This window comes from Serinus canaria, chromosome 1, assembly GCF_022539315.1.
Source record: "Serinus canaria isolate serCan28SL12 chromosome 1, serCan2020, whole genome shotgun sequence".
Classification (NCBI taxonomy): Eukaryota; Metazoa; Chordata; class Aves; order Passeriformes; family Fringillidae; genus Serinus; species Serinus canaria.
The window spans coordinates 54,498,872-55,075,587 of NC_066313.1; the positions used below are offsets into that span (position 1 = coordinate 54,498,872).

Consider the following 576,716-nt stretch of genomic DNA (forward strand, 5'->3'; position numbering starts at 1 on the left):
GATGTTCACCTCTTAACAGGAGCTGTGTTTTTGAGTGATACTTGGTGTTACACAGCCTCTCTTCACTTCTGCCTTTTTAAAAATTCATTTGGGTGCATCATTCAGCATCTCAATTTCAGTCAGTTCTGGGTAATAATAATCATTCATTTCATCGATCTCTGCTGCATTTCCACTCAGGGTAAATAATAAGACAGCACTGTGTCATGGATTCAGACTGAGACTCCAGCTCTAACGATGATTGAAAGCCCCCACGGGGGTGTGGAGAAGTCAGAGACAACAGCACATCAATTATGAAGCCCTGCACTTTATCTACTGCTGGCAAAAGAAAAGGTTAATTATCTAAAAATAAAGCAACTGTATGCTGGTGTAGGAGGGTGAACCAGGAGGAGGGCTCTGGAACAAGCAAGATAAGGTTGTGATCTACAGCGTTAGAAAGCTGAGGCTGAATAAGGAACTGTCCAGTATAACCTGTCACCCACAGGCAAATCAAATTGCACGGCTGAAAATCCTTGACTAAAATAAATGGACTACATCATGTCTGTTTATAAGCCTTTTCTGGTTCTGACAGTGAAACCAACAGGTGCCCAGGAGCCACAGACACTCTCATACCCACTTAGTCACTCCAAGGCTGAACATGTTACAATGACTACTGCGCCACAGCAAGGCAGACACCTGAGGAGTGAGTTCAGAATATCCTTAGTGTTTCCTTATAATTTCTTCTGCCAGTTACATTTTAGAGATACGAGTTTGAAACCATATCTCCAAAGCCCTGTTTAGTGTTTTTTTCTCCATGAGCATCCACGAATCACTAAGGCTCTAGGGAGTGGAAGAGGCACCAAAAAGTTTGGGGTGAGTTTCACCACTGCAGAGGCACAGGCAGAGGCAGCTGGCAGCTTTCAGTGTTTGCTAGGACTGCTGTACTAGAGAAAAAAATCAGTAACCACCAGTGGCTCTGCCATGGAAATACAAACAGGAAAGGAAATGGAAAGGCTACATAAGAAGGGTGAGAAAGAAGCTACACTCCTCCAGTCTGCCTGTCTTTTTTTTGAAGGCCTGCCAACAGCCAAGGACCTCACAAGCTCCAGCTACATATTTATGGCAAAGAGGAAAGAGCAGCAACTCCTCCAGCCTGTGATAATAGCTGAAAGAATATGAGGTACATGGAGTGCATCCCACTGAGTGAATAGGAAAACCACCAATAGGATAAATAGGAATTTAACAGAGTCTTTAATATAGGCCCTAAATACATTTTAGAGCCTTGGACACGCTCTCCTTAATGCTATTATTTAATAAGTCCTTGTTTCCATTGGGACAAAATTTTGAGGCTCCATTAATACTGTGGGTTTTATAGCAGCTGAAATCATTAAAGATCATTACAGGTGTTTGCTGCATTCTATTTTCCCCTTCCACAGAAGGAAGGGGAAAATATCCTCCCTTTATAAATAAAAGACCTGTGGCACTAAGGTGCTAAAATGACTCAGTTAATTGCACATCAATCTCTGGGGTGGGCAAATTTCTCATCTCTTATCTCTGAGCAGGTCCCTTAATCACATAACAACTCATCTGGTTTGAAGAAGCTGATATATAAAATGAAAAAAAAAAATCCAAAACAACATGTAAAAAATGATGGATTTGGGTTAGGTTTTCAGGTCACTGTGCTAAATACTGCCAATGACAGTATTAGATTTATATTGGTTCAGTTTAACTGAACTGAACATGAATCCCATTATGTTCTTCATATTTTTGGTCAGGGCAAATACACATGGGCATAGGTGGGTGCTCGAGAAGTCCCATGGGGTCACAAGAACAGGTTTTCAGGAGAGGATGGCTCCCACTCACATCATTCCTCTGGCAGCCTTATTAGCACAAGTGGCTACTCATCTTGTCATGAGGAGAAGAAACCAGTGGGTAATACAATCCTATAGAGACAGTCTTGCTCCACTGAACACAGCATGGAAGTACTCTCTCTCATACATTTGTTTTAATTTTTAAAGAACTGTAAGTTGTCTTTCCGAGCACAGACTTTTACCAGTCACTCCTCTGGGAATATGACAAAAAACCACACTCAGTCCTCTGGGACCAAATGCACCCTAGCTGGTGTGGTGGGCTGACCTTGCCTGGATGCCAAATGCACACCCAGCTGCTCTCTCACTCCCCCTCCTCAGTAGGACACCAGGAGAAAATAAGATTAAAAAACTCATGGAGCAAGATAAAGGCAGTGAAATGAAAAAAAAAAAAAAAAAAAAAAAGAGAAACAAAAAAAGCAAGCCAAGATTACATGCATAAGCAAAGGACATGTTTGCTCTACTTCCAATCATCAGGCAATGTCCAGACACTTCCTGGGAAGTAGAGATCCAGTGTGCGCAGTGGCTGCTTCAGAAGACAAATGCCTCAGCAATGAATCATCCCCCCAACCCATTTTCTGTTACCTTTTATTGCTAAGCACAATGCCATATGGTATGGAATATTCCTATGGAATATTCCTATGGAATTCCTACCGGCCCATGGGGGTGTTGGAAAGACAGCTTTGGTGCTGTGTGGGTGCTGCTCACAGCAGCCAACACGTGGTGTGTTACCAGCTCCCTCCTGGGTACAAGTGCAAAGCACAGCACTCCCAGGAGAATGTTAACCCCATCCCAGCCAGAGCCACCACCTGGATGTCAGTGGTCACATCACTTGGGACACCTCCATCTGATATGTGCTGATTTGTCCCTGACAAAAGAGGAGGAAAGGAACTAGGATTACTTCAAAGTTTTGGCTGTCTGGGATCGCTGTAGCACTGTCCTGTGTGCATGGACAAACTCACACACAGGTATGAACAGGTGAATTTTTTCAGAGACATTTCCCTGAGAGCTGCATGCACTCATTAGGTCTTCAAATGGGAGCTCTTTTACTTAGAGACATCCTTACAGACTTGGGAAACCATGCCCACCTTAAAGATGTTGACATACACGTGATGAGCTTAACCACGGCAACATGCAGGATTCTTGTAAGTAAAATTCCTATAGGGAAAGAAAATAATCTGATCCTAAATTTCTGTGAGATTACTCATTTCATTGGAGTCCTGGTACTTGAAATGCAATGTTATTTGCTAACTTGTGCCTGTTGCTAAAACCCTGGGGGTGTGAACACTCTCCTACTGTTTTGCTGGAGCATTATATCCTTTCCCAGCTAACACAGGTCCCTGGAAAGGGCCAGACAGGTCCTCCTCCTTCTTGTTCCTAAGTATACAGCCCCGCAGTTGTGTGGAGAGCACTTCTTTTTCCAGCTAAATGCCCACAGAAATGAGCTCAGCACACAGCTGGGGCACTGTGTATGGTTAGGGATTGCAATGGCCGTGCAACAGGGAATAGCTTTGTTGTTTGCCAGGTGCCTCAGACACATTCTCCTCGCCCTTAACACCAGTTTAATACATAGCAGACACTTGTGCCTATTTACAGAGCCTAAATGCAAACAACACACTGAAAGGACCTAGAGACAGGGGAGGAACACAAAAGCACAAGCACTTATTTGCTTATCAGCTCCAAGAACTTCTTCCACTCTCACCTAATGAGCCGTATCTAAGGACCTACTTTTTACCTAGGATCCATGTCTTTAATACTCGTTCCTGACAGAAAACCTCAGTTCTTTTCCTTCCCTTTCCTTGTGGACCCCGGCTTCTCTTTAAGTCACTTCTACTCCCGGGATTATTGGTATTAATTTATTCAGGAAACATTTTCCACACTGCTGCCCCAAGGCTAGTGTCTGCCTTCAGCTGTCTAAGGATGCTGATGGCTTTTTTTGGTGGGCAGGGGCCATCCTTTCCCAGCCTGGCAGCAACCAGATATCACCGATAATGACCTGGCTGAACTGCTAGCAAGTCATTAACCTTTGTCAGGGTAAAATGCTTTCCCACCTGGGGAAGTCATGCTTCAACCTCATACTGCAATTTTCTCAGTGAGTAAGTGATTTCCTGCAACACACAGGCTGACAAGAATGCTTTGTACAAAGAAATATAAACAGATTCAACAGATATTTCTCATTACCAGTGCTAATCATTATTTTGGGGTCTTAATGGTGATACCATTCTCAACTATGATGAGACTGGTCTCATCATGGTCAGGAAATTTACGGGATTTTTAAGTTTGACCCTTCTCCCTGTTGGAAGTCATTAGCATCTGCCTGTGTGCTGGCCAAGCATCTGCTGACAAGGGAGCTGTTTGTTCCTAAAAGAGTCTCTTTTTCTTTAAGGAAGCTGTTGATTTAGAAGCCAATGACAACCCATCAGGAGCTTTCTGAGTGATGGCTGACCTTCACTTCAGAGGCACAGCTGCTGATTTAATACTCTAGCTGGAGGTGAGAGTAAATCCAAGACATCTTGGGGCCACTCGAGCTACTTGTATGTAGTGATATTTGTGGTGTCTGCAGCGGTGCTGGAGAGGGGTGGTGACACAAGGAAAAATATCCCTTTTTTACTCTGTATATTTTAACTAGACCTGCCTTATTAGGTGCATAGTGAGTACTGAGTTTATAAACACAACAGTCCATATGCTTCAGCCATGTGAGCTAAATGTTTATGTACACAGGAGGGGGGGCTCTTCTCACTGAAATGTGGTCATTTTTAGTCAGGTGTTGGCTCTGCCATATTCCCCCCTAAGAGAAAGCCCTGTAGAGAGTGGCTCACTCTGCTGCTCCTAGATACTATGATGAGGTGGGGTGCACTGCCTTTTGGGGGATCCCTGTGAGTTGTAGAAGGGGTGTCAAGCTTGACAAGGTTAGAGGGACAAATGCTCACAGAGCTGTGTGCCTTTTGCCTCCTTTGTGGGGTACCAACAGGAATGATCACAACCCAACATTTCATGCCTGCTAAAATGGCCAGGATTTTCTTTACAGAGGATTTCATCAGACACATCCCTCCATTTTCATTATCATTTTTTCATAATTGCTAAGACCAATGGTCCTAATCACAGATTTGACAGGAAAAGAGCAGGTCCCTGAAGCAGCCTCTCTGCTGTGGGACAAAGCATTTGCAAAGAGAAATGTCCCATGACTGTGCCCTCTCCCAGCTGTTCCAGCACCCGTTGGCAATGCCAGCTGCTCAGGCTTGCATGCTAAAGCTACTGAGAGCAGCAAGGCAGGGATTTTCCAGAAAGCTACCCAGGAATTAAGTGTCTGGATTCCTTTCACATTCCACAGGTGCTAGTCCAATGAGTTGTGCCTCCAGGTTCACTTTCCAGTTCAGCTCTGGTGCTGGAAAATCACACCCTTGAGAGGAACATACCCGCTTGCCAGGCGGTCGGAGGGTGCCAAGAGCAACTTCAGCAGGGTTTATCAGACAGCCAGGGCACTGGCACAGAGCTATCTCAGGAATCTCAGCACTCTCACCACAAACCTATCTTGAGTTCTGATTTTGAAAATATGCTCTTCCTACACAGAAGAAACATGAGGTAAATGATGTGGTCCTGCCTCTCCCAGGAGTGAGCTTACAGCGACAATTGCTAAAGGTACCTCCTGGTTTTTCATATTTCAGCAGGGTGACAGCTGAACACTCAAGTGCACAACAGAAAAGAGCTGGCTAATTAAATGAAAATGCCTCCTGATGGTCTGTTGAGTTACAAGCCCTGTCCTTGCTGGGCTAAGGAAGGAAATCAGTGGCATTAGGTGCCGTGCATACCATTTGGTAGCTAGAGGCACAAAATTTTAAGTCTCTCCTTGCCTCTGAGAAGCTCTGCTAGCCTGGTGGGGCTTCATCAAGCAGCAAACAGGATTCAGGGCACTTACAGGCTCTTGTCCTGCCTGATGCATGAGAGATGGAATCAGACAACCTCTCAAGCAAAAAGACTCCAAACAATACAGGCAGCAGCCAAGGCTCTGCAGCAGGGGCAATACAATACATCTCCTCTGCATTGGAAGGAAGGTACATGCAGCAGGAAATCTGCCCTGCTTGCGTTTTACACTTGTAATTCAGGAACAAAACATATTAAGAGGAAGGGAATAGAAGTGCAGACAGGAGAGGATGAACCAAAGCACTGCAGATGTACCTGTTTTTCCCCATTAACTCTAAGAAAGTTGTGGTGTCTGGCCCCAGACACCAGAAATCATGTGTGTGAGCTAAGCCCTACTCCAGCTGTTCATGGGCAATGAGACACATAAGCAAAGCTCAGCTTGAAGCTGGTCATTGAAAACTGATGATTCAAAATTAGTGGGAAGCCAGGGATAAAGAGGAGTCAGGCTCTTCACAATTTTTGGCTTGGTCTCATAAAAGTATTGTATTGTTAGATACACTGTAGGTACAAAGTCTTTAAATATGGTTTGCATTAAGTCTGTTTCCTCCTGAGGATGGCTTGCAATTCAAGACAGATGGGAAGGCTTCAGTATAAGGCTATGGTAATTTCAGAAGGGATGTGGGAAACAAGCTTAACCTTTTTGTGTTGGAATGCAAGGTGCTACAGGGCTGATAATCAACTAAAAAAAAAAAGTCAATTTAATGAGTAGTGAATTTACCATGCTTTCTAATAGAATGAATCACAAAATGGTTTTGGTTGAAAGGGACCTTTTAAAGGTCTTCTAGTCCAACCTCTCTGCAATGAGACTCTTCCAGTAGGCCATGTTGTTCAGAGCTCCATCTGACCTCACCTTGAATGTTTCCAGGGGTGGGGAATATGGTCAGGTAAGTACACTGGCCAATTCCATCAAACTTTTGCTCAAATTTTATTAGGCCTGTAGTTAGGTTACATTCATACTCTGCTCTGTTTGCCATTCCCACGCTCTTCTCTCCCAGAAACTACAGAGAGAAAACCAATTTAATTTTTTTATAGAGTTTAACTGAAAAAAACAGGATAAATTTGCTTAGGATCTTATGACATAATCTAAGCTGCATGGGCAATGGTAGCAATTGAATGGTAGGAAATTGGAAACCTCTGCTATGAGATACACTCACATAATTCATATACATGCACCTAACTCATACTCTAATTAAGTAAGAACTTAAAACCCCTGTAGATGTTGTGCTCAGAGCTCATCTTTCCCTGAGCTATGCAACAAATAATTCTTTGCAAATCAATGGGAGACACTAACTTCTAGAATATAAGGGATATTATTCAGTCATAGTTTATTTACACTCTAAATATTTTATAATATTTTGACTGGAGAATAATTTGAATTCTGAATAAAAAACAGTTTTGCACAAAAAAACCTCACAAAATTAGAATATATTAAAAACCTCATGAAAGAATCTAAAATTAAATAATAAGAGATACAATTAAATTCACTTGGGAATTCAGTCAATTGATTAGAGAATTTTCAAATGCATATTCAAAGCTTTCCTATAGTACATACATCTCCAGTCAGGGGCATGTCTTTAGTGGTTTGGGATAAGGAGATTTTTGTGACATATTTACAAAAAAAAAAAAAGATTTATTTTACTGAATCAGAACAACAAAAAAAAAATAGTTAAAATGTGCATCTCCCCTAGGACTGGAAATCTCAGCTGTGGAGAAGGAGAGATGTTGAAAAAGACTTTATGTAATAGTTATTATTGGATTACTTGGTGTCTGTCTCTGGGGAGAGCTGATATTTGTCCTTGTTTTGCACTCTGTGTGTGGGCAACATTTGTGTACCTCCTGTATTAAGTCTACAGAAATGTAAACACAACTAAAGTCCACACACCAGCTCTGTGGACTCCACATCCTGCTAGTAAAGAGCATGTAACCCAATCCCCCTGAATTTTGGGGATGGGGGTGGGAATCAGTCTGGAAATTTGATTTTCCTCAAATCAGGCATAAAGCATGAAAAAGCACAAGCTTCTTAATTTACACATTCTCAAAACTGCAGGCATTTCTAGCATCACTTCTGTCCTTTATTCAATGGTGACAAGTCCTGAGGGGGTGAAGGAGTAGGATGAAGCAGTGACTCTTGATGCACTCTCTGGCCTCATTATCACTTAATCAACCCTAGCAATGTCAAAAAAGAAACACAGAAATGTCAATCCGTTTTCAACTCTTGCCTCCCTTGTGCCTCAGAAGCCCCCTTTGTTTTCAGAATTTTAAAAACAATTTCTGTGAGACTGAGATTTTTCTTATTGCTATTTTTCATCTCTTTCTACTACTACCACTACTACTACTACTACTACTACTAGTTTTTGTCCTTCAAAACTTTTTGTACACACTCCAGAGAACAACCTGTTAAAGCCCAGTGCTGCTTCTGAGAAATTTCCCAGACTGTTTGTCTCCTGACTGGGCCAAAATAGGAGTATTATGCATGATGAACAATGAAGATAATTGAGCAGAGCAAACAGATCTTTATTTCTTTTGAGAGAAAGAGGGGAGAAAATAGACTTGGATCTACTGGATCATAAGAGAGATGAAGAAAACAGAAAGCTATGATGGAACTCCATCACAGCCTCAATTCCTCTGGCTTTGCAGAAGTTAATACTTCCTGATGAACTTTGCTTTCTTGCTGGGCTACAATGGTAGGTTCTAGCCAACTCCCTGACTTCTCTGGGAAGACTCTCCTGATTTCTGTTCCTCACACCTGCAGTGCTGAGTCATGATGTTTAAGAGGTGCAGCTATCATGCTTGGTGGCTCCCTGGCTGTGGCTGTCAGAGAGAAGTCTCTGCACTTGGAGGCAGCAAGGACTGCGGTGTGCACAGGAAGGTACAGCAGCGTCACACCTTCAATGGCACAGGCAGACACAGCAGGGTGACAGGTTAACCACTCTTCTCTTGGATGGTGCTGAGGGAAGGGGAGTGGACAGAAGGGGAACTCAGGCTGATTCTGGCCAGAATGTCCAAGGGGCAGCTGGTAAAAAAGGTCTGTATGCAGAGGGTGTGAATGGCAGGAGCTGGTCATTAACAGGATGTTTCTATAAAGTAAAATTAAAGACTGTCCTGCCACTTGCCAGCCTTTCAATGCCTGTGCGTGTCACTGTGCATCATTCTACAGTGAATTAAAGGTCACACTGGGTGAGCTGAATGTGGGCTAGTAGAGTGCTCCCACTGTGATATGGAGACAACAGAGCAGACATGAACAGTGCCACAGGGTGTTCCTTCAACCTCTCATCATCCTCCACCACTGCTCTGGAGGCTCCAGGGTCCTTCAAAACCTCACACAAAGCCCTTGCACATACATGTACATCACTTCAACATGAGTTGAAGGGTTAAAATATTATCTAGCTTTGAAACAGACACTGTGAAAACCAAGATCTTGTTGATACTTGTTTGGATGTGGCCGACGCTCCTGGCTGCTGCTGCCAGGAGACTTCTTGGCAGGAATACAAGGAGAAAGTGCTGGATGCCATTCAGCATAGAGCTGTGAAGCTGGGGAACAATGCCTGCCTGGCCTGCTCTGAGCCTCCAGTATGAAATATTCTGCCACTTTATGAGCCTTTGAAGTGCTGAGGTCCTGCTATGTACAGATTCAGGACAGAAACTGGAGCTCCAAGGCAGCTGCATAGATTTGACATTGTATTTGTCTCTGTGCTGAAGTCTGTTCTCCTCAGACACAAAGTGGAGCCTGAGAACCTCTGTCTTAATCAAGAAGGAACGATAATTATGCAGCAGTAGCAATTTATTTTCAAACACTTCACCCCAGGACCCATGGCCATGGGCCCTGTGGTCAAAGCCACCCTAAAGAGCTTTCCAGACAGGTTTCCATCCAGATGCAATTACAGAATATGATTTGCTAACAGGCCCACTTGCAGTAAGGTTTGCATATGCTGCAAGGGGGGATCCAGTGCTACAACATGCTTTTTGAAAACTAGTTTCAACTAGCACCTCCAGAGCCTTGAGGTAGCAGGAAGCACCAGGTTCTTCCCGCAAAAAGCCTCGTGTGTGTTTTCCAGGCCTGTCACCTCCATGTTGGGAAGACAGAGTTCAGCTTCTTTTCACCAGCATTACCTATGGCTGGGTAACATTTGAGTCCCAAACTCCTTACTAAAAGGCTGCAGAGTCTTGGGAGACTTCAATTTTGCTCTGCCTTCAACTTCTGTGATTTCTACAGGCTTGAGAATCTCAGCTGAGGCAGTTTTTCTGTGTTTGACTTTCAACACTTTCAGGTATTAGCGATACAGGGGCCTCAAGTTTCCAGGAGGTGGGAATTTTTCTTTCTGTGGCTGTTGCTGAAGCTTAAACATGCAGTCATCACTTTAAATCACCAAAATGAAACCTTTGTTTAATTCTGACTATCTCAGTGCTTGGGAAGGGCTAGGATGAAGCACAGTCCCTGGTCAGACACTGTCTTCCAACCCTGAGACTTATAAACAGCTGGTCAGGTCTCCTGCAAGCATCAGAGGGGAAGATGTGGCTGTCCTGCCTTGCTTTAATCCCAGTGCTTCCCAAAGAAGTAATGGCATGATGTGGCTGCTGACCCTCTCCCTCCTCATTAGACCCTGAATCAAGCACTCCTTAAACCCTAGTCCTGTAAATAAATAGAATTAGAATTGCAAATCCTAATTACCAAAAAAGCTAAGAATCCAGAACTTCAGGGGGTTATTGAAGACCTTGGCCAAACAAGTCGGCAAAGCTTTAAAACAAGATGGCAAATAAAGCCATAAGGCTTACTTGGAACAAAACCCTCTACTAAGGCTTTTCATTTACTTTGTAGGTTTGTCTCATGGGTGTTTGGGTGATTGGAACAGCACCCACCAGATCCATTAATTGCATCAAATCCAGGTGCTTGCTTGAAGCCAGCATTTAACTATGCAAATCAACATTTTTGTGTTCAAGGTAAATTCCAGCAGCTACTCACGTGTACCAGCAGCTGCAACTACTCTTTGTTTTCTCCCAAACAAGTTTTTGCATGCGCATCCGTTGTGCCTGTTTATGAAAATGTTATTTATAAATATTCATTTTATATTTTGATAACTTCTATTTACATCCCTCAAGAAGATCAAATTACCGCTGCAGTAACTGGCTCAACACTGACAAATACTCAGGCTGAGATAGAACAGATACTTCTCTGCAGTTAATGACAGCTTAAACTATTCCTACCCTCTGCTTCTTCTAGAAGTATCTGTGTCAATACCATCATCTTATAATTTCTTTTTCTTCTGTAGCCAAGTAAACATCTTTAATTAGACTCAATTAATGTGGATTGTGCCTTGCATGGAGGCCTGAATTTGGATCACATCCCAATAACTTCAATTTTCCTGTCGTTGTATCATAATTATCATTAATGTCTGGATCTGTAAATTGGTGTTGCTAAAGCTTAGATGATTTCTCAGATTCATGCAACAAGGATAAAAAAAATAAAAGAAAGTTGCTACCTCAATCACTTTAAAAAAACCCCTACCTTTCTGAAGTTATAGCCAAGAGTAATGGCCTTAGCAGTCCCACCATTGACCCAGAGGCTATTTTGTTGTTTTGTTAGCCAAGATGCCCTTAGCTTGTCAATTCATCTTTCCTGATAGATCAGTGAAACACAGAGGGATCCCCATTTTACTGGGGTTTATTTCAGAGTAACAAATGGCTAGGGCCAGCTCCAGCTATGCCGGATGGTGCTGTACATGAACATCCCTCTCTCACTGGGTACCTGCAGGGACCCTGCTACTCTGCACAGCCCTGCCACTGTTCAGGTCAGTCTGAGGCAATTACAGGCTGACATGCTGTTTGTTGAGACCTGCCACGGGGCTCAGCTTCACCCCACAGGCTGCTGCACACATTTCACTCAGTGTTCAGGTGGGAACCATTCAAAGTGCTCAGTGCTTTATCTGTAGCCATGACTGCCCGCATTCGATGGGCTCTGGGTTGTATGCAGGGATTGTGAAGTGAACTCCAGTGAAGACCTTGCTGAGGACAGCAGCAGAGGTGACAGATTTACACAAAACCTGTAGGTTTCACTCTACAGATAGCAGCTCCCATTTCCAAATCGCATGGGCTTTTGTGGTAACTCATTTCAGTGAACTACACAGAGTTACTTTTGGGAGCTTCTAGGATACAGCCTGTTGTCATCTTCCCAGAAGCCAATTTTTCTTCCACCTCATGGTTGGTTAAAGGCTTTCCAACTAGATTAATTTTTAGCCCAAAGGTGCTGTATCTGCAAGTTACCCTTAGCATAGAGAGAGCTTTTACTGCTGGAAATAACCAGAGATTTTTGGTCATCAGAGAATTCTATAAGGGTGGCTCTTCATTGAAACAGGCTGATGTATGAAACTGAAGGTTATTTGAAAGGTTTGAATACGCTGTGTTGTTGTGTTTGAGAGCTGATATCCCTACGATTCTTCTCCTGCTTTGGTTTGGTTGTTCTGCTATTTTAAACAGTACCAGTGACTATCCTGGGGAGAGGATGGACTTAGTTCTCCCTGTTAATAATTGCCACTAATAAATACCCAAACAGCAGCTAGACTGGAGGATCCCTTGCCCTCCTGCAGACTGTGATATTACCCAGAGATACCACCACTGCCCACTAGAGCAGAAATATGAATCATTGCTGAAAAGGTTCCAGCTGTCTTGGACTTCTCCACCTAAATGCAGAGCAGCTGGACCAAGAGCAGTGGGCTCCTAACAGTGAGCCTGTAAAGAAAGGAGGCTGGTGGAGATATTGGGAAGTCACCAAGGTCCAGTTGGGTGCTGTGGTTTCACAGCCAGAAGAGAGTGCAGAGCTGTGCACTGCACTGGGTAAACAGAAATAAACTGGTCTGTAAGGAATGCATGCCAGTACAGTGAGTCAGATTAGTTCCTAAAAAGAAAAATAGGGCAGAAATCTAATTTTTTATGCTTCCTTAATTAGACAGCTTTTGCATTGCAGAAGGCAATGAACCCAGTTCTGGGAAAGGCTTTTCTGATGCCTCCACAAGAAACCAGAGTGAACAAAGGCAAGCTGCCCTCTTCCCTGCCTCTCTGCAGGGTCTCAGCATTGCTCCCCTGATGTTGGAAATAAAAGCAACACCTTCTGGAGCTGAGCTGCTTGGAGACACCCTCGACTCTGCTTGATTTGTTTGCTGGCTCGCAGGCAATCTGGCACAGCCTGTCCACCTGCCAGACTGCAGGGGCTCGCTGTGCAGTGCCAGCAGTGCCCTGAGACCTGCCAGCACCCCCCTGCTGCTGACCCAGCAGAGCAGCCCCTGGGGTGGGTGTGCTGCAGCCTCCACTGCCCACGCTGCTGAGGCTCTCCAAAGCAGCCAGAAGTGCGAGCTGCCTCAAACTCCCTGCTGGTGAGCTCAGGGGTGGGCACTGCTTGTCTGGTGAATGTGGAAATTAAAAGAACAAAGACAGGTACCCTGCTTCACACTTCCTACCAGCCCCCTCTGCAGATTCCCCATCTCCAGGAGATAACATCACTCTGGGAGCTGCCTCTCCTGCTGTCAGGGAATGACCAGGGACAGGTGTGTTTGTCTCTGAGCCAGTGCTGGAGCTTTTCCTTGCTCCAAGCTCAAGTGCCAAATGTGACAGCTCCAGCTGGGTCTGTGCAAGTCCCTCAGGTAGCACCCAGAGATCAAGATCAAATTATCAATCTAAATATTATTTTGCCTAATTTATTAATTGCTCTCATCTCCACAGGTGAAGCTGAAGGAAAGCCTCAGTTGCTTTGCAGCTGCTGCTGCAGCCTGGTTCTTCAGCAGCCTCTTCACAGTGAGTCAGTGTCTTGAGTGGTGTGAGATTTCAGCTCACAGATGAGCAGCCAGCTGATCACCCATGGAGAAAAGGGAAGAAAGACAGGGAGAATTCTGTGGTTTCATCAAATCAGATTGATACCTACCTCAGCTCTTGGGGTCCTCTGCAGAACACCATCACCTGGAAATCTCACACTGGGACTATCTGAGCAAAACCTTGTTTGACAGGGAATTTGATAAGGAAATTGAAATATTTCAGAGTCTTTGAAAGGCAGAATGTGAAGTTTTGTATCCTTCTGACACAGACTGCAGAATACAAAATGTATTTGAAAGCAATATACAATTCACCAAACTTCAGACCCACTGGCAACACAAAAGCTTAATGTTTCTGACCAGTCTCTGGTCAGACAACCAGTGGATGTTGGCTCCAAAAGCAAGATTCCTCCCCACTGCCTTGACACTAGGCAGCTTTGGGAGACCTGCCTTCCCTCTCTCTGCCTCCCTCCTCCCCCAGGCACATTTTGTCTCATCTCTCTTGACTCTCTGCGTTCCCCAGGGCAGAGGTGCTCTCTTACCCATCTTAACACAGCCTCCAAAACTGCGCTGATTGCAGTTTCTTGGTACTGCTTATTGAAAACGAGTCAGAGAAAACAGGGTTGGAAGAGACCTTGAGAGGACACCAGGTCCATCTGCCAGTTCCAGCAGAGTCAGATACTGATCTAATCTGTGTGCTGGACTTTTGCCACCTCCTGCTCTGGCAGCTTGATGAAAGCTAGACAATTTTCTTTAATAAACTGCTCCATGACTGCACTGTCATCTTTACCATGAGAAAGCTTTCCCTAGTACCCAACCAAAATTTCTGTATTGATAATTTTGCCATATTCTCCAAGAACATAGAGAGCATGCCCTTTTCCTAGTTTGCAATATTTACCCTATTTGAAAACTGGTACAAAACTGGTATTTTTTTCTGTAGACTAAACAGTCCCAGAGACTTCCCTCACATGTGCCAGTGCCAAAAGCAGCAAAGTCTTGACAATAATTTTAGCCTCACTAAAGGGAACCTCTGAATGCAAGCAGACAGTGAATTTTCCAACAGTGGAATACCCAACCTGGCAAGCAGAAGTGACGAGACATATCCCTTCTGCACGCTTGCTGATGCCCACTACTGTCTGGCTCTACGTTAGCCTGAAACCCAAAGTGAAACTCAGCCACTCAGACCTCACAGAAAGTTTGCACAGATGTATGCAAATCTGCTGGCTTTGTGCTGCACTGCTTAGCTGCAGTTGGATGTGGGTGTGATAGCTGGCTAGGAAAGGTGAAGGAACAGCAGCCACATTGCACCTGGACAAGGAGAAACTATCTGTCCCAAAGCTCTTGTGTGAGTCTCCTGGGGCCAGTTGGCAGGGGTGAGGTGGGATGGAATGGAATAGAGGAAGGTCTGGAGGGCAAGAAGCAGCAAAGTGAGGAGGAACATAAAACTGGAAAACCAAGAGCTGTGAGATGTCTGTGCAGGCCATCAGATTGTGAAGGAAAGTGAGCACTGCTCTTGCTGTCTAACTTAGCTGTGGTGCTTGGCTGAACAAAGGCCCCCCATTTCACTGCTTCCTCTGGGGCATGTGCTGCTTGTGCTGCCTTTTTACTCCTTCTCTGAAGTGGTGATGGAGCCAAGGTGCAGCATGCCAAGGACTATGACAATTCTCTGTGCCTTGCCTCTCCTACCTTCCTTGACAGCCCAGACTCAGTGCCTGGTAAAGGCCTGGGAGAAAACAGGAATAAAGCAAAACAATCCTGCTGCCAAGTCAGGAGAAATGAAGACAAAGACTGATGTAATATTCAAAGAGTACGTATTAAAATGCCCTTCTATACCTTATCCAAGATCCAGAAGATATTGTATGGAATTTGAGAAGAACATTTTAAAGCAAGACTGGTGGTGACTAATAGCATATTAATTCACAATTACAGTAAGCTTTGAAAGGGCCAGGTCATCCCCTGAACACCAACTGCATCCAAAGGGATCATGGGTCTCAGGACACATGGCAAACTAGCTACAGGAATGTCTCCCTGCCACTTAGATGGTTTCAGGACAGTGTTAGGAAATAGCCAACAGCAAATAAAGTACAAATGTTCTGAGTCGATGTGCAAGGCACACTCTTTTTTCCTGGAATTTAGTCTCCTTTTTGCCCTGAATACACCAGGGTGAGTCCTGAGATATCCTCAGTGTGTTCACCACAATTTTGAATAGAAAGTCCTTTTACCCTCTGTGTTTTGTAGTTCTTATCTAAGCATTATATCTATCACAGCTGGAACAAAACTGCCCTGTGGAAATCATGTGCTAAGCAGAAGTCCTTGCTGATGAGAAGCTTGCAAACATCCAGTTTCTTTCATAGGCATAACCACTTCTGACCTTTTCTCCATGTGACTTTAGGTTACTCTGGGCTCTCAGGTTAAAAACCCTGTACCAGCAGAGAAACTCCAGATGGAAGACTGCTTGTTTTCACCTTCCTCTGAATATCCTGTCAAGCAATGTGCTGCTATTAAAAATCCAGGCAAACAAGATAACTGCACAGACAAATCCTGTTTGTGCTGTTGGGCTTCTTTACTCTAAATACTGCTGGCTGGAGGAGCCCTGACCCATAACACAGTGGAGTCCTCTGCTTATCTGCACCACAGCCTCGGCATCTGCAGAGGCAATAAGCCATTTTCCTTGAGTTCTTTGACCAGACACATATTTTAAGGGTATAAAGCTGAGCAAAGAGTAAAAAGCATTACTTGTGCTTCTCTTGCACAAGTACTCCACAAAGGGGGTGCATCCCTTCTTCTCTGGACAGATTTTTAGGGATGGTAGTGACTCCCATCTTAGTGACGTTTTTAGACCTGGCTGCTCCTGCTGTGTCAGGGAGACTTTCCATCTCTTGTTGGCTGAAGGTTGATAGAACCATGCTCTTTCACTGCAAATTCTCATCTCACTCACTCCATTTTAAACCTGGAAGCTTTCCATGAAATTTAAAGGCTCAATTTCATAAGGCTCTTCCAGCTGCTCAGCACAAGCCCTCTGTCAACTGGCTAGTGAGGATGGGTTTACAGCAGCCTGGTGAAGTGATGAATACTAATGTGGCTTTGACTGAGTGGACCAAATTTTTTTTTTCCATAATAACATAAAATGTTCCCTTAGGAAGCTCATTCTCCTGGTGTCTCAAGAAGTCTGGACACGAGCATGTGTTGGCTTTGAAATCACTCAGTGACTCAACTCCTCAATAGAGACCAATAGTGAGGAAGAGGTTTGGGTGGGTTTTTGTTGGGTGGCGCTGTTTTTTGGTTGGTTGGTTTGGGCTTTGCTTCTCGTTTCTTTGTTTTTCACTTGCATTCTATACTTTGACTCCATCCCAGCAAGGGGGAAGCGAGCCAGAGGTGGCTGAATTCTCTTTGTGTGTCCTCCAGAGAAACTCAAATCCCACAAACACACTAGCAGTGCAAGAATGGAAATCCTGTTCAGGCCCCAATGAGGCTCATTCTGCAATGTCCTCTCTGCTAGATCTTAGCAGGGTTTGTCACAATCACCAGATTTTTGTCTTTTAACAAACATGACGTATCTTGGCTCCATTTCCTCCCTCGCTTATCGCTATTTTGTTAGCTTGAAGATAACTTCCAGGAGATCTGCTCTCACCTTAAAGTCTGATCAAAGCAAATTCCCGGGGCTTTTTTAAAGAAGTTATAGGGGAAGAGGGTGGGTGTCTTTCTGTCTGGTAACAGTTTATTTTAATCTGCCTGTTTTCTCCTTTTGTAATCCATAAGCACTCATGTGTTTAGAAGGCTTGCCAGTTATGATAGGTTTCCTTGACGTTACTGTAACAGGCAAGGCTAAACACAGCTGTCTGGTGCCTGGAATCCTTAGGAGTCCTGTAGGACCTGGACTGGAAAAAATAAACTGAACTTTAAACAAACTCAAGCTGAAGGGCTTTTTCAGCCAACTCCTTTGTAAATAGTCAAAAATTCTAAGTAGATATGGTGGGGCAAATTTGTGTCTGGGGTCACTTCAGTAGCTGTTCGGGCACTCTGCTCAGAATTCATTTGCTGCAGTTCATCCTCTACAAAAATCCTTGTGCTAGGAACAGGCAGTACATAAATCAGAAACCAAGGCTCAACTTTGCAACTTTTATGTTCATGGAAATGAATAGAGAAGAACTACTAATAGAGAAGGCATGCATCTAAATGTCAATATAATACTGCATTTGATGAGTTTTCATTAACTGCCAGAGCTGAAACAAACATTTCGGGATAATAAGTGCCAAAACACTTTGAAATATTCAGACAGCATATGAAGATGCATGCTGTGAAAAGGAGATAGATGCCACCCTGCATTATCTTTGATTTTCAGTCTAGATTTTGATTGTTCATCCAAGTTTTAGAGTAGACTTATAGGCTTCTGAGTCATAGTCTGGAAGGGCAAACCAGACATTGATTATTATCCCAGAAAAACACCAATAGAAAGTGTGTCCAAACCTCGAGCAGGCCAAAATGCCCTACTTCTCCCCATGGGTAGTTTGTGGTGGGTGGCTATTTTTTAAATCCAACTTCTAAGCCTAATTTTCAGCGCAGAAGGAGAGACTTTCCCACAGATGGATACTCAGAAGAGGAGCTGAATTCAGACACTCCGCAGTTGTACCTATCTTACTGCACCCAAGCACAATTCCAAGCTTCTCATCTGGAGGCATGTGCCAGACATGTCCTAGTCCAGGGGCTGACCAGACCCTGAGCTTTTCTGTCACACGGCTTTCCACAGAGAGGCAACCCAAACCAGGTGGTGAGAACCAGGTGGTGGTCCCCAGTGAGGGAAGTGGGTGGCTCAAATTGAATCCCATGAAAGAGTGGACAAGACTGGCCTCTGCACTGATCTCTGGAATAGCCTCTGCTCCTCCTCCCATAGGGAAGGGGATCCTGAGGACACTGTGCTCCTGGGTGCTAATGGCAGCTGATGCACATATTCCCTCTGTGCATCCCCTTGGCACAAGTGTAATTGGCCATCTGAAACCCTGCAAGGGGCCAGGGATGCAATGTGTCACTTAAACCCTGCGTGAGCAGCTGCAGAAAAGCATTGAAACACAATGACAAATCAGGGAATGAACTCAGAGGCATTAAAGAATGGCATATAATGAACTGGAAAAGCTTTCAGAATTCTTCCAAGCACCAAACTTCTGTTTTATTTTCAAATGTTCCACATCATAGGAAAGAGGCATGGATCTCTAATGTTTCTCCTGGAGAAACTGGAATTATATGTTATTTTTAGGAATAGCATGTGCAGGTGTTCACCAGATATTAACAAATGTTTAAGTATTAATTGCATAAGAGGTAATTTCTTTAGCAAACACTTCATCTTCTGATTCATACAGCACCTCTCCCATTGCCTCTCTACCTTTTAAAAAATGAGTATGTCAGTAATGCCAAAACCGTACTATGCACAGCTTGCACAAATGAAATTCTTCCAAAATAGCAACACCTGTTGTACATGTGCTTGTCCCAAAAGCCCCTAGATGACTTGGGTGAGCCCTCAGCAGGGAGCAGATATGTAACCATGAGGTTTAGACGGTGAATACAGGTCCTAATTTGTAAATCAGTGAATACTCAAAGAGATAATCCTAGTAAAGTCTACGAGAAATCTGCAGGATGAATTATGCTCTCCCACCAGCCTGTGAGCCACCCTGAACATCACAAAGAGGACTGGCTAAATTAATGAGAAACTGGTCCCTGTGTACAGCTTTCAGCAAGCTCTCACAGTAAACAGCAGACCACGTTGATGTCAGACCTCTAAATGCATGAACACACACATACATTCTCATAAATCCTTCCTTCTCACATATGGAAGTTACATCCATAATAAATATCAGGATTTTGGGAGGTTTTATACCTACCTTCAGTGCTACTGTGTTACCTTTTAGAACCAGGTGAATTCAGCAGAAAATACCGTGGCAATAGTTTGAAGGGCCATACTGTGTTTTGAAAAAGCATTTATTCATTAAAAATGCATTAAAACTCACTGAAATCTGAGGTACATATCAATATTATAGTAGGCACTTGAGGTTTACTTTCCTTAGATTGATCTCGCTCCTGTGTAAAGTCTGCCTCAGTAAACGCCAGCTGTTTGGTTTTGTTGTTTTCTTTGAAATTGCTGTGCCCACACTGAAAAAATCTGCTAAAGAATATCACAGTAAAAGCAACACTCTTCTGTAGGAACTGGTCTATTTCCTAGCATGTTAAAAAAAAAAAATGAAAGCTTAGCATTACTCTTCCATGTTTAAAGACGTGTCTTTAATCAATAAATTTATCTGATTCACTGCTATTTTGACACCTCTGAAACAGTAGAGGAGTTGCACGTTCTTGTATATGACTTGAATTTGTTCCTAAACATAAATATGAATAAGCAGAGCATCTGCAGCTACTCCAGATGCACTTAAATGACAAGGACTATCAATCCTCATGCTTCAGGGTACATAATCTGATAACCAGCTGAGGTCAGGGAGAAATATCCCCCACTGGTATAATATTGACTAATGGGATTCATTATAAACCTTTTATGTCTTTCTCTAAAAATCTTACATTAGCCGCTAGATGGACCAGTGGCCTGCTCTGGCATGGCAATTCCTGCATGTATAATCCACAAACCAGTTGGCAATAGGTGCTGCTCCTGTAGTCACTGAATCAACAGCACACCAGCTGGAAGGGACTCAGCCTGCATCCCGTCAGTGGCATGGGGCACTCCGGATGAGGTCTTAGTTGGGAGGTGGGAAAGAAGAGGAGGCTTTTTGCCACAGTGGGCACATTTATGGAATATCTGATTTACAGACATCTGATACATCTGATGTACAGCATCTGAAGTATGCATCACCTGACCTGGAATCCAGACAAGGGCAAGAAAATGAATAGAATAGAATAGAATAGAATAGAATAGAATAGAATAGAATAGAATAGAATAGAATAGAATAGAATAATGTAGTGTAGCATAGCAGAAGAGAGCATAGCATAGCATTGAACACATCTGAAGGTTGTACACAGGAACAAGAATCCTAGAACTGGAGGTGAGCCAGTGCTTGTCTGTGAAGCCCTAGCTAATCAGATGCCAACCTACTTCTTTACTTCCACTGCAGAGAAGGAGAACAGATGGGTGGGCTGGAATTAAATACAAAATAAAAGCAGGCTCCTATGGTCAACTTTACACAAAGGATGATAAAACCCCTCATTATATAAAAGAAAGTGTCTTAATACTTCCCTAATGGCACTTCCCACAGAAGCAAAATCTGCATCTGCTTGTTAGCCACAAGGTTCTTGGGTGATTATCAGTGAAAGGGAGCAGAAGGCTGTATGTGATGCAATTAGGAAGGCTGCTCAGAGAGCAATTTCACTGCTGAGATGAGGTCCATGCTATCAGAAACAGAGACTCTCCCAGACTGTAAAAATTAGAAGATAGAGTGAGAGGTTTCTGTTATCCAGTTAGCTGAGTCATAGGTCAAGGTATATTTTCCATCCAAGGCCATTCTTTCTAATATGTCACACTTCAATAACACTTGAGACTCAAAATGGAGCAATCTTTTTTGTCTGGCTGCTTGCCAGGGTAGCTGGAGACTTCTGGGCTGTGCACTGACAATGCTTTACTCAGCTAAATGCAACTGTACTCTCTGTCCTCAGGAGGAGAGCAGGTTACAAAACAGCATCTTCATGTCCCTTTATGTGAAAAACACACTACTCAAAAAGGAAAAAAAAATAGTGCACTTGGTTTCCCTTTACACTGATCATCACCAGTGAATGTATCCGTTGGAATGAGTTTCCAGCTTCTCAAAGATGCTCTCAGTAGATAAGCTTATCTGTTGTGAATCACATACACAGGCTGCCCCACAACCTACAAAATAAACACTGCCACAGCTGTTTCTAAGGTACAGCCCTGTAGACAGTGTTCTTGCCATTGCAGTGCACAGCATTATTCAGGTAGCTGAATAGGTAGCCCCAGGAGGTTGGAGTTTTTCTAAAACTTTGTGTTTTCCTCATTTGACCTTTTTGCTTATATTTATAAAAGTTCTGAAGAAATTTTTCTAGAAAGTAGGGCTCTGGTCTTGTTTAGACTAAAATCTATTTCTTATCTGCTAGAAGATGGTCAGCAGGTCAGGGTGGCTCACAGGCAGCTCAGACCTCCCTCCTGAGCTGAGCATGCTATAAATAAATACCTCCCTCCTGTGATGGTACAGGGCTGCTGGGCCTTCTGCACCTCTCAAGGTCAAGAAAATGAGCCAGAAAATCCAGCATCTCTATCTCTTACCTGCAAAACCCCAATGTGTCAAAAAGCAATTGGGACATCTAGCTCTCTCTTCCTGTTGACTCTTCAGGAGATGTATGAGGTGATCCATGGCCCTTGATTGCTTGGGAGAATTTCGGTACCCCTACCACAGGAAGGTAAAGCGTACTCAATAAACTGGCTGGGGTAAGCTGGCCTTTGTATATCTTGGACTCAGATCCTAAGCAGTACTCTTTGGTTTTTTGCTGGCATAGGCTGTGAACATCAGAGGAGAGTTGGGGGAAAAGGATCTGGCCTTTTACTCACAACACCACTTCTGAGACAGCCCTTGTAATCTGCTTTCCTTCAGGTCAACCTCAAGATACACCTGAGCACTCATGACCTCTGGGCATTGTTGGCAACATGTTGTGGACAGAAGGGACAGCTGCAGCACTCATCTCCAGACGGATCTGTGAAGGTGGACTATGAAACACCTACAATGGTTGTGACCATCAGCAGATGTGAAAGAGCCACACAGCCAGGTCTCTGGCACTGCAGGAGATTCCCTGACCCCTGGCCTCTGGGCAAAGGAGGTGACACAGAGACAGTAGCAGGCATGTGGGTAATGTTGACAGGGATGAGTAATTACTGACTCACCACTTTTCATTGCTTTTCAGTTTCGTTTTAGCAGGGTGTTTGACTGCCAGGTGGAGAGCATGGGAGATTCAAATCCCACTTTTCTGCATGGGAACTGGGAACAACGGTGCTGGCATATTCAGTTTCACTCCTGAAGTCATCTACCCAAACTGAAAGGGACCACCAAGAGAGAACCAGAGTTCACAATTTCCAAGGTGTCAAAGCTGACACTACTGCATTTCACCCCATTTCTGATTCAAGGGGGGGATTCTGCTTCAAAAAACCTTTGTTCTCAGGCACAAGAAAGTGACATTTGAGGCTTTCTAAAATAAATATATAGTTAAAATGAATCTGGTACAATTAGTCTCTTAGCTCTGGAGACCATGTAGAAGAGAGGGACGAAAGGAGAGGACAATGAATTTATAATCTGGCTTTTAGCAAGGCGTAAATTTACCACCCAGACTTCCACCCATTACACCACAGACAGGAAACCAGCTGGTGGAGGGTGCAGTGAGTTTGTTGTTCCTCCTCGCACAATGACTGTGTGTGTTATTGATTTCACAGGCCTAACCATGACTGGTGTATTTTTTAGATCTTGCCTGTTGCCTTTTAATGTTTTCAGATCAGCTATGCATTTCATCAGCCTCCTGCCCACCAGCAATCATAAAATATGAGCCTTTGTGGGAAAGCAGAGACATAGAAAGAGTTTCTTATGAAACGGTGGCTGGGATTGTTCCAGACACCTCCAGCCAGCTGCTCTCCAGGCAGCAGCTTTGTGATACAAGAGACAGTAAACATCAGCTTTGGAAAGTCAGACGGTTGGGCCCTTTGGCTGCAGGCCCACTGAACAAGTTCTCCTGACTACTGAGGCATGGCTCTGAAAATAAAAGGGCTCTTTAGTGCTGATATCTTTGGATGCCACTGTGCAATATAGCTGGAGTCAGTCCAGGGTATTCCTACCTGCTTTGCATCTTAGGCTATAAAACAAATCCAAGCACATCAGTCCTTTCCTGGTGCTTGGTTTTCATTAAAGTATCTCCTGCTGTTAATCCTGCCCAGTCCAGCCTTGGGCAATGCAATGTCACTGGGCTGCTGCATGGCCAGTGGGAGCTAGAAATAGATGACATAACTTGAGGGCCTTACAGCTGAACTATAGGAAAGGCATAGATGGAGACCAAAGAGTGACCAGCTTACCCTGTATATGGGGAAAGTAAATAGGCTGGGATTCTCCAGCAGGGAAAAGAAAATTACATGGAATGTAAAATCCTGCAGCTTTCCAGATAGGTCAGAAAGCGTGTAATTGCTCACTGCAGGGGAGGAGCTGGGGACACTGAATTAAATGATCAGGCTGAACATTTCAAGGAAACTAAAGGGAACACTCTTTCATGCAAAACATTATTCAGGAAGGAGAGTCACTGCCATAAATTTTTTACTGCCATAAATTCACCATCATAAAATTTTGGAATACCAAAAGTACTAACAGGTCAGTAAAAGAGTTTGAACATTGGTCCTGAAAGGGTAAGGTAGAGAATAGCTCTGGAAGTCCCTAAGGCAAGGATTTTATTAGAGGTTAGGTAGGTCCCCTTTCCCTGACCTCTTTCTTTTATTCTTTTTCAGTAGTTGCTACCAATAACTGTTAAAGACATGATACTGTCTTGATGGGCTTTTGATTTGACTCAGTGCAGACACTCTTAGGACCGGCTCCTCTTTGGAACAATTCCAATGTCTTCAGTGAATAAGAAGAAGAAATTATTTCCTACATGTCTGACAATTCCTGCTTTGTTTCCATTTCAGCATTTCCTAAGGCTTAAAAGCAACTCTTAGCCTCTGATCTTTCCATTTGAGTTCCTGTCTTGGTTCTCTTAGTTCTGCTCAGCTTTACATTAAGACAAGCATTAAAAAAATACAGTATTGTTTTATTAAATTGTCACAAAAAATAGTGCCAAACGAGGGGCTGAAACTCACACATGTCCCGGTGATTGGATGAGGATGTACTACGTTACTGCCACTCTGGACCTGAGCAGTCTGAAGCCCTTGACAGGAGGAGGCAGATCCCTGGAGCAGACATGGGAAGCCCCTTGAAGCACTGGTACAAGGGCTGGGTACAGCTCAGTGACCACGGCCAGCTGGGCCAGGTCCCAGCCCCCTGAGGCAGCTCCCTCAGCCCCCCGCTGTTCCTGTAGAAGAGAGAGGACCTGGAAGGTCGGGCCAGGTGTGTACATAAGTGTGTACTCATGTACACAATCTCCCAATTAATATCATGGTTCTGTTTCGGTACATTACAAGACACAGGCAATGTTTCAAACCTTAAAGAGTTGCAGACAAATGGTGCAGCCTGTTGTGTAACTAATTGATTCTAACAGTTTTGGTTTAGTCATAGGATGGCTCCATTTTAAGATAGCACTAAAATAAATTAAACATTTATACCATTTTTTGCTTTTTAATTGTATTTATTTGCTCTTCTTTTAATTTCAGGGCGTCACAATATATTCACCACCTCCTGGGACCCTTTTGTGGGTTGTCAGTTCTGCAATTTTTTTAGGTTACAAATCGGTTTGCTTTGCAGGTTTGTAGCTTGAACCAGAACTGATACTGCAAATGAATGAAAGAGACCCTCCAGGCACCACATGAATTTATAGCACAGATTGCCAGTGCCACTTAGAAAACAGAAAGAGATCCAACACTAACTCATCTATGTCTGCAGGATGCTCTAGAATCCAGCATGGCCAAAATTGGACACATCATCCTTTTTTAAGGTATGAGTTACAGTTCTCATAAACAGACGGATACAGGCTGGCCATCTCAAGGCATTATGAGACTTGTACACATAGCTTGTAATATAGCTTGCATATATTTACTGCATATATGTGTTTCTGTAGGCAGTTTTTATCTTAATGAAAATTGCTTTAAAATTTTCTCAGCCTACATTTATTAACAGACATTCCTATGCAATGCAATTCTCTGTGTGAGACCCATTGGTGACCTTCCCTTGCAAACCAAGATGCAATGAATGTGGTGAAATCTGTACACTTTTCTATGATCCCAGTCAGTAGATTTATGATTTAATAATCAGAAAAAAATCAGTTAAAGAAAACCCTCTGGCTATATCAACCTGCTAAGAGCACCTGATTGCTCCGGAGCTCTGTGAGAAGTCACAGTTTAATAAACTCCACCCGATGTTGCCTCACCAATGCTGCTTTGTACCTCTCTATTGCCAAGGAAGTCTGAGGTTGGTTTTATTGTTCTGAGCCTTTTGATTATGCTCAGGCTAAAATGAGGGATTGCACATTCCAATTTGTGGTGACCCTGTCTTGTGAAAGGATGTTGCTATGAGCAAAAATAGAAATGAGGCTTGTGACCCTCTGTTTTAAATCATTTATTGTCTCTCCAGTGTATAGTCTTGATTTTGAAGAGCTTCTCTACCTTCACGCTTAAAGGTATGCTTAAGACCATTTGTTTTACTCAAATAGAGCCATGTATTTAAACCTATACCTACACATAGGAGCTTGGCTCAATGAAGTTGTAAAGCAAAATGGGAAAACTGAGGTTTCACAGCAAGCCAGAATGAAGCTGTGACACAGTCCTAAGCAGTATGCAAATGATGACACACATCACAGCTAAAGTCATAGGAGGAAAGGAATATTTCTGGCACAGGGAAAAGATTGACACTGACAGCTAGTGGGGGGAAAATACAAAAATCAGAAATCACACCAACAACACACACAAAAGTTGAAGCTGTCACCATGCTAAGATCTCTAGAAAATAAAATAAGAAACACTCAGTCTGTCTAGCCAACATCAGAAAATGAGGCAGAAGCGTGAAACCAAAGAGGAGTATAAAGTCACTCCTGTTGCTCCCTGATGCTGCAAGCAGGGAAGGGGGAGAGATTAAATCAGCTGTTTTGAAAGAGAGGGAATCCAGTGCATCCAAAGCAGAGTGGGGAAAAAGTAAATTGAAGCTCACATTAGTGCTACTGAAAAATGGACAGTCTTTTTTTAAGGAGAACGTGATCCAGATACAAGTAAAATGGGTTCTCTGTTAGATTTGATTTAAGAGAAAGAAAAAAGTTCATGGACAAACCACAGGAACTAGAATCCTGATTTAATTTTAACAAACTACAAGGAATGATGCAGAAGGAACAGAGAGAGGGAGCTAAGTGGATAAGAGGTTAGTGTGGATTCCAGAAAGAAGAGCCTTTTCAGTCATTTCATTACACCTAACAGAGCACCTGCTACTGCTTGAGCCATTTGTTTTCTCCTCTTTGTGAGCTTCATATTTATTATTGGACGATATTAAGTTTGGTGTATACAGATGCTACAGGATCTGAAAGATCCTGGGAGAAATGTTTCAGAAGTCATCATTTGCTTCTTCAGCCAAAAGTATCCAAAGAAAGGCTGGATATCCTATTTCTTCAAATGTTTATTACCCCTGACACAGAACAGACAGCTGTGTATGAGCTTGTCCTGGCAAAGGAGTGGAGAGGGTAACCTCATCTACCCTTTCAGTCTCTGAGCTTTGATGATTCATATTTTGCAAGAGCAGCTTTGCTTATAAATAAGAGCAGGTTTAGCAAGTGAAACCAGTTAGCCTTCAAACAATTAATGCATGCTTCCTAACAGAAGGCAGAGCTTGAACCCAAAGAGCTAAGCCCTCTTGCTGTGAAATGCTTTCCAGAGTTTAATTTCACATGTAGGACCAGTAGTACTCACAGCAGGAAGGTGGAATGAGTCATGTGGGGATGTTGGGAACTGGGATGAGAAAGCATTGCAAAAGTACTCGAAACATGAATTGCTTATCACTCTGCACTTTGTTCTTCAAACAGAGATGATTTTGACGCTATCCTGTTTCAAGGAAAGAGGAAAACCAGGAGGGTGCTAGACTGAAAGCTAATCTCAGCAGCACTCTTACCATCCTGAACAGCAGCACAATTGTTTCTCATGCAATACTGTGAGAGAAGATAAAATAAAAAAAAAAAAAAACAAACCATATTTAGAAAGTGGGAGTGCCTATTTGTTGCCCTGTTACTGTATGGACAGACTTATTTCATAAAGGATAAAAGAGAAAAAAAACGTTATTCTGGCTTGACAGAGTTCTTATCTGTTTTCACAGTTCTTTTAGACTATTTTACATGACAAAGTGTGAGGCAAAGGATGTTCACATATCCTGGTAGTTACAGAAACTAAGGAAGCCTCCATCCAACTTATCTCCACCTTGGTACTCCCTTATCAGTTATATCACTGCCAGGTCAACTGAGATAAAGAGAGCCTCCTTCTGAGGAAGAAGGGATTTTGCCCATTTCAGGGCAAGAGTACACATCCTCAAATCAGTTTATATTGGCTGCCATTTCACAGGGCCTTTTACTCCTGGGAGCCATCTGCCCAAGTGACTCCACTTCACCAACCTTGTAGGGAAAAAGAAATTGATATTCTTCCCATCACATTTCTCTGGATTGGATGGTTGAAATGATGCCTTTGGGAAATAGCAGAATAGTCATGCTTAGGAAATAGGTACAAGGATCAATTCCAGCTGCGCTTTTTTTTTTTTTTTTTTTTTTTTGGTGCATGCTCCTACCAATAGATTTCGTGATATCCTTTTTTTTCTTGCTCTATTTTTTTCCCTCTTTGTGGGTAGATGAAAATGTAGACAACAGTATGTTTCCTAAAAAATGCCTGTTTTAAACAAGGCACTATGCTGATTCACAAACCAAAGTCCAACATTCCCCTCCCGTCTCATCTCAGCACAGATCCTGACACATGTATACCATAGTATCAGATTTACTTCTTCAGGGAAAGGGAAAGTGATTTTCCTACTGATGTGATAGGTAATTCATCCTCTTGTGAATCAGTGAAATCAGGGCAATCCAATCTATACTGGCAAAGCTTATCCTGCTCCTTTGATAAGGTGTTTTCCTTGTCTGCCATTGCTGCATCCTGTGAAGCAATTATGCTTGGCCAAAATCTTCCCTAATTCAAAGCAAACAGCATATTGCCAAACTTTATGAAATATAGAGGTGTCTCACTGAGGTGGAGGTCAGTCATTTCACTTTTTATATGGAGAACAGTCCAGTGTTTTGTTCCTCTGGCAGAGAGCAAGCAACAGTGGCAGGAGCAGTGCAAAAGCTCAAGGGCTTTTTCTCCTCCTCTCAACCCCAGTGGCAGTCATCCACCCCAGGACAAAATGGGGTAGAGACATTCCTGCCATGATTCAGTGACATTTAACACCAGTCTGTGCTGGGATGAGTGGATTGCCTCCATGGGGACCTGAGAACTGAGGCCAAAAGAAAACCCTTGGTGAATGTGTACAAATAGACCCAGTCCTGGCCCTGAGGTATACAAACAATAAAGACTTCTATGACATTTGGCTTTTTCATTTAGTTTTAATATTTCAAACAGGGTGCCATGAACCTGTTTTCCTTGATGCCTTTTCCACTGTGGCACAGGAGTAGTAGCCTAGTGTCATTTCCCTTTGCTTTTCCTGTCCACAGCAAGTTCCTGAAGAACTGAGAAAAACAAGAATTTTGCCTGGCTGGCTTGGGGCTGAGCAAGTCACTTGCTTGGGGAATGTGACTGTCACATGTGAGGACTTTCTGCTTTCAATCACAGACACAGAAGAAGAGCAGATCACTGGTACAGTGCTCCATGGCAGCCTGAGGAATCCAGAGATGGAGAAATAAGGGATATGGATCTCTAATTCAGAGCAGATTGAAAAAACATTATTGGAAAATAGGTCTGTATTTATAGTCATAATACAGAACACAAGGATCACTTCATTCAGCAGCTGGAGCCACAGGAACATCCATATCCTAGATTTAGGTTTGCTTATTGTGCTTTTAGTATGGGATTTAGCTTATTAACTTCTGGCATACATATGTGAGCCAAACAGACTCTGCTTCCTAAATTATAGTCAATGGAAGGAAAGAGGCATTTCCAAGCCATTGTTCACCTTATCTGTTGTAAAAGACTTCTGCAGGCTGAGACAAATTGAACTTGTAGTGTCTTTCACCTGCAGTAATTGTTCTCTATTCCTCACAAGGTAAAGCATATCACAGACCCATAGTGAACCTCCAATAAATACAGTCTGCTAGAAGTATCCCAGTAAAGGTAATATTTTACTTCATTAGACAGCTTCTTTCACTTCTTTCACCTTCTATTTTATCCCTTGAACATCATTTATCCCACACCACAGATTAGCACTAAAGGAGCCTGCTGGCAGGGTCATCTGTCTATAAATGAGGTTCACATTCGGATATCCTGCCCAAACCCCCATCTGCATTGCTATCACTGTCCAGAAGCACTGCAGGGGCAGTGAACTCTGCCTACCAAAGTCCCTAAATGTGCTTGTCCATCAGCTTGCCACCCCATCCCACTCCAAAGTCTGAGTTGTCATATATCTGAATTTCAGAAGGCTGAGAAGGCATTACAGCCCATCTTCTCCTGCTAGCACAGGATGATGAGGAGGTCCAAACGCTCCTGGGATCACATGCACCCTAGGAGGGTTCCTTTGAAGAGGGAACAGTGGGGACACTGCACAGTGCCTGGGCAACCTGCCCTTCCTAGTCCAGCTGCCAGCAGATCAGAGGATCCCATGAGCAGTGATACTGGCGTGGCACATCCCGGGGTGGCAGAGACACCACCACTCTGCATTGTAAATGAATTAAGCAAAGATTGGTAGTGAGGGAGCCAGGTGGGAGCTTCATGCTAAAACACACAGGACCTGGCAGGTCTGAGGACTGCAGCTGATGGTTTCAGGGAGGGGTTGTGTTTAACAATTCTGGGCTGGAAGGACAGGTTAGTCATGCACATGGCCTAAAGCAAGGAAGGCAAAGAAATGAAAGCTGGGGAATCCCAAAGGGATGAGAGGTGCAGCTACACACACTCCAGTGAAGAAAATCCCAAACTTCATTTTGGGAAGGGCAGCTTGCTCCAGTATAAGAAGAAGCACACAATCTTGAGTGCTTGTCCAAGTGAGCATCCTCAAATGGTGTGATTGCATTCTTCCCTGTATTAACAGTGGACATGTTTTTGTCTTCTCCTTAATCAGATGAGCAGCTGCCTACATCTGGTACAGCCTGATACAGGGGTGAGCTTGGCTGTGGCAAACAGCCTTTGCTCTGTTACTCTCAATGCCCTCGTATTTGTGCACATGTGTATGAGGCACATCCCCCAGACTTTTGTCCTGAAAGGTTAGAGGTGATGGCTCACAAACAGAGCAGATTGAAATAATACCTATTATTTATCTTAGTGCATGGGGCACAGATCCATGGAAAGCTTGAAGGTTACTGGCAATCTGCTGGTCCAAACCTTTGGAAGCCACTCCTTGAGGAGTCCTCTCTAGGTGATCATCAGAGAAATCATTTGTGCAAGAAAAAAGCAAGACTATCACCACCCAAGTGGTCTGAAATGAGGTGAACTCAACTAAGTCAAAGCAGAGCTCTGTCTCTAACCTATGCCTAGTCATGAAAGTTATTCTTAACTTCCATTACATACGTTCAAACAAGGGGGTAGCACTGCCACCTGTGGTACTCTTCTGGGTGCCTTCTCTTACCCATAACTGCACACAAGGCTGTCTCAGATCAAGAAATTGCTGATTGTGCCTTGGAGTAACTGAGGCACACCCTGACACAAGGTAGTAAGTGCTGGGCAGCTCCTACACAATAATACGTTGTTTAGAAAAAGCTTATTTGTCAGCCTACATCACTACATTGTAGCAAAGTTTCGGTTTCTGCAGGCTAAGTAGACAAGAAGAGATTGAGAGTTTGGGCTGGCTCTGTAGTAAAGATCTGTCCTACTCATGCAGAAACACTATCCAAATCACAGAGGATCAGGAAAATCAGCTACAGGTTCCCTGAATTTCTATATGAAGCAATCACAGTTACACAACGCATAATTGAGTTTACCGCACTTAACTCTCTGCTCTTTATTACAGTGTTGACTAATGAAGTCTTACTTTAGAATAAAACCCAGCTTCTGGTAACATTGTGGTATTAATATAATTATTCATTGTCTGTGTGTTGTGTTTGTGCCAGTGCTGAAGAGCAGATGTTATGAGTGAAATCTGAAGAGTTTATTATAAGCAAAAATAATTAGCTTCCTCTTCTGTAGGAACAAATCTCTTGTCCACCAGACTAATTAGAACTCCAGTCAGTCTTGTGTCATGTTGCAACTAAATCTCTGAAATGTTATTTTTTAAGGTTCAAAGACTTGACAGTGAGGCAAGTCATCTGGATATCATAGGAAAAGGCTGACTACTTTCATTTATCTCTGTACACCTTATTCACTGAAGTGTCATTACACAGCTAAGAGGCTTCTATAATTATTTTGTGCTTGTTTCTGTTACATAATTGTAACAAAATTTCTTTTCATTTCTGTAGGGTCTACAAGCTCCTGTGTGCGTAGGCAGAAAAAAAATTTCTAAAATCCAGGGAAACTTGAAGGTGAAGTCAAAAGCAGCAAAAACGGATAGAGTCCACTTTGGGAAAGATGCTAATCAATTCTTGAGCCATCAAGTAGGCCAATGAGAATGATCAAACATCTGTGAAAGGACAGGGTAACCTTTTTCAAGCTCATGAAAGATTGCCCCAAACAAAGGAATTAATCTTCCCTCCAGTATTTGTGTTAGATAGGACAGGAATTAACCTGCAGCAATGAAGATTTCACTGAAACATGAGGAAAAAGCTCTCTAATTGCAAGAACAGTGAAGCAGTGCAATAGACTCTAAAAAGACTGCAGATAATAATTTCTTCAATGAAGTTAGACATCTGCCATCACTATGCATGCTGCTGTGGGATAAGATGGGATGACCTTTCAAGATTCCTTCTGCTTCGTGACTGTATGGGACAGCTGGGCAGGATGTCAAGGCAGAGAAGTAGGCATATCCTGAGACAGGTGAGGGTCAGAACAACAGCAGAGCTGACTGGGGTCACTGGGACAGGCACTGGAAAGAGGCTTAGGTCATGACATGTCAGGAGAGGAGCTGCTTTAGGACCAGATTTGGGACTTGTGGAGGTCTAAAATGAAGTTTTAAAGAATCAATGTTGTAAAAAAATTTGAACATGCAATGTTCAAAAAGCATATCTGACTATGGTGCCATGCAAACACAAAAAAAAGGAAGATAGTCACTGCCAGAGAAGGGTCCACATACAAATTTTTCAGCGTCAGCATGTTGAGAGCCAATCAGCTTCATACAAAGCTTTATCTGCAAAGCAAAATGATTAGTGGATACTGGTGACTTATTTTTCTAAGTAGGTTCCTGCTCACCACAGTTCACAAGTAAAAACTCAGCCTAAAATCCTGAGGGTAGGTAGGATCTGTCACTGCAAGATGTGCCATACTCTGAAGGAGGGGAGTGGGGTCAGGTTACCAGATATTTTGAGGTGTAGTTCTCTCTCAGAGAGCTGCCAGGTGCTAGACTGAAACATCACCATATCTTTTACTATATCTGCTCAGAAAGGCAAGCCAAAAGTGCTGGGATCAGTTCATATGAATCCCTCCTCAGGTCTCTGTTGTGCAACACTGGTTTCTGTTCCTCTTCTTGCAATAATAGGCTGCAACTGCTGCTTCAGGGATTCTACAAAGGATGCAGCTTATGTAATATCCATTTAGAAATGACAAAGCTTTCTTTTTTGGGCCTTTCATGTAGTAGTCCACCCACATGCAGGCGGTGCACACAAATGACGTATCACCCGGGGGCCGAGACTTGCTGCAGAAATTGATAGTAAGCTGTTGTTATTCTAATTATGTGTCTGTCTTCCTTAATTAAAGCTATGCCACAGGTCATTTACCCTGGTGCAGAGTCCATGAACATTAATCCTGGCAGTGTTTTGGAATCAGAGAATTTTCATTAGCATAGGATTGGCTGTGAGGGAAGTATAATCATCTGAAACCCTTTACAAAGGAATGTAAATTAGCATCCATGCCTCCCATGTACTATTGACATAGTGAATTATTTTACTGGCTAGAAATGAAAATGAGCACGGAGCAACGGCTCTCATAACTGCAGCTCAGGCTGCACTGTGTTTGCAGTGGGGATTTGTGTGTGTGTGTGTGTTTCTGCAGCCAGAAACTCTAATTATCATCTCTGATGGCTCACCACCTCTTGAAGCTCACACTCCTCCCCATGCAAAGCACTGCAATCTGTTTATACTGAAGTAATAACTGAGAATATAAAATAGATTTTAGAATGCCTTATTAATCTTGGTGTTCTTCACTGAGAAGCATGGAGCCCCATATTAGGAGTGTATTTAGGTTTGGGAGTGTCTTCTGAACCACATTGTAATAACAGGAACAATTCTTCAACTGGTCTAATCAAGCAATGATTGCACTTTTTTTGGTCACAAATCACGCTTCAATACAGACCTTAATTTTGCAAAGATTGAAATAAGAGCCAGGTAGAGAAAAAAAAGGGCTGCTTTTTATCAAGCACTGATTCCACAGATCAGCAAGAACATCACCCAGAGCTAATCAAAAACCATTCCTCCAAGGAGACAAGCAAGCAGTCATTGCTAGAGCTGAAGAGAGGGATGCCACACCCAGGGAGAGAAGCCAGAAGTTCTGACTGCTGGTCCCCTACTCCATCTATCCCACACAATCCCTTTTGCATTATGTGATTATAGCATGGTAGAAATAATAGATGCACTTCTACAATAGGAATTGTTCTACAGAGTAAAGTTATTTACTTGGAATAATTACTTCCCTGGCACACTTCCCATCCTGCTCAAAAGCCAAGCAATGGCCATGGCTAATAGCCAGCTATGGCCAACAGTACTGTAGCTATAATTTTGGAAACCTATTTTCAAAACAAAGAATTATGCTACTGATAGTAAAGTATAGCCAGGACATTGAGCTGTGATATAAAACATTATAATATTTCACTGACATGTGTTAAAATGCTGTATTATCTTACCTGACAATAGTCTCAGAGTAGTTCTTACAGTGAAAAAAAGTTAGGAAGTGGCAGGATAAGTCCTGTTTTCCTCAAAGTTAAAGAAACCAGTTCTAAGGTGTGATACTTCAGGCAATATTTACTGGAAGGAAAAAACCACCCTAAAAATAGGAAATAGTGCATTAAAAATGAGCAAAACCACCTACTGATCTTAAGGGTTGCATTTAGACAGTGGTAAATCAGTCTGAAATAAAGCAATTCCATTTCTATTTAATTTATGCTATGATATTGATACGATCACCAGTAGCACAGTATCCAAGTATTTCACAACACAGAGGTGCTATCCAACATCATAAGTTAACAGATGAAGAAATAAAGTCCAAATTCTCAAAGCTATTAAAGTTTACAGATAAGATATCTTGACAAAGTGAGTTGCCCTATGGTCTGTCAGGAAATCAAGTTCTGGTTTCTCACTCCCTCAGCAGCACTCACATAACTGGCTCAAGGTTTGCTTTCTGTGGGATGGTTTTGCTTTTGTTACAATACAAAATAATTTTAACCAAGACCATATGGTGTTATTGAGTCCTATTCTGTGAATTTAAGAACTGTTCAATCTCACTTGCACGCTGAGGAAAGTAACACATATTTTTTTGAATGTTCAAAGTGGTCTTGTGTGTGTGTGTGTGCTTGTTAACAACTCACAACTGATTGATTTTCCCAGGCATATCTCTGTTTTTAGCAGCCATTTGCCCCTGGTCTCCAATCATCATCACATGGTAATTTGAAACCAGCCTACTGCCATCAGAATTATTTGATCTTCAGGGTGAGAGGACCATAATGGTTATGGGCACTTCCACAGAGAAACTGAATGTCACAACAGAAGGCAAGGAGCTGACGAAGAGGCTCCTTACTCAAACAGAGGTTCAATGTTCTGAGGCATTTAATCTTTTCTCTGTGTTTTGCTAGGGGTAAAAAAAAGTTGGAGCATCAGTTAACAAAAATGAAGACAGGGCCATAGAGCAGTTTTGGGAAGGAAAAATTCAAACAATCTCAACTACTGTCTGCAATCAAACTTTTGCTCCTCATTAGATATCTAAAATGTTTGGGGTGCAAAGGCAGCAGTTTCAGTTTTATTCTATGGCATTAATGAATGTGGGGCAAAGTTGGGGCAGCTGAACCTTTGACAAAGGTGATCACCTAAATCAATCAGACATGCATAAGTCCATAGGACAAGATGTGATTAATAATATGGGGCTCAGAGAGGTGGTGAGTGTCACTGCAAGTGCAATCACTGTCATCCTTGAGAGGCCACAGTAATCAGTCAAGATTCCCAATGACTGAAAAAAGGCAAAAGTCACAAATGTGTTCTTGAAGAAAACCAAGCAGGAGGAGCCTTCTTGAGGAGGCAAGACCTTCTTGAGAGGTGAGACCTTCTGCCCTACAAGCCAATGCCTCTCACATTTCAGTCCCTGTAAAGGCCATAGAGAATATTTCCAGGCACTCAAAGGACAATAGGGTGATTTGAATCAGCCAGCACAGATTTTCTGAGGACAGATCATGTCTCACTTACCTGGTTTTCCTCTATGATCAGATGATCAGCTCAGGAGACAATGGGAGAAGAGATGATGTTGATTTTGAAAGATCTTGGACGCAGTCTCCAAAAGTTAGTTCCAGCTAGTTGTTCAGGCATTGACTGCATAAGAGGACAGTAATTTGGAGTAAAACTTGGCTGGACCTTTGGGTTCAAAGGCCTTTTATGAGCAGCATGAAATATGGGTTGCATCCAGGTCATGGAGCAATGGTGCCCATCTGTTCAATGTCTTCATCCATGACCTAAATGATAGGACAGAAGTCACTCTCAGCAAATTCATGGATGATACCAAATAAGAGAGAACAGTTGATAAACTGGAGAGTCAAAATATTGTTTGGAAGGAAAGCAGCAGGCTGTGAGCTGTTTAAGAAGGAAGCTGTTTGAGATATGAGCTGACAAGAACCATGAACTTTGAAAAAGTCAAAGTGCTGCATCTGGGACATAGTCATTCCATGCCCCAGTATGGGCTGGGTTGTCAGTGGGATAGAAAGCAACTTTGCAGGGAAGGATTGGGGTGATAACGCGGAGAGCAGTTTTAATATGAGCCAACAGTGTGCCATTTCTACAAAGAGGGATGGCCACATACTGGGATCTGTCAGCAAAAGCATAGCCAGCTGGTCAGCTGCACTACCCTTTGCTCACACCCTGGTGAAACTACACCTGCAATAATATCTCCAATTTGGGATATACAAGGGGGAGCCCAGAGGAAGGCAACCAAGGTGGTCAGGGGGCTGGAGCACTCAGCATATGAGAAAAGGCTGAGATTTGTTGAGGGGAAATTTCTGCTACCGTTGACTACAACTACTTGAAGAGAAAGGTATAGAGAAGACTTCCTTCTCAAAGCTGCACAATACTAGGAAGGAGGCATGCTGCAACATGCTAGCTCTGATTATGTGTCAGGAAAAAAAGATGATTCTGCAGGTGGTAGAATATTGGCATAGAGCCCCAGAGGAGCTGTCTCCAAAGGTATCATATTTGGAGATACTCAGAACTTGACTGGACACAGCTCTGAGCAAGCCGGTGTAGCTTGGTGCTGCTTTGAGAAACAGGCAGGACTAGATGACCTGGTGGGGTCACTTTCAGCCGAAATTATCACGATTTTGCAATTCCAGGTGAGCACAATGACTTGCATTTATATTTTGAGAAGATAGCAAGTCCTAACCTGAAAATTTAAGACAGAAAAACAATTTCTACTATTACAGCTGGGTTTCATCCACAGTGATAGAAATGAGCATTTCCTCCCCTCTCAAATTGCCTTCTCAGTTGTGATATCTGGAAGAAAAAAAGACTGCACGGAAATCAGAAATAACCAAGTTTTACTTTATTTACATAACACCCCTGCCAAAAAAGCAGATGATCATTTCAGTGTGCTTTATTAGATATGCTGTCTAGGCTCCCATCAATTTGCATCCCTTGTCATTACCTCCTGGGGTCCTCAGGACACATCCAACTTTTTCATTAAGTGCTGGCATAGACCCTAATACAGCCTCAAATGGCCCCTCCAGTGACCATAGAAAAACAAATGCAAAGATATCCTAAAAAAACACACTACACACAAAGGGCTTTCACTCTCCCAAGTAATTTTTGACAGCTAGCTAGGTCATTCCCTCACCCTCTGTTTTTATCTGGGAAGAAGCCCTTAAAATGCTGACTACGAGGTCAGAAGGGATGGACATAATTCCCAGAAAGCTGCTTGGTTGTGGGAGGTGAGTCCTCAGTTTCCCTATAGAGAGCTGGAACATGAGTAGGGCAGGGAGCCTTGGGGTGAACATATCTGGCTGTCCCTCCCCAACTCTTGCATTGGGATCCAAGTAAATTGAAACTTTTGCAGCTGGATTCTGTTGTCATACCTGCACCACAGCATGCAACAGTGCTGGTCCTTGTGTTTATATGGCTCAGAATACTCAGGGAAAACAGCAGCTGTCCCCCTAAAAGAAGTGTTATGGGGCTGCATCTATGCTGCTCAGCAGATCTTTTTGACTTTTCTTTCCCTGCCTTCATTCTCCACCCAGCAATTCACAGCAGATGAGTGCTGTTGATAGGCACAGTGCTGTTTCAGAGACAGTGTGATGCATCACAGGAGGATGTCCCCACTCAGACGTCAAGTTCAAGGCTGATGAAAAGTTAGACAAGGTTGCATTTGGCTTTTCTGACAGTGGACTGCAGCTGGATCTGTTTCTGCCACGGAAAGAGGAGGTAGGGGATGGCTGCTCCTCCATGATCCATGGGGCATGAAGGGCCCTGGGAGGAGAGGCTGCCTCTTCTTCCAGGTGCAAACACAGTCCTCATCACCTCAGCCTTGGCCTTGGCTGCCATGGGCCACATGGCTCTGCACCTTGGACAAAGTGGTGATGGGACATTTTGCAGGGCCCTCAGCAGCTCCCCTCAGCAGCTGCTTTGTTTACCTGTGCTTTGTTTACTGTGGAAGAAAATGCCTGGGACCAAGGCAAGCAGCCAAACCCAAGCTGACACAGCTCATTTAGGCTTGGCAGGGAGTAGCTCTTCTGGATTCAAAGCCAGTGAAATGATGGCAGTGGCAAAAGAACACTTTGCTGCCTGTATTTCTTTAGAAAAGCTTTGGTTGTTGTGCTACGAGTCTTGGGAAAAAGGCCTTTGAGAGAAGGGCAGAACTACAGGAATTTGACTCTGATCTTGAGAAGAGAGGGAAAGCAGGCCACATTCTATTTGTGTGGGTTTTTCTTAAAACACAAAAGACAGAGGAAACAACAGACATTATTATACAGCAGGGATGTGCAGACATGGACTCCCATACATGTCCACGGGGTGTCCTTTCAGCTCTTTACTTCTGGGGCCAGCCTGGCCTGGTCTACCTTGAGCTTGCTGGAAGAGAGAGCAAAGACAATAAGAACATTGCAGTTGCACTTCATGCAAGGTCCACACAGATAACACAGGGATACTGACTTCAGTGGGATTTAGGTACCCTATGAACTTTGAGAAACTTGAGGGTCTCCCCAGAGGCTGAGTCCCTCCTCCAGGCATGGTGTCTGACTTAAGGCTCTTGATTACTGGCTCAGTGTGAGTGTGTCAGATATATTAAGTCATCTGACAAACAAAAACTAAACATTCCACAGGCTGTCAACCACAAAAACATCTTCTCTAAATGTATGTAAACTAAACCAATTTCATTACCAAAATGCTGGCAAACCCTCTGTCTTGCTTGAAGCTCTTAGAGTCCTTTGTTCCAAATGCACTAGTGGTGAGCAAACACATCAGGCTGCAGGAGCAAGCCTGATCTCCAAAACGGCAAAAAGTCATGTCCAAATGACTACTCCAAAACACACAGACAAATAAAGACGAAATTTCAGTTCTGGGCTGGGAAAAATGAGCAAGGGAAGTGGCCCTGCTGGGCAAAGCAGACAGACTGGCCACACAGAAATTAGTAAATGTAGGAGACTCCCAGTTCCTACAGTAGGACTCACATATCATGATCAGGGTGAGATGGCAGAGCACCTCTGAAGTCATTCCTGTCACCTCAGTCTCCTCCACAAAGGAGATGTGGTATCCTGCATGTGTCCCTAGTCTGCTTGATGTGGAGGCTGGGACTCATGGCAGAGCTTCCTACGTAGCCCCAGGGAGCCCCACATCAGCCACAGCAGCGCTCAAATAAGGACTGGGAGAACTACTGGGATGATGTGTGGTCAAAACCTGAAGGAACTGAATTAATGAAAAGTGCAGAACCCATTTCTGTTTGAGGATTTGAAATGTTTCTTTTTTTGCCTGTTTATTTTTATATCCTCCTTAATACTTATTAAATTGGCTTAAAAAATAACAGCTAATCCTTAAATATCCAGACTTCCAGGTTAAAAATAATTATATTATTTTCAGAAAATGAAAATAGACATGATTTAGATATTGACCTGTATAGCACCATTTGCTAGAAACATTTTTCATAGCATGGCAAACACAAACACTGGACTAATTTAAACTTGAAAAATTTTCTTACTAAGTTTTATTAAAAAAAAGAAAAAAAAAAAAAAAAGAAAAACTTTGGTTGAACTTTTTAATATTGCATCATTTGAGCATCTGGAACCACAAATGTAATCTCAAACCCAAAAGCAATACAGGAGGAAAAAACCAAACCAAACAAACCCTTCCTACCAATCCAAACGCTGTAAATGATGAAAAACTCCTTGCTGTGTTTGGATGCAACCCTGGATGGTTTAACAGAATTTCGAGTTACCAACTCACCCTTTACAGAAACCGTGATGCAAGCACTGGTGCTTGATAGACTTGTGTGGGTAACCCCGAGATTTGGGGACTGAGATTTCGCAGAAATGCTCTTTTTTTGGTAGCGTGTGTGCCCGGCCGAGGCAGGGGGGGCAGCTTCATCCCTCTGAGAGCAGCCCTGCGGCTGTTCCCGGCGGGTCGCGGTGCGGATCCCCGGGCGGTCGCGCCCCGCGTGTCCGGGCGGACGGTGCCGCTGCGCGGTGCGGCGCCGGCACTGCAGGCTCCTCCGGGCGCCGCCGGCCCGCAGCCTGCCCGGCTCCGCACAAAGGGAAGGCTGGCTGCAAGGACAGGTGTTTGCTCGGGCCGGGAGTTCCAGCGCGGCCGGGCTCCGAAATATTTCTGTGTTTCTGACCTCAGTCGCCCAAGCTGCCAAGAGCTGGCCAGCCCGGAGTGGGCTTCGTTTCACAAAACTCGGGCTCAGCGTGATGGGGCTTAAGCTCAGCCTAAAAGGGTTCGTTGCGGGAACCAAGGGGCCAACAAAAAAATACTCTCCTGAGCAGTGAATACCCCGTCTTAGACAATCGGCTAAGAACCAAGTGAAATTAAGGAAAAATTCCTCCTTGGTTGTTTTGTTTTTCTTTTTTTTTTTTTTTTTCTTTTTTCTTTGTGGTTTTCTTTGTTTGTTTGGGGTTCTTTTGTTGATTTTTTGGTTTGTTCTATTTTTTTTTTTTTTTTAATCTTTCCAGATCACACAATGATTCAGGATGAGGATGTTTATATGTTTTGTAAGTCAGGGACTTGCAGACCCTTGTGTTGTGCTGCAGCTGCTATTTACAGTGGATACTTGAGGAGATATTTCAGTAAGAGACCAAGAGGAGACAGAAACAGGAAAAGGCCCTGTTCCCAGCCTGCCAAGAGGATTGGGACAGACAGCCGCTCTCCAGCCCCTTGTGTCCCTTACCTGCCTCTGTTTTGCCCCTCTACAGTTCCTGACATGGTGAAACAGTGCCCAGCACAGAGGGACATCCATCTAGGAGCTGCCATCACGCAGATGACATCAGGAATAACGCTAACAGATGGCAGGTCTGGAGAGGAGCTGCTGCCACCAATGCAGGCTGGCAGGCAAACATTCCTGCTCTGGCAGCTGGAACAACGGTAGCGCAAATGAAACATGAACAATTTCCTCCCCGCCAGCAAAGAAAATAGCTCCAGGGAGAACCCAGGGAGAATAATTGTCAGCCTCCTCTAGGTATCATGGGAACACAGGCCATTCAGCGATCCCCTAGTAAACAACTGTGTCTTATTTTTAATACAGAATAAAACCCCGAGAATCTAAGAGCTGGTACTGCACAATTGCTGAATTAGATGCACCAGTTCCCCCCTCCTTCTGACCTTTCACTGAAAATCATTGAAGTGAGGCTTGCAGGAGTTCTACTGTATCCAAAATGGGCTCTAACAGAGGGTGAATCTCCTGTCACAGAATGATGCAGATAGGACAAATACCTAACATTCTTCTTGCTCCTGTCTTTGAAGAAGATGCTGATCATTAGACCAGTGAAATTCCTCCTCCTCTTGGGACTCAGCCAGGTCTCCCTGTCTTCAGATGCTTTTTTTCTTTTTTTTTTTTTTAATTATTTTCTTTCCTTTAGTCATGGTTAAAATATGCTGCAGCCTTGCAGCATGGACTGCAAGCTGGCTGGTGTGGCCCCAGAAATTTTCAGTAGCAGCTAGCAGGGACAGGGTTGATGCTGGCATTCACAATGAGCATGGCTTATCTTAACTGATATTCAAAGAGTTACAACAATGCAGAAATCCTGTAAGCCTCAATAAAGTCAAAATCCTGTTAATACTTGCTGGTAATTCGCAATAATGTACTGGTGCTATTTGGCTCAATGGGACTACTCCTCACAGAGGGAACTGTGTCAGACTACCAGAATATCTGCACTCAGGCTTTCCAGCAGCAGTTAGTTATAGATACAAAGGGAATAATAAAAGAATAAGGTAGACATACCTCCCTGATGTATTTCCCCAGTTTCCAGTAACTTCCTATGCCACTGGCACAGTACCTGACTTTTAGACTCCTATTATAGGGAATGTTCTTCTATCTCCTGTGAAATTTAGCACACATATTTGTTGCCATCCCAGCAGGTACGAGGATTCCCTCCAAACAGGGGTCTCAACTATGATCATTTTATGCCATGTGCTCTATTTCACTTATATTTGCAGATTAACCAGTTTAGGAGATTTCTCTGAAATAAAGGACTTGTCTAAGGATAATGCAGTATATATATGACTACCAGCTTTTTCTATTTGCAGGAACCAACTCAGCAACGTACCACTGGCTCTGGTATAAGAAAACTGATGAATACAAAACTGCCATGAAAACACATTGTAATGAGCACAGCTGCTGTTTAAAAAAGTAAAACAGCAAGTTATTTCTATATCCAGGGCTTGGAGAGCAATCACTCTTCATTCCCTGCAGCCTGGCACAGGCACAGACCAAGAAATGATAATGAGAGGCCTGCTCAGTCCTTATCACAATTTTTCTTTTGCTTTCTTTTCCTTGGTCCTCATTCCCCTTTGCCTTCACTGGTAAAACCCTTCTGTCATTTCCTCAGACACGGATGCAGCAGAAATAACGAGGGTAGGAAGCATGTTTTCCTCTGCTCGATTACTGGCACCCAGGAGCCCACTCCAAAATTAATTCTCCAGCCGGTATCTCACATCCAGTCTCAGGAGTGGGAAAAGCCACGGAGACAGACATGAATCACAGGTGGTGCCTCTAAACCTTTTTTTTATCCTCCTTTCAATCTGATTCAAGGGGGGAGCAAAAAACCTCAGCACATTCCTGTAGTGGCAAATAATAACTAGAAAGCCTCTGGCATTTCTCAGAGAAAGACCTGAATATATTTTTCCAGGACGGTTGGTTGAACACCACTGCAGCTCCATAACCCTTGATTTCTGTACACAAAGCCTCGAAACTGTTAAGGTCTTAGGAGAGAGCGAAGAGGTAGGAAATGGGGGGGTCTGGCTTATGATGTGAGCAGCAGCCAGGCTGCCCAGGACTTTGGCACATCTCCTCCCTGTGATGGGGAGGATTTGGTTTCCATAGCAGCAACGGCATGATTTCCCCCACTCTTCCTCTCCGGGACTTGTATTCCACAAATACATGGGAGTGATATTTCCCCCCAAGGCTTTCATTTTCCTGCTGCACGGTTTTGTCGTGCTCCAGCAGGTCTGCCTTTTTCTGCCTTATTCTGCTTTATTCTGACACTGGTTTGGGGAGGAAGGGGGGGCCATGGGGATGCCGTGCAAGCATCACTGTCGCCTCCCTCTCCCTCTTAACGCCACTCCACAAAAGATGCAGTGTTCCCTGTCCCCAACTGACTCATCTTCGCTGAGGTCCCCCTTTTCCTTGCCTGTCTCCAGTGATCAGCTCACGCATGCCTGGCTTTCCATAACAGAGCAGAGCTGTGTGCAAGTGCCAGGCGCCCGCACAAAGCTGGAGTGCTGCCTGCAGAGGAAATGTCAATACAGGAACACCAGGCTATTTACAAAACCCCCCTTTATTGTGTGACAGAGATGCATGTATCTCTAAAACAGTCATACCTGCTGTTTTGATTTTACCCACATGAAGCATATGAAGACTTTTGTTTCTCCTGATGAAGAGAACTTTTTTTTTCAGTACAAAAGAGAGGAAACCATGCTCAGAAATAGGATGGCATAACTGCAAACCACACCAAGTATTCTGGGGACTCGTAGGAGGATCTGAAAAGCCAAGCCAATTCCTTTTTTGCAGCTGATCTGCCTTCAAAACAAGTGCTCCTTTAGTTGTACACATTTGACATTTGTCTGCTTCAGGACCAATGAACTTAGCTGTTTTCTTATTAGTACCACAAAATGTTTTCTTCTTCAGTGTGGAGTCAATTCAGAGGAGAGGCCAAATTCTCCCTGATTTTAGCAGGCTTCCCAAGATATGGGTGCACTGTATGTTGTGCATGAGTGCCAGTATTTCCTGTGCTTTGGAACATCCCAAACAACCCACATATCCAGGGCAAATGCACACCAGGGAGCCCTCCTGGCAGCTGGGATGGGGGAGCTGGGGCTCAGCACTGGGGAGAAGCAATCCCCAGCTTTTAGATCACAGCTGGCACTGGTCCTACCAACACAGAGGCTGCCAGGCTGAGCCTGTTTTTGGTGCAGGCTCACCATATAGGGCAGAAACGTTACAGAGCCCAGCACAGCTTGGTGCCTTGACCTCTCATGGAGCTCTCAGCCCATCCACCATACAGTGGGAAGTGCATGCCTTGGCATCCACCCACACTCAAATACTAGTCAAGACTACTCCCCTGCTCCTACCAGATTGCTCCCATGCTTTGGGCAAGTTAATGTCTCTTCATCTAGGAGAAAGAGGGTTCACTTATTGGCATAAATATGTTTTTTCACTAACCAGTTTTTATTTATAGTTACTGATGTTTCTAAGCACCTTGAAAGAAGTGGTTTCATCATTGCTTTATTGCTTTTAGCAATATCATTGGACTTATGTGGTGAAAGAGCTCCAAAGACTGCACTCAGGAATCAAGACCTCCTTGTGGAAAGCGAGGCTGAGATAAATTTGACCACAAAATTCCTATTAATTTCCATATGTCACTGAATTCTCCAGTCATCTTGGAAGAGCCTTTTGCTGGAGAGCAACATCTGTTCTGGCTCAAAAAGATGATAGTAAACATCACATCTTAATTAAAACTCTGTGTACATATTTAGGAGACATACTGGTACCTCCTAGAAAAAAAACAAAAAACAACTTAATGGCTTTGCTCCCATGTGCTGACAAAAAACGCCTGTTACTGTCCTTGTTTTGGCAAATGCCAAGTCCCCATTCATCAGAGTAAGAACAGAGTTTGGAGGAAAGGCAGCAAAAGGACCCTGACTCCTCTTGGCAGAGTGTCCCTTGGCTGAGAAAATTGCTTTACTTCTCACAACCACATTGGTAAGAAAGCCCCTCTAGATGAGTTTCCAGAGCTTACAGATGTAGGTCACAGGTTTAGAATGTGATTTGTTAGGTACACTCTACTTTTTCTTCCACTGCACTTAAATATATCTCTAAATATGTTTTTTTCAACCAGCACAATGCAGGTTGATCCTGATACACTAGCTATTACTTTATCAGTCAGGTTCACAAATTGACTATGATGCAAATATTTTTTATTTGCAGTTTGCCTTTCTTGCAGACCAGCAACAGGGGTAGCGTAGCTATATTCTCATTCGATATGAATAAAAGAGCTTCAAAAACCTGTTTTCAACATTCAACCCTTATTTGGGCCATGCAAGTTTCCAAATAAAGTAGAATTTATTATAAAATTTAAAGAAAAAATGAGAACTGTATTCTAAAATTTCTTTTGTTTGAATAAGACTGGAATAAAACTCGAAATTCCTCAAAGGATGCACCAGCACACACAAATTATTAAAACATGTATTTTAGTTGAATTCATTCAATAAAAGGATGATTTCAGAGACCTTCAAGATCTATCAGATATAGAAATAAAAATATTTGTAATATATAAGTGAGAATATGGATTTCACCAAGCATCTGCTGAAGCCTTCCATGGTTCCACCATACCATCAAGTTCCTCTGAGGTCAAGCAGCCTGTGAGTTCTGGATCCCCACTGCCCAAACATCTCCATAGAAGATAAAATCTAAATGCCATGTAGGTGCACAAACCTGAGCTAGGTAACCTTTCATAGTCAGTGTTGCAACCTGTCAGACCTAGATAGCATAGTATGAAAATTAATCACACCCAGCTTTTCTCTCCTGACTATAAAGGAGGTCTTGGCTGACTAAATCCAGTGCAAATATCAGTATTCCATCTGTCTGAAGTCAAAGAGTCACAGAATGATTTAATGTAGTCTGGAGCTCCAAAGCCCTACTCAGAGCAGGGCTGACTTCTAAGTCAGATCTGAAAAGCTGAAGTTCCTTGTCTAGCTGAGATTTTTAATTTCCATTGCTGCAGATACCATTGTCTTGCTGAGTAATGACCTCACTGGGAAAGAAAGAAACCCAACTTCCATGGAATCAGAATTTCCCTTGACATAACTGTTAACTGCTCCCTTTCCCATCACTATGCAGCATGAGATCCTTTCACTCAGGGTTAGTGTGACTCTGACTGTCTCTAAAATCCTCCATTAAAAAGGGCTATTAGGGTGTGAGCAAATCCCATCCTTGGTTCCCCAGTCACAGGGCAACAATCAGTTGTGTATTCTTTCAAAACACAGGAAACCCTAAACTGTTTCAGATTAAGGAGTGCATGCTGAAATGCTGGGATTTCCCAGAAAAGCTTTTTTGTCCATCAGAATTTTTATCCAGCATTAGTGTTGAAGTGGGAAGATTTATGCTAGGCCACTAATTTATTTTCTATTTTGGGTTCATCCTTCCTTTGATAGTTGATCTGGATTTACACCTCTTGGCATAATCTGATGTTGGTACAAACATGATTTTGTTTTTGGAGGCATGGCACAAAGGCTGTTCCACAATCCAGGCTATAACTCTTTCTCTGTAGGTCTTTTAATCTATATAAAGCACAGTGTAGCTGAGTACAAAGCAGATAGAAAGAGCACATAGGTCATGACTGCATGACTGTGACTGTGCAATGAATCCTGTGAGTGTACTTTGATTGTAAGTTGCAGTCTGTTTTGATTTGTTACATTTCTTTTTTTTTTTTTTTTCTTTAGCAGTGACGGGCTTGTTGTTTCAAAGAAAATTAATAAACAAATCAAACCAATCCAAAATCCATTCTAATCTATTTCTCTTAAGTAACTTAGTATGATAATAAAGTAAGTCAGCCCTACAACTTAAATATAAAAAAGCTGATATTCATCAATCTTTGTTTTGTTATGGATGGTGTTGACATAAATGCTGACCACAATTAAGAGCTTATTCTGGAGCTGCTATGCTTTTGCTGAAAGCAAATGAATGATGGCATAGCCTCACTTTCAGGAATGTCTTGAATTGCAAAAATAAAAAAATCAGAAGCTTAGTGATTTGTGTCCTTGGGAAAGCCTAGGCAGATTATTTAATAGATTTTAATTTTACAAAGAAAATAGGAGCTGCATAAATATGTAAATGAGCCATCCAAGAATGAGCAAGCAGGAGAAATATTATTGCTATTTGACTGGTTGGTGTGATATGTATATATATATATATATATATATATATTAACAAAAACATGCTCAGAGTCATACATGGCTCTTGTGTGCATTTTTAAACACAGATGCATAGCTGAAAGTCTGTGCCTATGCATGCAAATAAGTGATAAAAATATGGATGGAAGCATATGCATTCAAATGAGTTGGCACCTCTATTCAAACAGCAGAGAAATCTGTATTTGTCATGATTTCCTCAAATTCCAAGAATCTCTCTTCCTGGGCTTGTCTGCATGATCTCAGACACAAAATCTCTTCTGAGATCCTGGAGACCTTCAAATTCATTGCTATGTTTCACATTTTCTGCCAATAATTCTGTGATCACAGTAAAAATATTTTCCATCTAAGAGTATCATATAATGATCCTACCCCCATATTCTTTTGCAAAAATATTCATGCTTGTTTTCATTCAGGAGTAATTTCTTTGTTAATCAGTATGGAGCAGAGTTTGGCCTCTTTTAAGATGTCCCCCTACAGACTGAAACCATAAGTTTTCCATGTCCAGCTCACAGTGAATCCTTCAAAATCCAGCTCTAGTTCCCAGTGTGGCAGGCTTGAACAGTCCTGTCATCATCACCACTGGAAAAGAATATCATCTCAGTTTATATCCAATATGATGAAAAAATTAAAAGGCAATACTAGATAATGGAGAAAGAAGACTGCAATGCACATCATTAAACAGATAACAAGAGACAGGCCATGGCAATTGGCTTTTGGCTAAGAATACTCCATCCTCCACCTTTTTTTAATGGGCGATTTTGTGCTTTCTATAGGCAAAGCAAATTCTCCACTTCAAATTATCTGGGATTGTTCACTCCAGTATTTAAACACACTCTCTTTGGTAGTGATTTTACAGTTCACATTTTTGTTTTCACAAGTTTTATTCATTTTTTTGCTGGCACTTATTCTTCCATCATGAGGACTTTGAACTTGTGTCCATAAAACACACTTTCAGTTCCCAAGAAGCTATACCTGGGGAGAGGTAATTCATACTCCTCCAGCCAAAGGACTAATCAGATTAATCACAGCTGAATAGTAATTTAAATGACAAACCACAACATCCACAAAACATTTGCTCATGATCAATCCTCAGAGCTGAACATTTAAAATCCCCTCTAACTCAAACCACACCTATGAAATATGCAATCTGCAAACAAAAGTAAAAATGCTATGGCAATTTCAAATTGTTACCTCTCTTCTCTACAAAGTCAATAAGAATTAAAATGCCTCTTCCCACAATGGACATGGCAGGAAGCAAGCAACAGTTTTAATTTTCCTAATGAGCTGGTTTGTAGAAACTGCATATTCAGAATTTGAGAATTCTGATACCCCTATCCCTTAGAAGAGCATTCACTTTCTCATAGTGGGCCTTCTAACAGCATCCACAGCCAGTCTAAAACTGTGGTAGAGCATTATAGCACCCAAGGAAGACAATTACAACTTCTGAGAGGCATGAGGGTCACAAGTTTTTACAGCACAGCACCAAAACCAACGCTGTCTCCCAAAACTCATGAAAAGGCACTGTTTTTTCATTGTAGATGAAAAAACATTTGGGGCATTTGGGGTGCTCTGTGACAAATGCAAACTCTGCTGCAGATGCCCCCTAAACACATAGTAGGAAAAGCCATGGGATTTCTATTCTTTGGACATCTTCTAGAAATCTCCCCTTCTCCTTTCTCAGATTTGAGACCCTCTGGTATGTGTCTCATGGCTCTGAAATTTTGGGATGATGCTTTCAGGGCCTGGGAGTGTGACACAATGCCTCTTGGTCTGTAGATCTTAAATATCTAGACCCTTCAGATCTTTGTGCATTGTCTGCAGAGTTGCTGAATCTGGTAGTGGCATTACTCAGAAAGAAGAATAAAACCACCATAAATTCACAGATTGCAAGTTTCTCTTTAATGTTTTCTTATGAGAAGTGTGGAATACATATTAAAATGACCACTCAAAATCTTGAACCTACCACTACCAATTTGGCTGAGCTAAGGCAGGATCAAGAGTATAAGAAATGTCTATTGCTTCAAAACCAGTCTATTGCTAATGTCTATTGCTGTTAACTTTGTACTGCTCAAACTGGAGCAAAATATACAGTGGATAGGATACAAAAATATCTACCTTGCCCATTCCACATATTTCCATCAGAACCCAAGATAACTGGGTTATTTCTCTTCATGATCTACCTTTTTTCAGCACTGAACCCTTGTCTGGAGTCTTAAGTGGCTGCCATGTAAGTAAGGAGCAGTTTCACAATATTTATCCCCCTCACCCTTCTAGGACTGATCAGGAGGTCAATCTGCCTTGTCCATTGTGAAATAACTTCTGCCACAGTAATTAGTACAGCTGAGATTAGAAATGTTAGCAGTTATTCACACAGGAGAGTACTTGCCCCCTACACTCAAGATGTTCAAATGGGGCCTCATAGCAGCAGGGTGCCTGGACTTCTAAGCAATAAGTTTGGGATTTGTTCCATAACAAACAAGAAAAGATTCTTCAAAATTTAGACTCTCATCTCTTGAGCCAAACATACATTATGCCATTTATTCTTACAGCTTACTTCAGAGAAATATTATGATGGAAAATCTTCCAAGTCTGCTGAATTGGGCTGTTAGCCAAGCTGAGTGAAATTTCAAAAAGCAGCTTCTCTTCCACATTTTCAGTCCAGAAATACTGCTGCAGTGGGCAAGGGCAGATTTGCCCTTCATTGCAATCATTTTGGCCCCAGCAAGGTCCCGGAGTCCTGCATGCAGATAATACATACAGTTACCATTATCTGCCTCCCACAATTAACTGTGGTCCTCTCCCTGCCTGCATGGACTGGAAGCTTGTGAGTGAGTGGTGTGCCTGTAGCAGGGTTTGAATCACGGATGAAGAAAAAGGAGAACTAAGATAAGTCCATAAGACTTCAATACTCCAACCCCTGCAGGTTCTGGGGAAGAATCATGACCACACAAAGAAGACTCAATAGCTTTAGCAACAGTGGCAAAGAGCTGCACACAGGAAGATGCTTGGCAGACCCACCCTCTGCTCGGACAATAAGGTAGGGGGCCATATTTCCACATTGATAAATTCTCCTTGCACTAAATCTTTAATAGGCAGGTGTAGAAATGTCTTCATCATCATGGTGCTGTCTTTTTCTGCCTCTTGTATCCAAGAGTGTCTCACCATGGATATCTGTTTCAGACTAGCTGCATCCTAAATGAGATGTTTGTTCCCTGCTTCTGTTTGTGTATAACAGCCTCCAAGACTGCTGCAGAGCCAAGGAATGACTGGCTGCTTTTTCAGTCTCAGATATTGGCTCCATGGAAAGTGGTTCATCATTAGCTTGTGCACTCTTAACTCACTTTCTAAAAGGAATGCTCCCGTATGCCTCTTTTCTCCCATAATTTATTATAGTGGGCAAACAACCTCATTCTTTCCCTCTAGCCTCTGCCCAGTTTGCTAGGGATAAATGAGTACTTACAAAGGCATCCAGTCCTGATGTGAATATAATTCAAGAAATGAATTTTCAGCATCACACATATGGCTATTTTTTTCTTCCTGCAAAAACTGTGAAATTTTTTTCCATATTGTTTTAGCTTCCTAGTATCAGCTTTCCAACCTCAGATACTTAAAAAAGTTTTTGCTTAAGTTATAAAGGCTCTCCTACCATAAATTCTGTGTTAGCCTCAAAAATAACGACTATTTTTCACTTTCTGGGTTGAGCCTCCTTCATGAAGGCTGTTTCTGGGAGCAATGTGATGAATTATGAGTTATAGCTGGGAAGCCGAAAATAAATCCTAATTGAGGTGCAAGAGGTTATGACTCTTTGGGAAAACAGAGAAAAGAGGAAAACAAAGGTCATTCAATTAAGGCTGTTTCAAGCTTTTTTTTTTTTTTTTTTTTGTATCAAAAAGCACCACTTTGAAAGTCTACCAGAAAAAAAAAAAAAAACAAGTCTCTGTACAAAGTTCAAATGTCACTGTCCTTCTAAAATAGAAGCATGTAAGTGAAAGCTGATTAACACCTAATTGACATTAATAAGGTAGAATCTGGAAAACTAAGAGCTGAAGGGTCATCTTAGGAATGATTAATGGAACTAAATGTTGTATGTAAAACTTAGCTAAATATTTATTGAAGGGAATATTAGGATATACAATGTATGAAGGAAATAATTATTGAAGAAATAAGAGGTCTGTTCATGCAGATAAATATACATATATAGTAAGATGAGCTCTGTGGAAGACAGGCTATTTTCAGCATAAATTGAGATTTTAATATTTGTTTTAATTTGCGATGGTACTTCTTCAGTTTTAACGTTTATTTCAGATTACTCCTAATATTCAAAACAGGAAATAAGAGCCACTCCAAAAGTTGTATTGAAATCAGTCATCCTGAAGATGCTGAAACTAGCTTTGTCTAAATCTTTACCTTTTCTTCTAAAAGAACATTTTAATTTCAGCAGTCCAACTTTCCCATTTTGTGGTGTCTGTATTTAGCATAAAAGTCTATAGCAGACTTTTATGCTAAATAGTAATGTAAACTAAAGAAGAGGGGTCAGCTGAAGTTTGCACTTCCTAGCCAATACACACACAGTCAGATTCTTCTTAAGAATCCATTAGTAAAGGAAATTAAAGAAGTATAATTGTACACAGGAGAAGACTCTAAAACCCAAACTGTGTCACTCTGATGAACACATCTACTAGATAAGGAGAGTGTAGGATGATCCTTAACTTTCCCAGACTCATTAAAAGCAAAAAAATTCTACTAACCTAGTGTTGCTCAGGAGATTTTTCTCAAAATATCTTATCATCATGGCATCATATTTTTGTCCCAATGTCATTTATGTCAGCAACATATAAACAAAAGCTGCAACACAAACATCAGTATCAACTCTGCATCTGTGCTTCCACCATGATTAGCATGGAGTTACATGAGCCAGGATGTGTCAGTGCTGATGGAACCCATGGATCCAAACTGCAGGTTAATTCAGGGGACTGAGGAAGATCTAAGTATCAAATACAGCAATAAACATCCACAAACCTAAAGGAGCCTCTCTAAGGAGTTTCTTGATTGACTCACCTTTCATGTCCTGCAGCTTTTTATGGGGACGGTATAAAGAAGAGAGCAGAGAGTCAAAATAAAATCTTCTGCATGACCCAGTTTTCTTTAATGATAGTTTTATGAAGCATTTACTATAATCACATATTAAACTGAAAGTGTTTGAGTCACCTGTCACAATTTTGTTTTTACAGCTGAGTTTTTTGTGATTCATTCTTGTGCAGGAAAATCAAACTCACATATTTCTAAGAAAGATAACCAAAGCAGAACAGAAATGTTTTCCTTTAGCTGCAACATATGCTTCAATATTGCTTTAGGATAGAGCTCAGTGCCTCAAAGAAAAATACTAAGGTATTTATTTCATACAGCTGTTGTTGGAAAAATCACTTTCAATTGAAACATCTATCCAGAAATATGACTCACTGCTTAAAAATATTGCAAAAAATTATACATCTTGAAATACAAACATTGTTTTCAGGCTTCCTTAAAAATGCATGTTCAGTTTTTTAGTCGGCTCACCCCTCATTTTTATGTTGCAGCCTATTTATTTCAGATGTTTAGGCCTTTGCTTCATGTAAAAGGGAAAAGATCAAAACAAACACAGTAGTTAGTTGTTCTGAATTACATTTGCACAATAAGATAAAAATTTAACTCTTAGATAAAATTTACTGTGAAAAGAACCCTCTTAGTCTAGTCACATATTGATTTTTGTCTCAGATCTCTGTTCATTTGCAGGAATCAAACAGAAATCCATGCCATGCCCTTGCTCCCGTGACTGTGAGAATTCAGGTTGCCCTGGAGACATGATGCTGCATTCGTGGAAGGATAAGAGAGAGAGAATTCAGTCCTGATGTCCTTTGGAGACCATGCTCCCAAAATTCTTCTGCGGGTCTCCACTCAGCCCTGAGAGCTTTCAGTTGAAGACAGCCAAGTATTTGTCATGTGAGATGCTACTGTAAATTAAACACTTACTAATGAAAGATCAGAGGGATCACTTAAAAAAGCTAGCTTCCTATTTCTCTGCATGCCTTTGGGAAATACATAATCATGCTTTTTAGCAGCACAGCCACAGGCACTGTATATTTAAAGCAAGCACAGTAGCAAAATCTCTGTGTCTTATAAAAAGGTGCTACACTGGATAATGATTAGTAGCATCTTGGATAAAAGAATATACACAACCAGGAACATTTTTAAATCCTCATACATATCTATCCAAGTCATTCATCTGTAAGCAGTGCTGGAAATGGAAAGTAGAACAAGCCAGCCTCACAGGCAGAGATTGTTGTCAGCCTTTGGAGGTATGTAAATCCCTCAGCAGGTCAATACACTATTTCCTCTGTCACATATAGGATTTACTACTCCTATCAGTGCACTGTCCTGTTAATATTGTTGCACAAGAGGCTGGATTTCAGGAAGGACTTCAGTACTCAGAGAACAAAAGCTTCACACACATGACATGGAGGCGAGTGCACACGCGCAGCCCCTTTGGGCCTCTGCACAAATGAGTGCAGCTCATCTCCCACTCTGCATTGCCCAGCAGCAAATTGAACATGGAGTGGAAATGAGGACAGCAGTGAAGGAATCTAGGAATATCGGCTTCTTTGCAATGTAAGCTGAAAAGTGGTAGCTCTTTTGGAAACCTGTAAAATGGGAATGGTTTGGAGGATAGCGATAAAGACCTTGTGCTGGGAACAAGAAGTTTCACATTGCTGCTAAAGGAAAAAAAAAAGCACAAGCATACAAAAGAAAGCAGCACTGGTCCTGCTCTGAGCAGAATGGCATCTGTGTCTTCCAACCCCTTGTGACCAGATTCACAGTCCTCACAGGGTGATTGTGAGTGGTGCTGGACAGAAATGCAGTGATGCACCAGTGATACACATGAGGAAAACAACACAAGCAAAGATGACCACTTTGCAAGTCCATGATTCTGCTGGGGAAAGGAGATGCTTTCCTGTAATTGAATGCTTGTAATTTGGGAGGGATTACGTACTTTCTGTGAGTCAAGATGTGCCTGTATGTTTTGCTGAATGTCCAGGCCCACGGCTTCTGAATTTGTAGCTAATCACAAAGGCAACTGTCAAATGCAAAACCGCCTTGCCCCCATCCTGTCTCCTCAGATTGTCAGCCGAGAAAGACCAGCAGTCACTAAAGGAACTGACCTCTACAAATGCATAAAAAACCATTTTTCATCTAATTGCCTTAATAGTTTTCACCTTTGCTATACCTATGGCAATAAATGACATGGTTTGGGTAAATATTTCTCTGATTATCTCAGGCTTTGATCTATTCCTCTGAAGTTGCACTCTGCTTCCCCAGGCAGACAGCTTTGCTAGAGCTGCCCTCTTCTACTGGAATAGTGAATAAAGCCTTTCTCAGACATGTTTCGGTACACTTCATTCAAGTATATAATGTAAATAAAGAGGCCCATATTGAGAATCTACAATAGTAACAAGTGTTAATTGCACAGTAACAACTAGCAAAAACAATATTCAATGTGGTCATGTCGTGTGCTCTCCTCAGGGCACACCATTATCATAATTAATAATATCATTTAATAACAATAATAGGGCAAGTGCAGCTTATAAATTCAATGGATATTAGGTTAGTAAATGGGATCTGATAATTAGTTAGATACAGCTGAACAATTTATGAAGCATTTTAAGAGCTTCTCTAGAGGTGGTGAATCAGGGGTGATGTGCTTGCCTCCTTCAGTGATTAGCAAGAATGAAAAGTAAATAAACAGAGATGTGAAACAGCCTAGTCTCCTTGTCACGCCTATCCTCCAAACTATTTTTTTTAATACCACAATTAAAATGCCTTTGTAGCAAGGATATTGAAAGAAGTAATGATTCAGAGGCTAGCCTGATTTGCGACGGAACCTTACAATATTTTCCTATTGGTTGTGGACTTTTCCACCTCAGTCATTCAAGCGCAAAAGACTGTTTCCTGTCTTGAAAGGTTTACAGTCTAAGTAATTAATATAAAAAAAAAAAAAAAAAAAGAACAATTGTGGTAATGATTTGTCTTCCAAAAGAGGAAGCCTTTGGTGTTCCTGCTCATTCTGGTATTTTCTCCAGCTTGCACATCCTTACCATGACCTGTAAATGGTATTTTTCTAAACATAAAATCTCTACTGTGATCCTTGAGATGGTAAGAACAAGACAGGGCTTACTCTCAGTATCACATTAATGTGACCTAATATACTGTTGAGCATTTGAAGTGTGGTAAGTAGCATGACTGCAAGGTCTTTGTATTATTGCAAGAATAAATGAATTAGTTTAAAGCCACCTTTGAGATGAGATGGGATAACAGCAGGCACATGGGCCCCTATGATGCTTCAGCTGTCAAGTGCTTTGCAGAACCAAGTAAATCAGCTGTTTTTGATGGCATACCCTTGATACACAAGGGAAAAGGGTAAGGTGAAGGGCACTCAGCTTTGGCTGAGCTTCAGATGCAGAGACTGAAAGCCATGTAGTGCTACTGCCCCTGTAGCTTCAAGAAGGATACTTTACTCACCTCAGTGCTGCATCAGTCAGTACCCACAAAGTGGAACAGAAATCAGGGCAAAGGGACAGAACTAAAAGGTGAAGGTAAGCTTTTGGGTTGGTGTTTTTAACTAGTGTAGCAAGTAGTGTCAGTCTCCATACAATTATACTATCCTATATTTAGAACAAGTCAATAATACACGTAATACATACCATACACGCCATGAGCTGGTATGCAGCAATGTGCTTGGCAACTCTAAACTGAGTAGTGTGAGTGTTGCCCCTGTTAGATCCTCAGACTCTGGTTTGAAGCCAGCTGAATGGTGAAAGCAATGGAAGAGTTTTAAACAGGTAACTAAAGATTAGCAATGACTGCAGGGCTACAGCAGCAGCAGAATAATATTTCTGAAGAAGTAAGATAGTTGGCAGAAGCATATTTTTTTTAATATAGTTGCAGTCAGAGAACTAACTCAGAGCCAGACTCTTCTCAGATATACCATTCACAGGTAAAAGGAAGTTTTTTAAAAAATGTCTGTTCTTCCAGAAAACAAAGAAAGGTCTAATTCGGTCAGCTCCTAATCAAAATGAAAGCAGATTATTCCTCAAGCACAGATATTAGGATAACTTGGCAGATGACTGTAGAGGCAAAAGTAGCAGCGTGTGCTGTGAGGTGCTTTGCAATCCGCATGGTTTGAACCCCCATCCATCCATCTATCCTATCCATGCGTGCCTCCAGGATGGAAGAGCAGCGCGAGCGAGCACTGACCTCTAGTGGGCAGAGCAGTCAGACCAGGGAAAGCTCACAGAACCCAAAAATAGAAAGTACGTCATGAGCGCCGCTGGCCCAAGGCTTGTGCTTGGCAGCTCTGCAAGCCGCAATCAGCACAGCTTTACTGTTAGCAATCCCTCACTGTCTGAGTGTCAGAAAGCATCATGTCTATTGTAAAATCTAGAGGCATTATTTTTATGGCCAAAAGAAAACTGTGCACACTTAGAATTTGCTTTGTAAGACGCTTAAGTCCAACTACTGGTAAGTAAAATTAACTCAGGATAAATTCACGGAACTTTTTAGATATTTATTGAATGCATTGTTGAGAGTGTGTCAGTGACATTATCAAAACACTGCTATTTAAAGAAAAAAATCCTGACGAGACAGAAACATACACATCATAAATTAAGGGTTTTAGTCCTACTTCTCCTACAACCAAAAATTACAGAATTATGAGAGTTCATATATTTTCAATATGTGCCCCCTGAGGAGCCTGCTTGCTTCTCACTTTCAAGTTATTTTCCATAGGAAAATTCCTGTAAATATTTTGGAGTTCTTTAAACTAATCCAAAGGAGAAAATCAACCCTATGCACAAAATTTTGTAAGGCTTCAACTGAAACTATCAAAGTTGCTTGTCTGAAACAGATAATGTGTAATACTGATTTCCCTTCCTGTATTAGCAATGTCATAATTAGCGTCATTCAGCAGTCTCAACCAGAAGCTAATGAAGAGGGGCATTTTTTGGGCTTCCACCACCTTAAGATAGTGAGGTTTCTGGAAAATATCTGGTCAAGGAGGATCCATAAACTTGGAGCTTGTATCTGGATCTTGTAGAAGGATTTTGCCCCTGGATTGGGTTATCCTTGTTTCCTTTGCACCTTCTAACACAGGAACTGTTGTCCCCGCACCACAGGTACTTATTTTTGCCTCAGAAGGGCAAGGGAAGGAACAAGCAGGAGAATCTCAAGACCCATGGATTCCCTACTGCAAGTCTGTGAAAGAAAGGAGAAAAAACTATGAGGAGAGCAGGATGCTGGACAATGCAGTGGAATTATTATCTAAATGCTGCTCTAGAGTAAGACAAACTGTCTGAGTCTTTGATTGATATGAAGCCAATCTGTGTCCCAAAGTTAGTGCCATCACGAAAGTGAGAGTAAAATTTATCAGGGTGGCATGCAGTACAGAAAGTGATGTTTTGGTTCTGGTCTGTGATAGAATCATCTTGGATGTTCTCGGGAAGAATCCCACCCCTCTCAAGAAGAATCCTGAAAAGAAAAGAGAAGCAGAAAATATTAATTTTTTGTACACCCTCCATAAGGGTGCACACATTTCATAAGGCACTATCATTAAGGCAGAACCTCAAATACTAACTGAAGAAACTGTGCCAATATTGTGATTGGGGCTTTCATTTGCTTTTTTTGTTTCTTTCTTTCAGTATTAGACTAAAATAATTACTTTCCTGCAACCTGTAAAGTCACATTAAATTTGAACTTTTGTCTATAATCCATAGACTAGCAATATGTAACAGTATAACAATAAAATAATCGCTGAAATCCAGCAAAAGTGAGCAAATACCATTAATTAAAAAATATCCTTTCTTGATCTGCAAAGAACTAGAGAGTACTTTGTTGAGAAACCTCACCATATTAGTGCTGAATAATACAGAATCAAAGGAATTTTTTATAATGAATATGGAATTAATCTTTTGTTCCCTCAGGAGGCTTACCTCGTTGCTCTTCTGATATCAATATAAGGACTTGCAGAGTCAAATAGTCTCACACAATTTGGATCAATTCTGTGAAATTCTTTTGCTGATTCATGAGGAAGTTTATAGCAGCAAGGTCCCACAGACGGGCCCAGCACCACAAGGATATCTTTCATGTTACAACCATATTCAGATACCATAGCATTCACTGTGGCCATAGACACTCCTAACAATGTGCCCTTCCATCCTGTGAGAGATGAGAGGTTGAAAAAAAAAAGGCATAAATTTTCTTTTTAATTTTCTAGCAGCTAAAAATAGATGCAATTATTAAAGGTATAAATTAGGAGATGCATTTACACCTAAAATTAAATAATTATATCTAATAATAAATTACCTTAGAAAGCCTTCCCTCTCAAATTTCACATTAACAGCAATCAGTTTTCAAATATAATTTTGTGGAGATGGAAACTAGAAACAGGTGTTTAGATTAGAATTCCAGAGTTCTTTTTCCCAAATGTTCTGGTTTAGGCAATTAGAGCATACCTCACAGCTCCTCTGTGCTTGAAACATTTAAGTGGGAAAACAATTGAAATATGTCAGAAATATATTTTTGTAATATGGTCTAAGTGTTTTAATGTTGTTTTTAGGGGGAAAAAACCCAGAAAAACAGGCTCAAGCTAGAGATATTTTTTGGAATAGACAGAAGCAAAGTTTGCACTTGGTCATTGTTTGGAACAGATAGAAGAAAGCCCAGCTTTGGGTTCTTGTATCTCATTTTGAGAGCCAGGAAATCTCTGCATTGCACAGGGAGTGCAATTCCTACCAGAGTGAGCAGCACCGCAGGCTCTTCTGACAGGATCAGCAAAGAGTACGGGTATGCAGTCAGCACCTGGAGCTGCCAGTGTGACACCCCTCTGATTTGTAACTATTCCATCATAGTTGTCAGGCTCTGTCTTTCCCAAAATACACACAGCATTTGCGTGATCTACCTGTCAAAACAAAACCAGAATGTGGACAGTGATATGGCTGCAAAACAACACAGCTCTGACTAGTACAAGGTTTTTTCTTTGACATGAAACACTCTTATGCCCTAACTGATTACACACGGAAATCAGGTCTCCCTTGTTCAAATGCCATGAAGCTGTATCAGTAGAAAGCCACTATAAAAGGAATGGTGTATTTTTCTTTTAGGACAAAGTGCTCTTATCATTTATTTGATTATTCTTCTTTGTGGTAAGTTAAATATTAGAACAGACTTGGAAAAATCAGTGCTGCTTCTCCATATTGTGACAAATGGCTGATAGTTTGGATGGCTATTCCCCCAGATAAACTGCCAGCATAAATGCTTTAATTGTCTTGCTTATCACAGGTTCTTGCTGACTAAGATAAGAATAATGCCTACAATTTAGCCAGTGATCCATGAAGGAATATCTGAGCCATTTACTTGAATCCATTGTTTTGTAAGATACCTTGACTCTGTGAAAAGCCTCAGGGTTAAATCCTGCAGCATTAGCCAGCCGGCGGAGATTTTCTTTAACAACAACTTGTGGGTCCCTGCGCTTGGAGCTGCTGAAGAGATTGCAGGAGCTTAGAGTTGGTATGTAGGAGATCCCACCTGTCCTTGTGGTGAACCCATGTAAGAAAATATCATCTGCCAAGGCAAGAAAACACAACAAACAATTGCTTTCAAAATAATATCAAACCATCTATTACATGGGTTTATACTGAAGGGAGCTGGAATCAGCCAATCAAGTAAGAGTATTGCTTTACCTTGGATTTAGCTGTGATATTTAAATTTGAGTATTCCTAATTTCCTTCTTGCTCACAATAATGCCATAGCAGGGACACTAAGACATCAGGCATGTCTCAGGCTGCAGACCAGCAGAAACTCCTATCTTGCCTTTCCAAATTACGATGGTTACTCTCAAAATGCATAATTCCTACACAGACAGGAGGAGATTTTATGGTCTGCGCTCCCTAAACCCAGGATTGTCTTTTCTCGGCTCATGTTCAGGCCTAGAACAGTCTTGCCAGAATTTGCTGTATTTTTATTGACACTTCTTCCTATTATACACTATTATACACTATTACAACATCATATAGAGTTATGTGATGCCCGAAGGCATTTCCAAATCTTAGTCATTTTGCAACTCCCTGGAAGAAGTATGCTAGGTAAGTCTCTATAAAAACTGTTAGCTGGAGCTCTCTACCTGGGATCAGGGAAGATCTGAGGATGGTGAGCTCCCCTTTTAGGCTTGGCAGGCTTTCCAAGTACATCTGAATCTCACTTTGGATGAGTGCAATGTCCTGTGAAGGAAGCATTTGCCCTTCATGCTGACGTTCTGATATCTGCAGGCTTTCACTGTCAGGTACCACCTGTAAATCCTCGAATACAAACTGGTAGACTGCTGTAAAGAGATGGTCTATATATACTTTCATTAAGTCTTTTCTTAAGGTAGGGAGAATAACTTTAATGATGCTCAGGTCTTTTTCATCCAGTCTCTGTTTGACGGTGTACAAAGCAGCAGCTGTAGTCTGAGCACATACCACCTCCAGTCTTCTCTTCAGACTCTGAAAACCTCCCAAAGCTGGAAGCAAGAATTCTTGTTCACCTTTCTTTTCACTCCCCTGCCTCTGGCAACACATGACATAAACCAATGGAGCATGGCTTGAAGAGCATTTCTCAATAGCTTCCAGAGTGTTGTGTAGTAATCCTTGGATGTTGTTCTGCAAGTTGGCTGGGAGGATGAACAGATCTATCAGTACTGCTTCCACCATATTCCAGGATATTTAAAAGTTTCTCCAGCTGCCAATTAGTAAAAAACATGAAAACAAACAAAAAGTCAAGAACAGCACTGTTATTCTGAACACAGAATCATGTTACGACATTTAATTCAGTGATACTGTGCAGAGAAGGTACACAGCAGTTAATTACTGACTTAGGCTTTCCCAGCTGCATCAAAAGAAATTCCAACAAAAATAAACTAGTGGAAATGGGAATAATTATGTATTTATTTAAGCATTTAGGTATTTTCCTACCACTCCACCTACTTCAGGTCTTTCCCAGGTCAGGGATGATGAAAGGCTGGTACATAAGATTAGATTTATTGAATCAATTAACCCTCATTAGCCTAATGGATCTTCTTGGCATGATTCATGGGCTGTCCTCCAGCTTCCATGATGCAAACAAATACAGAGGTCCTTTAGCTTCCTGGGACTGGAGGAGTTTCTGTAACAATTTCTTTGGAAGTGTTTAACATACTTATGTCTGAGGTGGAGCTCATTTCTGCTACCCCTCCTGGCAGTAGGGTGCTGAGCTGTGAGGGCAATGACATTTTTTCCCACAGGCCTTCACGAGACCTTTTGTACTTCTCCCTTCTACATTTCAAAAGGATTGACTCGCTATTTTCTGACTTTTGTGTGAAGGAGCATATGACTAGGATAGTTCTTCTTTTTAGCATGCACAAGAACCCAGTAGTGGTTACTGAAACTTTATCTAGTAATGGAAGATGTACTTAGAACTAAATTAAAGCAAGAGAATACGGTGCACAACTACCTCAGCTTTTTCACTCTGCTAGCTGCACTCTGCAGCTGAAATCAAGATGTGTTAAGTTTATCCGATATCATCCTATCATTCACATTTTGTTTTGTGGTGCATGATGTAATTCCTGTTTTGGGGGTTAGTTTTTTCCCTTTTCTGAACTGTGTTGATCCAAGCCCAGCTAGGACCACCCATGGAAACTTGCCAATACATATTTTCCTCTCTCTGTTGCTATGAGGGGCTATTTTCATATTCTCTCAAAAGTGTCTTACTTTCTTTTCTCTCTCCCTGATAATCTTTCCATTTTCAGTGCAGGCATCCAGGGGTCTGGAACAAAAGGCTAGATCCCTCTGCTTTGGGAGCCTTTAAGACACCTACTTAGATTTCATGTCTAAGCACTGTGCTTGATCTAGGAGAAATATATGCACCTTTACCAACAGTTTTAAGGCCCCATAATATTTCAAAGTATTCTTTAACACCATCTTTTTCTTTTTCTTTTTTTTTTTTTGCACAGCAACAAATTGTGCATGAATATTAATTTACTTGTAGGAAAATTCATATCTTTCCAGGAACAAAGACCTTGAGAATCTTTTAAGTCTTTGAAATCAATGTTTTGCTACCAGAGTTAACCACACTAAATAATGCCTGGCACAATTTTCCTGCCCCAAGACCTCCTGTAACCACATGAATGTTCTGGCTTCACATCACTTCATTATCCTGCAAAAATACTACCTACGTGTGTACTTGAGGCCTATCATTATGGTAGCTATGAGGTACTCCTTGGCACTTTATGTTTGTCTGTGGATCACCAGAGTTTCTCCACTGAAATGAGAAGTCAAAGACCTTTGTGGTTTTAAAAGATAGCTTATTTAGAGAAGATTTTACAGAAAACATTCTGGATTTTCTTCATTGTTCTTTCCCCCAGACTGGAAGAAAAATAATCCTGACTGAAAATGATGTTTTCCTTTCTGCAAATTGAACACTTACAAAGATTAATCTGCAACTATCAAAACAGGTGAGCTGAAAATATCAAAATGTGACAGCAAATAAAAGCAACTGCCAAGGAATTTATGACTCCTGATGTTGCTCAGAGTATTATTTACACACAGCTGATAATGGATTTTAGAGGAAAGAGCTTGCTAAGAAAACAGTGCTGAAACAGAGTCGTGCCAAAGACCATGACTTGGGAAATCAGAGCATTTCCCTCCCTACCCTGACACTGTCTGTGGGAGGTCTGTCTGAGTGTGACACAATCCCAGCCGAGGTACAGCGAATAGTCCCAGGAAAGACTGCACAACAGAGGGGTGTAGTGCAAAACGAGATTATTGCTCCACTTCAGATATGTCAGTAGTGGAACGTAAATAAAGCTCATTGCTGTTCTTGTGCTTGCCCAAAAAATACCACCAAAGAAAAGGTGGAAGGAAAGTGTTTGATGAGGGAGAGGTAATTGCACACATTGTTATTAAGTTGTGTATGCACTGCAAGACACCACAGGAGCAATTACTGGGATGTACACATAGAAACAATGGGACTGATTCATCCTCAAATCATTGCAGCTTTGCATCACAGAGTCCTAGTGAGGACAGGGGTGTCAGAATAAATTTGCTTACAATCATAGCAAAACTGATTCTTTTCTAAGTCACTCCAAAAAACCACCCTTCTCAAAACACATGCTTACCAAGCACAGCAATGTTTTAGCTTATGGGAGATGTATTTAGGGTTATTCAGGTTTTAATTAACATGATCTACAGTCCCAGTGTTCCATCGAAGCCACATCCAAAAAAATAAGTACATTTATTAAGGAGTTGATAGTTTTGGTACACAATTCAAGACAAACACTTGCACAAACTTGAAGCCAAGGCTACCCATTAGCTATTTTCTCACTTCCTGAAACTGAAACAAACATTTGGAGGTTATGAGAATTTCTTGCACAGATATCAAAAAAAGTAGGTCAAAGAAAACGATAAATAACAATATGAGAGGTGAGGCAGGTAACAAGAGAAAAAAGTAGAAAAGCAAAATGAATACAGAAAAAGAACAATGAAGGAAATAAAACCAGGCTGCTGAGAAGAGACAGCCCAGGGTGGAAGAGAGATGCAGAAAAGCAATTTTCAAGAACACCAGAAATCTAATTCTAAAAGTGCACTGTTGGCCAAGAAAAGATTGCTGACAATTTCCTGCATCTTTGAATCCTGCTGGTCATCTTTTATTAGTAGAGAAACTGAGAGAACAGACATATTTTTTTTAAAATTAAAATAGCAGGAGATATTTAACATCTGCCAGAGAGAGGTCATTGAAACAGGTCATTGAAGCAGCCCAAATGAACAGAGACAATAGCACATGTGTAAAATTTCAACAAGAGCAAACATAGAAAAATCCAAAGCCTAGGGGGGAAAAGTAATACATTTAAGCCTCCTAAAGTGGATTAAAATAAAACATTCTTCTTCTTTTAACCTAGTTTATTTTAGGCAAGGTTGAAGAAACAGAAATCACCACAAACAATGGAAATACTGAAGCACACACAGTTTTCATAAACACAGGAGTTTACTTACACAGGTGGACAATCCTATTGCATTCTGAAAGGTACCATCTGATAAAATACACAGACATTTCCAGCTTTATATATTGCTCCTTTCAATCTCGGAGCTGATTTGCACAAGCTGGAAATTCCTACGCTATGTAAAGGAACCTGTATTTCTTCTTTTTGATGGGACCCTGCTTTGCTGCGGGCTACACCGGAAAGAACAAACTGTACTGCAAGGCACCAACACGATGAACAAGTGCCCGGGGAGCGCTGAACGCGGAAGCGCTGTTAACCCTGCTGTGATCACACCTTCTGCTGCACCGGCTTTGCACAACCGCAAACCAACTCCCAAACGCACGGCGCAGCCAAACAGGACAACCCCACAAAGAAGGTAAAGGAAAACTTGTGCAGAGCAAAGGACTTTCATTTTCTGAGCTGTAGCTGCGTGTTCCACTGAAGAATTTGGCAGCCAGCCAGGAAGAAGTGTATTCTGGACCTAGATAGGGAGGTTACACAATGTCAGCTTTTGGGGCCACAGGTCCCAAATGAGGATGGCAATTTCTCCTTGCAGCAGTTGGGAATTTCACACAGCTAAGTGAAGAAGACTTAATCTTTTGACAGGACAATGCAAAGGTTAAAAGGCAAGCAAGGAAATGAGGGATTGATGTCAGGCTTTGTGCAAGAATCAAAAGAGAATAAATACATTTCTTCAACTGTGTTAAAATTATAGTCATGACTGTTAAGTATATGTCTAAGGAAGAAAGGGGCAAGAAAAAAAGGACAGTAATTTTTAATGGACAGAAAAATTAATAAAGTCTGATTTCCCATAAAATGCTGTCTCCTGTTTCTCCTTTCCCTGCAACCACAGTAAACCTACATTTCTGCCAGGTCCAAAACACACACGGTGAGTGCTCTGCGATTTCCCCTCCTGCTATTCTGTTCAGTATGAGCTGGACAGAGGGATGAGAGCTGAATCCTGCTTCTCCTTCCTGAAGGGGACTGATGAGGCAATCTTGTCCCTCCTTACCCAGACATCTCTTTTCCTGAAGTTTGCAAAAATAGGTCATCTCTGAGGCTTTCCACCCCACTGCCAAATGTGACTAGGTCATTAAAAATTAACAGGGGAACTACTTGGTCGAGAGAAACCAATACAATCATTTTCTTTCCTTCAGCCAGACTAAGGAAGTAAAACTAATTACTGGTGTTATTTTTGGTGCAGAATGCTGAGATGGAAAAGGTCAGAAAATATTCAGGGTACAAAACAATATTGACATTTCCTGAATGAAATATTAAATTACCTTATGGCACTTCAGAAAAGGGATTAAATAAATAGGTCATATGCAGAGATGAGCTATTAGTTTATAAAATAGTTGTTACAAATATACATATAAGTATTTTTTATTTTTATTTATATATAATATATAAAATTAAGTTGCTTAACATAACATATAATACTTGTCATTTAAAGTTAAATATGTTATAAAAATTTAAAAAATACAAAATAGGTAAATTTAAAAATCGAATTATAAAAATAGTGAAATTTAGGGTTAAAATTCCCTACAATTCCTTAGAGGAGTGCAAGCGGGGCAGAGGCAAGTCCGTGGCTGCATGGCATAGGCCAGCAGAAACTGGGCCACATCTCTTGTCCTTCACAACCTCAGTGATGCTCGGGAAAACTTGATGTTCTCTGCAGAACAAATGATGGCAGCAAGTGCAGTCTAATAGAGTGAATGGATAACTCGGGGAACTTCGGGAGCAAAGGGCGCGGAGCAGGACGCCCTCAGGCCCCGCCGAGCCGGGCGGCGCCACCGCCGCCATTGGTGAGACCGCCACACTTTTCCTAAGGGATCCCTCCCGCCACGTTCCCTCTGGCTCCCGGAGGGACCAGCCCCGCTCCCGAAGGGATCAGCCCCTCTTCCAGCGGGATCAGCCCCTCTCCTGCTCCCCGTGCCCCTGGGCTGCCGCAGGCCCCGGGCGGTGGCGGGGACGGGCGGCCTGAGGGGCGGCGGCCGAGAGCGCTGCAGGCGCCGTGTGGCGGCCGCTCCTGTGGAGGAACGCGGCCTCGGGCATTTAAGATGCTCTTAGGGTACTTTAAAAGGTCAGGACTGTGCTCACAAACTGACTGAACTGCTCTGCAGAGAAGCCAGAGGAACATCGCAGTATCACATCGCAGGTTTATCTTATGAGATTCTGCAAGAAAGCGCTCTAATTCTCAGTGATTGGCTTTGAGTGACCTGTTCTTGCTAATTAAAAATGAACCGAGTGAAATTAATGTATCGACTTGCGATCCCACGGGACAGCCCTCAATATTGTTTTGTCCACAAGAGCTAAATAGAAAGAAGGTGAAACAATTCACTTCTTTTCTATCCCTCCAGTTTTTCACTTCTGCTTGAAATGGCCAAGGAAAATTCCCCATCCCTGGCTGAAGTTGTAAAACGAGTTGCAGAGCAGCAGCAGTCACAGGCGTCAGACATAGAAAAAAGCAAAGCAGTTCTTTTCCAACTGCAGGTAATAAACCTTGTTTGGAGTAGTTCCATCAATTATTTTTCATTCGATGAAGAAGTATTTCCTTGAACTTAAAAGGATGAATGCATTCAAGTGTAAGACAGCCATTCTGTTCCTGTGTGTGGCATTTAGGCTCAGCCAAAACTGTGTGTGTGTATTGTTGTTTGTAAGGCCACAACACAGCCAAGTCTTCATTACAGCAGGTGAAATGTTGGTTTGTAACTTGAAAAAAACAAAACAAAAATACTGGGCTGAACCCACAAAGTGAACCCACAACAACTAAATGCAAAGTTATAGCTTTTCAATTTTTTTTTTAAGAATCATAATTTCCTAAGAAATTGTGAGGGAAGGATTTTAAAAATTAATTTTTTTTTTCAGATTTTTTTTCTTAGCATCTTTTTTGACGCAAAATACTTTTTTCCCCCTTATGTTTGAAGTGAGTAACCTAAGTAGCAATTAAATACTGGTATTATTAGGTACTATTTTGTAGAACACTGGGTATGTGTAGTTTTTGTGAAGACTCTGTGATCATTTCTTCTGTCTTTTATAAAGCTTTCAATTGTTGTTTAACCTTCAATATCAAATTTCTATCGAGAAACTTACTTTTAAGTCTGAGAAAATATTATTCCAGTCAATATTTTTCATCGTGGAAGAATGCAAATGGAAATAGTAGAGTTATGATTATAACATCTGTGCATAGGTCTACAACTGAAATAATTGATACTTGAAATTTTGTGCAAAAATAACATTTCTGAAGTAGCAGTGAAATCTTGTATTTTTAGGAATTTCAGTGGACTTGCCACACTTTACAAGAAGCTTTTCCTGTATCCCAAAATATAGTCTGATGATGCTGCAACAATAATTTGTGATCTTACAATTTAAAAACATGTATCTGCTTTAAAACAGACCCAGAGAGCTTTAAAACCCTAGGTAATGACAGGTCCTTTCCAGCCTTGATGATTCTGTGATTTCTTATGGTTTGAAGTACTACTTCCTGGTTTTGTTCACTTGTCATCAGTTGATGTAGAGGCCTTTTTAGTACTAGATACGTATTTCTTACAGGGTTGAAAATAGCTGTGATTAATTCAACTCTCAGCTACTGCTGTGATGAAGTCAGGATTAAAAACTTCAGTTGGACAGGCTAGTTAAGCTCCATTACCTGACACACTCCTCTTGTGTCTGTGTAGGTTTTCAAGGGATTTTTGGCATCTTTAATTATTTTTGGTCTGATTAGGACTTCACCAGCACTAAGCAAACATGTCTAATTATCCTCCATTCAAACCATATTAGACAAGTGAAAAAAAAGGCTGTTGAATTCATATAAATTACAGTGTTTAACTAGACACTTCATATCTTCCTCCAAAAAAAAAATTCTTAAATGAACACTTCAATATTTTACAGGCAAAGTGCCAGGAACTAGAAAAAGAAATGAATTCTGTTCTGTTAGAAACAAAGACAACAGAAAGGGAAATACATCTGCAAGATGATGCCATAGAAGTGACAAAATATCGCTGTGAAAATCTGGAGGCCAAAGTCAGAGCCCTGTATTCTGAAAATTTAAAATTGAGGTGTGATGCAGAAGCAGTACAAGAGGAGTTTGAGATGATACTTGAAAGAAATAATGAATATCGGGAAAAAATGAAGGATCATAAACATCTCTTTTGGGAGATGGAAAGTAAATTGCCAATTATGATTGAACTTGCTGAAAAGAAAGCAGTTGTGGAAGAATTAAAGGCAAAGAAAGAGGAGTTAATATGTGATCTGCAGAATCCAGAAGGATCTGTTATAAAACAAGTGCAGGTATGATATTTCTTGTTTGATTCATTTCTTTTATGTGAAATAATTTTGATATAGTTCATATAGTATGATTCTTTTGTCTAATATGTTTATGGTTCATGAGGGACTGACTACAAGGGAATGTAGGTAATTCATAATTCTGCATTAATTGAAAAAATTTTTACTTCAATATGCAGTTAAAAATATCAGTATTGTTATCTGTGTAAAATTGTATAAAAACGTTTATACTTTTATGTGTGCTCTAATGAGCTCAAGTATGAAAATATTACAGAACTGTAAGTTAAGCTTTATCATTGGATAAATTTACATGGACACTTTTCAGACTTCTGTGGAAGATTGCCATATTGTTACATGTTTCAGGTAAGAACACAATAGTCTTTAAACTTTGCTGTCAACAAAATATATTTGAGCTGTTTGCCAGCAGGAGGTAGATTTGATGAGATGGTGATAGAAATAAGAAAAGAGAAAAAACATGTGTGGTATTTTAATCTAACACTGTTGGTTTTACTTGACCCAATTACAATTTTTACTAAAAACAACTACATAGGAATTTTTCACCATGGAATTTTGACAATATATGGACAAACACATGTATGAAGTTGAAATGGGATCACAGATTTAAATTTGATATAACTTGCATTATTGAAAATTTGATGGTACTCTATTAATGTAAATTGATGAAAATTTGTTTGTGCAACAGATCTTTCAATACTGATAAATAAAGACTAATTAATATTGCTTTTCCTATGAGAAAGAAAAATATATCCAAAATATTACATTATTCTTTCATTTTGCAGTTAATTGCAATTTAAATAGAGACCACAAAATTGAGCTCCAAGTCCTGTACTGTTGTAGTTCTTATATTTCAGATCAAGAGTATATATTCTTACAGGTGTAGAACCATATGATAAGTTATTTAACAGTTAATTTTTAATTACCCATCCTAAATTATTATCATTTTAATTACTATTGATAGGTTTATTGTGAAACTGTTTATTATAGACCTTTATCTCATCTCTATTAACTGAGACTGTTTAGATGAGACAATTTTAATAAGTATGTTAGATGAACTGGGCAACCTTTCAAGGAGTGGATCTTTGTATCTTGACTTACATCTGTAGGAAGAAACCACACTTTTAAAAAGAGAAGTCACAACATTGAAAGATTTCATCAATAAAAAAAGAGATCTGCTGGAAGAAGAGAAAAAAAAGCATGCTAAGCTTAAAAAGGAAATTGAGGTGAGTCATTGGAATAAAATTTAATTGCAGTTCTTCCTGATGGAATGTAGATAATGCAAATGAAGTTTTAAGGACTTTATACAGCATTGCTGGCTATACATTGTTCAAGTGTATGCAGTAATGATGCTGTCTTAAATTCTTTTTAAAATTCAGAGCTTAATTGTGAGGAAAATTTTTTTCTGAAGTCTTTTGAGAAGGACTTCATATGAGAACTTTTGGAATGATTCCTGGAAAAAGAAGAGGTCACTGAATGGTAGTAAAGCAAATGCACATTTTAAAATTTCTGTGATACATCTGAACTACTTTACATTTCACTGCTGACTTGGTTATTCATGACTTGATAGCTCATCAGTAGAAGAATCAAATGCACCAGGAAATTGGACTTCCTATGAATCTCCCTAATTTAAGCCGACATTAAATTAGGAATAACACAGCAGCTCCTAATTAGCTGACAAGATAAAATTCTGATCAATACTTAAAAGCTTCTCTTTTAAATAATTGAACTATATTTTTCATTTTGTTCCTTACTAAAATACCCTTAGATAATTTTTAATTTGGAAGTTTCCTACCATTTATCTTGTCAGTTCAAATAAATGCCACAAAATTTAATGAGCAAAGCTTAATAATATAAAGATTAACTGATTTAAGGTTAGATCTATTGCCCTTTGTAAAATGTAGGAAGAAGAAAGAATAATTTTTTTCATGTGACAGTGAATTTTTAACCTGAAGAGTAAAGCACAGCTGCTTTAAAATAGATCTACTAGTCAGCATTTGAGAAGATTTTTTATTACCAAGGCAACATCCTATAAAGAAAATTCTCTAAATCCAAAGTTAAATTAGGTAGCCTAAAAATAACGTTCTGCTTTCAAAATCAATTTAATTAAATAGTGAAGGTTAACCTTCACTTTTTTTCTTCAGTTGTTTGGATCATGTGTTCTTTCGGTTTCAGAAGGAAGCAGGTTCAAACCCAAAGCCTTTCAGGGTATTATTTTCTATTAAGAACTCTCCTGAAAACAGTCCAGTTTTTAATATAAGAACTGACAGTGGATAGACAGACACATTTATACCCAGCAGTCCTCAACACAACTTGGGAAAGAATACTCAAGTCAAGCACAGGAATAAAGTGAGATACTAGGCACATGGAAGAAGTTTTATTGAGCTGCAGTGGTGGAATTCAGCTACAGACTGGTGGCACGTGATGTAATATTGGAGCATCCAGAGGAGGGCAGCTAAGATGGGCCTTGACGGGAAGCCATATGAGGAGCATCTGAGGTCACTTGGTCTCTTCAGCCTGGAGGACAGGAGACTGAGCAGAGACCTCATTGAAGTTATAGCTTGCTTGTGAGGGGAAAAGTAGGGGCAGGCACTGAACTCTGATCTGTGGTGACAAGTTATAGTATCTGAGGGACTGGCCTGAAGTTGTGTCAAAAGAGGTTCAGGTTGGACATTAGGAAAAGGTTCTTTGTCCAGAGCGTGGTTGGGCACTGGAACAACCTGAATACGGAAACAGTCACAGCACCAAGCCTTCACAGAGTTCAGGAAGCATTTGGACAATGCTCTCAGACACATGGTGTGACACTTGGGAGTGTCCTGTGCAAGGCCAGGAGTTGGACTCGATGGTCCTGATGGGTCCCTTCCAACTCAGCATATTCTGTGACTCTTAAAGCAGCCTGTGAACCTTTTCTTACTCTCCTGAGCACCAGCCCCATCACCTATTTCTTGAAAAGCAGACCCTGTTCCCAGCCTTGGACAGGGTGGTCAGCAATAAATCAGGGTGGTTATCTGTGTAGGGTCAAGGATAGCATATCTGTGGATATCTGTGTAGAGTTCAGTCTTAAGGATAATTCAAGATATCCACAAATAATAGAAAATTTGTTGTTATGTAAAAGTAATTTAAAAAAACCCAGCCCAAAACACTGTCTGTTCCCCCGCTGCCCTCTTTCCCCAATGCCAGTGTGTGACTGTATTACTCTTGGCAGATACTTGCTTATCCAGTCCTTAAATGACCCTGGTGGTGGAGATACCCTGAGTGCCAGATAATTTTTTTCTGGGATTGACTTTTGTTTGACTTTCATGTACAAAAGATCCAGTAAAAAGCACAATGTTGTCCCTTCCCTGTCTCCAGTAATCATATTAGTGCTCCCTCCCTCAGCAGATGTGCCAGACTGTTCCCAAAAATGATGCTAGAGACGCATTTCTAAAAAAAGCAGATAATATTGATCATAGATGTTTCAGTGTCGAACAATGCAGTCCTACTGATGCAGATGCCCCAAGCACTCGTTCAGATGAGTGAATCTGACATCAAAAAGTTGCAAACAATTATAGTGGAGAGTGAGGTAACATGAAGGCAATGAGGTAACATGAGGTAACAAGCCATCATCAATAAAATACGGCAGTTTCTAGACCACCAGTGAGGCAGTTTCCTAGTTATTTGTGAAATTTAGGCAGGCAGTGAGATTTGCAGGAAGTCAACGACAGTGCTGTGGGTTCTGCAGCTGTACCTCATCATGTGCATGTGAAATACAGTGTAATAAAGCTTCAATAAGCAGACACAAGAGTAATTATACACTACCATTCATATGCCATTTAAACTAGGGTAAGTAAGCCCAAATTTTATTAAGGGAATGCCCATTATTTCCATTTTTATTGCAGTGAGTGTTTCATTCTTTTAACACTTCAGAATGCAAATTCACTTCTCCACATAAGGCAGCAATGAGGGCAGAATTGTCAGTCCTGCATTGCTGCAGTATTGCCTAAGAAAAATGTGCCATTTTAAATGCAGTGCAGCTATAAAGTTGCTACTACAGTCAGCAAGGTTACCTCATTTGTATTCCCATTTATACCCAAGCATGCTTGTCAAAGAATGAAAATTTCTTCTTTCTCACCTCTCATTTTGGAGCCTCAAATCTTCCACATGCAAAGCCTTGCCAGAGATGTGACATGCTGTCCTTGGTGGTATTTACTTGGTTAAATTTTAAACATCTACAGAGCAGATATTCACACTGACCTCCACACTTAAGGTCTTAGTAGGACAGAGCTTTTCTTTCCTTGATGGGAAAGTGAGGCATGGTTAATGTGCTAAACCAGATATCTGAAATAAGTCAGATGAATGCTTGAGGGCCACGCAGGACAGGAGTGGGGGCTGAACTGAAAGGGGCCTCTAGCGTGAGCGGCAAACAGAGGCGTGGCGCAGCACTTTGCGAGGCAGTTCGCGCAGGCAGGACAAGCAGGCTTTCTTAGTTACAGGTTTTCTTGGTAGTAAGATTTACTGTGTGCTGTTTGCAGTGTTTCTGTTGTTTGGTAGGTTTTGGGATTTGTGCTAGTAATGGTTTGTATGCAATCCAAGACTGTAGTTAGTACAAGGGTATGGAATCAAATGGAACCCTCAAAAAAGGATGCGTCTGTCCAGACCCGTTCCTGAGCTGAACTCAGTTTTTTGAACTTAGTTTTACTGGAATGAATTACTGAAGTGTTTGTTTGTTTGTTTGTTTGTTTTTAGGTGCAGAATAAGAGATATGATGCTATATTAAAACGTTTGCATTGCCAACTGAACAAAGTCCATTCAAATAAAAGACAATGGCACTGGAACATTCAGCAGTTGGAGAAGAAGGCCGCAGAGCTGAGAAAGTGTCTTGGAGTAGCAGAGTTACAAAACATCATGTAACAAACTTAACAAAAAATAGAATGCACGTAATCTTTTCCGGGCAGGTTTTTTTCCTGGAAATGCTAGAAATCTTAAATAGCCTCATACCTGGGCCAGGCCTCAGTGATTTCTTTCTTTTTAAAGTTTTTCTTTCTTTCATTTTGTGGCCTAAACTAATAGCCACAATAATGACTTAGCTGTTCAGGAATAACTTAGCTGTTCAGGAAGAAAGTTACTGACACTTCCAGGTGTTTTCAAAATATGTGTCAGTTTTATCTAAAAAGTTATTTAAAAGTCAACCAAACAGGATTTGAGAAGTTCCTTTGTATTTCATTTGGTCTCCAAAAGTTGGGATTTATGCTGCTTTTCCTATGGAGAAATTAATATTGGTATGTATTTGCACTCCCGAGACACCAAAGTTTTTTTATCTTTTATCCACGTCCCTTTTTATTGCAACTTGCTGAGGAACTCTGAAAGATTCCATGGCCCATATTTTGCTCTGTGGGAACTCATATGAAGATGTTACAGTCTGCCAGGATGTTTTGGCATGGGGGCCAAAGGCTGTCCAGTTGTAAAAGGCTTTGGAACAAGGATGCTCCAAACTGGACTTCAAATAATCTGACTTCAACTGGTCTAATAGATGTTAGAAAAGAGGATTGAGTAGGTACCACATCTGGACAGCTTGTAAAATGGAACAACTCACCCTCAAAAAACAGGAATGCATTATAGATTGATGACAGAGGAATATATTGTTTAGAGGATTTTAACTAGTATCAGCCATCTAACATCTAAGTGCTTAATGATCTAAGATGACTCAACATAAATGACAATGTATTAAAAATTCTACCTAAAACAGTAGTGAACAATTGCCATTTTCCTTTACTTCCTTTTTATTTTTATATTACTTGGGATTTGAAGAATTTACAGTACTTTCCCTACTCTTACACTTAAGGTAGTCCTTCTGCTTGAACATAACTTGTAATGTTTATCTGTTCTGTGAAAGTAGCTTTTTATTTAAGGTGTTGTCTCGAATAATTTAGATTTACCTTTACTCATGAATAGAAAATGAAGACTTGACTATTTACTGTGAAAAATGTTAAACTGCTTATATATTGTTATCTTAGGAAAGCAAGGCTTAAAATGTAGTACCATTATTACCTTCATACATTCATGTATATTTACATTTCCCGTAATATGTTATTTCACTTAATATAAAGTTATTTTAAGCAATATCCTGATTCATTAAGGCTCTCTCTCAACATTGTTAGTTTCTCAAGTCTTCTTTGCTCAGTCTTTTTCCTTTGCAATAATATGAACCAGGCTTCTTTCATTACAGTAATAAAGTAGAAATAAAAACCTTAATAGCCAAATCTATAGTAACAGTATGTCCTGCATATTGAGTCTTATTGAGTATGTAGAGCAAAACTGTAACATTACAATTGTTTATCCCTACACAGAGCAAAATAGCATCCATTTTATGCGTGTGTGTCTTCTAGAAAGGGTCCACATCTGAAAGACTGGAGAATTTACTGTGTTATTGTAAGTTTCAGCAATTAAGTGCTCTTCTTTTATTTTGCATGATTCCTAGTTTCAGTTTATTCATCCATCAAGTGAAATGAGTGTACTTTATATCAAGGACAATGATATAAGTAAAAATACTGATGTGCTGTCTTCTTGATGGGTTAAATAGTTCAAGCCTTCTAAAGCTATTGATTATCAGATCTGAGCAAATGCTTTAGCTTAATGTATCCCCCCAAAGTGGTACAACATCCATTTTCGGGGTCTTAAGATGATGTATCCTTAAGTATGCCTTTTATCACTGATATTATCTTGTTTTTATTTTCAGTTTGTTAATTAATTCTGCTCCAGAACAATTAATACATCAAAATATGTTTTCTATCTTACTTCAACTAAGTTCACTTTGACATCTATTACCATGGTCTAATATCACAGTTTAGCCTTGCATTTATTACCAGTTGAAAACAACTATAGCAAACAATGCAAACCATCTAATGTAACAACAATATCACACCTTTGTTTTTCTTTCTGACCAATGAAGATGATTATTACTTACCTGGGAATTAGGATGGTTTCTGCATTATCAACACATGTACAGAATGATTCACTTATCTCAAATAAATACCTTGGACTTACACCTTCCTTGTTCCTTTTCATAAATCTCAGTAATTTCCGGTATCTCAAATTACTTCTATGGTTCTTTGTACATGTTTTGAAATGGTTTGATATAATTTAACAGGGGTGCATGCAGGGGCCGTGTATAATACTCCCTTTACTGCTACTTGTGGAAGAAATGTTCCCTTCTATACAAACACCTTGCTATCATCCAAGATCTAAGTTGTCTTATACTCCTTCTTGCTCTTTGCAAGAGAGCCCATGTTTTTTTCCTGCTGGGACCCTTGACCCCTTCATGGGATCTCAGCTACCAAAGGTAGCTTTTCATCAGTGTAAAACTTGCTTTTTCAGTATACATACTTGAAATGTAGCTACATTTTGTGGCAACAAGGCTGAGAAGTTGAGGTATATTTTAATTTCCAAAGCTCACTCCATTCATATGGGGGCACAGCTAAACCATGCAACAGCTCCTTTCTGGTCTGCACAGATGAGTTTCTCATAAAACCAGAATGTGAACTGGAAGGAATCACAAATGGCCAAGGATCTTTTTTGATAGAGAGTTCAGTTGTTACCAGGGAATCCCCAGTAGTTACTAGAGTATTTGAGACACTGCTTAGTCCATCTAAATATGTATATTGAAAAAACATTTTATTATTTTATTATTTTATTATTTTATTATTTTATTTAAAACAAGTTTTATTACATTTATGCATACACTGATTGTTGTTGTTGTCCCACATCACTGTCCTAGTTAAATGGCACAATTATAATCTCTCATCCCACACAGACACATCATTTGTGTGTTTAACTCAACTGCCTTAAAACACAAGTTGATGAATTTTTAATTTTGGAAGCTTTGTCCTCAGTTTCCAACAGACTTCTGCTTTAGTCAGTGACTACACCTGAAATCTGTATTCAGTACTAAACACCACATTTTAGAGGATCAAACACATTTCCTGCACTTGCATTAAACAGAACTTTGTATAGCAAAATACTTATATATTTTCCCAGGTACAGCATCTCAAATTTAACATTCAGAAAATAAATATAAGGAAGGTATAAACATTTCACTAGGGAATTACAGTTAATTGGGAGAAAACCTCGTCTGAAGAAAAAAGTCAGCTGAAACAAGGAAATATAAATTACTGCCTTCTCTAAACTATCAGCATTCTGTACAACAAACAAACAAAAAAAAAATTTGTACTTTTTCTAACAATGTCTAGTTTCAACAAATCCTGGCAACCTCCTGAGGCATAATTTTCTTGGTACAACATTGAACAGTAGCAGTTTGATTTCAGGGCATTTTTCCCCCTTAGCAAGCAAGCACAGACAATAGGAAAATGGTTTATTATTTTTGGGAAATAACTTAGTGAATGAACTTTGTATTCTTATTACATGGAGCTCTCTCAGCTCCTGTTGGAGCCAAACTGTGCTGCCAAACCCATATCAGTAATTTCTGAGGATGACTGTGGGGCTAAGGGAAGAATTTCAGGCTTCAGAGCTCTGCAGAGAATGGCAAGAGGAGTCACTGCCTACTCTGAACAGCAAAACAGCAATGAGCAGTGGGCATGTAAATAGCTAAGCGTGGGAAAACTTACCAACCAACGAGTCCTACCCACCACCTAGGAAAATTTCAAAGCACAGGAAACTGGATTTATTTCAACAATACAGTGTCAATGAATAATAGAATACTGGGGGAATTCCACACTTGACAGGGAAAATATACAGCTGTTGAATCACTCATGACTTGGAGCAAACCTACTGCTGTATGATAAAGTGAGGTATTTCCCCATGCTCTAAGCCAGTGCTCCACAGGAAACCCTTTCATGTGACTCAACAGCCTCAGGTGCTGGAAGCAGAGGAAATGTGTCAGATAATGCAGACATACCTGCTAAACCCACTGCTCTCATCAAGGCTGCACCAGATAAACAACATAAAAACAGAAACGCGAGGAGTGAAGGAGGGTAGACACCAGAGCTGTGCTGCTTTGCCTCCCTAAAAGTTTGCTTTGTCCCTCAGTAGAGTCACTTGCAGAGCTGTGTGCATGAGTGTGACAGGAAGAAGTGCACGATATTCTACCATAGTTCTTATACAATGCTTCAGAGAAGAGGAATCATGACCACATCATGAATTGATGGTACATCATGCTGCTGAGGGTGGGGAAAAAACCAAATTTCAGAACCCTTAGCTGATTTTCTGAAATGCATGAATATAGCATTACCAAAGTAATTATTGGATCCCTTTCTAAAATGCAGCTGTAGCATGTAGCTCTGAGTCATGTGGAGGCAGTGGCTTTTTGAAGAACTGCCTTAAAAGCATGGTGAGGCACTTGCACAGGTTGCCTGTAGAGGTGGTGGATGCCCCATCCCTGAAATCTTTCAAGGTCAGGTTGGACAGGGCTTAGAGCAACTGGATCTAGTTGAAGATGTCCCTGCTCATTCCAGGGGTTTTGGACTACATGGCCTTTAAAAATCCCTTATAAGCCAAACCATTCTATGTTTCTGTGAAAGCAAACAGAAGAGACAGCTTCATCATGTCACTAAATATAATTCTTGTTGAAAATGGCTGCTACAATAACGAGCAAATTACAATGATCTGTGTTGAACAGGGATTTCTCCTGTTAGGAAATCACATGAGTTCTTTCTACCTTTTCCAGTACCTTTTTAATTTAAAATAGTTCAATGTTTGTACAGAATTCAGTAAAATTGCCTCTAAATCTTTCCAAGAGCAGCAAGCTTCTTAATCTTTAATTTTATTATAAATACCATATACAATATATTCAACACTTATTGACTGTCACTTATTGACATAAAAGCTTCGATGTTTTTCTGTCATCTGCACGCTGTATTAATTAACTCAATCTATCACTTGCAGTGATTTCAGCAAGGTTGTGCTGACTTTTCTGAGGTGGAACGAGCACTGGCATCTGAAACGCAGCTGCTGCTTCCCCGCACTAGCACTGAAGTCCAATAGTTCCCTCCAGTGGTGAAACGTCTTCTTACATGGCAAAGGTGCCTTTCATCCTCCGGTTTTGAAGGTCAGTCCTTACCGCGAGAAGCGTTAACATTTCTACAGAGCACGATGTATAATCCTAAATGCAATTTTTATTTATTTTTTAAAGTGCAGGATGAAAAGGAGATGCTGCGCATTCCAACTTTTACAACTGGAGAATTCAATGAACTCAATTTTTGATCTGCTTTTTAATCTCAGACCTTCTGTCTTAATTTTAGTTATAATAAAAAGTCCACTAAAACCAGCAGGAATGCACATTTTTTTCTTATAGAATAATGAAAAATATTTGTTTTGTTGGCTACAAATTTTCCTTGGGTCACTATCCTCTTAGTAAGAATTATTCTGTTTAAGATCCTTGTCTTCCTACTCATTGATGAAGAATATATTTCAGAATTATCAGATCAGACTCACAGCTGACTAAAACTGATGACAGTTGATAGTTACAGATTTACAACATATTATGTAAACCCGTGTTTTCAGGCCTCTTAAATAACTCTGCCTGGACTGAATCTTTTGGCCTGAAACTGCAGTTCTGTCTCAAGGTCAGTGTTCTGGAAAGCTGAAACAGAAGGTATGAATGTCAGTGCTCGAGGCTCCTAATATACTTGACAAGAGAAAGGCATCCTGCAGCTGATTCAGCTCTTGCATGCCTTATGGCAGAGTCTGGCTCTTCTCAGACACTTCAAAGGAATCCTAGTGCAACTATCCTTAAATTAAAAGACTCAATTAAATACCTGTTTTATGTGAGATAAGCCCAGAACCAGCACAGAGTGCCTGTTGTTTACATATATGTAAAGATTTATTTTATGGCTGCATGCTGTGGAGAAAACAACAGCTTTGGTGGGGGTTTTTAAGGGGAGAAGGAGGACAGTTTCAGCATAGACATCATATAATGACTGACATTTAGATTTTTTCTCTTTTTGAGTATTGACACAGAATTCTAATCTATTGAATCTTGACTTTATAACATTCCTATAAAATGTACACTAATAGACCAGTGGCCTTCTCAATCCCCTTGGATAAAAGCTATCTGAGGCTCGTGATTAAAATTTTATCCTCAGGCTTTGTCATATCTGTCCTATTTATTAAAGGATTGGAATGCCCTGCCTCAGGTGTAGTACTAATACATTATCTACCTTTTGTACATCTCTACTAAAATTATTACCATGTCTCAAATTATGAGTTCATATTGTTCCTAAGACTTCTTTAATTGCTAGTGCATTTATTTTGGGTTAACTGGTGCAGTTGGGAAAGCAAGCAAGTATTTTTGCAGAGGAGAACTTGGGTATCTCAAGTTTTTTCCCAGTTATATCTGATGGTTCTTCCTTTTTAGTCATGGAAGGAAAGGAACACTTATAGGGATGCTTCATCTGAACCGCTTTACATGGTTGCTTTAGGATGACAGGAACTGTGCCCTAAAGAGTCCCTCTCAGTTGACTGTAAAGAAGTGAAGCAGTGAAGTGTCACTAGCTCAGATGTAAATCACGATTATTCTGATGTCTAAAGTAAGGTAAGATGCATCCAAGCCTCAAATTCTTAAGCCATCACAGCCACAAGATCGCTATTAGTAAAGGCTCTTTATTGTCTTATTGCTGGCCTCATATTTTCCTTTGCATTTCTAGCTTTCCCTATTGATTTCCTGGGCTGCAAGCTTCTCATTTATGTTTTACATTCAATAATGTAACAATTCAATGTTGTCCTGTTTTCCTGAATGTTACACTGGGGAGCGGTGGGAGGTGCCTTTAACAGCCATTTCCATTTGCAGTGAACCAGAGTAGGCTTTTGGCTAAAGGTTTTCTTCAGACTCACAATTTTCATCAGCTATGGAAAAATAGCCATTTTTCAGCATCAGCTAATGTTCAGGGGAATCACCTTACCTGCCTTGGATACCTATTTAGAATTTAGCAACTCACATTGTGTTGGTGCCTTGCTCTTTGCATTGACTATGGAGGGGATCTGGATGGGAAGAAATCTACCTCTTGGATAGCTACCATGAAGTAAGATGAGACTTCCTAGGGCTCTAAGATGGGTGGCATGTTGCCTTCTAGCATGTTGGCTCTGTTGCCTGAAGAAAGAGTCCAGGGCAAATAGTTCTAAACTCATGGTAGATGATTAAAATTACATGACATAAATCCCATCTATTATCTCTAGTTATCCCTGACTGACTCCAGGCCAGGAATTAATGTAGCTCTATCCATCGTTGTGAGACCATAATTGAGTTACTCTGCACTGAGAGCAATAACTTTCTGTGTTAAAGGATAGCAAGGAATAATTTTAGAAACTCTAATAAGTTGTGTGACCTCCATGCTACATTTCTGAAATTGAAATCTCCCATGGCAAGACAATTGCTCCCCCGCAGTCTGCCTCTCTACAGACAAGTCATAAGAAATAATTCAGCTATGGTTTCATGGTCTATAAAGAATTTCCCTTCTTCCCACTCTGCTGTATTCTCTTCATGTCTTCTATGTTTTAGCACATTCACAATGTGTTTCTGAATTATCAGGATATACAGACAGGTTAGCAGTGTCTTTGTAGTACTACTACTGCATCATTCACCACTTCACCTCTTGCCCTAAACAAATTTTGTCTAAAGGTCTTTAGCATTCCAGTCATGAGAACTATATCACCAGTTGTTAATAATACTTGCATCAGTGAAAATTTCCAGAATCTTCTTGGCCATCTGGACTTCTAAAACTAGTACCTAATGACCAGAAAAACTTTGATCAGTGGTTGGAAACCAACTTTGACAAGTATAGCAGAGGAATGTGACTGGGAGACCGACACGGGCTGCAATGAGTAGAAGTGATAGAAATTGGGGAGGGGAAAACAGTAGCACATAGGCCTGTGTCCATTTTATACTACAGAGCCTGTAGTGGAACATGAGGTTCCTAAGTCTGAAAAATCCTCAATGGTCAGCTGATAAGTTTGTCTTGCTCCCACTGCCGGAGAACAGTAACAGTCCATGTTACTGTCAGGGTCTGTAAATCATATGACAGGGACCCATGCAAAAGATCTGAAGGATTGATCCTGTTTTAACTCCACAAATGTCAGAAGAATCTCACAAGGTTACTCTTTTCTTTAACTGCCTCTTTGAACTAAGCTATTTGTTTGATGCTCAGTTTTCCATGGAGCTTCTTTCTCGTCTTCATGGTGCCTCCAGTGCTTCCTCATAGGGTGCAGGACTGCTTAAATTCTTTAAGGCACTAAGTACAGCAGCTGGAGAGGTAGCACCTAGATTCCATTGCAGCTCAACACTGCAGCAACTCCTTCACTCTGTGATCTAATGGCTCAAGTATGTTCAGCACCATGGAACCCCACATTTTGCTGTCTTCTGCACTAGAAAATAAATGTTTTGAAAGTCCCAAGTGAAAGAGAGATTTCTTATTAATGTTCTGTGTTGTGCTGCAGGCTCTCTAAGGTATTCTGTTATTCTGCAGTGGTGTATAGCAGTTCCTAAACCTCCAATACTCTTGAGATCTGGTTTTACATTCATTTGAGATTTTGAGTTTTGGTGAGCTACCCATAATAACAACTGAGTTCTGTGGCTGAACTGGAATCCTACCCAGAGTGAGGTTACTCACAGAAGCATGTGGAGAAGAAATTCATCCCAGTGCAGTTATGTAATTCCCTGGTCTGCTTCTGAGGGAAGCTGTGTACAGAAAAGATTTTATTTTCTAGATAGGAAAAAATCATTTTTCAACAGGTTGTTTGCATTAGTGTACACAACCCCTGAATTGCTGGAAAATGTTGTTTCTATAGCCATACCTGTTTTAATGAACTTCTCCTTTATAATTATTCAATTATTCATTCTGCTGCTCAAGAAAACCAGCATAACAATGATTTAACACAGCACTGCAGCAATTAGCACTCACAAAACAACAAAGAAACACCTCACTACTCAAAGAGGATCAAAGTGTGAAATCACAAGTAACTCATTACAAAAGTAAATCATTACAATAACACCACTTCAGATCCTAATAGCAATCACAGTCTTTTGATGGATTTGACTCCTTTCCTTCAATACCTAAAAAGAAGCTACAGAGGATGCTTATTCCATTTTCAGAAATGTAGTAATTAAGAATTTCAAAGCTTTTCTGGTTTTCTGCTGAAAAGTAGGATCTAATAGATCAGTTGCTGAATCACTGCAGCTTTTGTGTGGTTTAAATCCTCTCACTTCAGTAAGTTGGAGTCTGGAGTGGAAAAATGAACCATATGTTGGCAGTTACACCTGTAGGGTGTTTATCTGTCACTTTGAAAACTTAATCTAACTCACTTTGCCTTCATATTGCCCAAGCAGCTGCAGATGGCTTTTTTTCCATTTGAATGGCTTTGAATTCTCTGCTTCTCTAGTAAGTACTTGCTTGCTTCATTTTGTTCTTCATGATACATTTTATTACTGGATGATGGTAGAAGGGATTTTGACCACTTTTAATGATATTGACACCAGAGACTTTCCTAAACATACTTATTTAGATCTTTGAGAGTGCTAATTTTCTCATACAAAGGGAGTGTTAAATCTTCTTTAGTGTCCTTCCTTCCAAAGCTTTAATTTTCTGATACCATTTAGTATTGTTTTATTTGCATTTAATACTTAAACGTGGAAAATAATGTACATTGGGAAACAAACAATACAAAAGCTGTCATAAAAGCATGAAAGAGCAGCTGATCAGAGAAACAGCAGTGCAACATTGTTTTTAGAAGCCATGGAAGACAAGAAGAGTTGACATATTCTTATGCTAATATTTTTAATTAATGATGTATAGAAGGTCAAGTATAAATGAGAAAGAGAAGATCTGCAAATAGAGAACATGTGCTAGTAAACTAAAAATAGAAGTTTAAGTATGTGCAATAGAAAAGCTGAGAATTCTGATTAAATGTTTGATTGGAAATACATCAGTTGAGTTTCTTTTCTCTCCTGAATGGAAGATGAGGCACACTTGTGAGGGATAACAGAAAGGAAACTTTGGTCATTCAGACCAAATTACCAGTGTGAAATACGTGCCCACTTTATTTCTTCCTCATTCATTTACGGCAGTCCTCTTTGGGGCGTAGATGGGGACAAGTTTGTTTAACCTGAGGGTTACTTTGAATCGATAGCCAAGTGGGAGCACTCCTTCAGTGGGGATTTAGCAGTCATGAAAGCGAATGGTCTGTTTCACAGCCATTAAACCTCTCACTTCTGCAGATGTGCCTAGTAAACTCCAGCTGGGAACGACACACCAGTGTAGTTCTTTAGTGCTGGGATTCCAAGTAATTCCTCTCCCTGCACAGCCTGCACTTGACTTTGTGTCAGCTCATCAGCCCCCTTTGCCCACACGGCTAAGAGACTTTCCTTAGTGGAATGGGCAGCAAGGCAGGAGATCACCTGCAGCGAAGGATCCACCCTCTCCTTGAGGCAGTGTCTGTCGGTGAAATTAATTGCTCTAAGAAAGCAGAATTGCCCTGTAGTGCTGGCCTTCACTAGAGTTTTTTTGGTGGCGTTGGAGATGCCACAGCACATCCTTTCTTCCTGTGTTTGGGACAGAGGTAGTGACATTCAGATAAGTCAAGGCAAACAGTTGCTTTTGAATTTCAAATTACCTTTTCTGTTGAGGTACTCCACAGATGGTTCTGCCAGCATTTCCCGTGACAATCTCCTATATTTAGAAATACCCAGCTCCATCAGAAATGAAAGTATAGAACTTGGCCCTCTAGAGAGTGATTTTCTCCATGTGAGATAATTAAACAGATCCACATGGACAGTAAAATTCCTTTTTAGGCACCTGTGGCATTATACTCCTTCCACTCAATAAACATTTTACGTGTTTTGCTGCATGTTAAATGGCTGATCTGTAATGAGTAATTTTGTTTAATTTTAATGAAAAAACAGAAAAATTCTTAAAAAACATAGAAAACTTAGCAACTTTGCTCAAAAGTGAAATGCAGACAGAATCTCTGATATTGTACCTCCCCTAAAAAAGTATAATCATGGTCATTTACTGTCCCAGAGCCTACAAAATATGGCAGAGATATTACAGAAGACAAAGCCACAATTGTAACTGCAAAATTAACTAAGATTTGTAGTCAGTAATCTCTGGAGAAGAAGAAAATGTGAAAGCTGAAGTCTTACATAGTATAAAGACTGTAATCTGGTGCCATTTTTTAAACTGGGACAGTTTGAGGTAACAGGTCTCAAACTTTTCCACTGTTTCCAGCAAGCTCCTGAACTCTCTTCCAGTTTTAACTGCATTCTTTTATTCCTGCTCTTGGCTGCAAATCCTGCTTTTGCAATGAAACTTCTGTTGCACTGACAGCCTTTACTGAGCTCTAAGCCATTGTAGTTTTCACCCAGTGTATTATTTTGCACGTTCTGCTTTTCTTCATTTATGACTATAACCAGGCATTTTAAGAAAGCGGCAAAAATGCATTAAAAATTACAAAACTCATGTAAAATAATTGTCACTTGACACTGTAAGAAGTACAAATCACATCTTTTGGTCTGTAAGGTGTCTGCCAAGTCCAAGCTGCCTCACAACATTCTGCAGCAAATTTGGTCAGCATAGTTGCAGAAAAGGGATTGTCTGCACTTGAAGTGATTGCTGTTTCCACTTCCTTTGTTATTGTTCCCACATCAGTAGCTCTTTGACATGGCCAGTCACTACTGAGAGAGAAGTGCGAAGTGACTGTCAGCTGATGGCCCAGCATCAAAACAGACCAATTAGCAACATCCCCATCTGCTGCCTGGGCTCCTGCGTGTTCCCAGCCTGTTCTGGGAGCCAGGAATTGAGCTGGAAGCTGTGGCCTTTGTGTACAGCAGCAAGTGGCCAATTTTTTCAGTGCTACATGTTGTCCAAAGAGATTCTTACAGGTGATGGAAAATGGAAGTATTACCAGCACCATTCCTGTAGGAGCCAGGCCTTTTCTCTTAAGATGTCCCCAGAGACTAGCCAGGGGCTGTTTTAGACAGTGGGTTAGAGTTGGTGGCAAAAAGAGAGCTTCTACCCTTGCACATCCATAGTGGGAGAGAAACTGCCCTGTGTGGTGAAAGGGGTCAGTGTGCTGAATATCCTCTTCATTAGGTTAAAACCTTACAGTAATCTGACACTGATGAAAAATGGACAGGGAGACTAATGAAAGCCTTATCCTGTATCTAGCAGGATATCAAATCCTCACAACTTTGGATTTATGATACAGGGCCATCAACTACTGGGTAAACTAAACTGAGAAAATATTTGCACACAGTGACATGAAAATACAGTCTGCTAGAGCAGGTTTGCCTGCTAATCACAAAATATATACCACTTCTATTGTAATAAGCTTCTTTGTGGCCCCCAGTTTCCCCCTTTTATAAGTCATGACTACATATGTGGCAATAGGGTTCTTAACCTGTGTTTTGTGATTTTACATTTCAGAAGCCTCTCATCTTAAGGGCTGTCTGAAAGGCTTGCGCAGCAACTCCAGTGTTCCCAGTCCTTTCAAGCCCAACTCCAAAATGGAGTTGCATTGCCTGAAATTCCTGTATGTGTCTGCCAAAACTCCTGCTCCTGAGGACTATATCAAAATCCTGCCTTGGGGTCCAGAAGTGGAGATGGGACTCTGCAGTGAGAGTTGTGTGAGAATCTTTGTCCTTCTGATTCTCAGGTGGTTAGAGTACGGTGCTAAAGTGCCAAGGTTGTGGGTTTGATCCCTATATGAGCCACTCACTTAGGAGTTGGACTTGAGTTGGTCCATGTGGGTCCATTGTTGGTCCATTCCCTTCCAACTCAGAATACTCTACATGTGAAATCTACATCTGTGTCAAGAGATGGTTTCCAGTTTCTTATATTTTTAAAATCTAAAATTATTCCATGAGGCACAGGTAAACATGATCTTCATTGGCAGGAGATAAAGCTGAAGCCCAAGAAGTTGTAACTTTCTCTGATGTGGGTTCCATTTGTAGCAATAAAAACTCTGATATCCTGCATTCCCATCCTTTCCTGCTTATCTGTTTCTTACTGGGTGAAAACTATCATAACAAACATATTTTATGACAAGTCAAACTGACAAGTCAATCCTTCATGTGGATTTGCATCTGTTGGAGTTGTGTTATATCTAAAAAGAACTTTCCTTCATGCTTTTTCCTCCAAAGGGGCACTAACAGCCACTCTGCTTTTTTGTGAAGCACTTGACATAATTGTATATTTTTGCAACTGTTTCCCCTTTGCCAGATACTGTGATTGCACTAGTCTCTTTTTCCTAGGACATCAGATTAAAATAGCTCTACAGCCAATTTTGCTTTTTCAAGCAAATTATCCAGATACATTAAAAGGAACAATGAGAATAATATCCCTGGCAGTTCCTTTATACAGAGAGTCCAGTTTGACCCCAGAGGAGATGCCAAGACTGCTTAGTGTACCTAACAGTAGAACATGTCACAGCTCATGTGGTTTTCTGAGGCATAAGCCAGAGAGTCAAATCTTGCTCCTGGTGTCAATCAGGAAAAATATTGAACTGTAAGAAAGAGATTGACCCATAACATCTTTGTCTGTCTGTATACCTCTTCTGTCAGGGCTGTTTACATTTTCTACTTTGTTTAATAGCAGGAAGTGGAGTGGGCGGAAGGGAAAAACCCATCATGATTGGCTGTTCTTTTTCTAACAGAAGATTAATTAGGAGGGATTGGAGAAGCTCTCTTCTTCTCTCTAAGGAGCCTCATCCCTGATTTGTCCTCTGGGATGGCTGCATCTGGTTCAGCTTAGCTGAATCCGTCTTCAGTATCGACCCTTAATCCAGTTTCACATGTCTGCTGGAATCCTGCCTTTTCTCCCTTGCTTGCGTCTTGCAATTTTTCTTTCTCCTACTACTCCTATTTTATTTTAGGCTTGTTTGCTTTATGGAAATTCCTGTAAATCATTCCAAGATCCAAGAAGAATGCTAGCTACAGTCAGGTTGGCTTGATTTCTTTGGTGTTTTAATGCTACTTGTAGTAGCTATACTGCATAAACTGTGACACTGATCAAAAGCAAAAGGGAGCCAGTAGATGGCACCATTTCTTATATTATAGAAGATTCACAACCAAAGCTTGGAGGGTTCCCCCCCTTAAACCTGGCTGTCAGTAAAACATAAATCAACCCTCCATTTTCAGAGATGTTACTTACAAGCTTAGTAGAGACCTCACTTTATATCCTTTCCCAGAGCTTCCTGGGAAGGACTCAGTGACAATGCCTTAAATGGAAAAATATTTTAGAAACAATAATGGAACTAGAGGTCAATAGGATACAGCCCAGGGGAGCTTTCTTCTGTTTTGCTCTTAAAACACACCCCATTGCTGCTTTACTTTCTTCATTCTATTACATAACAGATTTACTTTGAAATGTATCTCCAAACCCAATAACTTCGGAAAAGAATCGAGCAATGGTCAGTTACAAACATGGTTTAGCTCTTCTGTAATAATGAATAGCTGTATTTTATTATAACATATAGCAGCTGTTATCTAGGGCTCTGAGAGTGCTTCAGAACACTAATGAACTGTGCCTTGCAACACCTCTGCCAGATAGGAAATGGTAATTCCCCAGGAGTCCCACTGACCTCGGTGGCTGCTTGCATGGTCCTATGTGACAAAGACATAATCATGTGAGTAGAGAATACAGAACCAGGAGTAAACAGTGCAATATATTTTATGCTATTTCAAGTATTTATTTTTCTCAAAAGAAAAAAAAAAAGGAAGTGAAAAGGAAGTAGTTTTGCCTTTCAGGAGTTAGCCTCTGCAGCATTTTTGGTGGGGGATCAGACTCCTTGCTTAAAGGTTAGCTCCAAGTTTTCAGTTGATAGTGCATGCACTTTGTGTGCTTCAAAGACAGATTAAGTGACTTCAGCATCATTTACTATTAAAGGTTAAAAGCTGTTGCTCTTTCTAATCTCCAGCTGCAGAGCCAATGTAATTTTAATACCATGTGCTGTAGAAAAGGAAAGAAATGCAATGCTGAAACATTTAAAAGGATATATTTTTCCATCTTTATTTTAAGTTATGAAAACTGGCTGCAAAAAGCTAGTAAGTGTTTCCAGTCAATGATAGTTTCCTGGCATCAAAAGATTCTGAAAATGAAATGAAATATCCAGCAGGAAAAAAACCCCTATACACCAAGAGGAGAAGACAAAGAAAAAGAGAACAACTTGGATTTTCTATATTTATCTCTGTGTTATGTGTATCCACTTCACTGGGTTGTCAATTTTAATTGGACTGCAACCTACTGTAGTTGGCTTCACACGGGTTCAATTAAAAAATCCTGTTGCTACTTTTCTTCCATATTACTCATAAATAGGAGTATTGCAGGAGTAATAATGTTAACCCCAGTGTCCTGGCAGAATGCCAACTTAGGTAATTATATCCTGCCTATGGAAATTTCAGTTGCCGATTCAGCTGAATCTATTAGTCTTTATTTTCCATTCCTGATCATCACATTTCATAGCACTGCTGTGTATTGCTGAAGAGCCACGCTTCCTGTGGCTGCATTAAAGTGATGTCTGAACTAAGGAAAAAACCCCAGAATCTCTCCTCCTAGTAAAAATCTAAACAATTTACAACATCAAAAGTGCAATGTTGGGGTGACAGTTGCTTGAATTAAGGATTATTTAATGGAAGTATGCATGGAAAATGTGGCTGGACTGTACATATAGTTAATGGCTTGTAGAAACTTTGAATAGTGATGTGGTTATGACAAAGAACCAATGGAAGGATTTTATAGTCTCACTTAGGGAGATCTTCGCAGGCAAGGTAGGTCAAGCTGAGTCTTTGACTTGAAGAATGGTCTAGTTTGGGAAAAATAATCCTTTAACAGCCCATCTGATGGGATTGCACAAGGACTACTTATCACCTAAGGCAAAAAAGAAGAGGAACAGTTGAGGAAAAAATGGTGATAGTGCCCTCAGAGAAGAGTGTCTGGACACAGTAAGTTTATACATAATTTTCTGCAAAGATGTCACTATTAACAGTTTAAGAAAAAATGCAACAAAAAACCCCTTCCTCCTCTATCTCCCAAGAACAAAACTCAAGACTAGCCTACTAAAATTGAATCTTGCAGAATGTTTACTTTTGTCTGTTTTGCAAATTACCTGTGGTGTTGTTGAAAAATAGATATTTGCCCACAAAATAATCAGTGCCTACTTAACTCAGTATTTATTGACATTAACATGAGAAAAATTGAATAAATCTGTGCTTTGAGTACACCCCCTTCCCCCTGATGGGGCAATAATATCTGGATAAGAATAAAGAACAAGGATTATGCCTGCTTGAAGTGATTTCTAAACAGAAAGTACAAAATAAGTAGAACAGTGATAAGGTGTAGTACGCATTCATAAGATCAGCAGCAAAGAGACAGAATAAAGGTCAAAATACCAATCTTCTCTTTTGAAAAAACTCTGAAGCCAGGGAGATGTGTTCTGACTCAAAAGGCAGAGAGTTTATCTTAATTCACAGATTTTTGATGATGATTTACCTGTGACTTGTGTCTTGGGGACATCTACAGCTTACAAATATTCTTAGTTTTTGCTTCATTAGCTAGGAAATGGAAACTGCATTTTTGTATTTGTCAGTCTGCTATTTAGCTTGTATTATCCACACTGTCTCTCTACCTGAGTTTACTGAGCTTATATAGTGTTGCCTTGTGAACTGTCTTCATATTTTTTCCTGTGGGATTATAAAGACCTTGTTCAGCAGACTTTTCCTTATCTAAGTCAGAGTGATTATTCTGAGAAGCCTTTTTGAGTTAACTGGAGTTTCAGTGGAAGTGGCCACAGGGTAGAAAATCATCTACGTGACCAATGATGTGAGTTTTGGCCCAAATGTCCTGTTTCCCATACGTGGTGGTTTTGAATTCTCCTAGATTTCATTTTTCACACTTAGGAGGGGAACACAGTTGTTTTCATTTCCTGATGGTGAGTGGAAGATGAAAACCAGGCTCCAGGGCCAGTGGCAGTTCCCAGGACTGGCAGCATTAGCTCACGTACCCGATCATACGTCGGCGATGCAATCCGTTAGCATACGGTACACGGGGAGCTGTCAGGTCTGTAGCAATCCAATTAACTTACATGGTTTCTAAAGCTAGATGATTTGAGGAAGCTTAAAACAGAGTTAACACTGTGCTGGCTCAACGGCAGTGTCAATTATCTGGTTGGACGTGCTTGTAACTCTGCCTGCTGAAGCATGTAGAGGTTTTTTTCCTCCCCTTCTTCCTAAAGCAAGACCACAGAGAACACATTTAAGAGTTAATTATTTCCTACCTTTATTATTATTTATTGAATGAGAATCCTTATATATACTTGAAAGAGAGTCATATCACAGAGGAAAAATCCTCAACAGAATAAATGGATTGCATAATGCATTTTTTAGACTTTTTCTGAAACTGAAATACTGAAGTTCCTTTATAATAGCTGAAGTGGCATTAATTTGCATGGAGGTCATTATTTGACCTTTGCTGTGGGAAGCCTACGTGTTTCTTGTCAAAATCTTTTCCTTCTAACCTTTAGTTTCAGATATCTGCCTGCATTTCTCTGTGCTGTTCCCATTATCTTTGTATCTGAAATGCGTGAGACAGAAAAGGAAAGTGGCTTTGTGGCACAGCTCTCTATTTTTTACAGCATCTCTCTTTGTGGCAAGTTAATCAAAAGCCCTGTGTGAAGCCCTCTCTGAGCTCAGCCCTCCATACTTCCCAGGTATTCAAGGACCTGCAGTCTGGTAACCCTATCACACTCTCACTGCAGGTTCCCCACAGGTGCGTGTGCTTCACTTTTTGTCTAGTAATTTGTACAAGGAGCTGCCTTACCTGCTTTGTGGGAAACAGGCAAGATTACCGTACTTCTCAGAACTCTGCTTCTTTTTAGTCAGAGGGGTTGTCCACCCACAGAAAAATTACCTAGCTCCCCCTTGGTGAAAAGCCTGAGGAAGGAAAAGAGTCACTCACTGAACACTAACAGCACCTGGCCTTCTTCATCTTATTGGGAAATTAAAATCAATTTTAAACAAAAACACTCTGCTGCCAGCCCTGAGAAGCAAAATCACAGTTGTGACAAAATAGATGACAAAATTAATACCTGCCTTTACTGGGAACACAATTTCAGCCCAGATACATTGATCTAAGAAATTACCAACTTGATCTCATTTCCAGCCTCAGAGCAGAAATCAGGAGAGCTGGCTGCATCTGTACAGGAGTGAATACAATGCACCATGTTATGTTTCAGGAAAGGTGAATCGCAAGAATAAAGGAAAATTCACAAAATAAAGCCAAAGATGAAGGAGCAGAGCGGCTGCACACCTGCTTTGCGACTCCTAAACCCAACCCAGCTCTGCAAAGGTTCCTCAGAATTTAATAGTACCAGAGTTGGTAAAATTTTTTAATTTTTATACCATGTAATGGAGAACACATCTTAGTCTTGTATGCTGCATCAGACACTGATGGAAAATGAACTGTTTGTCTCAGCAGTTTAGTTGGCATAAGCATTCCCATCAGCTCATGTCTTACAGAAAACATTCTGCTAAATTCAGAGGTTAGCTAAGTCTGGCCTTCTGTGAAGAATAAGCCAATATTGGTGCAGATGTCGGTGGCTAGTTTTTGCAATGGCTTTTGAAATGTTGAATCATGGAATGCTTGTTGCTCAATTGCTCCATTCCATTTTTGGTATCAAGATATTTATCAATACATGTTGATACATTGCCTCCTAGTATTCTGTTTGCCAGCCAACAAAGCTGACTCAGGAAGACAGACACATGCATGCTTTCCAATACAGAAATCATGTTCTCAGAACAAATTCAAATCTTCTGTTGTGAACTTGAGTACAACATCACATGTAGAAAACAAGGGTTGAAAAAAAATTAACAAAAATGGTCCATCTGCAGTCACTGGCAAAACTCCCGAGGGAAAGCTAGGAAGAAAAGGAATCAGGAAAATTTTTAAATGCAGTTTTCTCTTTTACTGTGTTTCTAATCCCATTTTCTTGGCTTCTCTTTGTCTTGCTTTGTTGTTGTTTGTCGCTAGCCTGCATGTTCTCAAGGCTTTATAATGCTTCATCTTAAGGGGGAACCTGGAGAGCATATTTTCCCTGCTAACGAATAACCTGGATCTTTTTCATCACTGCAGCCAATCAGAGGCACGAGATTACAGTTGGCAGAGGGCTGAGATTTGCATATTAACAGCGTAGTTATTGAAGAATAGCTGCCTTGCATTGAGACCAAACTGTGCCCTCCGATTCACCAGCACCGGCTGTCAGCCAATGCAGATGAGGGATTCAAAGGTCAGATGGTTTTTATTGTTAGTTTTGTGGTTTTGTGTTTTTAAAATTCTTTTTTAATTTTTAAAGAGAGAACTGTGCACTACTAATGATATTAAGTCAGATAGTGAACCCCATATGCAGGAAGCAAAGAAAGTGGAGTGAACCTGCTTGGCTGTGGCTTCGTTGCAGCACAGCTGCTGTACCCTCTTGTTGGCTCTGAGGAGTCTCCCTGCCTAATGTATCATATTGTGTATATTAATGTTTCAGCTTTACAGTTCTATTTCCATTAGGGGAAGATTGCCCGTGAGCCTCTTAGTGGATAAATAGGAATTTACAGCTTTCAAAAATTCTCTTAAAGCTTGCAGGATCCACAGAAGAAGGAATTACGCATAACTATTTTTGAAGCTTTAAAAGGTCCAGAGGGTCTAATTGTGCTCTCAGATATGTCTGTGCAGCTCCGATTGAAGTCTTGGGATATAATGCATGCTTATGCGACAGCTAAAATGAGTCCTTTTTTAAATGAAAAAAAAAAATCCTTCAGTTATTAAAAAATTAGATTGTAAAGTCTCCAGGGTCAAGCCAGCAACTTTCCAAGAGCTATTCAGAACATAACAAAGTGAGGTCTTGGTTGGAACTCATCTCTGTACCAACCTGCAAATAAAAAATAAATGCTGAACTTGTTAGTGAAATACAGTAAAGACAGTAACACCTTCTTCTGCAGATTTGTGCATCCATGTTTGTGTGCTTGGACTTGTCCAGGCAGCTCTGTGGCAAGGAAGGAGGGGACAACCCTAAATTTCAATAATGAAATAACCTTAACAAGTGTGTTCGTGCTTCATTCAATTGCATTAAACAAGGCCAATACTGGCAGAAATATTTTCTTTTACCTCTGTTTTATATCAGCCAAGTCTTATGCAACTGACAAGAGGTTAGACCTTGTTTTGTGGTTGTTATCTGTGTTTCTAAGTACAATTGCATTCAGTGTTAGGAGAAAGAAATGAAGAAGCAAATTTAACACAACCAAAGGAAATACAGTTCAGAAATGTATTCAGGCCCTGAAGTTTGTGTAGGTTTTTTTCACTAGTCCTTGATTTTGCAAGCTAGTTTACACTACAGGTGAAATACAAGTTGTGCATGAATTTCCCCATGGGATTTCTGTGTGCTTTTCAAAAGGTGCTTGCTTAGGGGTGAACAGGGTTGGGCTTTAAAAGACTGAAAAGATGTGTTTTACTGTAAATAACTTAGAAGAGAATTCCCAAGCTATAATTACATCTTACTTTCATCAGGGCTACATTTAACAGAAATTCTTCCAGCAACTTTTTCTTTGTTCAGCTATCTACCACTAAAAAGCAGAGCAAGAACCAGTCAGGAAATAATAGTCCACATCTGCACAGCTGGATCAAGAGTGGCTTCTGCTCCTTACCTAAATCAGTGCATTAATTTCCTTATTTTGTCCTCCATGTGTGTCCTTGTGTTTCTCAGTATAATATGTGTCAGTATTATTTGTTGTCACTTCTCAAACTAAAGCTGTGACACTAACCCTGCCAGCCAAGGGAAAAAAACTACACACAGAGGCAACACAAGCCAGTATTGTTTAAATCAGATGAGCTCAGTGGTGTGGAAATTGCTTCTGTTGCATAAGTGTGCTCACTGGTAGACCCAAACTGATGGGCTGGTAAACATACATAATTAGCCCAGCACCTGTGGATGTAATTCCATACTGCTTTGGTGAAAGAAGTACTGTAGAAAATAACAGGCAGGAGATTTTTCTATTGGATTTTCTTCCTACCACTAGAAATCATAGCTGCTGTGTGCAATATTTAATACCTGATGGTAGTTTCCACCTTTCAGCCACAGCCACTTTCACTTGCCAACTAATCGTCACCTAGAAGTCTGCTGAAAATACGTTGTAAATGAGCATACAAAGGCTTTCTCCAGCACTAAATCACAACCATCTCTACAGAGGAAAGGACTGCTTACAGCAGCCCTGCATGGTAATTTGGGCCAGGAAAGAAGCAGCTTTTCCCCTTTTAAATAGCAGAAAGACTTCAGATTAGCCAGCACTGTCCTTGGGAGCAGAGGTGCAGCTGCAAAAACCTTCTTTAACTCTCTGCTCAGACGAGGTGTTCAGCGGCCCCTTTGGGAGCAGCGCTGGGCTCTGGGGAAGCACTTGTTGCTGCCAGCACCCCTGGGCCCAGCGTCTTGTCCTGGGAAGAGCTGTCCTCGGCCACCTGCCCCATGGCTTCCCGGATGAAAAGGTGAGGTTAGGTGCTCTAGCCACACTCGGTTCTCTCCTGTCCGGGAGATGAATAAGCAAAAAAGCAGACCCTCTAGTTAAGGGTGTTCCCTAAAAGGTGCTGTTTTAAAGCCAGGCTAAAGGGTAGGTGGAATCCTCATAGATGAGACTACTCATTTTCAACGAAAGCACCGATCCCGTCTGATGGGGTGCAGCTCATCAAGCTGCACAGGCTGCTGTGCGTAGCACAAGGGCCGTTTGAGGTGGGGGAGGCCTCGGGGAAAACTTGCGGCAGGATGCTCAGCTCGGGGTGCCTGCAGCTCGCTCTCCCCCCGGCCCCCGCAGGGCCCGCTCCCCGCCGCCCACCGGCGGAACGGGCAGCGCTCCCGCTGCTGCAGCGGGGCTTCACCCCGCTTCGTGCGGCCCCAGCGCCCGCCCCAGGGGCCGCGCCCGGCACCTCCCCGGCGGGGCCGCTGTCCCCGGGACGCCGTGACGGCTGTGCGCTCCCCGCCCTTCTCACCGCCCCTCTCCCCTTTCCTCCTCCTCCTCCTCTTCTTCCTCCTCCTCCTTCGGGAGCCTTTCCTCCCCTGCACACCTGCCTTGCCATTTGTCGGCGGCTTTGCTTGGAGGGGGGAATTTTCCCTCGGTCCCTTGCAGCATCCCTCCCCGGCACACACACACACACACGCACGCACACACACGCTCGCACACACACGCTCGCTCACACAGCCGGACAGGCAGAAGCACCGCGCTGCCCGTGCCTCGGCAGCCGCCGCCTCTCCGCACCCCGGCCCCGCGCTCCCCGCCGCCGCGGGGCGTCCTCCGCCTGCTGCAGCGCCGCCGGGCCCGGCAGCCGCCGAAGGGGGGCGGCGGCGGCGGCTCCCGCTGCTCCGCGGCCCCGCACCGGCAGCGGTAGGTAGGTACGGCGGTCCCGCGGCGGCAGCCTGCTCCGGGCCGCTCCCGGCGCTGCGGAGGGACGGGGACGGAGGGAAGGAGGGAGGGGAGGGCGACGGGAGCGGGGCGAGACCCGCTGCCCCAGCCCCGCCGGCGGCGCTCGCCGCGCCCGGCTCCTGCTCCGGCTGTGCTCCCGCGGGGCCCCACGCCGCCCCTGCCGCTGCCCGGCACCCCCCGGGCACCGGCTCTTCCCGGTGAGTCAGAAAGTTTGCTCTCCTGGGCGCCCGGTGTTTGTTGTTGTTTGGGGTCCGCCTGTTTAGGCTGGGCTTTTATTTCCCCATTCCCGCTAGCGGGCTATTTATTTATTTATTTCTCTTTTCTTCCTTTTTTTTTTTTTAATTGCAGTCGCTGCTGCAGCGTGGGTTGAACCGGGCTCCCGCGCCCGGCGCTGCCCCCGCCTCGCTGGGCAGCCTCCCCCGGGGCACACGCGTGGGCGGGCGGGCAGCGCACCCAGGGCGGCCGGCGATCGGGTCCCTCCCGGTGCCCCCCTTCCCTCTATGAGCTTGGTGGCTGCGGCTGAGATGTTGCCGGCAGCCCTCCTGCAGTTGGCAGAACAGTTTTTGGTGGCAGCTCGGGAGGAGACTGTCCCATCCCTCTCCTGTTTCTCCGCGTTCCTTGAGAGAGTGTTTTAAAACAGGTTTCAGTGAAGCTGTAGGTGACAGGATCCCGGTGTCACCGAGAGCTGTGCTCCGTTTTGTAACTAGCAGTGTTACTGTAGCGGGTTATCAGCTGGGGAACAGCCGTATTCGACCCTGGAGAGGAGAGGGATTGGCTGTGGGTCATGTCCATCTTCCGCTGCTTTCATCTAATTGCTAGAAGTAGCTTGCTGTTGTTTGGGGTAGAAGAACCTTGCTTGCATTTTATCCTTTTGTTCTTTAATTCTAAATGGGGTTTGGTGGGGCTTCTAGTCTCTGATAGGAAACTATCAGAAACTATAGAGGTTGAATAAATCTATCTCTGAGCAGGAGAGGCCAGAAGCTTTCAGGTCCTTCCCATGAGCTGTGTATTTTCTATGTTGTGTGTTGTTACTTCTTTTTTTTTTTCTTATTACTGGGAGTTCTGCTGTAATGTCTCAAAAGCTTTGATGTTTTTTTGCAATCAAACTCATTCATTTTTTTTCTCAAATTTAAAATGGAGTGATAAAATGCATAGGCGTTAATAAGTGAGTTGAAAGGACTTTGAAATAGTGCATGTTGTGCATGGTGTGAAATTGTAGATATACATAAAAGAATAATAACTATTCTGCAGGTTTTATTTTAAACCTTCTCTATGACTTTGTGGTGAACTCTCTTCCTCTGTCTCTCAGTCTCTCAGCTTTTAAGTCTGATTGTTTTTTGCACTTGAGGTCTACTATCTTGTTGGGGGGAATGCATTGGTGGGCACCCACATTTGCCTGGTTCTCATAATCTTTTATTTGCTCATTTTGCAAAGACTTGACACGGTCAAAAATAAATTAAAATATAAGTGGCTTTCAATTTTAGATTGCTTTTATTTATTTCTCTATTTGATAATTTATTTATTTATGTTACAGCTGAAGAGGGAGGGGGAGAGTAGGGAATTGTCTCTGGCTTTTCCATATAACCAAAGGTACGAGACAGAAAAAAAGAAAGATTGTGTAAAGAAATTAAAGCACTGAAACAACCTAGATCTGAATTCCAAGAACAAAAATTACGGTGGCATGTGTGCTTGCCCACACCAGGCATTCTGCAGCATGTGGTATATACAGAACTTGCAGTGTACAGTAGCTCTCCAGTAGTAAGAGAACGCTTTGTATCCTTGGAAGTGAGAGAGTCTTTGACAAGTCAGCAAAACTATAGAAACAGTCAAGGAATGCTGATACACGTGTGAGTGTGTGCATATATAAATATCACCAGATTGCCTGAGTTCATTTTTCCTCAGTATAGTTTGTCTTCCTCAGCCTGGAATATATACATACTTTCTCGTGAATTTTGAGGCATTTTGCTCTTCTTCTCTGTTTGCATGTGTTTTAATGTTAGTCTTAATCTCGCTGTAAAATACAAAATAATCCGGTAATAGATTTAGAAGACTTTATTGCCAGGCAAACCAGGCAATAGATCATGAAATCAGACAATAGTATTTTGTTTCCTAGCAACCCCCTACTGCAAACAGAAAACAAAACGGTGGTGGATGCTTCCACATCGTGATAGCTATATGTCGAAATCCCCAAGTAGCAGATACTGAAGTACTAATTGTGCTGGGAGATTCACTCCTATTTGTTTCAGCTGCTTAGTTAATATTTTCCTTTTGTGAGAAAGATTTTCTGGGGTAAATGCAGTTAAATGGTTAAAATTTCACTCTGGTCTCTTAATAATAATGTCTGTTAGAATGAAGAGGACACAAAATTAGGTAAAATTTTTCCATTAGGAATGATTTAGAGTTATTTGTTCATATTGCAGGACTGTTTCTAAATCTGTGCTATTATGGTCTCTTGAAAATCAGATATATCATCTACTGTATCCAATATCCAGTATCTTTCTGGATTTTGTGTTGTTAGTCATCCCTTAGCTTTGTGTTTTAAAACTATGTTTGTTAGAATGTATTGAAAGAAAAATCCTTTGTGGCTCCTAGGAACAGAAAGTAAAATCCTAAGTGCCTCCTTGCCATGTTTACGTTCTTGGCACCCAGTTCAGCCCTTCCAAGGAATCAGTGCTATCACGGTGCAGCAGGATTGGGTCCTAAGCCATCATCTTTCTAAAAGTGCTTTTGATAATGCAGTAGTTCCCTTGGTTAAAGTGCCTGAGCACTGAAATGGCACTGAAATTCTCGACCCTGAATCAATCTGGGATGCACTTTGTGCACTGCCATCTATCTGAAAAAATCCATCAGTGCAAGCTGGAGATCTGACCTGGGATGGGTGCCGGTGTTTGTGCCCTGGAAGCTGCTGGAGACACTGAGCTGCCGTAGAAAAAGGAGCTGAGCAGGAACGGATGTGTAGTTGTACGTACAAGGCAGCAGAGTCTTTTGTCTCTCTTTTATAGGAGGAAATGGCAAAAAGGTGTTTGCCGAGTTTTACCTAAAAGTCTTCACTATCCAGCAGTATTTACAGACATCACACAGTAAATTGAAAGAGAGGCAGATTTCCTATTGGTTGCATCAGTGATTCTGTGAAAGTGAAAATATTATTCCATTCTGGGAAACTGTAAATTCACAAGAAAAATTTGCTGTGGGGAAGACAACAAACTTAGTCAAGTATGCATTATTAAACAACAGTATTTGTGCTAGGCATGCGAAGGGTGTTCTCTGGGTGACTTAGGGGTTCACAGCATTATTTAAGAGATCCCATGTGCAGTCACAGGCAATTTATTTATATTGCCCATAGGTATTTTCCTGGTTCATCTCAAGTACTGAGGTACAAAAGGGTTACAGCAAATGCCACTTGAATAAAAAGGGTTGAAGTGGAATGGTCAGAGAGTATTATAATTCTGATAAATATCTATGAGCAGCTACTTTCTTGTCTATATTTGAAATCACACATTTTGGTGCTATAGCATGTGTGGATGGTTTAGTTTAGAACGTGCTAATTGAATTTTGGAAGGCTTTATGGATTGAGAGGAAGTAGTCATTTTCCAATTTTTCTTCTCCGTTTCTTTCTCAGATGGCACTACTCCCAAAACTTGAATCTTACAATTAGGTAGTCCACAGATGAAGCTTGATATGGCTGCCTAATTACAGTCCCTACTTCACCTCTGCCTGTGTTTGCCAGACAGCAGAATGAGAAAAGGCAAAGAAAACAAAAAGTACAAACAAAAAACAAGGGGGAGAGACAGGTCATGAAGTATTTTGTATATAAACAATGGAAGTCATTTGGAAGTGATTTTAAATATTCTCCGTGAAACTCCTTTTACAACAACTGCATTTGTTTCTGGTGGTAAAACTTTCATCTGCTGTAATGTGGGTTGTCTGCTGATGGAGACATCTAGCCCATGGCCCAAACCAAAGACCTTCTTCTCCCTTGTCCCCACTAAAGATCACTTTAAGTGGAACAGTGAGTTATGTCCATTCCATTTAAAGGTGTTTAGGAGACAGGAATTAAGAAATGGACAGCTTTGTTCTGTCTCTTAACTGCACAATGGTGGTTGTGGCTAATGAGCTACCAGGGAATGTGCTGCATATCTTGCTGTGATACACGAGCCTTTCCAAATTTTTCACAAGGCTTTCTTTTATTATTATTTTTCAAAGTGGGTACTGAAGTAATGAGAATATAGAGTTACTTACTGCATGTTTAAACCTATAGGCTTCATGATTACTGTACTGAGGGATAAATACTTAGGTATTTATTTCCTGCTCTTCTTTTAAGAAGGGAACAAAAACATGGTGCCAGTTTTGGACTCTCTTGAGGCTTTCTTTTTAAAATCCTGTTACCTTTAATCATTGAACTGTCAATTATTGCCAAGTACAGAAAGTAGACTATCCAAGTGATTACAGAAGCTGAGGATTTGGTTCAGCAGAGCACTGACTTGCACACCCAACTTTTTTTTTTTTAAGTGTGTGTGTAAGCTCATCTCTACTTGCTGAGATCAACTGGATTTAGGAAAGTGGTGGAAGTTAAGCATGTAATTAAATTCTTTGTTGAATAGGGCAAAACCTTTGAAACTAATGTCTTTGCTTTGTAGTAAACAGAACTTCAGGACAATTCCTCCAGGATTGTAGAGTGAAGGGAACAAGTAAGGGAGGAAAAGGCAAATTCTGGGGGCAAGGGGTATCAAATCAGGAACTTACTGGCAGGTGATAGTGATTCTGGAAGGGATTGAGAATAAATAAATGAGTCTGGAATGGGACTGAATTACAGAAAAGTATGGTTTGTGCTTGAGCTGTCAAGAGAATGTTCACCAAAATGTTACCTAAGAGGTGGTATTTCCTTTTTATAAGACTGTTGTGAACACCTGAAAACTGAATATCATCTTAACAGGAAGGTATTGACAATTTAATGGAGGCTCAAAGAAGAGCAACAAAATACTCATGGGTCTGGAGGAACTAGCTTGAAGAGAAATATTCAAAAATAGACATCTCTAGTCTTGGACTAAATATGGGGAGATGGGTTAACTATGTGTCTGTGTTTGAAATGCATTTTAGTCAAAGCAGTCAGATTTTTTTCCTGCCTTATGTGAGAGAATACCTATGACTAAATGGAGAAACTGAGGACATAAAAGTTTAAGATGATTTCTGTGCCAAAACTCAGTAATAGAGAAATGTATTGCAGTTTATATTAATCTGGGTGAAGTGCAAGCCCCACGTGACTCTTCAGATGTTTAAAATTAGAGTAGGCAAATTGCTGGAAAGGGTATTGGAGAAGGTAATCCTGCATTTTCAGGGAGGTGAAGTACATGATCAACCAGCCCCTTTTCATGCTTCTGTTCCATTCTAGTTTCACCTGAAGGTTATATGAGCTCAGATCCCAGGCTAGCCAACCTTGCCTTGGTTTTCAATGCTGAGACAGTTGGGTTTTGTGCTTTTATAATGCAGGATTCAGAACAGGGTCATCATGTGAGCTCAGGCTGAGTCATTGATGGGATGGTGGATGTACAAGGATTAGCTACAGTCGATTTTTTAGTAAACAGCAATGGATTTTTAATTTGTTTGTTTTTCCTTTTGGAAATGATGAGCATCTTAGGTGGTGTAGAGGGCACAGAGGTGACAGCTCCCTCTTTCTTGACAGTTTCTGCAGCATTTTTTTTATAATTTGAGGACGCTTACTGCCATTAAGTGCAATGGTGGATAGCAGGTACTGTTCCTTCCTTCCTGTCCCCCCCAACACGATGCCCTGATCCCAGCACAGCTGCCTCCTGTGATTTGGCTAGTCAGTGTGCCCTGCAAGTCCTGATGACCACTGCCACCAGTGGGGTGTTTTCTGGAAGAGACTGAGAAAGGGGGACAAACATAGAGATGATTTTTCCAAGGATGCATTGGTTTAAATGTCTCCATCATCCATGTAAGCTTGAGAGAAGACTTAGCCAGGGAATGCACAGGTTCAAGGTATAATGACAGCTTTCTTGTGGAATGACAGCTTTTCCTGGAATGAAGTTTAATAAATTTGGCTTATTGCAATTCATGTTACTCGAAGCAAGCATTCAGAAAAAAAAAAATGTTGTGCAGACTGATATCATCAGGGAGTGTTTTCCAACAGCCATGCCAATTGCAGAGGAGGAGGTGGATTTCCCTCTGCTGTGCTTTATGCATACCTGACAGCCAACTGTTTAAACAAGGCCTATTTTGGTAACCATAAGGTAAAAACAAGTGATTCAGAATAACCCTTCTTAGCTTGTTAATGATTAAAATAGTAATCCTGCAGCAGTATCAGATACAGGGGAAGGCTGATCTGGGATATCTGGGCTGAGCTGGTTGGTGAGACTGACCTTTGGTTTAAGTACTTGACAGTGCAAGAAAGGAGTGTTTTGAAGTGGTGAAAGACAGGTTTAGGTCTTCTGTGTGCAGTGTAATGTGGAAAGAATTGGTCTGTCTATTAAAACCCAGTACACTCCCAATACACTCCAGGGGTCTTTGCTGATATAGAAGTTCTCTGAGAGTGAAGCCAGGTTCAGTCCTTGATGGTGCTTGTCTCTGGGAACTGGTGGATTGGTTGGTGATGGAGATCTGAGAAGAGGTTCATTTTGAAGGAATAAAATTGAAGGAAGTTTTGTTTTTTAGGTAGAACATAAGGATTAAGACTGAGGTTGATTGCTAATGCATTGCTTCTGCTAGAGGGAAAGTTTTTTGGGGACACAAATTATTCATTTGTATATGTTAATAACACACTTCTGTGTAAATGTGTCTAAGATCAGACTTGTTGGACGGGAATAGTTTAGACTGAAAGGTACTGTGTAAATGTAAGATTATCATCTCCCTTTTGCAGAAAGAAGCTAGGTCAACAGTAATCTTAATTACAACTTGTTTCTGTTAATAGATCTTTATTTTTAGGGTTAAGTTAAATGAGGCTTTAAAGTGCTTTTATACAGGTACTTTTAACGCAGTGTTACCATTTAGGATGTGGGGTTTGGTATACTGGATCTTAACAATACTTGTGGAGGAGCAGTTTCTCCATGTCCAGAGTGGATAATTCACAACTATTCTGGTATAGCAGGTTGTTTCTCTGTAAGTTTTAAAGGGACCTGTGCTCTACACACAGTGTAAAAATGCTTCAGGACATAACAGCTCTGCCTGTGGTAGAATACAGTGAGGATTTAATAGTATTTTTAACAATTCTGTTTAGATTTATTCATTCCTTTTAGGAAGCATTTTGTCAGGGAAGCAAAGAAGAAATGAAATAGAAGGAGCTGATAAAGGCGTGGGGTGAATTTAGGGAGGTGGATTGCAATAACCAGCATGAGAGCATGCTCTTAGAACGAGCACTGGTTCTTCTGCCCTTCTAAGAAGTATTTCAGTAATGAAAAATAAGTTTGTTTCATCTGAAAGCAGCAGATTGCTTCCTAATATTTTGCTGGTCTGACATTCTGAGAAATTGTGTTATGTCCTAATTCAGTGGCTGCTCTGTATGTAGAATAAGAGCTTGCTATTTTCTGCCGAGGGAAGCATTCCCTCTCCTTCTGCAGTGCTAGAGGTATTTTGGTGTTAGAGGTCCGTGGATTAATCTCTTCTGATGACTTCTGATAGATGTTGGCATGAATCAGAAGAGGGAGTTGCATTTTCTGAATAAGCAATCTGCTTAGTTTGGAGTTTTTCTCAGAGGTGGGACCTTTGCTCAGCAGTGAAATCTGCTGAGATCACAGCCCAGGGGGTATGGCTACAGACAGCTACATCAGAGTGTGGCTGTGGTCCTCTGCTGGCAGATGGGGAGCAGCACTCCGTGGATTTACTAGCTGTGAATGGGTGGTCTGTTCATGCATCCTGATGCCTTCCATGCACACGCCCTTCTGGCTTCTACTGTCTTCAGGCATAGCCAAAGTGCAAGTATGGTGACAGGCTGTTCTATAAGAAAGCTGATGATTTAAAGATCCTGGAAAGTGCATTTGATTTAGAAACTTCTATATGTTGACTTTCCATTAGTTTGCCTAAAATGAGCATCTCTGGTTAATTTCTTTTTAGCAAATGAAGGCACCCTTGGCCATTTTTTTGGCTCAAGTTTATTCATATCTTCAGAGGTAGAGGAAATACTGTTTGTGCTGATGAATCATTTTCTGCAGTGTAATCTCCCATTTCATATGAACCAGAGAGCCATTACCATTTGTTTCATTGACAGCCTGTGAGGGAGCATGCCATTTCAGTTCCTAGAGGGACCTGGTGAAGCTTGAGCAAGAGCCTCAGATTGCTGTTGCCAATCTACTTAGCTACCCAGTTTCGTGCCAATTCTGTAAGCTCAACACTGTTATGTAAAAGCTTGTGAAACTAGGTATGGTATGTTTGTCATTAGTTGGGTTGTTCAGTTTTATTTTTTGTGATATGTTTGCTTAACTTCTGTATCATCTTACAGAACAGATGTAATGTGTAGTTTATATTGTTTTCTTTACAAAAGAGAAGGGAGCTGTAAATTCACCCTACAAAGGAAACTATTAACATTTTTTTAAGTAAGGGAGGCTGAAAAATTGGAATTTCTTTTTCAGTTTCTTGGAAAATACTAAGGGAGATTATATAACTGCATGAAGTCCCTGGAGAAAAGGAAAAGAAGCCCTGCTGATAATGAAAGAACCAAGTAGCTGCTTAATGTAATCCACTCTTCATGGAAAGGGGAGAGAAGGGAGACTTGTGCAGTCAGACCAGGCTTCATTTATTCAAAGCTGAAAGTAGGCAGCACATCTGATGGGCAAATCGGTATATAGGGCCAGCTTGCTGGCCTGACACCTGTGTTTATCTTTTCCACATTAAGAAAGTAGATTCTGTTCAGAATCAAATACTACAAATAAAACAGAAATTACAAAAGTAATATTTTTCAGGCTCATCTTGCCCAAGAATCGAGGGAGTAGTTTGAAGTGAGTCAGTCAAATTGCTGTAATCAACCAATTCTTCTATACCTCAAATATAAATGCTGCATGAGTAGCTAGGCAGGAAGGACTAGTGGTCATCTTGAAATGATGAAGAAAATAAGTTTCTTCTAATTCTCCAGTGTCAGACAGGCTACCTGACGAGAAAGCAGATGGTTGAATTTGATAATCCTGAAGATGAGATCCCTTGCATCATTGAACTACAACTTTGACCTTGGCAGCTTCAAGCTTGATATAACCTTTGCATCACTGAAGTACAGTTGTGATGATCACTGAAGACACTGTTCTAGGTTTCAGTGGCACTTCAATGTAATTTTGTTGTAGAGGAATCATTTTGTTATTGGGGGGACAAAGAGCAAGAGCCACTCATGTTTTAAACACGAGGAAAATGAAGACTTCAGAGTTGGTGAGAAACCTCCTTTCATGCTAATACAAAATGAGCAATATAGAGTGAGATGTAAGCCTGTATGTACTGCCCTTTCAAAGGCATTAAAATACACTAGCTCACTGTTAAACCAATGAAGGAAAAGGGCAATGCAAAACTCAAAACTCAAACCTGAATGAAACAGCACTTCTGTTGATGCAAGGTGTTTAGTGAATATGAAAAACATTCAGAAAGTGGCTAGAAGCATCCGTGCAAGACAAAATGCAGACCTTTGTAGTGCTCCCAGCCATGTCTCTAAGGGATGTCATGGGATGGCTGTACAACAAGGAGGCATTCTGTAAGCGCCTGAGGAGCAAGTGTAGCAGTGGCAGAAACAAATTGAAATGAGAACTTCTGAGGTAGGTTTGTCCTGATGCTGAGTTCATCTTGGTGAGAGAGAATCGTTTGTATGATTAGCAGTTGGCTGGAAACAAAAAGAGTGTTTGTGCTTCCTTCCTTTAGTTACTCATGGACATCATCTGAGGAAGATTTTCACTTTTGCCTCTACTCTGTGGTCCTTAATAATGCAACTTGGTTTAAACAGAAGCTGAATGTGACTTCTGTAAAGACTTTTTATACTGCATTGTATAATTCTTTTTTATTTTTATATAAATATAAAAATTCCCCAGAGACTCCCCAAGAAAGTAGAGGACATGTAATGATGGTTTCAGAAGGATTTCTGGCAGCCTCAGCCTGATGATGCTTCAGTTCAGATGGAAACTTTCTTCATCTAACTTGCAAATAACTGACATCATATATCTGAGAAAAATATTGAAGGATATCTCAGTAGCTATAAAAACTGAATTACAAGAGTAAATGTTTTACGTGAAGATGGAGAACAGGAAGAAGTCTGACCTACAAAGAAAAAGTCTACAATGCCCACAGTGAGTAGAGTAAAATAATGGGCTGAATATACTGCAAGAAATAAAACGTTTAGAAAGTTTTTTCTAGTGGCAAGGGTGTAGAGTGATCCTAGCATGGGTTGGTATGTGAACACTGTGGGGCTTTATCAGTTAGGGTTTTTAAGAATTCGATACATGTAACTGTGCTGCCTGGAAAGAATGCAACTGATTCTGTTGCATGGTTGTTTCCAGCTTCTTTTTTGATTCTCACCAAGCGCTACAGTGAGTGGGATAACAGGAAATGAGACAGTCAGAAGGAGCATGGTTTCCCAGCTTAAGCTGAAATCCAGATGATCAGTCTGTTTGTTACCCTTATTTGTGTCAGAACAGTGGAATATATGGCAATTGATCTGTAGGAGATGCTGCCAGTTGAACATGATGTTTCAGGCTTGAAAATTTGCTTCAAAGTCTGGGTAAGTGTGGGGTGTTTTTCCATGTTGCACAGTTAGGCTTGAGATGTTTTGATAAATTCACTTTGTCATTATGATCCCATGATAGCACAACTTGAGGTTCAGACCTGGCTGATGCAAAAACATCATGAAGCAAGCGTAGCTAGAGAGAAAATTAATCTGTTTTCTAAAAGCTTATGTAGCCGTATCCCAAGTTGTTAAGGCACTCCTGAAAATAAACTAAAAGAATGGTAGATCTTGCTGTCTAGAGACTTACAACTCAGCTACTGTGTTTTAGTGTGTTTTGAGTTGTATCCGTTCAGTTTTGGACCACGTTGGAGGAATAATCATGTTACAGAATTAGTATGGTAGTCTGCGGTTTGTGTTTTCAATAGTAAATGCTTTGTGGACTTCTTGCACTGTTTCCAGTTGCTGTCTTCAATCAAAGGAAGAAAGTTGTCTGAATTCTGGGAAGCATGTGGGGAAAAGACTAAGGGTCCATTAGACCCTAGTTTCTGCTTTTCTCCAGATGTTTACTCCATAACTAGCAGTAAACATAGCACGTAGACCAATAAAAATAACATGGTATATTAGAAGTACCAGAATATGAGTTCTTTTGGCAGAGAATGTTGGACTCTCCTAGAAAACAAATTAGTTCCTGTGCATTATGTGTTCATGGAGGTTTACATGAGTAATGAGTCAAATGTTCTTTTAAGATTCAGATCCCCAGTGATTTAAATTTTGAGTAATTCAAAAGATATTTATGAGTTATACTTCCATAACAGATTACAATCTGGTTCTTATTCTGTAGGATTTTAATAAGGTTATAAAAGGGAAATTCATCTTAATTTTCCAAATGTGTAGCAAGTTACATAATTAATCCGATATTGTCTTCATTCTGGAGGAGGCTGTTTAACTTGAATTTCTTTGTCAAATATCATGCAGACAAGCCCATGTGGTGGTAACATTAACTAATGATAGAGTTATCCAGATACATAGTTCTGTCATTAACTTGAATTGTTTTCAGTAGAGAAAGAACACGTTGCTGAAGAGAAGAAAGCATGCTATTTTTGCAGTCACTATGCAATTAGCTCATATAACCCCTGTGCTCGTCATGCTTTGTGTAAGATGCAGGGTGACCAACTGTAGGTCATTTGTGTGAGAACAAGGACCCTGGGGCTGAGAGACAGTTTATTAAGATAATACTGTGGGGTGAAGATCAGCTGTCTGTCACAGCAGCTGCCAATGGAAGCGTGTCTGTATTTATTGAATGCTTGCATAAATAAGAGTTGCTCGAACTGGGATGGTTTGAGTACTAAAGGATGGGGAAAATGACCCGATAAATGGTTATGGTAGTGCTGTGAGCTGCATGGAGCTGACCTCACCTTGTTTTCTGCAGGTTCTCCTTTAATGGTCATGGCTCTGTGGATTTTCTGATGCAAGGTTGAGTGCCTGCCATTTTAACCATGGGATGTTTATTATTTTTTTCCTTTAATCATCCACTTACTTTCATTAAAATGAAGGGACCTCTGTCAGTTTTGGCCACTCTTAAGCAATGTCACCCAAAGTTAGCAAAGAAAAGGGAGGAGGAGCAGTTGAAGTTGCAGACAGAGTATCATTTAAGATTCATTCTCAGGATGCAGGGCTAAAAAGTATTTTTCCCAGATATTTCTCTTTCCAGGTAGAAAACACAAAAGTTGAATTGAATTCTTTCATCCATGTCAAAAAGTACAAAGCGTGTTGTCACTTGCTGATGCCTTGGTGTATTTGTCACTGTGAAGCCCACAGCAATATGCTTTCTATTTGTTTATGGAAAATGGACATACAATCTGTTTAAAACAAAATAAACTTGTTGTTTTTATCTGTGTAAGCAAAACAAAGCTGCTCTTGTTTGCAGACTACTCTATGACCTTAGCATGTGTGTAATGGCATGTCTGGTGCAGCGTTACTAACCATAGTAAGAGAAGCAAGTTCTTTGTCACAGTGCCTCATAAAGGATTTTCTGTGTATGTTTTTCTGCTAAAAATCTTTGGTAATCTGTTATTAAATATGAAAGCTTCTTATTTCAGCTTTACAAGAACATCAGATTCTTCTCTCTGGAAGCACACGGAAAACTCCATGCTTAAGATTCAGTTTTGCAAACCCTTCCCCCTTCTTGAAACATTCATATGGAAATAAACCATTAACTGTGAAATTCCCTAGCAACCTTAACAGCCTAGAAGAAGAGATCCAAACCCCAGGAATACTCAGTTCTCAAGAGCATTTGTACTGTCTTTTGTTAATATTCATTATATTCTAATAAGTGATTTGATAAATTCTTTTGAGGGTCTCTGCTATTTTTTTCTCTCAATTCCAGTGGTTGTTTAGTTGTAACAGTGCAATATTCCCACTGGTGGGAAGTGGAACCCAAAGCTTCTTACCATCTCTCCTAGAAAGCCTTCAAAACTCCACTTCATGGTGATTCCTTTGCTAATTTCTCTGCCAGTCCATAATTTAAAAAAAAAATAATTTTTTTTAGTGATGAGTAAGTTTTTGACAGCTGATAGAGGAATTATTAGTACTTTACAGCATAATAAATTGTTTGCTGACTCAGTTTAGGGAGAGAAGTCATTCTTTCATACACTTGGTGACAGTAATATGTAGTACCTTGATGGGTTTTCTACCTCTTAATTCTCTTACCTAGTAAAGACTAGTCATCCTTACAAATCCAGAGCTGATGCTATGGTATGCAGTATCTCAGGTGTCTCAGTGCAGAAAATCATTCAGGCATTGCTTCAGTTTGTCCTTAATCCCACAGGAGCTGGGAGGTTCTGGCAAAAAAATCCCACTGCTTGATGGAGACAGAGCTGAACCCTAAAATGAAATTTCATTATCCAGTGAAATTAATTTCTCTTACTTTTGTTCCAGCTCTGGTTTCTAGAGTAATTTTTGGGAAGGAATGTAGAGCTGTGGCTGTTTGTTGGGGTTTGTTTGGTTTGTTGTTTGTATGGGCTTTTTTTAGGTGGTTGATTTTGGGTTTTCTTAAAATTTCAAGTGGTCCCTTCTGTATGCCTTTTTCTCTATCACTTTTTGTCTTCTTCCATTTCTATAATCCTCCTTTTTCCTTTTCTTTATGTCTGTCTGTCCCATGTCTTTTTACCCCAGCCTCTACTTCTTTAATATTTCAGATGTGTTATTTTCTTTTTAATGCACTGTCTTCTCTATTGCTTTCTTTTTATTTGCTCTCTTCATTCTTTTTACTTGCTTTTCCCACTATTTTATATTTTGAGGCTCTGCCCCAGAGATTCTAATTGACTTGTTTCTACATGGATAGAATTATAGACTACTTCAGATTTCCTTTTTTGTATCCTGTACAAGTGATAGAAATGTGCCCATGTCACATGAAGCAAAGATGGGGTAGTGAATGTAGCCCTGCAGTGCCAGGCTACACTAAATTTCTTTTTGTTCGAAGGCTTAGAAACTCAAGTTTCTCTCTTGAGTTCAGGGCTTGGGTAGGATTTCTTGTCACCTTGCTCTCAAAAGTAATTTTCTAATAGTAATCTCTCTTTTGCTCCTTGCATTATATAAGATCAGTAATGTAAGAGGCTACCCACACCTCTTTAAGTGTAATAGTTTTGTACAGTTTGTCAGAACCTTCATGTTTTTGCACAAAGAAAGCTTTGCTTTTCTATAGGGATTCTTAATCTGAAGCAGTTGTTCCAAAGAAAGGGAAATTTGTTCCATACAGTATATTTAATTATTTTTTGAGTGGGAAAGTCAATTTGAGAAATGTGGTTATGTATTGCTAAGGTCTGTAATCTTAAATGTCCAAGAAACATTCTCACATGTCTGAAGTATCAAAATTTGACTGTGAAATAGGTAGTACTATTAGAAAGCTCACTGAGTGGTGAGTCAAAGTAATTAAGGGAAAGTAAATAATCTCTGAGGTTCTCATTCCCCATGAAACTAATTTTGTATCTAATCCTTCATGTATTTAAAAATAGTTCCCTGCTAATTCAAGATGCTTGTGTACTATGTCTGTGAAGAGCACTTCAGTCCTATTGAAGGGACGGCAGATTAGGGAGTTATTTGCAAGAGACTATTTTTTTTTTTATTTTAAGAGAGACTTTCATTTGGGCAATCTGAGCGAACAAATCTTGCTGGAAAATTAGTTTGCTGTACAGTGAGACAGCAGATGATCAGCCAATCATTTTATGAGGGTTTATGATGAGGACACATCTGGGTTTGTCTTTAAAGGGATAGAGATGACAGTATTTTCTCAACAAAGATGAGCTTTTCTCCTCAGCCTAGTAAGGCCTTAAATGTTCTGCCATACATGCTTTCCTGTTTTACCTCTACTGTTTGGAATATAGGTTATTTTATTCCCTAGACAAATAAAGTGTACCTTGGGAGAGGAATGGGATGTATTAGAAGAGCTAGACTGCTCTGGAGCTGCAGTTCTGCTGCGCACGAATCTGACAGTGGTCTGACAGGAGAGTGACAAGATTGCACTGTCAACTCCATCAGTATCTTGAGTAGTTATCTTAAGAGGGCTAATAAATCTCCATGACATGTCTCCAGGTTTCTGTGCTGAAGAAAATGAATGTAATTTATTTATTTCTGTGTGCATTCTACTCATGAACTCCTGAGGTCTTCTGTTGCCCAAAGAGGCATAATGCATATGTAGATTTATTTTTTCTTACTCTGGGAGGTGCAGGTAGGGAAATGAGGCAGCAAGGCTGAAATAGCAAAGGGGCTCCATTCGTGTGTACAGGTGTGCATGAAGCGTGGTGCTGTGCTGAAATGTGTGGAGGGAGCACACAGACTCACTCTGGGCATGTAACATAATTGCAAGAATTAGCAGCTTATGCAGTATGTGTATTGCAACCCCCTGGGCTCTGTACTGCCTGCCTCAGGTGTCGTGAGGAGCTGCTCAGTGTGCAGGAACCCTGCAATTACAAGGTTCAGTCATAGCGGAGTTACATGCCTAAAGTAGACAGTGTGGATGTATTCCCTCGCATCAGATGGGGATGCATGTGTAGCTTATTAAATAAGGATGCTAACCTGTTTGATAGGGAATTTAGAGGAGCTGGAGTTGATCCCTTTTTTTCCAGATCTGCAAGATGAACTGGAAAAGCTTTTTTTTTTTCTTTTTTAATGTATGTTAACAGAGACTTTCTGGTTAATTAACCACAGATCCTTGGGCAAACTTAGGAAGACTGGAACTTTATGCACGTGTCCTACTGTCATCCTCATGCTCTCTGAAATCACTGAGGAGTTAGGTGCAGAAAAAGTCAGTGATTGGCCAGAGCCCTGTAGATTTGGTAAAAGAAAATAAAACCATCACTTAGCATTCTTGAGAGCAGGTAAACCTATTCAATGTAAAGGGAATTCTGTGACCTGTTATCTAGAGCACAAAATCTGCTTTTTATTAATCAATCTAACAAAATGTTGAAAATAATAGGAAAAATGACTTGAGGGAGGGAAAAACAGAGTTAAGGAATATTAGGCAGCTGGTACTGTTGTGAAAATAGACTATTCTTAAAGCTTTCATAGACATTGTGTAGTGTATAGGAAAAAAGCCTTTCCCTTCTTCTTTCAAGAGAAGCCATGATTTTATCTCAGTAATTGAAAATAATGTCTGAAGTTGTTCTTAACTAAATTTACATGAACCCCTTTTACAATCTGTTGTTATCTTTCAGGGAATTTCTCAATAAATGCTGCTGCCTGTGCTTGGATGGCATGATCCTATATAGAAAACAAGGCCGAGCACATCCTCTTCATTACTCAAAGAACAGCATTTCTAGCCTAATTATGGTACCATTTGGCAGTGATGCTGTAGTTAAAGGTGATTGTTGGTGTTTGTTATAAATTCTGTGTACTTGAATGACTTCATTCATGCCAGGCAGAAGCCTGACTAGCTATTTACTTACTCATTTTCCTCCCTTTATTAAAAATCCCTAAGTGAAGAAAAGTTCTGAATTTCTTTGATATCTGTTAATCTGTCAGTCTCTTTGTTACAAAAAATGCTATGCTTTTCCTTCATTTCCAAACTTTCCTCTGTTGTGCAACACACATGGTGACTGGTTGATGACTTGCATCACTCAGCGCTGTGAGTTGCTCAAAGAAAGCCATGCCTGTGAAAGAGGGGAAAAGAAACACCAGAGCATATGGAATTGTCTAAGTTGAGCAGTCTGTGCACAGTTATGCCTGCAAGCAGAGATGGTTTCAGTTGCTTCAGTTGCTGCAACTGGGCAATATTAATATAATGACTTCTTGCTTCCGAGGGAACATTGCCAAGTTCCTCACAGTTCCATGAATGCATGAGCTATCCCTCTAGGCATCACTCAATAGTCAGATCTGTCACACTTGCATTAATGCACATTTACTATTCTGTCATTTCCTGCTGCCTAATGACCAGTGCTAGGTCCAGTTGTATTTCTATGTTTAGGAAGAGATGGGGGGGGGGGAAACCCAACTAGACTCAACTAGCTTTTAAGCAGTTCCCTCAAAAAAAAAAAAAAAAAAGCACAATGAGTTTTACAAAAATACTGGTTAATGTGGGATTTTTTTTAAAAGCTTCTGCTATTTAGAAGGCTTTTTTCTTTTTTGATTAGGCAAAGGGCCTCATCTGAAGTCTGTTGAACTTAGTGAGTGTTTTCTGAGTGACCTTCTAATGTCTGTTCAAGGCTGTGGAGGCCCCCAAAGTCGTAATGCTGAGAGGTGTAATTGGCCCTATAAATCTCAGTGGGTCATTAATTCTAAATCTCAATAATGTTGAGACCAGGATGCATGTAAATGAAGCAGAATGATGAGCATAGTAGGAAAATTTATACAAGCATTTTCTTGCTTTGCTTTGCCCAGTAGTAAAAATTGTAGTTTTGGCATGGAAACTTGCTTTCTGCCTTATCACCAATTCCTATATATCACCTATGTGTTTTTGGAAATTTATAAATGCATCTTTTTGGGGGAGATGGCTGGGCATTTTTGTCTTTGCCTATCAGAAGGTAATAGAACATGACTTTTAAATCTCTGTTAAATGAATATAAGGCTCTCAACTCTAATAATTTAACTGGATAAAACAAATTTTCAAAATGTTATTGCACATAGAACACTTGGTCCTGAAAATCATGGAATCATAGAATGGTTTAGGTTGAAAGAGACCTTAAAGATCATCTACCTCCAATCCCCCTGGATGCCCCTCACTAGACCAGGTTACTCAGAGCCCCATCCAGTCTGGTCTTGATACTTCTAGGGATGGAACATCCACAATTTCTGCAGCCAGCCTGTTCCAGTGTGTCATCACTTCCATAGGGAAGAAGAGACAGTTCAAATTTTAAAGCACATGTGTGAGTTTTGGTTTGGGATCCTGAAGTGTGCAGTGTCTGTATTTGTCACACAGGTACACACACAGAGGGGAAGCCCATATCATAGTGAGATATGAATTCACCATCTCTGGAAGTACTTTATGAGAATTGCTAATGAAAGCCTTATTGTTATGTAGTGTGACCAGAAGGGCTTTTCATTGTGCTCCTTTGGAAAAAGAAAGTGAAAAAAAAAAAAGAAAATAAAAAGTCATACTTGACTTGGCTCAGTAGGAACATTTATCTTGTTTCCCCCAATCAGAAATTGTAGAGGGTGATTGTGTCCCCCAATGAGTTACAGCTGGACCAGTTGCTGAAGGTTGGAGGCAGGCCTGATCTTGACAGGCTACACCTGTAATCAATAAGAACTAATGATATATAAGAGTAAGGAAAGAGGAGTGAGGGGAGTCAGATTACTACTGCAAGGACCTGGAACAGTCAGTGTGCAGAGGAGCTGCCTGTGAGGAGCATTAAGAAGGTATGAAGCTCTGACAATACAAAAACCTTGTGCTATGATGATGCTAGAACTTGCGCTATCTAAGACAACAAGAAATGATTTGAATATGTCCTTATCTCATGGTATTTGTTGGGGGTGTTTGCTGCTATATTAGTGCATAAACAAGAAGTCAAAAAAGAAAATTAATCAATGCAGTGGTGTGGATTTTGCCCTATGTCTTTTGATTGCCAGCTGTGTGTCCAATCCATTCTAAAGTCCCTTTTCCACTTTCCCTTGGTACAATTGATCCTCCTTTGCTTCAGTCCCCTGACAGGGATTGTTCAGAGACATAATCTTTGCGCCATTCCTTCAAGGCCAAAAGACCCCTAATGCATCCTAGCATAAACAGAACACTAGGAGGAAACAATTAGATAAAAAATATACAAAAACACTCAAAGAATAAAAAAAAAAATCAAGCTTTTAAAAATGAAACAGGCCATTTATGTGGGAAGTTGAGTATTGGTATTTTTATGTTATGGTGGAAAGGGAAAGGGAGTTGTTTGATATGCTATACTGTTCTGAAATAACATCACATTTAAGCTTTCTGAATCAGGTATTTGTCGTCATATCTACCTCTATTTATAATTGAAAAGAGAAATTATGAAAGTTTATTGCTTGGTCTCTGGCCTTTCTGTGCAAAGGCATATGTATTGCCTTACCAATTCTGAGATTATTAGGGATTATCCTTACACATGCTGCTCAGACACTTAGCAGCAATGGGGGCTCAGGTGGGAGGAAAAGAAAAGGGTCTGTGTGTGTACATGTGCAAGTACTTCCCTCTGTTCTTCAGGCACAAGCTTCAGTTTCATCTGTAATCTTCTGGCAAAGCAGCAAATTTGACTGCAGCTTTATTTGTTGTCTGTACAGTGGATGCCATCAACTATGGAATAGTTCCATATTCTTTTATAAATCTATCTGTAATCTTGTGTTGGTGCCCCTAACAAACATTAGTATTCATGTACAAAATACTACATGATATACTTAACCTGCCTAGGCTAGAGCCTGACCCAAGGGAAGTGTAAGGGGACCTGAAATAGATCAACTGATGAGAATTTCTATTTCAGAGAGCATTAGGCATGCTTTGGTTCTGTTTCAAAACAAGAAAAACTAGGTCAGGATCTGGGATAATGAGAAAAGGTGTAGCAAGAACTTCTCTGCTGTAGGTGAACCAGAATCTGATTCAGGCCAATCAGACTGTTCTTTGCAAAGAAGGATCAAATTCAGAATAGCTGTGAAGCTGCTTTCAGCCAAACCTGTACTTCTGGCAGAGCCTGAGTCAGCTGTGGTTGCAGAAATGGTTGATCTTTGAGAACTGTCAGCCAGTCAGGTTGCACCAAATATTCCCAAATAAAAGGTTCAAAAAATGTTCCTTCTACACATCTAACCAGAACAGATTTACAGTTTTCGATATAGGTTGTACTTAATTTTGTGTGATATTTCTTTCTGCCATTTTTGTCTATTTAAGTTCGAATACAGTCTCAGGTTCTAGAATAGAATTTTCCCTGGAAAGAAACTTGTCTGGGGATAGTAGAATAGCAAAACTCTTTAGTTTTTGTATTTAGTTTGTGAAATCTTGCTTATTGTCTTTCTGTCTATGCCACAGATTTTTTTTTAAAGTTAAAATTATTGTAGCATTAATGTTGGACGATGTTCTTCCTTTTTCTATGTTTGAGCTTCCATTTCAGGATAAGAGCATTCACAGAATCAACACACTCCTCTAGATTCTCATTACAGTCATGGAAAAAAGATGTCTGGTGGAACTTCACTTCTGTGAGCTCTTGTGGTGTCATTCCCTTAAAAGATATGAATGGGAGAATTATCCCAGTGGTTGTTGTGATCCTTCTCTCGTAAAGGTTGTTGCTAATTGCTGTTCATAATTTTCGAGAGACTGTGTTTAAATGTATCTTTGATTATTCATCTTCCATAGATTTGTGTCTAGGGGACTTAAAACTGACAACAAGAGTACATAATAAAAAAAAACAAAAAAAAAACCCTAAAACCATTTGCACATAAGCATTTTCTTAAAAGTGAAGGAAGGAAAGAAGAGGGAAAGTCCTTTTCCTGATTCTTTTCCTGACTTCACTTCTTTAATTACTGCCTCAAACCCTCCATTTCTGCTCCTCTACACTCCTAGTTTTGGTTAAGGAAAAGAGGTCCTTTCTCTTGGTGAAAGCCAAGGAAAGCTCAGTAGCATTCATAACGACTTTGTAGTCCAACTGTTTTCCTCTGTGTGCAGTATAGTACTTATTTTCCTTTATTCTATTAAAAAAAAATCTGTTGTCAACTTTTAAGTGTTTTGACTGAATTTTCAATGTTCCCTACATGAAAAATGTTGGCGTTCCTTTTTCAAGCTTTTAGAAAAACACATCCAAGGGGACGAAAATGTATAGCTTGTTTCTTCAGAATGCTGCTATATTGTGATAAGAGTATCATTCTGACTAAGGTTTGATTTCTAATCTCATTTGTTTGGCTGCACAAACTTTTATGTCATATAAATAACACGGAGGATTATTTCTCTCAGTGCAGGGAAGTTTTCTTTCTGAAAAAGCCTTAGTGTTTTTTTTTGTTGTGTGTTGGTTTTTTTTTTTTTTTTTTTTTTCAGAAACTCCTTGAGCAAGTTGGTTTGGAAACTGTTGTATTTATGTAACCTGTTTATGGATTCTGGTTCAGTTGCTTTATCATGGGATGCCTCAAGCAATACACAGTTGGTGCCCGGAGCAGGAGTGATAGATGACCATTAGCCTTGATGGTGCCCATCCAAGTGGGAACTGCTGGTGCTAGAGTCTTAAGAGAAGTGCTCAGCCAAATTACTCTGCAGGGAAAGCTGTGGAAGCATTCATTATTTTTCCAGAAGCAGAACAAAGTAAGTTTATAAATAAGACCCTGGGGAACTTGCTGAACTCCAGGAAGCAAGGCTGACTTCTTCAGGAAAGCAGTTTGCTTTGCATGACTGTCTGTCCTGGAGGAAGGAAATGTCCCATATGGGTGATAGGGCAACAGGATTCAGTAGAGTCATATGCAGGGAAAAATGATCCAGATATTCCTGTTGGGTGCTTGTTTCAGTGTACTTTAGGAAAGGGAAGCAGAGAAATACAAGTCTAAGTAAGGCAAAACTGACTGTGTTAGCTCTGAGCTATAAATTCTGTGTGTCTATAAGTACATAGTTGGGAGAGGGTGTGGTTTATCTAGCATGTTGTTTTTTGGCATCTTTGCATTTTCAGATCACATTTCTTTGAAGAAATAAAGGATGGGAGGGCTATCCAAAATGCATATGACATGTGGTTCAGGTAGAGAGCAAGGACTGCCTAATATAGGCTGCCTAGGGATGCCCTGGATGTGTTGGGACCTGGATCCCGGTCATCTGGGAAACTATCCAAACTTTTTGAAAATGTGTGAAAATATACTGTCTAAGTAATATCAATTCCCTTAGAAAAAAAACCCAAAAATGGATTTTTGCTGCCAATTGTGTTTCAAATTGTATAGATTGGGAATCTATGCTCATATTAACCATAGAATATCAGGGGAGCATAAGGATTGTCTGGTCTAACCAACCTTTCATGGCAAAAGCACATTCTAAACAAGATGGTCCAGCGCCCTGTCCAGCCAAATCTTAGAAGCATCTAATGTTGGGAAATCCCCCACTTCACTGAAGAACCATATATTCCTGTGTATGGTTGCTTATGTAGTGAAAAACATTCTTCTTCTGTCATATTGTAATCTCCCCAGGAGTAACTTGTTATTCCTTGCCTTTTCTATGTGACTCATTGTAAAAGGGATCTCCATCACCTTTGCAGTTGCCCTTTAAATACTGGAGCATAGTGAAAAGGTCTCCCCTAAGCCTTCTTTCCTCAAGGCTGAACAAAGCCTCCAGAAAGGCTGAGAGAACTGCCTTTCTTCTTATGCCAGGCTTCCCAGTCCTTTCATCACCTTTGTGGACCATCTCTGGGCCCTTTCCATCTGTCCACATCTATTTTGCTTAGTGAGGACCAAAACTGAGCACAGTGTTCCAGGTGTGGCCTGACAAGTGCTGAGTAGGTTGGGACAGTGCTGCCTTTGTCTCTGCTGGGGATGACCTTAGTGATGCATCCTGTTGGCTTCTTTTGCCACAGCAGCTGCATGATGTTCACTTCTATCAAGCTGCTTGTCCACCAGAGCCCCCAGATCCCTTTCCACAGAGCTGCTCCCCAGCTGGGGGGATCCCAGCCTATGCTGCACTGCACTGCTGGATTATGATTCCACTGATGCAAGTTTTTACATTTGTCTTTGGTGAACTTCATAAGGTTCTTGTTAACCTATTCTTACAGCCTGTCCAGGTCTTCCTGTGGAATGGCTCTCCCTTACCAAGTGCCCACTTCCCTGCTCAGTTTGATATCTTTGGCAAATTTCATCCAGGTGCACTTGATCCCATCATCAGATCACTTATGGGGACATTAAACAGCATTATTGATCCCTGGGAGACCCCACAAGTTGCCATCTCGTAAAGGAGCTCTTTGCCCTTGCCCTGGGTGCTGGTGGTCAGCCAGCTTCCCACCCACCACAGGGACCACTTGTCTAGACCTCAGCACATCAGTTTCTCAGGGAAGAAGCCATGGGAAACTGTATTGATAGTCCTGGAGAAATCCAGGTAGACAACATCCATATCTTGCTTAATCCATATCAACTGAGCAAGTTCCTTTGTCAGAGAATGTGTTTAGGTTTGTCAGACATGCATTGCCCTTTGTTAATCCATGCTGACCTTTCACAATTACCTGTTTCATCTGAGTGGTGATTGCCCTCAGGAAGATTTGTTCCATAACTTTCCAAGGGAAAGAAATACTACTGATGAGCCTTTAATTTTCTGGATACTCCTTTAAGTCCTTCTCCAAGATGGGAGTGACATTAGCCCTCTTCCAGTCTTCTGGGATGTGTCCCAATCTGCATGATTTCTCAAAAATTATGGAGAGCAGCCTCCCAAAGACATCAGCCACCTCTCTTAACACTCTCAGGAGAATATTGTCAGGGCCCATGGATTTGCTGGGTCATGGATTTGCTTGAGTTCACAAACCAAATCTTCGGTCACTGGCCCTGTGTTTGCATTAACCTGGCTTTTTGTTTCCAAGGCTTGGGGCCCAACACTGTTGGTGATGACTGAGCTGAAGAAAGAGTTGCAAACCTATGCCTTGTCACTGTTGTTAATGACTAAATCTCTCCTGTTTAACAACAGGTCAATATTTTCATTTTGTACCTGCCTTTTGTTTACACATCTGAAGAACTCTTGTAGTTTTTTGCATCTTGGGCCTACTTCCATTTGAGTTGAGCTGTTGTTTTTCTATTTGCATCTTTGACATAATTTCTGCAACCACAGCAGATTCCTGACACTGGCCCTATAGTTTTCAACTGGTATTTGTCCCCTTGTCCATCTCTGCTATGCTCTTGGTTTTGAGCAGGCTCAGAAGCTCACAGTTAAGCCAAAGGGATTTCTTGCTCCATCTGCTTCCCTTACGTTTAAAGGGGATGGACTCTTTGTTCTTCCAGGAGAGTGTGCTTGAAAAACTCCCAGCACTCACTAGGTCCTTCATGCTCCATGAAAGCTTTCAATGGAATCCCTCCCAAACATTGCCTAGTTCTCAATACCTGCTTTGCCAAGACTTAGTAGAAATACTTTGTGTTAACCAAAGCTATTGTAATCAAAAAGCAGACAAAAGTAGAGCTGCAGTTGTCAGACACTAAATATGAATCTGAAAGAAGTGGTTTTACAGACTCTGTTAGTTCCTGCTGTGGCTCAGATATCTGGAATCCTTTTTTAAGTGTACATTTGCCAGCAGCCAGGGCTTCCATAGTGCAAACCCCATCAATCATCTGCTTGTATTTTTGCAGCATACAGCACAGCCAACAGGGCATGAAAATCTAGACTGTCATTTCTTGGAATTAGCAGAGGTAGCAAGAGAGGCAGTGTATTTATTGAGAACCTTTGTGTGAGAGGATGTCATCACAGCCTTCTTGTTTTTCTCAGTTGTTTTGGTTTTTTTAAACTGTCATATGCATCAGTCTCTTAAGATGTCTAGAAAACTACAACTAAAACTGTTATGTGTCCTAGATACTCTTGATGTCTTTGAAGTTGTTGAGAAAATGAGGTGTTAGTTTGCATCTTGAGAAAAAGTAGTCTGAATTCATCCCAGGTAACTTTAAAAATAAGTCTTTAACAAGGCCATCTATTCTAGAAACATACATCACCCAGCTTTCCTTTGTGTGAAGAGAGGCAGATACCTTTATATGTCTGTGTCTGTAGGTGTAGACTTTGGTCTTGGCATGGCTGACATCTTCTAAAGATATCTGTTTCTCTGCATTGCCCAGACAAAGAGTCTAGGATGGTTGCATATTCAGTTCAGGTCCTTCAGCTGGGAACAACATGTAGGTGGAATCTCTGATACTGTGGGACAGCAGCTTTTCTATAGCCTCTCTTCACCAGCTATGTACTGTTGTGCAATAATTTGGAAATACATGGATTACCTGTACTACTGAGATAGGTCATGATTGGCCCTCAGCTGTGACACAGGAACAGGTGGAAGTCGAGAAGAAATGCCGACCATCCTGCACATCTCTCAAGTAGAAGCAAGAAAGGAAAGGTTGTTGCAACCCCTAATTCATGCATTCTGATGATTTCTGAGGATATAGAGCACCAAAGACAGTCGTAATCTGATCAGTGAAGTAACAACTTCCCTATAAACGTGCTAGAAAACTTTGGAGGGTGTCTTTGAGGGCTGAAGAATGGTATGATTATGTTAATGTGCTTTAGGTCTGCTTATCTCCATGGGAAAGCATAGTGATTCAATTTTGAGGAAGAATAAGTAAACACATGTTTCTGATATCTTTCAGTCCAAAGAAGTCTCTTAGCTTTTGAGTGCACTCAAAGGTACATTTTTGAGGGGAATAGATGAAGTAAAAAGGGGTGCCTTTTCTTGCTGTACAGTTAAGAATTTGGGTGTGACTGTAATAAGTATTACTCATATATTTCATATTGTGTTGAGTTGGGATTTTTTAAAAGAAGCTCATTAGCAACTTTATTATAATTTAAGCAAATTATACTTTCTATCGTTTAAGTACTAATATTTTATTGAAGAACATTATTCACCAGCTATAAATGCACTGGCAGTACTCATATATGATTAACAATTAATTCTTATAATCATTGCATAAAACACAGAATAGGCATTGCTTTAATCTGTCAAGTTCCCTGAGCATAATGCCATAGGTGTGTGATCAAGCACATACCTTCCAAGCTGCTTGCCTATTTTGCTATTCATTCTAAATAACATCACGTATGGAAAGTGGAAGTTGTGTAAATGCAAGTTAGTAATATTTGTAGGGCCCAGTATCCCTGAGACAGATTCCAAGCAGCTTGTGTTCCCATGTTCAGACTATCTGTCTGAATTTTGAGAGAGCTTTTTCCAGTTTTCCCCTCCCATAAATCTTTTTGTTAAGATATTATTTTTCAGTGTCTGAGGCTTTTAATTTTTTAATCATTCACAGATGGCAAAGTGCTGCCTGGCTGTGGTTAGCATCCCTGGATGCTGACATGCTGCTTTTCCATGTTGTTTCAGCAACAAGGGAAGCTGATTGCAGTCAAGGGGCTGTGTTTTGTGGAGGGCCTCTTCTATTACAGGAATGGTACGAGTGAAAACTAGCATCATGCTTTCTTAATTCCACAATGACAGTAAAAGGACTGTGCATTAGTGGTGTTCTAGCTAGCTCACTGTCTTTTGAATGTCTTTATTAGGTCAGAAAACTTTAACATGTACTTACATGCAGTCTGTGTTCTGAGCCCTCCACATCTATTATATGCCATGGAGGCTTTTAAAGTGTAGCTTAGCTCCCAGCATCATTCTTCAAATTACAGTAACTTACTTCTTGGCTGAGAGCGCTTTTGAGAACTAATCTGTAATGTGTTTACTTTGGCTGGAGGAATTGAAATGCTTGAAAGGGAAAAAAAAAATTAAAAGCTCCCCAAATGTTCCTGCAGCTTTGCTTTCTCCTCTTATTATGCTAATCTGATTGTTTTTAATGTGAGGACTTCTTTTGCCCCGAGTCTTATATACGCTGCAGTGTCATAAAAGGTATACCACTTTACAGCTAAGTAATGTTGACTTGTAAGTTAGAAAATCTGAGGTTTTCATTTGGAATACTGCACTGTGTAAGAATATGTCCATTTTTTCTACTACTCTCCTGAAATATACGAAGTCGCCACATTTAACATCTGTGAGGTCTTACCAGGATGTCTAACTAAGAGGCTGCCAAAGTCAGCTTAGGAAGAACAAAAACATCTACTTGAATATTCAGTTTTTTAGTCTTTGGAGAAATAGTTTATTATATGCCTTGGTTATTCCCATCATTTAGATAATGGGAAAATTAATGTACTATTGGAGTTAATTGCCCTGTCTATACTTACTGGGACAAAGAGATTCTGAAGTGATACTGAGAGTTTTTTCAGTATTTGGGAAGTTTTGTTTCTTTATTCTCTGACAGTTAAGTTCACACCTGTGTGTAGTGTAACCATGAGGACCATTCTTGCCTTTTTGGTGGACTTCTCTTTAGAATAGACTAGGCTAATGTTCACACTAATTCAAGGGGTAATGCAGAACTCTTTTAAAATGTCCTTGTACAATTCTTGTAAGGGTACCTAAAATCTTGTGTTTCTTTCTGCTTCCCTGTTCCTTCAGAGAAATCCCATTGGGCAATAATTTGCCTTCAGGCTTTGTAGTGAATCTTTCAGGCAAGTAGGCTCCTTTCCATGGCCATGTGCAGTTAATATATAGACAAAAGTGTTGAAGGAGAGTGCAGCTTTGGGACTCACTGATGTCGTGGTGCTGATGAGATGCAGGCCTGCTGCCCTTGTGCTGGACCCAGCTGCTAATTTTCTAATGTTTGGCTGGAGCCTGGGCTTGGATAAAAGGGAGCTGGCTGTAGTTTGGGCCAGATAATTTGGAGATGCTAATGGCTCATTTGTTAAAGCAAGTAGAGGGCTTGGCAGAGGGAGAGGGAATTTCTCCCTGCCTCACCTCACGGTTTCCCTCTGCTTTCCACCTCGAGGGTGTTTATTTTGTGGGTGCTCCTTGGAGTGCTCACAAGGAGAGACATTGCTGTTCTATACTATGCACATCATCGCTGGGGCCTGGCTTCAGGAGAAGGAGTGTACAGCAGAAGTGTGTTAATTTGTTCTGTTTCTTTCTCGTTTATTCCTGGGACCAGTGTGGTGGACTCTGTCCCTCTCCTGCTGCCACCTGTCCCTTCCCATCCCTTAGGAAAAATGCAGCTCCAAGCAGTGAGCATAGCTGAGTTCAGCAAAACGCCAGTGCCATGGCACCGGTGCTGGAAGCAGGTGGGGGGGACAAAGCAGTGGCAAACTGAGTCAAAAGTAGCTGAGCCCAAGCCAAGCCCCAGCCAAGTCCATGCAGCTGAGTGGAGAGGTCCAGAGTGGAGTGGCATTACATGGAGTCAAACCAGCAGAGCAGTCTGGAAGGGGACAACACTGTGTGTAGACAAACCAGAGGAATGGAGCAGTCCAAAAGCAGAACACGTGGTGCAGTGTGGGCAATCTGGCTTTTTGGGGGTTTGTTCCTAATTTTTTTCTCATTGGCTCAAGCTTGGGGAAGGGAATGCTAGCTATAGAGAGCATGTGCCATCTTGTGTTTTTCCCAGTGGCCCCACGGAGCTGAGCTGAGGTGTGGTGCTCACCTTTTCTCTGTAAACCTTATCTCTTTTGTATACTTAGGTTTTTAATATTGCTGCTGTCACTGTGTTTCTTACTCCATTGCTGTTTGCTTTCAGTAACTTGTTATCTCAACCCATATTCTTTGTCCCTTTCTCTCTCTGGAGTGGGGCTGAGAGAAGGGGAAAGGCTTATCTGGAGTTTAATTTCCATCTAGTTTTAAAGCACCACAACTAGTCACAAATGCACATTTCCATCTTTCTTCTTTGTCATTACAAGTGTTTTTTGTGAAGCTGGCTCTTCCTATTGTACATATTTCTGTTTGGTACATTCTGGCTCGTTGCAGCCGCTTACCCATGAGTACATCTTTGCAAAACACTTGGGAGAGAGAGGAAGAAATGTCAGCTGTTGCAGGCCATTGACTGCCAGTTACTGATTTGGGCTGGCTGGCATGAACACATTCATGTCTGTGGTTAAAAGCTCTGGATTTCTTTTCTCTCTTGGCTTGGATTCAAGGAGCTTTATGCAGAAAAGTTGGCTTTACTTGAGATTTATGGCTGGAGTTCCCATAGATCCTTATGTGCATCTATGGGAGATGAAGACTGTTGGTATGTATGTCTTTGGCACGTTAGCCTAGATGGAGTGTGTGCAAGCTCTCCTTCAGGGCTGTGATCCCTGCTCCCTGTGAAGAAGTCATCACTCACCAACCATGCTTCCTCACTGAGAGATCAGTTGAAGAAAGAAGTGAACTTTCCACTTAGGAGATTGTGGCTTCTGTTTTGGCAAATAAGTACCTCGTGTTGCTTCATAGAGAGAGAAATTTTGCAAGATTTTCTGTCTGTCTTCAGTAGCAGTGCCCCAGCTCAACAGCTTGAGGTTGGGTATTTTAAGCTGTTGTATTAGTGTGATCAACCCTGGGTTTAGTGATGTGTGGAGACAGTTTCTTATAGGACAGGCAGATCCAAACTCTCTACTAGTTACAGAAGAATTTTTCAGTATGAAACACAAAGGTGGTTTTCGTATATATATATATATATATATATATATATAAATATAAATTATATAATACATATATTTTTACTCACTCCATCTCCACTAGCTCAAATTTGAGGACATATGGCTGCATGATTTACAAGCTGTAGCTTCCATTGTTAGCAATAAGTAGGAGACATTATGGAAGTGACAGAGGGATGGATTGCTGTGGTCAGGTCTGCATTTGGGTGGAGCAGATGAAATTCTGCCAGGTAATAATGGAGGAAAAACTATCACTGGCACTTTTTACAAGTGAGATGTCTAAGCATAGAGGTGTGAATTTTGACTTGCACCAGGAGTCATGGGATCCAATTTAAAGTGCCACTGACTTAGTTAAAACATGCCAGTTGACAGCTCTTGCCATCTTGGATTCGACCCAGGATGAACATTTCTGAATACTAGAAAATAAATATGAACTGGACCTTGAAGTAGGCTTTCATATTTGTGTACAGGGTTTACTTACATAGCTTTGTGTTGTTTTTAGCTAACTGCAATTAGACTATTTTAACTTTAGAGAAGCTTTTCTTGTAACAAAAGCTGTGTTGTGTAATAAACATGAGTTTGGTCACTTAGTAAAAACACTTTGATACAGGTTTCTTTAGCTGTCATTGTACAAGATATTTTTTTAAATTTACAATGTATGTTCATCGTAAAGGGATCAAAATACACTGTAATTGAAATAGCTTTGTTTCCAGGGCAGTTCTTTCCTCAATTATTTTTATGTGTTCTCTACTTCATATACCCTCAGTTGAACTGTTTTATTCTTATAATTTTTATAACTTTTTAGTGGTGAATTTGCTCCTGTTGGAGTTTGGGCTTTGTCATTTCATTTAGCAGTTTTCCTGGAAAGTCAGAATGTTACATAAATGCAGAAAAGATGTGCTGTACATCAATTTTGATTATCTGGAAAGCACTACAGAGCTTAGATCTATAAAAACATGTACAGATATTTTAAGCACAGTAGCAATTCTGCTAAACTTGATGAGTCTGTTTTCAAAGTTAGAGAAATAGGAATTTCTGAGTATAGGAATTAAAGTGGACAGACCTTCACTTGCCTGTGAAATTCATCCTTTCCAGAGCGTGGCTTACTAATAGTAGGGGTGTATTTTTTTTTTTTTTTAACAGACTAGTAGGAAAAACATTAGAGGGAAGCAAGGTCTTCTGGTAGCATGAAGGTGACAGTTTGAAAGATGCTGCGTGGGGTCCGTTTTTCAGCTAATGCCCCTTTTATCCCCAGCTGACAGCAGCAGCAGAGCAACAAAATCTTGCTGCTTGAACTTCATGGTTCATCCGTAGTGGTCTGCTTTTTTTTTGGTTAGTAAATCACGCTACCTAATAAGATGTTTTAATATATGATAATATATTTTAATAGCTATCTGGTGTAACTATTAAATTATAATATGTTAAACTCCATTAGTAATTACTGAGAATTTTCTTCCAAAAAGGTGATTCCCCACCCCCATCTCCTTTTGCCCCTAGGGAAGCTTTACTAATTTCAACAGAGACTTGCTAGTGATGTTCTTTCCTTTTTACAAATAGGTTGGAGGTTGGAGTGCCTTTTAGTAGAATCTCTAGGTGTTCCTGGAAGCAAAACATTAAAAAATAAAGACAAATTGGATTGTTCAAGAAGAAAGGAGCAGAAACAAAATAGGGACTTTGGAAATAAAGGTGACATCTGAATAGAGCTGCAGGAATAAAAATACCCCTGTGGGAGATGGGGGGAGGAGGGGAAGGCCAGGCTGAAGAAGGAAGCAAAAGAAGCAACAACAAAAAAAGCAAACTGCTGTGCTTTGCTTGGGATATACAAAAAGCCCTAGGTACTTTCTGCAAAACAACACTTCCTACATACTGTGATGGGAATGCAGGCATTTGTATTCTTTAGGATGAACTTTTCTCCCAATTGAAAAAGTGTACCAATGATTTTTTTTCTTTTCTACAGTTCTTCCTCTCAGGAATTCCATGCTAATGCAGGGGAAGATGTACTTCTTTAGGAGTGCCTTTCCCCAGAGAGATCCAGATGGTGCACTTGGAACTGCATAGCTGTACAGTCACATTAGCCACCTAGAGAAGAGCAGAGGCTTTATGCTCCCCAATAATTTGCTTTCTTTGGGGAGCTGGCAAGAACCTAAATGTTCATTTAAAGTGGTTTTAATAGAGACTAGTATGTTCCTAGCACGAAGGAGCACTAAGTGTTCCTAACACTACATCTTTAGTGTGAAAGCACTAAAGATCCAATGCTCCCTAAGCACCATCAGAGGAGGAGGTCTTAGTTCCATGTAAAACACAAGTGTTCCTCTGGCTCTGGCTCCACTTTGAGGAGGTTTGACCCTGACACCCATTGAGAACAAAATAGAGCAGAAGTGAACGGCACTTATGCAAGTAAAGTCCTTATACATGATAATGTAGTAAGACTTAATGGAGACACTGCAGAATTTTCTTCTAAATACCCAGTGGCAAATGACTTCTTGTACAGGAAGAACAAGATTTTGTTTGTTTTGTGCAGCCCTTCTGCTTCTCTGTGTTTTCTAGGTGATACATTTGTGTCAGAGAATTTCAGCATAGGGGCAAATGTTTCTTTTCAAATTGCAGATCCTCTACAGGGAAGAACCATTGCAACTTCCTCTTTTAATTTTGCATCCCAGCCCTCTTCCTGCTGAGACACCTGTCTGTACTGTTTCACAAGGTCAGACTGGTGATACCACAGTTGCCTATTTTTTCTTTAAAAGGAGCGTGATTATGTGAACCGAACATTATTTTATCAAGAATCATCAAATATGGGGTAAAAGCAGAACAAATTTGATCATCTAACAATATTTTGTGGGGGAAATTTTCCAGAATCAGATGGTTGTTAAAAAAAATACACTGAGATAGTAAGGCCTGTTATTCATAAGCAGTAGTTAAATTCCTGGCCTAAATCTAGCATGAATGTCAAGGCAAGATGCAGAAGCTTTCTCCAAGCAACCTATATTCAGCCATTGAAACTTTCACAGTCCCTGACAAAGTAAATGAGTAGATACATGTATCTGGTTTGTCTGGTAAATTGTTTGTACGAGTTCCTCATTTCTTGGTGGTATGTACTACTTGAGGACTGCCATAAAAACACGCAAGATACTAGCCTGTCTGCCTATCACTAAGAAGGTTAATATGGATTGGAAAGAAATGCTAAGTTAGGCCATGTCTTGGGATGATCTCTTAGTCTATGCAGCATGGAGGACAAAGCAATGAGTCTCCAGCACTGTTTTGAAAAACAGTGCTTTATCAGTGCTGCCACAAAGAGCACATAAGGGACAAAATCTTACCAAGTGTAAAGTGTGTAACATATCCCAATGACAAGTGGAGAAGCACCAAACACTTAATCACACTCAAGTGATTAAGTGTTTGGTGATCTCTGGGTGGTATTATAGGAGGATCTTTCCTGGCCTGTACATTCCAATGTAAAGACAGAGGAAAGGAAAATTTTGGCATCCAGATGACCACCCAGGTATTTTCTCACTCTCCCTCTTCAGCAGAATGGGGGAAGAAAATGAGATGAAGTATAGGTTGAGTTCAAGACAGTTGAATTAGGAAAAGGCTGCCTGTCGAAGCAAAGCAAAACTATTTGGTCTCTACTTCCATCTGCCCAGGATGTCTACTCAGGGAGAAGCAGAAATCCCACTACACATAGCAGCTGCTTCAGAAGACAAATGCCTTGATAATGAATGTGTTTCTCCCTTGCTTTTCACTAACTTTATTGCTGAGCATTACACTGTACAGTATGGGATGTCCCTTGAGTCAGCTGGAGTCAGCTGTCCTGGCTGAATCCCCTCCCAGCCTCTTGCCCACTCCCAACTTCCTGGCCCCTGGGGCTGTTGGAGAGACAGGCTTGGTGCTGTGTGGGTGATTCTCAGCAGCAGACAATGTGTGGGTATGTTACCAACACCCTCCTCGACACAAGTGGAAAGCACAGCACTGTGAGGTTGGCTGTGAGGAGTGTCAGCCCCAAACCAGGTGGGCCCACTACAGCAAGGAAAGTAATCTTTCCATGAAGAGACAAAAGGACAGAGAAGCTGTCCTTGCAGAGACAGAAAATATAAGGAACAGTACCAAACAGGCTCCTGTGTACAGAAGCACCTTGTGGAGTTGAGCAGAAAAAGACAGTGCTAGTGCTGGGTATGAGAGTGCAATCCAGCACTTGTACAGCCACGTCCTGCAGTCTCTACAAAGCAACTTCCACAAGAAGTAAATGGCTGTTCAGGGGTTTCAGCAGACGTGCAATATTTTCTATACTTGCTGCTCAGAGCTAGTAATGGTTGTCAAAGATGTAAACTTGTAATAGGTAATAATGTTGGTTCTTGACAGTACTGTTCACCATCCTAAGGAAGGGAGCAAGCAAAACCCCACGGTTGCAGGTACTTGTTATCAAACAGCATAATCATGAACAATGTCTGAAAATACCATATAGATGTGGACTAAACTTTAGGCTACTCTGTGGTGTGGTTAGTTACTACAGGAAAAATCTGCACACATTTATTTGTGTGGTAAATGGCACTATTACTCATGCTGTTTCTTTAGTGAGTTATTTTGACTAAAGTGCCACAGTTTCACAAAATGACCCATCAACTTAAAATAAAATGCTCTTTTAGTAAGTTACTGCTGAAGGGAAGTACTCAGAAATGATGAAAATCTACCAGGCTTCATAATACAAGTTTTTATTTCTGTTTTTTCAGTCTGTTGCAAAGTTTAGGCCATCCATAACAGGGCCTAGGTAATTTGCTTAGGAAGCTGCTTTTGCTGTATTTAACCATTTTTTTTGGTCAGTGTTTTGTATTTCATTAATGAAGTTGAAAAATACTGCCATTGCAAATTAGTTATGGGTCAGCAGCTGCTAATTTTACAATGTTGCACTATTTCCTTCTCAGCTTTGCAGAAGCTCTCATATCTCATTTTATGGCTGCCTGGGGATAGATGTGAATATCAAGCAGAATCCAAAGCTTTTTGTCTTCTATCCAAATGCCTGGCCAATGGTTCCACTAAAATTTGGAAGCATAATTTAAGTATTCTGAAAGTGAAGGGTTGTAAATACAGGTGTCATGGTGAAAGTATAAGAGCTGTGTAAATAGGAGAACCCAGTGTGATTTTGCCCAGAGAAGCTGTGAATCTCTTTCTTGTATGCAGAAGTATTCAAGGCCAGGTTGGAGAGGGTTTTGAGGACTTGTCTAGTAGAAAGTGTCTCAGCCCATGGCAGAGAGATGGAACTAGATGGTATTTAAGGTCCCTTCCAACACATGGAATGATTCATGATTCATGCTGTTGAGAAACTTTTGTTTAGAACAGTAATTCACAGTAAGGGTCACAAGAACCTTCTCATGGCATGTCAGTGGTCCCAGGAGAAACTCAGAAACCTCTCCCTGTCTTCTCCCCAGCAATTCTGTGAGAATTTTACAATTTTTGGGCAATTTTATGACATTTTCTTTACTGCAAGTCATCAGTTTGGGAGAAGTTTCAGTATCAAGCTGCATAGCTACTGGCCAGGCATGACTGCTGGAGAGAGAGAATAGAAAGCTTTTAAAGGAACACATTTCTACCTGTTGAAAGACAATCTCCTCCCTCCCACCACAGTTTTGAGATTAGAGCCTCAGGGATACCTGGATGCAGTTATTCTGTGGTGTGTCACTCATCTCCATTGTTTAGCTCTCAGTGTTCCAGATGAATATTGGCCTCAATATACAGCTGCCAGGGGAGAAGTGTAATGCAAACTCTTGTTTCACAGTGGTCATCTCAGGTTTCCTCAACCTGGAAGCAGCAGCTTCCTGAAAAAGGCTATGCCAGGTAGAGTTCATCTTTCCCTGTTCTTGTGCTCCTTTGTCTAGATGAGATAAAAAATCTTGTTTCTCCACAGCTTTTAGCAAATGTAATGTGATACTGACTGCCTGTGAAGGTGAGTGCAGTATTTCTTCTATTAGTTGGTGTAAGTTTGAAAATACTGCTATGATCCACAAAGAGAAAGGAAAAGCTGCTGATGAAATGTTAGGGAGGAATCTGGGAAATTATCTAGATAGACCTATGTGCTTCATAATTGCGAGTTCAATTATGAAGCTGATGAAAGCCTTATGTATGGATCTAGTGACTTAAAAATACTTCTACCATAGCTAGAGTATGGGATGGAGGGAAAGAAGATGAGGGAAGAGCAAGCCCAGCAGACCTCACTTGCAGACAAACCCAGGACCAGTCCCAGTTTCTTGCTTCTGGCCTCCTGAACCAGAGATTCCTGGGGCTTGTGTGCATATTTCCTTACAAAAAATGCCCCTTGCTAGGGTCTTTGTAGTAAAGTGTCAGGAGTAAATGCATCTATGTAAAAACCAGATAGGGATTTTTAATTTTTTTTGGTTGTTGTTGTCTCTGGGAAGACCAAAGCTCAAACCTACTTTTGTGAGGATTCAAAAGATTAATAACATCATGTTTCTTCTTTCGTCTATGGGCTTGGTATGCTTGGGGCTCAGTCCAGCAAACATGTAGGTGTGTGACTGATGTACTTTGGGTTGCAAACTACCTCCAGTATATTTGATAAGTTCCTCTTAGAGACTTGAAGGCGTCTTTTGGCCTGAATGAATTTCACATGAATTTGCACTCTAAAAGGTTTTTCAGCCAGCAGCTCATTATTTTCATGGGACCTCAGATGCAGATTCATCAAAGATCTTGAATAGCAGCACCCTGATGCTTCTGTAGTCCAGGTGGCAAGAGTATGGGCAAAAGAATAGGAAGAGGCAGTTCCAGTCTCTGCCACAAACATTTCTTCCTGCTTAAGATGGTGATTTCCTTGCTCCTCATTGGTAGGCTTTCAGTCCCTTTGTATACCAAATGATACTCTGCACAGAAAATTCTGTGCTTTAAGTGGGGAATAAGGAGTGGTGAGGATTTCAAAATGAAATTGTTGGGTCCCAGATGTCTACTAAGTAGATTTTAGTGTCTTTCTGAAATTTACTCCAAAATACATCCATCTTTGGGTGTTGTTTCTATTCTGTATATCTGTATATTGTCAATATGTTCAAAATTAGAAGTCCCTAAACCTGCATTTGATTCCAACAGAACACTTAAATTTTACTTTTTTCTTGTGTACAGTATGTTTTTTTCTATTTTTTCTTTTATGTTTTCTTTTATGTATTCTTTTATGTTGTTTTTTTCTTTTCTGTTCTCTAAAAAGCATAGCCAGAAAAAGTGATTATAACCAACATTGCAGCTTTGACTAAACTTGGAAATGGAAAGCAGGAGTTAAAGTTGAAAATTGTGTCTTAAAACAAACTATTCAACTCATTTTGTTGTTGGCGATTACATTAGTGTCCAAGAAAATGTGTGATCTTATATGTTACACATGCTATAGTCCTCAGGCATAATAGGGTTAGATGAGGACAGTGTCAGATGTAGCATTTGTCATTACCTTTTAGTTGCCTCATTCCATGCCATTATGGATTTGTGTTGAACTATTGTACTTGAATGTAGATCTTTCTCTGACTTTGTGAGGTTTTTTTAACAAAAATTCTTCTTGACAAGCTTTATTTCCATGTCACTTTGAACAGCAGAAATGTTTCTTGTTAAATGCAGCTTGTCTCCAGTTTTGATTCTTCTTTAAAGAAAATAGTGTGTGAAAGTAAATTCAGCTATTTGCTTCTCTTTTGTAAGTACTGATAATGTGTGTTATTAATTACCTTGCCATTGTACAGTTAAAAAATATTTTTTTCCAGTAACTCTACCTTCTGTTGTGTAACTGTTCCATAAAGGTTGTATTTTTACCAGACAATAATCTTAAATGTCATACTTTCCATTATGTTTAACTCCTTCATATCTAGATGTATACCTAGTGAAGCAGAGTACTTTGCTAAATGAGTTTTGAAGATTGGCAAAGTAATTTAATTCAAAATAAAAAGAATGTCGTTATTCTTCCCATGACTGTACGTTGCTACTTTGATATCATCAGACAATTCTGAGAATACACGTAGCTGATCTCTGCTTTATGTTTATATATGTGGCTGATGTACTTTATACCAAAAAAGCAATGCCTAACACGTGGCAGCGATTTAACAAAAAGAAACTCTGTGCCTGAATGCCGGTTGCCTTCTGGCATTCTCTAGGGATTCCCATAAAACACAGGGAAGTGAAACAACTACCTGCATGTTTGAGGATGCCAGTGTCTGACCAGGGGTACTTATACATGGTGGTTATGTATTTTTGGAGCAGTATTTAAATATTTCATAGTGGTTTACTTGGGCATATTTGTGTTAGGTGCGGGCATGCAGTGCACACCACAGCAGAAGGCAACCTGTAACTTCTACAGCATTAAAGGCTTTTAGTGAAGGATTTAGCCTAGAATTTGAAATGCTTGTGGTCTTTGCTGCATGTTCTCTAGGGAGGACACAAACCTGCCAGGAGTTTGTTCCTATTCTCAGTCTTTTATTTCCATTATTGTTCCGGATTGTTTGCATTTCCCTTATAAGCTTTCCTCTTCCTCCTTCTTTTGTATGTAGGATAGTGGTTTAGAAGGAATGAACAAGGAAAGATGGGAAGGCTTCCTTGTAACACCTCACAGAGGGAGAATTTACTTCATGAAGCAAAGAGTTCAGCTGTCTTGCGCAGCCAATTAAGTGTATGCTGTCTTTTACTATGCATGCATGCCCTTAAGGAGGTAATAGCAATTTATGTGGGTAGCTTCTGTCATTCTTTCTTTAGTGACCTGGGCTCAGACTGTTACATGTTCAGTGCAGCTTGACAGTGAGGGAAGAAGATCTATATATATATACACAGGTGTAAGACAGGATTGTTAAAATTGAGGTAGGAAGGTGAAGTTAAAGATCATATTGTTTGCTCATCATTTGCAAGCAGGTAAAAATCAGGGCTGGTAACTCTTGCAAGGTCCTTGACCAGTCATTAAATTACTTGCCTTAAGAAAGACCCGCCAAGTTGGCAATTAATGGGACATAGTCCAGCCAAGAATGTTTTAAAATTAGTCGTGTATGAAATTGTGGCATAAATTTCTTTTGCTTCCCTACAGTTTCTGCTGGTTCATAACTGGTGAATCACTACTGGTCTATTATTGAGCTGGAACTAGGCTTATCTAAAATGGTACTAAATGTAGAGATGATTTTGCACTTTCTGGTATTGGAAGATGAGTTGCCATCTTGTCCATGCTGAAATATAAAGCAAGAGTAAACTTTGTGTCTATTAGGTTTTGTTTTTTGAGATTAGATGTGTGTATTTTGCCACAAAAATACATGTATATATATGGGTATATGTGTACAATATATGTACTTCATAAAATTGTTTGCATCTAAAGTACAGCTGTTATGTACCTTCCTTGCTGTGGCCAGATTGTAGGCTTGTGTCTCTTTTCAAGACAGCTATTTGCTTGACTGTGAGAAGAGCATCAACACAACCAGCCTTGCCTTTTGACACCTGATTGCTCCTTGGTGTCTCAAACACAGTAACCCTCGTTTCCATATTTCCATTTAACCTCTCATAGACTGCTAATGGCATTTACAGATCTTAGTATTTAGGAACCTGAGCCATAAACAAGGGCACTCCATTTGTGAGGGCACAAGACAGAGATGTACTTAGGCTATTTAGGAAAGCAGCCAAAGGGCAATGAGGTAAGAGGGAACAGAAGGCTATGGGCAGGTTGGAGAAGTACAAGGAAATGGTGACATAGTATTGACCAGCATGGTGGGTGGTGGTTTTGGGACATTTTAAAAGAAAATAATTTGGAGGCATCTCAACAAAGCATATTTTAGTAGATTCTGCTTGGAAATGTTTAGCTAGTACAGTGGAAACTAACATCACCCTAAAAAGTGGGAAAATGTATCAGGTGTGAGATTACAGTAAAGAATCTTTAGAAGTGAGAACAAGTTATGTTGGATGCACAAATGCAAAGAGGAGTGATGTGGTTAAAGTGAATGACAAAGGAAAACAACCTTTGCAACAGGCAAGACTGTGTGTCTCGGATAAAGAGAAGAGGATGCCTGTAATGATGGATCTGATAAGATTTTTGGGCAGGAACATGAGCTGTGTGAACAGATAGGAAAAGCTATATAATAGAGAGGTTATGTAGAGCAAATCCAGTGAACTGACACTTAATTGGGATTTGAGAGACTATCTGAGTTGAAAATGTCATCCATATTGTGGTTTGCAAAGAAAATAAGACAGTGATGTTGTCCAAAGTGATTAGAGGAGGATACGGAGAGCTGAGACAGGGGAGGATGTTACGTGCTTTATTTTACTCCTTCTGGTATTAGGCAAGACTTCTCATGGGGAGGGGAAAGGGAGAAGGATTACAAGGGGGATTTTAGTGTTGGGGGAAGAGGGTTGAATGGGAACAGTAGTAAGGAAGGCAAGCCAAGAGCAGAGATGGTAGATTTATTGCTTGTCCGCTGGGAATTTTTGTTTGCTGATGTTGTGCAGAGATAAGGCATGGATGAAAGGAAATTAAGGACAGAGCTGCTTTGAGTACCCCACAGGAAGCTGGCACCTGAAATTTGGTATTCCTTTGATAAAGGACTTTTAGGATAAAACATCTATGTAAGTTTCATGTGTATTTTATCATGTATTTACAAGTCAAAACCGTAGGATGTAATTTATTTTGAGATAATTTTGAAGACGGCTGATTTTACTGCTAGAAACATTTAGATCTGGGGAAACATTTAAAAGATGGATGAAAATGGATTTGGAGTAGAAGTTATGTGCTTTAGGGAACAATGATAACTATCAGAAGATTACATACTTGTTGGGGTGCCATACTTGAGATGAGCATATGCTCTTTTTGAAGACAACCAGTGAGAACCAAAAATAGAAACCAAACCACCACAGATGAAAATTTCTACATAAATAATATTGGCAGCTAAGTAAATATATATATATATATATATATATATATATATATATATATATTTAGAGGTGATAAGTATTGTTCATTCCTCTTTTGAATAGTTATTCCTGTGATGCAGACTTCAAAGAATAGGAAAGGGAGCACAACCTTCGCTGGGATTTCATCTCTATTCAGGAAAACAAAGAGAACCTTAAAATTCACTTTTTTTTTTTTTTTTTAGATTTCATTAATTTCTGGGGTCTACATTTTCAATTCATAAAAACTGGCACAAAGTTGTTGAAGTGAACAGTTCAGAGAAATTGACAATGCTGATTAAACAGTGTGTTTGGAGCAGAATTTATGTTAAAACCCCACCCAATTATTGTTTCAGTTGCTCAGAGAATTTCTTTCATTGTGTGAGATTTTAGAAGACTTTTCTGTGTGTGTGTGTGTATAGAAGGTTCCAAGTGACATCTGGAAACCAATACATGGAATAATAACATGATGCAGAAGATTAGCCAGTTCTTGCAGTCCCAGACTTGATTATGGCTAGACTAAGGAAGTGAATTCTGTTCAGTACTCTAATTCGTAAGATGGCAGCAAAGAAAATTGGCAAAATCCAAAGTGATGTTTCAAAATCCTTTTTAAAGAATGTTTGCCAATAAAGAGAATCAAAGTATAAAACTTCTGAAAAAGAACCCCAAACACAAAACAGACTCGATGCCAGATTCAGTAATTTGTGGAAGTGACTTTTTTCAGTTAGTGAACAGGAAGGAACTCCATTACTTTATTAGAGAACTTAAGATTCTGCGTTCTTTATGCAGCTATTCTTTTGTTTGTTTTTATAAGTTCTGATCTAATAATATACTGGTAAATGTAGTATAATTTTTAATTTAAAAAAACTGAATATTTAGAATCTTTGACTCCATACATAGACATTTATTTTATATGTATTTGGTATGTGTCTCACTTTTTTCTGTCAAGGATTTTGAGTTGTTAGTGCCTGCCAAGAAGGGCCAGACCCTTGTCAATATTGCAGAACAGTATGATGGGGCCCTTTGAATGTAGTATGAAAGGAAAGCTGGAAGCTTACCATCTGGAAGAGACCATCAGTGGGCTAAAGCTGGCATTTCTGGCTTTCTGCCACACCTCTCCCGCTGTCTGACTAACCTCAGCATTGGTCAAGGAGGGATCTCCAGGTGGCTTAGTGTCCTGGTTTTCCTTCTCTCTGCCCCATTGGGTGAACTAACCTGCAGTAGAGACAGAATAGTGCAGTCCTACTTTCAGAGGTTAGACAGTATATAAAAGGAAATAAAGATGCAAAACCCCCCAAAATACAAAACAAAACAAAATACCAGAAAAGTGGTAGAAGAAAGCTTAAAATCCATGTATTTTTCTGGCAAAATCAACAGATTGAGTCTCCCCATAGCTTTATAGAATTTTTAGCTGTAGGGGACCTCTGGATTTTTACTCATATTTCCTGCTCAGAGCAGGATTGCTACTAACCCCACTTTGGATCAACCAGGCTTTCATTGGTGCACGTTGGTGAGCTGGTTTCATACACTGGACCATTGTGCAGATGAGGAACCTTTCTTTGCAGAAAACATGGCTCCTTGTTCTTTTTGTCTCTGCCTTTCCCTTCCAAAAAGCCTGCATCCATGACCATATTCTGGTCATGTGTGCCATCTCAGATCTGGGATTCTGGTTATGCCACAGCTCTGCTATCATACACAAACTTCCAGTTCTACTTGTTCATTGCTCAAGCTCGGTGCAGTGGTGTACCTACCACTGTTTGAGAAGCTGAATGCTCTCTGGTTCATGGCCTTCTCCAACATGTATTTCCCCTTTATCTGCACTGCTTCCTCCTTTACTTCTGCATTTGGATACCATTCACTCATGATCCTATCTTAAAGCTTTCTCCGCTGGGCTGCAAGCCTGTTTGCAAAGATGTGCATTTGTCTGGACCTTTTTCTGAGATCATCCAGCATCTTGTGTCTGGAAGCATGGGACTGGGGGTAGAAAAGGAAACCACACTGCATAGCTGCTTGAGATGGAAGTGCTTCTTCACATTTTTACAGCTGAGGACCATAATGATAAGGTAGTGAAATTCATCTGGACACAGTGATCTCCTGCTGTGTCCTTAGTGCATGAGATTCATCAAACTGCCTAAGCAAGGACTTAATGTGCCTTGCAGGAGCTTGTATGAGTGTTCAGAAGTTAATGAGCTGAATTAATTCTAAGAAAACTGAAAATAAAGTCTCAACTATATATAGATAGAGAGATATGTATAGGTACGTATATAGCAGTTGGAAAGAACCTTTCTAAGGAGGAAAAGAGTTTATGAGGCATTTGGATGTCTTTATATGAAGCTGTACAAATTTCAGCCACTTAACTTTAGCAGGAATATCCTGGAGTGTTTGAAGTGAGTAAATAATTTAAAATAAATAAGGTCAATGAAGAAGACCCTGTTTGCCAGACTGAAATGTAAATTCTGAAGAACCTTTAGAGATTTTGCTCATGCAGAAAAAAGAGAGTAAGTTATTAGGTCCTGCATTTTATGAACTGTGGGGTGAAGAAAGTTCAGTTATCTCAGCCCTTTGTTTGGTCAAGATCTTTCAGCACATGGTCATCTGTCTTTGTTGTGTGAAAATTTAACTAATTTTTTAAAGAAATTTTCTTGAAAGTGCATCTGAGAGGATTCATGAAGACCAGATGAGATTTCTTTGGATGTTTTTCTCAGAAGCAGTCTGTCAACAATATGCCATCTTTTGAAAAGATTATTAAAGATGTTATTTCCTCTTCCAGAATTGCCTGTGGCTACGGAATAGGTAAAATTTTTATGGTGGCATTTGCATTCTCTAATATTAAATATGTGGGTTTTTTCTACTGTTTTACTTCAGGGCAGGCATTTGGCAAATATAGCAACTCTGTTGGACTGGATTCCTTTCTGAAAATTTTATTGCCCATGCAAGCATAATGTGGACATACAGAGAAAAATTTGAAGTACATTTAGTGAATACCACAAAAAAAGTTCAAAGGCAATTTTTTTTAAAGGTTTATTAGTAATCAGGAAATTTGCAGAGTTTGTCTTTTGACAATTTTGTGATCAGTAAGGTGTGCTTATTGTCAGAATTCTGTAAAGATTTTCTCACCTCTCACCTGTCTCATACACATCACCTGACTACAACAGAGCATGATATTGAACTATGAAGACCATGATAAAATGTAATATTTGAATTAGAGTTGATACTTAAGTCTTTCCCTTGCTTCTCTCTAATAAAAGATAGGAGGGAGGTAGCTGTTACCAGTGAATTAATAATAATGTCTGCTGTAAGATAAGGGGAGCTGGATTATTCAGTCCTGGTGGCTTTGGTGAAGGAAGTGTCCTGCACCAGCAGGATGTGGGGTCCAGGATCTCACTGCTCAGTTGTTATGGTCTCACTTCAGAGTTACTCATGAGTAAGATGGAAGGGTATGGTTCTGAGCAGTACCCATTCCTTCTCTGCCTTTGCAAGAAGGCAGAAGGGAGCTCAGTGGAGCTCCTTTGCTGCTGCTAACAGTTCTGGAGGTCTGTCTTGGGATACTGAGAGGATATACTGTGTGAAGATGTGGTGATCATTGCATGTCTGCCAGAAGTTCCAGCCCTTATGTAGTGCCAGGGAGAAAAAAAAAAAAAATCAATCTGACAGCTGTTCCTCTGTGAACTGGCCCTGGGAATTGCTGAACATCATTGGCACACACTGTGCATCTGACCTGGGGATGAGTGGCTCTGAATTTTCTTAACCCCTGAGAGCACTCATAGAAAAAAAAAAAAAAAATCAGAAATCTTTTAGGCTATCCTGGTATTCCATGGCAGGATCAGTTATATTCTGTCAGATCCCTGTTTTGTTCTTAAAAATATTCTAGTCCAGTGTGGCACAGTTCTTACTGTTACAAAATAAAAATATTTCTTGATGCAGTTTGAATATATTGCTTATCACTCTGTCTTTCGTGGATGTTTCTTATTTTCAGCAGTCAGTTTGGTATAGCAACTTACAGATCTCCTTCTTGGTGTCTTTTTTTGTACATTAAACAATCCTCATTCTGTCCATGCCTCCTCACAGGTTATGTTTTCTAGAAATCTGTCTCTGCAATTGTTCTGCATCATTCTTGGAGTGTGATGCCCCAAACTGAATGTAAGACAGCTCTGTTCAGAGAGGATTACTTCACTAATGCTGTAGCTTTTTAGTGGTATTGTATATTTATGCAAAATATATGATATAGGTATTCTTTGCTTGAGATTCTCCCCTACAGAATTGCAACTGAAAAAGGGATTCCTCCAGCATTTATACAGTTCATTATTTATGCAATTAATTATACTGTTAATTATTAGGATACCCAAGTACCTGGCATGCGTTCCTACTAATTGACTCCTATGCCACCCTTAAACTGTAGATTATACCCAGCATCAGGTTATAAACATTTGAAAGTAGGTGCCTAAATGTACATCATATGTTAGTGGTGTCACTAAATTCCCAATCTAGTCAATGGAGCCTGGCCAATTGGACATGCCTTACTGAGGGTCAGATGAAGATTCTCATTTAGGTCCCCAAACACCAATAACTCTATTGACTTGTCCTCCATTAACTGTAAAAATAATTAGTTTACAATCTGGACCGGGATCTCATTTCATCTCTCCAATTTACCCATGTCATTCTGATTTCTGATCCTGCCTTCAAAGATACTTGCAGCCTCTTAGAGCTCAGTATCGTCTGAGAATTTCATAAACATAACTTCTATTCCACTGCTGAAGCCATAGACATAAATATTGAATGGCATTGGACCTGAACACAACCCCATGGAGCCCTACACAATATGCTGCTCCATTGTGATTTCAGCAATTGTTTTCTGAGGGTTTCTTTTACTAGACAGCACCCATGTTAGTACTTCAATAATTAATTTAGGCCTGCTGTTGAAAAATGCTTTGCTGTTTTGTGGTTTTGCATCCTCAGGATTATAAACTCTCTTACTTTATTGTGACATTAGAAGAACCATCCTATTCCCCTCCTCCCTTTATTAAACTGCTCTCTTTATCTTCTGTGTCAAAAGCTGACTTCAGTTTATTTTGAATTTTTGCAGAACAAAATGTCCTGATGTATTTCTTTCTCAACTACTCCCAGATGCTGGAGTAGTTAAAATACATACTATTCCAGCCCTGTACTCTGAATAGTTCTGGCAGTGTTTTGAAAAATCTTTCCTCCCTGGTCTCCCTGGTTTGGTGGTTTGCAACAGATCCCCACCATGGGAGTGTTCCTGGTTTTTTCATCTCTAACTTTGCAATCATTACATGGAAGTTTCCCCAAGATCTGAATCTCCCTGTGGCCTGAAACTACATCAATTCTATGTGTTCTTAATGTACAATGCAGCACCAACCCTTTTGAAAGAGGAGTGCCACTTTATACCCCCACAAGGATTATCCAAGTCTCTGTTACTCCAATTAAATAATAGTTTCTTTAGATATCTGGCTTCTCCAGTTTCTTTCCAATTGTATAGTGTGGGTACTTTGAACTTCAGTGGACTCATTCACTGTTCTTTCTTTATGTTCTTAATTAGTTTATTTCAGGTAGCTTTCAGACCTCAACAGAATTCCTTTTCAAAGATCCCCACAGGATTTGGGGTTTTTTTTAAACCAACTTGACTTAAAAGTATTTTTCAGTTAATGTAATAAATCAGGAGGTAAAGATGCCTTCCCCATTTTCCTGATATGAGCTCCATTCCTGTCCCATTTGCTTATGCATTGCTGCCCACTTGCTCTGGAAGCCAAATTCCTCAGCATCTTCAAAGTTTAAAATAAAAAAAAAGGTCTCATCAGAAGTAGGATCAGTTAAAAGTCTTTTTGTTTCTATGTCTAGCAAGTTCTTTCCCTGTTGCTGCCATGGTGGCACCGACTGTGGTATTTGAAACAGTAAGTTAGGACCTTCCACTGTGTTTCTTCTCCTTAGTGCTCCTGAGCTGGAGCTGGTTTGTGTTGGAGATGCAACTTTGCCAGCCACTTTGTGTCTTGCACAGGACTGGAATGCTGTCTTTCAGACTTCACTGTGAAACTTCTTGATCTTGCAGTTTCATTTCAGCAGGTACCGTTTCAGTCAGCACTTGTGACAGTGAAAATAAGAGCCTTGTAGCTCTTAACCCAGGCTTCTTGTGCTCAGACTGGTTTCCTCGTCAAGGGTTTAGAAAGCAGTCATGCTTTTGATGTGGCAGATTAAGAATTGTGTCTCATTTTAGAATTTTATCATACCAGGGTTCCTTAAATAAAAGATGTGCAGTAGTTACAGCTAGGATACTTGATCTCGGAGTATTTCTTTCCCATTTAAATAAATTGATTTTGCACTGTTCTGATGAGGTCAGGGTGACAGACTTTCGGTTTACTTGATCTTAGGAGGAGTGAGTGTTGTGCTAAAGAAATTCCACAGCTCTGGGAGGCTTTGAACCTTGTGTTTTTGGCAACAGTGTCTTTGACTTTCCAGCAGAGGAGTGAAACCCTACAGTGTCTGTCTTGAACAGAAACAGTTAACAATGCTAACATTTAGAGCAGCTGTGGTTACTTCTCTGGTGTTGCCCTCTGAAGGGGGAGAGGGGCCTTGAGCTTGGACCTCCGTGGTGGCAGGGTGGGAGCACAGCCAGACTGCGGCGTTCAGGCCCTTTGTCCAGGGCCAAGATACTCCAGGTGAAGTACATTTCTTGAAAGCTGGATGAAGCAGAAGTGAAACTGTAAACTGTGGGCAAATATATATTCCATGTTCTTTTCTGGACCTCATGCCCAAATAACTTTAAACCTCTTTTATCTTCTTTCTTTTATATATTAAGTCATGTCCTTTAACTCATTTGTAACACACGAGCTTTTAGCTCCAAAGCCTCCATCTCAGTCTTGGGTGTTGGCCAGCATCTGGGAGCCTCAAGTTGTGAAGTAGTGTCATTTTTCTCTTTGAAGTACTTTAATTCACCAGTTCTAGGAAGAGCTGTCAGAGTGGGGTCTGTTCCCTTTTCATGGCTCAAAGGGCCTGCTTATGACATGTCTAATCAAATGGAATTAGGGGGGAGATGCACACTGTAGTTTTGACTCCTCTTACTGAGAGCCTGAAGAATGACTTTCCTGTGTGATCTCTGATGTTCACTATGTTATTTAAAGGCCTAATGTTCTGTCATCTATAATTTATGCAATAGAGTTCCATTTCCATTATATTAGAAGCAGAACTATATAAGCAGCAGTAAACTGCTGTAATTTTACCTTATTTTTTTTAAAGGCATCACAAAAATCTGGCTCTTTCAACAGCCTTTTCCCTACAAATTTATTTTACTCTGCTCAAAAAATCATGGAATCAGAAGTATTTGAGGTTTGAATGGATCTCTGAATTTCATCTGGTCTATCTGCTTCTTAAATTAGGGCCATCTAGATCAAATTACTCAGAGCCTTAGTTGGATTTTGAGCATCTCCAAGGACGGATATCCCAACTTTTTTGGGCACAGAGGGCATTTCTGTCACTTCATGACCCTTCTTTTGGCATTTTTTATACCCCCTTATATTCAGTAAGAATGTCCTTTTTCACAAAGTGGGTTTGCTGCCTTTTGTGTTGCCACCTTGAATCTTTGGGAAGGCTTTGGCTTTATTTTCTCTATACCCTTCTTTTAAGTAGCTACAGACAGTAGTAAAAACTCTGCTTAGCATCCTTTTCTAAAGGCTGAAAAACCCCTGAGTTTCACAGCTTGATCTTGTATGTAATTTTCTCCAGAATTTGATTTGTTTCTCAGACAAAAGTATTTTATAATGCAACTTTTAATATTTATTTTATTTTTAAGAATGCAAAAGCAATCTTCAAATGTAACATACATGTACTTTGAGGATATGTCCTTTATGAAGCAATTTTTTTGGGAATTGTAGGTTGCTGTTGTGTGCATTTGGGGTTTTTTTAAGAGCAAATATATGTGAATGCAGGGTTTTGAAGTTTCTCTAGATTATGTGTAGAATGTTATGATTAACGCTACTGGAATTTTAAATCTTTCTTTTTGTAAATATTCATTAAAATAATATAAAATGGAAATCTACAGTAGTGCTTTTTGTCTATCTGTCCATATACCTACAACAGCATGATAGAGAGAAAAAGCAGTCCTGTCCTTGAGGTTTTGTTTCACCAGAAGTATATTACATATCACCTGTTGATGATTTCTTCTGTTTGGCTTGGAGGAAATGATCTTCAGCTGGATTCCCCTGAGAGCTAATCAGAGTCACTGCTACTTTTGGGATTAACAATGAGAAATTGCTGAGCTCTCCTTGGCAACTCTTAGCCAGCACTGGAGCATTTCCTGTCAACAGAAAGACCAAATTCTGCCAGACCTGATGGTGGGCAGGAGGCTGTTCTACTTCAGCATTGTGCAGCTCTGCTAGACAGGTGAGGAAGCTGCTGGCTAAGGTGCATATCCAAGGAATCTGAAGAGTCTGCTGCTCAAACTAAGCTCCTTTGGCATTCAGGTTTGCAAATTTAAATTAAAGATAATTGAGGGTTTAAATTTCACCTTAAACATAGTTTAATATATATATTTTGATACTGTTTTCTAGGTAATGAAGTTGCAATACTCAGAACCTTTAGGCTGCCTTCTGTAAAGCCCTGCAAACTAAAGCCTTGTCAGTGAAGACCATAATTGATACTGTCCTTGAACCTCCTGCAAGTCCTTGCTTTTTTGGCACAGACTTAATTACTCAAATATGAAAAAGCCAGGAGTTAACACACAGACTTGCAATTCCCTGATCTTAGCAGATGGATCATAGCCATTTCAGAGATCAATGACTGGTAACTGAATTATTCACTCTCTTAGCAAGGAAATATCTTGGTATCTGATCTGCAGTTTTCTTCAGGAAGCCCTAGTCATTTACAGATATTTTTTTTTCCCCACTTGGAAGGAATTTTATGTGTACTAGATACTCTTTGTCTTCCAGCTCTCATTTAAAATTAAAAAACCCCAAAAAAATGAGGTCTGTCTAATCCCTAATCCTCTCCTGAGGTTCTTAAATTTTGCTGGAGAGTATAACCTGTCATAGTATCCAAATGTGCATCCTTTCAATGTGAAGATTTTGGTTCCTCTTACATAAAAATTTAAATACGTGTCTGGAAAGATATATGCTTCCTACACGTTTCAAACAAATATTTTCACTTTAACAGCAAAAGTTATCTTCTTAGTAATATATAATGAGCTGTTAACTGTAACTGATATTTTCAGAGTCCTGATACTCAAATATGTAGGGATATATTAAAAACAATGTGTTTTTAATGTATCTCTCTGGGCTCATCCTTTTGTTCTTTGCTTGCTGTAAGCCAGTAAATTTGTTGTTTGGTTTCACGTTTCTATCACAGAGTGCTGCAAAGCTCATATTTTTGACAAAGAATCCTATAAATGCCTGTCTCCCAGAACCTTTGCTGTTCTCCTCTCTCTTGACAATGAGCCATCTCTCTCAACATCTCCTTTGCAAATTGCCCCTTCTATAAGGTTTCCTAGTTTTGCTGCTTTTGCTGCTTTTGCTCCTGCTTTGGTCGCAGTGGCAGGGAGGATCTCAGTGGCCGTCTTGGTGAGAGCCCCTGAGTGCCCCGTGCTGGGAAGGATGGGTGCGCTGGGAATGGAGCACGGGGAGCGCAGCGAAGAGCAGGGCAAAGAGAGCAGCTCTTGGAAGAGAGGCACTTCTGAAGTGGCCTCTTTGCTTGCTGAAGAGCCCTGTCGTGGTGCCTGGCCTGAGAGCAGACGGGGAGTAGGGAGGAGACAGGCTGAAACCCTGCTTGCTTATCTCCACACTCTTCTCAGTAGCTCTGTTTTTCATGCCTCCAGCTCAGCTGTAAAGCAATAATTAACCTGAGCCTTTTAATTTCTCCCAGTTGGCTTTAAATTAACTCTGTTGTCATGTTGCGTGGAGTAATCCTTCAGGCATCAAACATTTGAATTTTTTGTGGCTGCATGGGTATTTACTGTTTGGTCAGTTTTCATCATGTTATTATAATGGTATTCATTATTTTTGGAATTTTCATGTTTGTGGAGAAGAGTGTCTTAGATACTGCGCACATAGAGAAGAGAAAAGAAAAATCCCTTCTCTGTCAGTGCTGCAGGGAAGTCCAAAGCTTTTTAACAGTACTCAAGGCCAGACCTCCTAATGTGAAATAAAATGTGGCTAATCAGTTTGGGAAAATTTCAGGTGAAAATCCTGTTGCTAAGCTCTGTTTGGTTCTTGAATAGACTGTTGTTTGTTTAGATGCACTGAAGTGGTATTGTTTGCAGTGGTTTTAGGTACAGACAGCTCTTTTCAAGGCAGGAAAATTTTGGATTTCTTGTAAATGGCATTCTTTAAACAGTTTGCAGTAGGCAAGAGCCAAGGAAAAGCCAGGATCTTTATTTCAGCACAGGCTCTCATAAATCTCATATTAGTATCAAAACTGTGGGACTAGTGATATTTTTTTTTAATATATATCATAGGTTTATTTGTGCTCTAGTTACTGGAGAGTCTGAAACTGCTATTTTATTAGTGTTGTTCAGTAATATGGTCCGTAACTATAAAGCCCATTAAACACTTCATAAAGCCTTCATGGAAACTTCTTACACATATTAGTTACACTGTGTTTTTATAAGTTATAACCCTCTGGAAATTGGCTTATTATCAGTTTTCCATCAAAGTGAAGTGTTCAGAGGAGTGGAGGATGACCTAATGTAATCTAGATTGAAAGCATCAGTGAAAGTTGATGTTTATCCTCGCTTTGATATTGTATATGTTAACAGTGAATTCTTGTCAAAATGCATCTGGATAGATGCAAGGCAAGTGAGAAACACGTATCCAGAAATTAAGGGTGCTGCTTGCATCTCTGTAGTAATAATAATTTTTAAAGTGAAGCTGTAGCTCTCTTATTTATTTGTGAAATGAGTGGCAGAAACTCCAGCACAGGACAAGATAATATGGATGGGGTGAACTTTAAATATTCAGAACATGAACTCGCTTCTTTGCATTTGTTAAATGATGGTATGGAAATCTAGTAACGTACAAAAACTAATCTAGCAGCGTGCCAAAGTAATTAAAGCAAAGTAAATAATCTCCAGTGTTCTTATTCCCCACAGAAAATGTTTAATATCTTATCTTTCCAAAGTAGTTTCCTGCTAATTCATGATGTCTTTGTAGACTCTCCTTATTCAGCCAGTGCTGTTGTTTTCTATGGTGTGGAAATTTCTCCCCTCCTGTCCTGAGGGGGAAAAACGTGTTGGGTACTGTCTGTATTTGAAAAAATTATGTTTCTTCCATACAGTGGAAATCAGGAAGCCAGCAGCTGTAATCCTCTCTGGTCATTTGCTGTTTACTTAGCCAAAGGGCTTCGTTTACCTCAAGTGTGTGTGGTATAGGATACTTTATAACATCGTCTTGGTGCCCTGGGACATTCTGTTGCTGGAATCCAGGGACCCGATACTGATCTTGTTTTGGTACAAATTAGAAGTAGCTCTGTTAAAGTAGGTGAAGCATAAGGCTGTTGTGAGGCAGATCAGATTATCTGTCTTTGAGTCATCCCTAAATATTAGACTCTGATGACCCATAGCTCTTGAAGTTCTCTGTTACTGCAGACAGGAGAAATAGAATAGGTCATAAATTGTGTTAAAATTGTCCATTATTCTTACAAAGGAGAGCGTGTTTCCTTATTTATTAGTGTATGCTGAAATTTAGTTTTAAGTGAGCCAATAAGTAAAGTTTAAGTCAGTTCTGTGGTGCAGTGGTCTGACTTGAAACTACTCCTTTACTTTTCATTGTTGGTGCTGTTTAGAAGAATGTGCGGCTCTGTGTAGACAAGGAAATGACAGAAGACAGCAAGAGCATATGCTAGGCAATTAATGTACTTTTCTGAACAACAAAAAAAAAAAAAGACACTGGTTCTAAACAAAAGAAGCTTTGGAGACTGCATGACCAACTTTCAGTCTGGACTTTCTATCTTATGTCACAGCTACTGTAAGAGGATCGCGACTGCACTGATTGTTGGAAAATTGCCGGTTCTGTTGCATCCCTTTATTTCCAAATAAGCGTTAGTTTATGCACGATGGATGGCGCCTTATTGGGAACTTCCAAGTGTTATGAGGAGGCTGAATCCAGCAGTCCAGTTAAGATGAGGCTGCCAGAGCTGCGTGTCCCTGGGTCCAAGCAGGGCCAGGCTGTATTCCTACAGGAGTGTGCTAGTGGGCACACACACACAGTGTACATTACATACATGGCCAACTGCACAGATCCACAGCTACACACATTGTACTTGAACAGCAGCAATGATCACATCCTGCTCCTCTCACTGGCTGCCCGGGACTTACACCATTTAATAGGGAGTATATGATGTGTATGTGTGTACAGCATGGGCAGTCACTGTTCCCTGAAATATGCTGTCTCTGCTGGTGCTGGCACCTGGACATATGAGCTGCCAAAGCCTCTGTTTTGGTCTGGCTTCCAGAACAAACTCCCTGACACAGAGACATGGACACAAATGCACAATACAGACCCCCTGGCAGCTGGTCTTCCATGTGCCAGTTATCCAGTAGTTGGTTCTGGAGCCTCTTTCTCCACACAGGTGTCCCAGTCTACACCCAGGCTGTCTAGTTCCTGCAGCAGCTGGCTGGGACTCCCCTAGTCCTGTGGTATCCACCTCCTCTGGTGGCCTTGTACATGGGGACAGGCTGTGGGGTGACCCAAATAGCCTCTCCCATGGAATTCTGGCAATGGGTGACTCCTCTGGTCCCCAGGGTGAAAGCTGTCTTTGTGGGGCTGGATCAGGGCTCATGTCTCTCAGGGGTTATTTGGGCTCCCTGAGCTGTCACAGTGCCTCATGGTGAAACTCACTGTGTGCTGCAGATGGCAGGACTGCAGTGATGGGATGGGGGAAATGGGGCAGGAAAAGATTTGGGTCCTCCTTGCAAATTGATGATCACCTGTGCTCCTTTGGGTGCAGGCGGAGCAGTTTTTTATCACAACAATCTAACACCAGGTAGCTGGACAGAGCAGGTTCAGTGGAGCAGCTTTTCCTTAATGTTTCTTGACATTAACAGCTCCATTTCTCAATTAGATTGGAAAATAAAGTTGATTATGCGTGTCTGCAGGGTGACACTGTAGTTTTGACCAGTAACTGTAAAGTAAACGGGAAAAGTCACAAATAAATAGTGTTTTAGTTTAGTAATACCACCTAGAAGGCCACAGTGACTTAAGGCAAGGCTGTTGTTATTGTTCCTGTAGCCAGCAAGCAATGTTAAAAAGACTCATATATTTATAAAGGGACTGATTTGGATGACATAGCTCTATTTTTTTTGAGAGCACTTTCTGTAAATATAGAAAAGTTCTTGTGCGTGTTTCTTTTGTAGCATTTCCATGTACTTGTTTTGTTTCCAGTAAATATTGCGAGCTTAAGCCTGCCTGTAAAACAACTTCCATCTTCGCACTCAATCTCTGGCAGAAACGACATTCAGAGATGAGATGTACAGATGAAGATATTTGAAGAAAATGGTGGATTTGCTTAGATAATGTTGATGCTTTTATAGGGTCATTAGTAAAGATCTGTCAGAGCTAACAAAAACTGTTTAGAGAGTACAAAGTAAAAGTATTTAGTGTTAGCTTTAGTTTAATTTTCTCTAGTTAGGCCATGCTCATTTCCTCCAAGGAAAACAGGACTGCTTATTTTTGCTAATTAGAAGTACATCACTGGTCTGAATCACATCTGTAATTAGTAGCAAGTTTTTAAGTAGATGTCAGAGATTTTTTGGTATAAGATTTGCATTGTTAATCTACTCTACATGCATACATATGCGTAAGTACAGACTTACTGAACAAAAGGAACAGCTGGTTGTTTTTCAAAGCAATCAGGTGCTTCCTAGGCTGACATTGCTGTTCCTTCTGCTCAGAGCTGAATTTGTTGCATCTGAACAGCTCGGTTTTGTCACTGGAAAGTAAGTGGGTTTGGGAAACCAGAAAATAAGCCTCTGCTTTTCTTCTGTCATCCACTCAGGCTAGTAATGCACTCCACATAAGTGTTGGTGTAAATAGCATTCCTTAGGCTTGTTTGCTTGATTTTTGAGACAAGGAAGGGAAAGGTTTTGAGGGAAGGCATGCAGTGAAGCAGGCCTGGGAGATGGAAGAGCTGGTTTGGAGCATGGTTCATGTCCCTGCTGCGTCCAAACTGAACCACTGAATAGGTGCAAATGTAGATGGCAGGCTAAAAATGGAAACTATTCAAACCAAAAGCAATTAATTTGTATACAGATGGCTTTCTGGCATTCACAGCTGCATAGATTTTGGTTGTGTACTTTTTTAGATGTGCTACAGAAGGTTAAAGCCTCTATACGTCCATCTCCAGCTGTTCATGCACATAAAATAGATAAGAAAATGAAGCCAAGTGAGCATTGTGTGTAGTGCCAGACTTGCTTGCTGAGATAGGCATCTCAAACAGTAGTGCAACATCCTGGCCTGTCAAATGGCCCTTGTATTGGCCTTTTATGAGAAGAAATTACATATTTTATATCAAAGGAGTCACTTCAATTTCATAAAAATGAAATATGGGGAAGTGCTATATATATGTCATATCTCTAGGATAAAACCTAGGACTGAGAACCCTGCACAGAAGTGGAGGATTGCTGAAAATATGAAATGTAAGTTCTTCAAGCAGCTTTGGTATATCCTGGAAACTGTGTCTCTGGAAACTCTATGATTTAAGCTGTCTGACATAGAACCAAGTGTACTCTTCATGTGCTCTTTATACTGCAATGCAGGCAATTAAGTTTTAAAAAAAACTTATTAAGCCATGCTTTAAAAAAACAAAACCATTTCTGGTTACAGGAAATATGCTTTGATTTGCATTTTCATATAGGACATGAAAAATATTAGGGTATTTAGGGTTTGGGTCAGTGGAAACCTGTATTTTTGTCTTGCATTCCTTCACCTTTAAAAAAAAAAAAAGTTTGAAATAGCTGGTTCAAATGGCCAAAAAATTTAGATCAGGTGTTCCAAAACTGTCGTGTAAGTGCCTCTGCAGATATTTCAAGCTGGTACACAACCACCATTGCAATGCAATTACTTCTCCATGTGCATATATTGGCGGTGAGTTGTCACCACTGCTCAAGTGGAACAGTTGCAACCCTGGCATAAAATTCTCTCAATTTTGTTTCTCAATTTTTTTTTTTTTTGGCATTGTTAACTGGAATGATCTGTCTATAACTTCAGCTTTTGGGGTTTGGTTGGTGTTATTTTTTTGAGGGGAGGGGTAAGAAACTCACTTCTTTGTTTTACTTTTGGTCTGACTTCGTACTGAAGAGCACCATAGCCATGACCTAGTGAAGGCCAGTTGGCTTGCAGACCACTGGAGCGTCTCCCAGAGGGCCCCAGTCTTCCCTTATCAGCTGTGTACAGTACGGATCCGTGTATGGATTGCTCTTAATCTCTGCGTCCTCCTGCTGCATTGGCACAGCGGTGAGCCTGCAGCTGTAGGAGCCATGTGCTTCATCTTCCTGCTTGTTTCTTACTACAGAGATCCCTTCTGGCCAGTGGGTACCTGGGAAGGGATGGCAAGAGTCCATCTTGTTCTCTGTTGTGAGAAGTGGGACCTGGGCTTTCAGACAGGAATTCTCTGTGGGAAATGAGAGGGTCCATCCTGCCAAATCTAGAGGGATATTGCACCTGTTTACTCATCACTAATAAGACTTCTCTATTTAATGTTCTCTGGGGTATGTGTTTCTCCTTTGATCTACTTGAAGCGCTTTCTCCTGGTTAATGATCTGAATTTGCCAAGCACACTGACTCATTTTGGTGCTGGTTTCCATTATGTAAGCTATTAACAGGTCACTGCTCGGATGGTGGGAAATCTGTTTCAGGCTAATAGTGAGGTGCACAAGTGCCTCTCCATGGTGTATTTGCTACCTGTGCACATGTGTTCTGGCTTGATAGGTGGTAGCAAATCCCACAGCAATATGGGATGCAGCATCTATTCTATTAGCAGTCAATTCCTAATCAGCCTTTCATTAGCACATGCAACACTTCACCTTTTCTAGGGTTTTTTTTACTATGTGACTGAAGGAGAGTGAGAGGAAACACACTGATGTGCAGAAGAAGGTGTTGATAAGTAAGGAAATCAAATTCTTCCCAGGAGAAGCAGTGTTCTTGCAGTAGAGGAGGTAATAATGCAGGGTAAGGAAGTGTCTTGGAGCTGCATACTAAATCTGTCTCTCTGGCATTTTCCCTGAAAGTCAGTAACAAGGCTGTTGAGGAATTCGAATTTATGATGGCAATTCAGAAGAGAAGTAGTGCAACACAGAGAAGCATTGAAAAAACTTGGTGGGGTTTATTTTAGGTCTCAAGTTTTGACAACTCAAAATGACACTGTAACAGCATACAGCAATTACTACAGGAGAAGATCCTTCTGTTGCCTTTTCTTTCTTACATTCAGATAATGTCCTTTTGCTTACAGATGGTTCCCTTCATATGTACACAGCGATTTCTAGTGTTTCCTTCACTATATGGATAAATAGAGAATCAATTAATGAAAATTGGAGCTGGGTCCAATCTTGGATTTTATTTCTGAAATTCACCCATTTTCCATGAGAGGAGGATCACGTTTTCTGGCTGTGGCAACATTCCTAGAAGAAAAGAGTTCAAGGCTATTTTCTTTTTAAAAGCTGTTTCTATGGCTGATAACCCCTAACAGGGTGAGCTTCTTTTTGTTGATTTTTTTTTTTTTTCTCTTTAGATGATGTCTGAAAATCTTTCAGGGATTGAAAGAGGTGAGCAAAGAAAAAAAACAAACAAACAAACAAAAAAACCAAAAAAACCCACAAAAAAAAAAAAAAACAACCAAAAAACCAACCAAAACTCAAAAGTGCCTACCATTCATACCTCATTCATTTTGGAAGAAGGTCTCTAAGCTAGGCTTCTCATAACTAGGACAATCCTAGGAGGAGCTTTCATCCATGCAATCATTCACAGGCTGATAGCTAAAGCCAAAGATCTTTGATGGCAATACCTTTCCTTACCAAGGAGAAAATGAAAAAGACAGTCTTTGGATGTGCTTGCACAGGAAGGAAATATCACAGTTAATGCTGTGCTGAGGTCTGGAAAACCTTTTCAGCATAAGGCAGTGCAGAGACAGTTTCCCTAGAAGGAAAAGGGACACTGAAGGATTTATTGTGTTGCAGTATTTATTATGTAAGAGGAATTTGCATGGTAAAGAGAGAAAGCAGATTTTATTCAGAATATAGAGGATGGGTTGAATGATGTTAATGAAACACTGATTGATGGAAGCAGAAGTTTTTCTACTATGCCACTCATATTTTCTGAACACCAGCAATCATTTTATGGACATATGAGTGAAATGATGGGTGTATTAATACTTTGGCATGCTAAATTTTTATAGAGAGGCTGCTGTGCCAAGATGGTGGTGGGAGGAATCCAGATGTGATCCTACAGATGTTAGTTAGGGGGCCCGTTCTCCCCAGCTTAGAGGACAGCTTCAGAGAGTGATTTAGCCCAGATATGCTTGGCATTGCATTTTGGCACTACTGATCTCTCCCCACATGGAGTGGAAATGTAATACAGCCACAGCCTGGATTTAGTCCATCCTCTTCTAGGTCCTTCACCAGCCATTTCAGTCAGGACTCCAGCTCCCATATGTTCCTTTCTGTGTCCCATTGAAACTGGGGGGCCCTAGATAAGGGGTGGATAGTTGTTCAGATGCTTCTGTTTTTCTTCAAATGCAGGAACCCTCGTGATTAATGGGTGGTACTCTGACAGTTGGGATTGTTCTGTTTATTTTAGTTCTCGTTCTAAGAATAAGACTGCTTGAATCGCTGTGTTAATAAATACAATCCCAAGTAGAAGCATGTGTTTTGCAGACTATTTTTGTTATCTGATTGGGCTTCTTCACATCCTCCTTTTGTGACTAAGTCGAACCCACAGTCTGCCGAGTGTCTGCCAGGATAAGAACCAATGCCACTAATCATTTCCCTGTTTTGTTTATTTCAGCTAAGATCCCTAAACACCAGCCAGCAGGTCCTGACAAGAGCTTGTTTGGTGGAGGGAAATCAGTGTTCTGATTTCTCTTTGACAGCCACTAGTGTTGTGCTGGTGGCCATAATTGGTAGGGCATCACATCCCAAGAAGTCCTCCTTGGCACTGCCATGGCTTGAGATTGCTTTGAGCCCCCTTTGTAGCAGATAAAAATTTCCTATAAGAAATTAACTCTGCAGGGATGAAGGGCTTGTAAACCAAGTGTTTAGAGTGACATCCTAAATTGAGGCACTGTGAAAAGCCAAGATTGTGTGCCCTCACTTGAAGCCTGGCAATCAAGCTGAAAACGCAGAGATTGCCTCGTGATACACTATTATCAATTAACCACCTGGCAGGGATTTTCTGTGACTCAAAGAAGTATTGGTTGGCTGGCTGCTGCTTCCTGGGTAGTCCCTCATAATATGGTCCTGTTTCCTCTGTCTTAGGTAAAAGCTAATCTTTGACATTGCAAACGATTTGTGTTTGTTCTCATTATGTCAGGCGTGTCTGTGAGATGAGTCAGATGAGCAACTCATCATGACCAAGACAGCTGAAATTATACAGAAGATACTGATTTAGTTGCTATTATTGTTTTCTCTAATATATGGGAAGTCAACCATATGTTAATTATTTTTCTTCAGAACAGCGCCATTAAAATTTAAACTGATGTTGTTAGTGGCAAGAAAATCTCCTTCAGTCATGCGAAAACACTGTGTAGCAGCAGACCTTGTGGTCCTTTGCTTGGGTTGTAAATCTTTCAAAAGCTGTGCCTTTCTTCCCTAAGTGAGAGATGGGACCCTTTAGTCTTTTGTATTTATTATTAATATTGATTAATTGCATGTATCTTAAAATCTTCACAGTTTATGGACAACTGTTCTGCCTTTACCTAAACCCATAGAGGGATCTAATGCAGGAGAATCATAAGATGGTATTTCAAGATTGCACGAGGGAGGGTGGTTAAAGAACCTGTGGTTTTTAGAGAACCTAGGCTTCAGTCTTGTTGAAGTTGTGAGATATGTACTTTTAAACTCCCATTTTCTGAATTACAAAATGTGTACAGTGCTTTCAGTATTTAGTTCTCTTTGTCTTAGAAAGGCCGAAGCTGAAAAAATCCAACCCACTCTGTGATCTAAAGAAAAACTGGAAAGATTTTTTGCCTTAAAACTGTTGAATGGCTTCCTCTGCAGACAAGGAGTGTTATCTAACTGATTGGAACAATTTTAAAATATGATATGCCTGCACTGCATGAATAAGTTTTACAATTTGTGCCTTAATTTGGTAATGCAATTGCACTCACAGACACTTCAACATTGTGGCAACAATCAATTCCTATAAACTTACTGGATTTCTGTATGTAGTTATCTGAGAATCTCATTTGTAATCAAATAGTCTTCTTCCAATTCAGAATGCCAAGCCAATTTCGGTAGTCTTTTGTAAATGTTTCTAATTTGAAAAAGCCCTATAATTGTTATGTTTGCTCAATATTATGAAGTGGAGGGGGAGCCCAGGAGTTTTTTGGCTTCACAAGGATAGGAATTTGTCACCCACTGCACACACAGAGCCAAAGTAGTCCCTAACAATTCCTGTGGCACACTGCAGAGATATTTGTGAATACTTTGTGAAGATGATTTTCCCGTTGTGTTCCCTATTGTATCCATTGTCCCCCAAACTCAAAACCATCCAAACAAAACCTTAAAAGAGTCCTCAGGATGGTAGGTTAAAATGTGTATCTCAAAATAAAGCGAGGGAAGTGCTATTGATTGTGATTTAATCCTAAAACTCAGAACTCAGATTCCCAAACTGGAAGATTTTAAGAAAAAGGAAAGCTTTTCTCCCTCAATCTTTATGCAGTTTGATTTTCCACGACTTCTCTCGCTGTGGGTGTGAGGAGGTGGGAAGCAATTTGAAGTTTAAAAGTGCACCTTTGATTTGCAGCCTTCCCTACCTTCTCCAGCTGAGATGATTTCCTTTTGCTTACCCTAAAACAAGGACAACTGTTCCAGGCTTTTTATTTCTGTCCAGCTTCTTCCTTCCTATTTCACCACCTGGTCCTCTAGATATCCTGCTGAAGTAGGACTATTAACATACAAAATTCCAAGCCTTCAAATGCTTTTTCTAGCCTTCAAGTTACTATTTTCAGTTTAATAAAAGTGGTTTGGTGTTGCAGGTATTTGTTTAGTTGGTTGGTAAAGTGGTTTATTATAGCTTTTCTTTTGGTTTTTTTTGGGGGGATGTTGTTTGGTTGTGGGGTTTTTTCCCCCATTCAGTTTATCAATCTTCCATTACCTTTTACATAATAATCTGAGCTTGTGGCAGGACTTCATAGTTTTGGTTTTCTAAAAGTGAGCACACTGAATCAATGACCTCAAAAGCTTCTGGTACCTAATGCTGAGTGTTACAGTAAGTGCACAGCAGTAAACTAGAGTTATTCCACTTCTTCCTTCATCTGTTCCTCTGTGTGGCATTTGGAAAATGCTTTAATCAGCTTTTCCATTCCTCTGTCTCATCGGATTCAGGTCTTGCTATTTGTTTTTTGTTTTTGCTTTGCGTAGACATCACGGAGAAAACAAGCCCAAGGGCAGCAGCGGGGACTTTGTTGCTGGATTTACATACAGAGCTCTGCCCATGTTGCCCAAAAAGCTGCAGGATAAAATGAGTTCATCACATTCTCAGGGTATTCTGGAAGGCAATTTCTTGTGCCTCGTGGTCATTTGGAGATGATAAAATGCTGCTTCATATAGGCCATTCCTTGTCTGTTCCTCTTCTTGTCCCTGCCTGCTGCCCTGGTCACTCCACACTCGTGCAGTCCCCAGCCTGGGCCCCAGTGCCTTCCCCTTCATTACCTTCCATCATCTACACATCCCAGGCTGCTCTCAGGACCCCATGCAGCAGCCCTGTGTGCCCAGCCCCTCTGAGCTGGAATGCAGCAGCTGGCTTTTCTCTCGGTGTCAGTTCAGACCCATTCAAAGCAGTGGTTTCCCTCCACCAAGGCAAGGTGCAGGCAGACTGCAGGGTCACAGCTGCCACCTTATTGCTGTAGCTCAGTCGCCAGGAGTGGGAATTAGCAGCTGCATCGGGTAAAGGGTGGTTCATGCTTTATCTTGAGTATTATCTTAAAAGGAGAGAAGAAAAATCTCACATATAGAAGCATTTAGAAGGATTGTGTGGGAAAAAATTCTAATATTTGCTTTTTCCTGACTCATTTAACAAGGGAAAGAAAGTAGGAAAAAATTAATTTGGGTTCTCATTTGGGAAGTTCATTGGAAAAGGGAAAGAAATCAGGGAGAAATAATGTGAATAATTCAGAATGAGTGGTGTAAACTATGAGCTGTTGATCACTGCTTTATTATGCAGACATAGATTTCTGTTAATATTCCTTCTTTTGAATAACAGAAATCCTGTCTCTGCTGTTGTATGCTTAATTGAGCACTTGAGGCAAAAACCCCCTCATGACAAAAAACAAAATAAAACATAACAAAAAACCCTGTGCTATGCAGATTTATTCTTCAGATGATGTTCATATAATTGTTTCTTTAGGAAAGTTGTTTCCTGCTATACATCCTAACTGGATTCTCTGAAGCCTCAGACCTTTCCCATGAAGTGGGTACAGGGGTTTGTTCAGCATCACAGAGTGTGACTGCAGTGGGAAAACTGGAGCTGAAATTGGTTATGGAAAGCTAACGTTACACTTGAAGGCACTTTCTTCAGAAAATACAGTTTTATGTATGTATACACTAATATTTTCTAGGGAGAGAAATCAAATCCACAGTTAAATTGAATAATTGTTCCTTAAGAAGGCTTCTGTTACTTGTGGCTTAGCTGTAACAGAAAACAGACTGTGTATTAGCACAGACTCTCAGCAAGATATTTTAGTTATAAAATGTCAAAGCCTCTTCAAAAATAATGAGTAAAATATTGCCTGGATTTTAAAATGAGTATCACAACTTTAAGAAAACATTGTTGCCCCACTCCTTGTAGATCAACATGTGCCGAGATGATTTCAGTGGAAGTATGTGCCCACAGGCTACGTATCTTTGTGTTTTGTTTAACACCGGTTGGCATCTGAGATCAAGAAAGCATAAACCAATTATGAGTAGCTGGTGCAGCAAGAATCATGATTGAAACATTTACAACACAGGGTCGATTCTTCTGGCAGAGTTGTTGTATTAAGAAGGGGAAGAGGGGACATCAGGCATGCAACTTTGAAGCCCTGAATTAACCCAGTGCTCTGACCACATACAGATGTTTCCTCCCTCTGTGCAGTCAGTGTGTCTTGCATTGATTGCAGCTTGCAGACCTCGAAGAAGAAACAGCTGTGCAATTGTTGCTAAGCTTATTTCCCTCTTCCCTTTGATTTACTGGATTATTTAATACCGCAGAATGATAGGAATTTAAAAATGAAAAAGCACTGTTGAGTCATCTAGTCCATCTTGCACCAGGATTGTCTTCTCCAGATCATTGTCCAGTCATGGACAGGCTTTGTGATGGGAATGGACTTCAGCCAATGCCCTTTGGAAGATTGTTATACAACAGAATACACTTCATTATAAGAATTTTTCCCTGTCAGCCTAAACTTTACTTTGCTTGGTATAATCACATTATTCTTAGCTATATTTTCCTGAAAAACCCTATTTAAAAAATCCTTAGTTGTGTGTATCCTTTCAGAGCTTGTAGATAATTATCATATTTCTCTTTCAATAGTGGCTTTAGTCAAGCTATACATATTTAGTTATTTTAATATTTTCCTATAAATCAGCCTTCCTGATGACTTTTATTGCTATCATTGAGCCAATTCTCAAATTCTTCTATTTAATATTCAAATAGAAAAGGAAGGACCGAATAAAGACTTACAGATTAGATCATGATGTCATTGAAAACCCATCCTTTGAACCAGTGTTTGTGCCTTTAGATCCATCTGAATGCCAGCTCTCCTGAGGCAGACTTAAGTCATAAGATTTGTCTCAACTTTCTTATCTACAGCACAAGTGCCTACATCAAAGCTACTTTCCCTAGATTCCTTTTATGATCATTGGCCCCTATAACTGCATGCAATTAATCTAAGCTGTTTTAGGTATCCACATTTAGGATGAGAGAAATTGAGCTTTAGAGGTATGTACTTCTCTCTGTCTAGGGTCTCTGTCCTGGGCCTGACGTCCTTGGGTAGTTAAATACAGGGGGTGTGGATGTTTGGACACTGTGGTTTCAAGAAGTGAGAAGAGTCAGTGTTGGCGTGGCAATGCCACCTCAGCTTCAAAACAGCAGCAGTGGTTTGATGCACTGTGTGTCCTGAGACCAGTCCTAACACAGTTGAACAGCATTGAATTCAACACACAGGAATGATGATTCCATTCAATAATGGGGTGGGTGAAACTGCCTTTTGCATAGGCATAGAATCACAGAATATCTCCAGTTGAAAGGCTAAGGACCATTGAGCCCAACTCCCTGCTCCTTGCAAGACATCCTAAAACTAAACCATGTGACTCAGAGCATCACCCAGAAGAGCCTTGAGCTCTGACAGGCTCAGTGTTGTAGCCACTTTGCTGGGGAGCCTGCTCCAGAGAGCAGTCACCCTCCCACTGAACTTCTCTGTGTCCAATCTGAACTGAAGCAGGTACACCATTTACCCAGAGGGTAAGAGTCTAGATGCCAGATATATTGGTTTTCAAGTTTCTTTGGACTGAAGGAAATCTATGATCAATCCCTTTCATTTTCGAAGGCCTCTACAAAATGGCTCTTATGTGACAGATGCCTATTGCTCTTCCCTTCTCTATCAGATATTTCTTCTCTGCTGACAGCTCATTGCTCACAATCCTCACTGCAGCCCTGGGCAGATGCCTGCTCAGATGCAGTCCTCACCTCTAGCCACAGGTTATGGCTTGCTCTCCATACAGGTCCATTCCTGGTTTATACTGTAGTAACTAAGAAAAGAAATCAGCATCTGCCTTTCGTTTATTAGTAAAAAAAAAAAATAAAAAAAAAAAATATATTTTCCCAGTAATTGGTTACCTTCTGTCAGACTTTCTGACAAAATATGCTAAGCCTCCATTCCCAATAACTTGCATATAATGTCCAGGAAATTAAACTTTTTTACTAAATTCCTTTGTAGGGCAAACACCAAAGAAGAAGGAGAGCTGTTGAAACTGAGGAATAATAACTTCTCAAGATAATATTTTATTAATTAATCCTGAATGAATTTAGACTGAATTTTAACAGAAATTTTTCAAACATCGCAAGAGGGTGAAGTTGTGGAATAAACTCCAAGTGCACTAGTTGAGAAGAAAAACAAAATAACTTGAAGAGAGAATTTGATAAATTTAGGGAAATTTTTATGAGACTATGTAGAAGCGCTTACAGGGATTGAAAAAAAAAACCAGCCAGGCACATGCAATATGAAGTCATAGTGTTATCAAAAGGGCTAAACAGGAGACTGGGCACTGCTCATGTGTCTACAGTATCACTTATTTCATGTTTAATGCAGTGGTTAGTGGCTTCTGCTGGTTATTAACAGAGGCCAGAAGGCCTCAGTCCAAGGTCAGTACAAGAATTTCCTTGCTGTTGCCAGACCCTTGGAGTTTGGGATGTCTCTTCCTGAAAAACATATGGGACTCTGGTCTTGTTCTGTTGTTGATGATGCTAGGAAGGGCCTGTGTGGAGTGCATGTGTCTCTGTGGAAAAGACACTGTGTTGTCAGTCCTCCTGGGCAAAGCAGGAACAGAAACCTGGACAAGACACAGTTCATCCTTCTGAGAAGTGTATTCCTTCAATGTTGCAGCCCAAGCCCAGTACCCAGCCTTTTCCCAGCTGAAGCTTGTGCTGAAAGCTTGCTAGTCAATGGGTTCTGCTCCTAATTCACAGTAACTGGAACAAAGTGCAGCTATCCTCATCATTCACAGAGACACACAATCCTCAGAGACTGCAAACCTACCACAGCATGCTATAAGTCATCGTGACACTGGCAGACAGTACTGGGCTGTCTGTTGGGACAGCTAGCTTTGAAGCATCAGCACACTGGAGATGAGAAGAACTTGGGAGAAGTGTGTGCTAGGCAGGTATTTTTAGCTGCCTTTTCTTAAAATTGTCCTGCTTTCCTAATAATCATCACCATGGTGAACTAATTCTGCCACTAGCCTGTCTGCTAATTATTCTTATCTTGATAAGCTATTGCTCATTGGATCTGACTTTTCAGAGAATGACATCTTGGTGCCTGGCCTCCTTTCCTAACAGCAGACATGAGTGACTGCTTAGGAAGACTTCCTAGACTCCTCTCAAATTGTTTGATCTTGCTCCTCTTCACAGTTCCATCCTCTGTGCTGGTTCTGTGACAGAAGGGAACATTATAATTTTCTTTCTTTCAAGTAATGTAAGCAGACAACTGTGAATTGTATCTGGCCCCCATTATAATAGGTGTCTGTTTCAAGGAGGATTTGATGGTCCTCTTGTTTCTCTTATGGATTGTTTGACTTACCTGTTGTTTCTAAGACGGGTTGTTACTAGTGGATATTTCTGAGTGATTCCTCCTTTTATGCAGGAATGGGGTATCATAATCTTCAGATGTTATTGTTCTAGTGTTTAAGGACTTTCCAGGACAAATGAATGTCGTGGTCATACTGAATTTACCCATGCTGTCCTCATAAGTCTTGTAAAAAATATTACTTATATTGAACTTACTGTAACCCTTTTTCACATTCCTTATGATGATTTGAACAGGGGATTCCAAGAATTGTCAGTTTAATTAGAAAGGTAAGGGGTTAGGGATTTATTGCCTCTATCGCATTCAGCTGTTTAGCCAGTCTTTCACTAGTATGAAGAGTGCAGTGCTTCTGCCTTGCTTTTAAAACAAAAAACCCCAAAAGTTAAGTATTTCCTTATAAAATTTCTATTCCAGTGTCTAGACTGCAGTGACAGCAGCACATTTCTTTCTATCTCAGACACTCTGTGGAGGTGGAGGAAGGCGGCTTAGGCTCTGCATTGTCAAACCAAAAGCAGTGGCTGTGTTGCATGCCTCCCCTGCCTTTGTCAGGGCAAGTGGGGACCCTTCCCTTCAGAAATATTGAGTAATGTTTCTCAGTGCTTCCACAGAAATATTTCAGATTGGCAGTCTTTCCACCTACGATGTTACTTTTGAAACATAACTTCAGAGCAGTGAGTCCTTCATTGCATTTTCCTACAAGTCAGGGAAAGATGGCATTTTCAGCCACTGGAAATTCACTTTCTTTGAGTAGAAAAAGGTCTGAAATCTAACCAACTTTTTTTTTCTTTTCTTCTCATTTTTCTTTTTTTAACAGGGAACAAAGATTTGTACTAGCTTGCCAAGGAGCTTATCAAAGCAAGGTTTGCACTTTCTCATCTATTTCAGTGTCAGTTCAGGATTGTCCCAGAACCACTTGCTGTTACTGATTTTGCTGCTGTCCAGCATAGGTAGTTTGTCCATAACAGTGATGGGTTAATATCCTCACTGCAATGGATGCCAGGAATCTGTCAATGGGTAGGGACATGGGATAGGGTGGACTGGCTCTGCTTCCCACCTATTTCATTAAAGCAGTACATCCTGATTTTAATTGCTGCTGTTCCTGAAGAAAGCAAGCCTGAAAAACCACCACAAAGTAACAGGTTAAAAAATGTTTTTGTGCATTATCATGTAACACACTCTATTGCACAAACTGTAATTTTGTCCATGATAGTCTACACGTTAATATACATTCTTGAAGCTGTTTTCCTAAACTCAGTCTGGAATCTGTATAAAATGCTCTTTTTCTACCCTAAAATCTATTAGATGTTACATCTTAAGGGAGCTGTAAGAAGATTGGCTCCCAAGAATAATAATTTTCTCTCTATTTCAGGGAAAAGTTAGAACGTTTTATTTTACTTATGATAATTAGTATAATTTTATATAGGTTCAGGAGATAAGAGAGGAGGTGTGACATGGAACTTCCTTAATTTGCTTTTATTACCTATATCAGCTGTGAATCTGTTGGCCTTGATGCACAGTCAAAAGGGGAGAGATTTTTATGTACTTGTAGATTTATGTTAAAAGGAACAAATTTAAAATAGGGATGGTAATGATGGAAGCTGAAAGAGTTATTTCGAGAAATGAGGTAGAATAAAGGAAGGCTTGTCATGTTCATTTATTCCCTGATTTTAGTGTTTGACTGAATGCAAAGCTGGAGGACCAAATCTGAATATGAAAACAAAAGGCATAAAAATGAGAACTGCCTGCTTTGTTAAATATTGCTAACTGGCATCTAGAAGTGATACTGGCATGTAGAAGTGATACACAGTGTTAAAGGTATCACCCCTTAATTGTCAGTTATATAAACACAAAGCTAGAAAAATGTTATAAACACTCACTCTAATGTATATTCATTTGCACAGAAATAAAAGCTTCTTACACGGTGCCTGGTGCATACTGAATATTTACTGTAACAGAATGGAAAGGATTTTACAAGTTAGTGCCTTTAAAATGAGGCGATCACAATACCTTTCTGACATGGTATTCCAACTTGGACTCCTATTTTACAATTTAGTTAATTCTCAGTGTAGAAACTGTGGTCCCACGATAGAGAGATTTGAGAATCCTGCACCAAGTACTGCTCATCTTGGTCATTTTGCCTACGGCACTGAGCAAAAAAATGTGTCTAGCTTTGACAGTAACAGCAATTACTTCTGTTATAACAAGAAACATCAAATGCACGAAGGCCCTAGTGCACAAGTCTTGTGAGGAGCAGCTGAGGAAACTGAAATTGTTTAACCTCAAGAAAAGGAGGCCTAGGAGGACCTTACCCCTCTCTACTTGAAAGGAAGTTGCAAACTGGTGGGAGCAGGTCTCCTCTCCCAGGTTGCAAGCAATAAAACGAGAGGCAACGGCCTCAAGTTGTGCCAGGGAAAGTTTAGATTGGATATGAGGAATTTCTTCAGCGAAAGGATGGTCAAGCATTGGACCAAGCTGCCTGGGGAAGTGTTTGGGTCACCAGCCCTGGGAGTATTTAAAAGAAATGGTGCTTAGGCACATGATTTAGTGCTGGCCTTGAGAGTGCTGAGTTAATGGTTGGACTCGATGATGTCAGAGGTCTTTATAACCTAAGTGATTCTGTCATACTGTGACATAAAGTAGGAGTTGAAACGGTTTATCGTTCAACTACTACACCGGGAATTCTCCTAACATAACATAACCATGAACCACCTGAGAAAGTGTTACCTAGTGTTTGTTTTCCTTTTATGGTCCCAGCATGAGAGACAAAGAGAGTCCTCTTTCTCTTTCGCACCTGCCTGCCCTTAAATGTAAGTGGTAAAGCCAAGATCCAGGAACTTTGCACCTTCTAGTTTCTGATGCACACATACTGTGCTGTGTTCTTTTTCCTGTGTTGTTTTTCCAAAGTAAGAAAACAAATTAGAAAAGTTCTGCCTGTTTTTCCACAAACTTCTTAAAAGGTGATTGTGGGTTTTAGCTTCTTTGACAATGCACAAGGGTATTTTTATACATTCTTTTTTCAAGTCAGTTAGTGAAAAGAACTTTCAGTTCTCAGGAGGGATAGAGCTCTAGAAAATGTTGATTTTTTTTCCATCAAAAATATTTTTTGCTCATAAGCTATTCTTTCCTTATCTTGATGGAAAAAAAAAAAAAGATCAGATTTCTAGATCAATAATGTTGAAAGCAGCAGCAGCAATCATCCTGGATGCATGTTGTTTTCTGGTGCACTTTCATATCTGAGCATTCCCTCATGCTGTAACTATCAGCCTGACTTGCACATAGGCTTCAACCTCACATCAAGCAACAGCAGAAAAAAATAGGGGCTGTTTAAATGCAACAAGGCTTGGAAAAACCAATTTTTTTAAAGTGCCAGCATGTCAAAACATTGAAGGAAAATATTGAAGAGTACCAGTGTGCTTCCAGTTTGTCTCTTGCTGCATGTTTTTTCTATTGAATAATCACATCTTCCAGTGCCTAAAGCAGTAGTTCTTTGTATGTAATGTGTGCTTCAGGGCATTCAAGAAAAAGAAAAAAGATTGAAATTATCTGGAGGAAACCGAATCACTTTATTTCAAAGACAAATTAGATTGATCTCTCTCACCATTCTCCATAGATTTCATAGGCATGTTACTTGTTGAAGTGGTATCAGGCATTTTATGTATTATAGCAATTTGCATACGTTCATTAAGCTGCGCTTTGTAAAGCTCTCTGACAGGGGCATTTGATGAATCCTTCTGTGGACTGCATAGCTGCTTTATGTGGAGCAATCTGTTAAATCATGCCTTTGTCCTTCAGTTTGTCAAAATCAGTAAGTGAAGCAGATGTTAATAACTGTGGGAGAGTTTGGGGTTTTTTGGTGTTTGCAGAATATGGGATAATACGTGAAGGGCATAATGTGTTTGTGAAAGCGACAGCTGGTGTTATTAAAGACAGAAAGTCTGCTACAAGTGAAACTTTCTCTGGCATCTTGTAGCAACTCCAGGAGGTTTTTTGGAACAGTCAGGTGGGTGGTCAATTCTAAAATAAACCCTGCTAATATTATGCACAGCAAATTGTGTGCTTGCACTTAACACACAATTGTTCTTATCTTTGGTTGCAAACATTCTGTCACAGAGCTATCTCAGCCATGCAATAACTCATAACATTTCTCTGCAAATATGTCATAAGAGATTCTCAGGTCAACAATCCCCTGAAATGTGTCTGTGAGAAATATAATTTCATGCATTATCAAATTAGTAAGGTTTTACACCTGGTCAGTTTGAAGGTAACTTTTATGACACAAATTTTGCAGGACCTGACAGTTCAGTCCCTGGAATCTCTACTCATCGTCAAGGTCACTTGGCTGAAGATGTTTCAGCTAGGGAACAGCCTATATTTAGGTGGTTTAAGTGCTACATCTGATGGGTGGTAATTCCTGTCAAGGGGTGGTAAGATGAGTGCTTATTGTCAGTTGCAGAGGCCTTGCAAGTGAAGGTAAAACGAGCAGTCATAAATTGGGTAAGAAATGAAGGGGACAAATAAGAGGTAAAGCATAACTTTGGGTGTGTCTCAGGAGAGGCCAGCAGAGGTGGAGATGCTGTTCTCCTTTCCCTGGGGATCAGTGACAGGACTCAAGGACATGGAATAAAGTTGAAGGGAAGTTCAAATTGGGCTTTATGAAAGGTGCTTCACTGAGTGGGTAGTAAGTCATTGCAGCAGGCTGCCCAAGGAAATAGTCACGGCACCAAGCTTGTCAGAATCCAGAGAGTGTCCAGACAGTGCTCACAGTCATTTGGCCTAGTTTTAGATAGTCCTGCAAGGAACAGAGAGCTGGACTCAGTGATTCTTGGGTGCCTTCTATGGGTGTTTTCCCACTGGAGATTTTCCATGATTCTATGTGGAAAAAGTTGTTAAAAGGCTAACTGATGAAGAAGTAGAAAAAAGGAGGACATTACTGTAGGAAATAAAGGGTAAACTTTGACCATCTTCTGATCTTGCAGATTTTTATTGGTATAATCTAATAAGTAACTCCCACTCATTTTAGAGGTGGGACTTTGCTGAGATTCACTTTAATGACATTCTCTTTGTGATAATGCCTTATTGTGGAAATCTCTTTTGGGGAATTGAGTAGGAGGTGCAAAGGGTGGAGATGTAGTGATGTTACTGTGCCTGTGGGATTGAATCTGAGCTTCCAAGCCTGGCTTGTCTGCAGCTGATATCAACAGCAGGAATGGCTACACAGTGCGTAGAATAAATAATCCTAGAAGTTGTCATGTTTGTAGTGATTGCCTGAAAATACGTAGAGAGGACCAGTGAGGGATTTCTGTTGTTCTTGCACATGAAAGTAGGCAGCAGCTACAAATCAATGAACTGTTTCTTATGTAAGAAGAATTGTCAGAATCTTTCATGCTGTTGCTGGATAAAAATTTCTACTGCTTCTGCTCCTCAGAGTGAATCTTATCTTTCTGTCTGATTATCTTGCAAAAAATGAGCAGTGAAATAATTATCCATGCTGATATTTATGTTTCATCTCTCTGCTTGAAAATTACTAGCTCACAAAAGGAAACAGAGGGAGTCCAGGACTCCTTGGGTGGGCTAATCCTTTGGAGAAGCAAATGTCTGCTCTTCAGCTGGGACACATGGGAGTCCCAGCCAGGTGACCATTGATGCATGGTGGGCGTAGACAATTCTATAGCTGATTCTCTTTGCCTTCACTGGGAATCATGTGGTAGGTACCAGTAGCACAGCTGTTGTGGAAAACTCAGGAAAAACTTTGTAGAAAGAAAAGAGACAAGACTTTTTTTTAATATAGGCTGTTTATTATCTTAAAGAGCTGTGCTTGTGTGGTAGTCCTGTGTGAAATGCTGTTTCTTGTTGCAGAATGCCAAGTTGCCAGTAGTGCCACCAAAATGCTCAATAGAGCATGTACTAATGATGGTGATTATGCAGAGCAGAGATCAGACCAAGTGCATTTGGACACATGAACTTTTTTCCCATTTTTCTTTTCCTTTTTTTTTTCTCCTATGTGTCTTTCTGTAGTCTTCTGAGCCTGTTTCTTTCTACTGCTGCATTTTCTTCCTTTTTGCTTTGTTAAGCACATCAGGTTTAATAAATGCATTATGCTCAGGGTCACTGTGTGAGAATCACCAGGAAAATTTACAGAGACTCTGGGACTAATTGTGATTAGGTGTTATATGTATCCTTACAAGGATGTACATCCAGAATTTCACACCTGTAACAGAACTGCCTGTTCTGCATTTTTGGACAATAAAGAAATAATGTACTTAAGGATACCCTTGATTTTTCATGTGGTTTCCCTATTCATGTCACTGTTCTGCTGCAAGCTAGAGGCAGAATACTCCTTAAATGCACATAAGGATGCTTGTGGTTTCCTAAATCATTTATATTTTCTGATATGCCACTGGCAGTTTTTCATACTCAATACATTGTATTTGTTTTTTCATTGTAAATGATTGTAGCAAAATTACTATTTGAAAATTTTGGGATATTTTTTGAGTTTTCTGCTAATTTTGAACTGACGTGTAGAAGTTGCTTAAGAACCTATACAATATTATATACCTTAAATGCAATGTGCTATGAATTACCATACCATCATTGTTATCACCCACAACATGTCTCAGGTGATGCACAGCTTCAGAAGGATTGGCTCATGGGCTCATTTCTAAGTAGTAATTTTGCACAATATTTTTTTAATTTTGTGTGCTTAAGCCGTATACTTTTAATGACTTTAAAAATATATAATCTTTTTTTATCAGATCTTGGATTCTGAACTTGGAGCAGTTCTTCAAGATTTTATGCTTCTTGAAACTGGGAAAGTATCTGCAATAAATAGGTAAGTGTAATGGATACATTCATGCCTTGTGTTGGGTGGTTTGGACCGTGTGAGTTTTGTTGACAGTTTAATGCTGAGCTTCTTACAGCTCTTGATAAATCTCAGTTGCTGTGAATGGGACAGTGTGATGGATCTTTGCAGGCTGAATTTTCAATAACACATGGTTATTGTAGGACAGAAATTTGGAAGGATACAACGTTCACAGTTGCTCAGAGATTAATGTTTAGCCAAACCCACAAACTTGAGAGTTGAAAAAGGTGAGTCTCAACAAGCAAGTAAGAAGTTTTGAAGGTAAAAATCAGTGAGTGGAAGTGGCTCTTCTCTTGATCCTTCCCTGCTTGAGGCTGTGCTTCATCTGGCTTTACATCTGTGTTTCCTTTGGGGCTTTTTTGCAACTGTTGAAGGTAGTAAAGGTATGAATATAACTAAATATGGGAAGGAAATGACCATAAAGGTTGAAAACTTGGGTACATTGAAGTTCCCGGAAATTTTCTTCTTAGGTGTTTCAGTGATGCTCACATCTTACTTCAGTCATTTACAGAAAATATTCAGGCAATTTCAGAAATACATTCTTGCATATAACAAAGCAATTTCCAGGTGATTTCTTTTTTAAAAGTCAGATCACACTTGATGGTTCTTGAAGCTCTGTTAAACTCCTAGCAATGGAGAAAGTCAAATGAAAGAAGATTTAGAAGTTCTTATTCTTTTGAAAGAGTTCATAGACCTAGGCAATTTTTTTGAGATTTGGTTCAGTTTGAGGGAGTGAAAGGTTTCTTGAATACTGGATGTAACAGCTGGATGTACCTTGATCTGTGTGAGAAACTTTGAAGAGATTTAAAAATGAGGAGAGGTTAAACGCTTATGCTTGAAATTCACAAAAATGGATTTTTACTAAGTTGCTTATTCTGTAAGAATTTGAATGCAACATATCTTCATAGCATGCTTCACCTGTAGGTCCCAAGATATTTAGCAAAAGCTAAATAGCTGGATTTTAGCAAAAGCTAAAACAGAGAAGAACCGTTGTCTCCAATTTATGCATGGGGTCAGGTACCTGCCTGGACCACCTAATGTCCTACTGCTGGAGCTCCTGGATGTACAGACCTGTGTCCAGGATCCTGTCACAGGATCTAATCATATTTTCAGAGTGTGTGCAAAAGATCAATGTTTCCAATGTTTATCTTTTCCTAATATTTCTCATATCTATTGCCATGCCCTTACTACTTCCTTTTGTGATACATTTCTTCACTCTCATTTCTTCTGCTTTTTTTTTTTCTACTTTGTTTTCTTATTTTGATTTCCTATGTTTTCTCCTCTTCTTAATTCATTTGCAGTCTGTGGAGATTAGCTGTAGTGAGACCTTACACAAGGAGGAGTTTCAGGAAAAAAAAAATCATAGCGGAATGAGCTTCCCTTTTTCTGCCTCTCGAGAGAGCCTGCTATAAAAGGCAACTTGCTGTCATTCCTGTAAATTTTCTTTTGCAGCCAGCTCTGCTGGGTGTCCCCTTTGTGCCCTGTGAACATCTGTGTTGCAGCTTACGTCTGAACCCAACTGGAGAACAAATGTGTGAACCTGCTTCTTATTTTGAGCAGGAAGCTGCTGCTATTAGTAAGGCACGTGGCCCTGCTTCACCTGTGACTTCTTAATCCCCAGCTGGGAGAGAACCAGCCGTCTGGATTTTCCCCTCCTGCCAGCCATGCCCTTGTCCCTGGGGCAGCAAGTTTACCTGCTTCCCTCCAGACACTGTCCAGTGCCTGTCGTTTTGCAGCATTCATTCTCTCCCTGAATTTTCCCCAAGGTGTCATGCAGGAAGGAAGGAAGGAGTGAGCACTGCAAGACTTTGTGACATAGCTTACTTTCTGCTGCTCCTGGAAACTTCTCCTTGCATGCACACAGTCATACAGGCACCACCCTTCTGCATGAGCAAGAAATCCTTCATCCTTGAAGTATTCAGGCTCCAGGGATGCTGGAGCAGAAGAGATGGCTTCATTTGCTAGTCTGTGCATGGGGGTTCCAGGAAAAAAAAGTCGACAATATTTCTGTGCCAGTTTTGGACACAGCACAAGACTGAGCATAAGTTAGGAACTTAATTTCAAACAGACTTGCTTTAGCCAACTTTTTACTTTAGAAGGGGAAAAAAAAAGGGTGAAGAAAAAGAAGCAGGAGTGCTGCCCAGTTTGCAAAAGTGCTATCCCACTTGGGTGTGCTCAGGAGTGCTTGAAGCGTATAGGTGGTGAACTGCAGTCTCTGTGGCATATGCATGTCTCCAAGAGAAAAAGGAAATCTGTTGTGTCAAGTTGGCTTCAGCTTATGCTCAAAGGGCTGTTGTGACAAGCCTGGAAGGTGCAGAAACTTTTGTGAAAGATCAGGTGTGATAGCAGAGAGTGACTGTAACACTTGGGGGGAGGAAGCTGGATTATTTGAGGTCAGGCTAAGTCAGCAGCCATCAGCAGGCAAGGGAACACAGCTGTTTTAGAAAGAGCATGCACCATTTCAACAGCTTCCCTCAGATATTTGAGTTGGAGCAACTCAAAATTAGCAAAGTCCTGGCTGGCATTGCTGAAAAGGCTACTGGACAACTTTGTTTTCCTTGTCATTAAATGAGCTCCCTTGTGGTAGAAGGGTATGTGAGTTTCAGAGCTTTTCAAGCCAGGTTAGAAAAAGTTGGCCCCTTTCTTTCCAAAACTATCCATCAAGGCAGTCCCAGTGCGCCCCAGACATCCCTGGGTGTGTGAATCCTGTGCAGGCAATGGTCTCCCCTGTTCACTTTGTGAATGCGTTTGTTATGGAGGGAAGAAGGGCTGGTCTGGCTGATTGTATGGCTGTAAGTGCTGAACAGCAAAAAAATTTAAACAAAAAAATCTGGTCCTCTTTAAATATTGGCAGACAGATGTCTATCTTCCATCTGTGGCAGCCTATGCCAAACAGCAGAAGAACTGCAAAGTTTGTGTTCTGAAACCTCAAAGGAATAACTGGCATGCTCCAACTTTTTTTGTTAATATTTTTTAAAATATTTTTTAAAATTTTTTAAAACTTTACGCAAATCTGAAACATTAAACACAGAAAGTAACATTAAATGTGACAAGCCGGTAAAAAGTGGGAAGTTCAGCTGGAAGGGCTGTGCATGGAACAAAGCCCTGGCACAGGGCACGGAGCCCCTCAGCACTGCTGCATGGGCTGTCGAGCAACAGCAGGCAGCGGTCTCCCATTGTGGAGACCGTCCTTTGGCTGTCCCCTCCTCTAGGGGCCAGGGAGGTGGCTGGGAGTCTTGAAGGCCTGTATGGTTCTCAAGACTCCTCCAGAGATGCAGAGTGACTTACACCATGTGCAATGTGACACCTGGAAGGGGGACACAGAATGCATACTCTATACCAACTAAGCAAATTAGTTTTCTTTAAGGAAGAAGAAGGCATTCTCATCAAACAAAGAACTTTCGGATACCAACTGTCAGGAAATAGTCTGAAATCTACACTGAGCTTTCTTAAAAACAGAAATATTTTACCTCTTTGGAAACACTTTCAAATGGACTTTTTTGCTTAGTAGTGTTACCAGGAAAAAGTAATGCATGGATCTTCTATTCTGTGACCAGTAGGGAAGTAGCACTTCTGCCTTATCCGACCATGATTTGATAGAAAAGTTTCTCTGGATGCATTGCTGGCTTATGTTCAGCTGGCTGTCAACCAGCACCCCCAGGTCCTTTTACACCAGGCAGCTTTCCAAACCATTTTTCCCAAAGCCTGTAGCATGGGGCTGTTGTGACACAAGAGCAGGACCCAGGACTTGGCCTTGTTGAACCTCATACAATTGTTTTTGGCCCATCAATTCAGCCTGTCCAGATCACACTGCAGAGCCTTCCTGCCCTCCAGCAGATCACCATTCCCACCCAACTTAGTGTCCTCTACAAGGAGACTGAGGGTGCACTTGATCCCCTTATCCAGACCATTGAAAATGACATTAAGCAGAACTATTTAATCAATTAGAGTGAGATATTTGGTCTGTTCTAGTTCTTACTTGTGACTGCATCCAAAAAGGACTGTTTTCAGTGAGCTTGAATCAGTCTCATGGAGCAGCTGGGAAATAAAGCAGGACTGTGCATCAGCCATTATGAGCTGGGCAGTAGCAATTTGCTTTGGTTAGAGAAAGTGTCAGCTTTTAGCAGTTCCCTGTTAATTTTTAATTTGCTTCCCTATCTAGGTACGCTAGTAATATGTTTTATTTGTTTTTAGTAATATGCACCTCTGCTGTATTGTCCCTTTTATCAATCAAAGCTATTTTGCTTTTCTGACTTGGCACGTTGTTTCATCTCTTTGTCTCCTTTGGCAGAGCTAGGAAAATGTGTGTTTATGATAGGTGATTACAAGGACACCACTTTGGTACCTGGGAGCAACTTCTCCTAATTCACTGGAGCGGTGGTGGCCGAGTCCCACTGCTAAACATGCCATATGCTACCCAGTGCCACATGGTGTTAATAATTGAGGATGTCAGTAATGGGTGACACAATTGTCTGACTTAAAAAAAAATAAAGTACTAATAAGGAGGTTGAAATAGTCCTGTTTAACATTGGCTGCTGTTTGTAACACCATGAATTCTGAACAGGAGTTTAATACCAAGTGCAAGAAAATAAGGAAAAAGAAAGCACTTCTGCTTAAATGGATTAATGGGTTTGAGTATGGAAGAAAGCAGCAGTCCCCAATGTGAGTGTGTTTTGTCCATGTTACATTGCTCACCTAGCTGTCTGTCACCTGCATGGATCATTTCCATAGACCTTCCAAACCCCCCCTGCCGAGTCACTGACTGTCACTACATGCTATGCATGCATGGGGCGTAAATGGTAAATGTCCAAGTGGGATTTTTAGCTTGAACACTCAAGAAACCAATGCCAACAATGAAGAAAATGGGTACAAGCTGCTGTTGGTTCTGTTTTGGTTTTGCTTGAGGAAAATGTTTCCAAATTGGAGAGGCAGGTGCACACTCGTGTGGCGCTTTTTGTGTAGATACTAATGATGCCTCCCGTGCATCCCAATGTCTCTCCTTATTCACTGCGCAAGGGGTGGATCTGGAATCCTACCCACACAGAAAGTGTGTGGTAGCCAAATGTAGCTACACGTGAACAAAATGTCCTTATTTTGTCAAGATAAAATACCCAGCATAGAGTATCATAAATTGATCCCTGGAGGACAGACCTAGAATATAAACTGTAGTACTTTGAATATATGTGTGTTATAATCGCATTGAATGCTGTGCAGCAATTTGTATTGTATTACAGCTGACAAAGTATTTTACCTCCTAATAACTAACTAGTGTAAATAATGTTGATATTTTCCCCATATTTATAATTACATTAATTGCTTTGTGTATTAATAACAGCTAGGTGTCAGAGCCCAAGCTGTAGCTGCCAGTAATCCACAAGCAACTTGTTTTCATATTCAAACTACAAAATTCATAAGTAATTGGCCTTTTTGCTCAAATTTTACACAGAAAAGCCCACTGTTACCTAAATATTGTCATGTTCAATATCAAATCTAGTGCTAATAGAATGTCTTCCAGAAATGAAGAGAAACCCTCTAACAGATCAGAAGACATCCAATGAAAAGTAAAAGAATTGTTTACTTTAGCTAGGAATTGTGACTTATTTCCAAATGAAGATAAGTTTTGAAAAAAGATGTTTCCTGCTGTTGAAAGTACCATTTTTCAGAGCCAAAGCTGGAACATCCATATGCAGTGCAATGTTTTTGTTTTGTAACGTGAGATAATTGGGCTAACAGAGTGTCACAAAGAAGCATTTGAGGATTGACTAAATTTTTCAAACAGAAGCTATTTTTTGGGAAAGTTTCCAGAGAAATAATCATTCTGCTTTGCTATCTTGTGGACTTAAGCATTTTTATTCTTAGAGACAGAGCAAATAAAGATTTCAGCTAAATCTTGCTAAAACTTCAGTTGAAGAAAGTAACTTCTTCAGCTTCTAGGAAGATTTTTTTGAGTTGTTTTTGTTTGTTTGCTTGTTTGGGTTTTTAAAATTTTTGTTTTCTTTGTAGTTACAGTGCTTTATTTGTGTTGAAATCCTTGTTGGAGGCCAGCATTTAATGCAGTTGATAGTTTTGAAATTTTGCAGACCACTAGCATTTGTGAGGGCAACAGAGTGAAGAGTCAGTTCCAGCTTAATATTGCGGATGTACACTGAATTATCCAGGGAAGAGCAAAGGTTGATTAAATTCACAAAATAAGGTGATTCATAGTTTTCTAAATATGTCACTCAGCCTAAAATTAACTCAATTATTTACCAGTCACACACATGCTAATGAATCCTGACAATCTTAATTGACCTGCTGCGATGAACTTTGCTGTCACCTAATATTGTTTCCTCTGTATTTTCACTGAAAAGAGTGATTGCAGCATTTATCACATGCAAAGCAAAAAAATGCTTGAGGATTATATTATTTTTTTAATACTTGCAATTCCAGGGCACTAATAAATTAATTACATTTAATTAGAGGCACTTCTTTTTTGTGAAAATGTTTCCTAAAGTTTAATCCCACAGAGATTTTACATGTGATAGTGATGAAAGTGACTGCTTCTAAGGCACCATCAATGATACCATTTGAGAAATAAAGTTGAGCTGATCTTTTAATGCAAAATGTGACAAAATTATAGAACTTTAAGACTAATATGGTAAATAAGATTTATTATTATTGCTAAAGTTAGAATCACCTTGGAATGCCATTTTTAGCTGTGTTACCAGTAGCTATAAGAAATTTATAAGTTAACCAAAATAATACATGAATTTATCTACTTTCCTTCTGAATACAGAAATATACAATTTATATAAAAATGTGGTTATTTTGGATTTGTACTTGAGTTCTGGGTGAATCTCCAAAAGGCTGCCCTGGACTATGAAATGGTATCTCTCTTTCCCTTTCCAAGGATTTTGCCTCAAAGCTTTACAGAATCCTGAATGAAAATCAACATTGATCCATAAAATAGACATCACTGTAGCATCCACATGGGTAGGGCACAGCAGCTGAAAAGATTTCTGGCCTGAGGTTATTTCTGTCAGGAAAATGGAGACAGATAAAGATATAGATGTATAATATTTAAAGCTGCTGGGCAATGGTAGGCTATTTGCAGACAGCTGCATGTTCAGCCTCTTTTGCTAGAATGGTTAAGTGGCTAATTAAGTGGACAAGTCAGGTCTCAGCATACCCTTGGGGAGAGGACTGCTGTGTCTCAGCCTCCTGTGAAAGTTTTGGGAGACATGGGTTAGAAGCTGCAGCAATCTCATGGTGAGTTGTGGTGCTGGCTGTGAGGTGAGGCTGCTTGAACCCATTTTACAGGATTATGGTCAGTGGCTGCCAACCACAGAGAAACATAAAAAGTTAAAAAACCCCTGAAAATTTCTGAAAACTGAAACTAAAGCATCATATTTAATTGAATTTCTTTCTGGGTAGCTCCAAATTGTTAATGAATTTGTTTGGAAAGCTTTTGCTTAATGTTTTTGGGTTTTTTTTTCCTTAAATATTTTCCATGATTTTCATACTTGATTCATTCTCTGACATCAGCTATGGTGACCAAACAGTTGTTTCCGTGGTGACAAATTGCGGTGTTACAAGCATGCTTCTATGAATCAGGTAAGAAAAACAGATCAACTATAAATGGAGAAAATTTGTTTGCAAAAATAAACAGATAAATTTGGTCAAAGTTTTCTGAAGAATGGCTTGGAAATCTAAAAATTATTTTAACATAGGTGACTCTTCAGTTCATCTGAAAATTCCAGCATGGCTGGTTTTATAGTGAAGCACAAAAGGATCTGTCCACATCTGGTGACAGCAGCCACATGGAGAATGCTTAAAGTAGATAAGTAACTTCATAAGAAGTGTGAATTAATTCAACTGCAATAAAAAAAATTTATAGCTTCTTGCTCATCCTCTAAAGTACGACAGCCAGCATCACACCTCATTGTGATTAAGGTCTATCTCTCTAATAAATTGCATCTTAAAAGGATCTGGAATGCTTCTGTTATGTCACAGATACAGTTCTGATTCCACAGGGGTGTAAGCCAGGAGCTCGACCACTGAAAATGGTGGAGCTGCATCAGGCTTCTGTTAATACAGGGAAAGGTGACTTGTGGTCTCTATATGTAAAAGGGAATCTATGCCCAAATTTAGGACACCCCAAATTGTATGTTATATGGTGTACTGCATTGTCATGGATTAAAATATATTTCGGGGTACGTGCTAGTAATGCCAAAAAGACCCTGGATACAACCAGTGACAATATGAATTAATTCCATTCCCGTCATGACAACTCTCAGTGGGAATATTGTGCCTTGGCTGGGCTCAGACGTTATTTCCAATAAGTATGGAAATAATGGCTCACAGTGCTGCAAAAGTGCTAGGAGATCTCCAGGGAAATCTCATCAGATTATGTGATAGGTTTGAAATTAATTCATGTCCCAACTGTATTTACACAATGTACAGTTGTCTCTCTGATGACTTGTACAGAAAGGTAAATGCAACCACCTTAAATCAACGCGGGGACTTGCTGCAGTATGCTCTCTTGGTAGAGTATGGGTATTTTTCTGAGTTGTACAGAAAGTCCAGACAACTCAGAAAATGGTTATATAACTTTCTTACACTGCAGACTTTTTGTTGTCTTGTTTGTCACCTCATTGTGCCACATTATCATCTTTCTTGCATTTCACCTTGCCTCCAGTTCAGTAGACGTGAATGTTCACATTGTCCTTTCGAAAATCTGAAAGGGAAAAAACTGTTGAGAAATTCTTGCTCCTGGTGTGGATATGACCCAGCTATAGATTCATCCATCGATATATGACACATGTCATTCCTAGATTGATCTTTGGTGAAGGCTTCTTTATGGCACTGTTCTGGCCTCTTTGCAGGCTGGTTTGGGATTGTGCCAGGATTTGCCTGGTCAGGTGTGCAGAACTTTGTCATGTTAGGCCAAAGGAGCAAGGGATTGCCATCCATAGGAGAATGTAGATAGCTTCACCATACTTGTAAGTAGTGAATGTATCAAGAAGCATATGACAAATTTGCAAGCTCATCAGTTGAGTTTATTGAGCCTCATCTGGGAGCCATAAGCTAAAAGTTCAATTATGAATCCTTGTGAGATTTGAAGAGCGCAGAAAATATGTTCTCTAGTCAAGAAGTCTTTAAAGGACTAGGAGAGGAGTGGTCTTCTTCAGAGGTCTGCTTCTACCCTCAAGTTTGAATACGAGGGCTGAGTGTTGGAGGCCCAGGGCAAAAGGGAAGTTAGCACCACGTGCGACGTGCAAGGGCTGTGAGCCTAGACTAGATCTTTACTTTTTTTTTAAAACTCCATGGCCACTGACATTGCTTTTGAGAACATGGAAATAAAATGGACAAAATACTGTGCATACTGCAGCTTCTCTCTCCTCTCACTGATTTAACTTTGTTTGTATCTGGCTTCCACATTTAGCTTCAAGTCTTTCCTTCCTTCCCATTGTAAAAAGGTATTTTCTTCTCCAAAAGATATTTACTTTGGTCCTGTGTAGAGTCTTTGGTTTCCTCAAAGATTCAGTGACTCAGACAAGAACCTCTAGGATCCTTTCTGTTGACTTTTCTTCCTTGCCTTTTCTTCTTTTCTTTTTTTCTTCTTTGACTGTCTACAGACAGTCTTCTAGTTCTTTTTTCCTTATTTCATGTGCTTGCATTTTCACTCTTAAGAGAACTCGATTCTCCTCTTCTCTCCAATAGTCATCAGCTGGGCAAGCAAAGGGTTGATCGGGCAACCTACTTTCTGTCTCTGCAGATTGGTTACATTGATGGAAACATTTGGTGCAATGGTTTTGGTTTGCTATAAACTCTAATTCTACCTAAACCTTCTTTTCCCTCTCCATTTTGATACAATCAGTGCATCAGCAGTCACATCTGGCACTGGAGTCTCAATGCAATAGATACCTGGCTGCCTTTCATTAATCATAGAGAGGAGAAAATAATAGAAAATCAAAATAATAATTTATTTTCCTCTACTACTAATTCTTCCAGATACCAGTTGTCTTTATCACTTATAAAACACATCTGATTACGTAATAGAATCTCCTCCATTTTATCTGTTAGGTACATATGCAACCTCCTTTATTTCTATCCATTATTCATGGTAGCTATATTTTCTATGTAATTAGGAATTGTATTTTTCCCTTATAAGCATTTGGGGAGGAGAGGGGACTGTAAAGTTCTTTGCTCTTCTTTAATTTGCTGAGCCAAAGTAGCTGGGATGGGACATGCACCATGCAAAGAGCCGTTCACTAAATTCCGATTGATCAGTCACTGAGATGACCAAAAGTGAAACAGATAGCTGATATGCCTGCTGCTGACAGCACAAACACAAGATAGTGATGTTCCAGCAAGACAGTCTGTGGAATCATTATGACTGATACTGATGTATGAGATGGAAAGAAATCAGGGTATTTCAATGTTGGGTTTGTAAGTGGCAGTCTAGAGAAAAACAGTGTTTTTCAGTTGAATAGTTTGGGCCTTTTTAAACTTTATATGCCAAGAAATTAATAATTTGAGTTCCTTTCTTAGTGCTTTCTGAAGCATTGAAAATACGAACCTGAACAGTGTATGGTGCTTTAAAATTGTGTTTAGCATAGAGGTATTTATCTATTTGTCATGCAAAAGGAAAATTAATAATCTTCTTTGTGCACCAAAACTTTTATACTGAATGTTTTCTGAAATTTCATTATGTAGAAGCCCTATGGAAGCTGTGCTGTCCAAAACATTTTTCTTTTAATGTACTGTAATGTGTGCTTGTTCAAACAAAGAAGTGCTTATCTGTTGAAAAGATAGCAGTGATAAATTACTTCAGCTTTCATGCTTACCTACTGTTTTCCATTTGGCATTAAATTCTTAGTTGAATCCCAGAGGCAGATACATCTGAATTCAAAAAGTTACCTTGATGCCTTTTTTTTTAGCCAGCCCCTGTGTCCTGATGATAAAAAAATTGAAGTTTAGTCACCTAAACCATCCTTCTTGTATAGTTTAAATCCCAGTAGATATGAAAAGGATTGCAATTTTTACAGTTTTCTCTGAACTATATTAATTTTCAGAGGCTATACAAGACCTGTACCTTCACTGTCACAAAACCAGCACTTTAGATATCAACAGTTTAAATATCAGTTTAATCCAAATAGCATGCAAGTTGAGCTTCCTATACTTACCCTATCTCATTATGGATAATGCTGCATATGCTCTGTTAATCCTTTTGAAAAATTATTGACTCCTGAATACCTTTTTTACTACTATAAATCATATCTTCATGGTATTTTTTTTCCTGTCATTGACTTTTAAGTTCAAAGGTCTCTTTTATTTTCATCAGAAAACAAATTTCTCTCTGTGCTTAACATGAAATTTTCTGGACTTGTGTTTTCCATTTTAATGGAAGTTCATCACTCTCCCCTGCCTTCTCCTCACTGAATAAGTGATACTTATGCAATGCACAAGTGGAGCATACAAAAACAGAGGAGCAACAAAACAGTTCAAGAAGCTAAAAGGTAACATGACATAAGTTAGCTGTATTAGCATACCTGAATGTGTAAGAAAAAGTAATTGTGAACTCTTGCCTCATTTTCCAGTCTTTACCATGCATCAGTTGGTAGAATAATTGTTATTTCCAAAATACCAACACTGGTTTTTAAGTAGGAGATGCTGTCTGTCCTAGCTGACTCTTTAGGTGTTTATCTTAATTTGCATTTTCACTGATACATATTGCTTGCCCTCTGAAGAAGTGTAGGCATCTGCTTATGAATGAGGTGAAGTTTCTCACTCTGCCTAAGGAGGAGCATTTCCTGTCCTGCGGTGAACATGCACCTGACCAAACTCTTAACATCTACGTGTGAGAGTTTCTATCTGCTGATACATGTGCTAAAATAGAATAGTTTGGTGGGAAGACACCTACAAAAGTTGAACTGAAAAGTTGGTGCTCTGCTACAAAAATCAAGATATGGAACATCTCCTTTGGTAAGGTAAAATTCTGCTAGGCTCAATAAACTACTCATTATTAGAATTATTATTAACATCACTACTATTATTACTTTTGGACTCCAGCTGGGTCCTCTGCATTCCTAAAAGGATTATTTTTAGTGTAAAATCCTACCAGGAAAGGTGCACTTTTAAATAATGAAAGTCAAGGACGTTTAGTATCTTGCAGAGCTGGCTCTACAGCAAAGGCAATATTACTGTTACTTCGGGGCCATCAAAATTCAAGCCCTTCACATCTGGAAGTGCTGTCTGAAAAAATGATTTTGAAAATGCTTCTTCACATTAAAAGTAGCTGGAAAAAAATTGTCCCCAGGATGGTATTATCTGTTTGTAGCCAGTAGTTTAACAAGGAGCTCTTCCATACATATTCCTGCTCTTTTGAAACAAAATCTCTTTTCTGGAGTACATTAGCCTGCAGAGGAGAAGAAACAGGGAAGCTATTAATATGTTTTCCCATTTAACCACAAATGCTCCTAACTCTCACTGAGAATATAGATAGTTCTCTTTTGGCAAGCAAATGCCTGTTAAGGGCACTTTGCTGGATGCATTTGTGCTATTCTGTAATCTTGGTAGTCTGCACAAATGGGCAAAATCCCCAGAAAAATGACAGCAGGTGTTGATTAATTAAAGACAAGAACCATTCTGGGGTTTTTTGGTAGAAGGAGAGAGCCTCCTGCTAATGGCATGGTTGACTTTCTTTGTAAATTATTCCAGCCCTGCAGTCCTTCGTTTTAGTGGGGGCAGGATTTTGGTGGTGGGAGTTATAATTGGTGGGATTTGGCCAGGGAATACCCTCTATTTTGTTGATAGTCTTTAGGCTGGGTAATTTGAAATGTGAGCGAAGCAGGTAAGATGCATTTTGTGGAGTCTGAGGTCATTCTTCTTGTGGAAAATCTTTCTGAAATTATTGCATGGTATATAGAATTCAATCCATGCTATAGATAAAAAAAGCTGCTGTTTAAAAATATTTTGATGAAGCACAGACACCGTACATACCACCATACAGCACGTGTACATGGTATGGTGGATTTCTTTATACTTGGAAAGTAATCCATACCTGTTAAAGACAAGTAAATAACCTCAAATTTTTTCCTCTTCCCCTTCTCCTCTTTCTCTTTTTCTTTCCTCTGTATTGCCTGTACTGTAAAATGTAAAAGCCTTTGGTGTCCCTTCATGCATAGCACTACTCAATGTGAAAGTTTTGTGATGATGAAATCATCAAGAGAAAGCAAGAAACCAATTTAGCTGTATTGTTATTACCATATTTAAAAAAAAGTTAACCTTTAGAGATCAGAGTTTCAGCGGACTGATGCTGTATCACAGCAGTGAAGCAAGTGGTTCTTTGAGATAGTCATAGGGAAACAAAATATTCTGCCATCAGGCTCTCGCCCTCCTCCTCCCTCTCCCCATCCCTAACAGCAGCATAATGTTTACTGTTGTTAGTGGCCACCTGCTTCCCTTCAAATCCTCCTCATGCAAAACACAGGCATTTCAGAACAGTCATTATACATTTGGAAACAGCAAAGCAACTCTCCAAACCCCCTCTGATTGTGTTGTATAGCAGCTCCACTGTATGCTATTTCTGCTGCTTGGAAGGCTGGTAGCTGCTTGGCAAGCTAAAGAAGAAGCTTCTTCCCAATAACAGTGTTTTTTCTTTTATCCTGGAGTGTGGTATTATTTTTCTAGTGGTATGATTAGGAAAGAAAATATATACAAAGCTTAAGAAATATTCCAATGTATTTATAATACAGTATTATGATGGGAATTAAATAAAGTCACTCAAGTGCTTGAGTTCATTCAAGTACTTTGGGGGCTTTTAAAAAGAAATAATTGTTGCATAGAAAGTATTGCCTGAATAGCAATTATTTGATTAAAAGAATACTGGCCCAGGTCTTGTGCTTGGCTTTCTACGAGCTTAACCATGCAATCATTTTTTATTGCCATTGTTGAACCTAGATGGGTTTAAATAGGGCTTCTCCCACGTAGGTTCTTTAATGATACTTTAAAGGAAGAGAGCGTGAGTGAATTGAAATGAAATCCCGAACCCACATCTCAAGGAAGAGGGTGGGACGGGGTGTGAAAGGAACCCTGGAGGTGTCGGAAACGGCAGGAGCAGCATTACGCAGCAAGGAGACCAGAGAGCTGGAGTCTTTCTGAGGATGAAAAACAGCATTCTTCCTGCTGAGAGTCCTTTGCTTTGACTGGATGCAGATGACATTCTCTCTGAACCTACTGCTGCCTACAACAATACTTCCAAATGCAACTGGCACCCGTTCCTGCTGCCTACAAGCAGTTATAGAAAGCAAGCTGGGTTTCTAGGTTTTCTTAGACCCACCCTACCTAAGAAGTACAATTTCTTAAATGTACATAAGGAGAGTAAAAACAAGATAAATGGAAAAGTAATGCTAAAATCTTTGTAAAACTTGAAAAAAATTGTATTCTGTCAGTTGAAATCTGAAGTGCTGAGAAGGAATGACATATTGCATTGTGGCAGATCTCAACAAGGATTGAGAAAGGGTGAGCCTTTAACACTCTAGGCAAAGCTTCATGCTCCTGGAAACATTCATGTTTTGCAAAGCTGAATAGCAGCTGATTGTTAAAGCATCTTTGCTGCTGATGGCAGGAAAAATGGCTAAAACGCTAAAATGAAATATAGTAGAAAGTAAGTTTTAGGAAGAATTCTGTCAGCAAAAGCCTTGTGCTATAAAATTCCTCTTGCCAAGAAAGGAACAAGGACTTGACAGATAAAGAAACAGCAACAAACAAGCACAGCTTTTCCAGAGGTGATGGAAATATGCTCAGAGCAATGATGCAAGCCCTCAGTGATGATGGGTGTGTTGGCCATATCTTTGCCTTCCAAAGAAGTGCAGAAATACTCACTGCATCCTTAATAGTCTGGAGAGACTTGGCAAGAATTGTCACTGAGTATTTATTTGAAATGTAGTTGCAGGGAAGCGTGAAGCAGATATTAATTTAATCTCAAGACTACAGAAAGATGTGAAAAAAACCACCCCAAAACAACTCAGAGGTGCAATTATTTACCTTAAGGCATCTGATTTTTACAGGTTAAAAGAAAATAGATCTGTTTCTTGTCTACTGCTGTTGGAAATTTTGCAGGGTTTATATAGAAAGTATTCTGGTTTTCATTAAATAAATGTCTCTAAACAATTTATAACAGAATTCTGAAGGATTATCACAGTAGTCTATTCGTGTTGACATTAAGTGATAGTGTCTGAGAAGCTGCCACCATAACTCTCAGTTATTAGTGTTCTGTCATGTATTTGTATCAGGTCACTCCTGTACTTGGCATGTCCTGAAATGGTTGCAAGATTCTTGGTCTGAAAGGAAAATATGTGAAATTACTGGGCTTTTTTCAGTAGTGGTTGGGGGAAAGAAATCATTGTTTCAAGTTCCTTTCTGGTGTTCAGGAAGAAATTTATTGAAAAGACAAAAAGAAACTTAGTTCTCCAGGACAATGTCTGAAGATACCAGAGAAGGCCATGTTGTTCCTTTGGTTTCACATCCAGTTTTTAAAACAGCTGGATAAATTCAGAAGTAAGGGATTTTTTTGTTACAATAAACATATAGTTCCAAAAAAAACCCCTAAAGTAAAAATTTAATGGATTATGCCTGCCCATCATCAATAGATGGTTCTATGAAGAGGAAAACATATTAAAGAAAAAAATAGTATGAGCACTATAACTTATATTGAAATTTCACCACCACAGGTCTGCATAAAATCAATATGTTTAAGCCATTCAGCCTCAGCTGTTAAGGATTTTAATGAGTCCATTCACTTTGTAGATATTCTGAGTTAGTACAAACTATTTCTTACATTCCTTTCACGTGCCCAAGAGATTCGACATCCCTGGAGAAGACGTTGAACAAAGACAGGGTTTCTAGCAGAGAATCATCTGCCCATTTACTTTGGACATCAGGCAATAAGGTCCTGATGGTTGTTATTAGATTAGTCCTATTCAGAGTATTAAACAAGGTTAAAACTTGAGTTATTTTTTCATCTAGACACTGTGACTCAGTGGGAAATGGGTATGGTTATTCTGGGAGCGGATTTGACCTAAATTTGTTTCTTGGTTAGATTTGCATACTGACCTCTTGTTTTTGAGATCTCTGAACTCTCTCTTCTATGGTCTGAAAAAATTGCTGACTTGATTAGTGCTAGTAATTTAAATTTCAATATCTGACATTTCTTTGCTGATCTGTTTTGTCTGTATTGACACCAGTCAATACTAATGTCTCAGTAATTTCAGTCTGTGTCTGGGAGAATGTTTCATCTGAAAGAAGAAGAACAAGAATTTGGAATGCTGGGAAGTGGCTGGAACTGGACTTCAGAAGGAGGGAATGAGTTTGAATGATGTTCAGATGCAGCTGTTGTTTCATCTTCATCATCATTATGCTGTGCATGAAGAGTAGAAGAAGAGGTGGAAAGGTCACTCAAAGGGAAAAAGAAACCAAGGGAAAAAGTAGAAAAGCATAACATGGAGCAAGGTTGGGAGAATAGGTGGAAGAAGCGTGCCAAGAGTAGGATAAAAACACCAGAGGAAATGTGGTAAAGCCCCTTCCAAGCACTCTGAATCTCTGCTCAGTGCTTCAAGGCAGCTTTCTTCAGGCTGGCAGTTACATCCAGCTGGTTTGAGGAGCTCCAGGTGGCAATGAAGATGCAATGGCAAAGACAGCCAAGACTTTGGCTGTTCAGGGATCCCAGGAAAATATTTTGGATGTTGTCATGCTGATATCCGTGTTACTTTGTCATTACAACCCAAACCAAACAGGAACAGCAGACTAAGGCAGTGCAGTAATGTCTCAGCTCTGCAAATGCACCTCTGTTCTCTCCTCCTTTTCACCGTTTGCTCCCCATTGCCCAAAGGCTTTTTATCCTCTGCTTCTTCTACCAGATAAAGGTCCTTGACGAAATATGTAGCAAGGCAGACTTGCTGAAGCAGATTCTTGATCTGACATCAATCCAGCTTCAAATTTGCATATGAAAATGTAATAGGGTAATTTATCACCTTTATTCAGGTAAAGAGATAAAATTGCAGGCAGTTAACAACCTTCATTTGTATGTTGAAAGTTAGAGGGAAGTTAGGCAGTTAGATAGCAGCACCTTTCCTTTTCTGATGTGGATTACCCAGACGTAGCAATCATCATTCATAGTTTTCCACTGGCAACTTTACATGATGCTGGCAGGTAAATCACAGAGCAGAGCATGGCGCTATCCTTTAGTTTTGAATCTTTCAGTTGTAGCAGGTCTTCAGCAAACATCCAGTATAACCCGTGCAGGACTTTCAGCATTTAAAAGTAACTAAGGAGTTTAAAAACACTGTGCTCTATATGAGAGCAAACAATAAAGTGAGTGTGGAGGAGGCTTCATTATGATTTTTTGACCTATGAGCAAAATAAAGAGGAGGACAAGACAGGCTTTCCTAGTGATTTACTTTCTATGCCTATGAATCATGGGTTTTTTTCCTCTGTTATTGTGATTGCATTTTTTTTCCTCAGCACTGCTCACCCTATCATTATGGGTAGAAAATGTAAAGGGATTGTGATATTTTCTCAGCAGTGATGAAAGGAACAGGACACTTCAAGGACATGCTATAAAAGTTGTTAGGAGTTCAAGATGCTGTAGCTTCTTCATCTGAAAGCATTGTGTACAATCTGTATTGGATTAACGTGAGTCATGCTGAAGGATGCTGGCTTTACTGTAAGCTAAATTGATCTCACATATTTACTTTTTAACTTACCAATTACATTAATTTCCCTATTTTTCCCCAGCATTTCTGGGTGAATACACTTTTGAGGCTGTAAACCCCATGGGAAGGGGCCAGCCAGTTCATGTTGGCAAAGAATCTGGCAAAAGACATTGCTTAAATATTTGCCAAGAGCAACAGAGCCTTGTTTAAAAAATAAATGTATGTTTCAGCTATTGTCTTGAGGGGCTTATTGGAAGAGAGCTAATAGAGGCACAAAATTTTGAAATTTTTATAAAACACTCAAAATATTAAGGGATATTTGCAAGATAGTACAAGTTAAATATATTTTAGTGTGGCTTGATGTGGGTTTGCTTTTTCTCTATTTTTTGTTGAGAGGAAGGGAAGAGAAAGCAGGAGGGGCTGTGTGCTGTGCAGTCAGTGAGAAACCTTGGAATTGGAAAGCAGAAAATGAAAAACAGCAGATGTGAAACAGTGGTTTCTGACTTCCTTCTTATGAGCATAAATGTATCAACTTATTAACATCATTTAAAAGCCCTCTTTTTGGGCCATGGAAGTAAAGAAGGTGGAAATAATTAGTAGCAGTTGAAACAAATCCACAACAAGTCATTTGTTCTTGGTGAAATGTTTCTCCACATTGCTTTATGGTTTCTATCTGTCCAGACAAAGTATTCCCCAGACATAAGGGAATACTTCTGACATTGTATAAGATTTCCATGCAAGACTACAGTGTGGACATGGCTTTGTCACAAAGGACAAATGTTCCCCACAATGTGCAGCAGAGCTGTTTGCTGAATGAACGAAGAGATGGAAGCCCCAATGATACACCACACTGCAGGCATAGTTTTATTCAAACATAATAATTTTAATCCAATTGTACCAGCAGGTCAGAAAATTGGTGGGCTTTCATACTGATGATATTGTGTGAAATATTAGTTGAGCTATGCAGCCAAATAACTAGAGAGGATTTATTTATGACACTTACTGGTGTTTTTCAGAACATCAAAGACCTAGCCAGCAGATTATGCAGCAGATGTATTACATGAAGTAGAATTGATTGTGATTTCCTGGATATTTGTGGATTTTGTAAAAAGGGAGAGCATAATTATTGAATAACTTCTACTACAGTTCTGACAGTTTTTTTGTTCTGTTTTGTTCCTCCCTCCCATACTAGTTACCTTGATCTGGTAGAATATGGATTTTCCCTTAATAGAAGCTCTTCTCTTGTGGAGAAGAATCATCAGCTCCTAATTAGCTCAGCACACTTAACATTGTGCTACCAAATATGTGGTCTGTCTAAAGGTAGATTGGTTTATCTTAAGGTTCATGTTTCTGAGCTCATGCAGCCTGAGTAGTGTTTTTCTTCAAGAGGAGCTCAGGCAGTAGGAGTGGTACAAATCTTCTCAAGCTGTGCAAGAGTGGCAGGAAACATGGTCTGTTATCAACAGAGCAAATGCGGGTCACTCGCAGGTGGGCTGAAGGATATTCTCTTCCATTTTGTTAAAATGTCTGCAGGCAGCCAGAAGCATTCTAATTTTTGCATTGCTGTTTTGTTAACTCAAAGAACCTAAAGAAATTTTTACATGTGAGCTGCAGCATGAGCTCTCAGCCCTTTTGAAGACAGCAGCTACAGTGGATGAAGTTTGTGAGGGCTTGAGGTAGACATTATAGCACACTTAACCCATCATTGTTGCTTTTCCATGGTGTGCCAAGATGGTACTATAAATATCAACCACCTCCAAAGTGGATAAGCTTCTGTGCTGGAGTGTGAGGGTGGACACGACAGGTGAAGAAAATAAAGGCAGAAAGCAAATACAGTTATTTGGCATCTGCACCACATGCCAGCACCACTGCCATCAATAGGATCTCTCCCTTTTTTGCCAACTGCAGTGTTAGTTTTGTGGCATCCGAGTGCTCCAGGACTTCAGGAGACTTGTGGCAGATTTCTGAGAAAGTCTCCAACTGAGAGTAGTTTTGTTTAGGTCTTCCATGAAAAATCCACTAAACCAAAAGGCACCATTTGGGAGAAAAATTTTGTGATGTTCCAAGTGGTGGGCTCCCTACTGATAGTACTGAGTGTGGTAACAGATACTGCTCTGTCATCTGACACATTTAGTTCAGATTAAAGTATTACATAACTGTCAAAACAGTCCTTTTTACTTAGAAATGTTTGAAGAATTTCTTCTGGAAGAGCACTGGTAGGTTGTTTTTGAGGTCCTTTTAGCCTAACAAGCCTTTCCCAGCTCTGGAAAGCTTATGACAGTCAAGGGAAAAGTTGAACATCCTTTGCTGGGATGCTGCAATAGTTTCATGAGAAATGGCAGTGGGTCGTTCTGGATGTCAAATTCAATTGAAACATGTTTTTTCAGCATTGAGACATTCAAAGATCCATCTGCAGAGGGTGTGAGCACTTCTTCTGCCATGACATCTGTTTGGAAGGAAGTGTAAAGTTTCCTTTGTGATTCACACCAGAGCTACAGAGTTGGGAAATTCCCTCTCCTCTCATTATGTTTGGTGTCTCACCCTTGAGTGGAAAGGACTATGGTTTGCTAAAGGTCCGAGTGAAAATCTACTTATATAAAATATGTGAGGAATCAAATGGTAATTTCTCTTATTATAGATGCTGGGAAATTTAGCTCTTATTGTGACACTATTAAGTTGTCTGAAAATTGTTTATTTATTAAAACACCATAGAAAGGACTGTTGTGAGGCATCCTTTCCAAAGTGGGCTAATGAGTAAGAAAACAGAAGGCAAAATGCAGGAATTTGTTTCAGAATCATGGATATTGTATGTTAAATATGACTGTTTATAATGGAAAAACCTGTTATTTTAAACTACTGTACAAAATCTCGTGGTTTGGACTAGTTAATTTTGTTTCCTGCTTGGGTTTGAACATTTCATGTCCCTTGGAAATTAGATGTTGTAACTAGTGTTCCCAGTAGTAGTGCATTAAGCTGCAAAGTGCTGGATTTCAAGCATATTAAGCAGTAAGTACTCTTGAATTTTTATTGTTGCCACATACCTTCTGATAGCCAGTCCCATAATCATATAATATGATGCCTCAAACTGATATGTTTATTGTTCTAAAAAGATTAATAGGCAGATGTTGACCCTGGCAGCCAGATAGAAGGGAAGATTTCCAAAGCATTAAATGTGATATTGAATTTGCTGCATTAAATGATCTGTCTTTATTTTGGCTAGGTTGCTTATCTATTAATTGTGATCTAGTTATAAATGTTTTTTTAAAATACTGTCAGAAAGTCAAATCCTGTGTTTGTAGTCCTAGTGGGCAGAGGATAAGGCCAATCTCTTTTCTTACTGTGATATCCTGAACACTTCAAAATGCTTCTGCATCTATTCATTTTGAAGTGAATACTGCTGTAAAATCCAGGTCACTTCAGTTGCTTTAAAACCCAGTCTCAGAGGATTTTTGGTAATTTTGAGCACTGTATCCACTTCTGGGGCTCTTGGCATAAGGAAATGGACCTGTTGGAGTGATTCCAGAAGAGGACCACAAAGATGATCAGGGACTGGAGCATCTCTCTGGTGAAGGCAGGCAGAGAGAGTTGGGATTCTTCAATCTGGGAAAGAGAAGGCTTTGGAGAGGCAGCTTTCACAAGGGCCTGTGAACAGGACAAGGAGTAATGACCTTGAACTGAAAGAGAGCAGATTTAGATTAAATTCTAGGATGAAATTCTTTACTGTGAGGGTGGTGAGACAATGGAACAGATTGCCCAGGGAAGCTCTGGAAGTCCCTTCTCTGGAAATGTTTCAGGCCATGTTGGATGGGGCTTTGAGCAGCCTGGTCCAGTGGAAGGTGTCTCTGCACACGTCGTGGAGGTTGGAATTGGATGATCTGTAAGGTCTCTTCACACCCAAACTGTTCCTTGATATATGCCCACTGGGTTGGAAAAATTGGCTCCCTCAAGGCAGAATTTCTTAGCATGGGCACAGTCTTACAGAAAATCATCAGAATAGTCTTTTTTATGGAGTAGAGCAGCCTCTGTCTCATACTTTGCAGCTCAGATAATGGGTGGATGAAGCACAGGACAACTGCTGAGCACAAAAACATATCTTTAAAGGCATCTATTTTGAGGAATTACGGAAAATAGAGTCTGTTTGGAATAATCTAACTAAACTAGCAAATACTCAAGTTTATTTTCCATTGTCTCTGAAAGCAAGGAGATTAGTGTTTGCCCACAGAGGAATCACATTGGATCTGTCTTTTTAGTTGTTACAGGATATACAGCAGGGTAGGCATATCTGTAGGGATGAAATGAGAGAACTGTCTCTCGTTTGTTTTCTCCAGTCAAGCATAAATCTCTAATTTTAAGGGCATTCTACCCTTGGTTTAGATTTGTTTATTTTAGTTTTACAGTCTCCATTTAAAATCCATTTTAATGAGCTGTTTATGCAATGATAGTGTTTTTAATATATGTTTAGGTTTTGTGCAACTCCAAGTCAGGCAATGATGTGTGAAGAAGGCATGAATTAATAATATGGCAAAGGCAACTGGAATACCTCCAGCATACCAGCCAAACAAGATTTTGAGGTGGATGCCTGTCTGCCCATTTCCTTGCCTCTGTCTCAGACCTGAGTTCAAGCTGCCGTTTCTCTCCTCAGGGGTGACTTTTCTTTTCTGGCCTTCTTGCATCCTGAAGCTGGTTAGGACACCCAGCCTGGTGCATAAGTGGTATCAATGTTGGTGTGGGTTTGAGTGTGAGATGAAGGTCAGGGAATGGAGGAATGCCAGGAAACCAGCATTTCTTCCCATATGCTATCATTCTGCACTAAATTCACACAGTATGGGTGAAGTGGAATGGTACCAGGTCTCGAGTCAGCACCTTGAATCAGCTCTGCTGTAATCTTTACCCAAGGCCATAGGTGACCAGCCTGGGAACCTCTGCTAGTGTTTGGAAAGTATTGCAAGCAAACCCAAATCCCAGAAGCATCTCCAATAGGGAACATGGTGCATGAATGTTAGCTGGGAAAAGACGTTCCAAATGCTGTGTTTGCCTTTGGCCTTTCTAATCGTGGCAGATCTGCATGGGACAGTTTGGTGACCCAAGCCTTGCCATAGGGCAAGGTGTGACAGGGCCTTTTGAAACTCTTTATGTGTGCCTACTTCCTGACCACTCATAAGAGGCTTCATAATTTGTCTCCAGACATACCTTGAATATAATAACAAGAATAATTAAAACTCAAATAGCAATTTGGTACTCTGACCATCTGGGATCCAGCCTGAGAGATGGGATGTAGTACAGGCCCTAAAGCTGTTAGTAAGGTAAGCTGTCTTCCTTTTTTTTCTTTCTTTTTTTTTTTTTTTGTAATTAATTTAAATGGCTTTTAAATGATTTTTAAATGAGTTCATACTCACAACAGCTTTGAAAATTTGTGCCTTGCCGGTGGGATCTGACTGCTGCTTCTACTGCTGTGCCTCAGTCTGATTCCCAGCTGGAAAATCCAAACCTCTGTATCAGCTGGGTGCAACCTCAGCGCAGTGATAAAGGAAAGCGAATAAATAGTTGGAAGCTTTTCTAAACATCATTTAGAGAATCCCTTTTTTAATATATGAACCCCAGGGAGAAAGGAAAACAGGGAGGAAGAGGATATTACATTTGCTTTATTAGCATAAGTGTGTGATGGCTCTGTTACTTGCTTGAAAAGAGGATGATGAGAAGTATTGAGTGCATGAAGTTAAAGCTGATGGAAGTTTTTTGTGGAATATCACTTTCTAGCAAGGTTTTCTGTTCTCCCTGTAGAGGTTATGTGTTCTCCTTTTCAGCCTGGAAAGGCTGGGTTGGGTTTTATTCCACTAAGGAAACCAGCTACACATTGAGTGTTAAGGGAGGAACTGGAAGAATGGCAGAACCAGAGCAGTTAATCCTGGCCTCACCTTGGGGCTTCTGCATCCCAAGTATAGCAGCAGAGTACAGAGGAGTCACGACTGCACTGATTGTTTTCCAGTGTCTCTGAATAGTGTCTCTGAGACAGGGTGTGACACTCCAGTGCTGTCATTTCTAGCCTCATTAAGCTTGTTATTAGGAGACAGACCTAATGCTATCAGGTGCAGTGGTACACTGATGCAAACAGGGAACTTTCAGGGGCCATGTTAAGCCACTGCACCCTGTCACCCTGGTGGCAGCTCATTTGGAGGTAGGAGGGCTTATGTTGAGGCTGTATAACAAACACTGAGGTGGCTGATGTGTCTCATGCCTCCTTAGCTGGGGCAAGCTTCCTGTGGGTACGGTGGAGTTAACACTTCCAAAAGCCTGTACGGAAGGACTGATGAGAATGAATTCCAACTGGCGTCAAAGGGGATTGGGAATCCTTTCAGATGCCACACACTAGGTTAGGCAGAGGAAAGGGAAAAGGGGTGGTTGTTTCCTTGAAGAAATTCTTCTAAGTTACAGGTGAAGCTGAGGCAAAAGGGAAACTCTTTCTCTTATCTGAATGTGGTCATAGGTTTTTGGCCAGATGAGTAATCTAATACTGATTACACCATTCTTTTCTTTGTTTAAAAAATCTGTCTTTAATGAAGGAGAAGTGGCAGAAAAACATCCTGAGATTTTTAATTTTGCAGCCAATGCCACAAAGCAAGAAATCTGGTTTTGGTGACTCAGCTCTTAGCAGGACTGTTCCATGCTTGGGTGCAGCAGTGACTGCAGAAGCAGTAGTTTTCAGAGATAATGCTGAGCTGAGCCCTGATACTGGCTTCAGTGCTGTCATCTTCAGGGCTCTTGGTCAGATAACTTATACCTTCAGGTCTCAATATGCTTATGTCCCCAGCAAGGTTTTAGGGCTAAAGCAGCCAAAAAGAACTTTTTCAGGGCAACCAAAAAGGTGCTTTTTTCTCACAGGGACTCCTTTTTTTTTTTCCCCCTCTCCCTCCTTTTTCTGGCTGCTCTGTGCCTTACAGTTGCAATCTTCACTTGAAGATATGCATCATGGTGGGCAGCCTGGGGTTAACCTGAGCAATTGTGCCAGCTGTCTTTCAGGCTTTACCAGTCTGATCTCAGCTGTCAGCATTTACAGTCCTTGCTGCTGACAACTCTCAGGCCCAAGAACAAGTAACGTCACCAAAAAGGCACTTCAGCAGCTTGTATTTCAGTCCATCTTTAGCAAATATCTTTTAAATTTCCTGTGGAACTTAGGAGCCATATGAAGTACCCTGGGAAGCTTTATCAAAGGAGGGATACCAAGATGCCAGTGGGAATTGCCACTGAGGGTTATGGAACCATCTTCCCAGCCCTTTTCAGCTCATTCCCAGGTTGTGAGCCAGGAAGGTTCTTGATTGTTTCAAGCCTATCAGAGCGTGATTCCCAGATATTTTACCTGTGTCTGGGGGCTGCCTCGTGGTGAGAGTAGAACTGCACAACTAAGTACAGCTCAGGAGAGTGCGGGGGGGGGAGGGGGGGAGGGAGGGGACCTGGCAGAACTAGACAGTTTAATTGTGAGACAATTCCCTTCTCCTTCACCTGGACAGACAGGCAGTGCCTTCAGCTTGCATCTGAGGAGCTTCTCTTCAGACCTTAATTTGCACCTTTTCACTGTCCCACCAGATCCAGGGTAAATAACTACATAAATACATATACATAAATGAACAAAAAAACACATGAAAAAATCAAAATCACCACTAGAAAAGGAGAATCAGTGGCAGGAAGGAGGAAAAGTGGTTGCAAGTGGGCCACATAGAGGAGAGACTTTAAATTTATTGTTGGAAACAGATGATTTCCCCCCACCCCGTATACTGTTCTCAGTGGAGGAATTCCACTGATTTGGTTCTCAAACAAGAGAACAGAGAAGGATGGCATCCTGAAACCATCTTCCACCACCTGTGAAGGACAAGAACATCTCTCCACTCAGAGTTTCAGAATAATTTGCTCTGCTGCATGGGACCAACAAGATTGAAGCCCTTGAAGAGGAAAGAAACAGAGCTGGTTCAGTGCAAATTGTCTTGCAGCTTTTTTAGGAGGAGGGCAGCACATTTGTTTGCCCTTCAGCCTTCATTCCCATCTCTTTGGTCCTGCTTTCCTTAATCCATTCTTGCTCCTCAGCTTTCACGTGTGCTGCTAGAAGCTAAAAGAGACCCCCCCACCCCCAAATAAAATTAAAAAGTACTACTGAATTGGAATGTAGTGACTCCCTAACCTGGCAATTGTCCTCTCTTCCCCTTCTTTCTCCCACAGACTCTGCTGTTCACTTTCCCTCTTTCAGTTCTGCAATAGGAGTAAATTCCATGCCACTGAAGAGTATCTTTTGCTTATCCGTTTTAATGACAGTCTTAATGGGAATTCAAGTAGTATAAGGCACAGATTGGACTCTGTACCCAAACTGTGCAGCACTGAGACCCTACAGTGTGTTCCTGGAAAAATCTGTCTTATTCTTGCAGGTGAAACAGCAGATCCTGTTAACGGGAAATGAAATTACTAATAGCAACTGGCCCGTGTTGTTTCTCAGACAAGCCAGCTTGTGGAGAGTGGTTTGGGGACTGATAAGATAAGGGACTGGAAAAGAGACATTGGGAGGCTGTTTCATTGAAACCTAAACAAATCTCACGTGCTGTAGATTGGTTGATGTCCTGCCCTAATACTTCACTTTTATTATTAACCAGAAAAACAAAATCAAATCAAAGTTCCCAAGGCAAAACAAAACAAAGTGAAAGTTCCCAAGGCACAGCAGGCTAAATAAAAATATGCTGAAAGACATGCATAATATATTAACTGTAGTTTGCTTCATTTGTAAAGAGCAAAAGAGAACAAATAACCAGTGTTTTTGCCCCTTACGGGCCTTTGTCAGGGACATCCTTCTCTGAGCTGTTCAGTGGAGAAAAAGATTTTTAAAAACATTTTTTCATAAGATTTTCCAAGCTGCCCTGCAAATATATATTAACTATTAACTTGTTCTCGGGATTTTTTTTGAAGCAGGACATTTCCAGCTCTCTGACTAATTTGAGTAAATTTATGCCAACGATAATGCAACCAGTTCAAACCTGCACACCTTTCTCTGTCTAGCAAGTGGGTGCTACTGAGCTGAATAGAACAATTTACATGTATGTGAACTGGCAGGACTAGACCTTTAAACATAATTTCTGTGATATCCTCCTCAAAATTGCAGCTAATAATATAGAAGCCTTTTTTCCCCCATCTTAGTCATAAATCCCCTTAAAACGTAATTCTAAGTAATGTAGATTTAAAGACTGTAATTTAAAATCAAGTGCTTCTTTTTTGGTTTCTTTTTTTTTTTTCCTAGAGGGGGTGTATCCTGCAAATGCTTTAGAAATGAGAGCCTTAATTCCAGTACAGATACAACCGTTCTGGCTCCAGTGCTGTCCTCAGCCTGACTCCTGTCCACATGCTGTCTAGTCCACACCCAGCTGGCTGCTATTCTGTGCCAGAGCTTGCTGACACAGCCATCACTGGGAAACTTGTAGGAAATATCATCAAAATATGTCCTAAACATAACAGCATGGGATTTCTAAGGGACTCGATATCCTCTTCTGCACTTAAAGCACTATATATATATATATATATATATATATACACACACACACAGATACTGTGGTGCTGTTGGCAGATGGAAACTAGTGTTTTTAAGAAGTTGATTTAAAAGGTGACAGATTCCAGGCAGACAGAACAAAACAGATTTTCTTGCTGTTCTAATTCCTGCTGGAAATACACACGGATATCTAAAGAAACAGTGTGCTTTTCAAACCTTTACCTGAAATGACCTTGCAGAAATCTGGAGAATTGTCTTTGCAAAGTTGTAGTCAAAGTATGTGTAAGGGTTTCTTTCCTGAACCAGTTCTCAAAACAGGCTCAGGCTTCCTTCGTGACCCTGTTTCACCCCATTAAAATCCCTTTCTAATTTTTTAACAGTTTCTGTGTTTGGAAGCTTAAAAATCTGAATTGGAATATTTCAGTCTAACTGAAGAGCATTAGCAAAAGTAGAAACTTTTATTTCAGAAGATAGCCCTACTTGTGTTTGTAGGGTGCAAAATACATTGTATGCTGCCATACATGCAGACTGCCCCTGGTCTTGGAAATGCTTTATGATGTCTTGCTGATGTCTTGCTTTTATGATTTGTAATATGCATGGGTACTTGCAAACACAGAAGTTCATGTGCACAAAGGGCTGCTGCTCTTTTGAGAGTATGGCTTTTAGGATTAGGGTGCTGGAGGCCCTATCTCCATCTTTTCCAGAGATGACCTCTGTTTGTACTTAGTTTTAACTGTAAGAGCTGCCTGTGCATGCAGCTTTTCCATTATTCTATCAGTATTTCCTTTATCAGCTCATGACACAGATACTTTAGCAATGGGCATATTCTTGCCAAGTCTCTTGCAGGCACAGGAGGAACCTCTCTTGTTCCAAACAACCTTACTTTATGTGGCTGTAGTGATTGGAGCACAGACACTTTGCAATTTTAGTATTAATTAAAGAAGAAGTGCTTGAAGAATTTATTCCAATGCAGAATTATTCTGCTCATTGGTGTTTAGTGGACACAGGCTAGTTCAGCAGAACCTTGCCATGTGCAGGGCTATAGGGATGTGAAAGGATGCCATTAAGATTCTCCCTTGGATGACACACCCTGATACATGATTGCTGTTTTTTGGAGGAGCTGTTTATTTTTATTTCATTCAAATCTTTCTTTGCTAAAAGCTTTCTGCCAGTAATTGCAGGCTCCAAAGTCAGTGGTAACATGGCAAAAACACATCCCAAATATAACAGATCCTAATTATACTTTCATTTCTTAAAGTCTCTGTCAGGCTGATTTTGCTTAAAGAGCAGCTTGCCAAACTGGAAGTGAGCTGGCTGGTGATGTGGGTAGGAAAACTATGCAGAAAAATAATGACCTTTCCCTCTGTCAAGGGCATCTGCCTGCTCGTTACTGCAATGATGTGGTGCCACAGAATCCCTCAGGTGTACTCCCTGATTCCTGCTGATAGAAATCCAGAAATCCTCCACTCTGCTCAAGCAGACCCTTTTTGTATGTTCATGTGGGCATGATGAGACACACAATATCCCCTCCAGGCTTAATTATGTGACACAGGACTGTTGAGTGAAGGTGGAGGCCAGCAAGGAGCTCCAGCAAATCTCCATCAGGGCAATTTTTCCAGCCAGAAGGAGTCTTGTGGAACCCCCACCAGCACTGCTTATTCTTCTAGTCTGTAGTCCAAAAAGAATGTATTTCCATATTGTGGCTTTGCTCTGAGTAGTTTAAGACAGCAGTTTTCAGCCTCAGTTGTGCTGCTAACCTCTCCCAACCACAAAAAATCACTGTGTGGCCCTATTATCATCACATTACTTAAAATAAATACAAACATGGCAAGTGCTTCTACCCTTGCTAGAAGTATTTTGTGTCTAGAGTCATGGACTCTGGTTTTAGAGGAGGTAGTTCAGTCCAAAAGACCATTTTCTGCTTTGCATAAACCTACATAAATTTTGCTGGGTCAAGGATAAGACTTTATTGCAAGTAACTCTCTGTAACAAGCCAGTAACAAAAGAAATCAGAATATGCCTCTTTTGACAGAGGGCAAAGTTTAAAAAAAAAAAAAAAAGGAAAAAAAAGAATGACAGAAGAGTAAGTTTATATAACTCAGTAACTGTTGGCATTTTTAATGCCTTCCTTCTAGGAAAATGGAAGAAGTGGATAATGCTTCTGACCATTGGAATGGACTTGGGGAAAGTCTCGTCCACCTGGGAAATCTATGTTGGCAGAAAAGTGTCCATGACAGACAGTTACTCATCTGAGTAATTCCTCAGATGTTAACCAGACTTTCATGAGCAGATTTCCTAATCATTGAACTGACCAGAACTTTGCTGCAGTGCTTTGAGGACTATTCCTTGTGCAGGAGCCTCCTTCTTTCCTTTTCTTTCCCTCCAGTAACAAAGCAAGAAGAAACCTGAGTTTTGCTTTTGATTGTTCCTTACAATCAACTCGTGACAGGGACTCAGTTTCTGCTGCTGTTGCCACCAAAAAATCCCCCATGGCAATGCAAAGTTCCTTTTTCCTTAGTACAAACAACATTTGCAGGCCTGATGAAAGCATTCTTCTCCAGGCTGTTGTTTTATCTATACTCACTACTGCTACCATGTCTCATGGTCCTAATGCTAAAATGATTCTTTCCTGAGGGAGTTACTCACAAAGGTGGCAGACACATCACTGTTTTTCCTCCCTATGTGTGTGCATGCTTTCTTTCTGGTATCTCTTAGGAATTTTTCCCTCTTGTTATTAGTGGTCTCATTTCAAGGTATATGAAAGTTTTGGTATTGTGTATTGGAGAAGAAGCTTTGCCAAGCAATTATTTTTCTTTTTTTTTTCTTTTTTTTATTTTTCAGGATATCATTGGTTTGGATAGCAGATGCAAATATGTAATCTCTTCACAAATATTTTATAGATTGCAGTCTTCATGTGTGTATTCTGTGCTGCAGAAATGCTTCCACCAACAGGTCAATTGGTTAATACCACTTTTGGCCCATTTCATCATCTTTTCATGATGGTGTTGTACAGTGTCTAATCATGCTACACTGATAATAAGAATATATGTGATTGCACGATACAGTTCTCCATTATATTATAATGGAGAAATTACTGCTGTTTTTATTCCTGTAATATCTGCAGTAATTTAAGCTCAGTTGTAGCTGCTTTAAGTGGTTATGTGCTCTGAAATATTATGGTGTTCCCTACCTTTCTCCCCTCATATCTGTCCAGTTTCTCCCAACTGGTTGGGCTGCCTTGCCTGTGAGCCTGCTTCTGCTCTGGGCTTGGGTGGCTGACTTTAATCTCTGTTTCAGTGCTACTCAAGTCATAGTAAAACTCTGTATGTTTGGGCTCATATTTGCAGGGTGTTTGGTTCTAGCTCTGTGCTCTGCTGACCCCTGGATACTTTTAGCTGGACCTATCTTGGTTGGAAGTCACAATTGTCCTTAAGGCATAGGTAGACTGAAGCAAGGCCCCTGGAGGACCACCAAGATGTACAGTGAGCTGGAGCAGAGGATATATGAGGAGTGGAGAGATCTGGGACTGTTCAGATCAAGGAAAGGTCATTGGTGAATCTTATTGCTCTCTAAGACTACCTAATGGGAGGGGATGCATAAGTCAGACGCTTTTCAAATTTGCATGATGATAAGAAAAGAACAGACACAGTTTGGAACATTTGAAATCCTGACTGTATATATTTGGAGGGAAAAAAGTCACCATAGGTGTGATCAAAGACTGACACAAATTGTCCAGAGAGGCTGTGAAATCTCCAACCTCAAAGTTGTAAAAAAACTTGACTGGAGAAGACTCTGAGCAATCTCCTTTAAGCACAAGAGGACCCGCAGTGGTCCCTTCCAATATAAATTATTCTGTGACAACCTCAACCTCAGACAGAAAGAGCAGATGATACAGGCAGCTTTGAAGGTCTGGATGGGAAGCCCTGGGAATCAGTCTCCAGAGAAATAGGATTTGGGGCATAGCTAGTTACAGAATCATGGAACAGCCCAGATTGGAAGAGACCTTGAAAGATCATTGTCCAACATTTTTTGGGAAAAGAAGCCTAGATGAGATTATCCAGCACCCTGTCCAATTACATCTGGAAAACCTCCAGAGACAGAAATTCTACCACATGCCTTGGGAGGTTGTTCCAGTAGTTGATTGTTCCCAGAGTAAAAATTTATTTTTTGTATTGAGCTGAAACCTCTCTTGCTACAACTTTCATCCCTTGCCCTTTGTCTTTTCCCTATGTCTCCTTGTAAAGAGAAAGCCTCTGTTCTCTTTGTAACTGCCCTTTAAGCACTGGAATACTGTGATGAGGTCCCCTGAGCCTTCTCCAGGGTGAAGAGAGGCAATGACTGAATGCAATTTTTATCCAAGGTTTGATAAACAGTTCCACTGAAAGAGAGGAGAGCAAGACAGCTGCAGGAAGGTGAAGGACAGAGACAGTAACTCTAGCCAGTTCTGATGCCTTTAAGTCCCATCCTCCCAGATTGCTCTCCTCAGTTTGCTGTTGTTTACACTTCTTGGGCCTGAAGCTGCAACAGTGTCCTTGGTTCTTGGGCTAGAAAAGGATTATTTTGTCTAAGTAAGCTGTGAAGAGAACTTGCTAACACTTTATATGAAGTTCAGAGTTATATACTAATGCAGTACAGAATCTGAAAAATATGACAGCTAAAATTAAGGACATCAGTCCCTCTTCTAGTTTTGGAGGACTCAGAGAGGAGCTGGGCACAGAATACCACTGCTGACCTGCAGCTTGTCCAGAACTGCTGTGGTTTAATCCCAGACACCAACTAAGTACCATGCAGCCACCCACTCACCCCATCCCCCAACGCCCCTCCCTGTGGGGAGGAGAATTGAGAAAAAAAAAGTAAAAGTTGTGGGTTGAGATAGCAGCAGTTTAATAAATGAAGTTAGATAAAATTTAATATTAACAATAACAATAATAATGCTGCTAATGATGATGATAGTAGTTATTGAGTAATGAAAAAAGGAAAGAAATAAATCCCAATAAAAACAAGTGGTGCACAACACAGTTGCTCACCACCAAATGAGCAAATGCCCTGCCCATTTATGAGCATGATCTCCTAGGGTATGAAACATCCCATTGATCAGCTGGGATCATCTCTCCTGGCCATACTCCCTCTCAACTCCTTGACTGGCAGAGCGTGGGAACGTGAGCAGTCCTTGACTCAGTGTAAGCACTACTTAGCAGCAATTAAAACATCACTGTGTTATCAGTCTTATTCTCATAATTCATCCAAAACACAGCATTGTACCAGCTACTAGGAAGAAAATTAACCCTATCCTAGCTGAAACCAGGGTAAGGACACCGCTAATAGGCAAATGATGTGGAACACTGGCTGACTCCTGTACTCCTACATGAGGTCAGTAAGGAGGATGCTGAACAAGAGGCTCACAGTTAGGCAGGGCTGCCTGTCTTCCTTTGCTCCCTGCCTCACTGCCTGCCTGCCTTCATTCCTTGGTAACACCCAGGCTGCTGGCAGCACAGCAAGGAGGCTGGTGAGTATCATTGCATTAGCCATTATTAAAGGCTGTTAGCATTGTGTGCTGTGACATGTACCTGTTATTTATTACTTTTTCTCTGGATTGCCTGGTATCATCTTGGATGGATGTGAGCCAGTTTCCAAATCCTGCTCTTCCTCTTTCCCTCCCACGTGTTCGAAATCCAGCTGTGTTCAGCAGGTATAAAAGTGCTGACCTAGAGAGCCCATGACAGCCAGCTGCACTCCCTATTCCCTTTCTCTCCCGTTTCCATTGCTCATTTTTCAAACGAAGCAGTTCTGCTCTTTCTGGTGCTCAAAATGGGAACTGTGCTTCTCGGTGCAGAAACTTTCTGCCCTTGCCATCAGTCACACAAGGAGTTCCTGTGCCACCTGCACCAGTTTAGGAAAAGAATCACTTGTACATGTGCAGAGAGAGCCAGCTAGTCTTTAATTCAGTTTTCAAGCATGTAGTATGTTTTGCTCAAGCAAATAAGTAATTCAGTTCACCATTTGAAGTTTGTTATGAGAAATAGTCTCAGTAAGGCATTGTTCAGCAGCATAAATCTTAGTAAGTCTTTAGAAGTATAAATTTTGCTGTGGCATCTTCTGATCAGTGAAACAGGTCTTTTGCTGTCTGGTCAGCTTTCTTCCCTGTCTCAGCTGCCTGGGGAAGGGCAAACAGAAGCGTTACACCCTCCATGAGAATATTCATCTTCCTTAACCAGCAAACATTACCCAATTTGCTGTTCATTAATAGCTTCACCCCATGGCCACCTTCCCACACCAGGTCCCTGGACTGAGGAGTCACAGAGGCCTCAACAGTACAGAGGAATCACCATCTGAATTGCCCTGTGCAGCAAACATGAGGCTGGGTTTCACTCTTTGGGTGCTGGTGGAGCTATGAACTCACAGACTTTGTGCTTGGATAGTCAGCAGAGGAAAAGAACCTGTCATGCTCAGAAGGTTAGAAAAGTGGAGCAGCCTCTGTACATTTTTTTTCTGCATTGCAGAAATGTGGGTGAGAAAATACAAGATGAAGTAAGGGTGAAATCTGTTGCAGTGAAGAATTGAACAATAAACAGCACCTGTTGCTTCTGTGCTTTTTGACTGTCATATATGGAATGACCATATCCTTCAGGACACCACTGTTCATTATTTTATTTTGCATTTGGCAGAGCTGAGTATGGAGAAGATGCAACCTAGGAACCTCTGGAAACTGAGGGAGGCATGAGGTTTTTTGTTTTTTTTTTTCCCTCTGAAAACTTTTTTTTAAAAAAACAAGTAGGACAGACAGAAAAGGGAACATTCCCTTCATTTTCATGATACTGGTGAATTAAGATATCCTGGGAGAAATAGTCTAAACAAAGGGATATGCTGGAGTGCAATCATACTGTATGAATTGGAAGTTGATAGCAAAGAGCTGTCTGCAAGTAAGCGACTTCACAACATTTCCATCAGTCCAGGGCATTGAGTATCCCTGCATGCTCCAAGCCAAGTGTTGGCTTGTTTGGGGGCTGGGAATTGCACTGTTGGAAATGACAGGCTGCCAAGCTGTTCTCACAGATACAGGCAATTTTTGCAGTGAGCCAAGAATTAAACTTTATGGCCAAGAGTTCAACCTTGTAAACCTGTGTCAAATAACAACCCTTTTACAGTTCATATGGTGTTTATGCATTTGTACCATTAAAGAATAAGACATATTTGGAAATAGGACTCAATTTTTAAATCTTTTAAATTTCCCTCTTTACATACTGTTCTTGCACTATAAGAAGGCATCATCTGCTGCTTTTAAAATGTACTCTAAGCAGTAAGACTTGAATAACAAATGCTACATTAAGCTAATAAACATCTTTAGACCAGTGGGTCATGGCACTGAAACTGCCTGTTCATGAAAACTCAAAATTCTTCAGCTTTAGAAACCCATGGAAGCACATAAATCACTCAAAATAAACCCACAGAGAAATTACCTCCCCTTCCCCACTGCTGTCCTGCTGTGGGAAAGACCTTTTGCTATCCCTGATTTCCCCCCGGAGTGAAATCCCATCCACCATTCAATACAAAATTAATAAAGGTATATAGAGCATGTTGAGCAAACACTGACATATCCCCAATGGTGAATTTACATCCTTCCATTCTGTTTAAAATTAATAAAGGAAGACAAGGCATACAAAACCAACAGAGGAGAGTATAAAACCCCTCACGCAAAGCCCACCAAGGCTTGGCTCTGAGCGTGAGCTTCTGCTCTGGAGTAAGAGGCTCTATGTGTGAGGCAAATCTTGGGGTGGAAATGCTGGTTCCCTTTCTTGGGCAGGTTCAGGAGGGCTGCCTGGCAGCATGCCCAGTGGATTTGTCACTCAGGAGTGGGAATTGCCTGAGCTGTTTGATGCATTTGCAGCATGTCTGTGACATTGCCTCCTTCCTGCAGGTGATGTGCAGGATAAAAGATGATGTTTCAATTGAAGTCTTGCTCAGCTGCATCCCACCTTCCACTTGCCTTCTGCCCTTCCCTATCCCAAAGGCACACTCTGCTGTCATCAGCGTGAAGTTATGGGTCTGTAAAACTATTCTGTGATCTGAGCAGCCAGCCAAAGGCTTCATGGGATGTTGTAATGGACCAGGGACTGCTGGAGCAAGGGATTGAAGATACTCTGAATGCCTGTGGCATTCAGCCCCTTTAGAAAATTGCCTGATTTTAGCATAGAAAATAGATAAGTGTCCTCAAACACTGCTTAGATAATCTGACTCAATGTTTATTTGCTTCTCAGGTACCTCTTTATGAACTGGGAGGCCAGGCATGGAGGTGAGATACCAGCAAGATGGGCTTTCACAGTTATCCTGCAGAAATTAAATATAATCCCTTATACTCAAAGCAGTTAATAACCTCTTCTTTACCAGCACATGTTACATCTGTACCCTTCAGAGCTGTGCCAGACCCCTCCACAAGTGCCAGCCATTGATTCAGCTGCAGAAACTTCCCACAGCGGATTGTGAACAGTTGGAAACTGTCAGTTTTCGAAATGTTTATGGCCACACATTTCTGAAGAGATGAGCTGTCTTTTGTTGCATGCTGGCTTCAGGTTAAGCTATTTTTTATCACTCTGATGTTTTGTAGACACCGCTGGTTACTCCTAGGTTTGCAGCATCAGCTTCTCCCACCAGTTCATGTGTATTTTATGAGCCGGGAGATGTTTTGGCAGAAAGTGGAGCTGCGCCAAAAAGAGTTCTTCCTGCTTTTCTTCATGCTTGCCTTTTTTAATGTACTTGCAGCATCAGAAGAAGGGGAATGCCATAGCTATGGCAAGGAAAAGCTGTCCAAACTGCTTTATAGAGTGATGGCTGATGTGCATATTTACAACTGTCCAGGAGCAGTGTGTCAACTGTGTGTCTTAGGCTCTTTACCTACCTCATACTACTTCTGAGAGAAATTGTGCCAGTCTCTGGTGGCCTGTTGGAGGTCTGCAGATGGTGCTTTGGTTGCCACAAAAGTAGGATTTTTTTGGGGACTGCCTTGCAAAGACTCCAGAGATTTTTCAAGCTTGATGTCAAGCTTGATGTTGTGGGATCACACCAGGAATCCCCCTTGTGCCCTGTGGGACAGACCCAGTGTCCTCCCTCTGCCAGCACTTCAGTGGGACTTTAGTGGGTACAAGGTCAAGCTGCTAATCTACAAATTTAAGAAGCACATTTTCCAAGCAATGCCTTTTAGCTAACTTAAAGGTGAACTGCTCATTTGGATGAGGAACTGTGTTAGGTGGGATGAAGCTGTTGCAAGAAAACATCTTCCTTGCAAGAAAATTCCTTTCTGTAGGCGAGTCTTTAGTCATCTTTGTAACCTTTGTCATCCTGTCCTCCCTGGGGAGTTTACTCTGTGACCTTTGGTATTCTATCAAAGCGCCTCATAAATTATTATTCTTTTAAATGGCACTTAGACTGTCGTCGTGACTGCTAGCCTTGAAGATTTGCAGTCTACTCTGTAATTTTGAGGGGGAAAAAATGGTTTAGTGACAGAAGAAATATTGTTCTTCACGATAAAACTACTTTTGTGTTTCATTTTCCACTCAAGTCATTCATATCCCTGTCACTAACCTCATTCAGGTCAAGGGCTTGAGGCAGAGTACGGGCATAATATTTTTGGTCAGACTGATACATCTGAATATTGCAAACATCTGTAATTTTGAATTGAAATGAACATTGTGTTAAATCCTCAGGCAAATATTATCAAGACATAATAGATTACTAAAGTTTGCATTTCTTTTGGCAATTCAGACCAAGGCTGTGTTGACTGGTTATTCCAGACCTTAATGAACCTGTTTACACAAAGGGAGCTGCTCCTTATGGCTGCAAATTAGGTCCTGGATTCTGCAAACTTTGTAGGAAAATCTGTGGGCCAAGTAGTTGAGATAATAATGAAAAAATTAATCAGGCACACATTAAATGTGAAGCATGGAAGAAAACATCTGCAGCACTCAGTGGACATCTGGGAAACATACTTGCGGTGCTGCTTTGCCAGCTTACATCTGGAGTGCTTCATGAGAAGGGAGCAGATGCTAGTGTGAAATAGGTCATCATAGCAGCAGGGCATCTGAACAGAGACATTTCTTTTTTGTATTCTTGCAGTAACAGCTATTTCTTTTTATTCACACCAATTATGAAAATGTTAGCCAAGTATGCAATGTGAATGCATGTATTGTGACAAGCCAGTACTCCTAAAGGGTGTCAAGTAGAAAAATAACCTAAGGAGGAGGCTTCAGAGAAGCAGCCCTTTTGCATTACACACCAAGTATTCTTTAACAGACATAGTGATTATTTTTTGTTAAGATTATGATCTTTTTTCCCCCATGCTTTATTTTTGTATTTAGTTGGGAATTTACTAAATGCCTTCTAGGTGGCAAATACCCAGAAGCAAAGATGCTAATTCAGGCAAGTTTCATCAGTCATTTCAAAAGTGAGGTCACACAGATAAGAGAAATGAACAGTACACAGTATGTGAAGCAGTGACATTCAGTGAGCCCTTGTCACCAGCAGCCATTAGCATGGAGGCCTGCTGCTACATTTCTGTGCTTTATGTGCTTTTCTTGACCAGGCAGGGAGTCTTCGGTGCACTGCAGCACTCAGTAGCATGCAAGTTATTGTTTCTTTCTTGAATGCTTTATATTTTTAGTACCATTTAGATTTTTCCATGCCCCCTTGTGCATCTAAATTTTAAAGAGAATCGAAGAATGCATAATTCATATCTGTCCCAGAGGTAATGGAATGACTCAATGATATCCGTGAAGGAGATGATTTTAAATTTCACGTCTTATGCAAGAGGTCATATTTATACAACAAGTGCAAAATTGGTCTCAGGCATACCCAGATAATTATCCTTACAATAACGAGCGTGGATTCCAGGAGGGAGTATCACAGGAAGCTTTAGTGTCTTGCGTGTCACCATCCCTTATTATCGTGGTGTCATTGTTGTCATGATCGAAAACTTAGCAACTGATAGATCTCAGGCTATGACTTGTATTTTGACTTGCAATAGCATTTCCAGGAGGCGTGAAAAGACAGGTTTGCTTTGATTCTGTTGAAGTACTCATGCAAGATGTGAAGCATTTGTTTACTGCTGAAATTCTTTCCTTCATTTAAAGGAAAAACAATTGTTTGTTGATGTTGGGCAGAACCCACCAGTAAATGCTTTGTCACACAGCACAATTCCACTAGACTGTTTCTGCTCTCCTTGCCCAAAAGCCTAGAAGTGCCATGGCTAGAAATAAGTGTCTGTTTCTGTGATATGCTATATGTTTGAAAATGCACTTTATGGTCAGTATTCAGACAGTTCAAAGGGACTATAAATTGCTGCAGTATTCTCTCTTTTCTTCTAATCCAGTTCCATATATTCACTGACTTTTTACCCTGAAACATATCTTTAAAAAAACTTATCATTTTGCATTTTATTTAACTTGGACTTTGCTATATTTGTGTAATTGATATGATCTAGCTGCTCCTCTAGTGTAAAATGTTTAATATCCTCTAAACCAATTCTACTCTGACTTTTAGCATTGCATATCCAAGGAGACAGATGATTTTATTTGCTTTTCCTTTGGAAACTTCCTAGTTTTAACTGTACTTTCCACTTTTTGCAGGATTGGCCATGAGAATTTGTGGAGTTTGAAATTTGGAAGTTTGGAAATACTGTGATGGGGCCACTGAGAAGTTACCTTCCTGTGTACAGGTCTGTAAAATGTATTGTGTTCTGACTATTTGTCATGGTTTAGGAATGCTATTCTCCAATTTAGTGTTCCCACTGAAACCACTCCAAGTTACATGTTGCTCACTCCCCTCCTGTCTCCCTTCCTCATTCCCTCCTTCCCTCCCCCTTCCTCTCCTCCATGATGGAACGGTGAGGAGAATGGGAGTCACAAAATATAAAGATCACAAACTGAGATAAGAACAATTTACTGGAAACAGCAACGAGGTAAGAAAATGGACAGTAACAGCAACGATACTAATGATGGAATGTGTAAGAGAAAGAAATCTTCCTGCCCACCCCATGGAAACCTCTGAAATACACAGCCACTCCCTCTGCCATGCTACCCTAGTCCAGAAGCAAGCCCTTCTCCATGTCCTTGGAAGATGACCTGAGGTGGTACAGGATAACCTCTGGGTCCTAGCCATACCCCATCCTGGCTACTGCAAAAATTACCCTTGCCCTGGCTGGAACCAGGACAGTATTTCAGCATGTAGACCTCTATACTGACTTGTTATCTTTTTTATCTTGAGTGACTGCAAGCCAAATCTAACGTTATGCTAGAGAAAATGTTGTGAAAAATTCATTTTGTTTCTCTCCAGATGCTTAGGACATAACTCTATTCAGTGGTACAGATGCAGAGTAACCCATTCATCTTTCCTTCGAAGTGAATGATGGCAGTTTATAGAGTTGAACTGCAGAAAGGAATTGGGCCTGTATGTCATTTTCTTCTCACTGCTCTGCCTTTCAGTATATTTTGGAGCTGCATTACCCTAAAAGGCCCTGCAATCGATTGCTTCCACCCAGGTTGCTCATATGTGAGCAGCTGACCACAGTTACAGCTGTGGATATTTTCAGAAGCACACTTAGCAGACGATCAGCAGAATTACTGAGGCTTTTGGGTCAGGAGGAGCTCAGGTTCATGGAAAGTTTACAAAAATGAAAAAAAAAAAGTTTATATTTAAGAGACTGTAAAAATAGCATAATAATAATGGCTTGACTCCTGTAGTGTCAGCATGGCAAGAAGTGGTGAGAAGCCTGTAGCTAATGCTATGTCCTTGTCAGCTTTAATGATAGTGTGGCCAGCAATCACTCTGATTTAGAGGGTAGAAAACACTCCCCTGCATTTCAATATGTTTTTCTATGCAGCTGTGTAACAGAGAAAAATTTTATTTCTTACTGCTTTCACAGCTAGTACTGAACAGCATTTTAATAGAAATCTACCAAGAAAAACCGATGGGAATCAACTTTTCCATCTGGGTGGTCATACCCTGCTATCGGTCACCCTTGGGGTCTGTAGGAATTGTATGGTCTAAATAATAGTTTTCAAAAATGTTCATTTTTGAATATCCTGTGTTTCATTTGCTTGGTTTACCTTGGCGTGCTTTGGGTGTTACTGTTTTCCTTGTTGACTCTGTAGTCACATACTGTTTTATTAGTCTGTAGGAATTCTGCAGGGAAAGTAGCCTGTGAACCTTAAACAAAATCAGATGGATTTAGGAGATGAGAGGTATCCAAAACAACTTCTAATTCATTCTTGGAAATTATTATGAGAATACCTTTTAAAGCCAACACAGCTCCAAGACACTTTAGAAACTCTTTGAACCTAGATGTAAACCTCACACAAGGGCACAGCTTCTGTAATGAGTGAAAGCCCTACATCAGACTGGTTGAGATACTGCAGATACAAATCTGATAATGCTGCCTTGGGCCTGTGTTGAGTGAAAGCTCTGTGTTCAAAAATAAGTAGCTTTTCACTGTAATTGAACAACTGTTGAATGATCTGTGTCATCCTAAGGCTTTGACTGCACTGCTTCTTTCTTTAATGATGATACCCCTTCAGGCAAAATTTGTGGTTTTCTTAGACGGGGGGTGGGGAGAAAGAAGTGCGGAACACTGGAAGACATTTGGGATAGAGGGAGAAAACTAGTTGCAGTTGGCATTTGCTATTACTTTACTAGTAGCAACAGCAGCTTTATAAAATCTTCCTTTCCAGACCTGTCTTTGAGTGTTGTTTGAATCACGCCTCACCCAAGGCTTCCAAGAGTCACTGCTAAAATTGCCAAAGCAAAGCGAGGCTGGGCCTGCATCTTAATAACGTGATACAAATGCAATCAACAGCTGCCATGTGGAGAATTTTTAGGCAAGTCATTTGTCTAAAACACATTTTAAAAGTTTCCTTGTTCAGCAGTCTAGTTCTTGGAAATTTGTGATGTACATACAAATTAGTATTGTGCCATTTAAAAAGAGGATAAATATGATATTCGTTTGATATATGTACATGTTAGATGTATGTATATTAAGAGGCATAAAGCAGTTGGGTAAGGATGTGCTGTACCCTCATTATAATGCAGAAGCAAAGGGAAACCAATTAAATTAAAAGGCAAGACAGTTCTACTGAAAAGGATATAAAAGGTGTAATTTCTCCTTGGAAAATATTTCCCCAAGGTATTATCAAAAGGTATTGCCAGAAATAGATATTTATATCAATAAGAATGCCATCACAGAGATATTTTTCATATTTTACCTTTATAAAGAAGTCACAGTGGTTACATAGCAGTGGCAGAAGGCTGGACTCACTGATCCTCATCCTGGGTGAAGCTTCTTCTCCAGCTGTGTGGGTATCTCTTGTACCACTTCTCTGCAGTGTCTGGTATTGATGTTGAATGGAAACATCAACATCAGTGATGATGTTGATGATGATCAGTCAACATCAGGGACAGTGATCTAGCTAAATAATTAGTTTAACCTGGGTCGGCTATTTCCATTTATCCCATGTCTTTCACTGCAAATTTCAAGGGGTTTTTTTGTCATTTGTAAGTATCTCTTCCTCTTGTTTTCTTAATCTCTTGTGTATTTCCTGCATATGATCCCTCAACTTGTTCTCCAGAGAGGCCTCTTTTTTTCCTGACATCTTTATTACTTGTTCTTCCTTTGTTGGAGTTTGATTAATGTATTGCTTGAGTTTCTAAAGTTTTCTCCTGGGGTCACTAAATACCCCTTGGGGTGTCCTCAAACCATTGCCCTTGTTGACACACCTGTGGTGAAACAAGTATGGTTTGGTTTTACAGGGAGCAGAGGAAAACAAAAGTTGTGAAAACAGTTCATGGCCCCTGCATGGGATGAGGAGGCTCTGACTCCTGGGGCTGGGCTCCTCTGCCCTGTCCTCCTGTCCCAACCTCCTGGGTACGTGGTCAGCGTGGGCAGGCTCCTGGGGGAGTTTGCTGGGGGAGCACTGCTCCGTTGTCTTGCTGCTTCTCAAGTGAAGAATTTGCGACTGGCAAAACACAAATCTGTCAAAAAACATGGAAGGGAAAGGGAGAAGGGAGAGGAATAGTCTAGCTGGTGCACAAACGAGGACTGTGAAAGAGCACGGTTATCTTTGTGCATCTTATATGTAAATTACCTGGCTACAAAGAGACAGGAAGGAAAGGGGATGTTACTGCCTGGAAATATGCCATGAGTGCATTTGATGCATATATTTGAATTATTGAAAAGATGGAAACAAAATAGTTTGGTAGGTGAAGAAAATCTGTAAGCTAGATGCTTGAAGGAAATATGGGAAGATAAAATTGGAAGGTGGGGGAAGTGAATCTCACCAAGCTGCCATGGAGAGAGAATTGTATTTTATTAGAACAGAAATCCAAACAAGACTGTGATTTTGTAAAGGCTCTTGTGTCCAAATAATGAGTCTTATGTGCAAACTAATTACAAACACAATGAGCTGGTGCAAGGACTTGAGCACAAGCCTTGTAAGGAGTGCCTGGGGGAGCTGGGGGTGTTTGTCTGAAAAAAAAGGAGGCTCAGGGGAGACCTTATCTCTCTCTACAACTGCTTGTAAGGGGGGTGTAGGGAGGTGGGAGTTTGTCTTTTCTCCCATATGAAAAGCAGTGGGTGAGAGGAAACAGCCTCAAGTTGCACCAGGGAAGGTTCAGATTGGATATTAAGAAAAATTTCTTCACAGAAAGGATTGGAACAGCACTGGAACAGGCTGTCCAGGGAGGTGGAGGAGTCACCATTCCTGGAAGTGTCCAAAAAACATGGGCATGTGACACCTAGGGACATGATGGGAAACTTGGCCATGCTGGGTTTACACTTGGAATCGATGGTTTGGAGGCCTTTTCCAACCTCAACAACTCAATGATTTTATATGCATTTTTAATTTTCATTTTTTATTGGTGGCTCAGAGTGTCTGTTACCATCCAGCTCTGATTTTTTGTTGCCCACAGCAAGCCACAGAACAAGTTATTATGAGAAAATCTAGAATGGCAGTGTGCTCACCTGAGTAAGAGCTGGTGCCAGAGGAACTGCCAAGAGACTGAAATTCATATGTATGCAGGGAAAACAAACCAGCAAACAACCCAGACGGCAGATTGACCTTCTGCTGGATTTTATGTTTTGATTTCTTTTCAAGTTGTTTCTAGGAATGGTTGCAAGTACCTCCTCTGCTGGAGGAACAGTTTGGAAACATCCTTAAATACTTCCCTGTTGTTCAATGATAGCTACTTCCCAGAAGAATGGGAAACCAGTTGAGAGACTCCTGCAAACTAGGAAAAGTTTTCATAGGCTCAGATTAGGAGTAAGGCTCTTTACTTGCCTCACTGTGGTGCCATCATCTTCTGCTTCAAAGTGGCACTTTAATGATAATCTTTGCTGATCTTAATTCCTAGGAAAAACATAAAAAGAAGGGATATCTTTGGTGTCAATGGTCAAGAACACTTTAGGGACACCAAAGATAATTTGGCTCATTTGCCTTCACTACCAGCAAGAGTTGTCTAGATAATCAGAGAGAAAAGTTTATCTAATCTTCCAGTGAGGAATTTTTCAGTGCCACCCCATGCAGTCTTTTCCAGACCTACACAACACTTGGGTATTTCTAAAATCCATGCCATGCTCTATTTGCTCTTTAGGGAGCATTTTGGTGTCTTATTTATAGTGAAGCTAGAAAACAGTTGAAGGTAACTTTCTTTATGGTAATTTTCAAATATTAGAAGGGAAAATGACTTTACATTGTAGCTGATTTAAGTTGTTAATCTGTTTTTTTAGAATTAGGAATTGCAGATCTTTATAGGTCCCATTCAAAATACTTTTTCTTGTCTTCACCTTCCATGTGTTGCTAAATTCTTGATACAAGTGCCAGCATTAAGAAGCTGAATATAGTCAATATAGTCAATACAACTTTCAGGTAATACAAATTATGTAAAATAAGCCCAGAATTTAGAAGTTCAATAATTACTATAGAGCTACACCCTCAGCCGAAATGACCCCAATCCATAATATGCTTCAGCTGTGTGTAAGTGCAGTCACTGCTAGTGCCTTCTCCCTCTTCCATCAGTTAAGCTCTCTCAGTGTGATACTGGGTAATGAATGACACTGTTAGAGAAGCACTAAGTGAGCAACTGATGGCTCTCAGCATATGGATAATGACACATCTTCCACCTTTTCATTGCCCACATTCTGCCTGCACAGAGATAGCTGAACAATAGATGAGGTGAAATGGTGGCCATAGAGCATTGCAGAAACAATAATTGTCCATTAGGTCCCTCTCAAAGAAAGACAGCAAAGAGCTGCTAAGTTTTTCATCCCTAAGGCCCTCAGAAGAATCAATCACACATCATGAATAATAATAGTAGAAGAGAGAGGACAGCTGTTCAACCGAGCACCATCAGTATTGACACCTTCCAGGAGGAGTAATCCCCTTGACCGAAGCAGGTATCACAAGAAGATAAAAGTCATAGGCTGCAGCTCCAGTGAGAGTCTGTTGCCATATACAGAAAGACATGAATTGATTTCACTTCTGAAAGGCAGTTAAAACACCTTCTCCAGCTGAGAGGAGAAATACGCTGTCACCACTGTTCAAGTCTCCAGAAACAGCAGTGAAATTTGAAGAGAGTACTTAAAAAACAAGGATTGTTTACATGGCCAAGCACCAACCAAAATGAACATTTCTCCTGCTTTTTAGCTAAAGTATGAAAAAAGACTACCTGTTCAAATAGTAAACATTAAAGGATTTTTAAAATTAATTTACACGAGAGCAAATAATAGAATCTTAGAATCATTTAGGTTGAAAAAGACCTTTAAGATCATCTCCAACCTTACCGCAGCACTGCTGAGTCCACCACTAAATCATGTCCCTAAATGCCACATCTACACATCTTTTAAGTATCTCCAGGGATGGTAACTCCACTGTTTTCCCTGGGCAACATATTCCAATATTTGACAACTCTTCTAATGAAGAAATTTCCTCTAATATCTAAGCTAAATCTCCCTGGGTGCAACTTGAGGTCATTTCCTCTTGTCCTGTCACTTGTTATTTGGGAGAAGAGGTTGAGCAACCTCCTTCCAGGCAGTTGTAGAGAGCAATAAGATCTCCCCGAGCCTCCTCCCGGCTAAAGAACCCCAGCTCCCTCAGCCACTCCTCATAAGACTTGTGCTCTAGAACTTTCACCATCTTCTTTGCTCTTCTCTGGACTCACACCAGCTCTTGACAGGTCCAGTACTGAACACAGCACTTGAGGTGTGGCCTCAACAGTGCTGAGTTCAGGGGGATGTCACTACCCTAATCCTACTGGCCACATAATTTCTGAATGAGGATGAGTTTGATCCTGCAATTAATATATTCCCAGTGTTATCAGCATTAGAAACTGCCTGTGATAAGTATTCAGTTCCTTCTTGTCAGCCTTGTAAAAACTCTTCAACACCAGCTTAATTGAAGACCAAGCTTTGTTCATCTTCAGAATTCAAGGCTGAGCAGAGTCAAATCAATATCATAAGTAATAGTAAGGCAAAGTCTTGATTTTGGTAAAGTTCCAGCCTTCTTTCTAGGCTGAGGTGTAGCACATACAGCACTTCTGGGATTGAGAACCCCAAGGTATACTGCTCCAGAATAACTCAGGTTTTTAGGCTCAATGATCCCTTCAGAGAAGGGAAAATACAGAGGAGGTGACTAGTAGGTGCCACAAGTTAAAAAACAAACCAGAATCAAAAAGCAAAACTTAAAAGAAAACATGTCAACTTTAATTGACTATATGGAAGAAATGACCTAAAAATGGCTTTAGGCAACCATTCAGGGAAGAGTGTGCTCCTACTTAATATCATTGATTCCACATTCAGAAAAAAAACCCCAAAAGACCACTGAATATTGAGTTCAAGAAGTGTTATGAGAATCTGTGGAATCTTGACCAACTTTGCTCAAACAGGAAAAATTAAAGTAGAAAGATGAAAGAATATATTGGGTCAAGCTACTCTTTAACTCTGGGCCTTCAGAACATTATTAAAAATTACCAAGGAAAAGGTAATACATACTATTGCTCAAAATATCCTAGAACAAACAAAAAAGATGTTCTTCATCTAAGTAGCCACATTTTTTTTTCTAGAAATATCCTAGAAAATTAGTAAGTAGCTTGAGGGTCCTGCAGCTGTATCACTTGTGCTGACACTTCCCATTAGAACTGTGGTTGACCCATTTCTGAGGGCCTCTGCTGATGGAGATTTTCTGAGCAATTCATTCCAATGCCTAACTTTCTTTACAACTAGGAAAATGCCTTTTTTTTTTTTTCTTAACTTGGGAGTTACTTGTCTCATACTTGCAATGAAGAGGAATAAGTTATGCCATTTGTTCTTACAACCATATTTGAAATTTTCAGTGTGTTTTGTCATGTTTCCCCAAGTTTTGTCTTCCTTGCATTAATCAACAAACTATTCCTTCAATTTTTTGTCATGTTTTTAAGAGTAATCACTGTCAGTCAGTTACATCCTCCTTAAAAACACTTCACCTAAGGTTATGGTTATGAACTCTTTCCAAAACAAAGTAATAAAGGAAAATTCCCTCTTGTGTCTTGTAGATAACATTCTCCTTTATGTTTCAAATATGATATTCATGCATATGTGAAGTGACTATTGAAGCTTGTGATCTACTGGCTAACCTCAAGTCTTGCATAGCAAGACAAGCCTATTTGGTTATTTCCCACTGAGTGTTTGCTAAGTTAACTGTTTCTGACCTCACCTCCCAAAGTTAATTGCCAGCAGCTCTAAGATTTTCTCAGTCAGTGATATATGTCTTCTAAGGTGAAATTTGTAAGGCCTAGACAATTTGAAAAATTTTAACTTATCTCAGTTCTTTCTAATCTAGTTTTCCTATTATGAATTGAATTTCCATTCCTTTGTCTTCAGTGTTCACTTTTGTGGCTCTCTGATCCTGCAAATAGCTTTTCCTCCTGATGTGTGGCAAACCAACTCTACTTCTCCCCCTTGCTAATAGTGGTTTCTTACTATTGCACTCAGTGGTTTTCTTAGAAAATTTTCCTGCCTTTACAGCCTCCAACAAAAGTACACAAGATGTTACACAGACTAGATGAAGGGCATTGAAAGACAATTTTCATAATACAGGACTTCCCAGAGGCACTAGAATTTCAGGAGCAGTTGAAGGTAGTTATGACAGTATTAACAGGTTGCACTCAGATGTCCCTATTCTTACAGTCTCAGAGAAAACCTGGCTTGATCTGACTGAAACAAGAACCAGCACTAAAGAGAATAAAATAAAACATTTCAGAGGAACCAAGGATCTTGAATGCAAAGGTCAAGTATTAAATCTAGGAGAGGGCTGACTGAAATATGGAACCCTGTTTGTCAAATTGACTGATATCATGTGTTTTCCTTAAAGGAGACTTGCTCCATAATGCCATTCTTTAGTGTTTTAGGGCCACTAATTCACTTTAGTTAATAATTATGTTCTGTATTCCTGTCAGTCCATGAAAAAATCCTGAGTGTTTTTCTCTTGACCCAGCTTTTTTACTCCTGAGGTGACAAGGAAACAAGGGGGGAAGAGATGATTACAGAGTAACAGGTTAAGGACATAGTTTATTCTGCAATGAGTTCTTGTGCTGTTGCCCAGTATTCCTTTCTTTTTGTGGTTTTTTTTTATGGTTTGTTTGTTTGTTTGTTTGTTTTTGGTTTGGATTTTGTTTTTTGGGGTTTTTTTTGGAGGGTTGTGTGAGCTATTCAGCAGTATTCCTGAAATCTGGCAAAAGTTCTGCAGAACATCTCCTGTCAGGCTCTTGTGTCTGTCACACATGAGTGAGATCAATCAAATACCCTATCTGTTCCCAATGAAGTGTAAATATACAGAGAGATCTGGTTGTTCTCTTGTTCTGGGGCATGAAGCATTTTGAACCTCTGATGATTCTATAATCCTTCCAGGAACATTCCTCTTTAATGCTAGAGGCCTTTGCCTTCAGATTTTGTGATGGTCCCTCCTGCAAACTTTCCACCATTAATGCATCTTTGATTTTTCCACCTCCATAGCTCTGTGTGTAGGTTGAAGTGAGTTGGGATTTCTATCCAGGAGGTTTGTCTCTGTCAAGAGCCATACAGTCAGCAGGCAAATTGCAGTGCCACAGGATGGGCTTTCAGAAAAAAAGTCAATGTTTGATAGTGAAGTGCAATATAGTGTTTTAAGATCTTAAAGTAGTAAAAAATCTCTACAAGTCAACATGGATGTGCTTTATGACAGCATTTTGTTTCTTTGGAGGTGTTTCACTGCATATTCTGAAGACTCACTTGACTGCTGATAGTCTCACCACTGAATGCATGATGTGCTTAGGGCAGTGGAGCCTAAATCAAAGTAGAGGGTTTTAACTTGGCAGCCTGTGGCTCATTCAGAGGCTTTTTCTCACTTCTTAGTTCTCCACTTGTACTCCACTCTGTAGAATTTCCCCCAAAGTGAAATCTTTGGTTTATTTTCAGTCTCCCAGGATTCATGGGCTCAGTGAAAGCCCACAGAACTAAAGGTTTCCCTCTGCACCATGGAGGAGTTCCCTCTGTCCATTTTCCAAGCCAACCAGAAGCTGTGTAGCACAGTTAGCAAGATGCTGAGTACAAGCTCATAAATTGCCATGACTGGCAGTGTTCATTAGCTCTGACTCAGTGCAGTCAGCTTGGCCTCAGCACTGCTGGTGAGTTTATGTAGCTTCCAGTGGTCTCCAACCCAGAACAGAACCAACACTCAGCAGCCTGGTGTCATCACCCACACCATGCTACGGTAGACTTTGCACAGCATTTAAAGCACCACAGAGTCCTGGAAACAGAGTACCCTGTGAGCAGAGAAGAAGCTTCCTTCAATGGATTGATGTCCCCTGTCCCTTAGAAGTCCTGCCTCAGTTTCCCAGCTGGCCCTCAGCTCCCTGTGGGCGAGGGCCAGCCCGTGCTGTGAAGGCACCTTGATGCCAGCTGGCAGGGCTGCCCACACCTGCCCATCCCATCGGCTGTTCCCAGGCACAGCTCACCTTGGCTGCTCTGCCTGCCTCCCTCTCCCTAGGCAGCAATTTGTGTGCAGCTTTACCGTCCCACTGCTGGTTTTCATTAAACTTCCAGTAATGAAATTACCTCTTGTGACTTCTCTCCAACTTTTATGCTGGCTCAAAAGTGGGTTCAGATTTGCTACTGCCCCTGTTCTGCCAGGAAAGGTGTAATAGATGGACAGGCAGAGGTTCAGTTAAAAATAACCGCAGTGAACGAGAATCAGACTTGCTCTTTGCGCTTAGGCTGCATTTTTATATTATTTCTATACTGTATTACACAGATCTGATCTGGGAGCATACTGCCTTCCAGCTCTCATTTCCACACTCATCACCAGAGGCTGCCCTCCCTTTGGCAGAGCTTAAAGGCTCAGCAGATTCTTTGTAAGTGGGAACTGAGAAATGATCCACGTTAAAAGAATCATTTTTAAAAAAGATTTTTGTTTTTAATGACCCTGGTATGGTTTTGGGTATAGCCAGGCAAATGATTGAACTGAGGCAGCTGGGGGGATGTGGTGGAGGGGGGCATGGGTCGGAAACAAGGCCCTTTGCTACTCACTAACATCAAGAACTTTATATCCCTCAGTGCAGAGCTGTTACCAGAGGCAATATCCTGCTCCTTGTTCCCTTATTTCTGTGTCATTTGTCTCCACAGTTTGGTAGCTTATAGGAGCAAGTCCCAGGACAGAAACGGAACAATAAAAAAAGTGAATTTGCAAAGTGATGGAAACGTCTTTTCTAGAAAATTGAAAATTTTGCATGCGCTTGATGTCTTGATGTTCTTCTGTATTTGTGATGTCTCCGCTTTCATGATTGAATGATCTCCCCAGTAGTTTGTTGTTCATAATCCTTGTTTGTTGTTCATATTCAGTATGGGAGATGACCAAAAATACATCCTTTGTTGCTCATATTCACTATGGGAGATGACTAAAAATTTTCACTTTAGTTCTTCCAAGAGGTGAGATAAAGAACAAAAACATTTGATCTCAATAAGATTTAATTGTGTTGTTGTCTGTAGCTGAGTCAATTACTTTGGGCATCAATAGTATGACAAGAAATTCAAAGTCACTTTGGCTTGGCTGTGGAAAATGACAAGTTTAATGAGGAATGTAAGTCCCATTGCCTTCATGTTTGTTTTGTTTTCCTTCATGGAAAAAGTTGACTGATGTGACTGGAGCATTTTGCCCTTGGGATTATTACTAGCTTCTTAATCAAGGAAATCTGAGTAATTTGATTATGTTGCCAACTCTTCTCTTGTCCCCACTCCAGCTGAGACAGGTTATAGATAGGACAAGATTTGAAACGACATTCCTTTCCAAAGCATTGTTTGGTGAAGAAGCAAAGAGCCATTACTGCTTTAAGAGAATCTGTCACCTTGTCCTCTAGAAGAAAGGCAACAACAATCTTTTCCAATAATGTACCTGTTATCTCCCTCCTGGAATTTATCAGGCAAGAAACATATTGATCCAATTTGCAGGTTGCAGCCTGCAGTTCTCTAAACAAGTCCAAACCCCTGGCACATGACGATGGCCAGAACTTCATCTGAATTTCGTTTGCAGGCATGTACCTGCCCACCCTGCTTTCTCCCTTGTGGATTGCTGTTCTTTTTACAATCCAAGAAACCTAAAGTAGAAGAAAATTCCTTTGTTTAAACTCATCAATTTTAACTCGCTTTTTTAGGAAATTGTCTTACAGTGTTTTTCTCCATGGTTTTTCACCAGCTGTGAATTTGGAGCAAAAAGTAGTGCATGGAAGTGTTTATATCTAAGCAAAATATGCTTAATTGGAGTTGAAAAAAAATCTAGAAACTTTTTTTTCTATTTATTATTTATAAACTGTTGTCATTTCTTAATGAAGACATTATTTTGTTTACATAGAACTGACACTTCACTTTTAATCTCTGGGCCTGTTCTTTAGGATTGCTTTTTAAGATAACAGACACATTACACTTTTCAGAAAACACTGTTGTAATGATTCACTGTGCTTTACCCATCATTATCAAACAAAAATGAATGTGAAATCATTCATTTTCTGATCGATTTAGAGTGTGACAGATAAATCTTCCTTGTTTGTTAGAAACCACTTACAGAGGCTACTATGGCAACAAAATTAATGACAAAGAAGGCAGCTGTTAATTAATTGTTCAGGTTGACTAGAATAAGAAAATACTGAATCTTTGCTGAATCCGTGTCCTACCATCCCAATCACTCTTGGTTATTTATTTGAAGAGCTAGTCTGTCTTTTTACTGTACCGGAAAAAGAAAGACTTTTACGGTAATAGAATTGAAAGGGCACACGGACTTCATTAGCCTTCCCCCCGTGATCCTGTTGGACGGGATCCCTGAAGTTTGGGTCATGCTCACAATGATCCCCTCAGCTGCTGATAATTTGAGGAATAAAGCTGATAATGCCTTTAGGCCACTAAGGACATAAACAAATAGGAGTAGTCCCTGCATCGAGAGGTTTACAGTCCACAATTTGATACATGCCAAGCAAAAAGTAAAACGTTGGCAAAAAGGGCATTTCCAATTGCTTTTTGAAAGAGTCCCGGGATGCTACCAGAGAAATTATGTTGATGTGTTAGTAGGCATGAGATGAGCTGAGGAATATGTGATCTCCTCAGGAAGAGAAGAAGAACTCTTGGGATGCCTGTAGGCAGTTAAGTATATGAACTAGAGCAGTTTCCTTACTATTAAAGTTTGCATATTATGCTCTGTAAAGCAGGATTGATAAGTTTTCTACAACAGGAGGATCAACCAACAAACTGATTTGAGCCATAACTTATGGAGAGACTAATCCATTTTTCTTCCCAGAATAAATTACAGTTTGAGAAAATAAATGCATCTCTATAGAGAGTTCAGAGCATGAAAAGTTTAGGCACTGTCCATTTTTATGCTTACTTAACTGAAAGAGCTGGTCATATGGTGGAAATGCTGACGGCCAGAACCTTATAAGGTCTATTGCCATATGGCCAAAACTCTGCTTTTCCAGAGAATTTTGATGGACGGGTAAGGTGTCTGCTGTTTGAAGTGAGGTGAGGAGATATCATGTAGCAACAGGATGCTCCTTCTCCCTTCCTGTTTGGCATTGTTTACTTTCTTGTCAGCTTTCCAGACACATGACAATTGACCTTCTAAAGTATCACATCTGTAGAATTAGAAGCTTATGAAATATGAACTGGTGAACCAAAGAGTACCCACTTGAATTCCACAATGAAATTCCTTCAGCAGGTGATTCTTTTACACAAAGGCAACAATTTTGCCACGAAATAAATTAGGAACAAGCTTCTAAAGCTGTGACAGGAATCAAAAATAGTGACTGAACAATGTGAAGCATTTGCTTTTCTGTAATATTCCTTCAATAAAGAGCTAAAACCAGATTACTGAAACAAAAGAATAAACCCAAATGCTGCTCACAACAGTATATTACATTTTTCTCCTGGTGGAACCCGTGGGGTTGTTACTCTAGTGGCTCTTTCCTCACTAGGTTACATAATTTCTCTATTAGATCAAAAGGTTACAGTATAAAACAAAAGTGCTGTGAGTTGACATTTCCAAAAAAAGGTGCTGGTGGCTGCTCACAAGCAGTGCAGAAGTGTGCTCCACAGAAATGTGTAGGTTTGCAACACTGTGAGCCTTGTCTTCTTCTCACAGCTGTATATTCGTACACACGTATATCCACACATATATATTTGTGTGTAGGAGGGTTACCTACTGTGCGGGACATGATCAGGGTGTTCTTGGACAGAACTCTGATTTATGTCACGTGGCCAAGAGGGCTTTGTGGGTACATGTGATGATGGCTGTAAACAATGTCTGGTGAGAGGAGATGTTCCCTTACTTGAAAGTAGCCGTTAAAATACTTCTTCCCTTCTCTTATTCTAGTGTTTACAAATCTTAGCTGGTTCTTTGCTAGCTAAAGGAGGGGAAGAGGAAAAAAGCCTCAGTGCAAATAACAGCAAGGGGATTCTTTTCCAGTCAATAATAAAGATATCAAAGGCCATCCTGTTTTCCAGGTGCTCTTCTGTTTCTGCCAGCTATGATATCTACACCAAACATGGTGCCATCAGTCAGCTACGGTGTGGTGGATTCATGAATATTTAGCAATCTGCAAATTACGCATGGAGAGCTCTTAGCATAGCTGTTTCTTTGTCTTTCTGCTTTTCTTTCTTCACTAATGATTTAAAATGTTTACATGCCTAGCATCAGAGGCTGTATTCTATGCTTGCCGTTTTCCTTTGTACACCAATTAGGTCTTTGTAATTTAAATGATGTTTTATTTGTTGATTTGGAAGCATCCTTGTTGGTAGAATGAGGTTTTCTTCATCCTGCAACTGTTCTTTGATATAATGATTTATTAAGGTACTAGGAGAAATATTGATCCTGCTAATAGCTTCTGCTTTGCCACAGAATGCCTTACATTTTACTTGCTGAAAGGGCCATATTCCTTTCCTCTTCATCTGATTGACCATAAATGCTTTGGCCTTTCCCCAGCAATTATCAAAGCAGTGGGTAAAAGTCAAGTATTTATAGACTAATTAGAGAATTCAGCATGTCCAAATGTGTACTTTACATAGCACAAAGAGTTAGAGGACAGCACTCTGAAATTAGGGAGTGGGTTCCTACTGCTCAAAAACAAATTAGCAAATTCAAAGGAGTTATGTATTTATTATTGATTAGGACAATCTTTCTGGGAATTGCTATGTGGAATTATGTGCTGGGCCTGTGATTTATTAATGGCATTTATGCTTACAATACATTGGTATTTTCACTGTATCCTCTGTCATCTATTCTAACCTCCTCTTTCTTAAGAAAGCTTTCTAATGTTAATGCCTGCAAGGTGGTGGGGAAGGCATCAATTTTGTAATCCATCTGGAGCTGATTCCTTTTGTAGTTTGTGTTAGCCACCTAGGAAAATGCATTATTTCTATAGTAACTACAAATGCTGAAAAGGAATAGGAGACTGCTCCATGGAAAATATGGGACAAGGCTTTTAAGGGTTCAGCAAAATGAAGCCAAATGGAGGTGGAGGTGACCTGGTCAGCTGTGGATTGGTGTCTCCATTAGGTTGCTTAAGGTTGTGGGTACAGCATTAAGAAAAGGTTTCCTATATTTAATCTAATTGGGGCATTCTGTTTTATCACATTTTGCCCTTTTGGGGCATCTGTAGACTTGTGTTTCAAACTTATAATAGTTAGTGAAAACATATTGGTAGAGACATGTTAATTTTTATGCTTCGCAGTTAGAGCTAATTTCTGGCTATTTCAGGATCAAAAAGACTTTGCCTGTGGGGGGAACACTATGAAAAATCTTTTTTTCGTAGTCCTTTAAAAAACTTCCCCTGTTGAAGACTGCTGAAAACAGAACACAAACCAAATATTGCTGCTGTTCATAAATGTCACTTGCTCCTGTGCAACTACATACTCCTGAAACTCTGGTCAGAAAGCACAGAGTATAAGAGTATTTCTGCCTTGCATTAAGATCTGTATCTTGAAATATGCATGTATTAGTCTGTTCAAGGTTTGTTTTTAGTTAACATTTTTGTGTTTTATTTTGCTAAGTGTGAGCACTGTTGCTAGTGAAGCTGTCACATAGATGAGAGGACTTTTGTCACCTACATGAGAGCTAGTCACCCTGCATAGCCAGTGGAGACAAACAGGCATTTCTAGGACAAGAATCATCTCAGCTTTAAATAGACAGGCAAAATAAATCAGATTCATCACACCCTGAAAGTGTTTCTCTCTGGTAATGCTGAAGGGAGCTGTGAGTGACTAGCTCAGAGGGAGGCATCCATAGATCACTGAGATGAACCCATACTGCTGTGGTATGTGGGCTGAGTTACCCCTGTGAGTCCCCAAAGGAAGGAATATGTTGCTGAGAAAGTCTGGATAGCATGCTCAAACTTAATCCAAATTTTTTAGATTATCTAAATTAGCTAAGAGGTCTATCCTGCAGGTCCAGGCAGGTTGCTGCTGGTCTGGATCTAATTTGCCTGTAGGAGGTGGGTCTTTTACAGGTGTAGATCTGTACAGCTCCATTGTGCCAGCAGAGCCCTGCTGACTGCACCAGCACAGGATCTGATCAGCAGAAAGGTGGTTCTGCACCTGAGTTACAGCAGCAGTCAGGGGGTGAGATTTTATCTTCCTATAAGCAGGATAATGTGAACTATGGCTGGGCCTGGTTCCAGCCACAGTAACTGGCTGTGACAGTGGTGGGGGGGACAAGGGGAAGGGAGATCCCTTTGCAGTAAGTGTGAGGGCATAGGGTGTGTCCAGGTGCTCTGTTTGAATCATCGTGGCCAATATGGAGGTAATGGAGAGGATCCCAGCCCATGACCAGCATTGTCAATTGACACCCTTAAGTAATTTCTCTACAGCAACATATCTTCATCTCTGAATGTTAATTAATAATTGATCTTGTTATGTATGTAGAGGACTCCCTATAATTCAATTCTCTATATTTATGTCTCATAAATGACTCTGCCTTGTCAGATTTTATGGTGAAATAGTAGATCCAAAAATTAACATAATGTAACAACCAAATTGCATATATAGCCTTGATCTGCAAACTCTTTTGCCCATGAATAATTTTAGTTATTACAACTGAACTCACTGGGACTTATATATGCTTTTGCAGGATGAGAGCCACAATGTTTATTAAATTAATTTCTTTCATACCCTACATGTGTTCAAATGAAACTAATTTATCTGTCATGTATCTAGGCATTTTTCAGCATATATTATGTAATTAATTTTTTAAAGCATGGTTCCAGTGAATCAGAGGCCTAGCTAATATTTCCAGTAGATAGATAAAACTGAATCTAAGTTCATGTTATGAAAGAGAATATTACTTTGTACATGTGTATTTTTTTGATATGTATTATACTGTTTAGTACATGTTATTATGTATGCAAGCTGTTATAAATATCTACCTGCAGCTGAGCATGTACAGGTAGGTATGCATGCATAGATGCATGTAAGACTTGCTGTCTCCATACATATATCTATATTTATATTTATATAGCTATGAAGATTCTGTATGTTTGAAAATACAGACAGTTTTTTTTACTTACTAAATATATGCACAGCCAGGTATACTCATGCTTGTCTGACTCATGCCATCTATCTTCACTTTCAAATAAACAATCATATTCTCTTTCTGGAGTTTAAAATAAGTGCTCCCCTTGAAAGGACCAGTGGCTTTGTAACTCTGTGAAGAAGGAAACTCATAAGATTCAGTTTTAGTGCTCGTGCAGAGCTTCAGTGCGGACAAATGTCATCTGCTTTGTGTCAGTGTGTTGTGAAGCTGAAGAAATGTTGCACTTTGTAATGACACTGTGCTTATATATCGCTTTGCTGAGAAGAGGGAATGAAAGGAAGGAAAGAACCTTGCCTGTAGTCTGTCAATTAAAAAATATGAAAGAAAAGGTTATCCAATGTTTTTGTATTTCAATACAACAATAAGGAATGTTTAAATTCAAGAATAAGGAAACATACTGAGCTTGTTCTGAGAATGTTGCTTAATGATATACAAATAATCACTCAGATTGCAGTGTTTGAAATGAGTGTGGTTTATGATCTAATGACTCAAGATCATTAACTGACATCTGCTAGTTTCTGGAAACAGTGCTGAAAAAAGCCCCAAATATAAACTCCTTCAGTTAAATTGCCCTTTTTATATGCTGTAAGTAATGGGGAGAGAACCGGAGGGAAGTCTGGAGGTGCTGCTCACATTTGGGTAAAATGAGTTTATTCTCTGCCATTCAGAATTGACATGGAAAGATTACTTTTGTTCCCTTGCAAGAGAAAAAATGGTTGTTTTTCTTTGCTTACTTCTTTTATTTTAAATGGACTCAGGCAGCCATGAAGGCTTTTAGACAGGACATTTGGCCCATGGGGCTGGCAGCACTGACTTTAATACATTGCTTACTGACCTTAATTCCTGATAGTGTAGGTCTCAGTTAGGTGCTCAGCATTCCCTTGTGGAGCTGCTTTCCCACAGCTCACATGGTGGTGCTCCTCAACATACAAGATGCCCTGCTCACATTGGTGCTAAATACTGCTGGGTGCCAATAAAGCTGTCCAGGAGTGGCCCCTGGAGAGAGATTCTGAGTGTGAGATGTGCTGGTGTTTGGGTGTCCCTCCCATCATGTACCTGGTTGTCCTGTTTGGGTAGTGTAGGCATAGGAGTTTAGATAAGTCAGATGAGAGAAGCTGTGCTTATAGTTTGAGGTCATAATATATAAACATCCTATCTTCCAAACTTCTGCTCATAAGATATCTTGATATTCAGAGGCTTTTCCAATGAACTTGTCAGGCTGTGTGTAAGAGGAAGGCTTTTTAAGATTGGTTCCCTTAAAAAAAATGAGATAAAAGTGCATCAGTGCACATTAGAGATGAAATTTTCAAAACAAGGGCATCCTATTGAGCTCTGTTTTGTCATTGTTGGCTTATATGTTCCTTCTTTTGTGGGAAGTGCATTACAAACATCTCTGCCAGAGGCCTTTTATTTTGGGGTTGATCTGAATTTAAGGTCAGCCACTTAAAAATGAGATTAAGCAAAGGTGATGAAATTATGCTAAGTGAGGTTTTTCAATTAGCTTTACTTTTTAAAAGGAAACTACCTGGAAGGCGGCACTTAGATTGTTATAGTGGCAAATAAGTATCATTATGGAGAATTCAGTAAACAAATGTCTACAGGCTAATGTCTGCTGACACAAAATCATCTGTGCACAGCATCATCCCCCTGAAAGCAGGTTGGATAGCTGGCTCCTCAGTGAAACAGAAAAATACCTTGGCTTTTCTTTACTGGGGAAGGAACATACTTTGGGCTGGTAACACAACAGCCAGTGCACATCTGATTCTCCCTGTAACTTTCCCTAATGAGGTTTATTTATGTCCCAGCTCTCTGCATGATCACCAGTCATTAAATACTGTCACTCAGGAGTATTTGTGCTTAGGGTTTTTGCAGAGATGATGATAATGTGAAAACAGGAGTTAGTGGAGCTCAGCAGCATTTGGTTGCATTTTTCAGTTCAGTGTTTTGACATGTGGTCCCTTGTAGGGGGTTTAATTTTGGTCTACTCCAGTTCTATTAAAACAAGGCCAAACAATTACTGTCCACAAAAGAGACTTAACCCAGGCAATAATTTATTGGTGTTTGGGAGCTCCTTGCAATGACACTGGAGGATGTTGAAAACAGTCTAAACTGTACCAATATATATTTAAATGAGAAACTCTTTTCAAAACTTTTATTGAAAGTTTGAAAGGAAGAGTATAGAAAAAACCCCAATGTTTTAGTTTTATTAAGCTAAACTTGAAATATATCAGCCTTCTGAGGAATATACTTCCCTTTGGATATAACAGAAGATGTCCCTGTGTATATCAGGCTGGACTCAGGTGTCATTTTCTCTTAGGCAACTGAGAAATACACTTTCTCTTCCCTGTGATTCAGGGTCCTGCATTCCAAGGAGAAAAAGGGTTTCAGAAAGAGAAATGACAGTTCCTTTAAGTTTATATCAACATTATCACACAACTGGATATTGGAAATTTGAGATTGTCTGTAGTGATACAGACCGTAATGCTGACTCAGGTGATCTAACGAGCCTATAGAAGGCAGTGGATTTGTGCTGACATAGCATGAAGAGTCTTTGAGCTATATATTTAGCCATTCTTGGCTAATTAATACTCTGAAATTTCATTTTTATGTACCTTTGGACATGTGCTGCTGGGGAAATGTCAAGTTGAGCATGGAGGGAGACTAAATTCATCCCTGTGATTTGAAAAGAAGGGTAGGAGCTGAGCTTTTCTGCTTGACTGCTTTAGGGGGACAGGCAGGGCCAACTAGACATGCCCAGACCACATACCTGGACCAACCTTTGTCTTCATAAATTTCTTGTTCTTCCAGAAGAGTTGGCTTTTTAATTGGTCATCATCCTGCTACCTGAACAGGATCAGATGAATTTCTCTGTTAGGGAAGCACACAGCTATGTGCTATGAATTCTAATGTGGAAAACTCACTGTGCAGTAACCAAAGAAAAAGAAGTGCTAAATTAAAAAAACTTCTAACCTGATATAAATAATCTTTGTTGCCTGTCACTGCACCATATCATGGATCAAAGTTGGTTTTTTTTCTAACAAGCATTTGGGTAAGCTGCTTAGAATATGTAGATGTCATTGGAAATCACTCCTGAGTGGTTTGTTGAGTTGTGGTTTTTTTCTTCTTTCTGAGGTTCTTATTTTAAATCCACTTATAAGTTACTAATGTCATAAGCAAAATATTTCATTATTATATTAAAGGAAGAAAAGCACCCTTGGCCTGTGATCACATTGACCAATATGTTATGGTGGAATTTTAAATCCCCTCACCACAGGGATTTGTAATATGAAATATAGATGCAACCTTGGAATGAACAGTTTCATCTTTGTTGGCTGTGATAAATAAGAGCCATAAAGTAAACCTGTGCTCTGAACCAGATTGGATCAAGCATCGTTGCTGAAGCTCCTTTGCCATTTTTCTATGTTTCTCTTCCAAGCATCTGGTTCTACAGATCACAGTTCTCCATTTCAAGCTTGTATTTTTTTCTGAGGCTGAGGTTAAGGAATTGTCACATCCCAAGGGGAATCTTTGTTTTATTTTTTAATCTATCTTGCTGTAGCTTTATTTCTACAGCAAGTGGTTTCGGTAATCCATACTGATGAGTTGTCTGCTCTCCAGGTAGGGTGACAGGTAGATTTATGAACCAGGAGAAGATAATCTGCTTCCACAAGGGGTCACTGGTAGCAGTGCACACAGCACAACTAGTTTCTGCCATGCTTCTGTAAAGGGCAGGTCTGGACAAGCCTCTCATCAAACGGAATAAAAAAGGAAAGGGAGTTCTTACTCTTTAGAGGTACACTCTATGTACTTTACAAAGAAAAGGGGCAAGATAGTTAAATGAGAATGCTTTTAAGAATTCCTCTCCTTTCAGTAGTCAGGTAGCCATGTGTCAGAAGACAGAAGTCGATTGTGCCCTCCCCATCTGAGATGGGACTTCACTGTTCCCTGCTGGTAGGCGGTGCTTGGCTGATGTTGCTTCAGAGTCTGAGTTTTAAAGGCCATGAGGATTGCTGAGCTACAGAGAGTGTAGCAGGAAATTGTTAATTCATCCGTAGAGTCTGTACCAGTAATTAAAACAATTCTCCTGAAATCCATATGCCTGCCTGTCTATTGTTAAAAGAGGTTGCCACAGGGTATAATTTTAGGACACTTCTCTCCTGCTTTCTTTGTGTGCAGTCAGCAAAGGTTCCTGGTGTTAGGGGACAAATCTCCTTTTAAATTTTTCAGTCTGCCTGAAAATCACCTTTGGAGAGAGGCAACCCCATTAACAGGAATTAATGGAGCCCTTTCTGTAGGCAGGGTTCTGCCCAGAGTGCTGCTGCTTGTAAAAATCAGGACATTTCATGAGCATGTTATTTCTGTGTTCCCAAAGCTTTATTTCAAATTTGATTGTCTCATGGTGCATGTAGCTCTCCAGCACACTGAAAAATACCAAGCATTTTTTGTCTTGTTTTGGCATCCTGTCTGTGTGCAGCTCCCAGTCCCCCAAGGATAAACAGAGGAAGGCTTTGTTCTGCTATCTGGTGATAATTTTTTAAAGGTCAGTGTTGTCATCCATTTTACAGGAAATCTTACCTGTCAACGGCTGCCCGAAATGACTAAAAGACAGTTCTTTGCATTTCACCTTCAGCTGGGAGTTTCCAATTGAAGCATTGGCTAAGCCTTTTTGCATTCAGATATGCTATGTATTAATTTATTTTTTAAAACAGTGTTCTGCCTTTACAATCATTATCTCTCTTGTTCCTTGCCTGCCATTCACACCAGTTCTAAAATTCCTGGAATGTATAGCGCAGATTCCCAACACAGTGCTTTAATTGCTGATATGGTGAGATATTTTTTTTCCTTCTCTTTTCTTTTTCCTGGAAGAAGAACAAATTTAGTATTCATGCAAGGTGAAGAGACTGTAACTCCCAACAGCACAGTTTTATCTCTTAGCATTTAGAGATGACTTTTAGAGTTGCTCATTGCAAGGAATAAGTTTCTCTTCAGAGAAAATCCTCCTTGCCATGAGTTTTGACTTGTATCTGCGATGTTCCAGAAGGACTGTCTGCTTCTGCATTCCCATTCAGCACTGCCCAGTGAGGGGAACAATCTCGCACTGCCTGACATAATGGCAGCTGCCCAGTCCTCTTAGCCAGCTGGGAGCTTCATTCACCTCTCCATTCGTTAGAAACAGATGTTTTCCTTGGAGGAAAGGAAAAAGAGGTGGGAAAACACACCAGCTGCTTTCCATTGTGGAAAGATCTATCTAATCCAGGGCAGAATTTCTGATCACAGCCCCTGAGTGTTTGTCCTGGGAGCTATGGCCTATTTGTACTGGAGTGCACACCACTCACCTGAGGAGAGCGTGGCAGCTGGCAGGCTGCAGACTTCAACAAAAGGTTCTTTGCAAAAATCTTGAACAGTTGAAATCAGTAACTTCATCCCAATGCAGATTCCTTTGGTTCTCTTCTAATTAGCATGCTTTTGTGGGACATGAATATTGCTTTTTGCCCAGCTCTAATCATATACCAGGGTTTGGGCTAGAAGAAGTAATAAATAAGAAACATTTTAATTTGGATTAAATAAACATTCATCTCCTTGAACTGGTCAGAGGGAAATTATTTGTTTTATTCCTCTGATCTACTAATTACATGTACAGGCAAGCCTATGTAAGCTTTGCCTGCATGCTCTATCATTAAAGAATGGATTACATTGGAATTAAATTCCTGTGTTTCCATCAAAGGTCTCAGTGGGTCAGGGTGGTTGGCAAGATTCATGAGGCTAAAAAGGAGGAAGCCAGTGGATATTGATGCTTAAGAAATATCGTGTTCTGCTGGGGGAGTTATCCTTTCCTGAGAGTCTGGATTGCTCTTTTTCTCATTGTTACCATCTTTTTGCACCCTTGCACTGCCTGGATAATTCTAAATTCCTGTAGATTTTTTTTCCAACTCCTACCCTTTCAACCACCAGGAAACACGGAGTCCATTGCATGTTTTCCAAGTCCCAGCCTCACAGGGAAATGCAAGGGTTCATGATGACAATGCCTCATTTTCTAGCATGAGATCTTTTCGTGGTCCTGTTCTGTCTACAATGGGGCTTTGTGTTTGCTGGCAGTGAATACACACACAATTTCTTTCTCCCTGCTGTAAGTATAATAACTGTTTTCCACCTCTTCCTCTGGCTACGTAGAAAAGCAGATGAGAGTGGAAAAGTGAGAAAAAACTTGACAAAAAAATTGTTTCTTGAAGGTGAGATTCACAGGCAGAAAAGACAGTAGATGTCACTTTTGGGTCAGCAGCACAGAACAGTGATTTAAGAAAAAGGAACAACTCTATTATTTTAAAAAGTGACAGACAGTTTTAGGCATCCATATTTTTTCCACCCTATCATGAGGTCTTTTCTCACATTTGATTTAATAATTAGAAAATATGTGTAACTATGGTGCAGCTTGAAAAGCTTCAGTAAATGCAGAAAATTGCAGGTGTCAGATTATCTTATCCACTCTTCCATGTACAAAAGGCTTACCTGCACAAAAGAGAAAAAACCGCAGAGACGTGAAATGTAAATGGTCACTTAACAAAAATTAAATACCTAAAAACCTACATTTATGCTGATTTCTAATCAACCCTCTGTTTGGGCAGCATGCAAAGGCAAAGCAGGAAATCATAAGCACTATTTGAGACTTGCTTCTCTAAGCCATATTAGTTGCATTATTACCATAATTAACACATTCTCTAATCGAACCAAATACACCAGAGATTGCTTCACATTCTGGGCTTTGGGACAAATTACTCCTCTGTATGAAAGCCAGAGAAATGCAGAGTTTTTTCTGTCAGTCTCGGGGGTGTCAGCATTCCCAGCGATGGTCAAGGAGCTTTTGCAGGACTGGATCAGAGCCAGGGCTTTACGAGAGGAGCTGCACATCCCTCCCTTGGCGCGGTCCTGACCTGTTCTGCTGCACAGCGGTGCAGGAGGTGCAGAGCTGGTTTCTGTGTCAGCAGTGCAGATTCACCAGTCACCTGAGGCGACACGGTAATAATGAAAACACGTGCACCAAGCAAGCAGGTGAATTTTACTTGGCCAAAACTCAACAGATCTTTTGGAGTGCCCACCAGCCTCTCCTTGCAATTTGCCCTTGAGACTCTCCGATTTTCCAACCGGGTCATTGTGTGCAGGAAATCTCAGTAAGACTTTGGTGACTTGTACAGCTTCACCAAGTTTCACTGAATAGCTATTTACAGAGAGAGTGAATGAGTGAATAGCTGCCAGACAATTTGTAATGTGTGTTGCTGAAACGCAGAAGATAAGGCAGCATTTCCTATCATAATCTACTAGCTCAGACATGTTTAATCTTGCCATGTTTTTTTCCTGGCGAATGAAGAACGTTATAGGAGAGGATGGAGAGGTGGCAGAGAACACTGTTCTGACCTTGAATCTGCAACTGTATATTTATTTGAACTTATATTCTTTGAATGCTGTTTTTCCATGTGAGGGGTTGCTGTGACAGGAAAGGGGGAAGCAGAAAGCTGCATGACTGGGAAAGAGCCATGAAAGGTTCTCTGTTATTATGTTGTCCACATCTTTGGGAATCCTGCTGGTGGGAAATTTTCCTGAATCGCAGATGTCTGCCTGCCCAGGCTGAACCTCACACAACTATCTGGAGAGGGGAAAAGGAAGGGACTCTTGTCGGAACACAGGAACTGACACATAATTTGGGTGTCCTTGAGTTCTAAACTGGCTGTAAAATTTGCTGACAGAAAGGGCAAAGGAAGTCAGAAAGGAATTAAGAAATTTTTCATTAGGTTTCATTGCAAAGGTTTTTTATATTCTGTTTCAAATTATCTTGTCAATATTAATATGTTCTTCAACATTCTCATTATGTAATATATACAGTCACAAAAAAATTCACAGAATTTGGTAGAGGCTGGAAGTACCTCTGAGATTATGTAGTCCCTGTTAGAGCCCCTCTGCTATAACAGGGCTGTGTCCAGTCAGGTTTTGAATATCTCCAAGGATTAAGACTCTGTGACATCTCTGAGCTACCTAACACTAGTGTTCAATGATCCATATAGTAAAAAGGTGGGGTTGTTTGTTTGTTTGTTTGTTTGTTTTCCAGGCAGAATTTCCTGTGTTTCAGTCTATGCCCTTTGCTTCTTATCTTATTTCTGGGTGCCACTAAGAAGAGTCTGGCACTGTTTGCCTTACCTGTCCCAGATATTTATGCACATGGATATAAGATCCCCTTGAGCCTACCCTTCTCTAGACTGAAGAGTTCCAGCTCTCCTCACAAGCTAAATGCTCCATTCCCTTCATCATCTTTCTGGCCTTTTTCTGGACACACTCCAGCAAGTGCATGTCTCTGGGGAGTGCAGAACTGGCCATGGTCAGATACACAAAAGACAAAACAGTTGAATGCTCCAGACTTACCTATCTAAGACATTTTTTAATCTTTTCATGTTAATTCCGTGTGGTGGGGGTTTACATTTATGTGTCTGGCCTGGTGTGGAGAGAAAGTAGGTCTTGAGGGTCTCATCCAATGCTGTGGTAAAGCAGACAGTCTCAAGATTAGTTTCAATGTCCCACTGAATTCTGAAACTCTCCAAGAGTGATGATTCCACAACCCTTCTAAGCCCTTATGCCAGTGCTGCATTGCTCTCATTGGAGAGAAAATTTTCTGCGTGTCCAGCTGTAATTTCCCTTGGTACAACTTGTGATTGCTTGCTATTGTATTTTCACTGTGGGCTCCAAGAGGGTGTGGCTTCACCCTTGCTCTAACCCAGCTCCTCTATCCTCTCCTTATGTGCCAAGTGCTCCACCTCCTGCTGTCATAGTTGATTTCTACTGTACTCACTGACAATATCTTTCTTGCCCTTTGAGCCTCAAAGCTGGACACGTCATCCCAGATGTGGCCTCATGAGGGCTGAATAGAGGGGAACAATCACTTTCCTTGGTCTGAAAGCTGACCCACTTTATACTTGACTGCAAAATGTGTGTTGGCACAGGCCGTGTCCTCCAGTAATTGTTGCTTGAAATTTCAGTTTTTAGTATGCTGCCTTAATTTAGGTATCTAAAATTGTTCTCAAAACTCTCAGCTGATAAATAAAAGTTATCTGCAGCTTCACTGTCTCGCAGTCCTCCCCACACACATGCTTTTTTCTCTTCTGTCATATATTTATGAAATGTCATAAGACAAGAGGAAATCTCAAAGGAACTGTTTTTGTTTTTTTCCCAAGATGGAAGCTATCAATTAAACATTTTTCCCTTTTTCCTGTATCCTGCCCATTTTTCATCTATGACATTATCCTTCATTCATTCATGGCTGATTAGTTCCTGTATTAGCTTCTTATGTAACAACCCATCAGAGACCTGTTGGAGGTTGTTTGCTGCATTACTGCGGGATGTCAGCCAAAGGCAAGGAAAATAATATGGTAGATGCTGCACAAACAGACAAAGAAAAGTTAGCAACCATCTGAAACAACTCCATTTTTGGATTAAATGTTATGGGTCAGCATATCTCAGTCTGTTCCTGGTTACTTTGGGAAGAGACTTCATGGAGTGTTTCTCTAAGTTTCTGATGTTGCACATGTCCTGTCTTGTAAAATTAGCCTTAACAGAAGGACGTCACAGACAGCCACTAGAGCCCAGCTCAAGCATAGCTGTTGGCAAAATTTTTTTTGGCCAGAAGGTATTCCTAGGGACAGGTTGGGAGGCTACAACAAAGTAATGTTTTACAGAGACTTTCTCACAAACGTGACAAAGAGTCTCAAGAGACTACAAAGTTGGCAGGTGATGAGTAGAAGCAGGAGCTGTGGACTGTTCAGGTGTGAGAGTTGACCTTTGGAAGCTGAATAGAATGAGCAATACAGTGGAAGAGTCCTTGAAAGTGAAGGCCAGTTGATTGTTTGATATGAAAAGGAAAAGGAGCCAGCAAGATGAGTGAAAAGAAAGCCGGGCTGGGGAATGATCTTTGCAGCAGCAGCAGCATTGTGGATCAATACACCATCAGGGCATGAATGAGTTTGTCAGTGTCCAGGAAAAGGATGTTGGAGTAATTGAGACATGAGGTGATGAGAGCCTGGATAAGAATTTAACAGCAGGACTGGGAGTGAGGGGTGCCTCTGAGATATGTTAATTGGAAGGAATCTGCAAAACCTTTGGTACCTCCACATAGCAGGCAGGGCTCTGACTGCAGTACTGCCCTGGTGGGAATCAGCCTGAAGAAGTTTCCCTGCAAACAGCTCACAGCCAGAAGCAGCAAAGGAAGGTTTGGTGTCGTGGGCTTTGGTGTGGGCTGGCTGTACTCAAATGGGCTATTATGAGTTCAGTTGTGGCTGCCACGGGATTTCTCAACTCTTCTGCTCACTTGCTCCACACCTGCTGCAGGTGTAAGCTTCTAAGCTCTGGGAAATTGTTCCTTTCTTTTTTTTTTTTTTTTTCCTCTGAGCTCTTTGACCCCTTCAGTACTTGAAGTTTCCAAGTTTCCAATTCCTATGGTTTGGCAGCCTCTCAGATCTCATTGTTTCCTGCACATCCCCTTTCTTCCCCTTGATACTGAAGTCACTAGCATGGTAAAAACTTCTTCCAGAATGTTTTCAAATTCTGGAAGAAGACAAAATTTGTCCAGTTGAATAACTGTATGCAGGAAGTTAAAAAGCAAAGCCCGGACAACCTCATCTCCCCAAGGCAAACAAAAAATATCAACCAAAAACATTGCCTAAGGTGGAAAAACTGATCTCAGTCCTGCAGGATGTTAGACTGGGAGGAAGCACAATGCAACATAGACACGAGTTGTAATGTAGCTCCAAGTCTTCTTTCCAAGTCACTTATCTCATTAAAATCTGTCGCATGGCCTTTCCCGAGGCCCATGTGGGGCATTTCCATAGGAGCAGCACGGTGCTTTGGGGGAGGCACAAGCCTGCCCACGTTAGAGCAGGAGCTCTGCAAAGGACTTTAAGTCATTTGGCTTCAAGATGCACAGGGCTAAGCTTTACCCACCACGCCAGCTCAAATCATGATCCTCCTCTAAAAGGCAAATGCTGCCTCTCCTAGGGAACAACAAAAGATCCTGAATACAGCCTCAAGGTTAATACTTGTTTTTGTTTCCAGTGACTTAGGAATTATTTTGTGTTCTGCACATATGTGAGGCACCTGCTAAACACAAGGATTCTTACTTAGGTAGAAACTTGAGACATATGAGTAAGACAGTGGATTACTCATAGGGAAAATCAGAGTTTAGAAATTCTTTGTGACATCTGCCATGCATTGTTTTTCAAAGAAGTCTGAAAACTTTGAATTAACCTTGGTACTTTAACTGCAGTTTCTAGGGAGCTGCAATAAAGCTTGTGCTCTAATATCTCCTAGAATGAGCTACTGGGAAAAAAAAATCAGTTGGAGCAGAGGGATACAGCAGCATGAGAAATGTTGCCTGTGACATTTAAGCTCAATTTAATCTGCTGTGACACTAGTAACATTTGTTGGTGACTTAGGGGAGAGGATGTTTGCAGTGGTGGGTGGGATCACGAATGTCATTTGATTTTAAGGCCAGTGCCTTGGATGAACCATCTTTTCATGATGCTGACAGGGAGTCTTTTATTGAAGCACAGAAATCCCAGTAATGCATAGTTTGTCATTTGCATGCTTTAGTCCAGTGTGGCTGATGCAGTATGTATTTTCCATTATTGCTCAGCAACATGTGAAAATCTTGTTCAGGGAAATTCTCACATGCAGTGATAACCAGATTTCCTGGTTGTTCAGTTCTTTATCCATGACCTGTTTCTATGATACATGCCAGTGAACACTAGATAGAGGAAACCAAACAAATTTTCTCATTAATTCTTGCCAGAGTATCTGTCCTATAAGAAACACAATTAAACCCATTCCTAATCCCTGAGCTATGCTTTCTGCAAGGCTGATGCAATTTCAGCTGATAACATAAATGGATTGTAATGAAATTCACATGTAGCCAAGGCAGGGCTTTCTGCTTTCTAAACAAAGACACACCAACTGTTTTGGTGATGTAGTGTTTTAGGGAGATGTTTGGTGTTTCTACTTCAATATGCTGTTTCTACATTGCTTTTTTTACATTTCTTTTCTGCCCTACAGTTCTGCAACTTTGCAAGAGATGTGGGATTCACTCTCAACCCTGACATTTTCATTTTTTAAGCCTAAGACTCAGCAGAATTTGGCTTTGTCCTAAGTCTTAAAGAAAAAGAAAAAAAAAAAAGAAGGAAAATGAAACCTAAACCAAATCCAGGATGAAGTTTGATAAATTCTTTGTAATGTATTATTCCATATAGAAGAGTCAGATGTCATCATGTGGGATTACTTTTCTTTGACAGCTTTACATGTAAAGGAAGGATTCATTCTGCTAGACTTGGTCTATGCCATTTCATTTAGCAAGCTAGCAAAAACAAGTGTATATGGCTGGCTTACACATACACACATTTTGATGACTGGATGATGTAATTTATTTGCTATGCTGCTTTTGGTAAAATGTGTGTTTGTTGTACTGCTTTTGATATTTTGATTGGGTTTGATATTTTGTTAACGGAAAAAAGTGGAAAAAGTGGGTAAAGCTCTTGGTTCTGTTTGGGAACTGATATGCTGTCTCTGTTTTGAGTTGCTCTGGGGGAATTAATTTGTGTCTGCTGGAACAGAGCCCAAAAGTATCTTTTAAATTACACCAGTACATCACCTGTTCTTTGCTAGCTGGAGTCCCAGCAGGACTTGGCATGGTGTGTCCGTCTGGCTGTAGCTCAGACACCACTGCTCTGGGAATCTCCTCAGTGCTTCTGGTGGGACTGTCTCTCCTAAGGGTATCCCTGTTCCTTTGCCCTGTAGCTGTTAGTTAGTCTAGAGAAATGGAGTAGGAATCTGATGTGGCTGTCTTCTGAGAAGAAACAGTTTTTCACATCTCTTTTCCTTCTGTCTCCATCTCTTTTGGGGTCTGCCATAAGGACAATAAAGATGATTTTTCAGAGGAATCTAACTCTCTCAAAAAAGTGAACCCAGTGCAGGCACTCAGAATAAAGGTGGCTGGAGTCCTTAGCTGAGGGTCATTTTCCAAGCTAAAAGGAACAAATATAAACTTAAAAAGCCAAGCATGACTTAAACCAAACAACAAAAACAAAAAAAACCCAAACACAAAAAAACCCCAAAAAAAAACCAAAACAAAACCTAGAACACCTGCAAAACCCAGGAGATTGCCAGATTGCAAAAAGTCCTTATCTTTTTAGTCCTTGCTCATGAGCCAGCCAATTTTGTTGAGGAGTATACAGCCCAGAAACTTACTAATAACCATGGGCTTTTGTCTGGTGCAATAGATAGAAGCATCACAGATTTCCCAAGTGATCAGGTCTTAAACCGGTTTAGTGCCTTGGTAAGGATAGGCTGGAACCTCTATTCTGTTCTTTAAAAACAGAATTGAAATTAATGTGTAAAACTGTAACTAAGTTAACAAGGGCCCCAAACTGTGCTAGTAAGATCCTGATAGTTCCAGGAAGGCACATTAAAACCCTGAGGTACAAGGGCTGACAGAGTGGAACCTTTCCTGTGTATTTAGAAGTCTGTTACATTTTGATGACTTTTTTTTAATTAATAAAAAAGAGATGGATAATTGCATCAGAAAAAGCCATTTATTGTCATGCCAGGGCAGCACAGGGGGTACATGATAAAGTCTCAGGTTTGCAGGATTGCAGCTCTGGCATGCCAGACCTATCCAGGGTGGTCATGGTTTTAAAAACCACACTCAGCAATCTCTGCTCCCTGCTGCCATCTCCTTTCCCAGACAAAGCCCTGTGAGCTTGGGCACAGATAATAAATACATCATTCACTGAGACATTCAAAGCAGGGCTTGGCCATTCTGCAGCTGATTGCGTAGGGACTGACTGTGAGCACAGACAGATCCTGCTGACAGGCTTGAATTACACAAGGTGAAACTCAGCAAAGCCTGGAAACCTTATGGTTTTAGCCAGTGGCTCTCCCCGAAATGCTGAGAGCAGGTGTGTAATAGAAGACACATGATCCAGTATAGTGAGTACAGAGGTCCTGTTCCCCAGAAATTGCTTTTGTTTGAAGGAAAATTGAAGACAAACCAGCAAAGAGCTGCATTTCCCTCCTTACTGACACAGCAGCCTGGGCAGGACACAAAGTAAATGTGACACAAGGAGCAAGCAACCATTCCCTGCCTGAGGTTGTTCCAGTCTGCATGAAGGGTTGCAGGTCCCTCTCTAGCACATTCCAGGGCAGAGGCATTGCCTTGCTGGTGCAAGGCACATGATAGCAGGGACTGACCTTACCCAAACATCTCTCCTGTCTCTGCTGGTCTCTTTCAGTCCAGGTTCAAGCTGTGCTTCCCCACACACACCTCACCAGAGCTGAGGAGCTGCCCACAAATCCCCAGCTCTGCCTGTGGTCTTGCATCCCATAGGAATCCAGCCACAATTCCAAATGTCTCTGAGAGACATTTGGTCTGGATGAAGAAGGTTGTACAGTTTTTTTCACTTTGCAGGAGTTTATGGTTTTGGTAAGAATCCTTTTCTTTTAGAATATTTTTATTTTTTGTCCCTCTCTTCTCTATCCCCCATTCCTGCCTAAGCTGAAAGAAGCCACATTATATCTGAGTTCTACTCTGCAGAGCATGGATTTGAAATTAGCAGAATGAGTTAGTCCACTCCTAGTTTATTAAAAACTGTTTTTCTGGAACTGATAAGGAAACCAATTAAAAGCCATGAAGTCTATTTTCATAATAATGCTAAATGGGGCACTTCATAAATTGAAGATTCACCATGCAAAGAAAAACTGATGTATTTTAGTTTAATAAAATGAGTTCAGAATTCTTTAAAGAGGAGGATAGTAACTTTTTTTTCCACTTGCTTTGAATTTCATCCTTAATTCTTGCCCCTTATTTAAACAAACTTCCTGCACACAGCCAGGAGGCAGTGCAACAGCTGTTCTGTGGACTGAAAGCAATGGGATATTTGCTTGAGGACATGGCAGAAGAGGGTCAATTTTATGCAGTGAACAAATAATTTATTAGGTTGGCCTAATTTCTTCTTTGTCATTTGTCTGTGAACAGAACATTAATTTCAGCAGTGCTGTTTGTTTTTCAGCGTTTGACACATGGAAACATAAATAAACAAATGTGACTGCTGAATTTCTCATGAACTTTAATCCCTTATACAACTAGTTATTCCAACATATTGGTTTTGCTCTTTTAATTGGATGTGTGGTACTGGTTTCAGTCTCCTAGCTGAATAGGAGTTACAGACCTCTGGGATAAATTAATGTGCAAAAATCAAAATGTATTTTCTGTAAGATTTCTGCTGAATCATTTTAGAATTCCAGTCACAGAATTATTTTTCAAAGATTTGGGGAACAGGAAGCAGACTGGAAAGAAATCAGCAAAATAAAAAAAAAATAGTCAAAATGAGTTTATTTCCCCACTTTAGACAAATGTGTGAAGAAAGTTACTAATTTTTACAATTTCTATTAGGGATTTCGCCATCCTAGCAGATATGATCACAGCTTTACAGGAGTTTTAATGTTAAAAACAAGAGGGCTGTATTGATACTGTCTGTAAGCAGTGCTATAACTTTCACTCATGTCTAAATGCAGTGTGCATATTAAGTGCCTATTCTGGTAGCAATAAATATGGTTTAGCAAAATTTATATTTTGATATGCATGGAAGTAAATCAGCAGAAGATTGGGTGAACTGAAATGTGTAAACTTTTCTAGCTGAAGGAGCTGAATTACTGAAATGCAAAACTAGTTACCTGCTTCATTAAGAACTATGAGTAGAGACGATTTCTAGGGGAAAAAAGTGATGGGAAGCAATTGGCTAGAGAGTGATTGCAGAGATAGTGTCGGTGCTAATTGACTTGTTCAGGATGTACACAAAATCGGATTTGCCAATCATATGTGCTTTTTGTAAATGATAATATTATGGCAATTAAAGGATAAATCACTTTTCCATGATGTTGCTGTATTAACTTAAAGCGATCATCTGGGTTTAATTCAGATCTGAGAAGAAACAATTTGTTTTTAAGTGTTACCTTTCAAGTCTTATTTCTTCGTGTGCGCTCTGAGTGCTTTTTGTCTGCTGTATATTGACGGTTCTCATGCTCAGACTGCTGATCCTAAGGGTGTTCATATAAACAGATGTTCCTCATATCCTGTCTGGGTTGTTTTTTTCCCCTTCTTTATAGAAGTCATAATTCTACTGTATGTAGAGCTGTAGACATTTTCATGGTAGAAAGCCACAGTGTCTTTCATAAATGCTGTTTCCCGTGATAGACCAACAAGCACGTGGATCCCATGGTGATGGATGTTCATTGGAGGCAGCCCGGGCTGCAGCAGGAGGAAACAGATACATGAGACACCAATGCAGTGCCTCACATGGGCAGGACATAGTTATCCTTAGGGGGAAACAGCCTAAAATGTAAAAATGAACTTATTAAGAGATATTTTACTCAGTAGGTTGGAGAGAAAACCTAAATTCTCATCTGTAAAGGTTTTGGTTTGTTTTTTTGGTTTTTTTTTTACCCTGCACTTCAGCTATTTCAATTTGCTGAATTTCCTCTGCGCACAGAACAATTATTTCTCTTGTGTCTGCATGACAAACCAGGAGGGCTTAGCTAAAAGCAAGGCTTCTACTTGGCTTCAGACCCTGAGGGCCTGCTGTGCAGGCTAGCACTGGGGAGCTCAGGCTAATAGCTGCAGGAAGAAGGGGTCTGAAAACTCCAAATCAAGAGATCACTCATATTGAACAAGAACGACAGAACTCTCTCCTTGAAAGTGGGCTGAGGATTTATGGATTTTTGGAGAAGTTTTTTCTTTACTCTTGTTGCAGGTGTGGAGGAGTGATGGATTTTGTTTTAATCCAGCCCTGTAGGATGAGAGAAAATGGAGTTATGTTGAACTGGCTACGAAAAAAATTCTCTGAGTTTTCTACAAATAGATAAAATTTATCTCACTGTTTGTAAAAATTACAGTGAAAAATGAACTACAACATGGAGACAGCATGACTCCTGTTTATAAATATTTGTATTTCATGCTGAGAATTCCTTTAGCTGAGTAGATGCCTTTAAAAAGTATTTGAAAATTAGAAAATCTGACTCCAAAAAAAGTAATTTAATGGATTAAATGTACAAGAATTAAATTCTTCTTCACACAGGACAGAGTGGAATTTCCCATTGGACAGCTGTTCATGCAGTTTCCATGTCATTCTTGAGCCTGGTGCCTTCTGAACCCATGCTCACACGTTGACACTGTATTTTGCAAACTGGCCATTAATACTTGCCTTTGTCACCTTGGATGAGTGAGCCATACAATGAGCTAAGCTGGCTGCAGGATGAACAAATGATTTTACAAACCTTTTTATTTCAGTAATTCGGGTTCTCAAACAGCGGGGGGGGGGGGGGGAGAAACCCACAAATATTACCATTGTATCATTTTTTAGAACTATTGACCAAACCACATGTTCTGATCTTCAGTAATATGTTGTCACCCACTTTTTATTAATTTTCCCTCTTTCCTTCATCCTTCTCCCCTTTTTATGTGAAGCCCCGCCGGACAGGCTCCTTCCCCCTACCTTGTATCCAATTTGGATATTCTCCTTCTGATGTTCTCCTCCTGAACTTTAACTATTTCCTCAAGCTCTGTTAGTAGGATGTTACAGAAACTAAGCAGCATAGATTATAATATATCCAGTGCTTTACACTGTATATCAAAACTGGTTGCAAATAGCTGTTAAAATAATTTGCCTTTCATATCTTACCTCCACTGGAAGGGATGGCAGTGATTTCATTGGCTTTGATGAGGGGATACCTGATCATTCCCTTGTTTTCAAATATGCCCAGGGGTCACAACAGGAGACATCATCCAGAAAGGTTCAGATTCCAGCCCAAGCCCTGACTGCGCCCCTGGGGGTTTCTGTAGGATATGAAAGAGAAGGTTCAGCTACCCAGAAATCCTCTCTATAAATAGTGGTGAGGGAGCTGTGGGGTGCTCTGCTGTGTTAGAAGATGCCACTTTAATGTGGAAAATACAATGAAGGAGGAATTGATCTTTTTGAAAACCTGTGTTTGGAGGTGCCAAGCACCTGAGATGCTGAGTAGTGAATTGCTTTATCAATATTTTGATGGAGATGAAGCCTCCATGGAAGGAGAAAAGTATAGAGTAGAGGTAGCTTTGTGCCTCTCTGGTTTATTTTGAAGGATTTCTAGTCATTCTAACAGTCTCACCATCTCCTGGCACCTCTCGGTGTGTGCTGACAATCTTTGTGCTTCAGCAAGATCAAGCCATTGAGGCCATGGCTGATCAGTTGTCTTGTCAGCTCTCAGTGTAAGGGGAACCTGATGAGGATCCTCTGCAGCTGTCTCAATGCAAAGGGAGTTCAGGCCCCACAAGGAGCATTTTTTTCAGTTGAATATTGAAATATTTGTCTCTGTTCAGGAGTTTATCTTAACACTGTTGAATTGTATCTTCAGCCTGAACTAGCAACATCTACTGTGCTGAATAGAAGACTCTTGATTGTTCTGAGCAACTTACTGTGTCTGTTCTCTTCAAAAATATGTGTTAGCAGAGTCACTTCTTGTAGCTGAGCAACACCAGGCAAGGAAGCCAGTGTGCACTTTGCTGAAGGAACAGTGATCCTTGCTGGTACTTCTCAGACCTGGAGGGTCCACTTGTCACTGACAAATATGTGCAACCCCCTTCTGCACTGGGCAGGTGTGGTTATCCCTGTTCTTGAGTAAGGAACTAAAAAATTTGCAAATACCAAGTGGCTTTCCAAGCCACTTCCATGGTGCTGTTTTGTCTGTACTGTAAGATCTGGCTCACCCTTTGAACTGATGTGTTCAGACTGGCATTCCAAAGCTGAAGGAACAACTGGGACCTTCCAGAGATAAGAAAATTACATAGACTCATAAAATATTTAGTTTACAATTAACACATGAAAACACAGTGTGTATTCCTGTTACTTTACACAAGCAAGATATAATGTGTAGGAAATAAATCTCTGAAAGATTACACTATTTTTTTTGGTTTAAATTTTAGATTTTCACTTCAAAAGACATTTTTCCTTTAATGTTACAATATTTTTATTTTTAAAATATATCTTGGGGTTCACTGTTTTCCTTTTTAGCGTGCTTTGTCTATCATACTCCCCCAATGATGCTGCAGTGTTTGTCTTCTGAAGCTTGTTCCCTTCCTGTGAATAAATTGCATGTCTTTTGTGTATATAATGGATATGATCTCTCTGTGAAATCTGTGCTACTCCTTACTCATAGAGCAGACTGCAGAGGAGGTGGAGATGGAAAATGTGGTGCCAGTGAGCTCCCTCCTCACTAGGCTCTAGGCCTGTAGGTGACCCTCTCCATCCTGATCCTGCCTGAGAGCAGATGGTGCCAGCACAGGGACTGGACCTGTCCAGGGAAAAGACACAAGTCCATTCCAGCTCTGGTGAGGAAGAGGAGGTTGTGGACACATTCTCCCAGGTTTTATTAAGGAGAAAACATTGTCAATGTGTTATCATTATCATCCTCTCCACTTCTGGCTACTACGTTTTGCAGTCGTCTCATCCCAAGTCTGTTAGGTATTTTCACATTTTTTTGATACCTCTAAAGGAAAAGTGACATTTCTCTTTTCTCCACTTTAATGAAAATTTCAGAAAACACCCTGCTCACAAAAAAGTCCACGATTACATTCTGCTGCATAATTTTCAGTGATCTGCAGATTTGTGTCACATGGTGGCTGTTAAAGCCTGCATTCAAAACATTTCTCCATAGAGCACACTCATGTTGCGATATGGTTAAATGCTAAGTAAAAATTAAGAACATTTTGAATATCTGCTTGAGAAATTTAATTATGTCATGATTTGAAATTTTTAGGCTTCAATATCTGTAAGAATGCTACTTAATTTCCTGCAAATGCTATTAGACTTCAGCTCCTATCAGCTGGAATATTTTATTCATAATCATGTGGCACTCAGTGCCCATAATTAACAATTGTGTGTCAATTTGTCAAGCACCATAAAAGACAAGTGGGAAGGCAAACTGTTCTCTCACTTTTGCTTTTTCAGCAAATATTTTTCATTATAAATCCCATTTTCTAGAGGAGTTTTGAGATTACTTTGGTATTTTAGTCATTTAAAAACAAACTGTAGCCGGTTTGCAATTACATGTATTCCTGACTGGAAACGCTTCTGGATACAGTATTGCAGTTTATCTTACTGTTTGTCAATACCAGAGAGGAATGTTTCTTCTGTAAGCTGTCAGAAATATCTGGCAGGTAACTAAATTGTCCTTTTCACTTTTGGGTAGATGATGATCTGCTGTGCTGCCTCTGCTCCTGGTCTGCCACACACAGCATCGCAAAGTGCACAACTCCTCAGAAAATCACAGCTGCTCCCTTTATCTTTCTTTTCCTCTTTTCTCTTCCATTTCTCAGTTCATTCCCAGTGATGGTAACTATGTGAGTGAGGGTAAGACATGATCATTTTATTTATTTCTGAGTACCTTGACAGTAAATCACCATCAGGCATCTGAAGGATGATAATTAAAACGAATAAACAAAAGCAATCGATGGTTCCAGCGCAAGTTGCCCACTCCCTGGTAGTGGCTGTCACCACACCACTTTTCTTCAGAAGGTAAAAAACTGTTCTGTGCAGGCAGAAATCATACTTCAACAGAGACAAGTATTGATAGGGTTAAAGTATTTTTTCTAATGCACTTCACTAGACAGTCTGGATTCCTGTTCTGCCTGCTGAATCTGCCCATCTCAATACTCATCTGTGGTTTCTGTAGGGAACAGGTTTGTAAGCAGAGTTTAGCAATTTTCTGTATTCATTTTGTATGCCCGTCATTTTTTTTTTTTTTTTCAGAAATCCCAGTACATAAATGCTAGTTTAGAAGTAGAGGTTCATTTTTCCTTATTTATAGTAGGTAATACTCCTATATGACCTATACACATAATAAATGTGAACATGCAAAGAAACAAAACCTCCTGAAAGTTTAAAAATTGAGTGCATTTTCTAGCATTGTGGGGTTTTGGTTTTGGTTTCCTGGTTTGTTTTTTTTTCTTTTCCCCTTTCTTTTTCTTACCTACTTGTGTTCATTGGTTACCCCATAAAACCTCCATCACAGCTGTTGTTTGTTGTGCCAGGAGATGAAGAGACTGACACTTCTACTTCCACAGACAAGACTAATATCATGCTAATCCTGGCTGGTGACTCTCTGGAACTATTTTTCATGCCTATAGAACAAAGAAAATATGGAATAACCTGTTTTAGTGGAGAGGAAAAAGGTGAAAATTCTATTGTCTACTTGAGTGCCTTGAAGGTGGGGTTTAAGACTTAGTAAGTCCTGGAATTTAAATCATAGCAGTGGAAGACCAAGGGATTTATGTGGGTAACCTGGAATTTGTTTTATTACATTTAAGTTTTATGTATGACCTGTAGTCACTTGCTGGAGCAGAAAGCAAATGCAACAGAAGGGGCAGGAGGATGTGAGCAAATTATTCTTGACTGTGAAATGGTTCACCTCAACCCTGCTTTGAAAGAACCCCTTGCTGGGCATGGAGTAGCCATGATTGCAAGGTTCTCTCTGACTGTAGGAGCCTTTTGAAAATGCTGTTACATAAATGACACATATTGGCTCATTCTGTGGATCCTTTTCTCACTAGGAACTGTACTAAAACTTCTAAGAGGTTTATGAAACGGGTATTAGACAGAAATATTTTTTCTAAATGGGATTAAGTCCAAGATTCAGTCTTTAAAGTTCCCTTACATTCCTTAAACTACCACAGTCCATTTCCCATGTGTCTATACCCGCATTTATTTTCTTAACATTCTTTTTTTAAATTATTGGTGCAAACTTGACTTTTCTTATTGATCTCTCTTTTTTTGATCCTTCTGGTGTAGCTCCCCTTCTATTTCAAATGTCTTTGACTTTTTCTACTCTCTCTTTTGCTTTTCACATAGAATTTAAATGCTGTGCCAACAAAGCACTGAAGTAAAAGCTTGTATTTTGATGTGATGATATTCCCCAGTGCCTTTGAACCCACCATTCACAGTAAAGCCTTACTCCTTGCTGGATGACTCATCTCAGGAAATAACTTTTTGTAATGGATGTGTTTTGTGTAAATATCCAATGCCACCTCCATATTAAAGAGATCAGTTGCTTATAGGGGAACACTGGCCTATATCATTCAATAGGCAAGCTTGTCAGTGTAGTACTACAGCTGGAATTTAAACCATTTTGCCTTTTATTTTGAAATTTTCATTTGGAGCATCCCCCACTGCTGCTGTAATCACATCTCTTTTTATGCTTCTGGTGATGGATCCATGTGTTTGAGGTGGATCTTAGGAGAACTGTGCAATTATAGATACTGAAGATGAGCTTCAGAGTGTTCTGGTTTAAAGACAGGCCAGGGTGGTGGCTGTGGAGTGCCATAAACATCTGGCAGCAAGGCAGATGACCACGTTTCATTCCCCCTCACAGTGGACTTCATCAGGTAAAATGCAAATAGCACTTATCAAAACCTGCTGATATGGGGGTTTTCGCCCTGTACCTAGAAAATACTGAGTTTTTCTTTGCCTAAGATTTAGGAAAGGACATTGGAAACTAGGTTCTAGCATCTTCCTTCAGAAGTGAGATGAAAGAACAGATTTGGGCTAGAGGGCTTGAACCCTCTTTTGGCACATGGAGTTCAGGAACATACAGTCTCTTGACAGAGGCATCGTCTTAGAAGTGTTTGAGGTCTTTTCCTTCTATTTTTCCCACTGGAAGGCTGATTCCAAACCCAATTAATGGCTAGAAACTTTATTTGCATTCCTAGCCTAAATTTATTCACGAACAACCTTTATCCATTTGTTTTGTGACACCATTACCTTTTATCTTGAATAGTTCTTTATTAATAATTAATAGGGTATTAATTAATATTTTATAGAGAGCAAACACATCCTCCCTTACCTTTCCCCTTAGCTGTTTCACTTCATTTTGCTAGACTAAACAATCTAAGCTCCTCTAATCTCCCTTGAAGAAAAAAAGCTCTCTCCAAAATGATTTTTGCAGACATTTTCTACACCTGGTCTGTCTTCATTTTATGATGACGATGGCCAAACTCCAAATTGCAAAATGCATGTGGCTCATAAGCTGTTACACTGTGTCTCTTTTGCTGATTATTCAGTGTCAGAGCTGCTGCCCAAAATGCAAGAGAAGTCTGTTGCCAGCGCTGCAAGGTAAGGAAATGGCATAAATAGATGCAGGATCAATGTACAATGCTCTGGTACACATGATGCTTCTAGTGCGAAGAAGCAGCTTCCAGCTCTTCTGTGTATTCCACTGTGCTGGCAGGAGCTCTGGACCAAGGATGCAGGAACAAGGTAGGACATGGTATTTCACTGGGAAGATGTGCAAAGGGAGGCTGATAGGGTGGGAGCAATAATTTTTAGAGAGGTGAAGGGCACAAAAAGCAAAGGTGAGGAGGATGACTCCTTTGGGATGGGCTCCAACCATTTTGCAATGGGCTTAGGGACCATTGCTCAGATGAAGTGTTAATGCAGGTGGTCTGGAGCCCAGCTTACTTTTATCACCCTAGGATGTGTCTCTGTGATAGGCTGCAGCAGCACCTGAGCTGTGTGAACACACCAGCCACAGGGCTGGAAGGCTGCTTTAGTGTGATATTCCACCTGGGATGATTAGCCCTTCTCACATAGCCAGGCTGCTCCAGCACCAAGGCTGGCACTTATGGGCAGCCTGACTTTGGATATCGTGGCCAAGCATTGTAGGCTTAGACGACTGGCATATAAACAGCAGAAAAATCTCCCAGAGTCTGGAGTGTTTGTCAGGTACGTAAATATCTCAGATTATTTTACCCTAAATTATCCCTATGGGGATCATTTATGCAGCAGTTTTATAACTAGTTTTTGCATAAAATATAGTCCTGGTACTCAGGTTATCTTTTATGTAGTCAAACATTTTATTGTTTGCATGCTAATCTAAACTCTTCATCACTGCTGAATGCTTTCAGCAGCCATAGTCTGGTTTTCCTATGGTGCTTTGCTTTGGAAAAGAAAATGAATGTGTCTGCTTCTCTTAATCATAAATTCAGTCTCCTGTTTCTTTGTTATAATTCTTTTGATGTGAACAAAACTCCAAATCCATTTTTGGTGAAATTTAAGAAGCTAGTATGTTTAAGAATGCGTGTGTGCTAACAATGAACCCTCTGCATCTGGATGCTCAGTAAAAGCTGGGGCGATGTCTGTGTTGAAAGAGTTCTTTCAGTTTTAATGCTTTACTCTTGATTGTGTCTGAGATACCATTTCCAGCCTTGAAGTAAGCACAGGATTTATTGTTCCAAAGTGGTACGGTGATCAGTTCACACCTCTAGTTTACTTTTTTCAGAATTCTCTTTTTTAATGTCTCATTGAGAAGTTTAACCCTGATAGAGGAGCCCAGATGACAAAGGGAGCCTGAGTAACCTCGTATTTCCATTTAGCTGGAGTATGTTGGGGTGTACCAAAGTTTAGGATGTAAGTCTGTCTCACTGCAGAGTTCATGGCCATGAAGAGTAACACTCCTGTATAAGGCACACCCACCCTATAAGGTGAGGGCTAAGCCAAATCTAAGTGCTTAATTTGCAGCTCTCATTTTGTCTGCATCTAGACATGTGTTGTATGTGTAGCACTGCACAATCCTGAGGCTTTGTCAGCCCAGATATCCAAACCCAATTGCCACCTGCTTACATTTGATTACAGCTCCCAAACTGACCTGTGCTTAATTTACCACCATTTGAAGCTTTCATACCCTCAGGGTTAGGAATGGCTGGCTGCTTCTTGGCCAGTGAGAAGAGAGATCCTTGAACCCACAGACCTCAGCTCTTGAGGTGAAAAGGAGTTAGGATTGTTTGCACCCAACCCATTTCTTTCCACTGAGCCAGTTGTAGGAGGGATGCTGAACATAAAATAATAGCAATTTTCGTATGCAGGCTACAATGAGCAAGGCAAATGCCCCCTCCTCCACAAAGGCTATTCCTAAGGAATGCCTTAGGGACTCCACTGTGGCACAAGACACCTTTGGGGCCAGAAACCTGTGCTACAGCAGCAGAGGTTTCATAATCCAGTAGTAATCCAAAACTAAAGTCTATGCACCTTTGATTTTTTCCCATATTTTCCTCTTTTTTTTTTTTTCCTATAAAGATTGAAAAAAAAAAAGAAATCTCTGCAGTAGAATGATACCTGGAACAGTAATTGGATCAAATGAATAATGTGCATTTTTACTCATAGTCTGAAGTGCCCTAGTTTGTGTGATGGATTAATCACCATTTCCTTGTGAATTATGTCATCACTTTCAAAATGATATCTTAGTTTCCATGGAGTGGCTGAAGCCATAGACATCTGCCTTATTAACTGCTTGTTCATATCAGCTCTATGAAACTGGAGTTTTAGTTAGTGGTAATGGTTAAAGAAGGTGGGGAAAAATTCTCAGGAGGTCACAGTTTACATAAAATAACAACTTTCATCAAGATGCAGTTGTCAGTTTTAAGTTGTGTCTTGCTGGTTTGTGTCTGGGGCTTGTTGCATAAAGTAATCAGGGTCACAGTTAATCGGGAAAAACCTGATTTCCCCTCAAAATCAGGGAAGCCCAGTGGTGGCAGATACAGAATATTATTTCAGCTGTATCTTGTATTTGAAAAAACAGCTGCAAGCAATGGTTGCTAGCATTAGTGACACTCTGCCAACATATGCAGCGCTTTGGGCTCTGTTATAAATAGGAAAAAAAATCACAGTTCATGAAACGTAGGGACCAATTTTTTTTCATAATAACTCATCCATTTGTCTTTTTTTTTTTTTTTAGCTGTAAATGATCACATTGTAAAACTGGATATTTTCAGATTTGGATAATTACCATGTGGGTTTTCAGAGATGGGGGAAAAACAACACTTTTGCAACCTCTTCCCGAATACACCTTTGACAGGAGAAAGGAAAAAGGAAACACCCCAAACAGAGATGGGTGAAGGAAAGGAAAGGAAAGGAAAGGAAAGGAAAGGAAGGAAAGGAAAGGAAAGGAAAGGAAAGGAAGGAAGGAAAGGAAAGGAAAGGAAAGGAAAGGAAAGGAAAGGAAAGGAAAGGAAAGGAAAGGAAAGGAAAGGAAGGAACGGCACGTAAGGAAACGGAAAGGAAGGAAAGGAACGGAAAGGAAAGGAAAGGAACGGAAAGGACAGGAAAGGAAAGTACAACGTAAAGGAAAGGAAAGTCACGGAAAGGAAAGGCACAGGCAAGGCCCGTGACAGGAACAGGACAGGTACGGGAAGTGAATTGAAGGACAGTACAGTGACGGAAAGGGAAGGAAAGGGAAGGAAAGGGAAGGGAAAGGAAAAAATACTATTAAATGTTTGCTGTAGTAAAAGCTGCAGTATTTGGTTGTGCTCTCTGAGGTATAATAAATATTGTCCAAACCGCAAAATGTGCAATTCTGTAAGACAGACTCAAAACACTACAATCAAATCCTCCTGCCTGCTGAGAGTGTTCAGCCTACCATAATTTAGAGTTTGTCATTAATAACTGGCATGCTTTGCAGACATATTTCTTAGTCCTTCATGTATTAGAAATTTTAATGAAATTGGTCTCAGCATGCTAAAACATGATCATTTGCTAGGAAGTTTTATTGGTCAGGAATAAATACATTGAGAAATAATAATTCCAAATGCTGCAAGTCAACTTAAGCCTTTCTGTTACATTTAGAGTTTTCTATCATCTTGGTGTAGGATTGTGATGTGTAAATTCTTTTCCCAGCACAAATTTGGGTTATAAATCTAAGTCTCCAATATCATGTTCCAGCATAAATAAAAATAAATCAAATTTGTTGAGTCAGCTTTTTTCCCCCCTGTACAAAATCACCTTCTGATTTTTGATTTATTATATTATTCCATTGACTAGTGACTGAAGGCTAATGCAGAAACAGCCACATTGGGTCAGATCAAAAGTTGGTCTAACTCAATACTTGGTCTTCAGCTCTGAAATTAAAGCCTAGTAAAGAGTTCAAGAGGACAGGCAGGTATAGCCATTTCCAAGAAGTACTTTGTGCTGCTTCACTTCATTGCTCAAAGACTACCTGAGCCAGAGGTAATAGCCCTTGACAGGGCTGTCACCTGTGATTCCTATGAATTGGTCCAGTTAACTTTTCAGAGCTGTAAACTTCTAGCAGTTACAGCTTCCCATGGCAAGCACTTACACACAGTTTAATGATGTGCTATATGAAGAACCACATCTTTTTGCGGGTTCTGTAGCATGATACTTCCATGTGATATGCCCCGTTCTTCTCTGTATCTTCAGATAGGATGAACAGATTCCTTTCCATTGTCTTCATTCATCTGAGGATTCTGTAAATGTCTGTCACATCCTGTCCTTAGTCATTGCTTTCCCAGGCTGAAAAAACCTAACTCTTTGTAGTTATTTTCCCCTGGATACTGCTCCATACCATTGAGTGCACTTTCCACCTTCCTATTGGTCTATTCATTTTTTCCACGTCTTTTTTGGGTAGGGAAACCAGGAGATTAGGATGGAACTTTTGTAATGAGAGAATGATATTTCTATTTGCTTTCCCTGTCTTTTCTAGTAATTGGATTTATTGTTGTGGTTTAACACCAGACAGCATCTAGGCACTACACAGCTGCTCACTCACTTTCCCCTGGTGGGATGGGAAAGAGAATCGAAACAGTAAAGTGGGAAATCTCATGGGTTGACTTCAACAGGTAAAGCCAAAGCCACACATAAAAGCAAAGCAGAACAAGGACTTCATTCACCACTTCCCTTGGGCAGGCAGGCAGATGTTCAGTCATCACCAGGAAAGCACGGCTCAATCATACATACAGTGACTTGGGAAAACAAAGACCATACCTCTGAAGGCTCTCCTCCTTCCTCCATCTTCCCCCAGCCTTACATGCTGAGCATGATGCCATATGGTCTGGAGTATCCCTCTGGTCAGCTGGGGTCAACTATCCCAGCTGTGCCCTCTCCCAGCTCCTTGTGTACCCCCAGCCCTCTCTCTGGGGTGGGAGGTAGAAAAGGCCCTGACTCAGTGTCAGCTCTGCTTAGCTGTAACAAACACCTCCCTCTGTTACCAACGCTGTTTTGGTCACAAATCCAAAACACAGCCCCATACCAGCTGCAGTTAAGAAAATTAACTCTATCCCAGCAAAACCCAGTGCATTTACTTTCATGAGCACTGAACTGAGCTGTTTGAAGGGCTGACTCTTGACTGTTTCAGATTGTGTCTGAAATCTCATTTGTGCCTCATAATAGCCTACTGCAGACTTCATCACCCTGTGTACAAAGTCATGGTTGTCGGCTTTTTCCACATGTCCAGGACTCTCAAATTACATGGTTTCAATTTTACCTGCTATTTAATTGCTTGGGTTCTGAGCTACAAAGAGTATACTGGTATTGGTGTAAGAGCAGGAGAGTGCTCTTGGAGCAAATCTCCTGATTGTCTCTACTTACTGTGTATTTGTACATAGAGATGAATTTGATTCCTTTCAGATGTAATTAAACCAAAATATAAGCTCCTGAAGTTCAGCTTAGGTGTCCTATTCTCAGTCATTGGAGCCATGGAAGTAGACTGGAATGAGTCTGAATTAAATTAAAAAAAGAAGAAGAGTGAAAAAAAATTAAGAAGTTTGGATCATATGTGGTCTTCATCAGCAACTATTTCACTGTACACATCTGCTCCTTAGTTCTTCCTATTTTTAACATGCTTCAAGCCTTACTGCAGTAGTTTACCACTTGCCCTTATCTTTACCTCCCTGAGCAAATTCGTGTCAACAACATGGGTGTTAAAAAATGGCAGGTATTATGCAGTTTTGGTTTAAGATGTTAGACCAATATCATTGAGTAGGGATACATTTTTTCCTCTAGATCTTCTTATAGGTACCATTTCTTACCAGTTCTTTTCTACTGATAGAAAAGAACTGACATTTTGAGTTTTTTGTATGATATAATTAAAAGAAAATGGTTTTTGTATGATCTAATGAATAGAAAAGAACTGACATTTTGAGTTTTTTTTATGATCTAATAAAAAAAAAAAAATAAAGAGTCTTGACTGTTTCCAGTAGTTGTTCTCTGAGCTTTAATACTCAGGGTGATTTTTTTCACTGTCTCCTTTATATTATTATTTTCAGTGGAAGAGAAGCTGCCAAAAGTAAGGGAGGGAAGTACAATTTTGAGGGAATGGTAAATTCTTTAAAATTGGCCTACTTGATAACTGATCTTAAGCATTTGATTTCATGGGAAACAAAAACAGGGACTGATCTTGAATTAATATCTTGTTGAGGGATGATAAAAAAGCTGGTGTGGTTTATATAAATTGTCTTGCTAACCTTGTGATCACAGCCATGGCTATGACATAAAACCTTTTTAACTTGCAGGATTATCACATTTTGCAGTGTTCTGTTTTTGTGTTTCAATAGGCAAAAGTTCACTTATTGGTGCATTTGATTGTGGGCCTGAAGGAACCAATTTTCTGCTCCTTTTGAGATGGAAACTCATCTTGCTGGACTTCTATTTATGACCTCTTGACAATGCTTATATTTTATTTAGGAAATTGTTTTCATTACTTCAGTTTGCTCAACCAAAAACCTCCAGGCACTTCATTCAACGTTAGATGCACAGAATAGGATAAATGCATAAATTGATGGAGTGCACTGATGTATGATTAATTTAACCTTCTGCTGTTTTGATGTCTAGTTTTTCCCATCCATCACACTTGGGATTGAAGTAGCCATGGTGGAGGAGTCAAAAAAGGCATATGAAGTGCCCATGTCATCCTTCTATGAAACAGGGGTCTGAGAACTTCTTCCATGAAACTTCTGATTACTGTGAAGCTATAAATGGCCTGATAAATATAACAGGTGTCTGGTCTCTTAAGTGTGGTGTGAAATCCACTTTAAGATTAGAAGCAAACAGCCTGATCTGGAGAATTTTTCAGGCAGGTATTTTTTGAATAGTTAAAAGAAAATTAACCTAGTATTGTTATATTATTGAGTAACAGCCTCCCCTTTGTCAAATGACAAACGTGCTTCAAAACTGCAATCTACTTTGCAGTTGTTCTGCCAAAACTGCTAATAAATTAAATCCTTATTGTTAGGCATATTTATGAAATATTTGTTTCATTCCTGATCTACATGCCTTTTTTTTCAGTACATTTACAGAATTAACATGCTTCTGTTGCATATTTATAAATCTTAAATATCGTTAACTTTGAATCACAGAATTAAGTGGTAACTCTGATTATTCTTTTATTGTGAGAATGGAACAGGCATCTGTTCATTGACTTTACAAGATAACATCTGGTGCAGAGGGTGCCAAACATCCAGCTATTCTGCAAATTGAGCGCCAGAAGATGACTTTTAAAGCAAAGTCTGTGCTGCAAAGACAATGGTGCAATGCTTGGACAGAATTCAGAGGATGTGTGCTGCAAGGGGATCTCAGCCATGCTGTCAGCAGGAGAAATGCTCCCCTCACGTATCTTGCTACACAAACAGGGTTAGTCACCTGCTATTCTCTGGGCTCTTCTTGTAGATATTAACAGAGTAGTTGAGACAGGACTGCACTGATTTTCTGATGCCTTCTAGTGGATGCCACATCTGCCCCACCACCAGGGGTATCAGTGGGAGAACTTGTCTGCTTACATCCTGCCTGCATGAGGGGTGGCCCTAGCTCAGTGAGTCTGTGTCTGCTGTGCTCCCCTCTCAGTTCACCGCAGGGTGTGCTCTTGTGTCCAGTCTGAACAGTTCTACAGCAACAAAGAAGCAAGCATAATTTACATGTATTTATTTTGTGAGAAAAGAACTTACCTAGCCAATTAACAAATCCATGTGATCTGCTGATGAACAGTTTTCTTATAGGTATGAGTATATCATGTAACGAAAACCATGCAACAAATGAAGCCACAGTAAATCATGAAGCATTTAGATGCAATCAAACAAGGAGCTAGTTAAAAACCTACAGAAGTGGAAACAGTGTAAACACAGTCCCTCCAGATAGGACAGTGCAGCCCTACTTAAAGCCTTATCATGCCCCCATTAATACTAGTATACACTTCCATTTAATCTATTTTATTTGTCTTCAGATTATTTGAAATTATCTCTTTTACTTAAAAAATTTTCCCTCTCTCCTGCCATGTCAATTGTCTTTCTTTACCTATTTAAGCTATTCAGAAAAAAACATCTTTTTGTTTCTTTTAATGATCTGAAGCAGAATTCTTGAGTTTGTACTGCTTATTCTTCAAACACTCTTTTCTGGCCCAGAGAGGTTTTATGTAATTCAAGTTGCCACAGTTAAAAGAAAGTTGGAAAATATTTTTGGGAAAGGAAAGAGATGTTTCAGTTGTATTAGAGCATTAAAAAATTGCTTTCACACTGCATCTTTGAAAAAAATAATGTATTTCTAACAACGCTGCATGGAATCTCAGCTGGAGGTGACTGTATAGCAGTATGTACCTCATGTTAGATCCAAATTTAATCCAACTGTAGTCAACCAAAAGCAGATGCAGCATCAGTTGTATAAGCTGAATACAAAGGCAGTCATTTTGCTGAGACAATCTTTAACAAAACACTTCTTTTCTATTCAATTTTCAGATTTTTATATTGCTCTAAGGGACTGATGGCAAGTGATCATGCTGTTTTGATGGGGGTTCCTGACTGACATTGGATTTTATTAGTGGCATTAGTATTGAAGGGAAGGGTCACAGGTTGGTTACGGTTCATTCTACCTGCCTGTCTCACTCAGCAACAACCAGGAAATGTCCAGTAATTTTCTGGTTTTCTGCTTCTTTTAACATTTTAATATTTCAGATGGGTAAAGTGCAAGTTAATCATGTTTATGCATTAATAAAAGGTACATAAAGCGTTTCAGTTAGTCAGTTGAATGAAATGATTTCAGAGATGTGATAATAACCTTAAGTGATGTTTTGAATACACTTCATATAAATTAGATCCATTAGGTGGGATAAAAGTGATGTTTTCTAGGCATCCAGTAATTGTCATGTTCACTAATTCCTGCAGCCACTCTGAGCAGATGCTGGTAGCTTTCCTTCATTGTGCAAAGTTTTTCTGCATTGTATCCTTGTTGTAAGTAGCCCACCTACTCCAGTTTGTGGGGGGATAGAATGTAAGAAAATAAGGATAGTGCAGAAGGTAATCTCACACCTGAGGAATTGCAGCTGTACTAATTACCAAAGATTAGGAACAGGCCTGCCCTTAACAGGCCACAGCTGTGTCCAATGAGGATGAGTGCTATAAGTGTGGGTTAGCTGGTTGAGAAGGGAGCTGGAGTTTTTTGGCTGTGCTGTGAAGAAGTCTTCAGTCCTGCAAGGAGCTGCCCATGAGAAATCACCCGGAAGTTATGGAACTTTTGCAATAAGATGACAACACCAATTTTCCCTTCTCAGTCAAGACTTCCATAAATTGAAAAAATATAAGTCCAAAGCCTTAATGATCATAGAGCTCCTTTCAGAGGATGATGGTATAATTGCATGCATGGATTTCTGACCAGAGCCCATCAGGTGCACAGAGAGGAGAGGTACCTGCTCCCATTACTGTTCTCCTTGCTCCACCTCAGTGCAGAGTGATTTTCAGGCTTAGAGGTGGTTGTATGGATAAAACTGAACAAAGTAATACTTTGTGCCCTTTTGACACATCTCTAATGGTAGAGAAGAGGAAAGAATGTGTTACCCTGTCTTCTGTCATTTGCATCAGAATGCCACATGTTGAATGTTGGACCACGCACTCAGGCATTGCATCCATAAATGAAACAGGCAGAAGAAGGACTAAAGGGAAGGGGCTAGCTCAGAGGAAGAGCCATTTAATTCTGTGGTGGATTTTGAGCTGTGTTTTTGTGGAAAATTAAGGGCATAATCAGTTCGAATAGTGTAAACTAATCTTTATCTGTTCATAGCAGTCTTCGTTCCCTGAATTAGTGTTAAACCCCATCTATAGTAACTAATGCTATCATCTTTCATAAATATTTGGACTCTTGTTCTTCCTCAATAAATGATGATTGCATTAAGTAAATATTTAGCAATTAGATAGCATATCTATTTTGGCTTTCTTCTCCACTTATGTCTTTGAGCATACCACAAAAAGACTCAAAACTCTTTTTGGCTCTTCCACTCCTCCATGCTTTCCACTTTTTTCAGTGTAAATATGCAGTTGAGATTTCCTGTTGTATATTTCTAAACTCAGCAGTGAAAAGGCAGTTTAAAAGCCAGGCTGTGCAGCTCAGGAAGGATCAAGGAAATGAGGAACAAAACCAGTCTATAGCTCCAGTATAAATGTGATTACACAACAGAACAGGATAGTTGCACTTTGCAAGTCAGATTTGGTGCACTTCTCATATCAGCAAGCAGACTCATGGGAAAATAAAAATCTAATATGATCCTAATCTGCTGGAATTTTAGATGGTCATTAATAAGTGCAGGGTCTGTTTTGAGAAGTGAGAAATTCATTGGCTTTCATTGTTTATGTTCTTTGGTGAACATAAACATGAACTCCTTGCAGAGCTGAGGATACAAATAAAATTATTCTGTGTGTTATGTACATCTTCAGTGTGTCCATTATTTCAGGCATAAAAACCTCCATGTTCCTGCATTTTATAAGCTTCAGGCACAGGGTGAATAAATACATACTTGAAAGCATAGTACAAAAGATCACAAATTTTAGTTCAAATGTAAAAAAAAAAAATATATTCCCTTTTGTCATCTGAAAGCAACAAACCTTACATACATAGTTATTGTTTTATTTAAATCTGGACTAGCAGCAGCTCCTATTTTAGCCTCTCCCTTCAACGATACATCTTGTTCTCTAAAAAGTGTCTTCTCTCTCCAGTGAGAACTCTTTTTGTTCCTAAACAAAGCCCTGAAAAGGTCACATTGGAAATCTAAGTCCAGGTAATTCAAATGTGAGCCTAAGTTAAAAAATGATGTGTCTGCATCTTGCCAAGTGCTATTAGAATCTAGAGTGTTAGTTTAGATTCAAGTCGAATAGAGCAGTATCCTTTGGGAAATTATGCTTTCCTGAGAAGCATGTATGGATTTTTTCTTTCTGTATACCTTTCCAATAAATATTATGATAGCAAGATTCTGTTTCCCATGAATTCTTTATTTAGGTTAAGTATTATGTGTGAACTCTGATTTCATGGTTTAGTCCTGATCAAAGTAGCTGATTTTTACAAATTTTTTATTTATCTGGTAGAGAATTGTGTTAAAACACTCAGCAAACTCACATGGCTGTCCAAATAAACGTGATATGTAGTAACACAAGTCCAGTTGTATAGTAAGGGATAGAAATGAAAATACTTTGAACTGCAAGGGATGAAGAATTTTGGTTTTACTGTTCAGATCCACAGTTAAGAACTGGAGGTACAAAAGTGAAATTCATGGGCTAAGACCAATTTACTGGAAACAGCAGTGAGATAAGAAAATGAACAGTTATAGCAACTATATTAATAAAAAAGCTGTACAAAAGAAGGATTGATTTACATGCAAAATGCTCCTGCAGACCCTGGGTGACTATGAACAAAAGCAAGTGGCTTCCCCCTCCTGCCGCATTTCCTCTGCTGAAGCCCCTTCCTCTTCCAGAAAGCCGGAGAATCCCTCAGTCCCACCCAGTGTGATGTGAAATGATACAGAATAACCTCCTGGCCACCTCAGACACACCCCTCTCTCTTTTTTGCAAGATTAAGCTTCATGTTCTTTGTTCTGTTTCTGAAGTCTGGTGCACACTTAATCCCTCCTAAGAGACTTTGATTGGCATAGCTCTGTCTGCTTCTGTGGGATACAAGGATGTATAGCTTCTCATAGGCTGGGGTTCATCCTGGTCTTTGCATGCTGGTTGCCCATCCTTCAGTCTGACAATTTCTGGACAGTGTCAGCTAATAGAGGAACTGAAAACCACATCCGTATAAAGGTGACTGACATCAATTGCGGGTTTGGGAGGCTTGGAATTTTGGTCCAGACAGATTTTGAGTACAGTGTCAGTTACAAAAGGGCTGCCTATGCCTAGTGCCATCCATCTGAACATGCTGGTATTCAGAGAATGAATGAAATTTTTCTTGTGTATTTTTCACTCAAAATGAAAAACAAACATGGAAGTGTTAAAACTAATAGATAGAATAGAATGGAGAATGCTGTTGCTACGCATCACTTAAAAGGCCATTCTTTAAAAAGTGTTGGTAAATACAGTGCTATCTGACTCAGGAGATGTAATCCCAGAGTGTATTCAGAATGCTATCTTCAAATGCTAGCAATAAAAAAAAAGAGCTTTTTCCCCCCTTATATTTTACTTGTGTTAGCACAGCAGAGTCAGCATCTCTAAACATGAGCTCTTTATTCCATTTCACCTGTCAGTAGAGTGGTTCTGAATGTTCTGCTTACAAACCTCAAATCATCTCCTGTGTTGTGTGCTCTGCAGTGGCCATTGCACAACCAAGGCAGGGTGAAGGATGAGGCTGGAAATGACACCAATGGGCAAACTGAACTCACATAGTTGCTGTTTACTCTTAGAACTTCCAGAAGTTTTTCATTCAAGCTAGAAAACGGCAATTTGGTGAACTGGAAATATTTCACCTATGAGACATGGAGTTTGAGCAGCACTAGGAGTAGTGATCCACAGTCCAACTGAGAGCATCAATTCTGTCAGGAGTTGGGGCTATAGTGCTGTAATCTGCAGCAGGATTTCCACATTTCCTGGACAAGAAGTGGAGAATTGAGGAACTCAGATATGTCATGCTTTTTCACTCCATTACAGAGACCTGGAGGCCAAGCAGAACCTACCTTGTTCCAAAACTCTCCTGGTAAGGCTAGACAATCTCATACATCCCAGGAAACTGAAGGTTTCGAGGGGCAGGGCAAGGGTAGGCGATTCCATTTTCAAGATGCAGGTGCACAAATTCCTGAATTGACCAGGGATGTTGTCCTAATCAAAACACGGCACATGCTACCACTAATACCAGAAGCATGGAAAGTTTTTAACCCAGTTTGCATTAATGGGGATGAGTAAAGGCTTCTTCAGCAGGAGGAAAGATCAATAGAAAAAGTAAAGAGAATTTTGAACTGAAGCCAGTTGGCAGGAAAAAACCAATTGCACTGGAATCTTCAAATAAAGATATTGAACCATGCTTAATGGTGAAATATGATTTTATTAATTGGGACTCCCTGTCAAAATCCATTGAAAAACTGGCTGAGTATAGAGAGAAAAGTTCATGTCCCTTGCTGCTAAGGTCACTTTGTAGCTGGAACATCCCTGTGGGCATCCTGGAACACAGCAGCACAGCCCCAGGCTTGAGCAACATCCATTGCAATGCACAGATCCTCTCAGTTTTGCTCATCTGAAACCCCTGAAGAATTATACAACTGTCAATTTTTGGCCTTCCAGATTGTTCAGTGATATGCAAGTGAGTGACTGAAACACATCTCATTCATCTCAGAGTAGCCTTTAGGTTCTTGGGGCTGTCTATATACCTGCTCTCTTGCAGAAACATTATACACCAGAGCTATAAAAAAATCTCACTATCATTTTTACAGGGCAGCAGACCTAATGTCATCCATCCCCTATGGCTTCCACGATTTGACTGCTCATCTAAATACAAAGATGAGCTCTGCCATCTTACATTTATCTCTTCCCCAACCTGTGTTGCCCTTTTACTCTGAATGTCAAATCTTTCTTGAAAATACATCTGTCATTATGTGGTGCTTCTTGTTCATAAGCTTTTCTGGCACCTTGAAATTTTGCAATGTGTCCCCAGCCTCTTTTAAAAAATGGGTAAATTTGGCAACTGAAGAACTTAACCTGAAGTGCCTTTTTCATTGTTCAGAATATGCTGTAAGCTGGCTGGTACAACCCCAGAATCAAGGAGGAAGTTTGATAAGGTTTAAGCCTGAGTTTCTCTCAGAAATGTGCCTGGTGGTAACAAATCCATTGTAGTGCAGTTGTTCCATGTACCTGTTAGTATGTTGCTGTATCAGAGAGAGAGGTGAAGTGGGGCCCAACTGCAGCACTGACACAATTTAAATAGCTTTTCTAGCAGGGTTTTACTGTGGGGAAGCTGCAGGCTCTAGTGTATGTACACAGACATGCAGAGGTCTGCCTTGTTTGCAGAGCAAGTGCTGTTCTTTCACCTGTGCTGGATGCGTGTATCCTCTGTGGCCTCTTGGTTCAGTCCTGCGCCAACCTGGAGCTGGGTGATGCTCGGATTTTGTGTGGATGGTGTGGCTAATCCAGCTTTGTGCACTGCCAGTTTAGAAACAAAAAAAGCATGAAGGACTTCCCTGCAGTGGGCAGTGCTCGTCCTAAGACTCTGGCACAGTAACTGAGGAGTTAGTCACACAATATTTCTTTAGGAACTGCAGCCACTGAGCAAGTAACTATTTTACTGTCAGCTGTGTTAAGGAAATCAATTTTCTTACATTTTAAATCTTGCCTCCGTGCTTTTCCCTAATGCTTTTGAAGAGCTGTGATCCTCCTCAGTTGCTGTAGCCTGACAAGGTGTGCATTAGCAAAAGGCCAAATGTAGAACACAAAGCTGTGATGAATTTTATGTTTCAGCTGCTCTTCAGAAGGAACTTGTAAACCAGATAAATTTTGTCTGCAAACAAAGAAACTATAAAGCAGTCACAGATGTTTCTTTTTAAGCACAGTGTAAATAAGAGTACTCATAAAACTTTTATGGACTGTATCTGTACCTTTTTTCTGCAATGTTATAGAAAAAAATTAATAACTCCCTTCTATCATCAAAACAAAAATAGAATTTTGCCCTACTTTCATATGAAAAAAAAATTCTAAGTGTATTTCTGTACATGCATCACTATATGACTCCTGGTAGCCTGCAAAGATAAATGTTGACTCTTCCATCGCCACATGATTTGTTAGGCTAGTGTCAGAGAAAATACAAAAATCTTGACCATACATCACACATATAGTGACTATAGTTCAGTGACACACGTGTTCAGTGGCACACAAGATTCTTTTCTCCTGTGAGTACCTTTTATGACAGTAGATCATATTTGCATAGCCAGAAATGAGCACAATAAAGCCTTATGGTACTCAAATTTATTTTTCACTGCAGGGACTAGCATTTTTTTCAAGTTTTGAATGTATTTCAGCTTTAACCCAAAAGATTTTATATAATCTTAATGAATTTTTGTAGTTAAGAATTTGACTATGGTTAGATTAGAATTTGACTTCTGCAAATTTGTAAAAATAATTTATAAACATGTAACAGAGTATCAGATACCTGCAGTTACTGCTTCAATTATCATGGATGGAAGAGCCGTTTCTAAGTGAATAGAAGTTGGATACTTCTGTGAGAATTAAAAAGGTAATATTAAACTAGAAAAAAGCCATTTTCTATAATCTGATGGAAGTGTCTTTAGAAAATAAAGACTTTGGTGTTCACAAGCAGTAGCTATGTATATAGTTGTGTTTAGTACCTGATTCATCTTCAGCTAAGCAGAAGATTTGCTGTGAACTAAAATTAAAGATATTATATCAGAAAATTTAAAGTATTTCCTGTTTGCTAGAGTTCTTTCCCTTCTAATCTGAGCAAAGACTTCTGCTATAGAGCTATAAACATGCAATGAATATATGAAATAAAATTTCCATCAGTCAGACCAGTGCTCTCTAAACACACTTATGCTTTGTGTAAACTGTACACAGTTTTCAGGCTCTCCCTTTATGGCAGCTCTTTGCAGGGGTCTTGCAGCAAGAGAAGCCATGAGGGTGCTGTTCAGCAGAAACAAAGGAATGTCTCATCTCAGTTCTGCATTGTGCAGGGTTCTCTGCTTGAAATGCTGTCTCAGTAAAAATTACAATGCACAAGTAGGTGCTGGGTGAAAAACCTTCATAAGTCTGTCTTTAAGTGTCCCACCTGTAGCTGTCTCAGCAGGTAACAGTGACTGAAAAAAGGAGTAAGAGACCTTCTTCACTCAGAAGGTAAAGTGAAAGATTGAGAACATTCAGCATTTGTATGTCCTTGGAAGTTTAGAAAAATTGGGGTACTGCCAAATCAAAACAGCATCCTGGGGATGCTCCTATACTTTTTTTGTTATTTTTGGCATTGAGTTTATGCCAAGGTTTTATACTTGGATCACCTTTCTTTCTTTCTTCCTTGTTTCCTTTCTTTCTTTTCCACCCCAGGCCCCCTTAAGAAGCAGAAAAAACTATAAATGCCCTAATGATACCTTTGTAGTACTAAACCACTTTCGAAGCACCTTTAAAGCTGTTCCTAAATGCATCAACTTTGCTAAATCACTTTAACAGTACATTCTTATCTGTGTATCTGTCAAAGTAGGTAGTCATGGAGGCTTATCTGTGCATGTTCAATATCCTAAATCTTTCCAAGATAAGGACAACATGGAAAAAGGAATAGAAAACTGTAAGCTGTATGAAAATGTTAAAAATGTTGAGAGAAATTTGCTTTTATGTAAACCCACTTAATTTTAGTTATTTTGGCCTCTCTGTTTGAAAGGTTAAGTGGCAGGTGGATTTTGTTTTGCTGACATTTGAACCTCTTCAATGCAGATGTGTACAGCAGTGGTACTTGCCTGAAGGTGGTATAGCTAGACAAGAGAAGTAGGCATGTCTAAAATAGGTCTAAAATAGAACCAGCTGCCAAAACTCACCCATTTCTCTCTTGTGCCTGTAAAAACAGCCTCAGATGTTAAATACCTGCTTTGCAAATGTCCAGTGTTCAGCAAGATGAACCACACTCATACTGTCTCACAGATATTGATTAGCAAAATATATTGAGCAGTAGGAGAGGTGTTAGCTGCTGTTGAGATAGAAAGGTCCTGCTTTAAGAAAAAATCATTGTCAGATCAGACACAGAAGAAAAAGAATGGAACAAAGGCAAGATTTCATATGTTTTTTGGGAAGTAGGGGCATGGTTAACAGGTTAAACCAGTTTCAATCAGCTGGAAATTAACCATCCCTGAGGTTAATGGGAAAGCTGAATTTCCCAGGAGATATTTGTCACAGTTGAGCTTTATCAAACACATTGACCTATTTTTTAGTATCCAGGCTGGGATATTGATTTTTCAGGATATTTCATAGCATTTTATATGTTCCAGACACAATGGATAATGATTTCAATCTATAGCTGTGCTCCTGCCATGTCACTTCCAACCCAAAATGAAGTTGTCTGATTAACATAGTTCATTCAGCACCCCCAAAATTATTTATTACTGGCAAATGAAGAAACTGGCTCTCACCACTGAAATCCCACTGCCTGTACATATGGCTTTTTTTTCTCTAATTCCACCTTCTACTCCCTAAATATCTTCAGCCTTCTGCAACTAAGGAGCTGTGAGTCCTGCAAGGAAATAAAGTCATCTTCTTTTTTCACCTAAACCTAGTCAATAAAAGTAACCAATACTGAGCTGCTGAAGCAATCATTATTGTAGAGTCCCGTGCCTAATCTGTATCCTATTTAAAGGGTTAAAATAAAAAATGCCTAGATTGGGATATTGCTTGCCTCCTGAGAGTTTGACTTTAGAGTCCAGTTGTGTCTCTTCTTTTAAAACTAAGAAACTAGAAATGGTATCTTACATGCTACCACTCACAGGCTAACTGCAGGTTAAGATGTCTGCAGTCATAGTTCATACCTCTCCCATTTGAGTTAGTTGAACAACTGACGATAATAATAAGCTGTCTGCCCTCTGTGGACATCAGGAATTAAAGGAGGGCTAAGAGAGTAGTTTTCCTTGTGAATTTCAGAGGTGTTTTGTTAAAACCAAGGAATGTGAGAAATGAAGCTCTCTAGGATCGATTACACCTTCTGGAGAGAGACATGTAACCATTACTTTCAGACTAGTTTGACTTTTATACCTTCCAAGCTGATGGTTATTCTGCCACTCACATGTTTTCTCCCCACACTCTGTCCCTATTCTTTTTTTTTTTTTTTTCTCTTTTTCCTTTCTATCTCTTCCTACATCTTTTATTCATCTTGGTATCTTTTCTGTCCGCTGTTTACTTCTTTGCACAAAATCAAAATGGGTAAGTTTAGTTTATCCTTTTTGAATCAACTGAAACATTGACATTTGAACCAGCCTCTCAGAGCTTCCTCTATATCCTCTGCAGAGAAATAAACCTTTCCAGGCATAGCTCATACCATCATCAAATACACAGGTAACATCAGATGTAGCTAAAATAGTGTCTGAGATCAGTTACCCCTCATGAAAAACCTCTTTTTCCCATTGACTCTAAACAGTCTATTCCAGATCCTAATGTCTTCCTTTCTAGGAGGCAAAAGGTAGGGCACATGGATCCTCTCTGGAGCTTTCTCTCCTCCTTTGGCAATAGGACATTAGTTCAGGGGAAAGAGTGGGCACAACGAAAAAGATCCTTTGTAGTCTTAGAGATGGCACCCAGGATCAGCAGGAGTGGTCCTGGAATGAGGGCAGATTAATGTGTGAAGGTACTGCTGGGGGACTGGAGCTTCATGGGCTGGGCTGCACTCAAGTGCAGGCATCATCCAAGGAGAATTTGGTGCTACCAGAAGTCAGATGTATGAGGATGTTTGAATTCTCTGCTGAGGACAGGCTATAACCATTTTGCAGGTCACAGGTCTATGCAGACGTAGTTGAATCAGTGCTCACAAATTCAGCCTTGCTTGACCCTGCTCAATATGTGTGTTTTCCTGGGGACTGTAGAATGTTAAAAAAAAAAAAAAAAGAATATCTGTGTCAACCATGTTCTTAGAAACAACCCAGTTGTTCAGATGAACTAGCACAAGTTGATTTTAATTTTTGATCTTCTGGGAGCAGGGTGATGGGAGAAGATAGGTGAGGGATGAGAGCCTGAGGCAGACATCTCAAATAGAAACCTCCAGCCTTCATGGCTGGTGAAACTACAACTTCAGATCTACAGGATTATTCAAACAAAAATATGCATGTTGTTCAGGTTGTTTAAGGTGAATATTTTATGTATAGTTTTCTTTCATTGCCATTTGAGGGGAAAGAGTACAATCCATATTTTCTGTTGGGATTGTTTTTTATCAGTTTAAACCAGGCCAGTGTCATATCTTACTTTCCTGTATTCTTCATATCTTGATGTACTGGAAGCTGTTTCTAAGGAGAGACTAGGAGAAATGTCAGGCTTTTCAACCTGCTCCCATTTTCAATACAGCCTGCTTTGCTCTTAAAATACCAAACCTTCTGGGAGCCTCTCTACATGACATGGACTATAAAAGGTATCAATAACAACAGCAGTTCCTGCTGTGGAAGGGACTGTAATTGCAAATGTCTAGGATCTGGAGCTTCATTATAAAGAAGGCAAATATTCTGCAGTCTGGTTCTCTTGGGTATATTCTGTCTTTCCCTAACAAATCACCACTTCAAGAGTGAGTTTTCTTTTTATTTATTTACTTATTTATTTACTTTTAAAAATAATTGAGCACAAACCAGTGCACCTCTACTAGCAGAAGAATATTGAAAGAGGCGAAAAAATGCTTCTGAAAAACAATTTAAGCAATAATAATAGTAATAATAGAAGAGTAAATGTTTTACTTGCATTGTCATGTTAGTCTCTGATTTAAAGCTTGATGACCACACACTTGGACTGAATTCCCAACAAGACATATTTCTCCTTGTGTACATAAATAAGATGTGTTTGTATAGCTGTAAGTCCTGAGTTTGCAGTGTAGCTTGGTGCTTATAATAGAGGAATAAATATTAGTTTTATGCTTGATAATTTTAACAGCATTTGAAAAATAGGACATAATAAAATATAAACATAATATTTTAAAATATAGGCATGTATTTTCTTTACTCACAGGTTTATATTTCACCTCTGTACACAGTGACAGCTTGCTAAGGAAAAGCACATTTGCAACGTAACTTGCCTGCAGTCATTAGCTTCTTTCTACTTTTTAAGCTATTTCTTTTAAATTACTCTGGAGTAATCTCACCAGAAAAATGTTTCTGTCCATTGTTTTTGGCACTGTGCCTTATTAAGATATTTTTAGTTGTCTGTTCTCATTTTACAGTTCATGTGAATATATGAACACCAAAACTAACTGCCCAAAGCACTATTTCCTGCCTTCTTCTGCAGGTGTTTAACTTCCACATATCAGCACTGGAGTTTATGAGATTTGCAGGTTATGGGCACCTCTTTGAAGATTGTGCTGATAACTTATTATTCTACAAACTAAGATCAATTATTCCCACTAATTAATGCATCTGTAAATATCCTACACCAAATCACTCAATAATGATGAAGCACTATATTAGTGTGAATTATTTTTTTAAAAAACAGAGTAGCTATATAAAAAATTGTAGTCTCTGAAGGCTGTGAAGAGCCCTTGTTTGACTGTTCAGATGTAGATCTCTGTAATTCCATGATTGCATGTGATTTCTCCTGTGTTTGTACCATTTCTCATAACAAAAGAACACATTCCCAGATGAGCCCCTTCTGTTACAAGTATTAAATAAAACTCAATACAGCCTAGCTGTAAAATGTTACATTTAAATGCTGTTATTTTATATAGAATATTAAGAAAGATCTGTTCTTAAAGCTGTTTCTCCTAAACCTTGGAAAAATTGTTACTGAAGTAACAAACCTCAGAAAGCTGCTGGAGTTCCTGAATATCTGAGCATTTTAATTCATTTCAGTATAGCTGTGCTCCAGTTTATTCCAGCCTTGGCACTGTTTGCAAAAACACTCTTGCCAACCCTGAACAAACCACCTAATCCAGTCCAACCTCCCCAGAGAGATTAATCCTTCATGTGACACGGCAAAGCACTGAAAAGTCACAGACATTCATTTAGGAGCTCGACTCTTTCAAAGGGCATGACTGCCAGCACTTCCAAAATATTCCTCAGACATCCTGCTTCTGTACTGAGAGACAGTTATTACCCTTCAAGCCCCAGCTAGGTATTCCACTGCTAGCCACCAGAGAATCCACTAGGGCACAGAAACACCTTCTGTGCAAGGTGTTTACCTTTAATCATGTGCATCTGTCCTTCTAGCCATCAAGGCTGTCCCAGCACCCAAGAGCTGTTTCAGAAATGCACAAAACTCCCATCCGTCCATCCATCCATCCATCCATCCATCCATCCATCCATCCATCCATCCATCCATCCATCCATCCATCCATCCATCCATCCATCCATCCGTCCGTCCACCCACCCACCCACCCACCCACCCACCTTTCCAACACTTGCACTATACTGTCAGATTGATCTAAAGGACTGCAGGTATCTGGTGGTGCTTGTGGGTTCTCCAGGCTGCTAGAGCCCTCTCTGGTGTCACATTTTCCTCTTGATGAAAATCAGCCTTGTGCATGCCTGTCCATCTACCTAAATGCAAACCCAGGTGCCCATGGATACTCTTTCCATACCTGCAGGCTCTCTGTGTCACAGCAGAATTTCTGCACTTCGTGAAAAAGTCAGCTTTACAAAAGGGTCCAGAGTTCCAGCCTTGCAGACAGGTTGTGCTCTGATATTTGCAAAAATATTGAATTATTGCTTGGTAATTCAAATGTAATTCTCTGAGGTCACTGCCTGAGAAGTGAGGAGCCACAGAAGAGGGATCATCTGCTTACACCTGCCAAGCCCCAACACAGAGGTTGGCATTTTAGATTGAACCAGACTGGTTATGTGATATTATGGGTAGGATGGATGTGGAGTAAGTGGAATATAGGCATGTCCTCTTCTGCTACCTCTGCCTCAGAGCCAGGGAGGAAGAAGGGACAGTTAACAGCACTAATATACGTGGAATTGGCCAACCTTTTGTATGCAAGAGCTGGAGGTATGGATATCTCTTTGTTTTCACATGCCAAACAGTGAAATGGCATATCTTTTGAGAAGCCCTTTCCCTGTCTCTTTAGAGATACATCCACTTCACTTCAGTGTCTACAGTAAATTCAGGCTTTTTGTTCTTAATAAGTTTATAGGAGCGTGCAGTAACAGGAGAGGGAAATGGGTTTTCTTTCCTTTTTTACTGCCATAGCAGCAAAGTCATTCTTCGTGTGCAAGTGATTGTCACCTATGCAAATGTGCTGAAGACATAAAGTCTGTGCAGCTGTGGTAGATACTACAGGTTTTGAAATCAGCAGGGTAACAGAACTATAAACAGCGGCCTAACATTGTTTGCCAGTCTTTTGATACTGGTAAAGATGTAGGCAGAGGAATGTACCTCTCCTTTTCAGATCCCAGTCTGATTAGTCAGAGCTGGGAATTAATTCTGTCACCATTTTTTCTGCATTTAAGATAAAACAATTCACATGAAGTCACTGGTGGACAGCAGGGGTGAGCTAAACACAGACATTAAAGTGTCCTTTCTTAGGATTAAAAATGAAAAAATTGTCAATGCAGATTAGCAAAGCAATGGGCTGAGATGATGAGGGCTATTTTTCTCTGGTGTCATCTCTCCAATACACCTTTATAACCTATGCATTGCGGAAGGACTAAAGAGTGTGCTAAAACATTATTTACATCTCTTTTGGATAACAAGAATAGCTTTGGAAAGCCACACATATAAAAAAGAACCATAAATATTCTGTTCAAAAACAACAAGTCAAACCCTTAGGACTTTTATTATTATTTATTTCATTTTATTTAATTAGTCAAATGCTTTGTTTATTTTTTAACTTAGTTTGCCTTGAGAATACCCCAAGTGATTTGACTGCACAGTTCTATGGATTTATCATTTGCCAAGTTTCAAATTTTTAAAAATCAAAGCCCTTTTTTTTGAAGACCACTAACAAACACAGAAAAAGTCCTTTTCTCTGCTAACTACATAAAAATGACCCAGATTTAATTTGTTTAGAAAATTATTTGTGGCAAGAAAATACTCCCAGGCTGAAGTGTTCTTTGCCAAATGTAGTTTGCAGTGAGAGTCTGCTGGCCAAATTGTGAAACTGCTGAAAACCAGGGCTTTTAGGGGGAATCCTGACTTTACCTCTGCCCATCTCCATGTTCACAGACAACAAGTAATGTTCGCTATTTCATCACATTCCAAATCAATGTATTTACTTAGTAGATCCATCATTTTATGAGAGTTTTAAAATTTTATCCTTAAACTCATTTTCTGCTTCCCCAAATCCATATTTTTTATTGATAGTGAAAATGAGATAAATTCATTGGAAGCAGACAATAAAACCTGGATGCATAAGGCAATTTACTTACTGCTTATGCAAGAGAATGTATGTTTATTATAGTTTTGGTGAATTTTCCAAGCTCTGTTTATAAAGCTGATTTTTTTATTTTGCAGTGGTCATGCAGTACTTCACCGAGTGCTTCTTATCTGAAACCTGGGGTAGTCTATAATTCTCTAATCTGAAAGTAGAGGCATGTCTGACATAAAACAGGAAATGTGGAGGTTTTGAGGAGTATTTCAGGTGATTTTGAAAAGTATATCATAGCTAATTAGAAGCAATGCTGCTTTAGGGTAAAGAAAAAATTTCAGGAGTGAGGAATGAAGATACTCTTTAAAAGAGGTTTTATCTAGGAGACAAGAAACAGGTGTAAAATGAATCTGGTATTATGCTTGTGAATAATGATGAAGTTGCATTTGTGTAATGGATGTTAAGAAATCTATGTTTCTGTGAGTATGGATTCAGAGAGGTGACAGAAATCAATCTGAATAATGGAAATCAGACTATCAGGTTTTCAATAGCTGTGTCAGAGATGAATCTCTTCCTGTAAGTCTTATCTAATACTAACGATGGGAAAAGAGCAGAGAGTTCAGCAGAGTAATGGAAGAGGAGACTATCAAGTGCATATTTAGAGCTTTTTAATCTATTACTTGTTATTCAGCTCTGACTGGGGCATTAGAGCTGTTGTGATGATGGGATGTGAGCTTCAGAATGCATTTTAAGAAACAAAATTTTCCTTTTCTGTCATCAGATTCTTATTCATATTTTACTTAATGGAAGCCATGACACTGATGGCTGGGAGATTGTGACTGTGTACTTGTGAAAATGCCCTTTCTTACAGAACTTTGAAAAGGATCAACTTGTAGTTTAAACTTTGTACATTATAATTTTGGGAATCTGGTGCATTTGGCAGACCTTATGAAATTGCACCTCAGAATAGTGAACTCTTTGGCGTGTAAATGCTCCAGAAAAGAGTGTGATAAAAGCTGACCAGTCTTTCTTTATTTTATGTTTTTCTTTAAGTGAAAGAAGTGTCAGGTTGCGCAATTTACTTTTGAGTAAACTGTTTTCATGTTGTTTCCTTCACACCTGTCTTCACTACATCCTCTTTTATGTGTTTTACCCTTCTTCCATCACCTAGTTTTCTCCTTGTTTCTCTAAATTACTCAGTCTGTTCTTATATATATATAGATATAATATGTTGTGTAAATATCTGCACAAGATGTGCAAGGGAGACGCCTGCTAAGTGTTCTCCCTCTGTACTGGGCAGAGAAGCCTTGTGGCTTCTCTTTCATAATCCCTGTCCAAAGAGATTCAGGACAGAAAGCATTTAAGCAGGAAAAACCATGAGTTTTTGAGTTTTTTCTCTACTCCCATGCTGTCAGGGAGGAAGAATCTAGATGTTTTTACTGTCATGTAAAGTGAAAGAAGTGCTATGGTCTCTCTTCAACTATCCCAAGACTTCAGGGAAAACAGGAGGGGATGAGGCTTCTTTCACATCTCTTCTGGCCTCGAGGATCAGTACAAAAAAGATGAGACTCTTTCTGATATGTTTAGTTTTCTGCAAAGAAATGGTGTAGGCCAAGGTATAGACAGCAACCAGGGGTGCAGGAGGAGGTCAGTATGTACACTCATGTCTTGTGGCCTCTTGGTGATGGCTCTGTAACAACACCAGCAGCTAAAGGAAGGCTGAGGAGAATCACCCTCCTTTATTGGGTGCAGTGGGAAACAGTGACAAAGGATGAAGAAAAGACTTCAGGTACTTAGTCCCTTCTTTCCTCAGGCTTTAAGAGTAAGACCAGCTGTTCCCAGGGTACCCAGCCCTCTGAGGTGGAGGACAGGAGCAGGGAGCAGAACGAAGCCCGGAGGGTCCGAGGGTGGATGCTCAGTGACCTGCCTCCTCAGCCAGACACACACAGGGCTGGGAGGCCCCTGGGGCTCCACCCAGAGGTGCTGAGGGAGCTGGTGGCAGGGCTCACCAAGGCACTCCCCACCATTTACCAGCAGTCCTGGCTAAATGTTGGAGACCCCTGTTGGCTGGAGGTTGGCAAACATGATGCTCATCTACAAGAGGGCTGGAAGGAGAATCCAAGGAACTACAGGCCGGTCAACCTGACCTTGTTGCTGGAAAAGGTCATGGAGCAAATCACCTTGAAATGCCATCAACCAGCAGGTACAAGGTAACTCAGGAATCAGGCCTAGCCAGTGTGGTTTTAAGAAAGGCAGGTCCTCCTTGACCAACTTGATCTTCTTCTGTGACAAAGAGACCTACTTAGTTGGATGAGGGAGTGATGCTGATGAAGGCTCTGGAGCGCAGATGTAATGAGAAATGGCTGAGGGAGTTGGGTTGTTCAGCCTGGAGAAGAGGAAGCTCAGGGGGACCTTATAGCTCTCTACAGTGACCTTAAAGGAGGTAGCCATGGGTCAGTCTGTTCTACCAAGTAACAAGCAGTAGGGAGGTTGAGATTGGATATTAGGAAAATTTCTTCACACTTCTTGTCAAGTGTTGGAACAGGCTGCTCAGGGAGGTGTTTGGGTCACCTCCCATGGAGGGGGTCAAAAGACACGTGGATGTAGTGCTTAGTGACATGGTTTAGTTTTGGCCTTAGTGCTGGCTTAACAGTTGGACTCCATGATCTCAGAGGTCTAGTACTTCCACTTTCAATACTTGACCTCGTTTCAATAAATGTTTTCTGTCTGAACATCCTTACAGAGTCACAGAAAGGGTAAGGCGGGCAAGCATCTCTAGAAGTCATCTAGTCCAACCCTTTGCTCAGAATAAGGTCAGCTACAGCACATTGTGCAGGACCAGGGCCTCTTGAATGTCAAAGATATACAAGGGTGGAGATGCCACAACCTCTCTGGGCCTGCCTCAGTATTTGACTATGCTTAAAGTAAAAAAAAAAAAAAAGTTATGTTTACATGGATTTTTTATGTTTCAATTTGTCTTTTTTGTCTTGTCCTGTCACTGGGTGTTGCTGGGAAGAATCTGGTTCAATCTTCTTTGTTTTCCACCCCATCAGATATTTATACATATGAGTAAGATTCCCTAGGCCTCCTTTCCTCCGGGCTGAATAGTCCCAACTCTCTCAACCCCTTCCTATTTCAAAGATAATCCAGACCCTTCAGCGCCTTTATGGCCTTTTGCTGGACCCATTCCATTGTGTCCATGGTTTGTCTTGTACTGGAGATCCCAACACCAGGCCCAGCTCTTCATTTGTGCCTCACCAATGCCAACAGAGAGAAAGAATGACCTCCTTTGACCTGTTGGTGACTCTCTGCCTCATGCAGTCCAGGAGGCTGTTGGCCTTTGTTGCAGGGGGACATTACCTGTCCTACAGGTTCCCCATGTCCTTTTCTGTAAAGCTGCTTTCCAGATATTATGGCTCAGCATGCACTGGTACTTGGGGTTATTCCTCCCCAGGGGCAGGACTTGACATCTGCCTTAACTGAACTGCATTAGGTTCCTGTCAGCCCATTTCTCCAGCCTGTCCAAGGCCCCCTGCTTGGCAGACCAACATTTTGGTGTACCATTCACTCCTCTCACTTTTGTATCTTCTGCAGATGTGCTGAGGATGCACCCTGCCCCACCATCGAGGTCATTATTGAAGATTCTGAGCAGGACTCACCCTAGTATCAATCATCACAAGGGACCAGTCCCAGCTGGACTTTGTGCCACTGATCATAGCTCTCTAGGTCCAGCCACCTGCCCACTTATCAGCCCAATATACACTCATAAATTCTGTTCTCAGCATCCTTGGAAATCCTGTGCAAAGTTTCTCACAGAGGCTCAAGGTTTCTCCTCATATCTAATGGTATCTAAAATCACAGAGAGGTTTGTCTGTTTTATGTCAGACATTGTCCAAGACAGTAAATTCTTGGAAGAGCTACAGAATCAAACCAGATTTTCTATATTTTAGCTGTTAAAAACTTCCTGTCTCTGCTGCCTTTACTGACTAGATTTAGAATATAGACCTGTATCTACACAGAGACTTTTCTTTGTCACAGTCTCTTTTTTCCCAGCTCTACTTTAAACACATCTATAAATATTTAATAGTACTTTATATTTTTTCATCATGGGTAACTGAAAAGGACAGAAAATGTAAAGTGTGAGAACACCCTGCCTTTGCACAGCTGCATCATCACAAGTGTGTTTTCATCCCAAACACTATTCTAATGGAAATAAACAGACATGCAGAAATTCTGCTTGTCTCCTGCAGACCATTCTTATGGCTTTTCTTAAAAGCCTGGCCTGAAGAAGGCTTGTCTGAAAAAGATTGAGCACTGTCTTGCTCAGAAATGGTGGGGGAAAGTGTGGGGGAAGAAAGCAGAAATGGATACAGCTCCACAGGCAGCACAGCTACACATGTTCATGCTTGATAAAGACACAACAGTTGGTTGCATTTCCAAGCTTCTGAATAAATGTATAATTGAATAGTCATAACATACTCTGAATGCAGGGCTGGTCATTTGTATTTTAGATTGCCTTCAAAGTGGTGAAGCCTTTCTTCTTCAAAACTTTAATGATACTCATTGCCTGTAGTGCTAACTTTTCGTTCCAGTGTGACTTCAATCATGTGACATGCTTTGACTTTGGGAATTCTATCAAAATCCTGGGAGTCAGGATTCTCTTAATAAGATTCAATAAGTTCCATTTAAAAATAGACACTGTTTCATTTTTTCTGCTTGGGATTCAACTCCAGTGTCTCAGAGAACAGAAGGAATTTTTATTTTTTTACTATCGGGACTTTAAAGGGGATGAGGAAACTGAAAAAAATCACACTCATTTTTATATAGATATGTGTGTATAAATGTGTGTGTATGTATGCACCATTTGCTTTTCAAAAAAAGGTTTTTTAACCTCACTCCCCCTTTCACACCTAAGAAAAGCAGCCCCTGCTTTGTGCAGTTCAGAGCCATGGCAGTAGCCCCATCCATGATGGTGCACTTTAGGACATCCTGTTCATCCAGTGTACTGGCCATGCCACTGATGGATGTGATGGGAGCAGTAAAACAGAAAGGGGCATTTCGAAACAGCGCTGCCATGAATGATTTTCTTAAGAGGTCTGTTGAGCACTGCCATCACATATTAGTTGAGGTATTTTACTTTTACAGGTCATATTAACATTTTCAGGCGAAGGGTGTGATGTTGAATGCCTCTGTCGTGACTGATGTCCTCTGTACCAGAATTGTCACAGACAACAGTTACAGGAGGCACAGCGAAGAAGTTGTGTTTTCAACGTCAGAGCTAAAGGAGTTCCCACTTACAACACTTCTTAACCAGTGAGTGCCTACACATTTCCTAGCAAGTGATTCTTGGAAGCAGCAAGCTTTAGAGAAAATAAATGAGAACTACAGTGTTATTTTTTTTCAGCCTACAATTGTCTGAAGTTGTTGTCAATAGAAATAGTTGCATACATTTGTCTTCATTAATCATTTCAAGGTGTTGCTTTCTGATGCAGCCAGCCCTAGCAGTTCACAGGCACTTTAATTTTCCAATTATTGTACCTGTGGCTCAGAACAGATACTGATTAGTTTCACATTTTGGTCTGTGGGCAGCTTAATGTTCTTGTCACCTTACATTGAGTTTTAAATGTGCAGAGTGTAAGAGAATGTCAGATGTGCTCCCAAGTCTTCCGGTCAGGCTCAGCAAGTTATGATATTTCCAAGTACTGTACTGATGGGTTTCTGAAAGACGGATGAGAGAACAAAAATATGGGTTTAGGATCCTATAACAAAAGTAATGATTCTTCCTGTAAAGTGCATGTGAGTGATTTTGTGTTGTATTCTTTTCCACACAAATTTTCAGCTGGAGATGGAGGTGATGCTGCTGGCTGCTATAACAGCAGTAGAGAAGGAAGTTATGATAGCAGGCAACTGCAATGCCTTCCAATATTTGCACACAATTACAAGACCTTTTCAAACTGTAGTTGTGAAAGGAGAAAATAAATTTTGAAAAGCCCTAAACACAGAGATTAATTTTATAACAAATAGAAATGTTGCCTGTCTCCTCTTTATCAATTGTGTACCAGCTATGACTCATCCATCCATGCTTTTTTCTTTCTAAAAACTGACATGGAAGAAATCCCCTCCAAAACACAAAACCATGCTGAGCATCTGCTGTCTAGGTATTCATTAGCTCTGTCTGCTTTGCTTTTGGCTAATTGCCTGGGAGTGAAGTTGAATCATTTATGGGGACTTAACCTGGTGGCCGTTATAGTGGCAAAGATCATGTAACATTTGATAAAACCTTGGAAATGTCAAACATGTAGCCTCCCAAACAAAGTTTATTTACTGTTTTCCCATGCACTTTGTTTGCTACAATACTGCCTGCACAACTGATAACAGAAAATGTATTTAATAACTACTCAGTGCTAATATGCTGTAGTATGCATGACTGACTAATTTAATTTATCTCTGATTAAGCCTATTATGTTTGAGATCACTTTACAGAAGAGACTTTTTTTGCCAGCTGTAAGCTTATTTGAATTGTAATATAAGTTAATAATGTGTGAAATAACTACTGGTGCCTGCTTCTAAATGTTAATTTTACCAAATCACTTCCTGAGTTAGAGTGTACACAGCTCATCCATTGCAGTGCCATTAGTGGCGTGTTTGGATGTAAGATTGGACAGGTAAAAAAGCAGGTGCATGGCAAGGGAATCAATGGCTGTTGTTTCTGCTGAGAAAAAGCAAAATAAATAAAATGACAGCCCAGCCAGGGATGACACACCATCTGTGTAATGACAGCGTCAGCTGAGAAGGAGCCCTTAGGATGCTCTGCATCTTGAAGCGTTTGTTTCCTACCAGGTGCAAAGAGGAACAGGGACTCCTCAGGAAAACAGAGAGAGGAACATGTTAAACAAAAGCTTGTGAGAAAGGCATTAGTATGTCATTAGTATATTTAAGTAGGAAAGTAGCCATTTGGGTGGAATTTTAGATTTTTCTCAGACTGAGGGTAGAGCTGGAAAAGAATTGGGGAAAAAAATAAAGAAAAAGAAACATCCAAAACAAACTCCAAACAATTAAAACCTGGTAAATGTAAAGGGGAAAAAGTTCTGCCAAGGAAAGCTAAGCATTTTTTCTATAGGGACAAGGTAGATTGTTTCTTGTTTCCCCTCCACTCTTTTCTGTGGACTAATTTTTAGAGTAGACAGACCCCTAATGGAAAGGGAAGCAAAGCTTTTTCTGTGCAGAAGCCATACCCCAGAGTAGTTGATCCCTGGCAGATGAAACTTTGTAATGTCTGTGCTTTAGCCACTTGTTTCTCCGAGAGACTACAAAATGCTCTCAATTGCTGATTTGGGAAAAGCTCTGTGTTCATCAGTTGTTCCTTTAATGAAACAACATAATTATATATAGTCTTGCTTTAATATATGTTTACTTTCAATCAGCTGAGAAAATTCAGGTGGAGAGAATGAAGTCTTCTACCATGTTTAGAGAAACAAGTGTGATGGCCTGGGGTTTAGTCTGTGAGATTATTTACAAGCAGTTGCCTAAATTATGTGTACTTTGCATTTAAATATATGCAACTTCAATTGGAATAAAAGGAAGTCAAATCTTTCCTCTGTCTGATTAGTGTATCTCTTCTAAATAGAAAATATATAGGATACTGTACTTACAGCATCATACTGAACTGAGAAAACAATGTCACTTAACTAGCATGGAAAGAAAAGTATGCTGCACATAATTTCCTTTTATGTCATTCTGTTCCACCCTCCAAACATTTCTGGCATGTGATAGCATGTGGGATGTCAAGCATCGTTGTTCACATTTTGTCATGCTATCTCATATAGATCAGTTATCAGCAAGTGGAGCTGCACAGCAGCTCTGATTTCAAGGTCTCTTTTCACAGCATGTCAAATCCTAGCTGGCAGGACAGGACTTTGGCAGGCCCACTGCAACAGTGGGGATGCAGGAACACGTGCAGCTAGAATGTTTGATGGCTGTACTGTGCAGAGTAAATTTCCAGTGTTATATAATCACAAAAAGAATGGTATTTCTACAAACATTTCTGATGTGGTGCTTTCAAGGTTTGCGATGGCATTGCCGAGGCATTCCCCTTGTTTGCTCAGAGTAGTCGATCAGTGAGTGTTGGAGGGACAGACATGTCTGTTTTAGCATCAGACAGAGACAGGACTGATACTGCTAGAGACTGCTGGCAAGGTGAAATGGTTACATAGTATCATGTGGAGGGTACAGTACACTGCCTTCCCATGCTTTGTATATTCTTCCAGGTGTAATCAAGGGATGAGTGTGACACCCAGAAAGTGTGGTGCTGTAGGTAATTTAGAGCTAGCTCTGCATGCTAGCCCAGACTGCAAAAGTGCCTGTTGCACTCTTGCTGGTCCTAGTTCTCAGGCTGGAGACAAGGCATTATTGGGGAGGACTTCCAGCTTTGGGAGTTGCATCTTCACTGTCCTGAGAGCACTCAGGTTTGCCCCAGGTATGAAGGCTTCCTCTATATTCTCTACTTCTTGCCTGGGCAGCCATGGGTAGAGAGATTATTTACTTTACTGACTTTTCTTTTACAAGGAGCAGGATTCTTTTAAAAATTATAAATGAGTGCCTTTTTTTTTAATTTCTTGTAAGAGTAGCAGACTGAGCTTCTTCACCTGACAAAGAGGATCACAGTAATTCAATTTGTAGATCAGTCAGTGCTGAAACATTTCTTTCTCTTTCTACAAATTATACATACTTAGGGATAGGAAAGTAGAATTTGATGCTTCATATTCCCTATCTGTAAGAGAGAAGTTCCGAAGAATAATTAGAGAAAGAAGGTAAAATATTTGGTTATAAATAACCTAAATTTTTAGTGACTTTCACAGTCAGGAGGCAGTCTTTAGATGCTTTGAATATATTAGTTCTTAATGTATTGCATTATTACCTGTAAGTGTCTGTGATGGACACGGTTAATCCCTCCCTGTTCAAACACTCCTCATGCAAGGCTTTTGGAATTCTTCATGGCTCAATTCAACACAGAAACCATCAGTGGATCAGGAATTCTTGGGCTTTACAGAGGGCCAAGTGAAGACTGGGACTGCTTTCTCTCCATCCTCTTTCATCTTTCCTTTCCCCCCAATGCCTAAATTGAGATTGATCATTTAGCAGGAAAAAAAGACACCATGAGCAGCGAAGCGGAACTCGATACAATTCTGAAAGCTGCTTAGCTGTCGTATCAGACTCAACTTACTCTTAAGCAAAGATTAGCCAGGATAACTTCTCTACAAGCCTGTAAATCTGCTTAGCGATCTGTGACTCTTATGGGCAAATAATGCTTCCTAAACACAGCCTTTGGACGTGTCAAGAGTCCCCTTTTTAAATGACTGATATATAGAAGCCAGATTATTTCTTCTGGGAAAGAAAATATTGTTCAAGCTACTACAATACAGGCAGCCAAAAGTTGATTCATACCTTAGCAAATTGTGTTATGGTCTATCTTAACCTAGGTTGCAAAAGCTTATTTTAACTGTCAGTGACACCCCATAAATATTTGTTCTTAGGAAGTTTTCTTTCTTGCAACAGTGATTGTCTCACCTTTTCTTAAAAAAAATCACCAAAGAAATATGACATTATAGACTTCAAAACATTTAAAAACTCAAAACTTTTTTAAAGTTCACCATTTCTGTTTGCCTTCATTGTGCTGATATTTCTTTAGCTTGTTAGATGAATATGAACTATGTGCAAAAAATATATAAAAGCAATCCACAAGGAAATGTCATTTTCTGCACCTGTGCCTAAAGGCTCTGGACTCCATGAAGACTTAACGTTGAATAAAGAGCATGCATTTTTCCTTGTGTTTTTAAATTTTACTTCTTGATCTGGAAAAAAAAAGAGGCAACACAAAGATGCATAAAGGATTCAGATATATTTTAAAAATAAAAACATAGTGTTCTAGAAGATACCCCGATTCATCAAATGGGACTTTTCTTTTTGCTGTGTAATTATTCGACTTAACTTCTTTACTGTTTTTGTCTACTTAAGTCTAAATGAAAACAGCCCTGTAAAGTTGGAGAGAACATACAAGACAACTGGTAAAGAGTAATACTATCAGGGGTTTAATTTTTTTTTTTTGATGACTGTTTCCTCCTTTTGTTTTCCAAATTGGTCCAAGTTCCAGGATGCTTTTTGCTTCAACCAAGTCCATTAGGGTTTTTTTTGTGGTCTTGTTCAGGAAACCCCTGTCATCAGTGAAGCTTGTTAGGACAAGATTAACAATAGCTTTATGGCATGAAATCTGATAGCAAGCACTCTGGGTTTTTTGTCTAGGATTGATGAAGGGCTTATAGGTCTGTCTGGACCTTGGTCATCCTATTTACCTTTTACAAAAACTGACATAGTTTTAGCATTCTTCCACTGCTCTGGAATTTCTCTATTTGTCTAAGATTATTTAAAAATCAATGCTGGTGGTTTAAAACCTCCTAATTTATCTTTTTATAAAAAGTGCTGATACAGCTGCTGTTTGATATGATTCCAAGTTACTTTACAAGCAAAGAAAGTATTTATCATAGTTGAGTGTAAATTAAAATATCAAAGTACCTATGCATGATGCCAGGGGTGGGTTAAGGACAGTGATGGAGGGATTGCAGGCATCTCCTGGGAATGTCACAGACTTTACTTCTTTGTAGAGTCATTTCAGGTTCATTTACCAAATGGTGACACAGAGAAGAAAAGCTCACTCTGAGGAAGAACTGTAGAAGACAATAAAAAAAGAAAACACTGACCATCAAAACACTTGAAAATCCAAATGAACCAGCATGAAACTAGAATAAAAAAGTGCATTTGGCACAGGGGCGCCCTTAGTGTGGAAAAGTAAACTCCAGAGAAGCTTCTCACCAGCAAAAGCAGAAGTGATCTATTAATCGAGCGTTTTTAATTTTCCTCCATCTTTATTGGCATTACTGTAACTTCTGTCCAGAAAAGTACTAATCAAATTGCTGACATTGCTCTTTTGCTTGTCATACTTAGAAAGTTGGTGATGTCCTTTAGTCTACATAACATTGATTTTCTTCCCTTCTTTCCTTTTTTTCTTAATTACCTAATGTATATTAATTGCAATCCATTTCCCTGTGTTCCCGGATGTGGATTATTTTTTATATCTATTTTTACTTCACTAGGCCATTGTGATGATTCAGACAAGTATTCTTTTGTTTTTTTCTTTGTTAGTGGCTTTTTTTAGCATCTGATAAAATGTTCTTAAACGGGTCTCAGCTTTCATCTTTTTCCCAAATAAACTCTTTCTCCCAGGTGAATTTGCTCGTAATTGTTCTCAGGGTTGCTAAATGAATCCTTTTAACACATCAGGTATATTTGTTTTCATATTATCCTGTTTGTGATTAAGAAACATGATGAGCAAAAGGTGACATTCATAAGGAAGCAACTGATAATTTTTAGTTCTGTGGTAAAATTTATGTTATCATTCAGGATTAGGTATAATATAAAATTTCCACAAGCTGAATGCTTACTGATTTCAGAAAACATCCTTATGTAGAATTCTTAAAATCTTTTTATTTATTTCAAGGCAGCACAAAGCCTCCAGCATGTGCTACTAAGTCCTCTGTGGTAACTCAGATTTGTCTCCTACACAGTGTAAACAGATGTTTGAGGAATCCCTCGTCAGCATTTTCCTCAGAGTATTTGTGGTCTGGAGCAGATACCACCCTGCTTTTCTTGCACAGCCTTACTTTCAAAAGCATTTCAGACTCTGAATGCCTCCCTCCACCGCACCAGGATGGGCTGTGGGAACATTCAGCTGTTTGTGTCAGCAAACACTTCTCCATCCTGAAGGCCACAGCTGCAGCCTGTCTTTATAGCTCAGCCAGCCTGGGAAAATCAAAGATTTCACTGCATTGTGGTCAGTGTGTAAAAACACTTAATTCAAGAGATCTGGTGTTTTCCATAGAACCATAGAACATGCTGAGTTGGAAGGGATCCCTAAGGTTCATTGAGTCCAACTCCTGGCCCTGCACAGGACTATCCCCAAGGGTCACACCACGTGCCTGAGAGCACTGTGGAAATGCTCCTCGAGCTCTGCCAGGCTGCTGCTGTGACCGCTTCCCTAGGGAGCTGTTCCAGTGCCCAACCAGCTCTGGGTGAAGAACCTTTTCCTGATATCCAGCCTAAACCTCCCCTGACACAGCTTCAGGCCATTCCCTTGGGTTCTGTCACTGGTAATGAGAGAAAAGAGATCAGTGCCTGCCCCTCCTCTTCTCCTCACGAGGAAGCTGAAGACCACAATGAAGTCTCCCCACAATCTCCTCCAGGCTGAACATTTCAACTTACAAGAAGTGCCAGTCTTACAGGAAATGTCAGGCTGATAAAGCTCTTGCCTTTATCAAGGTGGCAGTGCTGGGTTAGAGTTTAATGGTGGTACTCAATGATCTTGAAGGTCTTTTTCTACCCAAAAATTCTATAATTCTATTAAAAAACAGTAGAGCACCTTTTCAAGAAATTATAGGATAATATGGGAAATACAGGATGTCTCCACACACCCCTGTGTCAGGGCTGCTTCTGAGGGCCAGGGAAGCTTTGAGGGTGGCAGAGCAGGAGCAGTGGCCTTCCTGGCCAGGGCTGGGACCAGGAAGGCACGGGGCCAGGCACACAGCAGAGCTCCAGCAGAGTGTAGGCAGGCAGAGAGGAACAGGCTGAGCACAAACAGCTGCTGAGCTGTGGGGGAAGAGGGTCCCGGCAAGGCATCTCACAGCTCCGTCCCACACTGCAGCTCATCTACACCACATTCAGCTGGCATGGGTCAGGCAGGACTAGAATGGCTGCTGATCATTCCCAAGGGTTATTGCTTCTCATTACATCAATGAAACAAGCAATGCTTCAGGGTACACAGGTGGTGCTTGCTGATATTAAACACAGCATCAACTTTCCCTGCCCATGGTGAGTTTAAAAAAGACTATAATCTGAATTTAGCATGCTTTTCACTTGACTTTCTCATCAGACCTAAACACAAATTCTTCAAGAATGTCTTTTAGTGTTATTTCTCAAGTGGTAAAAGACCCTCAGTACAGCCCTTCAGATTCCAAAGTAGAGAAAGCTATTAGGTATGTTATTGTTTTAAATTTTAATCTGTTCTGATGTTCTTGAAGTGCTCTGTCTGTAATGTCTTTTGTATTAATCATCATAAATATTTTATCTTTTCTGGAGAGGGTATGCTGACGTAATGTCTAAGCGAGTGAGGCAACTTATCTCAGCTACTTTATCATACTTGCTGGACTTAAAATGAATATTAAGAAGTTCCAACAAAGATGTTGTGCAGATTATAAAGGCAAAAAAAAAGGATAGAGATACAAAATGGTAACCACATGTAGCTATTTCCTTGCTTGCTGTTCTCAAATTCACAGAAACCAGAGGTCCTCTGTAGTGCAGCTGTACAACTTCAGTAGGTGCAGCTGTCCCTGTTACAAAAATAGTGGGCTCAGGGGATGAAGAAGGTCCCCTAAAGGTGTGATAAAGGTTTAAAAAGCAGATGCTTGTTGACTTCTTGTATTATTTTCTTTTCTATGTTACTCTGTAAAGAATGGTCAGCCTTGATAGGGCTAGGTCAGTAGCTTCATACCTGTGCTCGGTCTCAAAAAAAAAATCCAGGGACATGATGCTAGAGAAGATGAAGCAGTGGCCTGAGTGATACGAACATCTCCTGTCTCACAGCTCATCTCATCTCATCTCACAGCTCATCTGCTAGTGGGCAGGTATGAGCTTGGGTGTATAGTTTATTCCTATTTTCCACATGCCAGCAAGTGTATTTCAGGCTTTACCTCAGGTTTTGTCACCATATTCACTTTACAATGAGGAGAACAATCTTGGATAAAACTGTGCTATGATTTTCAGGGGTTGGTGTCTTGTAGGGTAATGGACAGCATTTATCTATTACCCTCCAAAATAGGTGAATCAAACTTTCTTGCTACAGAACTGATCTGTGTTCAAAGCTTGACAAACACTTTGGTGTAGCCTTCCATATTGACATATAAGGCACTTGCACTCATCATCCTTCTGTAAAAGTACTGAGTGCGTCCCATCTCGAACATTCCTGGAATATGTGCCCAGGCTCTGTTTCAGAATCAGATGGACCAGTACTGGCATGCACACCTAAATAATTAATGGCTGTTTATCCAGGTACTAGCAATGCTTTTTGGTTTGCTCTTTTAGTTGCAGCCTATGAAGAGTGTTACTCGGCTTACTTCTTGGCCAAGAGTGAAGTGTGATCAGAAAAAGACAGCCAGAGAAATGCATATTTTAGAGCATCAAATAGATATAAAAATAAAAAGATGTGCTCTTCCTTCTGGAAGCCACTCCTGTCCCCCAAATTGTGGGTACGTTTGCTTCTCATCATTATCAGTTATTTGAAGGAGAAAATGAACAAGGGAGCTAAACATTTGGGGAGAGACTGCCAAACACGCAGCAGAGCTCTTGGGTAGGAGGGTGTGGATTTAATGCGTGGTGCTGGTTGTGAGAGCATTTTGTACATCTGGTTTGGTTCGTGGACTGGATCCATTTGTGGAGGGGAGCCTTGGCTATTATTGTTTGGTCCCTCTGTCTTATTTTAGCTTCACATTACTCAATGTCTGATTATGTTGGACAATACTCACTGTTGCTGCTGAGAACATTTTGGACAGCAGTGACAAAATGCCAGGGATTATGTCCATATCATTCTATCACGGCTTAGGGAACCTGTGAGAGTGAGCCAAGGCAGGCACTGGATGCTTTGCAGGAGGAGGACTGCCAGCCTAGGATAAATTAACTAAGTTTGTCTCCCATCTTTTCTCCCATCCTGACTGTCTGTATAACAAGATGATGAACTGCGAGCCCTCAAACCCATTGAGTGATGGACCCAAGTCTGAAAAATTGTAAGAGGGGAAAGGAAACCTACTTTGATACAGCAGGGTGGGACTTTTGCAGATCCTGGGAATTCTGTCATCCTGTTAAGAGCTGAGATCATTACTGGGCATGCTGTTCAGCAAAGGATTTCTGTCCATATTTTCTTTTCAAGTTTATCCAGCCTGTTTTACAGCTGTGATAACTTGTGGCACAGCACAGTCCAAAGGCTGGCATGTCTATGTGTGTGTATATATATATATATATATATATATAGGCATAAAATCAGTTATTCATGTTTGCTATCTGAAATTGTGAGCTGCTGCTTTGAAAAGAATGGATACCTGAATTTTGAGTTGTTATGTGAACCAAACAAAACCAGACAGAATATTTGGCACAAAGGGAAGTATTATATTTCATTTCATTGCAATGCTTTCAGTGGATCCAAAATTCACTAGCTATCCTAAATTCACAAGGTTTTTTCAATGCATATCATCTTTTTATCTTAGGTTTGTCTGGAACAAGTATCTATGTCAACCAAACCTGAGATTTCAGGAGTGAAATTATGATTTTATTACTGATTATTTCACCAAGGTTAATATTACCTTACAATAAAACCTGTTCTTTACAGATTCGCTTACTTACGGCAATACTGCTCACATATAGGAGGTGATAATAAAATCTCTATGAATGTTTTTGTAAGTAACTGAAATTACTGTGACATTTATGGTATTCCCTTTTCTTAGACTAGGGAATGAAGCAGTTACTAAAATTACTTTCAAAGCAAAATTATGGAAATTTCCATTTAGGATTTACCCTGAAAAAAATGAAGGCATAAAGTGCCATTTTGGGTGGTACAACTATATTTTAGTATCCCCCATGCCCAGTGGCATGTCACTGCAAGGGCTTGAAAACTGGATGTGAGGGCATGTTGCCTTCTTGTGTCTCTTTGCCCAGCTGAAGAGGTGACACGTGTCACAAGAGGGACGCATGTGCCATTCAGATGTTCAACTCTATGAGGGACCAGCGCAAGGTTTTCTGCCTCTGTAGACAGAGCCTGAGGCTCTACAGTAACAGGGTGAACTTGGGATGCAGAGAATAAGGGAAAGCATTTTGAGATAGTAGTTGAGCTGCTGGAGATGTCCTAGACAGACAAGGGGTCAGCTGTGTGTGAAGAAAGTTAACTTGCCCCATCAACTCTCTAAGAACTGCTGGGGAAAAGGAGTGAGGAGCCCTGCAGAGACAGTGGGGCTCAGGGGAAGGTGCAGGAGGCTGTAGCAAGCACTGGAACAGGTTACCCAGAGAAGCTGTGGATGCCCCATCCCAGGAAGTGTTCAAGGCCAGGTTGGATGGGGCTTTGAGCAACCTGGTCTAGGGAAAGGTATCACTACCCATGGCAGCAGGGTTATTACTAGATGTTCTTTAGGGTACATTCCAAGCCAAGCCATTTTATGATTAGTGAGGGCTCTTTTCTCCTTAGAAAATCCCTCTCCCTCTGCATCCTCCTTTCTTTGGGATATAAGTCTCTGAGCTCATATTTCCTGGAACTTGCAGCCTTGTCACCATCCAGCATTGTATTGTCACTCCGGCTCATAAAAGCCAGTCTGCCATCCCCATTCATCTCCAATGATGCCTCCCCACCTTCTTGGTGCTCTGAAGGAGGAAAAGGAAAAAAAAATTGAGAAAAAGAAAATACAGGGAGTCCTCCCAGAGGAGGTGCTGGAGCTGTTGCCAGAATTAGGTGTGCAGGTGGCAGCTTCTAAAATGTAAGCAGTTTCCTCCTCTTCTCCACCAGATTTGCAGTGCCAAGACATAGGGTGAGACTGCTTATCTCATCCCTACCTTTCCAAGCACTGACAGTGCATATCAAGAACTAATAAAGTACGTAGGGCCCATCTCTGGACAGTGTCTACCTGCCTGTGTTTGAAGTTTTAGCTTAAAAACACTGCCTTGACCTTTCAATCTTTTTTTTTTTTCTTTGTTTTTCTTTTCTTTCTGGTAGCTTCATGAAGTTATGAGGAGTTTAAAAAAAATTAAAAAAGGAAACTTATCCTTGGTACTTAACTCAGCAGTTGAACAAAAGTAGTGCAAAAATACTGCAATAGGTGTTGAGTAAAAATGTCTGTTGTGGTAACTATTCTGGGTATAGCTGCTCTTTCATGACAACTCCTTTGAATTATTTCCATGAGGAACAGAGCAGCTCTGACAGCAGCTCTTTTTTAGAGGGAGGCAATTTCCCTCATATATGACTTGTCAGCTGCTAACTGTGGGTGTGTAAATATAGCTGAAATTTGGAAATAGTGCCGATCTGGCAGAGGTTTTGGGCAGTTATTTATGACAGAATGGATGAGTTTTACCAAGTTCAGATTGATGGTAAATATTGCAGGGCAGGTACATTACCCAAACTTGTGTTTGTGTGGAGCACCTTGACAGTTTTATATTGATTTCAATAACACAATTCTTTTTTTAAACAGCTAAGTGGTGGATAAAGTATGTAGTTTATATAATAGCTATGAGAGTATTCGGAACACCTCACTTTAATTTTACTTCAGTCTTACTGACCTTTTTTTCTCCCTTTGCTTTTGTGCTTCTTCTCTCATCATTCTCACATCTTATTTGGGGTTTCTCCTCCTCCCACTCCATCTTTCAGCCAAACTCCCACAAGACATGGGAACCTCCCTCCATACCTCATTTGTTTGTGAAGCATCTGCTTGATCTCTGCAGTTTTAACTCACAAATTTATTTCTTCTTGCTTAGTTTGTCTTGCGCCATCCAGTGCCATGTTTCTGGTTTGTGTTCTGTCTCTGCTGAGCAATCTTCCTGAGTGTAATCCCTTCCCAGACTTGCCTTGGTATGCTTCTGGTGTGTCAGCTTTTAATTTCTGTCTATGCAAAGAACAGAGAGTCTGCTACAGGCAAGTTCCCAGGTCAGCTTTGCCATAAAGCCACTCATTTCAAAATAAGTTCAGGCTCATAGGGCCTAAACTGAGAAAGGTCTTAAGAGCTTTTAGAGGGCTAAGAACACGTCTGTCATTTCAAGCCAACTAAAGATGCCAGTAGTTAATTACATCTCTCAACCTTCTGTAAACGTCCTCTTTGACTGGAAGCTCTCCTCCTGAGAAATCAGATGAAGACTTTTCTATCTTACTTTCAAGGTGTTAGCTCCCTTTTGGTCTGACTGAGATCTTCTCATCCACATGGTCCAGAGAGAGTGCTATAGAGTACAAAGCACATTTTCTGTCATCATCTCCATGTCTGAAGTGCCAGACCCTCTGTTTCCTAAAATTCAATAAATCTTCTTTTTATTCTTCATTGTATCTAAATGTATCAAAATAAAATAAGAACCTCTTCCTTTTTTCAGGAGATTTTCAAATTATATTACTAGTCAAAATTTCACTCCATCACAGTATTGCAGAAGGTTCAACTAACTCAAGGAGTGATTAGTAAAAGAAATAGAGGAATCAGCAGATGAGAACTTCCTCTTTCAAGAACAGCAGCTTGTTTTAGTTGTGTCTAACACGCTCTCTAGGACAGAGTATTGCCTTATTTTGCACTGAGTCTTTGCTGCATAGAGCAGCAAGCTTATATTGAAACTTCAAGTTTATAATTTAGCTTGAGTTGTCTGAAAGCTGAAATTTTGTATGGGTTCACATTTCTTGCAGATGTCTGTCACATACAGCAAATGTTGTACTGCCCTCAAAAACACAGGGAAAAAAATAAGATCCTTGAAAAAGTGAAATACTAATGACTTACAGCCACTTCATATCTAATAGCTAGTGAATGCACTTCTTGCTTGAGAGGAATGGGAACAGGGAAGATTGGAGCTGGCTTAGTGGTGGGAGGTTTTGTGGTGTTTTTGAAGGAATACTTGCAAATTCTCTATTTGGTAGCTGACTTTCTAAAATGCAGTCAAATCAGCATGTGATGATGACAGAAGTAATTGTATTATTCTAAGTTTGACTCAAAATATGTATTTCATTGGACAAAAAATAACAAATTATTCAGAAAATATACTCTAATATGCTCTGCTGGGTTTCAGTGTCTCCAGGGAACTTCATTTTATGACTATCAGCTTGCCTTAAAGTCCCAGAATATGTGATTCACAATCTCACCATCCTATTAGTTCATGTTTCTGTTTGGTAAGTGAATCAATTTTTTGATCTGATGTGTGTATAAATAGCTTCTTTTTCCTTAGAGTCTCAAGGGAAATCATGAAATGTCAGAGAATAAAGGTACACAGAGATATAGATGAATTCCGTTGCTGAAAGCTGAAAGTTAAGATGTTGCTAAACATTAGAACTTTAATAAGAATTCAATGATCAGTGTTTTGCCAGCAATGTGACAATGTGCTCTCTCCCACTTACCAGCTATTTGTACACACTGTACTTTGGTCACTGGGTGCAGTAACCAGGTAAGAACAAAATACTTGGCAAATTGAATCTAAAGATTTCCACTCCTGCTGTAGAACAGATGGATGTAATGTGCCATTTCATCTTAAACCAAATTATGTACCAGGACATTTAGATACTTATTTCTGAAGACATTGGTGTATAATGTCTGATATCATAAGGACTGAAATGCTTAAATTCCAATTATGCAAAAATCTTTAAACTGAAAGCAGAGGTACTGAACTAAACAACTCTGTGATATACCCAATCTTTCCCTCCTGCTGCCTTTCCTACTGCTCATTCAGGTACACATGTAAAAGAAGGACTTGATTAAAGGCCCTTGGAAGTAGGTGATAATCTGTCAGCTGGCTTGGCCACTGCTTGGACTTCACCTGTGTGTTCTGTCTTTGTAACAAACACTTCAGAGATTTCATGAGCGGTGACAGAGAGTATGACACACACGATGGAACTGAGACAACGGAGTGTGTTTGGTGTTGTTCTCCTCAGCTGTTACCTTCTGCACATTCGTGGAGCTATGTCTTTGGCACAGCATGCCTCTGCAATAGCTTTGCCACAAAAGATTTTTGATGAAAAGAGTTTTGAGGAAAGTTGTAAATGGTATCTTCAGGATCTAAATGTTGTCTTCAGCTGTCTAATGGGGATATAAGGAAGCCCCTTACCAGATGTCTTGCAAGGGGAAAGTGATAGGAGAGGGAATGGACACAAATTGCAACATGGGAAATCCCACTTGGATATTAGGAGGAGAAAAACCCAACCACAACAAATCACAGTAACGTAATCAAGCATTAGAGCAGGTTGCACTTGGAGAGATTCAAACCTGACAGTCTTGAGCAACCAGATCTGACTTGGTCACACCTAGAGCTGGTAATTGTACCAAGTTACTGCCAAAGATTCCCCCAGCCTATGTTGTTCTGTTCTTCTATGAATTCTGTTATTTTTGTGTAGTTTGCTGGTTTTCTCTAACTCTTAAATAAAGGAGAAATGTTCTGTCTGTTTTCAGAACCTACTGGGTTTGCTCTCATTTACTTACACAGATGAGAAATGGAAATGTTGCTAAAGAAATGATTCAGTGAACTGCAAAACCATATACTTCTCTCTGGAACCATGCATTTTATACATTTGGTTTATAATACCCAGTAGAAAACATGTGCTGAGAGCTCACTGATTTTATGAGCTGAGATATCTGTATCCATGAATGAGATTTATTTGCAGTGTTTTCCTCTCTTTTCTTTTTAATGAACAAAACAAATGAAAGTATTCTGTGGTTGTTTGGAATATTAAAACATGCCTGCTTTCATATTGAAAATAAGATCAAATATAATAAATGTAATTATTACCACCAATAGGTCTGCTTTTCCATATAAATGTAAGCATTTCTTCTTGTTGTTTCTAATAATCTACATCTTACAAGATGCATGTCTTTTGCACAGTATTGCTTTTGCAATACTTTTGCCCCAGAAGATTTTCCTTGTGAAGTTATTAAAGTCAAGACTTTTAAAAACTCTTGTCAAAAACTGAGATTTAAAACTAGTTCTATTTGAAATACAATGATGTTTTAAGCAATTTTTCAATGAAATAACCCAAGCGTGCCTTTACAAATTAAGAAGTTTCTCCTTGAAATTTCTTTTCTTCCATTTGTAAGTAGAGAATTTATAAACTTTTTTAAAAGCTGCAACATGAGCTGAAACCCTGGTCAATACATTTGACTTGATTTAGGGTGGTAAAACAGACTTTGTATGTCAGAATTTCTTATAGCATGGAAGAATGTTCTCTTATTTAGCACACAATATATTTTGTAGAAAATTACAGCAAAGGATAGGATATGTTTATGGAATATGTACATATAGAATATGAAAGCTAGGTGTTATATGGATGCTGTGTTTTAATTCATCTGGCAGCTAGGCCCCACACATCCCCTCACTCCTTCTCCCTGTGGGATGAGGGAGAGAATAAGGTGGGTAAAGTGAGAAAACCCTGCACTGGGATAATGGAAGTTTAATAGGTAAAGCAAAAGCTGAGCACACAAACAAACCTGAACAGGGAATTCATTCAGCACTTCCCAGGGGCAGGCAGCTGTTCAGCCATCCCCAAACAGGGCTCCATCACATGTAATGGTGACTTGGGGAGACAAATACCATCACTCCTAACATTCCCTGCTTCCCTCTCCTTCCCCCAGCTTTATATGCTGAGCATGACACCGTATGTTGTGGGATATCCCTTTGGTCAGTTGGAGTCAGCTGTCCCAGCTGTGTCCCCTCCCAGCTCCTTGTGCACCCCCAGCCCTCTCTCTGTTGGAGTGAGAGGCAGAAAAGGCCCTGACTCACTGTCAGCCTTGCTCAGCTGTTACAAACACATCCCTGTGTTATCAACACTGTTTTCTCACAAATTCACAACACAGCCCCATACCTGCTACTGTGAAGAAAAATAGAAATTAAGTCTATTCCAGCAAAACCAGCTCAATGGACATCAATATATCTGTTCTGTAATAAAAGTCTGGAAACAGAACAAACCTGTCTCATGAAGGAAAATAAGAAAAAGATGAAATGTCCCTGATTTGTTAGATCAAACTAGGTTGCAGTCATGACAGACACTACAGTAGTACTGCTTCTAGGGATGAAACAACCTGGGAAGTGAATGAGGGTGAAAAACTTTAAACTGTAAAGGAAGTTTACATTTTTTTCTAAAGCTGGTTATATCACAATAAATGCTTCTGTCCTTCTTTGAAAAAGAGAGTAGGAACTAGCACAGAACCAGGGCAGTTTAACACAAATATCATATATGGAGTTTTTCTGCCTACCACATCACCTTATGGTTATTGTCAAAACATCTGGCTTTACAACTAGTGTTTTTATCCTTTTCATTTGGGACAGGTCTTGCACAGTTCTGCCTTCCTGGGAAATAGGAAAGAAATCTTGTAAAAACTGATGTTTCTTGCAAGAAACATGTACAGTAAAGACCAGATGGATTTAATCAGTATTATTTACTTAGCCAGCAAGGGCTGATTATCAGTACAATATACAGATCATTGTAAGCTTTTAAAAGACAATGAAAGAGTTGTGACCAAATCAGTTAAGTTTCACTCTTACTTTCTGAACATTGGCTTTCTTGGCTACTGAATAAAGCTTTTGAGGAATTAAGCTTTGGCTTCACAAACCAAAATGTATTGTGTAGTTTAATGGTAAGCAGCCAAGATTGTAATTTTGAGAGACCAAAACAATTTGTCTTCTTCCATGAAAGTTTCCTGAAGCATTTGCATGACAAAAGCATTGATGTTTTACACAGGCAGGTTACTCTCGGGCAAAGACTGCTTTAAATTGTATTTCATTTTCAATAGTTTTTCCATTACCTACTTGTTGAGCAAAAAATCAGCACAATTAATTTTTTTTTGCTTAGAAATATCTAATACCCTAAGTATCTATATGCTTTAATCTCCAGAAAACCATTGCAGAGAATTACAATATTCTCAAAATGTTGCCGTTAGGATAGATGATGATTGACACTTATTCATTAAGACATAATTGATTTCCAAAAGCAGTGGATTCAGATTCCCTTTGAAAGGCTTTTTTTTTTTGCCCCTTATTAATAAGCAGCAAACTTCAGAAGAGATGCACTCATGCAAGCTTTTGGTTACACTCAAGGATATGTTCTGTGTGAGTTTAAGTAATGCTTATATAGATGTGTATGCCTCCTGAAGAGGCAAGCAGAGAGGATCTTTACATGTGAAGTGGAAACCTAAAACAATAGCTAGGAAAACACCATCTAATTTAATGCACAGTGAGGCTGGGAAATTACTGTTGAGCAAGTGTCGTGTAAGCTTGCAGTGCAGAGCTAAACCTTGCAGAAATGTGTGAAGAGAAGTCAGATACAAAATCAAGATAAATATCTCACTTCTATCCCTGGTTTGCTTGTCAGGCTGTCCTCTCTTCCTTTTTCTTGCTGCTATTTTACAAGAAGCATCTGCTTTCTAGAGGATGGGGGAAGTTCAGCTATAGTGAGTGTGAGGTTTTATCTGCTTTTTTAAAATTTACTAATTCTGTGGATTTGATAATCATCTCTCTATTGTCTGGTCTTTGCTTTTCTGTAGAGTTAAATTCATTCTGCTGCTTGTTCTTCAGCTTCAGTGTGTCCTCAGCACACACCTCCTTAGCACACCCATGGTTCAGGAGTACCCTTCCAAAACTGCATGCGTGGAGTGTATTTATATGACTTCTGTCACATGCCATGGAATTCTTTCTGGGGTCCAACACTGCCTTTCAGGAGGAAGACAGCTACTGATTCTTATTCTGGGGCTGCAGTTTCACCATGGCGAGTGCTGCTGTGGTGTTCGGAGCACTCAGCACACCTTGACTTGTTAGAGATGAGTGCTTTGTAGCAAGAAATTGCACTGCCGGAGAGCAAATTAGTGATTGATGTAAAATGGAGACTTCTAGATTGTAATTGTGCTAGCAAGATATGAGACAAAGCTTAAAGTATAATTTTAACAGCATTTAATTAAGTGGAACAGTAGATTAACCACCACAATCCTAACTAAACACATGTAGAAGAATTGCAAAGTATAAATGCTCATTTTTGCTAAGTTGCCTCTGCCATCAGTGACTGACTTAGAGAGGGTGTGATTGACTTGAAGCTGCTTTAAAATGGCTCAATTAAAAAGTAAATTTTAAATCTTTTCCAATTGTTCTCCTTTAATACAGGCAGGGAATGGTGACTCATCTGTTCAGCATTGCATGGTTCACTGGGTGGGGAGAAAATGACATATTTTATCTGGTCACTGAGATCTTACTGTGTCATTTCACTTGTGTGTAGCAATTAAAGTAAAGCAAATCACTTACCTGACAAATTTAGTATGTTGTTCTTTCAATGGAAGTATTATTACCTCCAGTTTATATTTGTTTGAGTTGCCTGATGGCAGGTTTCTCTCATCACCTCAGTTGCTTACAAACTGTAATTAGGTATCCTCCTGCACGGCGCTAGATGAAGAAGTTGCAGGGAACCTGTACAGTTTCTTTACAGTTTGTTTAATTAACTTTGTGTGCTGGATCCAAAAGATTTGGGGAGCCTGGCCTCCCTTGCTTTGTCAAGCTGTGTAAATCCCATATCAATTATAACCCCTATTCTGGAAACAAACAGTGCAGCATACAAGCTTTGAATTTGCATGACTCTTTGTAGGAAGCAAACATAAAAGGAGCTTGTATTCAGCCACAGTACCTTCATTGTTAATTTGAAGTGAATATTTATAACTTTCTTTTTACTATTAGCCTGACACTATGAGCAATTATAGCAGTATTCAGCTAAATCTGCCCAGCCTGTGCCTGGTCAGAATTTTCTTTCCCTGTGTTTCTAATACATTTCCTACACACTATTTTGTCCTTAATGCCTTTATAGCTTGTTTATTGGAAACAGGTTTTTAATTATTTTTCAGCAGTACTGGAGACCTGATTTAATGAGCAATTGTTATATATACTAGGGAGACACATTCACCTGATTAATGTGATAGTTAACTGAGCAACAAAATTGCCTCATGAAGAAGCAGCTGTACACAGAGTTGAAGCAATAAAAAAGTTTGAGGGAATGTGAAGAAAATATTTGAGGAGAGATAATTTAAAATAGGATACTGAGAAAGTTGAAGGCTAAGTATAAATACACAGTGTTGGTTGGTTGGTTGGTTGGTTGGTTGGTTGGTTGGTTGGTTGGTTGGTTGGTTGGTGTGTCTGTTAGTACATGCACGTGTGCACACACATGCCCATGTTTGTTAGGAGACAGTTTATACAGGCTTGACTGAAAGGTACTGCTGGGAATGCTGGGATGTTCAAGGGCTGTAGAAAAAGATGAGGAGGATGGGTCCTTCAGGTGTGTGTTGGAGATGAAACTGTGCTTCAGCCAATGCTTTAATGGCATGCAGTGTTGTCCAGCTTCAGTGCTAATGTGTGCTTTTGGAAACAAGTCTGTCCTTTGAGAAATGTGTCTTTTCTCAGAGAGAGGAAGGCAACAGAGAAGTCTGACATTCTTTGGTTGTCAGCACTCATACTGGGGTATTTCTTGTGTCACTGACTTGCTCCTACCAGCACCACTTACATTCTCAGTTTGGAAGCTTGTGGTCAGCTTAAAGGATCAGACTAACATGATCCACCACAGATTTTTAGTGGAACAAGATAGTTCCACTCATGCATTTCAATGTCATCTTCCCTCCTGTTTGCAAGCAGCATTTGCCAAGGATGATGATACAGTGGTGGCCCAGTAGAATCTCATGACTAGATCATCAAGTTTCTTTTCTGCAGAGGGCTGTGGCATCCATGGAGAGAAGGGTCCACAGGGGGGACACAGGGTGCACTGAGGCCAAAAAGTGGTAGCAGACAAATCGAAGAGGAGAATTAAGTATGAATGCTAGAGGAAACACAGCCCAACAAGTTTCTCTTACGTAGTTCCCAACTTGGCTTGTATGATGGGTTTCACTTTACAAGCCTGAAAATACAGAATGTTTCAAAGTCATGGTATATTATAAACCATCCCACTCACAAACTGACTGGACCCCTTATGGCCTAACATAACCCTTCTGGTTTCAAGTTAGGGCTGGTGGCTTTGTATTCCAGCTCACTCATATACTAGTGAGGGAAGGAACTTTTTTTCCAAAAGGAAAAGTGAGCTTTTTGTATGGAATGTTGTATTCTTTTTCACATGATTTTAACAGATGAGAGCTGTATAGATTATAAAGAACTCACTCTGGGAAAATGAACTGACTTTCGGTGCAGTTACTGTGGGAGCATGGATTAGGGAGCAGGCTAATAAGATACTTTGCCAAGATCAAATCTAAGTGAAAGTGGGCTAGACACATTACTGGGATTATGAGAGATTTGGAGAAAATAGAGAAAAATGAGAAGGCAATTAACACACACCTGTTTGGACGAGAAAAATGTTCCATGAGTGTCCAACTCTCTGCCCCACTTTAACTGGTTCAGCTCGTCTCAGTTGTGACAAGTAACTTGGACAATTCTTTGCAAAACATTTTTATTTCCTTGCCTTTATAACATGATGGAAATAAAAATTTCTTTACTTATTATTTGAATGCTTCTTTCAAAGCCAGGAAGGTTGCTGATCTGATGGTTGGAGAATCAGAGTAGAATTCAGTAGATCTGGAATAATTTCAAATTCTTGTCATAGCTTTGCCTTAGAAGATTTTTAGCAGATTTTAACTTTTGGGGTTTTTGCCTGAGCCTCAGGCAAAAACCCCAAAAGTTAAAATCTGTTTTATTCATGTTGTCTGCAAAAAGGAGAGAATGATCCTTATGTTCCACCCATACTATCATGCCTTACCAGTTTAGCTAGAGGGATTTTTTGGGCTCTGTGTGTCTGTGCCCTGGGTCAGCAGTGCTCCAGCCCTCTTGGACCACACTTCTGCTTAAGAAGTTCTTGTCTTTCCTGGCTTGAAAGGAAAGTTCTCAGTGATCCTTTGATTTGGGCTGTACTTGCCTTTTGTTATTTTTATATGGTGTGATCTTCAGACCAATTGTGTGAAGGACCCGTGGTGGTGCTGGAGCCAGTGGGGTGGCCGTGCAGGGCAGGTCTGAGCATGGCAGCGCATCTTGTGGGAGCCTGAAACAGGTCACAGCTCCTCGGGCTGACTGGGCTCCTGCCTCATCTCTGCCTGCTCAGCAAATGCTTTAAACATAAACTTGTTCCTGAGTGTTTTGCTACAGATGGGTGATCTCCAAAATGTGCTGATGTGCTCTGCTAGTTAAGGAGCAGGATTTCTTTCTGGAAGAACTCATTACAGGACAGACACACTGGCATTGCCCGCATTTCTAGGTAAAAGGCTTGACACTTTGCCATTTTTGTTGCAGCCAAAGTAGACAAAAGCAGAACATACTTTTAAAATTGTTTCCTGGCATATAAATAGAGATTATGTAGTGTTATAATTTTCACATGTATTAAATTTTAATGCTGTCAAACTAAACTATATGATGTCAACCACTCCTGCTAATCTTGCATTCTTTATTCTTCAAATCCAACAAAAGTTATTTGTTGAACTCTACACTGAGTTGTTGAGTACAATTTTTCATTGTTTTATTAGGTTTTGTTTGGATGATTGGTTTGAGTTTTGGGTTGTTTTTTTTTTTTTTTTTTTTTTTTTTTTTTTTTTTTTGTTTGGTTTCATTTTCCTTATTTAAAAAGCAATCAAGGTAAGAGACTTGAAGTGGTGTGATCATGTGTTCCAACAAAACAGAGTGGTTCTCCTGTTTCTCTGCAGTGTTCTCCTATTTTTTATGAATACCATCCTAAAAAACTGCTGATTAAAAAAATAAAAGGCAAATAATATATTATGCTATCATCTTTGAAAAATTTGGGAGTTTAATTTAATTTAACAGCTGGCCATTTATATGTCTCTGAAACTTGTCATAAATCTAACACTGTCCAGCTAATAAACAGCAACGGGAAAAGTGGTCACTCCAAAGTACATGCAGTCAGAGCATCCTGGCCTGCCTGTGTCAACTTCTGTATAACCACATATGGAAAACTATCAAGTCTGGACTTCTAAAATGCCTGAGATATAACAGCTTTTGAAGCAAAAGCAGCAGCCAAAGTTTGTAAAAGCAACTGTCTAATTCACATGTGTTTATACACACATGCCTATATATATATATATATTTACAAACGGTATGATATGTATTCACACCTGATACAGGAGTATAAATGGCATAAGTGGTGTACAGTTCCCTTCTGAAAAACTGTCTGCCTGAACTGTTCACCCCTCTTCCCTCACCCTTGTCCTCAGGCTAACCAGGCATGTTTGCAGAGCTCAACTCTTCACTAGCTGATGCTAAAAGGAAAACTTGGCATGATTTCCTTATTTGTAACCGAGGCCATTTCACTAATTGGCTTGACACAGATATGGTCCTGAGGAGTCCCTTAAAGGGATTTAGATCCCTCCCATATCACTGTCATCCCTTGTGCTTTGTCCAGGTGCACACACTGCAACTATCTCAAACCAGTGGCTTCTTTTGTTTGTTATTTTTTTCTTCCCAAGACCCAAATATTAACAGTTATGGTAGGAGGCACATAACAAAAATGTATTTGCCAAATGGTTCTGCCTCTTTCCTTGGATATGGGAAAGCATTTTGTGGAAATGGGAAAACCAAATGAAAAAAGCTTGCCAGTTCCACACGCCTCCTGTCTGTGAGCATCCCCACCCTGGGTATGTGGGTTGTGTTACTGACTCAGGGGAATGGGTTTAGAGGAGCCCTTTGTTGGAATATTGGCAGCACATCACTGGACTTGCCGTTGTTGCAGATGGAGCAACTTGCCGAACAGATGGATTCTCAGTTTTCTCAAAGAAAGGGAAGGTACTTGATGTACCACGGTGGGAAAGAAGGGAGGGTATTCCAGGCAGATGGGAAGGCAGGAAAGAAGGCACGTTCTGTGCTTTTTTGGGGCACTTGGAGCCTAGGAATCTCTTTCTGGCAAACTTGGGAAAGCATAAGCACAGCACCCTCTGAGAGGGTAAAGAGACTGTAACTGATGTGGAGGAAATTATTTGCACAGAAGCAATGAAAGGGGAGGCTGAGAATAGGAAAAGCCGGAGTGTATAACTGAGTATGATGTACAAAGTATGGAAAGGGCTCCTGCCCTGCACCATCAGGGGTGCACTCTATTAAAGCACAGGACTAGTGCCAGAAGAGCATAACTGGAAGAGAGGACTGATTAATATTTTAAGGTGCATTGTGTTGTGAAAGAGGCTAGAGATCATCTGCTGCTGTGAAGCCAAGGATCCCCATGTTTCTGCAGTGTGCACATTGGTTTTGTGATGGGACAGTTTGTTCAGTGGCTTGGATGCCGTGTGGCCTCTTTTATTCCACTGTTTTTTCTCCCCTCCCCATCTTACTTCACTTCCATCTTAATTGTTGGGGCAGGATCAGTCCTGTGCAGCACCCAAGAGCCTGTAAATCCAACTTGAAATCATGTTGTCTGATCCAATATTTACTGCCAAAATCTTCATGCAATTGCCAAACGCAGTAGGCATGAATGGAAAGAAGTGAACATACTTTGGTGTTTTGTGTTAACTCCCTAAAACTTTTCAGTCACTTCATACACAGACACCAGACTTAGCAGAAATATAATTTATCATAGTATCATTATGATTTAATAAAAATGGACTTTTATCTTTATCTTTAACCCTTAGCTTAATTAGTAAATTTCAGCATCTTAGCATGCAGGCATTAAAGCTGATTAGCTATAGTAAGGATGCCAAAGGACTTGGAAATCCAGATTTTCTGGGAAATGAATGTGATAAAGGGCAAAATGTTATTTCCAAGTGTGATTCACTGTTGAAAGCAGCTATGCAAAATTATCACTTTCCTAAATAATGGCTTTGGCTTTTGTTCATAGTCAGGGTTGTGTCTACAGCAGAAGAAATGTCTGAAGTATTTTTATGAAAAATAAAATTGCCTGGATTACATACCCACTTTTGCATCAATTGTGCTCAATTTTGCAGGACTGAATTATCAGGGAGGCTCTGAGATAAAATGAACAAGGAATCCCATCACTGAATTTAAGTATGAACATTTTTCAGATTGTTGTGTCTGGATCTCTGCCAAGTTTCAGCCCCACAATGAATTAAGTCCAACCCACACAAAGTAAGGAAATAAAAAAGAAGGGAAAACAACCCAAAAACTTCTACAAGGAAAAAAGACTAGGCATTTTTTATGGGGTAACAAGTGGCCAAGAATAATTTCTTGGAAAAGTAATTATCTAAAGAGAGAGTGGGTTCTTCTCTCTAATTGGAAATGATAACATTTTCCAGCCTTACTAAACACAGCAGAGGATCATCATTTTTCTTCACCAACCCGGTTAAATTAAAGTTGAGAAGTTGCTTTCCTCTAGTTTTATTTCTCCTGACACCCAATACTGTAATTGAGCCCTCTTCCCTTTCTTTGTGGCAAAATCTAATCTGGCTGCCACAGGACCTGTGAAAATCATGGAGGTGATGAGCCAGGTGATGAGCCAGTCTGCTTTCTGCCTTGTATGTCTGGCTTATTTAATCTCTAGTCACCCTCAGATAATAAATATTTCATATGTTGGACAGGTGAAAGGTTTTATTCAGCTGCAGATCTGCTTCCACAGCAACTGATTCTTCTCATTTGAACAGTTTAAAATGTGTTGAAAACAGAGCTTGCTTTCTATTTTTCTCCACTGTGTTTTTTATGTGTAATGTATTATTTGTTTTCTCCCTCCTGTCCCTCCTACAAGCAGATACAGAAAAGCCGACAGCATTAACAAGTAATTCTAAACAATTTATAATCCAAACAAATTCTCTCTTCCAGTCAAAATGGGATGAAAAATGCCATTTCATTTGACAAGCCTAGAGTAAATAGCTAGAGATATGAAATTGCCCGGGTTAGCATCTATAAATACTCTGTATGCAAAAAATGCATGCAATCACAGTACTGCTTTATGCTTTACAGTATGTTTCTCTGTTGCTACTGGGTGTTTCCTCAATACCATTGTCCACCAATTCAGCTAATAGAGTTGGGTTTGGTTTTGGGGTTTTTCTGGTGGAGGGGGAGGCAGTATCCCAGGTCTTTCTCTAAGAAAGGTTTCCTTCTCTAAGAAAAGCTGCTGGCAAAAAGCTGAAGAGAAATGTCTGCAACCATATCTGATTTCTGCCAATGTTGGCGCTTGTGACAGATCTTCTGGAACACGTCTGCTGCATCCTTTGCATCTTGCAGCAGAAGGAGCTCTTTGGAGGCATAGCTTAGCTCATTCTTCCTCTGCACATTTCACGTGTAGGGGGTAGCTGCTGTCCCTCTTGCTCTCTGGCCATGCCCACATCTGGACTCTCTGATGCATGCTGTGCCCCATGCCCACCTCCATACCACTGTCTGCATACATGGCTGGTGACTTCACAAAGCACTTCCCTTGCCTCCCTGCTGAGTCAATTGTGACTTGGTGCAGTGGTGAAATTTTGGTAGATAGGCTCCAAGGAAAGGGATTTTCCCTCTACCATCTCCTGTCAGGCTCAGAGACGCTTTTTTCTTGCATCTGACCATCTGTGTGGATGTTCCCTTGATGCAGTTATGGCAGAATGGGGACATTATTTCATAAGGCACACTGCTGTCTTAGGAAATAAGTTAGAGAACACATCTCAGGCTATGATTTGGGAGTTTTAGATGTGATCGAGAACCATGCATAGGTGGCTTATTTGATCTCCCTGTCTTCTCCTTGTATTTACTGTATAGCTTCCTAGTGATGCTGTATTTGGGAATTAGGACGTTCTAGATCAGTTTGGAAAAACTGACATGAGGTGATGCACAACTGCTATTTTGGCTTTAGGGGGAGATGGAAAACAGGTACAGCCTTTGATAGGTGTCTGTGTTTGTGCCTGGTAGCTCTGTGGCAGATCCCCCTATTAGAAACAATTGAACTATATCTGACCTTGCAGCCCTCTCCCTTCTGTTTCCAGGCATATAGATTTTAGCCAGCAGGTCTCTGGTTAACCCCTCCTCACTGTTGTTTATTTCCTGCCACTCCGCAGACACACCACTGAGCATTAAGTATGTGAACTCAAAGACGCTCCCTCTTTCCTGAACAGTCTTCATAGCAAACAGGCACGAGCTGGGCTTCTCCAGGCAGAATTTCTACCTAAGAGACATAGGTTTCAGAAATATATGCCCTTTCTCTCACCCTTTTGAGATTTCATTAAAAGCATCTACTTCAAGAAACTACAACTCTGTTTATTCAAGCTTTGAATTTGGAAGTCGTGCCGGGATCCCTGCCACGGCACACTTGAACCGTGAAACCCAGGTCAGTTCCATTTTTTGGTTTTCATGTACTGGCACTGTGCTGCAGCTGTTTGAGCTACCAGGTCTCTGTGGAAGCAATACTTCTTTTAACATGCAGAGAACATCATATTTGATTTTATAACCTTACCTCTTGTTGGAGGATTTGGAGTTTTTTGTACTACTAAACAAAATGTCAGGGTGGCATGTCAGTGAACATAATGCATTCAAAAAGAATCATGCTGACAGGCTCAAAACCTAAATGCTCTCTTTTAAACAGGCAGGAACAGCTCTGATTTTCCTTCCTGCCCACCAGGCTATGCTTGGACTTGAGAAGACTGCTGTGCTTCATCTCCCTGTTGCTCTGTCACTGTGACTGCTGGCTATTGCACTATATAATGCGATCTTGGGCTGTGAGATATGACCAGTTTCAATCAATGTTCACTGAGGTTGACTTTGTGACTCAAAGGCTACTGACTCAATAGCCTATTAGTTTTGTCAGTGAATCAACCCTTTCTTTCTCTTCAAGCCTTCTATGGTGTTGAGGAGTTTGTGGGTTTTTTGTATTGCTAGAGAGAAAGCTGCTGGGTTGGCTATTCCACTGAATGCAGCTGGAGGGGTGTTACTAGGTTTGCGTGAGGCACTTTCTGAAAAGTGCCTTATTTTTGTTAATAGTTCTACTCTAGATCTCAGATTTCAAATTCACAAAGAGTTTGCATTCCTGAAACTTCATGTGAGTAGTCTTTATCCGCAAGGTGGATTTGCAGAGGGAATATCAAAATTAACAAAATTTGGTACCTGCAATGTGTTTCCCTCAAATGTGCATAGGAAAACTCTGTTTGAAGGCACAGTACTGCTTGTCTGCTTACTGGGAAAAGATCTGGAGGCAGCAGTGCTTTATGCAGGGAAATTTGTTGGTGTTTCACTTGGTTCTGCCTTTTTAATCCCTGTGCCCTGATGCCTAGTGATTGTGTGCTTTGATGTTGCTAGAGTCCTCTTGGAGTAAGTGCTCCTCTCAGTGAAAGTTACACTGCAGTCATTTTTTAATGTTTCATGCAATGGTGAAGAATAATCTGGAATACACCCAAACATAGGCATTTCATCACCTGAGGCCTGCAGTTAGGGCCATTGTCCAGTTCAGTCACCAAATAAGAGTCTGGAGAGCAAATACCAAGTCCAGCTCCACATCTTCTCTGGCTCTTCCATGGTATGTTCAGTTCCTCTGCTTCTAAGCATGTTTCCCTTCTTTCCAACTTTTTTCCTTTGTGCATTTGTTCCTTGTTTAATTATTTTAGGTCAAGTCTGCAACAGCTGAACAAAATACATTAAAGGTAAAGGTCTGTGATTTTCCTGTGGCAGGAAAGTTTGCATGAAAATATAAATATCTTTTTGGGTGTTATATTTGTCTAAGACAATAGGAAGGTAGGTTCTGAGTGGCTGGAAATGTTGTAACTGCACCATTAATGTTTAATTACTATTGGCAGCCAAGAAGTGCCTTCCTGGATTAACCAGACACTCAGCTTCTGAGATGTGCATAGGTGCAAGAAAGTGATAAAGCTCATGAAACCGCACCTCTGGGAACGTGTAATGGGATCTTCCCTGTGATATGCAAATCATGCTGCCAAGTTGCTGTGTAAACAATTCATGGGAGATGTAGTGAGAGGTAGTTAAATAACTGGATCACATATCAAAGATAAAATCCATCACTGGGAATGGAAAAATGTGTTAAAATAGTGGTTTTGCTATTAGAAATAAATAAATAATGAACTGAAAAAAATCTTTGCCCAAAGCATATAGCAGCACTGAAAAGTAAATAGCAAATGATTTATCACAATTGTTGCAGTTCAGAGTAAACAAGCATTTAGGAAACCAGTGTGCACAGAGTTTGTGAAAAACAAGACTTTTCCTAGTACAAGTAGTCTAGCCAATTATGCTGGTGGGTTTTTTTCTTTTTTTTGTTTTTTTTGGTAACTGAGAAAAAAATATTACTACACAAATGTTAATTTGGTTATTTTTCAGGCAGAAGATATGCACTGCTTACTTTTGAGTGATAAAACTAATCCCATCATTTCTATTCTGGGCATGAGCAAAGATCTCAGGCAGCCCCGCAAAACATATTTCAGGGTCATATGTAGCCATAGATCACTGAGTGTGAGTAAACCATATTGACACCAGCAGAAGCTGAGCTCATGCCTTCAGCCTGAGTTTCTAATTTTTGTATTTTACACTGTATGAGGAAAGGATTCCACATAATAGCACTCCTCCAATAAATCAAAGATTACTCTTTCACAAATGATACTAAAGCCTTCATTGATCCTCTGTCCAACTTCACTGTTCTTCCACAGAGGTCAATTCCTGTAGCACTTGTCTTCCCTCAGCCTTTTCTTCTATCTGCCGTTCATTTAGGCTCTGATGTAGCTCAGCTGAAGCCCAGTGAGAAGCCTGGTATCCCTCCTTAGTGGGAGCTACAACATGTGCTAGAGTCCTGAGGGGCCAGCAGCAAAAAATTAGGAAGGCAGCAGGGAATATTAAAGCATCGTGAGTCAAGGGAAATGATTTTGACCCAACTTTCTTTTGTTTTGCTATGTAGCAGGAATGCTCTAGATGGAATTGTACAGTCATAATAAACAGATCCCACGTTCAACAAATGTATTGAATTCTGTTCTATGTTTAACCACCAACAGAAACTATGTCAGATGATCTTCCACCAGGAACAATATCTCCTAATTAACAGTAATTAAGGTATATTATGACTACAGGATATGAAACTAGATGGATCTGTCTCTTGACATTTCATATTTGGATTTTTTTTCCTGCTAAGTCCCTTAATATGCTTCAATTAATGATAACAGAGGCCAGGCCATTCTCAGTGATGGATCTGCATACGTGAATCTTAGAACCACTGAGATGAGATGAAGCATGAATCTTTCCATCATTAAACTCCCCTTAGAAACATGAATGAATTCCAATTAAACTGAATTTACTAGCACAAATGTTGATTATGAGGTAGCTAAGGGTCAAAGCTTGATTGCCTTATCCTGTAAAGTGCAAAAGCCTGTGCCAGACATGACAGGAATGTTGGGTGGCCTGTCTGCAGAGTCTTCAGAAGTTCTGTAGCCATTCATAGCAGGTATGGCATTTCATTTCATTCAGTGAGAAATCATTCGAAACTGTTTTGTTCAGGCCCTATTTGAACAAGCAAATTTTTTAGTTTTAGTGCCCCACAAAGGTTTTATCATCCAGAAAATTATTGCTTCTCTTTCTGCACTGTGGCAGAAACCCACTCTTCACCAACTAATAAGCATTTAGAGACCTAATCTGTAGTAAACCTGAGGTAGAGCCTTTGTATAGATAGCTTAACTATTAAGACATTTAAACTATTCCTGAATGAAAGGAAATTGCCAACTTTAAAGAGAGAATTTCCTAGCTCAGGCATTTCTGGACGTGTAATTAAACGAAATACGCCACTTCCTTGCCCCTAGCCACAGTTGTCCTAAAGAAGATTAACAACATTGAATTTCTACCCAGGCTGAAATCTTGTTTGTACCCTGAAATATGGACCCTGAAATGTAGTGCACATGACAATGCACTACAACTCCATCTGGTGACTCCTCTCAAGCTCAGTGATGCTTCATTGTGTTCCAGTGATGCCCTTTGCAGGATCTCCAATCCACTGTACTCAAGGAGGAGTTCACTATTTTGAAGATGAGTATAGATGAAACCAGGTTTCTGCAGAGTTTACTATGGTGTGGAGAAATTTTTCTGAAGTAATTTATTAGATGTCATAGAGCATATGCAATCAGAAGATCTTCCATAAAACACCGGCAAAAAAAAAGATGTAAAGCCTGTTTTCCATGCTATTCCACTCTATTATGATCTGGCCTTAATTTAAATGATCTACTATATTTGTGATTGCACAACATAATCATGTTCCTGGGATTGTTATTTTTTTCTGTCATATATTTTTAGCTACCTCAGTTCTCTGAAACTTCTTAAAGAAAATATTTCTTAGATTTATTTGAATTGTGTTCCCAAGGACAATTGTAATTCACTTCATCTGATTGAGAAATGGCATGATTACAAACTTCAGTTTTCTTTTAAGATACCAGTAAACATTTTTTTTTTTTTTGAGCCTCTTATTTTTCTTGCATCCTATGTGACCACACTTGCTTGATCACATGCAGGAAATATTTTTGTACGCTGGTGCTATGCATGACTATGAAAGGAGCTGTAGATAGAACAAGATGAGATACAGGCTGTAATTTACACCTGACAGAGTGTGAATTTCATTGCAAGTGCTTTTAAAGGAAACTTGCTATTTTCTCCACATTCAGATAAAAAGTAATTCCATAGGAAATTATGATAATTGGGGTTTTTTGTTTGTTTTGTTTATTCCGCTCTGCTTTAGTATTGAATTTTATAGGGAAAAAATATTCCTCAACCTAATGCAATCCTGTGTTTTCTGCAGGCTTGGGTCATGGTCCAGCATCCTGGTGATGCTGGACATACCCCTTATCAGAGAACAGCCTGACTAGGCAAGATTAATAAAGTCTGGGATAAAGGAAGTATAATCAGGCCGTTTCATGGGTGGGGGATCAAGGTGTAGATGGTTTAAATTACTTGCCAAAGGTGTGTTACAGAGCTATATGAGGAACAGGAATCTCCTGGATCCCCGTCAAGTATCTTTTTCATTTCTAGAGCACTGCAGACCTGTATTTGTTTTGGCTGTATTGCAATTGGGATAGGTTGGAAGACATTTGGAGGCAGAAGGGCTCTACTAAGTCTTTCTCACCAAAAGAAATATTAGTAGGCAATTAAAAGAATAACAGATGGGACCCATTGCAGTTGCTCTGAGCTTCAGGCAAGAAAGTACATAGAGGTCATTTAACGTGACCACTTATATATCAGAAGCTGCTAGGGTCACTCAGGCACTCCTAAATTAAACCATATATTTTAGACAGAAATATAGCAGTCTCACAAAGCATTTTCCATTCAGACCATAAATTCCAAGGACATAGCTTTGTCCTCTACATGTATCTGCTTTGCACTTCCTGTAGTATCACCTGGACAAATAAGGGCAGATCATACTCCTGTCAGTTTAATCTCTTGCATCATCGCTGTTATTTTGATTAATTTGATACCTCAGAGCTTTAAAGAACAAAGAAACCATTAACAGCGCAAGCAGAGATGGTGCCAAAGAGGCCTGGACACTGACTCTGGCACTCTGTTCTCCTCCTGTGTGCCAGAAGAGCACTGCTGCTGCAGGGAGGGTAGTGAGTGGTGGCCACCCAGCTACACTGGGGAAGCTGATGGAAGCTGCTGCGCCCCAGAGCCCTCTACATGGGCCATGTCCTCTGCGTGCTCAAGGGGTGAGTCAAGATTGACTCCAAGAGAACAGGGTACATAAATTTTCTGGATGAGGATATAAACCAACAAGTCAAAAGCCATGAGATACCATATTCATAGCTACAGGCCAAATGCTTTATTCATAATGTCGCAGTGAAAGTATTAACATTGCATTTGTTTAAAAAGTAACTAGGAGGCCATTTGTGACCCCTATAATACACATGTGGAGCAGTGCTCTGCTGGTTTACACTGGATTTGTTCTGCTTTGTATTTTCCAGAGGGTCAATTTGCAAGGATCTTAACTGCTATTTATGAATATAAGTAACTAATTTACCAAGGTTTCACAAAGTGGCTTCATGGCTTCAGCTTCATGGTTAAAGGGTCCGCAAATCTTTTGGTCTTGTTGTTGACTTTGGGTTGTTTCTGATTGTATCTTGAAGGCTAGAAATACTGTATTATGGTAAATATATTATTCTTGTTTTTGCCCTTTTTATTAGAAAATATTTATATAGTGCATTAAATTGACATTGTACTTTACCAACACAGATAAAGGCAAATTCTCTGCCCTGAAGAGCTTATAATTCAAATAAAAAAAGACAAACAAATGTACAACACTTTGAAAAATGGTGGATGACAGGATTGCTAACTACGTGAAAGAGGTGGAAGGGTTACATGAGAAAAGAGAAGGATGCTATGATCATCATTATTCCTAGATCACTATTCCCAGTTTTACAACACAGTGGCACCCTAAAAGCTTCAAATGGGATGAAAGCCTGGCTGCACAAGGGGCTATGCAGAAGCCTGCCTAGGGGGTGGCCTTGTCTCTGTGTCTTAGAGCAGTGCTGCCTTGCTGATATCCCTGCCTGGAAGGCACCTGGTTAAAGCCAGCATCAGCTCAATTACAGCCCAAGGAATGCCATGTTTCCAGTAGTTTTTAACCCTTCCTGAGGGAAAAAACAGATGATTTCCTGCCCTGAAGAATTGTAACTGAAACTGAAGAAAAATGCTCATACAAGAAGACGTTTCAGGGAAAGGGGAGTGGAAAGATTGTTGACTGGGTAAAGGTATGGCAGGACCACCTGGAGGGAAAAAGGGCTTTTAGCATAATTAGATTCACCCTGATCTGCAGCTCTAGCCTTCTCATCCTGACCCCCTGACAGCTAGTTACAAGGCAGAAGCATCAAAATAATTTTTGTTGCCTGATCATAGTTGAAGCACACATAGTAGCTGCTGTTTTCCTGATCTGACCTCATGTTAACTGTGGAATTGCTTCTCCCTCAGTGCCCGCAGAGTATGTGATAATCCTAAATTTATGTAACTTGCTAGTGATCCCATAAACAACTGTTTAGAAAACAGGCAAAATTCCTGGCTCTGCTTAGCAACTTAATTCAGCCTCTGAGGAAAGCAAATGGGTGTGCGGTAGCGCAAAGACCCTGGAAGCTCTGCTTCGTCCTGTGGGAGGTGGAAAATACTCATCATTTCCCTCATTTATCTACAGCAAACTACCTCGTAAATCAGAAAGGACAGAGGGAAACTCCCTGTAGCTGTCCTCACTTCTGGTTCAAAAGCAGATGCTGTCCCCAAGTATGGCAGGAATGATGAAGAAAGGCAGGAGCAGCCTTGGCAAGGCTGGTGGGCAGAAACAAGGGACTGTGAAAGCCAAGAGGTTTGTGTGATTTACGCTGATCTTTAAAATGGGATTTACAAGGAGCAAGAAAGTTAGGTGTCTGGTAGAGAAATGGGGCTGAGGAGATGGGATTCATCATTTGGAAGTAGGAAGAAAAGGATGAATTTTCTCTCCATAGAAAAGGCAGATATAGGGCATCACAGTTGTTGGAAACGTGTTAGAGTGGGAAGTTCCCGCTGTCAAACACTAACAGTTATGTGTTGGCATATTCACTGGGGATGGGCAGAAAAATAATCAGAAAGACAACCATCTCTCTGTCTCTCTAATTTGTGTGTATCTGTATCTGGGGACATTCTCACGAGCTATTGCAAACCGAGTCGTGCTTTCTGTTCTCCTGCAGCTCGCTGTGCCAGAGTTATCAGGCAAAGGACAGGAGTGGGAGCCAAGTCCCTCAGGACTGAGTGTCTTGCTGGGATTCATATGGCATGCAGGTAGCAGAGTGACAGCTGAGCTCCCAAGGCACGGTTTGCTCAGCCCAGCTCATCTCATCCCATGGGTGTCTGACAAAACAGATGTTCATATCCAAAACTGCAGCTTAGACTTCCAGCCAGGGGAGTGAGATGTGCACCTCTAAGGTGAGCTTCACTGCCTGGCAAGTTAGGTGTCTGAAACAAGCTGGCAGAAGTATCTGGTTCTCCCCATTGGCAATAACAACAGCAAGAAAACTCAAGCATAGATATCTACATTGGCAGAGTTTAGGTGAGGTGAATCCCTGCCTTCCCTAATACAACAGCACAGTGCAACATTTTGGCTGTGAAGAGATATTTGGGTGAGAGAATGGCCCATGGCAGATTAAGACAAGAGATGTGCCTACATTGTAGGGGTAGCGTGCAGTCAAGGGATGGAAACAAAATAATGCAAAGAAAAGCAAGAAAAAGTGTTATGAGGTAAATGGAGAACAGGAGGTATACAACGAGGGATGGAAGGATTGCAAGATAAATGAGCCCAGGGAGCACACTGGCAATTTAGAGCTTGTAGCTGGAGAAAATATCCTGAGTGTGATGTGCTAAAAGGAGATGGCAGCTTTCAGAGTGAGGACAGATGTAAGCTGATAGAAGAGATAGTGGGTTTTTCTCTGAAGCAAAGTTTATCACCAGAAACTATGAATTAAAACAAACAAAACAAGCCTAAATCTCTTTTCCAGATTTTCAACAAACAGCCGTCACTGAGAGAATACTTTATGGTATTGCATAAAGTTTTGATCAATATGACTTTAGATTGCTTTAATATTCTGCAAAAAGTGCTCTGCAGATCACCCTTGCACTTAACCAAGGGCATTTAGATGTCACCTCTTGCCATAATTTGACCCAATGATAAAAATGTATTTTGAAAATATTAAAATAGTTTGACTGACAGGTTTGGGGTTTTTTTCCCCTGATGAATGTCTGCCTGAAAAGACAGGCTGCCTTAACTCCAGGAGTTCAATTATACAGACTTTAAAGGAGAAGAAAAGTTATAATGAATGCATTTTAGAAACTTCTAAAAAGTTACTTAAAATAGACTCTCCATACATAATGTTACCATGTGAAACTCAGCTGTATCCTGGTCTTCTGGGACTAGGAGACAGCAGTCTGTGTTCATTTGGAAATTCAATAGCAAGGCACCCCTGCCTGTGATGGTCTCCATGATACAGCCCCTGGGGCTCTGCCACAGACAGAGCTTACATGTCAAGCTGTTCATTTTTTCAGGAGGTGACATGGGAATGATTTCACTTTAGGTTAGCCAGGAAACTAAAATACCTGTTCTAGAAGTGTGTCCTGGCTTGCTTTGGTCTCTTTTTTCTCCCTTTTGTCTTAGTTTTTCTTTAAAAACACTCAACCATACAACCCTTTGTGTTTCAGCTTGAGGTAGGTTTAGTAAACATGAAGAAAGAACACTGTGTGGGGTACAATGAGTAAAAGATATTTGGTAGGTGTGGTGCATTTATATAGGTATTGTCTCAAGCCCCAAAAGATAAGAAGTAGCATGTATAGCCCATATGACTCCCCAGGTACTTCATGGCATCAAGAAGGCATTCCAGCACCTCTCATTTCAGTATTCAGCCTTTCAATGAAGTTGCTGAAGTGTCTTTGTACAAAATCTTCTTTGAATGTTCCCCCTGTTGTCTGACATACAGTGGAGTGGGATGTCATGTTTCTAAAATAATCACTGGCCTTTAGTAGAAAGTAATGTGATAAAAGGCTTGCTATTAAAATACTTGAAATAATTTAAAAATTTCAGAATATTTTCTTGTTGGTAAATATAAATGAAGTTAAAATGCAGCATTTAAAGAAAGGATTGTCCTAATTTAGTCAGTAAGTCACTGTTCTTTTAAATGGGAAGCAAGTGAGTCACAATTGCAAGCCATCTTGGCAGGGTGAAAAACAGAGATGCAATCATCAACTCACAACAGTGTTTTGTGTTCAAGGAATAATCAGACCTGTTTTTATCAAGGCTGTGCTGCATTGCTAGCCAGCAATATGGCTTTTTTTTTTCCTGTTCCAAATGATTTTGGAACTGCATATGCTTTTTCAGTAAGTAAGCTGGACTTCTATAACGCTTTGCTTAATGTGCCTCCAGATTCTGTTATTTATAGACTTCAGCATAATCAGACTGCAGCTGCTAAAATACATGCAAAACAAAAAGCACATTTGTAACCTGTTAAGGCTTAGCTCTGAGATGCCAGTGAAGTCTGGGATTTACCATGAAATATTACCGAGTGGCCTTTCAAGGAGCATCACCAGAGAATACCTGTTTATCTTGGAGACCTCTGCTTTATTTTTCTTTCTCTGTTGAAATCTTGTAATGTTCTGCTTTCCAAGGGAAGTCTGGCCTTTGTGTGTACCATGTGTTATCTTCAAGACATGCTGGGACAGTGGATTAAGGTAGTGCAGCATCTCAAATGAACAGTTCTTCCAGAAAATATGTTTTGTAAAAATTGCCTTTGTTGAATATAGAGGGAACTGTAAATATATTGTGATTTTTCTCTAAGTTGTCTTAGTCCCATCAGTATGGACATGATTTACTCATTAACTGGTTTTTCAGTGAAAATTGGTGGAAAGGATCCCTTGCAGTCATGGGAAAACCTACATACTTGGTTTACATAGTTAAAAGTGAAAGGTCTTAATGCACCAGCACATATTTTATGAGTTTATAGGATGACAGTGTAGGTTTTTAGTGACATAATACAGAATGAACAAAGGTGTTTTAAATCATTCATAAGACAAAAAATTGAAAAGTTTATGTGAGTGAACACAAAACCAGAGCTCTTATTTAGGCTCTAAGGGAGCTTATCTTCCCTAGCTTTTGCCTAATTAAGCTGTTTTCTTAAGGAAAGTGCTGGTTCCTGCAGAATTAATCTTTCTTTTAAAGGCCTTCTGTAAGAGGGAGATGTGGCAGAGAAATCCATGTAAACAGGGTGACTATGGAGATGCTGGAAACCAGCTGGTCTTTGCAGGGAGAGCTGCAGGGGGATGAAGCATACAGTAGATGCATAGGTTAGGATCCCCTCCCAGAAAAAAAGATTTTGCTCCAAAAAAGCTTTGGTACCTGATATAATTTTTTTACTTGTTTTAGTAAATGTGTGTTGGCAAATTGTTGAAAGAAATATGTTTTCCTTCAATTTGTTTTGAATTTCTGAATTTAGGTGACATTTTCTAGATGTTAACATACATTACCATGCAAAATAATGCCTCTTCTTGTAACACTGCATATGCAATAATATCAAAAATATTTTTTAAATCCATCTTAGAAATCACATTGGAGATGCTTTTTTTAAATTTTTTTTCATGGAGCCCAGGAGGATGGCTATGGCACAAAAATATCATTTTCATTGTTGCTAGTCCCATCTTTCTTCATCATCATAAGATGGTCAGAAAGAAATGAACAGTGACTTACAGCATATCCTTGTCTAGCTTTTCCTTCTATTTTCCCTTCTTTACTGGGAGTCCTGTATGCAGCTGGAGAAACAAAAGCACTGGGAAGAATCAGCACAAAACACTTGATGTGTTTTAGAAGACAGCTGGAGGTAGCCTGATAAATGACCTGTACTTTGGCAGGTCAGGTGGAGTGTGACCAACCTAATGACCACTGTCCTATGAATCACAGTGAATAGTAACAAACACTTTGAAATTGCTATTCTTTTAAGAACTGGAAAACTCGCCTAGATGTAACAGTTCACAAGATTCCACATTGCTCCTTTCCATCTGTGTTTCCTCAAAAATCAGTACCAATAGCATTTAATGACTTTGTGACTTGTACTCCCAGGTTTCAAAAGGTTGATGCCATCATTTTTTTCCTTGAGGGATTTAGTGGTCACAAAAATTAGACAAAGAGCTGAAATGACTGAAGGTCACTCAGCAGGTCAGTGTCAGAGCTGGGCAGAGAACCTCCTCCTTGCATCCCAGGGCTGGCTGCTGACCCGGGCACTCCACAGAGCCTCGTTACAGTGGTGCATTTAATCAACTTCACTCTGTGCTGTAACTCATTGTGGTGTTATGGATATCTAAAGGGTAGGATTTTAACTTCACAATCTGCTGTTATTGAATTAGTTTTATGTTGTGTTAATTTCTTTGTCTCATGGCATTCATTGCCTGTGATAATTGATGAACAATATATAACCGACTTCTGTATTCATTTGGGTAACTGCATTTAATTGCCTGGTATAAAATATGTGCACTAAGTACAATCTGCTATGACTGCTATGACTGAGAAGTGCTCATTGGTATGGACTTGAGGGTGCTTTATCTTCCTGACAACCTGTCTGAGGGAAGTCTAAATGTCTCTTGCAATTCACCGTCCGAGGACTGGTACTTGCATCATGTCTGCAAAAAGAGAGACCACCCAAAAAGTGTAATGTGAAATCGCTTTACAAAATGTTTGGCATCAAAATTTTGTTAAGCAGAAGTTCTCAAATCAGGAAGTTTTTATTAATGTCCCTGCCTCTCCCAAGGAATAGTAGGACCCAGAATATTTTATACATTTTCTCCTGTAAATCAGGATTATGGCTTTATTTGCTTCTGAAGTTTCTCCCCTGGAGTAGAGCTACCCCCATGCACAAGTGTTTATAAAACCAGATTTCTTTTACATATATCTTCAGGTCATTAATGCCCAGAGGAGTATTAGTGAATTGTAAATCAGGAATGCTCTCTAAAGGTGTGATGTCAGTGAAATGGTGTTGGTTAATGTCTGCTCAGGTTACACAAGATCCCTGCATGAGCCTACAATTTCTTGCTGTTTAACCAGTAACAGTGATTCAATTTATTATTAAGAAAGCAAGAATCTTTGCTAATAGATGTATTTCTCATCAAACTCAGGATCTTGTTTTTTTACATGACTTAGACAGCGGGTTTGTTTGTTTTCCTTGCTTGTTTTATTTACAGTGTCATGAAGGGTATAATAGTGCATTGTCTGAGCTGCACAAAGAAATGCAGAAATTTCCCCAAAGCTGATTTTATTTTAAGCATTAATGAAACCTTCTGTACACAAATTTTTTAAACAAAAGCTAATGTTTGAGTCTAAATCAGGTATGTAATGCCTGTGGGACTATTTTAGCCATATTACGTTGCTCAGTCCTAATGTAACCACTAGAAGGGATGTTCACAATTAGTATTTTTCTTTTTAAAAGAGCTAGTTTCTACAGTCTGTGTCCTTCAGGATGGAGCATTAGTTCTGCCTACAGCTTACTGCAAATTATTCAGCGTTCATAGGTTCGTTTATGCTTGTTATTCAGCTCTCTTCCACTGACAAAATAGCCTGCAGCAGTTCTTGGTTAGATAGAACTAGTTCCACTTTAGGCTCCTCACGTTCTCTTTTATGGCTTTTCCCCTGGTTCACCCTGCACTGTATCCAGGTACTTTTGATGAAACAGTAGACCTGGTGATCAGAGAAAAAGCAAAGCTGTCCAGAGCCAGGGTGGGATATAAGAGTGTGTTTTGAGCAAAGACTTCCTTGGCATATTGGGTAGAGCTGGTGGTATAGTACACCATAAGCTTCATCAGTTCAAACTACTGAATATGCTTTCATTCATAGTCATGGAGTTACATTCTTCTTCCTCTGCTAGGAATTTAACAAATATTTGTAGATAATTCATGAAAGTATACCAAAATTTGAAATATGTCAACCTGTCAGAAGGAATACACCAAAAAGTCATTCCCAGTAGACTGAGGTCTGATCCTGCCTTTCTGGCAGAACTGAGGCAACTGGCATGTGGGCTTGGGCAGAAGAGTGTGTAGCATTCAGCAGCAGAGCTGTGGCCTGGTACATACTTCACCAAACAGTAAAACGTGGGCCAGGGGGAAGGCAGAGAGAGTCCAAGACCAATCTTCTTGCTCTTATCCCAGCAATCCATGCCTATCTGAGATGCCTTTGCCCCAAAACCATGGGGCAGTACCTCCTTCCTCCCCAGTAGCCATGGCTTTATGGGGACAAGCAAGTAGCGCACAGCAAGGTATGAAGAGGCATTTCATCACTGTTGGTTTTTAAATGCTCCTTTCTTCATCAAGGCAACAAGGCTGCTGGTCAGGGGAAGAGGTGAACCACTCTCATCTGGGCTATTCAGCATATATTTGTAAATTGGGATTGATTTGGCAGTGATTCATAAAGAGCAAGGAGGGCTGTACTGAGTAAGAAATAACTTATTCACAGGGAATAATTCAGCCAGCCCTAACCTCAAAACAGATTTTGTGGTCTGAAGTTTATAGCCTCAGTGGAAAGGGCTAAGTACAAGCTTAAAGAGCTGAACAGGAGACACCCAGTTTTCACAAATTTGACATAAATCTTGGCTGCCTTGCCTTATGTTAGTCACATTCCCTGCAGAGGACTTCCATTCAGTGTTTGTTTGCTGTTTATAGACGTTATTTAAAAGCTAATTTTATGATAAAAATATTTTATGTTATGTATAATGAATAGTGGAGATCAAATAAGAATTGGAATTGCAAATTCAAATATTAAGGGTTGATAAATATTGACTTTTAAGTAGACACACTGTAGATTTGAACAAAATGCTTTTTAGCCTAGTATATTGGTTATTTGTAAAGTACAACATACAAAAAATGTAGACCATTGTTTGAGCCTGACTCTTCACTTTTACAGCCATTGATTTTGTCATGTTCCTAGGAAATGATGTGTACAGTGTCATGGAACTAAAACATAAAACTTTCTAGCTCGCACTTTATGCACATGAAATGAAAAAAAGAAAAGTGTGGGAGGTACTAAGCTAAAATATAGTGTAATTATGTTAATTGTATCTTTTCTAAAGACATGTCCTTAGGGTCTGCATGTTAGAAACTTCCTAATTATGATCTTTCAAGTAGTTTCTGAAAGTCAGCACAGCTATTCTAGGGCTGAACAAGTCACCAAGATTCACCTGTGCAGTGCTAATACTGAACACTTGTTAGCTTCTGGTCAGCTGCTGGCCCCCGGTACCCAACACCCTGGATCAGACCCCTTAGGCTACTGGACAGCCCAGAAAAATGAACGTGGCCCTCCCTAACCCACAGTCCCATGTACCTGGTGCACAAAGAGTAGCTTGGGCTTGTGCATGTGATCATCCTCAGCCCAGGGTTTTCTGCCCCTGCCGGGAGCTCACAGACTTTGCTCATACCTCTTACCTGTCACCTGCTCAGCCTCCTTTCCGATGAGCGACGTGCCAGCGTGGTGAGCCTCCCAAGCAACAACAGCAACAGCAAGCAGTTGCCCCTATGTAAAATTCATAGCCTAACAGATACCTGATGAGAGCAACGTGTTTTAGCTAGAAGCACATACTGCACTTTTGCTTTGAGCTAAGTAACTTCTGTGAGCCAAGGGTGCAGTGTTAGTTAAGGAGCAGGCATCTTCCTCAGCTTTGTTAGGTTTTCTTTGCCACATCTCTGCAGGCTCCATTCTGTAAGTCATTGCATAGTATTTTCTTTCCTCTTTCCGTCTCAGAACAGACGACTATTTCCTTGAAACTTGCAACACCAGTTAATTGTAAACAGTTTAAAAAAAAATCATATTCATCCCTTTATATGTTCTTCCAGCCGATGCCTTCATGCTGAGGAGGCTGTGTAGCTACTGATAAGACCTAATTTGTGAAGGGCTTTTCAGTGTCCTGACAGGTTCATACGTGGTACTGTTTGTTCAGCAGGCGAGGAGGAGCGTTTGCTGGAATGCCTCTACAGAGGCTGTGAAATGTGTGCACAGAGGCTGGGGCTGCTGATCCAGAGGGAGTGGGCAGGAGCTTCCAGTGCCTCCCAAAGAGGTCGGTCTGTTCTTGTGTTCTGACTCTGGCACTTGGAGTTATTTCCATCTTTTCTCTTTCAGAGCCTAATGAGCTGTGTGAGAGCCCTGTGCTTGGTGATATCCCATCTCAAGATGCTGCTAATACAGTAGCTAATTATTCCTAACTGAAGAAGTCGAACAGAAGAAAAAGGATCCAGGGAAAAGCAATGGCTGCCGGTAAATATCTCAGGTTTGCAAAGGCCCTAAGAAAATACCTGGAAAGAGCTGGTTTCAGGTGTGACTGGGGAGGGGAGAAGCAAAAATGTGTGATCACATCTTGTGTCTGGTGTTTCGGTATCAGGTATATTCAGTTTTCAGTTAAGGTGCCATCCCTTAACTACCCCACCCACTCTTCCCCCATCGAAGGAAGATCCATAGGTGGACTCAGTCTGTTTTGACCATACTAATGATATTTCTCTTTTGGTTTAAAACCAAAACCTTGGTATTTGCTATAGTGAATGGAATTTTTTTGATCTCTTTTTAGTTAGGGAATAATATGTTCCTAAATCTTTTACAAAATAAAAAATTGCACCTTATGGAAAATGGTTCTTTCCTTGGGGTGTGTTTGGTTTTCAGAGGTTTCAGGCAAGTTCCAGGACTATTTATGTATCATTAAGTTCTATCAGGGTGTTGCAGGGCAATTTATTCAGGTTGGGAGAGGCCTCAGGAGGTCTCTGGTCCAACCTCCTCGTTAGAGCAGGGCCAGAGATAGGGTCAGACCTGCTGTTCAAGGCTTCATGAAGTTGAGTCTTGAAAGGTGCCAGGGATGGTGACTGCACAGCCTGTTCTACTTCTTGACTATCCTCATGGTGAAAGTTTTCTCTTTTCCTTGCACCATTTACAGCTGTTGAATGTTTCCAATATCTTTATATTCTATTATACAATACCAAGGACTAATAGCAATGATCTAAAGGTGAATCGTAATTAAGAAACAAAACAAACCCAAAATAAACAGTGGTTGTGATACCACATTCTCACTGAAAGATTTGGTTAAAAATTGTGGTTCCTTGGCCTTTCTACTTACAGCATGTTTACTTTTTTGCAGCAGCTGATGGTTTGGGAAGTATAGCTATAGACACCACACAGCTAAACATGTCAGTCACTGATCCCACAGCTTGGGCTACAGCTATGAATAATTTGGGGATGGTTCCAGTAGGACTAGCAGGACAACAGCTTGTGACAGGTATGGTTTTTCTTTTTTTAAAAACATTGCTTGCACCAGTCATGAATTCTTCCTGTCCTTTGAAAAATATATGGAATGTTTTCTGAGGATATTATATTTTTATGTTCTGAAAACATCACCTGTGATTAATAATGCATACTGGTATTAGTCTCTTCTTGTAGTAGGTATGTAATCCATATTGTATTTTAACCTTGTGAAAAACTAAAACTCTCAGGGGAAATTGAACAGCTAAACCATCCATCTTTATGCTGGGTCAAGACTAGGAGACAAGTCATGTAAGAGGAGCATTTTTTTTTGTTTCTCTGTTCAAGCAGGATGTCTTGAGGTTCTGCCAAGGAATACCCTGGGCTGAGAACTCTTGACTGGAGATTTTGGAGTTGTGTTAATTGGGCAGAAAATCATGGACCCAGTCCGATTCATATGCTCAGTTGATATTAGTGAAGTGAAGCTTTCCTGTCAGGTGTGTGCTTATTTACTTTCTGACTGGTTCCATAAAATTGAATATCAAGAGATTGTTCTTGTTAGACTTTGTCATTTACTTCCCAGTCACAGTTTGGGAGAGTGTTGCGAGGGATCACTTATTGTAATATCCGCAAAACCATTATTTTGAAACCAGCAATATTTTACGGATAAAACTGGACATAGTAGACTTTGTTGTCAACAGTAGAGGCCCAATTAGTTGGAAACATTTAAACTTCTTTGCTCCTGTGATGTAGAGAAGAATTATTTATATATGGGTGGGTGCCCTGTAAACACAAGCCACATGCTAGGCATATGACAGACTCCCTCTAGAATCTGCTCTGCCACTTCAGCTTAAGAGGAGCTGTGTAATATCTGTATCCGAGCAGCATCCTGTCACGTCTGCACCTTTCCACATAGACGTGGATGCAGTGAGCCAGGCCATGATGTAAATCACTCTGCTTCCCTCACCAGGGATGCCTGATGATTAATTTTGGCCAAATATGCCCCCTCCTGACACTGGGAACTGAGTGGAGCTGTGCCAGTTCACAGCTGACGGTCTGGCTCCGAATTACCTGTTTTACAGGCTGGTGCACTAAGCTGCAAGAAAGCTGATTTATAACGAATCAGTCTCAAGCAGAGAGCTGAGCTGGTGGAGGCTGTGAACTGATTGGTGATCTCTAGCTTTAACACCATGCTCCTGATTAAAAGAAACAAGCAAAACCATCCGCTCCTTGGGATCCAATTCTCTTCAATGCTTCTGTCAACGACCTGGATGCAGAAGCTGAGTCCACACTAAGTTTACTGATGATACGAAATAAAAGAGAAGCTGTTGATTCTCTAGTGGGTAGACTGGCCTAACAGGGAGTCTGGATGGATTACAGGGCTGGGCAATCACCAACTGTGTGATGTTTAATCAGGACAAATGCCACATTCTGCACCTGGTACTCTGTAATCCTGGATGTAGGAGTGGACTGGGAGAGAGGAGGCTGGAATGCAGCCCTGCAGAAAGAATCTGCAGTTTTGTTGATGAGCTCAGAAATAGTGAATAATGTGTCCTGGTGGCCGAAAGGGCCAACCTGGGTTGCATTAGGCCTAATGTAACTAACCACTCAAAAAAAGTGTTTTTCCCACTTTTCTCAGCTTTGGTGCAGCCTCACTGTGAGAGCTGTGGGTGGTAAATATGAAAGTGTGAGAGTGATGAGTGTGTTCAAGAGAAGGCAACAAAGATGGTGAAAGGGACTAGAGAGCAAGGCTTGTGAGGAGCAGCTGTAGATGGTAGGTTTGCTCAGCTTAGAGGAGAAGAGGCTGAGGAGTGGCTGTCTACAACATCCTAATGAAGTTGAGTGCAGAGGATGATGCTGATCTCTTCTCTCTGTTGTCTGGTGATAGGATGGGAAGCTATGACTTAAAGCAGCGTCAGAGGATGTTCAGATTTGTTATTAGGAAGAAGTTCTTCTCTGTGAGGGTGGTCAAGCACTGGAACAACCATTCAAGGATGTGGTCATGGCCTGTTGTTCAAGTGTTTCAACAACACTCTTGGGTACATGCCATAATTTATACTGTGTGGAGTTAGGAGCTGGACATGATCTTTGTGAGTCTCTTCCAACTCAGAATATTCAATGATTCTATGTGTTCATAGGAAAAAAACATTTTTCCATTTTCCAGTGGGGATTTGCCTGCAGATGTTGTGCTCAACTTGAATGCAATTACCTCCAACCTGAAAATAGTCACATGTCAAAATCAGCTTCTGCTGCTTTCATTTGTAATCATCTTAGTTGCATATGCTGTGGAAATTTGCCCTGCCTTTTTGTCTTGCTCAATTCTGTCTCTTCAGTTTTGGTGTAAATTTTGTTCTCAGATGTGCTGTGCAATCCCTGCATGGCAGCCTCATCTCAGGTGCAGCGCTTCTCCCCACAAGGGAGGATCTCCAGTATCTTATACCATTGGCAGCCCCCTGCTGTAACTTCCATAATTATGTGTATCACATATTGTAAAGATGTTGTACAAGTCAGTTCATGTTTGTTCAGCATTTTCAATGTACGAAAGGTGCCATAAGTAATAAATATTAATTACTGAAGTGCTGCCTGATTTCTCTACAGGTGCTGAATAACTTCTTTTCTTTCCTTTCCTTTCCTTTTGTTTCTCTTTGGTTTAGACTTCTTTGTATTTTCAAGGTAAATAGGTGCTTTGACGCTTCATTATATTTCCTTAAGATTCATAAGTTTTTGACACATTTTCTTTATGGCAGATCCATAAGAGCAAACTTCAGTTTGCCATAGAATTACTTATGGATTTATTTGCTCTAATATATTTACTGTATCTGTGTTCAGTGAGGATTTGCATCATTATATTCAACCAAATATCTAACTACTCCCTAGCTATTTCCAGCTTTTTCATTTTTTTCCTATTAAGCCAAGTAATGAAGTCAGCTTTTTCAGCAGTCACATACTGCTTCTTCTACTGTCATCTGTTACATTTCTCTGTGATGAAAATGACACAACCACATCCCAGTGCTGGCTGTTTGTCCATCTTTAAAACTTTATGGTGTTTTTTTTTTTTGGTTTGGTTTGGTTTTTTGTGTTCCCAGCCTTGTTGATAGCTATGAAAGCAGTGAGTAGTTTAGATTAATCTTGGAGAGACTGTGATCTTTACATAACCTGCCATAGTCTGAAATGTGCTGTATGGTATTCACCTGTGTCCTGACACATGTCTTAGTCCTCTGGTCTATCAGTGCTCAAAGGACTTATGCATTCATGGACTTTCCTTCCCCAAACTGACCAGTTCCTGATTGCTGTGCAGGGAATTTTTGTTCTCATATGTATAGAGTCCATATGAGCCACTGTCTTTTGTGAGGTTTCTCAAGGCTTTTTTTCTCCCAAGCAGTTCTTAGCTTCACTGCTGTGTAACCCACTGGGATGCCTGCCTTGTAACAGTTATGCTCCCCAGTTTGCAATCTGTGAAAGTCTTGTCTAGCTCAAGAGTTTGCTAAAATGACAACCAAAGCTTCCTCAACATCTGGCCAATATTCTTCTCCCAGCCTGGGATGACAGCTCTCTGATCTTGGTAACTAATCAATTTTAAGCACTGCTACCCTTTTAATACCAGTTTAGGTGATATCTGCACTCTGTTTAATTCCTTATCTCCCAGTGCTGTAAAATTGGATTTTTGATCTGGGCAAATGTCAGAACCTTTCATTTATAAAGATGGGTTCCTGTTAATAGTTAAATAATATCTCTTGTGTGTCGACATATATTTTGCTTACACTTATTCAGAAAGCTTACTTTTTCCATATATTCGGCTGCTGCATTGCATATCCACTACTATATGCAGTTATAAATTATATATGCATAATTCATACAATAAACTGTAGCTTAATAAAACATTAGTTAAAGTGTTAAAGATTAATGTGGAATAGTTATGGGTGAAAATTATTTTCAATCTAAATTTCCCCTTTCAGCAGGTTATGCTTTCTTAAAAAAATGTACCTTTTAGGCTGAATTTTCTCATGGTTGCTTTTAGCCCAGAGGAAAAAAAGATCTGGCAAAGTTGAGGGAAATCTGCTAAACTGCTTTTGAATTACCCAGGCCTTAAAATTGCTGTTTTCTATGCTTTGAGACTCTGAGAAAAATGGTCAGGTGAGAGGGGAAGGTTAGTTTGTAGTTCATCTTTTTGAGAACTAAATCCTCTTTTTGCACTCAGCAACTCTGATTCAAGCACATCTTTCAAGTGCATTCAAGTCTGCTGTTTTTTTAGATTTTAGGACTAGAAGAAATACTCAGTGACCTAAGCCAACTGAGAATGTTTTATTTTGCTTTTGCACTGGTGCTTTTTAAAGGCAATTCTGACATTCCTAGATTTAGAGTTCTTGCACTTTGATTTATTTCAGCAAATGCCATCAGGCCACCTGTTTCTTAAGGGAAGATATCCTGCTGAGAAAATTATTTACTTCTCTGGTTCAGTTCAGTTCTCCTTTCACTAATTAACCAGTGCTCTGAGAAAAAGGAAGCAATTTTGAGGCGCTTTCCTCCAGATGACCTAAACATTTGTGAGTCAGAAATACTGTATGTCACAAAGTTCCCCAGTACAAATGAACCTGGAGAGTGGAACACAAGTGGTAATTCATTTAGCCTTTATGTTAAGCTCATGCCCTGTGACGCATATTTGTGCTCTTACAGAGTAAAATAACAAACCACAAGGGCAGACATCCAAGATGAAAGTTACAGGTCTGCCTGGAAGTCAGGAGTATGTCTGAAAACTGATGCCTTCTGCTTATTTACAGAGTAATTATTAAGACACGTTGTTCTATAGGAGTCTGGCCAATATGTCTGAGCCTCAAGATACTCAAGATACAAAAAAAGATTTTTAGTGACACCCAGTTTTTGTATTTTTTTTTTTCCTGAAGATAGTCTTTGCCCACTTGTACAAAATCCTAGTGAAATCAGAGACTAGGAATCTTTGAAGACTAACATCTTGCTTACCAAAAGATATAGAAAAGATCACCATTTTCGTGGCTTCAGGCATGTATTTTTTAGACACTAGAGGTTGTGAGATAGTAGGCACTTACATCAACCTTTCTGTTTTTCCATTTGTCTCTGCTTTCCCCACACACTTGTCTTTTGACCTGATTTCAGTGAAACATAGGAGCTGTCAGTTCCAATCAGGTCACCTTACTCAGGATTGTGCTTTTGACAGTGTTGGGTACCAGATACTTCATAGGGAGAGATCCACAAAGCAAATCAGTGCTGAAGTGCTGCTCTCTCCAATGCACTCTCCTCTTGAAAGGATAATAAATAGAATGAGTTTTCCCAAACTAGAAGTTATCTACCCAAATCAAGTCATAAAGGAAAACTTCATTTTTGGAAACAATACCTGCTACAGTAAGTAGTTACAATCCTGAAACTGCAACCCCAGACATACTTTCTGATAACAGAAAGATTTGTGAAATTTTGATCTAGAGACTCCTAAATCTAAAGACACAGGGTTAAATGTCCTTCCCAGAATTTTATTAGCTTGAGGCCTAAAAGTGAAGTCATAATATTCAGACTCTTTATCTTCAGAATGAAGACTGTAACTACAGGCAATCACTATATTCAGATTCCAGGCATGTTTTATTAATTATTGTTCACTGCAGGTCGTCATATGCTGACTAAATTGTAAACATATTCCTCACTGTTCTGGTTGTGTACCATTTTTGTATCCTTAATGAAGAAAAATCAAATCAAGTACAAAATCAAAATATATTTGATTATATTCAGCAGTTCCCCAAAGAAAGACTGTACAGTGCTGAAGATTTTAGGAAGTCAGCTGGCTGGAGGATTTTCCCAGCTCTCATGTGTATACCTCTTCTTCTGTGGCCTCTCCATTACTGAAGGCTTAGAGCCACTGGTGACCATCTGGCAGTCTCATTTCACTCTACCCCTGCTACCCTGTTACCTATTAAAGTTTCCTTTTTCTACACTCCATTGCTTAGCCACTAATCCAATGTGCTGATGAGTCCATGACTCGAAGCATCCAAGAGAATGCCTAACAAAATACAGCTTCTTTTCCTGTAATTAACACTTAACTCCTGCTACTTCATTATAGTCTACCCACAAAAATTTTGAAGTGAGTCCCTTGTATAATGAGCTGAAGATAGTCACTTTTCCAAGGGAAAAAATGCTTGAGGATCTGTAATTTGTGACTGAATTTTAACTCTCTCCAGATGTAAGCTTTGGTGTGCACAGGCAACTGTTTGGGGCACTCCTTGAGCTCAGGTTCCCCTGCCTGTGAAAGCTGCAGACCACAAGAGCTGAAGAGTTCAGCAGCCCCATGGCACAGAAGTATTCAGTGTCTTTACACCCACTCTGAATGCTGCACTGGCTTGACATCTGGCAGTAAAAAAAGATACCAAAAGTCTTAATAAAAACAACCTTTCCATAGATTTTACAACCCACTCAAGTTACAATGTATCTTCAGAAGGCATCTTTTCATGTCTTATGGCTTCCCAACCTGTTTTACATTCCAGGTTTTGTTAACAAGTCAGCCTATGATGCAAAAGAAATGTAGTAAGGTATGCTCTGAAAAATACCAAATATTCTTAATTTTATTTTAGTTCTTTTCTGTCTTATCATCTTCCCTATAGAAACATTTTAGTCAAGAGGAAAAGATATACCATTCAAATTATCTGAATGACCCATCAGAATAATTACACTTGTATGAAACATACTCTTAAGGATTAGCATTGCACTTATACCCAGATAAAACTACGTATTTTTATTACCAAGACACAGGAGAACAGCAAGGGTGAGAGAGAATAGGTACTGTGGGAATCCCAGTGTGTGGAGCCACTGGGAACATCTCTGAAGTATTATATACTAGTGTAACAAGTAGGTTTTTTTCATTGACCTGAAAAGCGCCTGCAGAGTTAATCACACTTTCTATCATGTGAGTGTTACTCAAGGAGACTTCACTCCAGGGGACATTAAAGTGCTAGGAACAAACACAGTCAGTTTACAGCAGAAAAAGGAGAGAAAGATTTGACAGCCAGAGGAAATGTGGCAGAAACTCTTGAGTGCCTTTTGACACGCTATCAGGGTTAAGTGTGCCTCTTAGGTCATTCAAGTACCTCCTCTATATTAGACCTTAATTGAGGCCAGGGATGAAGATAATGATTAAAATCTGCTCTGTGCTTGAAGAGAAATAGTACTTTTTAACATGGTATGAAGGGCTGAATGTCCCAAATAAACAAGATTCAGAGGTGAGCAGGTTCAGAAGTGCTAAGTGCAAAGCTTGTGTTGAATGCGGAGTGGAGGTTTATTTAAGAATATAGTATCTCCCTTTCTGCTGTTATACTTCTATGCAAGCCAGTTAACAGTTTAGGAAAAAAGAATGATTACTATTTGGCATACTTTTCTTAATGGTCTAAAAATACTGGAGTAAATTTATGATGCAAGCCATATTGTTTGGATGTTTTGGCATTTTGTTTTAGGGTTTTGGGGTTTTTTTAATTCCTGGCTGTTGGTAATTATACCACTAACAATCTGTTTGGCATGTTCTTATTTGATGTTACAGTAAAGTAACATGAGGAAATATTTTATTTTTGAAGAAGTTTTCCCCATCTTTTATCTTGCTTTGGAAAGCCTCCATTCCTATTATTTTCCATGTGTTTGTTTATTCTAGACCAGAAAGCCCATGAGTAACGATGAGCATCCCACTGCATAAAGTAAGCCAAGAGGCTGTTGGGAATCATTTGCTATTGACTGTTTACTTCTGTTGTAGTATAGCTTTGTCTGCAGCACTTTCCCTTCCAGGGATCCCAGATTCCTTGGCCAACACGGGGAGCCCAGAGTAACCTGGGTGACATACAGTTTGCTGATGGAAAAATGGAGTTATTGTGGATAGAAATCAACAGGAAAAGCAGACTGACCATTTTAACTAATCAAAGGCAAGGTATGAATAGCGGGTTCCATAAATTCAGGGGTGAAAAAGGCTCACTAATGGTAGGCTGCTCAGAGGTGAGCTGCTGAGCACAGTCCTGGTGTCTAGGTGGCAAAGGGAAGGCGATGCTACCTGAAGCCCTTAGGCCAAAGCTGTTTGCAGGTTCTGTAGATGGCCCACAAGGGATGGACACAGCAGTCCCAAGAGGAATGTTAGCTCAGTCCATGCAGAGTGCTCTCACAAGGGTGCAGATGGCACCGCCTGGGGCAGTCCTAGAGCAAAATTTCTTGGGAGGGGTAGACTTGAATATGAATGGATCCCAAGACAGCACCCCAAATCAAGGCTATAAAATCCTTTGTTCTTCCCTAGTCAGGCTCTCTCTTTGCCTGCATGGGTTAGGTTGATGCTTAGAGCTTGGCCCCCAGAGAGGAAGCATGAGAAGCTTAATTTCTATGTTTTAGCTTGAGGAGAAGAACATAAGCACAGTTTCCTTTCCACCACCTGTGCTTCAAATGCCCTTTGCTTGTAGCATGAGAACTGGGTCTCACAAAGAGCATGGAGATGCACATTCAGTTCAAGGCAGTAGTCTTTTTGTGAAATATGAGCAGAACCAATCAGTGTGGAAAAATGTCTTTTGATGGGCTGCACTGAAGAAGAAAGTTGGTTTTCAGTTATCCTAATCCCTGGGCAAATGAGGGAGTTTGTAACAGGACACTTCATTAATGTTGTCTTCAGTCAGAAGAAGACAACATAAACAATGGATTTGCCACACCTTCCAGTGCTCTGGTGGTGACAAATGATGTTCCTGACAGCAGCTCTGAGTAATGTCTCTGTAATGGGAAGCAGCTGGCCACTGGAATAGTTCTGTTAGTGGACATGGGGGTGAAAGATAATTAAGCTTAATACATACAATATGCTCTAACACGCTGTAGTATAGATTTAGATTGTATTCTGCCCAAATATAAAAGTTATTCTGTTAGTGAAGCTTCAGAAATTTAATAGCTCTATTCACGAACAAGAACAGCTTTATCTGTCTTTCCTGGTTTTGCTCATTTCTTATTCCATTTATTCTTTTCCTAAAAAATTATTTTCTTGGCTCTAGCAGGTTTTCCTTTATAGGTAATCTTCTCCTTCTGACCACAATGCCTCCATTATTTAGTAATTATTTGTTACTTCCATTCAGGAAAGGCTTAGAGATACAGAACTCTACTAAGTTAAACAATGCCTGAATCCTTAAGAGTCAATCCTGGCCCAAATTGCACATGGTCTATTTTCTTACACTTAGATAAACCTGGTAGGTAAGGGACTGCATGGAAACAATGGGATAATACTGATTGGCATGAAAAGCAGCAGTGATTATGGAGCTTCCTGTCTGTTATGTAGATTTTTATAGGTATCTTGGCACAGCAGTAATATGGTGCTAAGTGAAAAAGCAGTTTTAACTCTATTTATCTGATATTCTGAGTCAGGCACTGAAGAGAAAGAAAACTATTGTGCACATTAGAAACAGGCAAACAATTCCTACCTTCTCTTCCTCTTTGACTATGCTGCTGTGATATTTAGAGAAGGATTTGGAAAAGGGAAGGGAGAGAGCTTTGGCAGCATTTAGAGAAGACAGCACTGTGGAAAAAGGTGCAGATGTGCTTAATGTCACCTTTTTTGTTGCAGAAAAGAGTTGTCCAGACTACACTGAAGGGAGAGGGCAAGTTGTATGCTTGTCCAACACTTCTTTCTGACACAATTGTATTTCAAGTGGTTCATTTCCCTAGCAATAAGTGTAGAATATAATAAGTGACTGCAGTGTTAAAGTTTTATCTTATTTTGGGCTGCATCTGTCAAATGTATTTATCCCTTCTATTGGAAATCAGGTCTTCATTTATACTTGGACTTGCATGACTTAGACCTTTCCAAGAATAGTCACTGAAACCTTCTTTTCTGTCCCCTTTTGGTAACAATTTTGGCACTTTAATTAAGCATGCTTAATTGAAGCATTTTTGCGAGATCACAGATTATCTTAAACTTTATCTGCTATAATAGGCAGTACCATAAATTAATTAAGTATTCATTAAAATATCAATAAATTCACCCAAACAAGAAGACAAGAAAAATGACTAGATTTTGTTGTCTGTTAATTCACACTAAATGTGTATAAACCCAAACGCAGTGCTGCTGTCCTTTAATGGAATAAATGTCACAGCATCCTTTTCTTTCTTCATTCTGTTTTTAATACTTCCATAACCTCCTGGGTCTTAGGCAAAGGTCATGGGTTGTGGACAGAGAGAGCTCTGAAGCTGCACCTGGATTTCAGGGCTGTGTGCATGTAGCAGGGATTGGGAGGAATCTGCAGCTGAGAAGCTGAGTAGCTGATTTTAATGAACTGCTTATTATAAATATTGTGGGTCCCTTTGTGTTATTAGCCAAAATTTGGTATACAAAAAGAAAATCAAGTACAAGTTTTTTCTTGCTATTCACCACCCTCTGTAAAGCAAGATTTCTCTTCCAGGTTTTCCTACATATGTTGCCTTTTAACTTTGTGTCCTTTTGTTCTGCTCTGTCTAATTACCTCAAGTAGATAATCAAGCTTGATTTTATAATAAACCATAGCTGGCTCAGGCTTGTCATGACTGATTTGTTGACTCCCAAGACTAAATACTTTCAACCTCAAGACTAAGATCATTTCTGGCTGCAATTCAGGGTATTAATTCTGAACTTTAAAATCTAAATATGGTTTGGAGCATGTGTCCTGTGTTTTCCCTTCAAAAAGAGAAAAACTGACTGCTTTTCTCTTGGGGTTTTTTTGGGGGGGTTTTTTGTTTTGGTTTTTTTGTTTGTTTTGGGGGGGTTTTTTGGTTGTTTGGTTTTTTGTTTGGTTTGGGTTTGGTTTTTTTTGAGGGGGGGTGGTTATTGTTGTGTTTGAGTGGAATTTAACTGGAATTAAGGTAAAACAACCCCTAACCATCTGATTCTGCAGAAGCAGGCTTGCGTGTAACCGTCATTACAAAGGTTGAAGGTGAGAGGAGTTATTATATATTAATAGAAGTTACTAGTACAAGGCCTTCAAAGCAAACATATATCTCCATCAAGGATCCCAGCACGCACTTCCCTGTAATTCAGCACCACCTGATGGGGTGGTGTGTCTCTAGACATGTGCATGCCTTCAAAATGTAAAGGTGCGATGCTAAGGAAACAGATGATAGCTAATGACTCATACACACCATTTGGTGTCCCTTGGGGACTGTCTTTCTTCCAGTGTTTTACTTCAGCAACTGAGCTCATCGAGGACATGAGAGCTAACCATCTTTCCAACTATTCATACAGGGATTTGAGGCCCTGAGTTCTCCTTGGAAGGCCTTTTTTACCCCAGCTCTTTTAGCAGACAGTTGTGTTCCTGCCTCCCTGCTTTCTCATTCTGCCAATCTTTGTTTTCCATCAACAAAGCAGTGTCATAGATTTGAATGCAATCTCTGTAATGCTGCAGATGTCTGCTAATGGCCATGAAGGTCTCAGCTTCCTCAAGTGTAATAGAAGGATCCCATTGTTCTAAGGATCATGTAACAAAAACATTATCACACATCTTCATGTTCTAGCCACTCTTCCTGGGTACTGTCATTCTCCCTTCTGAATGCTAACAGGCATCAGGTTATGGATCTAGTGGCATTTTTTCAGAGTTTTCTTGTTAGAATTAAAAGACAGTTTGAAGCTTTAGATATTTCCTAAGTTGTTTGCCTTATTCTGATTCAATTATTTCACATTTTCCAATGCAGAATAGCATCTGGCCTCTGTGGGCCATGTTGCGTGAGAGCTGCATCTTGCTAGACTGGATTACATGACCTATTATTTGTTGTGCTTCCAAGATTTGTTTCATCTATAGCCTTGAGATACTCTGTTTAATGCCTCATCCACATATGTATATAGTAAGCATGAACTAAAGATGTCCTCTGGCAGATTTTTTTTACTCTTCACCATGTTTTTATGATCAACAGATGACAATCTGTCATAGTTTTCTTTTACTGTTCTGTTATAGATTGAAAATATCAGGAAAGTACACAATACTGGATGGCTGCATAAAAATAGAGTTTACAGGTCTGCAAGTTCTTCATGCTCTGCAAACTCATGTTGGCATTTAAAGGGTAACAAACCTGTTTTTTGCTCTGGCATCAGTAAAAACCAAAATTTGTCAGGCAAATATTGTTGTTGGAGCCTTGATTGTCCCCCCTGGAGTTTCAGAAATGAACGTAGAGAAGAAAGTGATCCCAGGGTGAGGTGGAGAGAGCTCCTCCATCAATAATATAGACCAGAATAAGAGCCAGTTTCCCTATTCCATTTGTAGAGGTTTGCAGAGCTAGCAGGAATAAGAGGTTGTGATTTTTTTTCTCTCTTGTGTTGGTAAAATAGAAGAAAGTGAATCTGACCATAAAAGACCAGGCTTCACCTGTCTTTTAGATTAGAAAACCTGTGAAAAAAGCAAACAAAAAAAATTGTTTCCATCACATAAGACTGACCCCTTCATTTAAAGCCCAAGTCCACTCACAACCTGTGCTGCTTTGACCTCAGAGGCTTTGCCAATAACAAACCAACCTTTGTGAGTGCAAAGATGAGGAGAAGAGAGGAGCAGGGTCACAGCAGACTCCTCTAACACAGATTTGCTCACAGAGCAAGGAAGCAAGTGGTGTGCATTTCTAGGAGCAGGCACTACCCCTGCCTGCCTTTCATACAAACCAAGATTTGTGTGTAAAGCTCATACTGCTTCTTGGACCAACTCATGTAGCTAGAAAAATATGCACCAGCTCCCTGTTTTCCTGAGGCAACCAGATGACTGAAACTTTAATTATAGCACACAGTATAAAGGTGAAAATCAAAGGAAGTAATAGTTTTTTGCAGTACACTATAATTTTCCCCCTTTAATAATCTTTTTATCTGACATAGGCTTACCTATCTATTTCTTTGCAGAATAATCACAGAGTCACCACTTTGCTTTTAATATTCCCTTTATTTTATAGGTGCCAACCACCTTTTTTGTCGACCAGACTTAACATATCTAATTAAACTCAAAGGATGTGCTCCCTACTTGTACTTCTCTAGGAAGTTCACTGCCTCTCAGACCTGAAAATGAACTTCTCCTTTTTTTTTTTTTTCTGACTATACTGACCCATAAACCTTGTCCCACTTTTTCTTTCAGACCATTACAGCTACAGCAATATTATTACAAATGTGTGACATTATCTTTGTAGTAGCCCTCCAAATCCACACCCACGGGATAATGGTCAATTTATGGCTGTAAGGAAAAGATCCCTGGTGTAAAAGGCGTAGTCATCTTCTAAGGGCAAAGCAACAATTTGAGCTAGATTTTATACACAGAAGACTTCTTTATTTCTTTATTCCTGCCCTATGCCTCTTAGCCATTAATCTCTCCATGGAAACTTGTCAAATACTTTTGGAAATTGAAACAAATATGCTACTTCCATTCTTATTTTTCTTATCATTTATAAACACAATGTCTAAAAAAAAAAGGCCCCAGCTTCTCTTCCCATGCTCTGTATCTTCTAAATCCCTTTTGCCTCATTCAAAATGGACTGCTGTTCCATTTCAGTCTGACACATTTTTCATCTTGTCCCTTTTGCAGCAGTTTTCTAGTCAATGGCTTTTGTGAAATTTTCATGCGATGAAGCTCTTCAATGTTTTAAACATGTCTGAAAATCTCATCCCTGTCAGTAAATGTCTTGGCTGTTGCATGTATGCAGAACCACTCAAGAATATAATGACATCTTTACTAATGTGGCTTAACAAAAATGAGACTGTTCAAAGTTGCTTCTCTAGTTCCCAGTAATTTTTCCACCAAGTCTGAATTTGAGATTTAATTCCTTTTTGTCGATGGTGTTTAATAAAGTGGTTTCTTCATAGTACATGGTTCTGCCTCCCTGTTACTGGGTGCGCAAAAGGAATGACAAAGAAAGACCCGTGATGGCAGTAGATTTCTGCCATAGCTTTTGAAAAGAGATAAAAATCTCCTTCAGGGGATGCAGAAATTGCTGCAGGTGGGACAAATCACTCTACAAAATCTTCCAGCTTTTCCATATGAGGAGATTAAAGGCTCCTGTCTGAGATGCTGTGGTTAGATGTTTTGGTGTGGGTGATATGAATCTTTCTGAATCTATAGAGAGGGCCCAGATTGGTGTTATCTTCATTTCATCTGAAAGTGATTTCTACAATAAAGCTGCTGCTTTTTTCTCGGGGAAGAAAGAAATCCCTCACAAAAAACCTCATCATTCCCTGATATTAGATTAGTCCCAAGATGAAAGTAGATTTTTGCTTCAGAACTAGAATTGAATTACAGAAAGGGCTCCTGGATTGTGTCATCTCTGAGTTGTCATGTTGTTGCAGAACAGGGGAAGACAGAGAGAAAAAATCAATTTTCCTGGGATCAGCCTTGCTTTGTTGAGTTTAGATTATATCAGCCTTTGAATTAGGAATGTTGCTGTGGCATTTAGGCCCTTGCAAGCTGTTGTGTTCATGGAAAACTGCAGAAACTGGGCTGAGAAACAGACGGAGGTGGGCAGAGGGCGGGAGAGGTTTCTCTCTCTCCCAAGGATTCGGGCTGGACCTGTGTGACAAAGCCAGAGGGAATGGATACAGGCTTGTGGGAGAAAGCTGGGCTGCCAAGTCCAGGCCACAGTGGCTGCTGAGAAGTTGTCTTGGAGGCTCATGGGCTTACTTTGAAGGGCTGTCATGAGAGACAGACCTGCACTTGCCTGTGCCGCTTGTAGGTAGCAGCTTTCAGGTTTTGAAGCTGATATTTTGTATATTTTGTTAATTAAAAAGTTGCAAATGATTGCACATTGCATGTTAGCAGTGTTGTAGAATGAATGTTTTGTGAGCATGGATAAGCTGAATGTGACTTTAGACATACACTCTGATGCCACTTCTCCACTAATTACATTTCCAATCTGTACGGTGGAAGAGCCTACTGTGCTGATATTCACTGACAGAAAAAGTTTTCAAATCACCTCACCAGCCAGATGTTCTAAACAAGAATTTGACAGTTGGTCCATAAATCAAGTCAAGCATTTCATCATTGTTCTCTTAGGTGCCTCTTGCATTCAAGCCTGTTTAGCTAAACACATACATTTACTTAAGATGAACTGTAAAAAAAACATCTGGAGATATCTTCTCTGAAAGAAAATGCCAAAGGGTCTTACACAAGGATCAAGCACATTTTATAAACTGTGGCTGGGATTTTGGAATTCAAACTGAATAAATGTGCTTTCAGCTTTTGAGGGGATCAAGGGCCAGTATTATTTAAATGTTCTTTTTACTTTCATAGCACTCTGCAGGGAATGTGCTCTCACCAAAGAGTTCTTACATTTCTTATTCCATAATGAGTTTCTGTTTTCATGCTTGCCACCTGGGACCCTGGCACAGTCCTGGTAGTAGCAGTGTAGTCACACTGGTGGAGCTGGATGTGAAGTGCAGTCCAAAATATTTATTTTACAGTATACTGCTTTGCAGTAGATTGCCATCAAAGAGGAATGTCAAATAAGAAGTTGATGGGTGGTTTACCTTTTTATCTTCATTTTTATCAGCCATCTCTTTTTCATCTCCCCCCCTCCTTTTTTTCTTTTTTTTTTTTTTTTTGAGATCTATGAGTTTCTTTTTCTCCTGAAGAGGCTTTTTTTTTCCCCCTGCCTTTTTTTTTTCTTTGAAAATCATTCTAATAAGTTGTGGTTTACTGACCTTCAGAATCAGTGTTATTATGCATTTTAGCTTTGCTGAGTATCAGTTTGGTCACTTTGCTTTTCCACATTCAGTTCACAGCATGGCAGAGAATTCTGCTGAAATTTAACAAGCCCTAGGGAAGAAGAATCAGTCAAGTGCAGTCAGATTTATAAAGTGGCAGATAAAGTGGGAAGGGTTTTCCATTACTTCTACCACATTTGGTGTTTTTTTGATGGATGGGCTACGTCACATCCATCAAATGTGATGAGACAATGGATTTGGAATGACGTCAGCTCATGTTTGGAGGGGTACCATGACCCTGACTGTTGATGATAACATAAGACCTATAATCTGGATGTGTTGGAAAAAGTGGGGGCAAAATTATTACACATGAATTCCTGGCCTGGTTATTTTGTGATTTAGTTCTCAGGAACACAACTTGTTTCATAATGTGAGACTGGCATTTAATCTGAGAAACCTGACTGTTTTGAGAATTATACAAGGCAGCATGGAGCTGTTTAATGTTTAAGTGACAACAAAACTTAAAGTTGTTGGCCATAATTCTATCTGAAGTAGTATACTTTCCTGTGAAGCTCAGACAAGTATGTTCTTGATTTAAATATCTGGAACTACAGTACATGGTGTGAAACATAAATCCTCTCAGTGCTGGAACCCAGAGACCAAAGGAAGCAGTTGGAAACCTCTCTGAACAGCAAATTTACTGGCTGAGTTAAAAGTCCTCATGCTAGGCTTAGAAAGGACCTTTCTTAACCTTGTCCTTCTGTCCCATTTCAACAGTACAAATAAGCTATAAAGCTGCCTAAAATGTCAAAGGCCAAAAATTCAGTGGCGTGGCAAGGTGGTTAAGAGCTGGCATTACGCAGAGCAGAGCACGGGGCCGTGCCAGGAGCAGCCTTTGTGAAGTACCACAGCCCCACAAAACTGTCCTGCGGCCACTTCAGCACAAAGCAAAGGACAAAGCAGTCACTGGCAGTCCCAGGTACTAAAATCCTCTTCTCTAGGCTTCCCTGACTACAGCTGTAGTACAGCCAAGAGCATAACCCACAGAGCTAATCAGTTCAGCTGGTGTGAAAATACCCAAGAAAATCTACTGCCTCAACCAGCCAAACCACATGGGCTGCCTACAGATTTTAAGCCACCCAGCCCATGCCAACCAAGCTGATGGTGTGGCCAGTCACTGTCCCTTCTCTCCTCCCTCACCACTGTCTCCCTATGTCCCTTTGCTGTGCCCATTTTGGAACAACAGCGAGAGCTGAGCCTCTTCGGATGGGGAGGAGGGCAAGGGAGGGTGGGTGATATCATCAGCTCTGACACTTTCTGTTTCACCCTGGAGTAGATGCAAAATGCTGCTACCATCTGCTGGCCCTCACTTACTGCTTAAAAAGCTGTTTTCTGCCTGTCTAGTAAAACTGGAGTTTGGTGGGGAGCTAAGAGCTGGTTCAGAGTGGGCTAGGATGCATCCTGGTCATGACGTATCCGCTGTAGTCTGAAAAGTTGGTTTCTCCTCAAAGCTCCTGCAGAGTGGAGATGTTTCAAATGAAAGGGTCAGCAAGTGAACAAAGCCCAACTTTCTGAACTTTGCAAACCTCTCCTAGAATTGGCATGAAAGAAATTTTTTCCCATAAATGAGAAGAGAGATAAGAATAGCAAGACTTGGGGGAAATTCTGCTTGCTGGCATTGTTGTTTTCTGTGTTCTGTTGTGGGAAAAATCACAGGCAGAACGTATGAGGCAAGACCCAATTAGCTGCTCCAGAACTGACAGGCTTTTAGGCTGCTCAGACAATCTTCTGATTTAACCACTATGATCTTAGCAAGTGTCACAGGGTTAGATTTGTCCTCACCAGCTGAGCTGGAAACCTCACAGACGGAAGGCAAAGAAAGTAGAAGGCAACTTTAGGTTTCAAGTTATAAAAAGCTGAAACAAATCATTTCAAGTGTTAACAATGGCTGAGATCTTTCTGCTTTAACTCTTTCCTTGCTTGCTGAGCAGAGGCACAAACATAATCCAGAACATCCATGGAAGATGTAATCCTTTGTGATTTCAGCTATTAAAGCCAAAAATAGACCTATTTTTCAGAGTATGAGTGAATATAATTTTATTCAAAGGCATAATTTGCCTGAATTTTCAGGTAGAGTTTAAAGAGAATGGCAAATGTTACTGCTCCAATGCAAAGGCTTTTCAATTCTGAAATATTACATCCTCCCTCAGAAGTCTGGAGGGGCTACAGCTGCTGAGGCAGATCAGGTTTTTTTAAATAATGAAATAAAAAAAAAACCACCAAGGACTTTTCTCTGGCTCCATTTGTGCAGCAATTGAATTGTTCAGACTAAAATTTTCCAGAGCATTTCAGCCTTAGGCAGATATTCGATGTGTAAAAATTTCAGTCCAAACTGTTCATGATTGGCAAAGCTAAAAGCAACTGACAACAGGGTGTTGTAATAGGAAGTGTCAGACTATTTTAATAATAGATGACCCTGACTCCTGTTCCATCCCTTTGAACACTTTTGTTGTCTAAGGTGTGTGATGTATTTCTCTGTGTGGTTTTTGTCTGCATTTCTTTCTTTCTTTATATTTTAGCTCTGATAAGATCTTCATTCAGTTAAATTTTATGTAATGTGGAGTTTCATGGGAATAATTATTTTTGCAATTAGGAAGAGTTTCCACCTACCTGTTCTTCATTTATAATCTCATTACTATGTCACTTCTCAGTTTTGTATCATGTAACAGAGTCCACAGTACCTGTCCACCTACCCCCTCTATAAAATTCATGAGCTTTGTAGTGCTCCTACAGAACTGCCTCTTCTCCCCAGTTGGCAATCCAAGGCTTTTTCAGCTGTGGTTCACTAAGCTACTTTATAATGTTCCTGATGATACTCATTGTCCTGTTTTTGCTGTGCTTTTATGCTCCTTGGAGAGGATAGAGTGAGTAATACAGAGCATGGTATTTCAGGTGAGAGTCTGGGTTTTCTAAGAGGCTTGCAGTAATTTTCCCATTCCTATTTTCCTTACCCCTTACGCAGGCTCACCTTTAACTGGCTTCCCTGACCCCTTCAATGCACAGTGCCACACTGCCAGGTCTTTACTGCACGAGCCATTCAGCCTGTCCTCTGCTAAGAGACTCATTTGGGATTTGGTAGCACTGGCATCCTTGTGCTCTCCTTTCTTCCTTGTCTTTGGTTCCTTTAAAATCCCTTTTATATATAAATATATATTTTTTAGGCAATTAGCTCTATGTCTGTTGGATGTTTTGCTGTAACATTAATCTCTCTCTTTTCAATACTATTATTAACATTACTTGAAATCACACCACTCAGATGGAAAGTGTTTGTTAGTTCCTGTTCTTGAAATTCCATCTCTTTGGCCAGCTTCTGACCTGTATCAACATGACAAAATCTCGTCTCTCTCTTTATGCACAGTTTTTTGACAGCCTCTTGGGAAAGACTTTAGCAAAGATTTTTTTTTCAGTCCTAAGTACCCACTATTTATTGAGCATTGGTCAATTATGCTGCATTTATTGTACACAGAATTTCAAATACAACTACACCTTTATCCCCAACACATTTGCATGCTGCAAGTGTCTTTATGTTATTTTTATATTGCTTCACTACCAGAGATTGTAGTTGTACACCTTGTAAAACAAGGCTTAACCAAGCCAGTGAAGGAGGTTTGGGTTGGGGTTTCTTTTCATATTTGAAAAAATATGCTAAGGATATATTAAGAACAATACTATCATATATTCTTGAACTTACAACCAACACTGCCAATTTTCATCTTGGAACTCACTTTTACAGTTGACTTACAAATCTCTGAAAAAAAAAAAGACTTTTAATAAATCTATTGATAGAACCCTAGCTGTGGAAATACATAGGGTGGGGTAAAAGAAGCAACTTAATGTAGGCAACATATTCTAGGTCACAATTGTTACAAAGAAATGCATGTTCACTAAAAATGGGATATAGACATCATTTTACTTAATTTAAATTTGCAAAAAAATAGATAATTCTTGAAATAATGAACATGTCTTCTGTTCTTAGTGTTTGCAAGCCTTGCCTGACAGTATTGTTAAAGTGTGTCACATGTAGAGTGTTCTGATGGTAAATTGTAAATACCAAGAAGGGCAATTGCATTTCTGAATGGTGGGGTTGATTGTGTGTGAGTGTAAAATTGCTACTCACTTAGTTCACTGCTCTGCAATATTAGCAGCTGAATCTTCAGTGCAGACTGTCAGAAATTACAGATGAAATTTTCTAGCAGCAAGAATTTTTAGTCACAAATTTCGCACACAACCACCAATATAATCTAAATTAAAATGTGTTTTGCACAGGAGATGCAAAACCTGAATTTTTCCTTAATTGAATGAATGTTAAACTAGTTCTGTGCACACTGTCTCAGTCTGCTTCCTCTACTAGGCTGTTCATTTTTAAAAGTTCCTGATTTCTTTTTAGACAAGATTTTTTCCTGTTAAACTAAGTAATGAAATATGACATTGTGCAAATGTTGCCAAGACTGCTACTTTCTAAAGTGAAACATCACCCTTCTTTTTTTTACCCACAAAACCAGACAAGAGCAATGCCTGTATGTTAAGCTATTTTGGAGGTAGAGAGATGTAAGTTCTCTTGGGGAGGTTCCTTCATCCTCCTGTAATCATTTTTCATATTTTTAGTCCCTTTTCTGGTGAAGAACATGCTGCGAGGTTTGTGTCTGTGAGGAAATAAAAGCTATGTCATGATAAATTCTTTGACAAGACATAAGAGCTTTATACAAACATTTCAAGATTTTGTTTTTGTTTTTTTTCTGGTTGATTTGGAAGTTTCTTATTTACTCATCCTATTTTTACCTGTTTTCGAGCAGACTCCAGGCAATGCAGTGATTGAGCTAAGCTAATGGCTGGCCAGAGAGCCCCAGCTGTTTTATATTTGGCCTGGTGTTCTTCACTTGCTCAGCTCCAGTTTATTATTAGTTGAGGCATCCATTTCCCCTTGCTGTGAGAGTCCGGAGAGATGGAAGGAGTCACTGGGGGCCAGAAGCATTAACCCACTTCTGTGCACTGCCCTGCACAGGTCCCAGAGTGTCTTAAAAGAACCTCAGGGTGATTTAACCCATTCCAGCTGGCTGCCCCTGGGCTATTTGCCAAAATCAAGGTTTATTAGTCCGCACCGTTCCATTGATAATGGCTCCAGTACTGAGGCCCCAGGGAGGGAGGCTACAGAGCAGCTGGCCATTCTGGCATCTCTAGCTGCTGCTGACCTTCCTTGTACTAGAGAAGTGCCCAGATGGTGGAAAGAAGGGTTTTCTGCTCTGAGGGATACACAGAAGGAATGGAGATGAGCTGAAAAATGTATTCATAATGTTGTAATTATTGTACTTGGGCTGGAAAACTTTATGGTTGTGACCCAGATGTCAAAACACACAGAAATTTCTGTCTGAGTCTGCTAAAAGGCTGAGGTAACAGCTTTCAGACATATGGACTACCCTTATCTACCTTAGCATGATGCACATTCTCCTGACACTGGTTTAATGTCAAGCCTCTTTTAAACTGGTCAATGGGATAATGACTGTGCTCAAATAGCATGAAGAGGAATTGCTTTATGATGAAGTTAGGGGTGTCCCATTTGGGATTTCTCTACCAGCCATGGAGAGTACTCCAGTTACCACCATTGCTGGCCACTTGGCCATTGAGTTTGGCTGCCTAAAACAGGCCCTTCAGAGAGCTGAGAGGGCCCTTGTGCTGAGATCATCAAGATATACAAACAATCATGAATTGCAATGAATGCATCAGAAAATTTTCAAACTGTGAAATTTGAGAACTGGGGAGGTGACCAAAGGGAGCCTTCACTAACTAAGAGATGTTTCAAAAACTATAATTCCAAGTATTTTTAGCTCAAGCCCAATACTACATTCATGAGCTTACAAGCAATGCTAACCTGTGGAAGTTTATAGCATTTATTTATTTAATATTTTTCACTTATTTATTTGTGTTTGAGAACACAGGTGAAATCCCAGGTAAAACAATGAAAAAGATAAAAAGCCCCTCTCCTTTTTGATAAGCAACATACTCTGTTTTTGTCTAGCAGACTTTATTACCTTCCCTTCTCGCAGGTCTCTAGCTAAAAACTGAGGGTGTTGCAAATCATTCAAAGATGAGGGTGTTGTGGATTATCCAAAGGTGGGGAAAAGAGGTTGACCGAGAATTGTGAATAAATTCCACAGTCTTTGTTTCCCTTCTTCCTCTTTTGAATATGGAAGTACTTTGTACAGTACTTTCCATTCTCTTGGCTTGTACAACTTTCATCCCATCCTCAACACAAAGTGCTTGCTCTTTTGGTTGCTGGTTGTGTCTGACTTTACATCCTCTGCCATCGCTATGTGCCAGCTCCCTTGTCACCACAGATCACTCTCTTCCTCCCCACGTGGCTCCCCAGTGCTGAGGCCATAGCTGGCTGTGGCCCCTGTGAATTCCCAAATCCTTCTGGTCTGGATGGAGCCACGCTGCCCCTGGCCCAAGCCAGCCCTTAGCTACAGTACCTGCTTATGGGAGGTAAAAGAATGTCAAGTAAGGTACCTGCTTATGTAAATATAAATGGTTTCTCATGTTCCTGAAGAGCTGCAGTCACCAACACTCCGTGTTTGCACTGAGACCTAAGCACGTAGGAGTGTTTTCAGGTTGCTGAGGTGCTAGATGGCTTTTATAGCAAAAATCTAGCCAAAATAGCTTTGTCATAGTGCATTGGAGTTTAATTAAGGTAGCTGTTTCTACAGACACTCAGGAGCATTACTTGCTGCTCTCAACGCTGGATTCTTTTCAGATCATGTTTTATGTAGCATAGTATTCTCAAGATAAGATTCTTGGTTAATTCTTAACCAATAAACAGTTTATTAATTCACCAAGTACCACTCTTTTACTTACTCAACAGTTAGTTAATCAAATTTAAATTCAACATGTATTCTGCTCATGCACAGAGCATTCAAATATTGTCCTACAAGTTACTGCCATAAACTGTATGGAGGTCAAACAGTTCTAGTAGAGGATAATACAAAATATCAAGATTCCTTACTACATTCGTATACAGACAGCAAATCTTTACTATATCTAGTATACTTAACCCTCTTCTAGTACTCAGGGGGTTAAAGATACTGTAGATTTAAGAGTTTTGACACTGTTATTTAAATGATTTAACATAAAAGAGACTTGGAAAATAGTACCAGGAATAATAATTTAAAATTATAGCGTAAATCTCTCTTTTGGCTGTTTACTCATACTTTTAAAAGATAAGCATGCATGTAGAATAACTTGGTTAAAAGTTTGAAATATCATCACTCAAGATTTTCCAGCTGATTTTACGGGACAACTTTCTGTCGTCTCTTGTAACGGCACCAAGAGAAATACATCCCATGCAATAAAGCTCATTGGTATTTTCATCCAAAAAATAAACCTGGATGAGGTACAAAACTTCCTCTGCTTTAGGAAGCCCCTGAGCAGCAGAGGGAGTGTTGGAGATTGGAAGAATATTATAGGGAAGTGTCTCTTTAGAATTGTTCTGTTCTGCTACTGAACAAAATCAGGGATTTGCTGCTGGAGGCAGGTGTCTGGGCTAGAGGGCTGGAAGGACCCTTCAGTCTGTCAGAGCACAGTTTCTGTTGTGTTTCTGTGAGAACCTGACTGTGCACCTGATACACCTTTCTGGGTTGTACAGCTTCTTTCCAGTTTTGGCAAGTCTGTTGTTACTCCTGTGACCCTGGAAAGGCAAGGAGAGTGTTTGTATGCAATCCACAGATTCGAGAATCCACACAGTAACTCCAGCTTAATAGCCAGAACTTCTTTCATGAGTCATGAAAAAAATTAGTCCCTTTTGTTTTCATTTGGAAAGTGTCCAATGGAATGTCTGAATTTCTTTTTTTTTTTTTCACCCATTTTCTCTGAGGTCAGATTAATAACCAAAAGATGATATTTTACCATCTTTTACACACTGAAAGCTTTTTATGTTTCATTTATTATAAGGATCATATTTCAGTATTAGCATAGCCTGGGAATTGAAATTTTTCCTATTTCTCCAATTTCTTTTCAGTATTCATTTACATCTTAGGAGCTTGTATCTTCCAATAAACTTTTTTTTTTCTTTTTGTGTCTGTACAAATGCCTCTCAAATTTCTGGAATACAGCACTTTCCTAGATATCAAGCAAGAAAAAAATCCATTAACAGTTCCTAGGCTGTGTAATCATGTTTTATTTATTGCTTTTCTCATTTTCTAGGACTTTGAAGTGAAAGGTGATCTTGCTTTCAAGGAACATGGCGACATTTTATTTTATTAAGAAGTTCATTTGGCAAGCAGACTGAACAGCTTCCATTGGAGCTTAGACAGGCTACTCAGTTTGGCTAAGGCTAACCTTACTAAATAGCCCATTGCAAGGAGCACAAAATTGAAGAAATGGAGGGAAAAATCTCAGAACAGGGGAGGATTGTGCTAAGCAGCAAGCAGTGAGCACACAAAGACTTTTGAAAGTCAGGAAATAGCAGCTGTGCACATTTTACAGCATGCAGGAATTTTATTACATTGCATCTTGCATATTGGCCAGCCCCATCCTTTTGCAGCTCAGGAGCCATTAACTGGGGACCAGGTGGCACTGTGCACAATTTGCATTTTTGCTATTTTCTTTACAATGGACTTGTGACTGACCCCATGCAAGGAAGTGATTTATTGGTGAAAAGGTGGAAGAAGCTCATTGTTCCTATTCTGTGGAAAGGTTCTGAAGCATCAGAGACTCTGGGAAGGTCAGTACTCTGGATATTGTGAGGTGCTATAAACTCATGGCACAGGTCAAAATCCTGGCACAGGTCAAAAGAGCCTGTGGATAAGGTATGGACACAGACAGTCAAGACAATATTGTTGTCTTTTCCTCTTTCCCTCTCCTTCATCTCTTTCCCTGCATTTATTTTGATTTTTCTCTTCATTTTTCCCTTCTTTGCTATTTTTCTGTTTTCTACCATTTCAGTTTTCATGCCCACATGTTTCTGCTGCAATAGCAATAGGGTTTTCCACATGGAAGAGAAGCTGATTGTGGATGGAGACTAAGATTAGTCACTTTTTTTCTGACTTAGCTTCTAACACATGCAGCTGTCAGGCATTAAAAACTGACAAGCCATCGTCAGATTCCCTCAACATTAAACCCTGAGTTTTCCAGATCACTCTAGGGCTTGTCTGACAGGTATTTTTTTACAGACATGTTCTAAGATGAAATTAAATAGATTCACCATGGACAGGTAGTGCCTGAAACCCCTCTGAGGTAAAAAAAGCACTGGTGGCTATCCATAAGCAGAAATAGTATTAGAAATAACAATAACATTGTAGATTTCTTAACACAACAGGGTTGAAATTGCATCTTTGGAGGAGAGTGGCATCCATTGTGGTAACGCTTTGTTGTATTATTATTATTTGTTATTCTCTCCTATTATTTGCCTTGCATTAGAAGCTCTAAACAAGATTGAGGTCCTGTTGTGCCAAGTGCTGCAGCAATAAAAGATGAACCAGGATTCACCCCATGATTTGCTTGTAAAAAGAGAAGGTGGTTTTCTTTAATTTAGTCTTTGTCATGTATATTGCTCTAAATATAGTGTTTGTCAAGTGATTTTTGTGGGCAGGGATCAAGAGGAGTACAGATTTGCTTTTAGTGTTTTCAGCTACAGCATAAGTAGCTCTGATGAACAGCATCTAAAGTTTTGGGATTGTCTGCTGTGAACTATTCTTCTGTGCAGACACTGCTTTCTTCAAAAAAGCAAGTACAATAATACAGCCCTGGAGCTTTGTCAGTAATATGTGTCTCATAGATGTAATTTTCAAGTGGCAAGTGTTTTGATGATGCTACAAGGGCTTTGTTTATGAAGTGGGTCTGGCAGACACTGTAGAGTTCACATAAATTATAACTTCATTGATTATTAATGAGAAACATTCGTCTGGATTCTCCCTCACCCTCTGTTTTGTCAAAACTCCCTTAGAGACTTGCATTTGCTACAGAGCAGGCTCTGTTTCACAGAATGTAGCTCTTGCTGAGTGGTGTTAACAGGGATCCCCTGGCCAGCTGAGAAAGCCAGAGGTCAAGGAGCTGATTTCCTGGCCCTTCTCAGCTCACTCCTTCCCACTCCTCCAATCACACACCTTCACATGTGCACACACACACAAACACATTGATCCTGCACCCCTTACTCCTGCTCCTGCAGGAGTCCTGTGCTCACATGGTCCTTCCTTGGTTGTGTTCCTGCAGCATCTCGTAAGGGCATCTGCTCACATCTTCAGCACTCAGTTCTTCAACAACTCAGGACTACAAGAGCACCTACTCAGACATTTGTGCCCTTGCACTTAACCTGCTCATGATTTTAAATGGGGCCAAAATCAGAGGTTCCACATCCATATTGCTTTGTAGCAGTTCCACAGAGACAAAGGTCACTTTGCCAAACACATGGCAAACTATAAAATCAGAAATGAAATCTGGAATCTTGTGGATAAGGTGAATAAGGGATTCATGATTTCTCACGATGGAAGAACTAGAAGGTGCACCTGGTACTGCCAAGTACCTTGTTTCAGCAAAGAAAAGGAAGCACAATTCCCAGCTCAGTTTCTGCTCACTAGCACACTGTGAATGCCACACACACAAAGCAGTTCCAATGGATTCAAAATATAGGTAGGTACATAGCAGGATTTAGTAAAAATGTATCAATCAAGTTATGTGGAATAGATGCCTGCTAGAAAGCATTGTTCAGTTATGATCTCTTCACTGAAGATATGTAAGCCCTCAATGTACATAAGCTAAGAATATTTTGCTCTTTACCTTCTTGTTTCTTATTCTGGTGCCTCAGGCTTCTGCTGCTGGCCACAGTCAGATGGTCCTTGCTCTGAGACAGGATGGCAATGGCTAAGCTTGTCAAATGGAGGAGCTGACAGATGTTTTTTACCCCACCTTTGTTTATTGCTATGTGCCTAGAAGTTCACCAGACAATCCAGCATCTATTTTAGAGACAGACAAGTCTGGACATTTAATGATGTCTAAACTGGTCAAGGGAATGTATTCAAAGATGCTGATGAGGGAAGCCCTAAATATTGACCAAATGAGTCATGTCCACCAAAAGCTTCGTGAAACCCAGAAGATGTTAGGAATTGAATGACCAGGGAAAACAGTGATCCAGCCTTGATCTCTGCCTGGCAGCTGAATATGCATTCTTCATTGCTCATAAAGATTAGATTGTGATGATAATAAAGGCACTGGAAAAACTGTTGAGTTTTGAGGGAGAATTTTAGATAAAAATACAAGTTTTTAGAGTAATTCTTCCTTTTTCTAAGGCACTTTCTTTATTTCAAATTTAAAAAAAAGGAACAATTTATTTTCTAGTGATAGTATATATGTTTATACACACATATATGTATATATGTATGTATATATATGGAGGCAGATTCTCTCTTAGATGTGCTCTTTATCAGGAAAATTTTAATTTCATCTTTTGGAAATCAGCTCAATATTCAGTCTCAAAATACTCAGCAATGGTGTTTCTGAAGTGCACAGTCAAATATCTGGTCTCCAGATCTTTTTTTTTCCTCCACAGAAAACAAAGTTTAAGAAGTACCTTAATACATTTACTGCCAGCTGCTGCCAGGACTGTCCTGGTGCTTTCAGTTCATGTTGGCATTCCCTAGAAGAAAACAGGCTATTTTTGTAGGTGTAAAATTATCACTCCCAGGCCAAGGGAACCTTTTCAGCATTTATTATTTTTGCTTTGTGCTCAGACCATTGTTTCCATAGCCCACCATTTCTCTGTGTGTTTGACCAGCAGGTCTGAGCCACACGGCTGATGATGTCCATGGTGGAAACCTTCCATGAATGTGCTCACAAACCCCTGTTTTGTGGATGTCCTTATGCATTCAACAGAAATACAACTTGGCAGCTGTCATGAAACTCCACAGAAACAATTGCAGGCAGTTGCAGGCAAATTTAAAAAAAAAAAAAAAAAAAAAAAGACACACCCAAGGGCTAATACTCTGAAACATAGAGGGGATTATACCCTTAAAAAATGATTTTGAGCAGATTAATACCTTGTGGCAAGGGCTGGTGGAAATGTGGTGGTAAGTTAGTATTGTCAATGGAGTGCAATACCCAAAAGCAGAGCTGGCAGGAATCAAGATCCTTGTTACCTGAGCACAGCAATAATGCGGCAAAAACATAGGGTGATTCAGACAGCAACTGTTGCCAAAGAAGGAAAGGAGAATAGTTCTACAAGATTATGTGGCTATTTTTATGGAAGACAAAGTTGTTCCTGCCCTTCCAAAACGGACCCTAATAAAAGCAATTGTTTTACACTGCTTACTGTGTTAGAATGTAGTTTTCATTGAAGGAATTTTATTGTTCATCTGTTTTTTTCAGACTCAGAGATTTCCTGTGAAATGTTTTGTTCTTTTATTCCACTTGAAAGAAAAAGAAGCTTTAAAAACTACTCCATATGTGCAAGGTTTTTCTTATTGTCTCTCTGACTGCCAATTCCAAATATTTGCTTTCCAGAGGTTTTTATTGTTCTCCACCATGCCAATTTCTTATCAGATGAAACAGGAATTAACTTGCTTTGCCAAATTTAGGCTTCTCCATTTCAAAATATTCTTTCTTCAAAAGAGCAAAGTTAAATACTTTTATTTTCCTGTACAAATGTGTGAATGTTCAAGCCTTTTGTGCAGTATGCACAAGGACTCTAACTTGATCAACATGTGCATTTGCATTCTTAAAGTTCTTTACCATCTCTGATTACTTTCCATTTTAATGATTTCATTTATTAATTCTTTATTAACATTTTTAAATGAAAATTTTGTCTCTTTTTCTGGATTGTTTTAATATTTATAAACCCTTAGCTAACTGCTTAAATATAAGTAGATCCCTTTAAAAAGAATGTCATGATTACTGAAAACATAAAATATTGCTTATTTAGCTCTTCAGATGCATTGCTTATAAATGTAATATATATATTGGTTTAGTGTAACATATTAAAGTCTAAAGTATCTTAATAATCATATCTTTAAGGGGATCTGTTAAAAAAATCATATGTGGGCAGGACTGATTCCTATTTTTTTAAATCCTTGCATAACTGTTATCATTTTCTTTCATGCTGAAGACCAACAATCTCACCAGTTAGTTCAACATGAGTTGCCTCCAGTGCCAAATTTGGTGTCCTGGCCCTGCTCCAGATAGGCATTTTGCCAGGACATGGAGCAGACTGCTGTGGTGGTGGTGATGGATGATCATCCCTTGTTTCTAGACAAGAGCTATATATCCAACTTCTATTATTGCACCACTCAATAGCATTAATATAGTTAAACGTCGGATTCTTCTAGATCCTATCACAGATGTGGCAAATTTATTGACTTTCTTTTCCGGTGGCTTTATCATTCTTTTTTCTCTGCACCTGAGAGTCCAGAACCAGTATTTCCTCTGGACACCCCATCTATATTCTCTTGTCATGGTTTGTCAGCAATATCCAGGTGGCATCCATCAGCTTCTCTGGAGATGCAAGCACCACCAGTCTCTTCTGGTTTCCAAACAAGAGCTTCACTCTTTAGAAATTCATCTGGATTTTCCATCATTGCAATACATAATAGTAGTTTTTAGTTTTCAGAAAATTATTTTCTTTTCCAGGATGTTTGAGAGATGGTGCCTATGCATCCTTTCAGTGCTCATGCTATGGGTGAAATCATTTCATTCTCAGTTTAACATAATGGGAAAATGAAGCAACTGATTCAAGAGGACAGAGAATTTAAACCTGGTCAGGGTTAATATCTGTTCAGGCCTTCAGTAGTCTTGCTATTGACCTTAGCAGAGCTTGGATTAGTGCCTGCAAGATGTGGAATTAGATTTCAAGAATTATTGACTGAGTCCTCTTCAGTATACCTCAGCACAATCACCTTCTGAAAGCACAGAGTCCCAGCACTCCTAGAAGGACATTTCATGAGTGTTGGACTGGACCCCAGCACTTTGCTCATGTTCTTATAGATTTATTCTAGTTGTAAAAGAAACTGATGACAAAGCCATGTGCTTATTTAACACAGGCAAAGTTACTTACAAAGTCACATCTCCTTGGATATGCCAGGAATTAGTGGCAAACAATTTTCTTCTGCTTTATTCACAAACCTGTTCTGATTAGCATGCAGCCTAAAAGCTTTCCTCCCCATGCCCAGATTCGCAGTGTTTGTGGACATGAGTTTTCCTGTGGCCATCTCCCTTAGATTTGTTTTTCTCTGTGTCTGCACCGCTGCCAAAGGAAAATTCAGAAAACTGTACCTTATTGAAACCCCCCGTCTTTGCTCTGGGTGGGAACACGTGCCTGTGGTTTGGGCAGAGTTTGCTGTTATTTCATGTCTCTAGCCCTGGAGAAAAGTTGAAATGTATCTGGTGGATGTCTTAAGGACAGAACAGCAAAAGCTAAATACACCTTCTGGTAGCACTTGTCAGGGTATGACCTTTTTCTTGGCTGTGACATGGGGCCTGAAAGGTACTTATGGGACAGGGAGAGCTTGGCCTTCTGTCCATCATCTTGTGCCTGTGCTTCAGAATGCTGCAGCTCTGCTGTGGATATTGGATTCAATGTGAAATTTCATATCTGGCTGGGACTGTAGCAGACCCTACACTTGTCCAGAGGGATGGACAAATGCCTCATTTGACATCTCCTGATGGCAGGAGAGGACTGGGCACAGTGCGTTGTGTGCTAGTGTGGTGACCTGCTTCGCATGCCACTGAGCTCTATGGGATGTTTTAGCAGTGAGTAACAAAGATGGAGGCCCACCCACAGCCAGAGTCTTCTGCACAGGGTGGTCTTCTGTGACTGTCAGAAGCCTGACTTGTAAAACTGAGATTAAGATTATTAGCATAGCCTAAGGACTTCTTTGAATTATGTGTTGCCCTTTCACCTCTAACTTAATTTCCCAGCATTCACCATGAATATTTAATATATGGCCACCACTGCATCTTGCAGAATAAACGACAGCCTCCAAGTGTCAAAGCTAGATCTGAAAAGCTATGCATATACATCGATACTGAAAAAAAAAGCATCGCACCCAGAGCAAATCCTTTTTCAAAACCCACTTATTAAAAAAAGTAATGTAATATCATGACTTTTCATTAATACTAGTCTTCACTAAGCCTAAAGCAAATCCTTGCTTACTGTGCACTTGCTATGCTTGTTGTACAGGACTGCCTGAAGGTGGTGAAGGCTCACAGTCAGTGCGTGAAGAACAGGGAGCGTGCAGCTGATACAGATGTGAGCTCTTTTAGAGCAGTTTTCAGTCCTCAGTTGTCCTTCCTGGAGAATATGATTATGGATGTTTCACAGGAATAATAATGCTAATTTTCAGCCCCCACAGAGCGTTTTACACCTGCAAAGTGCTGTAAAAATGTGAGCTAATACTCACATTTACCCACTTACTGGCTCACTAATGTGAGCCAGTAAGTGAGTATTGTTGTGCCTGTTTTGTAGATGCAGAAATGAAGATACAGAAAGGTCAGAGGGCTGACCCAGGGCCACATAGCTTCTCAGCTGCAGATTTAGGATGAAGACACTGGTGTCTCTCTGGTCACATTTCATTAATCATGCTGCCTTTTTAAAATTAGCTCAAAGCTCATATATGTACACCTATATATATATATATATATATATATATATATGTATTTATGCATAAAATGCTTGAGAAGGAGTTGTTTCCCTCTTCCCTCTTTGCTTCTTCAAAATAAACAAGCTCCTGAGTTACCAAACCCCATGTTTACACGTATCATTAAATACTTTCCAGTTTCTAGCCAGAAAACTCAGCAGAAAATCTGTAGAACACCAAAGTAACTCTCTGCTTTTAAATAATTGATGATGCCAAATAGCAGCAGTGTTATGCCAACAAAGAGATCGGTCTCTCAAAATATTTTATTCATTATGCCTCAAGAAACCCAAAGCCTTGTTTTTAGCGAAAGCGAATTTCAGAAGTTGGCTCTCGGTTCCTCTGAAACATCTGCTTATTACAATTCTTGGTGTTAAAGCACTGGTGCTCCCCGGTAAATCTTTCAGCTTTAACTAATACGTATGGAAGTCTTGGCAAGGAGATCAGGAAGGAGAAAGAGAAATTCTTGCCAAATATTCATTTTACTTTATGAGGCTGTAGTGGTATATGCTAATAGTACATGTGTTGAGGTGAATCTACTAATCCGATTAAATAACAGGACAAGAAGGAATTAATTCCAAGGTTCAAAAATACTCCATTCTGTGCAGCTGTAAATTTATATTCCAGGGTTAAATGGTTAGAAGTCTTGGCTAACTAGACATCTATAAAGCACCAAGAAATGGATCTTTCTCTGTATTGTTTGTAAATCAAGGTCACTTATGTGAGAAGGCTATGTTGTAATAAATCTGTCAGACAATTAGAGGGAGAGGACATATCAATGTTAAATTATATTCTTTTTATGCTTTGGGCAGAAAGCAAGGTAAACACCAGAGTAGGATTATGAATAGAAAATTGCAATTCAGATAATAACAGATATTCATGGTGCATGGTTTTACACGTTAATGTGCCGCATTTTACTCAGTCGTATTAATATTTTAGATTATGTAACATTCCCCTCTTTATGCGTAGTTTATTTTTTTTCACTGAGAATGCGGCTCCCTCCTCCTCATCCCCCTCCCCCTCTTCCTTTCCCTTTCTTTCTCCTTCTCCCTCTCTTCCCCTATTTCTCTGCCTTTTCCATTTTTCCTTTCCCCTTCTCCTAATTCTCACAATGATGCTTCTGAAACAAACAAGGAGAATGGACTTAAAGGGAAACTGCCCATACAAGAAAATTTTAACAGGTAGTTTCAAGATTTATAAGCCAGGATTTTATGTTCTATGCTTACAGATTCAATCTGTGTACCAGGCTTTGATCCAAGCCTTAGCATGATGACTGGAATCACTCCAATTAACCCAATGATACCAGGCATGGGGTTAGTGCCGCCACCACCACCAACAGATGTGCCTGTAGTCAAAGAAATAATTCACTGCAAAAGCTGCACACTCTTCCCTCCAAACCCAAGTAAGTGTATCTGAAGAAAGAATGTTACTTTCCTAAATACATTGCATGAATATTTTTCATCTAATAACAGTTATGCTTTATAATTACAGGCATGTGTGGTCTTTCCTTCTAAGGTCTATTCTGTGTGTAAAGCGTGGTATGGTATAAGTGCATCCTTATTCACCTCTGTAAGGTCACATAAAAAAACTATGAAGCTTGCACAAAAAAGAAAAATACCTAAAGAAAAGTAACACAGCCTAAAGATCTACACTGCTCATAGTATATACCTGTCTTTCCTGTAGATCAGGATGTCACAAAACATAAATCTTATATGGTGCTGTTCATCTCTGTGCCCCCCTTCACGTGCCTGTAGTTAGATGGGACCGATCCAGGCTCGTGTCCCTGAACAGGGACTATGGATACAGTACCTTGCACCCCAAACTGCCTCTCTACAGTCCCTTTTTGAGGGATGTGGAGGGAAAAGGGGCTACAGCTTCTCCCCTGCCATTTTTCAAAAGGTTCAACATGGCAGATAAGTTCCTTTTTCTTTCTGAGAGCAGGGACCAGGTTTCCTCCTGTTCCTGCTGTGACTGTGCAAAAGGAAAACTTCCCACTCAGATACCAGGCTCTGGTTTTGTGTGTTGGCCCCATGAGTTTCAGAGCCATCATATCAGTGACTTTCACTATCATTGTGAAATGAAAGCATTGAGCAAATATTCAAGTGTCTGGATTTGCAGTGTATCCAGATCACAGTTTAATCAAACTGGTTATGTATGTGATTATGTATGTATGTATATATATGTACACTCTAAGGTTGCAACTTCCTTTACTGTGTCATATTAGTCATATTCATTCTTAGAGAATTACATTCACTGTGTATCAACAAGGTGAAGTGTTATGATAGCATTTATTTTTTATATGGCTTTCAAAAATTTAATAGGTTTTCCGATAGAAGTGTGTATAAATTCTGTCTCTATATCCATGAAGGTAGCATTTTTAGCTACTCCACCTCACGAGCACTTGTAAACAATGAGGTTATCCTTCCCCTGTGCTGCCGTCTGCTCCATTATCTGGCAACAAGACAAAACAGATAACCGGCGGAGTGTTTTCATCATGCTGTCACTTTGTTGTGTTTCCCACTTTGTTTTTCTGTTTGCTGTGCTCCTGTACTCTGAGACAGAAATGAAATTATGCTAATACCAGGGAAAGGTGTCCAGCCCAAGTGCGCAGGGTGTACACAGCATGGGCTTGCTCACAGCCCACACACATGGTGAGCATGGCGAGTGATGGATATGAGCCAGAGATGGAGCAGTTCAGGCTTTGAATGCACTGCACTAGAGCCTCAGATCTGTGCTCAGGGTCCAATCAGTTGCAGAAGCTCCTCTGCTTTGAAACAGAATATTTTTCTGGTCTTTGTGTGGCTGTACAGGGAAGAGAAAAACCCTTTTAGGCCACACTGTCTGTCCTGGAGAACAACCTGCAGTGGCAGGAATAAATGTTTGAAGTGCCACCTGAAGCTTGAAAGGGTTTAGATTCAAGTAATCAATTTTGGATAATCTCTGCAATATTCAATTATTTTGCTTGTCCCTCTCTTCTGCCTCTACACTATGTCAGGTAACTGTTGCTGCCCAGAACTGATTAAAGGGGTGAATAGAGCCAATGGATCAAAAGACAAATTTTGTATTCCAATGTGATTTCTGTTTTGACTTAGATCTTCCACCACCTTCAACAAGAGAGAGACCTCCTGGGTGTAAAACAGTGTTTGTTGGAGGATTACCAGAAAACGCAACGGAGGAAATTATTCAGGAAGTCTTTGAGCAGTGTGGAGATATAACAGCAATTCGGAAAAGCAAGAAGAATTTTTGTCACATCCGTTTTGCAGAGGAGTTCATGGTTGATAAAGCCATTTACCTTTCTGGTACTTCACATTCTTTAATGGATTTTCCTTGCTTCTCATTTGTATTTTGTGATGCTAATGCTTGCTAATTTTCTTAGCTTTTATCTCAGCAAGTCTTTCTTGAACTCAGTGGCTGGAGCAAGAAGTGGCAAGGGGCAATTATGTTATTTCTCCCTGTCTGCCAAGACTCACACGTGGTGTTGTATGTTACTTACCTGGGAGCAATTTCCTGCCATCCCACAACAATGCAACAGATCCTGAAATTCACTACAGAACAGTCTTTTTTTCGATTTACACAGGTTTATATAGTTTTGCTCACAGGTTGTGGAAAGAGGAGGGCACCAGGCCAGGAACTCTGCTGTTTTCCAGTGCCAATTTTTCTGATAGGCTGGCAATTTCACTGGCATATTTTTATAGATTTGTGGTGCAGCCTGAATAAAGTCTGTCTTTATGCATGCATGTATTCAGCTACTGCATGGGTTAGATTCTGAGCCCCATCTGTAGGCTACGTCTGTTGCCTCCCATGACAATGAGTGCTGCAGAAATTACAGGGTGTAAAATTTCAGAATCTCTTTATTTTCCAACAAAGGAAGAGACAAATAAAACCCAAAACAAAACAAAACAAAAAAAACCAAGGAAACAACTCCCTCCTCCCCCAATCTCTAATTCACAAGGGAAAAAAATAAGAAAAAAAAGATTAAAGCCAAGTCTGCTTTCACATTTTTTCCCTTCTGTGACTATCAGTGTCCTCTTAAGCTTAATTTTCATCATTTGAGGATTGACTTGCTAAACAAGTCCTTTTTCACCTCAGTGAAAAAGTGCAGTGAGTGACCTACAGTGCATGTGAGTTGGCTCACATGCACTGTATTTATTTGTCTGCACTCCACAGGCTGTTTCATCCATCTTTCTGGGTCCTGGAGAGCCTCAAAGGCACTGTTTTGGCTGACAATTGTAGTGTAACACTTTCAACCCATATGTAAAGTGTTCTTGAATAAACAGGGTCCGGGAAGTGCTCCTTAGCCAGGACAAGCTGACACAGACTGGCTTGCTTACACAAACTCTGTGTTAGGTGACCTCAAATCACCCACTGGGACCACTTTTTCGAGCCTGGGAGAGAATTAACAACCCAAGACTCTTCTTTGAGCTCCCACCCTGACCATCTTCTGTTTAGCAATAAGAACAGAATCTCAACATCCTATAGGTGTCCGTAGGAAGCTCCCCCAGCTGGAAATAAGCTCTCTCTCAAATCACCATCAACTATATAGAGAGAAAGAGAAAGAAAGAGAGAAAGAGAGAAAGAGAGAGAAAGAGAGAGAGAAAGAGAGAGAGAAAGAAAGATCGAAAGAGAGAAAGAGAGAGAGAAAGAGAGAGAGAAAGAGAGAAAGAAAGAAAGAAATCGAAGAAAGAAGAAAGAGAACGAAATAAGAAAGAAAAGAACAGAAAGCACGAACGAAAGAAAGAAGAAAGACAGAAAGAAAGTCAAGACATCAACATAAATAATCCATCAACTGCACCATAAGCGATCTATTCTACAAGCCTAAAGACAAGAAACATCACTGACCTCCCCTAAATAAATACATCCAGAATACAATCCTCCCATCCCTCCTACCACCTACACTCCCTCCCTCCCTCCATCCCTCACCTCACTCAATACCCTACCGAACGACATCTCCATACCTGCATCTCATCCTCCCTCCCTCACCTCCCTCACTCCCGCACAGAAAGAAAGACAGCAACGAAAGCAAAGAACGACAAGAAAGAAAGACGAAAGAAAGAAAAGAAATCAAGCCTCTCAACTTTTTAAATACGTCATCAGGGAAAACCTAGCTCCTTTGTTTGTCAAAGGTTTTCCTTAGGGTTTTTAGGTTGTTTGAGGTTTATTTTCATAAGCTGGCTGCTTGCTTTAAATACCTGTTTGAAGAATCACAGAAAATCATGAGTTTTATGGGGTCTATTTAAGGATTTCTTGGAAATATTTCTGTATTTTCAGGTTTATACCCGATCTTTATTCCTTTCCAGATTTTTTCCCTTTTTTTTTTTTTTTTTTTTTTTTTAATTTTCACTTCAGTTCTTCTGGCCCCTCCTTTCCCATCCTCTCTTCCTGATTTCCATGCTTCTCATTCATTTGTTTATTCGTGTTACTTCCAAAATGCTGTAGATCATTGCAGCAGATTGGAGGCATCACAAGCAGTGGTACATTTACCAGCTTCCAGCTCCTGTTTAGGGGACCCTAGTAACAGAACAGAAGAGGGGCACACCAGATGCAGTTGGAACTGGTATCACTGTATCTATTCTGATAAAGAAAAAAGTGGCAAAAAAGAGAGCAAAGAAAAGCTCAAAAATATACAGCTGCCACCCTTGGCCAGAAGCAGTGTTCCTCTAGCTCAGTTTCATGCTGCTCAGCAGCACCAGAGTGCTCACTCAGAAGACGGGACATGAGTAGAAATGGAGGTGAAAGATTCCTTTCCTCATTCTTTCTCATTCTGAATTTTCTGCAGATTTAATTCCAAGTTCCTGGTGCATCATTCCTTCTTCTGTTTCCTTCCATAACAATCATGCTGCTGCCTGTGCCTCCTCTTACATCTGCTTTGCAGCCTCCCCTCCCATCTGTATTTTCCTCCCCTCTTTTCATTCTTACAAGGTGTTGTACCTATTGTCTCCAGCCAGACAAGGGAAAGAACCAGTGCAACTGACAGAGATGAGAAAGAAATGCAGGAACACTCTCTAGGCAAGTTCCACTTCTTTTTACCAAGGCTGCTGATTGGTGCAGATGAAACATGAAGCACTGATTGTCCCCCACCACTACCAGGGCGGTGGGGCACTAGGCAGGGGCGTTTTCCTCCTACTGAAATACAAGGTGGAGGGTTTACCAGTCTTTATTCCATTCTCAAACATAATATATTCTGAAATTGGTGGGAACAAAGCATATTTTGGAGGCATTTTATTTTCCCTGTAAGAGACAAAAGAGATGTACAAATATAATATGTGTGTTATATTAGGGGAAAGTCATGCCTTTGATATTTCTGGTATAATGATAATTTTGTCTACCTAATCAGTTTTATCTATCTACTCCATCTAATCTCATCAAGTTTTGCATTTATCCCATGCTTATCATCAGAATAGAGCGAGTGATTACAAAATCCATCAAGCAGTTTAATCACTGGGTTTTTTTTTTCCTTTGTACTCCCAAGAAAACGTGTATGAAAAGGGAGACTGGAAGATGGGTAGAAGACTATGATAAGAATGTCGACCTAAGGAAGGCTAGATTTCATTTAACCTTTAAAGATCTATTTTGATCTTCCAAGGAAAAGACTTTCCAAAATCATCATACCAGCCCATGAGAAAGCTCTTTCTCAAAACTGTATGTACTTTACTCTTTTGGCTGAAAATTCGGTAACTCCTGCAAATATTGATTGCCCCAGATTTGAATATATGGGACAAACAGGTGTCTGGGGACAGACCTGTTTATACCCCAAAAGCCCATGTGTGCATTTGTCCTGTGCTGATATTTCCCCCTGTGGGTTTCCTTTCAGTACCATTTACTTGTTTTATTTTTAAGTTCTCTCTGATCACCATTAACACTCTGATCTAGATCCCCAGTTAGCCCTCAGCTATTGGCTGTTGCCCAGTATAGCAACACTCAAAGGTAAGTCAAGCCATGGAGTTTGCACTAGACCTGTGATATGAAAATACTGTTTGATTTTTATTTAGCACTTTCATTAACTTTTCCTGTTTCTGCTCCTTTAAAGTGAGGATCTTGGCAAGTTCCCAAAGCCTTTTCGTCTTCCACTGTGTGCAAACCTGAAATTAAAAATGACAAGCCAGGCACAAAGTTAATGCTAGCTGCAGCCCTGAGCAAAGAGATGGGGAAAAAAATTCATTGCCCATGCATGAAGGGGAGGCAGTGCCAGGTGTTTCTCTTATACATTCAAACACCCTCAAACATCAATAGGGAGACATAGTATTGAAAAAACCAAGCCTCCCAGCTGCCTTGAGGCTCAAAATTTCCAGCACAGATGGGTGCGTGAGGATTTCATGTACAAAATAGAGACTGCCAGTTGTGCATGCAGAGTCTTTCTGCTTATCAAACCATCAAGGAGTCTATTCAGGCCAGGTCATTGGTCCTATAGTGTCTGCAAAGCCCAGTATATGAAGGTGCAAGAAACCATCCTAGAGGCATTTGTTGTTTTTGTTAAGGGAAAGATTCCAAACTGTGACTTTGAAGCTAACCCTGCTCTGGACTAGGTGATTTTCAAGGTCCCCTCTTCCTAGATTATTCTAAGTATCTGTTCTGGTGGAAATCACTTGGCTGGCTGACCACCTTCAGTCTTTAAACAAGCAGTCATATTATTTTAGTGTGATTCATGGTAAATTTCCAAACTCTGATTTGGTAATTTGGTTTCCCAAAGGGAACCATTTGTCCAGCGCTACTGCAATGTGCAAGTTTTTTCCATTTACTTCAAAAATGAGGGCCACTTTACTACAACTCAGCTTTGCCAGTGCACACAAAACCTATAGATGCACAGTCCTTTTCATTAGCTCTTTATTCAGCTTATGTGAGGAGCCTTGAAGTCCAGAAGAGCTTTGCCTTCTGCAGTGCTGTATTTCTGTCTCTGCCCATAACTATTGTGCTCCTGCCAATGGAGGTGAATGACGGCGGGGGGAGAGGAAGAGAGATTGAGTCTTCCTGGAAAGTGCAGCCCAGCTGGGAGATCTAATTTTAGGTTCACGAGACCTGGCACCTTGGCAGTGTCCTTTGCATTGCTGATAATGCTGTTCTGGCACAGAGGAAACGCTGTGTGAGGAATGCAGCTGGCACGCCAAACTGGCGGGGAGCAGGGGGCTAACATTTGTCACAGTTATCAGGGTAGCTGCACCACTGACCCCTTTTGGCTGACTCCTTTGTGCCTACACCTCTGTGGATAAAACCATATAATTGCACCCTCATTAGTTCAGAGCCCAGTTCTGAAATGTCACCCAGGCTCTTCTATTATTTCACACTGAATAGGGTGTATCTGTGACTCTTCCCTTCAGTGCCATGGGACTAGAGCTACATATACAGTCACAAAAAGCATTTGGGGGGGAAAGAGGTTTGCTTCTCTAAGCTAGAGAAAGCAAAGCCAAGAGGAATTTAAAATAATAAACAGTCCCCTCCTTTGCCACTCCTACAATATCTATTTTTACTTCACCTTGAGCTCCTGAATCTTGGAGACCAGAATTGATAGATTTCATTGGTAGGAACCTACCAAAACCATTCCTTGGTAAGGCAGTTTTTTATGCCTTCTGGTTTTGAAGGACCACTGAAACACTTAGCTCAAGTTTTTCGTCTGGGTTTGCACTCCTTGCTGGACAATGAAAATCATATCTTTTCCTCACCTGCAGACTCCTTAGCTGAACTCCACAAGGTGTTTGAAAGGAAAATGTCAAATCAAAAGGCTTCCAGATTATTTTTTATTTGAAGGATCACTACATATATGGATATTTAATGTCTTTGAAGCTAGTGTCTTGCATGTGCTGTAGTACAGACAGTCCCTTGTATTCATACAGCAGGATGTTTTTCCAGTAGTAAAACAAAGTATGCCTAGATACACATTTCTGCAAGGATGTGCTTAATCTTCTACACAATTCCCAGCTTTGCTATTCCTGGAGGAAGCTCAGAACTGAGTTTTAACTGTGGTGGTGAGGTGCTAAAGCTCTTAAAACCACAGGCAAACCACAAGACTGGAAGGTAGGTTCTCTTGGATTGCACATAAAAAGCAGCAAACACCATTTTTACTGACATTTTGAACAGAAGTTTCCTCTCTCTGGAGTTATTATGCAGTGGTTGCAGTAGTGTGCATTTCTGAAGAGCTTCCTGTGTGCCAGCTCAACACAGAATTCATCTCTGCAGCATCCTGTCATTTGAGAAATCTCTGCTGGGCTGTTGCATGTTGGCATGGAGAAATTAGAGCTATCCTGTGTAGACTGATTAATTTTACCCACATTTGAAGGCTCTGTTTGAAGCCTTGTACATAGTATTTTCTCACACTTTCTCTGAGTTGGCATTTTAAAAGTTAGACGAACTGCTCTGTGTATATATTTGTGCCTTAGAAATAAAACTTGGAAAAAAGACAGGTATGGTACCCAAATATGGCCACAAAAAGCTCCTCTTATAGCTTTGGCATGATTTTTTGACCTCTGAGAGTAGTCAAGAGTTTTAGTTCAGAGCAGGACTGTTTAGTACTGCTGTGTAGCCCTTAATTTAAAGCTTTGCAGTGTGCTAACTTTAGAATGATACATTGACCAAATTATGAATATGCAGAATATCCCTAAAGATAAGGCACAACAGGTTTCATTATTTGTTCTAAAAACAGTCTTGCAAATGCCTAATGAATCTGTTCCTACTTTAGAAATTACTTTAAGGAATGATGAACTCAATCAATTTGTAGGTGATTTATATTTGCTGCTAGATTATTTTCACTGGAGAATTTGAAAATAGTGGATGCAATTGTAAAGTCTCAAAATTTGAGATCTGGCATCACTGTAGTTATGGAACCATTCTTTGTGGCGCAGGAGTTTATGTAGCACAATTTCCACATTCACCAATAGTCATGGCTTTTAGAAAATTCAGCCTTTCCCCATACTTCCAATTCCTTTGGCAGGGTGGAGAAAAACGCTAGGCTGAGTATGATCTCAACAGGATCAGGGGAAGAAGGACTCCCCATTCAGACAAAAACAGATCTGTTTTAAATAATTGGTTTTTGTCTGACTTCTGTTCTTTTAAAAGTTGGAAGCATCATGTGGAAAAATGACATATTTTGAGAGATTTCTAAGAAATGTAGGCTCCATACCTTAGGGTTGACTTCTCAGCTCATCTACTACGGTGATAGGTGGTGCAGGAAATGGTGAAGAAAAATGAGCGGGTGGATTTTTATCTTCTTGTGAAAACATGGTGATTGATAGATATTGCATAGATATGTGGGAATCTATTAATTTATATTTTTACCTGGCTGCACTTGAAAAGAGGGAAAAAAATGAAGAGAAATTTGAGCAAATAAATCCTGCAACAGTTAGTTCTACTTGTTGATTTCAGGTTACCGCATGAGATTAGGATCTAGCACAGACAAAAAGGATTCAGGTCGCCTTCATGTTGATTTTGCTCAGGCAAGAGATGACTTTTATGAATGGGAATGCAAACAAAGAATGCTGGCCAGAGAAGAACGCCACAGACGTAAAATGGAAGAAGACAGACTGCGCCCTCCTTCACCTCCGGCAATAATGCATTATTCTGAACACGAAGCTGCTTTGCTGGCTGAAAAATTGAAAGGTAAGCAGCATTTGCTACTTCTCAGTTTATTATTACTTAAAAGCAGGAGCCATGCAAGGGCCAGAGCAACAAAGCCAGTTTCTCTCTGATGTGTTTCATTACCTGCCCTGTTAGCTTTCCCCCACTGAAATGGCTTTCTTTGCCATTTCTATGCCAAACATAATGGCATCCACCCACCTGCTGGAAATGCATGACATCTGTCTACCTACCTGTGCTTTAACAGCTAAAACACTATCTTCAGAATGCTACAGGTGGGTTTTTTCCCTGTTAAGTTGCTGCCATTATATATCTTGGAAACACTCTCACAGTAAGACAACCCGTTGCAAGCATCCTTCTTCACATGAAAGGCCTTATTCTTAAAATTACTTTATTCCTCAGCATGTAGGTTACTCCATTACATGCACTTGACTGTTCCTGGCATTCAAATTGCTCTCATGAGCTGACACAACTTATCTCTGACACACACCACGCCTTCTTTCACTTCCTCTTTAGGGTTAGAATTACTTGTGCAGGATAGTGTCATGTTTTGGTATGTGTTTGCTTCCTTGTTTGTTTTTTTCTAGATAAGTTTACTGAGTTATTATTTTTCAAGGGTGCACTTCAAGGATTCATTTTATTTTAATAGTTAACATAAACAGTAAGAAGCAAAGAAATAAAGTTATTCATGGTAACAAAATTTAAAAGAAATATCTAGCAAACAACTCTTCACACCGCTTAGAGTTGTATTTATTTTCATCAAGTGTTTAGCAGTTGTGTTTGGCATTCTTTCCTCCATGATGGCCAAGCACATTGCTTAACTGTGTGCCAGGTCACAAGAAGCTGTGATTCTTGCCACTATTTCAGAATTAATGAGATTAGGCTTAGACTATCTAGCTGTCATCACACTGGGCTCTGTTCTAACTATGAAGCATGTTTGGGGAGCCGGAGAAGGACAGTGCAAAGTGTTTCATCCTTGGAGCGTGGAGCAGAGATGCACCCTGCTGTCTCTCTGAGTACTGCATTGGTTGCTGTTAGTTGTTGCTACTACCTCAGTCAGTTACTGGTTTGGCTGACTCTCATCCCCACCAGATACACTTCTCCATAAAATAATTCATCAATTTATCTGATGGGTTGGTGAAATAACCCAGATGGGTTTATGGACCAGGAGAAAAGAGCCCCTAATACAAGAAATTTTAATTCATACCTAGCTTCCAGTCCAGTTTTAGATCCATCTGGTTTTAGTTGAATATTTTAGGAGTTAATCCTTTGCAGGGAAGTTTTCTTTATGCAGTAAAGCCTACGGGTTTCCTGAACTAAACCAGAAAATGCAAGACGTCTGGACAATTTCTTCCATATGGCTAATCATTGCTTGGGGCAACTGAATGTGGGTTTTTGTAGGATGTTTAAAATTACTATATTTAGAAGGATTTTTCTTTTCATTATGGGAAGTTTCCATACTTAATTAAAATCTACTCCAAGCATTTATATCTTTGGTTCTCCTAAGGGAAATTTAACCAGAACTTGACATATAGGCTCAAGTTTAATATAAAAATTTTTTAGCACAATATAGACCAATACTATGTGCATAACTGTTTCTCCAGAAATAAACTTTCGGCAATGTACGTCACTTAAAAAAGAAAAAGAAGGTAAGTTTATTTTTTTTATTTGTTGAAAATCATTAAAATCCTGCAAAAGAATATATTGTAATTTTAAAAGTTCTGCTAATTAACAGTTGCCTTGCTGTGTTTGTTGTGAGATTAAAGACACCGGCCCTGGATCTGTACTGATAGGTACGGGTGGAGAGTGCAGAAAAGACCCCTCTCTTCTTAGTGGGCATGAGCTGTGCCTGTTCTAGGTAGTAAAGAAAGCAGAGTGGGCTTCAGTAGTTACAGTGGTCTGCTTTACCTTTCCTATGGCATCACAGACAGTATCTGTAAAATGGTGGCATTGAACTTTGTGGGCTCCCTTGGGCAACGTGGAATCACCACATGACCTCTTTGTGACATCCTAAAAAAAAGAAGTAAAGCAACGTAAAGAAAATTCTTCAGCTCTGGAAAGGGGCAGTTCATGTATTAGACTCATACAATCATTGAGGTTGGAAAAGACCTCTAAGATTGAGTCCAACCATCATCATACATTCACAATTTAAATGTGGACTTCAGATGAAAGTAGCAAAATATATATATATATATACACACACACATAGACATACACTTACACACACACTCACAGAGATATGTAAAACTTGGAGTTAAAATCTCAGCTCTCTGTATGATCACCACATTTGCACTGCTGCAAAAGCCTGGAGAATTCATCCTAAAGTAAAGAAGGATCACAATATGTCTGCACTTGTCAGGATTTAACTTGAAAGATTGTTCCTTCAGCAGATGCTCTGCAGTTGTTTTCTTAAGGAAGGTCATGACCTTGCTGTGGTGCCCACTTCAGAAAACTCCTGAGCTCTGTTGCCAGCTCATGAGACCGAGCTGCAGGTGCCCAGCATGCAGGTTTCGGTTCCTCCAGTGCCTCCAGAAGTTCACAGAGCAACACTAGCTAAAAAGCAAGCCAAAATAACTAAGCATATCTCAACCCAAGATACTGCTTTGCAACCACAGATGTAGATAAATTGGTCTGAATCCAAGCAACTTTTGTTGTCAAAATAACCTTGGAAATATCTGACAGCAAGGAAATCTTACGGTGAGCAGGGATGAATTAGGCTTATCAGCCACTCCCCTAATGTGGTCTAGATATTTACTGAGTCTGTAACAGAGGTCACAGTATCTCATGCTGCAAACTGCAGCATAAGACTAAGAAATCATTGTTTTTGTGTAACAGACTTGGCTGGAAACTCTTGCCCCAGTGTTGCCAGCATATTCCTCTTCCCCTGATGTGCTGAAGTTACCTGCTACAGCAGTGACAGAGTACAGAGGAGAGAGTGAGAGAGTACAGAGGAACTTTTGTGCCAGTTAGAAACAGAAGTTCATTGTGAATTTTCAGCCAGGTAGTCTCTACTGGTGTGGAGCTTCACAGAACAAAGGAACCAGTTCTTCAGTGCCTGGTGACTGGGGCTGGGAATCTACTGCATCTGAGGCCTCATATACATGAGGATTTATATTATACTCTCCATTCCCTGTGGACTACCCTGAATCCCTTCATATCTGCAAAAAACTTGGTTTGAACACTTAATTTTTGCAGAAATTAAAGAAACCCATCAAACTATGGGCCAGTGCAGTTTTTCACCACTTTGCAATTCAGTGTGTAAAAAACAGTGTTTGTTTATTTTATATCCCTTTCCCTTTTGCCTTTTGCCTTTTTTTTTTTTTTATTTATTAAGGTCTTCATTACTCCTGCAAATGAAGTCCTTCTTCACTCTCTCCTTGTTGGCAGTATGAACATTTTTTTTCCTGCACCATTCATGTCATTAGCATGAGCCTCGAATATCAAAATGAAATGAGCTCCAGCATTGCAACAAGATGAGTAACATGAAGAGCATGAGATCCTTCTTACCTGTGTTTCCTTGAGAAAATACCTCAATAAATTCTCAGATGTGAACTCTGGGAATCCAAGGTCGTTTACAATGAAGTGTAAATGTTATTTTCCTCCTTAAACAGCCTTTGAAAATAGACCTTGAGTACTTGTTTTGACAAAACCAGCAGAGTATTGTGTCTTCTGCAATTACACTAGAAAAAAGTGACTTTCACTTCTTCTGGTTCATTGCAGCATTTGTGTGTGTCTTCGAGATTTTAATTCCTCAGTGTTAAATCAGATGTGTTATTACTGCACAGCGGAATGTGTCGGTAGATATTTAGGTTCAAATTTGCACACTCTGACATCTGTTTTCCTGGGTGCGTTATAAACAGTTAAGTCATGTGGTGCCCAGCACAAGACACAACTGGAGATAGGCTGAACCTTTAAAGTGGAGTGCTGCTCTGTCAGGTGCATTGGAACAAAACATTTTAATCTGTGCTTATGACATTTGCGTTTCAAAGCAGGATTTCAAACTTAATGGTTTTCTTAATTCAAGCATATCTGTACCTAATGGTATCATCTTCAGAGATCACTTCTTGCAAATAAGATCCTTTAAAATGCTACATATGTCTTATTTGCTGTGGGTAGCTAAATAGTTCTATCACTTAAAAAAGGCATCTCTTTATATCTGAATGTCTGCTTTTTTAAATATTTTGAGCAAAGGAGACATAAATATCTGAGAGTTAAATACAATACCCTGGAATTTACCTCCATTTTTTAATATAGTGTTTCTTTATGAGCACGGGGAAGTTATTCATACGGTTTTTCATTTTAAGAAATATAATTTAAAAATTGAGAAGCGGCTTCTTTGCCAGACACTGTATTATGCCCTGAAGAGAGCACAGATTGGAAATTTAAATAAATAGATGGCAGTTACAGTAGAGTGAGGGATGTGCCTTGCACAAGACTCAGGTAACATCAAGCCTGACAATCTCAACTCTTGCACGTCGTTTGAAATATAAACAACATTTAATTGCATGGGAGAGAGGATACTTCACTGAGGAGAAAAATACACTGCTTTCAGTATCACCCTGCACTTGGGAGACAGACTAGTGGAGCACTAGAGACAGTGCAGTTATGCAGAGAGGCAAGTCTCTCCCAGAAAGGATCAAACTCAGTGCAGATCTACGTCAGATGGAGAGGCAAAGTGAGATCCTATGTACAAATCCAGTGAATGCCAGGTTTAAATGCTGAAATTCCGGGCTTCTTTTTAGCACAATTTTCTTTTTTTTTATTAGTGGTATATCAGGACAGAGCCCTGAAACAGACATGTTTCAACGCTTTAGCATGAAATCTGTTCCCTCACCCTTCCTGGTTTTAGATTATCATTTTCTCCTTCCTTCTTCCATATGCTGCCGACATCTGCTGTGGCACAATACATCTGGCTCCGAGAGCCTGGCACAGGGGCTGTGAGCAGGCACAGTGCGAGGGCACTTCTGTCTGCTGGCAGAAGAGCATAAGGTGGGCTCAGCTATCAGCAGCCTGGTAAGCCAATTCCCTGGGCACGTCCCTCCTAAAGCCTACAGGAGGCACACTCATTGCTTAGTACACTTCGAAAAGCATCCTCCCCTCACTTCAGCTGTATTGTATCAATTCAGATTTTGAGGTTTTAATGTAAACCCACTGGATTAAATGTTCCACACTGGAAAATGACTCAAGTTAATTACTAAGACCTGGGAAATGGCAGCTCGCTGATCTGAAAGTTTTTGGTGTGATTTTGAGAAATAGGGAGGAAACTCAATACCCTCATAATTACTTTTCATTGGAAATAATGGCATCAGCAGGAGAAGATAATGGATTTCTGTGTCTGACATGAAACACCCACCCCAGGAAGAATCTTGTGTGATTTAATTTGAAAGAAAGAAAGAATTTGATTATGTAGGGGGGAGAGACTACTTTTTAAAATATCCTTTAGTGAATGTATAAGTTTATTTTTATCAAATCTAGTGTCAGTTAGAGATTTGTTACATAACTGGAAAAGTTTCTTGGTTATAGTATGCAGTTAAGGCTATTTAAAAAATAGTAAGGTAGATATTAATCATTCTTTAAAAGAGCCCTTTGGCAGTAAGAATTTGTATTTCTTGATTCTTACTTGTTATGCAACGCCACTGGGTTAAAAATGTTATTAATCCCAAAAGTACTAGACTGATGTGTGTGATGCATGGCACAATTATATAAGGGATTTGAGCAGGAAAAAAAAGAAGGTGAGGGTAGTAGACTGAAGAGTTGTGTTTCTAGGTCACTGGCAGGCACTCGGTACAGAAGAAGCTCTTAAGCCAAGAGAAAAATAGGTTGTCATTTTGGCACCAGAAGTGGTGTGTGCTGGGAAGAAAATTGTTCCTGATACATGGGGGAGCTGGGCTGAGCCTGCTGATGAGAGAGGCTAGTGAGCCTTTTCTGTGACCTGATTCACCCACAGCAGTCGCCTCCTAATGTTTATTCTTTTTTGTGATGAATTCAGTTTTTGCAATTTAGAAATCTTAGTTACAGTTTAATAAATTATCAAGTCAGAAGTCAGATTAAGAGTAACCTTGGCCATACATCCTCCCCTGGCTGTGGCTTTACGGAATGAAGTTTGCATTCTGAACTAAACTGTGCCACCCTCCTGTTTGAACTGGGCCCAGTTTGGCAAACTGGAACTGGAGTCTGAGCAGCTGAGCAGCTCCAGGCAGACTGAGGGCAGTGTAACCATGAGCCAGGGGGTAGTGCTGAGCGTGGGGATGAGGCAGGGAACACATCTTCCCATGGCACTGCTACAGCTAACAGAGGATGGGCTGTTAATCAGAGGCAACAAAGTTCAGACATATCCCACCACTCTTATCCTTTCTCTGCCTGCCCTGCAGCACAGTCATGCTCAGTGCACTCAAGAACACCTTCAGGGGGTGTTGGTTAATTGGGTTTCTGCTGGTCAGGGCAGAACTTGGCATAAAGGTCTACCTGCCCCTTCCCATCTTACAGAGGGGACAGAGAACTATGAGATCATTAATGCTCCCCAAAACATAGGCAAACAGCACAGGAGCTTTCTAGGTGTAGTCACTGGAGTAAAGTCCAACTCTGTCTTTTCAGCATGTCCTTGCAATCCTGGGAGGGGATGCAAGCATTAGGGGTGCAAGATTCGGGACAAGAGACAATGAATGGTGACTCTGGTGACCATAGACCATAGGACAATGTAGAAGGTGTACCGTTATTTAGAGAGGCTCCAAGTGTTGTGTGAAATATCTCAGATACTTTTCAAACATCTGAGAAAGACCAGGGTTGAAAAGATAATAAAAAGGCTTAATCAGTTGCCCAGGGTTTGATCTTGTCCTAGCTAGAAATCCAGCATGCAATGTCACTCTTGAAACACAGAAATATCAAGTTAACTATATTTGCAATATATCTATAAATGTAAAAATTATAGGAATAAGAGTGTTTGAATGCCTGGCTTCAGAGGGAAGGATTAGTCTATGTCTTTTCTAAGCCTAAGTCTAAGGCTAAGACTTTAGACATCATCACCCAAGTTGTGAAAGCACCTGATGGAGGTGCATAACACTGAGAGATAAATAGTCACATTTGTGGGTACTCTGAGCTGAATTCTACCCTGTGTTACACCAGGGAAACTCCATAAGCTGAAAGTAAAACTTCTATTTCCTACACCTTTTCCCAGGATACCCTTCTGCAACAGTTGTTGTCACAGCTTTTTCAATTAAAGGTTTATTCCAGTTGGGGCTACTTAGAGGTGGTCAAATTACAAGCATAAAAATGCAAAACATTTGTCAACAATAATTCCCTTTTTTCATAGAAATATTCCTGTTAACAATTTTCCGGGCAGCCCTAGGGACACATTTTCTTTTTTATATATTTCATTTCATCTAAGTTGTGAGCTAGGATTTAAATGTCAAATATCTGTAGCTGATATAAGAGGAATTTGAAATATCTTATCTCTAGTGCCCTGTGATTGAGTCTGGCAGCACCTGGAAATCTCTATCAACAGAGACCCAGCAAGCCATCCTGGATGGATGGGTAATAATCTTCAAATGACACGACGTTGTCAAAGCTTGTGTTGGAGCTGCCCTTTAGGGAACATGCAGGGGTGCAGGTGCTTGCAGCAGGTGTCCTTGTGGAGGGTTGGGATTACTCCAACCAAATGTGTGCCTGTTGCAGGGGTGTTGACACAGGAGCAGGCCAGCCCAGGCTCCCTTTGCAGCTGCCTGAGGACAGCAGGCACTTCTGGGACACAGTTCACCTCACTGTTAAACAGACAGCAAAACCAGCACTGATGAAACCTACCGTATTTGCTTAGAATATGCTGTGAATTGGAGGAGGAGAAAGCTCTAAGTGTAAGAAATAATTTGCCACATGCTTATTTTAAAAGAACAATTACATATGGGAACATGTCTTATATAAAGGAATTTATTTGAAGAGTGTGTTTTTAAACAGTGTATAATTATGTGCATCCTACCATGAGGGAATAATTTTGAACAGAATTAGGAGTTTAGTTTTATTTTTTTAAATAAACGGCTGCAATCATAAGGCAGTTCACGCTCTGTTTAAATTAGATTCCATTGCTGCATTTCTTCTACTATTTATCTACTAACTGAAAAAGAAATGAACAATCTCATATGAAAATCTGATTTTCTAAGGCAATCTCTCATTGCTAAGAAAGTATTCTGGATGAAAAAAATGGATTCACAGTGAGTTACCTTATACCAGTCACTGAGTGAGCTCAAGAATATAAAAGTTAGAAATTAAGGTGACATAAATTTTAAAACTGCAGAGAAAAGATTTTATTAACTAATGTTCTCCTGTTGTGCATATATTACCCTCTAGCATTTTTGAATGTAACTTCTAATTATGTAATCAATGAAGATGCTGATGTTTACCAATGAAAGGATTTTTTCCTGCTCTGTGAGCAGAGCTGTGAATTAACTATAATAGTCCCACAGACCTCTCCAGCTCCCTGCTCCCTGGAAGTACAGTATGATGAAAACAGGTTTTCAGCATGTCCTTTTAAATGGGTGGAATCTATGTGGCAGAAGGATGATATGTTTACGAACATCCCTTACAGACACCCACTGTGCCTGATAAAAACAAAACGAGGGGAGGGTGTTTTTTTTTAACAGAGGCTCTATAGCAAAATAACACATGACTGAGTACTGGGGAGAGACTAAAACAAGGAAAAGGGAGGATCTTTCTGTGCTGCTGATTTTCCTCATGCATGGCAACATGCTAACATTGCCAGAAACCATTACAGGTTATTCTTATTTACTAGTGTAATTATAATAAACATTGTGTTTCAGGCATGAGTTCTTGGCTGTATTGCAATTTTGACATCCAGTTCCCATGCAACTCAGCAGGCTGAAGATTTTGCCCAAGTCCTTTGGAGAGCCTTATCATCATGTTTTCTTGCAGTGAAGAGGCTTTGCATGAGTCTTGTTTGCATTTGGCATTTCTTGGGGTCTATATTCAGCCAACCTTGCTTATCAGAGCCACTTAATACATTCCTGCTGCGTATGTACCCAGCAAAGCTCACAAGTGGAATCTAATCCAAGGAGACAATATGAAATGAAAGGATGCCCATCTGACTCTTCCTGCCCACTGAAAATTAATGAATGGTGCTAATGAATCACGTGTTAATGTTTTACAACTGATACATCATTGTACACAGGAAATGTGTTATGTGTTATTGTGCGCTTTTTTCTTGAGGGATCTTGGGTGAACATGCCTATTCAGCTGCGGAGAGCAAATCTTATTGCTGTAGCTGAAAGCATGTTTCAGTTAATAAGATGTTAAAGATCAGGCAATGCAAAAATCTCTTCTGCAGAGGCTGTGGGCACAGAGCATGTCACTAGTCCTCTCTGTTTCTTAGGCTACTTGCCTTTTAAGGAAGTGATTATTGATTCAGAATAAGAGCCAAAACAATCACTTAACAATTAGTATTTCATTATTTGTACATGGAAAGAAGAGTCTTACGAACTGTGTCACATGTTTCTGTATCCTGTAACACAGTTGGCTGGGTTTAGTATTTTCCAGTTTTTGTTTTAAGTGTCTGTTGGTTATGACTACACTACATCTTCCTGCCATGACCATATACCTTCTCCTACAGAAAGGTGTGCATACCATCTAAAATATTTATACAGAAATATAACCAAAAAGCACTAGACGAGATGTTTAAAATGACTTGTTGGGAAATTGAAGTTTTATAGAATAAAATCCTGGTGAAAAAATGATATTGAATTGCAAAAAAATGGTTCCACAGGAAGACACTGCTGTAATAATATTTTCTTGCAGTTCAGTCTAAATGGGACTTAAAATAAATGTTTCCTCTTAATCCTGATGAAGCCTGAAGTGTAATGGATGCTGTGCTTAGAGTCTTTTGAGGAAGCTGAGAGCACTGTCAGGGAAAGAAGATTACCAGGGGAGGGAATGTGCAAAATCTAGCCTTCAGTTTTGGCAATCTTTCTGCAGAGAAAAACAACTGTCATTACCTGAATGGCAAACATGAAGATGTAGTCTAAGTATTTTCCTGGATTCATTTGGAATCCTTTAAAAAATATATATAATGTGAAACATAAAACAAATAGTACAAAACAAATAATACAAAATTAATGCAGGCACATTGTCTCTTCAAAGCAGTTCCTTGTAATTAATCAGTGTTTTGAGGAGGAATTGTTCAGCCTCAGCATTGTTCCTTAATTAACAACATGATGTTAGTGAAATCTGTTGACAGAAGTATGGCTGAGCCCAAGCTCCAAGACTGAGCTTTTGGCTGAGCAGATTAACACAGACACATTTCATTTCCTCAGTGAGTCGAGTACCACAGAGGTCTCCTCACTCCCGCTGTAAGGTCATTCCATATTGCTGAATGGCTTAAGGGACACATGGCAAAAGTGAAGACTCAGGACACAGGGAAGGGGGGGAGGCTGCTTTTTGTTGTGAGAAAGCTATTAAAATGAGGAGAAGACAGGTATTGAAGGAAGATTTATATAGTTTCACATGGCTGTATTGGCTTCTTATATCTGATAGAACAAAGGACACAAAAGTTGCCCAAGATGATATACTGCAAGCAGGATTTATGGTGATTTTAATGTGACACGGAGCAGAAAATGTGTTCTCAGCAGGATATTTATGCCTGCAATTTGAAACCTGTGCTTTGATTGTTCTAGATGATAGCAAGTTTTCCGAGGCCATCACGGTGCTGCTCACCTGGATTGAGCGAGGCGAGGTGAATCGTCGCTCTGCCAACCAGTTCTATTCCATGGTGCAGTCGGCCAACAGCCACGTCCGCCGGCTCATGAACGAGAAGGCGGCTCACGAGCAAGAAATGGAGCAAGCCAAGGAGAGTTTCAAAAATGCCTTAACAGGGATCCTCACTCAATGTAAGTAGCTCCCTTTTTGTCGGTGTTGTTGTAGTGATGGTGGTGGTGGTGGTAGTGGTTTTATCATTTTGCTTGTTTGTTTGGGGGTAAGTAGTTGCGGTGCAGTCATGCTCTACTTCACATCCTATTCCATACTCTATGGCAGTTTGGAGGATCAAGGACCATTCCTAAGAACTTATTATTCAAGGTGAGCAAAGTTTCAGTAGTTTGTTTTATTAATAGATGAAGACGTGCTCTATTCACAACGTCTACTGTTGTGTAGACATAACGCTTCAAGAATGGACGAGACAGAAGCCTCACTGCTCTGAGAAAAGGTCATGGTTTTTTTGAGAGAAGGGATATGTAGCCTCTGTGTGGCAGCTAGTTAACTAGGTCAATCACAGAATAGAGCACAATTAGGTAATATTTTTAGCCTGTGTTTAGGTAAAAGGCAGTAGAATCCAGTAACTTAGAGGGATATATTCACGGATAAAGACCACCTCCACAGTAGAAAAGTAAGCTGTACTGCTGCTGGCATCAGGACTGATCTGCCAGTATTAATTGGGCAGATAAACTGTCTTAAATATCTACTGCTGGCAGCTATTTCCTTGGTACAGAAATACAATCAATGAACTTACCCTAATGAGGTTCCCTCATAAAACAATGGTCAGGATACTTGCCTAGAAGTTTTCGGAGAGGAGAGGAGAGGATGAGGGAAAAAAAAGGAAAAGGTAAGAAAAAAGGAGAAAGAAAACTGACTTAATTGTTGGTGGTTTTTAACATGTCTGCTTGTGGCTCTTCAAGGAAGAGGCATTATGATACTCAGAAAGGTGAATCCTGGAGGCAGCCCTCATGGGCCATTTGAGAACAAAACCCAAGATAATTTACCAGATAGAGGACAGTGAAGTTGTTATGTTGTAATTTCTGAATCATACCCTTAATCTTTACATTAAAAAAAAAAGCCCTGGAGGCTTTGGTGCAATTTATTTCTGGCCCCTCACTGGACATCCTTTAAAAGTTAGGGTTGGATGCATAAGTTTGGATGGACTTGTCTGGCTTAGCAGAGCGGCCATTAAGGCTTCCTGCATAACTGATGGAGAGCTCATCATCTCAGAAGACAAATTCACCACAGGGCATATATCTAATGTAAGAGTTTAGATGCCAGAACTTAGAAACAAAGATTCTGGGCTAAAGACATTTGATTTCTGTGGACATATGTTCAGAGAGTAAATTTAAAAGACCGGCTAATTCCCTTGGTAATTTGCTAGGCATTGTTTTCTTCCATCTCAGCATCTAAGAGGCAGTGTGAGGCACAGAGATGCAGGCACCACGCACGGCGTGCTGTTCAGTTCACACCAGGGCCCCTCTAGTTTTGTGTGCGACAGCCAGCTCTAGCATTCAGAAATGCCTTCTTCAGCTGCATTAAAAAAAGTCCCCCATTGTCAGCAGGCTGAACTTTAGTTAAATCAGTCTAAATTAGCCCATTTGTCACCAACTGTTGTAGAACATCTGTCACTTGGAAATAGAGATCCCTGTAGTTTCAGGTGGAAATATGCAGTTTTGGCTATCTGTTTTGCTCCTGTAATGTGCTGAATGCTGAACTTACAAAAACAGAAATAGCTTTGGCTTCAAAATGTGACTTTCTTAGTGCCACAGTAACAGCAGAGTCTGGAAGAAGAAAGTTTCTGACAGATCTGGCCTAGGAGGACAAGGTCAGCAAAAAGCATCCTCAGGGAAAGGTGTTACCCTGTGGATTTTATAAGAACAAGTTTTACAAGCTTTCCATATGTTCCCCATTGTTTATTTTATAAACATCATGAACATTGATCATTATTAGCATTAATGTCTTATTAAAATTCCTTGCAAACTTGCTGCGAACAGATGGTTAATGTTTTTCCTTTACACATGTGTACACCTAAGATTGCTAAGCATGGAGATTCTGAAATGAGCTTCCATTTTCAAGGAAATTTGAATTGATCTGAGGAATGCTTTTTGTGCATCTTTCTCCATTGCTGTTCCACAGTCCTGCATAATTGGTTACAATAAGTCAGTTGCTTTATGAAGAAGAATTTGAAAATACAAGATGTCCAAAATAAGGGGGTGTGGCCTGTTAAATTCTGCAGACTGACAGAACCCCACTTCTGCTTTTCTGCAGTAAGGATCCAAAAGTCTAATGTAATGCTGCAGCTGTGTGGCCATTTGACATAAATATTACAGTATTTTAAAAATATCATGTGGCAGTCCTCTCTCATGAACTAGGTCAGATGTCAACTTGGAGCTGGCCATTCTGGGCTTTCTTTGCAGTCAGAAGAGAAAAATAAGAATCTCCACAGAATGAGTCATCAAACTGACCTCATGGTGCTCTTCCAATGACATGAATCATCCCTTGGATATACCCTTTTTTCTCTGCTGCCCATAGAGGATTCACAGGGGGCCTAGCTCTGAACCAGATGCCCCACTTTTCATATGCCGTGTTCAGAGGAGATTAATCCCACTTCCTGTGTGCAGCATTGATGCAGACAGGTGTAGCATAAGGGGAGAACTTGGAGTTAGATAAAAATGCCAGCAAATGAATGTTATGGAGGGTGAAAAAGAAATAAAATTGGTTTCAAGTGCACTCACCTGGAACACACACACTCACACACATACAAACACACAGTCTTGGTGAGTCTCAGTAGAAAATACTTTCTTATTAATGAGGATTACTGTGACCAGAACATTTCATCTTATGGCCTAACTAATAAAGAAGTACAGGCGTTGAAATCCCTGCTACAAATTTGTGCCTGGAGGTATTTAGGAGATTACTGAGCAGATTACCCCTAAAAATTTGGGTCAATTGCTCAGCACGTGAATTAATTACCTCATCAAGGTACTTGTGCCAGGATAATCTGGGAAATAAAGTGTATTTACTGTTGTCACACCACTAATTTATTGCACCTGATTTAAGTGCTACAGGGGCTCTTAGCCTTGGTATGGTGCTTCTTCAGTTATTTAAAGGATAAAAGGAGAAAAATGTCCACTTCCTTCTTTTAATAAAATTACTTGATTTTTTTTTTAGATTTGAATTTGTGCTCAAAATATAGATTGCTTTCAAGGATTTTGGATAGGTCTCTCTTTGTGGTTTGACATTTATTTACTTCCACAGCTTAGATACATGTGACACTGCCCCTTGACTTTCCATTCATCTCCGTTTCGTTTCCCTCCCAAACCACCTGTTCAGCATAAGGTTTACAGATGTTGATTCTCGTGTTTAAGAAAAATGGAGGCCCTGGAGATATCCCTGTTGGGCTGTTGGTGTTTTTCAGACTGCACCAAAGCCGCAATTTCCTCCTCTGACTGTCTTCTCCATGTGCTGCAAACTTTTCCTACCTCTTACTGAGTTTTCAGACTATTTAATGCAGTCTCCCTTGACAACACTGAAAAAGGTACCTAGAGGAGAATAATATTTTCAGATTCAAAAATCATTTTGATATCTAAAGAGTAAGACACAGAAGGTGGTGGAAGTGCCCCAGTATACAAGTTCATAGGTTATACACACGGTGTAATGAAGTCCCCCATGGCTGGTTACTGAGCAGATTATGACACTCCATCCTTTGGTCATTTTTGTCCATTTTACTAAAGAACTTATGGACTTAGTGGACTCTGAAACCAGGTCCCCATCAGAGTCTATGAATCAGTCTCTTGGATGCCTTTGGGGGAAGAGTGGGAGTGTTTTTTGTCATAGAGCCCCCTGGCTAGATTACTTCACATGGAATCATAGAATCAGTAAGGTTGGAAAAGACCTCCAAGATCATTTCAGTCCAGCCTTTGAATAGACACCACCATGCCTACTAAACCATAGCCCCAAGTGCCATGTCCAGTGATTTCTTAAACACTTCCAGGGATGGTACTTTCACCCTGGGCAGCCTGTTCCAATGAATTAACTGAAACCACACTTTCAATGAAAAAATTCTTCCTGATGTCCATGAACATAAACAAGGGGGACTGTCTTTGAACTGAAAGGGGACCAGTTTGGACTAGGTATTAGGAAGAAACATAGTGTGAGAGTGGTGAGACACTGGCACAGGAGGCCCAGAGAAGCTGTGGATGTCCCACTCCTGGCAGTGTTCGAGGCCAGGTTGGATGAAGCTTTGAGCAACCTGGTTTAGTGGAAAGTGTCCCTGCACATGGCAGGAGGTTGAAACCAGATGATCTTTAAGACTGATTCCAAGCCAAACCATTCTATGATTCTATGGATTATGAGATTAAGCAGTTGGTGCTTTGCCTGTTGCTAACTATCTTCAGCCCTTAGTTGTGCAACAGGAAGTGAAGATGGATTCAACTTTGAGTTGATTCAGTCAGACATTTAGGAAGAATCAAAGGGTTGATTCTTTGTCCATTTAGCAAAAATCAAAGGTTTGGGGAGAAGGCTGTGTGTCATGTACCCCTTTTTTGTACTCTCACAATTGTCACCCTGAGTTTTCCTTTCCTTTGCTTTCTACTAAAGGACTCCAGTGGTATATTAGATTACATTAAATATCTTTATCAAATAGCTGGTAGGTATATGACATGAATTACACCCCAATACAAACAAAAACCAACTTGTATTTAAATAGTTCTGAAGGGAAAAGCATTCTCAAAAGACTGAATAAAAATCTCCTCCTTTCATGTTTCTTCATTTTCATTCTCCGATCTCCCTGGATATGATTTAATCTGTTCTAACAGATTAAACTTTATCAATGCCTTCACTGATAGAATCTGCATATTTTTTTAATGTTCAAAAAGTAAGAAAAATGACAAAAATCCTTTCTGAGCTCTCTTAAAAAAAATATTGGCATCAGTTTTGTTTTTCTCTTTACAGGTTCACTTCAGAAGTTGCTCTCTTGCTTACATTGCTATAATGATGATTGCTAAAATCATCATTAAATTCTTTATCATTCTAAATCATTCCTTTAAATTCCATACTTCAGTACTTTTTCCCAAAAATCCTTCCACTTTTTAGTATTCTCATAGTGCCAAAAATGAAGCCAGTTTCATTAGAGAAATTAAAAGCATGCTGGTTAAATGCATAGCAGTCAGACTTTTAATATACAATCATGCTTTCCAGAGCAGTCTTTCAATTGCTCCACATTAATAACAACTTTTAAAAGGATTTTCCTGCTCTTTAATTGTCCAGTCTTACAGTCTTTCTTTCATTTGCCACTGACTAATTCAAAAATATAAGCTTACTTTATGTGCAATTTTTAGGTCATCATTAAGCTCTTTGTGAAAGAGATTGAGTCATATAATGTGTTTTTACAGTGCAGCCCAGTTCTCAGCTGGTGTCATAGAATGCCACTATAATACAAACATTAATCATCCATGTCATTAGTTGCCACTATTACTTTCTACCTTGATGCATTTCTAAAAAAGAAAAAAAAATTAAGTACAAAATAACCTCTGCAATCCATTCAGTTCCTTTTGTTAGCTTATTTAGTCAGCGTGCTCTTGGCTTGTTTCTATACTGATAATTTGTCCAGTAAAGCTCAGCTGGATCTCTTTATTCTTTTTTCAGTTGTCCTTCTATCTATGAGATTTTCTATGTCATATACACATGTTCCTAAAAGCATTTCTATACAGGATGCTGTGGCAGTGGCAGAGAATAGAGATGAAAGACTCCATTTGTATTTTACCTTGCATTCTTGCAGTTCCTCTCTTTCTTTTGGCAGTATAAGCCTTCGTGGCTGCAATTTGTAGTATTTCACATAGCTTATTCTTCTGTGTTTCATTTTCTTTGAATTTCTGCATTCCTTCCATTGTCTGTAGCTTTCACTCCACCTAAAGTCAATACAAATCTTGTTATCGATTTAAGCATGGACAGAAGTTCAACAGAAGCTCTTCTGTTATTTTTTAAGAGAGTGTGTGGGTTTTTTTTTTTTTAATGTAGTCCATTAAATATGCATGGTATTTTGCAGAAAAATAAAAGCACTGCCTTCCAAGAGATTTCAGTCTATTTTGACAACTCGTGCCACTTGCCTGGAATCTGCATTTCTCCTAGATAATGACACAAGGTTCAAGGCAAAGAAGCATGTGCTTTAATCACGTGGAAATCTGTGCTTGGTTTTGACTTGCCTTGCTGAGTAGAGATGGGGTAAGGGCCGGATGCATCACAGAACTGAGCTGAAAATGTTCTATGGAAATAAAGGATGAGGGAAGAGTCATTAGGCAAGGAAGGAAAGGTAGTTTCACCCAAAAGGATGAGTTGCCTCTGCATACCATGTGGTCTGCACATCTAAAGCTGTTCAGACCGCTTACAAACGATTGAATAAACCTTATAAATATGAATAATCCTATGCAACTAGGAGTGATTGAAATACTTGCTCCCTTCAGTGTGTGCTAGTCATGCTTCGTGTCAAATCACTGAATTTGTCATAATTGGTAGTTTGTGATGATGACAGAGATGTTATGGGGCAAGAAAAGAGTTTTGGAAAGGGATAGACTATGTGGGAGGAAAAGATGGACATACACAGAAGGAACAATAATACAGAAGGAAGAAGTCAAGGCAGGCAAGAGAACATAAGGTATGGCAACAGATGGAGAAGTAAATTTCACACCTGAAGTATGTGAGACAATTTTTTGTTTTGATTGCCGGTAGAGTCTATGGCTGTTGAAACTTCCTCATCCACATCTCTCTCCTTTTTCTTCAGCAAAAGAAATCATATTATGACCCCCAAAAATATAGCCCTCCTGATCTCCTAGGAATATTTCAATCTGCAAGATTCCTGCATAATTATTACTTCACTTAATGGGATGTGTGATGGCTTAATGTGATTTATGATGTTCCTACATTGCAGAGTTCCCCGGGAGTCCTCTATTCGGACCAATTTACCAAAAATGGTGGTTCCCACTTTTGCTTTTTTTAAATCTGAGAACTGAAAAGAAAGCTGTGCCTAACAATAAGTAAAAGAAGGAATAGCTAATTAACTGCCATACTTTGGGAGTAGTTTATAATCTTGTCAAGCTGACAAAGAAAGCAGCATTCACTTCACCTTCCTTTGAGTTGGTGGGGGGCAGGTGAGGTTTTCTAGGTTTTTTTCCTGGTTGTCAACAAAAGGTCCATTAAGTACATTCTACAATGTAAGATGGTGGCATTGAAAGAGCAGGTACTGTACATTTGTTCTTGCCCTCCTGTGTTGTGCTGGTCTGATGTCAGGCTCCTGTTTGTTGAGAAATGACATGAAGGTGAAGTGGTCTTGTTGAGTCCGAGTGATTTATCACATGGCATGGAGCCAGCTCTTGCAGTTACACCAAGCTGTCAGTTTCTCTCTTGTAAATTAAACCCCAGTTTCATAACCTAAAAGATTTTCAAAGCTTAAATTGTAGAAAGATTTTCTAGCAATACCTTGCAGGGCAAACTGGGCTCTCTTTAATTAAATTGTACTTTTTTCTTTATTTCAAAGTTTAACAGGGAGCGTTCTATTTCTAGAACTATCAATTGTTGATATACATACCTCAGACAGATTACTGCACAGGTTTCAGTAAGAATCCTGTAAACTGGGCACTTTTAGTATCCCCATACTGCTCTGCTCCCTCTTTCACTGTTCCCCACTTAGTTCCTTAGCTAAAAGAAGGAGAAAGGAAAACAATGGCTGCTGACACAGGGGTTTGATATTCTTACAAGACCAGAGGTTATATGTTGTGGTATAAATACTTTTTTAAAAATTTGTCTATGTGGAAGGATCTCCTTATTGTGTTAGAAAGAAGTATTTCTTCCTGCATCACCCAGGTATAGACCACTGACATTCACTCAGCCTCTTAATAACCCACACAAGCAGATTGACTAGGGCCAATCTGAGTCAGATGGAATGGGAAGAGGGACCAAGCATGAGCCCAGACATACACCCTGCTGGTCTCAAATGCTGTACCCCTAGTCATAGGGAAATGTAGAAGTAATTTAGAGAGAGGACATTCTTTCTAGTATTCAGGTAGGTGAGACAGGGTAGGAGGAAAACATCCTTCTTCCTCTGGTGAGTCTTGTAATTGCTGTCTGCACTGCTGAGACCTCTGTACCAGGATGAGAGCAGAAGAGGTGAGACTGCTAGTAAAGGATGACCCCCCTGACTCTGTCTGCAGGATTAAATTAAGCTGAGCTAGGGCAGGCTGGCCCATACTGTTCAGCTGTTAGAAAGTTGTTGCTCTGGGTCAGCCAGTGTTTTCCCACAAAATGTGATACAGTTTGGAGTTTGATGCAGGCCAAATAGTTTCCCAGAAAAGCATTTTTTTGGGAAGAGAGAAGCGCTGTTGCTGCAGAGACACTCAGCATGTTGTGCCCGTTGGTTTCAGGGAACAAGAATGGTCCCTGGTTGGTTTTTATTGCTAGGACACATGTAGTTATTGGTAGAAGGGCAGGATGAGAAATGGCATCCTTGCAAGCTGACCGCCCAGGCAGCAAAATGATTTGGGAGATAAATCACTGCAGATTCTCTTGGTCTGTCCAGAAAGGTGGAATTTGGGGATATAATAGTGAAGTCCTATGGCTTTCTCCTTTATCATGCTATGTCTTAACACTGTGTTTTAAGGAACTTTCAGGCATCTGGACAGCACACAGGCCAAATTTCCCTGATGGAGTTGCAGATAATTGTGAATTTTAAAAAGTTTTTTTAAAAAACACAGCCAAACACAAAACCCCAACACAACCAAAAACAATGCAGAGTGGCAGATGAGATATTTTGCACAGCTGTCAAAACCTGTATCTTCATTATACAAATCTATAATGGCCTTTGCTTATGTATCCAGATGTAGTATGCTTTACTTTAGGACCCATCCCTTGCATTATCTGCAGTCTTCCCCAGGGTGATATTTCCAACTCTTATGTTTTTCCTCTGCTAGTCAAAGGCAATCACATCTGTTTCTCCGTGCACGTGAATTGAATAACAGGAGAGGCTGAAGGTTTTCAGCTCCAAAAGTGAGAAAGGCAAATTGTTTTTTGAAAGTAAGCAGTACCATAACCAAAAGAATGAGTGTTTGGCTCAAATTAATTAAAATAATACATGTTTCATTACTCTGCAATCTGTCTACCATTTCTCTTACCAATGTCACATGTCATTTACCTATGCACAGTTTTAGCCTTGGACTTAATGCTGAGTTCTGTTCAGCTCATTACCAAATGCCTCTCAGGACTGTTGCCAAAAAATGTTCTCTTCCCTATCCAAAACTGACCTGAAGACTCTAATTCATTCACTACAGCATCTAGCCTTGACTACTGTAATTCCTGGGTTTGCTGGGCTTGGAGCCAAATCGATTGGCAGACTGCAGCTTAGTCAGAATTCAGCAACAGGGCTTCTGACCCAAACCACGCCAACTCTATATCCTCCCTCTGCTGAGACTCTATATTTGAAAAGCGTGTTATACACTTACTGTTACAGTTTCCTTTACACTGTAATTTTATGGGTTGAATTTTTCTTTTACCCTTCATGTCAACTGTCACACTCTCACAGAATTTTTCTGTGCTAAATTGCCATATATTCTACTCTGACACTTGCAGTAATTTAGTGCAAAGCCCTTTTCATCCTGTGTCCTTAATTGGTGGAATTTGGAGTAAAATTCTACATGAAACCTGATTATTTTATCTGCCATCCAAGACTTTTGTTTTTATTCTAACACTTTTTTTGTTTCTATTTTGTTTCTTTTTCTATTATAAATTATGTATATCATAATATATAGTATAAAATAATATGCATGGCAGCTTATAATGTAATAAGCAAAGGAAAAATTGAGTACTTCCTAACTCCTGAACCCAGAGATAAATTTCAGCCCTCACTCAATCATGTATTTAAAATAGACTGCTTGATAAAGGTAATGCAGGGTAAAAGTATTCTCTCCACCTCTTAATCTGCAGATGAGGCTACACTTTGGTTCTCATTTAGTTCTGTTTTTCTTTGGTAGTACAATTTTCAAATATCCTGTATCAAATATTTTCTTGCCCTGGAGATATTCTAGTTTTCCATTTCATACAATCTTCTATGCAACTTCTGCAGGCATTGTTTAAGGTATTTTTGCTGTTTTTCCTGGTTTTTCTGGTTTATTTTACATTTATACTTGATAGAAATACTTTTTCCAAGTAGCATTGTTTATGGCAGCAGAAACCAAATCCCAAACTTCCTATTAATATACTTACTATGAGCTGGCACCTCTAATAAATTCATTGCACTTGCATATCACTCTAGGCTTAGTTATTTGGGTCTTTTTAGCTATTTATAACACAGCAGAAAAACAATTAGATAATAATCCTTTGTCCAAAGAATTAGCAGCCACAAAATAAGTCATTAGGAAAGATTCAATTACTTACATCCTGTAAGCTATATTGATGGGGAAAACATGATATTATGGACCCTTCCAGAACAATGTGGTTTTTTTAAGTCCTAATTTAGTAAGGAAATAGCTTTGCATATGGTCAATGAAAATTTGATATAGCATAGAACTCACTAACAGATGTTTGAAAATGAATATTTCATGTTACTTAATAATTCTACTTTACCAGTCACAGTTGACACTACAGTGCATTCTGGAGTTCAAGGTGCCTTGGAGAGATAGATATGACCTGTTATATAGTTTTGTAAATTTCTTCCTAGAGATCAGAAATAATCTGAAAACCATGGTCAGCAGTGAGACTCAGATTATGAAGATATCAGCCCAAAATCTGCGGCCTCTTTTTGGACAAATTTTACCCAGACACAGACAAAAAATGAGTTAGCTGGGGAGTTTCTCAGCTAATATTAACCTTTCCTGGCTTCTCTTTAGGGGTGAATCTGCCATCCCTATGGGCTGTGTGCTTCTGGTTATCTTACCCATACAAATTTGATCCTGATTGGGAGTGGGTACATCATGTCTTGTCTTCCAGTTTCACAGAGCCACAAGCATTATGCCAACTTTAGGCTTCCAGGGTACCTATGGGAAAACAAATGGGTCTTGGTGCAACAAGAACAAACATGACAGAGCAAGTTTACATTGAATTTCCATTTCATAGCACGTAAATGCAGGATTTTGGTGCAGGACAAAAAGATGTGGAGGCACTTCCCTGTACTGTCAAACCATGGCCTCAGCTGCTGTTTAGCTCTAGTGTAATTCTTGGAGACCTTTCATGGTGGAATTTGCAAAGCTTCATAGCTTAGATCGCTGTGAATATTGAGATTGCTGTACGTACATTGACACTTTGTTTGAATAGAGCACTAGTATGTTGGTCCTTGATACATACTAATTTAGTATTCTCCTCTGCATCTTCCTTTTTATTATCCCTTGCTACCTGTTTCATAAAGTTTCTTTAAATGCCTTGATTTTTAGCATGTTGTATTCATACTATCCTACCTCTTTTCACTTTTTTAATTTCAATAAGTTAGGTAAGTGAAGAAAATCCTTTTAGTATTCACTTTTTCTACTGCAGTTATACAAGAAGAAGCTATGGCATCTTCCTAGCATGTGTTTCCATTGAAGAAAGTTTCTGAAATGATCAGATAATGACTTTTGATAAATCTTAGCACCTGTTCACATAATGGAAATTAAACACTTTAAAGTTCAAATGTTTTTCAAAATTCAGATGATCTTATTAATACTTATTAGTGGAAAATGGCAAACCAGCTCTTCCTCATATCTTTGTGAATCTTTTCTACGTGAATTTCCACTTGCAAACTGAAAACAGATTGTTAATTAAGCAAAATTTTCTGAGCACCTGGGTCATCAACAGAATGACAGTAATTAAATTCTAGCCTCAATTTCTATACACATAATAATAGAGTGCTTTACCATTTTCATTCTTTTCAAATTAATTGAAAAAATATACACAGCATTACTTCCTTGATATATCCACTCTTTAGTTTAAGCAAGTTCTAATGGGCTGAAATTATCACACCTACCTTTAAAAGTTGAATGGATTACAAATGGATAAGATCATCACTGTAGGTCTGAAAGACTTTCCTTATCGTAAACTACCTATACATACTCATTTTAAAAGAAAATGAACTACAATTATTTTCTATGACTTTAGAAGGTAATTAATCATCCCTGAAAGAAAAACTTTCATGCAAAATGTTGTAATTTTCTGGAATCTGAAAGCAGCTTTCAAAAGTGGTTAAAAAACAGAGAATAGAAGAAATGTGCTCAAATGAGAGAGATTAACTTTTTGTTCTAGAGGTGAAAGATACTGCTTCAGTAGGTGAGCTCACCATTTTAGGAAGGATAGGTTGCTATGTATGATAAGATTCTCTACATCTCTGACTTAAGGGAAGAATGAAAGAAGCTCCAAATCAGCAAGATAAGGGACCAGGGCAGAGGGTGTTACAGCACTCCCACCACCACTTTTCAGTGAGTGGAGTAAGTGCTGCAAGTTGCAACTTGATAAAGAAAGGACATTGTTTCCACACAGGTATCTAAAAAGATAGATTGCAAAGAACCTTGTCAAAGAGGTGAAGCATTTTTCAGTTTGACTTCATAGGCTGGCACAGCGGCTCTTTCATGAGCACAGCCGAGGCTGTTTGTAAAAAATCTGGATTTATTGGTATTTTCTTCAGTTAATTGTGCTGGGATCAAGGCAACTTACATCTCGGCCAAATCATTTTTAGGCAGGTCACTGTTGTGAAAGGACAATTTTATTTGTAACTGAAGTGAAGAGAAAGAAAAGAGTGTTGAGAGAAAGGCTTTCTCAACTGAGATGAGCAAATAGCTAAAAACTTGAGGATCTTAATTATCCTAGAAAACTGATTGAAATATTGACATTTGACTTTAGAACAAATTCATTAGAGTTGAATGAGGGAAGCCCATTTCACATCTGTTCTTCACCTTGTATTAAAAAACTGTGTCTGTTCATGTAAGTAACAATACATAGTCCATGGAGACAGCGCTGATCTACCGCAGGTGAGCCCTTTGATACTGAGTGGAGGAGAAGCAGCAGCTGCAGCCACAGAGTGCAGGGTTGATGCACCTGCATGTAGAAGGTTTAGCCCCCTCCAGGTGGGAGGTTCAGCCCTTCCCACCTCCTGACAAGTTCCCACTCTCAATCAGATAGTCACCCTAAAAGCAGAGCCTGCCTGCCCTCCACGCTTCTGTCTGTGCAGCCCGCTCGTCTGTATGCCGCTGCCGCAGGAAAACACGTGTCAGGTGGCTGTCTCGAGGGTCATTTCTGTGGTCACACACCTATTGCCACACATTCTGTGTGTGCCAGCCCAGGGAGTGGTAGCAGACACCACGGGGAAGCAGCTGCATGCCTGGTTCTTGGTGCATAGTTAAGAGTTGTGTAGACTAAAGTTATGGAGACAGACTTGAAGGGAGACATCTCCAACATTGATACAATGTAAGTACAAAAGACACGTCATTGGATGGATATTGATGATGTTGTTTCAGTAATGACATCATCCATAGACTCCTAGTGTCTTTGCTTTGCTTCTCTATAGTGATCACAACATAAATTGCTTGTCTTGTTTGACTTCCTTGTTCACCAAAGTTGAGCAGATTGTCGCCGTTTTCAACGCTTCTACCAGACAAAAAGCTTGGGACCATTTCTCGAAAGCCCAGCGAAAGAACATAGACATTTGGCGAAAGCATTCTGAGGTTGGTGATTTTATTTTTACTTTCTATCCATCATCTCACAGCTGGATTGACACAGAACGAGTGTGATTGTAGCTGGACATAGTGTATTTGGCAATATTTACAGCTACCATTTTAGCTGTTAATCAACTGGCCATTTGCAGTCTCGTCTACAGTATGAATTGCTCCCATTGCTCTCATTATGGTAATAGCCATTAAATAACATGAAGACAGGGAGCAGTGTGTTTTTATTTTTCATGCAAAATTTGGGAAATCATTAGAAGATTATGTTTACTATCTAAAATAATGAACTGACATAGTGAAATTAAGAACAATATTTTCAAATAAGGAATTTAGGAGTCGTCGTGATCTGTTTTTAAAAGAAGAATTCTGTGGCAAAGATTTTTTTTTCACTGTGCCATCTTATGGTCATTATAAGATGACTTTGAGTGAAAATAAAATAAAAAATTTCCTTCCTAAATAATGACTTAAGAATATTAAGTCTGTAACTCTGACCTATTCCTTCCCATTTGTTCTATGTTTATCTTTAAAAAAATAGATATATCTCTTGTGTTGATTCTAAGTATTATGCTTGCAAAGAAACCAGTATAAATGTAATCATACAACCACACAAAGTCAGCAGTGTGGGACCATGCATGTGTGACTGTCATAAGCATGAGCAGAGGAAATGGGATTCTAACTCCCCTTGCTGTGAGTGGCAGCAAAGGAAGTGCTAGACCTCATCTTGTGTTTTGGTCATCCAGCTTTCAATTTTAATTCAGTATATACGCTATGAGCCTGTATTTTAAAAAGTAAGTACCGCTGTCTTTGTTTTCTTTCTTTCTTTCTTCTTCCTTTTTTTTAAATTTTAATACGAGCAATTTGCATAGACTTGGTTTACTGCCATGTGGTACAGTGTGTTGATTGTTACTATCACAGTCCTCTAAATGATTTTTCTCTGTCTCAGAATAAAAACTTTAGAAGGTAAGGTGCACTTATTTAATTATTTTGTAGTACACTTGTAAAATAAGTGTTGTACACTTAGTTTGAGAAACACTGAAGTACTGTGATATAAATCATTTGGATAACATTTTAAGTGTCCATTAACTAATGCTAAATTACAGTTGAATACCAATGGCACTAAATGTAACATCTACATGAATACCAAATGAATACTTTATTATCAGTGCTATTATGGTGAATACAAAACTACTTCAATAATGGGACACTTAAAATAAAATGTTAGCATAATTTATTGGTACGAACTGTATTTTGCATTTTTTTCACAAATATTTCATATACATAGTGGATAATGTCTTTGTTCAATCAAAAGTGGGGAAGTTGGGGATGGATCTTTGTCTTATATTTTAGAGAAATATAAAAATATTATTTACTAGTAGATTATTTTAATTGTATTAAGATCATCCCTTCTTAAACTAACTTTCTCTAAAGGTATGTGATGTGTTATTCATTTGCTGGTTTCTAAATATTTAATAAACTGAAATGTGTAAGAGTTGGACTTTCCAGAAATGCTAATTCTCTACTCATTTTTTTTTCAAAAATTACTGCCTTTTGATTTTAAGCGGACAACAGCTAAAACAATACAAAATAATGTAAAGCATCTAGCTAAATCAATATATTTTGGAAATGCCTGTTTTTTCAGATATGAAATGTGATGGAAATAAACTAAATAGTATATTTTATTTAAATTGTAACTTCTAACCATGATATTATCTGCTGATTTGCTTAATTACTTGATCACCTTCCAGTTTATTATCTGCTGATTTGCTTAATTACTTGATCACCTTCCAGTTTTTTCCTGAATTTAGAAAAAATTTGCTAGAAACCCATGGCAAAGAAAAGACTCATATACATAGACATTCTCTAAAGAAAATCATTGACTTTGCTGATGTAGACACTGATGCATCAAGAACATTTGTCCACTAATGAGGGAGTAAATGTAAGACATGTCTGCTCATACATGCAGTATCCCTCCCCAGGAAAATGTGCAGGGGGCCTTTTCCACTAAGGAATTCAGAAATGGCCTGCCAGTTTCTTCCAGAGATGTTTCTGATTTCATTTGACACTGGTTGACAATTCAGCCTTTTAATAATTTTTTTTTTTTTAATTTGAAATTATTTCCCTGTAAAACACTCAGTAATTAGGTTCCTTGCCTTTCCTGGGATTAATGAGCACAGATACATTTTTCAGAATATTTGAGATCAGCCGATGAACCAAGAGTACAGCTGAAGAGAAACGCCTTCCCCTTCTTTCAAGCAGCCCCTCTCTGACAGATTATTGTTAATTGCACAGAGCTGTTGTCTGGCTCCTCAATGCTGTCTCCTCCTTCCACACGATTCTCCCTTGTTTCAAAGATTTCAAACCACCTCTTTGGGAATTAAGCTCTTTGTTGGCAGAAAAATTAGCTGTCTGCGGGTGGACAAAGCCTACACTAATCACAGTGCAGCATCCCCATGTTACACCTGACAGGATTATTAGGACAAAATAGAGTCCTCTCAATCTTCTCAGTGCTGCCATTAAAAAGGCAGCCGCTACACCCGCGCCAGCTTTTCTGCCCAGAACAAAGACCGTCTAGACTCCTACAGAGCCCGCGTGCCTGCTGATCCTTGTCTTGGGGACATGTGCAGGGGCTGCCTGCCTGCCCTTGCAGCGGTCACCCGGAGACCAAGCTGTCCCTGCTGCCACTCCTTTTGGATCAAGATGCAAGGATTTTCAGGCCAGCGTTGTGAGACTGGGTCTTTGAAATCCAAGGCAATCTGGGCACAGGGACAGAGGGTGAGATTCCTTTGACCAGCATTAGGCACTTACAAATACCCAGCTCTTCATCTGCACTGTCTGTGCTCTTTTAATTAATACAACTTTGTGTGTTTGAGACACCTACATTTGGCCAAGTGAATCGTACCCCAAGTGGCAGAGGGAGGCAAGAATTAGCTATTCCTTAAGCAAGCTGACAATCTCTTTATCAGTCTGCTTCATATACCAGTTTTAAGCCTTATCCCTGCTGTTAAAACATTTTTCCTATGTCTGGCAGGCCTAAAGATCACTCAACAGGGAAAGTTACTTTTTCTCTTGTTTTCCCTGAGTGTTACCTTTGATAACTCAGTTCTTTCACAGGAATAATGCCCTGTGCTTCTGTTTTTATAAATATTCATACACAAATAAATATGATTACAATGATAAATTATGTAGAATTAAAATCAGATCAGTATTAAAAACAGATTCTAAATAATGCATAACAACTTTATGGAAGTTAATACTGACAAAAGGTAATTTTGGCTTTTAGGAGCTCCGAAATGCTCACAGTGAACAGCTCATGGGAATCCGCCGGGAAGAGGAGATGGAAATGTCCGATGATGACAGTGGTGAGAATCCCAGCAAAAAGCTGAGAGTGGATGATTCAGGTAAATATAGGCAAGTGTTGTTTTAGCAAAAGCAAACAAAAACTTACATATGAGAAGTGACATTTTAATACCTGATTATATAAGACAGTATCTTATTTTAAACACTCATAAATTAGTTATTTGAATGATGCAAGCTGTCTCTAGGAGATGTCTGTCACCTGCTATGTTCTATAATGATGAAATTTCTCCAGTTCTGCCCTTGGCTGGAAGCATTATGTTTCCTTAGTGCACTCTCTGCAGCTTTGCATGACAGCATTTCATTCCATGGTAGAAACAATGCTTTATTATGAGACCAGTTCAAGTGGTGCTTAGGTCAGTACTCTCTGAACTGTACCTTTCTTTGCAACAAAGACACAATAATCTCTCATTTCTATAAGAAATAGCATTTTAACAGTGGGGCTTTTTTGTTTGCATAATGCCCATATAAGGGTACCTATTTCACAGTATGGTTCTGCATTCTGCATGAATTAGACACTCATTAGATGGCTATCATGAGTCCAAGAACAAGGGTGCATGTAATGTGGTAAGAAAAACAGCTTTTACAGCCTCTTACAAACACTCTGCTATCCAGGATGGACACCAAGAGGTGGCTCAGAAGCTGCCAGAGTTACTAACTGGTAACATGATCTGGATGTATGCATTCCTCTATTCCTTGGCATTGGCTAATGATTTATGAGTTGCTAACAAGGGTTTTCTTGTTTAGACACTCATATAAAGAATGAAATTGGCTGAAGCCAAACCATGACTAAAAACTGCCAGGCAGCAGTGAACTTTCAGAAAAATAAGGAAGGATGGAATAATATGGAAATAAACTGAGTCTCCACTAGGGAAATCCTGATCTAGTCCTTTTCATACAGGCACCATAGTAAGAAAGGAAAGAATTTCATCCACTCAATGATTTCAAGTCTTTGTATGCCAGTCGAAAGGGGTGAATTCAAACTTACAGAGAGAACACCTTGGCTCCTTCTGTGACAAGATACTGTGTGAGGTTGAAGGGCCTCAGAAGTAAAGACCACAGGAAGGAATGTCATTCTATCAAAGAAACTTTTACTCACTGTGACATCTCTCTTGAGGGGAGATTTAATATTTTTCTGGGGAGAAAAAAGAAACAATAAAACCCATAAAGGGCAGCCTTAATTTTTGCTAGGCTTATTTTTTTTATTTTTATTTTCTAGATGCCATTAGCAGAGTGTTTGAAGCTGAGACAGTGGGTCGTTGCAGACCAGGAATTGCTAGAAATCAGCAATTTTTATGACTATCTAATCATTTTACATCGACTGTGTCCGCTCTCATGGAGAAAAGTCATTAGAACTAACAACAGGAAGGTAGAGCCAGAAATACATATAGCCTGCATGCCAGAAGAGATGCAGAAATGTTTTGAACTGCAATACTTACCAAATCAGCAGGTTTAACATATGCATGCTTAGGGCAGAGCTGGTCATTCATTTTGTAACACCACAGATAGGAAAGCATGTTTGGTTTTCATGCATGAAAAAAGACATTACTGTCAAAAGTTTTGCTATCTGAGATTTCTACAGGTTTCTATCACAAACAATTTCAAGTTGTTTGTATTTTTACAATGTGGACACTTGAGCAAACCCAGTAATGTGTTGCATTCTAAATCAAAATTTAGCAATATGAATCCACTTGAGTACGTGTCCATCATTGTCTGTTGCACCATTCATCATCCTCTTAAACTCAGTGGAGTTGATCCATCCTGCTGCATACATAGTCATCCAGTTCTCAAATTAATCTTCTTCTTTCAACACAACACTCGTAGTTAAAGCAAGTGCATTTGGTTCTTCTGTCAATGACAATAGAGGGACCTTGGAATTAAACCAAAAGAGCTGTCAGGTATAAAACATTGGTAAATTAAAATAAAATGAAAACTTACTTTTTTATTATTACTCTTATGTACAGAACTGTGATTCTTCTTTCCTTCTTCTGGTGATCTTTTTAATATTATTATTTGTATTAGCTGCCTTCTCTTTTTTTTTTCCTCTCTTAAGTACATCATTCCAGAACTACCACTTTATCTCACTGGAGTGACTATTTGTATTCACAGTAACTTCTGTTGTATGAAGAATGTCTTTAAAGAGTCTTTTGTCACAAAGAAACCATCTTGCACAGTAAGAAAACATTGTCATTTTCTTTATTTTTAACCCCTTTTAAAAAAAAAAATATTCCTAAGAACTTTCTTGGGAAGAGCAAGACTTGAATAACACAAATCTATTGTGCCTCTTCAGTTCAAGGTCTGCATGCACACATAAAGTTTTAAAAGTCTAAACCCAAAAGTAGCTGAAGCAATGAGACATGATTAATTGATTTGTATGGTTCCAGAGCTCTGCAATGCGTGTTCTGCCATTCCAACAATTTTCTTGAGGACATTATTTTTCAGCTTGCCCTTTTTGACAGCATGAGCAAGACTCCTGGGAAGTTACAGCCCCAAAGCTGTAATAAGTGGCAGAGATTCCCTCAGGCTTCAACACCTGTGTCAGGTCTTTTTTTCAGTGGTTCACCTGGTAAAGTCACTGCTAGTACAAAAAGGCTTAATTAATTCAACAGTTTAGAAGGGGTTCTAAGACCTCATTCTGTCTCAGTAAAGCACAGTTTCAGGAATCTCCCAGCATAATTTCTTTTTTCCTAGAAGAAAACGCACTGAGTGAATCACATCTTCTCACAGCTAGATAGTTAGAATAAAAACTTTCCTCTAGGATATCTGAAGATAAACCAATTAATCACCCTGAGAAAAAGAGGATGGAGTCCAGCCCCAGCATTTGAAAACAGATGCAACACATCTAAGCCCTGAGACTGTGAAGAAGTATGTCTCTGCTCGAATGCTTGTCCAGAGTTGCTGGACTTGGGGTTTCAGAGTGTTGTAGTTTGACCTAGCTGGCAACTAAGTATGACTCAGCTGCTTGCTCACTCCCCCAGCCCAGTGCAATGGGGAGGAGAATCAGAAAAAAAAATATTAAATTGTGGGTTGACATAAGGACAGCTTAATAATTGAACAAGATATAATGATGATGGTGATGGTAATGGTAATAATAATAGAAGTAGTAGTCAAAATTATGATGGAAAGGAGAGAGAGATGGAAATAAAGTCCTATAGAAAGAAGTGATACGCAATTGCTCACCACCTCTGAGTGATGCCTACCTTCTCCCCAGAATTAATTTACTCCTTCTGGCCAACTCCCCCAGTTTATACACTGAGTATACTTGCAGCTCTGTGGTATGGAATACCCCTCTGGCTAATTTGGGTCACCTGTCCCAGCCATGCTCCCTCCAGGCTTCTTGCACACCTCCTTGCTAGCAGGGCATGGGGAACTGACAAGTCCTTGGTTTAGAGAAAGCACTATTTAGCAGCAACTAAAATATCAGTGTGTTAACATCAATCTTCTCATACTAAATCCAAAACACAGCACTGTGCCACCCGCTAGGAAGAAAATTAACTCTATCCCAGCTGCAAGCAGGACAGAGAGGAATGTTACAGGTAGCTGACACCCTAGAGCACAATAACATCTGGGGATGAATAAGCTGTTACTAAGAACAGTTTGCATTTTTCTTGGAGGCATGCCACGTATTAAGTCATGCAAGAGATCAAATCATGGCGCATGTAAGATACTGACCTTTGTTTGGGAAAATTTGATTTTGCAACAATCAGAAGAGGTCTACATGAACTTCTTGCAAAGTGTGTCGCTCCATTCTAGACTCAAATCCTCTTCTTTCATCTGCAAATTGTGCTTCTGCTAGCTACTCGTGAACTTGATTTATTGATATCAGTGACTCAGTGGCTGAACTGGAATGAGAACTGGCATCTCCCATCTCCTAAACCTGTCTTCCACCCCCTAGTCAACACTGCAGGCCTGGGCCACTGCCTCCTGCACAGAGACCTGCTAACCAGATGTTTTACAGGTCATTCTTCCCAGGCTTAGTCTGTACCCTACTCTGTTCTGCAAGCTGAATCTTCAAGGAAAGGGAAAGCTTCACTGCTTGTTTGTTACATTGGAGATCATCTCAAACTTCTGCAAGGATAGCCTGAAGAACCCCCTAGGGTATCCAGTAAGTTGGTTCAACTGTCACAAGTGCCTAATGTATAGGAAATCCTTACAGTTTCACAGACTAAAAACCATTTGCATTCCAGGGAAAGCTGGGAAAAGGCTGACCTGAGACTGAGTGAATCTTCAGTCATGGGACTGGCTTTTTTTTTCCCCCTACAAATTTCAGCCCTTACACAGTGATTTTTCTGCAATGTGGATTTTGGAGTTTGAAAGAGACAAGAGGATTGCTGAAGTAAAGCTGGAAGATTGCTAAGAAAAAAAATATTTAATGATGATTGGCAACTCAGTTAATATATTTGAAAGTCAAGATGCAGCTACTGGAGCATTAGCTCAAGAGAGAAAAAAGAGATTCAATGCTGGAGTCTAGAGGATATACAAAAATCTTCAGAATGATCAGGATTTATGGATGCTTCTTCTCCCACCTGCTGCCACAGGGAGTAAGGAACCACATGTAAAAGCCTCAAAAGTGATTTTAAGAATTAGTAAAGATGTGTTTTGTAAAGCAGAGCTGAAGTCTGGTTTATGTCTGCAAGGCACCTGTTATTTTACTGTAAGGGGAGGTGGGTTAATCTTTTGCTTTTGCAGTACAGAGCAGCATGCCATTAATTCTAGCAATTCTAACTTCAGCAAGAGACTGGAGCTGGTACTGCAGAAAAGAATGAAATGCATTGTGCTTGGAGAGGGGTGCAGGAAAGATAGCTGTGTGATTAAGGTGTTTGACTGGGATCCCAGAGCTCTACACCAAATCCCAGCTCTGCTACATGTCCCCTGCCTGGACTAATCAATGAATTTGTCTTATCTCAGTTCTCTGAAGGGTTCTTCCTTTCATTCAGCCACTACCTGTTCTGTCCACATGGATAATAAGTTTCTTGGTATAGGCCTTCCTGCAGCTCAACAGAATTGCAATAGACTACACACTGGACCCCTGGAGCATTTCACCACCATTGTACCTCTGATGAAGTAGCTTAATAAAGTCTCAGAGGCTGTGTGCAAATGACAAATTGCAAGTTGCATAATGCAAGCCCAGTTTGAACTCTTTAGATTGGTGCTGTTTTGCAAGTCAGGGAGGCCATCCTCCATGGCAGCATTTTCAAACATACCTCAAGTAGGTGCCAAACTTAAACACACTGAAGTTGGATCTTTAACGCTGTCCTGAACTGATCTGTCCTGTTTGCAGCATCAGCTATGTCACTTGCTGTAAGAGACAGGCTGAATAGTGGGCAGTCCATCTCACAGAAGAGTATAAGTCCTTGTATTTAGTGTTTGAAAATCCCATCCTGGTCCACACAGCATAAAACAGGCTTTGGGATATTGTTTACAAGTCTGTCTTGAAAGTTGCAAGCCTGGCAAGTCTTCAAGGAAAGCCTGAAACAACACCAAAGTGATCTGTGTCATGCTTTATTCATCTTTTCTCTGCAATTCAATCCTATTTTGCTTTCTCTAAGGCTTTTATGAATGCAGTGATACACATATGGATCAGAAACTGTGGTTTATAGGTGGATTAAACTGGTAGGAAAGCTTTATATTGTTAAAACTTTGAATAGAAATCACCAAGCCCCAGCTATGTGGAGCTGAGTTTTGTTTTCCTTTGTTTCCAACTGAACAAGAGTCACAGCAGATCTCATGTCAGGTCTTCTTCTCCCTCCTGATCTCAGAGATCAGATAATTTTCCCTTCCTTTCTTGTAAGACTAACCTTTTGGATTTATGGGAGACTTTGTTTCAAACAAAAGTCTGATTTATTTTTCTGTCATTACTCTCTATCCCATAGCTTTTTGGCAACAGATTTTATTGGTATTTAACAAACCCCTTATTTTCCAACTGTCCGTTAAAACACTGATTGATAAACATAATGTAAAATAGCAAAATGTATTTACTTCAGAAATTAATGGGCTAGCATTGCTTTTTATTCCTCAAATAAAGTGGTACCATTTCAAAGCCATAAGCAGCTGGTATCATAAGCAGCCCTGCAGTGATAAACAAATAAACCCTCTCAACAAACACCACCAACCTGGTTTTAGAAGCATTCTCAAAGAAAAGAACATATTAAAAATGTGGGGCTCTGAATTGTCACTGTAGTGACACAGTCCCCTCGCTGGCCACAGAAGACAGCTGAACAACCCTTTTGAGCTCTGTGAGCAGAGTAACTTCTCTTCGAATGGAAATGCTCTGGGCACAGCAGACAATCAGCTTTGCTCCCTGGAATCATCAGGGGTGATCACTAGAAAGCAGCACAAGATGATTACTTCCTCTGTGCTGGGAAAAGTCTGCTCTAGTGTCTTTCACAGCATGCCAGTTCAGAGCTGTTATCATCAGGCAGGCTCCAATTTTGTGCCATAAAATGCATTCCATTTTTCCCACAGCTTTTGCAAAAATAGGCTGAAGTTCAGGACGCGTGTAGGCAGGGGCCTAATTTTATGCCCCTGGTTTTAAGTCCATTTGCCTCTAATAATGCTTCTTTTGCAGCTGAATTTAGCAGAAAAGTCTTGATGAATCAGGGCTGAATGTAGTTTCCTGGGGAACAAAGACAGCCTTGTCCTGTCCCAGGTACTGGGCCAATTCCACTAGGTCATGTACTACACACAGGCTGCGGGATGGAGGTCTCTGCTGGTCCTGTGGATGCAGCAGTGAAGGGGTTAATCCAACTTCCAAATTTTGGAGGAAACAGGCGCTTCAAAGGCATTTTCCTAATATGAGGTGTAGGAGAATTTCCTGTTTACAGCGAAACAAGTCTGTTGTGCTTTGATGCTTTTCCACTGCCAGAAATACTATTATCTAGATTACAATTTATCAAGTTTTCTGGGTATTTCATTCTGATAAGGTTTTATGAGGGATCATTACATATGAGAATAGATTTAATCCTGTTTTTAGTAAGCTTTAAGGACACCGAGGGATTATTTATGTAATAAGATGCAAAGTTGCTATGGAAAACGCTATAGCAACCTAACATCTTCACAAAACCAAGCAGCCACTTGTGACAGCAGTCTAAATTTACATTTATTTTAGTGCTATTTTATTGACATTCTTAGTGTCTCCTTTTGACAGCATGTTAAAATATGTTTTGCATTCATGCTAGAACAAAATTAACAGCATGTTGTTGGAATGAAGATGATGCTTATAATTCTTGGAGATAATTTTAGCATATTTCATTTTGTGTAAATAGCATTAAAATAATAGCGAAAAGATGCTCAGGTGCATCCCATCTATTTGTAATTGAGAAAACAATATACATTGAAAGTAATATTTTACAAGTCAGTGAAAACTAAACTGCTTTTATTTGCTTCATATTGGAATGAAAATATTTTAAAGAAAACAATGATTTTGTTATTAGAATTGATTTCAAATCCTATATCTTTTATTATAACTTTCTCAATTCAGGATACGGGCTATAATTTTTCATTAGGTTTCATAAAACAGGGCATCATTTCTAACATGTAAACTTACAGTTTGATAGGGGATTGCCCTATTTAAATGGGACTTTTCTAAAACATGGGATAAAAATACACATTGCCCCTTAGGAGGTAAATAAAAAGGGAAAGAATAAACAAACACAAAGTGATGAAACAGTCTGAACTCTGTCCTCTGCTCATTGCAGTTAATAATGAAACTCACATTGAATTCAATGGGAGCAGAAGCAAGCTCTGTATATTGATTTTCTTCATCCCCCTCCATTAAGAGTCCTGAAGTGCGGCTGTAACATTGTTGAAGTGGGATGTTGGCAGCAAAATCAATAAAAGACAATATTGGAACATATGCTGTTTTCGGCTTCCTCACAATCTGATATAGCCTGTATTAGCATTCTTCTCCAAAATACATTTCATGCTTTCTATAAAGTGACCTTCCTTACAGTGCCCTTTCCAATACAAAAGTTCTGTGCTTTTTCTTTCATATTTAGCCTTCAAGAGAATGAGCCCTATTTATAACAGTAGAGGTGGTTGATTCTGAACAGAGCACAAAGAACAAATTCTTTCAAGAGTATCTTTAGCTTAAATGATATTTCTGACCTCCAATGAAAGATCATTTCTACTAGTGTTTAAACTGAGATCTAGGGATTACATTTTCTTAATCATGCTGCCCTTCGTGCCCTCTTGCTTCTCTCCCTGGCACATTAGAGAAACTAGAGATATTGCTTGAGGTGGAGATTTAGGTGCCTTCTCACCTGCCATTATTTCCAAGAATCATCAGCCATTGCCAGCATGTCAGAGGAGATGATCAGAAAGCAGAGTCTTTTCTAATGTTCATAATTGCAGGTTTGGGGATTGTTCTTATGTCATGAGACATGCAAGGGTGGCTGAAGCTTCCAAAGCATTAAAAGCTTCCTTTTCAAAGCATGAATCTTCTACTTTCTCACGTGTCCAGCCAGCTGTCAGTCTGTGATGTGGTTTCATGCCAGGAGATAAAAACGCACCCAGCAGAGTTCCTGCTTGAAGCTTTGGGTCTACAGAAATCCCCAAAATACTTCTGGTTATTGATGCTGTTTTACTTTGCTGAATGAATCTTAGATTCAGAGGAGTTACATGACATCCTGCTCTTGTTTTGGATAAAGGTCATCTCAAGAAAATAAGCTTCTTACCAATGACAAATATCCATAGTATAGCATTTTCATGACATGAATATTGTGGGATTTGATTCATAAATTTGAAAGCCAAGTGGACTCAAAGCTGCTTGGAGGTGAGTGATCTTCTTTTAGTCTTATTTGGGTTTAGATTCATGGAGGAGAGGAGAGGAGAGGAGAGGAGAGGAGAGGAGAGGAGAGGAGAGGAGGGAGAGGAGAGGAGAGGTGAGGAGGGAGAGGAGAGGAGAGGAGAGGAGAGGGAGAGGAGAGGAGAGGAGAGGAGAGGAGAGGAGAGGAGAGGAGAGGAGAGGAGAGGAGAGGAGAGGAGAGGAGAGGAGAGGAGAGGAGAGGAGAGGAGGGAGAGGAGGAGGAGAGGAGAGGAGAGGAGAGGAGAGGAGAGGCAGAGAACTGTCTTCTAGAATGGGAAGTAAAAGACTGAAGAACTAGATACTACACCATTTTATCCAGTTCTCTGGTGGTTCCAGTGTGTGACTCCTTGAACACCAGTATGCAGAAAGGTTGTTTGTTTTGTCGGTCATGGGTTTTGATATTGTTTTGTTATAAAATTAGGATTATTGGTTTTTTTGTGGTTTGTTTGCCTTTCAGTGGGCAAAATAGTTTGCAACCTTTTGTTTATTTATCCAGCCCTCCAAATATTTGACGCGTTGCAAGTTTTATCAGGTTCAAGAACTGTGCAAGCATATCTTTACAGCACTTGACTCAAGTGATTTCTGGGCTGCTTTTGCAGCTGCCAAGTGCCTAGCCCACATGTCAACCAGGTACCTTCTGGAAGTACTTGGGTGGTTGCTAGTCCCTAACAACACTTCCTTCATTGCTTCTTTGTCATGTGTCAGATACAGGCTATCTTCCTTCTTAAATTTGTCTGGAGACTAGTGAGCATTTTTAACAGTCAAGGAAGAACATTAAAAAAAGCAATAACTCTCCCTATGTTGTTCTGAGATAGTCATCTGTCTCATAATGTTTTGTTGAGAGATTTTGAGATGTCTGTGCTGTAAAACCTTGATCCTATGAACTACTCCCTGCTGGTTGGAATGTTTGCACTCACGTTCTGCTCAACACCTGTAGATAAAATGTCCTAAGTTGTGGCTTACTCAGAAAATCTGGTACAAGGAGTGTTTCACACTTATCTCTTCAAAGTTACACACTCCCTGCAAATTTCAATAAAATGTCTGTTTCTGAAAGGCCTGGAAGTACCTGACGAAGCTCTGTACAACCCTGTTATCTGCAAGTTTGGAACACATTTTATTTTTCAGAAGCTGAGAAAATACCTGTTAAACATGTTAAATTGTGGAAACGCACAGAGGCGTCTATTTGCATATACTGAATATTCTGGAAGAAGAAGGAGGGGAGAAAAGGAGGTTTGGGTGTGCAGAAACACCTCTTCTGAACACCCTTCCATTCACATTCTCCATTCTTGAGCAATTTATGTGCATTCACATAAGGGATAAATTGCTCAAGAAATTGTGTCTGAATGTGAGGGTCAAAAATTCCAAGCTTCAGGTCATCATTTGCTTATGCCTTCTAAGGCATAAAGGGGTAAAAATGTATTCCCATTTAAAATCCATTTTTATCTAAGGCAAAAGTAACTGAGCAAGTATTTCAGTATTATGAATGGTTTTAAAAGAAAAATTAACTCAGCCCTCTAATCCACCACAAGGTTAGAGAGATAGCTGGATAAATGCTCTCCTGCGATTGAAGGTGCAATGGAATTTTGTTCAAAAGTGGTTTATCCTCACATTTATAGAAGGCACTTTACATTTATTACCAAAATTTGCCTGTTATAAATCAGACCAATTCAAATCACCATAGTTATTTAAACCACTCATATCAGCCCTTTCTTCACTAATGAATGTGACAAATTGAGGGATTCACATGCACACTGTCAGGTTTGTTTCAAAGTAGCAATGTCATTTTCTTCATAAATCCTACAGATTTTTTTTCATGTTCTCACAGTGGTGCTGTGCCTGAATGCAATTCCTAGCTCAAATGCCTATAGCAGTGATGCAGCCATGTGTCTGTAAATGCCAGTGCTGATTGTTTAAATCTGAGTAAAAATATAGAAGGCACTTTGACTCCTAAGGAGCAACCATCAGTGACCTACCTACATGGAGGTTTACCTGTATACAATAAGCCTTGAATATCCTAAGTGATTTATATGTCCATGTACATGCATGCAAACAATACCTTCATGCAACATATATAAGATTATGGAACATATATGAAACACGCAGCTTCATCAGCATCTCTTCTGCTATGCAGAGTTCACGTCTGTACCCTCAGCTGCAAAGCACCAGCAGTATAAGCAGCATTTTCCATTACTGCTGTGGGAGTCAGTCATCAATGCCAGGTGGTATCTCCCCAGTAACCAGCACTTTTCTTATTTTCTTCATTTCTTCACCCTTGAGACTAAAATTTCTCTGCTCATTTTTAGTATTACATGAATACAGTAATTTTTAAAATATTGATTAGAGTAAAAAGCCACTTCTTTGCCAGCATCTTTAAAGAACCATATCTGTAAAAGTGTTGTAACAGTCCTTTTTCTCAATTAGGAAAAAAAAAGTAGAACCACTAAAAGAGATTTATTATTTGATTGATCGTATTTAACTGAGGCAGCAGTTACTGGTAAACACAAAGTATCAGAAAAATTCACCTCATCACAAACCAAATAAACTAATAAGATGTTGAGTGGCTTTTTGTGAATTTTGAAAATATCTGAGAATTGCTACTATTTTTGATCAAAATTATGCTAGATTTTACTGTGATGTCTTTCTTCCTAACCAACTCAACTGAATCCATCCATCAGAGATGTCTGTGCAGAGCAACATTCCTCTTTCCTGTCTCCCCTTATACCAGTCAGCTGGTATCAGTGCTTATCATGGCTGGTGGTAGAAGAAATGCAACCCAAAATGTAGAGGAAGAAAGGGCCCTTTGCTTGAAAGAGGTGACCTGCAGAAACAGGTCTCAATAGGCCAGATTAACCAGCAACTGTCAAAATATCATTTAGAAGCAATGTAAGGTTCCTGTTCTCCAAAGAGATGCTGTCAAGTAAAATAAACCTAAAATGTGTCAGGCTTTGATATTATTGTAACAAGGTGATCTCTTCCAAATTCCAAATATTCGTTTCAGTAATGTGATGTGACATCTTAGTAGGAAAAGTCCAAAATGCTTAATCCTGCAATTTACCTGGGACAGATCTGGGTAACAGGGGACTGGAGAAAGTACTGCAAAATAAGTATGAGTGAGGGAAGAGAGAAACATCTGGCCATGTCAGGCAAGTGGGAATTACAAATGAGCAAATAGATGGACTCATGCATTCATAGCTGGAGATGAACTGAACAGAACAAGTGCAAAGGTAAAAGAGAGGAGAGTACAAAGAGAGGGTAGGAAGATTGGCTAAAAGTGGGATATTATTCTTGCAGCCCTTTGGAGAAAGTTGGATCACTGTTCAAGTGGGTTTTCTGCAGCCATGAGGTCCAGATCCCAAACTGATCATTGGAGTCAATGATAACTCATAAGACTGTAGCAAGTAATCTACATCTTTATTCCTTGGACTGGCTAAAACAGCTAGATTAAGTAGTTTGTTAGTGTTTTTAATTAAAATGCAGTTTGTGAGATCATGATTAAAAAGGAAGAGCCAATACTGGTCCACAGTTTTTTTTTTTGGTCCACACAGAAAGTCTGGAACTTACAGATACCTAAACCAGAGGTTTTCAGGCCTTTAAATAAATGTGAGATATCATGGGGCTTATCATAATGCCACAGACATTGGCAGCACTGCTCTCTGGGGCATTCTTAGTCCTCTGCAGAGCCAGCATTTGGCTACGACTTTTTGTTACTAGTCCCAGCTGGACAATAATAGGTCCTCCCTTTTCCTGCACCTTCTGTGGCATTTGCAAAGAGATGAGCTTCATTTCACAAGAAATAACAAGCCTTCAGAAATTACTGGTGAGCCACAGGTGTAGTAAACCTAGGAAAGAGCAGTGATATTGCTGGTGTCTGCTATGCAGGGAGAAATTTTATAAACTGAGAAAAATCTCTCTTCAGAGAAACACTTTGGTTTCTCAAATGTGTAGAGGTCTGTCCTGAGTGGGATGAATAACATTGCAATCAATAGATTCATAAAATCATAGTATGGCTTGTGTTGGAAGGGGCCTTAAATATAATCTAGTTCCACCCTGGCCTTACTCACTGCCAGGGATGGGGCATCCACAGCATCTCTGGGCAACCTGTGCCAGTGCCTCACCACCTTTGCAGTGAGGAATTTCTTTCTGCTATCTAATCTAGACCTGCTCTCAGTTTGAAGCTATTCTTCCTTGCCCCTCCACTACATGTCCTTGTAAATAGGCATACTTCAGCTTTCTTAGAGGCTCCCTTCATTTCTTTCTTCTTTCTTCTTTCTTTCTTTCTTTCTTTCTTCTTTCTTCTTGCTTTCTTTCTTTCTTTCTTTCTTCTTTCTTTCTTTCTTTCTTTCTTTCTTTCTTTCTTTCTTTCTTTCTTTCTTTCTTTCTTTCTTTCTTTCTTTCTCTTCTTTCTTTCTTTCTTTCCTTTCTTTCCTTTCTTTCCTTCTTTCCTTTCTTTCCTTTCTTTCCATCCTTCCATTTACTAATTGTTTGCCACCAAGTTTTTTGTGAATAGGAAGCCTGAACATAATTCTCATGATTATTCAATTTGAACATCTGGTATCATCATGAATGTAACTGGTGTAATGAGCTTCTCTGCATTGAACATAGGCTGCATGGTAAGGAAAGGACTTTGAAGCAACTGCACCTGAATTAAACAGGTTTTGCAAAAGAGTAAATCTCCCTTTCAGTGTGCAGGGCCTAACTCCCACTAACACTAATGACAATAAACCCTTCTCATATAGAATAATTAGTGCCCTCAGAGTTTAAATTTGTAGATACCAAGGCATTCAAATGAAGTGTGCTTAGCACTTGAAAATAATGTGGAAATTTCTTCATTGTTTGATTGCATTATGTCTAAAGGGGGAAAGGAAAAAAACTCTTCATAGCTAGGTTAGCTTGTAATTGCTCCAAATTATGTATTTTTATACCATTCAAATTTTGCTTCTAGAGTTTATTCATGATACTTAGCTAGCCATTTTCAAGCTGTAAGCACAGTGTGTTTTTTAAAAAAACTCAAGTGATATAGTGTAGTTTTTGCAGGAATGGGGGAGAACTATGGAACAGGTATTTTTTAAAGAATGCATTATAGAAGTGGGCTGCTTTTAACTGCTTATATCAGCCATATTTCTATGCACTTTTCATAGACATCTGAGCACTATCATGCCTTGAAAGGCTACCTAGAAGGAATAAAGTAGGGATTTATTAAAAGGCCCTCAAAGGATTCACCTTGGGCAGTGCAAGAGCCTGGCTGTGGCTCCACCCAAGGTGGACGCTGGGTCACAAGTTTTCACACTTTTATAAGTTTTGGTCCATTTACATATTGGAGTTAATTGTCCAATTACAGCTTGAGGGTATGAAGTCCCATCCTCCCAGATTGCTCTCCTCAGTTCACTGCTGTTTACACTTTTTTGGTCTGAAGCTGCAATGGTGTCCTTGGTTCTCAGGCTGGATAAGGATTGTTTTGTCTGACTAAACTGTGAAGAGAACCTGCTAACACTTTATATGAAGTTCAGAGTTCTGTACTAGGGCAGTACAGAACATGAAAAATATCAAAGCTAAAACTTAAGGTATCACTATGCTGGTGATCAGATATTTGATAAGTGTCCATAAAGAAGTGTCATCTGGGAACTCAAGACAATGGACCAAAACTGCTTTAGAGATTGGATGACTCAGAATCCTGATGTTGTCAAGTGGGCTCAAGAAGATGCCTCAAAGTGACCAAGGAGTACTTGTCAAGTCTTCCTCTTTCAGAAAGCTTCCTGAAAAATACAGAGAGAAGGGTCAGCTTAGTGCTGGAGATGCTGGTTGTCACCCACTCTGTGTGTCCCTTCACCTCAGAGGTCATACAGCTTGCCATCTGCAATAGGGCTGTGCCTTCCTTCCCACAACCTTGCACAACTCCTCCAAATTTGACCTTCCCACACATCCCAAAGTGTGGGGCTACTGACACACACACCCCACCTCTGAGTGATTATAATGGGACCCTCATAATCTAGCACAAAATTAAATTTTCAGTGGACTGGAGCACTAAGCACAGCCTTAGAGGCTAAAAATGAATGAGGATCCAGTGGTCTTATCTAGTTATAATAGAATTACAGAATAATTTAGACTGGAAAGGTCTAAATTATTTAATGATCCTCTAGTTATGATTTCCCTGCCATGAGCAGGGCTGCCACCCACTTTATCTCCTAAAACCATCCAAACTGTACTTCTGCAAAGACTATCTTCCTTACTAATGAAAAATGCCATTACTCTATAACTTACCCTGTTTTCAACAGCATCAAAACACAGTTCATGTCCTTCCAGATCCTCCAGAAACATTTTTCCTTGCTGATTTTCCCCTGCTTGTACTGCTTCACAGTTCACCTATTTGAAAAACAAGCAGGCTAGCTAGAGGCCAGGGATAACTTCTATTGTTTGTATTTAGAGTTGTGAACTTTGTGTCCTCGTTTTTCTCCAGTCACATTTGTTCAGTCCCTCAAGCTGCAAACTCTTTGAAGAAGTCTCTGTGTCTTGCAAGATGGCTTTTTTGACATTGAAAATGCTCTGCAATGGGAGTGATGAAACAAATTATCCTAATATCCATTATTTTGACATGTTTTGATGTTTCTCTTTTTGCTGTTATCAAAAGGAACATTAAATCATTTAAACCCTCATTTTCAAGTCAGAAAATCAGGATAATGGCTTTAGTAGAACTCAGATGGCAGGAAGGTTTGGGAGTAGGCTCTTTCTCTGTTCTCATCTGCCTCTCTATATCAATATACCAGCTACAGTTCAAAAACCCTGAAAAATTCTGCTGGTTAGACCAAAGTCTAGACAAACATCACAGAAGTTCTGAATTTTATGATCTATTTCTGTACAAATATAGAAGAATCTATTGGAAATATAAACTGTAGAAGTTCTGCTAGGAGGACATATGGAAAATCTTTGCTCTGAATTTACAGGCAGTTTTTTGTTATTGTTTTTAGTGTCTGTCATTTGTTTTTCAGATACTACTTTCAGATTTTTTCAGGCTCTTGAGATATCGTACTGATTATGCTTTTTGACTCAGTGTGTCCTCAGTATGCAAATTAGTAGACTGTCATTAGCATTAACTGTAATGTTATGAGGGCATCATCTAATGAGAAATCCACAATGCAGGTGTGCACTAGTAGAAACAATAGAAAATTTTGAATTCTGCCTAACATTCTCAATAAATAAAAGCATTTGGAGATGTGGGGTGTTAGCTCTATTTCCTGGCCACTGCGATATGATGTGGGTCATGAAAGACTACAATTACCCTGTAGCACCTGTGAGGACTTCCTCTGCTATGGCTCCTATGGGCATTGATAGGTATTAGCTTAAATGCAGTTCCTGAGTACCAGCTGAAAGTGAAAAGATCAGTGCAGGTCAGAAAGAAGACACTCTCCTAACTATCCAAGGCAGACACCCTAGAAAAATGAATTGCTTGCTTCTTCTGACACATCCAGCAATGACTATGTCCTTAGATTTCAGTGGATTTCTAATCAGCCAGTCATTTCTTGTATTAAAGAGGGTGTCTTTTTGATTTGGATCTAGTCTGGATCACTAAACGGAGTCTATTTTGCCACTAAGGCTGCTGCCAAATTGAATATAGCACTTCTGCCTCAGCACAAAGAAATCGCACTAACCTCTTAGAAGTCTTTGAAATATAAGTGCAAAGGTTTCCCCCACGTATATATGTCTAATCTTCCTTCAGCTGCTTCTCTGAGGCTGGCAGGTATCATTTTGCATCCCTCAGTGAAAATGCTGTAAAGAGAATATTGAGCTGTTTTCCAGCTGTGTTTGTTTAGGTAGGAATATTTTCTTCCACTTGCAGCACAGACAGCTATTTGGGATTGTTGTCAGTTTTCTTTTGATATAGATTCCCTGTATATAGTTCTTCTGTAAATGTTTTCAGCATTCACTGTCTTTTATCCAAAGATTTTTTTTAGTGTGCCTCAGAGAGGGATTTTGTAGATGAGTATCTGAACTACCAAATGTAAAATTGCTTGAGATGAGATGAACAAATTTTTTTTTCAACTTAAACTACATTCATCAGCTTTTTCAATGAACTCTTACCAAAAATTTATGCAAAATTTAAAAAAAATTACTTTTTAAAATGCAGATTCTCTTCCCCCCCCAAAGTCTCCTCTATTTTTAATTTAATATTCAATCAAGTGCCTTTCTCTATATCCTATATAACAAATCGCATATCGTTATATATAATGGTTGTAAATGAAATGTAATTTTAAATAAATTATAGGATGTTTTTAGAATAGAATAGATGTTTTGCTTGGAATAAAAAGAGACATTGATGTAAATTCAGAGTTATTTTAATCTTGGTGCACTAGAACATAAATATCTTAAAAATATGTTAGGTCAACACAAAGAATGTGTCTGATTTTGTTTAAAACAGTGTTGAGTGAGCTGGACACCCTGAGGTCTCTCAGATGTCTTCTTTTTGTCTTTTTCTCCTTTCTGTTAAACATTCTGCCCATACACGTTGGGAACCAATTATTTACAGCTTTAAATTAAATAGCAAAGTATATAAAAATTAGTTAATGTCATATCATTTGTGGACTCTTGTCTATAATTAATTCATTTAAAAGCTTGTGGCCATTTAATACTGTTAGTGTATATGTTGCATCTTCCTTATTTAAAAACGGATTTCTGCCTTGGACCCTGTTGCTATTTGCTCTGCTATGAGTGGTTAGGATGATCACCCAAGTGTATAAAAATGTTGATAAGGCTCTGTACGCCTGAGGGAATCCTGCCTATCAGAAATGTATCTCTCCTGTATTCTTACTGTCTCATTTTAGGTGGTTTGGAATGTTTTCATTTTGTCTTAAAACAGAATGCAACATCTTCCCGGCATAGCCTTTGTCGTCTGGTGTGCAGAAAAGAACAGGGAACCAACCTTGGATGAAATTCCTTGGTAGCACTGCGATGTAATTATTGTTATGCAGGTTTTAATATTGCATGTTACATATAATTTTTTAAGTAAGGACATAATAACATTCAGAGGTGCATCTCTGTTTTTGAGCAGTAAAAACCTGCATTGTATTCCTACAGGATAAATGGACAGTTACCTCCACTGCTCCTTTGTTTTGTGTCTTGTTTCGTTGGGATTAGTTATTTTTTAAACTCTAATAGGTTCATCACATAAAGGTTACTTGCTTTTGTGAGATGTTGTGGCCCTTTTCATTTCTCCTATTTTGCTGACCCTGTAGCAGATATCTCTCGCTGTCTGTAGCCCCACTTAATAGCCTGAACTCACCTAGGAGTACAGAAAGGAGAAGAAGTTCTCCAATTAGGCTGTAGAGAGGCACAGAAAATAGCCAAGCAGCCTTTCCAGATAAGCCTCAGCTGGATCTGGGTCAGAGCCCACATTTCAGTGGGGGAATACACAGGCCTCACGCCCCCACTTGTGCAGCAGCTCTCAGAAGTTTTTTGAGAGCTGGAATAGATGATGAGCAGCAGGTGAACTACTGCTCCCAAGTCGCTGTGGAAACTTGAGTACATCTCTGACGGTCTCTGTTCCTGTTCTCAGGGAGATGAAGGGTAGGCAGTTTCTGCTAGAATTTAGTGTTACATTAAAAAAAACCCACAAAAGTCATAAATTTTGTGAGAGCCTAACTGGTAGATGTAAGAGAGTACAAATGACAGAGAGACTTTTCACCAGGGGCTGCAGTGACAACACAAGGGGAAACAGTTGTAAACTGAAAGAGGGCAGGTTTAGATTGGATGTAAGGAAGAAATATTTTAGGGTGAGGATGGTGAGATAATTGCACAAGTTGTACTTAATAATCTTTAGAGGTCCATTCCAACACAAACTATTTAATTTTGACTTGAGATTTCTTGGACTAATATTTCTGTTTGCTTGGCCTCTTATTAATTTTTTTAATCCTTTATTTTGTTATAGCTTGTTGGCTCTTACAAAAATAAAAACCTAAAAAAAGTACTTTGTCCTCTTATTTGCCCATTGGACTCATCATTGCAATTTATTGAGGGTAAATTTTGTCATGGAAGGATGATTACATGCTTTTCAGTACAATTTAATTTGATGTAACAATACTGTAACTCTTGCTAAATCTTGCAGAGATTCTGTAAAATATACTGTGCTATAAATTAAGCACAGTAACCAATCCATGTCTGTATTTGAATAGTAGCTGACTGTACTTTATTTTGAATAATGCATTTGCACTACTTTAAAATTAGCAAAAATTATCTGAAATGAAGGTAGATTTGTCCTACCAAAGATAAAACATTTTTATTGCTAATGAAATATTGTGACATTCTACCTAATTGCTGGTATAATTTCACAAATGTGCTGAATCATGTTATCATGGGGAACAGGGGACTCCTTATCTGCAGAAGGTCTAGTCAAGAGGTGCCTAGTATTAAATGGAGTTAATATGCAATTTCATATAATTTGGAGTTTAACCATACTGCTGTTGTAGGTGGGCAGAAAAGAATTCTGTGATACCAAGCCTGAAATCATTTAATCAGGAATGGAAATCAGTTATGTGGTTCAGTTACCAAATGTTGATAGAACCAGCCATAGTAGATTGTTGTTTTTAATTACAGCTGCTCTGTAATGTTGTTGTGTCACCAGGTTCCAAGAAAGAAAATAGCATGGTATGGCAGTTTGCTATGCCAAATGACCACTGCTCCTGCCAAATATAAATACTACCAGGAGTGAGGTCTTCTATAGGATGATAGCCACATCCCTAATTAAGGAATGCCACCTTTTCCTATATGTATTTATGTTTGGATAATTTATTTAAATAATGTTCCTACTACATGCTTTATAGCCTTCTGCTTTTTGCTATACAAATTTTAGCTTATATTGCAAACTGTGCAAGTCATTTGGTAAATGTAATTTCCATCCCTGCATACTAATCGATTTCTTCACAAACACCTGCTATCAGTTATGATAATAAAAATGCCATTCTAAATTGAAATGGGGCCAAATGGAGCTTCCTAAGGAAATTACTTAAGTGTCTTTCAATGCCTTTAATGTAGTAATGTTCTTGTAGTGCCAACACTTTTTTCAGCATTTGCATTTTATATAATTTTTTTCTATTACATCATTTTTCTGTCTAAATGGTTCCTCATAACTGTTGCTGTGAAGTAGTTCATAGCAAGGCTGGAGAGAAATTTCTGTGTTTCCTCTCTCATGGGACTAAATCCAGCAACTCTACACTGGGAAAATTCCTTAGCACAGACCTGATTGGAACATCTGGCCACTGTGCAAGTATAAATACTAAATGGCTGTATCAGTTCCTATAACATCACTGGGAAAACGTTGTAAAGTTGGTGAGTGCCTTGCCCTTGGACTGCATGCCAGTTTCTTCCTAAAATATAAGCCTAAATTTAGCAGCCAGATTGCAAGTAGCATTTGAATTATCCAGGGTCACTTTATGGCTTCTTCCATCCCAGGAAATAACCTTCCAGCAACAATCCTTGCCAGAACCTAATCATTTTCAGCTCTGCTGGGTCTTGTCTCAGCTCCGAAACGTCTCACTGGCGTTCAGCTGTATTGTCATCTCTCCAGACAATGTCCTCTGTATTATTTGAAAAGAAACAATCCATTCCACTGATTTTTTTTCACATTTTCATTTTCTCTTAGCTCTAGCCGCCCAAGCATATGCGATAAAGGAGGAGAACGATAGTCTCCGATGGCAGCTGGATGCTTACAGGAATGAAGTGGAGCTCCTGAAGCAGGAGAAAGGACAGCTCTTTCGAACAGAAGAAAGCCTTACCAAGGACCAGCAGCTGCAGTTCCTACAGCAGACAATGCAAGGCATGCAGCAGGTATTGCTAAGGAAGAAAAGAAAAGGTCTTCTATTTTAGGAAAGTGGTACCATGGGGCTCTGCTGTACTCAAGACTATTCATTAAGGTCCTGATTTCTTTTCAGAAAATCACGGATACTTAGATGGGGGAAGAGGGAGGAGAGTTTGGGCATATATTTAGGCATAGTCATTTTAGGAATTCATAAACTGCAAACCCATTGATCATTCAAGAAAATTCTTTATGCATTTGCTAGTTATGTGCAAATTGCTGTGTTTCTCTTTTCACTTAATCCAACTGGCCCTGATATTGTACAGAATTTTTTTTTTAATTGTCTAATGTATCATAATCACTGCTCTGTGGTGTTTTCATTTGCATTCATCTGCATCTTTTTTTCTGCTATTGTTTGAGAATGACTGAGACATCAGCGTGCCCAGACTACTCTCCTTAACTTGCAAATTGTTACCAACATCAGTGCTATTTCCTGAGCTATTATCATTTATGCTGACCCATGGATGTAACCTTTTCATTCAGACAGTTTTTAAGTGGTTTAGTGCAGCAGGAAAGCTTTTTCTCTGACACCAGTCAACGAGAAACTGCACTGTTTCCCTGCAGGGTCAAAGGGTGTCAGTTTATCATAATTATTATCCCTTATTTGTTAGTGTGCTCCTGACACTGTGCTGGGTGAGTCTTGGCAAGCAGAGCCAGACTGCTCCCACTGCGTTGTCTGACGTGTCCGCTGACACACGGGCAGCCCTCACCCAGCGTGCATGTGTGCAGCATCTCCTCTGCCCAGGCACTTGTGTTCAGCTGGTACGTGACAGACCCCGAGGGCAGTGGCTCAGCACAGTGCTGGGCTGTGCTCCCAGCTGGAGTGGAGCTTCTCAGCCTGGCACTGCGGAGGTCAAGTTTCCTTCCTTCATCCATATCACCGCTCACACTCCTCTGTCACCCCTGGTTATTAGATTTCAGAAGGGGACAAGCTGTACCCACTTCCAGACTGTACTAAGCTCCTTTTGCATGGCAAAACCCAGGAGATACTCAATTACATATGAGCTGCCTCGCTGGGTTAGGGATTGCAAGGCTGTCCTGGTGCCCATTGAATCCAGCAAGTCTGCAAATCCCAGCCAACACCCAATAGCAAAGCACAAGGCAACCCTACACACACATTGATATCAACACAAGCCCCTTTAAGCTGGCAAATTTTTACAAAATCAGGGTGATTTATTGTATGGTGGAATAATTCTGACCAAAATACTTTAAAAGTTGAAAATAAGTAATTGATAATTCAAGAATAAAATCTTTCCCAGACTTCAAAATTAAGTGATTACTCAGAAATACTTAAGGTTTCTGTATACTTTAGATAAGCTTGAGGTCTGTTCATGATCTTATCCTTATATAAATGGATACTTAAATATCACTGGTTTTATTAAATTTAACACCATATGTAAAGATTTTGCTGCATTTAATCCTGGTGCTAATTCTCCATTAAAATTAGTGAAAAGGAGGCATAAAATACTGCTAAATAAAAAATCTGGAGCCCTAGCACCCATTTGGCATTATTATAATTTTCTGTCTGGGGTCTGGATGAAGTATAATCAAGTCTGTAGAATATAAATAGATTTTTATTGAACTCCAAGCAAATGCTAATAATGCAAATCAATAACACAGAGTTACTGACTTATCTCTCTGTTCAGCTGGCCATGGACTCTGCAGTCCCTTCTCCTCTGGGAGTTTCTGTGTTCGTGACAGTTTTGCTGTGAGGTTCTAGTTTGCCATCTCAGGGTCACACCTACTTGCTCCCAATGGGATATAATTAGAGATGGCCCAAGGAGCTGGAGAAGACACTGCAGATAATCCAGTCTGACAATATGCTGAGGAGAGCAGCAACACAGAAGCACGGGAGGTGAAGTTCAGAATATTTGGTGGGAAATTATCAGTCAGTTAAGCAGCTGGATGATGGTTTTGGATTTCAGTAATTAGCCACAGTCATGACATCCCATAACCTTTGTGATTTTCATGCAGTTAATGCATGAATATGTAGAAATAAACCTTTGATTTAGGTAGACTCAGTTTTATCTCAGCTTGGTTTTGTAAGTGTTGAGAGATGACAACCTTAGCTGAAATCTGTCAGTGTAGCAGGTGCTCAGCATCTATGGAAATCAGTCTCACTATGAAATATTAAATATATATCCAGGACTTGAGTATAAATAATTTAACAAGAAGACCTGTATTCCCTTTTATCCTTTTGTATATATTAAAATTAATTTCAGACAAGGTAAACTGAATGCCACTGAATTCCTGAGCTCTTCATACATGTCAGCATTGAAAAACATATTTCTCCTTCTTCTTTTCTCCTCATTCTCCCCTACTCTTTCATACACTTCTTCTAACTCTGAAAACTAGGGATCAAGTGATTTGAGCTGCAGCCTGAAAAGAAGATTTATCTGAGAAAAATTAGATGCATTTTCAGAATCAAGACATTTTTTGTAAACATATTTGGTGCCAAACAATAGCAAATAACAGACCACCGATGTATTTTTAATGTACTTCTACCATCTGGATGTTTTTCAGGAGTCTTCCCTGTGTTTGCAGGACTGATGAAATGAATGTTTATTTTCTCTTCCATCACTCCCACTGATCTAAAGTAGCATCAGGAAAATCACACAGATGTTTGCTTATGAAGTGTACCTTATGGGCAGTAGTAGCAACCTCCTTATTTGCTATGTCTAAAAAAAGAAAATCCTTTGGACTAATGACATTGAACTTACGGGGTTTTAGTCAACTTCATCCATAAAACTGTGTCACAGTTTAATTTCATACCCACTGTGAGATCTCAAACAAATGGAAATAATGTCTTGTATCCATGGAAACAAATGAGATACGCTTTACCTGATTTTGAGATGGAAATTGAATTAACTTGTCACTGCTGCATAGGTGGTATTGCCTTCAATTTATTTCTGTATCAGAACACACATACCAAGACGATCACTTTTTGAATGGCTCTTTTTCCAGCAGTATTTGGTATGCTCTAAAAAAAGTCTGTGATCACAAGAAAGGATGTTTTAGTTGTAACTATTTTTGCAGCACTTCACAGCACAGCTGTAAGAATTTTTTTAATATTGCCTCTCGGTCTGAAATGTTTCAGCAAATACATGACTATAGGTAATGCAGAAAATATCACCTAGAACTGTTGCTTAATGGTTGAGTTTATAAGCCTCAATTTTCAGTGGGTATATAATTTCTCCAAATTTTAACAATTTAGTTTTAGCATATTATATGTGGAATGGCAAGCAGAATTCTTTTCAAAAAAATCCTCAATGTAATCTTTCAGCCATTCCAAGAACAAAGCATGAAAAATATACTGTCATTGTATATTGTCCATCAGGTATAATTCTTGATGAAATGCACTTGCCACCTTTTTTTGCCACCTTGCTTTGAAACCAAGGCTCAGAATTTGACAGTGAGTCTCTACTGAATTAATGATGTGGTTCCCAGATCCTTTATACAATCTGTCTGAAACTGATAGTGTTAGCAAGCCTTTGAAAAAATGTCAGTTTTCCACAAAGGAGATGACACTCATTAGTATGTGTTCGAGTAAATTTTAGATTTTCACTGGTCATCCGGGATTGTTCATGAACCATTTCCACATCAGTGCAATGTTTTAAGCCTCAGGTTAATCCTGAGTCTACAGAGCACATGTCCTTTGGCATGACTCTCATTTAACAAGTTAGCTCTACCTTTTTTGTCAGGCTTAACTGGCCAAGGTGTGGGGCCATGCTTGTACAGCTGTGCTGATTCCTGAGCTGGTACATTTGCCAATGGGCTGGTAATTTTGCATGGTGCTTAACTGCATCATGTAAATGTAGGATAATGTTCTTTCCTCTCATAACTCCCCAAGCATGATGGGCTGAATTTAGCTCCTGCAGGCAAGGGTGTCATCCACAAATCCCCATTTAAACAGTGCTCCATAAATGTTATGTCCAGGAAATGTACACTGGTGCCTACAGTACTGCTATTGCACATGCTGAGATGTGCTGTTTAAGAGGCACCTCATTGCCCCCATCCCCTGAGGGCCTGAATCACTGGCTGGGCTTGGGACCATACTCCTAACACACAGTGACAGCACAGACTGTCACCCCCTTCGCTGGCAGGGGTGCATTAAAGCCCAGCCACGGGGTTATTGCAGCAGCAGGGGATGCACCACAGTGCCTCTCTTAAAATTAGTGCTCCAGCTGGAAAGCCAGAACAAAGGGAACAGTGTGTGTGGTGGGTGTGGGGCTGACAAAAAGGCTGACACGCTGCTGTGAGTGCCACCAACTCAGCTCAGCATGTCTCAGCAGGAGACTGAACATATTCTGGCCTTGCTGATGACCCGCATGGGTGTCGCTCTGATGCACTGTGATAAGAGTCCACTCTGGTCTTTTCTTCTTTTTCTCCCTGGACAATACCAATTTAATGTGAATTGCAATGCAGATTGTCAACCTGAACACTCAGAAGTCAGGAGCTGCCAGAACCACTGCCTGTGTGTTTTACTTTGTATACCTCAGAGACCCTTCCCCATTTGGTGCTGCAGGCAGAGAGGACACAGTTAATCATCACCTGTTCAGTACTTTCCTGTCCTTGCTGTTCAATATGCAGCTCAAGGTCTTTCTGCAAAGGCCACATTGCTCCTGACATTTCCTACCTACTGAGGACTTTCTTTTGCAGTTTACTAATCATTTAACATGTAAAATAAATAGCAGATGCATCTGAGACTGATACACCTCTTTAAAGAGCTCTGATAAATGCCAGATGACTAGCAGTCATAAAATCACAAAATTATTTAGGTGATAAAGGACTTTTAAGATCATCAAATCCAACAATTAACCCAGTATTGCCCAGTACACCACTAAGCCATGTCCCTAAGCACAGCATCTACATATCTTTTAAATACCTCCAGGGATGGTGGCTCCACCACTTCCCTGGACAGCCTGTTCCAAAGCTTCACAACCCTTTTGGTGGAGAAATTTTTCCTAATATCCAGCCCTACACCTCATTTCAGGCTTTCAGTGTTCATGCAGGCAGGACTGTTTTGTCTGTGATATGCCTCACTTTTGTGGTTGGGAGGGTAGGAATTGCTGTTGGGGTGCATTGCAGCTCCCTCCTTACACTTGTTTCTCCCTCAAAGGAGGGAGATCAGGGTACATCTTTGGTGGTGCTGACTGTGGGGAGCACACATTTTCCAGAGTACCATCACTGGGAGACAGATTGCAACCATTTTATCTAATTGAGGTGTCACAAGAGGCATCTATCAGCTTTTTCAGCAAGACCATGTACCTGTAAAATGTAGTAACTCTTCTGAGTAGAAAATCCAAAGGTAACTATTGTGAGCCTCACTATGCTGCCTTTGAAATTAATTGGATTTCCACCATCCCCAGCCATTAGAGCAGAGCCAATCCATTTTCAGATGGAGCTAGCAGGCTTTTCTACAAACAAAGATGGCACTTCTCAGGTCTTTCCTTCCCTATTTTTCACAGCTTTTTCCCATACAAGTAGTAGAACTGAATATTCCCATGGTCCACACTCTTTCAGTGGGAGCAGGGACAAAAAGAACATTTCTGTGCAGGAGGTTGTAACAGACACTAGGGCAGGGCATCACGAGGCTTTTTTCCTCATCAATCTTTTAGCCAATCTACCACCTATTAAGTTCCAATAAGGCTCAGCTGGCATTGAGGTCTGCAGGTCTCAGAGCCTTCACATGTGTTGTTAACTGTCACAGCCATTCCTTTCTGTCACTTACAAACATTCTGAAATGTCAGAAGCCACAGACACAGATGCTGGTGGCTGAAAATTGCTGAATCTGGTGCTCTGTAAGTGCCATGGCCATTATAACAATGATATACCTTTAAATATACAGGTTCTAGTAGCAGTTTAGTGCTGAAATTAAGATTATTGTTGAATAGATGGAGCATGTTATGCCTATATTTATTAATATAGCCTAAGTGCAGAGGAGATTTGTAGCCTTTTTTTATTCCATCTACCTCTTGCTCACCAAACATCTATTCAGCATACAACCTAACCAATGTACTTATGCACAGCTATAAACTGATTCTTCTCCAAAGCAGCATTAAAGAAGAATAAATATAAGAGATAAAAAAAAAAAAATCCCTTTTATTTGCACTTTACCTGGTAAATAAACAAACATACCAGAATAATTATGTTGGAAATGCTTTTAATTGCAGTATGAATTCCAGTTAGATCTTTTTTCTCTTTTTATTTCCTGTAAAATTGGCACTTGAGTAGTAATGGTAGTACTGATGACCTTAAAGGGAATGGATACAAGTTGAGTGTGAGGGACTGGACCCAACATTTCACTTCCATGCCTGTTCCTTCTCTCACCCAGTGGCTGATATTTGAAAACTGGTTAACAAATATATGAACTCCCAGGAGAGAGAGAAATTCTTAGTTCACTTGGGCTTTTCAGGCCTCTGTACAGTCCAATCCGTGTTTAAACTTCCAGATAACACTTACTCTTTTGATTATATTAAAAAAAAAAAAGGAGCAGCTGGCAATTAAGTGCTATTTATTTACCAGATCTCAGGCAAGCCAAATGGCTTCTCTTCTCTGTTTAACAACCTTTCTTTATTGAAAGTAATGTTTGATTTCCCACTTCTGCAACCATCACTTCAATAATATTAGGGGAGTGTAAATAAGGGCCCACAGATACTTTAGGCACCATATTCCCCACAGCTGTTCTAGTTGTAAGATGGAGGAGAGTAGCATCTTTTTTCCTGCTAGTGCTGGTAAAGCTAGACTGAGATTGGCAGCAAGAATAAACCCTTCACAGAGAAATAATTGGGTGCACACATTTTATTTACAATATGAAATAAATCAACTAATACATTCATTAGCATGGTTGTGTAGTCTGGTGGTGGTAAAGGACAAATCTTTTAAGTTTTACAGTCCAGTGATTTTACATGAATTTTTTAAAAGATCCTAAATACTAGCATTGGCTTGCTGATTAGAATTTCCAATTGTGTTTGATGCTATCAGTGCTAAGAACTCTGTTTCCATTACTAGGAATTGTGTTTCAGTGGAAATTACACTGGGTAAATTGATTCTCTTCCATAATATTGTTCTTCTTATTAAATTTTTATTCCACATCAAAATAAATAAAATATTTTTTCTTGAATGGAAAATCAAAATTTAAAAGATCTGTTTTGGTTTGTTGAGAAAAGGCATGCTGTATCCTGCTCATTTTCAGTGCCATGGAAGAAGAGATGGGATCACACTGCTCAAGTGCCATTAACTGGTGAGGAGTTACCCACAGTGGATAGTACAGGTGAAAGGCTAGAGAAGAAGATTTCACATCTTAGATGATCACATCTTAGATGATCACATCTTTCTTTGACTGTGCATCATGCAAGATGCCAACTTATTGCCTTGTAGGACAGATATGAGGGCACCAGGAACATGACATTCATTTGGGATCAACCCTCTTTCTTTGATAAGGATCAGGATCAACTCACCTGTCAGTAAAGTCGGGGCTATGGGATATCTCAATCACCTCCTTTAGCAAAAAAAGGAGGGAGCTTTATTGTTGAGGTACAGTGGGTTTTTGTCAGGCTTCTCCCCTTCACAGGCCACCACCAAAATAAAGGACCTTGCATAATTTTCTGTGAAACCCAGATCCCAGAGAGGGATCCCTGATGCTATAGAGCTAAGTGTCTTATTAGTATATTTAAATTCTGAAATGAAGGGTTCAATCTGTAACCTTCCTAAGGACTTGGTCTTTTCTTCATTTGCTGCAAAAGTCCATAGCTGACTGAAGACAACTTATCCATCTTGATAAGAGGTATACTTGAAAATTACTTGGCAGAGGAAAGCTGTAGGCTGTCTCTTAAACTGTTCATCACATCACCCATGTTCTCCTTTCCTTTGCTGCCCAGCCCTTAGCACTGCCTCTTGTAGCTGGTATGGCTGAATTGCTAAGCCTCACAGAAAAAAAAGAAATTGAGAGCTAATTCTCTGATATCTATCAGCTGTTCTCTAGAATCCTATAAAAACTGAAGTCAGAAGGTACATCTAAAGGTCAGATACACCTTTCCTCAAAACAGGGGCATCTCTGGAGTTGTCTCAGTTTGTTCAGGACCTTGTTCAGCTATGGTCTCCGTACCCCCAAGGATGGAGACTCCACAGCTTCTCTGAGCCCTTGCTGTGGCTACCCTCACTGTGGAATATTTTCCTGCTGTGTAATAAAAAAAAAGTTTCTTGTTATCTATTTGTTCTCAACCCTTACTCAAGAAAACCACTACCTCTGTAACCTCCCTTTAGGTAGTTTCAGTGTGTCTGTGTCCATCTGTCTTCTATTTTGCTTTATTTCTTAGAATACATGCCTGCCTGCAATGACTCTGAGCACTGTAGAGCTGCAGCAGGACCTCTGGAGTCCATCTAATAGCAGGGGAAGGTAAGCATGGCAAACACCTCCCTAAGCAAGCAGCTGGACAGATTTGTTCTTTAGTGCCACCACATGCAGGTGCGTGTCCAGCTCCTCGGCCCCCTCTGAGGTGGTTAACCTGCAGAGCAAACATGTTCAGCATGGTCTTTGCCTCTGGCCAGAGAGCCAGGGAAACTCACTGTGCAGGTCAAACAGGAGCTGGGCTGATCATCCACGTGTACCTCTTTACCAGCCCTCTTACATCACTGGGAACCCTATTATCCAATCCAAATGATGCCATCCATACAGCCAGGGACACAGGCAGTCCCTGAGAGCTGGCAGGGATGGGAAGCATTGCGCTATTACACTCTGTTTCTTTTTAATCCCTTAAAAAGCCCAAAGCCACAGCCATACTCTTTATTTTAATAATGCCTTGCTGCAACATGGCTAACTTCCTTGAGGGCTCATTTCTAAAGCTTCTTTGACTTGTCTTTCACATTCTCCTGTTTCCTTGGTGATTTGTCAGGCCTCATCAGCGTCTTGTTACTAATGCATATTTGCTCAGCTGGGAAGTCACTTTCTCATTATTCAAGCCTGCCATGTGCTGGCCATTTGTGATATGAAATCTTGTCTGTCTTGCAAAAAGAGAAAGACACTCTTCCAGACAGGCCATGGGAGTACTGGGGGAGGGATTTGTATTTTTATTTTGCAAATGGTTGATTTCATTTTAATTCATTTTTTCTTTTCCTCCTGCCTAAGGAAGATTCTGAAAAGAAACGTTTACTATCCTTCCCCTCTGTATTTGTTAACAGCTTCTAAGAATTTCAAAACATTCATTTCCTTGCAATTTTTCTTATTTTCCATTTGGCAAATTCAACTTATTTTTCTTTATAGAAGATGAACTTAGAAAAAGATGGAACAAGGTTTTACTTGGGGAAAAAGGAAGAATATAATAAAACATCAGAAATTGCTATCATAAGTGAGTGCTTTAATTTTTAGGTGAGCTCTGCAGTCATTTGAATGCTGTGGTTTCATACTTTTCAGATCTCTGATTCTTGTGTAGTTTTGGGGCAAGTATTTTCCACAAGTGAGTTCTGCTTCCCAGGGTTACTGTTTTACATGTATGCCTTGGTTTCCTTTGGACTGAAAAAAAGCAGCATTGATTTGGATTCCTATTTGAGACACATAAGTTCCACCTTCTTTTTAGGCACTTAATGAATCTATTTTTCTTGCATGGGGATATATTTGCTATAGACAATAAGTGGAGAGTAATATGAGTATGTTTCTCTTACACATTATATGAGCAGGAGAATCTAGTTTGCCTGAGTTCACTGTGTGTTGAAGACAATCATTCAACTGAGTTGGCTCAGTTAAGCTGTGTAAGAGCATCCCTGTTTGACTGATACACTGATTTCAGAGGCCTTTAACAGAGATCATCTCTGGACATTCTGCATCTACTCCATAAATGGGAGAGTCTGTGCCTCCTTCCTGTGGCTGAGCAGGCTGGGTTTGCTGAAACTGCCTGCACAACCTGTGATCGACATCAGAGCTCTGGGTGCTCCTTTGTCTGCTCCTCCTTACTGCCCTTTCTTTAAGATCTTTGTAACCTTTTCATACTTCATTTCAAGCAGCTGAAGAGAAAATCATAAACAAAGTAGCAGGGGCAGGACCATTCAGCAGTATAACTGTTAAGCTTGTGGAAAGTGCTGGTTTTCCTTTTTAATTATTCTGTCAGCCTTACAGCACCCTAAGTACAGCCTCAGGCCCTTCCGGTAGTTTCTGATCTGCCTCCCTTTTCTTTGCATGCAAAGTAGTTGGTTTCATGCTGGAAATCATGCTTTCCTTATGGGATCCTTGTCTGTCCAGCTGGGCTTGGGATGTGACTGCACTTCTTGGTATGTCCGCATTTTATATTCAAATCCACACTGCCTTTTGGGGAGCAATGAAGAACTGTGGGCCGAGAGGAGGAGAGGAAAAAGGAGTATTTCATGGCTGCACAGTGCTACACAGCAGCAAGCTATTACTTTCCCTTTAGGACTTCTCATATATTCCAAGGCAGTGTGTGCTGCTCAGTTGTTAGCATTCTTGGCCACACTGGCACTGCATTGTACACAGCCTGAGTAATTCAGCTGGCTTCAATAATGCCATCTATATTTAATGTTTCAGAAGCTGTGAAGATTGGTTTAAGATGGTAATTTTCTGTCTGTGCTTTTGAGATCTATGCAGTATGGGTGGTACTGAACTGTCTGTGGCAGAGATTCAGCATTGGAGTTGGAATGTGGGGGAAAAAAAATCAAAATAAAACACACACACTCTTTCACCCCACATATTTGAAATTTGCTACCTGCTTATTATGTACAGGGAGGATTTGGTCCTCACTAAAGAAAGAATAGTGATATCTACCATTTCTTTGCAGACCAGTTCCAGAATTGCCTATGGAAGCAATGTCTTGCGTTTTTTGGGGGGGTCTAAAATGCTTTGATTGATCTCTGGACAGGCAACCAAGATGTTAATTCTTTCTGGCTTTCCCATCTCCTTTCTGGAAATACCAATAAGAGGATATTAGTGATGTCTGCCAGTCTGATCTGGTCCTACTACACAACTCCATCTCCTAGGGTCAAGCTGGCAGCTGTGGAGACAAATGCTTTTGGGTGCACATAGACCAGCTGAGCTTCCAGGCTGCTACTGGTGGAGCTCTGCAGGTGCCTCTCTTCAGGATCATCAGAGCTCTGATGAGCTCTGTGATGTGCTTTTCCGCTTCCTGACATTTGCATTTTGGTTCAGGGAAAAGACACTTCCATAACATGCAGGGCACCCTCAGAGACCCAAAGAATTGCACACTGGGGGCATGGAATAAAACAGAAATATGAGCCAGGTATTTCCTGGCTGTATAGCCATGAAATCAGTTCTTTGCCTGATAAAACTGGGTGACTTCTGTCTGAATGCTGTGTCACAAAGCGGGGAGCATCAGGGCTTAAAGGGAATGGCCAGAGATGTGAGACAAGACTGAAAGAACAGACACTTGCATAGCTGTGGTGACCATCCGTATAGTAGGTCAGTTTCCTACACAGGGAAACTCTGGTAGAAAGGCTGTGGGAGATGGCAAAGAAGGTGGAACAGTATCAGACAGCATAATTATTGAAACCAAGGATATTTTTTTATTTTGATTGATTGTGGGATATAGCTGCAAGAAATTTGAAGGGCAAAAGAAATATCTATAGGATCAATTTTTAATAAGTAGATTTATGTATGAAAAACAAAGTAATTCTGAATAATTAATACCTACATCTTGGCGTCATTCATTATATTCTTTATGGAAAACCTGCCTGTTTATAAGCAGGCATGACAGCAGTCCCTGTTATGAAACTTGTCTCACTTCTGCCAGTGTAAGATCCTTTTCCCATTTGCTTCTAACTTTGCCAAACATCACATGCTTGTGCTGAAAATTTTCAGGCTGTTTATCTATCTTAGGTTGATTTTTTTGTCAATCACATTTATTTCTTTATTTTTCAAAATGAGACTAAAGGAGAAAAATATGCTGTTTGGCAGGTATAACTCCTCGTTACAACTTCTTGGTTGCAGCATCGACTGCTCAGGAAAAAGAAATATGCAAACCCGACCCATGCAAAATTAGCAGGTTCTGCAGCTTTTAGAGATAAATATGAGGGAGAGAAAAAGAAAGTTAAACCCCCAAGGGATGGCTCCAAATTTTAAATAATTTTGACATCTCTGGAAGTTGAATGGGAAGGTCCCAGTCCTGCGAATAAAAAACCTTATGTATGAATGAGAATAGGATATCTTAGTTACTCTGCTTTCCACCCCTGTGAAAATAGGACACATTTACTGTCTTTGGAGCCTATGCACACACAGTAAACCTTCAACAGTTGACACTTTAACCACTAAGACTGCTAGAAAGTTTTATCTCACATCAAGCGCTTTGTAGTTCATACTCCAATAAGAATGCACACTCTTTTACCCCAGGGAAACTGAGAATGTTGGATATTTTCCTGGCATTCCTGTTCCTCGCTGGTCCAGAGCCAAGTACAAAGATGCAGAACATCACATCTCCCTCTCTCTCTCATGCTCTCAGTGTCTTCCCCACCAATTCCTCCCATGCTCAGACAGTTTTGGAAAAATTGCCTAAAACAAAAAACAGGAAAAGTCAGGGTCAAAAGAAGAGATATATAATTAGACTAAATCACAGTGGGAGATCACAGTGGGAGATGTGAAAACAAAACAGTTGAAGTTTGTGAGCTGATCTGCAATAAGTGAAATGTGGCCATGGAAGAACCATGGGGAGTGGGTGGGTGGGATAGAGAAGGATGTTTAAGTTCAGTTGTGTAAACAAGTTCAGCCCAAGACTCAATCTTGGTTTCCTCTTTGTAACAGTCATTCATTAGTGAAAGATATTCAGGGGCAAGATTCAGGAAAACTCACTCAGGATCTTCCAGATGTGATTTTATGTTGCTCAAAAGGATGGCCTGTAGGGTTTTTCCCAGAAGCTGGAGTAAAATTCTCTCAGCCAGGATGAAGGTGGAGTCAGGCCACCCTGGTGAGACATAACTGCTCAGAGAAGACTCTCAAATGGGGCCTAAGACTCCTTTCTCATGATATGTTCAGGTGTGTGAGGTCAAACAGGTTGCAGCTGCAAAGGAGAGGACATCTCACTGGCTGCTATTTGATAGGTGACAGTCTGCTTATCACAGTGCTCCGGTAGTGACCATTGAGAGGGCTTATAGCATCTTTGTGGTGTCTTGTTCTCTGCTTCTCCTCTGGGGACTAGAGTCCATTCTCTCTGAATTGCAGACATCAGCTAGAGCTATCCTAGGTGAACCCTAAAGGTATGTTATAACCTGAGTTTGCATGGGGTGACTAGATGGTCCCTTCTGCGTGGGAACCTGCATGGGTATTAGCGTGTGACCTATGGCAGTGCACACCAACCCAGTGTATCTTCTGGAAATGTGGGAAGTAGCACCCAACAGGCAATGTGAACAGGTCCCTGTTCAAGAAATGCCAAAGCAGAGTATCCCACACAAAAGTTGGTGGGGTATGAGCCTCAGTGGAAGAAAGCTACTTATTTCGTGGAAAAATCTTGAGATTCGAAATGATCTTGTGTGGTGGTAGAGTGCAAACACATACCAGAATGTCTCTTGAAGGCTCCCAGGGAACAGTCCAGGCAGCATGATCCATCAAAAAGCTAACCAACTCCGCTGGACTGTAGAGTGTGTGAGATATAATCAGACATATACCCATGTGTATTTTTACTTCGGTGGCTGAATTAATCCATCATACTGATGTTCACTTACAACAGAAACACACTACCAATAACTCCACTAGTCCCTGAAATGTCATCTGTTTCCAAGTCACTCTGAAAACAATGCTGACACCATGTCCTTTGATGCCTGGGACTTCCAGTGCAGTGGAACAAGGCCAAGGCTTTTTTCCTAGGCTTGCTGTCTGTAACTTACCATGAGGCTGAGCACCTGCATCATCAGTTTGAGTCAGCCACCAGCCCTAAGCACAACCATAAACTAAGCTTTAGATGTAGGTACATGGTTAAATCAGTACTGCATGTTAGTAAGGCAATTAGTAGTTCAATTACTCCTTTAAATGGAGTGTGCTAACAAGCAATATGTTGCCCCAGAAAATCATAGTTTCCTTTCTTATTCACAGAGCGAAAACACATAAACTCTTTGCTTAACTTGCTTGTCTGCTCTTGCATCATCAGTGTCTAACATTCTTCAAATCAATGCAAAAACATATAAGTATTTCAGAATTTAATCTACTGACCTGCTCTTGACAGTCACAATAAATCTATGCAGAATCTAAAGCTAGGCAAGACCAGGGGACGTGGGCTTTCAAATATGCTCCTTCATCTCAGAATTCTTTTCATAAAAATAGATTTTGGTCATAGCTTTTTGTTTTGACAGTAGATCAGCAGTCTCCCTGGCTGATATATTGATTGTAGGGCATCAGTCTTCCTGATCTAATAAAATATTGCAGCACAAGACAAAAAAAATTTAAAAAAAGGGAAAGCTTTTGTCTTCTTGGCAAGTCAGTCTGAAAGCTTTCCGGAATATTGCTTTGCATCGAATGAAAATGGCTGTGGGCCAATGACTAATTATATTAAAGGGCTGTGCTTTTAAATTATTTATGTACCATAGTGTTTACCCCACTCTTATTAAAACCACCACATACACTTCTACAAATAAGATTTCGGTTCAGACGAATGTGACAGTCACTCTGTGGGTGCCATACTGTACCAGGAGTTTCTGCTTTAATGTAACAAATAGCTCAATGCACATTACCAGATGCATTACTCGTGCTGCGCTGCTGCAGAAGGAGATGCAGATGAAAACAATTTACCTCTGGTCCATTTAGACACAGCAGATTATGCAACAATAATAAATGTAGGAGCAGACTGCAAAACATTGTTTGAAATGAGGATTTGTCAAACTGGGGATTTTAAACTGCTTTGGATCCAGACGAGGCTAACCAGAAACTTCTTTTGTTTGTGCAGCAATTGCTGAGCATACAGGAAGAATTAAATAACAAAAAATCTGAACTGGAGCAAGCAAAGGAAGAGCAAACGCATACACAAGCAATGCTTAAGGTCCTGCAGGAACAGGTGAGTGATTTTGGCAGGAGAAAAATGCTGGCTTAGGCATGCTAAGGGGAAGAAAGGCAAAACCGTTAGCTCTTAAAGTCTCATGGCTTCAGCTCCAAAATCTGTAGGAATCTGACCCCAGAATATGTTGTAAGCAAGACCTAACCTTATGTGTCCTGTCTGTCTGCTCTGATTAGGCTAACAGAGTATCAGATAATAGAGTGAAAATGGACCCTTACTTAATACAATCCAATATTGGATTTCATGTCTTGAGTAGTATTTCCTCTTATGTATTCTACATAGATGTCAGTGATAAGTGGTTTTGCTCTGAATTTAAAAAAAATGTTGGGGGAGTTAAATATAGCTGAGCCAAAACAGCTCTTCCTTTTAAGAATAATATTGAAAAAAACATTTTGGCATCTCCTGTGTAATTTACACAAGTATGAGTATATTAAAAACTTACAGTAGCATTATCATAATGGCATTGAAAAAGTAGTTATCAATGCACTTATTTAGGCAGTGAGAATCAAATCTCTGTAAATCTGATTATCCCACCTTCTTTGATACTAAGATGTACTATGACACAGAAGTATATTTGACAGTATTGTTTTATAAGGATGGTAAGAGGGATAGCTACACAGCAAAAAGCAGGTCTGGCCCTAAATCTGTAAATCTAAAAAAGAAACAGTGCTTTATGTGCAAGCAGAGTGTGCACAAATATGTTTTCTCTATAGACCGTGTGGCTTGGACACACTGAAATTGAAAATCCCCACCTGTGGGGCAGAGGCACAGTCTCTGCTTTCAGATCTTATTTTAACCCTTTCTATATAAATTTTAAGCTAAAATATTTGATGGCTTGATTAAGTATTTGCAGTTTAAGGTCCGGGGGATCTGAATTGCTTCAATGGCAGTGATTCAAAATGCTGATGATTCTAATGTTCAAGAATTTTCATGTATGTCTGAATATGTCTGCAGACAGATGTATACATTTAATGTACACGTTAGGAAAAGTAAATTATTGATTATTTATTTCTGATTTTTTTAATGTTCATTATGAAAGCTAGGACATTGTTCCATATTTAGCATTTATCTTTGAACATATCTGATGACAAATATATTATATAAACTAGTAATTTAGATTCTGGAAGCTTTTATATTCTTTGCAGTTATGGTCACAGAGATAACCTAAATGAAAGCTGAGGCAAGACTGTTATACAGAAAATGTCAGGAGGAAGAATGGATTTGGTAATGACAGAGTCTTTATAAACACAGATTCCGCCAGGTCTCTTGAGTTAATTGGATCTCATTTCCATTTTCATATGACTTTTAAGGTATAGCATTATAAAGCGCTTTAAAAAATAAAAAGAAAAACAAAAATTGCACAAAGGTTTTTTTATATCTTTGCAGCAATTATATGCTACAAAAGCATATAGGAAGATCTTGCAATGTGAGGCGCAGTAGGGACCACCAGGGCAGACTGCTGAATCTCTGCAGACTGTTGCTAATTGCAAATCAAATGTGCACTCATGCTAGGCACACAGGCGAAACAGTAGCTGGAAGAAAGGCAGGCTAGATCTGCATTTCTCTTGAGAATTAGCTCTGAAACACGCCTGAGGCCAAGACTGTAAGTAGCCAGAATTCCTGAAGAGTGCTAGGCAGCCAGTGTGCTCCTCCAAGAACCTTGAACGAGTTCCAAAAGTTTCCAGAGCAGCAGAAGCCTTAGAATTAATGACCCCCACTTGCCAAGACTCACAGCTTTCCTTTACAAGCATCGAGCTTATCTGTGTGTTTTATCCACAATGGGTATTGAAAATCATGCACCCAAGCCAAGTAAATAAAGCATTTCTTTCAAAAATAAATAGCACAGGACTCCTGCCTTGACTTTATGGCTTGGCTTTATGATAATTTTGCTTAAAATTGCCTTTTCATCCCAAGCTGGCACAGGAATCCTGCCCTGCCTCACTCAGGGCATGTGTACATGGGGGGTGCAGCTCCATCCAAGCATGGCTGCTCCATGCTCCCAGCCACATCCAGGCTGGGATGTCCTGCTGGGAGAAGTCCCACTTACTGGTGCACCATATTGCATCGCTGTAGTCACAAGGCTTCTGAATCACATCTGGCATGTGCCCATCAGCTCTGGTTGTCTGAGGGATTCATGCCCACCGGTTTGAGTCAGGTCTACCCCACCACAGCAATATATTTATCAGACACTTCTGATTCCTCATCCCTTCTCCTTCCAGGCAGCCCCCTGGTTGTTGCTGGCACTAGTTCTGTGTGTTGCCTCAGCACACTGTCCGCTGCTAACATCACACTTGCCCCTGATTTACCCTGAAGTCAGAACAGGGGGCAAGGCAAGTCCTGTTGTTCCAATATTGTACGTTTTTCTAAGCTTCCTATTCCAGCATTTCTCTATTTAACATGTGAGAGAAGAATATAATTTAAATAATAATTTAGAAAAAAAATATTGTACAAAAAGGGACTTCACCCCATTAACCTATGGGAATGCAGCTGCACACTTTCTAGCCTTAAGTTTTCCACCATTATCTCCACTGCAGAGGTGCTAGTCTTGGCAGGGATGCAAACGTCTTCTTGCCTAAGCTCTGGCATCCTTTTCAGAGCATATAAAAGCGTGCAATAAAGGAGATGGAGAGGCTCAGGCATCCTCTGTGCATTATATCAACTGATGAAGTAGTGCCAGGGTGATAATGGAGGGAAACCTTGGCAGGGGGAAAGCCTGCAAGACCAAAGTGCGCTGCAGGCTGAGCCCAGTCTCCCATCAAACCCACGTGTGGCTGATGGGATGTGGCATGTCACCAGAAGAGCACTTTGCCAGGGAGCCACAGTCACCAAGAGGTGATGGCATTTTATAAACCCAGAAAGGGAAAGGCAAAGAGTAAGGACTGAACTGCATTCCTTGAGCACTCAGGACACTCTCACCAGTGTTTTGTAAAACGTAGAACAGTTTTACAAAACTGAGCATGCTCTCCTGACCTCATATTCCGATGAGTAACTCAGCTGAACCCAACAGGACTGCTTAGAATGGGTGAATTTCTATAATGAGGAGTTGGCAGAATCAGGAAACAGCTCTTCCGGTCACACTGCGATCCATAAATACTTAATTCTGGTGCTAGTCTGGAAGTAGCCATCTCAGCTCATTCCTACCAGCTATCCTCACCGTGGAGTGGTTTCACAGGATGGTTATTTTTTCAGAGTAGGGAAAACATGTAGCATTCATTGGAAATGCACCACCCTGCTGTCAGTATAAATTGCAGACTTCTTGAGGCTTTTGAAAGATGAGCTTCAGTGAATTGAACCAGGAGACCTGATGATTTTGCAGTCCCCAGATATTCTTTGTACTACTTTATCAGGAAGTGTTGCCCTCTTCCTTCCCCATGAGGACTGGTTTAGGGGCTTGAGCAGCAGTTCCTGAATTGGTGCAGTTCACAGCCCTGCATAATAAGGTACAAACAGACCCTGGCCTGCTTACTTTAAGTGTCAGATTGGAAACTGAACAGCTGGGGGCTGAATAACACTCAGTTCAGCTGGTTTTGCCACATAGCAAAAATATGATGGAGCTAACCAAACCCCTAGGATTGTAGCCCACCAACACTTCTGAGTCAGACACTAATCAATACATATTAGTCTTCTGTTTGGTCAGGATTTTAGAACTGTTGCCAATCAGAGCCAGAGCTATAGAATCAAGTGATGTCAAACCCAGTTTCTTTGGCAAAAAAGAAGGAATTCAGAGGAAAGTTGTGTTTATTGTTCCCTATCCATCTCCTCTCCCTCCGTCCCCCTCCTCCACACGATATCTATTGTGAATTAAATTACAATAAAAGCATGTCTTTTCAGAGCTTAACCTAAAGAGCAAATGATTCTATGAGTTTCATTTAAGTGTACAAACCTCCATGGATTATAGGCTCAGGAGAGCTATGGTGTCTCCTCTTTGCTCTGTTTGCTCAATCACAGGATGAACGACAGCATATTTCACTGTGGCTCAAGATGTGAGCTAGGACTTTCCTTAAATCTCCTGAGAGTGATCTTTACAATTCCCAATGTAATCCTGGATTTTCCCCTAAAAGCTAATTCAGGAGAGGAAAAAAAAGTTTTTGTTCAGGTCATATATTTGCAGTGTCCCCTCAGTTCTTCCTGACACTGGTTAAATAAAAGAACTGTTCTTCACTTCCCCTCCTTTTCCATCATACCCAGAAGCCATGCCAGTTATTTAGGTACGTTGTCAGGAAGACAATGTATAGTAGCACTTCTGCATCTTACCTCAAAATATATCATGCAAAAGTAATCATTGGCAAAACACTATTTAGCTAGTGGCAACTTGCAGATATTGTAAAGTTTAAATTAATAGCAACAATAGTGGGAAATTAAATTGTTTATTATTCTTGGGAGAGAAATCTGTGCACCTTTTATGCCTTGAAACTACTTTCTAATCTTATTATTTAAAAAATAATGACCCAGTCCTATTATTTTTCTTTTTTTGCCAACCTATCAGGCCTTAAGTATGTTGGTTTCAAAATGGTTTGAGCAAAAACTCATTAGAATTATATGCTCCATCTGTTTTTCTCATTGGAAGCTTTATAAAAGACTCCTTCAAATAAATCAAAGATAACTGTGTGAAATACTGAAATAATGTGCTTGTTTTGTTCTGTTTTGGTTTTTTTTCACTCTCTGCAGTTAAAAAGCGCCAAGGAATTAGCAGAAATCAACGGGCATGATGAATCTCAAGCAAATGTAGGTACATCTGTCTGTGTGTAGATTTAGTACATGTATGTGTATGGTCTCAAATTTACTGTGTGCATCTTAAAGCTGATAGAATGGCTGAATGATTTGCACATCAAGTTTGAAGTGCCTGTTTTGTTTTTTTTTCTTGAAGCCACAGGTTCAAATCCCAGCAAACTTCATTCAAGGTAGATAAATTGGGTTCCATGCAATTTGCTTTGTAGGATTTATTTGGATGAGACTTTAACAACCAGTGTCCTACTTGCTGAATGTGGGTGTTAAAGATACCATGGAAACCACTGCAAAAGAAATGCTTTTCCTTAGTGTCCTGTCCAGGATTAGACGAGCTACAAAGTTACACCATTTGTCTCTGTGGCTGCCACCTTGCAGCTGGGTAAGCCTGGGCGTATTTCAGTTCTGAGTGAGGTGGTTCATATATGTGTGTAATTTTGAAGCAGTTAATTTTCACAAGAGGACTAAATTAATTCACTGAATCATTATTTTGTCCAAAACCATTAAAGGACTCTTAAGGTCGTGTTTTTAAAAACCTGCTGCCAAAAAAGAAAAAATTGCTTATTTTATTTCCTTAATGATTGCCATCAAAACAGCAATTTCCACAAGGGGGGAAGAGAAAAAAAAGGGAAAGTTTTCTGCTATGTTTGTCATTCAACCATGCAGTCTTTGTCATAAACATATCAATATTAAAACCAATTATATACGCTATCTTCCTCCTGGCCAAGTGAACTAGCAACAGTTTAAACACTAATATATTTTCACATCTACTTTAGTCCATGTGTTGTCTGATGGCTCAGTCAGGAAAACAGTTTTATTTTAAACCTGAATGGAAGACTCAAGTTTTGTGAACTGCTTTTTTGATAAGGAAATGTTGTCCTCGTTTTTTTAATCCTTTCCTAAATCTCATTCATTGTGATCCGTTTCCGCAGTGAAGTCGATAGAGCCTCATAGCTCTCAGCGTTTGGACAGGAGACATTCAATATTGTCTGATAGCTCCAACAAATCTGCAGCTGCAGTCTGTCTGCACAGCATCCCATTGCCCCTTTGAAAGATTCTGTTTGCAAACCAGAAATACATTAATCCAATGATGATCTTGAAATGCTCACATATGCTAGCTAAAAAATGGTCATTTCACAATAAATAGCTGATTGCAGGTTTTCCAAAGGAAATCCTAAAGGAATAGATATATGTAAGTCTTACAAACTCTCTAAAAGAACTTGCTTCCTCACCAAAAATGTAGATGAAACAATGTTTTGCAGTATTGAAATGTTTTAAAGGGAAATTACCTGAAAGCTTCAAGCTGTACCATTTTGGCTCATATGTAACTGCATAAACAGAAGTGCTTGAAAATTTTATATTTATATAATATAGAGGTTGAAATAGCATTAAAAGGAAACATTTCAATTGTGTAAAGAGAGTGTTTTGGTGCACAATTCCCAGATATCTAAAACAAAATATTTCAGAATCTTTGGTCAATAGTAAATTTTTCAAAATGTAATATTTTGATCCAGTTTGTAATTGTACAAGCTCTCAAATGCCTGAATTTTCCATGGGATAGGAACTGTATTTTCTGCCCCTCTTTTCCGTGAGCTTTTCTCCTGCTGATCTCATAGCAATATTTGACTCTTAAGAAAAGAAGTCAATACCTAGATTAATGGCAAAGAGGGAAACCAGATAGTTACAATTATTGAGTCACAGTTGCAGCCATGTATTCAACAATAATACCACCATGGAATCAGAAAAAGCACAGCAGTATAAATAAAAATAGAGAAATAGAGGGAAAGAACTGATGTTAAAACATTTGCTGCGATAATGAACTTTGTAAAATGGAAGCTGAAGTGCCTTTTAAACAATTGTCATTTATATCAAATGTGTAGCACTCAGGTGTTGTGCCTTGCAGGTTGTCTCCACATATATTCTCAGCAGACTCCATGGGTTTTGCCCCTGGCCACTGTGCAAATCAGGGATGATCAAAGAGAAGAAGGCTTGGTGGCTCTTACGTGCTTCTTAGTGAACTGTGATGCATATAATTGGATTAGGACATATTTGTTACAGATGACAGGTTGAATTCAGCAAATTAAATACCTCTACATGCCGAGCAATAGTGGGAGGTGTTGGTAAGGAAAAATGGCAATGTATGCCTGAACACTGAATACACAGCCTTATCTTCACACTGTGGCATATTTAGATTACTTACTCAGCAGAAAATCAGGCTCCTAGAAAGGACAGAAGAAACTTTAGACACAGTGCATACACATCAAGAAACGCCCTACCGTAACCTTAAAGATTACTTTCTTCACTCAGGATTTCTCCTGATTGCACTAGTGTGCATCATCTTTTACATTAAAAAATGATGTTATTTAAAATAAAACCTGGAAACATTTTTCTTAGCAAAAGCAGATACAAATGAAAATGTATATACTTAGACCTATCCTGATCTTCTACATACTTATTATGTGAGACCATCCTGAAAGGGAGACAAGGATCTGGACACCTTTGGAAAAAGAAAAACTCCCCTCCTGAAGTAATTTGTAGGTGCCCAACCTACAAACTGAACTTTATTTTTTTTTCCTCTTGTTTTCACAGGAAAATTAACTAAGTTGACTAAGAGGCTGGAGCAATTGCAATGTCACATTCCCTGCATGTCAGTTGACACAAAGTCTGTGGGGGTGGGGTAGACCAAAATTTTAGTGTTTTTCCAGTACATCTGTTATTTCCAGAAAGCAAAACCATCTTACAAGGTTCTCTACAGAGTCATAAGGGTGTTCCATGAGTGATTTGCCAGGTACATGCAGTAATATTTGTTATGGCTGTTGACATTTCCCAGCAATGCTCTGTGTCAGGAAAGGCCAAATGTTGGGCTTAGGCAATACACAAAGCCCAAGATTCTGGTCTGGTGTTAACAGAGACTTCAATAGCCAGCACTGCCAGAGGTGCTGTCACTGACTGCTCCCTTCCATCAGTCCTGTGCTTTGGAAGAGATCAGTCCTTGCTTCTAATCTGACCCCCTTTTCATTTCCCCTTCGTTGCTGCATATAATGGTATTTCATTCACATCTCTGTCTTAACTGAAGTGAAAATAATGACCAAAGGACAATCATAATTTCAGATATAATCCTCTTCAAGGATGTTCCCAGACTCTTGGGACTTGAATGCTCCCAACATGAAAAAGATAATCTTGCTTGGGAGCTGTGCTTGAGTAGAGACTATTTTGCAAACTGAAAATGCTAATCACATGTTTTGTGAATAACTCTACAAAGACAATTTATTCTTCTACTCTTCCTGTAAGTTCAGTGGCTTTCTGTGAAACCCCTAGTACATAAATTAATTTTGTGTTTTGATCAAAGATCTCCTTTTGCTCATTGCTGAATTCAGTACAGATATGGCACTGCATGCAAATACAGTGAATACATCCCTGGTTTGGAGGTCAGAAGGCTAACATCCATGGTATCCCTCTCCTGTAAATAGAGAAAGGAAGATTTTTTTATACAAGTCTCATTTTAGAGTTATACTTGGTAATCTTCCAGGAGTTTGTTGCTCTCCCTTGTCAGCTGTCTGCCTTCCTTAGACGGCAGCTGTGACTAACTCCTACCCTTTGTAAAAGTGCTGTAAAATTGTAATCAAGAGTATCAATTTGCCACATTCAGACCAAAACAAGACATGGTTAATGGTCACAGAAGCATTTTGAATTCTGATTGCAATTTCATGGCAAAGTCCTGACATTATTAAGTCACTAAAGAAATTCCTATCAGGTTAAAAAGTCAGAATTTTAGTCTTTGCTAAAAGATTTTAAGGGTTACCTCATTATCACCAAGACATAATAAAATTAACATATTGCAGAGAGTGAAACTGATTTCACCACAAGAGTTTTTTTGCCCAGCTTTTTGTTCTGTTTGTGTTTCGTTGTTTGAACAAAGTGCTGGATTTGACCCCATTCACCTGTCTGCCTTCAGTTAGTGTCTCCCACAGCTTGGAGACAATGTTCTGTGGGTTTTTCTCCAGACACAAAATCAATAATATTAAGTAGGGATGCATTTTTCCATTTGAATGCTTGAAGCTGTTGTCAGAGCATTTCTTGAGTTGAACCAAGCATCTTACATTTAACTTTGATTCTTCCTTTCATTTTTGTCTTTTGTATTTGCTTTTGAAGCAGTTTCCAGATGATCTCTGACTCTGAGGAGGGGGGATATATCACTGCATTGCTCACTTTATACTGCACTGACAGTGATCACATTCTTAACTACGCCCTAGATTTCTCTTTTCATCCAGTAGGTTAATCAGTGATGATCTTCATGAAAGAAAAGATGGTTCTTAAGTGAGGCTTACTTTTGCCACAAGTTGGGCAAAGATTTAAAAAGCCAACCCTGTTCAACTTTTGGAAAAGTCTATAATTCCATCAAACTCATCAGAGTTCACTTCTATGGACTTCCCTATGCAGAGCTTTAATTTGGGCATCCAAAGGTGCCTGCTGGGAATGTCTTATATTAGTGTATGTGTTAGTACACACATGCCATTTGTGTGGCAGCTCCACTTAGTGTGGCAGCATCACATTGAGCCAAGTGAGATGGAAAGGACCTTGAACACAGGGAGAGGGGTAGGAGCTAGAAGAGTGAAAAATCATACCAGTAGTTTGGGAGTGTGGGACAGAAGTTGGTCATCTTTAGTGATGAAGATCCCAAGTGATTGCTGATTCTTCTGCTTCACCTCCTTGTGCGTGCTACAGTCATTTCCTGGTTATCCCACTCTTCAAAAGGCTTGCTCTTCCCAGAACAGCACAGGCTTGCCATAAAAAATGTGCTCAATATGGCTTACATAAGAGCAATTTGAGTCTTAAGTTACAGGCCAGAAAACCCCAGTGCAAGCCTTGCATATGTCAGGAACTGTCTGTTTCTCTCCTGTCTGAGCTTCCCAGGTTTGTAAGCTGTGCACCTTTGCCTCAGCAAACTGATGTTAGTCACTGAGTACCTTCCTTGGGCTCCCCACAATGAGGTCCTCTGGCCCTGCAGCAGGCATTTCTGGAGCACATGGACGTGACTGGGCACTGCAGAAAATGAGGTGATGACACCTGGGTGCTTTAGAGGATAAAGCAAGGGTCCTGGTGGCCTCTCCATACCCATGAGCTCAAGGCTGACATTCCCTGCAGGGAATGCCAGAAGTTGGGATTTCTGCAGGGAATGCCAGAAGTTGGGATTTGTCTCTCTGCCACACCTCAGAAGAAAAGAGCACGAACTATGGTCACCCTCCAGCCCCTTTTGTTGTAACTTCTCCCTTCTGCAAGAGTTAAAGAGAGCAGGCAGGAAGAGTGGAGAGTGAAGGGATGAGGACAGCTCCTTGAGAAGAGAGGAGTGGGGTTTGGTTTCTCATCATGGGTGTGCTGTGTCATTAGGAGAAGGTACCCTGATTGGATTGGAGCCATCAGGGGGGCTTTAAAGAGACACATTTACTGTCTGTGTTCAGATTCTTCTGTCCTGGTGGGGCCAGTGCCAGGGGCTGAGGAGTGGCTGTGCCTCTTTCTACTCCCCACCTTTTCCATTCCAGATATTTATTTGTAGCTCTTCCATCACTCATTTCTTCCCATTTCCTTCAGTTTAAGGCACATGGAGCATGATAGATTCAAGCAGCTCTGACCGTTCACAGCTCAGCAGCTTTCCTACTTACTGAGACAGGCATGAGGAATGACCACCTCCTGAATTCAATACCACGAGGCCCGAAAAGTAGCAGGAGTTTAACAGGCTGTTTAGGATGTTATCAAAGAGCCTACTCAGCCTTCAGAAGTTCTTTTACACTGGTAGATCAAATCTCCCCGAGTTCCCCCCTTTGCCACCCCAGCCCTGGTTTGTCAATTCAGAAGTCAGCGAGAGTTTCATTAGCATGGTACAGATGTCTCTGCTGGCTAAATCAGAGTCTCTGAGATTCCAGCCATGATTAAACCCTACAGGGAGCAAACAGGGAGCAGACCAAGGTATATTCGGACACAGAATGTGCTGCCTGAAGTGGATCTGGGTTCTAGCAATAACCCCTTTGTTAATGTGCAGCAAGAAATCACACCACTTCTCTTGTCCCTAATTAGGAGTGTCAGAGTGACTTGGCTTTTGATTGCAGTGAATTCTGATGATCTGAGGGAGGAGAAAGAGAACTCTGAGACACAATGATAAAACCCATTCAGCCACCCACTCAGCAAATCACAAAAGTTTTTTTTTACTTTAAATTTCATATGAGCTCCACAGGGAGACAGATCTTCAGTGCCCAGAGCTACCTGACATTTTAATAATATCTGATCATTATATGAAGCCTTTCATCCCAAAGCATTTTCCCCGAGTATTTATACTGCACACGTATACAGGAGTCATCCTGTCATTTCCAGTGAGGAATAGCATTCAGCCTTATACATATGCAGCTGTGGGCTTAACCCACACAGCCTGCAAGGCAGATTGGCTTGTCAGAGCACTCAGGCTCCCCCGCAACCACCTGAAGGATGATGGGCCACCTCTGCTTCAGCCACAAACCTGCTACTGCAGTCCTGGGGGCTGTGCACCACTCGCATGCGCCTTCCAACAGGCTTTCAAGGAATAGACAGGAAAAGAGTGACAGCAGTGAGAAAGGAACTTCAGTATTCCCAAGAGCCACTCTTCACGGAATGGTTTTCATTTGAAAGAGCTTTAAGGATCATCTAGTTCCAATTTCGTGCCATGGGCAGAGACAGCTTTCACTAGACTAGATTGCTCAAAGCCCCATCCAGCCAGGCCTGGAACACTTCCAGGAATGGGACATCCACAACTTCTCTGGAAAACCTATGCCAGTGTCTCACTACCCTCACAGTAAAGAATTTCTTCCTTGAAACTGATCTAAACCTGCCCTGTCAGTGTAAAGCCATTTCTTCTCATCCTGTTCCAACATGGCTTTGTAAAAAGTCCTTCTCCAGCTCTCTTGCAGACCCTTTCAGGTATGTGAAGATACCCTAACGTCTCTCCTTAGAATCTTCTCTTCTCCAGGATGAACAACCCCAACTGTCCTGTCCTCACAGGAGAGTTGCTCCAGCCCTTTTATCATCTTCATGACCCTCCTCTGACATTGCTCCAACAGCTCCCTGTCCTTCCTATGTTAGGAGACCCAGAGCTGGATGCAGCACTGCAGGTGGGGTCTCACCAGAGCAGAGCAGAGGGGCAGAATCCCCTCCCTCACCCTGCTGGACACTTCTTTTGATGCAGCCCAGGATACCATTGCCTTTCTAGGCTGCAAGCTCACATTGCTGGCTCATGATGAGCTTCCCATCAAACAATATTCCCAAGTCACTCTAAGGAACCTCAGAAAGAGTTTGTCATCCTTATCAAGATCCACTCCAAAGGAACAAGAACTCCATAGTGTTTAAGTACTTTTTGCATTTTCCGATGTGGAGATTCCTAAAATTAATATCTTTAAATACAAAACCATGAAGAAAATCATTCACTCTCATAAAACTTTTAAGTCTTATGGTCGGTTTTCCCTGAATGTTACTTGTTTTTATTTCAACAAAATCATTTTCAAAACTTCTACAAGTCTTAGAAGGGAAACCAACTGCCTTTTTTTTCTCTCTCTTTTTAACCTTTCTTTTGAAATTGCATCATTCTAGAGGAGATTGCAAGAGCGATATTTGTGCTAAAGACCATTTCAAAGGGTTTTCACAAATTCTCAATCTCAAGTAAACATGAAGTACCTCCTCCTCATTGACTTCAGCAGAGCTGGTGGGCAAGTGATGCTTTCATTCAGCCAGCCATTGGTTTGCTGCAATTCCCTAAAACAAAATATGCAAAATGACAATTACCTTTTATCTTGCAAAGCAACCACCTTCACATCACATAAAACATCTGTGTTAAGTCATCAGGAACCTACACATAAATCCAGCTTTAGAAAATGAAGCAACCTGATCATACTTTTGAAAATGAGCATGAAGTAACTTTCCTATTAGTCATCCATATTTTGCATATGTACATTCCTGTAAAATAAATGTGCTCAAATACAATGAAAAAATATAAAGAGATAGTTTCAATGAGAAAAGCATTTTCAGATTATTGCTAGTTGCCTAAAACTCAGCAGGTGAAAGTTACGATAGTAAAAGCTTTAAAATGAAAAAACTGAAAGCATCTCTCTGGCAAATGGATCAGAAAAATAGGATGTCAAGAGCACCATAAAACAATTAATCTTCACTCCTGAAAATGCTTCTGTTATGTGGGATAAATCAGATAAACAAACCTTAGATCCATCCATTTGAAGTTTTTCATTCGCAAGGTCTTACATTCACAGCTCTAATTTGTCTACATTGCTGTTCCTATAATTTTAATGCCGGGAAACTTTTCAAGTTTTCAACTGTTTATTTTTTAATACTGGTGCATTCTTAAATTTACATGAACAGTAAATACTATATTAGTGTATTTGAAAATAAATTTCTATATGAGTGTCCTTTAAAAGCAATTGCAATGTGGTATTTCTGACAAAACCAACACTGGCTTCTTGCATAGAACAAAATAAGTTCCCGAGTTTAGATTTGAATGAAATGGTGAAACCAGGTGTCTATAATTTCTAATGAGAGACCAGTCATAGTGCAGCATATGGCAAATATGTCCTTCTGCATCACATGGTAGGTAGTAGAAGGAGAAGGATCTTGTAAGACTCTGGAAAAAAAAACTACTAAAAAGCAAAGGGTTTTTAAAATAAATTTTTGACCAGGTGCTAACTCTAACAGTGCCACTAGGCACTTGTGAGAGCTCTGGTTTTGGGCAGATGGTTGGATGCCTCATTCCTTGCCTTATTCCTTTCATATGTGATGAACCACTGCAAAATTTCACTGAATTTTTTTTAACTGAGTTGTCCCAGTACAAATAGAAAAAGCCAAGAAACCTCTCTGCATATAGAGAGTGTGTTGTGTCACAAGGCCATTTAGCTTAGTGCTAGGCCCTTTTCTAAAATCAATTCTTAGGCTGTGAGGAGCCAGGACCATGTAAAATATGAGCTTTCTAGGAAGTAGTTAATTCACCAGCACAAGGTAATTCATTTGAAGCAACACAAGAATGATATTAATCAAAATTGCGAGCAATTTTCTAGTCAGAGTATTTTTAGAGGAGTAGTCAGCAGAGAGTCAGAAACAGTCACTGAAGAGGACAGGCTGAGAGAAAAGCTATGTAACACACAATATTTTTCTAAGTTAGGACAGTTCTAAGTTACTTTCAGAGTTCAGATACTCAACCAAATTTTCACACATCGCATCACAACACAGTGTGTAGCTGATGAAGGGGAAAAAGTTCCATTAAAGAAAGAATTAAAGACATTTGGCCCAAACCAAGCGTTACTGGTTTTGGGAGATGCTGAATCCTGGCAGCCTGACAGAGGCAAGGTGGTTATAGCTCCATGGAATGAACCTGCAGCTGCACTGAGCATATATTCCTCACAGACATGTGGAAGAACATCTGCAACACATACATCACGTGGGTCCATCTATAGACACATGGCCAGCCCCACAGCTCAGCACAAACTCAGCATTCATAAACACAAACAGCAATGAGGTACTCAAACAGGTAAAGGTCCACTCGTGGGAAATACATCTGCAGGCTTACACATATACACAATGTGAATCCCTCCAGAAACTGGACTTTGACTCCAGGCTGTCCCATAACTGGCTCTTAAACACACACACACACACACACACACACACACACACACACACACACACACACACAGACACACAGACACACACACACAAAGTAGTCATTTAGCCATTCCCCAGACTCCATGGTGTTCCCAGTCGGTGGCTTGGACAGTCAGGTCTCTCTAACTGCAGCACTCCAGGCTGCAGTGCCTCTCTGGTTGTTGATCCCTTCTGCTCTGCTCAGATGCCTTCATGGGGCCCCATGCACACATAACAGAGTCCCTCACCCAGGAAAAGAGAAGTTAGTTTGTACACTGATCAGGGCCTGACATGGCCAGACAAGTGTAGGGACCAGCAACCTGGTTACATGCAACCACTCCCTTTTATCCCCTCCCAAACTGCCATGATCCCTTCTTTTCCTGCTACTTCTTCCCCTGCTGAGGACCTCAGCTAGGTTTTGTACAACCCCATAATTTTCTGCTCCTACATCCCGTAACAAGTCCCATATTCCTACAGGCAGTGCTCCCTCAGTCTGTAGGATGTTTCAGAGAGGTGGACTGATGTCATGTTGTGCCCCTGGGGCTGATAATTTCCTGTGACAGCCCTGGAGGAGCTGGATCAGGGGACTCTGCTTTCTCTGATTAGGCTATCACATTTTCCCCCTCTGTAATGGTGCCTCTGTACTCCTTTGTGCTTGTGGAAACAAGACTTGAGTCACAAGTATCACAAGGATGGAGCAAGTGATGGTGGTTGGAAAATCCCTTCTGCAGGGGACAGAGGCACCCCTCTGTTGATAAGGGTGCAGGACTGGGATGTTGCAGAGAAACTGCTGAGCCATTGGATTGCTGGCTTTCTGTTGTACATCCATGTGCCCTGCCACTGCAGCTGATCCTGCTCGGAGCAGAAGGTTGGACTAGAGATCTCCCAAGGTCATCTGCCTGGTTTTGTGATGCTGTGATTATCTGATTCACAATCACTGCCTGTGAGTGTACTCATACGTCGCCACATTTGCAAGGAAATTTGATTTAAGTTAAATTTAAATAAGCTCTTTCACTGTAGCTTAGTTCAACTTGGATTGAATAATTTTGAATTCACTGCAGATAAGAACATAGACAAGGACAGTAGCCCATTCTCAACTGACAACCATGCTAAGCTGTCAGGAGTTGTCCTGTACCTCAACCTTGCACGTCCCCATAAATTTAAGATGCCTGACTTGATGTGCATTGAAAGTATTGCAAGACTTCCATTCACTTGATTGGTTATTGAATTATGCTCCACTCAGGTTAAAACTGCAAGATTAAATTTTCAGATGTAGTTCTGAAGTACATTTAAAGAAAGACTAGCAAAGCAAACCCATCTATACCAGACTACAGGAGGCTGACAGATAAATGCAGATGAATTAAATATATACAGTTCTTCATGCTGCAGACCAGTTTCTACTCAAGTCTGCAGTCAAAACTGCCTGGTTCTCAATAAGCAGTTTGGGCAAACTGACCTGAAGTCCAAGCCCAGTTCTGTGTGCTCAGAGCAGGCACACATATGCCTTTCAATACCTTATAGGCTGTGGATTTGGTATCGTGTGTGTGTGGCTCTTTCTTCTATCAGGATTTTAAGATTACCTTTTATTTCCAAGCTTACAGCATCTCTCTGGCCTGCTGTTAATAGCCTGCAAGATTTTTGCTTATGTTTCAAATATATAGTTTTTTTCTCCTCCTACTCATTTTCTCTCATAAATCCCCTGGCTGATGAGAAAGTGTTGTGTATCCCTTACATCTAACAACATTCAGCAGTTGCTCTGTTTTGCCTGCTGTGACAAACATCAAGTCCTTCCTTTTTCTGCCACTGTTTTAATGCCTCAGACAATTGGCTTTGTGCATATAATAAAAATGCAAACTTTTCCAGAGGCTGGTAGGTTTATGGGATTTTTACTGGGCCTTTCAGAAGACACAATATTATTTTTACCCCCTCACCACATGATTCTTCAGAATTCCATAAACTACAACAAAGAAAATGAGGTCTTTGGAGACAGTATGCAAGCAGTCATCATTCCCCCTAGATTCAAAGATAATTATCAAATACTTGGATTACCCAGAGGTAAGTATTCTTACTCCCAGAGGGAGTATTTCATCTCTTTGAATGTCATTGCATCCTGGGCACATGTCAGGTATCTTCAGTGTCACGTTCATTAAATCCTATATTCTGCCTTTCAAAGCAGAGTCCTGAACAACAGATGGTGTAGATCTGCACTCTGGCCAGAGGGGTTTACAGGTAGGGCAGCTACTGTGCAAGTCCTGCTCTACTCTTGGTCAGTGGTTAAGGAGACTATCAAGTCCTCAGTCCCCCCCTTTTTAGGGATGCTGGCTAACATGTATTTTCAGGCAAGAACAAATATTTGATATTGTCTGCCTTTTTTGCACTAGTTTAAGACTGACCTGAAGAGGATTAATGCTATCTAGATTGAGAACTTTTTATTTAATATCTTACTTTTCTGTAGGGGAAAAAAGAAACCAATAAAGGAGAGAAAGACCCAAGTCATCCAACCTAAATATCTGGAGTTTTCTGATCTGCTAGAGCCCTGGAGTGCAGAGATAGCCTTTTATTTATAGGATCTGTGACTATCTTCTGTATAATATCACCACCTCTCTTCTACTCTTCAGGAGCTTTGTGTCTTTCTCTGGCAAGTTCATTTCTCTTAAGAGTCACTCTCTCATTTGCTGTGTGTCCAGTGTTAGACACAGCTGCTCTCTGGACAGTGAGACCAGGCAACTTTTAGAGCAATATATTTGCCCATGCCTCTTCCAAAGAAGCCAAGATACTTGAGTGAATGATGAAAACCAGACTTCTCTCCCACCTTTCAGCCAGGCTTTATATCCATGTGAAAAACTGCCTTGTATGACTCTCCACAGCTATCAGCTCTGTGTCAATGGTGGTGTCAGAGATCTGCTTGTGGAAATTAATAGTCCATGGGATAAAATTGTTATTTGCTCTCTTCTGTTTCATCCAGCAAGTTCTCCTAAGAGTTTTCCAGAAAGACTCCCTCCCTGGTTCAAATGCAGGGAGCCCTGAATGAAAATGCTGGTCTCAAGGGACATTCTACAGAGCCATAGGGATTTCAATCCCACGAGGCAAATTCATGTCTTTTCATCATCTGCTGATGGATTAAAGTGTCATTTGCAAGAAAAAGCTTTAAGCTGGCAATGGTGAGAGCATCACACAGAATAGTTCCATTCATACTGAGCTGCTCTGGAACTGTCATCATCAAATTGGTCCCCCTTGTTTTCCAGTGCCTGACGTAATTTGTGAATAATAAATAGGACCAGGTCCCTAATGATCTCCAGGTGTGATTTAACCTGGATTAAGCCTTTCACACACAGTGTTTAGTTCTTGCAAGGTCATTTCATTTCTAATAAGTACCAGTTTGCACATGCTCAGCTGTGTTCTTGTCCTTTAATGCAGTAACTGACAGATGGTAGCAAAATATTCTTTTTATAATGAAACCTGCTTAGGGCCTCAGAAAATATAATTTGCCAAATAAAGAATGTTCTCCAGGAAAGAAAGGAAATACTGTAATGCAGTATATATTAAATAATTTTCCTCAGGCAGCTGGTGATCAGTAGCTTTTTCTCACGTCAGAGAGGTGACCTAACTGTTTTTTTCCAATTATTTATTGCCTCATTCACCTTTGTATTCTTAAAAGTCTTGTTTCTGTGGGCTGACATAAGTAGTGCCTCTTTAAAAGTGTAAATTACCTGAATGAGGATTTATTGTAAAGGTTTCATAGGTACCAGATTTGTATCTGCAGTATGCTATCAGAGTCTTAAGGTTTTCACTTACGCTATAATTAGCCCAGTTTCTGGGCAAATTTCACTCCCATTTTTTAGACCCAATTATGCCATTTCTCTTAAGCCACTATTAATTCCTAGCAGCATTGCTACTGAATTCTGATTTACTTTATGTGACTATGCACAACCTGTATTTTCCCATGGCCTGTGCAAACTCCTTTTGGCAGCTGAATACATCAGAGTGATCTAATTTATTATCTTCTGTGAGGCAGGTAGCATTGAATGGCGGAAACCTTTCATTTTAAAGCCTCCAAGAACCTGCAACTTTCTTCTAAAGCCGGTGGTTTCCTGGGTATCTATCTTTGCCACTCATTTCCTCAGGCTTCCCCATAAAAAAATTTTTACTCTTTTATCCTCTGTTCCAACATACAGCTAAGGAAGACTTGATGTGACTTCCTTTAGCATCCATTTACACTGTCCTATAAATCATACAAAACGTTCTGCACAGGCTCAAATCTAGGCATTAAATGAGAATCCATCTGTTCCTTGCTCCCAATGGGATTATAGTTTCTTTCTCTGCATCGCTGCTTGACAAAACTTCTAATCCCACCTGAAACTGTGAGTGTGCTGTGTTTGGGGCCTGTTATATCAAATACACATCTCTCTGCTCCCACCTTCCCCCCTCAGGAATTGCTATTTTTAGACTGCTTTTCCATCTCTGATGAAGTCAAAGTTGCATCTTAACCTATACAAGCTCTGGTGGCAGAAAAGCTCTCTGCTTTTCTGCTGCACTATTATGAAATTTGTCATCCAGCTCTGTTCTGATCTGTAACCCCCTTGTCATTACTGCCCTCTTGGAGAAAGTCATGTAAACACCTTTTATTTCAGTTTCTTGGCAGGGTTTCCTTTCACTGCTTTTGGATGTCATGGCCAGCAGGAGATCAGAATTTGCATTAGCCTTTGGCTCTGTCAGGAGGGGAATCAACAGTGCTGGACAATTTAGAGCATGCTGCTGCTGCTGCTGCTGCTCTAATGTGCCTTGTGCACTACAGCACTACAGGAGGGTTAGTGTCAAGGTGATGTAGCTGCCAGAGCACCCAGGAGCACCCTTCTTTCCAGAGAGGATCACTGGCAACTCCTGAACTGCAGACTCCCAAAGCTAAAATACACAACTGGAAAGTTATTTGATCTCTAACTAAAAATCTAAAAAGCCAGCAAAGGCTGACATGTGCACAGCTCCACACAGGTCTGTGGCCAGGAGAAATGCCACAGCTGGCCAGGAGAAATGTGACAAACTCCAGATGACCCAATGGACCTCACGCCCCTTTTGGTGTGGGTGTCAGAGCCCCTTGCTGCTGGGGGCTGGGGATGCACATGTGCATGTATGTCACTTATGTGCACACAGAGTTCCTTGGCTGACACATGGTGGCTTGCTCTTCCTTGTGACACGAAGGAGCACTTGTAGCCACGATGCATCTGAGCTGTCAGGCAGCTGCCCCTTGGAGCAGGCACAGACTACGTCACTGAGGGGTTTTGGCTTATGTTGTTTGTCATTTCTTCTTGGTTTTCAATTAAACATGAGAAAGTGTGTGACTTTTTTTACCAGTCTCACAGACTGTGAAGCCTTTAGTCATCCATAAAGAGGCACATCTGACATACTTTGGAGTTTATGCCTTTTTTTGGCATGGATTATTCACACCTTCAGAAATGCCTCAGAGCAACCCAAGCCCAGTGTCCCTCTTCTGTTGCCAAAAATCCTTACCAAAAGTTTTGGAGCAAGGCATCACACCATAGGTATGTCCTAAATGAGCCACATCATTATACCAAATAGTTCATATTTGCTTGCATTTAAGGCTGCCCAGTCCCACACAACCTTCAGCCGCTTACCTTGACTCCCTCAAACAGAACAAGAGCACCATTCCTTCCCAGTCCCACTTCACACCACCGGGTCTCCAGCACCATGCTCTCTGCCTCCAAGGTTTTGCATGGAAGTGCTGAGCATTTCCCAGAGCAGATGCAGCAGCGTGAGTCACTGCCTCACTGAGGAACGAGTCATTGCACATTGGCTGCTCCATGGAAACAGCCCAGGATATGCTTGAATATCGTGCAATGCACTCTGAGGTTACTCACTTGCCTTGGAAATAGTTTATTTCCTTCCTCTATGCCCAGTCACACAACTGCCTGGCTACTTCTGATGGAACATCTGCTATGTGATCTCTCAGATGAAGTTTAGGTGGTTCAGGCCACTGATTCCAGACAAAAAAGAGCTCCAAGTAGGAGCCTTGACTTGTTTGTCCTTCAGGTTGGTGCTCTTCAGTCCTTAAAACAAGGTAGTTTTATGCAAACCACCTGTTAGGAATGGTCTTCCTGAAATGTGCCAACCCCCAAAACATGCCTGAGATTTGTTTGGGATGAGCCAATGCCATGCCAGGCACTGGCTGAAGAGTGTAACAGGGCAGAGGGTTGTGCTCTAGTAGCTAGAAATGGTGTTAGTGACTGCTGAATTTACTCTTATGGCTGTAGCTGAATGTCTCCATCCATGTTCCCTGGAGGCGGTCTTGGTTTACAGCTTTAATAGCTGCTACAAAATGTGAGTTTTCTGACCATCCCCACGCTTTATGGCTCAATCTCTCCAGCTGTTATAATGAAGAAGCACTAGCAACAAAGTTATTATTTATTCCTAAAGCAAAATTTCTCTTCTTGGCAGCACGTGGCGTAAAGGTTGCTCAAAATATGTCTTAATATTCTGCAAGCAAATCAATTATTTATAACTGTCTTGTCTTTAGATGTGAATTAAAGATTTTTTTTTAATATAGTGAAAGGAAGCAGACAAGTTTAATTGAGATAAATGAAATCTACATGACCACCTGTTTGTTTTTCAAACTTTATAGGAAATCAATGTATTGACAGTAGCATTGGTCAACCAGGACAGAGAAAAAAACTCAGAGAAACGAAGCCCAGGTCTGAAATCAGAGAAAGAGGCACTATTAATAGGTAAGATAACCCCAAAGAAGATTTTTGAGAACAAAATGCCTTCAAACAGATTTCTTTTTTGCATAAATGTTTACACACATCTTTCTGCTAATACAAGTAAAGAAAAGAAAAAAAAAAAAAGAATTTTTTTTCATCTGGGTTCAGAATGGCTTTTAGTAAGAAAAATCCTAAAATACAACGGAACTTTGCCTTTTTGAAAAATTCTGCAGTTTAATGAAAGGATTTCAGGTATGAAGAAAATTGCAGAATCTACATGTAGACTTGCAGCATGAATGTATGATGACTTTATTTACATCAAGATTTAGCAGGCCAGAGTTGTATAGCTTGTTATATGATTATCAGACAAAGTGATGAAGGAGAAGGGCATGGAAATAATATTAGTAAACTACCAAACAAAAAATACATCTACTACATGTATTAAGCAAGACAGAATTATGCCTTTGACATTAGGTGAGGGAATTAGCAATATGAATATTTATAAAGAATACCACAAGGACTGTCATACCCTTTACCTAGAATAAAATTTTTTAAACAAACCCTTTAATAGTGCCTAAAGCTTATAGGCAGTGGGCCAGCTAAGTGCCATTTAGCCTCACAGAACTGGCTGTACCCATGCCACCCTTGGAGGGAACATGCCCCATTTACACCCACACATATTTTGCATTTGGTTTCAGTGGGGCAGGTTTTCAGGGAGCATGAAGGCCCACAATTCCAAAGTGTACCCTGTGGCATGGCAACAGAAATGCTGACCTGAAAGAACAGATCTAATTTCTTTGGTTTGGTCTTTTCACAAATCAGTGGTATCCTGATAAATGGTAGTTCCAAAATGTTTAAATGCAACTCATTTTCATCACCTAGGCACCAGGAAGATTGCTGGCTTATTGCTGGGTACAGATTCAGCAATTCACAAGTTCAGTTCAGACTAAAGAGGTCATTTAAAAGTGAAGAATGTATCTAAACATTTAAAGTGCTTAGTACATAAACTACCTGTGATTAGTGAGATGCAAAACAGTGGAATGTACAGAAATTATATGACTTGATTGAATTCTGCTTTTTATAATTAAATCTAAAACTTTTGATTGCAGGGGCAGTAGTTCATCTTTTCGAAGTTCGTTCTGTGAGAAAGACAGCAAGCATGGGATTTTAAGAGCAGAATAACAACCTTTTGTTCTAGGTCACTCACTATTTGACTGTGACGAACGGTGGCAGTGTCCCAGAGTGGGTCCCATACATCTGTTGTTCAGTGGCACTCAGATGAACAGAATAACCTCACTTAAGATATTACTGGTCATAATACCCCCACGAGTGACTCACTGTTACAGTCCCAAGATTAAAGATTCCTCAAGATGGATTTCATGTTATCTCTTCCTCTGAGGCACGATCAGATATGGCAAGGGAATAATGGGCCTTGCCTCCATCCATTCACTAAGTTTTTCTGCATTTTAAAAAATGCAGTGTTGTCTTAGAGGAAAAGAGCATAAAAGAAAAAAGAAACTATGATGGAACTCCAGTCAATAACTACAAAATATTGACAAATTACTTATTATTTACATTATACCAAAGAGCTGGCTTTGAATGGCCAGAATTGAAAAGCCTCAGGAACCACATAACAGATGCAATAACACTGGTAAAATGTGATTTGAGTACAAATTGGATTTCCAGCCATCTCATCCAAGTGTGATGGTCTTGACTTCTGCTTCTAGAGCTCTTGTGTGTTTACCTGTAGTCATCCACAGCACAAAGAAGGTCACTGCTGCTAGGACATGCCATAGTAAATAATTTATTACATGCCACTCCTTATGCAGGACCAGAAGTTTGTAAATGCTGTTTGAAAAGTGGAGGAGGAAAAAAGGTGTTCTTTGCAAAGCCAGTCTAAAACGCGTTAAATATTGCTTATCAGTTTCAACCACGGCCGGTACTTAGGGAAAAACAAAATCCAAGATTATCCTAATTCATTCAGCATCAAGAAAGCAGTATGGCCTGCAGTACACAAGATACAGTGACCCATTTTTGTCATTTGTAAGCATTTTTAATCCTGGTGTTTATGATTTAAGTATAAGAAATTTCCCCTGGGGTAGTTCAGCTAAGAAGCCCATCCAAAGAGAGTTGAAAATATTTGTTCTGATTCCTACAGTTCAGCTCTCCCCAAACAGCAAGTAACACACATGCCATTTTGTATTTTCACTGTTCCCTTTGAAGAAGAGAAGTTGGATAGTGCTTTTAAAAGCAATACTGATGCCCCAGATCTTGTTTTCTCTGGTCATTATTAATAATGCTATCACTTGATTTTCACTGCAGAAAAGATCTCTAGATTTAGATCCTGACTCCTTCTAAGCCACTTTTAATTCCCATACCTTTTATAATCATCCTGAAACAACAATGAAGATAGACAGAACATGCTCTCTCTTAAGAAAAAGTAAATAAGCAAATGTGTCATAAAGCATTTGTGTTTTCTTTAGCAGCAGTTAGGGGTAATATGGATTAAATACTTTTCATAACCAGCATCTGCATAATTACTAGAAAAATTTGAGGGAGTGAGAGTTCTGACACAATTGTATGAAACGTTTTCACAACAGAGAATCCAGTGAAGGAGAAAAAAACAATAATTTTACCATTACGATATCCACAATTTTATATTGGTAAATCAAGCATAAAATTAGTAGTTGAAATGCTCCCAGCAAGGCTTTGTTTAGAAATTCCTTTATTCATCAGTATATTATCTTGGTCACTTACTTGCTAACTGCTGTCATTCCTGAAGATGAGCTATTGTATTTAGCACATTACTATGACTGTATTAAAAATGTGCTGTTTTGTTATGTTTATTGGGTTGTGCAAGGAAAATAAGAGTCATAATTCATACTGGAAAACCTGTAAGAACAGACTCTTCAGAATTATTTTGCCTATTTTAATGATACAGTGTCTGAAGTTAATTTAATACTTTATGTCTATTTGTTTTTAATACAGGTATCATATCCACATTTCTTCACGTCCACCCTTTTGGAGCCAATATAGAGTATCTTTGGTCTTATATGCAGCAGTTGGACTCTAGGGTAAAAAAAATTAATCAAAATCTATTTTCTCTTTAGAAATATTGTATTATTCTTTACTGCAGGTTAAACTCTTCATGCATTTCCATTACAAAGATAATGGGATATGGGGCTTGGGGGTTTGCAGTCTTTTATTCATTTGCAAATTACAGTGCACGTGCTTGTGTTGAGGTCTTTGCCTCAAACTGCTTAGCTATCCTTTGTGGCACAGAAGAGCAGAGCTCTAAATGGCAAAGACTAGCAGCTGATTTTATGACACATGATTCTGAAATATAGCTGCGGAGAAAAAAAGCAGAATGAGAGGCAGGTGTGGCCATGGCCATCAAACTGCAGTTTTTGGAGATGGCCCTTTATTCTTTGAAAAGCTGTAAGTTGTATGTCACACTGAACCTTTATGATCACAGGAATGGACCATGTTTCATGTCCTTTGTCTCCATGTGGGAGCAGACACAACCACATGAATGAATTGGGTGTACTAATTTCAGTGAAGCTGTGGCCAAGACAAAAGTGAGGCCAACACAAAACAGTGTGCAAAGTATTTGATGCATCCGTTCATACAGTCTACAGTCAATAAATACCTGCAGGATAAGATTCTTTGACTTACTTTTTAAATATCTGCTGTAGAATGAGATGAAATCAAGCCCCCAAATGGGCCTATTCCTCTGCACTGCATATTAAGCAAGTCAGAAGGTGAGAAGCTCAAGTGTGAAATGATCAGGTGAATGGTACTCCAAGTGCTAAGCAGCAGCTTAGCAGATGCAGGGGTCACCCTGTGGCCAGCCACAGCTCTGTCCCATGTCTGCCCATACTTGGATGATGCTGCTTTCCCAGATCTTGCAACACAACTCCTTTGATCCTGGTAGTGTTTTGTTCCTGAACAGCCCCCTCAGCCCATATCTAAGATCAGCTTCTCACTGCTTTGGTGAGCTGCTTCATGCTGATCCAGGCTGATCCTGGATCCTTCCTCTGTTTCTATAAAAAAGTGTAGCGCTAAAAGCAGAGGAGATCCTGAACTAGAAGCTCACTGGAATTAACACAGGCTGCTTTGATGAGTGAAGAAGGATGACGAATTTTTTAGGCACTGTCTTCAGGCCATGGCAACTCTCTGCTAGTGCTTTACAGCCCACTGCCACCCATAGTGAAAAGGGACTAGGGGATGGGGATGGGAGAAAGAGGTGAGAAACTGGTGAATTTCAATATTTTTTTAATATCTGGTTTTATCAAGACCTGATGAAGCCAGAGCTTCACACCTACAGCCATTCTTCTGCTTCTCTGTGCCCCTGCTACTCATGCACTCTGCTTAGTCTTGTCCTGCATCACCCAGTCTGTCCAGTCTCCTCATTATCTTTCAAGTCCTTCCTTAACACAGCACTTGTCTAAGTTTCAACTGCTTTTTCACCTGGATGACCTCTCCAGCTCTGTATCTCTTGAGTGATGGCAGCAATCATTCCAAAATATGGACTCTGGGCTCCAGCCCTGCTGCTCATTGCTTCTCCCTAGTGAGCTCTTCAGCATTCTCACCCTGCAGTGCTGTGGTCCCTTCTTGTGCATGGCCGTGGGCTCTGCCCTTGAGTTTTTGCTCATGTGAGTAACACGTGGGCTTCTGTGGGGCTGCCAGGGTCAAGCTCTTGACTTGCAAACAGAGCCCTCAAGGAAGGAGCACTGTCTGCCATCTCTGCAGCTACCTCTGGACCTACCTACTGCATAATAAACACAAGCTGCAAAATTTGACCTCGTTGGTTTATTTTGGAAGCAACTGCTTGTAGAAACAAATTACTTTTTAATAGCGCGATCCAGAGATGCAATCTCAGAGATGAATTTCAATTACTTTCCGTGGTTAGCCTGTCATTCCTCGCCTGAACAGGAATGATAAGGTCAGCATACCCGTGTGGGCTGAGGGCTCAGTACAGAGCTCAGATACATTGCACAAAAGTAACCAGACACCCACTGCTGCCATGTGAGTACTTAAAAGATGGATTGGATCACGCTGAGACTTTAGACTGCCTCCAACACTGAGTTTTGGTGCCACCTTTAACAAATCATTTAATCTTTCTGTTGCACTAACCTCTACAGAAAAATAAGAGGCAATAGATATTTTTTCACCTCCCCCTTGGGTGTAGTAAAGTATAATTAGCACATTTTATGTTTATATACTGTTTTAAAAAGGAAAGGTTTCTCCATGGAAGGTTTCTACTGGTATGAATAAGCAGAAATATCATTATTTCCAGATAAGACTTTCAAATCGTGGAGATACCTGTGGATCACAGGCAGCACCCATAGATTTCTTTGCTGTTCCTTTCATGATCATGACCACCACTTTAGAAGCAGCAGGATAAATCGGCTCATATTCCATGACTGTTCATTTCTTGACTTCCCTACTGATTATACCAGAAAGGTTGCCTTTGTGAAAGTGTTTTCTGTAATGAGAGCATCTTGCCTATTAGGAAGGTGGGCAGTCATTAAGGTTTCAAAATGATAAAACATCCTGAGAAATGTGGAACTGGGAGCTTTACTGCTTAATTATCTGGGGCTGCTGAACTGGGTAAGACTGAAGGAAGGTGGCTCCATGGATAGGCAGCCTTCAGTAACAACAGGGAGCTGTTTAAAACCTTTCTGAAAGAGAAAAGCTGATGGAGCTGGGAGAAGCATTCAAAACCATGTAGGCTGAGAAGAAGAATAAGATCCCATCTGCCTCCTCCTCCTCCTCCTCACAAGAACACCCATGACTGTAGTTTTTAGATGGACTTCATACCAGAGAGTGGCCACAGCCCCAGCATGGCAGTGGTCATTGCTTTACAGGGGGATACTTTACAGGCATCTACAAGAGCAAAATCATTCCTTCAAGGAATCTGCACTTGCCTTGGAGTCTGGAAAGTCATATCGGGCTAGGATTAAATAAAAAAAATAATGGTTGGCTGTTTTCATGTGTGGGATTTGTCTCCCCCACACCCCTATTACATCTGTTCTTAATGTTTCCTCTTTACAAGCTACAGGGCAGCTTTCTCACTTTAATTTAACCTTTGTTTCTTTCTCAGATCTCTGCAAATGAGATAGAAATGCTTTTGATGAGACTGCCACGCATGTTTAAACAAGAATTCACTGGTGTAGGAGCAACACTGGAAAAGAGGTGGAAGTTTTGTGCCTTTGAAGGAATTAAAACTATCTGACTGTGACTCGTAATGAAGCTATGCAGAAGAAGAAGAATTCCTAGAGCATGGCAGGGTTATAAAGTATTAAAGTAAGAAATTTGGGTTTGGGCACATAGTAGTATGTTTTCAAAGTTATCCAAGCCTAATTTTAGTTACATTTGTGACGTTCTCTTGTGAGTGGAAATGTAGTTGTGCACCAGTTCCTAAAATAAAATAAAATTTCAAAAAAAGTTTCAAAACGTGGCAGATTGTTTCCTATGAAAACTGAAGAAAGATACCACAGTCATAATGATTTCAAAATACTACATGTCCTACATCTAAGAAAAGCTCATTGAGCAAACAGTTAAGGAGAAAGATTACCCGGTTTTGGTCGCTAAGTTGCAGCGATTTATATGTGATATGTAATAGAACTCATTAAGTTTTGTTATAGAAAGTTCTTTCTGAGTAATTTTACAGTGAGGAAAAGCATACCAAAAGAAAACTTGAAGACGTGTCTGAAGTTATTGTATTTTGTAAATTAAGTTATATGCTGTACCAGGGATTTTTGCCTTATTGAAAGAGGCCTGAAAATGTGATTGGAGTCCTCAAGAATGCTTTATCAAGAATATTATTTTTCTAATGTAACTATTCTCCATTACAAGTTCTTTTAACATGGATTGCATATCAATTTTCATAAACATGTAAATAAGGAAGAAACCAGTGTTACTGTATTGTATTTGGTATGTAACATTCAGGTTTATGCATCAAAATAAATATTCAGTTGCATTACTGTTACAAATTTTATAGCAGATATATTAATTTTTATCAATAAATATGACTTCTACCATATTGTTTGCATAAGTATTTCTTCTGACGTTATTGAATTTCAATTGATCCAGCGAGAGATTCCTGGAACACCTTTCCCCTACCTGAACTATTAATTGCAGATAACTTTGTTAAATGAATTATAAATCAAAAAAGAGCTTGCTATATCAGCTAATATTAAAATATTGGTAGAGGAAGTAGCAGCATGGACCTTTGATTTTATCTTTCAACAAGCAGCTGGGTGAAAAATGAACACATTCAAATTTCCCATTTTAATTGTTGTGTTGGGTAAGAGCTGCTGTGGGTAGGAAAGAGCAGCCCCCTCTTTGCCACACCCCTGTGCAGGCAGAGGAGCCAGTCAAGAGAGAGCTGGTCCTATGAAGAGGGGCACCAGCAGTGCGAAACAGAGAAAACTGAAACAGATACAGGGAGTCTCTAGATACATGTCAGAGCAAGGTTTCACTCAGGTCCTTCAATAAACAGCAATTAGTGTCAAATGCATTTAGTAGTGAAGGAACTCTCCAACATGGCTTTTGGTGATTGGTACTTTAAGATCTATTTCTCTTCTGGCATCTACCTGGAATATAGAAATATTAAATGAAATGCTAATTGTGTACAAAATGGGAAAAGAAAGAGGCTTAGCAGGTCTATTATGGGAAAAAAAATATGCTTTCAGGCAGTACACACAAAATTTAAGAAATCAAGTACATCTCAATTATGGTTGCTATAGAGCCTGTGATAAGCTACTCAGGTGAAACTAGTAATTATATGCCAGTTATGTTAATGAAAATTAACTAGTTTAATCCAAGTAATAACTCTTTCCTCTCTTGAGATCATACAGCTTCATGAATAATTCTGACATAAATGTGTTAGGTCTGACAGCTTGCATTGAGATACTGTAACATAAATGTGTATGGATGTCACTTAGGCTGGGTGAGAAAACTTTCACCTCAGCATACTCCATGCCATACTTATTCATTATATTCTGTCCTTCCTTTCCTTGACCTTCCTTCTTTTTTTCCCTTTAGATCATTGTCTCTCACAAGACAACTTCAAATCCAGACAGTCAGAAAACTTTCTTTTTTACAGAACCTTGTAACCTAGTCACTATATTTGTTTTTCATACTTTTTTTCTTCTTCCTATTCTCCATGGGGTTTTCTTGTCAGTCTAGACCATCAGAGCTTTAGAAGGGTACCCTTTTGGTCCTTGTATAGTATCAGCTAAAAGGGAACCTCCTTAACTGGCTTTTAGATACTCCCAAAGAAGATCTAAACTTTGAGTATAAGTAGCATGTAGGCATCCTGTAATATTGTAATGTAAAGTTGAGACCTTGAAATCCAGGGGGATCCTCAATGAGTATTGGGTAGGGCCCAAGAAGTAGCTTTAACTTTGTGTGCTTTGGGGAAAATTGGATTAAAATGTTGAGCTCCATCATTTAGGTGCTGAAATGTCCCGATGATGACTCTGGGGATATCCAGCTGGGAGTTCTGCAGTTAATACAAAAGAGATTAATAACAAGAAAGCTGGTTTTGGTGTGGGATTTGATATAGGATTTTTTTTGATACAGGAAAGCCACCTAGACCGGACATTAGAGAGCATTTCTTTACTGAGATAGTGACCAAACACTGGAGTGGGCTTCCAGAGAGGTGATCAAAGCCCCAAGGCTGTCAGTGTTTAAGAACCTTTGCACAATGCCTCTAATGACATGATTTAACTTTTTGTCAGCCCTGATGTGGTCAGGCAATTGAATTAGATGGTCCCCATAGGTCCCCACAAGACCTAAAGCAAGTTTCTGCAGCTGAGTCAGGTTGAAGGACAATGGCCATCTGGCAAAGACTAAAAGCCAGTTACAGTGAGCAGGATCTTCACAACAGTAGTGGGGGGGAAAAAGAGGGCCAAAGAGTTATCTCATCAGGCTAACCATGAGCTCAAGAGATGAGACTGAGCAACAGCCTGGCATGCAACTGCATGTTATAGCAGTGCCCCTTCTTCTCAAACAGGGACTAGTGGAGCAGGAGAAGATTTGATTTCTGACTGCCCAAACATGCTGAGGGCATTTTGCTCCGAGTTGCAAGTTAGGTTGGCCTGAACTCCTGTTCTCCCAGGAGAGCTTTTCAGACCATCCTCAGCCTTGAAGTGTCTTGGACTAATGTCAGGGGTGACTTTCATCAGCTTAAAGGGGCCAGCCTCTTACTGCACTGTATCTGATTCCCACTAGAAGGATTAAGAGATACACTATGCAAAACTTCCCAGACAAATGTGCATTTAACCCTGCACATTCAAGGGAGATAAGTGTTACCTCTCTGTTAAACTGCATTTTCTGTCCACAAGAGATGTTTTATGTTTGATGAAGACTGCATTATCCCCATCACTGAAAAGGAAATTCTTAATATCTCCTCATCCATAGTGGAGTCAATTGTTTATTGAAGTGTGTGTGTGTTTAGGGCAAAACTTGCATGTTCAGGACTACCAGAGCATCATATTCACTTAAGGAACAGCTATACTGAGATTTAGAGAAAATCCTGTATCAAGCTATGCTACATTTAGCTACACATGATGTGCAGCAAATGCTATGGAATCTAAAGCTAGAAAATTGGTTGTAGGAGCATTCTGGGTGGTTTGTTTAAGTAAAAATTCTGGTCTTGCAAGGATTGTTTTATTTAAAATCAGAATGGCTTTGACAGTCAGTGTTAGTAAGACAAAAATGTTCTGGGATGATATGAGCTGATTTGGGGAAGGAAATTTTGTTAGAAGAGGGAAAGGAGAGAGTTGAATTTGGATATTCTTTTGGTCCCTCTAGCACCAGTAATTAGCCAGGTCTGATGTAGAAATTATGTCCATTTTTTCCACTTAAATTCATCTCAGTGTTCAGCATAAATATTGTGAGGCTTTTATAATATTTTTTTCTTTTTTTAAAAAGGTACAAGTTGTCCCTTGACTTGTCTCTCTGGCTATCCTGCCAAGTTCTGCAGCTCTTTTGCTCTAACTTTTCCCTCATAAAGAAAGTAGAGACAGCAACCAATTCTTTCTGGTTCTGTGTGTGACTGCTTGGACAGCAAAAACTGACTATGTATTTATTGAGTTAAAACTGAATGTTTCAAGACCAAGTAAGTCAACTGAAAAAGCAGCCAGATCAGGAAATTATGCTTACAAGGTACAGATACTCTGACTTTATAAACCCATTACATTGAATTTGTAAGCAAAATCAAATAGATACGCTCAGGAGTACCTTTGATTAAGTGTTCTGCCTCACACTGGGTAACACTGTGCCTGTTCCAATTTAATAAGCTGACTCCAATGTCAGATGCCCTTTCAACGGGGATATTTGTGGGACAGCAAGAGGAAAAAGGTATATATTCCTTTAAACCTAGCAGACAGCATTCCTGCAGTCATACCACAGACATATTACAACCGTTTGCTCAGACTTCTGGTTGGTAAGTACTTCTTGCCAATTTATGTACTTTTATACACATAACATTGAAGCCTAAAAAAAACATTGCCTTGGACTGCTCATGCCTTAGCCATGTCACTGTTAATTCTGTAGTGATCCCAACAGCATAAGGTGGATTAAAATACACCTGCCATAAAAGCATCCAGCCATAATCAAGGTTATCAACTGATTAAAAAGATATTTTTTGCTTGATAGTTTCTTAGAAGAGATTAGTGCTGTCAAAATTGGATCCTAACTTCCTAGCTTCATTCCTTCTGGCTTCTTCTAGCCAGGTTTGCTTTTTTCTGCAGGATTAAATACTCCTTTAGTACTGCACATTTTCTCCCCATGAAGATATTTATATATTGTAGTCTATTTACTTCTCAGTGTTCTTTCTCATAAGCTAAACAGATTGAGTTTTTAAGTGTTTTGCAATAAAGCATTTATCTTCTCTTCCTCGAATCATTGCATCCTTTTTTTTTTAATATCCTTTCCAATATTTCTGAACTTGCTTTAAAATGTGTGGAGAAAAACTGTTACTTGAATGAAACTGATCAGTTTACAGCATACAGACACACAGCCACATCTCTGCTCCAGTTCAACACTCTGCCTCCTATTCCTGTCAGACTATGAGCAGATCACCAATGTCAAAGCAGTAACACAAGTGAAATGCTGTTGGGTCGTTTTCTTCATCCTGGTGTAATAGATTCCTCTGCATAGCTGCGTTTCTGTCTGCTAAAGCCTGTCTTTTTTATCCCCACTCACAGGCTTGCTTGCGCAAGGCCAAAGGTCTCCCCCCAGGAGGATATTTTGAGGCTAAGATCCCACACACAGCCCTGTTCTTCGCTGTGGGGTAGGTTTGGGTAGCTCTCAGATGTTTATAGCCTTTCATGATTAAAATGGGGTAATCAGATTTGCTGTCAGGGTGTTCGGATCGCATCAGGCATTCAGAGGGCAATCGCACAGGCTTTGTCTAGACTAGGGTTTAAATGTGTGTCATTAGCACATATTAGCTGATACATTTTAAAAGTCTGATGCAGACGAGGCATAATGCCTTTAATGTGAAAAGCTGGCTGAGTTGGGCCCTTGGGCATTGGCGTTGACAGTGGTTTGTCTATTTTAGAATTTTAGAATAAGGTAGCTGAGGGCTTGCCTGCAAAGACCAGTTAATTTGGAAGAATATAGGCTATGAATTTAAAGGGCTGCTCCAGGACTTAAGGCCAGAAAAATCTCAAGTACTTGCTCCGAAATAGCTCAATATAATATAATACACACTTAACTAGGTAAGTTTTCCCTCACTTTTTATTTTTTTTAACTTTTCGCAGAAAAAACAGTTCCCATATTAGAGTTGTTGTATTTAAAAATTAACCCTCTGGTGCATTTTTGTTTTATCCCTACTTCTTACTGAATCCAGCTGATTAGCCTGGTCGTGTCTGGGGAGGAGGCTGGAAAACTTGTACACTCTGCAGATCTGATTGCTGACGTTAAAAGCTGACTTGCATTTCACAGGGGGAAGACATGGTACACTTGTGAGAGGAAATGTGAGTGAAGCAACAGAAGACCATAAAATAGGATTAAAAATAGAGACTGGAGGGATTTTGTTAGAACCTGGCGTTCCATCAAAAAAACCCACGCAAATCCCAGGGCATCCCAGAAGCCTGTTATAAACTAAGGGGGGGAACAAGGAAGAAGAAGAGATAAAATTTCATAGTAAAAATCATTGTAAACTAAGGTGGTGTTGAATTTATGAGAGTCTGTGCATTTCCTCAGCTGGTTCTGCCTGTGGAGTCAGCTGCCTCAGGTGTTGTGACTGAGACTCTGTAAAGAGGAACCGTCCATAATTACTCTGCAGTTGGCTTTATCCCAGAGATAAGCTCAGATAATGCTAACTTCCAATTGCAGAGGAGCCCCTCCCTGCAAGAAAAATCTGCATCTCTAGCTCTACCAGTTCACTGGTTGGTAGTAATATTAGCAAAAACATTTTCCTTGTCCTTGAAGGTTAGTGAGAATATATGTTACTGTGGAAAGCAAGTATTTGCCAGGTAATCAGAACTCATTCCAAGGTGTCATTTCCACCCCTTCCCTCTGACTGGCTGTCACCTTGTTTGAACTTGTTACCCTGGTTAAATGGAGACAAAAAAAGCTAAAGCCTCATCAGGGTGGAAAATACATTTTTTTCTTGAGAAGAAGAACAGCCATGGGTAAGCATCATGCCACCTGTTCAAGGCTGATCTGTCTAATAAAGAATTGCAGGGCAGGAGCTGCTTTGCAGGGCGGTACTGAAGCCGTTTTGCGCAGTAAAGCATACTGACAGAGAAAGAAGCCAGATGGTGCCTCAACAGCCAAGTTTTCTAAAACACATTTCCTACCCTGAGAAGTTCTTGACTGACAGCTCTGGAAACAGGTGTTTTATTTGTCCACAGGGCAGCACAGGGAAGGCATCTATTATTGTCCCAGCAGAGGTCTACAGAAATCACCTGCCATTTCATTTCCATCCCTATGAAGTCCTTACTTCATCTGTCCAAACTGCAGAGGAAGGGGACATCTGCAGAATGCACATTTGACCCTCATTTGAGTCCACAAAACTTCTGCTAGTTAAAACTTTAGTTTTGGGGCTGGATTTGAATCTCTGATCTGTAAAATGGATAAACCACTGTTTTAAGGAAGTTATCCAATGACAGAGGAGGGGAAGGCAGGCTTTCTTGAAGCACTAATATATCCTGGTGACCCCACTCTTCTCCCTCAATCTTCACAGTGAGCAAGAAGATTTGGAAGTGCGTAGCTGACAAAGAGATTCATCCTATTAGAAAAGACAGAGAAGAGCTCATGTTATATTTACACAGAATGTTTTGAGACGGGATTTTTAAGTCTAAAGAAAATGCCTCCCAGTTTATAGCCATGAGATGCACTTAGAAAAAGGTTACTATTGGGAAAGGAGAAGCAATGAAAAAAGCGTATTATCTTTTGTGAGTACTTTATTAGTCTTCCCCTTTGAAGAGATTTCATTGTGGAAGCTGAAGTCCCTACTGTTTCAAAGGTTTGCAGTCAAGAGCAGGAACAATGCAGGATTTGCAGCCTTTGTTTGATTTTTGTGGTATGTGCAGTTCAAATGTGCAAAGAAAAGTATGAAAGTGTGTGCCCAGGTGAAATGGAACTGGGCAGTCACACAGAACTGTTGCTTTTCTGTAGTGCAGAGCTTTTTAGTTACAGGAATAAATCCTGGGCAGATGGTCAGAAGTTCAGTAACATACATTGGTCATGCAGTCAGGAAATCTGTATATGTGAGGATCTGTATATTGAGGATTGATTGTGTATATGTGTAGGATTAAATTTTTCTCTTTCTTTCAAGAATGCTGAGATTTCTGTCATGTGCAACATTGAGAAAGACACCAGAGGGTGATCTGGATGGATCTGGGGAAAGAGGCCTAATCAACAGGCAGCTAAAGATGCGACTGTCACACAGTACATATCCCCACAAGCAGTGAGCAGCCTAATTTGGCCACAGGAGACATCACAGCAGTGACTGTGCAGCCTCTGCCCAGTTCAAGCCACTCTACTTGCTGCCTCCTGGTTAAGCAATATGATACCATCTGGGCTGTCTTCTTTGGAAAAGTTAATTTAGCGTTAGTTCAAGCCTTTTTTCCGGCAGTTAACAAGCTGTACCATCAACAGGAAACCATGGATGATCTGCAGCAATAGTGGGTGGATCCAAATTGGAGAAAGAACTTGGACAACTTCTTCCTAGATTTGCTACAAGCCTTGAAATTACTTTATTTACAATTTCCAAAGGAGAAGGAGCAGCAAAAACATTTCCAGAAATAAGCAGAATAAGGTTTCATCTCCCAGACCCATTTGGCCCACACCAGTCTCATGCTCCTCAAACCACACATGCAACCATGTTCAGAAGAAATCAAAAGGTTCTCCAGAGTCATGTGAGGAATTCACTGCTTTGGGAAGGTTATAGAAAGGTCCTTGCAGGCAAACCCACGATCAATGCTACTGTTCTTCTGTGTAACTAATCTAAAGTAAGGGTTTCATTAACTCTCTTTATTTGATGCATTGTGAAACAAACCGAATGAGAATGTTTGGGCTGGCAAAAAAAGCAACACAAAATCCCACAAGAACGCAGTGTGACAGCTCACATCGAGAGCTCAGTAACAAAGAAAATAGCTCTGGATACACAAAGTCTCAGTTTTGCAGCTAGGCAGGAGGTGCACAAGTTTAAAGCTATGCAGGAGTACCAGGCTCTTCTCCCAGTAGAGGTGTTGAGAAATCACCACTTTGTGCCATGACATAGAGCATAACTCACTGCTAAAAAGTTCTCTCAAATCACAGTTATATTACATGGCAACATACTGACTTGGGCTAAGACCCAAGTCTTCGCTTTTTTTTTGAACTAGTGGGTGTCTGAGAGGTGTCACCAAGCAAACAGAGAGAAAGGGAATCTTGTGACCAAACCCAATACTAAAGCTACTCAGCAACACTCCAAAACCCAGCCACACAATGCTTGTTTTCTATGAAGAATTTGCTTTTAAAAGCATCAGTACCATGATTTTCACTGTCATGTGGACATAGAGCCAAAGATGTGAGGGATGACAGCCACTCAACTTACTTTGCAGAATATCCTGTCTCTGGAGGAACTCGCCACTTCATACTACGGTCCAGAGTGCAGAGCCTGATTTTTCCTTGTCCAGCTGAGTACTTCATCTGCTGAACTATTGGATAGGCAAAATGTCCCACTGTCCCAGTCGCCATCACTTCATCCAGGGTTGCATCCATCCAACGTGTTCCAAGGACACCGACCTGACTGATCCCCTTCCTGCAGCTGTAGGTGCACACCTGGCTTCTCAGCACTCCTAACTCTGGGGTTCAGACAGTCCTCAGACCTTTGTGTAGAATTCATTGAGAGCCATGGTCCTGGGAATTCAAAGCCTGAGAGTCACTCACATTCTGAGCAACATAAGGAAACAGAAGAAACACAGGTCTTGAAGTGTAGCACATGGGTGGGTAGGACATTGTTCTTGGGATTCTAGGGAGACCTTTCTTAAGATCTTCTTAATCCAGCCTTTATCCCTTCTCTTTCTGTCTGCAGATTGACGTGGGTTTGTGTAGGTGTGTGTGAGGTCTCCAGATCATTTGAGGGGACAATGGCTTCTTCTTTCCTCAGCACATCAGGTCCTTCAGTTTGTTCATTATGTAATTTATGTTTATTTAATGCAAGTCATACAGGCAGGGGTGAATTGAAAAGGAATATGTCTACCAAGCCACAAAATAAAATACATTAACAATGATCTCATATGTAGGGGAAAATCTACATGTAAATTGGACAATCTGTCCAATTTACAAAAAAGAAAGGAATGAGCAATTGCAATTGAGAACCCATAAAGATTTATATAAATGGATAATATTAACTAGCCTTGAAAGATGAAAAGCTGCCTACTCAGAGAAATTTTATCCTGGTGGACCAAAAGCTACCACTTACTTAAATTTTTATTCAAGTATAAGAAACAAGAAGTCCAAACTGTAGTGTCTAATTGAGACCATGGATTACCAGTACCTAGCTTCAGGAACTGACACTACTCCTACAGTATCTAAATTCAGGAGAGCAACTGTGACTCAAGGCTTGTGCCATATGACTGGAAAAGCAGCTACACAGCCTCCATCTGACATCTGGCAGGTAGGGGCAGAATCCAGCCTGCAGCCAGCAAGTCCCATGTAAAACAGGACTGGACCTTGCTTTCTCAGCCCAGTTATGCTGGTAAACAAGAACCAGCTTCCAGCTATCACCAGGGACACTGTTTTTCAGGCATCATGACAAAAGATGTGAGACTACAGTCAGCTGAGGAGGAAGAAACACAGGGAAAGTGCACTTGGTCCTCTCTGCAAGTAGCTGCTGGAAAACCAAGGGTTACAACATCCAGCCAGTGATGACTTCATTCACAGCACAGAGAGCTGGAGAATGTTTGTTGGCAGTGACTTTATCTCATCCCAGTTTAGCTCTCAAGCAGACAGATCTAGTGCTCATCCACAATCCTGCACTGCCACCTTGTTAAGGGGGTGCTGAGTTTATGGATCCATCTTCAGCTGTGGTTCACTGGAAATGCTGGACCTCACCGGAAAGGCTAGCCCCCCACCAGCCCTCTGATTTCAGTGCAACAAGGGAACACCTGGTAAATGTTGCCGCTTGAGGAGGGTTTTCAGTGGTAGGGACTGACTGCTGTTTCCTGGGACACTCCTAAACCTGCAGAGCACCTCCTTGGTGTTGCTACCCTCAAAAAGAACACCACTTCTTGAAGACATCAGTCAGCAGAGAACACTGCCAGTGCTAGCACACACAGGCAGTGCCTCATTCACATCATCTACAAAGGAGGCAAGTCACACAAAGGTCGTGGTGCTGCAGACAAAGTAAATAGCTTACTATAATGTATGTGGTGAATATTAATGCCAAGCATTAGAACATCATCACAGAACAGAGGAGAGGATGGGGAAATGTGTGCTTCCTCTTGCTTAAGATTTCTTGAATGATCAGAATCAGGGGAAAATGAAGTTGAGAGGATGTGGGTAGGAGAGGACCTCCCTGAATGAACTTTTTTCTCCTTCCATATCTCAGCCTTATATACAAAATGCAACATGTATGATCTGTGTATAAATGAGCAAAGCTTGTAGTGCATACCAAATCTGCAATCCAATAATTTGTATTTGAATGTTTTAGCAAAAACTGTGACTACAAACACTTCACAGACTAATTTTCAGATTCATGAGTTTCTTGCTTGGTTTTCCTACATGTTCTCTGAGCTCTCCGCCAAAAAAATATTTTCTTTCTTGCACTGAAACGTAGCACTGACATGTGTCAAACTACTTCTCTTTTATGGGCTTTATCACACTTCTGCCTCTTTCTGCTTTTTGTAGATTCATACATATTAGACACACATCTTTGGGTTTTAATTATAAAATTAATGTAGACAGCCACCAGAAATAAAGCTGACAAATCCAATTTCCCAAGTAACTCAATATCATCTCAGGATCTCTGAGGAAAACAAAAAAAATTATGTCCAAGGGGTTAAAAGAATGTTTCTAAATGGACAAACTTTAAAAAAGAAAAATGCTGATCCGATTAATAGAGAAGCATATCCCGTACATCAAAATTCATATTTATCATCATTTAGAAGAATGTGATCATATTTTAAGCATTACATAACTTCTCATACTTCTTCTAATCCCAGACATTTAGGGGAAAAAAAGTATCTATCTATCATCTATCTATCTATCTATCTATCTATCACTATCTATCATCATCCATCATTCATCTATCTATCATCTATCTATCTATCATCTATCATCTATCTATCTATCTATCTATCTATCATCATCCATCATTCATCGATCTATCTATCTATCTATCTATCTATCTATCTATCTATCTATCTATCTATCTATCTATCTATCTATCCGTACACATCATAAATGCATCTTAAAAGAAAATAATTTTTAAAATAGTTGTTTAATGATCCTGTACAAGATGTCTGGAATATTTCCTTTTTAAAGTACCAATACAGATCCAATCGTAAAACAAACAGCTCTGTAAGGATTCAGTACATCCTCAAATGAGACTCAGACCTCAGACTCCAGAGAAGCTGGTATTCTTCTCCACTGCTATCAATAGAGAAGCCAATTTCTCAATTAAGCAATGGAATTTGAAAGAGTGGGCTGAGAGACCTATGGAAGAAATTCATGAAGCCCTTCCCAGGGCCACAGAGAAGCTCAGAACTGTGTCCATGACATGGTGCTCTCCACAGCCCTTAGCTCTCTCCTGAAGGACTGAGTTGGAGCTACTCCATGGCATGCCCCTTGGTCCAGCTCAGCAACATGCACCAAGCAGCTTGTCCTGCCTAAACCAGACGGCAACAGAAGCACAGAGAGCCTTGAGGAAAAGGCAGGAGGCTTGCAGGTCTGCATGTTCCCTCCTCCTTGGAAAGGAATCTGGGGACCTGAACCCCAATATCCAGTGCTCCCTAGTGCAGAAGCAGCCAGCCCATGGGAACTGCATGGCACAGCACCCAGTTTTTCTCACATTGCAGTGTCTTTCAGGTGATGTCCAAACTCACAATGTCTACAAGGAGGGAGTCATAGAGACACAACAGAAGCCTTTGCCTATCTAGCTCAGAGACATGCAGGTTCTGCAAAGGGCAAGGCCTTAGTTTATGCTCCCAAAGGTTGATGTGTGAGCAGAGTGCTTATGTTCCCTTTACAGGCAGTGGAAAAACGTGCCACTAAGTTAGGCTGAGAGAGTTTGCAGTGCTAGTCAGCTTCCCAGATGTAGGTGCCTGTTTTAGAGAGGAGGTACTTTTATATCCAACCAGCTGGGAGGGCTCCCCAAACTCCACTGACTGCATGTAGGATAGCAGACATGCAGACACCTACAAGTTCATCTGTGTGGGATACAGCTTAGGCTAACATGGACCGTATCTGCCTGCCAGAGCCAAGGTGAACACTGAGACCGACAATTTCCACTTAACTTTCCAGTCTAGTAAAAATAACTAATTCCATCCACAGCGAAAAACTTGCTCTGAGGGACCTGTAGCTTTTGGCCTTTGGGTCTTGCTGACTTTTCCACCACTATTTTATTTTATAGAGTCTCACTCTGAGCTGTGCATGAATGTATTTGGATTCTAGCCTGCAAAACTTTTCAGAATCTCTTAAAAGGTTTTCTTTGGAAGTGGAATTTATGCAAGTGTTTATTAATTATTTGGCATTTTAAAGGGGTTATTTGGAGTGCTATCTTTAACTTCATTACCATTAAATTATTCCTTAAATTATTCCAAAGAGATTGTGGCCTAATGTGCTAAACCAATTTAAAAATTCATATGGAGAGTTTGTCACAGTCCACAGTCAAGAGTACATTTAAGCAGTGGAAACCAGTTAAGCAGCTTTTGGGAGACTAAGAGTAGTTTACCTCAGTTATGCAATATTGACACTTATCTCTATTTTTTCTCCATAGAGTAATTTTGCAATCAAAACTTGAACAGGTGGAAATCAATCACAAATACCTAAATCATTTAGTAAAACACAATCCACACAGCCCTTCTTTTGCAAGTAATTATTGCCACATGCACGCAGTAAAGCTGAAAAGCTTCTAGAAATCAAGTTCAATTTGAACAGTCAATCCCAGGTGGCTTCCACTCCTAAAGAAGAACATAATAGAAAACAGCATCTTGAGAGAAACATTCATCTCCAATAATTTGGCTGTGCCCTGTAAGGTCAGGATGCAGACAGCCCAAATCTCAGGATTGTAATCTATTTCCATTATAGATGTAACACTAAAGGACAAAATAAAGGAATAATGGGCTTTCTTAATCCTTTATGTGATCCTAGGACTGGCCATAGGAACTACTGGTGCTAGAAGTTTTTAAGTGTGGAAAGTGTGAAGAGTGTAGCTAATCCATCTAAAGTGTTCCAATGAATGTTGTTTATCCTCAGCCAATGCTGCACTGAATCACTGCAAGGGAAAAGGAAGTAGAGACAACTGAATGCACACTTTCATTCATCCTTGGGTTAATGTGGTCAGAGCAAAATCTTTTAAATTCTGACCAAGAGATCAATTACTTTTTATGATCAATGACCACTGAGAATATCTCTGAAATACTTTTTCAATGTGAAATCCTTGCCTTGTGAGGTGTTTTCTTAATTAGAAGAAACTTTGGCTGTGTGAACATGACTTTTGGGGTTTAAGGGATATGTAAGGGACAATTCTGTTACTTACATGAACACTTTATTTTCCTGTCATGCATTTCTACACCTCCTGAGGTTTTGCTAAGTACTTTAAAGTTACTGTGGGATAGGGGACAATTGGTATTACCACTATAAAATCTTCCCCTCAGCCCGCCACAGCATGAATCAGAAGTATAAATTGCTGTGCCTAAGTGGGTGAAGTAAGAAATAGACTGTTCCCACTGGAAGGATAAGTGACTGGAAATGAGCCCAAAAATTTGTGCTTAGGAGTCTCAAAGCTGGAATACTGCTAGAGTGGATTACCAGGGAAACCAGCAATGAGTAGGAACCAGAGCCTAAACATCTGACTCTGTTTTCCTGGCATACATTTTGGAAAGATGCAGTGTGCATCTTTTTAGAGAGCTTGGATATCCTTCACTGCCCATCTCAGTAAAGGGACATTTTTTGTGAAGTTGCTGTTGAAAAGAATTTCTCACTGGTTTAACCTTTGGTTTCTAGGTGTTCTCCTCTCTACATCCAATGACTCTGGGTAACAGAAAACAGCATCTTCTTTTTGCCTGCATAAAGGCACTGGAATGGTGAAAGAGGAAGGATGAATCTCTGCAATAAAACTCCTACTCCTTATTGTCAGTGGCACAGAACCCTCTACACGTTCTCCTTTGCCCAGAGATGGAGGTGGAATGCCCACCCACCCTACATTTCCTCTTTTGATAAACACCGCCAACATCTTTCCAAGAGGCAGTTACAGCAACAGTCCTTCCTTGCCATCTCCCCTTCTCCATCTTTCCACTTTCTGAAAAAAGAAAGTCTTGCTGCTTTTATATATTTTCCAAATCACTGGTACATCTTTTAAGTTTTGCATTTTCAGCTGACTTTCAATTCCACCTTCAAGGTTTTGGTTTTTGTTTTTTTTCCCTACACTTGCAAGAACTGGAAATATATTCTGGAAAAATGTCTTAAAAAACACTAATGACCCCAAGATGGCCAAGCTCAAACCTGTATATTTATTTACACATGCACACAGGCAGCTTCTCTGCAAGGCCTACTATGAATGCAGAATTTGCCCTAATTTTGAGAAACTCACTCCTCCACACTCACACATACTCTAATGCACTCCTTCTTGTACCGATCCACCCTCTCCCACACTGACATATATATTCTCTCTCTCCTTCACCACTCTCTTTGCCTCTGAGCTAAATTACTCTACTGTGGAAATTGCCATCAGCAATTTTCACCCTTTGCTGCTCTTTCAAGGAGTTTATGCAGTGGTGCAGTCACGATGTTCAATTAATTACTTGATATCTTTTGAGCTATTTCCCAACTATTTGCACTTATGTGTTACAGAACAGCAATGTTTCTCTTGCCACCTCCATGTGCTTAGGGCATGGGCTGAGCTCGATGAGGTTGGATCTTTGTTTTGATTTTTTAATCAGAATCAAATGGGTGTTTTTGGCATGATGTTGCTCATGTTACAAGGTCTCTGCCCAGCTACAAAGCACCGGCATATTACCAGTATTTTACAGGAAGAAGGTTAGTTCAGAGGCTGAAGCAGTGTCCTAGGACCTGGAGTTAGCTCTCAGACCCTGGTGCTGTCACTTAAGGGATTGATGTTCTGGTCTTTTGCTCAAGTGTGTAGCACCACCCAGCTGCTTGTTCCCATCCTCACAGCTCATGGTGAAGACTGTGATGAACAGGCTGAACATTCTGAGGCTGTTTCAGAGTACAGTCAGACAAGTTGTCTTGATCCAGATGTACCCCGTGAGGACACTGCACTATTCCCAGGTCAGAGATGTGAGAGTGGCTGTGAACCATGTTTCTTACATGCAGGCTTGAAAGGAAGCAAGAAGGTCCCAGCTGAATTCATAGCTTGAGCTCTTGACCCCTTTTGACTTTCCCAGGTGGCCATGAGAAAAGTCTTCTAATTTTTCTGCACTTCAGTTTCTCAGTTATTACAAAGCAGCACTTTCCACCTCACGAGGAAATTTTGAGTACGAAACCATGGAAGACTATGGGCACTATTGCTCTAGAGCAACAAAGGATACAAGGGCTCAAGAAAATTTTTGCTTTCATATGTTAGAATAAAAAACCAAATAAACCAGGTTAAAATGCTTACATTTGGGATGGATGGAGGAGTGTTATAAAGCTTGCTTATTACTTGTCTACAGAGCCCTATGATGCTGTAGAACCAGTTGGTGTTAGAATTATACCATCACACAGTTTGATGGGCTGAACAAGCCATGGCAGATGGCTTTTTTTTAACTAGTCCTTTAGATTTATTCTTTGAAAATCACAAAATATAATCAAATTTTATGGGTGGGCTTAAAGGAGTCTAAGTGGAGTGACAAAGTAGATTAATCTTTATCTCACATTAAAAACGTGGTTCCTTAATATTGGTTATTCTCAGGCAATAATCTTGGTGGTTCTATCTAAAAAGCTGGGCTGAAGCACTCAGTTGCTGAAGGAGGAATAGTAGGAACTCATTTCTCACCCAAGGGCATGTCAAAGAGGTGGGAATTTAGGAAAATTGTAGCTTCTTGAAAATCTAGGTTAATGTCTAGTGATCTTCTTGGAAAAAGTTTCCATTGACAGTACCTGCCCCTGTGAAAATCTCAGGCTGCCGAGAGCAGCTTTTTGTTCAAGAGAAATGCTGATTTTGTGGGAAGTGAAAGGAACCTTTACTCAGCTATTCTGATCTTTTAAGTAAATATTTATTTATTTTCTGCATGAAGTTATAAAGTTTCTTGGGAATACAGATAATGTAGCAGGAGGAAAAGTAATTACTGTAATTTTGCCTGTGCTTTCAGAAAATAATCCATCTGATAAGCACCCCATTTACATTTTGTGAATTGCACAGTTCAGCATAGAGGCATCACAGCTAGATGCACGCAGTCCATGTTTACCAAATACTATGATTCTCCTGCTAACAGAAGTATTTGTCTTGGCCTTTTCGCTTTTCAAAGACCAGATGATTAAGATGTCATTGACATTAAGCATGCTTTGCATTCAGTTCTCGAGGAATGAAGTGGTCACTGAGGGTTAGAAATCCTTTGAAACAAGAAAGGAGAACCACAGCTCATGAGGATAGTCAGACACCAAAAGTTGCTCCTTCTTTTCACAGACCAAAAGTAGGTCCAAGCCCCTCTGCATCCCTGGGACAGGGATGCTACAAGCATCCAATCACCTCTTTTCTGTCATCTTCTTGGAGGTTTACTTTCAAGCAGAGAAAAACATCTGTCCCTTTGATTTTCTGGGGATAAATGAGAAGCCTCTGAAAGAAAACCTCGTTAATTCCCTGTGCTAGAGATGACATCAAATAAGACATTCCTTAGGAAGTGAAGTGACAGGCTGCAGGGGAGAGGGGAATGAGACCTGACCTAGCAGCCATTCCTGCCAGGTAGCATGAGGACAGTCAGCTCCTATCAACACGAATGAGGACTGAAGGCACTCAGCACCTTGCATGATTAAGCCCAAACCAAAAGCAGCCTTTCTCATCAAAATTGCACTGCCTTCCTCCTTCCCAAAAGGCATGCTAATTTGTAAGAATCTGCTATCCTTGGCAGTTGTTTCCAACTGAGCTCTTTTGACCTCCCCTCCCATCATTCTATGGGAGAGCAAGATGCGTGTACAACAGCTGAGAGATTCAGGGCACTTCAGGGGCAGCCCAGTCTTCTTCCACTGGCCACACCACACTTTCTTTCCTATCATCCCACCTCATTTCAACCTCAGCTGCATCCTCTTTTCCAAGCAAAGCCTGGGAAAGGGAGAGGCAGGTGCAGCATTCAAGTGTGGGCTCAGGGTTTGCAGAGATACCTGTGGGATACCTGTGTCACACACTGCCCAAGAGTGAGAAGGAGAAAGGAAGGATGCCACCTGCTTGGAAGGGTCTGAGGGCTCCTCTCTTTCTCCCCTTCTCCTGAACTTTTCCTACCAAGCTTCAACCCAAGTGGAAACTGGGCTATGTCTTATTACGTAGGTCTCCAGAGGAGAGGTGTTCATTACATTATTTTTTTTTTTTTTTGTTCAGGAATTTGTAGCTCTCAAACAGCATTCATGTGACATACAGTAATACATTTTTTCCACAGAATACCTTTCCCAGTGTTTTTACACTTTCTATCCTCTGCAGAGGAACACACAAAATATTTCTAAGGCATCAGGCTTGTTACACAGATTTTTCCTCACTGCCTATGTGCCAAAGCATTTCACAGTAAGACTTATGAGGCTGCGTGCAGTGAAATGCAAGGAAAGCTGTTGCAGGATGACGCCACACAGTGCGAGTGGGAGAGGGAAGGAGGAGTCAGCCATCAGACCAACAACTGAAGGAGAAATAAATTAAGAGTCATAAAACAAACTGCCATTCAAAACTCCCTTTCCACAGCAAGGCCATTACTGAGGTTTCTGTTGGCTTCAAAAATGAGAATAATTGGGAAATAGTCCTGAGTATATATTTCAGTTCCTGTCTTGTGTGTCACTGTCACCCTCTTTCATTGTCTAGCTGCAAATATAGAGGAAAATACACTTGGCTCAGCAGCTCCACCTTTGAACATCTACCTCCTTCAAGGTGTATGGACAAATAAGGGTCAGAAAAATGCTGCCATGTTAACACCTGTCCAGGGCTTCCTAACAGAGAGTCCCCTCTTCCTACTGCCCGAAATGCAGGGCAAGATAACTCTGTAAAAAGTACTTTTCTTTTTTGTGATTTTGGGTTTTCGTCTTGATTGCACTTGCACATAAAGAAACACACAACCCAAGTCATTATTGCTTTGAATGAATAAAATATCAGTGTAAAATATAAAAAAACCTAGTCACTGGATAATATAAATATATTTGCCATTAACTCATTTCCAAACAACTGGAGCCTGAATTTGTTTAGTGGCCTTCAATCTTTGTCTTAGAACAGCTCTTGAGATACTGAGTAAACTCAAAGCTCACTTATTTTGCTAGATTTCACAATGAATCTCTTCTCTGCCATGCTCAGCAAAAAGAAAAACACCAGAAGGAAAACTCTGTAATAAAGGATAGATAATCTTCTTGTGTAAGGCGCAAAGCTGTCTTAGCGTGTACTCACAACTTCACTATCTTTGCAAGATAGTGTATCTAGAAGTCATGCCACACAAGGTAATTAGAAGTTTACAACAGGAATTTCAGCCTGTTTCTAATCCAGACTGTCTATAGTACTTCAGTCTCTAAAAAGAAAACATTCTTTTTTTACCTTTGTCTTTAGCTTGTCAAGTAGAGCAAGCATTTGAATTCAGAAAGCCGCTGCCTTTCCCCCTCATGCACTGCTTCTCTGGATTCCTAAACCTTGCAAATAAAAAGCTACAGTTTTCTTACTTCATCTGAACAGTTCTGTAGGAAAGGATAAGGATGTTAAAATTCACAAGATAACCATTTCATATTTGAGGTCTTGAAAAAAATTCAACATGGGATCTGGAGAGCGGGGAAAAGAAGGCCCTGGAGAATGATATTTCCTAAAGATTCATCTTAGCAGTTGCAATTAACTTCCTCAATACCTTTTGGATAAAAGTTATCAGATAAGAGATCAAGAGAGAGAACATGATTTAGCTCTAGCAAGTCTCGATTTACAATCTGTCTTCCCTGATCTGAGCTCATTTTGTGCAACTCCTGTGTCATGTTCCTCTCTTGCAGAAATGGAAGAAAGAGTTTAAGTCAAAATAGATAAGTGTAGAGCCCCCAGAAGGCAAAATGAAATGTCTCTTAATGGCATTTTTATGGCACTCCCAGGATATCACTGTATCCTACAGGGCTATTATGAGGGGAATTTCATCTCCTTTACTCGAAAAAGCTTTGGTGACATTCCGAAAAAATGCATAATGCAGCAATTTAAAATAGCTAAAATATTTGGTACAAGTTTCCTGGATTTCAACCCTGCCTGAGAAAAAAAGTATGCAGAAAGGGAAGTGCAGAAGAAAAAAGGAGAGAAATGGAAATAACCCTCCCTCCCCTCCTCCTTTTGCTCTCTTCTCCCACCTCTCCTGACTGATTTGAAATCAACATGTGGGTGGAGGGGGAGGATGCTGCTGCTGAAGAGTGCTCTGTGCCAGGCTTCTCTGTGGAGAGGTCTGATTTTCATGAGCATGAACAGGAGACCTCTCCCTGATCATGTTTCCAGGACTGGATTATTTATGGCTTTATTTCCATCCCTTTAATTACTTCCTCTTCTAGTGATGTCTTTTAAAGTCTTACAGCAGCTAATGCACACCCAGTACATACTAAGTAATGAAAATGCACAATGAAGGCACACAGACCTTGCAACTGCTGTTTATATCCAAGGATTTAAAACTAGTAACAAGGGAGGTTAATGTTATTCTTAGGAGATAACACTCGTTGCTATGGTGAAGATCTGTCACTCACTCTTGGGAAGATGGCACCTGAGCTATGAATGTTTGATGGCATTTTTGCTTTTGAGATGAGCGGTAGTAATTACTCCAAAGCAGATACTAACCCCTCTGATTCTGAGCAGACATCTCATGTAGGTGTTTTGTATTTGAACAGGCTCCTCTCTGCCTTCTTGGTGGGCTCAGCGTGCTGGCATTGATTGGGTTTTTCAGCACTTAAAGAAACAAAGGAAAACTGCAAGAGCTGGTGTCAGAAGACAAAAATAGCCTCACACAAAAATCCCAAAACTACCAGGAGACTTATTTTTTTTCCTTGTTTAATGGGTTTTACAATTTGCATCAAATTCTGAGGATCCTTCAGCTTTTAAGAATATATACAATTTCATTAGGCCTGATCTGCTGATCACAACTTCATGATCTGTGCTTCCTACTAAAATTTATTCAGGCAATAATCTACAAGAAATTGGTTGTTTTCAGCAGTTTATGACTTGTTATTTAACATTTAACAGAATGGCAATTTATTTTGGTAACAACCAATCCTGAGAGGTTTATTGCCATTGTAAAGCATAATCAACTGTTTGTATCATTACCAGTTTTTCAAGATATAAAAATGGCCAGCTGCCTTGGAAAATTGCTTAGCAGCTATAAAAATTTGCACTGAAGATTATGGATGAGGTTATTTCACCTTAAAGGTCAAAAGTCTTTAGAGAAACCTCTTACTTCAGTGGACATTTTCAGCAGATTGGTAAAACCCAACCCCAGAAGGACAATAACGAAGTAATTCCCAGCAATTTTTTCAATAATGAATTTGAAAAGGAAACTGTAGGAGATGGACAATACAGAAGATTGCACCTTCATTATCACAGCATCAGGCCTAAAACTAAATCTTGTTGTCTTTACATTGCAACTGTTTTGCTGAATTGTACAATTGTACTGTACTCATCAAACAGCTTAATCATCAAGGCTTCCCATTGATCTCTTACTATCAGGCAACTGGACACAGATTTCATAACTGACATGTTTAGAAAGATTCAAAATACTTCCATTTTGATTAAGTTACAAATGACAACATAAGTTTTACAACGGTGTTATCAGTTCTTCATCTTAAACCATTTTAGTGGGCCAAATCTCAGTGAGTAGTTAACAGTGAATAATTCAAGTCCACAAATTACTTTCTATTAGTGGTCTCAGAGATATACTTACAAACAGTATGCAAATTCCTTTTTTTTCCTACCTATTTTGCTAATATTTCTTCTTACTCCATAGCTGCTGTAGCAGTTACTGCAGAATACTTTAGCTGGCCTCTTCTATTTTCACTGTGTCAGAGATTATGCACATTTGCACAGTTCATGCAAATGTTCACATGGGAATAAAACCAATTCTTTCCTCTTAACACTTGTGCCTAGCTCAAAAGTTCATTCTTCTAATCTATTTGTGCTGCTAAAACTTTCACTAAGCAAAGGCACTCACAGAGAAGAAAAATGGATGAAAAACATCCATTTAAGCCTTTGAGCAGGTAAGAGCACGTTTGGGTTTGGTTTTTTAAATTTATGTTTAGTAGTATACATTCAACTCTTTAATGTTGATTGGAATTTCTGGTGGAAAGCTTTAATTTATTTTTCCTCCAGTTTTCAAATATCATGAAGAAAATTAATCCTACTATAACTCCAGGGAATTTGAGGGTATTATGGCAGAGATTACTTTGGCACAGCATTTCTTGTTTAAAGCGCTTACCTGCTCACATACACTTTTTAAACACGAAGAGTGATGACGGCTAAATTTCATTATTCACATTCAAATGATGTGAAATATAGGAAATGCCATGGCTTCAATCCTCCAATAACTTTTTGGGCTCCAATGTAACATGGAGCAGGTTATTAGGATTGCCAGATAGATGCAGCTGTTGCTACTCCACTTTGCTGGAAACAGAAGTGTTCTGAACCTCACAAAGGTGTCCAACAGGCTGCTAAAGAAAAGAAAACTGAAGAAACATTTTCCTTGGAAGCAGAGACCACCATGTCAATCAGCTTAGAAGCAGGAAGATAATTTCTCTTTAAAAGAAAACCCAAAATAACAACAAACACTTATTTTTTACTTTTTCAAAAGCCTAGAAATAATAAATGACATGAAAGAAACTGAAACAAAGTCCTCAGGAAAAAACTCCACAAACTCATATCTACTGCCTTGTCATATTCAGCCTGTCTTTCATGTTGTAAAAAATTCTCTTCAGCCCTGGGCATTGGTAGCAAAACTGCAGCAATGAGGACCAGGCAATCTCGCCTGCCAGTCATCAGCATTAGCAATTTGCTGGTTGCAGAAAAACTAAAAATAAAAGGGGAGTATTTCATAAAGCAGCAGAATTGAGGCAGCCTCATTTCTACCAGGCTGCCTCAGTATAGCTACCAGGTGTCAGATATGAAGAGCATTTATACCTGTTCAATGCTTTTCCACAAGTGCAAGCAGGGATACAAAAGCAGGCACAAAGGTCAGTGGAAAAAGGCCTGTATTCTTGAGTTTACCTTTACTGACTGAAATAACTTGTGATCAGAATCATTAGCAACCTCTGCTGGATGGACACAGCAGAGGAAAATGTGAATCAGAGGGTGGCTTTTCCAGGCATGGATGAGTTATTTAATTGAAACAGCGCCTTTGTCTTTTATGAAATCATTTTCCCCTCCACATTTTTCTGAAGCACTGAGTCATTAAAAAATTTGAAAGCATTTATTTTCATTCTTTTTGCTGCATTTTGGGAAATGGTATCAGGTCCCCCAGCCCCTTAACTCCAGCCCTTTAGAAGGGTGTAAGTCATTACTTACTATGGCTTTTCTTCTTTGGTCTGGAATCACAGAATAGCCATTGGTATCATTAATAGCTTTAGAGTTGTCATGCTTTCAGTTTTTCAGATTGGGCAGTAAAAGACTATGCTTGCTCATTTACTAAAGGCTATTGGTAACACAAGCTCGTAGGAGCAGACTCACTTTCAGGGCTGTAATGTCATTTATGAATTAAATGTCGCTTATGAGTTCAGCATCCTCACCCAGGGACATCCAAACCAGAAGCTCACCAGGCACCAAGGACATCTTGACTCTGCTTTTTCTTGTCATCCATGGACAGGCTTTTGAAAGAGGACTTTTCACAATGTAGGACCAACTTACAAAGGCTTCCCACCTTCACTCTCAATCCAACAAAACCTGGGTCTTTTTTCAACTAAGCTTCAAGCCAACCTGAGTAAAGAGGTCAACTTTCCCACACACTGGCTGCTCAGCAGCTAATGCTGAAGCAGCACAAGCTGATTTATATTCTGTAGGGTCATCTTGAGTGTTAAGCTAGTGTCAGACAGGTACCCATGGGGCAAATCTCTGCAGCTCTTGGAGCACTGTTAGGAGGAGAGTTCTCCTCTAAGGAGGAGAGTTCCCTCCCTCATTAGAATTTATTTGTACTACGGGTTTCTTCCTTCCTCACAGAACTGGAAGGACTATTTAGAAATAGTTATCACTGCTGACATTCACAGCATTATTAGAAAGGCAGCCCACTGAAAAAAAAAATAATTCCATTGCAGGAGATCCGGATAATTCAGGTGTTGTTAGACTCCAACAGGGTTGTTTTTAAAGCTTTTCTCAGCTTCAGGTCCAGCAACATGTCTTTCATGGCAAACCAGTGAGTCTGGAGTACAACTGATGCCCTCAACCTCTGGGTTGGTTGTTTTTTGGGTTTGTTTTGGGTTGTTTATTTTGGTTGGGGCTTTTTTGGCAGGGGGAGGGGGAAGAAGAGGGGAAAGCTCTTTAGAGTAGAAAAGGCCCAGGCAAGCTTCTGTGTTTCAGAACCTAAGCCCTCATCTGCTGCTGCGTTCATGTCTGCAAAGGTTTTTCATTTGCTTTGGCTATATGGATTCTGTAAGGTGCTACCTGTAGTTTTGTCACAGAATTTCAGCTTATTTATAGGCATAAATAAATCCATTCATCTGGTAAGGAGAGGAGGCAAGGGGAGAAGAGTTGGACTCATCAATCCTTGTGGGTCCCTTCCAACTCAGGATAGTCTATGGTTCCCTTTTGTGATTCTGTAGGCCAGCCAAACCTGAAGCATATGGAGGATGCTTGTGTGTGCTTGGCCTTAAGCAGGTCTAAAAGTGCCACTGCCAAAGGCAGCTCCACTCCAGCACCCCTGTGTGCACCTTGCATTCACATCAGGGCAAGCCAGAAACTGTGCTGTGCAGCTGATGTTATTTCAATTCAGAGATTACAGCCCCACCACAAGCACTACTGCAAGAAGGAATCATGTGTAAGCCACAGGGGCCTTCTGTGGCTACAAGCTTTAAAGTTGGTATAAGCAGGTCACGCTGCTGCTACCGACACCCACAATCTAGTAGAGACTCTCAGTCATTTAGGAAGATGTGTGGCATTTTCATTCTGTCTTCAGATTTTGATAGAGCCAAAATAGTCTGGCTTCACACCTTTTAAACCATATCATTTTATGGGTGGGAGGATATGTGCTGCTGAGGGGAAGAAACTCTTTCACATGTATGTATTTAATTCTCAGCAGCTGATAGTCCGTGCAGCTCGCTAACCAGCTTCACATATGTAACTTCAATGCTTAGCATTGAAGATAGACTCACAAGTTTGAGGAAGGAGACAAGAACCATAAATCACATTTAGAGATTTCAGGCAGATTCCAGGATCAAAATGGAAACAGGAAGAAAGTTTCCAGAATTTTAGGAAAGAAAAAAAATTTCCTCGGCATGTTGCTGAAAAACGTTTGTAAAGTTTGTAAAAAGGTTTGTAAAGCCTTCACTGCAGTGTAATCCTTCCTTCCATCCCCCCAAACAGTTTTTAGTTATCTTCTCTGTTCATGATTGCCTTTATATTGTCATTGACATTGTGTTGCATTAAGTCAGTCTCTAATATTAGATGCAATTATGATACGTGACATTGAAATAGCACTTAAAGTAAGATTCCTTTTGAAGGAGTCACCTTAGATCTATGTCTTTGTGAGGCTGTTTATTGCTTTTGTGATTGTGCTATCAAGTATTCTTTGTATGCAAGTACCAAGGTGCTAACAGCAAGATCCCAAACAGATAAAAGGAGCCAAACATTTGAGTAACTTGAATTATGATGTCTGCAGTCAGACTTGTACTCTAGAAACACCTCCCCAGCTGTTTCTTCAGCACAGTTTTGGGAAGTACTGCAATTACACTTTTTTCTTGATTTAACCTCTGGCTCCTCAGGACTATGTTGTGCCTCTGCACAGTGCTAGAATTAAGTCTATTAGTGCTAATAGCCCCTATGACCAGACATCAAGAAACTAGGAAATTAGATTACCCATGGATACTGTTGGAGCCAAAGTGACTCCTGATCCCCCACTGGACATACACTGGCAGGACTAGTGAAAATTAAGACTATGAAACATTTTGTGGATTTACCTCAGTATTGTCTAATTTTTTTGCCCCAGACTTAGAAAACCGGACCCCAACCTGATCTTTTTATCTCAAACTTCATATTCCAAATGTTTCTGTGTCACACTGTGCCATGGGTCACACTGACTTGTGCCTTCTGTCTTGTAAGAATGCCTGCAACAGCAGCTCATCAGTGGCAACATGTAAGTGTAACTCACTGGCAATTAATTCCACTAGGAGTAAGATCCAGCAACTTCACAGTTAAAATCATGACAGCAATAGAGCTAACAGCAAAAAACAAATTTAGAAGGAGAAGAAAAAAAATCAACAAAAATAAGATGTGACAAGTGCTTATTTACGTAGCCATTTTTCAGGAGCTGAGCTGCACTTCAATACATAAAAGCATTGTACCTTTAGTAAAACCTTCCTCCTGAATAGCTAATAAGTTATATTTAAGTGCTTTCACCAATGAACTGACTTACTTTAGTTACTGTGAAATCATTTTTATTATCCTTCTGCCCAAAAAAGCTGGAAGTAGCTAAAATCATTTTGGTGCACCTCCTGCAAGATCATGAATTATTGAAGACAGGAGCTAGAGTGGTTGCATGAAGAAAAAGACAGATAGTGAGGGCACTTTCACAGTTATTGAGAAGATGGCTTGAAGGGAAGGCAGTGGAAATATCTGCAGGATTGTCTCTTATTTATGGCAATGGTGGAAAAGACCAAAGCCAAGTCACCCAACATTGAAATATTTAATTGTGTAGTAACAACATAGGGAGATGCCAACTAAGAACATAAGGGGAAGTTGCAGATGTTGCTTTGTGGCACAGCTCCTGGATCCCAGCTTGCTCTGGGATTGCCAGGTATTTAAGACCCTGCTGAAAGGGTACCCATGTGCCGTTGAGAGTGCCGTTGGTGGTTAAATAACACATCAGGATCAGAAGAAACATAAAAAATCAGAGCTAGCAAAGGACTTTTTTATCTCAAATGGGAATCACTCTGCTTCTCTCCCAGCTGCAAGTACAATAAACCTAACTGGGAATCTGGCAGTCCTCTACTTAATTCAAGAAACCTGACCTGCTGTCAGCAGCTCAGCACTCAGATCTTTAAGCCTCTCTTAGGTGATCAATTTATCCCCTGCAGCGGTTCCTTCCACAGAAATTCCCACTGACACCACTGCGGGAAGCATGAAACAATTATGGGCTGGCCCACTGCTGAATGTGGTAACCAGGTGTGGATGATCTCGGGAGGTATTTCTGTCTGTTCACGCCACTGGCAGTTTTACAAGGCAGAACATCTTTGCTCTGGGCCCAGTAGAGACTAGAAGGCTTCTCACCAACCAGGATTAAGAACAAAGGACTGACTGGACCAGCAGCAGCACCAAGACTGGACCCAGAGTCTCCTGAAGCATTGGCTCCAGGACACCAACACAGAGTGGTATTAAAATACTTATATTTTGTATTGTGCAGCTCTCAATACTATTTAAAATATGATTCTAAGTTCAGCTGTACTTCAGACTTTATAAAAAGCAAGCAAACAAAAGCTATGCATAGAACTACTGCAGGATATATCCCTGAATGTGGCTCTTTTGTTATAATAGCCCTGACATCAATCCTCCCCACTGCATAGGACAATTCAGGTTGGGAGGGACTTCGGGAGGTCCTTGGTCTTAACTGCTGCTCAAAGCAAGGCCACATGCAGGGTCAGAACCGTGGATCTCGAAAAACTCCCAAGGAAGGAGAATGCACAACCTCTCTGGGCAACCTGTGGTACTGCTGGATTGTGGGTTAAAACAGTATTATTTATGTCCAACCTCTCTTTTCAACTTGTGCCCCTTTTTTCTCAACCTCCCACCATACATGACTGTGAAGAGCCTGGCCCCATGTCCTTTATGACCTTATGATGCTGAAGGGCTGCTCTGAGGTCCCCCAGCAGCACTTTCCTTCTTCAGGGTAAACAAGGCCTACAGCCTCAGCCCCTCTTCACAGGGCAAGTGCTCCAGCCCCCAAACACTGGGGTGGCCTTTGCTGGACCTGCTGTGGCTGGCCAATGTCCATCCTGTTCAGAGGTCTCCAGACTGGATGCCACAGCACAGTATGGTTGGCTGAAAAGTGGTGTTTCTGCTGATCTGGTGATCAAGCTCCCATTCACATGGCTGGGAGGCTGCTGCCCCTCTCTGCTGCCAGGACATGCCACCAGCTCTTGTTCTTGCTGTGTTCTAGACCCCTTTCAGTAGAATTGCTCCCCAGCCTGGCATTCCCCAATCCCTAGAACTTCAAGGGGCACTTCCTTCCCAGGCACCTGGCTCTGCATCCACCCTGGTGGAATTTCATGAAGAGTTCCTGCCACCCTTTTCCTGCAGCCTCTCCCAGTCCCCCTGAAAGTCCGCTCTTCCCTCCAGTGTAAAGAGTGGTTCACATAATTTGGCATCATTGGTAAACTTGATGAGACAGAGCTCAGCCTCCTTCTCCAGGTCACTGACAAGTTTGTTGAACAAGAAACAACCCAGGACAAACCAGCTTTTCCACAGAGTAAAGCCCCTTAACCACTTCCATCTGCTTCCAGTCATGCCACCAATTTCTTATCTATTGAGTTGTTCACTAAGATTTTGTTTATGCTTCTTTCATTACACTACAGAATCACAGAATGGTTTAGGTTGAAAGGGACATTAAAGATCCTCTAGTCCAACCCCCCTGCCATGGTCTAGGTCTGATTCCACCAGACCAGGTTGCTCAGGCCCGTCTAGCCCAGCCCTGAACAATTCCAGGGACAGGGCATCCACAACTACTCTCAATAACCTGTACCAGTGCCTCACTACCCCCATAGTGAATATTTCCTAGCATTGTATTACTCAAATTGTATTCACTGGAATGTTTAGGACCTCTACTGTTCTTTGCACCACAAACTGTTCAGTCATCTGCCAGATGTAAGGAACACCCAAGTTGCCCAGAACAAATCCAACAGTCAGGAGGAATCACTGTATTCAGAACCATGCTTTATGTAATATATACATCATACAGTAATTTTGGAGAAATTTGCCACTATTTTAAATTGCAGTTTATGAGATGCAATATTTGCTATATTAAAAAAAATCCAGCTAATGAACCTCTCCTTGTATAAGCTAGTATATAAATAAGGAAATTGCAATAGCAATAGTAGAGGTGTTTTAATGTCATATGAAGTTGTGGAGGAATTCCTCTGTGTTCCATAACTACCTCTTGAAAATCTTAAGAATGGTAATCTGATTATGTTACCATTGTCAAAATGATATTTCTCATTCTAAGTATAGTTTTGCGATTTCCTAATAATGAAGGAAGTAGGTGTATTGCTAACTAAGCTAACAATTCAAGTATTCACAAGTACCCATGGTTCACTGACCATTAACAATCAGTAAGACATCAAATGATGATTTAGAATTCCCTCCTTCCTACTCAATGTCCCCAGAGTGAAATACAAAAGCATATTTTGAATGTAGCTTAAATTATAATCATTTGCTAAAAATGAAAATTTTATTTGGGCAACATCCCAAAAAGCTGTCATTTTTTACTTTTTGCCTCATTTAAAAAAAGTTTGGTACAAGGATATTAGGCAAATACAGTATGATGACAGAAGAACACTATTTCTCTAAAAGACTCATAACTACACTGTATGTATGTATACGAAAGCAACACTGAGAATAAACTCAATAAAATGCAAAAATTGGAGATTTTTGGGTTGTGTGTGTTGATTTTTTTTTTTTAATTGGCTTCCTATTTATGCACATAATTAAATTAAGGCCTCTAATTTACTTTGGCATTATTTTTGCTATCTTGATCTGATTTGGAAAATTTAGTAAACAAAAAAAATCAAGAAAAGTATTCTTTTTTTAAGAGTGTACCCCAGTACAGATGCAAAATTCCACACAGGATCCAGAAAAGCTCTGTGTATGTGTATAAACATGTGTGTGCTTATACATATATGTACATACAAGCTGTTGCTTGATTGCTGAAATGACAAAGTTTAATAAAGGTCCCAAGATTGTGCCGGTGATGATCCAAATTCATTAATATGGCTTTGAAATCTACACACAAAAACCTGCTGCTTATGACCCACAGAAAACATTTGTTTTGCCATAATTCAATTAAAAATTCGGGAAAGTTTAGCTGGCTATTTAGTGCCAGTCTAATGTGCTGCTTGCCAAAGTCAGACTAGCATACAGATGTTCAGAGAAGAGTCAGAATTAAAGGAAAAACCCTAAAGACCAACCTGGGGGAAGTGAGTCTCCTAAGAAGTCAGTAATACCCCAGCTGGTGAATTTCCTTAAGTTGTTCAGGCATCATTTCACAGTTTGAAGCAGACCTGAGCTCAGTACTCAGGCCCAGGAATCTCACAGGCTTTATGAGCCTTACATTTTGCAGCAGGAAGCAGAGCAAGTGCTGTCACCTCCTCAGCCCAGCTTCATCACCAGTCTCACCTGAGCAGCAGGTTAGATATTGTGATTTTCACACCCAGGCTGATGAGGCACCCTACAACCACAAACAGCAGACCAGGCTTTTTAGGGAACTCAAGACACCAGACACCAAATCTGTTGGTTTAAGGATGAGAAAAGTGTTGAACTGAGCAACGACCTTGCAAGAGGAAAGTAATTTTACACCTATACAGAAGCAAAAATCCAAGCACACAGGACAGGAAATTTTTACCTTTAAAACTACTGAGAAAATCAGGCAAAGGCTTTGTGAACTGTGTCTACATTTTTCCCCAGTCCCATCCTAAGCCAGGAAAAGTTTTGCAAGTGGCACTCATGCAAAGGCAGATAATCTTTCTGCCCAGATTTCACAGGGTGTTTTTGTAGACCTATCCCTTACTCTGTTGTATGAATAGCAAAGAATGAAATATTAGGTAAAACTTCCACCAACTAAGAGCAAAAACCAGGCAGATGAGCAAGTCCTGCTTCATTAAATAAACTGGGAATCACCCACAGCAATGCCATATAAGTCCTGCCTGACTTCTGAAGCTGTAGAGGATATCTGGGACTGGTTATCATCCAAGAAGAAAAACACCTGGGAATTCCCAAGCTAAGAAGTTACAGATGAACATTTTTTGAACATTAAAGTAACACATGAAAAATGAGTCTGCTTGTACTACAGATGGACAGAAATTGCACCAGAATAAATCAACCTCTATGCACTTTCCTTACACAAAAACACTTACCCATTTGACAAGTAAAGAAAATAGTCTCAAGAGGCTGAATATTTTTAAGATTAAATTACCAGGCTATGTTTTTTAAAATAGTAGCATCTTGTTCTTCCTAGCTCAGCTGAGCATCAATCCAGGTGCTGCTTTGCAAGGCAGTATCCAAAGACATTCCTCAGCCTGCCATGTTGACTATCAACAACAACAAATCGAGCAGCACTTCCATGATTTGCTTTTCCCTGTCCTATATTCATCCTTCTAAACATCACTTAGTAGGTAAAGCAAGCTGTGCAGGTAAACAGACAAGAAAAAAATATGCTATTGTATGTGTGATGCTTTCACAACTCCTCCTCATTAGCTTCATTCATTTTACAGCATTTTCCAGAGATAGGACAAGCCAGTTAATCTGCTGAATTTTTTAATTTGTTAATTTATCAAATTTGTTAAGCAGTCAGTATCTGTTCTGAAAAAAAAATGGAGAAAGCAGAACCAGAACTCAGTTTTATTTCTTTTTGTTAAGGACAATCTCTCTCATAACTGAAAGGCAGAAAAAAGTGTTTCATCCAAAATAATCAGATATAAATAATTATATCAGGAAGGAAATTATCAGCAATAGAATCTCCCAGAATAAAACAAACCCTCTACTTCTTACAAAGACATGGGAAGTTCATTCTTAAGAACAGAGCAAGAAGCCATCTTTAATGCATCAGTTTTAACTGATACTTTAGAACAGCTCTCTGCAACATATTTTATTCAGGAAAAATAAGGTAGCTATATGAAAACAACAGCCAGTCAGTTCAAAATCATTAAGCAGAATGTTTTTACCACCTACCATTCACATCAATTTTGATTTTGCACAATGACTCATATCACTCACAGATTCCACTTCAGAAAATTAGGAACAACACCATTTCACTTGTCTCCTTCCAACATGAGAACTGTCATGGTTCTATTTTTTGCCAATACAGACTGATACACCAGTGAAAAAAATGACTAACCCTAAATGTGCATTAATTGATGGCCACTCTTTTAACAGGAACCAATTAAAGCTACAGCATAGGAATAAACTATTTTCATTCAAGATTCTTGTATTAGAGCACTATCAGTTATATGATGCAACTGTAGTACTTCTATAGCGTACGCTATTCCCAGGCAGGTTTCTCCCAGCAGTCCTTTTTGCTTTATCCAGTGAAATTGTGCCCCGTCTTGCCACTATAATTGCAACAAAGTCTCTAAAGTACTTAGAATTCTTCTTTTCTTTTAGGGTCGACTTAACATTTTTCATCTCCCTTTAATGAAAGTAAGGGAATTGTAACAAAGTGTGAGGAACCTGATTTAAAAAATCATACTTTTTCTTCCTTTCAAGGAAAAATCCACATAATCTGAACATCCACCACTGGATGAACTACAAATGCATGTTCTGGTGAATAAAAAATTAAAGCATCCAACCTCATATTAACTGCTCTTAGCCACCTACCTCTGGCTAAATAACCTAGAAAATGGAGTATCTAAATTTTGTATTTGTAACACTTCACTCAGCTGTTTGTCGTACCTCTAATGATAGTTTGAATGGACACTAGAGGTTTTTCAGTCTTGCACTGAATGCACTAGACTGTGCTTAGGAGATTTAACTCAACTGCAGACAACTTAGTGGTAGTTATCTGCAGCAGCCATGTGCCCCAAGTAGTACCTATCCTGAGCTATCAATTAAAACTTGCTCACTCTGAAGTCTGAGATCCATGGCTTCAGGATTCCCCAAAGCCAGCACAAGACTTCTAGGATGTTACATAAGGAGGGAGGTATGTATGCTCTGGGATATGAAGCAGAAATGTAAGCATTACTGAAGAACTAACCCAGGAAGTGCTCCTGGAGCCATGTGCAAAGCAGATATTCCTGTTTGTTCCCTGCTGCTATCAGTGCTACACCAGGCTCACATGACTTGGCTAACCTAGATAAGCAGCAGCCTGGAAAAACCACCTAAACCATGCCACATGGACCTACCTCCTTCAATACCACTGCCATGAAAACCCTTGCAGAAAACCCCATGTGTACCCCAACTGCTAGAGATTAAACGTACTCTGACTTGAAGTAAAGCATGTCTAAGTAATTACTTGACAATTTCAGAGATCCTTTAATATGTAAAAGAAGTAACCAAACCCAAGAATCCTCCTTCATAGCTCCAAGCCCCAAAACCACACCTAGTGGAAGCTGCTGTCTGTAGTCCCATCAGTAATTTTGTCCTGAGCTGCAGCTCTCAAACTGCACCCATGAACAAACCCCACTACTTCACAAATGAACAGACTCAAGCGTAAGGTGGTGCTGAAAACTTGCCAAATGGGGTCTGTCATATTTCCCGTGACTCAATGCACTGTCACAGATTTTATGGTCACCCTAAAGATAGGGTTGTTTCTTTACTAATGAAGAAACAACCCTATATTAAAGACTGTTTTTAAATTTTTATTTTAAAAGATCCAAAATTTAACAAAAGAAACAAAAAAGTACTTCTGAAAAAAAACACCATTAAAACAACTTTTTTCAAGCTTATAAGAGATTATAATTCAGTAAGAATACACTAAAATTGGGACAGAATCATAGAACATCTTGAGTTGGAAGGAATCTATACAGATCATCATTCTAACTCCCTGCTCCTTGCAGGGGCATAACTGTACATAACTTTACATAACTGTAAAAGATTTCAGTTTCCTTTTAAATAATCTTAGCATTTTAATTATGACAATAAACATGAACAATCAGTGTTAAGAATCTGTGCAGAACAAGCAGACATGAAAGTTATTGCACAATATATCTGCTGAATCTCCTATGACCCAAGGCTCCAGGTTTCAGTTTTTGGCACTGGATTCCAACAAGTCTTTTGCTTCATTTATTTTTGTTGCTAAGTAAGGTGATCCACCTGAGAAGAGAAAGGGGAAAGGAATACTGTTTACACATTAGTATTAAGTACCAAACTACCTCACTTGCAGCATCTCTTTATTACACATTTTTATTAGCTCTTTCCTACACAGATCCTTTTGATAAAAATGACATTGATAAGAAGTAAACTAATGGATAAAGAAACATGAGAAATGTAATCAAAACTGAAATCACTGTAGAATAACACAGAACAACTTGTCTTAGAGAGAAGACTGAAATCACTTTACATCCTCTGATTTAGATCTGCAGTGGGATGCTACTGCAGATGTACGCAAGGTCAGCTGTCCTAAACATTCATCCAACCTAACAGCACTTACTTCCACTCATACTAAAAACTGAGAGGTAAAATTTTAAAATAACTTTGACAAATAATTATTGTGCAAGCATCTCCTGGTGTGAGATGCCCAGAGTTACTAGCCAGGAACCATTACATTAAAGCTATTTAAACATGGTACACCTTCTAACTCCTAGTGCTGAACACGGCCATTGCCCTACGCTCCATCTAACCATCTGATTACAGTTCAGCAGGCTTTTTGTGTCTAGGCTTTTTTCAGTCTCCCCTTAAGTGCCAGCCATCTGCCCACAGTCACCAAAAACAACACTGCAAGGTCTATATCAGTAACTTACCACTTACTATAATACACCTATATTTTAATGTGAAAATGTGATTCCAGCAGTACTGTGCACTGCATAGCCTTTTCCAAGGCATTTGTTCAACCTTATTTTTTCATTCACCATTTCCTTCATTCTATTAATCAGAAAAAACAATGATAGAAGAAACATGCAGAGCTAGTTGTAGACACATGCAAATAAAAAGGTGAGGCTTGCTTAAAGACTTCTTTAGGTCATTGCTGCAGGAATCCAAATCAGTGTAATTTCATAATGTAGTATAACAACCGGGAAAACAAAAAAATTTAGTTCTTTTCCATGGCTTGGTTTTGTTGAGTGTTTTAGTTCTAATAAGGAAGCCACACTGGAGGAAAGTGAGGGAGGGCAAGGGATGAGTGATGAATTGACTATTGAAAAAAAAGAATTTTTTTTTTCCTTAAATCAAGTAGCTTTGTAGCAAGGAATAGGATCACTACATTGACTACTGCTTCTTTCACAGAGTAGATAAGAGGATCAAACAAACAGTAAAGACTAAAACCTGCAATAAACAATGTATTCCAAGTAATTTTTAAATGTGCATTGATTTTCTACATGTCTAGAATACAGCATCTTAAAGTAAATTCAAATCTGTTGGAAGTGTTTTCACTACATTTACATCCTTAAGTGCCATATTAATTTTGTAGCCCTCCAATGAGAGGAAATTCAATCTCATGATTGCCTAAGTGTTTGTTTATAATTAAGGCAAGTCCAAAAGGTTTCTCTCTTTTTTTTTTTTCTGTGAGGAATGTTCTTTCATAAAATTTGTAATTGATAACTTAGCATACAATGTATCAATACAAAAACACTTTAAAACTGAACTGCAAAGATTAACAAGCAACCATTTCAGTAGTACTCTGTGGGGATGTTTTTATGCAGATTTCTATAAATTTCTTATTTATTTCTAATATTTCTCTCTCCAACAGTTTGGATCTCAGAATACATGTAACTTAAAATCTTCAATTACTGCTCTTTCTTCTATCATCTATCACCAGGTGGTAAAATATTATTTCAAAATTACATTAGACCATTGAATATTATTTTTAAATGAACATCTGTGCTACCCACAGCCCGAATTGATCTATACACAAGCAAACAAGCATGTCTGTGATGCCACATGTTCAAGATTACTCCAGGCCCTCACTGTGCAGCTGAAGATATTAAGGTTTTTTTCTACAGCCATGCCAGAAGAGCTTCAGGGGCATCAAGAAGTACAAATCCCTACAACTGGTGCTCCCACTGAGAAAACGCTCGGTGTCTCACTAGCACGCTCACTACATCCATCCAAACCTACACTGTGCCCAGCTGCAGGGACATTAAACTCTCAGAGTGCAGCATTAAAATCTTTGTTAGGGTCATTAGGATCTTCCTAACAGGAAGCATCTCTTCACATACACTCAATATCCACATAGAGATTCACAACTCTCTTTGGCTCACGTGTCCACATACTGCTACAACAAATGTAGAAGTTCATTATTAATAAAACTTGACCTATTAGAGACACTGGTGGTTAAGAGACTTTTGACCACTGTAATATATTCAAAATGATAAAGAGAATTTCATTTCTAGGTCTGTGCAACTTATACATTACAAAAAGAGTAAAAATAAAAGTTTGAAATCAAACAAGCAGGACAGCTTTTAAACTAAACTGAGGGATGAAGAGAGAAAAAGCATCAACTAACCACTTCCAATGGCCAGTGGACACATTGTTTCATTTTCTTAAAATGGGGTGCTGGTAGGGAGCCTATAATTCTGTCAAAAAGATATAAAAACCCTCTGATTTCCCCTTTTGACTTCTGAAATACAGTGCAACTCTTCACCATCTGTTATTTTAAAGCAGAGACAGCAATGAACATATGGGCTTTCTTTCTCAACCAGCTGTAGTGTAGTTAAAGTTATAATAATAGCCTTTCTCTAAGATAAATTTACATTAAAAACCCGGCCAGTAAAGCAACAGTGCCCAGCTTTACATTCTTTCCAAGTGAATTCCATAAAGTCTGAAATTCATCAATGATGTACGTAGTAACTGCAAAACATTTCCCCACAGAAAATTACTTTCATCCATGCAACTGGTCCATCACAGTTCAAAACAGGAATTTTAATTTAATGTAAAATTTTTATAGCTTATTTTTCCCTATTTTTCAAGAAGTTTTTGCCAAGTGTGGAAAACTGGTCCCTGAGCTCCTAGTCTTAACTGAAGCAGCACAAGTACAGAAAACAACTTTAAATAAAAATGAGTAAAACTGGTTCATAAACCTCAGTTTATCTGAGAGGACACACAGAAGCTCAAGTCAATAAACAACAAACATTTGCACTTGATGTGGTTATTTACACAGTCAGAAAACTTGAAAGGATTTCATTTAAGCCTCTTCCTTTCCAGCCCTAGTTAAGAAAAGTAATAATTATTTACCTTTATCAGGATGATTCAAAATCATGATTTTCCTATGCGCTGTTCTGATTTTGTCCTTGCCAGCAGATGGACTGCAAAATCAAATTGAAGAGCTTACAAGAAATGCCAGAGCACTCAGGCTAAAAATTAACAGTTTATACTGGCTTCAAAAATAATTGAAACTTGAGATTTTCACCATCTTGTGGACAAAACATAAAACTGCACCTCTGAGGAAGCAATAACAACAAAGGCATGTAAGGCAAAGAAAATGACATTTTTCAAACGCCTGTGTATGTGACATATACAAGTATATTTCAGGTTTTTGCAGAAAGTAATACATCCACTCATTTAAAATAAAAAAATTGAGGGGGGGAACAGGACAGCCCCAGCAGTTCTAGGGTACACCTGGTTGGTTATTCTAGCATTAAATGCAGAAAACACAATTTTTCCTCCAAGAAAATAAATATCTTTATGACCAGTGACAAAACAACAAATATTTATTATTACCAGATTTTGTTCTACTGTAAATATTTTTATAGCAGCTATAAATATTTTTTCTTTCTGCTGGGGCCTGAAAATAATGCCTGCATGTGTTATTTTTGCAAAGCTGTTCAACATGTTACATTTAGAGACAAGTTGATTTACAGGTGCTACCTTCGTAACATTGTTTACTTCAATGACATACATAAAATATGTATTTGGCCTAAATTAAACACAAAATATGCATCTTACCAGACAAATAACCACTTATGGATGCAGTATGCCAACACAGTAAAACTCTTGTATGCAAAAGGACAGTTTGAATGGTTCAGTTTTTTATAATTTGTTAGTATGCAGAAATGAATCAGTGTTTTCCACTTCAGGTGACTTCTTAATCAGTGATGATTCAATTAATTAATCTTTTTGTAGATACAGCTTGAATGCAAGGTATTAGCCCAACTAAATTCCCGAGGTAAACAACTTCTCTAATTATTATTCTGTCACAGTGAAATTAGGGTATGTTGCAAAAATAGTTCACAGAACTGCATAAGAAAAGAATACTCCAATTGAACAGAAAGTGACATAGAACGTAAGAAACAAACAGAGGGTGAAGGGTCTTGGATTATATAGATACAAAACCAAACTGATTCATCACATAACCATAAATAACAATCATCTGTATTTTGATTTGTAAAGCTGTTTTTAATACTAAAAAGGAAAGCTGTTATACCACATTTAGAACCTCAGATGGTTCTAAACCATAACTGGGTAAAAGTGGCAATTGCATATTACAGAAGATCATGCAGGTCTGCTCGAAGAAGCAATTGTGAAATGAGGGGTTTACTTCAAATTTCCTTAGTTTATGAGATATTGTTTATCCCACAATGGGCTCTAAAGATTCTTTATCCCTAGGAGAAAAATACATAATGTCAAAATCATATTTTCCTTGACTCTCATTGTGACTCACACCAACATCATGCTGCTTTCTAACATCACCCATTATTGGCCAAGAAGTCTATCAATGTGGTGGGAACAGCTGATGTGCTGGAGGGTAGGACTGACATTCAAAGGCACCTCCAGAGGCTGCAGGAAGGGGCTGACAGGAACCCTTCACAAAATTCCACAAGGACGAGTGTAGAGCCTGGTACTTGGGATGAAGTCTCCTTTGCCATGCTAGAGGCTGAAAAATGCCTGAGTGGTGAGTGGCTCTGCTGAAAGGGACCCAAGGCACAGGGTCAATTCTCCACTGCAGAATGTTACCATGCCTTCAATCCAAACAAAAGTCACATTTTTTTCTGAGCATGTTATTGTTTGCTTTTTTGTTTAAGCAAAGTACTAGAATAATTTATAAGGCATTAGAAGTCTTTTACAAAGAAAGTTATGGGTTCGGCAAGATTATTCCACATTCTTGCAACATGCATCTGCTTCATTCAATACTTGCTGAAATAAAAACATATTGATGCAACACACCTACCTTACACCTAAAATAAGACTTGCTTCTCGCCTACTCATTTTCTGTTCAAATCCTCCCTTATAGTATGATGAAAGACTCTAAGAAGAAGAAAGGGGAAAAAAAGCAATAATTAGTTCATGTAAAAGTGCCAGGAACTAAACTGTAGTTATATCACCTCATTCAGAGCATTACATTAATCTATAATTTATTTGGAAGGCATGGAATGACTGGAAACCAGATAATATGAACGGACCTCTCCTGAGTGATAACACATATAAAAAACAACTTAAAAAACCTGCCTGTGTTTTCACAATCTTCTACTGGTAATAAGAGATATTAATAGCTACAACCATTGAAATCCTGCCTCCAGGAAAAAAGTCCAGAATCAAAGTACATACTAGCATACAATGGTACAGTGCATATGTTGGGGAGGGCATGGGAGGGAAAGTAGGATAATTGTTGAGAAAAGCACTGGTACCATCACAATGACAAATGCCAGAAGTGACAATATTTTGGCATCCATGGATGTTAGGGACAATCACTCCAGATACTTGTACGAAGCAAGTTGGTAAAAAACCCCAACTGATATAAGAACAGATTTGATGTGAAGGAATGTTACTTCAAAAAAAGTGTACAGTGAGGTCTTTGAAGGAATCCTGAGAAAGAAACAAGGGAAAAAAAAAGAAAAAAAAGAAAAAAGAAAAAAGAACAGAAAGAAACAAGGAAAAAAAAGGAAGGCTTAGAATAAAGCTATAACCTCTGTTTTAGGAAACCACTGAGCTAGAGAACACTGGAAAATAGTGAAGTATATGGGGAAATCCTCAGCCTTTACATTCTTCCTTCAAAACCAATGATGACAACTACTAGAAACAGGATCTGGGGTTAATTTTTTTAAACTCACTGTTGCGTGAAACTTTATCCACTGTTTTAATAAGGGAAGAAAAAACAGTGGGAAAAGGACATGAAAAAGGAGATAGAGATGAGAGCAAATCGTTACAGCTACTGTCAAAGAGAATGGGTTGAAAGCATATTTGTCAACCATAAATCTATTTTAAATTATGAAAAAACCTGCGGAACCATCATTGATGGTTAGCAGTGATCACAATGTGAATGTTTCTGTAAGTCCCAGAGGTAGCAGATGTAGCTGCAAGCCTTGGCGAACTGGCACACAGAAATCACTCAACAAGACTAAAGTCTTTTCCTCAATGCAAAACCTATCAACTGGGAGAAAATAAGCTTCTTTTGTTGCTATCAAAGGGGAGTCTGGCCTGAGAGCTGAGATATTTTTAAGTATTCCCTTTACCCCCAAGTAAAATGTGCCTGGCCCTTGAAAAAAACACTCTTCTCACTAAATAAAGCCATTCATATTCAGTGAGAATTTTGCCTTATGTCTACAGAAGCTCTCTTATATAATTTCAAAACCATTATATAGCATTTAAAGGACTCTGTCTATGATATCAGATATCTATAATATAAGAAAAGCCTTTAAGCTTAGGAGAGATATTCACCCAAAAGCATGGTTCAGAAATACGCCACCTATTGCTGCCACAAAGTCACATGCAACTACAGAAGAGATTTTTTTCAGCATGTTGTTATCATCCAAAATGAATTTTATCTTCCTTCTTCCCACCCCAAATCATGAACAAAGTAACCACTACTGTAATACTACAGGTATCAAAGCTGAGGGAACTGTGGGCATACCATGCCAACAATGAGAATCTGTGGAGAAGCCACTTCTGTAACTATAGGGTAACATAAACCAGGTCTGCAACAGTGCACATGGACATGACAGGTTAGAGGGTGTAACACTAAGGGAACACACAGTGCTTCACTGGTTCTCTGAAGGGAAATGATGTCAATAATTTAATGGCCAACAGGAAACATCATTGAAGAGTAGAACTGCACAGAAATTTGCAATAATGCTAACAATTACAACAAGCAAAAGAGAAAAACATACTTTAATGCTCTCTGAATTTTTTTCCAGAAACATTTGCTCCCAAAGCAGTCTAGGTGCAGATGGTTTCCTAAATTCTTCTCTGCCCTTCAACTCTTGACATACAACTCTAATGCAGGAGAACACTAGCTTGCTATTAATGTAGAGAAGAGCAACATTTGAATTTAACCCAGCTTGTCTCTGTTCCTGGTAGATTTCATCTAAAACACAATTTAAAACAAGAGACTAGGGAGGGATGGCTGCAAGCTGACATTCAGAAATATTTTTTCATGTTTTTAAAGCCTACTTCTTTGACACTGTTCTAACCTTAGGAAGCCTCGGTTCACCTCCAAAAGAAATGAAAAAAGAAATTCTGTACCCTGTGTCCTTTCACACACAAACAGTTTGTTGAATTGGTCTCCATGAAAAAATATTTTTTTCTCATAAGTAAAGGATGTAGAAACAATAATCAATTCTTAAATTAAGATCTCCATCCTAAGCAGAATTTAAAGCAAAATGAAATTACACATAAAAGCATTTTTCCTGTTGGTTAAAACAGAAAAAAAGAGGAAAAAACACTAAGACTTCATTTTAGGCAACACGTAGGCAAATTTCTAGTTCCCTAATGAAAGCACTTTTGTAGGCTACTCAAACTAAAACATTTTTTCCTAGTTGTAAATTCTAAGTAATGGCTGGAAAGATATTTTTCTGTTATGAGAACTCCTTGATGAGCAGGCAGCTCTAGACACTTGATTATTTATTAGCTCCAGCAATTGCAAAGAAAATTTTGTACTGGAAAAATCAGTGAAATGAGCTCTTCATTCCTTTGTACTTTTTGGGGGAAGGGAGGAGGTATCATTTAATTTACTTAATTTCCTTGCATATTATTACTGCTTAGCAATTTATGTAAGTCCTCCTTTCTGAACAAATGCTATTAATAGGTTTGGGGCATAGGGAGGGACAGAAAATGGCTGCACTTGCTTTGCAAACATCTATTCAGTCTTGCAAATCTTCACAAAAGCAACCAGATAAGAAAATTCAATGCACAGGGACCATGACATCTCCAAGATACTCTTTCTTTCGTAGCACAGGAAAAGCATAATCACTGTTTCCATGCCAGTTAAGAGAGTGAAAACACCAAAACTGAGACCATACATTACATTACATGGAGTAGTGAATTTTTCTGAAAACTGTATGCTCCTGTTCCAGGACCAATAGAGTCCTCTACCAAAAAGAGAACAAACACCAGAGGGAAAAAACCAAACACAAAAAACAAACTACAACTACAAACTATAAGAAGCTGTGATATAATACACAATTCTGCTAATATCAACTTAACTTCCTTAACTTCAGTTAGAAAAGAAATCTTATTAAATGGACTGCATTGTTCTCTAGAAACTTTATTTTCAATCAAGGACAAGAGAGATAGTTGCTACCCTTACCTCTCAATTCACAACTCCATGAGTCTGAGCAGAATCAGATCTAATAAAAGAAATACAGTGAGAAAACCTAATGATGTTCTACAGAAGACATAATTTTCTTATAAAACGTGGAGTTTCATGATTGTGGGATTTGAGCATCTTGATAGTTCATTTTGCCTAGAATTTCTGTGTCTGTCTTTCAATCCTCAATATCATTGATTCCACAAAGAAAGCTAATGAATGCTATTGAAATACTTGCTTCTTTATCTCACACTTTAAGGGAATATTAATAGTATAACTAATGGCATTAACCCTGAGGAAGAAAAGCCAAATGACTACTTAGAGCTATGCACCTTCTACTGGCAACACTCTTCTCACTCCACACAGAAACAAAACAGTGTCACTGACACCACTGACAAAACTACAGTCACACTAAACAACCACTTCTGTGGGAGCACACATTTATGACTTGCCACAGAGTGGTAATGACAATGTTTCCTCTAGTGTCTTTCTCCACTAAAAGAAAGATGGTAGAAAACGTCAAGACTAAATTACAGAAGCATTTACAAATACGTATTCTTAAATACGAAGTGACTGTCTTAAATGAGATGTAGAAATTCAGAATAAAGCTTTTACTTGCTTCTGCTTACTATTTCTGACTAAAAGATGAGTGCAGTTGTTGACTGTACATACTTAATTATGTAAGTAAATAGGAAGTGTAAAATCCTCAAGATACAGCAAGCAGCATTTTAAATGATCACTTTGTAATTTCTCAGCTTAACCTTTCCCAAATCATTTATTAAAGTGAGCAGACAGAAAGAATAAACTGCATCTCTATTACATTGTGTGATTGGGAGGCACCAACAAAAATTGTGATTTCCACTGCAAACAGAGTGGGGGATACTTTGTAAATGCGGGAGGAAGAGTGGCGGCTTACAGAGGGAGGCAGCTAGCTTTTCAACAGTCAACTCCTCAGACTCTCAAGGAAAAGAAGGGCATGAGAGACAAGGTTTCATTCTAGAAAGCTAGAATAAGCACTTAAAATTATAGGGACCAAGTTAGGTGCCTTCACCACAGAAACCCAGCAAAATAACACTGAGCCCACACACTGAAGGTCATGAGATTTTGTTTTTCAGTAAGCACAGGTAGAAGTATCAACTTCTTGGTAACCTTTGTCAGTACAGTGTAAAGGGCAATAGGCTGTCAAGAAGCGTGATGAAACTGCTAATTCACAAATTATCACACTCAGCAGGTTCATATTAAACAAAGTCATGTGAAACTACTAAAATAAGCAGTTTCGAGAATAAGCACTTATATAGGACCTTTGCATTCAATCTTTTTGCTATTGTTTCAAAGAAAATAATCCATTGTTAAGGAGAGAAGAAAAAAAAATTAAAATATAAGCTAAAAAAGTAGTAGCTGTAGAGTAGTAAAAGTCAAATAATCTTGGCCAAGAATTACACAAGGATCTTCAATTTGGACCATGGTTGTAGAAGAAAAATATTATCACTATCCTCTCACAAATATAAAGCCAGAAAATACACACAGTAAATGGCAAACAGGAAGAGATTTTTTTACTGTCTCCAGTAGATCTCATCTTACACTGAAAACTTGTACTTTCGAGTTCAGAAATAGAACAGCAGAAGAGATACCCTACTGGAAATCAACACACAATTCTGGGCAGAAAGGCAGGATGTGAAAGAAGACAGAGGATGCTCCAGGAACTAGGAACCCTTAGAATGCAGAAGCTCCTGGTTTGCTCTTTATGGTTTTTCATGAATCCTGCAGGACTCAAAGTCACTGAGGTAAAAATGAGATAGGTCTGTAATGAGCTTGGCTCAGTCAGTATTGAGGGGTGCAGTTTCCTAGGAACAGACACCTCTCCATGCAGTAGCATGTCACATTTCAATGTGTTAAAAAGTGTCACTGCATGCTTTCTTATGTGAGTGTATCTGAATTTAGATTCTCCAGCCTGTGTCTACAAATGGATAGAAAAAGAATGGCTGGAGTAAAACAGCTAGGAAGGGAGGGAGGGTGAAGACTGAAGCACTCCATACTCTGAAGCCACATGTACTGCCAGCTACATCTAGCAAGTCTGCAAGTCAGCCTGTATCTGTATCATGTGAAAGCAATTTAATTCACAGTACCTAAAGTCCCCTCTGTTGTTTTGGCAGGCAATATGGGAATATCTCAAAAATTTTTTTGGAATAGAAAAAAAAAAATTGACATTGGTCTCACAACAGCAATGCAATAAGAGCAACAGAGAGCAAAAAAAGTTTTCCAGGAGCACTGTTTCTGGCTGAAACACATGGCAAGAGAAAACAAACGTGGACCAGCCTCAAGAGGACAGTTGAATCTCCTCCCCAGGAAGCTTGCCTTGATCAAGCTTGCACCTTCAGCACACAGGAACACCAAGTACAGATGGCAAATGAACTTGGACCGCAGTGTCTGTCTAGACAGGCTCTGTGCTGCAACTGGCCTAACATTAGTAGATACAATGCTAATATCATGTTTTTTAAAAACCTACTTGAGTATATTCTTCAGGAAATAATAATCTGCAACAACTACTCCTTGAATGTGCTCACCCATCAGCATCATGAAGGGAATAGTACACAGGGGTAATTGGGTAAGTGTACACAGACTATGAACTCTGAAGGAACATACTGCTACAAGCAGACATCTAGCTCATTGGGAATTACTTCATTCAAACAGGAATGGAACACATGTATTTATTTACCAGAGAAAAACAGCCACTGAAGCAGTAAGTAAATGCTCTCAAATATTCCCTGCATATGCATCCCACACAACACTCTACTTCTTGATTTTTTACCTCATTATTGTATTTTTTAACCAGTAGGAAAAATCAAAGAACAAAAACCTGGTTGTAAGTTCAAATTAGCTGAGGAAGAAGAAAAAGACAAATCATATGCTAACTAGCACACAAGCTCTCCCATCTCCTTGGCAACCCACCCTAGAAGTTCATCAATTTGTCTTCCTGATTTTTAACACTGTATCTAAAAGACTAAATTCTTTCACTTTTAGCTGCTGGAAATGAAACCGCGTGTCATCACTTTGCAATATTTAGGAATTAGTGACTTTCTCACTGTGTACGTGAACAATTTATCTTTACACTTACTAGTAAAGGGTTTCAAAACAATGAACATCAGTATAAAAAACTGCAACTGTTTATCAAACTCATAAACATCTTTCAATACAGCTTCATCCATAGGGATTTAAAATATAGAAGACAACATGCCAGAACTTACACAGCAGGGAGCAGCCCTACCCTAGGAAAAAAATTATCTACCTGTCACTTTACTGTATTTAACTTAAAATGTCTCCTTTCTGAATACTTGAAATACAAAATCATAAATTTAGCATAAAGTAGTATATAAACTTACAGAAGTTGAAATCCTCCTTGCAGCTTCTGTAATTGCCTGCTCCAACGGTTTCCAAACATGGAAAGCGTAACGACCTAAAAAAGATGGAGGTTAAATGAAATATTCACTAACATGCAAAAAAACACCCCACAAAGAAGCTCCAATTTATGTTCATCAGTTTACAGTGGAAATAATTTTATTTTTAAAAAACCCCGAACTATGAGGAGAGAGAAAAGAATTTTAGTACACTGCATCTAAAAACCTAGCCATGGACTGCAAAGACCCATTGTGTTCACTCACTATTTAACTCACTAAATAAATAGATTTAAATACATTTCAATATGATAAATGAAGATAACTGCCTTGTGAACTTTAAAAAAAAGGGCAGTTTGAAACACTGGCTTTGGGTATACATTATTTATTAAATACTCTTCAAAGGTTATGTCTTCAAAAAAAGAAATCCATGTACTAAACGTTTCTTGCTGTGATGCTGTATGCTTAATTACACACCTTGTAAATACTGCATTTTTAATTTCATTAGAAAAAGACGATCTTTGGGATTCAGAGCCATTCAACTCCCCACTAGCACTGAGTGTCTATAGCCAGGAGGGACTATAGAGGAATTCCTCTAAGGCTGTGTTCCCAGAAGAATAAAGCAGCTTTATCAACACCAGAATCAAGATTTATGCCACATTACTGGAGTATTTTTCATGTAAATCCTCTCTCCCCAGTTATTGTTTTAACTATTCTTTAGCAATGTAACTTAATCTTACACACAATAGAAAAACTATTTACAAAAAGTGGCTCTGCTTAATTCACATAGCATCTTGCATTTATTCTTACAACACATATCCTGTCTGTAAGTTTTAGTGATCTAAGCTTGTGCCTATGGTAACACAGAAGTCAAAACCACATTAGACTCTACTGAAATGCTGTGATGTACCACTACCTCACTCTCTTCTTAATGCTCTCTGTTAACCATTATTTAATGTTAAACTCATGCCTCGTCTTCAAACTAGAAGAATATTTTTCAGAATAACAAACAGTCCAGATGCAAAGAGTTCAGGTAATAAAAAATGTAGTATGGAAACAGTTAGTATGATAAATCACTAGTCACTAAAACCTTTTATTTTTCTCTACTTCAATTTGTTGAGCATCACCTTCACATCACAGCATCTTGTTGCACTCTTCTGTACTAAAGGGCCTCTACACTGCAAAATGTTATTAAGTAAATAAACTTTTCACCTTTCATTTTGCATACAAAAAGCAGTGGAGCATTTTAGCTGCTGCCCATGAAATTACATTGTCCAGCTTTCTCCACCGTTTTCAGAAAGTATTTTGGAATTTATTAATTTGAAGGTGGACACAATTCTTATGACTTCTATAGGTGGACACAATTTTCCATAGTACTCTCAAGCAACCTTTCCACTTTCCACTATTTATATTCACAAAAACTTCATTAACCCTTCCGCAAACTGCAGCTCACAAAGTGAGAGTTCTGCTGGTAATTTACCTTACCTGCAAATGCAACAGTTGCAACGCCAAGTCCGAGTGCTATCATAGTCCTGGCCTAAAGCAGAAAAACAGGAATCAGAATAACATGTGAATTCTAATTTGATATATACATACTTTATACTTTAACAAAGAGCACTTCTGATGTCTGATGTAGACATTTCATTTATAAGCTACGAAAGCAATGAAAGTAAGTTCTGTATTTCGCAGGCTGTTAAATTTTATAGTTCAGTCCCATTAACACCCACCACTGTATCATGTTTAACTTGAACTACCCACTAGCAAATCAGTGAACACACACTGACATCAGCTCATAGTATGCACTGATAAAAACACAAGACACATAACTATACAGGATTATTGGAAAGTACTTGTGCAGTCTAGTTCTACATAACAAAGTATCAGTTTACTACAAAAACATGAAGAACTAACTCATAACTCTCATATCAGGTGTATGCATTCTACTACACAGTGCTTGAAAAAGTCAGGCACTTCAAGAAGGGTAAGAAGTATTCCTGTGTTGATCAAGAAGCTGAAGAAAGATATGAAGTAAACCTTGAAGAAAGGACTGTCTTCTCACATGTTTGCAAAATTCAGGAAAGGTAACAAGCTCTCCACTTCTGAAAAGCCTCCATGCAATCTTTGAAACAAAGGAAACAGTCATCTGTGGTATTACCTGTCTTATCATAAAACAGTTCAATAATGCCTTGAATTTCCCCCCGGGAAACCTGAGAAATCAGATTAGGTTTATCTTGAATTCAAAACATAATGACAGTGAAAATGCTTTTATCACCAGACTGTCTCTTCTATATATGACTTACTTCCACAATTATCCCATAACTGGTTTATACCTTTTATACAAGCAATTCTGACAGGAGTTAAAGCTCCAACTTCAAAGTGAATGCCCTAGTAACTGGATCTGGAACCCAGGAGCCTTTACCACTAAGATTTCTGGGGCTAAAATACTTTGTTTTCAATTGTACCCAACCTCATTTCCAGACTGTGGGAGCAAGGGAAGAGTTCAGAAAAACTGTTTTCAAAGCCTTCCTAGAGCTGGCTTTGTAGGACCTAGATCATGGGCTGGCAACTTGCCCAGAAAAAGGCAGCTGTACTAGATGCCCTCATGCCCAGTGGCTCCTACAGTTTTGGCTCTGAAGGCAAGTGGCTGTGACTGCTGCCTGTAGCACTGAGCTCAGGACAGAAGTCCCAGCCTCCTCTGAGGTCACAGGTAGATGCAGCTGTATTCCTCTGGATCTGGCATCTGGATGCTGCAGATTTTAACTAAACACCTACCTCCCACCTACCTGAGGGGGGGAATTCTTGCCTTAGATATTTGCCTGTATATTACATTTTAGTAATTTAACTCTTCCATTTCAGTGTAGTCTTCAGTCTCAATATGAGCATTCATTTCTGAATGTAAAAATAATGTAGTAGCTTTAAGTCTGTTGTTCCTTTCAGTTCCACAAGCTTCCTCTCATCTTTTCCCCATGAAAATGTTTAAGCATGTTATCTTAAACAGTAAATTCTGTAAAATTGTGAAGCATACAGTTCATCTTCTCACTAAACTAAAACTCTTTTCACTTCTCACAAATTAGTTTTTCCAGGCTCTCAATATTCAAACATTCAAAAAAAAAAAATTCCTCCACTTAGACACAAACCACAAACAGCCACCTTTCTGAAAATATCCTAACCCTATAGGAATTCTATATTATTCTGTCTTGTGGTTTGTGACCATGGATTAATATTCAAGAGTTTCCTTGACTTACTCAGACTGACAGCAAGAATCTTTTACTAAGTGGTTACAGGCAATTAAGAGCTCAATAATGTGTGAAACAGATCATGCTGGCAAAAAAAAAAAAAAAATGTATTAGCCTTTGATTGTCCAAATTAAGTTATACTTGCTTTGTCACCAAAAAGGTGATTTAAGTCAGCAGTTTACAAGACATGCAGGTTCCAACAAAGCATTAGCAGCAGACACCTCATCACAGGCAAGACCAAGCACAGAGACCAGACTAATAACACCAGAATTCTGTCAGGTCAGTGCAGAAGTAGCTGAAGTGTTTTTGCACAGTAATCTGCGAGAACAGTGCAAGACCCCTGAGGGCTTTTGACAGAGTCGGCTGTGTCCACTGGAATGTATGAGTTCAACCTCAGTGGAAAACACCAGCAGTCAGTGGAAAGCTACTGCTGCCCAGAGTACAGCAGGTAAAAACAAACCACGGCAGCAGCCCCTGAATAGGAGCAGGATGCAAGATCAAGGGGAAAATAAAGACAAGACAGAAAACTTGGTAAAACTGGTACAAAGCTCAAGCCAGAGAGGAACGAAAGACTGTCCACACATTTACGTGAGGTACAGGCAACAGAAAATCTGAAAAAAACTGGTTTATGGTAGCTCAGCTTATTTGCATTATGAGCACATCCGAGAAGAGTCACTTGCCACATATTAGCAAAGAAGTGATAACTTGACACACCAAAGCATCTTGAATGTTATGGTGTGAATGTATCCTAACTATACACATGTGATAAAGACAGAATTTGGATCAGTGTGAGACTGCAAGTTGGGCCTTTTTCTTGACAGGACTATCATAAAAGCAGTGGCAATTCCAAGTATTAACCAGTAAATTCTTCATGTCCAACTTGACTCGGTTTCCTTTTCCACACTCTCTCAACTCAGTTGAATATTTAGAAGAATAAGTCAAGGTTAGCCTGGTGCTTTGAAATGTAAAGTCCAAAGCTTTAATTAAATGCACTCCTTTCACGTCAATATTAAATGAAAGCAACTCACTCTCTCTGTGGAAGGCAGCAGCTCATTTACAGCATGCTAATACAGCTACCACCACGACCATTTTTGTCTCCTATTGCTTGAAATTGCATTGCATAAGGGATAAATAAATAAATACATACACACTGACTTTCAATTATGACAGAATCGATCTTCCCCCCCGCCTCCAAAAATGCTGTTAAGAAACTTCCAAGATGTGGATTTTAAATGAAATCATTATGTTACAATCCAAGAGGGAAAAATAAAGAAATAAAATATTAAAAACTAACATCTGTCCCTTTCTTTATTTAATGAATCAGCTCCCAAAGGTTAGTCATCAACCCCATGCTATTCTGCTGATCTCAGTATTTTAATTTTACTATGTAATTCAGTCTTCAGTAGCAAACCCTGCTAAAGGAAACTAATGAAAAAGTTATGCTAAATATGTAAAACCTGATTTTTCTTAATCCTTTTCAGAAATTAGTATAAGAAAACACAAGCATTAGAAAGGCAACTTCCAAGACCTGATTTACCTAAGCACTTGGCAAACAAAAGACCATAAAGCATATTAATTAAAAAAGAGTATGTTAGAAAACCGAGAATTCCTGCCTATTCCTTTAATATTTAATTCTCCAGTAGCCTTAATTTTTTAGCAGAAGAAACAGGGGAGGATGAGATATTATTTTTGCAAATCCCCAATCCATGGTGCCCTTTTAACTTACACATACTCAAAAAATAAAATTACATATGGAGTTCTTAGCAGTAAAGTTTCTTCTTCTTCTGTGAAGCAGAAAAAAGTTAAATTTATAAACAAAAGGAAAATTTCAAATGCATCATTTTAAAGCTTCAGAACAACACTCCTACATCTGTCAATGGGCTGCAAATGCTAATGCTTTCCAAATGTTAAAACCCATCTGCCTGCATATGATTTGGATTTTATACTGGTTCTTCTACTACAACTACTGGAACAGTACTCAGAACCCTTCTCAGTCAAATGAAAAATATTTTGCTCTCCTCACTACTAAGTTTCACACACACAGCAGGAGTCCTACAGTCTTTTGCCTCAGAAATCTACAGTGAGCAGAACAGAATAAAAAGCACAGAGAAAATAATAATTTGTTTTCATGGGTTGAATGGCATTTTGCAATTAATTCATGCTTAATCGTGGACCAGCAAAATAGGAAGTAGGTACCTACATTCAAACACACTCAAGTATAAATTGCTTAACTAAAAACGTTTAAGGTTTGGTTTGGTGGCTGTAGGGTTTTTTTAGTTCTGTACGCTGCTAAGAAATAGGATACAAAAGTATATTAAATAAGTGTACAAAAATATTTCTAAAAATAGATATTCCCTTAAATAAAAATTCTTGACTGGAAATATAATTGATTGTTTGGCATGGAAGACAGAACAGGGCTTCTATTCCTCAGAAGAGTAGCTAGAGTTTATTGGAATACTGCTCTAGAGCAAACCACCTCACTAACACTATATGGAGGCAGAACCATTGTGAAGTGGGATTATATTATAAACTCTATGCAACCGATTTGATTTCATCATCTAGTGTTTCCCCTCTAGTCTTAACCTTCCTATGAAATTTAATTTGTTTTCCTACAGTGAATTGAAAGTAATTTCAGCTAGATGCTGTTCTCCATACGGACACAATTCTCACGTCATTTTGTGTCCTTTAATTTATAGCAACCTTTTTGGTTTGTATATAAAGCTACAACTACAGTTCTGGATGGTTTTTCACGGGAAATTGAACCAGAGCAAGATTCACTAATAGAACAATTACCATAAGGTATTTAAATCAATCTTCTTGAGTATGCACTAATTAACAAAGGCTCCTGTGGGTGATCTTTGAGAACAGACTCCTCACGCTTCCACTGCTGCTCTTCCATTGCTCCAAATGCTTTTGTAAAACAACTGTGAGAGTAAATGTGACCATGATCAGGTGACTTTCAGCTAATACCCTGGACTAAGGAATAAATTCCAATAGAAAACTGCAGACATCCAGATTTCAGTCCTCTTCAGGCCCACCTCAGTCTCCAGACCTCAGTAAGAATGTGACAATACTCACAACAACAAAGTAAGCCATGATAACTCCAAATGCAAATTTTATCCCAGATGGGTAAGAAGACCCAAAGACTCAACAAAATTCTAGGAATTCCCTGCCATCATTCTGCGGGCAGAATGGCCATGACAAAAATGAGTTTCAGAGCCAGCTTCTTAAGACTACACACTTGCTGTTAAATACACAGGAAGACTCTTCTGTAGAAAAAAAAAAAAGTTCTAGACTGTAGTAACAATGAATAAATAACTTAGAGAACTGTGATTTTTAAACTGTATTTTTAAAAAGTAGAAATATTGTAGAGACAACTTCACACACACAATTAGGTTAGGCAAGTAAGACTTTTAAGCCATTTAAAAAACATGAAAACTTCACCATCTGGGGCTTTAAAGCCGTGTGTTTTTCCCAATTCTCTTTTCCAATGGGAACTTGCTGTTCCCTGAACTAGTTGAAGTGACAGGAATGAAGAAGAGGGATAAAAATCCCAGCATCCTTTCCTCTAGAGCACGATACAGCACAGGAAACTTTGGAGACGCTGCCTCCACCCAGCCTTTCCCACAGCACAAAGTACCAGATGAGAATTACTTTTCTGCAACAGAGCTCTACAAAACCTTCAACACTCAAGCCTGTCTGTGGTAATAACACTTGCACAGTGGGTGAAAACACATCAGGTATCACCTTTTCAAGGCAGGGAACAAAATTTTTGGCCTCGTTTGTGAGTGCTGGGACTGAAGCGTTCCCATATACCCTGCTGTGGAATCCCAGCAGATAAGGGACTAATGTGTATGTTCCAAACACACACTGGCTGTGGAGCCAACCACGGGTTCTCCATGGTGACAGACAAGAACTGCTGGGAAGAACCAAGGATCACTGGCATTAACACACCATAGGAAAGAACAAGATGTGGCTGGAGAAGGGGCCTCGCAGAGGCAGGGCAGTGCTTTTCCCTGCTCGAGCTCCTGGAAGTAAACACAGTACAGTGCAAGGATGAGGCCAAGCACTGGGCACGGACTGTAAGTGGAAGGGGGGGAGGATCAAGACCACCAAAGACACCCCAAGCCTTCCAGCCTGTTTCCAGAATTGCACAGAAAGAGAGAAACCTGTCTTCTTGGCAGGGAAAAAATATCCATAGAAAAGTATCCCCAGGCCCCTCCAGAGAATTTAATCAGCTGTACTGAGGCTGGAACCAGGACTGGTGATGCCCTTCACTCTCTCACTTTCCCTCTCTTTCTATTCTTCTTTAATTCACATCTTCTTTTCTCTCTTGCCTTCCACCCTACCCCTGTATCCAAAACCCGCTGCCGTGTGCTTGCACAGTAGGCCAGAGCCAACATTTCCACACCGACCGTGTAACGCACTAATAAAACTTTCCGACTGAGGACCCTCTGCCTCCCGCCGTTCCCTGGGACCACGAGCACCCACGAACCCCGGCTGTGCCCTCCCCTCAGGGGTGGGACACCACGGCCGCTGCCCACGCTGCAGCTGCACCCGCGGCACCGGCCAAGGACCCGCTGCCCCCAGCCCGCTGCCCGGCCCGAGGGGAGCGCAGAACGCCTGTCCCCGCAGCCCCGGCCCCCGCCCCGCTCACACGTCACCCTTCACACGTGTGAACGCCCGGGGTGCGGACGGAGCAGTAGCGGCCTCACGGCCCCAGGGGTGGGGGTCCCGCCATGCGCTCACCAGCCCCCGGTCCAGCTCGGCTTGGCCCTTGCCGGCGCCCGTAGGGGCCCGGGCATACTCGGCGTAGCGTAAACCCTCGGCGGAGGCCGCAGCGCCCTCCATGATGGCGCGAGGAGGAGCGAAGAGTACGGGTCGGCCGGAGGGACAAACAACGCGGCAGAACGGAGAGGGAAGCGCCTTCTCCCGCGCGGCCGAGGCAGGTGCCGCAACCCGGGAGAAGCGGGAAACGGAGCGAGAAGGGATAATCAGCGCATTGACAAATGGGATCAGGAGCGGGAAAAACATTCAAGGAAATTATTTCAAGGAAATTATTCTTGCCCATCTTCAGAATACAGGATTTTAGAAAGAGGGGGCGGGGGGGATATATGTAAAGGAAAGTATAAAGCGTAATTAATCTGGGAAATAAACCCGCTAAAACGCGTTTTAAAATTTCCATGCTTGCTTGCACCTCAGTTGATGTCTGTGTATGTTTCACTGTGTTCATATTCCCTGCAAATGCTGCTACTTTGGATCTTAGCTCACCCTTCTGGAAGTGCTCCTCATCTGATGCCTCCCTGTGCAGAAGTTGCCCAGTGCCTTTCGTCCCACATCACAGTCAGTAAAATGCTCAGCCCCGTGTCCGTACAGCAGTGAAGCCGCTCTTCCCTTGAGCTGCTTTTCCTTCCCTCCTGCCTGGTAGTGCTGGCGATGGAATGGGATCATCTGCGGGCTGCTAAGCGGTGTGACTGGACAAAAAGATTTACTCTCCTTACCTCCTATTTCAAACGACGATTGCTCTTCTGAGCATCTCTTAAGTATCTTTTTAAAGTACCGCAGAGGAGAGCTGACCAGATACAGCATTTCATTAACCTTAGAAAGACATATAAATTTAACTTGCTGCTGAACAGAAGTCATTGGAAGTTGCATGATGATCCGTTTGTCAAGAAATGCATTCATTTTCACTTCTTCCTTGGACATATAACATACAATCATGTATAATTAATTCTTTAAACCTTCAGTGGAATTGGATTTCTTAGAAACTTTAAAATTATCTTAGAATCAATAAAAATGTCCCCAACTAATTTTTTTAAAATTCATTTATTTGCATAGAACCGATGCATAACAGCATGTCACTTACTACTTTCTTGATTAGCAAACTCATCTTAAAAAACAATAAATTGAAAGTTTTAGAATTTAGGGTCTCTTCCTAAGCTTTCCAAGCTGATCTCTGAGACCCCTTGACAGGGCAGATTCTGTTCTCATTAGTCCAAAGCTATTTTGCCCAAATACTACTGTCTCCTGGTCAGAGCAGCCAAATTCTTCCTCCTTTGTAAGTATCAAATCCAGAAAAGCATCTGCCCCTGTCAGGTACTTGATCATGTTTGTACCGAAATTATAATCTATGAACTCAATAAATATTTGATGTCCTTGTAAGGGTCCAAGCAAAATTGGACTCTTAAAGACACCAGGTTATAATATGGTCTATACAAATACATCCAGGCACACTCTGAGATGGAGAACAGTGCTCAAAACATCTTTTTCATATCACCAGCCACACCACTGCTGCTGCTTTCTGGACAGAGAGCCGCAGGAAGCGTATCGATTACACGGAGCAAACCAGATAATCAACACGAGGAAAATGTATCTTCTGCCAGGAGTGAGCAGTGCAGTTTGTGTTCCTTGGAAGCCAGGAGGGGAGGAATGAAAGCAGCTGGGTCTGGTTATGGTTCTCTCCCGAAGCTCCTCTCAGCGTGGCACAGCTGTGTGCTACTTTATGCACAGGATGGTGCTGGTAGAGACAATCTGTCCATTACTATTTAATTCAATCCTAAACACTGGTGTGTTCCAGCATATTGTCACTATTAATGTGTAGCAATGTTGTCCAGATTTGTTATGCCATTGAAGTTAATTGTCTGCATACTTTTCCTATAAATTATTTCCCTAACCAGTCTGTGCTGCAGTATTCCATGCTGCAGTTAGGATCCATGCTGGAAAGAGTCTCTGTCAGGAATGAAGGAGAATCTAGAAGTGGTTAAACCAGGTTAAATCTTGTGAAATTGATAACAAGGATCCTGTGTGTGCTTGGGAGTTTTACCATTGAAATTTCCAAAGAACCTGTAAATGTAGCACCCGATCAGTGAAATTAGAATGGCTGTGACCAAAGTTTCATCCTAAAGATTAAAGTTTCTGAGGTCAGGCAGAGAAGAGAGTATAATTGAAAGTTATCAAGGAAGTCATGAGGCATATCATATAAAACTGGAAAAGTCAGTACTTGAGCCTTGCTGAATTGTCATGTGCATACAAATGAATGAAGAATAAATCCTCCCAGCCAGGTTTAGAAGTTGTAAGAGTTAATTCTCCTACAAGCATTTGTATATTTAATTACCACAGTATACTATAAAAGTTAAAAAAAAATGACCTGTGGACTTCTACTAATTTATTTAGGTAATGTATTTGGAAACATAACTCAATAAAGAATGTAATGTTCTTCCTAGACACTATAATTGTCTGTATGACACCTTTGGTTGACTAGGTACCACAAGGTAGTAGTATATTATATAAAATCCTAAGCTGGAACTAATCATGGCCTTTAGGAATTCAAAGATTATAATTATTCCTTGTAGAAGATGGTATATATGCTGAAAAGCTCATATATCTTTTGTGAATAAGTAAATCTATGCTTTAAAAGCTGTTAAGAAAAAAGATCAATTCAAGAATATAGCAAATGCCATTTAATACTGCCAGACTTCTCAAGAACTTTTTCCTTCTGGACATAGAGCTGGAACAATAGCTCTTAGAGATCTTTGTTTCTGATATCATTTGTGTAGTTTACCAGTTAATTTTGCCTTTTCCAATAGATTTTTGCTGGCATTTTTAATGATATAAATAATTCATTTGTAGTCCTGATTGTTTTTATAACATCAGACCTTTAAAACAGCCCTGCTTATTATTTAGTGTTATGTATTTAGCAATATGATATACATAGCACCCTCCAGGCTGTATATATATATATATATATATATAATATTATATTCATAGCACCCTCCAGGCTAAAGAGCTGCTCCTAAAGTGTAGCAATAATCTTCAGGCACTGGACCTCAATACAGCAAATTCTGGAAACCAGGTTAATTATATTTTCAATGCCCACTTCCATTTGCTGAAGCAGTATTAGCTAAAGGAGAGGTGGACCTGCTGTAATGCTGTAACACTGAAGAGAAAGCAAGGGTCAATTTTCTTTTAGAGGGTGGAAGATGATAGTTTTTGACAGGTACCGTCAATTTCAGCTTTTTGCAATAAAATGGGAAGTGTGTGCAGCATTTTACATCTCCTAAACAGATTACCCAACACATCCACACACACGTCCTTGTCAAAGCTAATGGCGTTCTTTTTGCTGAACCTGACAAATTCCAGTCCTCAATCTAAACAAGAATAAATCTTAACCAAATGTTGACATTTTTCCCTCCTCCTGGGGCTCCTCTCCAGAGATCATAGAAATTTCTCTTCTCCAGCATCTTCAGCTGTAACAATTAATTCTATCAACCCTGCAGAAAGCAATCAGCCTAATTGTACAGGAAAGTAGAGTACTCAGCCAGAAAAAACACTGGTAAAGTAAAATGCACCTCTAAAAATTCAATTCTTATTTTGCCATCATGGTAAAACATCTCAATAAGCATTTCTAATTATAGATATTCCTCTGGAGATATTTGCCATCATTTGCCATTGCTCTAAAATACAGAGATATGCTCCCAATGATCAATTACTCAGTATTCTCTGTAGTATATTCAGCTGTGTGTCTTACCTACTTAGCCAAAATATCCAGGGAGAAAAGCTTTGTATCTGAACCTTTAAGCATCATATTCAGCTGTTGGACTAAGTGTATTAATGTTGATTACAAAGGAAAAAAACATTTCTCCAGAAATTAAGGCCTTCTGACAACGTTTCCTGGCTTCTGAGAAAAAGAGAGTGGGCAGTATAAAAGGTTGCCTGTCCTGGCTGTCCTTTCAAAGGACTCTTTCATATTGATGCTTTTCTTCAGCCTTTAGGCTTCTAGTATCCTTGGATTTAAAAAAAATCTTAGATTTTAATGAAACATGTCTGTGGTTGTGAAAAAAAAAAACCCTTTAAAAATTCAAAACCTTAAAATGCCATAAACCAACAGTAAAATAATGAAGAATGAACAGCTGTCTTCAGGGAAGGAAAGATAGGGAACATTACATTGGTTTAGTTTTATGGGGGTTTTGATACTATTTCTTTCAAAGAAGAGAGTTTTGTCCTATCTAACATTCCCAAAGAAATGATGACTTGGCTGACCCAGATCCTTTATAGTGAGAAAAGGTCTCTGATACCTCTCATTTTTTGTATAGTTCATGACGCTGCCGAGTTGGAAATAACGGTTCAGTACAAAATGTTCCTCCAGAGAAGTTATTTTGTTTTATTATTGCAATTTCATGAGAAACACAGGTGAGGGAGGGAATATGACTATTCTTAATATTTCACATGTCCACTGAGGAATTTTCTCAGAGCAAAAGAAAGATCATTTTCTGTCTTTCTGTCTCCCAAAAAATAAAATATAAAATTTTTTTTAATTGCTGGAGGCAACAGAGCTTTACAGACAAAAAAGCTTTATTTTGTCAAATGGATTTTCTCATTCCTTTTCCTCTTTTCTCCCTTATCCTACTGGTGGGGAGGGAGGGAGCTACCAATTGTGTGAGTGCTCACTTGATAGCAAGGGCCAGTGCATCTCAGCCTCAGAGCCAGTTAGGGATGTGCAGCAACTATAAAAATATCTCCTCAGGTAGAATTGGCAGTCAGTATTTGGTGGGTCTAGAAAAATATAAGTACTGAATTAAAATCCTTAGGGAGGATTTGGGAAGGCTGAGATTTGGTGGTATTTCAGGAGACTGAATACATTGGCATTCTGATGTTTTAGCATCTGTTTAACATCTATGACACCAAAAAGAAACAGGGCTGGAGGCTGATCCTCTTTCTTAAACACAGTTAGTACAGACTCATATATGCTGCCCAAGACTAGCCTCCACTGAGCTAGAAGTAGCTAAGAGGTTGGGTGGATCCTAGTGGAGGCAATATGCATGTCCTTACCAAACTCCAAACATCCTGAGAGCCTTAGCTGGTACTGCCATGATGCTGGAACTTGATTATTATTTTGGGGATATTTCAGCTCAATGCATCTGAAGCAGTGTATGAGCTGGGTTGCAGCCTGTGAAATGTTCTGTTTTAGCAGCATGAAACTGAAGGGTTGATGAATGATACACTGGAGTATCACACAGAGGCTGTGGGGTGAGTCTGAGATTGCTGGGATAGTGATGAAGAGATATTCAGGGTGGACAAGGTGAATTTGGTATACTAGTCAATACTGACCTTCTGGGGGTCATGTCTGGCATGAACCATCCTTAGAGCCAGACCTGGATGTTGTCCTGGACAGAGTTAGTTTGGATTGTTCACAACAGAGCTATGAAATAAATGAGCATGGAAGCAAGAAACGTGATCAAGCTTCTAGTGCTTGGGTTCATTTTACATCCCTCTTTTTTGAGCAATATAGATATAAATATTTAGATTCTACAGTTACTGTTTTCAGCCAAAAGTTTCTAAATTTCAACAGGAAAATGACACTAGATCTGAATTTTACATAACATTATAGGATTGAAGACACAGCAGCAGTGGCCACATTAATTATAATCAATTTTTGTAATTAAATATGGGTTATTAAGACATCAATCTGCGTGGATAAGAACACTCCAGATGTCAAAGTTGGATTATTACCAGATAGGGTGTCTGTAGGCACAGCTGTTATCCCACAAATCTTTGCAGTCCTCAGACATGATTTTGGCTATAATTTCTGTGCTACTTCTAGTACTTCTGCATTTCCTTTATCGACCCTCCAGTTCTATGGAAGGGAGTGAGCTTCATGCTTGCTTTCATTTGCCAGCACCTTGACATTAAATACATATATATATTAGTGAAGGGAAGTGATGCAAGGGACTATGCACCAGTTCATCCCTTTACAACACACTGCCCTTGCACTCCAAAGTCTGCAGAATGATTTGTGTACAAATGAAAATCATCTCTGCTGCAGAGCATGTTAGGAGGGACGGGGGGAGGAGAGACCATTGGTGCTGCCTTCTAGGGGCAGCCCTAGGAGATGTATCCTTGTGGATATGGAGGCTCTGGGAGGGGAGCTGCTGGTGGCAGGGTCCCAAGGAGCACTACAACCACCAGGCAGCCTGTGGCTTTCCACATGGCATTTTACTTTACTCCTTCCCCTGCATGTCTGGAGAGTGCTCTAAGACCTAGGTGGTCCAGGCAGTCAGGAACCTGGCCAGTGGTGTGTTTCTAGTGTAGCTTGATCAGCTGATGACAAGAGGGATGAGATCTGCATGAGTAGAGCTGGATCTCCTGTTGCATTAACCTGGAGTAGCATTGCTAGCTCCTTTTTGCTTAGGTTAGAAGTTGCCGAACATCTTTTATTTACTAATGATATCAAAAAGGTTGCTGGTTATCTCCAGCCCTGCAGATCCCATAGATACACTACCACTGGTTAGATGTGATCATTCAAAGGATCTCCATTTTCAGTAAGTGGATCATGTATTGGTCCTCTATTCAGGTAGAATTAGGAAAGTCAAAGAAGTTTTCTGATTGAGCAGAATTGAAAAGCCAAATTGGAATTTTTCAAGACAATTGCTTTAAGATTTATCTGAAGGTTAGTTTTGAGTTTCATCTTTTCTTGTACACTCATGCAAAATAGAAACCAAAACCCCCCTTGTGAGAGCCTGGACTATGACTCAAAGCAATTGCTCATTTGTGAAGGCACCAGGGTGCTTTGCTGACACCAGGTTTGCAACGCACCAAGAATGAGATGAGTTTTTGGGTGTGTAATGACAAACGTCTGGTCTACAAAAGACAGAAGGGATGAACTTGCTGAACTGCCAGAGTCTACAAGCTGGGCTTTGAGGCTGATAAGAGGCAGATCTTGTGGAAACAGGGTGGTGCTTTCCACCATGCCAAATTGCCTGTGCTTACATACACCCCCCGCATATAGATCAAGATCTTCAATCATCACTTTGACCAACAGCAACACTTAAGTCTCATTGTAAATCCAGGGGTGGTAGTTATATATCTTCCTACTCTTATCCTTTCTTTCTCTTTCTTCATTTTTTTTCTCTTGCACATTTATGCAATAAATATCTTTATTGCATAAAAGATATTTAAATATCTTTAAATATCATATCTTTATGCTTTCATAATGGCCTATTACTATAGATAATAATAACCAAAATGGCTATGTAGCTGCTTCCCACTGCAACACACACATATTTGCAAACACTGATCATTCAGTGTTTTTTCACTCTAATCCACCCCAAGAGATTTGTTAACAAGAACCCACACTACTTTCACCTTCAGGGGTAGGTAATAACACCCCCAAGAGTTACTCCCTCTGTCATAGGGAAGTGCTGGGTTAAAAAAATGTCAGAAATATATCACAAATATATGTCAGAAATATATCAGAAAAATGTCAGACCTCCCCATACTTCTGCACAAACTGTTGTCACCTGGTTTATTAGCGCAGATCAGCTTTGCTGTCACCCTGTGACCCCTGTCTGCCTGGGTGCTGTGATTGAGATGATGAAACTTGAGCTTCAGCTGGTGGATGCCTCAGAAACCAGAACATGTATTGGCGGCCCAAAGTTCAGGAAGGGGCGGAGTTTACCAGGAATTGAAACTGATTTCTGGCAGCTCCGAAGTTTTGAGTGTTCCCCCAGCTGTAGCAGCAATACTGATTTCTGTCAAGGCAAGGTACTTGTAAAACCATGTCTGGGTTTGGAGGATGGAAGGAAGGCAGCAGATACAGAACAGCTACTGCTTTCAATACTCCATCTTCCTCTCAGGGTAACTCTCATGGCAACAATGAAACCGAGAAGGGTGAAAACACCCAGAAGCTGACAGCGTCTGAAGAGAAACAAGGAGGCAAAGCATCAGCACACCAACAACGGCAAATGCAGTAGTAAGTAACAAGGAGCCTGACTAAGACGATTTACCTGCATTGGGAGCCTGTTCTCCAGCTTACTTTATACCTTTGAAGGTGAAAATGCTTTACAGAGAGCCTGAATGTAGCTGAGCACACAAGCAGCATGCTGTCATATCCTTGAAGCTTCCTGCATGGACCTGAGTGGTTCTGGCAGGCTTCTTGACAGCATGGCTTACCCCCTGTGCCATAGCAGTGGCCAGTTCTGTACCTTGGATACTGGCATACATGGTGTCTGGCATCTTTTTTCAAAGTTTCTTGGCATCTTTTTTCAAAGTGAAATTTCAAATCTGGTTCTAGCTCCCTGTTTTCTGTGTCTCCTAATATTTCATCCTGGAAAGTCTAAAAATACTTACTTTGGCTTAAGAGATGGATGTAGGCTGCATTCCAACACTGCTCTGAATGCAGTCAAGGACACAGAACAGCTTCCAGGAACTTCATGCTCACAAAACTAAAACCAAAGATTCAGCATTTGGTGCTTCATTGGAATCTATGCTTAGTCCCTCTCTTGCTTTCCAGTGACAATCCTGAGATAGCTTCTATAACCTCTGTCTTGCAGATATAATAGAGAATAGAAATGGAAAGCTCTGTGTGTGTGTTTTATATAAATATACTTAGATGACCATAGCTAAGAGTTTATTCCTTTTCACAATTATTCTTTCTTCTGAGTTCTTAGTAACAGTGCATGTAATAATAAGTTTATTATTATCATTATTGTTGTTGTGGGCTGATTTTGCTTAGCTTTCTTCTTTTTCTTCCGTCTTTCAAAGGACAGCTGGCAAAACTGCAAACTGTTTCAGTTTCCTTTCCTTCTTTCTGGGTGAAGAAGGTGGAGCCAACCTCTGGAGGAGGTGGCAGACAGCTGATGGTGAGCAGAGATAGCAGCTTTCCATTGAAACCCATGAATGCTTCCCTATTGGGGACTATTAAGGGACTATTAAGAGCTGAGTCCCTTTAAAATCCATCAGCACTTTAATGATTGACTTTCAGGAGAGCAAACAACACTTCCTCAGTTGATGTCTGTTTATTTTCTGCCACTTCCAAATATGAAAAATTCTCTGTCTTGCCTGCTCTCACACTGCCACGTATCCACAGTAGAGCAAGGACAGCCCCAGTTTGTTTATGTAGCTGTGGTGTGTGCATTTTGTTGCTGTTTGGGGTTTTTTTGGGGGGGAGGAGGGGGCAGCAGGGCTAGTGGGAGTTTTCCATTGTCATGACCATGTTTACCCAGTTTGTCTGGCATACAAACCCCCTGGTAAAGGTTAGGTGAATAATTAATCAATTGGTTTGCCAGAGCTCCCTGCAGAATTTAAGGCCAGAGCACATATAATCATACAAATCCCTGTTCCTTCTTTCATCTCACATGATTCTTGCAGACCTAAAGCTGTTGGGCATCCACTGCAAAGACTGAGCTCTATTTTCTGCTATGTGAAAATATTCTCTTTGTGTCTTCATAAAGTACTAACAAAGAATTAGTTCCTAAATCTCAGATCTACAAATTAAAGTCTGCATTAGCATTCAGTTAATGAGAAGAGGGATGAGGGAAAGGCGGGTTGGAATAGAAACCATGTAATATGAGTGGGAAACTAATACTCTAATAATAAATGAGAGTGGGGTTTGCATCCCTCCCTTTAGAAGGGGGATGCTACCTGGCAGTTTGAATGGATGAAGACACTTAAACTGCAATTTCCTTAACCCAGATTAAAGGAGAAGGTAGCATCTGAAATACTGAAACAGAACAGTGGAGATCTTTTTTCTTTAAAAAAATTGTTTCATTAATTATTACTTTGTTCATTTTCTCAAGCTACATTTCAAGAAATATTTCAGATTAAAATAAATTTTAGCAGTGATAAAGCTGACTCAGCTTTTTACCTTCCAACCTCTTTTAATATGACCTTTAAAACTAAAATACTGGGACACCCTCAGGTTCAGGTTTTCGGGTTCTGGGATAACAAGAGCAGTTGGAGAGCTGCAATTAGAGGGTGACAATAGGTGAAAAAAAGAACAGACTGGCATTACTAAAGGATTTCTGGAATGTGCATAGCAGAGGGAACATGAGGGGCCCAAACAGGATACCTCTGTGCCAAGTAGCATCTCTATTCCAGCTTCTGCTTGCTATTTTTTGGAAACAGACAAGAGTGTGGTTTTGCTGCCAGCAAAGCAGGAGATGGAGTAGCTTTTGAAGGCTCTGTGTGAATTGTTGCAATGCAAACTCTGTCTCAGGCTGTGAGAAAAATTGGGAGTGGGAAAACATCTCAGAAAGATCTTAGGGTCAGATCAGGTGACCTTTTGTTTAGATTGTAGGATGTAGCATGTTGCAGTCCTGTTCAGTACTTGATATTCAAACTGGACTATTAAAAATAAGCAGCTGGTATTAGAGTTTAGATAGTTTTGCTTTGGAAAAGCACTTATATGATATGTCAAGGGCAAGAAGGGACAATAAAATGGTCCTAATTAAGAAAAGTACTTGTTCAAATGCAAAATTGAAGTCACACTTTGTACATCCCCATCCAGTTATACATAGAATGTGGTTTCAGGCTATGGAGAAAAAAGTCACCAGGATGACAAGAGCTTGAAACTGCTTATAATAATAAGCTTGCATTTAAGTGGCTTCACTTTGTCTGCTAAGTGCCATGAAATTAACTTGTAGAAAGCAAATTCCCAAATTGCCCCTGTTCATACCTATTCAGAAACAAAAGTCTGTACAGAAGAAAGGTGGAGAAAAGTGGGGAAATTAGAGGGTGAACTATAGCTAGTGCCTGAAAAAGAAACTGCTGCCCCCATTCAGCAGTCTGCCTTTAGTGCCTTTAAAGCTGCCAAGAATAATATTGGTTCTGGTAAAATCCATTAAAAACTAAAATTCAAAATAATAAAGCCTGAAGATATATTGCTGCACAGCTGGTAAGAGTCCCTCATAATTTTATTTGAAAGGAGAGCAAACTTGCTAGAATGCTTGACTCAAGAAATTGTATTCTTTGACCACTGGAGCCAAATCTGTCAGAGCTTTCTTTCCTTCCTTTTCCAATCTTAATCCAGAATTTAAAAAAAATAAAAAACAAAATCAAACAAAAACAAACAAAAACCAAATCAAAATATCTATGGTTTTATTAGACCCCTCATCCTGCTGACAGACTCTACTTAGAAGTTCTGATTTTTTTTTTTCTTTCATGAACTAAAGTTTCTTTAAAATAAAAATAAAAAAAAGTTAGTCTGTGTTCTGGTTTGAAAGCAAAACTAGTAAGAGAACTCCACGTCAGAAATACAACTTATTAGGAAAAGGAAAAAAAAAAAAAAAACCCCAAAAACTAAAATACATGCAATAATACAAAAGAAAAATCACTGACAGAGTCAGAACTCAACCTGACACCCTGTCGGTCAGGGATTTGGTAGCAGTCCAGTTGGATTGGTGGCTGCAGTCCTCCTGGAGTGGCAGGTGTGGTTCTGTTGGAGCAGTGATCCTGTAGAAGGGTATAGTCTTCCTCTGAAGATCCAGTGGAAAAGGCAGCCATTCCTCTAGGAATCCAGAGGAAAGACTGCTTGTTCTGTTCCAAAGCCCAGACTATATCCAGGTGAGGATGCTTAGCTCCTCCCCCCTGGACAGAACATCTCATACAGGGCTGATATCATTCTGTGAGTCATGTGTTGGGTCCATTAAACAGAAACGGCTCCTGCAGGGAGTTATCTCTGAGTCATACAGACAGGCATTGATGGGCCCATTAACAGGAGATAAGGAAAAACAATGTCCTTCCTGGTTTCAGCAGCTCTTGAGAATGGGAATGGAATACATCTTTATATTGTAACCTAGGACACTCTACAAAACTGTAGGTGGATTTTTAGCAAAATACTTCTTTTGCCCATTACCCAGCCACTGGTGGGAGTGCAAGACAGGTAGGTAATTTGAATTAGGGGAATCTGTTCAGACTTTAGCTCTCCACTTGCTGCACAGGAGGTCTCCCAGCTCTCTGTCTTTCAGGCTGATGTACTGATGTTTACAGCCCAGTGGAGCACTTCAGAAATGCCCGGCTTCACTGTAGCCAGCCTTTTCTGCAGGCACAGGGTTGGTGGCAGGGTCTGTGTAAGAAAATAACTATACTGTCAGTCTGGATGGGGGGGTTACTGTGCCACATAATGCTTGGGGTAGGGAAGGAAGTCCTTCCAAAGTCTGTATTAGAAGCTTTTTTGGAAGAGCTTGCTTTGCACGAGGCCTGACATGTTCTCTTGGTGCATAGCTTGATGAGAAGCTGTGGTGAGGTGATGAGCAAGGAATGTATGGGAGGATGCTGCCTTTGGGCAGGGGCAATGAAAGGACAAATTTTCTGATGCAGAGACAGCTGAGGAGGAAATACATTGTTAAAAAAAAAAGAGGCAGGGAAGCAGGGATGAACATGCCAGTAGCTCAAATCTCAATGTTTGTGAGGTACAGCATCTGACCTGCTGAGCTCTTCAGGCACGCTGGCAAGCCTGACCTGCAACACATGCACGCCTCTGCAGGGCAGAGCTCGGCTCAGCACTTGGTGCTGCCAAGCCCAGCGCCTGGCCTGCCCACCTATGATGCTCCACTCTACTCAGGGCTAGTGATTACCAGGTGCTCCAGCTGGCTCTGGCATGCTCCCTACATGCCTACATCCCTCTCCCTACATCCCTGATGCTGTGCTGCACCGAGAGAACTGAGCTGCTCTAGCACGAGGGGATGGCACGAGCACGGCCATGTCTGACTTTTCTAGACTTTGCTGGGTCTGACACTGATCTACAGCCCTGCCACAGTGAGCTCTGCCCCTTTGGTGTTATCTGCCCAAAGCACAGGCTGACTAATGACATGTTAGTGTTTTCAGAGGAGAGAAAGCTGTGCTGTGAGCCAAGTTTGAGCTGAGAGCTACCCTTGGCTCCCTGATTTGATCTGTCAGGGTGGCAATTTCCTTGGATCTTCAGAAGTTGGTTGAGAGTGTCCAAAACAGAGTACAGCTGAAGCACCTGCTGTTCTTTCTGATGTGCTAAGACCACAACAGCTGCTGAGTGTGAGCCTCATCTAAACTGTTGGAAATTCAGTTCCAAATTTCATTTTTAGTCTTTTGACCAAATTTTAACTTCATGAATTTCTCTGCAAGCATGTGGGTAAAAGCAGAACCTCAGGTCTGTCTCTTTCCTGCAGGTTTCTGACTCTTGGTTTCTCCTGGGCTGCTCTCTGCTGCCCTCTCCCTTCTCACTCTTCCCCCTTGCAAGTTCGCTTCTTCAGGATTTAACTCTGCTTTAATCCTCACAAGGCCAAAAATATTGTCTGTTCTTAATGAAAGGGACCAGATACAGAAGTGAGTTACCCTGGTTTAATAATCTTCTTTTGAACTGTGTTAATTAAGTGCATTCCTGGCCTGTGGCAAACACAGGACAAAATCCATGGAGGAAGACTTTTGGTGATAAACATTTCCTGCTAATGTAATTCGTTTTCTGCCTCTTGTGTTAAAAGCACATGTGCAGTGAGGATAAATCAGACAGTGTGTAATGCTAAGCCCCAGTAAATCACTTTTGTCTCTGAGCTGCAAACTGGTAAGATGATGCCACTGATAAAGATGGAAAGCCAGAGCCCCAGGCCTGCATGTAAGGTTTGTACACTCTCCTACAGATCTGCTCATGGCACTGCTGGGACACAGAGCATATTGCTCAGCTGAGGTCTAGAATTGTGGCTGTCAATTATCATTAGCATCTGGCTGTGTGTGCGTTGCAAAATAGGGATACCTACAGGACAGTTATCTGCTTGCTGGGATTTGGCATCTTGTAGCCCTTTAATTTGGCAGCTTCTGTGCTGCTCAGCAGCATGTGGCTGCTCCATCAGGCATGGGAGCTTTGGTGAAAACAATACTTTGTGGTGGTGTGGACTTGACAGCTCTTAAAACAATTCCTGATAAACGAATGCAAAGTTCAGCTTAGTGTATCTTTGAAGGAAATTCAAGAGTTGGCTTTGGCAGTTTGATCTCTTTTAAATTCTGTTTTAACATACTATCTAATGCAGTATCTCACCCTAGGTCCCTCCTCTGACTGAATCTGCCCATGCCTCCTTCCCAAGCTTTAGTCATTTTGTTGCTCTCCAACTTCATTCTCCTTAGTTTCTGTCTGTTATGCAGAGTACTCTGCCCAGCAGAGCAGGATATTTGGCTTTGAGCTCTGTGACATTCATGTACCAATGCACCCACGGTATAAAACACAGTGGAACTGGAAACTGTTGAGAACACCCAGTCCTTTTGTAACTCTTTAAGCTATTTCACACTTCATTTGAATATTTCTCCTGTGGTGGAGAAATGGCTGGAGTGGACCTGAGGAAAAACTGAAGAGCACAGCTCTGCAAAAACTATTACCAGTGAGCAGCAGTCCTCATGGGTTTTTTCAATTTTCTTTTATACAAACCTGAAAGAAAATAGAACAAAAATTGCTATCATCGATGCCTTTAAAGCACTGAAGAGGTGTCCTTGAGCTAGTTAGGAAATTAGACTTAAACATTTGATTCAAAATTTAAGTTTTCAGACTTGGTGCTCCTAATGTTACTGATCACAGAAAGTGTAAACTATTATTACAGATTATCCATGATGTTATTGTGTGTTTCTCCTGACTGAAATGTTTTATATCTCTCTCTGTATGTGCTGGTTTTGGCTGGAACAGGGCTTATTTTCTTCACAGTAGCTGCTATGGGGCTATGGTTTGGGTTTGTGGCCGAAAGGGTGTTGATATCACAGAGATGTTTTGTTATTGCTGAGCAGGGCTGACACTGAGTCAGGGCCTTTTCTGCCTCCCACCCCACCAGAGAGAGGGCTGGGGGGGCACAGGGAGTTGTGAGAGCTGTGGGACAGAGAGCTGTGGGACTGCTGACCCCAGCTGGAAGAGGTGTATCCTATAACACATGGCATCATGCTCAGCATACATAGCGGGGGGGAGGAGAAGGAGGAGAAGGAGAGATGTAGAAAGTGTTGGAGTTTGTCTTCCCAAGACACCATTACATGTGGTGGAGCCCTGCTTTCCTGGGGATGGCTGAACACCTGCCTGACCAAGGGAAGTGGGGAATCCATTCCTGCTTTGCTTGTGTGTGCAGCTTTTGCTTTACCTGTTAAACTGTCTTTATCTCAACCCATGAATTTTCTCACTTTACCCCTTCTAATTCTCCATCCCATCCCTTCTGGGGGCAGAGTGAGCAAGCAGCCATGTGGTGCCTACTTACTGGCTGGGGTTAAACCACAATGATATCTTGTTACATAGGCATTTATAATCCCACAACTGTGGTATATTATGTGTATCTGCTTGAAAAATCATAGGAGGTTCCTTTTTTTTTAATTCCAAAATAGATACATTCTCTTATTGGGTTATAACTTTCTTATGCTCATTAATATCTGTTCAGTCTGTGTAATGAGTCAATACATTCCCATTTTCTGCAGAGAAAATAAAACAAAAAACACTCATCAAGATTAATATGATCCATAAAGGCAGAATATGATTTTTCTTTTTTGAAGAGCTAGAGCTGGAGTAAGATGTTCTTTCTCCCCCTTCCAGTGAACTTCTGTATTTGTATTTATAAAACAGCCCTACCTCAAAGATAGGCTTAAGTCTTATAACAATTGGAATCATTATTAGGGAAACTGTAAAGTTAAATTCTTTATAATCTTTTCTGTCTGTGGATTTTGAAGCACTTCATATATTGTTATAAAGCACAAAATTCTGCACACCACTGATAGCTTAAAATCTTCACATTTCCTTAATTGCTCCCCAGGTAAGAAGGATAATTTGCTCCAGACTTATGGCTACTGTGGCAACCTAGAAACTGACTGGAATATTAAATTGACAGGCTGTAGCAGGCTTTATAGGCTTAACTGGATCAGAGGTTTTGCCTGAACAAAGAAACGACATCAAATATCCTGCAAACTGGATAAAAACACAAGGTGGAAGCTGGTATTTTGCATTAACTTTCTTTCCTTCAAAAAGAGAATCGCAAGAAAATAAGGAATATTAGGTGCAGATTTTAGGACTGGTGGGGCAGGTGGAGTTTCTCAAGCAATAGCTCATTTGGCTTCCACTCCTGTAGGGTTAAAAGGCAAGGAACCAGTTTGGACCCTGACTTTCACCCCTCACACAAGAAATATACCATGCACTTACTCCTCCTTGCCCCTGATCAGAGAATCATGGAATGATTCTTTAAGAGACCTTAAAGGACATCTAGTTCCAACCCCCCTGCCATGAGCTGGAATCCTTCCACCAGACCAGGCTATTCAGAGCCCCATCCAGTCTGGTCTTAAGCACCTCAAGGATAGGGAATCCACTACATCTCTGGGCAACTTTGTGCCAGTGCCTCACCACCCTGCCAGTAAAGAATTTCTGCCTAGTATCTGACCTAAACCTGCCCTCCTTCAGCTTAGGGCCATTCCTGATCCCATTACCCAAACCCACATGCTGGCCTATCTTTCCAGAGACCAAGGTGAGTACTATAAAGTTAGATAGACTCAATAATGCTTCCCCTTGCCTTTTTATTTTTTCTTATTATTTTTAATAATAAAAAGTAAAACAAAGCGTTAGATAAAAGACAAAGAAAAGTTGGTGTCCTGTTCTCCCCTTCCCTCCCTGACTGAAGACTTGGCATCCTCACTTTCTTTGCATTTATTTTAATAAAATGAAATGAATTTTGCTTTTAAATAAACACTATTTTAAACACCAACTCTTACTCTGCTCTCTGGAAAACAGATGGTGAATGTACTGTCACCTCTACCTCTTTGGTAAACTGATTGATCTTTGTTGTATTTCATGTGCAGTCCTTCTGAGGTGCTGAAGAAGAGGCCACGGTCAGGTACCAGAAGAGTTGGCCCCACCTGGCTTCCTGGGGTGTGAGCCTTCCAGCCTAAAAGCACAAGCAGATAAAGGAAATGATTCATGGCAAAAGGGCTAGGTTTGATACCGTGATTTCTCATACATGTTCAGACAAGCCAAGGTCTTTTAAAAAAAAATTGATTATAACTTAAAACAAATCAACCAGACAAATGCTGTTAGAAGTCATCAAAGTACATGGTATAAAAACTCTTCTGCCCTCTAGTGCTGTGAAGCAGCGTGATATCTTAGATGCACTGATCGATTTTTGGGAGAGGAAAATATGTAGCATTGCAACCCACAATTTCAGACACTTTTATCACTGCCAAAGGGAAGGGAGGGGGAGTTTAAAAGGTACTTAATAATTTTTGTGTATGAACTTGAGAGAAATACGATCTTAATATCTGAAACAAAAACAAAAGCTGTAAAAAAGTCTTGAAAGAGATACATTGTGTAGAAGCTTGTTAAAGGCACTTTGGGATAAATTGGAAATGCTGCCACTCAATCAAATAGAGAAAAATCTGAAACAACATCATTGATTGGGAGTGTTATGCCATAAGCAAGATGTGTTGTACAAGCTTCTTTTAAGTAATGTTTGCAGTTGTGTGATGAATGCCACTGGGGCGTTGCTGCACTCTGCATTCCAGCCTTGGGGGGTCTGGGATTCAGTGGAGACGTGCAGAACAGTCTCACCGTCTCGGGGGCACCAGAGTATGCCAGCAGAAAAGATCATGTTAAATGGCACCATTAAAGCTCACGGCTCTATCTTTTCTAGTTTAATCTCATAAATTAATCCACATCCTCCTAGAATAAGTCTTCAAAGAGAAAGAGGTAATTGGATATAAATACTCTCTTACCAAATCCTGAATTACTGTGATACAGCAGCAGGCAGCTTTGGGCACTTTGATCTCTTTGCATGATTTTCATTCCCCTTTTAAGCCTTAGTCTTGGGCCTTATTGTTTCAATTCTTTTCCACTGCCAACTTCTCTCTTTGCTTACTAGTTTGTCCTCTAGCCACTCCCTGTGGTCCTTCCTGAAGAGGCTCAGCCTTCACCCTGAATTATTCTTTGCTAGCTGTTCTCCTCCTTGTGCTTTCTCTGCAATGAAGCCAGATGAAATATTTGTGCCCACACGTGCATATAAAACCCTGCCAAGACTCTGATGTGTGGGGCCAACTGCTGCTTAGTGCATTTCTGGTAAACCTGCACCCCCATAGCACAGCTCCTGAGCAGTGGGAGCCATGTAAACTCCTACTCACACAATACACCATGGAGATAAAACCCTTTGTCTTCTCCAAGTGGAACTGACAAGTTTTCATCACTCTTCTGATCACCTCGAGTCTCTTAATACACTCTGAACCCTGTTTGCCTCTTTGCTGTCACATTAGATTGATAGCTCCTTGAGACAGCAACTGCATTTTGAATTAAGTCTGGCAAAACAGGCCCCTTGTCCTGATTCAGTGAGTCGCACCTTAGGCGTGACAGCAAGATGAATATGCCCGAGGAATTCCTGGTGCTGAAAATGAAAGACTGACAAGGAAACTGAGGCTCAGGCTGACAGTGAGTGATCTGGGCCCATCACAAACAGTGTGACTTTGCACACTCCTTGGACAACTTTTGGGCAGGCTATTTAAGACCGCAAGGTGCTTGGTGCCCACAAGGTAGCTGGTGGGACTGCCAGCACCAGTGCTCTTCCCACTAGACAGTGGCCTTCCACATGGGACATTGTGATTCAGGGAAGTGATTTGATTTGAAATGCATGAGATTTGAGGTCAGCAGTCTAGAGTAAGACTTGAATAAGAACAGCAAAGGCTATGCTAAAAGTTCCTGAGAATATTATTCTCGGTATCTGCTGCCAATTCCAAATATTTCAGGTATTCCTAGAGTACTTACCAAAAATTCCTATAGAAATGAATCAGCTGAATAAATACTAGTTTTTCTATGAAATTGTTTGCTACAACAGCAGAAAACTGACTTTGCGGATGAAGGAACTCCTCTAGTTCTGATTTTGTGTAAATATAAGGAAATATAAGAGTGTATTCTTTCATTTTAGTGTTGGCCCATATGTCTTGGTAACTCCAAATGAAACCAGAAGAAAACAGTTACAGCAAAGTAAGTTGAATTGTCTAATATACATTATTTCTACTTGAATAACTGGGATTTTAGCATTTTATCGCTTTTGCAATTTTTTCCCTTTTTTTTGCTTTTACATGTACAGCTATGACAGTAATGCCAATGCTATGAGCATTCTCCATGATCATGTAGCTTTTCTTAAGAGTGACTCATCATCTGGCTTCACTTCATGCAGAATAAATCTTGTTTGGAAGGGTTTTGATACTTTCAGTGCAGGAGGTGTTCAAGATGGCTTCTGCAAGACTATGCTGGAATTAGCTCTATCCAACTTTTACAGGATTGAATTCATATTGGGGAATCTTGAACAGTCTCAAGGTTAGGAGGAGGAAGAACAAAAATATAAATAAGAAATATTTTTGAAAATACTCCCATGTGGAAACAAAAGCAACTGCAGACACTGTTAGTTCTTAAACATGCATTTGAGTGTAGGTGGTTCTTCTACTGAAGCTGGTAAAAGTAATTTTAGGTGGAAAGTATTTGTGGATATATGTTCACTTTTTCTTAGCTTGGAGTCTTGCTGGTGAAAGTAGCTAAGCAGGAGCACCCTGAATCTCTACCAGAAAGTTCAGGCATATATTGAAATCTTTTATTGACAAAGTTACAGCCAGAGTCAGATGTGAAATAAATTCTGTATACAGAGGTGACTGACTGAGCACAGCAGTCCTATGCACCTGGGCATTGATTTATGCAAGACATGAAAGCTGAAGGAGTGTGTGTCAGCACTTCTCATGTCTTGAGTCCTCGAGGAAACAGTGCAATTAAATCCTTTCTTCTCAAACATTGTGAATTTAGCTAAAATGCTTTACCAGCAGGCTGGTATGGGTTGGGTTTCCTTTGGTTGTGAGAAAGAAAATGGACTTATCATGAAACAAACTATAATCTTTTTGAAGGAAAAATAGCAGCATATCATCTTAGACCTGACTGATGTTAACAGCAAAGGTGCTGCTGCTCTAATAAAAATCAGTTTTCCTTTTGTCGTGCCAGTGTGAAGGGTCTGAAGCATGTCAGGTATTTCTGTCTTGGACACTGGTAGAAATAGGACCTCATTGGATTCAATCTCTACTTAAACGCTTATTTTAAAGGTGAAATAAAAAACTGTTCTCTGTCTTTTGGGTCTCTTTAGAGGTTTACCCAAACACTGGTTTTATCCTCTTAGAGGAGGGCTGGTGTAGCCTCCAAAAAACCATAGCCAGCCTTTAGAATGCACAGTTAGTAAGAGTGAAAGAAACCCCTAGAGCAACTGAAGTGCTAGTGTAAAACCCAGCTCCTCTTTCCATAGGCTTTGTTGGCCTTGCTATTCACAGGAATTGTGTTTTTCCCTCTGTCAGTCGGCAAAGAGAGAAGTTAAATCAGCCATCCTGGAGCATATGGCTGCACCCCGGCTGTATTGACTTTCACTGACTACACTGGGAGCTGGCTGCCCATCTCACATGTGGGTGCCTATGCTGAAGTGTCTTAATTTGAAGCTGATTCATGCATTCCTCCTGTTTTTATTTAGGGAGCATGTGGTTGGGAGGGAAAACTACTTTTCATTTCCCTGCTGGGGAGCATTACACCACAAGGATTTCCCTCTATGCAGTAATAACATCTTCATCGTAACAACTTCTGCTTTACCTGCAGGAGTAAATACTGTGGCTCTTACCTATAGGTTCCCAGGGGTTAAAAAGCAGTCTGTTAGCTGTCTCCTGGCTGGTTATGGCTTTATTTTTGGGGTTGAGTCCTAGGGTTGCTCACCATTACAGTCTCAAGTTAGGGAAAATGTTTGCCCAATTAGCTAATTATTGCAGTGACTGCGTAGCTTCTTGTGGGGATATCTACATCTCTTGAGAACCAAGCTGGTTCCTGGATGGTCTTCAGGATTACATGCAATTAGCAGAAATGGCTGCTTGTTAGTATTCCTCTAACTTCCATATATTTATTTCTTTTTATACCTGCTCAGTTGCTAAGAAAGAGCTCGATGACCTGGAGCAATGGAAGAAAGAACACAGGCCAGGGCCAATTACATTGGTGCCACAGAGACTGGGTAAGACATTTAAATCAGCAGCTGAGAATTGCAAAATTTAATTTTCCATGACATAAGACATTTTTAACTTTTTCTCGCTACTTATTAAAGAGATTCAGTTTCAATAAGGGCTGACATGAGTCTATTGTATGTTCTCTGTGCTTCTTGATGATCATGGCAAGGAAGATGTTTCTGAAACAAAACAGCACAGATTGTCACTCAAGAAATCTGTCAAGGGCAGGGCAGAAAATCTGTACCAACATTTGGGGAAAACAGGTGGATTAACTCTCCTGCTGTTTACACTGCCTGTGGTTGATGTCTCTGAGGGGGCGCACACTTGTCATTAGTGTGCAGATGGACAGCAAGTTGGAGACCCTCCAGTTACCCATAGGAAAACTCCTCTGTGTCTGTGTGTTGCTTTCCTGGCTGTTGGCTCTTGATGAGGCAAAAGTGATCCCTGCAGCTTCAGCATTTTCAGGCTAAATGTGTGAAATCCTCTGTCACCTATTTTTTTAAGATAACAGACAAGTAAATGAAAAACAGGGTAAAAAGCTGCAAGAACTTAAGACACCCTGAACACAACTGATGTGTTTGCTAAGATAAGCAAGATGTTTTCTAGGTGTGTGAGGGAAAGTGTAGGAGATATCTTGAATTGTAACCACTATAAAGTACTGAATTTAGTGATATTTCAGACTTAGTTTTAAAAAAAGTTTTAGAAAAGAAGATCTTCTCTTCCTTACTTTGGCTTTTGTAGGAGAATTTGGGGTGCACAGGATGTGGTCTGCTTTGACCTGCGAATTAAGTTCTTTCTCTGCCAGGCTACACAAGATAAGTTATTGGTGGTGTACAGCGTATAAAAATAGACAGCAGGTGGGAGATTTGAACTGACTCCAACCCAGAACTGATTTTTAGCCCAAGGTGATCCTGGTCCCACATGTTCTGCCCTGCAGCTGAGTCACAGTTGTTTGCAGTGGTGGCAATGCCCTGTATTCAAATCATGTGCAGTTGTTTGGCCAGACACAGTCTTTGTGAGTTCATGTGTAACATCTGCTTCTTGCTTGTGGGTAGTTTCTAGAAGATATACTTCTGTCACAAGAATACCATAGAGCTTTTTGCTGAAGAAAGTGAAATCTGGAAAAAAAAATTGGCATATTTGGTGTGTGTGGGCTGGCTGTGTGACTGAGGGTGTCCTTAAAGCTGCAGGGACTGAGTGTCAGGAGTCTTCTGGCCCCACTGCATTTAAAATCCTTCTAGGCAAAGAAGAAACTTAAGAGGAAAAAAAAAAGAAAAGAAAATTTGATGTCATTAGTCGCTCTCTAGCTGCCACTTAGACGCCTGGAGGTTGAGACACAGGTAGTATGTTAAGTGCCTTTGAAAAGAACTGAGGTGCAAAGATTATTAGAACATATCATTCCCACAGGAAGAAATTTGGAGCTGAAATGGCATCTCTAATTTCACCCCTGTAGGTACTCATTAGGAGAAAAAAGTATCATGTGTTATTTTCTCAGAATGATTTTAAGGGACTGCACATCTAGTCCAAATCACTAAATAAAATCGCTAAATAAAGTAGAAGTTTCTTAAAGTTTTTTAACACTTGTGGTTTCCACAGGGAAATAAGTATGCTGGATTTCAACTCTGTAATATTTGACTGGCAAACTTTCAGGTATCATGGAGAGATGAGAGCAATGAAGGATGCAAGTTCTACTCTCCTCCATAAGCAACAAGTGGAGCAACAAATCATGCCTGATAAATGCAACAGTCTCTTTTCTGGTTTTATTATATGGGATCACAACACCCTCTGCCTTCAGTGAAGCATTTGACACATTGCAGCCAAGGCAACTTGAATGAATTAAACCTGGCTGAAAGGCTATAGGCAATTTCTGATAATGATCAGGAAAATGTTTGTTCTGAGACAACATCCACCAGTCCCGGCAAAAAAACTACAGTGCACAAAAGAAATTTTGCTATTAAAAGGCTAAAAAAAGAGAAGGATTTGGCATCTAAGAGGTTTCAAAACCTGTTTAGTAGCAGTTTTATTTTCTAGACCTGGAGATGAGACACTCTACAATGCATAGAGCTGTATGCTTATTGCTACTCTAAGCTTATTGCTTGTATACTGTATGGCCATTCTCTCTGGAGAACTTACCTTAGGGATTTATTTGTGTCCATGGAAATGTTGCCATGCTTAGGGTATTGATCTCCTATTCACTGAATGTCACAAAAGCTCCTAAAGATTAGTTACCTTCAATTAGTAAATGGAGAGAGCTACCTTTAGACAAGAGTGATCCCTCCTAGTATTTCTTACATTTCTGAAAGGTCTTGCAATTCATAGAATGGTTTGGGTCTGAAGGCAACTTAAATATCTTTTAGTTTTAACTGCCCTGCTGTGGGCAGGGACACCATCTACTAGACCAGGTTGCTCAATGTGCAATTCAACCTGGCCTTGAACACTGCCAGAGATGGGCATCCACAGCTTCTCTGGGCAATCTGTACCAGTGCCTCAGCACCTCACAGTGAAACATGTATTTATTATATTCTGTTTAAACCTCTCTTCTTTCAGTTTAAAGCCATTCCTCCTTGTCCTACCACCATAAGCTCTTGCAAAAATTCCCTCTCCAGCTGTCTCCTAGCCCCTTTCAGGTACTGAAAGGCTTGCTAAGAGGTCTCCCTGGAGCCTTCTCCTCCCCTGGGGGAACAATCCTGGCTCTCTCAGTCTTTCTTCACAGGAGAGGTGCTCTAGCCCTCTAATGATTTTTGAGGCCATCCCCTGGACTCAGTCCAGCAGGTCCATGTCCTTTTTCTATTGGGGACTCCAGAGCTGGATGCAGCCCTGCAGGTGGGGTCTCACCAGAGGAGAGCAGAGCAGAGGGGCAGAATCACATTCCCTCGACTGGCTGCCCATGCTGCTTTTGATACAGCCCAGGATATCAGGCACCTAAGGTAGCACAGGTTGGTCCAGCTGCTTCCATAGAATTAGGAGGCACAGAGAGGGGAATTTCTCATGAAAACAATGAACTGGGGAAATACAGCCCCCACCCTCAGAATGGAGTGAGGGCTGTCATTTTTTGCAACAACTAAAGGGAATAAATGATTTCCGTTCCTACAACAAGAAAATACTTTGGAAAATAGAGCAGAGTAATAGAATCAAAATCCCTCCCTCAATCCCTTGATACTTAGTATCACTTTCTTTGTATGGTTTGTGGGGATTTTGTTTCTTTTTACTGAAGGCTGAACATTATCACCGGAGCTTTAGATGTTCACAAAAGAGTCCATGGCTTTGGAAAAGGATGCTTTCTACTACCTGAATATGAATGTGAGGTCTGTGGGAAAGGCTTTTACTTCCATTTCAGGAAGGGGCTTCTTCCCTAATCCCGAACACATTACTTAGAAAATTTTCAAATTATAGCATCCCATTGGAGCTGGAAGAGTCCAAGATCCTAAATTTGATAAGAGATAAACTTTTTAGCAATAGAATTTCTGACTGTGTGTGAGCAAAGGTGGGGATAGCTAGATGTGAAAATGAAAACTCACCTGCAAAGCATGACTGATTTTCTGAAATGGAATAGTTCCTCAGTAAACTGATCATATATTGTAGGGACATATTTGTTGGTAGAGTGGATGATACAGTGGGTGCTCTATAAATAATAGGCAAGTGCTTTTGATGGATGAAAAAAATGATCAAAAAGGTCTCCTCTCTGTTCTCTTTAAAGTCAGACAGCTACTGTAATTATGAAAAATTTCCTGTATATGCATACATCCAATCTGTTATATTGCTGTATTCTGAAATGACTGGCATTTGCAGTTAAAATGCTCATACAAAGTGCCATTTATATTTTTGGGGTTTTTTTAAGGTGGAAACGAATCAGAGGCTCAAGTACGACAAAGCCAACAAATGATTCTCATTCAATCTAAATACCAGAAAAAGGTCAGTAAGAATAAATGTGTTTGTTTATTTTTAGAACTCAAAAGAAAGCTTTTCCTGTAGTGTTTTGTATGACTATAAAATGAACTTGCAGCTGCTTGACAGGAGAAAGTCATGAAACCTGAAGGAAGCAGCAGAAAATCAGAAACTAATGTTCTGCACCAAAGAAAATGAGAAATCTTTCCATAAATATGTAGCAATCTGTATCGCAGATGATATCTCAAATAACAGCCAGAACAGTTGTAAAGCCACTTAAATGCCTTGCTGTATCTTCCAGCATGTTGCTTTTGCTTGGACTAATTGATCAATGTACCACCCTGTCCCGTGCTTATGTGGAAATGTTCCTGTTACAAGAGGTATAAATGCTTGCAAGTTATCAATCAGCTGTGTGAGTCCTTGCATGGATGCCCATTTATCAGTCCTAGATTTTTCAGTCTTCTTAAAGCCAATATTGCAGTAGCTGTTGCACAACCTGCATTATTCAGTGTCTTATTTTAAGTGAGAAAAAAATCCAGAAACTTTCCCCTAGCACATTTTAGATTTGAAAGATGCGCACTAGAGGAGTCAAGTTGCCTTATATGTTCCTTGTATACATAAATATGTAAAATAACTTCCTATGTTTATGTCACACAGCACAAGAGAGAAGAGTATGTAAAAGCAAAAAAGGCAGCTGAAGAAGCTGAAATCCTGAAAAAGAAAGCAATTCAGAGAGAAAAGGTAAATCTGGTTACTGCAGACCTGAGGCCATATAACAGTTCATGTCTTGACACTTGATTTTGCTGAACTACATGAAACCGGCTAATTAAATTAGGTGGCAGCCCTGGATGATACCAAGAAATCAGGAAATGTAGTCTTCCTCTTCTTTGTAGCTGACTGAAGGATACCTACCCAGGGTTTTTGGGGGCTCGAGTGTTCCTTTGGCTTGTCAGAAACTCCAGTCTTTCAGTTGCATCTATCTGGCAGAGTTAGCAGAGAGAGAGAACACAGAGGTCAGGAGTAAATTGTGTGCAGGTTATATGGTTCACTTTGGCATGAGCTCCCTCTCTAAGATTGGATTGTAGCAGTTGGCACAAAGACTTTATAGAAATCCATAATTGCCTGTGCGCATGGGAAGAATTCTAGAAAATCCAGCCTCTCAGGATGGAAAAAGGTATCCAAGTCATGGAAAGGTCAGTGTATTCTACCTGCATTGGGATGAGAGCATCCTGAAATTCAGCTGGCCCTCCAGCCCTTCTACAGCCAGTGCACACAAGTGGTCTTGCTAATAGGTCAGATCACTCTTCCTTCTAATATTCTTCATATATTGACAACAATGATAGCTCATTTGCAAATTTTCTTTTTTTATTTTTAATTTTTTTGCTTTCTCTAGTTATTCTCACAAAGCATCTACTTCTTTGTGCTGCACAACCCTTTGTAAAAGTTCATTTGTGTCTCCTTGGTGGCAACCAAGTAGTACTTGCTTGAGAATGCAGTGTGGAATTTAAATGAAAAATAAAAGGAGAGGGAGCATGATACTGATGTGCTCATTAACAAGGAGAGAAAGGGAGATTTCAGGTTAGCAAGTTTTGTCTCCACAACAGTAAAAATGATTTTCAGTGCAGAAACTGAATGTTGAGAGTTAATTAAAAAGTCATCGATACTGGTTGGCGTGCAAGGGCATGCATAAACAAAAATAACTGTATTTGCTTCTGGGTGAGGGTTAGTCTGTTCCTGATCTCTCAGTGGTTAGTATTATACTTTGGGCATAAGCCTATACACAACAGCTTACAGGGACAATAAATACTGTCACCTGAAAATGTTGTTAGCTGTTGCCATCTCATATACAGCTCCAGACACAGTGATGATAGCAGTGGAAGAGAGCGGATTAATTATTTAATATATGTTGTTTGCCCATGGGCATTGGACAAGAAAAATGTTACAAGACTGCTATAATTTCTAGTTACACCTGGAAAATATATTGATGTATCAGGTTTGTTTTCATGCTCTTTAATTTCCTTACCTTCACTCCCACAGATTATAAAATCTTTATAGATGTTGTAGGTAGTAAAACTGTAAGTATCCATTTTTGCTGAAGGAGGATGCAACATTGCAGCAAGCATCTTTGCCAAACAGACTAATTTGACTAAATAAACATATACCCACAAAGCAATCACACAAAACAGAGCTGTATGAAAGGGAAATCTTAGTTTGAATTAGTTTATTCAGATTGTCTTCCACAATAGTGATTGAGCCGATGGAGATTTCTTCTTGGAAGATGATTAGGTATCAAATATTCAACCTCGTGTTTAAGAAGAGCATGCTGAAAACCCACTGGAAAGTGCCAGTTTGGCTATCTCACCCTGTCTACTGATGAAAGGCTCCCAAGACCTGAGAATGACATGGATCCTACTGGTGCTGTACAACCAGCGTTGGGCTCTGTTTACTAAAGGAAAGGAGCTTTTTATTTGAAGTGCTAGATTTGTATTCAACTGCACCTGTAGGGCATTGGCTGAGAGCATGTCTTTCTGCAAGTTCACAGGCCGTCTTTTCTTGCTGGCCAGCCCTTCTTTTGCTCAAGGTTATTATTCATTCAGTAAAAACCAAATTGTGTGACAGTCTGAGAGGAGATAATAGCTAGCCAGCTTTATCAGCAGGAGCCCTGGAACTTTCACAGCTGGAAAGCTTCTTTGCCAACAGACATGAATGGTGAAGCCTTACAGACTAATGTGCAGTGACTAGAACGAGTGCTGGTACTCAGCTCAGCTCTTTCTTGATTGTAAGGATGATGTACTGTGAGTCAGTGCTGCTTGTGAACTTAGGATCTGTTTATGTTAGCGTTTTAATGCTGGTTTTGCAGAGAAAAGCAGCATCCCCTTTCCCATTCTTTGTGAACAAGCAAAAACTGTGAGTCAGCCAAAGCAGTACCCAAATACGAAGGTTTGCCTTACTATCTGTACGAGTCCACCTGCCTGTCTCTGTCATTCTTTAATTAACCATGGGGTTATTAGCTGCTGGAAGACCAGCTTGGCAGCTGCCTTGTCTCTCTAGCTTCCAGAGAGAGGAAAGAGTCTTCATTCTGTGCTCCACAGGGCCTCCTTGTGTGACCAACTACTGGGGTCTCCTGTGCACCTCAAGACAGGCAGCTTGTCCTGGGACTGTTGTATTGTAAATCAAAGGCAACTCCGATGAAGGGGAGACAGAATGATGCACCTGACTCCATCATCAGAAGGCTAATGAATTACTTTATTATACTATACTATGTACAATGTGTCTAAACTGAATCTGCCAGGCACTCACTCTTGCTCACAACGGCACAGAACTGCACTCCTCTCTGATTCTCTGGTGACTGTCCCGTGACAGTCCCACACACACACAGGCCAAGGGAGCAAAACATCCTCACTTTGGGTAAACAATCTCCACACTGCTTTCTACTTTAGCACAACAAGCAAGATAAGAATTGTGTTTTCCTTCTTCTCTGCTTGTCTCACAGCTTCTCTCTGTTCAGAGGGCATGTGAATACCACATTGTTGGGGTTTGTTCATGGGGTAACCGAGGGCTGCCTGAGTTTGGGTATTTGAAGCTAATGATGAGTGCTCAGTGAAATAAATTGGAAAAGATTTTGTAACATGAGCAGGGAATTCCCCTCTTCTGTATTTTTCCAAAATGCTGAGATGTGTGTCTAATTGCCTAATCCACAGAAAGTGTTTAAGTACATGAGAGGTAGTTTTTTTAATATTTGCTCATTAGTAGTAGATGTCTGGATTTGGTATTTTTTGTGCAGCCCTTTGCATCACAGTGTTTGACCAGACTAGATCATCATTTCCTTTGTGTCTGTTGGATGAAAGGACTGTCAAAGTTCCCCAAAAAATAAGCAAGCAGCTGATACTTGGCTTCTTGTTTTTTAAGATTTTCTCATTTGTGTTGCATGTAAAATTGGATTACTTCAGCGCAATGGATATTTCTGTTTCCTGTGACTGAATTTCTGTTGCTGTTACCCTGCCTTTAGCATTTCCTTTTATAGTTTAGGTCTTGACTGATTAGTAGAAGATTCAAACAATTTGAAATGATAAGGCTCAGTGTAATTATACTGAAGGCAACGTTTTTCTCTCTTACATTATGTAGTAAACAGTCCTGCCATCTTCAGAAACTGTCTTATTTAGGATAGGCTGTAATTTTGTTTTATTCTTTATCAAATCATGTGCTCTTTAATTTGACTGTGTTAATCAGCATGAGCGGCCTTTTTTCAGGGATTTGTTAAAACTGGGCACTTTGCAGACCTTCTGCACACATTTTTCAAAGTGTTTACCTTCAATATCACAGCTGTTCCACTCTTGGCTTTTTGAACACGGTGCCAAACGTGGAGTGCTTTGGCAATGTCTATTGATAGATTATCATTAGTTGGAGAATGTGCCCATCCTGTCGCCTGTCACTTGTATGCATCCTTAAGCAGGTTTCCTAGGGTAAACTTCCAGAGTGAAAAATAGTCACACCAGCCACAAGTGAGTAATTTCAAGATGCTGGAGTTTTCTTCAGGTACCATTCTGGTGCTAGAATAGCTGTAGGATATTCCTTTATTTTTTCATCTAGTGGGAGGCAGGGTTGGCACTGAAGGTTTGTATTTATCAAAGTTAATATCACTGTTCTCTAGATGTCACTAGCTAGGAGCTAGACCACAACAAGTCCTGTGAGATTTGGATTTTTTTGGAACTTTTCAAATTCTCTTTTTGAACTTTCAGGAGCCTTGCAATATGATGGTGGATCCCACATCCAATGCTTTTTGGAGGTGAAGGCAACAGCCTTGTGATATTGGGCAGTGTTGGGGAAAAGCCTGGGAGCTATGGCTGGTGTCTCAAGGGTATCAGCATCACCTGTGACAATAACACAAGCCATAAGATTTCTTTTCTGCCTCTTTCTTTTTCTGTAAACTGTGAAGATGCACAAATGAGTGGGAGTTTTTTTGCCTAACACATCATCTGTGTCTAGGTTAGAAGCAAACAATATATCCCCTGAACACTCTAAAATCATCCATACTGTGTAGTGATGTTCCTTACTACAGTTTGGTTAAAGTTTTCAGTTGCATCAGTATGTCATACATTCTATCACTGTCTCTGCATGTCAAATGAGTGAACAAGACATCTTATTCAGAGATTCCCCTTCCTCCTTTTGTTTATTTCTCACTGCCTTTTTCCAAATAACAGCTTCTAAGTCTTTTGCCTTCCAGCAGTTTTTATCATCACACAACATAGTGGCTCTTTTCCTATCTGCAGACATCTGAAAGGATTTTTTCTTAATCCTGTGCATGCAAAAGAGGAATTTGCTCTTGTTTTGCAAATCTCTTTCAGGCAGTCATTCTTTATCCAATTAAAAAATATGCATCCTGAAATTGCCAAAGGCAAAGTAATTGAGTATCTGCCAGCAGAACTGTAATTTTTCTGAAATGTTTTTCATTGCAGGGCAGAAAGAAGATTATGGAACTGGGGATTTCAGCCCCCTGTTCTTAACACCCCATACCCACTTACATGTTTCCCCTTCCTCATTCTCCCTGACCTTGCACAGTTCCTCTTCTCAGGCACTGTTCTCTCCCTGATTTGGGGCTCTGGCCACAGGGGCCATTTTCACCTACACCCCTCTTCTCATCTGTGCAAGGTATTGTCTGAAATTTTCAGGGCACTTTGTTCAGAGCAATGTCTGGTTGCTGGGTTACTGAGCAATTACCTGTTTTCCTTTTGAGGGTGGGCAATGAGCAGAGTGACATCCGAGACGGTATTTTGCTCCACATGAGGGTTGTTGTGATCATTTCTTGGGAGCTCTTACTGGAGCATCCCCCCACCAACTGCAGTGTGGGAGTTCAAAATACAGCAGGCTGAAATCTCAGGCTGGAACTTCTAATTTGTGCTTTTCAAACACTGAACTGCCTTTTAACTGCTCTTTTCACTGGACCTAACTTCATCCTGTGAGCCAAAAAAAAAAAATTGGCTGGCCTTCTTTTCATTGGAATTTAGTTTGAATTGCCTGTTACTGCTGTTGCAGCAAGTTCTCTCATTTTTACTTTATTTCACTGTACTATTCTACTTGAATTTGGGATTTGGGCATCTTAGATGATACTTCCACTGGAAATCGCGTGCAGTTTTTTATTAAAGGACTTAATCATTTGTGCGGTACCCAGATTTACACAGGAGTTTTACCTGTCAAGGATTTGTTGGCTCTTACACCAGATATGGTATCTCAGGCAGAAGAATGCTGGTTAAGAACAAATGTCTCCCACCTTCATTTGTCTTAGCATGTATTCAGCTGGCCAGTACCTAGCGCTCCTGCAGGACAGCTCTGTGAGCTGCATGTGTTCACGTCGCTGCACTGTCAGTGCCGCAGGACCATCATCTGCTTTGGTGCAGTGGTTTAGGTCTTCTGCCTTCTTGCAAGGACCAGGGTTGCATCAGCTGCCCCCCGAGATGTCCCCCAGCAGGGCTGTGACATGATAGCTGTGAAGGCTGACAAGGCCTTTTGGGTAGATGGGTACTAGGAGCACCGTGTCATTTTCTAACATAAACAGGTCTCTTGACTGAGAGATGTTTGTTCATAGTGAATACCTTTAAATTTGAGATTGGGTCACTTCTGTACCCAACTGCTATAGAACTTTTAAAAACAAAAATATTGAAATATTGGAATTGAAATAATTGATGTTTGGTTTTGGGTTATTGAAACCTAGAGTATTTTTTCCTGGTTTTAATGCTCTAGGCAGAGAGACTTGAAGTTAAAAAAAGACAAGAAGAAATGCAAAGAAGAGAGATGCTTCTTGAAGATCAAAAGTAGTAAGTAAAATTTGAAACCTATTACCTAATCCTTATCTACTTGTCCTTTTGTTTTGCTTGTTTGGGTTTTTAATTATTATTTAATATTATCTTATTTGTTTGCAAACCCCTGGTTTGGGGTTCAAGAAGGATTTGGCTTCTGGACCACAGGAGTTTCCTACTGAGCACTTTTTTTTACTCTGAGAGTGGCTGAACATGAGCACAGGTTACTCAGGCAGGTTGTGGATTCTCCATCCTTGAACATTCAAAATAATCAAAAGTTCTGGACAGCTGTCATGAAGTGGCCCCACTTGAGCAGAGGGTAGGACAAGATGACATCCAGCAACCTCAATGATTTTATGCTTCTGTGAAATATTCAAGCCTCCTCCACACCTTATTCTGTGAGAAGTTTTGTCCTGTAGACCTCTCTTAGCTTCCTAAAACATTCACTTTGAAATGAAAGTTGTGAATTGTAAAATGACTTTGTACTTTTGTTCTCTAACTGAATCAATATGTAATCATTCAATCCAAGACTAATTATCAAAAAAGAATCCAAATTACATCTCCACTCATTTATTTTGTTGATTAGTAAAGAAGTCTAATCCACATGTAAATAATGAGGACTTCCTCTATTTAGCATAGTCCTACTTAAATGTGAAGATATGTTGTAAAGACCTATTTCCCAAGAATACCTCCTTAATATCAGATTTAGATACGGCCTAAGTCCTGATATAATTAGTTCCACTGGCAGTGAAGTTCCTGCCTTGCCCATTCACTCCACCCCATTTATTTGTTTTTAACTGATCCAAACCGATGCTATCACATAATTAACACACAATGCTGTTTAGTCACCTTTACCTTTTTTATCTTTGCCTTCTGAAATTACTCACCTGTATTCTTAGCCTGATTGATTGCTTTTTCCTCCTCTGTGACCTTTAAAGAAGTCAGTTCTGTCCCATGCTAGTAGCTCCAGTTCCTTCATCATTTGCCCAGACTGTTCTCTCAGGTACAGACATTTTAGTGCTTTGTCACTGACTCCAGCTTTTCTTGTATTTTTCCTTTTGTTTCTTCCCATTTGGCTTTAGGCATAGCTCTTTCCCTTAATATGTTGCCAGTATTTGTCTCTAGGTATTGGTGTTTGGCTTGCTGTTTATTCTGTTGTGGATGCCTACACACACACACACACACACACACACACACACACACACACACACACACACACACTTTGATTCCTCAGGAATTCTGAAGACTGCACAACTTTAGATCTCTGCCTGTTTCTGACAGACTAGACACTTTGGTTTTCTTTGAGCCTAAATCAACCGCAGACACATCAGATCTTTGCAGTGCAAGGTCCTCAGTTATGGATCTTGCTTTTCCTCAGGGATTGTCAGGGTTCTTGTCTTCCCATTTAATCTGATTTTTTTATCTTAAGGTATATTGAGTTGTGAATGACACATATCTCTTCCCTTCCTTCACCTTCACTGCCTGTACCTTTTTTTTGCTTAGGGTGAAATGAATTCTGCTGTTGAGTGCTCTTTTCCATTAAAAGTAAATCTGGTTTTGCAAAAGCAGTTCCAAACAGTCTGAAACATAGGAAAACAGGAAACAGCCACAAGTGAAAAATTCCTTCACCAAAAGGGTGGCCAAGTATCGGAACAGGCAGCCCAGGGAAATGGTTGAGTCACCATCCCTGGTGGTGTTTAAAACCTTTTGGTAAAGCAAAGCCCTCACATGCTGCAGTATTAAGAAAACTTTCCTGTCAGACCATCCAGGAGCCACTCTCTGTCAGTCACTGCACCTGAGCTGGTACTGAGGCTCCTTTGCAGCCCCATGCTCACAACCCCACACTATTTTCAAACCAGGTTTCCCTACCAGTTCAACCCCAGATTTCCCACTGCAGACTCTCAGATGCCAAAATATTTAAAATAATTTAATCTTGGTGCAATAACTAAATAATAAAAGAGCAGGTTGAGCTGGTGCTTCCAAGGAAGCACCCTAAATAAAGGAGTCCCTGGGCTTTTATCCCCTTGCAGGCTAAGCACGAGGAAGCCTGGGGGTTGTCGGTTCCTGGGTTTTTCCCACTGTCCATTCCCCTGGCCAAGTGACAAGTCCCCAGGCCTTTTATTATGCAAAGGGTTGGCAGTTCATGGCCCTTTGCCTGGGACTCAGGCTCTAGCCCCCCAGGGCTCAGCCTGCAGCTGGACACTGTGCTAGCTGCACAGAATGTATTCCTCTGCAGACACAGTGACACCAGTGCCTTACCTGGCCTGAAGGAATTCTCTGGTGGGCACAGGAAGAGGATGGTGTACCACTGGAGGTTGTTGAGGATGCATTGCTAAGAGATGTTGGCATTAAGGAGCACAGCATCCAAGAGTAATGAAAAGCTGTGTGACATTTCAGATTGTGTGAAGTAACTCCATTGAAGTACTGCTGGTTATTAGTGACAAGTTCTCATAGAAGTGCTTGGTATTTAGAGATGTGCTTTTGCCTGCCATGCAAAAATGAGTGACTCATTACTTCCCTCCTCTAAGGCCCTTCATCTAGAGGCAAAGAGAACAAATATGAGGTTGTGCCCCTTTCCTCACTGTCTCTGCTAGGGTATTTTGATCTCCTCTGCTTGCTGGGAATGGAGGGAAGGAAGGTCATGTGTTGCATATAAAGCAGTGACCTCTGCAAAGTCGTGGCCTATAGAGCCATTTCAAAAGATAAGCTCCCTTGTTAGTCTGTCCTCTGTAAGATCTGTAGCTGCAACATCACAATTTTCCTGAGGAGATCAATGCCTACCAGCAGTCTCATTAACTGGGAAACCTTTTAAAATTGATCACCACCTCCAGCTGTATCAGCCTCCAAGGGGTACAGCCCAATCAGTACCTCTCCTGCATGAAGTGCCGCTTCTATTTGATAAGGAAAGGCACTTAAGATTCTCATGGCATTAGCATGCTCTGACAATAAATATGATGCTGCCCAGAATTTTGTTTTCCTGATTAAATTCCTGACACTATTAAAAAGAAGAACTTCTCACTGAAATCCCCTTTCAAAGGGTCTAACATGAAGTGTGTGCTAAAAAGAAAGATTGTCTGTAACCTTGTGTGCTGTCTACAGAATATAGTTATTTCCCATCTCTTGAAAGCCTTGATAGCTTCTTTGTGTACAACAGGTCCTTGAAAGTCAGCTGTATCTGTTACCACAGTTGCTTGAATATGTGTTTGTGTCTTGTGAGAATGTAGTCTAGACAGGCATGCAGACTGCCGTGAAAAAGTCTGCAAGCCTCACAATTATGGGATCAGCCCCTCCTTTGACCCCAGTGGACTCAGGTTTTTTTCAGTGACTAAAACAGAAAAAACTCACAAGGTGTTTCTTGAAATAGCTGTGTATTAAAAGTCTGAAGAGCACACAGGAGCAGACTTTGGGGTGGAGAAGTTGCTGCATAGTGTGATTACTGTAGGTTGTGCTAACAGAAGAGAGGCGCGTGAGACATTTGTTGGTGACAGTGTTGTGGGGGCTCTGTCCCTGCAGATACCAGATTTAGAAAATGGGGAGTAAGTGTTGACTTTTTACCAGAAACTACATACACATGAAATGGACTCTTTCCTTCCTAGTCAGGGTAACCTGGATGTGTTTTGCATTGTTGGCCTGATTGTGTTTCTGTCAGAGCGCATTAGAAGGTAATGGAGGCTCATGTAGTCCGTACTTTGCAATTGCTAATCCATGCGAGGGAAAAACTGAGTGCACATCTTTCCAAAAGGACACAAGGAACGGTATTTTTCAGGACATTCCCTCTTTAGTTAGTATACCACATTGTCGTTTGAACAATAATGAAGATGGATATGTAATGACTGTTTCAGGGGCTTGCTGTGCAGACTGTGTGGATCTGTGTCTGAGCTGTAGGGTGTCTTGCCATGCTGTTTTGGCCCAGATTTCTAGTTAGATGTTTTTATTATATTTGTATTTGACTTCTCAGAAATTGTAGTGTTGGATGGGATACACTGTTTTTCTAATAGCCATCTACCTATTTATGTAATGGAAAAAGTAGTCTAAAAAATAGGGTTACTTTCTAATAGTACATGATGACCATTGTGTCACTTCATCTTTCCCTTTGCTATATATTCTTGCCTCTGTTTTTGTGAAGGTTGTATTCCTGTAAAAATTCCTGGAACAGCTGCACTCGGGTACATGTGCGCACTCAATATATTCCGCTCAGAATTTGGAGCTGGAAACAGAATTTGCCAGAGTGTCTCTGAGTGCATATTCCAAACACAATGCAGGAGCTTCACCAAACCAAGCTGATATACACTTGCCTGCCAGAGCAGCTTTCTCAAAAGTCATAAAATGCAGGAGAATAAAACCTGAATCAAAACAGAATTTTTATTTATTTATCAATTTTTACAGGATAAATGCTAGTGTCCTTGCCAGTTTTCAGTCCCCTATAATGTGTGGTTCAAACAGCAGGCTGGCAACAAATTTTCCCCACAGAAGTGCAAGTGTAAACCTGACCAGACTTTTAATACAGGTTGCTTAAGAGAATGAAAGAGGGCTCACACAAAAAGCATTTGCAGCCTTGAGAATCCTTTGTTTGCTTCTTTTTGCCACAATTGTCTTCTTTTTGTTCATTTGCTCCTGATTATTTTAAGCGTTGTCAATTATTTAGCTAACAGGCAGAAAACTAGGCTTTTATAGACATCCAAAGGGGCTCTCTTGAGTGTAATAATGAAAGCAGTTTATTGAACGCCTGTGAGGTTGCTTTCTAATTGTGCGCATTAATCTGCCCATGCAAGCTGGCTGAAAATATAGAAGCAGATTGCACATGCAGATGGAGCACACAGAATGGAATGCAATAGACTTATACGAAACTGCATTTTCCTTAAAACTGGATTTATGCTTATTACTTCAGATAATAAGTGAAGCTTACATCTAAAATAACATCCAGGAATAGTGGATGACTTGGTGGGAGGAACAAAGAACCGAGCTGTGTTATTTCATCCAGTCAGGGAAACAAAAAAAGCAGGTGGGTTGCGAGGATAGATTAGTTTTGAGTGTGGGTAGAAAATGATGAAAATAATTCTGCTGAGAAAGTTGCTTTTTATTTTTCTTTAAACAGCCTGTTTTTATTCTTTCTTGAAGCCTTATACGTAGGATGAACTAGTGTCACATTTTTTGTTCTTATCCTCAAACTCAGGAACAGAAGCTCAAGAGCTTGCAGACAAGAAATCCTCCTAGCCAAGGATAGCAGTGTTTGATAATTGTCATTAGGTTTGTCCAAGTCATCTGTACTATGACCTAGCATTACTGCCAGTGAAGTCTGTGAATACTGTATTAAGCTTGGTATGTGGCTAATGAGAGGATTTCTGTTGGAAAACAGGTGAACTGAATATCTAGAGAACAGCCTTTCTTCATAGTAAATGGCATTGCAGAAGAGCCATCTACATCATACTCGAATTTGATGTGTTAACAATTTCGTGTAATTTTTTACCATATAGCCTCTGACAAAAGGTGAGTCCCCCACCTACACACGCTCCAGAAATGAGCATTAATTCATGCTGGCAATTTTGGACATGGCTGATGTTTGTTTATTATTCTTACCCAAAAAGTGGACTCTGTCCTGCAGCTCAGATAAGAATTGAGGTACAGGAGAACCATGACCCCTGTTGAGCTGAATGCATGTTTGTAGCTGACAAACAGAAATGTTTTTACTACCTTGCCCCTTATCATGGTCCAGCTGTGGGAAACAAGGCAGTTACTTGTAACTTTCTGAATCTATTTAAACTGAGTAAACTGGCTGTGGCACATCTCTGCAAAGAGGGGGGGATGTGAGAAAAAACATGTGTAACTGTGTACTAGCAAAAGCCACGCATCTTTGGTGGAATTATTTTCACAAACAGTATTATTGGCCCCCCCAGCTTCATTCTCACTTTACCAAATTATTTTTGGTAGCAAAAGTCCCAGCTATACCTCTCTTTGGAGTCTCTTTCTCCATCTTCCAACCAAAAAAGTCTCGGAGAGCTTCTCCTATTTTTAGATTTGGTTTTGTTAGGCCAGTGGCCCCAGTACCAGCCAGCCTACCTGGTGGGTCTCAGCAAATGCCTGACCAAGATGCACATGGCAATGCACAAGGCAGAGCTCTCACTGAGGAAGGAGCGAGAGCATCAGTGAAAACACCCCCACCAAGGACCTTCCTGAAATGAAGGGCAGAATTTCTTCTGGGTAGGCCTTTGCAGAGTTATGCAACTGATCTTAACTTCTGCAAAAGTTGAGAAAGTTGTTATGCTTAGCCAATTAAGTATGTTGGAGTGAGAAGAAGTTGTAGATATAATTGCTGGTACTGCAAAAAGATGTCTTGAATTAAATTTGGGGATGAGTTTTTGTTGTTGGATTGTTTTTTCTTTTCAGAGAGGGTGAGTCCAACTATTTTTAAAAATTATCATGAAAATTCTGGGTAGATGTGTGAAACTAACATTATATATGCAGTATGCTTCTTAGTTTTCTAGATGAGTTGGAAGAAAATGGTGAAAAGTCACTTCAGCATTGCTTACAGGCAATTAATTTGGAAGCTGATGAGTCCAAGTCATTCAGCACCAAATGCTTCTTCTGTGGTCTTAGTGGCCACTCAAGTTGTCTACTCTTTGCAATGACTATGATGATTTACCTGCTTTGGAGTTATTTATTTTGATTTTTTTATTACTATTTTTGTATGCTCTTAGCATACTCGCCGATGTTCATAAGAGCAGAATTGAAGTGGAGGAGATCCTGCAGCTTGAAAAAATAGGAAGTTCATGAGCTGTCTTGTTTTTAGTAGTAGTAAGTCTTGGCCATTATAGTTTACAAATTGTCAAGAGAAATAAATAGATTTATGATACATACAAAAGTATTGTGCTGCCTTCTTTTTTTTTCCAAATGTACTGGCATAAACGCCAGTATATTTTTTGGTATACTGGCATTTCAATATCCATCAATTAAAGCAAAAGAATTAACTGCCACTTGGGGAGAACTACTGAAGATTACAAGAACCCTTTTAATTAATGCATTTTTAATGTTAGTCTGTAAAACAGACTTAAAGCTGAGAACTTTATTTGTAGGCAGAAAAATTATTTTCTCTCTGTCTCTATTCTGAGAGAAATACAGTCTCAAACGAAAAGCTTAGAAAATGAAAAGCTCGAATGAAAAGCTGGTGCTGTGTGACTCCTGGATGGAGGAAAATACTGGGTCCTAGGTCCATATCCTCATTCATGTCCCTAAGGATGAATCCTTTTCAAGACTTTTGTTATCCTTGTAGATGTGACAGTAGTCAAAAGCAAAATTTTTGACACACAAAATTGAAGACCTTATTCTGCAGAGGAATGTCAACCTTGGATCTTGCAATGAGATCATTGTGGGTCCTCAGATCTTTTGCAGTTGCATTCTGGAGTCAACTGTCGAGCTTCTCAGCTGTCAGGGCTGGTGATCATGTGAACTCCTACACAGGCCAGAGGAACTGTGGCCCACTCTAGCTTTTATAACCATCCCCTCATCTCACCCTAGTGGGAATGTGGGCGGAAATTAGTCCCAAACAGTAAGAAATGCACGTGGGCTCACAAGTAGCTTGTGAGTGCAGAATTACACCTTTTGCAATGGAACACCTAGCATACTCATGGTTCTGCATTTTGCCCATACTTGTTAAGCTTCAAATAAAGGGGTTTGCATAGCAGCTTTTTTTTTTAAAAAGACCTCTGCCTGAAGAGTAGCTGTGGAATGTAAAGCTGTATCTGTATATCTAAGGACCCGCAGAGAGCATCTGCACCATGGACTGACTGTCATGCAGCAGCCCCTTCTAGCACATTACTCAATGGCCCTGGCAGCAGAGTTAGTATTTTCCCCTGACAGCTCTTAAGAGTTATTCAGACCCCAAATCCAGTATTGTGCTCCACTCCCCTGCCTGTGCATCTGTACTGATAAATTTAATGCTATCAATCACTATAATTTCTGAGGCCAACTGGCCTGAAAAGTGCATACTTCCATTGCTAGAAAACTTTACCTCCCAAAATGGTGTGGTAGCATCTAAAATGCCTGTTGGGAGCAGCAGTTGATATTCATTCCTGGACAGAAGCCAGGAGTTATTTGCAAAAGTGCTGTTTGGGACAGGTCAAAACTATTTCAGGAATAGTTACTGCACTATAGATGCTGAGTTGCCATGCTAGGAGTAGTGCTTGGTGCTATTAAGCACACCAGTATGGGAGGAAGCTGTTTTAATTAGCACAGCAAAAGGTTTTTTCCCAGTGTTGTAATGGGAGATGAGGCTACCAAGACAAAATACCCTCATGAGATTACTCCAACTTAACCAGAGTGTCAGTGGCTCTCTTCAGATGGATGATTAGGGGTAGTTAGAACTCAGGCTAATAGCCTATTAGGATGGTGCCTTCTTGGTTAAATTTTGTATCTCCTTTTGCCTAGCTGTGTTTGGAAGGTATCAGGATTAAATTTCTTCATCTCAGGCTCTTCTTTCCTTAATGTTACTAAGTTTAGAGGAACACATTTTAGCATTTTTGATTAGTCCTTGAAGTTTCAGCAAGTGGATGAGATGTTGCTCCAGTTGTCTGTGTACTGATATGCTGGTTTCCTTCTGGAGATACTACTTTCCTTTCCAAAACATTAATTGAACAGTCATCTCCCTGAATTCTCTCTTTCCGTGCAGCCTGGTTTAAGCTATGCTCTGCATTGTTATGACTGCAGGTTTAGTGTTAGGAAAAATTCCATTCAGACATTGTCTGGCAACCCTAGGTGCATTGCTAGGTTTCCACAGAGATGACACACAACAGATCAACATATATAAGACCTGACTTGTCTTCCATCAGAAAACTCAGAAATCTGAGTCCCTTTCTTGTGATAGGAACACTTCATTAATGTATAACTTAATTTGGTGAAGTCAGGTGTTTCTCCATTCAAAGGCAGTACACAGTGTTGTTGAGGAACTTTATTTGCTTCCACTCTTGTAATCATCTTTTCTGATGCTAAAAAGTAAGCTTTTCACCAATCAGTGTGCTGATATGCAAAATTCAATGGCCTCCACCACATTTTAATGCAAATAATGAGAAATTCCACATACTCCATTTAATTCTCTTGCCATCACTAAGGAATTAGTGCAACTAGGTATAGCACCAAGTTGCCACATATTTTTTTGCAGAGCTTCAACCTTCTTAAATATACTCTAGATTTTCTGTAGGAGTTCTTAGTCCTCCTGGTGTAGAAATAAATTGTTGTTTCATCAGTTTTAGCATAGGTAGAGAAACACAAAATCTGCAATTTAAATCTTCACTTTCCCAAAATTACTCTGTGCAATCCTACCACTTAATAACTCATCTTTCGTGGAAAAACTGGAGTGCTTAACACTTGTATAAGAAGACTATTAATTTGTTCAACCTTTAGGTATAAGTACTTTGTAGATCAGGGAAAACTGTTTCATCTGGTTCTTTCTTTACTGTGCATTGTCTGAGGTCTGCTAACTACCCAGGTAATGGAGGAAAGGGAGTGAACTGGGAATGATGAGACTCTAAAAGCCCGACTTGCTAGAATTTGAGCAAGTACTTTGTACCTAAAGTGGTAACATGGTTTTGTATTGTGTAGAGTAACTGAGAAGAACTTGTGGTTTCTTGTTCCTTTTCCCAGCTTCTCAATATATCACTCCTCACTGACCAGCAGGACATTTTACCCATAAAGTATTTACTCACAGTTTTAGGTCATGGAGTGAAATATAAAGCACACTTAGTAGTCTGTTTCAGCTGTTAATCAAAATCAGTCTTCAGCAGCCAATGCTTTTTCTCTAAGTTTAAGTCTTTGGTAGTAGCATCTTCCCCTACACAGAGCTAGCTGTGTGCCCTGTGAGAAGAGTAAATCTTTGCGTTCAATATCTCTTGAAGCACTTTTTCTGCTTTCACTTCAGTGCTTTCATGTTTTCCAAAGCTGTACACAGAAATAAAATTGCCTCTTTACTTTAACTCTGTTCCTTTGAGTGAGAAAAGGCTTCAACATACGTGCCTGGGAGTGGAGGTTAAGAAACTGATTCCTCACCACAGCACACAAATTCCCATCCTTTGTTTTTGTTTGTGACCTAGTTTAATTGTACTTGGTTGAAACTATAAGCAAAGTGATGCTACTTTGAAATTCTGGGTTCGTTAGGCGTGCAGCTGGAAAAAGAAAATTACCCTTGCCAGAATAAGACATGAAAATGCTGTGCATTAACTAAAGACAAACATTTTTTTCTTGTTACAAAATGCTTGAAAGCCTTTCTGCTTGATAAAGTAATCTGTTGTAAGGCTGCATTGTATTAACTGTGAAGGAAAATTCCTGAAAATAATCTTTTAAAGTATTTGGCTGAGATTTACAGATCTCGTAGAATGATTTGCAACAATCTGTGAAGCAGTTGGCATCCTCATGAAGTCCAGTGATATGTGAGTCTGTTGTACAGGAGCTTTACAATGAGAAAAGCATAGCCACTCTACACCCAAAATATGCAAATGACCATAATTGTTTGCTTAAAAAATCATCCCAGCACGTCTTATCCACAGTGTGTGTTCTGTATCCTCTGCCCCATTTGTCTGTTTCCATAACCTTTTTTTTTCTACCTGTGATGTTTTTCAGCAGACACATGATAAAATGTCTAGGCTAGATTCCAAGGGTGGAATAAAAAGCTGTGTTTATTTTTATGGAAGCACTAACAATTCTATTTGGACTGAATTTCTTCATAGCAAAACCAATGAATTACTGAGCAGATTGGACGTGGGTTTGCCAAAGAGTGATTCCTGTCAGATTGCTAATCCTGGCCCAGAATCTACAGCATGGGTAAGCAAAACCATAGCTTGTGCTGTATTTTCTATCAGATTTCCAGGTGCTGTCAATAGTGCTATGTTAGAATATCCTAATTGAGCTTAATTGCCAAGACGTAACTCAGTGAGCAGCAAGGAGCCTTCTGGGTGAATGAGACTGCCTACCTTGTCTCTTCCACACTGGCAGGGTATTTGACATAGTAGAGGACTGCTCACAGATCTCTTTCTGATAAATGAGAATCAGATTTATATTCTGAGGTTAGATGAGAATCTTAAGTATGCCCTGTACCCATCCACTGGTGGTAAGCTTTTATGAAATCTCAATAAATTAATGTCAGCAGATGCTTTACTGCCTTAAAAATACAGTCAAAAGAGAAGCTTGTTTCTCACTGCATCCTAAAAGTGATTCCATACACTGCTTGGGGTTTTTGTCCCAGTTTGAAGTAGTCTGGTAAGTATCAGTGTAATTGGGAAATAGATAAAGTATTGCTTCAATTTCATTATTCTTATTGGCTCTGAGGCTTTCCACATACAATTAGTCTCTTCAAGTCTAAACCAAGCTTTCCTACTAATGTAGAAAGTTTCAGTGAGGAGTATTAACCCTGAAAGAGAAGTATTTCTCCTGTAGGGAGGTTTGTAATTGGGGACAGACAGAGGACAGGGAGCCAAGAAGACAGAAATTAACGTTAGAAGCAACTGAGCAGAAGTATGGAAGTATCTGATCTGGGCAGCCCTCTGCTGTATACAGCCTTGAGCACCAACTGTTGGGTAACAGGAAGGGAAGATTTGCCTCCATATTTCCTTGGATGCCTTAAAAATGGGAAAAAATCCTCCCTCATAGAAATTGCTGCAAACAGGATATATGACACATCTGTCTTGCCTCTAGTATCTCTTCCTTGTTTTCACTTCATGAAAAGGGAAGCTTATATTGAAAATAGGTCCCATTCCTCTTTAATTCTTCAGGATATCTTGCATCTCTAAAGGCAAGGGTAGAAAACCCAAAAGGCATTTTAGCAAGTGTGGGCAGATATGTAGCTAGAAAGTGCCAATTTCTGCCCAGCACTGCTGGACAGAAGGTCAATCGTAGGAGAGCAGCTTTCAGAATGTATTTTTTAGTCCTGGGTGAACAACCAAGATGAAGGGATATGGAAAGGGACAAAAGATGTCTTGAAACCACTTCTACTTCCCTCTTGAAGCATCCAACACTTCAAACAGTGGGAGTTTGCTCTTTGGTAAGGAAGGGCTAGCTCTGCAGCCTTTGTACAATGTGAGCACTGAACTGTGAAGATGAGTGAGCTCATGTCTGCACGACTGACTTGGATTTCAGCACTTTGTTGTGCTGTCTTCGTATCCATACCAAAGTGGGTGAATTGCTGAAGGAACACTGAACTATTTCAGTTGTACAGGTCCTACTTTTAGCCTTGGCCCTCTACTTTGCCTACCTATATGTGGCTTTCTCATTCTATGTTTTGACAAGTTTCTCAAAAAGTTGTGTCAAATTACATCCCATAGTTCATCTTTCACTCCACTAGCGTCCTAGCAGATAAAATACCTCACTTATCTGTACTGTTCTTTAGTACTAGCTGACATTATACTTGTCTTTTGTGTGGTTGCATTTCTATAGCTTTGTGAATCAAATAATCACTTGTTTGTAATGCAGCAATGCAGTTAGCAAAGCCTTCCCAACCAGCTTGTATGAGGTCCTGTCTATAGGCATGGACACAGCCTCTGAGCCAGGAATCCAGTGAGTTCTTATCTAAATAAACTTGGCATAGCACCAAAATACTAAAGCAGTAGGAAAATGAGGACTCTAATTTGTATGTTACCTTGACTGTGTCCTTTGTCTGGAGTAATTAAAGATTCTGGAACAATGTATTTGAAATACTGAAGTGTGATAAGCTTATGACGTGCCTAACATGCCTGCTAAAAGGGGCAATATACATACATGTATGTGATTTTTTTTTTAAATTTGAAAAACTTGTTCTGAAAACAGTCTGGGACAATGTGAGGCAGATCCAAGCTTTTTCCCCTCACATCATTTCTTGGATAGTGATATTAATTTAGCACACCTAGCTCAACTATCCTTGCCAAATGTTACTTCACATCCATGAACAAATTTGACTTCTTTTGAGGGACTCTGTCATTGATGACTTTTTGGGCCTGCTTATTTAATCAGGCTCATAATTAATTTTAATCCTGTCTTTCAAAGTGTGACCAATCCTGTGTAGATTTTTATTATCTTCCAACTTGATTAACATATTCTCCACACAATTCTCCAAGCCATTACATAGAGTAATGAATGATATCAGATCCAGAATGAGTCTCTCTGGACACATGTAGCAACTTCTCCCAGCTCAAAATTGAGCTATTAATAATTGCTTTCTCTATTCAGTCTTTTTAGCAAATTATGTGCCTGTTGTTTTAATGGTGTAGTTCTGCATGCATATATCAAATTTTGGAAATAGTCTGTAGACCTGTAACAAATCCCTCAATTAAGTCAAACCTGCACAATTCTTGTATTAAATTGTACTGGTTCATTTTTTAGTGTGCTACCCTACATCTCTGCTCAAAGACCTTACAGTAGAAGTTCCAGTGAATAATATCTTAAGGATCCTCTACGACCCTAATTGTAGGTTGGCTTTTTGCAAACAATTACAACTTGTGAAATACCAGGGCTATGTATTGTAATGAAAACCTATTGCACATGATGTGTTATTACATTATTCATGATGTGTAGTTCACATTTTCAGTTTTCTTGATGCTTCACAAGTAATAGCAGGTTTGATCTCTCCTGTTGCCCTACCTCCAAAAAAAAATCCTGTGTTCCCTCTGTTACAAGGCTTCCATTTTGCTTTCTAAATTTTGTAGTGTGTTTTCACTACTTTTCTTTCTTCCCAGAATACCCTATCTCTTATCATATATCCCAGCTGTGTTTTCTGACTGCTCAGGATATCTTTATGGCTGTCACTGGGACACAGAATAGCACTTGCTGTGACTACCTGAGTGTGATGCACAGGTGGACATTCAACCAAACTGAATGACTGAGAGGCTCTAGGCCACTTCTTGTTTAAATTCTAGTCTTGAGACTAATCTATTTCTTAAGTCACTGGAATCATTCGACCATATGTGTTTGTTAATTACCCATATAAAAATTTGAGAATAAGGTTTGGGAGTTTGGCCCTGCTCTCACCACACTAATATATTTTAATTTTCTGCTGAGCAATAGAAAAGAAGCCATGCTCATAAGCAAGCTCTTCGAGAGGATGAAAACAGAAGATTAGAGGAAATGAGGCAAGAACAACGGAGGAAGGTAATTATACATTAACAGTTTACATATTGTATCATTTTTGCATGCTGTGAAACCAATTAAATACACTGATTACTTGTAGCCTACGCACAGAGCTTCTCTTTAGCAAAAGTGATTCAGTCACTGTTTTCAAATATTGTGAGAGAGATGAGTCAAGCTGTAAAATTTGAACAAGGACAGGACAATTATCTTCTGAGTTCAAGGCTGTTTGCATCTGGAAAATGAGCTCCTTTTCACCTCTTCACTTGAATAATTGTGCAGAGGGCTTTTTGAGCATGGCAACTAATTTCATAGTCTAAGGAAACCAGTTTGCTCTCTTGCAAGCAGAAGTCGTCTTACTGAGGAATTAAGGATGATCTTTCTGAATTGTTTCTTTCTAGAGAATTGAGGGCCATGGGCCCTGCTTTTTCAAATGGGGATGTGGAAATGCTCAGATTCCCTGTTAATTATAGCATGCCTCTCTGTGCCCTTGATAACTACCTAACTAAAGAATTTTGAATTGTCTAAAAAGCAGGCATACCATAAATGCAACTTGAACTCCATGTTCTGAGTATGCAAAATGCATTGCCTGAAAAGTGTAGTCCCTCTGGTATGGATTTGGGTACCATATCCTTGTAAAGTCCATCCACCAAAGGTGATGGCACTCTGCAAAGTTACCTGTCTTGGCTCCAGGCTTGACTGTGAAAGTACAGGGAGGGCAACACGTGAAAATCTAGCAAATCATTTGAAAATTTGTGAGCAAGTGCTGAGCTACTTGCTGTGCCTCTGCTGTTACTAACATCCAAATTAATGTTAAGCTACTTCCCCAGTGGGAGAATTTTAGCACAACAAATTCCATACACTGAATTTCTTCTACAACTGGAGAAGTTACTCATTCCCTGTCACTGATATCTTTCTTTACATGTTGGGGATGTGTCCTCATTTCATAGTATTCCAAATATAATACTGGGGGAAAAAGGTGGGGCAAAAGGGAGTCTCTTCATTGCTATCCCATCAGGTATATGCTTATTCCCAGAACCTATACAGAGGAAAAATTTTTGAAAGCCAGCCTGGATGGGTGTAAGGCTGGTTCCTGTTGTAGTCTGTACATGGATCCTTCCAAAGAGAAAATAACTACAGATGTAAATTAGCACACCCCTAATTCATGGATTTGGTTGAAGGGACTTGTGTAGAGCTGTAGACTCTATAGCAATTTCCATGGGTTGCTAAGGAGGTGTTGGCTGCTTCTAAGGCTGCTCTTGTTTGCTTTGTGGTTCCAAGGTCTCCTTGCCTTCACAGTTGCTGCTACCTATTGTGCAGAGTAATGCACTACTTACAAACCCACTGTAAATAATATGGATTTTAAGGGCTCCAGTAATTGTCCCTCAGATATATGTTGGCTCATTTCTACTTCAAACTAATATTTATTAAAGTAATTGTGAATTCTGTCTTGTGTGTACCTCCTAGCACAGTGTAGCTATAAAATGTGTAGGTATTGTCAGTTCCCTTTTTTTCTTCAGTACAGGTTTTAGTATGTATTGCTTGATTTAGAAATTTTCAGTACACTTTGAACACTGCATCATATACACACAGTATATTTCAGAACATTACTCCAAGAGAGGAGTCGGCATATTGGAAAGTCAGATACTGAGTTTTAATTTTCAGGTTGAATAGTTATTTAAAATAGTGAAAATTGAGGTTGGCTTTTTTATTTCTTAATCCTGTTTCTTCTTTTAGGGCTAGACAAATATTGATACACAACACATTCTCAGTTATTGATTTTCTCCATACATTTATTGCATAGTTTTTACTTAATGTTCCACTTAAATTGATTTAAAAAAAAAAAACAGTCATGTGGTTCCATTCAGTTATTGAAACTTTTATCTAAGCACATCATTTTATTTTACTTTCTATTCCTACTGCTGTGCAGTTGCTATGGAAAATATGAAAGATGGGTGTGTTCCAATGCTTTCCCCCCTTGCCCTGCAAGCCCCTTGCAGAAAGATCTGCTACTTCTTGGGTGCATTGCAGGAAGAAGGAGCTGGACAAACAAGCACACATAGAGACCAGAGTCATACCAACTGTGTTTCCTTCACAGCTTTGGCTAAAATTGCATGAGCAAACTCTCCTTTGAAAAGAATTCCCTTTGAACCTGTTTATACACCATAGTACTACATAAGGCTGGTAGTCTGCTGCAATGCTGGGGGCTTGTATCTGTTCCCACCACACCATTTTCAACATGTACCTTTTTTCCTCCTCACCCTGAAGGGAGGAGCCCCCGGGATCTGGAGGTGACACACCACATCACATAGCCCAGATTTCATCTTCTGCTTGTACTCTGTAGAGGCAGGAGGCAAGGACATGCCTCCTTCTTACTCTGTGGGCATGACGGCTGTGTCTGCTCCTGCTCCTCACTTTGGCTTTCGTCTCCCTCTGACCCACCAGGAAATTCAAATCTGTGTTTTGGGACAAGGGGAAGCAGTCTGGTGTCTGGCATACCCCCTTACATGTAGGACTGTAAATGTCTGAATCCTGTACCATCACACTTTTTAAGACACGAATGAAAAATTATCCACATGCTGAACAGAAAAACCAGCTCAGTTTTTAACATAGTGATGTCACATAAGGAATATGCTGCTGAGAGAAGTTCTGACTTTAACTGAGGTTAGCATCATGTGGAATTAATAGGGTTTGCAGCATAAGCATGTAATTAAAAGTAAGTTAGTTTATCTGTTTATTTGTTTGTTTTTCACTTTTCTCATTGCCAGGCTGAATTATTGGAATTTAAACAAAAGCAGGAAGAGGAAACCAGGACAAGAGCACTTAAAAATGAACAGAGGAGGTAAGATGCAAAATAAATGCAGAATGCACTCAAATTGAATTTCCACCTGGAAAGGGTCTCAAAATTGTAGGCACTTATGTTTTAGAAGACTATTTCAATGAGGATCCCTGACCTCAGCTCTGGTTTAGCTTTGCTTTCAAATGAGCCACTAATATCCATGATTACAGCTGCTCACTGCATGCAGTATGACCCAGAGTGCCTTTCTCACTTTATTTATCCTATCAGCATAGGACACAGCATAAGGTAGGAAAATTTTAATAGTTTTATGGATGACTACTAATACAGTAGTTTTGGCTGGGACACACTTTATCTGTGTATCTTTATATGAACCTAGATATCTATATATTTTTATTTTTATATCTATGTTTTTATTTCTTTTAGAATGGTCTACTTTGTCCATACTGCATCTTGTGGTTGACTGTCTCTGAGGTCAGCAGGCAGGGCTAAACCTGGGACTTGGTATCGATTCAGAGGGAACCTGCAGTGCAGCAAGGCCTTCTGCAGCTGCATTTCCTTGTGCCCCAGGCTGTGCCCCACTGCTGTGACCTCTCTGTGCTCAACAGTTCTCATCTTCCACTTCTGTCACTTAACTGACTTGTCATTATCCTGAAGCACAGCTTTATTCTCAGCTTTGTGTTCTGCTGGTAAAAAGAAACAATGCTCAGGCTCAAAAGTAAAAACAACATTTGTTTCTTTTTTTTAAATCATTATGTAAATATTAAAAAAAATTGCCTACTTCTGTAGGCAACCACTCTTCAGACTGCTTTCATTTCTTTTTTTTCTCTAGCAAAGACATTGAAATAATTACCCATTGAAGTTAATGACGGATTTTTTATTCAGTCCATCTCATACGCCTAGACAGAAATAACCCAGTATTTTCCTTTTTATCTCATTCTTGCCAACACCATTGTAAAACATTAAAACAACAGTCATGTCTATCAGTATGTATGCATGTATGTCAGTAAGCATGTCTGTCAGACCTAAGCAGTAATTAAGGAGAAAAAGACACAGTTTTCCAGAGGATCATAGAATGATTTGGGTTGGAAGGGACCTTAAAGGTCATCTAGCTCCAACCTCCCCGACATGGACAGGGACACCTTCCACTAGACCAGGTTGGTCAAAGCCCCATCCAGCCTGGTCAGGAACACTTCCAGGGATGGGGCATCCACTTCTCTGGGCAACTTGTGCCAGTGCCTCAGCACCCTCATAGTGAAGAATTTCTTCCTAATATCCAATCTAAACCTACCCCCTTTCAGTCTAAAGCCATTCTCCCTTGCCCTTTATCACATGGTCTTGTAAAAAGTCCCTCTCCATCTCTCCTGTAGCCTACTTTAGATGCTGAAAGGCTGCTGTAAGGTCACCCCACAGGCATTTCTTCGCCATGCTGAACAATCCCAATGTGAAAATATTTAAAACAGATTGAGGAAAACTTCGTATTTGTCCCTGCTTTCCAGATTGATAGAGCAGTGCAAGAAAATGCTAGAATTTCACAGCTGGATGGAGAAAGTTGTCAGCTGCATAAATTGTCTCTCTTAGTAACCAGCTTAAGTGGGTTCTTTGATTTTTTTATTTGGAAATCAGTACTTCTAGAAACTTTCCTTGTGCACTGAAGCCTGAAAGATTACCTGAGGTGACTTGTCAAAATATGTAACCTCCCTAAAAAGGTGGGTGGTGGTACACAGGTCATTTTTCTATGGAGAATTTTGGTGCATTATGAACAGCAGCCAAAGTGTGCCTCTTAATCTCAACAGGCTGATCCCAGGATTAGGATGCATCTGGTGAATTGAAAATTAAGTCCACCTGATCTCATGCCCATCCGTGGTTGTGCAGCACAGGCTTGAGAAATACAGGAAGATGGGCTCTGAACAGATGGGAAGGGAGAGCCACTCACAGAATGTTAAATTTCAGTAGTTTGTGAACTTCTCAGCTGCCTTCCACCATTATTCATTTTTTATTGTACTTTAAGGGTAAATAATGCTTTCCTGGACCGACTCCAGAACAAAACACCGCCTAATAAAATCTAGCACCCTGGATATACTGGACTACCTCAAAATTGGCACCTTGGTAAGTTTTTTGGTACAGAATGGAGAAGCAATGAGATTGTTTAAACAATGTTGAATTTTTCTCCAGACACTGTTGGGTGTCTGTGTGTGTTTAGCCTGCCTGACAGAACTTACAGCCCTGGCTGGCTGTCCTTAATACCTTTCAAGAAGAAATTCTGTCTAGAATATAAGCTTTTCAAATGGGAGGAGGGAGGAACAGCTGCTCTTGCAGCAGAACTCAATGGCCTTGTGTGTGAGGTACTCACTGCCATATCCAAGTACTTCCTTAAGTTCAGAACAAGGATAGTGAAATCATTAGGGATTTTTTGAAAGTCTTTAAATGAAAGATGCTTGGATATGCTATAAATATTTTAATACGGTATTGAAGTTGGAGGGAAAAAATCCCATCTCTATATCTGTAGCTATCTATTTATCTATCTCTTTCCAGGTACAGCTTTTCTTTTTTTACTTATATAAAATTATGACAAAGAAGGCTCAACTACATTTCTTTTAAAATCAGTATTTGTATGGATTCTTTGAAGAAAAGATATCTTGGCTGTAATCTATTAAGCATCAATGCAGTTTTTCAACTGTCCTAATGAGACATTAATGTGACTGTTGTTTAGAATTGCACTTTTCAGTGTAAAAAAAAAAAAGTGATTATATGTATTCCCCACAATGGAATTTTCCATTAGGCTGAAATTATATTGATGAAAGGACCCTAATACAGGAATGGAAGAGAAAAATGAGAAGCAAAATGATGAGAGTCTAAGACAATTAACTGTGAGTGACAGTGTAGAGAAAGATGTTTAGCTGATAAAATATGAAAGCTTGAATTGGATTAGTTGGGAGGATGTGCATGTTAGCCAGTGAATACCAGGAAGAGTTGGGTTCAAGCATCTCCAAAGTCAAGGAATGGTTAAAAAGCAGATATTCTTCCTACTGGAATTTGTCAAGTACTGGAAGTGGGAAAAGGGGGTCTCCATCACTACAAGCTTTGGGCAAGCCCTGGGATCAGGAACCTTGTAGTGGTTCTTGGTCTTGGTAAGAGAAGACAGGACGTGCCAGCTCAAGGTCCCATCAGGTCTGTGAGCAGACATCAGCAGCTTTACTGATCTGAAACACGAAGCACATCAGGCAATCCAGAAGCTGATGGAAGCCAAGTTACACATGTCCAGGCTAGTTAAAGAGTGTGAGTAAGAGAGCACAGTGTATGGCAGGCATGAGCCACCTCCTGAAGGACAGCATGTCTGCAGACAGCAGAATTGGAGACTGCAGGTGGGACACAGCCACCTGATAGATAGTTAAAGTGCAAATGGTAAAGGCTGATGGAGGATGCCTGGTTAACAGAGGCAACAAGGGCACTTTGGTTCTTTCATCCCCATTTGTGTACTGTTTCCTGATAAACTCCAAGGAAAATGTCTGACACAGCCAAGATCCCCAACATCTTACTCAAGCATCTCCACCAGAGCACCTGCCTTCACCCCTGGAAACCTTGCCATTGTCTGCAGAGGTGACAGGGGTTTGCCTTTAGTTTTGGTACCACCAAATGAATGTGCTCAGACCAGGCACAGTTTTAACAACAGATGACTATATGAGGGTTTTAAAAAATATATAAATTCAAAGAATGCATCCACACAAATGCAATAAAACCCCATGTATGGAAGTGATAAATGTCCTACTCTGTTATTTACTTAATGACTCCCAAAGAGCCCTCTGTTGGGTAATGCTAGATCTATTTTACCTTTATGTTATAACGTGAGATTTGAAGACTAAACAGAGTAGGAAAAGATTAAAATTTGAAAGAATATGTCATAATGGATAGGAATTAAAAAATGGGTATTGGTAACAAGTACAAGAAAGAAAAATAATATTTCAAAAGATAGGCTGGAGGGAGCAATCTTAGTGTCTTTGATTATACCAAGATTCTTCTCCTTTCCTTTGGGATTTAAAAAAACAGAGCTGAACTCCAGGCAGGGCTTACAAGTCATGTGGTCTGCAGCCTGACATTTTACATTACAAGGAAGCTAACTGAAACAGGTCAGACTATATACTAAGATTAAAAGAAGGTAAAATGTTCCCAAAGCAAAGACCTGAAGGTAATTTTTGAGCCTATTCCATCTGTGCAGAGGCACCAAAGAGGAAATATTTGTTCTCTTTCCCTCTTGTATTTTTTTTCCTGTTTGAACTCTTAACAGTCACCACAAATTTACACTTAACAGAAGCTGAATGCTGTGCTCTATTGTTGATGTATCTACTTTATTTTTTACTGTTGGTTCTATTAGCTTGGTTTCCTAAAGAAATGAAGTTTGTACGATCACGCTGTCTGTCTGCATGTAATAAGGTTTCCCAGCTGCTGGCCAACCTTAGCCAAATTTGAAAGGGATTATAAGTCTCAGAGATAATTAAATTTCTGTGTGCTTTATGAAAAGCAGTGTCTGGCATAGGAGACAGCCTAAAACAGTGCCCACTCTGAGGGGTGGTGCATTCTCTGCATTGTTTGACTGCAGCCCTCTGGCGGATCAGTGTGGGCACAGCTCCAGAGCAGCTGCAGCTCTGCCCTCATTTCCTGGGGGCTAGGGGATTCAGAAAGGGACATGGATATCACAAATCACATGGAGAAAAGGGGAGGAGGCTGAATATATTGTGTATGTCTGGGAAGAGGGCAGTTGCATTGTCCAATTGTCCCTTAAGCAATAGGAAATGAGCTTTCATTAATTCAAATCCCCTCCAGACATTTTCTGTTTTATTAGGAATATTTATAAGCTGTTATATCAAGAAGGATCTTCATCACTGTAATTTTTCCTGCCTTTTTGATTATAAATGCCAGGGCACTTTCTGGGTGGCTGTGTAGTTTCCTTTTTTAATGGGAAAACAACGTAATGAAGTTCCATTTCTATCTGTGAGGTACTGCACCCTTGAGAAAGCTCCAAGTCTTGCTGTATGCTATCAAGAAAGTTTTAGTGCCTTTTACACTGCCTTTGACATAAGGATAAACCTTTCAAGATAGGAAGATAAGAAAATTACCATTGTCCTTTCAATATTCAAGTTTAATAAATAAGATCATATAATGGAATCACAGAATGGTTTGGGTTGGAAGGGACCTTAAAGATCATCTAGTTCTAACCCCCCTGCCATGGGCAGGGACACCTTCCATGAGAGCAGGTTGCTCAGAGCTCCAGCCAACTTGTCTTCAGCACTTCCAGATATAGGGCATCCACAGCTTCTCTGGGCAGCCTGCTCCAATGCTTCACCACCCACACAGTAAAGAATTTCTTCCTAATTTAATCATGATTCATCTGGGACTTAGAACTGAGACAGTATTTGTTCACTGTTTTGGCACAAATGATCAGTAAAACAATTTTGTTGTTACAAAAGAATAACTTTAAAACAGTTGCACATTTTGTTATTCAAGGCCTCCTGAGATTTGCCCATATCCAAGTACGTAAGGATTTGCAGAGACCAAAAGCTAATGCATGGCAAGCCTGGAACAGAGACCTTGTTAATTTTTTGCAAGAAAATGGGGCACTGTCAAGTACCCTTTTGTTTATTCTGTAAGTGGGGGGAGGTCACATTGTGAACATATGAAATTTATAGGTCTCCTCTTCTTTAATGAAATGCTCATTGTCTTGCTGAAACTCTCTGAGCCATAGCTAAGCCCGAATCTAGAAGGCAAGGTGACATATTACATCTTCCTGTCTCATGTCTCCATTATGTCCAGTGTGATGCATAAGAATGAGAAATGCTCCCTCGAGTGCTGACTCTGCTCTTTCAGTGGATGCATAATTCTAGATATTTGCTGTGCAAAGCAGCTGTGCCCTGAATACACAGGTGTAGTGGGACAGGAAACCCCATTCTCTTCCTTTCCCATGTGCAGAACAGGAACTCAGTAAGATGCTGTATAAATTTGTTTTGAGGAAATATTTATGGATAAAACTATTTTGAATAAACATGGTTTGTGGGTTTGCGCTTTGTTTAGTTCTTGCAGCATGACCCATGGGAAAGTTTCTTTGGAGTCTCAACCAGCACTTGATTTATGCTGTTTGTGACCAGCTGAAGAGGGAACAAGTCATGAAGTTTACTGTTGCACAGCAAAAAGAGCCACAGCTCAAAGGCCCCTGAAGTCACAAGGCCAGCATTCATGTCACAGGTTTTTGTAAACAATCCATCTTTAATACATTTTCAGAAGGATCAAGTTCCATTAAAAATGCTGCTTTCCCAGAACAAAGAAAAGGCTTTTCCTTAACATGAGACTATTGAGAAAAGAATATTTGTGTAAGAAGGTAAGGTAAGAAGGTACCAGAATGCAATCCACATCCAGTGGTTACATTTGTTTAAATGAATAATGTGATTTGCTAACTTACCTTTAACTTGGTCAGTCTATGTACAATCTGAGTTGAAATGGTTATTAATTTGTTTCCTAAAACTGGTTGTTTTCTTGTTTGTTGGGTTTTTTCTTTTTACTGAAAGTAACATGCTTGTCTTTCCTGGCAGAAAATGTAGAAACTACTTAGCAGAAGTGTCAGCATCAATAATGGGACCTCAGATGAGTAGGTCCAGGCAGGCTATAGCTCAGTTTAGTGACTGAGCTCTGGCAAGGCTGTCAAAAGTCATTTGCAGATGTGTTTCCCCTGCCTTGATCTTGAGCTCAGTCATTCTTTGCTTTGAGGACCTCATCCTAAATGAGAATAGTGGCAGTCTGGGGAGGAAGAGAAGAAACTTCTCACTCTTTCAAATTGTATGAGGTTAAGGACTGAAGAATCTGAAGATATTTGAAATACTTCTAGGGTTATTTTTTTTCTCAGCAGAAGCAAGACATGTTTATCTCTTGAGTCAATACATCCTGCTATTTATTTGGAGTTTAAATCAAAGATGTTTCTTGCTAGGACTGAAATCTTGAAGAAAGGTTTGCTTCTTATTTTAAGTGGAGTTTCAAAACGACTTCAAATAATCAAGAAAGTGCCACACAACTAGACAACCATAATTCCTTGCATAAATATGTGATTGTATTGCACATTGTACATTGTACTGTACTAATGCAGCTTTTATTTTTATACAGGAGTCAAACTACTTGGAATAAAGGAGGAGCAAAGTAAGAATAATGGATTTGTTCTTTATAGGACCGATGTCAGTATTAATTTAGTTTTGAATTTGATATTTCATCATGACAACTTATATAGTCAAATTTTGAATCAGTATGAGAAGGGATCTTAAAATAAATACATTCCAACTCTGTGTTTGGGGGCCATGCAATGGCACATACCTAAACTGAAACATGATTTATGTAAAGAATCACAGAACATGTATTGCAGGTAAGAAGAGCAGATGATGGCATCGAAGGCATCTTCTGGGAGTGCCTTGATATTTAGGCTAAAACTTCACTACAGCCACATTCTCTGCATCATAGACTGTGCCTAGATAAAGCTGAACACCTGAGGAATGTGGCTGGGAGTGCAGGAGATGACTTAGAAAACTTTCAGTGTTCTTAAGTGAGAGGGATACTGTTGTGGGCTGTGTTCTTCCAACTATTTTTCATGAACAAAAAGGCAGAATATGACTATCAGTAGAGGCTGTCAGTAAAACACCACTACAGAATCAGAGAAATCAGGCTCTCTGCTTTAAAATGTCCTTTTCTTAAGGCTCACTGCATCTGAATGCCTTTCTGAAAGGGGTTCCCTACTTCACTTCTCAATTCTGGTACAAGTATGTCTGCAGAGCCTTTACTTCTAGGGTTGGAAACTAGAAGCAAGTTCAGGAACTGACAAAGATTATTTGTTCCTTAGGAGATGCATTTGACATAACTCTATTTTTTTTTTTTTTTTGAGTCCTGGCATTTTTTGAAAACGGAATTTAAAACCCCTTTCTTCCAAGCCTCCTCCCACAAATCTAGATAGGAGACTTTCTCCATAATTTGCTATTCCAACACTTATGTTAATATTTTTACAGCAGGACTTTATTCTGAAGACAGTATCTAAATAATATTGTTGGCTTCCCAGGAGTAGTCTTCTCAGTTTTATGAGAAGTAAAATTTTTATTAAAAATTAACTCAAATTCACTAAAGAAATGACAATGTGTAGATAAGGACAATTCCCTGGAGGGGCAGAAATGGCTATTTTTGTGCTGTCCACAGTTGTACTAGGTTTTATAAGCTGTGGACAGCTGAAGGACTTCAACATATTGGATCCTTTGTTATTGGTATTATATAATACCAATAATGTATTTTCATATGAGCTGTACAAGAAATATGGATGGGTGTATTTTTAAGCCTTGTTTTTCTGTTGTTCTGAAAACACATTTCAGCCTGCTACACTAATATATTGTTCAAAGAGTTATTAATATGTCTGCAGATAATTAGGACATTTTGTGAATTAAATTTACAAAAAGATAGAAATCCCTTCATGAAGGCTTTACATAATTAAAAGCTAAAACCTGTTGAAAGAAAGGGAAGACTATTTTCCAGTGGACTTAATCCCTGAGAATTTGACTTTGAATTTTGTTTTTGTTGTAAAAGATAAATTTTAATTCTGTTTTCTCCCTCTTGTTACAGGGTATTGCAGAAAAATTCACTTTTATCTGGCCTAGGCCAAACAACCTCATAAAAGCTCCAAGAAACTGCTCTTTATTGTGATTCTTTTCTTACCCTGACTTCAGCTGCACACCCTCTTCATGAGCAATCTGCAGAGACTGGTTTCTAGCTGTCATTATTCAGGCATACATATTTGAAACAGCTGATTATGAAAGTCCTTTTTAATTTTTAATAAGAATATGTGTAAATTTTTTTTCATAAATTGTTTTGCCTCATGTAGAATGTAATTATCCCAGTCTTCATGATCTCTGGAAAAGAAGACATAAGTGACTGCAGAAGCTGCAGTAATATCTCTGTTTACTTGCTGCTCTTTACCCAGGGAAAAAAAACATTTCAGAGACACTCTAAAAAAGCAGGTAGAGAGGGGTTTTTTGGGAAGAGGAGAAATGTTGCTGGGGTTTTGTTTGTTTGTTTGTTTGTTTTCTGTTTGTTTTTGTGGAAGTTTTGTGAAATTATTTTACTCTTGTACTCTATAGCAGACACTCAAGAAGAAAAATGTGCGTTGTAGACAGTATCTTTTAAATAAGTTCTTAGGAAAATACATAACATGAAAGAAAGAAATAAAGCTTGAAATAAAACTGAAATGTGTCTGATCTCTTCACATCTTTTGTGATCCAATGTAGTGGCTTTTCTCTTTGTCTGTTTTACCATGGTAACTTCTGTTACAGGAGTGGGGAGCACTACTCCAACATGAGCTTTAGTTTCCCACTTTTCTTTGTCCCTCTAGTCCAGTGGAATTTAATTTGTGTCTCCCTGTCTCTGAGACAGATGACAACTTTTTAATGCTTTCTAAAAGTCATCACCTATGACCAAGGTATTTCTAATGTAAAAGAAGTGTTCACAGTGCATATTACATAAACCACACAGAGAAGAAAAAGTACGGGTGGCATTTGCAAGTGTGTCTTAGGCCGAGTTAAAAGTCTCCAGAGCAATTTTGTTCAGCATGCAGGCATACCATGATGTTTTTCCATCACACTTGCAATACAGAAACTTCATAATGAGTCACCTGAAGGGTTTTTTGAACCACGGATGTTGTGATGTTTGCTGTCCCTTGTGGGACACTCTGTAGCTGTCTTTGGCTCAGACAATTACTCAAATCTCTCATACTGCTAGCTAGCTGATGTTCATAGGGAAAGCTGGAGATTTGGCAATAGTTTCTGGTTTAGCCTTTTTTTAGGTAAAAATTCCTGGGAAGATTCCTTGGGAAAACTTTTCCATACCTACGCAGTGGTATTGTACAGCAAGTGGTATTTGACTGTGTTGTTGGACTTCTTCTTTGGAAATTAAATTTATCTCTCCCCCCAAGAAATCCCTCACCTGGCCTCCTTTGGTAGATATTAGTGCTGGTAGTAAATGTCTGCAGAGTGGGCAATATAAGCATGCATGTACATGTATTTCAAAGGAAATGTCTTTGCTGTAGTCAGACCCTGGTATTGTACTCTAATGGGACTCACACTTGTAGGTGGTCTTTTTGAAGCAGTGAAGGTTGAGTGGGAGGGGAAGTCACCATTGTCCCCAACAAGCTGAAATTCATTCTGTGTTGCTATGTTTCTGTATCCCACAAAAAAGAACTTTTTATTAACCTGCTACTTTCACATTCAGGAACAGTGATAGCAGGTCACCTTGAATAACCTCTTCCATTAAGCTTTTTTGCTTTCTTTTAGCTGTCTTCAAAGTGCTTCCCCTTATCCAGCATTTCAATCTCTTTTCTGAAATGCTATCTACAAATTATTTCAGACATTAACTATTCCAGCCCTTGTAATGCAGAAATATCATAATTTTTCCTCCCCTATCTTTCTGAACAGAACAAACAAATCTATGTTAACAGTGGCCCAGGAAGTGTCTTTGACAGCCATGCCCTGCAATGGAGATGATAAGAAGTTACATCCATCCACAAATTGATGTTAGCAGGATGTCTGGAAAAAGCAGTTCTTATCCTGTTGGAAAGCTTCCAGTATCTCAGAATCACCACCTCCATACACACATACCCTGCCCAAACTGTAAGTTTGAGAGGAAAGGGATGTTATGACATCTCTTTAAGGGTACTATAATTAAATAAACTGGTGGTAGACTGGGAAAACAGATTCAGGTTTGTCAAGAGTTAGGAACTGATATCTGGGCATCTTTTCTATCTACTTGTTAAACATTTGATAAAGGTTTTCAAACTCAAATAGTTTCTCTAGTTACAACTTACACAAACCAAACTAATTATCTTTGTGCTGTTGCATAAAACCAAATTTTATTTCTACATAACAGTAAATGGAGAGTTTGGGGCTTTTGTTTTGTTTTGTTTTGTTTTTAAATTGTTGTTGTTACAATATAATTTGCACTGATGATCTCCTTGTTTATTTTAGAAAAAAACCTTCCAGCAGGGAGTTGCGTGCGTCTGGAAGCTGCAAGAGGAAATCCCCTTGCTTTTTCATTGCTGAGTCAAATTCATTTTAACAAACTGACTGAACCATTATGATCAGCTATTCTGAATTCCAATACAACTTGGCAGCTAGAGTCCTATGTTCAGATTTTATGGTCTGCCTAAATCAGAAACTACCTTTCTACGAAGAAATGTGGTATTTATTTAGGACTTACAAGACTGGTTTTCTGTTATGTAACCAAAAATTGTTCCAATGGTTTATCTATTTCTACTTTTAAAAATACTTTAATACTTCCTACTTTAAAAATACTTTTCCTGACTCCTAGTATAAACTTACCAAGTGTCATAAAACTGTTAATTAATTTTCTTAAGCATTTAATTGGTAAATTAGAGTTTCCTGCTCCTAAAACTCTTCTTTTTCTCAATGTGCAGAATTTGGACTGCTTCATTCAATTTACAGGTTTTGTTCAGCTTTTATTTTAAAAATATTCCATATTTGAAGAAAGCCTTTGATACAATGGAATTTGGTGTAACTGTATCTTCTTTTTGGTATTTGCCCCACTACTCAGATACTAAGGAAGGATATTATAAACTACTAGAAATGGAGTTAATCCATAGCTTACATTTTATGGTATTCATCCATGTTCAGTTCATGCCTCTGCCTCAAGAAATTCAAATCCCTGTCTCCTTTCTTGGAGAACATTTTAACCACTGGGTTCTTTAGAGCAGTTCTCAGCACCCAGAGTATGTTGATTCTTCTGCTTTATGCAAAAGAATAGAAATTAATGTGAAATGAGAGGGCACTGTGGCTTTATCTGTGCCAGGAGCTGGATGTCATGGCTGTGGCCCATGCCATGACTCTTCTCCCCATCATGGTCTTTGAAGCTCTGAGTAACCTAGTCTAATGAAGGTATCCCTGCCCATGGCAAATGTTTGGAACTGATGATCTTCAGGGACAATTCCATGGTTCTATGATTCTAGTGGCTCACTCACATTGACTCCTTCATACCTCCAGATATTTGTTTTCTCTACTTTTGCTCCTGGAATCCCAACTGTCTGGCAGAAATCCCTTCTGCTCTCTCGCTATTACTCCTCATTGCCTCCAGTCATTCCCCTTTTCTTGTAATCCATGGGTTCTTCCTTAGTACCCTTGACTGCTTTAACAAACTCTTTTTCTCCTATATCTTCTGGAATTAAAAATGCTATTAAATTGCTATATTAAAAATAGCAATGTATTGCTATTTGCTGCTTTAATGTAACATTTATTCTTTTGCAATCATTTCTCTTTCCTTTCTGACAGACCAGTATATTTTCTTGACTCCTGTCTATGTCCCCTATTTATCCCATCCTTTTCCATCTTGGCATGGGGCTGCATTAGGAAGAGCATTGCCAGTGGGTCAAGGGATGTGATAATTCCCTTCTGGTTGGCACAGTGAGACACATCAGGAGTGCTGGGTCCCTTGCTTGGCTCCCCAGGATGAGAAAGACCTGGACACACTGGAGTGAGTCCAGCAAAGGGCCATGAAGGTGGTGAGGGGACAGGAGCACCTCTGATAGGAGAGCAGACCGAGAGAGCTGTGACTGCTCGGCCTGCAGAATATAGGGCTCAGAGGGGTCTCATACCTGTGAGTAAATATTGGGAAGAGGGGGAATGAAGGACATTAATTCAGGTGCCCAACAACAGGACAATGGGCACAAGTTGCAATACAGAAACATTTAAACGCACAAGCCTTTTTTTTTTTTTTTTTTTTTTTTTTTTAAATAGCTTATCAGGCAGTGTCCCAGCTTGCCCAGAGAGGCTGCAGAGTTCACATCCCGGGACTGTCCTGAGCAACATGCCATCAGTGACCCTGCTCTGAGCAGGGCTGGCTGCTGTAGCAGCCATGGGCAGGCACTCAGCTGATGCTGACACTGTTAGTGGAGGTGAGAGCTTTCACTGTGACTGTCACTGGGTAGAAATGGAAGTTTGAAATGAGAAAATTCACCTGAGGTTATTAAAGACTTTCCAAATTTCTAACCATTCTGGGGATTTCATCTGAACTCTCTCTGATCTGCTCTCATTAAAAAGAGTGGGTTTATTTCTTGCCAACATTAATTCATTTTTTTTATTTCACTTTGAGACCCCATTCCCTGTTCCTAGCTGTTTGATCTTTGCACTTAGCTCCTTAATTAAAAGAAGGCAAGCCAGCTTTTCCTGCTGCCTGGCCCTCTCTCTAGGAGCTATCTTTATCTCTCATTCAGTTAGTGCCAACCACAATCTTTACCACCAATTTCTCTTTCCTTCCCTCCCAATCCATGAACTCCCTTGAACTATATTTGGGTAAGAAACCCTAACAGAAATGTTATTTTTGAAAGATGATTCCCATTTAGTATTTTCTTTTAAAGTCTCTCTAGCAAATTCTCAATTTTCTTATCTAGACTTTGATGTTTGAGTAGTCCTTTATTTTTATATGAGGAAGTCATATGGCCTTGTATAACTCTGCTCTTTTAACAACTGAACACTTTTTCAGACTGGAAATCCCACCATAAGCGCAACTCCTACCTATTCAAACTTTAATCTTTCATTAAGCCGTGTTGTCTGGTATTAATTATGCTGTTCACCCTTAATTCCTTATTGAGCACATCCTCTTTTGCTTTCCAAAGATTTTGCCCTGGGTAAGCATTAAATTGACAGACCTAAAGTTAGTTTTTCAGCACATTATCCTTCGGAAACATTGAAAAATTTATTTCCTGTCTTCTCTGTTCAATCTTTTGGACAGTCACCATATCTCAGAGGATTTATTCAGTATCCTGCTTTGAAAACAGTGTTTTTACAATCTCATCCGTTGATACACCTACAGCCAGTGGTCCATTGTTGATATTTAGTAACTCAGTCCTTTACTAAAGGAATAAAAATAATATATATTTACCTATTCCCATGTGAAATAATCATCTGTCTGTTTTCCAGAAATAAATATGTGTGTATGTTACTATCAGAAGTGAGGATTTTGCATTTTTGCCTCTTCCCTGGCCCAGTGATGGCAGTGGAGCTAATCTGTGGGGGTGGCAGAGTTTCTGTGCTGGTTGGTGTTCCTTTGATCTCTGCCTGGAGTGGGGTGTTTTCACAGCCATGGTACACAACTGGTGGCCACTAGAGAAGCAGGGTATTTCATTATTGTAAAATTTCATCCTCACAGAAGATAAGCTTTCAGTAGCCACCTTCCATGTTTATTCCCCCAAGGAAAAGTTAAGTCTTGGCTTACAAAGGCAAAACTAAAGTTATGAAAAGAAGAAAGTAACAAATGCAGTCTTGGCATAGTTCTGATAACAAAGGTCTTATCCAAGTAACTTCAAAGGTGTGAGTAATAGCACAGCTCAGCAGCCAAGAGCAGAACAGCCAGGTTGAATCTTTACAGCCAATTTCTTAGCTGGTTGGTTCAATTCAATATGATCAATAAAAAACCTAGGGAAAAAAAAGCATTTCTCACCTTAAGAATCTAAAATTTCCTCCTTAATGTGAACTATCTTATACTATTTCTTGCTCTGCTTTTGTGGAGAGACTCCACTGCTATTGACACTGTCTCCTTTCCCATTTTTTTTTTTTTTAAGGTGCAGAAAACTTGTTGGCATGCTTGATTTGTATTTGGTTTGTTGATCTACATGACTGAAATTCTTCCTCCATCTTCATGGAGCTTGGTAAACAGATGTTGTGCTGTTTTAGCACATCTTGAAGGTCAGCAATTGCTAGCACAGCAAAGACCAGAGCCTTCAATCCTAGAAATTGGCCTGTTTGTCATTATTCACATACCCGATCCAACCACATTTGAATAAAACAAAGACCCTTGTTACAATGAACAAATCTGGACCTTTTACTGGAGGTTAATGTAAGTGCAAACTTTGCAAAGGTAAAACCTGTACTACACAAGGAATTTTTCAGGTAAATTTCATCCAGTGTGCCCAACTTCTTTTTAACCTGAATAAAATGGAAAACAAATAAACAGAAAAAAAAAGTCAGAAAAAACCCCAAAACCCCAGACTACAAAGCAAAATTAATTAAAAAAAAAAAACCCTACCAAAATCCTTTTTTATTTTTTTTTCCATTTCTTCCAGAGGCAGGAAATGGTTTAGTTTGGCAGGCTAAATTTTTTTGGATTAACCTTTATTTTACATGGCTTTTCAGAAGTTCTGCTATACCTTTTCACTCTGGATCAATTCTGATTAATATTCTGTTCTCTTGAAATTTTTTCTCCTGTATGTGAGATCAAAACTCAAAGTGCCAATTACTTAACTCTTTAAATCAATGTCTCTCTTGGCTCTCCTTCAAACAAACCAAAAAAAAAAAAAGACTGTTTGAAGAAGTAATTAATTCTGCTTTCTCTGTTTAATCTGAGAAAATCCATTGCTTGCTTTTTGTACACTGATAATTGTCTCCAGCAGAAGGCAATAAAAAATATTTTAACTGGAATAGGTTAAACTGATAATAAAAACCACAGCCATAAAGATAAAATAATTTAATATAAAGATTCAATGTGATTACTCTCTTAAAAGTTTCAGCTCCTTTTGACTTCAAGTAGGATGGCCAGCACTTGGGTATCCTGCAGGTTACCAGAAAATGGACCTGCAGAAAGGACAACTTTTAAGACTTGAGAGTGGGTCTGTGGGCTAACAAACAAGTACTGAAAACAAATGCTACTGGGTTAGCATTTTTCAAAATCTATGATACGTAGAGGATGTCTCTCTAACTGGTTTTATTTCAATTCTAACACAGGTGGCAGTAATCTTTACAGCAGTCTTCTAATGGTGTGAGACAGAATAAAGTGCAAAGGAATGTGGAACACAGAGATGGAGGTGATACAGGTAGACCTCTTATAGGTTTGTAGGAGTAGAGAACACAAGTTGCTCCTGAAAGAGTAGTTAATTTTTTCTTCCAAGGAGTGTTTTTACTGAGGAAAGGATTCAGTTTTCTGAACTGTCTGGAGAGCAGATCTGCATAGCCATCTGTCAGGGGATCTTTGACACCTAAGATGAATCTGCCTCTGAGAATGTCTGTCTGTCTTTGCTTTTATGGAGAGAATACAAATGATCACCACGGACTATGTTCCTAATGTTTTTGATTATGTGAATCCTAACTAGAATGGCTAAGAGAAGTTATTTCCTTGCAGCATATTCCCATAGTTGCAACCATCTGTGTAGTCCTGGAGCCTTTCTAAAAAATTGCTTTTACAAATAAACACAAGGGTTTTCCAGGAGGTTACAGCACTCCACACTTCAATCTGTCTGTTATCACAAATTGGTCTTTCAGGAAAGTTAAGGGTTCAGAGTTAAAAATTGAGGCCTTGGCACTAATTGATATCTATTAGCTGAAATCCTAAGTTGATACTTGTGGCAGTTTAAGTTTAATGGCCACCTGAGATTAGAAATCTATTGTGTGAGCACACAGCATGGTGCATGGGTGCATGGCTGTTTTCTGAGAGCCCTGGACCCAACAAGGTTGTGTTTAAGTAGACAAGGCTGTGGGCAGGGGAATGGAAAACAATACAGCAACACTTGCTCATATAAATATATATATATATATATATATATTTATTTATTTATATATATGTGTGTATATGTATATATACACATTAAATAAATTCTGTGATCCTACATTTGGCACCACTGAGTACCCATGGAGGGATTGTGAGGAAGAAGTTCTGACTATGGCTAGCTCCTTTCTTGCCTTCCTACAGCCTGCAGAGGCACCTCTGCCATTGATAGGTTTTCATTCACATCCCAGCTTGAAGACACCTAGGCAGGGTGAGACCTTGAGAAGATGATGTGTTACGATTTTATAGTTGCTAAAAACTTTTTCATCCCTGAGCCACCTTGCTTCACTTGCCAGACATCCATTTGAGGGAGACAACACCTCACATAAATACCACGTACCAGTACTGAGTTTTGTGTCACTGGATACACTATTTCATCCTAAAGGCAATATGGGCCACACACGCCTATAAGATACCTTGGATCTGACAGCATTTTAAATAAATATGTATGGTCAGATCATAAAGAGGGATAAATCGGTATAACCTTGCTGAAATTGGGTCCCTTGAGCTGCACCAGTTTCATATCTCAGTGCCAGTAACTCTGAGCAGCTGAGTTTCATGCATGCAAGGAGTCACACAATTGCCTACAGGCACGCTGGGGGGAATTGCAGACACCCCCTCTGCCAGATTGGGCTGGCAACAGACTTAATAGTGGGAATCCTTTCAGCAACCTACAGCCTATTGCTACCACACCTGCTCCACCTCCTAAACACATCAGCTGTGACACACTGTGGGTGCCAAAGCAGTGGGATCATGCAGAACAGTAAAGAGATACTGGAGATGCCCACGAGGTCAGTGAAGTGCCAAGGCAGGGCCTGATCTCAGTGACAGCTAAAGCCCACAAACAATGGCAGAATCAGTCCTTGTGTTTAATTGCAAAAAGCATTGACTACAGAGCTGTAAGGACAAGGATTTGGCTATTGTGTTCAACCCTTCCACATGTCAGAGGAAAAGGCCAGCAGGGTTATGTGCTAATAGCTCCCAGTAGTGAGGAGCCAGTCTTTTCTGTGAACACTTCCTTGCTAATGGATCTTTGAAGTATTTTCTTACTTTAATAAGGTACAGTTAGCCTGCCAGAGATGGTCCTCTGCGCCAAAGCCTACTCATGCAGGTTCTACAAATAATTTGTTCCATTTCCCCAAGCTCCTGGCAAATGGTTAATCATTCATTGAATAAAGGTTGCATTTCTCAAGCGTTAAGGGGCCACTAAAAGTCTACCATAAACTTTTGCAATGAGCTTTTTCACTCAGCATCCAGCAGTGCCACTTTCTCTATTATCTGGCCTTGTGTATGTATTGATCAGATACAGCTGGTTCTGGAGAGACCATGTCTGTTGCTAGGAATAGATCATGCTGGAATTTATTAACCCACTTTGCTGAGCTCTGCCACCCCAGCCAGCACTGCAGCATTTCACTCAGGACTTCCACTCCTTATTGAATGAGGATTACATCTGAACAGCAGGGACTGGTGAATCATCAAAGGGTATAAATTCCAGACTCTGTTTAAATGTTAAAAAGGTGGTAAATGGATGATATATGAACACTTAAAGTCTTCTACAGTTGGGAAAGCAGTGTGCTATAAACACGATTTATTTTCAATATATTAAAAATTTCTTGAGAATTCTGCTGATAAATATCACAAGGGGCTTCATTCTTATTGTGCTGTAATTAAAATGAATGTTTCAAAAATGCCTGCCCCAAGGCTGACAGTAATGACAGTGGAAACAGGTGAAGAAAATAAAAGTTAATGAAACTGGACCAGAGTTAAGAGATGTCACAAAACTAACTTTGTTCCATATGTGCACATTCCATTTAGGAATATTTAATACTAAGCATATATGTATTATTACACTTATAAATTAATCTTTGGTGACAGCAAGTAGTTCATTATTGGTTACTCAGAGTCAGAGTTTAACACTGAGCACAGAGCTTGCCAAAACCTTTCAGCTTAAGGACAAAAATCTACAAAAGATGACAGCAACAAATATGCCACACATTTAGTCTTTTGGATACTTCTCTGCGATCTTCTGGGGGGCACCTCAAGACAGCTTTTTGTTGGAATTACTGACCTGGGTACCCCACAGGGCTCCCCCCATAGCAGAGGGGAGTCTGTGCATTCAAGTGTGCCTGCAGCATTGGCACTGAGTCTGTTCCCAGCCCACTCTGCCATTGGGGTGGCTGGAAGGCATCCATATGTCTGGGGACTGAGCAAGTCAGGGAGAACCATATGTTCCCCTCTGCTCTTTAAAAAAAATCAACCGAAATCACCCTCAACAACAACAACAAAATATTGACTCTGTCTTTGGGCATGGATTAGCCTTTACTATTACTTCCTAGTCTGATCATCAGCAAAAGAAAAGGAACAAGTTGTCTTTGTTGTAGGACTCCGCAAAAATTGTAAGAATGCAGCAGAATGCACAACACAGAATGCTTCACCTAAGCTGGCACAAGGAGCAACTCTGTCTTAAAACTGTGAAGGGGAGTCACTGGATGCATGGCCAAAGAAACCTCTCTCAAAACCATAGTCTTCTTGAAATAAAATGCCAGCATGGAACAATATCAGATGGGATATGAAAAATATTTTTTAAAAACTCGAAACCAAGCATAAAAACTCATTTTCTTAATTACAGTAATCAGAATGTAAAAACATCTGAGTCAATGAAATAAGAAGATTTTTATGTTCTATGGTCTAAATAAAATGCTTGTAAGAAAGAAATGTGCTTCTAACCTGATAATATCATGAGAAGTAGGTCAGGAAGAAATACATTGAATTTAGGAAGGAAGTCCTGAAAGGAAACAAAGGACTGAAAGTCATAAGAAATAAAGGAAAGAGAAAGGAGCCAAGGGGAACAGCTAGATAGAGATGGAAATTAAGTGTCAGTCAAGCCTTTAATAGCAAGATGTATGAGCAGGATTTAGGTGTGATGCATGGCTCAGAGCTATTACAAGCCTTTCTTCCACATGCCCGGGAGATAAAACTTCATTCTGAGGCCCATCTTTGGAAGAAGTCTTGTAAAAACAATTGCATTAAAAAGAGGTTGGTCAAAAAGCCTATATACTTTCTTTCACAAGGCCTTTATCCATCTTGTTTTAGTGATCCATAGCACCAACCAGCAAAAGCACAGTTGTTTGCTAAGTGCAGTGCTATGGTTTTAAAGTGCCATAGGCAGCTGAACAAACTCTACTGATTTCTATATGACTCACAGGAGGACAAAAGTCAAAGAATCAAGGAAGAAGGAAATGTGTGGAAGAGAGAGACCTACAATTTATATTGGTTGCAAAAAACTGATACTTAAGTACAATATGGAAAGCATATCATTAAGCTGGGACAATAAAGCAGAGGGATGTTTCTCTATGGAAAAAACTTAAATGTTCTCATCTAACTTCGGTAGTGTGTCAATTCATGTACCAACAGTATTGCAGAATAACGGGGAGCAGTGACAGGACTTAGCAATTTTAATGAGTTGTGATGACATACACAAATCCCATTCCTCTAACACGAATTACCCTCATTTCTTTACTTCATAATGGAAATAAATGAATAAAAGGAAGGGGATAGAGGTACTTTTCCATTGCTAAGTAAGGCAGCAGTGCAGGCAAAAGTAAGAGTTATAAGGTGTGAAACAGATGATATACCACCATGAAAACTAATGACAAATGCCTTATCCTCACCATGAAAGGGAAAAAAAGTAAAAGAATTCACTGATATTACATGACTCCACCAAGGTGAAACTTAGCTTCAGACAATGATGTTGAGCAGCAGAGCTATATAAATTTTTTTCTACAAAAAGCCTGGAGAGTGGAGCTCTTAGATGATGATTGTTTCTTGTATGCATATTGTTCTGACTATGGACAATACTTTTATCTAAGTTAAATTCTTCCATGTAACAGCAAATTTTGTCCTTGTCCCGTCCCTTGATGAAATTTTCATAATTGTGGTCATTTTTATTTTGTTATGCTGAGACTTATAATGGCTTCAGTAGAATATGTAAATTTCAATTTTCTACTTCTTAAAAATCTTAATTTTCCATCTCTCTCAAAGCAGTTCACAGATGGGATTCATCTGCATCTAAAACCAAAATTAATAAATCCAACATTGTTACCTTTGAGCCTTTTTTGTGTAGTAAAAAATGTATCTCTGTTGGGGGACAACTCCTATCCTGAGTTTTAATGTCTCATTTAAAATTATTTTTGGAGACCCATCTCTCTCCATCGGCTACAGAAGGAGCCTCCTGGGAACAGTTCAGCTTTAGATGTCCACTGCTAGATAATGAAAGCAGGTTGATTTGGATCCCTTGAAAATAATGAGACCTTTGTACTCCTCTGTGGGTTGTGAATCAATGGAGCATAATGAAACTGCATCAGAAATCAGTGAGCAACATCTAGGAGTCCAGATTCTTCAAGTTCTATCAGGTCCTCTGCTTTGTTCTTAGAGAGCCCAAGCTGAATTTGATATCTATAAAGGTCAGATCAGACTGCAGGGAACCTGCCTTTGTGAAAACTAAGAATCCTGCCGGGCTGGTAACAGAATTGATGTAAAAAAGTTTATATAGTAAGTAATTAGCATGAAGGCTAGCAAGGATGTTGCTTGAGAAATGGTGTGCATTTAAACGTCTGCTTTTGTTAGGGTGGCTGGAGTGCACCAGCTATGCCATATTGCAAAGTCATTTGTTCAATGGGATCAGGTTTGTAGAGCAAAACTGTTGTTGCTGATGTACCCAGACCCATACTATCCTTATTTTTAGTGGTTTGACCATGGACTAACTGCAGATTTAAGGCCCATTAGTGACTGGAGCACCACAAGAGTCCTTCCAATACTTTAGCTTTGTCAATGAAGAACATGATCCAAGACTATTTTGAAATAAGAGTCCAAGTGGGGTAACTGGCACATCAAGGAAATTTCCTTCAAATGTGTGCTGTTGATCTGAATTGAAATCAGATGTAGTCACACAAAAAATTTCAATTCCACTGAATATCACAAGACTTTGAGAGAAACATTCATGCAGAGTTCAAGTGAACCAAATGAGCCAAAGCATTTCCTTCCTTTTTGCCTTTCTGAAGTATTTTCTTTCAGAAACACTGGGAACAACTTTTTCTTCTTATAATGATGTATGAGTTCCCTGTGTCTATGAGATTATAAAAGCAAGGCTTGTCTGCCTACAATGCACAGAGGACTCCTTATGAGGGCATGAGAGCTCTTAAGGCAGCTTGCCTGGGAATAGAGACAAGATGTCAGACAAGTCTCAGGTGTCAGTTTCATCGTGTGTAATATGTGCATCCCCATCATGTCCGTCTCAGTTTATTGAATCAGCATTTTTTGTGTGTGTGCTGAAAGTTCTCAAATTGTTTATTGAGGCCAAACATAAAATCACCCCTCTAGAAATAAAGAACATGCACCAAATGGACTAGATGATTGTCCTGCAAAGCAATGACTTGGAGAAGACCTTGGATATCTGATGAGATAAACAACTAATCTTTATCTCTCAGCAGTTACTCCCAACTCCTGTGGGGTTGTCTGCTTGTGGGGACACTGATACATTTCTTACATCTATGTGTAGGAAGCTTCCCCTTTCTCTAGCATTGGGAAGAAATGTCATGGCTATCTGGTCTAATCTTGTCTCTGTTTTTTGAAAAAAGTAATGGAAAAAAAAGTCAGAGTTTAGAGAAAACCATGATCAATATGAAGTCTGGAAAATGCATTTCAGCAGGACAGGCTGAAGGTGTGCCATCTCTGTGTTTGTTGAGAAGTTTGTAGACTTACTCAAAATCAGTGAGCAGTATTGCAAGAAGAAAGTATAGAAGAGCCATCTAGTTAAGTGTAGAAAGGAACCAAGGACTGAATGTTAAGTATATGGCATAAAAGCACACTGGAGGCTAACTTCAGGACCAAGAAAGGGATATCCATCTGGAAAAATGAGAAAGAGGCAGCAAATTTTGCAAGTAAAGAAGTTTTACTCTGTTTCTAAGATAAGAAGAAGGGGACACATGCTCTCAGGGAAGTGATTTCTCTGGGTACTCTTCCTC

The 576,716-nt window shown here is 40.1% G+C and overlaps 5 protein-coding genes across 9 annotated transcripts; 3 read left to right on the plus strand and 2 right to left on the minus strand.

Moving 5' to 3' along the window:
* Positions 1-56,896: 56,896 nt before the first annotated feature.
* LACC1 (laccase domain containing 1) lies at positions 56,897-64,577 on the minus strand. Its single transcript, XM_009085651.4, has 6 exons — positions 64,371-64,577; positions 60,488-61,083; positions 59,747-59,928; positions 59,101-59,266; positions 58,299-58,524; positions 56,897-57,837 (listed from the first exon to the last, which is right to left on the minus strand). Exons 2-6 carry the CDS (start codon positions 61,053-61,055, stop codon positions 57,627-57,629), a joined length of 1,353 nt encoding a protein of 450 aa, XP_009083899.1. The 5' UTR covers positions 61,056-61,083; positions 64,371-64,577; the 3' UTR covers positions 56,897-57,626.
* Positions 64,578-66,727: 2,150 nt separating this feature from the next.
* CCDC122 (coiled-coil domain containing 122) lies at positions 66,728-73,546 on the plus strand. The gene is made up of 4 exons (XM_030234526.2): positions 66,728-66,850; positions 68,249-68,647; positions 69,766-69,882; positions 73,382-73,546. The coding sequence occupies exons 1-4, from the start codon at positions 66,737-66,739 to the stop codon at positions 73,544-73,546; spliced, it is 795 nt and encodes a 264-aa protein (XP_030090386.2). The 5' UTR covers positions 66,728-66,736.
* A 22,441-nt stretch (positions 73,547-95,987) lies between these two features.
* On the plus strand, positions 95,988-452,822 carry ENOX1 (ecto-NOX disulfide-thiol exchanger 1). 3 transcript variants are annotated; one of them, XM_030234651.2, is made up of 17 exons: positions 95,988-96,045; positions 168,412-168,488; positions 207,347-207,435; positions 318,287-318,421; positions 319,290-319,427; positions 351,936-352,109; positions 353,800-354,006; positions 361,058-361,291; positions 371,941-372,153; positions 385,583-385,689; positions 388,970-389,087; positions 409,476-409,660; positions 424,577-424,684; positions 429,353-429,409; positions 445,704-445,806; positions 448,771-448,856; positions 451,889-452,822. In XM_030234651.2, the coding sequence occupies exons 4-17, from the start codon at positions 318,412-318,414 to the stop codon at positions 452,018-452,020; spliced, it is 1,872 nt and encodes a 623-aa protein (XP_030090511.1). In that variant the 5' UTR covers positions 95,988-96,045; positions 168,412-168,488; positions 207,347-207,435; positions 318,287-318,411; the 3' UTR covers positions 452,021-452,822. The 3 variants fall into 3 exon arrangements, with proteins under 3 accessions (XP_030090511.1, XP_018764222.1, XP_030090513.1); XM_018908677.2 differs by lacking the exons at positions 95,988-96,045; positions 168,412-168,488; positions 207,347-207,435 and adding an exon at positions 247,839-248,064; XM_030234653.2 differs by lacking the exons at positions 95,988-96,045; positions 168,412-168,488; positions 207,347-207,435 and adding an exon at positions 276,120-276,255.
* A 30,547-nt stretch (positions 452,823-483,369) lies between these two features.
* Positions 483,370-505,685, minus strand: DNAJC15 (DnaJ heat shock protein family (Hsp40) member C15). The gene is made up of 6 exons (XM_009102973.4): positions 505,534-505,685; positions 499,034-499,085; positions 497,537-497,610; positions 490,803-490,879; positions 488,870-488,940; positions 483,370-485,794 (listed from the first exon to the last, which is right to left on the minus strand). Exons 1-6 carry the CDS (start codon positions 505,633-505,635, stop codon positions 485,724-485,726), a joined length of 447 nt encoding a protein of 148 aa, XP_009101221.1. The 5' UTR covers positions 505,636-505,685; the 3' UTR covers positions 483,370-485,723.
* A 7,450-nt stretch (positions 505,686-513,135) lies between these two features.
* Positions 513,136-563,342, plus strand: EPSTI1 (epithelial stromal interaction 1). Of its 3 annotated transcripts, XR_007778952.1 has the most exons (14): positions 513,136-513,324; positions 513,417-513,532; positions 524,439-524,497; positions 526,458-526,541; positions 530,372-530,445; positions 531,076-531,159; positions 537,157-537,230; positions 547,925-548,018; positions 551,229-551,312; positions 554,057-554,130; positions 556,097-556,194; positions 560,359-560,455; positions 561,232-561,264; positions 562,720-563,342. XR_007778952.1 is itself a non-coding variant. In XM_050980796.1 (12 exons), the coding sequence occupies exons 1-11, from the start codon at positions 513,151-513,153 to the stop codon at positions 556,152-556,154; spliced, it is 975 nt and encodes a 324-aa protein (XP_050836753.1). In that variant the 5' UTR covers positions 513,136-513,150; the 3' UTR covers positions 556,155-556,194; positions 560,152-560,352. The 3 variants fall into 3 exon arrangements, 1 of the variants encoding a protein (XP_050836753.1); XR_007778950.1 differs by lacking the exon at positions 560,359-560,455; XM_050980796.1 differs by lacking the exons at positions 560,359-560,455; positions 561,232-561,264; positions 562,720-563,342 and adding an exon at positions 560,152-560,352.
* Positions 563,343-576,716: the final 13,374 nt, after the last annotated feature.

Bases quoted from the DNA above. Each gene is read 5' to 3' on its own strand.
- LACC1 (XM_009085651.4), bottom strand. From the start codon at position 61,055: ATGGTGGAAGCAGTACTGATAGATCTGTTCATCCTCCCAGCCAACTTG. The intron at 59,929-60,487 runs GTAGAGAGCTCC...TTGCCTTGGCAG, and splicing joins CAGATCTTCCCTGATCCCAG to ATGATATTTTCTTACATGGG. The intron at 57,838-58,298 runs GTAAGCCTCCTG...TTTTCTTTTCAG, and splicing joins GATATCAGAAGAGCAACGAG to GATTCTTCTTGAGAGGGGTG.
- CCDC122 (XM_030234526.2), top strand. From the start codon at position 66,737: ATGGCCAAGGAAAATTCCCCATCCCTGGCTGAAGTTGTAAAACGAGTT. The intron at 66,851-68,248 runs GTAATAAACCTT...AATATTTTACAG, and splicing joins CAGTTCTTTTCCAACTGCAG to GCAAAGTGCCAGGAACTAGA. The intron at 68,648-69,765 runs GTATGATATTTC...TTACATCTGTAG, and splicing joins CTGTTATAAAACAAGTGCAG to GAAGAAACCACACTTTTAAA.
- ENOX1 (XM_030234651.2), top strand. The intron at 424,685-429,352 runs GTGAGTGATTTT...CACTCTCTGCAG, and splicing joins TTAAGGTCCTGCAGGAACAG to TTAAAAAGCGCCAAGGAATT. The intron at 448,857-451,888 runs GTAAAAAAAATT...TTTCTTTCTCAG, and splicing joins TGCAGCAGTTGGACTCTAGG to ATCTCTGCAAATGAGATAGA.
- DNAJC15 (XM_009102973.4), bottom strand. From the start codon at position 505,635: ATGGAGGGCGCTGCGGCCTCCGCCGAGGGTTTACGCTACGCCGAGTAT. The intron at 497,611-499,033 runs GTAAGGTAAATT...CATCTTTTTTAG, and splicing joins TGCAACTGTTGCATTTGCAG to GTCGTTACGCTTTCCATGTT. The intron at 485,795-488,869 runs GTAAATAATTAT...TTCTCTTCTCAG, and splicing joins TTTGAATCATCCTGATAAAG to GTGGATCACCTTACTTAGCA.
- EPSTI1 (XM_050980796.1), top strand. From the start codon at position 513,151: ATGATGAAACTTGAGCTTCAGCTGGTGGATGCCTCAGAAACCAGAACA. The intron at 526,542-530,371 runs GTAAGACATTTA...GGTTTTTTTAAG, and splicing joins ATTGGTGCCACAGAGACTGG to GTGGAAACGAATCAGAGGCT. The intron at 554,131-556,096 runs GTAAGATGCAAA...TTGTACTTTAAG, and splicing joins CTTAAAAATGAACAGAGGAG to GGTAAATAATGCTTTCCTGG.